Source organism: Triturus cristatus, chromosome 7 (assembly GCF_964204655.1).
Source record: "Triturus cristatus chromosome 7, aTriCri1.1, whole genome shotgun sequence".
Taxonomy (NCBI): domain Eukaryota; kingdom Metazoa; phylum Chordata; class Amphibia; order Caudata; family Salamandridae; genus Triturus; species Triturus cristatus.
This window is the reverse complement of record NC_140590.1, coordinates 1,486,588,658-1,487,165,373: the sequence shown is the minus strand read 5'-3', so window position 1 is coordinate 1,487,165,373 and position 576,716 is coordinate 1,486,588,658. Positions and strand designations below refer to the sequence as shown.

General features: G+C 44.2%; 1 protein-coding gene across 1 annotated transcript; it reads right to left on the bottom strand.

The window, feature by feature from the left end:
* Positions 1–186,883: 186,883 nt before the first annotated feature.
* LOC146812236 (uncharacterized) lies at positions 186,884–501,166 on the bottom strand. The gene is made up of 8 exons (XM_085619257.1): positions 501,102–501,166; positions 492,590–492,698; positions 394,197–394,284; positions 387,134–387,238; positions 290,260–290,397; positions 251,915–251,975; positions 219,131–219,179; positions 186,884–187,195 (listed from the first exon to the last, which is right to left on the bottom strand). Exons 2-8 carry the CDS (start codon positions 492,681–492,683, stop codon positions 187,173–187,175), a joined length of 558 nt encoding a protein of 185 aa, XP_085475383.1. The 5' UTR covers positions 492,684–492,698; positions 501,102–501,166; the 3' UTR covers positions 186,884–187,172.
* Between the last annotated feature and the right edge of the window lie 75,550 nt (positions 501,167–576,716).

The following is a 576,716-nucleotide window of genomic DNA, read 5'->3' as shown; positions in this document are numbered from 1 at the left end:
CTTCGACCTAACAGCGGGCTACTGGCAGATCGGCCTCACACCCAGGGCTCAGGAACGGTCAGCCTTCTCTACCCCCGATGGCCACTATCAATTCAAGGTCATGCCCTTTGGCATGAAGAATGCCCCCGCCACGTTTCAACGCCTTGTGAACCAGGTCTTGGCGGGGCTCGAAGAGTTCAGCGCTGCCTACCTGGACGATATCGCTGTATACAGCCGCCACTGGTCCGACCACCTCCGTCACCTCCAAGAGGTCCTACAAGCCCTCCAGCGGGCCGGCCTCACCATTAAGGCCGGCAAGTGCCAAATTGGCCAAGGGTCTGTGACCTACCTTGGGCACCAAGTGGGGAGCGGGCTGGTGGCCCCCCTACAACTTAAGATTGCGGCCATCCAGTCCTGGCAGCCCCCCGTCACCCAGACCGAGGTCCGCGCCTTCTTGGGGCTCACCGGCTACTACCGGCGGTTCGTGAAGGACTACGGCAGCATCGTGGGGCCCCTCACGGGTCTCACATCCAAGGACCAACCGAAGCGGATTAACTGGACTCCTGATTGTCAAGCGGCCTTCGAGAAGCTGAAGGCCGCCCTGTGCACCGCCCCTGTGCTCCAGGCCCCCGATTACAGTCGGGAATTTGTGGTGCAGACCGACGCCTCCGACCACGGCATCGGGGCCGTCCTCTCTCAGTTGAACCCCGAAGGTCATGACCAGCCGGTGGCCTTCATCAGTCGACGTCTCCTGGCCCGAGAACAGCGTTGGAGCACCATCGAGAGGGAGGCATTTGCAGTAGTGTGGGCCCTCAAAAAGCTCCGACCCTATCTCTTCGGTACCCACTTCCGGGTACAAACCGACCATCGACCCCTGCAATGGCTGATGCAGATGCGGGGGGAGAACCCAAAACTCTTGCGCTGGTCCATTTCCCTGCAGGGAATGAACTTCACCGTGGAGCACCGACCAGGCCAAGACCACGCCAACGCGGATGGCCTGTCCCGCTTTTTCCGCCTCGACGACGAGAGTCCCCAAGGAGATGGGTGACTCTCCCCGCCTTCAGCTGGGGGGGACGCATGTTGGACAGGCCACACAGAGGGCTTGCTCCCTCCCCGCACGACAGGGCCTGAGCTCCGGCCCACCAGGCATACCCCCGCGACAAGCACCTGTACCCCGTCTCCCGACGGATCTTCTGCCCTCAGACCACTACTCATCACGGGGTCCAGCCCCACCGGCTTCCCCGGCCGGGTCAAGCCTCCATCTTGGGCCCTGCACCACGCGGCCGCGTGGCCTCACCCCGACCCCAACCCCGGGCCTGGCCGGCCCCGACATCCCGGCACCACCATCCACCCAGGAGGTGAGCGGACCACTTGGCAGGTCAATGGGAGAACGAGGTGTCAAAGGCTCTCCCCCGCCAGGTGCCGATCGCCCCCAGCTCCCCCAGGCACTGGCTCCACCCCCTGCTGGGTGTCTGGACACCTTCATCCCGGACCCTCCGACCTCCAAGTGCGAGGGTCCGGACATCAAAGGGCACCAGCCCTATAACTGGGGCAGCTCCGGAGCAGGAAGGCAGTTGTATCCTGGAGTCGAGAGACACCGAGTGAACTCAGCCTTGACGGTCTACTGGCGCTGCCGTAGCCCGCTCTTGTGACCCATCGTTCTGCCTGCTGGCGCTGCCGCGGCCTTCTGCAATCTCCATCCTCACCGGGACCTGCTGGCGCTGCCGCGGACCGTACATCGACCATCTTCCTGGGACCTGCTGGCGCTGCCGCGGCCCGTTGTAACAACCATCTTCACCGGGACCTGCTGGCGCTGCCGCGGACCGTACATCGACCATCTTCCTGGGACCTGCTGGCGCTGCCGCGGCCTGTTGTAACAACCATCTTCACCGGGACCTGCTGGCGCTGCCGCGGACCGTACCTCGACCATCTTCCTGGGACCTGCTGGCGCTGCCGCGGCCCATTGTAACGACCATCATCACCGGGACCTGCTGGCGCTGCCGCGGCCCGTACCACCTAACCACCAAGCTCGAGGATTGTGAGCTCATCATCTCATCCGAACTACCTGACTGGTAAACAGACTGTCCCGCTACCCCCTTTCCTACCTTGCGAGACTCGAATCGAGGGGACCCCTGAGTCCAGACCTCCTTGTACCATTCAACCGTACCTTAAGAAGTGCTTATAAAGAACACTGAACCTTATCCGTGTGTGGTATCTGTCTGTGGGGGGGAAGTTACTTGTCTGTACGATCGCTGGAGACGGTTCTCCCCGGAGACCTCTCCTCCTGACCCCGGCCGACCCTCCCGGTCCGTCTACCTTTTCTAACACTGCCTGAACACCACTACCCTAAAACCTGAAACACCACCCCCAGCAAAACCCCCAACACTGTTCGAACTCCACTACACTGCCCTAAACCCTGAAAAACTACCCCCTGTATGACCCCCTACATTGCCCGGATACCACTGCACTGCCCTAAACCCTGAAACACCAGCCCCAGCACACCCCCTACACTGCCCGAACACCACTGCACTGCCCTGAACCCTGAAACACCAGCCCCAGCATGACCCCCTACACTGCCCGAACACCACTGCACTGCCCTGAACCCTAAAACACCACCCCCAGCATGACCCACTACACTGCCCAAACACTACTGCACTGCCTTAAACCCTGAAACACCACCCCAAGCCAGACCCCCTACAATGCCCGAACACCACTGAAGTGCCCTAAACGCTGAAACACCAGATCCAGCATGACCCCCCATACTGCTGGAACACCACTGCACTGCCCTAAACTATGAAACAACAGACCCAACACGACCCCACTCTGCCCGAACACCACTGCACTGCCCTAAACCCTGAAACACCACCCCCAGCAAGACACCCAACACTGTCCAATCACCATTTCACTAAACCCTGAAACAACACCCCCAGCAAGACCCCCTACACTGCCCGAACACCACAGCATTGCCATAAACCCTGAAACACCAGATCCAGCACGACCCCCCATACTGCTGGAACACCACTGCACTGACCTAAACTATGAAACACCAGACCCAACAGGACCCCCACACTGCCCGAACACCACTGCACTGCCCTAAACCCTGAAACACCACCCCCAGCAAGACACCCAACACGGCCCAATCACCACTTCACTAAACCCTGAAACAACACCCCCAGCAAGACCCCAACACTGCCTGAACACCACTGCGCTAAACACTAAAACACCACCTCCAGAAAGACCCCAACACTGCCCGAACACCACTGCACTGCCCTAAATCCTGAAACACCACCCCCCTGCACAACCCCCAACACTGCCCGAACACCACTGCACTGCCCATAACCCTGAAACACCACCCCAGCTTGACCCCCTACTCTGTCTGAACACCACTGCTCTGCACTAAACCCTGAAACACCAGACCCAGCACAACCCCCCACACTGTCTGAACACCACTGCACTGCCCTAACCCCTGAAACACCACCCCCAGAAAGACACCCTACACTGCCAAACCACCACTACACTAAACCCTGAAACACCACCCCCAGCAAGACCTCCTACACTGCCCGAACACCACTGCACCTCCCTAAACCCTGAAACATCACCCCCAGCAAGCCCCCTACACTGCCTGTACACCACTGCCCTAAAGCTTGTGACACCACCCCCAGCAAGACCCCCAACACTGCCCGAACACCACTACACTACCCTAAATCCTGAAACACTACCCCCTGTACGACCCCCTACACTGCCCGAACACCACTGCACTGCCTTAAACTCTGAAACATCACCCCCAGCAAGACCCCCAACACTGCCCAAACACTCTACACTACCCTAAGCCCTGAAACACTACCTCCTGTACGACCCCCTACACTGCCTGAACACCACTGCACTTCCCTAAACCCTGAAACACCAGCCCCAGCACGCCCCTACACTGCCCGAACACCACTGCACTGCCATAAACCCCTAAACACTAGCCCCAGCACGACCCCCTACACAGCCCGAACACCACTGCATTGCCCTAAACCCTAAAACACCACCCCAGCAGGAACCCCTACACTGCCCAAACACCACTGCTCTGCCCTAAACCCTGGAACACCAACACAGACACTTACCCCTACAGTGCCCGAACAACACTGCACAGCCCTAAACCCTGAAACACCAGCCCCAACATGACCCCTACACTGACCGAACACCACTGCACTGCCCTGAACCCTGAAACATCAGCCCCAGCACGACCCCCTACAGTGCCCGAACACCACTGCACTGCCCTGAACCCTGAAACACCACCCCCAGCACGACCCCCTACCCTGCCCGAACACCACTGCAGTGCCTTAAGGCCTGAAACACCAGCCCTTGCACGACTCCCTACACTGCCCAAACACCACTGCAGTTCCCTAAACCCTGAAACACCAGCCCCAGCACGACCCCCTACACTGCCCGAACACCACTACACTGCCCTGAACCCTGAAGCACCAGCCCCAGCACAACCTCCTACACTGCCCGAACACCACTGCAGTGCCTTAAACCCTGAAACACCACCCCCAGCATGACCCCCTACACTGCCCAAGCACCACTGCACTGCCCTGAACCCTGAAACACCAGCCCCAGCACGACCCCCTACACTGCCCGAACACCACTGCAGTGCCCTCAACCCTGAAACAGCAGCCCCAGCACGACCCCCCACACTGCCCGAACACCACTCCACTGCCCTAAACCCTGAAACACCTGACCCAGCACAACGCAACACACTGCCCGAACACCACTGCACTGCCCTAAACCCTGAAACACCACCCCCAGCAAGACCCGCTACACTGCCCAAACACCACTGCATTAAACCCTGAAACCCCACCCCCAGCTAGACCTCCTACTCTGCCCGAACACCACTGCACTGCCCAAAACCTTGAAACATCACCCCCAGCAAGACCCCCTACACTGCCTGATCAACACTGCCCTAAAACCTGAAACACCACCCCCAGCAACACCCCCAAAACTGCCCGAACTCCACTACACTGCCCTAAAGCCTGAAAAACTACCCCCTGTATGACCCCTACACTGCCCGAATACCACTGCACTGCCCTAAACCCTGAAACATCACCCCCAGCAAGACCCCCTACATGCCCGAACACCACTGCACTGCCCAAAACCCTAAAACATCACCCCCAGCAAGACCCCCTACACTGCCTGAACACCACTGCCCTAAAACCTGAAACACCACCCCCAGCAAAACCCCCAACACTGTTCGAACTCCACTACACTGCCCTAAACCCTGAAAAACTACCCCCTGTATGACCCCCTACATTGCCCGGATACCACTGCACTGCCCTAAACCCTGAAACACCAGCCCCAGCACACCCCCTACACTGCCCGAACACCACTGCACTGCCCTGAACCCTGAAACACCAGCCCCAGCATGACCCCCTACACTGCCCGAACACCACTGCACTGCCCTGAACCCTAAAACACCACCCCCAGCATGACCCACTACACTGCCCAAACACTACTGCACTGCCTTAAACCCTGAAACACCACCCCAAGCCAGACCCCCTACAATGCCCGAACACCACTGAAGTGCCCTAAACGCTGAAACACCAGATCCAGCATGACCCCCCATACTGCTGGAACACCACTGCACTGCCCTAAACTATGAAACAACAGACCCAACACGACCCCACACTGCCCGAACACCACTGCACTGCCCTAAACCCTGAAACACCACCCCCAGCAAGACACCCAACACTGTCCAATCACCATTTCACTAAACCCTGAAACAACACCCCCAGCAAGACCCCCTACACTGCCCGAACACCACAGCATTGCCATAAACCCTGAAACACCAGATCCAGCACGACCCCCCATACTGCTGGAACACCACTGCACTGACCTAAACTATGAAACACCAGACCCAACAGGATCCCCACACTGCCCGAACACCACTGCACTGCCCTAAACCCTGAAACACCACCCCCAGCAAGACACCCAACACGGCCCAATCACCACTTCACTAAACCCTGAAACAACACCCCCAGCAAGACCCCAACACTGCCTGAACACCACTGCGCTAAACACTAAAACACCACCTCCAGAAAGACCCCAACACTGCCCGAACACCACTGCACTGCCCTAAATCCTGAAACACCACCCCCCTGCACAACCCCCAACACTGCCCGAACACCACTGCACTGCCCATAACCCTGAAACACCACCCCAGCTTGACCCCCTACTCTGTCTGAACACCACTGCTCTGCACTAAACCCTGAAACACCAGACCCAGCACAACCCCCCACACTGTCTGAACACCACTGCACTGCCCTAACCCCTGAAACACCATCCCCAGAAAGACCCCCTACACTGCCAAAACACCACTACACTAAACCCTGAAACACCACCCCCAGCAAGACCTCCTACACTGCCCGAACACCACTGCACCTCCGTAAACCCTGAAACATCACCCCCAGCAAGCCCCCTACACTGCCTGAACACCACTGCCCTAAAACTTGTAACACCACCCCCAGCAAGACCCCCAACACTGCCCGAACACCACTACACTACCCTAAATCCTGAAACACTACCCCCTGTACGACCCCCTACACTGCCCGAACACCACTGCACTGCCTTAAACTCTGAAACATCACCCCCAGCAAGACCCCCAACACTGCCCAAACACTCTACACTACCCTAAGCCCTGAAACTCTACCCCCTGTACGACCCCCTACACTGCCTGAACACCACTGCACTTCCCTAAACCCTGAAACACCAGCCCCAGCACGCCCCTACACTGCCCGAACACCACTGCACTGCCATAAACCCCTAAACACTAGCCCCAGCACGACCCCCTACACAGCCCGAACACCACTGCATTGCCCTAAACCCTAAAACACCACCCCAGCAGGAACCCCTACACTGCCCAAACACCACTGCTCTGCCCTAAACCCTGGAACACCAACACAGACACTTACCCCTACAGTGCCCGAACAACACTGCACAGCCCTAAACCCTGAAACACTAGCCCCAACATGACCCCTACACTGACCGAACACCACTGCACTGCCCTGAACCCTGAAACATCAGCCCCAGCACGACCCCCTACAGTGCCCGAACACCACTGCACAGCCCTGAACCCTGAAACACAACCCCCAGCATGACCCCCTACACTGCCAGAACACCACTGCACTGCCTTAAACCCTGAAACACCACCCCAAGCCAGACCCCCTACACTGCCCGAACACCACTGCACTGCCCTGAACCCTGAAACACCACCCCTAGCACGACCCCCTACACTGCCCGGACACCATTGCAGTACCCTAAACCCTGAAACACCAGCCCCAGCACGACTCCCTACATTGCACGAACACCACTGCAGTGCCCTAAACCCTGAAACACCAGTCCCAGCACAACCCCCTATACCGCCTGAACACCAAAGCATTTCCCTAAACCCTGAAACACCAGACCCAGCATGACCCCACACACTGCTGGAACACCACTGCGCTAAACCCTAAAACACCAAATCCAGCACGACCCCCAAAACTGCCCGAACACCACTGCACTGCCCTAAACCCTGAAACACCACCCCCTGAACAACCTCCTACACTGCCCAAACACAACTGCACTGCCCTACACCCTGAAATACCACCCCCTGCACGACAGCCTACACTGCCCGAACACCACTGCACTGCCCTAAGCCCTGAAACACCAGCCCCAGCCCAACCCCCTACGCTGCCCGAACACCACTGCACTGCCCTGAACCCTGAAACACCACCCCCAGCATGACACCCTACACTGCCCGAACACCACTGCACTGCCTTAAACCCTTAAACACCACCCCAAGCCAGACCCCCTACACTGCCCGAACACCACTACAGTGCCCTAAACCCTGAAACACCAGCACCAGCCCGACCCCCTACACTGCCCAAACACCACTGCGGTGCCCTAAACCCTGAAACACCAGACCCAGCATCACCCCCTACACTGCCCGAACACCACTGCATTGCCCTAAACCCTGAAACACCAGACCCAGCACGACCCCCCACACTGCTGGAACACCACTGCTCTGCCCAAAACCCTGAAACAGCATCCCCAGCATGACCCCCTACACTGCCCGAACACAAACACCAGAGCACTGCACTAAACCCTGAAAAACCCGCTACCGAACGACCCCCTACACTGCCCGAACACCACTGCCCTGCCCTAAACCCTGAAAAACCAGCCCCAGTATGACCCCCTACACTGTCGGATCACCACTGCGCTGCCCTAAACCCTGAAACACCAGCCCCAGCATGATCCCCTACACTGCTCGAACATCACTGCACTGCCCTAAACCCTGAAACACAACCCCCAGCATGACCCCCTACACTGCCCGAAACCCACTGCACTGCCTGAAACCCTGAAACAACAGCCCCAGCATGATCCCCTACACAATTCAATTCAATTCAAAGGACCTTTATTCGAATTTCATAAAATCCATAAAAGTACAACAAAGAAAAACAACACATTTATACAATAATACAGTCCATAAAAACACCACAATCACAGTAATTCATTTGCAAATATACAACTAGCATAAATAGTCTTCAGGGATTTTCCATCGTTTTGCGTGCGTGTACTATTAATCTCAGAAAAGTGCTGGTGCGAAAAATTAATTCATCTGTATCCAGGGAAAATAATAATGAACATGATTCCCCCAGTGAAAGGGGTCTTAATTTTCTAAAATAGGGAGTTAAAAACCAGTTAATATATTTTAAATAAAATTTACAGAAGAATAGGAAGTGAATGTCATTCTGTTTGCTAATTCCATCACATGGGCAGGGATTGTATTCTACTGTGTGATGATACCCCAAAGGGAAAGCCAACAGGGTTTTTACAGAACCTGCCCTTAAACGAAAGAGCAGCGATCGTTCCCAATTAGACATGGGGAGAGTTAGGTAAGATGGTAGTGGGTGTCTACACAAATCGTACCCCATGTATGTAGCAACAGAAGATTTAGATAGCTCCTTCCCCATTCTTTCTGAATTAAAAAGTGCATAAAGTGCTTGTTTGACTACAACCTTATCATTCTTCTCAATTCCTGTGGGTTCTAAGAAAAGATTGCCTTTATCCACTGCACATAATGTTTTGGAGACCTCGGCTAACCAGGGTATTGACATATGGTGGTCACACTTTAGGCAATCCAATATAATGTTTTTGGTTAGGGTCGCAAAGTTATTTGTCCAAATCCTAATCCAAAATAGGGCTGGTCTGGCTCTGATAAAATCACATACATAGGGGAGATTTAGTTCTTTGTGACAGATGAATTCAGAGGCTGAAAAGGGAGCACCCAATATTTTTCTACAAAAACGATTTTCCTCCCGTTGAATCCCTGAGTTTCTCCCTGAGCCCCAGACCTCAGCCCCATACGTTGCCACAGGAATGCACTGTAATTTAAAAATTTTTAAAATGGCCCTAGTGGCACCTATTTTCTTCGGGCATGATCCCCTACACTGCCGAACACCACTGCACTGCCCTTAACCCTGAAACACAACCCCCAGCACGACCCCCTACACTGCCTGAACACAACTGCCCTAACCCCTGAAACACCACCCCCAGCAAGACCCCCTACACTGCCCAAACACCACTGTCCTAAACCCTAAAACACCACCCCCTGCAAGACCCCCTACACAGCCCAAACACCACTGCCTTAAACCCTGAAACACCACCCCCTTTAGGACCCCTACTCTGACCGAACACCACTGCAATGCCCTAAACCCTGAAACACCACCCCCTGCACAAACCTCTACACTGCCCGAACAACACTGCGCTGCCCTAAACCCTGAAACACCACCCCCAGTACGACGCCCTACACTGCCTGAACACCACCGCACTTCCCTAAACCCTGAAACACTACCCCCAGCAAGACCCCCTACACTGCCCAAACACTACTGCACTGCCCTAACCCCTGAAACAACACCTCCAGCAAGACCTCCTACACTTCCCAAACACCATTGCCCTAAACCCTGAAACATCACACCAGCAATACCCCTACACTGCCCGAACACCACTGTACTGCCCTATACCCTGAAACGCCACCACCAGCACGACCCCCTACACAGCCCGAACACCACTGCTCTGCCCAAAACCCTGAAACACCAGACCCAGCATGACCCCCTACACTGCCCAAACACCAACACCACTGCACTGCACTAAACCCTGAAGCACCAGCCCCAGCATGACCCCTGCACTGCCCGAACACCACTGCACTGCCCTAAACCATGAAACACCACCCCAGCATGTCCCCTTACACTGCCTGAACAGCACTGCACTGCCGAAATCCCTGAAACACAACTCCCAGCACGACCCCCTACACTGCCTGAACACCACTGCACTACCCTAACTTCTTATACACCACCCCAGCACAACCCCATACATTGTCCGAACACCACTGCCCTAACCCCTGAAACACCACCACCAGCAAGTCCCCCTACACTGCCCGAACACCACTGCCCTAAACCCTGAACACCTCCCCCTGCAAGACCCCCTACACTGCCCAAAAACCACTGCACTTCCCTAAACTCTGAAAAACTACCCCTAGCACTACCCCCTACTCTGCCTGAACACCACTGCACTGCCCTAAACCCTGAACCACCACCCCCAGCATGACCCCCTACACTGGCTAAACACAACTGCCCTAACCCCTGAAACACCACCCCCTTTAAGTCCCCCTACACTGCCCGAATACCACTGCACTGCCCTAATTCCTGAAACACTAACCCCTGCATGACCCCTACACTGCCCGAACACCACTGCACTGCCCTAAACCCTGAAACACCGCCCCAGTACAACCTTATACACAGCCTGAACTCCACTGCTCTGCCCTAAACCCTGAAACACCAGTTCCAGCACGTCCCCCTACACTGCCCAAACACCACTGCACTGCCCTAAACCCTGAAACACCACCCCCTGCACGACCCCCTACACTGCCCGAACACCACTGCTCTGCCCTAAACCCTGAAACACCACCCCAGCACATCCCCATACACTGCCCGAACACCACTGCTCTGCCCAGAACCCTGAAACACCACCCCCAGCATGACCACCTACATTGCCCTAACACCACTGCACTGCCCTAAGCTCTGAAACACCAGCCTCAGCATGACCCCCTACACTGCCCGAACACCACTGCACTGCCCTGAACCCTGAAGCACCAGCCCCAGCATGACCCCTTACATTGCCCGAACACCACTGCACTGCCCTAAACCCTGAAACACCCGCCCCAGCACAACCACAAACACTGCCCAAACACCACTGAACTGCCCTGAACCCTGAAACACCACCCCCTGCACAACCCCCTACACTGCCCAAACACAACTGCACTGTCCTAAACCCTGAAATACCACCCCCTGCACGACAGCCTACACTGCCCGAACACCACTGCACTGCCCTAAACCCCATGAAACACCAGCCCCAGCACGACCCCCTACACTGCCCGAACACCACTGCACTGCCCTGAACCCTGAAATACCACTGTTAGAAGGCCGACCTCTGGGGAGTCGGACGGACCACCCAGTGGGCCTCCTTACCGCAAGGAAGTAGCCGAGCGCCGCTGAGAAGTCTCCTAGGAGAGGTCCTTCCCCTATAATCGTACCAGCCCAGTAACCCCACCACACAGGACTCGACACTGGTATCAATTCTTATATACTTTTATCGGTAATAATAGCAGGTTTCCTTGGCAATATTTACAGGTGGATCGAGTGATCCCAAACGAGTCTCAAAGTCTTTGTAGGGACGGGGTAGCGGGACAGTCTCAGTACCAGCTTGGTACGGGGGGTACCCTGCGCCCAGGTCTTAAGCCTCAAGCTGGGAGGAGCTCCGGGTGCCGGGACGCCGTCCGCTGGACACAAGGGCGGCTCGGAGGGGATGAGCCGCGACAAAGTCAGCAGGGCTCTGATGGTCAGTTCAGCTAGGTCGAGCCGCGACGAGGTCAGCAGGGCTCCGATGGTAGTTCAGCGAGGTTGGGCCGCGACGGCGTCAGCAGGGCTCCGATGGTAGTTCAGCTAGGCCGAGCTGCGACGAGGTCAGCAGGGCTCCGATTGTAGTTCAGCGAGGTTGGGCCACGATGGCGTCAGCAGGGCCCCGATGTTCCGTGAGGGTCTTCTTCTCAGCAAGGTGGAGCCGCGACGCAGTCAGCAGGGCTCGAGTTATAGTTCCAGGCAATAAGTCTTTCTCCGTAGGGTCAGCCGCGATCCGATCAGCAGGGCTCTTGACTCCAGGATACAACTGCTGTCCTGGTGCGGGGTTGCCCCAGATATAGGTCTGGAGCCCTTTGATGTCCGGACCCTTGCGCCTGGGGGGGCGGAGGAGCCGGGCTGGGAGAGCCCAGACACCCAGCGGGAGAGGCGCCAGCGTCCAGGGAGGCCGGAGGGTGATCAAACCCAGGCGTTAGGGGACGGTTGGGGGTCCCATCGAAACTCCCCGCCTCCGGGATTGGTGGAGTGGCCACACGGTGCCCTCTGGCCGGATCTTGGTGCCTCGATGTCGGGGCTTCGCTGGGGCTGAGGCCGGGGGGGGCCGGGTTGCGTAGGCTGGTGCGGGTAGACGAGTACAATCCAGGGGGACCCCGAAGGGTGGAGGGGTCCTCGCTCGGCCTGGTAGAGGGGGTCAGGACCACGCCACGAGGCCGGGTCCAACAACCACCCCCAGCATGACATCCTACACTGCCCGAACACCACTGCACTGCCTTAAACCCTGAAACACCAGACACAGCACGACCCCCTACACTGCCCGAACACCACTGCATTGCCCTAAACCCTGAAACACCAGACCCAGCATGACCCCCCACACTGCTGGAACACCACTGCTCTGCCCAAAACCCTGAAACACCATCCCCAGCATGACCCCCCTTTACTGCCCGAACACCACTGCAGTGCCCTGAACCCTGAAACACCAGCCCCAGCACGACCCCCTACACTTCCCGAACACCACTGCAGTGCCCTAAACCCTGAAACAGCAGCCCCAGCACCACCCCCTACACTGCCCGAACACCACTGCACTGCCCTAAACCCTGAAACACCAGACCCAGCACAACACAACACACTGCCCGAACACCACTGCACTGCCCTAAACCCTGAAACACCACTCCCAGCAAGACCCCCTACACTGCCCACACACCACTGCCCAAAACCCTGAAACATCACCCCCAGCAAGACCCCCTACACTGCCTGAACACCACTGCCCTTAAACCTGAAACACCACCCCCAGCAAAACCCCCAACACTGTTCGAACTCCACTACACTGCCCTAAACCCTGAAAAACTACCCCCTGTATGACCCCCTACATTGCCCGGATACCACTGCACTGCCCTAAACCCTGAAACACCAGCCCCAGCACACCCCCTACACTGCCCGAACACCACTGCACTGCCCTGAACCCTGAAACACCAGCCCCAGCATGACCCCCTACACTGCCCGAACACCACTGCACTGCCCTGAACCCTAAAACACCACCCCCAGCTTGACCCACTACACTGCCCAAACACTACTGCACTGCCTTAAACCCTGAAACACCACCCCAAGCCAGACCCCCTACACTGCCCGATCACCACTGCAGTGCCCTAAACCCTGAAACACCAGCCCCAGCACGAGTCCCTACACTGCCCGAACACCACTGAAGTACCCTAAACGCTGAAACACCAGATCCAGCACGACCCCCCATACTGCTGGAACACCACTGCACTGCCCTAAACTATGAAACAACAGACCCAACACAACCCCACACTGCCCGAACACCACTGCACTGCCCTAAACCCTGAAACACCACCTCCAGCAAGACACCCAACACTGCCCAATCACCATTTCACAAAACCCTGAAACAACACCCACAGCAAGACCCCCTACACTGCCCAAACACCACAGCATTGCCATTAACCCCGAAACACCAGATCCAGCACGACCCCCCCATACTGCTGGAACACCACTGCACTGCCCTAAGCTATGAAACACCAGACCCAACAGGACCCCCACACTGCCCGAACACCACTGCACTGCCCTAAACCCTCAAGCACCACCCCTAGCAAGACACCCAACACTGCCCAATCACCACTTCACTAAACCCTGAAACAACACCCCCAGCAAGACCTCCTACACTGCCTGAACACCACTGCCCTGCCCTAAACCCTGAAAAATCACCCCCAGCAAGACCCCTACACTGCCTGAACACCACTGCGCTAAACACTAAAACACCACCTCCATCAAGACCCCAACACTGCCCGAACACCACTTCACTAAACCCTGAAACAACACCCCCAGCAAGACCTCCTACACTGCCTGAACACCACTGCCCTGCCCTAAACCCTGAAACATCACCCCCAGCAAGACCCCAACACTGCCTGAACACCACTGCGCTAAACACTAAACTACCACCTCCAGCAAGACCCCAACACTGCCCGAACACCACTGCACTGCCCTAAACCCTGAAACACCACCCCCCTGCACAACCCCTACACTGCCCAAACACAATTGCACTGCCCTAAACCCTGAAACACCACCCCCTGCATGACCCCCTACACTGCCTGAACACCACTGCAGTGCCCTAAACCCTGAAACAAAAGACCCAACACGACCCCCTACACTGCCCGAACTCCACTGCATTGCCCTAAACCCTGAAACACCAGACCCAGCATGACCCCCCACACTGCTGAAACACCAGTGCACTGCCCTTAACTATGAAACACCAGACCCAGCATGACCCCCACACTGCCCGATCGCCACTGCAATACCCTATACCCTGAAACACCACCCCCAGCATGACACCCAACACTGCCTGAAAACCACTGCACTAAACCCTAAAACACGACCCCCAACAAGACCTCCTACAATGCCCGAACACCACTGCCCTGCCCTAAACCCTGAAACATCACCCCCAGCAAGACCCCTACACTGCCTTAACACCACTGTGCTAAACCCTGACACACCATCTCCAGCAAGACCCCCAGCACTGCCCGAGCACCTCTGCACTGCCCTAAACCCTAAAATACCACCCCCTACACAACCCCTTACACTGCCCAAACACAACTGCACTGCCCTAAACCCTGAAAAACCACCCCCTGCACGACCCCCTACACTGCCCGAACACCACAGCACTGCCCAAAACCCTGAAACACCAGCACCAGCACGACCCCCTACACTGCCCGAACACAACTGCACTGCCACCAACCCTAAAACACCAGCCCCAGCACGACCCCCTACACTGCCCGAACACCACTGCACTGCCCCAAACCCTGAAACACCACCCCCTGCAGGACCCCCTACACTTCCCGAACACCACTGCTCTGCCCTAAACCCTGAAACACCACCCCAGCATGATTCCCTACACTGCCCGAACACCACTGCACTGCCCTTAACCCTGAAACACCACCCCCAGCAAGATCCCCTACACTGCCCGAACACCACTGCTCTGCCCTAAACCCTGAAACATCACCCCAGCACGTCCCCACACACTGTCCGAACACCACTGCTCTGCCCAGAACCCTGAAACACCCCCCCAGCACAATCCCTTACATTGCCCGGACACCACTGCACTGCCCTAAACCCTGAAACACCAGCCCCAGCACAACCACCAACACTGCCGAAAGACCACTGCACTGCCCTGAACCCTGAAACACCACCCCAGCACAACTTCCTACAATGCCAGAACACCACTGAAGTGCCTTAAACCCTGAAACACCACCCCTAGCACGACCCCCTACACTGCCCGAACACCACTGCACTGCCCTGAACCCTGAAACACCAGCCCCAGCACGACCCCCTACACCGCACAAACACCACTGCAGTGCCCTAAACCCTGAAACAGCAGCCCTAGAACGACCCCCTATACTGCCCGAAGACCACTGCACTGCCTTAAATCCTGAAACACCAGTCCCAGCACAACCCAACACACTGCCTGAACACCACTTCACTGCCCTAAACCCTGAAACACCAACCCCAGCAAGACTCCCTACACTGCCAAAACACCACTGCACTAAACCCTGACACACCACCTCCAGCAAGACCTCCTACACTGCCCGAACACCACTGCCCTGCCCTAAACTATGAAACACCAGACCCAGCAAGACGCCTACACTGCCCGAACTCCACTGCACTGCCCCAAACCCTGAAACACCACCCCCTGCTGGACCCCCTACACTGTCCGAACACCACTGCACTGCCCTAAACCCTGAAACACCACCCCAGCAAGACCCCCAACACTGCCCGAGCACCACTGCACTGCCCTCAACCCTAAACACCACCCCCTGCACAACCCCCTACACTGCCCACACACAACTGCACTGCCCTAAACCCTGAAACACCACCCCCTGCATGACCCCCTACACTGCCCGAACACCACTGCACTGCCCTAAACCCTGAAACACCACCCCAGCATGACCCCCTACACTGCCCGAACACAACTGCACTGCCCCAAACCCTAAAACACCAGCCCCAGCACGACCCCCTACACTGCCCGAACACCACTGCACTGCCCCAAACCCTGAAACACCACCTCCTGCTGGACCCCCTACACTGTCCGAACACCACTGCACTGCCCTAAACCCTGAAACACCACCCCAGCACGACCCCCTACACTGCCCGAACACCACTGCACTGCCCTAAACCCTGAAACACCACCCCCAGCAAGACCCCCTACACTGCCCGAACAGCACTGCTGTGCCCTAAACCCTGAAACACCACCCAGCACGTCCCCATACACTGCCCGAATACCACTGCTCTGTCCAGAGCCCTGAAACACCCCCCAGCACGACCCCTTACATTGCCCGAACACCACTGCACTGCCCTAAACCCTGAAACACCAGCCCCAGCGCAACCACCAACACTGCCGAAACACCACTGCACTGCCATGATCCCTGAAACACCACCCCAGCACAACTTCCTACACTGCCCGAACACCACTGCAGTGCCCTAAACCCTGAAACAGCAGCCCCAGCACGACCCCCTATACTGCCCGAACACCACTGCACTGTCTTAAACCCTGAAACACCAGACCCAGCACAACACAACACACTGCCTGAACACCACTGCACTGCCATAATCCCTGAAACACCACCCCCAGCAAAACCCCCTGCACTGCCCAAACACCACTGCACTAAACCCTGAAACACCACCTCCAGCAAGAACTCCTACACTGCCCGAACACCAGTGCACTGCCCTAAACCCAGAAACATCACCCCCAAGCAAAACCCCCTACAATGCCTGAAAACCACTTCCCTAAAACCTGAAACACCACCCCAGCAAGACCCCCAGCACTGCCCAAACACCACTACACTATCCTAAACCATGAAACACTACCCCCTGTATGATCCCGTACACTGTCCGAACACCACTGCACTGCCCTAAACCCTGAAACACCAGCCCCAGCACGCCCCCTACTCTGCCCAAAGACCACTGCACTGAGCTGAACCCTGGAACACCAGCCCCTGTACGACCCCCTACACTGCCCGAACACCACTGCACTGCCCTGAACCTTGAAACACCAACCCCAGCACGACCCCCTACACATCCCGAACACCAAAGCATTGCCCTTAACCCTGAAACACCAGACCCAGCACGATCCCCACACTGCTGGAACACCACTGCACTGCCCTAAACTATGAAACACCAGACCCAGCACAACCCCCTCACTGCCCGAACACCACTGCAATGTCCTAAACCCTGAAACACCACTCCCAGCAAGACACCCAACACTGCCCAAACACCACTTCACTAAACCCTGAAACACCACCCCCAGCAAGAACCCTACACTGACTGAACACCACTGCGCTAAACCCTAAAACACCACCTCCAGCAAGACCCCAACACTGCCCGAACACCACTGCACTGCCCTAAACCCTGAAACATCACCCCCAGCAAGACCCCTACACTGCCTGAACACCACTGCGCTAAACCCTAAAACACCACCTCCAGCAAGACCCCCCAACACTGCCCGAACACCACTGCACGGCCCTAAACCCTGAATCACCACCCCCTGCACAACCCCCTACACTGTCCAAACACAACTGCACTGCCCTAAACCTGAAACACCAGACCCAGCACGACCCCCTACATTGCCCGAACACCACTGCACTGCCCTGAACCCTGAAACACCAGCCCCAGCACAACCCCTTACACTGCCCGAACACCACTGCACTGCCTTAAACCCTGAAACACCACCCCAAGCCAGACCCCCTACACAGCCCGAACACCACTGCACTGCCCTGAACCCTGAAACACCACCCCCAGCACGACCCCCTAGACTGCCCGAACACCACTGCATTGCCCTAAACCCTGAAACACAAGACCCAGCACGACCCCCCACACTGCTGGAACACCACTGCCCTAAACTATGAAACACCAGACCCAGCATGACCCCCACACTGCCCGAACACCACTGCACTGCCCTAAACCCTGAAACACCACCCCCAGCAAGACACCCAACACTGCCCGAATACCACTGCACTAAACCCTGAAACTCCACTCCCAACAAGACCTCCTACACTGCCCGAACACCCCTGCCCTGCCCTAAACCCTGAAACATCACCCCCAGCAAGACCCCTACACTGCCTGAACACCACTGTGCTAAACCCTGAAACACCACATCCAGCAAGACCCCCAACACTGCCTGAACACCACTGCACTGTCCTAAACCCTAACATACCACCCCCTGCACAACCCCCTACACTCCCCAAACACAACTGCACTGCCCTAAACCCTGAAACACCACCCCCTGCACGAACCCCTACACTGCCCGAAATCTACTGCACTGCCCTAAACCCTGAAACACCAGCCCCAGCATGACCCCTACACTGCCCGAACACCACTGCACTGCCCTAAACCCTGAAACACCAGCCCCAGCACGACCCTCTACAGTGCCCGAACACCACTGCACTGCCCTAAACCCTGAAACACCACCCCCTGCACGACCCCCTACACTGCCCAAACAACACTGCACTGCCCTAAACCCTGAAACACCACCCTGTGCACAACCCCCTACACTGCCAGAACACCATTGCACTGCCTTAAGCCCTGAAACACCACCCTCAGCCTGACCCTCCACACTGCCCTAACACCACTGCACTGCCCTAAACCCTGTAACACCACTCCCATCATGACCCCCCACACTGCTCGAACACCTCTACACTGCCCTAAACCCCGAAACACCAGCCCCAGGACGACCCCTTGCACTGCCCGAACACTACTGCACTGCCCTAAACCCTGAAACACCACACCCTGCATGACCCCCTACACTGCCTGAACACCACTGCACTACCCAAAACCCTGAAACACCATCCCCAGCATCACCCCCTACACTGCCCGAACACCACTGCACTGCCCTAAACCCTGAAACACCACCCCCTACACTGCCCAAACACCACTGCACTGCCCTAAACTCTGAAACACCACCCCCAGAACCACCCCCTACACTTCTCAAACTCCACTGCACTGCCCTAAACCCTGAAACACCACCCCCAGCATGACCCCTACACTGCCCGAACACCACTGCTCTGCCCTAAACCCTGAAACACCACCCCCAGCATGACCCCCTATACTGCCTGAACACCACTGCCCTAATCCCTAAAACACCACTTCCAGCACGACCCCCTACACTGCCCAAACACCACTGCAATGCCCTAAAACCTAAAACACCAACCCCAGCATGACCCCTACACTACCCAAACACCACTGCACTCCCTTAAACCCTAAATCTACCCCCAGCTCGACCCCCTATGCTACCCAAACACTTCTGTACTACCCTAATCCATAATTCTACCCTCAGCACGACAACTACACTACCCAAACACCATTGCACTACCCTAAACCCTAAAACACTACCCGAGAATGACCCCCTAAACTAAACAAACACCACTGCACTGCCCTAAATCCTAAAACACTACCGCCAGCACGACACCCTACACTACACACACACCACTGCACAATCCAAAACCCTAAAACACTACCACCAGCATGACCCCCTACACTACACAAACACCACTGCACTACCCTAACCCCTAAAACACTTCCCCCAGCATGACCCCCTACACTACACAAATACCACTGTACTACCCGAAACCCTAAAACACTACCCTCAGCAGGACCCCCTACACTACTCAAACACCACTGCACTACCCTAAACCCTAGAAAAGTAACCACCACCCAATGCCTATTCCCCCTTACCTCTCATTCCTTGTGGTTCCTCTCTCCTCATAGTTTGTGCTTCATGTCTTCTCTGAGGGGCAGTGCATGTCATTGTGAGGAAATGGAACAGCCTCTGTTTCCTTACAATGATGATGTGGATCGTCTACATTTTTTTAGAACTCATGGTCATTTACCACACATAACTTTACAACAAAATTAGTTGTAAAGGCATGCGTGGTAAATGACCATGCGTTCTAAAAAAATGCGTAGTAATGACTTCGCGATGTTCAACGCATGCGTGGTAATGCATGCATTGTAATGGTATCGCGAAAAAAAAATGTGTTGTAACGGCTATTTACCGATCGAAGCTGGCCCCTGTTCTTCAGTTAGTCGTTTTCTTGATAAATTAGGAAGAAGGAATGTGTTTTTTTTAACTGAAAAGTGCATTCCTGGCTGTTGTATTGCGAAAGTGTCCGCATGGCCTGGTTTCACTTCCGGTGAGAGAGTGGAAGAGTCTGTTTGGATCTAAAGGGGTTTTGCTGTTGGACAGGGCGGCACGACACGTCATCAGAAAACACAGCTAATGGAAAGCATTGTCCCCGAAGTGTGGAGCAGTGCCATGAGAGGTCAACGAGTGTGCGTCCCACCGCAGTATGACTGTACCGCGTGACCCATGTGCCACCAACAGTGTATGGAATTCAGAAGCGGTATCCATCGCAGGTCTTCTTGAAGACCGTTGCAGCACTAATTCTACATTTTGGAACTAGGCCATTTTAACCTTGTTGTTCCTGCCAGATACAAAGAGAAGATTCTGTGTTATTCAGTGCCCTCGTTACCTTTTCTGTGGTTAGTGGTGCTTGTCACTTCACTGCCCCGCCGGTGTACACGACTGGGCTCCCCACCTTGTGTGCCATCTGCAGGGCCTCTGCCCTCGTATCACTGGTTTCGGTTTCTGGAGTGGTAACATAAACAGTTGCTCCCAAAGGCCTAGCCTGAACACTTAGGTGAATATCCCCTGTGCCAGCATTCCACGGAAATTCTTTCCTAGCTTTCCTACATCGACGACGATGTCATAATAGCATGGCTCTGCTTGCGACACCGTATGACGTCATAGGAGCCATAACAGGACCTCGTCGGCATGCTGATGTCAGTTCCACCCATTTTTTCTATGCTACCAAGGTAAACAGGTGGACCGGCACATTTTCACATTTATGCATAGTATACTATATATATATATATATATATATATATATATATATATATATATATATATATTACCTACTGGCGGTCGCCAGTAGGTAGTTATAGTTAGGACCCTGTTTCCATAGGAAAACTGCAACATTCTATTTGGAATAACTTTGGCGCCGGTTGACTAATCCTCGCGAAATTTTCAAAACTAATGGGGCGCTACGCTCCGTTCCTACCCTGAAAGTCTCGGGGGGATTCGTCAAGCGGGGGCTGAGATAAAAGGGGGGTCCCAAAACGCGTTTTTCCCATGCATTTTTCCATAGGACCTTTAGACACAGCTACAGCCCGAACGGCTGAACAGAGTTCCTTGAAATTTGGCAGAGAGGTAGTCTACAGGTCAAGGAAGTGCCTTTTGTAGGTTTGGTGTAAATCTGTTCAGTAGATTCTGAGAAAATAGCCTTTAAATCAATATATATATCTGAGCCAGCTTACGGTGCGCTTACGGTGCGCTTACCGTACGCGTACGGTGACGTGCGAGAGCGCGATTCTGATTGGCTGTTAGATCTTAGTAAACATTCGAATCGGTCGAAACCAGGAAGCGGCGGCCGCCATTTTGTGTGTTTCACTCAGAAAAAAAAGGGTGATAAATAGAAAAGGGGGCAAGGAAGAGAGTTACAGACCCCCTAACATTTGAAAGGGGGTCAAAGAAGGACAGAAAAGTACAAAAAAAACATTTTTTATTTTTAAAAAAAATCGCGGGGTACGCGTACGGTAAGCTCACCGTACGCGTACGGTAAAAATAAAATAAAAAAAGAAATGAAATGCAGATTTAAGTGTTTAGATATTAGGGGGCTCTAAAAAGAGCCATTGTGTTTATTAAGTGATTTTTTAGTGGTACCTACAAGTAAGTACCGATGCAGAGTCTAAGGTTCAAGAGGAAGACTCTGTTCCCTTCATCAGTGAAGTGTACACCATCTCCTCTATAAATGTCTTGCATGTCGTAACGCAAGTTGTTGTGGTAAATGGAACCCATACCATAGTCACGGAGGAAAGCAGAAACAGATTTGTTGACGTGCTTTCTTGCTTTGTCAATCTGTTGACAAAAATGATTGGACCAGTTCCATTTTTGCCTTTGGCATATGTTAGAAAACACAAAGGCAGTTTTAGTGAAAAGTGAAAACAGTTGTGCAAAGGTCTCCTTCATAAGCATTTCCAGACCTACCCCAGTCAAAGTGCCTAGGTCATTGCCACCACAGTGCACTATTATGAGGTCAGGGTGTTGGATTTGCATGAAGGATTTCACCAATGGCATCAATTGGTGCCACTTTAACCCTCTCTGACCAATCCATTTAATGTCTACATTTGGCAAAGCAAGGTCTCTCACCATACCTGTTTTCTCTGCATACTTTTCACTCCAGAAGACATAGCTGTGCCCTACAATCCACACTGTGAACATCTTCCAAGGAGATCTGGATGCACTCAGGAGGTGTAATTCAGTAGAATGGTAAAAAGAAATGAAATACAGTTTGGAAATGGAGGCATACATATTTTTTTTAATAAAAAGAACTCATTGGCTGTTTCATACCATTCTACACTAAGAACTAGGCTGTATGTGTAAATTTATAGAAGCATGTTTTGTATTGGTACAGAAAAATGTGTTACCAAAGAACAGTAGTATGGATTTGCTGTTAGGTTTGAAAAGTCAAGCACTCCTGCTCTTTGGAAATGAAACATTGTGTGGTGAACTTCTGACCTAACTCTACACAGCAGTGTTTCAAGAGCAGTTGCTATGGTAGCAGGCAGAAGTCAAGTTGGGGGAAGGGTACTAGGCTGAAGTCAAGTTGGGGGAAGGGTACTTTTGGAAAAGGGTTGGTTTTCAACCAATAGAAATGTGTGATTACATTTGAAAAAAAGGGGGAAGCACTGAGATTTGAAATTAACATGTATAAGTGTGGAAAAAGAGAGGGAAACATTGCCATTATCTGGTTCTGCTGAGAGGAGAGAGGTGTACAGAACAGAGATCCTGGCTCTGATAATCTGCTGTTTGAGTGCCACATTTCTTTCACAACTAACTAATTTTAAAGGTGAGTTAAGAGTTTGAGAGGGGATGTATATGGTAAATTAAGAAATGAATAATAGAATTGGAATTCCTTTTGTTGAAGTTGTGTTTATCATTTTGTGTTTTGGGAGAAATTTAAATGTGAGGAACATGTAAAATAATATGGACTATGTTTTCACGATAAATTAAGGTGTACTGGTATAAATTAGGAATACTTTTAGGGTTTGAGGTTCCAGTCAGTAATGCAAATACATTCAGCATCACTAAGGCTGGTTGCTCTTGCTGGAGTGTAGTCAGTCACCCAGGTTACACATGTTGCTGGTCTCAGAAAGCTTTTTGGTATTGCTCTGGTGATTTTACATTTGCATTAGATGGAAAGGGGGAGCTATTTTTTTATGCAGAAGCAGACTCTTAGCACACAGCCAGCTGCTTATCCTGTGGAATCATGCCAGTATTCACAACCGAGTGGGGTTTGAGGTTGCAGTCAGTAATGCAAATACATTTAGCATCACTAAGGCTGGTTGCCCTTGCTGGAGTGTAGTCAGTCACCCAGGTTACACATGCTGCTGGTCTCAGAAAGCTGTTTGGACATGTGCTTTTTTAAGAATCAGAAAAGTGGATTCAAAATGTGTCAGATTGTAAAAGTACTTATCACTTGCCAAAAAAAAGAGTAGTAAGTGTGCTTTCAAATTGGCAAAGAAATTTCGTTTTCTGACTAATATGAAAACATGACTCTGTGTGGAAAGAGGAATTACAGGCTGATATTTATTGCGTATTGCTCTGGTGATTTTACATTTGCATTAGATGGAAAGGGGGAGGTATTTTTTTATGCAGAAGCAGACTCTTAGCAGACAGCCAGCTGCTTATCCTGTGTAATTATGCACAGTATTCACAACCGAGTGGGGTTTGAGGTTGCAGTCAGTAATGCAAATACATTTAGCATCACTAAGGCTGGTTGCCCTTGCTGGAGTGTAGTCAGTCACCCAGGTTACACATGCTGCTGGTCTCAGAAAGCTGTTTGGACATGTGCTTTTTTAAGAATCAGAAAAGTGGATTCAAAATGTGTCAGATTGTAAAAGTACTTATCACTTGCCAAAAAAAAGAGTAGTAAGTGTGCTTTCAAATTGGCAAAGAAATTTCGTTTTCTGACTAATATGAAAACATGACTCTATGTGGAAAGAGGAATTACAGGCTGATATTTATTGCGTATTGCTCTGGTGATTTTACATTTGCATTAGATGGAAAGGGGGAGGTATTTTTTTATGCAGAAGCAGACTCTTAGCACACAGCCAGCTGCTTATCCTGTGTAATTATGCACAGTATTCACAACCGAGTGGGGTTTGAGGTTGCAGTCAGTAATGCAAATACATTTAGCATCACTAAGGCTGGTTGCCCTTGCTGGAGTGTAGTCAGTCACCCAGGTTACACATGTTGCTGGTCTCAGAAAGCTGTTTGGACATGTGCTTTTTTAAGAATCGGAAAAGTGGATTCAAAATGTGTCAGATTGTAAAAGTACTTATCACTTGCCAAAAAAAAGAGTAGTAAGTGTGCTTTCCAATTGACAAAGAAATTTAGTGTTCTGACTAATATGAAAACATGACTCTGTGTGGAAAGAGGAATTACAGGCTGAGATTTATTGCGTATTGCTCTGGTGATTTTACATTTGCATTAGATGGAAAGGGGGAGGTATTTTTTTATGCAGAAGCAGACTGTTAGCACACAGCCAGCTGCTTATCCTGTGGAATCATGCACAGTATTCACAACCGAGTGGGGTTTGAGGTTGCAGTCAGTAATGCAAATACATTCAGCATCACTAAGGCTGGTTGCCCTTGCTGGAGTGTAGTCAGTCACCCAGGTTACACATGTTGCTGGTCTCAAAAAGCTGTTTGGACATGTGCTTTTTTGAGAATCTGAAAAGTGGATTAGAAATGTGTCAGATTGTAAAAGTACTTATCACTTGCCAAAAAAAAGAGTAGTAAGTGTGCTTTCAAATTGGCAAAGAAATTTCGTTTTATGACTAATATGAAAACATGACTCTGTGGAAAGAGGAATTACAGGCTGATATTTATTGCGTATTGCTCTGGTGATTTTACATTTGCATTAGATGGAAAGGGGGAGCTATTTTTTTATGCAGAAGCAGACTGTTAGCACACAGCCAGCTGCTTATCCTGTGGAATCATGCACAGTATTCACAACCGAGTGGGGTTTGAGGTTGCAGTCAGTAATGCAAATACATTCAGCATCACTAAGGCTGGTTGCCCTTGCTGGAGTGTAGTCAGTCACCCAGGTTACACATGTTGCTGGTCTCAAAAAGCTGTTTGGACATGTGCTTTTTGAGAATCTGAAAAGTGGATTAGAAATGTGTCAGATTGTAAAAGTACTTATCACTTGCCAAAAAAAAGAGTAGTAAGTGTGCTTTCAAATTGGCAAAGAAATTTCGTTTTATGACTAATATGAAAACATGACTTTGTGTGGAAAGAGGAATTACAGGCTGATATTTATTGCGTATTGCTCTGGTGATTTTACATTTGCATTAGATGGAAAGGGGGAGCTATTTTTTTATGCAGAAGCAGACTGTTAGCACACAGCCAGCTCCTTATCCTGTGGAATTATGCACAGTATTCACAACCGAGTGGGGTTTGAGGTTGCAGTCAGTAATGCAAATACATTTAGCATCACTAAGGCTGGTTGCCTTTGCTGGAGTGTAGTCAGTCACCCAGGTTACACATGTTGCTGGTCTCAGAAAGCTGTTTGGACATGTGCTTTTTTAAGAATCAGAAAATTGGATTCAAAATGTGTCAGATTGTAATAGTACTTATCACTTGCCAAAAAAAAGAGTAGTAAGTGTGCTTTCCAATTGGCAAAGAAATGTAGTGTTCTGACTAATATGAAAACATGACTCTGTGTGGAAAGAGGAATTACAGGCAGAGATTTATTGCGTATTGCTCTGGTGATTTTACATTAGCATTAGATGGAAAGGGGGAGGTATTTTTTTATGCAGAAGCAGACTCTTAGCACACAGCCAGCTGCTTATCCTGTGGAATCATGCACAGTATTCACAACCGAGTGGGGTTTGAGGTTGCAGTCAGTAATGCAAATACATTCAGCATCACTAAGGCTGGTTGCCCTTGCTGGAGTGTAGTCAGTCACCCAGGTTACACATGTTGCTGGTCTCAAAAAGCTGTTTGGACATGTGCTTTTTTGAGAATCTGAAAAGTGGATTCAAAATGTGTCAGATTGTAAAAGTACTTATCACTTGCCAAAAAAAAGAGTAGTAAGTGTGCTTTCAAATTGGCAAAGAAATTTCGTTTTATGACTAATATGAAAACATGACTCTGTGTGCAAAGAGGAATTACAGACAGAGATTTATTGCGTATTGCTCTGGTAATTTTACAGTTGCATTAGTAGGAAAGGGGGAACTATTTTTTTTATGCAGAAGCAGACTCTTAGCACACAGCCAGCTGCTTATCCTGTGGAATCATGCACAGTATTCACAACCGAGTGGGGTTTGAGGTTGCAGTCAGTAATGCAAATACATTCAGCATCACTAAGGCTGGTTGCCCTTGCTGGAGTGTAGTCAGTCATCCAGGTTATAGATGTTTCTGGTCTGAAGAAGCTGTTTGGACATGTGCTTTTTTGAGAATCTGAAAAGTGGATTAGAAATGTGTCAGATTGTAAAAGTACTTATCACTTGCCAAAAAAGCAGTAAGAAGTGTGCTTTCCAATTGGCAAAGAAATTTCGTTTTTTGCCTAATTTCAAACCATGACTCTGTGTGCACACAGGAATTGTTTTTAGATATTTAATTTGTGAAGGTGTTATTGTGATTTTCACTTGTAGCAAAGGGGTACTTAGTATTTTAAGATTTGAAAAGATCATAAAAAATGTAGTAATATATTTAAATAAAAAATGGATTTTTTTTATTTAGTTTTTTTCAGGTATTGCTGAAGAGCAGTGAACAAAATTTAAGATGCCTACAAAATCCAGACTAAGGAAAAACCACAAAAAAAACCTATATTTGAAGACAACTGGAGGACCTAAGTTAGCTGGAGATGCTCATGTTGGGAAAAAGAGAAAGTCTTCTGGTAAGCAGACAAAAGATTTTTTAAAGAACATCTTCAAAAAAAGGAAAAATGTACAAAATGTCTGTACTGGAAAGAATGTTTTAAATAGAAAAGAAAAGGAAAAAATTGAGCATTTAGTTAATGAAAATATACCTTCAGAAACAATAAAGTTTAACTTAAACAGAAAAACAGCGTTTAAAGAGATACGTAGAAAAATGTTTCAGAGAAGAGTTATGTCAAATTTGATAAAGGATGTGAAGAAATATAAGCAAAAGGCTAAATTTTATAAGAGAAAAAAAGAAATTGAAGCCATTGCAGCTAAGGCATTAGAATTAAAAAGGAAACTATTCATTTTAATTTTGAATAGGATGCGTACATTAGATAAAATGGTTAATGTACTGAAATCACAAACCAAAAGGAAAAGAGAAGTGAAAAGAACAAACTTTTGTAAAGTGTTTTTAGGAGAATGGATGCATAGTTCAAGTAGTGAACCTTTTTTGAATGAAGAGAGTTATTTTCAAAGTAATAGTTTGCTGCATGCAGTTGACACCAGAGGTCGTGCTTACGAAGTGAAAAATGGTTCTATAATGGAGAAGGAGAAAATGGTTCCAAGAGATGAGGTACAAGTGATGGCGGATGAGGCTATGGGGAGACGTCCTAAAGCCCCAGTGTACACTTGGAATTGCAGTAGTATTTGCACTGTGCGTCAGGAATCTATTGATAAATTTTGTGAGTTTCTAAGAGAATATAGTTAAAAAAGTGTAAAACAGAAGATTAAGGTGCTTCAAAGTCTAGATCCATGCAGAGTGAGAGAGAATACTGGTTTGCAGGGTCATTCTCTGGCTTGTCTATCTAGAAAAGTGTGTAAAAGTGTTTTTCATCATTTTAGGATGCTGGCTGTTCATCATACTGAAATGAGAAAGTTTGTGAGACGGTTGTATTTTGCTAAAAGTCCAGCAATAAAGTTAGATGAATTGAATAGGGCTCTGTTCCGTGGATCGGTATCAGATGTAGAGAAGGTTATTGATGAAATTCAGTTTTGTTACTTTGGTCCTGAACAAGACAGTGCAGAAAAGGACACAGTAAATGAGGAAGAAGTGGAAGAGAATGTAGAACCCTCTGTAAGTAAGACATTTAATGATCACATAACAAAATTTGCAATAATCTCTAATGAAAGACCAAATATTACTTGTATTTGTTGCCGCAGAACTCATTATAGAAAACCAACCAGGTATGTTGATCTCTACAGAAAAAGTGAAAATGAAGATAATTATAAGTGGAAGGATTTTGCCACATATATATTTCTTGAAAATTGTTTTGAATTGGGTGAAGATCAGCGTATTTGTAAATACTGTTACAACAAATTAGAAGAAAATAGAATGCCGACCAGAGCTGTACATAATAATTTAGAATTGGATGCTATTCCTGCCGAACTTTCTGAATTAAATACATATGAGTCTATACTCATTCAATGTGTTCATCCGTTCCAGACCATAGTACGTATGGAGCCCAAAACTGGTAAATTACCTCCTTCAGATTTACTGAGAGGTTTAAAAGGTAGAGTGGTGTATTTGCCCTTGGATTTGAAAAAAAATATGGAAACTATTGATGCAGATACTTTGGAAACTGAACCATTAGTTATTCTGGTTAATGGTGTACCTACAAAGAATAAGAAGATTTGGCAGGAGCTGGTAGATGTACGGAAAGTACAAAGAGCAAATTTGTATTTGAAAAGGAATAACAAATGGTATGAATCAATTTATATAGAAGAAGAAGAAGAAGATTTACAAGAAGACACAGAAACACCAACTGGACAAATTGAAAAAGTGGACAAGTCAAAGGAAGAATAAATTTATGAACATTTTAGCATACATCCTCTTCATTCAAAAGAAGTTATGGGAGACACTATTGATCTGTTTCAGATGAAGAAAGCAAAAGGAACTCCCGTGAGTGTATGGGAGGAGAGCTTGGAAGCTCGATGTTTTCCCCAGCTGTTTCCTACAGGAAAAGGAGGACGATACGATGAACGTCCAGAACAGATTCCAGCTTCTGAGTATCGGACTACAAGACTATATGCAGAAGATCCAAGATTTCAACAAAGTATTCCTTATTTGTTCCATCTTTTATTTGAAAGCGACTTGTCTGCATTATCTTATGCAGTAAATCACATTTTAAAAAGTGGAGTACATTTACAAAATGTGTCTGCTAAGGATTTTATGGAGAAAGTGCAGCACCGAGATGATCATTTGGAAACACAACTGATCAATCTGATGGCTTGTCAGCGTGGGACAAATGAATATTGGTACCGACGCCATGGTGAATTAAAATGCATGTTACGAAATTTAGGAACACCAACATGGTTCCTTACTCTAAGCTGTGCTGAGTACGCTTGGGATGATTTACTGGATTTTCTACGAGAGGCAAATTCAAACATTAAAAACATCGAATACAAGACAGCTGGAGAACTGTGCTCATTGGATCCGGTTAATGTTTGCAGATATTTCAATCATAGATTTGAGGCTATGATGTCCTTCATCTGCAATAAAAAAAATCCACCTCTTGGAGAAGTAGAGGATTTCTTTTGGAGAAAAGAGTACCAGGCAAGAGGTGCTCCACATATTCATATGCTGTTGTGGATCAAGGATGCCCCAAAGTTTGGAACAGATACTGATGAAGCAGTGTTATCTTTCATTGAAGAATATGCAACATGTGCTATACCAAAAAGCACAGAAGAGATAAAGTTAAAGGAGCAAGTTTTACGTTTCCAAAGTCATCGGTGTGGAAAATACTGTCGATGGAAATACAAGAGCAAAGATAAATACTACACTAAATGTCGATTTGGATTTCCTAGACCTGTTCTTTCAAAAGGAAGAGTAAACAGTTTTATGTCAGCTGTGCGACATACTATTACAAGAAAATCACCTAAGAATACCTACGACCTAAGAAGAAAAGAAGAGTCAAAAAATATAAATGACTACAACCCAGTCATTTTATCTATGTGGAATGCTAACATGGATATACAGTATGTAGCTGACAATTCCATTGCTGTTGCTCGATATGTAACGTCTTACATTACTAAATCAGAAAAAACTGAATTGAAGGAAATGTGGGAAGAGATTTCTCACGAGAAGACTGTCAGTAAGAAGCTGTACAGTTTCAGTTTAAAGATGTTATCGCATCGAGAAATTGGATCCTACGAATGTTCAGATAGGTTATCTTCTGCAAGTCTCTACTCGAAATCAAGAAGAATAATTTGGGCAAGTTTAGGCCTTGCAGCAATGAGAAATCGGGTACTGAAATCTGTTGGAGAAATTGAATATTTGGCCGAGAATGACCCAGAAAGTGCAGATATTTTGAAATCAAACATGTTGGACACATATTATCCCAAGAGAAGTCATCATCTGGAGAACATGTGTCTCTATGAAGTGCTGCAGAACTACATTTATTCACGGAAAGCCGCAGAAGACATCAACAATGGAAAATATAAAGTCATTGGTGAGGAAGGGTGTTTGGTGAAGCAAACAAAAGGAAGTTTGATAAATCACAGGAAGCTGAGTTGCGACACTACTGACAAAAAGGAATTTTACTACTTGGCTCTGTTACAGCTGTTTAAACCATGGCGTACAGAGGACAAACTACTGGGAGAATTTCAAAGCTATGAAGATTCATTTAATGCTTGCAAAGACAGCATACAATGCAGTACATTCACAACTTATGTGCAAATGTTAAATGAAGAAATTGAACAGGAAACTACAATTGCAGCTGAAGTAGCTAGAGACAGTTCTCAAGACAGCCAAAGTTCAGGAACACTCAGTCAAGATCCCCTAGGACAACCAATAGTTGAAAATGAAGCTGCAATAGCCATGAATGAAGTGGAAACGGCTATGAATCAAGCTCAAGAAGAATTTATAGACTTACCAAATTTGGAAAGACAACTGAATGAAGAGCAGCAACAAATTTATGAAGAAATCAGAAACAAAATTGATCACGGATTACTACATGAAAAGAAAGAGTGCTCATGCACATCATTTCATCCAATCAGGATGTATGTAAGCGGACAAGCTGGAACTGGTAAAAGTTTCCTAATAAAAGTCATCAGAAGTTACCTACAGCAAAAAACGGATTCTACTTTGTCTTGTGTGGTTACTGCTCCAACTGGGTTAGCAGCATATAACATAAAAGGAATCACCTTACATCGTTTGCTAATGTTACCAGTGGAGCATGAGAACAAAATACAGTACCACAAGCTAACTGGAGAAGCATGCTTGGAAGTTTCAAGAGTATTGAAGAAGATGCAAGTTCTCATTATTGATGAGGTGAGCATGGTGTCAAACTTAATGCTTGCCTTTGTGCATTTAAGAATGCAGCAAACTCTAAGGACAGACTATGACGTGTTATTTGGTGGAAAACATGTCATAGTTTTTGGGGATCTTCTACAGCTTACTCCAGTTAAAGGACAACCAGTGTTTAATACTGTGACACATGAAGACACAAAGAAGTCATTGGGAAGCATCGGTAATGCAAATATTTGGTCCTTCTTTGAGTACAAGGAACTTACTACTAATATGAGACAAGCAAACGATGAAGAATATGGAAGTATTCTGAAAGATATCAGAATTGGACTACTCACTGAAGCTGGCACAAAAGCATTACAGAGTCGGTTGCTACATAATTTATTTCCAAAGGAAGAAATAGTTGCAGAGAAGATATACAAGAACATTGCAGAAAAGAAAAGTGTCATCTGCTTAATGCCAACTCTACGTGAATGCTCAATATTCAATGAGGAGCTTTTGAAATTGGAAAAGGAAGATATCAGGAAATTGGAAGCAGTGGACAAAATTCAGGATGGAAGAATTACTATCACATTAACAGGCAAACTGAAAAATAAATTGGATTCACTAGAGAAGAACATTTCCAAAACTGCTGGATTAGAAAAAAATCTATATGTTTGCATGAACTGTAGAGTATTTTTAAGGAGAAATTTGGATGTTGAAAAAGGTTTAGTTAATGGAGCTATGGGAAGAGTTGTGGGTTTTATTAATTACCAGAAAAAAGATGGAATTGAAAGTTTAAAAATAAAATTTGATCAGATAGAAGAAGTTATAGACATTTGTCGTTGTACAGTTCGTTTCATGCTTGTGAAAGACTTATATGTACAAAGGAAACAGTTTCCGTTTTCTCTAGCATATGCTGTAACTATTCACAAGTCTCAAGGATTGACTGTAGATTGTGCATTTGTAAACATTGGTTCAACTGTGTTCAAAGAAGGTATGGCTTATGTAGCTTTGTCACGAGTGAAAACATTATCTGGTTTATTCATGATAGACTTTGATGATTCAAAAGTTAGTGCTGATGTAAATTGTGTAAAGGAGTACAATAGATTAAGAAGAACCTATGCTCCTCATTTAGGTCAGTATCGTGTAGTTTCTCGTAAAAGGAGAAATGAGAATATCTGTAATGAGGATGTAGAGAGGAGGAAAAAAAAGAGGAGTGATGTAATTGCAAGCAAAAAGAAAAAGGAAAATGAAGAAGAGGTTGTAGGATGTCATTTTGAAAATAGCTCTGGTGTCAACTGCTACGCTAATGTAGTGCTGAATGTTGCATTTTATCTGGAAAGTTTGCAAGAGCAGATAATAGTAAATCAGAGAAAAAGATTCTGTTCTCAGTTGAGTCTCCTTTTTCAAAAGCTGAGTAATGATAAAACTCAAATAGAAAGTGCTACTGAAATTAGAAAACTTTTAGATGTATGTTCAGGATGTACACAGTTTTCTCAAAATGTACAGCAAGACGCACAGGAATTCTTGATGTATTTTCTTCAGGTACTGGAAGAAGAAGGTGTACACATTGAAAATTTGTTTGGTCTCTCTTATAAATGGGAACATAGTTGTGAAAACTGTTTCAATACATGTGGCTCTAATGTTGATTCTGAAAGGTTTATTTATTTAACATTGCCAGAGAGTAAAACAGTCACTTTTGCTAAATTAGTTAAAGATGCTAATCATAGCATGGAATGCGGTGAGTGTAAATCTGACATGTTTTCAACATTAATTTTAAAGGAATACGGACAGTATGTAATTTTAATGATGCAACGATGTAGAGCTGATGGTTCAAAATTGGATACTTTAATAAAGAAGTTTACAGGACAGCAATTATCAATTTCAAGAAAAACTTTTGTAACAGGTGCAATAATTTTCCATGAAGGACCTACTGTATCTTCAGGACATTACACAGTTTATCTTAAATGTGAAAAAGGCTGGATACTGTGTAATGATTCCCAATTGGTTTTTAAGCAACGTTTGCCGTTTGATTTAGCAAATTCCTATCTAATCTTCCTGAAACCTAAATTTTAGAGAGAATTGGCAACATCTGTACAAAACAATTTTACCATTTTATTGGATTACCATTGGAATTTTCAAATTTAAAGATTTTTAAAATTATCATTTGGCCTAAAGGAAAGGTAACCAATTGTATTGTGGACTTATATAATTCTTAATTAATGTTTCGGAAAACAACATTTTAGAGAGAATCGGTAACATCTGTACAATTTAAATTTTTGTATTTTATTGGATTACCGTTGGAAATTTAATCAAAAATGATTTTTAAAATTACCATTTGGCCTAAAGGAAAGGTATCCAATTGTATTGTGGACTTAATTAAATCCTAATTAATCTTTCGGAAACCAAAATTTTAGAGAGAATCGGTAACATCTGTACAATTTAAATTTTGGAATTTTATTGGATTATCGTTGGAAATTTAATCAAAAAATAATTTCAAAAATTAACATTTGGCCTAAAAGAAAGGAAACTAGATGTATTGTGGATTTATTTGAGATATATTATTTTTGAGATTATGCTTCTGTAAGATGATTGTCAGACGGTATTTTTTAGAAATAGTTTTTGTTATTAGATGATATTTTTAATGAATAATATTTTGCATTTCGATAATGTTATGTTTAACTGAGAAGAGATTCTGGGCTTTTTTTAAACAATCTTTGAGATTGTTATTTTTTTTTTGCCCGCTGTTAAGTGATGAATGCAATTGCTTTCACGATTTATAGTGAAATGCAATATATTCTGAAAACAGCAAAAAAAAGGCAAAAAATTGTTTTTGGAAAATATGTAAATATGTGTACTGTATTATAAAATGTTTTATTAAATATTAATACTTTTTTTTTTTTCAGATTGAGAAAGAACATTTTTGTAAACTTGAACCATTTTTATAGCAATTAAAATTATATTTTAATTAATAAATAATTTTTTGAGTGGGTATGGTAAGTCAGAAATTTTATGGTCCCTTTTTTCCACTTCTCCACAATCACATTTTCAGTTTTTCATTGTAATCTCTCAAGGACCTTGTAATGTGATAATTGATTTTTAGTGTTTTTTTAAAAAAAAAAAAAAAAATTACGCGTACCATACGCGTACGGTAAAAAAAAAATCAAAAAAAAGTTTTAAAAAATATATAAAAAAAAGTTGAAAGGTAAGGTTGGCTCTTAAAAGAGCCGTTGTGTTCGTACAGGGACAAAGGAAAGAAAGAATGGGAATATTAGTCGGTAGGACAAATGTGCTGGTCTACTTAATTGTTAACTAGGGCAACACTGGTCTCCCTATGAACAATTAGACCATAACAAGTGGCGCACCGCATTGTAACCCTCACAAACCGATGGTTAATTTCCAGAGGACCAGAAAAAGGAGATGCACCCCCCACAGATGAAGGGCTCAGCTGACCTGCCGAAGATGGACTCGGCCCTGCAGATGATGGACCAGGCTGAGCTGCTGTGGATGTGCTTGGTTGACTTACTGAAGGGTTTCCTCCAGTATGTCGAGCATATGTCCTACCGTGTACATCATGAAGGTGTCTCAACATAGTGTGATTCCCGAAGGAATACTTCTTGTTAGGATTCCCTCTTGAAAGTACACGGTCACAAAGCTTACAAGTCACTAAAGGTGCATTTACCTTTTTCTTGCCCTCTGGAAAAGAAAAATACTCCCATATGAAAGAGCTCTTTTGTTTCCTCCTTCTCTGCCTCATGGTAATGCTGCTAGCCTCACTCTCAGAAGAGGTCTGCTGTTCTGCCATCGTATCACAAAGACAACTCAGCTCCTTCTCTTAAGGGATCACAAGCAGAAAAGAGGGGAATGGGTGTGGTGTAGGAGAGTTCTAGAACTGAAAGTAGTATAAACCAATCAAAAGTGTTGTTTCTTGATCACATGACCCAACGTGCGCGTACGTTACGCTTACGGTGCGCGTACGGAGCGCTTACGGTAAAAGTACGCATGCGCGTAAAAAAGACACGCGCACGCGCGCATGCGCAAAACAGGCACGCCCCTTCACTTCCGCGTAACATGCGCGTGCAGCGTATGCATTACGCGCCGCATGCGCGTGACGCACGTCTACGCAAATTGCGTAACTGAACGCAAACAGCGTAGAAATCTAACGTACTAAAAGCAAGACGTGCGCTTACCGTACGCGCACGTTAAAAAAATACTAAAAAGAAAAGGGAAAAACAGATTCACTATGTTATACTACTATATCTTACCGGTTTAGTTTAAAAAAAAGGTAAAAAAAAAAATATATTGTAGAATTTTTAAAATTTAACCATAGTCTTTAAAGAGGATATAAATTTAAAATAAAAATATGTAAAAAACATTGCAAAAAAAAAAAAAAAAAAAAAAAAGGTAAATATAATAATTAGCATTTAAAAAACCTTGCAAATTCACTGAAAAAACCATGGGTTTCACAAACGTTATAGTTAGGAATTAGCATTTAAAAAACCTTAGAAATTCAATGAAAAAACCAAAGGTTTCACACATGTTATAGTTAGCTGGACATTTCACTCGTAAAAAACCAATGAAATTCCCCCGTTATAGTTAGTTCAGCTAACTATAACTCGCGCCCCCGCAATGCACTGCTGATGACGTCACATATTACATCACTCATGACATGGTCAGTGACATCACTCATGACATCACTGATGACATCTCAAATGACATCACTGATGACATCACTGATGACATCATCCAGTGAATGTGTGTATTTCTGATAATTAAATATGTTTTATATATGTATATCTCAAGGTCGATGGAAGAATAAATGGGTATATAAGTGTCTAAATGGATGATTTGTTATTTAAAAATTGATTGTATAACTGACTGATTAAGTGTATCTTAGTGAATACATGGCTTACTGAGTAATGTTTAAATGTGTAAATATCTGTATCAGTCTTTCACTTTGTGTATAAGTGGCTACATGGGTTGGTGAGTAGCTACATGAGTGTCTATATAGGTTATTAGTTGGTATTCTGAGTATCAGTATGAGTGTCTGAGTGTCTGTATGGTTCGGTGGGGGGTATTACATAGTGCATAGGTGCATGAATGAGTGACTCACTGTTTGTATGTGTTAAAAACAGCATGTGTGCAGGACTGTATAGGTGGATGAGTGTGTGCATGGGTGTATTAGTGAGTGAATGACTGTCTGAATAGTGTCTCTATGAGTAACTACATATGTTTTAAACTAGTATATGTGACGATTGGTGTATATAAGTGAGTATATGTGAGAGTGAGAGATTGAAAGAGTTCCTGTATGAATAAGTATGTGTTTCTATAAGTGAAAGTTAAAAAGATTAAGTATGTGTAAGTTTCCGTAGAAGTAAGTGTGGTGGTGTGTGTATAATTTTATATGCAAGTAAATGTTTGTTTGATTCTTTATTAGTATGAGTGACTATGTGTGTGAGTACCTCTATGGATGTGTGGCATTGTGTAATAGGATTTATAGGTGTATGAGTACATATGATGAGTGAGTACATGTAAGAGTGACTGTATAGGACTGTTGGAAAATGAGTGGATGTGTATGTGGATCTTAGAATTACTGAGTAGGTTGTTGTAACTGGTATTGGTATGTCCATTGTTTTTTAAATTTTAGTCTCTATTTTTGAATGTGTGTATCAAAGGTTATATTAGGGTGAGAGGAGGTCTGACACTCTATCACAAGGATGATGTTATCAGTGATTTCATCAGTGATGTCATTTGAGATGTCATCAGTGATGTCATGAGTGATGTCACTGACCATGTCATGAGTGATGTAATATGTGACGTCATCAGCAGTGCATTGCGGGGGCGCGAGTTATAGTTAGCTGAACTAACTATAACGGGGGAATTTCATTGGTTTTTTACGAGTGAAATGTTCAGCTAACTATAACATGTGTGAAACCTTTGGTTTTTTCATTGAATTTCTAAGGTTTTTTAAATGCTAATTCCTAACTATAACGTGTGTGAAACCCATGGTTTTTTCAGTGAATATATATATATATATAAACAAATGCATAACCAATAAAGGCATAAAGAAATAGCAACAGATCATGCATTTCTCACTGTTAAAACATAAGCATGATTAAGACATATTAAAAACATTCATGCCAAACAGTAAAAGCATCTTTTTGGCAGAAACAGGTGGACAACGGGAAGTCGGGTGGGACAGTGAGGAATCCACAAGCAGATACTGTATCCACTAGAAAAAGCGTTACCGAAGGCAAGTAACTTGTTGATTCCTCGTCTTTTGAATAGAATCCTCAAGCCGTACCTCACCTGGAGGAGGGTGTCCACCTCCGAATCCAATAATAATCAAATAATTTTTAGTCGAAATTATATTGAAACTAATACTTTAAAAATACTTTTATTAATAAATTTAGAAAACTTTTATTTATAATTAATTTAAAGGTATTTCATACTTTACAAATTACGCCGAAGTCGCGACCCCAGCGCGACTTTTCAAAATGGCTACCGGAATGCACGCAGCCATTGTGTAGGGTGCGCGAAGGGTACGCGACTTCTGTATAATATTTTTTTGAAAAAGAATTACTATAGTTTTCCTTACTAAAAATTATTCACAAGTTTTTTTAAATGAATAAACAAATATGTGTATATATATATATATTCACTGAAAAAACAATAGGGTTCAGGCACTTTATAGTTAGGAATTAGCATTTAAAAAACCATAGAAATTCACTGAAAAAACCATAGGTTTCAGGGGCGTTATAGTTAGCTGGACTTTTCACTCGTACAAAACTATTGAAATTCCCCCGTTATAGTTAGTTCAGCTAACTATAACTTGCGCGCCCGCAATGCACTGCTGATGATGTCACATATTACATCACTGATGACATGGTCAGTGACATCACACATGACATCACTGATGACATCTCAAATGACATCACTGATGACATCATCCAGTGAATGTGTGTTTTTCTGAAAATTACATATGTTTTATATATGTATATCTCAAGGTCGATGGAAGAATAAATGGGAATATAAGTGTCTAAATGGATGATTTGTTTTTGAAAAATTGATTGTATAACTGACTGATTAAGTGTATCTTAGTGAATACATGGCTTAGTGAGTAATGTTTAAATATGTAAATATCTGTATCAGTCTCTCACTTTGGTAAAAGTGGCTGCATGGGTTGGTGAGTAGCTACATGAGTGTCTATATAGGTTATTAGTTGGTTTTTTGAGTATCAGTATGAGTGTCTGAGTGTCTGTATGGTTCGGTGGGGGGTATTACGTAGTGCATAGGTGCATGAATGAGTGACTCACTGTTTGTATGTGTTGAAGACAGCATGTGTGCAGGACTGTATGGGTGGATGAGTGTGTGCATGGGTGTGTTAGTGAGTGAATGGCTGTCTCAATAGTGTCTTTATGAGTAACTACATATGTTTTAAACTAGTATATGTGACTATTGGTATATATAAGTGAGAATATGTGAGAGTGAGAGATTGAAAGAGTTCCTGTATGAATAAGTAGGTGTTTCTATAAGTGATTGTTTAAAAGACTAAGTATATGTGAGTTTCTGTAGAAGTAAGTGTGGTGGTGTGTGTATAACTGTATATGCAAGTAAATGGATGTTTGAATCTTTATTAGCATGAGTGACTATGTGTGTGAGTAACTCTAAGGATGAGTGGCGTTGTGTAACAGGATGTATAGGTGTTTGAGTACATATGATGAGTGAGCACATGTATGAGTGACTGTATAGGACTGTTGGTGAATGAGTGGATGTGTATGTGGATCTCAGAATTACTGAATAGGTTGTTGTAACTGATATTGGTATGTCCATTGTTTTGAAAATGTTAGTTTCTATTTTTGAATGTGTGTACCAAAGGTTATATTAGGGGGAGAGGAGGTCTGCCACTCTATCACAAGCATGATGTCATCAGTGATGTCATTTGAGATGTTATCAGTGATGTCATGAGTGATGTCACTGACCATGTCATGAGTGATGTAATATGTGACATCATCAGCGCGCGAGTTATAGTTAGCTGAACTAACGGGGGAATATCAATGGTTTTGTACGAGTGAAAAGTCCAGCTAACTATAACACCCCTGAAACCTATGGTTTTTTCAGTGAATTTCTAAGGTTTTTTAAATGCTAATTCCTAACTATAACATGCCTGAAACCTATGGTTTTTTGAGTGAATTTCAAAGGTTTTTTAAATGCTAATTTCTAACTATGCCTACAGAGATAGGACATGTGAAGAAAGAAGAAAAAACGCACAGAAAGAAAAAAAAAGAAATGCAGAAAGAAGCAACAGAAGTCCTCAAAGACGAAGAAAAGTGCAGGAAGAAGGATAACGATCAAAAAGAACAAACAGAAGAGCAGAAAGAAGCCTTGTTGCAAAATCATCCTGTACCCTCAACTTTTTCAGACGGATACTGGTGGTAACTGAGTCTGACTAACCAGTCCTAGAGCCAGTGCTATGTTAAAAGACACTCAGAATCCAGTGAAAACACCTACAAACACTAGGGAACACTATGCGTTGGGGTCCGCCTGTGATCAGCATGACCTCCTCTGTAAGCCCCTAGTATATAATAGGGCAGGGGATTAAAACTACCTCTCAAAACGCGCCACAGGGCTTGTTTGCACAAGTTAACTCAGGCCCTGTCCCCTCCCTTCACCACTGTGTAAACACGCCCTGTGGCCGTTTTTAGTTGAGAGATTAAGTTCATTTGAATCCTGAGGGTCCCTAGGGTTCAACTAGCCCACTAGGTACCTCCAGTAAGCGCCACAGAGCTGCGTTGCAGAGAGGTGTAAAAAGTGGCACGGCCTGGACCACCTCTCTGCAACGCAGCTCAGTGGCGCTTAATGGAAGCACCTGGTGGGCTAGTTAGCCGCCAGGGGCCCTCAGGATTGAAGGGGAATTATTTCCCCAACTTAAAACGTGCCATATGGCGTGTTTGCACACGTCACCTCAGGCCCCGTCCCCTCCCTTCCCCACTGTGTAAACACGCCCTGTGGCAGTTTTTTAAGTTGGGAGATTAAGTCCCCTTGAACCCTGAGGATCCCTAGGGGCAAAATAGCCCACTAGGTACGTCCAGTAAGCGCCATTGCAGAGAGGTGTAAAAAGGGGCACGGCCTGCACCACCTCTCTGCAACGCAGAGCAGTGGCGCTTACTGGAAGCATCTGGTGGGCTAATTGGCCCCCAGGGTCCCTCAGGATTGAAAGGGAATTATTTCCCCAACGTAAAACGCGCCACAGGGCGTGTTTGCACACGTCACCTCAGGCCCGTCCCCTCCCTTCACCACTGTGTAAACGCGCCCTGTGGCCGTTCTATGTTGAGAGATTAAGTCCCCTTGAATCCTAAGGGTCCCTAGGGTCAAACTAGCCCACTAGGTACCTCCAGTAAGTGCCACAGAGCTGCGTTGCATAGAGGTGTAAAAAGGGGCATGGCCTTACAACACCTGTCTGCAACGCTGCTCCCTGGCGCATACTGGAGATACCTGTTGGGCTAGTTGGCCCTCAGGGACCCTCAGTATTGAAGGGGAATTAATTCCTCAACTTACAACTGGCCAGGGGGCGCGTTTGCAGAGTGTTGCAAGGAGGGGGCGTGGCCTCCGGCGCGATGCCGGTCTTTTATTTATTTTATATTTTTAAGAAGGAGGGCTGTATGGCCCCCCTTCTTTTTCTAATTTACTGGCCCTGGGGACCCCATCCCTCAGGGCCTGCACCCTAATTATTTTTTTTTTTAAATAAATTTGGCGCTCCCAAGGCCTTAATCGGCCCCGGGGACCCCAACCCCCGGGTCATGGCTTTTTTTTTTTTATTCTTCAGGAGGGGGCTGCTTTGCCCACCTCCTCAGGCCACTTATGGCCCCGGGGACCCCATCCCCCGGGGCCGCCTTTGTTTTTTATTATTTTTTTAAAAATATATATTTATAGAAACACCTAGGACATGCTGGACAAACTGTATGTACCTATCACCATGACGATTTGCGTGATATTGATTAAAAGGCGACTCTGCATAGAATGAATCCACATGGAATGTATTTACACCGCTAGTGAAGCTCAGTCGTGTCTGACGCCCTACCGTGCCTAATCCCGGCGCCCCCGCCGGTGGGTACTCTCCAAGTAGACACCCTTGTCGTTTATTTATACAAACATGGGTAGCTATTGATGGGCACATTTAATACACAAGCACACCAAGCCATTCAAAGGGGATTCTACAAAAATTCGACCAAACTATACAAGAAACCCCCCTCACGGTTAATAAAACACACATCCACCGCCGGATGTGTAATACTTTTTATTTTACTCTCTGGAAAGGAGACAAACCTCACTTGAGAGTCACAGCTTGCTCCTGGCTGAGCCCAATGCTGTGTTACACCCACCAGTGTCCGCCGAGTGCCTCACACCTCTGTGTTGTATTCCACCAGCTAGTGCGTATGCTTTGACACTCTCTAGCCTATGCGCACTGTAACACCACCCCGTGAATATGTCATGCCACACTTGCCTTCACATGCGTTATATTGCCCCATCTAACGTGCCTTCCTCGATGCCTATGTTATAATGCACAGCGCTATGCCATACATATTACAATCTGGGATCCATATCTTTGTCACAGTGCATATGCAACGTTACACTCCCCAGCACATATTTTATATTACAACTTTAGAGACTTGTTAGGTTACACAACACTGCCCGGTGCATATTACACTCCAAGGCGCATATCGCATAGCACGCGCTAGTGCCTGTGCTATCTCGCGATCTCCAATGAATCTGTCATTGCGCACAATGTATTGCATATTATATTTCACGCCCCGGTTCATCTTATATCACACTTTTTGGTGCATAGTTTATACCATATACTATATCTAGTTTTCCTTTTAAATCGTGCTCTCAGGACTATGTTCTATATAACACTGTGTCCACCTACCCTTTTCACGGGCATTACATTTTGCGATGGGGTGGAGGGTCAGGGGGAGTTTCTGCCAAGTGAGCCCGGAGTCACAGTCACAATCGTCCTCTTCTTCCTGAATAAAAGTGAGATTATGCTGCATACTTGTTCATATTTTAAGTAGTTCGCACAGACACACATTTTAAAAACAATAAAGTTCCTAATACCCACCTTCTCTGAACAGTTAGCTTGCTGCCCCATCCACCTACTCCCTATCCTCTGTTGTCTGAATCCATGGACTAGCCTCCTCCCTCCTGCCGTGCATGGTCTGATGTGCTGCCACTGCCCTAAATTTAGCATGATGTACCAGTCCACTCATCCTGCCCTCCATTGCCCAATTCTAGGGCCCATCATTGACCTCCTGCTTAGCCTCAGTGCTTAGCTTGCTGCCCCTATTCACCTTCCCCCTGCCCTCAGATGTATTTGTGCATGCCCCTGCTCCATCCTTTTTGCCCACCATGTTCCATGGACCTGCCACTCCTATCTACTCCGAGTGTCCTGTTGAGCTGCCACTCCCCTCCCACCTGCCTAGCATTGTCAGATGACTGTAACCTGTCCCTGCCACCTACACCCTGCCTGTCCACATGCCATGCCCCTATCCCCTTCCTGCTGTCCTCCATGGTCCATTTTACTGCCACACCCTTCTGCCCTCCCTGGTCTGTTGTGCTGCAACTGCTCCTCCTGCCTGCCCCGTGCGGTCTGTTGTGAGGCCCCTTCCCCTGAACTCTCTTGTCTGTGCCCAGGTCCTGACCCTCCCTTCTATCCTCCATGGTCCTTTGTGCATGCCCCTGCACCCACCTTCTTTCCCATCATAGCCATTGTGCTACCACTAACCCTCCCGCTTGCCATGCATGATCTTCTGTGCTGCCACGGCCCCTCCCACCTTCCCTGTGTGGTCAGCTAGCTGCCCCTGACCCCCTCCCACCTTCCCTCCATGGTCTGTGTGTATGCCATCAGAGTCTCATTCTTGCTCTCCATGGTGTGTCTTGTTTCTAGTGCCTATCCTGCCTGACCTCCATGGTCATCTTGCTGCTCCTGCCCTGCCCCATTCCCCCCAGCCGTCTGTTTCCATGTGCAGACCCCTATTCCCTCCCTCCTGGCTTGTCTGTTCCATTGTAATGCCCCTGATCCGTTCCTCCTGCCCTTTCTGGTCTGTTATGCTGCAGATTTCTCTCCTGTCTGTCCATTATGGTCAGCTAGCTACCATTGCCTCTTTCCCCTCTATTCTCTGTTGTCCATGTGCATGGTCCTGTCCCCTCCCTATTGTTTTCTATGGCTTGTTGTGCTGCACTCCTATCCCGCATGCGCTGTGTGGTGTATTGTGTTGCTGCAAACCCTGATGCCTGCCCTATAGGGTCAGTTTGGTGCACCTCTCCATGTCCCTCCTGTCCTCTGTTATCCGAGTCCATGTCCCTACCCCAATTCCTCCTGCCTACCATGATCCAATGTACCATACTTGGGAACATTTTGAACTTGGTAAGAGGGAGATTTTGAAAAAAAACTGGGGTATTGATTTTCCCCTTTGAGTTACATTGAAAAAGAGGAGATTGTAGACAGGAGACAGATGAAATAAAGCCCATTTGAGCTTAAAAACATTGGACGTTTCCTGGCTGAAACTGGTCTGTTGGCATGTATGGTTGTACTATCACTGCCTCTTCCTTCTGCCCACAATGGTCTATTATATTGCCACAGCCTCTCTTGCCAGTCCTGTATTGTTGGTTTGTTGCCCCTGCCCCCCTTTCCACTGCCCTCCATAGTTTGTTGTGCTGCCACTGCCCTTCCTGCCTGCACAGTGTGGTCAAATTGTTGCATCTGCACTCTCCTACCTGCCTTCAATTTTTAGAGTCCGTTCCCCTGGCCTCTGCCTATCAACAGTATCCCAATGAACAACTAGATTGCTAACATTCTATATTTATTACAAAAGTGTGGAACGCCTGATGTCATCTTGATGTAATCAAAAATGTAATACCTAGAGTATTTCCTTTAGAAATTACATATATGAGAGGGTCTTATTTGCATCAAAATTATGGTTAGTGCTCTAAAAAACTAAAATGAGGACATATTTTGTGTGTTTTCAAATAGCGACAAATAACTTTTACATTTTTTGTAATCGTTATGTTTTTTTATCCAGATGACCACTTGATTAAATGTTGCACCTAGGGGAGAGTATGTGGTGTTACTTCCAGAGCTGCAGACTTTGCAACTGGGGAACCAGGTTGGAGTTTCTACTTCAGCTCAACATTCTATAATTCTGGTCAAATCACATAATCTCCCCATGTCTACAACCAAAATGAATTTGATCTTGTGTGATGTAACAAATGCTCATGTAAAGCACTCCAGTACCTGACAAATCTGAACTATTTAAAACTGCAAATACCCAAAAAATAAGTGTTTTGCACACTTCTGTCATTGGGCTACATGTGGGCTACATCTGGGTGATATTTGTGCTGCATTTGGGCTCTTTTGTCTCTGGTGGCCATCTTGGGAGATTTACTTGTTATGAAGTTTCGTAATTTCCTCATTTACTGCATTCTCCTCAGTAGGAAATGCTTTCAGTTTTTTACTTTGATTCCATCAAGAAGGTATTCGGATATGTCACACATTTGCCATAAATTCTGAATGTTAGCACTCTAGTTGCTCATTAGATCACTGTATTAAAGCTACTGCTCAGCACGGAAGTCTTCTGCTGGTATTAAAAGTGCATGTTTCAGTCTGCATATCAGAATTTTTTAATGAAATAGAAGAGGATTTGAGAAGTCACTCATAATGTGTCCTAATTTTTCTTTCTTCAGCACTAATCATAATTTCTATGGCAAAATGAACCCCCTCATTGTGTTCCTTTTTAAAATAAATGTTTTAAGTGTTACCAGTTTATTCCAATCAAGATGGCTTCAGGTGTGCCATACTTTTGTCATAAGTAAGACAGTAAGCGCTCTAGTTGTTCGTTAGAACACTCTGGGACATTCTGTCATTGGGCTATACTTGGGCTACATCTGGGTGAAATTTGGGCTACATTTGGTCTCTTTTGTCTCTGGTGGCCATCTTGGGAGATTTATTTGTTATGAAGTTTCCTAATTTCCTCATTTACTGCAGTCTCCTCAGTAGGAAATACTTTCAGTTTGTTACTATGGTTCCATCAAGAAGGCATTCAGATATGTCACACATTTGCCATAAATTCTGAATGTTAGCACTCTAGTTGCTCATTAGATCACTGTAGTAAAGCTACTGCTCACCAGGGAAGTCTGCTGCTGGTATTCAAAGTTCATGTTTCAGTCTGCATGTCAGAATTTTTTTATGAAATAGAAGAGGATTTGAGAAGTCAAAATGTGCCCTAATTTTTCTTTCTGCAGCACAAATCATACTTTCTATGGCAAAATGAACCCCCTCATTTTGTTCCTTTTTTATTAAATGTTTTAAGAGTTACCACTTTATTCCAACTAAGATGACTTCAGGTGTACCATATGTTTGTCATAAGTAGGACTGTTAGCGCTCTAGTTGTTCTTTAGAACACTCCGGGAAGCTGCAGTAGAACACAAAGGAATCAACTGACAGTCTCTGCCCTTGTTGGATGTACATGTTTTACTGAGTGTCAGACTTCATTCTCACATGACTGAGAAAGATAATGTGAATTTACAGACAATATGCTCTCAGTTTAGCTTATATATCACCTTCCAAACCTCTGTGGGAACAGCATGAGAAAATAGTTTTCTCTCAAACATGATTCATGATATCACAGCAGAAGGCTTTTTCACACTGTAAAATCACCTTAGAACACACCACAATTCCTAAAATGAGTATGGTACTATCAACAAATGATTTATAATGTAACTAAAGTCTTAAAACCTTCTATTAACTGCAATGCTTTTTAATGAGGTGCTATCATGTATATTGATCCCAAGATGGCTGCCAACACTTCTTGGATGAAGTGCTGACAGCCAATCAGATCTCACGATGAGATGTGTGGTTAGGCTCCGCCTAGATATATATGTGATTTTACTTTTGATTTTCTCAGGAACAACTGAACGAATTTACACCATTTAAACAAAAGGCACGATTCTGAACTGAGGACTACCTCTTTGCCAAATTTGGTGTAATTCCGTTCAGCACTTCGGGCTGTAGCTGCGTCAACAGGTCCTATGGGAAAATGCATGGGTAAAACGCGTTTTGGGACCCCCCTTTTTTCTCTGCCCCCGCTTGATGAATCACCGTGAAATTTTCAGGATAGGAGCGGACCGGAGCTGGCCAAAAGTTTGGAAAATTTTGCGAAGATTCATCATTTGACGCCAACGTTATTCCAAATAGAATGTTGCGGATTTCCTATGTAAAATAGGTCCTAACTATAACCAGTGCGGTATCCTGACGGTCGAACCAGACCGTTACAATATATCTACAACTCCCACAAGGGGAGAATCAGGGTCGCACTCCGTAGATCCAGTATAATATTTTTATTTCATTTCAAGTTCGCCCTCAGCATAGAATTCCACAGTTAAGTCAACGCGTTTCGGTCTTGCCACAAGACCTTGATCACAACACTGTTTTTCACAATGGAACTTGCATAAGTACTGGCATTCAAGGAACATAAATTTATTGGCATGAAATACAAGAAATGCCCTAATGCGGACAATTTTGTCTATTAACTCATTTAAAGAATAATATTGCCAGAAATTTGACATCATCCTAGTGCCATTAAGTTCCTGCTCCAGGATGGTTCTTATTGGAATAAGAAATTAAACCATTTGCGTTCAACAGTATACATGCATCATCACGAAATTAATGTGATTATTAAGACCCCTCCAGTGGGGTGTAAGCAATAAGCATTAGGACCCAGCTTCAAATTCAATTGATTGCTCTTGCTATGGTTACTCAATATATCCTATGAGAAGGAATTTATAGAATACGAAGCAATACCTGATTTTTGAAATTAAGAAGAGGAATAAGAAAAAGAAATGATATAAGAATACGAGTCAGGGCAAGAATAAGCGTAACTGACAGAACACCAATCCTATTGATACGCTAAGTATATCAGATAAGTATATCACAGAGAAGTGCCCCCACAGAATTTTTTGTTTTGTAGTTCTTTTACCAGTCTTTCTTCTATGTCATTTGCTGTTGTAGGCTTACATGCTCCAATGACTACGTCTGCAAGTGTATGCTATATAAACCAATGCAAATTCACACACTGTGTCATGTGATCAAGGCCCGTGGAAAGGGCTGAAACGCGTCATGGCGACCTCTTACACCGAATAAATTCTATTGCACCGATTTGTGGTCCGTATCCGTTTGTTTGCCTGAAGGAGTACGCAGTACGAACAGAGCATCTAAATATTTAAAGCCGGCGAAGTCTCTTTCCGGCGTTCTACGGACCCCCTCTCGTCTTGGGCCACAGCACTTGGAGAGACGTGCCTTCTACTTGGAAGCTACAAGTGTGTTCCGGAAGGAGCTGCGCTGTGGAACCCCCGGAGACCGCGAAAAAACAACGAGCCCAGAGTGGACTGGGGACTGACCGTCTCGGAGGAAGCGGCCGTCCTTATCGTCAGTTCAGGTACGTGTTAGTAGCGGTTAAGGGGTGAGAGGAGTGCTACTACGGAGCTGGGACTGAATTGTCAGTTTACAACCCCCGTAGTTTGAATTCAATATACACGGTGCAATGTCGGCTGACACAGTGAAGGAAAGGGAAGCGGCAGCATTATCCATGTTCAAAGACAACAGAGCCGCAACTGACAAGGAAAGTAATACGAACACACAAGCAAAGGAGACAAGTACGACACTGAGGGACAAATTCAAAATCTTAGAAAAGAAAAGTCGATCGGAACAGAGCAAGTGGTGGGAGTCGCGCTCCCTACAGATGTATTTAGACGTGGACAGAGTACCACGAGGTCTGAGAATACTGTTGGCACCGAGTTACGAAGCACCAAACCCACTCATGATGAGAGAGTGGGCCGAGTGTAACCTGGACTCTTCCAAACGCTTGATGCAAATTCTAATAAAATATGCAGACATTGACCGCACTGCCCTACTAGAAGAAATAGCTAAAATTAACGAGGAAATCGATGCAATGGACCAACCGGAGGAAAAAACCAAACTGCGGCAAGAAATGTCAATAAGACTCAAGAAAGAAGAAGACAAAATAAAGGAAAGGAAAACGTACAAGTTTTTCCGTGACAAAACGGATTATGAGGTCGGACAAATCTTCACCTTTTCCAAAAAATATGAAATGCTCAGGTCCAACAGTGACAACAGAAAAGCTGGAAATGCCAAAGCCAAAATGACTAGAACAGACGCAGCATCCTCAAGCACATCGAACTCCGAGTTAAGCTCAGCACCAGAAAGCGATTCCGAACGCGAATCTGTATCCAACCAAGGCAGACAAAAACGCACATTAGACGAGGAACTGTCTTTTTTATGCGAGGACAGACGACAAACTCTTCGTCCCAGAACTCAGAAAAACTACGGCCAAGCAAAAACTGGAAGCGACGACAACGTCGCAAGGCAAAACGCAACAAGTACGTTTCGGAAAAAAAGAGGAGGGTGGAGGAAATAAAAGAGAGTATACCATCATGCACGAATAAAACAATTGTGAACCTTTCTGAAGTAACACTGACTGACAATGAAATAAAAACATTAAGCTTGGGTTTAACGTATTGTCCTGCCAACAATTTCAACTACGTAAAAACACGATTAGACATTTTCAAGAGTACTCGGAAATTAAAACTCAAGAAATTTCATTTACTTAATCCAAAGCTTAACATGAACAACTCCAATGTAGCCACTATGACCACGACCTCAACAGATGCTACTCAATCAGATGACACTTTTCTTCATGAAATGCAGGAACTATGGGATCCTCAACAGAATGAAAACTCGCAAATCCCCTTGCAGGCTGACTTGAACACTCTCTCTACCGAACTGAACATGATGATACTACCAAACAAATGTCCTCTAACGCAATTCAAGCCAAAATCAACATTCAATCCCATCATGGTAAAGGATTCAATAGATTTGTTCCACGAACAAATAACGGACCAATTGAAGGAGTTAAAAACGAGGACATTTGCTGGAAAACCCAAATTCAACAAAAACAGGTCTGATTACACGACTTTGATGTCCAAACTGAAGAAGAACAATCAAATAGTAATACGAGCCTCGGACAAAGGTGGCAATATTGTATTGATGACCAAAGAAAATTACATGAAGGAAGCTTACAATCAGCTCAATGACAGAACTTGCTACATTAGATGCAATGGAACTGATCTAAAAACAATGTATACGACTTTCAATAAGAAATTGGCAACATGGAAATCGACGAACTTGATTACCGGACAAGAATTCAAATTCCTAAAAAACGACTTTCCTGTGGTACCTACCATCTACTTTATACCCAAAATCCACAAAGACCCCATCAACCCGCCGGGCAGACCCATCATCTCAGCGAGAAATGGTTGTCTGGAACACACATCACAATATGTGGATTTCTTTTTACAAAGTATAGTGAAGGCTTTGCCTTCATATGTGCGGGACACAAGTGACTTCCTACGCAAAATTGATAACGTAGTTTGGAAACCCAGCTTTGTACTAATTGCCCTTGATGTAAGCTCACTATACACTAGTATCCAGCATGCAGATGGCCTAAGGGCAATGGAATACTTTTTGGATAAATCAATGGGTAATCTGGTTGGTCACAAATTGATGTTGATAGAAATGGTTAAGTTCTGTTTGTTCAACAACATCTTCATGTTTAACAATCTTCTGTACAGGCAGTTAAGAGGAGTTGCGATGGGGGCCAGCTTCTCCCCAAGCTACGCATGTTTACACATGGGCTGGTGGGAGGAGCTGGTCCTCATGACAGAACACATTGAGGCTATGGAAAATAATGTTAAGCTATGGCTACGCTACATAGACGACCTTTTTATCATATGGGATGGTAGTCTTAGCAGCGCACAGGATTTCCTACAGGCCATTAACATAAACAATCTAAACCTACAATTCACTGCCAACATTAGTGCCACCTCAGTGAATTTCCTGGATACGGAAGTGTACGTCAGCAATCATAAGATCAAAACCAAACTCCACCGTAAGGAAACTGCTGGAAACTCAACACTACATGCTAGTAGCTCGCATGTTAAACATTTAATAAATAGCATTCCCTACGGTGAGATGCTCAGACTCAGAAGAATTCACAGTGAGGACAGTGGCCTACAAATAGCCCAAATAGACTGCAAACAAAGATTCTTAGAAAGAGGCTATTCTGACAAAATTGTAACCAATGCCATCACAAAATCTATGTGCATGAACAGAGCGGAACTTCTCAATAAGACAGAAACAACAACCACGACCAACACCTCAGAGACTAGTACAGGAACCAACACTAGGATAAATGTAAAGGAATTCAGAATTATCATCCAATATAGTCTACAACACAAAAAGGTTGAGTCTATCATAACCCGCAATTGGCCTCTAATTTTAAGTGACCCAGTGATAGGCCCAACTTTGCCGAAAAGGCCCTCAATCACATACAGCCAGGGTCGCTCAATGAGAGACGAACTGGTTAAAACCAGTCCGGAAACTATAGAATCCACAAATTGGCTACAAACGCATACTGGCTTTTTCCACTGTAAAACATGCAAGGCTTGTCAGCAGGGTGAGAATAAAACCACATACATCACCCCACTTGACCAAAAAAAGCACAAAATAGATAAACTTCTTACATGTAAAACTGAATATGCGGTTTATGTTTTGTCATGCCCGTGCAATCTACAATATGTAGGAAGCACAAAACTCCAAGTACACAAGAGGGTTTTACAACATCTAAGGGCGATAAACAATCAAGACAACACATACCCAGTGGCCCGGCATTTTAAAGCCAAACATGATTCTAGGAGTAAAGAACTTAAATACTTTGTCATTGACTCTGTTCCGGCTAGTAGGAGGGGTGGTAACAGGGAACAAAAACTACGCTCCATGGAAACGAGGTACATCCTTGAGCTTAACACCAAACAACCTTTCGGCCTTAATATCACTGAGGACCTGTACACATGCCTCTAAATATGACTCCTATACCTTATGTCCTAAAGACAACAAATTTTCATACACCTTTTAGCCCTTTTATGTGGGATTTTAGAAATGGGAGATTTTATCGTATTTATTAAATTGTTATAATAATATAGATGGTAATAACACAATATGCCTTTTATACATATTTATAAGACGCATAATTTATTTTTATAAGCATATATACATATTTTATCTATTTTAGATTGAATTCTTAGCTTATTTAATATTTAATATTTATATGCTGTCATTTCATCTATTTGTATAAGCTTCTGACTTGCTTATAAATATAAGTATGATATTGTCACTCCCTTCTATTTTTGCATTCCCCACATGTGGCTATCTTGAAAATATCCCTCCGGGAATGACTAGTGAAACCATATTTTCAAATCACCGATGATGTGAATTATTAGCCTAGTCACCATTTGACATCTTACAATCTATGTGTGTTGACAAACATAGAGAAAGGGAATTGCAGGGGCTCCTAGCAACTAATTAAATAACCCCCGGCTCAAATTGTTTTGAGTACATATCTCTAATACTATTGCAGTATAAGTTATAATATTTGTTATGTCCACACACTCTGTTTCATGGTATTTTAACTTGAATTGATTATGCCCCCATAATATATTTGGCATCAAAAATGTGTCGAATACTTGTCATAAAATATAAAAAATGAAAAAATAAGAAAAAAAGATAAGCAACTAGCTCTCTTGAATTTTATCATTCACTTTTGCACTAATTTTGCACTTTATCTTGTGTGGTTTTTAAACATGAAAACTTGCAGTATACATGTCACTCTTGAAGGACTTGAACTTGTTAAGAACTCGGTTATTTGACATATAATGTGCAGTTATTTTACACTACGTGCCTAGACTAGTCATAGATTTATCTTGTTATATTTAGGCATTCCATGTATGTTTTACAGCAATTTTGTTATGTAATTATCTTTTAACCGACGATTTTGTAGTTCTTTTACCAGTCTTTCTTCTATGTCATTTGCTGTTGTAGGCTTACATGCTCCAATGACTACGTCTGCAAGTGTATGCTATATAAACCAATGCAAATTCACACACTGTGTCATGTGATCAAGGCCCGTGGAAAGGGCTGAAACGCGTCATGGCGACCTCTTACACCGAATAAATTCTATTGCACCGATTTGTGGTCCGTATCCGTTTGTTTGCCTGAAGGAGTACGCAGTACGAACAGAGCATCTAAATATATATATATATATATATATATATTACCTACTGGCGATAGCCAGTAGGTAGTTATAGTTAGGACCACGTTTCCATAGGAAAACCTCAACATTCTATTTTGAATAACTTTGGCGCCGGTCGACGAATCCTCGCAAATTTTTCAAAATAGGTGGGGCGCTACGCTCCGCTCCTACCCTGAAAGTCTCGGGGGGATCCGTCAAGCGGGGGCTGAGATAAAAGGGGGGTCCCAAAACGCGTTTTTCCCATGCATTTTTCCATAGGACCTTTAGAACGAGCTACAGCCCGAACGGCTGAACAGAATTACTCAAAATTTGGCAGAGAGGTAGTCCCTAGGTCAAGGAAGTGCCTTTTGTAGGTTTGGTGTAAATCTGTTCAGTAGATTCTGAGAAAATAGCCTTTAAATCAATATATATATCTGAGCCAGCTTACGGTACGCTTACCGTACGCTTACGGTAAGCGTACGGTGGCGTGCGCGAGCGCGATTCTGATTGGCTCTTAGATCTTAGTAAACATTCGAATCGGCCGAAACCAGGAAGCGGCGGCCGCCATTTTGTCTCTCGCACTGAGAGTGATTTTTAAAATATCAAGCCCAAAAACATGTAAAGGGGCTGTTTTGACAACTCCCTCCCACATAGTCATGTTGAGGGAGTCCCCAAACATCCCCCAAGTGCAAAAACGGTTTTATTTATTTTTTGGCAATTTCGCGGGGTACGCTTACCGTACGCTTACCGTAAGCGTACGGTAAAAAAATAAAAATAAAAAAAACACTATCCACACTTACCCCACCCCCTGTGCTTTTGGTGGGCGAAGGCCACCAAAAGCACAGGGCTTATGTTAAGGGCAAAAAACACTATCCACACTTACCCCACCCCCTGTGCTTTTGGTGGCCGAAGGCCACCAAATGTACAGGGCTTATTATAAGGGAAAAAAACTTAGCATTTAAAAAACCGTACTAATTCACTGAAAAAACCATAGGTTTCACACACGTTATAGTTAGGAATTAGCATTTAAAAAACCTTGCAAATTCACTGAAAAAACCATAGGTTTCACACATGTTATAGTTAGCGGAAATTTTACTGATAAAAAACCAGTGAAATTCCCCCGTTATAGTTAGCGCAGGCAACTATAACTCACGCGACTGCAATCTTCTGCTGATGACATATGTGTCTTTATGAAAAAAAAATATTTGTAATATATGTATAGCTAAAAATGTATGGAAGAAGACATGGGCAAATAAGTGTCTAAATACAGTATTAGCATCAGCAGAGGATTGCGGTCGCGTGAGTTATAGTTGCCTGCGCTAACTATAACGGGGGAATTTCACTGGTTTTTTATCAGTAAAATTTCCGCTAACTATAACATGTGTGAAACCTATGGTTTTTTCAGTGAATATATATATACATATATATATAAAATTTAAAAAATCATAGGGTTGATGTACATTGGTATAATAAATTTTCATTTAAAAACCTTTTGAAATTCACAGGAACAACCATAGGTTTCAGGCACGTTATAGTTAGAAATTAGCGTTTAAAAACATAGAAATTCACTGAAAAAAACATAGGTTACAGGCACGTTATAGTTAGAAATTAGCATTTTAAAAAACCATAGAAATTAACTGAAAAAACCATAGGTTTCAGGAACATTATACTTAGTTGGACATTTCACTCGTACAAAACCGTAAAAATTCCGATGTTATGGTTAGTTCAGCTAACTATAACTCGCGCACCCGCAATGCACTGCTGATGATGTCACATATTACATTATTCATGACATGGTCAGTGACATCACTGATGACATCTTAAATGACATCACTGATGACATCATCCAGTGACTGTGTGTATATATATTCACTGAAAAAAAACAGGTGTTAGGAAAAGTTATAGTTAGTATGGCATTGCACTCGTACAAAACCTGTGAAATTCCCCCGTTATAGTTAGTTGAGCTAACTATAACTCATGCCCCCGCAATGCACTGCTGATGATGTCACATATTACATCACTCATGACATGGTCAGTGTCATCACTGATGACAGCACTGATGACATCTCAAATGACATCACTGATGACATCATCCATGTAATAATTTCATGCATCTTCTCACACCCTAATGTAACTTTAGATACACCCACTCTAAATTACAGACTGCCATTCTCAAAACCATAGACACTCCAACAGCAATAACTACATACCCACTCACTGATTCTTAGGTCTACACACACGTCCACTCACTCACCCGTACAGTAACTCATACTTATGGTCACTCAGTACATGACTATCATATGCACTCATACACCTATATAGACACTCACACACTGACACTCATCCATAGAGGTACTGACACACCTAGTCAGTTAAGCAAATAATTATTCACACTCCCATTTACTTACCTATACCGTTATACACACACCAGCTCTCTTCCTCATACAAATACTAGCACATTCTTACGTTCGTATACCATCACTGATACAAGCAAACACTCATCCATGCAGCCACTCTCACAATCACACACTCTCACTTAAAACCATATATATACTCTAACACACATATATACTGCCTTTCATATAAGTAGTTACTCACACATTTACCACTGAGATATACATTCACTCAGTAACACACCCATACACACACTCACCCACCCATACAGTCCATCACAGATACACACTTCAAACTATGCACCCAGTGAATCATCTGCTCACACATCTATGCACAAAGTCACACACACCTCACCCACACAAACACTCAGGCACCCATACAGATACTCAGACAACCAATCAATAACTCATATAGACACTTACGTAGTTATTCACAAACCCATGCAGTCGCTTACCCACCAACAGACAGACGGATATAGAGATTTACACAGTTTAGTCACTAACCCATGCATTCAGTAAGATAAGTTAATTCACTCACTTATAGAGTCAGTCACGCACCCACTAAAACATCCATTCAGACACTTATACACCCACTCATTCTTCAATATGCCTTTCCCCACATATATTAAACATATTTAAACTTTATAGGATCACACAGTCACTGGATGATGTCATCAGTGATGTCATCAATAATATCATTTGAGATGTCATCAGTGATGTCATCAGTGATTTCACTGACCATGTCATGAATGATGTAATATGTGACGTCATCAGCAGTGCTTTGCGGGGGTGCGAGTTATAGTTAGCTGAACTAACCATAACAGGGCAATTTCACTGGTTTTGTACGAGTGCAATGTCCAACTAACTATAACTTTCCCTAAAACCTATGTTTTTTTCAGTGAATTTCTAAGGTTTTTTAAATGCTAATTTCTAACTATGCCTACAGAGATAGGACATGTGATGAAAGAAGAAACAACACAAAAAAAAAAAAAGAAATGCAGAAAGAAGCAACAGAAGTCCACAAAGACAAAGAAAAGAAAAGGAAGAAGCAAGACATGTGCAGAAAGAACCAACAGAGGAGCAGAAATACGCCTTGTTACAAAATCATCCTTTGCCCACAACTTTTTCAGATGGGTACTGGTGGTAACTGTCTCTGACTAACCAGGCCTAGAGCCAGTGGTATGCTAAAAGACACTTATAATACACTAGGGAAAACTATGCGTTGGGGTACCCCTGTGATTGGCATGACCTCCTCTGTAAGCCCCTAGTACATAATAGGGCAGGGGGATGAAAACTACCTCTTAAAAAGCACCACGGGCGCGTTTGCACACTGGTGAAGGGAGGGGTGGGCCTGAGGTGACATGTGTGCAAAAACCCCCTGTGGCGCGTTTTAAATTGGGGGATTAAGTTCCCTTGAATCCTGAGGCTTCCTGGGGTCCAACTAGCCCACCAGGTACCTCCAGTAAGCGCCACAGAGCTGCATTGCAGAGAGGTGTACAAAGGGGCTTTGCCTGGACCACCTCTCTGCAACGCAGGTCTGTGGCCCTTACTGGAGGGCCCTCAGGATTGAAGGGGAAGTAATCCCGCTACTGAAAACGCGCCACAGGGCATGTTTGCATACGTCACCTCAGGCCCCGCCCATCCCTTCACCACCGTGCAAAAGTGCCCCATGGCACATTTTAAGTTGGGGGATTAAGCCCACTTCAATCCTAAGGGTCCCTGGGGTCCAACTAGCCCACCAGGTACCTCCAGTAAGCGCCACAGAGACGCATTGCAGAGAGGTAAAAAAAATGGGGCATGGACCCAGTCTCTGCAACGCAGCCCTGTGGCACTTACTGGAGGTACCTGGTGAGCTAGTTGGCCCCCAGGGACACTCAGGATTGAAGAGGAATAAATTCCCCAACTTAAAACGCACCACAGGGTGTGTTTGCACACATGTCACCTCAGTCCCCGCCCCCTCCCTTCACCACTGTGCAAGCATATCCCATGGCGCGTTTTAAGTTAGGGGATTAAATTCCCTTCAATCCTGAGGATCACTGGGGTCCAACTAGCCCACCAGGTACCTCCAGTTAGCACCACAGGGTTGCGCTGCAGAGAGGTGGTCTGAGGCCACGCCCCTTTTTCAATTCTCTGCAACACAGCCCTGTGGCGCTTACTGACGGTACCTGGTGGCTAGTTGGCCCCCAGGGACCCTCAGGATTGAAGGGGAATTAAATCCCCACCTTAAAACGAGCCACAGGGCCTGTTTGCACACATGTCACATCAGGCCCCGCCCCCTCCCTTCACCACTGTGCAAACGCGCCCTGTGGTGAGTTTAAAGTTGGGGGATTAAGTCCCCTTGAATCCTGAGGGTCCCTGGGGTGCAACTAGCCCACCAGGTACCTCCAGTAAGCACCACAGAGCTGTGTTGAAGAGAGGTGTAAAAAGGGGCGTGGCCTGGACCACCACTCTGCAACGCAGCCCTGTGGCGCTTACTGGAGTTTCCTGGCAGGCTAGTTGACCCCAGGGACCCCCAGTATTGAAGGGGAATTAAGAGTGCAGAAAGTGGCTTTAGAATTGCTGAAAGAAGCAAGAGAAGTGCAGAAAGAGGCATGTGAGGTGCAGAAAGAAGCAAGAGCAGTGTAGAAAGAACCAACAGAGGTGCTTAAAGAGGCAACAGAGGTGCAGAAGGAAGCACAAGAGGTGCAGAAAAAAGGAAGAGGAATGCAGAAAGAAGCAACAGAGGTGCTGAAAGAGTCATGTGGGGTACAGAAAGAAAGAAGAGAATTGCAGAAAGAAGCAACAGAGGTGCTGAAAGAGGCACGAAGGACGCAGAAAGAGGCAAGAGATTTGTAGAAAAAAGCAACAGAGGTACCGAAAGAGGCAAGTAAGGTGCAGAAATAGGCAAGAGATCTGCAGAAAAAATCAACAGAGGTGCTGAAAGAGGCATGAAGGGTGCAGAAAGAGGCAAGAGGGGTGTAAAAACAGGTAAGAGAGTTGCACAGATCAGGAAGAGGGGTGCAGAGAGAGGCAGGAGGGCTGCAGAAATAATAAACAGAGGTGCCGAAAGAGGCAAGAGAGGTGCAGAAAGAAGCAAGTGAAGTGCAGAAAGAGGCAAGAGAGGTGCAGAAAGAAGCAAGATCAGTGCAGAACGAACCAACAGAGGTGCAAAAAGAGACAAGAGGGATGCAGAAAGAGGTAGGAGAGGTGCACAAAGAGGCAAGAGAGGTACAGAAAGAGGCAGATCGGCTGCAAAAAGAAGGAAGAGAAGTGCAGAAAGAGGCAAGAGAATTGCTGAAAGAAGCAACAGAGGTTTAGAAAGAAGCAAGAGAAGTACAGAAAGAGGCAAGTGAGGTGCATAAAGAAGCAAGAGCAGTGCTGAAAGGACCAACAGAGGAGCAAAAATAGGAAAGAGGGGTGCACAAAGAGGTAGGAGAGGTGAACAAAGAGGCAAGAGAGGTGCAGAAAGAGGCAGGAGGGGAGCAAAAAGAAAGAAGTGAGTGCAGAAAGTGGCTTTAGAATTGCTGAAAGAAGCAAGAGAAGTGCAGAAAGAGGCATGTGAGGTGCAGAAAGAAGCAAGAGCGGTGTAGAATGAACCAACAGAGGTACTGAAGGAGGCAATATAGGTGCAGAAGGAAGCACAAGAGGTGCAGAAAAAAGGAAACGGAGTGCAGAAAGGAGCAACAGAGGTGCTGAAAGAGTCATGAGGGGTGCAGAAAGAGACAAGAGATCTGCAGAAAGAAGCAACAGAGGTGTTGAAAGAGGCACGAAGGATGCAGAAAGAGGCAAGAGAAGTGCAGAAAGAAGCAACAGAGGTACAGAACGAGGCAAGAGTGGTGCAGAAAGAGGGAAGAGAGGTGTGGAAAGAAGAGGCAAGAGAATTGCACAAATCGGGAAGAGGGGTGCAGAAAGAGGCAGGAGGGGTGCAGAAGGAATCAACAGAGGTATCAAAAAAGGCAGGACGGGTGCAGAAAGACGCAAGTGAAGTGCAGAAAGAGGCAACAGAGGTGCAGAAAGAAGCAAGAGCAGTGCAGAAAGAACCAATAGAGGTTCAACCAGAGGCAAGAGGGGTGCAGAAAGATGTAGGAGAGGTGCAAAAAGAAGGAAGAGAAGTGCAGAGAGAGGCAAAAGAATTGCTGAAAGAAGCAACAGAAATGTAGAAAGAAGCTAGAGAAGTCCCAGAAATAACCAACAGAGGTGCAAGAGGGGTGCAGAAAAGGGTAGGAGGGGTTCACAAAGAGGCAAGAGAGGTACAGAAAGAGGCAGAAGGGGTGCAGAAATAAGGAAGGAAAGTGCAGAAAGAGGCTAGAGAATTGTTGAAAGAAGCAACAGATGCGTAGAAAGAAGCAAGAGAAGTGCAGAAAGAGGCATGTGAGGTGCAGAAAGAAGCAAGAGAAGTGCAGAAAGAGGCAACAGAGGTGCAGAAAGAAGCAAGAGCAGTGCAGAAAAAACCAATAGAGGTGCAAGAAGAGGCAAGAGGGGTGCAGAAAGAGGTAGGAGAGGTGCAAAAAGAAGGAAGAGAAGTGTAGAAAGAGGCAAAAGAATTGCTGAAATAAGTACTAGAAATATAGAAAGGAGCTAGAGAAGTCCCAGAAAGAACCAACAGAGGTGAAAAAGAGGCGAGGGGTGCTGAAAAGGGGAGGAGGGGTGCATAAAGAGGCAAGAGAGGTACAGAAAGAGGCAGGAGGGGTGCAAAAATAAGGAAGAAAAGTGCAGAAAGAGGCTAGAGGATTGTTGAAAGAAGCAACAGGTGTGTAGAAAGAAGCAAGAGAAGTGCAGGATGAGGCATGTGCGGTGCAGAAAGAAGCAAGAGAAGTGCAGAAAGAACCAACAGAGGTGCTGAAAGAGGCAAGTGAGGTGCAGAAAGAGACAAGAGATCTGCAGAAAAAAGCAACAGAGGTGTTGAAAGAGGCAAATGCAGTGCAGAAAGAAGCAAGACAGGTGCAAAAAGAAGGGAGAAAAGTGCAGAAAGAGGCAAGAGAATTGCTCAAAGACGCAACAGAGGTTTAGAAGAAGCAAGAGAAGGGCAGAAAGAAGCAAGTGAGGCGCAGAAAGAAGCAAGAGCAGTGCAGAAAGAACCAACTGAGGTGCAAAAAGAGGAAAGAGGGGTGCAGAAAGAGGTAGGAGAGGTGCACAAAGAGGCAAGATAGGTACAGAAAGAGGCAGGAGGGATGCAAAAAGAAGGAAGAGAAGTGCAGAAAGTGGCAAGAGAATTTCTGAAAGAAGCAATAGAAGTGTAGAAAGAAGCAAGAGAAGTGCGGAAAGAGGCAAGTGAGGTGCAGAAAGAAGCAAGAGCAGTGAAGAAAGAAAGAACAGAGGTTCAAAAAGAGGCAAGAGGGGTGCAGAAAATGTAGGAGGGGTGCACAAAGAGGCAAGATAGGTGCAGAAAGAGGCAGGAGGGGTGCAGGAAGAAGGAAGAAAAGTGAAGAAGGAGGCAAGAGAATTGCTGAAAGAAGCAACAGAGTTGTAGATAGAAGCAAGAGAAGTGCAGAAAGAGGCAAGTGAGGTGCAGGAAGAAGCAAGAGCAGTGCAGAAAGAACCAACAGAGGTGCTGAAAGAGGCAAGTGAGGAGCATAAAGAGGCAAGAGATTTGCAGAAAAAAGCAACAGAGGTGCTGAAAGAGGTAAGTGAGGTGCAGAAAGAAGGAAGAGAAGTACAGACAGAAGTAACTGAGGTGCAGAAAGAGGCAAAAAGGGTGCAGAAAGACATAAGAGGGATACAGAAAAAGGCAAGAGAGGTGCAGAAAGAGGGAAGAAGAGTGCAGAGAGAGGCAAGAGGGGAAAGAAGGAAGCAAATGAGGTGCATAAAGAGGAAACAGACATGCCAAAAGAGGGAAGAGAGGTGCAGAAATCGAAGAGATTTACAGAAAAAGAAAGAAATGTGCAGAAAGAAGCAACAAAAATGCAGAAAGAGGCAAGAGAGGTGCAGAAGAAAGCTAGAGTGGCTTGCTCACCATTAGCATCAATTTAACACCCACATTTAGCAATAAGTAACAGGTGACCTTTCTAGGTTGGCAAAGGGCCTTCCACCACGCTGTAACACTTGTCGCTGCATTTTTGGCAACGCCTGAGCCGTTTGAGCTAGGAACAAGGCATTTTTTGTTCAAATCTGCAGATTAGGCAGCAGATGATGAATTATGTGGCTAATGCCGAAAATGTATAATTGTGCGAAAGTTGGTGCAGCCAAACAGTTGCATAATTCCAGTGGTTCTGCTCATATCTCTGACGGATCTTATTGAGTTCATAGTTTTGCTTCTACGGAAATAAGGAAGACTAAATCTGAGGTTATCACTCCACAACACAGACTGCCACACCACACAATTACTCTCCATAACACATAATCCCACTCTACATAACTCTATATAATTCCTATAAAATAAATCCTCCTCCTATAAAATAAATACCACATACTTTCTATCCACATAATTTCACTGCACATCTTACCACATAATTCCACTACACACAACGTACATCCACTCCATTCCGAAAAACATTATTAAAACATTATTAAAAAACTTTTACATTTACATCACCAATAACTCTAACTCTCACAAATGTGAAACCTATTACATTGCAAACACTCCTTTAACTACTAGTCAGGTTTCAGAGTGGTGGAGAAAGGGTGCTGGGCCTCTGACCAGCACTCAGGTTTTCCGCATCATAGGATTTACAGACGGTACCAGGAAAGCTTCTTGGCCCCCAAAGTCCCTCAGGAGGAATACGGACTTCATCCCCCATCCCGTACTCTGTCAGGAGGTGCGTTTGCAGTGTGGTGGAGAAAGGAGGGCATGGCCTCCTAAGACATCTTAGCAATCCCACTGTGTGGGACTTACTGGAGGTAAGAAGAGGGGTAGTTGGCCCCCAAGAACATCCTTAGGAGCCAACTACTCCTCCTATTACCTCCAGTAAGTCAAACACAGCAGGATTGCTAAATTGTCATAGCAGGCCATGCCCCCTTTCCCCACTACTCTGCAAACGCACTTCCTGGTGCGCTTTTGGATGAGGATTAAAGTCCCCTTCACTGCTGGGGGTTCTTAGGGGCCATATAGCCTACTTGATGCCTCCAGTATGTCTCAGATAGTGGGATTGCTGAAAGCTGGACATAGGCCATGCCCCCTTCCTCCACCACTCCGCAAACGCCCCTCCTGGCGTGTTCTAAGTTGGGAGATTAAGTCCCCTTGAATACTGAGAGACCCTGGGTGCCAAATAGCACACCAGGTACCTCCAGTAAGACCCACACAGCTGGATTGCTGAGAGTGGTCCGAGGCCATGCCCCCTTTTTACAACACTCTTCAAACAGGCCTCCTGGCGCACTGCTTTTTGGGGGATGAAGTGCACTTTAATCCTGAGGTCCTCAGGACACAAGAGGATGTCATCTCCACACCAGCAGTGCGCTAAGAGGTGCGCTTGCAGAGTATTCAAGGGGACTTAATTCCCCAACGTAAAACGTGCTAGGGGGCACGTTTGCAGAGTGGGGCCGGGAGGGGGCGGGGCCTCCAGCGAGATGCTGGCTTTTTAAAAAAATAAATCTTTGAAGGGGTCTGTGTGACCCCCCTTCTTTCAACATGTTTTTGGCCCTGGGGACCCCATCCCCCAGGGCCTGCACATTAAAAAAAAAACAGGAAGGGGGCCGTGCTCAAGGCCAATTTCGCCCTGGGGTACCCCATCCCCCGGGGCGTGGCCACAAACACAATTTTTATTTTAAAGGAGTGGGCCGTTTTTGGCCCCAGGGACCCTATTCCCTGAGGCATGGCCTCTCATTGGGGACCGCGGGGGGAGCCTCAATGGTACCAGCCGGCTTAACAGGGCGGGAGCTGTGCTTCCGCCCTGTCATAGCAAACAACAATGTCCCGTGGTGGGCACCCTGGGATATTGCAGGAGCTGGCACTGGGGGTGGCACTCCCCAGGGCCATCAAAGGCTCTAGGAGGGGGGCATGTGGCCCCCCTCCCAGCATTTCTAAAGCCCTGGGGAGGTGGTGGTCCCAAGGGTCTTTGGGGTCCGTAACAGACCCCCTATGTAAATAATCAGTGCCCCGGGGAGGTGGCGGCCCCTGGGCAGTGTGGGGGGCTCGAGCCCCCCCACACTTTAATTTTTAATATAGCCCCGGGGATGGGCCAGTCCCCGGGGCTGCGATGGGGCCATGTAGTGCCCCGCATTTCAATCAGGTAGCCCCGGGGAGGTGGTGGTCCCCCGGGGCCTGGGGTGGCCTACGAGGCCCCCCAAATAATTAAATGGCCCAGAGAGGTGGCGGCCCCCATGGCTCGGGGGGCCCATGAGGCCCCCCACATTATTAGGAACGCCCTGAGGAGGTGGCAGTCCTCAGGGCATTTTTTTATGAAAAAGCCCGGGCAGGTGGTGGTCTCCAGAGCTGAGGGGGGCTGCGTGCCCCCGCATATGATAAACAAAGGAACAGTGAGGTGGTGGTCCCCAGGGCTGTGGGGGCCCCCCACAGGCCCCACACCATAATTAAAAAATGCCCTGGGACCTGTTCCACCAGGAGGCTTGGAATAAACAAAGCTCAGGAGACTGCGCTTTGTTTTTTTAATAATTTCTTCCGGATTTACGCACCCAGTGTGAATTCGGCTAAAATTATAAAAATACATTTCTTAATTTTTCGCCTTTATTTGACTGTTGTCTTGTGACTCGGTTCTACCGAGTCACAAGTTGGCTGCCAACACTTCCTGGTTTGTAGTGTTGGCAGCCAATTAGAGTGAAGCTCATGCTCGGGAGGAGTCTCAACTCCTCCTTGGTGCTCAGATATCGATATTTTAGTTTTTTTTATTTCTCAGGAACTACTGAACGGATTTACACCATTTAAAAAAGGTCGCTTTCTGGACCAAGGCCTGCTTTTTTGAAAATTTGGGTGTAATTCGGGCTGTACTGTGTTCCAATTTTTCCAATGGCAATTAACATGGGGAAAACGCATTTTGGGACCCCCCTTTTTTCTCTGCCCCGGCTTGACGAATCACCCAGAAACTTTCATGACAGGAGCTGACCGGAGCGGGCCATTAGTTTTGAAAATTTCGGGAAGATGCGTCAAACAGTCCCAAAGATGTTGGCAAATCAAAAAAGCTTTTCCTATGGAAAATAGGTCCTAACTATAACTACCTACTCCACGTTGCCTCACAAGGAGCCCCAGACCTAGGCAGAGCAGCCAGTGTTTCAGGAAAAAACTTCTTGAAAATAAAACCAACAAATCCTCCTTTCTCTTCAAAAGAAGTGCACCAACTCCGGCTGTGTTAGTTTACAATCCTTCAATTCATGCAGATATGCAGCAGCAGCAGCAAGAGGCTCACTATCACAAAGTTTCTGCTCTAACAACCCTTTATCACAGGAAAGTCTCTCTGAGTTTGAAATTGCCCACGTGACTGTATGTTAGCAGCTCCCCTTGCCCAAAAGCAATGCCGTTTTCCGCAGGAGGCAGGTAGCCGGCAGGAGCATGGGGCATTGGGCCTCCCCCTTGGTCCCCAAAGAAGAGGTCAGGCCCCAGGGGATGGGGTCCCCGGGGCCAGAAGTGGACAAGGGAAGGAGGACCACGCGGCCTCCCTTCCTAATGATTAATAAAGACATGGGGTTGGGGTCCTCGGGGGCGGATATAAATTAATGGAAGTGGACTGTTTTTTTTAAAGAAAGGTTTGGAGTGGAGAACCTAACACGGCGCTCAGAATGAACCCCTAGTGTGAATGCTCTGGGTGCACGGCTCTCAGCTCGACCCCCTAGTGTGAACGCGCTGGGTGTGCGGCTCTCAGCGTGGCCCCCTAGAGTGAACGCGCTGGGTGTGCGGCTCTCAGCGCGGCACCCGGGTAATTCACAGGTCTTTAAAAGACCATTTACCTGTAAATGAGGCTTTGTTGTGTTTTCACCTCTTCTTGGAGCCCCTGCATCTCCACTCTGCCTATGACTAGAAGAATTAGCCCCCTCCAGAAATTTTTATCAGCCTCCCCCAAAATTTGGTTCTAGTTGTGCCCCTGACTGGCTTATGCCGGCTCTGCCCACTCCGCTTACGCTTACAGAATTCCATAGATTCTATCCGCCGTATGTCAATGATCCAGCTGTGGGGCTGGGAATATCTTGCAGACAGGATTCTGGGCCTTTTATTACCAGTGCTCCACGAACCAATCAGCTCGCTTTAGGGGATCTAGTGGAAGGGACTCCAGGGATCCAACGGTCTGAATTACTTGAACTAGAGATTAACGGCCGGGGAGGGTATCCACTGAATAAGAATGCAGTATACCACAATGAGAATTCCAAGCTCCTGAACTCGGTTTTCCAGGCATCGGTGCCGTATTCCAGCTAGCCAGTATCCCAGATTTTAGTGGGTGGGAACCCAGAGTACTAGAGCAAAGGCTGTGGGGTTTCCGTAGCAAAGAAGGCGGGTGCCTCAGGAACCGGCGCGGTGTCTACTCACGCTCCTTGTGCAGCGTCGGCTCTACCGCGGCTTGGTTTGCAATCCTGACTCTCCGCCGGGGTTGCCATTGGTTGGCAGCCAATTAGAGCCAAGCTTGTGCTCAGGGTTATGCTCCATCAACATATGTACTTATCCAATCACTCCACCAATCCCCAAGCACTTATAAATTCACTATACAATCTCCTTGCAGTACTCTAAAAATCCAGTCTCTACCCATTTACTCATAGAATGACCCAGACAAAGTTACATAACTGAGGTCTTCCCCACTGCCAGAGGTAACATGGTTGCGGGCGCAGTCAACAGCACAATGTAATGTGGTTAGGACCAGGGCCATCATGCATATATAATGAACACAGGGACACAGTTAGATAGATAGATAGTGGAACTGGCTGCGGGCATGTGCGCTCGGCCCCTTTTTATTACTAGGGTCACATGTCCAGTGATGTCTGTGCTGGATGCGTGTGGGGTGAGCGTAAGCCAGCCCTCAACCAATAGTTGGTGCTGGCAACAACTACAACAGTGATCATCGGATCACACACAGAGATTCAATCATAAAGGGACCATGACTTGTGGTGCACTAAGGTAGGGGCACCAGATCTTAAATCACACACAAAATATTGTATCGTAAAGGGTTCATGACTTGTGGTGCATTGAGGAAGGGACACCAGAGATGAGCGTGCTGATGTGAAGAGATTGCTAATGTCGCTTCAAGATATTCCTGCTGCCTGAGGTGACATTGTTGCATCCGGTGTCTACGGCACGAAAGTCAATCATAAAGGATCCATGAGTTGTGATGCACAGAGTTACTGGCACCCGAAGAGCTCAGCATGTGCGCAGCCAGCAATGATGGCATGTTCTTGCAGGACAGGATTGGATATGTGTGAGACCTGCTGACCGCAGTGTAGGCCAGAGGCAGTGGTCAGCAAGGGCCTACAACCATGTAGTGTTGACTTGTGGTGCACTGAGTTAGTGCAACAGTGGTGCTCAGCGTGTGCGCTGCCAGCGATGATATGTGGTTCAGGCGGGCCGCACTGGGAGCAATGTCTTTTGCCTAATGAATTCTGCGTCAATAAGGCCACGTGGCGGTGACTTGTGGTGCACTGAGTTAGTGGCATCAGAAGTATTTAGCATGTGCTCAGCCAGCGATGATATGCGGTGCGGGCGGGCCGCACTGGGAGCAATGTCTGTTGCCTACTGGACTGCTTCATCTGCAATCGCAACTTTATCTGAATTGTGAGCCCTGCTGTCCGCAGTGAAGACGGAAGGCAGTAGTCAGCACAGACATCAAGGAATGCTTTTTGTCACTTCCTCTTGACAAAATTCGAGGACGTAGAGTATAATTCTCTCTGCAATTAATAAATCAAGACTCAATTCAAATTGTGAGCCCTGCTGACCGCAGTGTAGGTGTATGGAACAAAAGATGAAGTATGTATGGAATACATTGTCGAAATGTGTAGGTTTCAAGGAACATTTTAGTTAGTTGCCTACTGGAGTCCGAAATTAATTAATCAAGACTGAATTTGAATTGTGAGCCCTGCTGACCGCAGTGTAGGCCGAGGCAGCAGTCAGCAAGGGTCCACAGGCACGTTGCATTGAGTTGAGCTGCACAGAGTTAGTGGTACCTTAAGCACTCAGCATGTGCGCAGCCAGAGATGATGCGTGGGCCGGCCGGGCAGCACTGGGAGCAATGTCTGTTGTCTACTGGACACTGCAATTAATGAATCAAGACTCAATTTTAATTGTGAGCTCTGCTGACCTCAGTGTGGGCCGGAGGCAGCGGTCATCAAGGGCCCACAGCCATGAGACATTGACTTGAGCTGCACAGAGTTAGTGGTAGCTTAAACACTCAGCGTGTGAGCAGCCAGAGATGATGCGTGGTCTGAGCGGGCTGCACTGGTAGCAATGTCTATTGCCTACTGGACTGTGTCATCTGCAATCGCGACTATATCTGAATTGACAGCCCTGCTAACCGCAGTGTAGGCCGGAGGCTGCGGTCAGCAAGGGCCAACAGCCACATGGCATTCACTTGAGCTGCACAGAGTTAGTTGCACCTGAAGCACTCAGCGTGTACACAGCCAGCAATGATGCCTGGTCTGGGAGGGCTGCACTGGGAGCAATGTCTGTTGCCTACTGGCCTGCGTCATCTGCAATCGTGACTTGATCTGAATTATGAGCCCTGCTGTCCGCAGTGTACATCGAAGGCAGTTGTTATGTTTGTGTAGAAGGCCGGTGGTCACGGCAGCGGCCTCGTGGCAGGGTGAGGGCTGCCTCTCCGGCAGACGTGTTAGCCTTCCCAGAAGTTAACCACGCCCGGAGCCCCAGCCTATTTATTCACACTCCTACGCTGGTGTGGCGTCCATTGGACCAGTCCACTCTGCTTCCGCTTACAGGAGGGAACGACACAGCTACTTGACCGAGATCTTCCCCACTGCCTGAGGTAAGATGGTTGCATCCACTGTCCACAACAGTACAAGCACCAGCAGTATATGTGCACATGGAGAGGTCTGTGCTCTGCATAGGGAGGTCTGTCCAGCACATCTCCGCTACACTTGGCATTGTGTGCATTGTTATTGATGGGTGACTTGCCTCCTTCACACATTCTTGGTTCCCACGTCTCCCAACATTCAACTATTGTGTGGGTGAGGAGCCATGCTATTTTGGGAAGGTCCGCTGTTCTGTTCTGCACTGCCTTGGTGGTAGTAGGGGGGGTTGTCTGGGGGAGGTCCTGGGGGTGGTGGCAGTGGGTGTTGTGGCCTTCTTGGGTGTTGGAGCTGCATGATCAGTAGCTCTATGACATCTGTAGTTCTTCAGATGTGGCTCTGGGCTGGGCTTCCTTTCATACTTTAGGTAGTCGTCCTGCTTTACACCAGTAAAAGGCAGATGTTAAATTCTTACTGCTAACGCGGCTTATCGCCTGTTTTTGGATTACATCGCAGATTTGGCTGGTCGTTGAAAATATCGGGAAGTGTTTTTTTTCACGGGAACGTCTATTCTGCCTATCATTAGGGTTAGTTGATGCTCTCATTGGTAGCGATGTTTTTTGCGGAAGCTATCGCTGGAAAACTGGCGATATTGGCAGTTTTCACCAGGTTGAGAATGGGATGATTATTATTTTGCTGCGCTAAAGTGCAGATAACTCACCGATAAGTCCTTGAGAATATGCCCTATGATTTTTGGGGATTTTTTCGTCCGGATATGTGCACCCAGCCACTTTTTAAAAAAAATATTGTAATCATTTTTTGGCCCTGGGGCTTTTTGTGGGAACCACTGAGCAGGCCTGGGGGTCAGGGTGTTTGTACCCTGCCCACTTTTTCTTGTTTTTTCATCTTTTTTTTGTGATTCGCAAGTAGCTACAACAAAGTCCTAATAAACACAAGGTCTCGTTTTAGATTCACCCTATGACACAACAGTTGGGACTTATTGCTGAGTTATCGGCACTTTAGTGCAGCAAAAGTGGAGATAGAATTATCGCCCCATTCTCAAGTTAGTGCACCCTGCCACATTGCCCACAGGCTCACGGTACCAACACAGCGGACAATCATCATCCTTACACAGACAAAGCTGCTGGCTGTGCTGCACCTGTTGGCCTCTGGTACCTTCCAACTAACAACTGCCAGAGTCTGAGGAGCCTCACAGCCAGCCCTATTAAACTTCCTCACACGTCTTGGATCCATGTCTACAAAAGCAACGTAGGGCCCCTGTATCCGCACCACCCGCAAGTCCTAATTCTTAGTATTCCTGCACAACCAACCCTAGCCCCAGCCGTTGCTTGACGCCTCTGTGCTCCAGATCCAAGATTGTAGTCACTGAAATGGGGGTGTGCCAGATCATGAAGTCTAGTAGTCAACAGTAGTGGAAAAACAGTACTTTATTAGAAAAACATTAAATTAACAACACAAAAACATCAAACAACTTGTGACATTGCCAACGGGGAACATCAACTTGTGGATCGAAATAACTGTAGATCGGCCTGGAAATCCCCAAAATCCGTATTCAGAAACCTGTTGGATAAATGAAGACAATGGTCAGGTGTTAGTATGGTCACAAATGTAATATGGTACAATGTATTGCACTTGGACAAACTGGAATGATTACAGGTATGATCACTCCTGCACAAAGTGACCGTAACAGAAGTTTGTGTGGTCGTAACCTTCGTAGGAAAGAAAAGGAATGTTACAACCACACGAACTTCTGTTACGGTCACATTATTCAGGATTTATCACACCTGTAAGCATCGCAGTTCATTTCAGCTTGATACACCTGCATGTTCACTTCACCCAGACTGTGGAGGAACAGCTGGAGACCAAGCAAGGGAACCACGCCATAGCAGGCTTCCTGCACGTGTTGGGGGTAACTGACTGCACACATGTACTAATTGTGCCCCCTGCCAAAACTGCACACAATCACCGCAACAGAACCCACACACATTTCAACAATGTGCAAGAAAAACTGGACCACCGATGCCTGTACACTAATGTTGTCACAAACTTCTCAGGCAGTGTGCATTATTCCTACATCTTTCGCAAGCATCCCAGCCCTGGTCCCCAGACTAGTCCGCCTCCCAGCAATGATAGCCCGATCCTAAGCACCCAGACCTCAATGCTCCCCTGCTGCCACTGGCATGTCTCCAAGAGGGCCCACCACATGCCAGAGCAAACTCCTCAGCCATCGCTGGATTCCGTGGCACAGACCCCAGTGCATCCTGCTGCACTGCACCCAGGAGTCATGTCTGGCATACACACGGTCCAGCTGAGCTCACAATTTAAATAGGGTCTTGATTGCTAGGATGATGTATGAGGCATACGCATCATCGCAGGCTGCACACAGGCTCAGCTCTGGTGGCACGAACTCAGTGCAGCTCAAGTCATCGCCACATGGTGGAAGGCCCGTGTCAGCCAAAATGCCTTGGCTGCCACCAACTCTGTGCACCTCAAGTCATTGCCATGTGGCAGAAGGCCAGTGACCGGCAAAGTGCTTCGGCTGCCACCAACTCTTTGCACCTCAAGTCATTGCCACGTTGCGGGAGGCCTGTGTCGGCCAAAGTGCCTCGGCTGCCTCCAACATAATAAGCACACGGGTAGACCCAGATAGAGAGTGGAAATGGCATCAAGCACGTGCACCCGGCACTTTTTATTGGCAGGGTCACATGTCCTGTGATGCCTGTGCTGCATGGGTGTGGTGTGGGTGTAAACCAGCCATAAGGGAGTGGCTGTGGCACGCTTACAACTAGACCTGTGATCAGCAGATCACTACAGGGAAGACCTGGGATATGTAGCATTGCAGTTCCCTCCCTGTAAGCATAAGCGGAGTGGGCTGGCTGAAACGTACATCCTTTATGACTTTACCAATATGGCGGTATGAATCCTCACACCCACCGAGATAGGTACACGATGGGTGCGCGACTCCACTTTTTTCTCCCAAAAAACCAAAATATATATATTAATATTTAACGAAACAGAAGACATTATATTATTTTAATAACTAAAAAAAATTACAAAAACAATTTTTAGGATATTAAAGTTACAAAATATCACCCCAAAAAAAACAAAATGACAGTAAAAAACATAGGTTTAATGAACATTATAATTCAAAATTAGCATGTAAAACATCTTTGAAATTCACTGAAAAAACCATAGGTTTCAGGTACATTATAGTTAGAAATTAGCACTTAAAAAAACCTTAGAAATTCACTGACAAAATCATAGGTTTCAGGGACGTTATAGTTAGTTCGACATTTCTCTTGTACAAAACCATAGCAATTCCCCCGTTATAATTAGTTTACCTAACTATAACTCGCGCTTCCACAATGCATTGCTGATGACGTCACCTATTACATCATTCATGACATGGTCAGTGACATCACAGATGTCATGACTGATGGCATCTCAAATGACATATATATATATATATATATATATAGGTGATTACGATCCTATCCTCAAAGTATAAATCCAGAGGAAAAAGGGACAGCACACCAGGAAACAGCACAAAATAACTTTATTTGTGCACTAGCTTAATTCAGGACGACGCGTTTCGGCGTTAGCCTTTGTCAAGTAACTTCCTGTTTACCCACAGGCCGTAGAAATACACGGACATGGTTGATAGACATAAAAGAAATACTGCTATTGATTCAAGCATAGCGTAAGAATTGCATAAATTAATTCCGTAATTCAATTCACATCCATCAGTGACAGTCGCAATCTATTTACAAATTCATAGACTGAAATTATTCCATTGATACCAAAATATTGTCGTAATTCAATGCGATCATGTACTGTAAAAATAGACAAAGTATAGAGTCCCTCATGATCATGACCTGACCTAATATAAAATTACATTAGTGACTCATGCAAGTGTATTCCACGGGAAATGGCAATACAATTGTAAGCTGTGCCCCATCTGGTGACCGTTTTTGACAATTTCTGTAAAATAAAGTTATACAAATTCAATCAAACTCGATTTCAACATGAATACATATGCTGCTTTTGTCTTGCTTCTGTCATTTTTAAGGATTATTATGCATTCATTTACTTTTATGACATAAGGTATCATAATAAGTGATATCTGCGTGGCAAAGTACATCACCAGTAAAAATAAAATAGAGCAGAAATCTCGATAACGGGGTAAAGGCGCAATTGCGCCATTATCTTAACCCCGTTCTTGTATGATAGTTTATGTAGGTGAGTGCCCTGCAATAGTCTCTACCGCGGGGAAAGCAGGAAGAAGCCTTTATTAAGTGCTAGATAGGGGAAGTGATGAGGAAGTGTGGGAGTGAAGTGCATAATTACACGTGACACAAGAAAGGGTGACAGGACATACTATGGACAACATCTGCCACAATTGCGGTTAGTAATGCATGTTACCCCTATTGGGGTTGATAACATAGTCCATCGGTATCCTAATACCCTAACTAAATAAAATGTGTGAAGTAAGAAATAGAATACCATTACCATTAAAATCCCAGCCCACACAGGTTGGGAGAAAACACATTACTGATTACGAGATTGCAGAATACGGCGAAAGTGGCAGGCTATAGCCCTATGTGGGTCGCAAGTTCTTCCCCACTATTGAGTCCCTTGGGTACCTTGCAGTCCAGATCGATAATGAGTTTGGACTCAAGTACTCTTAGATTTTTTTCTCGGTCACCTCCCCGTGTATGTTTCAAAATTCGCTCAACTCCATAGAATCTTAAACTGCTGTTGTCCCTGTTGTGGAGTTCTGAATAGTGACGTGCCACAGGATAATTGTGATCACAATTCGTAATGGCACGTAAATGCTGTAGAATTCTTAGTTTTAAGGGCAGCTTTGTACTGCCCACATACTGGAGGCCACAGGGGCATTCCAGGACGTAGACAGTAAAATCGCTGGTGCAGTTAATGATTAGGCCTGGGCGAAGCACTACGCTACGCTCGCGTAGTTTGCGAAGTTCGCGCTACTTCGCGCTACGCGAACTGCACGTAGCACAGTGCGAACACGCGTAGCGTAGTGTTGCGTAGTGCTGCGGTCATTTTTTGCTTGCTCGCGGTCCTCAACGTCAAGTTGGCGACCGCGAGCAAGCAAAATGACATCCTGGCGAGACTTTTTCCTTGTTCGCGATCGCGAGCATGGAAAATAAACCTCCCGGCGAGATTCCCAACGCGAGAAGGTCAGGTTTCTCATTGCGAGGGGTCGCGTATGCTCGCGACCGCTCGCGATGAGAAACTACCAGTTCGCGTTGAGAAAGCTGCAGCTCGAGTAAAAATCTACTCGAGCAGCAGAAAACTACAGCTCGCACTGTGCAAGATGCCATTTTCAATGATTGCACAGTGCCGGTTGCTTGTCCGCACTGTGCAATCATTGAAAACAACATCTTGCACAGTGCGAACATGTTACTTCGCAGTTCGCGAAGTGCTACGCGTAGCTCGCGTAGTGCGAACTTCACTTTGCGTAGCTTCGCGAAGTGCTACTTCGCGAACTACGCCCACCCTTATTAATGATGTGTTTGATTGGACGTATTTGTCCAGAGCCCGTAATGTATTCTTTGCAATTCTTGCCATTTCGATCAGCTTTACACATACCACACGTGGTGAAGCCATTAGGCATTTTCAACCACTGTGATCTCATATCCTCATTCGGAAAGCTGTGGACTAGTCTGTCTCTCAGTGATCTTGCCTTTTTGTAGGTTATCTGTGGTCTTGTTCCTATACGATCACCAATAATTGGATCTGCAGTTAATAGATTCCAATGCCTGCTCATGATCCTCTCTAATGTCCATGCACCCCTACTGTACTGTGTTATCATTCTAGGTGCATTAGACTTGGTCTCCTCATCCTCTTTTTTCCTAGTACTGGTTCTCGATGGTTTAAATAGTAGGTCGTGTTGTTTCAGATCCTTGACCTTATTTTTAGCTATTGTTAGGGTTTGTTCCTTGTATCCCCTTGATTTAAAGCGGGTCAACATGGTCTGTTGTTCCTGCAGAAAATCATCATCAGTGCTGCATGCACGGCGGGCTCTCAGCAGCTCCCCATATGGTATGCTGCTTTTCAATGGTACTGGGTGGTGGCTCACAGCGTGTAATAGTGTGTTTCCAGCGGTTTGTTTACGAAAAAGGCGGGTGGTAATCCGTTCCTCCTTTATCTCTACCGCAATGTCCAGGAATTCACAGTAAGTTGTACTTATGGTGTGTGTGAATTGTAGGTTTAGATCATTGATTCCTAATTGCTCGATGAATTCCTTGGCTAGATTCTTTGAACCGTTCCATATAAGGAACAGGTCATCTATGTATCTGATCCATACTAGTATGTGATCAGTGTATTTTTGTAGATGCTGTGTCCATACCACTTGCTCCTCCCACCACCCCAAAAACAGATTAGCTAGACTAGGGGCAAAGCAAGTACCCATCGCGGTACCAGACCGCTGTCGGTACAGTGATTTCTCAAAAAGGAAGATATTATTTTGGAGGCAGAAAAGCATCATTGTTTCTAGCATTCTGTTGTGCTCCCAATAATCAATGTTTCTACTCTTCAAAAAATACATGCATGCCGCTACCCCTTTGTGTTGGTCAATACATGTATACAAAGAGCAGACATCCAGACTGATCATCATATATCCTTCTTCCCATTGCACATCGTATAGTCTGCGCAAAAAATCTGAACTGTCTTTACAATACGACATTAAATTTAATACATATTTCGACAGGTATGAATCAAGGAAAATAGATGTGTTCTCTAAAAGTCCCCCATTTGAAGAGACAATTGGACGCCCTGGTGGTGAAGTGGCATTTTTGTGTATCTTTGGCAGAAAGTACACACATGGTACACGTGGTTTTTCAGTTCTTAAGAAATTGAATTCATCACTGTCAATTAGACCTAGAAAGTACCAATTACTTAGTAGTCTATGATAATCCAGGATGGTCTGTTTATATCGGCTCCAGTCGATGAGTTCGTAACAAGTTTCATCCGTAAGTTGCCTCATAGCCTCTAATCTGTAGTCTTCAACATTCATTACCACGACATTGCCCCCTTTGTCAGAAGGCTTGATGACGATCGTGGGATCTAATTCCAAGGTCTTAAGTGCATTTCTTTGTTCACTTGATAGATTATCCCATTTCGAATTTTGAAATGTATTTCTCATTCTTTTCAATTCAGTGATGACAGCATAGCTGTATGCTTCAATGTTGTCGTAGGGTACATTGGGATTAAATTTGGATTTCCTTTTCAATCCACTATGCTCATTCAGAGCTCCACGTGTTTGTAGTAAGGCATGCTCACTCTCATCCTTGTTTCCACCCATTTCCAAATCATGCATAACTTTCAGTAGTTCCATATCTTGGACTTGTAAATTATACAATTCACGATTGTCTGATGTAGATGATAATTGTTTCACCTTGGTTTTCACATGTGTTTCATACATTTTCAGTAATTTAAGTTTGCGGATATATAAGAATAAGTCTATTCTGGTATTTGTATAGTTTAAATTACTATTAGGGCAGAATGACAGGCCTAGCTGTAGTACTGAGACTTCCGCTTCGTTGAGATTTCTGGCAGATAGATTTACAACTGACTTGTTTATTGCTTGGTCATCATTATGAGAAATTGACATATGCGGGATTCCGTGTTTGTTCCTTTTTAGTCTTTTTCTTTTGTTGTCCCTCATCCTCTTCCTCTTCTTTGCCCACTTCCTCTTGTTTGTCCTCTCGTTTGGGGCTTGTTCACCTGGTTTTGTTCTTTTTTCTGTTTCAGTATTTGAAATTCGTGAAGAAAAGTGAGAGGACGCGAGACTAAAGGGGCCGCTGTGCACGGTGATGTCATTTGAGATGTCATCAGTGATGTCATGAGTGATGTCACTGACCATGTCATGAGTGATGTAATATGTGACATCATCAGCAGTGCATTGCGGGCGCGCAAGTTATAGTTAGCTGAACTAACTATAACGGGGGAATTTCAATGGTTTTGTACAAGTGAAAAGTGAAAAGTCCAGCTAACTATAACACCCCTGAAACCTATGGTTTTTTCAGTGAATTTCTGAGGTTTTTTAAATGCTAATTCCTAACTATAACGTGCCTGAAACCTATGTTTTTTTCTGTGAATATATATATATATAGCACCTTCCTTCATAAAAATAAATATTAATGGCATATTCTCTAATCGACCATGCAGTTGCCTTGTAAAAAAGCCCCCAAGTTGTTTAGAAGTTTGATCAATTCCCGAAAGGCACACACATACAAGTTTAACAATGAGTCAGTGCTGGTGAAGTGACACACTGACAAATTGTGACATAAAGTGCAGCGTGTGTATATACGTTTGACAAATAAATGTGTTATAACTCCTTTTCAGTGGGAAAAGTTGAGGCAATTGCCACGCTTCAAAGATTTTTCCCTTGGGCAGTTTTCACACCTAGTTGTAACTTGCTATTTATGATGAGGCATCAAGTTTCTTACACTCTTGCAGCAATTTTTAAGCAAGAGTTGTCGATTGTGATAAGTTTAAATACTTATACTGTTAACGAGTTAGCTGTTAAAAATTAGGTTGTGAACAGCTAAGTAAAATCAACTGTCATTTTCCAGCTCTGCATTTTAGCTAAAGTTAGAACATTTGCGAATGCTCCTAATTTTCTGTATTACACTCTTTTTTGTCGCCGCTTATGTCAATTGAGTTTGAACTCAGGCAAAGCGAAGATGTAATAAAAGAAAACAAACATCCTCCTTTGTGGCTGAAACAATTTTTTGCATGAGTGCAATAAAACAAATTGTACACTTAGCTCGGCTTTGAGAAGTAATGCAGAATTAAGTTCCCACAGAGATTGGAGCAAGTCAAATATTTATATGTAACAGAGTCATCAATCAAAGGAGAACCATGGACACTTTCCAAAATATAAGTACACCTCATAGCACCCAATCACAAAAGCTAAATTCTGCTTTGGAAGCAGGTCTGCTTTCACATAAGTAAGGATAATTATTGAGAGTTTTTTACTCAAAAGTCACCCTTGCACAAAAGAAATAGTGTTCCTTTAGAGGGGGTTTTAGCATATGTTTTCTTTAACAATTTTGGAAATCAATCAATATTGGCCTGAAAAAGGAAAATTATTTATAAATATAAACATTACTACTTATTCGCTGGTGGCGCCCGGTGTGATAATGCTTGTTGGCACCCCCAGTGGACACCTCCTGCACAGATTTCCTTGCCCTCACCCTTTAACAGTGCCCATGTCTCCATAACCACTCTTTCTCAGATGCATTTAAGTAGTTATATAGTGCCACTCATACCAGTGTAGGGTATCAGAATACTCTGCATCACAAACACACATTACACACAGATAATCTATCATGAGTTTGTAAATCTGTCCATAGGAAATGTTACATAAGACAGAGGTGTACAAGGTGTAGGAGTGACAAGTCATCCACACTGGTAGGCAGTATATTTTGAGTGCTTTGTCTACGGAAGCACAAACTTACAATTTAAAAAGGAACAACATATTTTGGGTTCTCTTTAATAATAAGAATCAATTTCTACCCAAATGAACCCTTTTTGCAACATCAATCTATGTTCTAATCTATACTTCGCAAATCTCGGATGCAGTTCTTTGATGAAAGTTAATAGCTCACTGTGCTACATTAGGATTTTAACTTAAAAATTGCAAGTAGCAAGAGGATATCTCCTTTAAAAGCAGTGCCCCACTGGCCTATTTACATTATAATGACTTTGTGATCTGCATGGTACAATTTCTTTGCAGCAGGCATATAAATCGTCTGTGCCACTTTATAGTAAGTCAAAACCTCCACTGGACAAAACTCCGATCTCTCTCCAGGAAGAACATTAATCACAGGAGTTATCTTGACTTTTATTTGATTCTTGGAAATTGCAGGAGGAAAGGAACGCGGCAGTTGGTACTTAAAACCCATAATAAACTTGCAAACACTGCGCCTCCCTGCAGTCAGTACTGGGTGCAGTGGCACCTGTCGCACTACCCAGAGCCGGCCCTGCTTTTGGCTGCCATTACAATAGCAGGACTGCCTGGCCAGGGACATCTTAAGGATTCTGGGGGCCCTGGGCCAAACGAATGTTGGGGGCCCTTTTTCAGACCAGCTTTAAATGTATGATCCAGTTTCAGCTCTTTCATGCCCTCTTTGGCCAGGTCACTTACAGTGCACAGGCACCCTGGTACAAACTCTAAATGTGTTTACATCTAATATTCAGGGATAGTGACGTGTGTTTTCAGTATTGTAACACAGCAGCAGCTCACAAATATTACTGCAAATAATCTCTGTGACATCCCTCCCATTTCTCATATGAAAGGTCCTGTTTTGATCATAAAGAAACTTTTTTAATGGATGTTGGAAAAATGTCTGTAATAGGCTCTGACACATTATCCACATTAAAAATAAATGAAAGGAAAATGCTATTTACAACTATCTGTTTAAGAATTATTCAAGGTCATCATGCATGGCAAAACTCTCTCAGGGGGCCCCTGCCAGGTCGGGGCTCTGGGCCAGAGTCCACTTTGCCCATGCCTTAAAACGTCTCTGTGCCTGGCGTGTGATCTCATACAAGCTCTCTTGGTTTTAGATCTAGTGGACATAATAAGATCACTCACAAACATGAAGAATAACTGCTCGGAGGTGCGTTTTTAATGTGGGACAGCTCTAATACGCAACCATGGAGTTTCATTTAGTACACTCAAAAAATATTTCCTTAGGTGGCAATATCGACTCCATTGCAAATTTGTACAAACAAATATACTTTATTAAATAAAGTGTACTTGAAGGATACAATACTGAAAATAATGGCCCAGATTTACTAATACAAAATCGAGATGGGATTTTCTGTCAGTTTAAATGGCTCTACAATTCTCAACCTGAAATAAAAGTCTCAAGATCTATATATTAAAAAACTGTTAATTTAACATATCTTTTTTCCATTAACTAGAATTCCATTAACATACTACAAAATTCATATCATAGTTAGATGTGTGGCATATGATTCCACTATAACATGATACAAGCTTTAAGGTTCATTGCAAACACCATGGGTTTTCCTGTGTGTCTCCACTTCTTCAGAGCAGTGGGTCTAAAGAAAGCTCCTTAATTACATTTTTCAAAACTACAGTGAAGCTCCATTTCCCATTAACCATAACGAAAGCACTGGTTTAATATTATTTAATTGATGGAAAGAAGCGCAACAGCCAACGCTGCTATACTGCCTTGCATCAATTGGAGAGATATGGATCATCTTTTTCCCTTCTCTAGAGCCAGCATAGTTTTTTGGTGCCATGCTCCAACTCATACGCCCTTGTGCCATAATGCAAAGGTTTTTGTGTTCTATAATGCATTAGTTTTGTAATGGGTGGAGATTCTTTCAGTACAGAAACTATCTTTTAAGTATTTTTCCACTTTCTGTGTGTACTGAGCAATGCAACACACATGCAAAGTTGGAAAAATAAGGAGAAATGAAAACAATTCTCCTCGCTACACCTGCCTCGAGGAGTTTGAAGTTATTAAGAAAATTCCAATCTATATATGTCAGTAAATAGGGCAACAGTCACCTTGACTCAAAGTAGCACGTAGCAAAAATTTGCTTTACTTTGGGGAACTTTCAAATGAAAATCCAGGTTTGTGCTGGATAGTAAATCTGACCCCAACACATTCCACCAGGTTTGTGTCACTTTTGTGATGCAAACCTGTCCCAAAGTATTAGTAAACATGGACAAAAGATCTTCCCCTTGAGTTCAGTTCTATTTGCTCATATTTTCTCATAAAAGTAAACTATTACTCCTAAAGTTCGAAAAGAATAAACACATGGAGTGATCTTAAACATTTTGCAGATAGAGTTCTTTCAATTCAGAACTTCTGAATAACTGTATGCACACTTGATATCGATAAGCATTTTTTTCCAGTATAGAAACTTATCTCATGCATCCTAGATGTAGTATCCTTTTTTGCATTCCATCTAGATACTGATACAAAAATATAATGAGAACAAACTATCATGACGAAAATATCCTGGGTACAAAACTTTTGTGGGCAAAACTATTGATTATATACATTTTTGCTTTTTTACAATATTTTTTAAGCATTTAAAATATATTTTACTGTGCTGTCTGCTTTTATTTTGCTGTTTTATTATATGTGTTATAGTTTACTTCTTTGTTTACGTTTTTGGAAAGTGTATTTGTAAATAATTTTAAAAACATTGATAGCAATATATATTTTTTATGTGGGTTTCGGAGTTAATTGAGTGATTTGCTGATTAATGTTATTTCTAACTTACTTATTAATTATTTATATTTCTTGAATTCAATATTTTTTGTTAGTTTTCATGCTTAATTCATTTTCAAATTGTTCTATTTTTGATTTTGGATTGTAGAGTTAATATTGTTGGTTAGGTATTTTAATTGATTATTTTTATGTTTCCATTTTTTATAGTTTTTAGCTCATCCAACTACTGTTAATTTAGAGATGTGTGATTTATTGGGGCATTGTGTGGGCAGTATGTATGTAAAATATATATTATAAAAACAATTATTGATTAGTATATTGCTAAGACCATTGCTTATATCGAAAAATGTCATCAATATTTGTAATTGCTATGTTTTGCTAATAATAATTTTACGTTAGTGCAAAGTATTCTTTTATTTAATTTTCATGGATAATGTGTATTGGGAATTGGGTGGGTATTGTTATTTTTTAAGGGTATATTAATATGTATTACTTATTTATTGTATAATAAATATAATAAAATAGTCATTGTAATTCCGCCTTTTCATTATTTTATCATTTTCTTCTATTTATGTCAGATATTTTGAAAAATTAACAAGTTGAGTTTTATTTAAAAAAATAAACTACAGTTAAATAAAAATGTAAATTATTACTTGATCATAGCAGATTGTATTATTTTATGTTTCTGTGTTAACCTGGAAGGTTGGTTGAGGAATATTGTTCATGTAAAATAGTACTTATTCTTTCAAATAAAAATAATTACGTGCAGTTCTGATATATTCATTTTAGAGATGTGGCTGAATTATATCCATGTTTAATATCTTTAGGACTTTAAAATTGTATTTACATTTTTTAAATAGTTTCTATTGTTTATTAATTTTAGATGTTTGTTGTATTTACCTTCCCACCCCTTCAAATAGACAACATTCACTGTTAGAAAAGGAGGTCTCTAATTAGCAGAGGCATGCTCTTGTGTCCAACTAGGGAACCTTGCTTCTAGTCAGGGTAAGGGAGTTACACACTTTAGACATTCCTTGTTCATCCCCTTGGTAGCTTGGCATGAGCAGATAGGCTTATCCCAAAAGCATTGTGTAAAGTATTTGTACTCAAAACACATAGTAACACAGTGAAAACACCACACATGGACACCGCACCAGTTTGCTTTAAGCTGCACTGTGCTGTTGTGCGCAGTCGCCATGTCTCTCCCTACATTTGGGGGACACAGTTGGATCTCCCTGCTCTGGTCTACGGTGTGTGCCCTCCATCACTGACACATACCTGGGGGCACTGCTTCTTGATTGTTCGGACAGGGTGGAACCTCGACTGAGGCCCCAAATGTCCGGTGTTATTGCTGCATCACAATCTTTTCCTGAGGGGTTGTGATATAACTGTAATTCCCCTTAAAAGAGCGCCCACTCCTTTCAGAAATCATAATTTATGAAGCTTACAGGTAGGTCAGGCCCACCCAATCATGACCTATGGCCCACCCAGTCATGGCAGAAGAGGCCATAGAGAAGGCATCTGTTCAGTGTTTCCTCCATCTCAGGATCAGAACATTTTAATGTTGTTTTCAGTCTTTAAAATTGAAATTGGCCCTGTGTGTTGGGGATACAGGTGGATGAGCCAACAAATTAACAGGGATAGCCAAGATAAGGGTTTGGTTTGGCTCTCAGACCCCATGCACAAGCTGAGCCCTGAAAATGTTTGCTATGTAAAACATCCAGCAAACGTCATGTAAAATATGATAGTCACTTCAAAATTCAAAAAAAGTATATTTCTTTAACACATGAAAGTGTTGAAATTAATATGTCACAATATAGTGTTGCACTGAAAAGTACTTATTGAAAGCTTAGAGTCATTCTTGCCGCCATCCTCAAACTGGTGACATTGCCATTAGTGAACCAACAGACAAGACAGTTGTTACGTGGCCCCTGCATGTGGCCCATATTATTATGGAGCAACATTCCCTTATGCTTCCACATATTGATGATGCTGAGGAATATTTTAAAATGGCTGCCAGTCAAAACATGGAAAATTATCACCCACATTGTTGCCGACAGCCACCTAGACTGCAAGACCTCCCTCTAAGCCTAATAAAAAAGCATCTCATCAGGAAGCTGCAGAATATCCAGAACTCTGCAGCCAGAATCACTCCCAACGTCTCACGACATTTTCACATCTCACTTCACCTCAAGGAGCTACACTGGCTACCCATACCGAAATGACCCCATTTCAAACTCCTCAACCAAACATTCAAGGCACTTTGGCCCAGTATACCTCAACAATACCATCTGCTTTCACAAACCTGCATCATTTTCCTCTTGGCTTACAGCTTCCATCCATTCCCTTTGCTAGCACCAGTTCCCTGAATGATGTGATGAGCAAACAATTTACTGTCAAACAGGGTCCACATCCATTACATTTGTATTTTTGTTGTTGTTGTTCTTCTTTCCTATCCTTTCTGAGAGTGTACACAGTATACCATGAAAGCCCTTGTTGACAAAGTCTCACAAATGGCGACACAAAGTTATATCTTTTATTTCTTTGTTTGTACTAGTAGTAATTGAACCACAACAACAAATGCAACATTTAACTGATGTTCTTCTCATGGCTTCATTGCTTTTAGGTGCACAAAAAGACAGAGGAGAAGGTGACATCATCATCAACTGTTGTTCTGCCAACAGAAGTCCTGCTGCGCAGTGCACACCACGTCACGTCCACGTGTGACCACAGACATCTCTGCAACTTGTGCACCTGCGTCCTGCTCACATCTGAAGAAGATGACCCCAAAGAAAGGTAACAGGCCTGCCAGTACCAAGAAAGTTGTCAGTGAACAGAAGGAACAGAAAAAGGAAGTGGCACTTACCAAGACTGGTGTGCCGCCCAAGATGTTTTTTGGGAAGCAAAAAAGTACGCCTGCAGCAGCGTTGTCCGGAGACCAAGCTATGAGCAGCACCTCCGCATCAGCGGGCCAGCCCCACCAACCTAGGCCCAAGCCAATGAGTGTCACAGAGGTAGCCAGTCTACTAACGAGCAGCGATGTTGAAATGTCATTATCACAAAGTAGTACACAATCAACGCAAGCAGAAGCTCAGCAGATAAGTGGTCGGTCGCAGGCGCAGCAGCAGCTGCAAGCACAGCAGCAGCCGCAAGAACAGCAGCAGCTGCAAGAATAGCAGCAGCGGCAGCCCACAATAGTAGTTGCTCCTCCTGAAGTAGCGGCATTTCAGGAAATCGAGCTTCCTGCAGACAAAGAGGAGCAAGCCACTGTTTCAGAAGGTCCATTATCTTCCAGACACCTAGCAAAGAAAAGGAGGGTTAGTCCATCATCTTCTTCTTCAAGCCCTGCTTCTGATGATCTTGATGCCACTTGGAAGCCACCAGCTCAGTGTGAAAGTGATGCACGCCACAAGACAAGGCTAGTGAAAAGGAAGGTTCCATAAAGCCTTACAGTTATGGAGGTATATGTACAAGAGGGGGATAATGATGAGCCAGTCATCACGCACATCACTCCCAGGTCCCGAGTAGATGGAGACCCACATTATTACTTTGTCCAAAATCGCTGCGAGGAATGTAGCATGGATACCTCCAACACAGGTAACAACAACACGACCTCTAGCTTCTAGATTTTCAAAGGCTCGGCAGGGACCTACATCAACTCAACCACCACCTCAGTAGGTAGTCGTGTAACTTCACAGATTCAAATTGCAGGCACACCCTCCAGTTCATCTGGTATTGAAAGTGGCACATCCAGCAGCACCCGAAAGCTTTGTACACACTATGGTGCCGGAGGCCAAACAAGTCATCTCATAATACACCACAGTATCCAGTGGGAGGCTCACCTACTTCGCTTAGAAAAAAGTAAAACTGAGCCCATTGGGTTGTTGGGGATGAAGAATTAGTGGAAGATATGATGGCGGTGGAAGGTGAAGAAGAGGGAGACATTTCTAGCCCTGTCCCCAGCAGTGTGTTGGTACCGCCCACATCCTCAGCAACATCTCAGTGGCACAGCAGTAAGAGTCATACTCAGAGTCAGCCTGCGACACCAAGGCAACCGAGTAGTGCAATGCAAAAAAGTGCATCGTTGTGCCTAACTGGGTCAAAGAAAACAGCTGCACCACAAAAGAAAAAATTCCAGCCTACCATTCTCAGCATGATTAGGTCGAAGGGGCAGTACGAACGCAACCACCCAACAGCACTGTTGTACAATGCGAAGCTGGCTAAAATGTTTGCGCTGGAACTTATGGCTTTTTCATTTGTGGAAGGGGTGGGTTTCCTTGAATTTGTGTCAGCCATCTGCCCTAAATGGAAGGTTCCCAGCCGGTCCTATTTCGCCAGAGTTGCTGTTCCAGCACTACATCACGATGTGCTGGAATTGGTTGGACAAGCTTTGCAGCAGAGTGCTGTTCACAATATCCACCTGAAAACAGATATGTGGACCAGTTGCCAAGCCACTGATTACATGTGCATCACTGCACACTGGGTCTCTTTTGTGGGGGTTAGAGATAAGCTATCTTAAGTAGGTGCTGTTGACACAGCTGAGATTTTTAATGCTACTCGGAAACATGCAACTGTATCCATGTTTGCCATTGAGAAATCTCATACTGCTGTAAACATTTTGGAAGAGTTTCACAGCAAGGTCTTTGAATGGCTGCACCCAAGAGGTCTTAAGATTGGTTTTGTTTCCACAGATAATGGCAGTAATGTACTTAAGGCCATGGAGCTTGGTTCCTATTTCAGGGGCCCGTGTTTAGCCCACTGCATCAACATTATAGTTCAAGACTTTCTGAAAAATGAAGCCATAGTCAGCACTTACTGACCACCTGCCGAAGAATATGCACTCATTCCAGTCATTCTTTTAAAACTCGGAAACAGCTGAGGATCATTCAATGTGACTATAGAATGCCAGTCAAAGCACTCATCCAGGAGGTGGCAACACGTTGGAACTCAACATATTACATGCTTGACCGTCTGTTTGAACAGTACAGACCAATCAATGAATATGTCATGCAAAGAGGGGATGCTACTGTGAACGGTATGACTCTTCAGATGGAACAATGGTGCCTGGCTAAATGCCTGACTGAGATTCTTCTTCCTTTTGAGGTCTTCACACGTGAAGTCAGCAAGGAGGACTGTACTATGGGCCAAGCTATTCAATTGTTGCACATGCTAGAGCAACAGTTGAAGGAGGTGTCTGAAGTGTACAAAGGTGTAGAGGAAAAAAACAGAAGCACATGAGTTGGTGGAGAGCTTATCCCGTCGGTTAGCTGACAATACAAGGGTGCAAAATAAGATTTTGGCAGAAGGACATTCTATTTGTGCCACAATTCTGGATCCACTGTCAAAATAGGCACTGAAAAGTAAGACATTAATTCCATTTTCAGAAGTGGATGTTGCCCGGTACAAAACTTGGATAGCTGTGCCAGCCAGTAAGTTGGAAAATGAACGGCTGGGAATTAAAAGCGCTCTACATACACCCACAACCACAACAAGTACTGCAGCAGTGCATCCGGCATCAAGTTCAACTTCGGAGCCTGAGGGCAGTGCGTTTGGCTCAGAACACTCACCAACACTATCAACAACAGCAAGAACCGGATCATCAGCCCCGGTAAAATCGTTAAAGGATTGGTATTTACAGGAAGGATTTTCTAGGTCGAGTGCTGATGCAAAGGCAAAAGTGGCCGAACAAAGTGTAGCACCCCTGAACATAGAGCGCATGGTCCAGGCCTATCTGGATGACCCACAGAGGTGTCGATTGATCAAAACCCATTGCGGTATTGGGATTGTAAAAGGGGCCAATGGCCACTGCTCAGCAGGCTGGCGATAAACTATCTGGCTTGCACTGTCGCAAGTGTCTCTTCAGAACGTGTTTTCAGTGCTGCTGGTTCCATTGTAACAGTGAGAAGGACCAGTCTCTCACCCAAAAACGTAGAGAGGTTAACCATGATCAAAATTAATCAGCAGTTTATGCCACTGAATTACACAATACATGAATCAAGGGAAGAAGATGAGGACAGCGGCTCAGATGACGGAAGTAGTGTGTTAGATTATGATGATTACCTACTTCTGGTTGAACCCCCAGAGTTTGAGGACGAGCTATACTTCCCTGACAATTAGACTTGCACTTCTTACTTTCTTCCTCCCTTATTTTGTTGTATTTGTGTGTCTGTCTTTCTGGTTAGAAACTTCGAATCACAACAAATCCATCGCCACCGTCTTCTAGTCTTTTTATTGCCATATACAAGTTTCAGCTGTCTGAATTTCACAGTCCTCTCCTCCGAATCCTGCTCCTCCATCCTCCTGAATCTCCCTAAATCCATTGCCCTCAAGCCAGGTGATGATTGGATGATGCAAAATAGAAGAAAAAGAAAATCTTTCCTCGTTGAGTCACTCCAAAAGAAGTAGAACATGATGATGACTACTATAGCTATCCTCCTTTCTGAGCCGAGCGAGACTGCCCATTAACTGAAGATTAGAAGGAACAGGTAATAAATGATGCTATGCATTGGACACTGACTGAGGGCTTTGTGTTGTTGTTGTTTGTTGTGCATGAAGTGAAGTCACAGTGTACTAGTATTTAATCTACACACTAACAGTGACTCAAGTCAATATTTCAACTCTTGTTGTTTAATAACAAAATTGTACTTCTACTGCAGGCCGATACATTGCATTTTGAATATAGAAAGGGGACTCAATCTGCACACTGAGTTTGACAACACCATGATGGAGATGGCGAGAGAGACTGCCCCTTCACTTAAGATGAGAAGGAAGAGGTAATGAATGGCATGCATTTGACACCGACTCTGAGTGATTGGTGTTTGTGTTGTTGTTGTTTGTTGTGCATGAAGTGAAGTCAAAGTGTACTAGTATTTAATCTACACACTAACAGTGACTCAAGTCAATATTTCCACTCTTGTTTTTTAATAACAAAATTGTACTTCTACTGCAGGCCGATCCATTGCATTTTTGATTATGGAATCAATCTGGACTCACTCGGTACACTGCGTACTGAGTTGAACAACACCATCATGATGACCACAGTGACATAGTATCTTCGCAGTCACTCAATAGGATCGGAGATGACTGATGGAATAAGTCAGGGCGTTTCATGAGGGGCATAAAAGGTAAACAAGTCAACAACAACCACAGCAGACCTAATTGTCTGTGGAGCGGTTGAGTCAAGTGCATTGATTTAGTGAATTACAATGGAAAAATGCTATTTTGCTGGATATGTGCTTTGTCTAACTCTTTAAAAAAATTTACACTAAATGGAGGATGTGCAAAGGGTGCCATCACTGTGGGACTGCTCTGTCCTGTTGTTGTTATAGGTTAATGCTGGAAACAGACTAGAGTAGACATGATGCATCCATGCCGCGTCCGCAAGTGTTCTTGTTGCACTACACCATAACTTGTGTATTTTTTTAAAACTCGTTCTTTAAACATCCCGCTTGTTTTTCCATCTACAATTACAGGCCGGCACTTACCCTGTGCTACACTTGGGAAAACAATGCACACTTACCTTACCAATGAATCTACATCTGCCAGGCAGGCAGTGGCGTAACCCAAGATTGATGGATGGAGCATCCATGGAAGGGAGGACCAAGAGGAATGCCGAGATGCAACTCCCCATTTTGACCAGGATAACACAGTAACAGTATCAACTTTCGTCATCTTTTAAATATAATTTGATTCATTTTTTTGTCTACAATCATTACTGCAGTGTGTTGTTGTTATTATTATTATGTTTGCTGTCTGCTTATAATTCATCCCTACATATATTTTAACATTTTCTTTGCTATATTTAAAAGTAAGGCCGGTACAACAGAACACAAACTGTATGTAATCAGGGTCTCCTTATCATCATCATGCATGCATTTCCTTTTTCTCCCCTAACAAATTGATAGGGATATGGTAGTCTACCAAGATTGTGTTTTGTTGTTTGTCCATGCGTACTGTTTTTCTTTGTCAAACCTTTCCCCAAACCCCCCTTCCCAACCAAATCCAGTAGCATAGTGAGCACAGGACCCATATCTGGGCATACACTTCCCACTTTGAGTGACTATAGCAACACAAAAAGATGATGGACAGAACGCTGAACATTGTCAAACATTCACCCATTGGAGTCATGCTATCCTGGTTTGATGAGCGGAGAAACCCCAAAGCTGGTCCTAGGATGCTTGTTTCCAGTGCAAGAACGTGCCTAGCACCAACGCAAAAAACACACAATTGATGGATGGAATGCAGAACAAATCAAAACATTCATCCCCAGTCAAGAGATCTGGGTTAAATCCATCATTCTTATGCTCACCATGCCACCCCAGTTTAGACCTGGCTATATGCAAATCAGTCTTGACCCTGTACCTCATGGGAACAGTCCAGCCCGAACTGCCAAGCCAGGTCCTCCCTGGACCAGAAACAAGCATCCTAGGACCGGTTTCGGGGTTTCACCCCTCTTCAGCCAGGATAGCTTGAATCCAGTGGCACAGTGAGCCCAGGACTCATGTCTGAGCATGTCTGTCGCACTTAGGGCGAGAAAGCAAAAGACACACAATTGATGGATGGAATGCAGAACAAATCAAAACATTCACCCCCAGTCAAGAAATCTGGGTTAAATCCATCATTATTTTGCTCACCATGCCACCCCAGTTTAGACCTGGCTATATGCAAATCAGTCTTGACCCTGTGCCTCATTGGAAAAGTCCAGCCCGAACTGCCAAGCCAGGTCCTCCCTGGACCGGAAACAAGCATCCTAGGACCGGTTTCGGGGTTTCACCCCTCTTCAGCCAGGGTAGCTTGATTCCAGTGGCACAGTGAGCCCAAGACTCACGTCTGAGAATGTCTGGCGCACTTAGTCAGTCAGTCAGTCAAAAACTTTTATTTCGGTATGATACCATAAAAAGACATAAATACCTATTTACAATAAAAATGATAAAAATGAACATTTACAAATAGTATAGTCCATCAGAAATAAGAACCTGTTTTAAAAGTTGGGTGAACATTTGAAACACGGTTGAAAGCATTGTTAGAAGGGACGAAGTGATATTAATGACAATGTAGACACATAGAACAAGATCCAATCCATAAGCAATCTCATATCTAAACATGCTTTCGCTACAGCGCTAAGTTCAGCACTGTAGGAACAGTTTATAGCTTATCATTTTGTAATTTTTTGCACCTTGAATACCACATGGAAAGGAGGAATCTAGCAATCGCATACACTATCATAGAGGTAGTGTCGTATTTAAGGATTCTGAACACCTCCTGATAGTCCCTAAGGCCCCTGGACATACAGAGTTGGATAATCCATTTTGCTCTTGCCTTGGTGTAAAGAGGGCAAAAGAGCACAACATGCAACTCTGTCTCGCAGGTATCAACACATTCAGGACAAGAACTCATAGGACAGGGCACACTAGTCCACCTATGGGTTAGAACCCTCAGTGGTAAGGAGCCATGTCTGAACTGAATGTATAATATTTTGGCCAGTGGAGGCTGGATAACATCCAAGAAAATTTCAAAATGAGGACTAGGCTTAATGTCCAGAAAAGTGTTGGTAAGCCTACCCAAGGAGGAGTTTAATAGAATTTCCTTTCGGTACTGCTGAAGAGCCACAATCAATGATTTCTTAGTCAGTAAACGGCAAGACTCTTCAGGTGACAACCATAAGTCCCCCTTACCTAAAGCATAACAAAGGTTCTTAACATACATTAGCCAAGAGATTTTCCCCAAATTCCCTCTTGACAGAAGATCACCAAGGTCCTGCCTGTAGCTCGCAAGCTCGGGTGTTGACCAGAGACGTCTCCAATACAGGAGTGGGCGGTTCTGGGCGATCTCTTCAATAGGAACTAAACCTAAATCCCATCTCAGAGGGATTAAGGGGGTGCTCATAGGTAATTTCAAAAGCCGCCTAATAAAACTGTTCTCCGTTAAGATTAGAGGGGCAATACTACAGTGGCCCCAAAGTTCTGCGCCGTAAAGCACACCCCCTCTTGCTTGGGATTTATATCTTTCCATAGGGGGGCCAAAGACTTAGAAGAGGTGTTATTAAAGACCTTCAAAATACCCCCCACAGATTGTGTCAACTTCAGATTGGCCTTCACCAGATGGGACCCCCATTTCATTTTATCACTAAGCATTACCCCCAGGTAATCAAATGTAGATGCACGGTCCAGCTCTATGCCTTCCATCTGGGGATGAGGACAATTGGCTGAGCTAGGGCTGAAAACCATAAATTTAGTTTTAGATAAATTCAATTCCAGATCCCTTATTTTACAAAAGGAGCAAAATGCCTCTAGTGTACGCTGAATGCCCATAAATGATTTTGACAATAAAAGCGTGTCATCCGTGAACATTAGGGCAGGTATCTTACGCCCCGCTAACCTTGGGGAATCCAGATTAGTAGCACACAATAAATGCTCAATCCGCCCATTAATAAAAAGGGAAAATAGTATTGGAGCCAGAACACACCCCTGCCTCACACCCTTTTCGACCGGGAATGGACCCGAGATTTCCCCACATCTCCCATATCTCACCCTTGCATAAGTTCCATCATGCATTCGTTTAAATAGATGGCACAAATAAGGGGGGGCACCCATCTCCAATAGTAAAGCCCAAAGCTTCTCCCTTTGGACCATGTCAAACGCGGACCGAAGCTCCACGAAAATCAAAAACAAATTGCCAGCACCCATAGAAACCGTCTTCCAATAGACCAACTGTAGCATGAACAGTTGATCAATGGTGGAGACTTTTGCTCGAAATCCCGCTTGAAGAGAGGTTAGGATTTGATGTTCCTCCATCCAAGACTGTAATCTTGTTAAAAGCATACGGGCAAACAGTTTCTGTAGAACATCAATCAGGCTTATGGGGCGATAGTTGGCCGGGTCCAAGGGGGAAGATTTTTTGTGGATAGGTATGATTTCAGCTCCTAACCAGGTGTGGGGAATCTCAAGACCCTGCAAGATAGCATTAAAGTAAACCCAAATGTGTGGAGCCCAGATTTTTTGTTCGCTTTGATATAAGTCACCTGGGATCCCATCGAGGCCCGGGGCTTTCCCCAATGATAGGGTACTAAGGGCCAACTCGATTTCCGAAAGGGTGCAGGATCTACTCTCCGAATCCACATGTTCCGGGTAAGCCATAACGATATCATTAGACTGAGTTACTAAGCCTGATCCACTATCGAGATTGCTAAGCGAATAGAGGGGCTTGAAATGATCAAGCCAAACCTCCTTTCCAAGATTAGGAATAATTGCAGAGGGACTTTCTGCCGAACCAGCTCGGACAAGATTCCAAAATGCCCTGAAGTCACGAGCTTCTAAGGCTAGCTTCATGCTTAACCACCTTGAGTCCTCCCACTCGGATTTTGCCTCTTTTGTCAGATTTTTGTAATAATCCCTCGCAGCTCTAATGCTTGACTGGGTACCCACTTTTACTTCCCTAATCAAAGCACTCTTGGCCAACCTACAACTTTTATTATACCAGTGATCAATCTTGGTTGTCCTTGGCCTCTGTGTGGTAGTGCTGTAAAAGTAACCAGCCAGACAACCAAGGAGTTTGTTGTGAATATGCTGCAGGTCCAGGAGATAATTCTGGAAGATATCTCCATTAAGACTCAAAAGGTGGGAGACTTCTGCCAAAGAGCAGGCAACATGGCGGTATAATTCCGCCAACTTAGCCTCCTCGGTCGCAATCTTTGCCCACCTAATGCGTCTACCACCTGCAGCTAAAACCAAATTCACACTTCTTGATGTTACTAGACCCCTAGGAACACTACGACCCCCGATATTATTTACCAGTTCTAGTGACAGTAGATTATGATCACTGTCGACCCTAGGAACGACAGAGAAGGCTCCCAAGTAGCCCCAGAATTCAATGTTCACCAAAATATAATCAATTGTTGAACAATTCCCAGGTCTATTAAAAGTATATGAACCCGGGACATCGGGAAGAAGTCTGCCATTGCAGGCCCTCAGAGAATGCAGAATAGCTATTTTATTAATCTCAAGGGCCAGAGGCAGTAGACATTTTTCCGGGTACATAATACATTCTGGGATTTTATAATTTTCATCCTCATCCGAGGTCACTGGGGGGATCCCAGGGAGGGGTTCAAAGTGGCAATTAAAATCTGCGCCTATAATTTTGTGGGCGAAAGGGGGAAGAGAGTGAAGGAGAGCATCTAAGGCACCCAAAATCGATAAGCCCAGCTGAAGGGGATAGGGACGCAAATAGACATTAAGTACTACCAGCGAATATCCAGCGGGGAAGGTGAGCACTAAACATAGAATGTCGGGGCACTGGGTGTCTATGGTCTTAACTGAACAACCAAGGTGAGAGGCGACCCAGACAGCTAACCCCCCCGATGGTCTTCCCCTGGCTCCTTGAACCGCAGGAGCATAAAAGGACGCATAGCCTACCCTCACTGGGATGGACCGTAGCCACGTTTCTTGGAATAAGCATATATCATAGCTATCCATAAGCTCACCCCACTCTGGATTGGGGAGTTTAGACCCCAGTCCAGCCACGTTCCAAGACCCTACTAGGGGTCTGCGTGTAACTACTTGAGTGGGGCAATCCTCTAGGAGATCACAGGCAGCTGAACAGGGAAATGCTATTGGGTCTGGAAAAACTGGCTCTATTGACCCTTGAACAAGGCTGTTACTTTTGGGAGATAAGGGGATAGCAATTGCTCCTGTGCCAGTTCCGTGTGCCAGATTAAGGAGGCCCGCCTCCTTACTACAGCCACCCTTTACCTGGCCCCCATTCGGAAACGTAGCCTTTCCTTCAGCATGCCTCAAAAGTGGTGGTCAATCCACAAAGCTGAGTGCATTAAATGAATTTGCGACCGGAATATTATAAAGAGATTCCTGGGTGGCTTGATGGAAATAAGGTAGTTCCATGGGCCTTGGAGCACAAGGATGCATATAGAAATACCCCAAGTGACAGGTGTCAATAGTGCCTATTTTGGTCGTCCCTCCGTTATCCAGTATATGGCCAACTACTCTCGGGTCCCTAAAATTAATTAAGACACAGACCCCACAGATGTCTTTAGGTCTGGTCCCCAACCAACAAACTCTACGCACAAAGAGAATCTCCCCCCGACCTACTCCATTCAGTGGTCTATGATTACTTAACCAGTGAATAACTTTATTTTTTAGTTCATGGTAGGATTCCCCCCTATTGCTCGACAATGGAGGTACACCTGTGAGCACCACCACATATGATGAAGCCTCGGGGGGCAGCTGCGGATAGGGAAGAGATTTTGCCAAACCCTTTATGCCAGTGTTCACGAGCTAGTTGGGTTGCGGCCTACCCGCCCCCAGGCTCCGTGTTTCAAGACCCTTTGGAATGGAAGGATGTTCACAGGGGGACGGACCAGTAGCAACTCGAGGCAAGTTAGAAGAACTAGATGGACCAGAAGCAATAAGGGGTTGCGCTGGCATTACCATAGGCAACTGAACTGTGTCATGTAATGTGGATTGTTGGGAGATAAGGGGAACCTGTGGGGTTGCTTTGCTAGTCATGATGGATGTTCCCACACCCCCAGGCTACCAGGATCTCTCAGGGCAGAATTTGAATGGTTTTTCCCAAAGTTACTAATCTGTCGATCTTTGTCGACAGAGATTTAAAATGAGCATTTAGGGTCTGGTCTATGTGTGTCTGTAGATCTATTAATAAGTGGGTAGCCCACACAGGCGGACTTGAGGTAGGTGGATGGGGAACAGTGTTCAGCTGTCCAGGAATGGATAGGAATGGCACTGAAATTTTGACCATTTTTTAGCTGGCTTCTTTTTTTTGGCTTTGCTCGCTTTTTATGTGCCACCGGAGATACCAAAAAAGATGTAAACAGAGCAGCTTCCACTGGCACGTTCTCAACGAGTGGGGTCTGGGCACATGGTAAGTATGTAAAAGAGGGCAACATAAACGACAATGCTTCCGCATCGTCCTGATTTAGTACATCTGCAGAACAATCATCCAAGGAAGATGCAGGAGGAATAGCAGGGGTAATTGACAGCCGCCTTTCGGTATTTTCAATTGCTGTGGCTACCACCCCAATGGTTTTCTGGAGCATTTTATCGATAGCTGTGAGGCTCGGGAGCGGCAGGTTCAAATTTGCTAGTTGCCTAGTCATTGGTCGAGTGGTAACAGGCTTACAGTGTTTCCCCATGGTTAGATCACAAGGGACTTGGGCATAAACTCTTCCTTGTGAGTATCAGCTAACTAGCTATCACACACGAATAATTAAGATAAAAAGACTATATTAACAGATTTTGACTGTTTAGCTTAAAATTAAAAGAAAACACATAAAATTACCACACATGGAAGTGGTACGATGTCCAACTAACCCCCTGGCACAGGTTAGGGATATGGCACAGCCCGGCCTCCTTCGGCCTTTGACGGGCAAGGAAGGGCCCGTCCTTGGCCCGTGCGTGTCCCGCGCAGCGGGGCTTCTGGTGCGCTTAAATCCCTCTGATGAGAAAACAGCAAAGCGCCCGGGGGTAGGGATGCTGGGATTCATAGTTTGTTGATTGCCGTTCCCCTCACAGCAACTGGGAAAAGCGCTGGTCTTTCGTAAGGATATTTCCCCCGATGAAGGCCGTTCCCGTCACGGCAGGTACAAGGCTTGACTGTGTCACCAGGTAAGAATGTGCAAAGGTCCCGCGCAGCGGGGCTTCTGGTGCGCTTAAATCCCTCCCCGGCGCTGCCTGATGACGAAACAGCAAAGCGCCCGGGGGTAGGGATGCTGGGATTTGTAGTTTTTTGATGGCTGTTCCCCTCACGGCAACTGGGAAAAGCGCTGGTCTTTCGTAAGGGTATTTCCCCTGATGGAGGCCGTTCCCGTCACGGCAGGTATAAGGCTTGACTGTGTCACCAGGTAAGAATGTGCAAAGGTCCCGCGCAGCGGGGCTTCTGGTGCGCTGAAATCCCTCCCCAGCGCTGCCTGATGACGAAACAGCAAAGCGCCGGGGGGTAGGGATGCTGGGATTTGTAGTTTTTTGATGGCCGTTACCCTCACGGCGACTGGGAAAAGCGCTGCTCTTTCGTAAGGATATTTCCCCCGATGAAGGCCGTTCCCGTCACGGCAGGTACAAGGATTGACTGTGTCACCAGTTAAGAATGTGCAAAGGTGCACTTAGGGCGAGAAAGCAAAAGACACACAATTGATGGATGGAATGCAGAACAAATCAAAACATTCAACCCCAGTCAAGAGATCTGGGTTAAATCCATCATTCTTATTGTATGACATTGTTCTGCATTCTGTCCATCAACTGTTGTTTTTGCATTTGTCACCCCGAGTGGGACGAGTATGCTCAGACGTGAGTCCCGTGCTCTCCATGCCACTGGAATCAAGCTATCCTGGCTGAAGAGGAGTGAAACCCCGAAACCGGTCCTAGGATGCTTGTTTCCAGTCCAGGGAGGACCTGGCTTGGTAGTTCGTGCTGGACTGTTCCCATGAGGCACAGGGTCAAGACTGATTTGCATATGGCTGGGTCCAAGCTGGAAGGGCATGGTGAGCAAAAAAACGATGGATTTAGGCCCAGATCTCTGTACTGGGTTGAATGTATGACATTGTTCTGCATTCTGTCCATCAACTGGTGTTTTTGCTTCCTGTAAGGCGGCCACCCTAAGAGAGGAGACACGACTCGACGCGGGACCGGAGGCGCAGGTAAGATTAAATGTATTTTTTTTATTACCCTCCATCACCACCCGCGAGTAATGCAGGTCGCACCTGAGTGAATGACTGTCATTAGTCAAGTCAAAAAAACTTTATTTCGTCTGTACAGCCATAAAAGCACAATTAAATATAACAATCGTTCATAAGTTACAAAAATGATAAAACACAGCAATTTATGGAATTAATAGTAATACAGAATATCATTCAAAACCGGCAAGAAATTATTTACTACAATTTCATGAAGTGTTTACCGGCGCCACTACTACTCGTCACCCTATAAATTACAGTCTTAGGTATCAATTGTGATCAAGAGATCTATTAACACAATTTAGAAGATTAAAAACATTAAAAACAACTAGTATAAATAGGATTAAAAAGAAAATAAAAATAGTAAAGTAGCTGAAGGGGGAAATTTCAAGACAGTTTTGATGGCAGGGAGATGTGAAAATTTAAATTAGCAAGATAATTAACAAATGGGCACAGTTGGGTAATTTCCAAGCTCTTTTTTCTTTATAATACCTCTACGTATATTCCACATCGCAAATAAAAATCTGGAGATAGCAAAGACAAATAAAGGGTGTATCTCGTATTTTAGAAACCTAAAGGCCTCAGTGTGGTCTCTGATCCCCACATTTCTGCAGAGCTGGAGCACCCACTTCTGTAGGCAGGAGAGAAGAGAAGAACATGGAGTTCTGTTTCTTCGGTCTTAGTACACCCAGGACAGTCTAATTTTGTATCTCCTTTCCATTTGTTAGTAAGTGCACGGAGTGGAAGCACCCCGTTTCAAAATTGTAAAAATAATTTATTTGCGAGAAAGGCTTGAATGTTATCCAGAGCCAACTCTAATTTGTATTGCTGTTTGACTTCCAGAAACCTGGAAGTCAGACTTGATGAGTTGATGCTCTGCGATAATTGGGCAAATTTATGTTCTTTGTAGGCGAGGAACAAGGACTTTTTAGGAATAGAGGGGCAAGTCTCTACGGGTGTTAACCATATGTTTGCCCTCCCCAATGCTTGTCAAGTATTCCTAATATGGGACAGCCATGGTATATTCCCTGCTCCCAAAATGGTCATAACATCCTTCAGTTCCTCCCTATAAATTGCTAGCTCAGGCGTGCTCCATTAATGGCGCCAGAACAAAAGTGGTCGGCAGGCAATTATATCAGCATTTAGGCCAACGCCAAGGTCTATCCTTAGTGGTGTTAGAGGTGAGCTTTTGGGAAGATCCAAGAGCTGCCTAAGGAAAGTGTTCTCTATAATAGATAAGGTGTTAGATGGGCAGTGCCCCCAAAGCTCTGCTCCATATAATGACGCTCACCTTACCTGAATTTTATATATTTCTACGGGTGGGCCTACCACTTTTTGAGTGCTATTTTTATATACTTTCAAAATGCCCCCTACAGACTGTGTCAATTTTAGATTAGCTTTTTTTACTTGGGTTCCCCAATCCATCTTATCATTAAGAGTGAGACCCAAGTAGTCAAAAAATGACACCCTTTCAAGGGGCCTGCCATCCATTTGAGGATGTGGGCAATTGCTAGTGTTAGTGTGGGAAACCATATACTTTGTTTTCTAGAGGTTTATCTCCAGTTTCCTATTCCTGCAAAATGTGCAGAACTCCTCCAGTACCCGCTGCATACCCATAGGAGTCTTAGACAGTAGCAGCATATCGTCCGCAAACATTAAAGCTGGTATTTTGCGGTTCGCGAACCTCAGTGAGTCTACATCTTTCACTGCCAATAAGGTTTCAATTAGACCATTTAAAAAGAGGGAGAACAGGGTCGGGGCTAAGACACATCCCTGTCTCACCTCTTTCTCTACAGGGAAAGGAGCTGTCAATTCCCCTTTCTTGCCATATCTTACTCTCGTGTACGTATCCTGGTGTAAGCACTTCAGCTGGTGGCATAAATAAGTTGGTACTCCCATGTCATGGAGTAGGCCCCATAGCTGATCACGCTGCACCGTATCGAAAGCAGATTTAAGGTCCACTAAGGTTAGATATAGGCTACCACCCTCCAAAATTACTGTTTTCCAATGGATCAGTTGCAATCTGAAAATCTGGTCAATTGTTGAAATTTTGGCCCTAAGATCAGCTTGTAAAGGTGTTAAGACTTTCTTTTCATCCATCCATGATTACAATCGGCCCAGGAGAACACGGGCAAATATCTTTTGAGTAACATCAATAAGACTTATTGGGCGGTAATTTGCCGGGTTGAGCAGGGAGCCTTTTTTATAAATGGGAATGATTTCTGCTCCTGCCCAAGTCGGAGGCAGCATCATACCTTGGAGGACAGCGTTAAAAAATAACCATAGATAAGGTGCCCACACTAATTGTTCATTCCTAAATAGGTCACCGGGAATTTTATCCAGACCCAGTGCCTTTGCTGGAAGCAATTTGCCCAATGCCGCAGTGAACTCTATCATCGTACAGGGGGGTGCACTAGTATTTAAGGGGGTTTTATTTATTGCAGATTCCCTAGCCACTACGTCTCCATCTAAGGACCTCAAATATAACATTTTAAAATGGGATCTCCAAACTTCTTCCCCTATGTTTGGCTCAATTGCTGAGTTGCCTTCAGTTTTTCCAGTTTTCAATAGATTCCAAAAGCCTCTCATGTCTCTATTGTCTAAAGCTTTTTTAATTGCTTCCCATTTATCTATCTCCCACGATGATTTAGCTTCAGCTAGCATTTTTTTATATTGAGCTCTGATTTCTTTAATACCTGGGGTGTCATTATTTTTTATCCCCAGTAATAGGGCGTGTTTAGGTTCCCTGCACGCTTTGTTGTACCAGGGATGTTTGGGTTTAGTGTCTACGCCATTATTATTATCAACATTATAGAAAAATTCTGCCAGTTTTGAAAACATGTCCTCGTGATTTTTGCCTAATACCAACAGAGATTCAGAACCTTGACTATTTACAGACACTCGAAATGCAGATTCTAAGAAGGGAGTAATTTGTTCGTACAAGAAGGCCACTTTTTCCTTTGACTGTATAAATGTTCCCCAGCGTACTCTTCTACCACCTTCAGTTGCTATTAAATTTGAGACAGGTTGGGTGGGTAAATTCTGGTGGTCGTTGGGCTGTGGGAAAACAATTTCTAGCACCAGCGGGTTATGGTCGCTTTCGCAGCGAGGTTGGACAGAAAAATCACTAATTCTATGCCATGACTCAACGTCTACCAAAACGTGATCTATTATAATTGCATAACCCTGCTTATTAAACGTAAAATTACCCGGACCATCAGAAGAGAACTGACCATTACATGCCCTAAGTAAGTGGCTAAAAGTGAGTGAGCTCATCTGCAGAACTAATGGGGTCCATCCTCTTACTTGGTAAGCGTTACTTTCGGGAATTGACCAAACCGAATCTTCCTCACTAGTGATGGCGGTGGTTAGACCATTTAATGGTTCAAAATGACAATTAAAGTCCCCGCCAATAATTACATATGTGAGCTCGGGCAAAGTATGAAGAAAGGTAGACAGACAATCTACAGTCTGTGAAGTTTGCCCCTGCCTCACTGGACGTGAATAGATGTTAATAATAGCAATTTTCAAAGTATTATGGAAGGTGAGAAGGATACACAAAATATCAGGAGAAGGGGTATCTAATATTTTGATGATACAACCCAGATGTATACCGACCCGGGTACAAAGACCCCCTGATGGTCTCCCCCTTGGCCCCTGAACAGCTGGAATACAATATGCCACATAACCCACTCTGTGCATATCTAGCTGTGACCAGGTTTCCTGGAAGAGGCATAGCTCATGGGTATCTATATACTCTCCCCAATCTGGGAGATCCATTTTTGAGCTAAGGCCTGCTATATTCCAGGATAGGATCTTAGTGTTCTGTATAGAACATCCGTCCTGTTGTAACCTTGGTACAGAATTTTAGCCTGATCATGAGTCCCAGACTCATCCCGAGGGGTGCAGTCTGTGTCCCCTAGTATCTTAACATATACACTAGGAGTACTTGGTGCTGGAATAACCTCATAGATATTCTCAGAGAGTTGAACACCCTTCTCAGTTCTTCAACAATTTTGGGGCGCGGGTTGCTGATTGTTAGTGGGGATCAAATATTTACAAGTAGGATTTAGTCAATCGACCAGGTCGAGGGAACAAAATCTATTGCTGACAGGGATGTTAAATGTCATGATGTTTTCACAACCCTGGCCCATATTTGACAAATTGCTACTCTGTTCTCTCGATTTCCATTTTTTATACACGCTTCCTACTCTATCTAGCAAGGGACTAGAGGGATAGAAATAACCCAGGGGAAGTGTCTGGATACCTCCTAACTCCCTGGGGGATTCCCATTCGAGGATGTGTTTAACCACCCTTCTATCCCTAAAGTTGATCAAGACACAATCCCCCAAAATGTCTTTTTGCCTCTGCCCCAACCAACTAACCCTACGGGTGAATAGAATCTCACTGAAGATTGAGTGGGAGAGTGTGGCCACTACAGGGAACAGCAAAGGGAGACCGCGGTGATGGTGCCAAGTTCTCCAGAAGATGCGGAGTACCCCCGGTCTCTCAGGCGTCCCTACCAACAGCAAACCGACGTGGCAAGCAAGAACAAACAACCCCCCTGGGGGTATCAGTTCTGATCACTGCTAGGTGTAGTGACCAATTGCTGGGCTTGTAATGGCACACTTCAGCGACTATCACCCTGCGTGCACTACAGGCTTCAGGCCAAATCCGTGCACCTTAGTCTGCTCAATTCTTCCCAGCAGGGACACCCAAGGTCGCACTTCGCCAGTAGACGAGGCCAGTAAGCAATACAAAGTCTTATGCAGGGCAACTGTGTGTCCCACGTGCTCCGGGGGGCTCTATCCCGTGATGCTCCAGAGAAGCCCTGCTGCGCCGCAGGTATTAACAGTGGGGGATGGTGAAAGACGCTTTCGTTGGGTAGATACAAAGGCGCTCGCTGCTCGACGTGACTGTAGGCTGGCAATCAGGTCGCCGAATGAACGGAGTGACGCAGGGTGTTCCCCGGTAGCTGCGTCTCTCGCTACCGCTCCAGCCTAGGCCTTGGTTCCTCAGCCACCATCCTCATCAACACCCTCAATCAGGCGCACTAGGCAGACCGTCAATCTCGGAGGGGATCCGCCGGGACGTCTAGCCCGCCCGCACAGCCCGCTCACCAGGGCAGAGCTTCTGCACTAGCTTTGAAGCTCTGCTCGGCAGGACACCAGCCGACGTCTGCAGGCAGGTCCCAGGCGCTGGTCAGCAAGCAGCACCTGGGTCCCGGAAAACCTGGTGTGGATTCAGCCAGCCCAGCTCTTCCTGGTTCTTCGGAGCGCGGTTCTTGACCCCCGCGGCTCTGCTGCCGCTGGTTCAGCTCCCACTGGGGCTCACTGGGGCACACCTCGATTCGCCGGAGCTTCTTGCAGACTGTCATTAGATTAAATACCTTTGGCTCAGTGGTGCGCATATTGATGAGAGAGGCTGCCAAGCATTAAGGACTCCTTTTCCGCGATCCTGCTGCTGTGCATGTCCTGCCCTTAACACTGCAGCAGTCCGAGGCTCGGTACGCCCTACTCTGCCGAATAGGCCACGAGTTCCCTGGGAGGTTGCAGCCTCGCAAGCACAAGAGAGAGCCAGCCCTGCAAGGTTCAGCCTCACAGATTCAACTTCCAATTTCAAAGAAAGCTTTCAGCGAAAGTAAACAGGGCTCGCTGCCCCACAGGCACAGAAGACAATTCTTTTGGCTGGGCTGGAGTGACAGCCAAAATAATTTGTCTTCTCTGCCTGTCGGGTAGCAAGCCGTGTTTACTTTCTCTGTTGTAGTTTAGAGTCAGACTCTGATCAAGAACTGGGCACAGAGGAGTTTGTTAATGAGAAATGTGCTGGCAAAGGATATGGGTCAGAATTCACCCATCGATCACTGCTTTGCATATTACCACAAAAGATGCCTAAAAGACATACCTGCCAAGGGTTCAGATTGCTTATGTTTGACTTTTCGTGGATTCAGAGTACTGTTTACTCAAGTTCGGTGCCCGGTTGCAGCACTAATTCTAACTGGCTATAGACTCTACCTAAAGGGTCCAGTCGGTATGGCAGCAGACAGGATGTTTTCATTTTAAATTCCTGCCAGCCCAGGCCCCAAGGAATTACTGCTGCCTCCTGGCCGGTGCATGCAAGCCAGAAGTAAATACATTAAGGACAAGTCCTGTCTTCCTCACCTCCTCGAATTCCGGGGGGTTGTCCATTCACGTTGAGAACAGGCGCTGAGTATGAGTCAGTGGCGGTTTGGTGTTAATGGGCAAAATGGGCGTCGCCCCCCTGCCCCTACCACTCTGAGGGGAGAGGCAAAAAGAGAATTTAGAAATTGCCTCAGCCACTACTACTTGCTGCTCTCTTATTACTTGTTATGGGCAGCTGTGATAAACTTTGCAGATGTCCTGCTGCATCTGTGCCTGCTGGGCGAGGTATTCTTCGACCTGCAGGCACAAGCTACAGCTGTGACATCAGGGCAGAGGGTGTGCCGATTTTCAATGCCGTAAATAGGTTTGGATTTCGGGCGCTTACACAATGGCCCTGGGGGGAGTTCACAGAACTCCATTCATTTTAATGGCAGGGGGCGGGGCAGGCTGAGGAGGAGAACGAGGTAATGGGTGTTAACAATTTAAAGTCATCACGAGAAGGGGCGGGTTTTCGGAGGGGTGCAGCTGGATTCTCTCATTCCTCGTATGCTTTCACTTTTGGAAACGCTTTCGTTGCAACACAGGCCCAAAAGAATACAGGTTGGCAGCTATGCATGTTTACAAGGAATCACACGTACTGCCATTTTTTCTCTCCACCCGTTCGTCTCCCTTTGGGTCACCTCCCATTTAATGCTGCCTCTGTCCCTGCGCCTTGCTCCCCGACTCTGTCTTAGTCCCCGGGCTAAACTACAGCTCAACTTCTTCCGAAAATCGCATCGTTTCCCCCTGAATTGAAACGATAAATGAGAGGTCAGTGGTTTGGGAGGGAAGGATGCCGAATGTGGGAGAGAATTAAGAACGCCTTTCAGCCCTACATTGAAACGAAATACTCGTGATCTGTTGTGGGGGTGGGGAATTTTTATATCGGGGATGTTGAGTTCAGTACTGGGCAAAAATAATAATTTTCACAAAAGCGTAAATATGGTTACAGCTAATACAGACACAACTGAAGTGAAGCAATCTGTTTCTGTGAAAATTGTGTAGTTTTGCCTTCATTTTATTTTTCACAAATTGGTTTGGTTTCAAGAATGATTCGTTTTTCCACAGATCAATTCGTGTGTGACATAATTTGAATAAATGCGTGTAAGTTTGTTTTCTTATTTGATGCATTTTCAGGGAAACTTTTATGTGCAAATTACTAATAAGCATTTTGCCTTATGGTACGGAGACATATCCGCCTTGATTTATAACATTGGTAATTATTTTATAAAATGTAAACAATGCACCGATTCATCTATCTCACATCATTTGAGCCTTTGGCTAGTAGGCGACTGGCGAACTCTGCACCTCGTGCATGTACCCACTCAGTTATCCTATAGGGCATTTCTTGTGGTATCGAGGTTAACGGCTGTCATCAGCAGTAGGTGCAATCACCCAGAGGGTTATCTTAATTGGGCTGAGATCTCCGCCCTGGGAGTTTTGTGTATTTCTATGCAGTAAGTACAGCACAGATGTCTTTATGGGGTGCAGGCCGGACTGAGTGGGGGCCCGTTTTGTAGCAGTTACATTAATTTGGAAAGCATGAACTACAGAGTTCCCTCTACATCCAGTAGTTTCAAGATAACTCTAATGATTAATGTTCTTCCTGGAGACAGATCACAGTTTTGTATCCTGGCAGTTTTGACTCATTTAAGGTAGCAGAGGGTTCATATGCCTGCTGGAAAGAACATGGATGTACTAAGCAGATTACAGAACAGCATTTTATGTGTATAGCTTAGTGGGTTACTGCTTTTGTCACAGAGGCCCTTCTGTTACTGTGCAGTTTATAAATTACAATTGTATATCACAGTGTGAACTGCCATCAAAGAGCTGCATGCACGCTTCATGGTACTGGTTAGAAAGTTATGTTTTTTTCTAAGTCTTTCATTATCCTAATGTTGCTAAAAAAGGGTTTGTTTGGATAGAAATAAAGTCTTATTAGCTCAGCTAACACTAACCACTGTGTTATGTCTGAATCCTGAGTTTGTGTTTCTTCATATCACCAAGCACTCTTAAAAATGCAACAGTATGGATGACTTGAATCCTACACCTAGTAGTCCCCTTTGTCTCATGTAATATTTTCTGTACACTGATTTACACATATAGGATTCATTGTTATCTCAAAGTCTGTTAGACAGTTCTGTGGTTATACTGAATAAGCAGCTACCTACGTTATTATCATATGAAATCTCTTTATTGATGTCATAACTGCATTTTTACAATTGCTTTTTTAACCTTCTCACTTTCTCAAATTGGTTTGAAAATGCTCCATTTGCCCACTCTTGTTTAAAAATGTTCTTGTGGGTAGAAGGCCCCCGAACCACCCTTAAGGCGGTCAGGCTTGCTCGCTATGCTCACTTACCACAGGGAACTCAGAACTTTTACGCCCTACTGCTTTCAAATGTCACCAGCCGCCACTGGTATGAGTGACTTTAAAAGGTACACGGGCGCCACAGCTCTGAAGTCAGAGTGCCACATCATGAGCTCTCACTCTGACTGGTACTACTGAAGAGAAGAGCGTCATCTACCACTATGCATGCCAACCCGAACTCTGTACAACAGTGCAGCTGTCTGCAATGAGTGTGATGCCACAGACTGCAGTTAAAGCAACAGCGCCAGCCTGAGGCAACAAGCCAGTCAAAGACCCCATAGAGAGAGATTGGAGTTTTCTCTGGTGCCTGTTTTGAATAAACTCACTATTGATTGGGTGGGTCATATGCCTGCTACCTGCTGCAAAGAATGAGTACCACAATGTCCAGGGCTTTAAGTGGGATGAAAAAACTGGGGGGTCTCTAAAAGGGGCGTGGCCAATGTGATTAAGGGCGTGGCTTAAAAACCTGTGCTTAGCATAGTGTGCCGCCCGACTTGTATTTTGCTGATCCTGTTATTGCCTCCAGATATATGTATCAACAAATAACAACACACCTACAACAAGTCAGGACTATTGGCTTTTTCAATAGTTGTTAGTTGCATAAGATAAATAAGCAGCAACTACAGCTTGTATATAATATTGAAAACGCTTCCACTTACAGCCCTGGTGACACCAGGACAATTTTGCGGCTCCTGAGTTTCAAAAAGAGATGGGAAATCCAGAGAGAAAATGACTCTTTAAAGGATTTCTCTTTCCCTACAAAGCTCACCTGACATGACGTCATGCCGTAACTGCTCCTCTAGTGAGAAGTGAGCAGTGTGAGCAGCGCACATCGATGTGCCTGCTGCCACTGCAGTCCGGAGAAAATGGACCGCCTGTGCCAGGGCGGAAAGCAGAGCCCGATAGGGACCCGTTCCAAGGCCCCCTTTAAAAAACTGCCGGTGCTCAGACCCGGTGAGACCTGGCCCACCTAAAGCCCTGGCAATGTCACAGAAATGTATTTAATGTGATAGCTCCGTGCGTTACTGATTTTGTCACAGAGAACCTTTTCTTGCTTGTGGTTTGGCCGCACTTGGCACTGAGGTGGGTGGAGTGGGGTGGGGTGGTGCTTAGAAATAACATGTGGGTTTAAAAGCAGCTGTTGCAGAGTTACATGGGCGTCCCGCAGTTTTTAGGCAAACAAAAAAAGTCAATACTGACTGATGATTAATGTTCTTGCTGAATAGATATTGTAGTTTCGTTTAGTGGCAGTTTTGAGTCACCATAAAGTAGCACAGATGGTTAATATGCCTGCAGCAAAGATCAGCTGCTTTGAAGCAGTTTAACTATTCTTAGAGTTTGTCATTGCTCAAGTGGGTGTATTTCTGATAATTATCTGTTTCATGGACTTAATTTCTTGACTTTGATAGGAAGAGAGTGTCACCTGAAGTGTCACACAGTTGGTCATTGCATGTCATTAAACCGAGATGCCCATCTGTATCAGAATCGTGCCTGTCACAGAGAGGTCCCCACCCACCCGGATTTCGAACACCTCTGAAGCAGCCAGTGCGCTGCACACCAGCCCGCAAGGAGCGCGGCAGCCTATTCAAATAATTAACGTTGAATGGGTCAAATGAACTAACTCTTGGCACAGAGTTTTCTTTAAACTTGTGTTTTAAAATGCTATATTTGGTATTTGGATCCCCTTTATTCAACAATTTGCAGTAAAACTGTGGTGTGAAATTCATCATTTGAATCCATTATTTTCAAGATTATCTTGTGGGGGGAGAACCCTCTCCCGCACGCTTCTATTGCACTTCGAGGTCGCTCGCTTCCTTGTGCACTCATTATACTCAGGTATAAAATTTCCACTCTACCACTTTAAAAATCCACCAACTTCCACTGAAACTGACTAAAGTGTAAGTATACCTTTGTGAATGAGGCCCAAAATGTAGTAACACCAGCCCTGCCCGTTTCTTCAAGCTGATGCCCAGTATTACTCATTTTTCAGTCAATGCAGGGCAGCTACCAAACCTGTTGCACTATATTAGACAAGTGGGAAAACACAGCACAACACCATATCTAGAAAGAATGGACTTCTGCTGCTATCATCCCTTGTGCTGGCTTCCTAACATGGCTGCCTTGCATGACACATAGCCTCAACCTATGGGGCAGGTGTGAGTTTGCACTGACTAACACAAGATTTGTATGGGAAGCACACCTTTCCAGTCCAAGTTGCTTTATCTAGACAAACTCAGACGAATCCCATGCATTGGATGTGCACTGTGCATAGCAGCACACATGCAGTGTATAGTTTTTTTGAGAAATAAAGACAATATTTGCCCTTGTTAATGCTTGTTTCACGGAGGGTTTCATTACCCACAAAAAGCCATGTCTGGATAACTTGGATGGTAGAGCAGTTCTAAGCTAGTAATGCCCGCTTGATGTAAAGCAACAGAAAGCAATGTAAAGTAGAACAATGTTTTTTGGGTTTTTTTGCACTGCGAAACGGGCACCTCCCCAGTGTCAAAAACCTTTTGTGCTGATAGTAATTCCCTTGCACCACTTTTCAGGAAAAAGCCTTTGTAAATCTGGGTCATAGAGTCAGAACAGTTCCCCCTTGGGCCAGTCCATTTCACTGCCATCCATGGAATCTGTGTTTTAGCATGGCACCATCTCTGCTGATCATTGGATGTGTCATTGCTTTTCTCAGACTCTTAAGAGGCATACAGCGAATAAACATTACAAGACTGCTGTGTTATTTGTGTCTACACCCAGATGTTAAGCTTGCTGGTATTTTGCAAAACAGAATCTCACAACATCCAACGGGGGGCAACTGTTGCCAATGTTCTTGTATAAACAATCATTGGCAAAGCCCAGTACAGCAGACTTCTCTATTTTTACATATGTTGCACTCTGCTAAACATAATAATTCTAAACAGCATACCTGTGACTTAAAGAACAAAGGGGCTTATTAACAGGCGCCAGTGTGCTGCCGCAACGTCACTTCTTTTGACGTTCTGATGGTGCACAGATGGCTATGGTGTGAGACAATGCAGCACAAGTCGCTGCGTTGCTTCACACTGCACTGGGGAGGCATGCCATTGGCGTTATGGTGGGTGTTCTCATGTAACAACCATGGCATTTGACACATTCCCAGATTTACAACGTTCTGTAAACCTGGGAATGCGTCAAATGCCTACACCTCCCCCAGCTAAGGCATAGGGAAAGGCAACAAGGAGAAATAATTTTGTTTCTCTTCGTTTCCTTCTCTTTCTATGTGTGCTGCATTCAGCAGCACACACAGAAAGTGGAAATCACATCCATTGATTGTTTTTGTGTAGTAAGGTGTTCCTTTCTGCACAAAACTATCATTCTCACAATGCAGACACAGTTCCACCATTTTGCAAGGGTGACTGCATTGGCGCATGGCACTCAATTGTGCACCAGCGCTGGGGAAGAGGACAGAAATGTGCTGTATCTCATAGACAGGGCACTTTCCCGCCCTTTTCTTTTGACGTCGGGCAGTGCAGCAAGAAGGCTTGAAGTATGACCCTTTGCCAAAAGTGTTAATGATGCCCAGATTCTGAAAACGCCTCGCCCGCACACTACCAGGTTCTAAAAGACACATGCGTGCCTCAGATTAGTTCTTGCCCAGATGCGCAGAGAACGACTGTGCCACTTACATAATCACGCCTGTTAAACTGGCAAACTGCACTTTCTAGTCATTGTCTCTTTTCACTCCTTATTAGCATGTGTTCCTACGCAGTGCCATAAACGATAGGCTAGTCTTGCTGAAATGCTTCCGGGAGATGCCTTGCAACTGCGTTTTAAAAGACAAACTCCAATAGTCAAACTCTTGCACTGCTTCCCATTGAAAGCAACAATTCCCATAACACTGCTCATGCCTATAAGGCTCTAGTCGGGGGGATCAGCAGCTTAATCAAAATTGCTATAGCATTTAAGTATGAATGAAAGTTGGTGTTCCAGACTGTGCCTGTTGTTCCTCGGGTAACTGGAAAAATACGCTCAGATATATGTAGTTGTGAAATTCAACAACTACTTGCAAGTAAGTTGGTTACAGTCTGACTTCCAACAAATGAGGGGGCATATTTGCAAGCCCCTATTGTCACCACAACGTCACTTTTGAAGATGTTGTGGCGAAACAGGCTTCACCTTATTTACAAGGCAGTTAAAGCTGTAAATAAGGCACACTTTCACGTTATACTTAGCGTGAAAGAGGAGGGTAATGGGTGTTACTGAGGGCTTTCCACTGCAACACTCATTGATTTTGATGCTGCCTCATATTTACAGGGGTGGCATAAATATGGGGCAGCGCCTTTAAGACCAGAGAAAACCTGGTCTTACCCTGGTGAAACTAGGAGAAATGTTTAATTTCTCCTCGTTTGCTGTTTCTATGTGTGCTGCATTGTGCATTGAGATGGATTATGTGCAGAAAGGGACACTTTCCTACACATAAACAATAAATCCCCACAATGCAGGTGCAAGGGTGCCTGGATTGGCACTAGGCAGCTAAATTTAGCACCAGCACAGGGGGAAATACAGAGCTGCACCATACTCTTGTAAATATGGTGCAACCCTGCATTTCTAAAGTGACGGAGACTGTCATTAGCCTACTTAGCTTAACAACACACTTTGCCACGTTCTTTGTAAATATGCCCCTGTGATTTATCATATTGCAGACAGAACAGGCTTGATCATAGTTCTTGTAGTGGTGGACTGGGCACAAGTCTTCGAGGCAGCTTCCTGCCAATCCTGATTTTCCCAATCGAAGTATGTGCCCACGAGTCCTAGTATGTTTGTGCGTGAATTAAGCCAAGTCTGTATGAAAATTGCCCTATTTACAAGTTTCTGGCCTAAAGCTTTTCAACTGAAGAGGGTGTAAGCCTCTTCCCCATGTTTTGATTTGAAGGTAAATGGTCGCTTTTACATTTGCCGAAATGTAGTCTACTTTGGCCAGAGTAAGATCCATATCAATGTTGAACTCTGCAGATAACAAGAACAATAGATGAAAGGAGTGTCTCATTTGTACAGTGAATGAATAACCGGTAGATTCTTAAAATTAATTTAAATTACTCTGCGCTCCTAAAATAAGGCCTCTGTCCTCAGGGACCACATTTTTCAACTCTGAAAACACACGCAGAACACTCTAGTTCATGTCATATTTGTTATAAGTGTGTTTAAGTTGGAAAGGCATGATGATTGGAAACATTAATCCTGAAAAAGGAGATGCACCATGTTTACGATTCTTCTTAAAGGCGAATGGTGCCCACTGTTGTGTTCCAGCGCTCTTCTGCTCTGTAGGAAATAATGCAGCAGAAACACGCTTCAGAAGAAAGTCGACACATTTATTTATTTTATTTATTTAGAAGCTTATAAAGCGCAGGAATCCCCCCCACGGGGGTATCTCCACGCTGCGATCAAGCAGTGTTTGGGCTACAGACAACTAAGCTACAAAGAGTTCACATGGAAAGTGGACACATTTATTTATTTTATTTATTTAGAACCTTATAAAGCGCAGGAATCCCCCCCCACGGGGGTATCTCCGCGCTGCGATCAAGCAGTGCTTGGGCTACAGACAATTAAGCTACAAAGAGTTCACATGGAAAGTGGACACATTTAAAAATATATTCCTACATGCTCTACTGGTTACCAGGTCTGGTGGCTCAGTGGATAAAACATTCCAAGAACCTGTATTTCATCTTAAGGACACAGATTCGAATGTTGGTGGTTCACTCATTGCTTCCACCTTCTGAGGACTATAAGCGAGTACCATTGAGTTGGGTAACAATGAACAGCAGGGCCCAGATTTATCATCATTTGACGCTCTCCAACACAGCAAGACAACTTGCTGTTCTACGCTGCATCAAATGGAGAGGGCTGGAAGGCACCATATTTACCAAAAAATGGCCTATTCCTTCTCTCTCACTGCACTGGAGCACGAAGTGCTGCCTAGTGCAAACACAGTCACCCTGGCATCATAGTGCAAGGGGGCCTGCATTGTTGGCAGGATCGTTTTTGTGTAGGAAGGGGCACCTTCCAGCACAAAAAATAATCCTTAGAGGTGTTTTCCTCTTTCTAGTGTGCTAAAAAATTCAGCACACTTAGAAAGAGAACGGATGAGGCGAAATAAAGACGGCTATCGGGAAGGTGCAGGATTGTGAGGCATTCTCAGGTTTACCTGTCTGGGTAAATCTGTGGATGCGTCAAAATATATGGATGGAAGTGTGAAAGCACTCATTCTATGTAACGCCTTCTGGGGCAGTGCATAGTAAGGCAGTGACATGCGCTGCCTTGCATGACTCCAGATTTACCAAGCCATGCAGGGCCACGCAAGGTACCCTTGCATGGCTTGGTAAATCTGACTTAAGGAATTCAGTACTGTATCTAAGTGTTCACTGAATTAAAACAAATCAAAGGTGGTGTTGTGAACAATGCAGCTTAGTTCTCTCAAAGTTAGATAATCAGTCAAGGATTTGTGGGCAGGTTGTCATTAAGCTTTCCTAGTTTCATAGATGAAAAAAGGGACATCTTTGTAATCCTCCTCTATTAGAAATAAATATAAACCTTTTCATTTTTTGGGGACATTATCTTTTTTGGTCAGGCTTGTCAGCTCAGCTGTCACAAGGCATTATGTGAGAAGCCCTAGGAGGAGAGGGGCTTTGGCTCCACTCATATATTGGGAGCTACTGGATTCGATTGGGCAGAAAGTATGTGCTTCTCGCGTTCTCATTGGTTCACAAGAGGTTTCTCATCACCCAAGATGGCCGCCGTGTCAAATCTAATGACAAGGCAGTTACTTTGAAGGTAAGACTTCATGATTTTATTTTTTAACTGAAAGCAAGGATGAGCATGGCTGGACAGAGACTTGTTTTAGAAACCTATTTGTTGTCTGCTTTCCATTTACATTAGGTTAAATATCTGCCTGCAGCTATACTGGCTTCCACACCCTGCACGGTCCCCAGCTGCCCGCCAACTATCCTCTGGTACTCTGGCTGTGAAAGGTCAACATCCCCAGCATTCTGACCATCACAATTGAATAAACTCATTAACATAGCAATTGGCTAATCATTGATCATCTCTTGGTCAGATCTCAGGTAATCAACCCTGGGGCCTCTTGGCACAGATGTTATGCTGGGAAAGACAACATTTTGAAATAAAATTTAGTTAAAAGGTAAGGTAGAAAAAATGTATTTCTATATGTGTTGTTTGGCTGGCCCCTGCCAAGCTGAACAGGCAGGGGCCGCCTCAGTGATCCGTTCATACAACGGAAAGTGTGAATGTGATAGAGCTATTTTCCTGAAAAATAAATTAATTGCACTAATGAAATTCATACTCTGGCTGACATAGACATTTTAGGCTTTATACTCCATCTTGGTTGTGACGTTTGCTGCCAAATTTGGGTATCATGTATAGAAACTCATATTTCCATGTCTCAGTAGAATAATGTTTGAATGTTTTTACCCAAGCAATGAACTTTGCAAAAGCATTAACATGTTATTTCAGCAAATGTGTACATGTCAATGGTTACACTTAGTTGTTTTAGCAGAATCAGACACTTGTAGCAATATTTGTTATATTGCAGGTGGCATCTGAGAGAAACCATATGTTGTAGATTTACGAAATAATTTTGATTGGTCTAATTTGTGGAAAACCTGTACACTGTGGAGAATTTATGAAATCCATTGTTCAGAACCCTATAAGTGTGCTCTTTTTAGACCTGAGCCTTGCAGAGTTCACTGATTCTATAATGTAACCAAGCTTTGCACTCTGATTTACAGATTAAATGATTTGGGCTATATCAATCAATTACTGTATCCCTTCTAATCTGAAGGAAACCTTAAGGATTTAAGCCTTCTCTGTTTGCCATTCTTCTAAGTCAAAATTAGTTTTAAAGGTCTAAGCTTAAATTGCTTTTTAGAGTGCTTTTAATAGACACAGATCCAGCGAGAAGCACCAAAATGTGTTAAGGGATTAACATCATTCCTGTTCAGCATTCGAGGAACAAAGTGAAGTGGAGTGCAATGCCAGATGATGTCTGTGCGATCAAAGATGATATATGCCCGTTTGGCCCAAATTGGGACTACATATAGTTTTCCTAACAGCATCTTTCTTTTCCATTTTTCAGAACCTGAACTGGAAATGGAAAAGAAATACCCCAAAATCCAATGAAATGAACGTCTAGGGGGCGCAGCAGAAAGGGGGGTGGAGTCACAAGGGGCAGAGTCAGGAAAAGCAGAGTCTGACTGGCAGATTATGCATTTTATTTTTTAACTTGGCCGCAAAGATATTGCAATGAGGATATCTGTGATAGTAAATCTGTTCTGGCTTGCTTAATTGATCACATACAGGCTGCATTTTAACACATCTTACCGGTTAAGGCACCTGCTGCAGAGATCTTTGTGTACCTCGCATTTTTAATGGATAATAATAGTAAGATAACTGTGGTTGTTGATGTATTTGCTGTTGAGATCCGTGTTATCCCTAATTTTGATTTACCATAAATTAGCATATAGGGTTAATATGCCCCCCATAAATCACAACGTATATCAGATTACAGATTTGTAATTTTGGAGATAGCTCAGTGAGTTACAGCTGTTGTCACAGTGATTCTTTTATTAATTGAAATTCATGAGTTAGAATGTATCTTCTATAACATAGTGAGCTATGAACTGACATCAAGAAGCTGCATACGAACACCAAGTCACAGGTCTATACCCTCAGAGGATGTGGCGTAGAGGCCTGACCTGCTGACTTCCGAGCTGGGGGAACCAGGTTTGAATATCGACACCGGATCAACATCCTGTGATACTGGGCAAATCACTTAATCTCCCTGTGCCTACAATTCAGTGCCTTGAGACCCTCGTGGGTGATTTGCCGTGCTTTACAAATCCTCGATTATTTATAACCTTTATATTTGTTTCCCAATCTTTCATTAATTGAAGGTTGTTTAAAAAGGGTTCCTTTGGGTAGTAATGAAGTCTTATTAATGACAAACCCAGCTACTGCATTATGTATTAAATCCTGACTGTGTGGGCCTTATGTACCACTTCCTCAGGTAGCACTGTGAAGCAGCTGGAAATTCTGTGCTGCACTGCATGAGAAGTAGAGAGCAGGACATCGCCATATTTACAGAAATATGGCACTCTTCTCCCCTTTCCCTGTAACCAGCTGCCGCACACCTCTGAGACACTTTTGCAACACAGTGCAAGGGTGTCTCCATGAGTCTAGCATAGCTTTTGTACTGGAAGGTACACTCCCAGTACAAAATACTATGCATCGACTGACTTTACCCGTTTTCCCTCATTGTATGTGTGCTGTAAAGTGCAACACGTGTACAAAGTCAGAAAAGGAAGGACAAATAAAAGCATTTCTCCTTCCTTGCACCTACTTCAAAAGGGCATAGTTTTCTAACTCTAAACCCACTCTACTTTTTTAGTAAATAGGGTTTAGCATGAGAAACCTTGGGTGGTTGCATGAGAACACCTATGCTCCACCCATGGTACACCCCTTGGTGCAGTGAGCTGCTTTGAGTTACTTTCACACTATTTCCAGCACTGAACAAGTTCAGCGCTGAAAAGTAAATTGGAAAAACAGATTTCGTCCCAATTTGCACCACTTTTGTGCTGCAAACACGGCATAAAATCTTATTAAATCTCCCATTGTTTTTCTCCAGAGCAAACACTCATAACATATAATATCTACCAGTATGCCAGCCAATCCGGCTCAATAATAGCTTCTGAATCGGGGATCCAGCGCAATCTAGCACATTTTCTGCCCTGGTTCCATTTAGTTTCTATGGACTAGGTGTAATCTGAGCTTGTCTCGGTATCGCTTCATGGAAGCCATCAATACTGAAGGGACAGGGAGGAGAACAAGCATTTGCAATGCAATAGGTCTCGCAGTTGTGCGAGTTTGAGCAATTGGCATTGTAAATGACAATGCCTTTTATTTACGTATTGGCTTTTAAAATACAAATAAAAGGCATTGTCATTATGACGCCAATAGCTTAAACTCTCACAAATGCTAGACGTGACCCAGATATGCAAAGAGAAATACACGACACGTGAGCTTCCCAGCCCCGGCCTGAATCATCATGAGATCTCTGTGCTAGTCTGAGGATTCCTTTCTGTTTATAAGCACCATTAAGGTGCATGGTTACACCACATCTGTAACAGCTTTAGTAATGTACTCAATTTTGGGGGCAGCAAATGAGAGGAAGCAAAATATGCAGGAGTAAAAGAGGTAAAGTAAACAGGAAAAGGAAGAAGAAAACAAAGTTGTGGGGAAATAGGCAGAGGGAAAGACCAGAATGAGCTAGAGAGGCAAGACCAGTGCGTGGAGCTGAGAGGGAAAGTAGAAAACATGGGATTGAGAAGTAAATATGATGCAGATGATGTCACCTTGGTGGAACGAAATTGAGGGATGATTTCAGAAGCAATAGCTGCTAGTACACTATTTGCTCATTTCGGTTTTTAGTTGATTAGGTTAAAAAACAGAAATTCTGTGGCGATAATATTTCTAATCTTTTTCCTAGTCTGCTTTTGCATAGCTCGTTTCCCTCGGATCTGGACTATTCCTCCAATGACATCTGGGACTGGTTTGACAACGTTTGCGGCCGCAAAACAATTAATTTACAGCCAAAAAAGCAACATTTGCGGTATTTCTGCGTGCCTGTTGCAAAAATACTGTGACCCAACCAGCAAACCAGCACCGCCCATCGAGCCCGAGCTGAGAGAAGGATGTCTGATGCCAGAGACAGCAGATTTCAATTAAAACGTGCACTCTGCACCAGCTTAAAGAGGGTGCTACTGAGGCAGATTACACTGTTTTATTGCCTTTCTTAACATTTATCCTGGAATTGCCTCGGTTCCAATTGAAATCAATGGGGTAAAAAGACATTCTCACGAATATTATTTCTTTTTTAAACATTCCACTTTACTCTTCTAAAATGTTTGCTTGCATGCATGCCTTGGGCCCTCACCGATAACGACGACACTACATGAATAGGACTCCCAGAATTCCCTTTTAAAACAAAGCAAGACACAGCAAGGTTGTGGCCTGGAAATCCCCGCTCACACCCAGGAACATCCCGAGGACATACAGTGCGGACGCCATGGGGTTGCTGTTACAGCTTTTTCTTTCGTGCTTCCTCCTGATTTCTTCCCGTATTGCATGTTAGTGGGTGAGGGAGCAGGGCCAATGGGAGGGCTGTGTAAGTGGAAACGAGCGGAGAGAAAAATAAATTCCATGTAGCAATTCGCTCTTCAGCTTTCCTGCTGGGTTTTGTAAACGGACGCTTTAATTGTGGAGCATGAGCACCGGTTTGCGTGATCAAGATGAAAAAAACACAATCCTAATTCCTGGCCCCCGGTGCCTATAACAACGGACATCCGTCTCCTAGGAAACTAATCTTGTGGTATTCGAACAATGCACCGGGGACCTTTATGCGGAAAACTGGAAATCTGTATTTGAGGTGGCTTCTCCTTCTCCCTCACCATCAGGAACCCGAACCAACCTAAAAAACCCGGGGAGGCCCGCGCTCGGTTTATTTTTTTAACTTTAACACTGAGCAGGGTGTCCTTGAAGCGGGCGCTGCACTTAGTATTAAAGTTAGAAAATATATAAAGAAACCAAGCACGGTGTCCTTAAAGCGGTGCCGCACTACACGGGAGGGGGTGAAGGGGCTTAGCCATCGCAGCCGTGAAGGCGAGAGACAGAGTGGAACCGACAGCCGCTGCGCTGAGGGGCAGCCTGAGAGGGAAGAAATGGCCTCTCCAGGCAGAAAATAGGTGTTTGTGAGGAGACAAAGGAGGCAACGAATGACTGCAGGGGTGGCAGCACGCGGATCCATCAAACTTGTTTAACCCTGCATCGGGAGAGAGAGTGCCCGGGGTGAGGGTGGGTAGAGCTGAGGAGCGAGTGCAGGGGGTGCATTTTTAGAGTGGCTGGAGCAGGGAGGGCGGGGATGCTAGAGACACAGCGCACACGACGAGCAACAAACGTCGGGTGGGTGGGGTCTAAGGGAGACAGGACATTCACCTACCCCACTTCCAAAGAAGACAGACAGAAAACCAACGACTATAGATCTCGCAAGCGAGCAGCTGCGCTGCAACGCAGGCGAGACCTAAAAAGGAGTTAGGGTAGCAACAAGATGCCAGCAAGGGGTAACAGCGAGTGGTCCACCAAGAGGTAACAGCAACATGTAGCAAGAGTTCAGAGAGGGGCAGCAGGAGTTATGCAAGGGATAAGATCAAGGGGCAACTAGGAGAAGCAAACAGTGTCAGTGCCAGCCAATTGTGAAGTGTCCCACCAGGAGCAACAGGCAATCAACAAGGGATTCAATCAAGAATTATATGCAAGGGGTAGCAGTGAGGAGATCTGCGAGGGGACAAAGGGTTTAGCAGGGGGTAAGATAAGCTGTAACTGTAAGCACTACTAGTGAGTGGTAACAACAAGTGTTTAAGTGTGGAGGTCATAACAATAAGTCAGTAAAAAGTATCAGTGATAGGTAATAGTGAAGGGTTCAGCGAGCTGTAATTGATTACCAGGGTAAGGTAAAGGGTACGATCAAGGGGTAACGATGAGCATCAAAGCGAATGTAGAGGAAACAAAGAGGGGTTCCCCGGAGAGAAAACAAGTTAAGCAAGGGATAAGATTGAAGGATAACTGTCAGTGGGCAACAGCGAGAGGCAACTGAGAGGACTTTCACACACTGGCGTAACAAAAATTGAGGGGGCCTCCCGGAACTGTACGAAGAGGGGCCCCCTCCAGGCTCAATCTGGAGCTCTCTGGCCAGAGTGCAGTGCCGAGGGGGCCCCCTGGAGCTTGGGTCCCCCCGCACCGCGGGATCTGCGGGGGCCTGTGTTACGCCCTTGCTTTCACACAGGGCAACAGCTTCAGAAAAGGATAAGATCGAAGGGTAATTAAGAGGGTTAACAGCGAGGAGCAACAGCATAGGGATCAGTAAATAATAACAAAAGAGCAGATTGGGGTAGAGTGGGGTACAGTGGGAATGGAGTGGGGTAGATTGGGATAGATTGGTGTGGAGAGGGGTAGATTGGAAGTGGATTGGCGTAGATTTAGGTAGATTGCGTAGAGTGGAGTGAGGTAGATTGAAATGGGATAGATTGTGGAAGATTAGAGTGGAGGTGGGATAGATTGGAGTGGAAAGGGTAGATTGGGGTAGAGTGGGGTAGATTGGAGTGGAGTGGGTTGAGTGGAGTGGGGTGGATTGGAGTGGCATTAATTGGGGTATATTGGAGTGGAGTGGGGTAGACCAGGGTAGAGTGGAGTAGGGTAGATCAGGGTAGCGTGGAGTGGGTAGATTGGAGTGGAGTAGATTAGAGTGGATTGGAGTGGAATAGAGTGGAGTGGGGTTGATTGAAGACGGGTGGTTTGGGGTGGGTGAAGTATGGTGGGGCAGTTTAAAGAAAAGTGAAGTGGAGTTGGGTAAATTGGGATGGATTGGATTAGACTGCAGTGGAGTAGGGTAGAATGGAATGGTGTGGGGTAGATTGGAGTTGATTTCAGTAGTTTGTAATGGAGTGGAGTGAGGTAGATTGGAGTACAGTGGGGTAGATTGGATTAGAATAGGGTAGATTGGAGAGAGTGGAGTGGAGAGCAGTAGATTGTAATTTGGTGATGTGGGGGTTTATTAGGTTGGAATGGAGTGGGGTTCATTGGAGATTGGAGAAGAGTGGAGTAGATTAGAATGGAGTGTAGGGAAATTGGGCATATTGGAGTGGTGTGGAATGGGGTAGATGGAGTGTAGTGGAGATTGGAGTGAAGTGGATTGGGGTAGATTGGAGTAGGGTAGATTGGAGTGGAGTGGTGCAGATTGGGGTAGAGTGGAGTGGGGTAGATTGGGTAGACTGGAGTGGAGTTGATTGGGCTGGAGTAAAGTGGGATGTATTGGAGTGGAGTGTAATGGGGTAGATGTGTAGTGGAGATTGGAGTGGAGTGAGGTACATTGGAATGGCGTAGAATGGGGTGGAGCGTGCTAGATTGAATTGGAATGGGAAAGATTGGAGTGGCGTGGGGTTTATTGAAGTACGGTAGGTTGGAGGTGAAAGGGCCAGGCCCATTAGTTCTAGATCTATCCGATGGCTCTTTTTCGCAGCATGATAGTGTAAAGGGGAGAAAAGTCATGAAGTCAGTTTGTCAATAATCCTCTATGACACATAGTAACCACAGACCACTAGGTAAGGTTAGTTTGTTTATTACAAACCCAAAAATAAATGAATATAAAGGCACCTCAATACATCAGAATTAGCTTGAAGCTAAATCTATGTATCCAGTTTAGATGATGCAACATAAATAATACAATTAGTTCAAGAAGTAGGATGCAAAAGATCAGAGAGTATGAGTCCAATTTTCCTCGCATCGAGGGTTGGTGAGTGAAAATCATTAAATCTATCCCTACACTAACACTAAAATGACATTCTTCTTAAGCATTTTCAGGAAGGAGGATAAAAGGGGTCAGCATGTGGAGTCTTCCTAAGACCTCACTCGACAGTCAATGGGCCATGTAGCAAAAGCTGCATAGACAGAGCTTGTTCTAAGATGCTCTCTCTCCGAATGCAAAAGAGAAGTGAGCTCTCTTCCTACTTCCAACAATACATTATTAGTAGGTTACATTCCCAGAATCTATTGCAAGTCACAGCATCTGCTCTAGGTATGATCCTGAAGGTGTTTTTCCACGGGACAATGGAGTTCTTTCCTTGATACATTTTGTCCTTGGTTCCCAGGCCTTCTCCTGTGTGAAGCACAATGACCTTCCTATATCGGCTCATGCCACACGATTGTAGCTTCTTCTCTCCTTGCCTAACTAATAAAACAAAGACATTATTCTAGCTAACAAGAGCACTTCTTTCACCTGCAATACGAAACGTGAGAAAGAACAAATTCCAAGGCACACGTGAAATTGACACTGTTAATTCTAAAGCCAGAGTTTCCAGGGAAGTGAATTTCAGGCCTACAAATCCAGCTAACATAAGAAAATATCGTATAAGCTTTACGAATTTGCATAGAAAAGACAATTAATGCCATTTACCTGCATGTAAAATGACACAATAACCAAATTTAGTACATGAATAATTGTCGATTTCACACCACATGTTTTTCACGTTAATGTCTTCTGCTAGTTACATTCACCTTCTACGTCGATTCTCCATGTTACTTTTCAATTCATTATTAACACGTTTCATGATTCTAGACTCTATAATAAAACAACAAAAGATTACATGTGAGTGCAATCTACATGTGATTATATGGCACCCCTACAAATAATGCTATTTCTGCTACATCAGAGGGGAGTGGGTTATAGCAGAGTGGAGAGACATAGTTTGTAGTGGGGTAGATTGGGGTGGAGCAGGATAGATTGGAGTGGAAAAGGATAGATTGGGTAATATTGGATTGGAGTTGAGCAGGGTAGATTGGAATTGAGTGGTGTAGATTGCGGCAGAGTGGGGTGGGTTGGGGTAGATTAGACTGGAGTGCAGGGGGTAGAGTTGAGTGTGGTAGGTTGGGATAGATTAGAGTGGAGAGAAGTGGGTACACCTGGCATGGATTTGAGAGGAGTGGTGTAGATTAGGGTAGATTGGAGTGGAGTGGGGTAGACTGGAGTGGGGTAGATTGGAGTGAAGTAGGGTAGATTGGGGTATTACAGTGGAGTAAGGTAGATGGGGTCAAGTGGAGTGAGGTAATTTGGAGTAGATTGGAATGGGGTTGATTGGTGCGGAGTGGAGTAAATTGAAGTAGACTGTAGTGGACTGGGGTAGATTGTGGTATATTGGATGAGCATAGATTGGAGTGGAGTGGAGCAGATTTGGATAGATTTGAGTGGAGTGGGGCAGATTAAAGTTAAGTGTGGAAGATTGGAGTGGAGTTGGGAGACTGGGGCAGATTGGAGAGGAGTGGAGTGTGGTAGACCGCAGTGGAGTGGGGTAGATTGGGGAGGATGGAGTGGAGGGTAGTAGATAGAAGTGAAGTGGAGTAGACTGGGATAGATTGAAGTGGAGTGGTGTAGATTGGGGTAGATTGGCGTGAGGTACATTGGGCTAAATTGGAGTAGAGTGGGGTAGTTTAGGGTGAAGTCCAATGGGGTAGATTGGAGTGGACTGCCGTGCGGAAGATTAGAGTGGATTGGAATGGGATGGATTGGAGTGGAGTGGGGTAGACTGGAGTGGAGTAGATTGGGGTAGGATGGAGTGGAGTGTAGTAGATTGAAGTGGAGTGGAGTAGACTGGGATAGATTGGAGTGGAGTGGCGTAGATCAGTTTAGATTGGAGAGAGGTACATTGGGCTAAATTGGAGTAGAGTCTGGTATATTAGGGTGGAGTCCAATGGAGTAGATTGGAGTGGACTGCTGTGAGGAATATAGAAGTGAATTGGAGTTAGATGGATTGGAGAGGAGAATGGAATGGAATGGAGTGGGACAGATTGGCGTGAAATGTGGAATTGGGTACATTTGCAGTGGAGTGGGGTAGTATGTAGTGGGGTGGCTTGGAGTGTAGTAAAGTGGGGACTTCTGTGAGTGGGGTAGACTGAGGAAGATTGGGATGAAGTGGGATGGGTTGGAGTGTAGTGGGGTGGGTTGGGGTATATTAGAGTGGAGTGGGGTGGGTGTACATTGGGGTGGATTAGGGTGGATCGGGATAGATTGGAGTGGGGTAGATTGGGATAGCTTGGGGCTAAATTAAGTGTGGTAGATTGGGGTGGATTAGAGTGGGGTAGATCGGGGTAGAATGGAGTGGATTGAGGTAGACTGCAGGGGAGTGGAGGTAATTTAGAGTAAAGTGTCATAGATTGGAGTGGGGTGGGGTGGGGTGTGGTAGATTGGAGTGGAGTAGGGTAGCTTCAAGTAAATTTGGGGAGACTGTGGTAGATTAAAGTGAAGTGGAGTGGCAGAGTGAGGTAGATTGAAGTTGTAACGAGTACATTTTAATGGTGCAAAATGGAGTAGGGTGGAGTGGAGTGGGATAGACTGGAGTGGAGTTGTGGCCATTAGGCTACGTCTCTTGCTCCAAAGTGTATATGACTATAGGACACATGAAAGCGCCTTTGGTGGAATACATATGAGAATGAGGAAAGGTTTAGTCTTTTTTTAGTTTTAAAAGAGGAATTTTATTTATCAGTTGATTTAATATAATAGATATAATATATTGACCCACGATTATTTCATGTATTGTAATTAGAAGAGTAACTAAATAGAAAGTGGATAAAAATGAGTACAAGAAAGACAAAGAAGAAAATGCAAAAGGGAAAAGAGATAAAAATATATCTGAATCATTAAAAAAATTATATAAATGCAATATTATTGCTAATAAATGTACATTGATAATAACATAGTAGGAAAAAAGCAAAAAATATAGAAATTATGCATAACATTATTAGAAAGTCAAGGAGGCTTGGGTAATTATTTAATCCGTGGATTATGCAAGTTGGCAAATTTTGAATTTGGAATCCAGAAAGTTGTCACAAGTAACCAAAGAATGTCTCTTTTAATGTAAAGAGATAGTGGGTTGGCATACGCTCTATCAAGTGTTTAATTATAGCAAACACCACATCAATAGGATTGAAAAGATATATTAGAAGAGTACTTCCAAGTTCTAGTGATTTGTTGCAAGGCAACTGCAAGAAGTGAAACTAGTATATCAACCTTATCTGAGTGAGAGAACCAATCATCTGAGATGCTACAGAGAAATACATTTTTAAAATTAAAAGAGATTTGTGTGTAAAAAAAAGCATTTATCTATTTCCAAGCTTTTAACCAAAATTGATTTGTAGAAGCACAATCAAAGAGCATATGTGTTAGGTAGGAATATTGCATGACCAACCAGAAGAAGAGGGAGTGTTAAAGTTCCTGTGTAGTTGGCGTAAAATAGCAGGGGTTATTAAAAGTCTAATATATATAAAAATTAAAGTTTAAGTATTAGCTGCCCTCGAAGATTTCTGTGATTTTAGTAAAATCGTGTTCCACTTACAAATGGGAATAGAGATGTTCCAGTCACCTTCCTATTGAAATTCCAAATCTGTCTTTTCTCTGTCTTCTGGAGAAGAGGTTATATTATTATAGTTTTGGGATGTCAATGGAAAGAATAACAATGATGTAGCCAATTGATGAATAGGGATAGTAGGGATGGGATTGTGTGACAGTTGTTCATATGTTGTGTAAATCGCAAAGATTAATTACATATATTTAGTATAAAATGAAGGAGGAAGGGGAAAATGTTGCTGTGCTTGTGCACAAGGAAGGCAAGAATCCTTATCAAATAGTTGATGTACCCATTTTAACGCTTTTACTGCCAAAACTTAGAAAAAGCTGTTTTTATATTTATTTTAATATATTTAATATGCCATATTGAGGAATGAAGAAATTGGTCTCTAACAGTATAATAGGGCACAACAATAGGACATAGAAGCTTACATGAATTTTTTAGAACAGGAAAGGACATAGATAGAGGTTTCTGGTTGAAGGATAAAAGTTCTCGAAAAGAAAAAGGATGGTTTAAAATGTGCTCAATATCAACCCAAAGGGGAGGTGAAATAGAATCCTCTTCAGATAGTGAAAAAGAGGTTTGTTTGAGAAAAAATGCCGTATGATATGAACAAAAATCAGGAATAATGACAACTCCTATGAGTACTTAGGGCATTTGAGTTTTTCAAGGGAAATGCAGGGGTTTTATGTTAATCCATAAAAAGATGGAAAGAGTAGAGTGAACATTTTTTAAGTAAAAACAAGGGATATATATAGGAATATTAGAAGGATAAAAGAGTATTATAGGAACCACCATCATCTTAAGTGTATCTAATAATCCACACCAAAATAGAAACAAAGGATTTGAGATGTAGGAGAAGACAGAGTTGTGAGAACCACCTTTGTATTAATAGAGAGCATCTCTTTTATAGAAGCAGTGAAACAAAAGCCTAAGAATTTGATTTTATCTGGATTCCAATGGAACTGCGAAGAAACAAAATCTACATGAAAACAGAAGTTATTTAGTGGGAGTATTCACATTTATCTTCATTTAGTTTGCATCCTGAAAGAAAATATATGTTTATGACTTCCATTAAGAAGGCTGTTAGAAAGGTTTGTGGTTTTGACATGAAGAGAAGAATATCTTCTGCATATACCAGGAATTACAGTTGTTTGTCACTGTATTGGAATCCCTGAATCCCCAAATCCATAAAAACTTTAGACTGGAAGGGTTCTAGAGCAAGAAAAAATGATAGAGTAGAGAGAACACAGACTTCTCAAACCTCTTGGTGAGGTGACAATGGTGTGAAAATAAGACCATTGACAATGATTGAGGCCTTGGGAGAAGAATATAGCAGAGAAACTAGATTAATGTATTTAGGACTGCAACCGAACCAAGAAAAAGTGGAGAAATTAAATGGCCACTTAGCACGGTCAAATGCCAGGGCTCTTCACTATCACTGTACCTTATCAGTTTTTAGGTTGAGCCACGATCGACAAGTTGTATCCTGTACTATGGGCTCTGACAAACCCACCAATTGTCATTTTTTTTTTCTTGTGACAATCGAAAACGCTGGCCTCTATTGGTCCATTCCTCTCAACTGTCCCTCCTCTGGGTGCTTGTTTCAGGTGAGGCGATTTCACTAAGTAATTGTTTTTGTTGACCATCTACGCTTCCTTTTCGTACAGCCTGCTTTGACCCCTCCTCCCCTTTGGGGATCGAACTACTGCAGAGCCACACCTACCAACCAATCACACTGGCTTGTTACAATTAGCAGGCAGAGCAAGCTGGGGCTCTATCATCTGGCAGACTCAAGACTGCACCTTGGCTGTATGATTTATCTCACCCGGTCTGCATTCTGTAGCCCCTTGTCAGCAGTCTGAAACGCCTGTGCGAGTACTGCATGAGGAGCGGAACAGGAGGAACGGAGAAGGTGGGAGGGAGGTGCTGGGAATGCAATTATAGCCCAAAGCGAAATATTTCTGGAAAAAGCCATGTATATTCTCAATACTTCTGTGTAAACACAATGTTCAATATAAACCCTTAACAAAGCCATTAGGGTGTCGTTTGTAATCTGCACAGGCAAAAACCAGAAGACTTTTGGCATTGCCTTGAAAAGCTTGCTTCCTATCTCTCAATTCATTAAGCCCGGACGGTGAAGTTAGCCAGCTCCATGTCAAATCAGAAACCTATTTGAATAATAAGAATTGCAGTAAAAAGTAATTAGGAGGGTGTAGTGTTGTCTCTGCCTGGGCTGGACCATGTAAGATGAAGGTCCCCAGGTGGTGTTCATGCCAAAACCCCCCTGAACGTGTGTACAGTGGAAACGCCCGACATCCCCTCGGACGACGTGCTAACCGCAGCAATAAATAGTCCAGAGCACTGGGCGTGGCAGGGATTATACTGGCCACTACATCAGTAACACGTGTGGTGTGACCTTATTGCTAGGCCCTAGGTCGCATCACTACAGAGGGGAATGATTGTTGAGTTCAAGGCATCTGGCCTGTGAAGTCTTGAGGTTTCTTCCCGCTAACTCCTTCAATAGGATACCCCTTGGGGGCAGACAGATGTTCCTGGGGATTCACTTTGGGTCAAGAAATCAGTACGCAGCGGGCACGTACGTCTCTACAGTTCAAAGCAAACAGACAAAAAAACAAAGCACAGTCTGCCTTCCTCAGACTCCACCGGGCGCCACATGCATTCTACAGCGACTAAGGCCAGCTTTTGTCTATAACTCTCTCACTAAACCAGCGACCAGGGTCTCTCTGGTTCTGTCTCTGCTTGTGATTTACGGTTGGTTTAATTTTTTGCGTGGAACAAGGACTCATTTTAACATATTCTATTCGCTTTACATGACCTATTTTTTTCATTCGATCCCAGCTTCATTGTGTACTTTGGAACTGGAGTGTAATTGTTAGCTTAGTGAAATTAAACTTTGTTCGGGAATCTCGTTTTTATTTTTCCATAATGATAACATGGTTCTATATCTTTAGCTGAATTTAAAAATGCATTACTTTTATTAATTAACAAATTTGTTTTTCCTTCATATGTAGCTTATAAGTATTAAACGCTGTATATTTTGCTAACTTTGTAACTGGGGAAACATGTTCAAGTGTGGGCATCGGCTCCACATCTTGTGATTTTGGGCAAAAAAAAAAAAATCTTACCTTTGCTGATCTAAAAATTATTGTGTCCTTGTTAAATGTTTCTGGTGCTCATGTAAAGCACTCTCATACTTAGTGTTGAGTTCACTTTATATTATGACAATTTGGGAGCTCTGTAGAGATCCCTTCAAGTGGGTCATTGAGAGCCCCATGTCCAGCCATGCCAAGGTGCTCTGTGCGGCGGTACCTGATCTACCGGGAGCTAATATTAAACCAAATGTACTCCAATATTTTTTCCTTAATGCTTAATGCTTAAATTTGTTTAGCACTGTTAAAAAATTTATTAATTTTATCATGCAGCTTAGTATTTCCTCTATAATAGCATGCTTTAATATGTTTAATTAAAAAATGAACACTAATACTGCGCGCTGGCAGCTAGTCGTCTTTGGAAGGGGTTTAGCACAAACACCCACCCTAAATTCAGCAAGCAAGACCAACTTCTTCCTGGTGAGGGGCGGGCTTCAGTATAGTTCCCTGCTCATGAATATTCGTAACAAGTATGGGCTTAGTAGTACTTCGTAACAAATAATGTTCACATACATTTGTTAAAAAGCCAAAGGTTCTAAAAGGGCTCATAAAATCTTTCAGTATTTGATGGTGGAAAAGCAAGCCTAACCTGATAATGGCAGTCCACAAGATACAATTTCATCATGGATGCGCAGGAAATATCTGATCTTGAACACTTAAGGAAATAGTGTGGTAAAAGCATTTTCCTCACTGTAACTAGCCTGTTACATCTTTTAAATTGAATCTTTGCCAACTGTAACTGCATGCCCACTGTGCATGCCCTGTTTGTTGGCACATTTAGTTATCCTGGTCCAGATGCATAGTGTTTCCCAAAATTCGAGTATATCGAAAAAAACTAACCTATGGGGGAAATAGGATTCAATGAAAGTTTGTTGTAATCACCTTCCTAGAAAAAAAGACTCTTTTTCTGGTGTCCCCTCACCCGCCAGGGTTTCCCCTAGGTGGCATGCGTCATCATTGGGGTTCCTCTCAATCCTCTACGGATTGAGGCATGCTGCAACTTGCGAACTACGTAGGAGCACATTGTTATGGACTATGTGAGGTGCAGTGATGTGGAGTGGAAGGAAGATAAGTCTTAAAAGTACCTAACTAGTGAGCTACTATTTTATTCCTGCTCCTAGTTGGTATGGTTAAAATCAGGGGTTAATACCAGGGTGAAACCTGACCTTAATGAGTTTGCTTCCCTTAGTATTGCATCTGTGTCTAATGTTTCAAGCAGTCCCCTACAAGCTCTTTATCAGGACTACACAGTACCACTCCTAATAAATCCTATAATCAGGATACAGTGAAGTGCACACCTAATGTGTATACACAAAATACATACGGTTACTTAATGATTTATTTATTTATTTAAAAAGTTTTATATAGCGCTGGCTGGACCCAAGAGTATCAGAGCGCTTTACAGGACTGGGTAATACAGAATTGCGGAATAACTTTTGTACACATAAGTAAAAAAACAAGGCATACAATGATTAATTTAAATGAGGTAAAAATTAACAGAGATATCATAAATCTAGCAACATATCGAAGATAATAGGCGTGGAGGAAAGCAAAGGTTAGTTATTGGATGGGGGAGGGAGAGAAAGAGTAGGGTTACTACGGAGGGTGAGGGGTACGGGGGATGAAGGCAGAAGGAAGTTATCTATGCTAAGAAAAGAGGGGAGAGGTGGTCATAAATGAAAGAGTTAGGGCATGGGTAAGAATATGTATCCAGTGACAATGTAATTAGGGACCCCAGTATTTGTTGAGAATGAGCAGTTTGAGGTCTTTTTTTAAGCTGGGGTAGGAGGGATTGCAACGTAGTTCCTTAGGGAGAGCATTCCATACAGCAGGCGTGTTTCCAGAGAAAGAGCGAGATTGTGTAGATTTCTTTTTTAATAAGGGTGGGATTAGGATGAGAACGTTAGTGCTCCTCATAGATCTGGTACAGCCCGATTCGTGGAGTTTATCAGAGAGGTAAAATGGGGTGTTTTGATGGAGGGCTTTGTGCGTGATGCAGGCAGTCTTGTAAGTGGATCTGCCTTCAATAGGAAGCCATTTAAGGTCTTTGAGGACGGGGAGATTTGATCAAACCGCTTACGGTCAGTAATAAGCCTGGCAGCAAGGTTGAGAACGGATTTGATAGGGGCAAGGTGGACTTTGGGAGTTCCAGAGAGAGTGGCATTACCGTAGTCGAGTTTAGATAGGACCAATGATTGTACCACTGATTTAAAGTCATCGGCAGGAATGAAGGGTTTCATTTTTTTAAGATGGTGGAGTGTGAAGAGAGCGCCTTTGGCCGAATTTTTAATATGGGGAGTTAGACTGAGGTTCTTGTCGATGCTAATGCCGAGGGATTTGACTGAGCTAGAGATGGAGAGATGGAGAGAGAGCAGTTAAGAGCTTTGATGTCAGAGATCCAATAGAGAGAGTTGTTTTTAGGAGAGAACAGAATGATTTCAGTTTTTTTAGGGTTAAGTTTTAGGTGGTTGTGATGGAACCAGGATTGGATCTTAGACAAGGCAACTTTAAGGTGTAAAACATCGGCATGGGATTTGATCTTATAGTAAAGTTGGGTGTCATCAGCTAAGTTTTGCTTGCTTAAGAATGAGTGTGAGGGGTTCCATGAAGAGGTTGAATAGAATGCGGGAGAGAATAGAGCCCTGGGGGACCCCCAAGGAGACCGGTAGAGGTTTGGAAAGACAGTCGCTGACTTTAATTTGTTGGGTTCTATGTTGGAAAAAGGAGGTGAACTATTTGAGAACAGCGCCATTAAGGCCAAAACGGTCTTTGAGAATGTTGAGTAAGGCGGCATGGTTGACAGTATCAAAAGCTGCAGAGAGGTCAAGAAGGATGATAAGGGAAGATTCACCCTTGTCTAGAGAGTGGTGGATGTCATCGACTATGTTAAGCATAGCTGTTTCATTGCTTCAGCCCTTTCGAGAGCCTGATTGTAAAGTGTCCAGTAGGTTGAATGATTCAATGTGTTTGTCTAACTGGAGCAGAGCACATTTTTCCAGGGCCTTAGATAGGAAAGGAAGGTTAGAAGTAGGGCGTAGATCATTTAAGTCATTGGGGTCAGCTGTAGCGTTTTTAATGGTGGGGGTAATTTGTACTAGTTGGAGGGAGGCAGGGACACTACCGGTGGCTAGGGAGGAGTTGATGATAGTGGTCCAATAAGGAGCAATGATGTGCTTTAGGTCCTGAGCAAGGTAGGCTGGGAGGGGATCTTTGGTATGAGAGGAAGGTTTAAGTTTGGAGATGATGTTGAAGACATCCCGTTCCGAAACTGGACAAAACTTATTACAGAATGCATTGTTTTTTAGTTGGGGGTTGATGTAGTCAGGCTCATAAGTGGTGTCAAAGGGGGGGAGTTGGGAAGAGTCCGGGGGAAGGGAAAGGGACGGAGGAGGATTTGGGGGGATTTTAAGGAAGGGTGTCAGGCCATAAGGGAGGGGCATTAGAATGAAGGATTAATCAATCTTATTGATTTTATCCTAGAAGAAGGTCTCAATTTCTTCACATCTCTCGACCGTAGCCATAAGTTTGGGGGGGGCTGAGGCATTTTGGCTTTTGACATTGCTAAATAATTCCCTAGGTCGGTTTCTTGCCCGATCAAGTTGTGAACAGAAGAAGGAAGTCTTTTCCTTAAAGATGTGTTTTTTGTAGTTGGCTCTTGCGGCTCTGAGGAGGATAAGATTTGAGGGGGAAGGCTGTTGCCTCCAAGAGCGTTCAGTCTGCCTAAGAGCGCGTCTTTCACTGTTGAGGTCACTATTGAACCAGGATTTTGTGGGGTTACGTTTCAGCTGTTTTGATTTGGCAGGAGCAATTTGGTCAAGGACTTCAACGATAGAGTTGTTGTAATGTTCTGTAAGGTCACTAGCACTTAGGGAGGGAGGAGTAAGGCTTAGGTGAGCTTTAATTTTTTTCTCCAGTTCACCTGCTACTAGTCAGTTTCTTTTGGTTGGAGGTATTTGTGTATGGTGGGGGAACAGAGCCGTTGATCGTAAAGAGGATGAGGTGGTGGTCAGACCAGTCAATGGGGATGATGTGGGAGAGAGAAGCCAGTTCCTTGCTTGTGATGACAGCATCAAGAGTGGCACCTTTGGTGTGTGTTGGGGAATGGCAGAGCTGTTTCAAGTCATTGATATCAAGTAAGTCATTGATGAGATTAACCGAGGGATCGTCATTTTTATTCCAGTGGAAGTTAAAATCTCCGAGAAAGAGGTTTCTAGATTTAGAAGTCGATGATTGTATGAGAAAATCAGACAATTCTTCCACAAAGGAAAGTGGGTCACCAGGGGGGTGGTAGATGGTATGTAGGCGAATAGGGGGTGATCCTTGAACTATAAGATCAGCACCAAGGTATTCAAAAGTAGTAAGGTCAGAGTGCTGGACAGGTAGGAGTTGAAGTTCTTCTTTATAGATTATGGTGAGTCCCCCTCCGATTTTATTAAGCCTGTCTTTTTTGAGGATGGAGTAACCGGGGGGAGAGATAGATGTTGAGTGGGCATTGAACCAGGTTTCTGTAAGAAAGGCTATGTCAATGCCTTCACTAAGGACACTTTCAGCGATTTCTGTTGCATGACAGGCTGCCGATCGGCAGTTAACCAGCATGCAGTTAAATGGTTTAGGGTCGGGTTTTTTTGGGGGAGGAGGAATGGATGACGGAGAGTTGTTGCAGGGGTCTAGGTGAGACTGGGGAGGACGGGATTCTACTTGTCCCCAAAGGGTGTTTGTCATCGAGGTAATAGGAAAGTGTTCTTTATTAGGATCACAGAGGTCGGGAGCGGGGAGATGGCTCGGAGAGACGGGTGAACTGAGTAAACCATTTCTGCAGGCCGGTATAGAAGGAGGATTATCATAAGGGGAGGTATTCCCTTGGTGAAGGAGTGTGGGCTCAGATTGTACAGAATCCAAGGGATAGGTATGATTGGTAGGGATTCTTGAAGAGAGGGAGTTATTTTCATTTCTGAGTGAAGAAAGCTCTAGTACCAAGGTTGAGAGGTGGAGTTCTATATTGAGGAGTGATTGGGTGAGAAGTGAGATAGGGAGGGGGGCACGAAGGTCATGGGGGAGGGGGGTGTGTTCCTTGTTGGTCATGGATTGTGGTTTAGGGTGCGGGTGGGGTGGGAAGCCAGGAGGAGGAGAGTGGGGGGTATGTAGGTCGCGGTAGAGGGGGGTCTGTTCCTTGTTGGTCGTGGATGGCAGTTAGGGTGCGGGTGGGGTGGGAAGCCAGGAGGAGGGGAGTGGAGTTTGTTAGGGTTGCAGGATAGAAGTAGAATTAAAGGATGCAAGCGGGCACTCTCAGGGGTTAGCTGGGTGTCATGGGACGAAAAGGGGGCATGGGAGGGGTTAAGAAGGCTGTTAACTAGATAATGGGGGAGTTGGTTACTAGGGGAGGCGGTGATAGGGGTTTTTAGTGGAGCCATCGGGGTATCATGAAGAGGAGGGAGGGTTAGGGTGGTTGAGGGAGTTGTTGGAGGGTTAAATGATACTCCGTATTTCTATTTAGGCAATACTATTGCCTCACGGTCAACAACAGGGGTAGAGTGGCTTATAGTCACACCTTCATAAAAGCACGCCTCTTGGTTCGTTACCTACTTCTGACCCTGGAGACCGCATGGATAGTGAACATGTAAGAGTGCCCAAAGGGTAGGGTTAACCCTGGGCGTAGTTTGCGTAGTAGCGCTACGCGTAGCTACGTGAAGTGCACTTCGCACTACGCGAGATACGCGTAGCCCTACGCAAACTGGGTAGTGCGCTGTTCGCGATGATTGCACAGTGCCGGACGCTTGTCCGCACTGTGCAATCATTGACAACGGCATCTTGCACAGTGCGAGCTGTCATTTTCTGCCGCTCGAGTAGATTTTTCCTCGAGTGGCAACTTTCTCAACGCGGACTGGTAGTTTCTCATCGCGAGCGGTCGCGATCATACGCGACCACTCGCAATGAGAAACCTGACCTCCCCGCGTTGAGAATCCCACCGGGAGGTTTATTTTCCATGCTCGCGATCGGCAACTTGATATTGCTGATTGTGAATGAGGAAAAAGTCTCGCCGGGATGTCATTTTGCTCGCTCGCGGTCGCCAACTTGACGTTAAGGGCTGCGGGCGAGCAAAAAATGCCAACTACGCTACGCTACGCGATTTTGCACTGTGCTACGTGCAATTCGCGTAGCGCGAAGTAGCACAAACTACGCAAACTTTGCGAGCGTAGCATAGTTGTCTGCCCAGGGTTAGTAGGGATAATCATTTTATCAACAGTGGATGGCATTGAGTATCCACTCTCCCCAACACTGTCAACCCTTTGGAACCCTCACAACCTTCACCCATTGGCTGAGCGTGGTAAATAGCCTGAGTGATTGAAGTGTGGATGGAGTGCCCTTAAGTAAACGGTGAAAAAAGTTTCTGTTTCGGCCCCATCCTCACATTTGCCTTATTTCTGATGTCTACTGTCACTCCAAGTCTTCTGTACTGTTTCCTGCCTTTTTCCACCCTCCTGACTCAGGTCTTGTGGACAAACAAGCTAGCCTGGAGCTCTCTGAACACTAGATATCGTATTGTATTGCATTGTAATTGCATTTATATAGCGCTTACTACCCCTGATGAGGAGTCGAATCGCTTTTCCGGCGAGTAGCATGCTACTCCGGGACCCATAGAGGATTAGTGTTGAATTAGTATCGTGAAACATGCAAGAAAATTTTAAGTGGTGGATAGGTTAGTCAGTTATTTGGATTCGGAAGGATAGCAGAAGGATAGAAGAGGGAAAAAAGGTTTGTATTTATATAGGGCTTGTTACCCCTGATGGGGTGTTGAAGCACGCTACTCTGGAAACCCATTAAGGATTTGTGCTGAATTAGTATGGTGAAATATTAAAGTAATTTGAGTGGTGGAAATTAGTTAGTTATTTGGAGTGAGAAGGGTAGCGGAGGGATGAAAGGGAAGAAAGGTTTGCATTCATGTAGCACCTGTTACCCCTGATGGGTGTTGAAGCGCTATTCTGGCGAGTAGGACTCTACTCCGGAACCCAGAAAGGATAAGTGTTGAAAATTAGTATAGTAAAGTATGAAGAAATTTGAGTGGTGGATATGTTATTCAGTTATCTGGATAGAGAAGGGTAGGTTGCAGGATAGAAGAGGGAAAGAGGTTTGTATTTATATAGTGCTTGCTACCCCTTGATGGGGTTTTTAAGCGCTTTATTGGCGAGTAGCACGCTACTCTGGAACTGATAAGGATTACTGTTGAATTAGTATGGCGAAATATGAAAGTAATTTGAGGGGTGGATATGTTAGTCAGTTATTTGGATTGAGAAGGGTTGGGGAGGGGTAGAAAAATGAAAAGGTTTGTGTTTATATAGCTCTGGTAACCCTGAAGGGGTGTTGAAACGCTTCATTGGCGAGTAGCACGCTACTCTGGAACCCATAAAGGATTAGTTTTGAATTAGTATAGTGGAATATGGAAATTGAGAAGTGAACATGTTAGTCTGTTATTTTCATTGAAAAGGATAGTGGAGGGACAGAAGAGTGAGATTTCTTTTCTTTTTTTTAATGTCATAGCAGTAGGAGGAGGCTTTTGGATGAGTAAAAAGGGGATTTTGAGGGGAAGAGTCAGAGGGGAGAGTTCATAAAGGTTTGTTTTGGGGGATCGGTATAGTAAAAAGAGGTGTCAGATGATGCAAGGAGGGGTAGAGTAGGAGAGAGTCTAGGAAGGGTTATTATGGGATCATAGTAGTGGTATGGGTTTTGGGATAAATTAGAGAGTGGATGTAGAGCATATATTGATAGATTTATAGGGTGAGAGATAGGGTAGTGTATTGGAAAGTGTAGTAGAAAGAAGTTTGAGATGAGTCAGAATGTTGGGCCAGAGGATATATTGAGAGAATTATATGCTTAGAAATAGGGTAGTGCATTTGAAATGCTAAATTAGAAGAAAGTGATAAATATATAGATCCATAAGTACATTGAAAGTATTTAGATGCATAAAGGAGGTAAGTATATATAGATTAAAGATATTGATAGAGGTACAGATGAGAAATAGGGTAGTGCATTCGATATGCTTTTCAAGAGAAAGGTAACAGACACACAGATCCAAGTACATGGAAAGTACATAGATGCACAATGGAAGTAAGTACATGTAGACCAAAGATGATTTTTTAATTTAATTATTTATTTACAACAACATAATTATTCTACATGTTTATACAAAGCAATACACAAAGATAGGTACATATCTATAGTGAAAATAAATGCTTGTATACAGAGGAATGTGCTGAAAATTTCTGTTTCCGTATGGTGCTTATGTGGTGAAGAGCCAACTCTTGAGTAGTTTTCGGAAGATAACATAACATAACATGTGTATTTGTAAAGCGCACGTTCACCCCTGAAAAGGTGGTTGTCGGTGGATCTTATTTTGGGGGGTAAAGAGTTCCATAGTTTGGCTGCTTGAACAGAGAAGGATGTGCCACCCATGGTTTTTTTCTTGTATCTTGGGATTTTGAGGTGAGATGCCCTTTTAGAGCGTAGGTTCCTTTGTTGAACGTGCTTGGTGATTTTATTCCTGATGAAGAGCAGTCCCCATCCCATGTATTGCTTTGTGGGTGATACAAAGTAGCTCGAACGTGGATCTTCTGGCAACCGGTAACCAATGCACGGCTTTCAAGGCAGGTGAGATGTGATCTCGCGGTTTGATGTGCAAGAGTAGTCTGGTAGCCGAGTTCTGAATCCGTTGCAGTCTTTTCATGGTCGTTAAAGGTGATCCATGGTAGAGGCTATTGGCGTAATCGAGTTTGGACAGAACAAGGGAGATGGTAGCTTGGACCTTGTGTGGAAATCTCAAATGAGGGAAAATTTGTTGCAGAGTTTTTATAGTGACAAAGCTTGATTTTGCTAGTTTTTCCACTTGGGCATTCATCGACAGCTTAGAGTCCATGGTTATTCCGAGGTTTCTTACTTCCTTCGATAATTTAGGTGGTGATCCCAGTTCATCAATCGCCACACATGAGTATTTCCGTTTTTGAAGCATTCAATTTGAGATGGCTCCAAGTCATCCACTGATCCACGGAGCTGAGACAACTGAAAATTGGGCATTTTTCAATGTCTTTGGGGCATTCTAGTTAAAGGAGTATTTGCGTGTCATCTGCATAGTTATATCATGTGAGATGTACCGGTAATGACTTCACGTAGATTTTGAAAAGCATGGGCGAGATGATAGAACCTTGAGATACCCCTGCTTTTGTGGAGTATGGTTTGGACGAGAAAGGTGGGGTATGGATGACATTATTTCTGTTTCGAAGGTAGGACACGATCCAGTCTAGAGAAGTTCCCTCTATGCCGGCTTCATAGAGTGTTTCAGAGTGTCATGGTCAACTGTGTCAAAGGCAGCCGAGAGGTCCAAGAGGAGTAGCGCAGCTACTCCGCTGCGGTCAACTGTATTCTTCTGGTCATCCCAGATGGCAAGGAGGGCAGATTTAGTGCCTCTTCCCAGACAGAATCCTGTTTGGAAGTTTGAGAGTATGTAATTCTCTTCAATGAATTGTGACATCTGGGCGAACGCTGCTCTTTCTATCAGTTTGCCCAGGAAAGGTCCATTTGTAATGGGTCTTTAGTTGTCAGGGTTCAGCGGGTCCAAGTTTGTTTTCTTCAGTAAAGGGCGTATGTATGATTTTTTGAGTTCTTCTTGAAATATTCCGCTATTTAAGGAATCGATGATTCTTGTTACTGGAGTGGCAGCAGAGGTTGTTAAAATAATTGTCTTGAAAGTTTGTGGTGGACAGGGGTCAGAAAGGCTGCCGGCCGGCCTGCTTGCTCTCACCAGGTCCATAAATTCATCATGTGAGATGTGTTGGAAGGAACGGAGAAGCTGGGTTAGAGTATTCTCGGATTGTTGTTTTGTATAGGGGTTAGTGCTGGTGCTTTGTTTCGGTTTTAAGTACGAGTCTAATGTGTCTGCTTTGTATGTGTAATGATTTGCTAGTTTGTCTGTGAAATCTTGAGTAACAGGATGAGTTCCTTCTAGGCAATTTGGTTTGCGAAATTCATTGAATATTTTATAGAATTCTTTATTTGCACATTTAGCATTTTGAATTCTGTCTGAATAGTACATTTTCTTGGCTTTTTTATAGCTGACTTGTATAATGTGTTAATTTTTTGTAGGTATAGTTTGTCTTGTTTGGAGTTTGTTTTGAGCCAGGTACGTTGCAGCTTTCTAATTTGTTGCTTTATGCCTTGTATTTCTAAGTTTCTCCAAGGCGCTTTTTTTCTTTTGTGCGGTTGTGTGGTTTTGAGTGGTATCAGGATGTCAAAAGCTTCCTGTAGCCACTCATATAGATTTTGAATCGAAGTAATTGTTTCCAGATTTGTACTTGATGTTAGTTGTGTTTCCTAAGTGTTTCAAATTGAGTTTGTTCCATGGCCGATAGGTGGATGGATGTAAGCTAGTTTTAGGTGAGTCCCTTAGTGTTGTTTTATGTTGGAAAGCAAGCAAGTGTTGGTCTGACCATATGACTGGAGTTATAGTTTGAAAGGTAACTAGTTCAGTATTAGCAAAAATGACATCTAGGATATGTCCAGCGATGTGTGTGGGTTTGTGGACAATCTGATGCAGGTTCAGTGCCTCTAGGCCAGTGAATATTGTTTTTGGATGGGTCATATTGGGTTTGTCAAACCTAATGTTGAGGTCACCCAGAACGCATAAGTTGGAGTGTATTGTTATCAGGTTTGAAACTGTGTCTAGAAGTGCGTCTGGGAATGTCTCCTTGCTAGGTGGAGGTCTGTAAAGGAGCAGGAAGTTACAAGATGAAGACGGTGTAGTATTGCATCTTGTTAGAAGAGTCTCACAATTCTTTATGGAGATGTCATCAACTTTAGTGATATGTAATGTTTGCCTGAACACAACAGCTAGACCACCTCCTTTTTTGCCTCTACGATTTTGGGTGATCGTTTGATAGCCTTGAGGAATGGCTTCATGCAGGACTGGAGCCATATCATCTCCCAACCATGATTCAGTTATGAATAGTATGTCTGGTTTTGCATCTGTGAGAAGCTCGTAGATGTGATGTTTGTTTTTAGAGAGGGATCAAGCATTTATTAGTAGACAATTAGAGAATGGCCTTTGCTGATAATGAGACTTTGTTTTGTAGTAGAGTGAACAGTATTGTGTGTGTTTGTAGTAGATGTGTTTTTAGTGCTGGCATTAGCTGTATTAGGATAGCAATCATGTAGTTGTTCTGTATCATGTTCTCATCCAGCATGCTAAGAAGGCATTTTGATGGGTCTACGTGTGTATGCGGTGGAGATGGTGTTTGAGAGTGAGTTGGTGTGCAATGTTGTTTTCGTGGTGTAACATTGTTGTGCAGTAGACATGGGGAAGCATAGTTGTGAGGTGTGGCACGTCGCTTATGTTGTTTGCGAGTGTTTATGGTGGAAGGTGTATGAGTCAGGGGTGGTGGTGCAACATGTGGGTCATGTAGTAAGGTTCTAAATTGTCCGATGGATGAGAGGCAGTTAGAAGAGAGTTGCTGTGTTGCTGTATCTGTGTTAGGTGTGGTGGAAGAGAGAAAGCTTGGCATTGGAGTTTGTTCCTTTGTGTGGTTTGAAAGGTGGGTGTATGTTTGTATTTTGTGATGGTATGTATTTTGACGTGTTGCGCTTTGAAGATCTTGTTGTGCATGTGTGTGTGATATGTTTTGTTTTTGAGGAGTAGTGAAAAGGGGTGCTGGTGTATTTGTTTCATGCAATGGATTTGTTTGTATAGTATTGTTTGTGAGAGGAGGTTGTAAGGTAGAGGGTGTGGTGATGTGTTTATGAGTAAAGTGTATGTTGTGTGTAGGAGGGAATGAAGTAGAGGTGAGAGTGTCTTAGACTGGTTTGTTGCATGAGTTAAAAAGTGTGGTGATGTGCAGTGTGTGTGCTGTGCATTAGTATTATGGTAGAAGGGAGAGGAGGGTGTTTGTTGGACAAATGATGGAAGGATGAATATATGTTTGTTAGTGATGAAAGGTGGTCTGTTAGGTGTAATTAGAGCAGGGAGCGTGTGTCTGGATGGGTTGTAGTTATGTATGGTGTTGGATGGGGTTGTGTTCGTGATGAGTGGATTAGTTAGTGGTATAGGATAGAGTTCTGTACTGTTTGTAGGTGATGGTTGGTATGTGTGGTAGTTGGGATAGAAGGGTGCATAGAGGTGGTTTGGTTGGGTTTGTAGTGCCTGCTGGTACATTGATCTGTGCATAGGGTTGTGTGTGGAGTACATTTGGTGTGAATGTGTTACTATGTTTGTGGATGGTGTTGGGTGGCTATTACTGAATGCGAACATGGGCAGCATTTCTGGCCCTGGTCCCGACCAATTTCGAACAGGCTTAAACAGGTAATTTCTCTTGTCCTCTCTGCCCTTAGCCTCGACGCCCGGGCTGAGACGCCCTAAGCCTTGGCCTTTTTATGGCCCTAGTAATCAGGTGACCCCTTCAGCCAATGGGAACCCTAGCCCTAACCCTATCCAATCATAACACTAGCCCTAAAATCTAGAAACAATAGGAGACGAGGACCTTACAGCCAATCTCAGCCCTTGTCCAAGCACCCAATAACTTTCAAAAACCCTGATCTCTATGTCCAAAAGAGAGACCCTAGCCCTACCAATAGTCCCAAACCAAGTCCAAGCAACCAATTGCACAGGAAGTCCCACTGCCTACTTCCAACAGAAATCCTAACCCTAGCCCTAGTCCCAATCCTACATTGATTGAGTCACAGACCCAGAAACCAATCTGAACCCTCAAATACCCAACCAATGAGGACACTAACCCTAATCCAATAGAAACATCAGATACAACTACCAATCAGTGTATACATGTATCTACCACTAGCAGACTATATAACGTCCCAGCGACCTCAGACAAGGTTTGCTGGCCAAGGAGTTTGGAGCTGCTTCTTTTGTTCAAAATATCCTAGGAGACAGACAGGCTCAATCCACACTTTGGACTTCTGCAGGTAAGGGCCTAACTTGCTCTCTGAAAATAGTGTTTGTATAAAACTTTACTCCCTCTCCTGGACAAAAAACGAAGTGCACACTCCCCATTAAACACAGTTTGAACAGCACACAGAAGATCACTGCTGCCTCAGAGCACACCCTGATGTAGAATATCCCCGTTGTTGGGGGGGGGGGGGAGGATGTTAAATGGTAGCGGCAGTTTCAGTCGATAACCTTTCAAGTATTTGCCCGGCGGTAATCGCCTCTTATACCACTCGATAATTTACCAATGAAAGAGGCAGGCGCCGGAGACTGGAAGGCAGGAAACAAAGTTTTATTCCGTCGGAGCGGAACACATCAGATCAGACAGCAAGGTATCGTCACAAGGTGCTGTAACCGCATCTCTGAGACCTGGTCTCTTATACACCGGTTTATTGCTTTATTACATATAGTACATTCTTGAGATTCCCTTGATGTCCGGGGGGAATATCCCCTGAAGCCCCGGTTCAGATCCGATCCCACACATAGATACAGTAGAAGTTCCCACCCCATCCACAGTAGGAGATGGCTATTGCGCAGCAGGGTATTCCGCCAATTCCTGGGGGATGTGTAACCGGGCGGGTCTCAGGGAGTAGGGGCTTTGATCTACTGTAATCCCTTTGATGTGGGGTGTTTCCCTTACAGTAGGGGCAATAAACTGCATCCGCAGGGCTAGGTGATGGCCTGGGACCAGTTCAGACAATGGGGCGCAGAGGAAGGGGGGTTATCAAAGGAGAGGCATGACCATGTATGGGTTGTCGGTCGGAAGTGGTTCCGTAGCAGGGCCGCGCAGAAAGAGAGGGTTTATGGCCTGTATGAGAGAGCGGGGGTGGCCGGCACGCGGGGGATGCTTGCAGCGTCAGGGGAACGCGCTGGCGATTGACAATGAGTGGGGAGAGAGTGGGGTGCCTAAAATGGCGGCCGTGCATTCGCTGTGCGTGGCGCTGGGGAGGGGCAAGATGGCGCAGATAATGTTCAGTTTGCAAGCTAAATTTCCACAGTCCTCCCTTTTAACATATCTCGCCAGCTTGTCCGGCCAATATTCACCTTTGTTAGCCTTTCAGTTACAGTATCGTCAATGTTCGTCATACATTTAAAGATACAGAGTCTTTAGGGTAGGCAGGAGTAATCTGACACATTTGTACATTGTCTCATACAGTTTGATAAAGTAGGCGAGGAGGAAGTACATTCAAAGTTGCAGTATAGTCGTGTACATGGCTGGTGTTGTATGAATGTTACTATACAAAGTTACATTTTCTTAACTTCTCAGTGTACAGTCGGAAGTGATTGATGCAACATCATGAAGAAGATAGTTAATATAATAAGGTGGTTGGGAGAGGATTTTCAACTTTGACATGGGTTCTTCTTTCCAGTGTCCTTGTTTTATAAAGAGCTATCACTGGTAAGCTCTCATTGTTGTTCTTCTTTCGTTGGCACTGTTGAGCACCGGCGGTGGAGCTAAGGTCCAGCTCAAATCCGATTTCTCACGTGGCAGGGTGTGACCACTCACTGTTCTTTGATCACAGTCCTGTTCCTTAACACAGTTCACCACAGGTACTTTGAGACAGGGTGCCGGCCTTTTGTTCCTCGGTAGTAGGTCAAAGTCATAGTCCAAATGAAAGAGGAAGAGAGAATGGGGTGGCGTGGGATCGGATCAAAAATGCGGACCAAGGAGAGCACAATCTTTCAGCACTGGGCCCATCAATCGGGCCCGACGGGTTGAGACTTCAGGCACGCTGGTCAGTGAGCAGGGGCCTCGATGTAGCCCTTCGCGCTTATCGTTCTGATAATGGTGTCTCGTCTCACACCCTTTTTGCTTCGTCGCTTCCCCCTTGGTCGATGTCATAGATGCTTTATGATCCGCAGCCAGACTGTGCGTCACGTCCGACCCCTCTCTTCCGATGGCTGCAGGTTATCCTTGAATAGGTTATAAGAAACGAAAGTCTTAGAGATTTTGGCAGGGAAGACATTTACATACTTCATTCTCTCTCCCAACCACTGAGTAGTTGCGGAAATGCTCTTATCTGTTACTATATGATTGGTGTCTATTAACTCTGATGTTAATGTGCGTGTTACTAATCTATTAATTACTGCTGTGGTGCAGGGTTCTGTGGGTGTCCCTGTCCATCGTCTGGCCTTCTAGGTGTCAGTTTCTGCGCCCTATAATACAAGGTTTGGTAATACCCGTAAGTGCGAGGTGCTACGGTCATGCGTTCACGAGTATCCTTTTCATACAGTAGGTGACCCTTTATCAGTTTAAAACAGGGCCATCAGCTGTTTCGTTCGGGATACTCTGAGACGGCTAGTATAGGGCTGGAGTTATCTTTGGGAGAACAGGGTGCTTTAGACATTCTATTTCGGGCTAATTGGTCAGGGGTAATTCTGGGCGGTGGAGATGGTGTCCTTTAAGGACAAAAACCACTGACATATAGTCCCCGTGTTGAGGGTCAGATTGGGAGACATCAGTCGTCTTACCTGTCCTTTCCTTCTCAGCCGATTAGGCTTAACGTTTGTAAAAAGGAGAGGTAGTAACGTGGTAAAGTATGGTCGTTTTTGTTTCTGTCAATTTGTTCGAACACCACTGTGTTCAGGCCAATTATACACTTACCAAAGAGGTGTATGTCGTTAATTTATTCAAGAAGAAAGAGGGCAAGAAAGAGCCTTTTGCGAGGGAGGGGGAGAGAGAGTGAGAGAGAGAGAGAGAGAGAGAGAGAGAGAGAGAGAGAGAGAGAGAGACGTGTGCATCAAGTAGGCTATTTTGGCATATATACGACACAAAACGAGAGAGAGAGAGATGGGTAAGATAATAGGCCACTTGGTGCACACACAACATGGAGTAGCATGGGTCTGTTCCATGTAAGAAAACACAAACGGGGAAAAGACATAAATTCGGTGATCACGTACACACAAATGCCGGATAGGGTGTGACAGTACATGCATCAAGACGGAGACTCAGGGCTGCGTCGAGCACGGGGACCACTTCTTTCCTGTCCCCTATTCCTATGCATGCTGCGTACCTTTAGTATTTTGTAGTTTATCTTATGGGTTGTCTGACCCTTTATTCTCCTCCCTTTGATCGGTGGACGAGCACTTCAATCATACAATGACGCTCTCTTCAAGTGACCCAAACATGAAATGCATACACATTCATATCGTATAATCGTAGTACACACGCACAATCATATCATACAGTTTTTCATGTTCCCAATGGTGGTCTGTAATTTTACGCACTATCTCACAACGTTTGTCTATGTTTTCCCTGATATTGAACTTGGTGCGGTCCATGTCCACTCCACTCTTCAGTCGGAACTTCGTCGTGACCTATAGAGGGGAAAATAAGAGGGGAGGGGAGGTGCAGTATTCAAAATACCCCAGCGCGCGAAGACACGAAAGGTTCTACCTACCATGTACCAGGCTAGCCGCAGGGGTGGGTAATACCACGGACCTATTATTCTTTAGTTCGAGGCAAAGATGCTCTAGTTCATTCATCTCCTAAATTCGGGTTCCCTGGTCGTACATGTATTTCTCAACTGGTCGTGTATTATGGTGCAAGATACCATACCTTGCGTGCGACATATACCTTAAGTTATAGTTCATTATTGATTTGACAATTCTTGGAAAAAGGGCAGGCGTGATGGGTACAAATTCCGTTAAACAAAAAGATTTTTAGGCAAATTGTGTCTGTATTATCTGTATGCTTTCGCTTAGGAGTAACAATCATTTATTCAAAAGAAAAACCTTCAACAACCTAGATGATTAGTCATGACACTGATTTCGTAATTCCTTTTTAAGAAGCCCTTTATTTAAAACAATGTCAGTATGGAAATACGGGCCTACAGCCGCCATAGACCGGCCACGGTGTGAGAGGCGTCGAGCAACATGAGCAACACTAGATTAACATAAAAATCGGTTCCCCCCTTTCCCCCACCATCATGTGTGAAAGCATCGCATACACATATATATATATCTCTTTTTAACACAAATGTCACGTGGCTGGAACGCCACAAGGAGTTGTAGGCCACTCCTACATCAGCGCCATCTTGGGGCGGGGTCGGGCCAGTGCACAGTCTAAGTCTTTCCATGAATTAGCTGTTGAACCAGAATTCCTTTCGGTAGTTCGAGAACTTTCGTTAGCGTCAACTTTGCGTCAGCATGGCGTCACTGCAACCTTGTAGCAATGCCATGGTTTGTTCTTAGGGCGGGGCAGCAGGCGGGTTCTTCCGCCGACGCTTTACTGTCTCACTGCACCAAGCGGAGGCAAGGTGGCTGCCGCCCGGGGGCAAAAAGAGCAATGGCGGTGGTTTTGTCCTTACCGGAAGTCCGCAGGAGTCGAATGTCAAATGACTCCAACCAATTCTGCAAGGCTGAGGGGAGCGTTCTGTCAAGGGTGGGGCCCATGCCCTAGCAAACAAGCTTTCGAGTCCAGAATTGTCTCACGGTGGGCCAGGCCTGGAACCGGAGGGGTCAACCGCCGGAGTTCAAGGGCAGCAGTAGCAGCAGCTCTTCGGTACAGTCACCGGAGAGGAGCCAGCAGCAGTAACAGCGGCAGTTCGGATGGCACTGCCACCGGGGTGATTCCAGTAGCAGTGACGACAGCAGTTTGGATGGTATCACCACCGGGGTGGGTCCCCGATTACCTTGCTGCGGGGGCCCACTCCTCACGTCGGGTGCTAGCGGGAGTCCTGGTGAACCCGGTGCTTGGGTGGTTGCCTGGCAGCCGCGTGCAGGGGTGCCGGCTCAGCCGAACGGCGAATGAAGTGGCAGGGCGCAACTCAGCTGGCTGACGTGTGAAAGATGCGGTTGGGGTGCCCTCATCTGCTGGCGAGCCTCCACCTGGGGAGGTGGGGGAGGCCCGTCCGCGTCGCCTTCCCCCGCCAGGGCACCCTCCGTTATTGAAGGAAGAAGTGACTGGGAAGATCCGCACAGCGTGCCAGGGTGAAATTCAGCAGGCCGATGAAAAAGATGGCTGGGTGCAGCTTAGCTGGCCGGCGAATTAAAGACGGTTGGGTGCAGCTTAGCTGGCCGGTGAGTCAAAGACGGTTGGGGTGCCCGGCGAGCCTCCACCTGGGGAGGTGGGGGAGGTCCGTCCGCGTCGCCTCCCCCCGCCAGGGCATCAGCCCTTATTGAAGAAAGAAGAAAGAAGACGGGTAGGCCCGCACAGCATGGCGGGCTCCGCCTTGGTGTTGCCAGAACTTCGGCGCTTCGTATAGCCTCCGGCCTATTCGCACAATCGCCCGCCACTGATGTCAAGGGATTTTTGCATGGCTTTTATAGCCCAAAGTCAACTAAGAGGGACCGCCCAAAACAGGCCAATGTTGCAATTTCGAGGAAGGAGAGGCGAGGACGGTGTCACGTGGACGTTAAGGCTTTGGGATGGAGGTTGCAGCAGACTGTCATGTAAATAGTTGTTTTAAAACGTGTTTTAACCTGTTTACCCTTTTGGTGTGTTTGTTATATCCTATAAGTTATTAAAATGTTATAACTATATTACTTCGTTGGAGTGTTTGTACATATTTGCAGTCTGATGACGAGCACAAGGAGGTTACTGTGCAATCGTAAAAATAACATAGCCCAATTGTGCGCGATCTAGCCCTAGTTTGGTGACGTCGATGGTGGGTGTCAGCAGGCTTCCGTTTGTGCGGGATTTTGTCATGCTTATTGGGCGGGGTGGGCAGTAGGGCAGACATGTTTAGGTAGCGAGAGTAATGGAGTCGGGCTACCTCGCGGTCGTCTCGACCGTGAGCTTGACTCCTTCCCTTGGTTTCATATGTCCCACAAAGGGCTAACTCCTAGCGTTATTTTAGTTTTTGTAAGGTCAAAAAGGATCCTACCAGTGCCTTTACTATCTTGTCGATTCCTGTTCGTTCATCCTTCGCTAGCCGATTCATTCTGGTGGACTCTTTCTTTCTCATCTCTGGGTCGTCTAACGTTATAGCCGACGTTGTGTCCAGCACAGGAGGCTCGGCCGGCGCGGAGGCCGTGAGGACCGAGGCCTCTGTACTGCTTTCGCTCGTGTTCGGGGGTTGTAGATGTTGCGCTACTGACTGGGAGGGTGCATATGGAGGGGCATGTAAATGATCGGGGGACCTAACAGTAATTCATCATTCGTTCGCTGCTTGGAGGACAACTCAGGGTAGAGCAAAGAAGGGGTCCTAACAGCGTACTGGCCTGAGGTTTCGGGCTCCTGTCTTAGTTTAGTTTCCCTTCTCTCCTTTATGTCTTCTTCTAACTTTCTAGCGGCAAGGTGAGCTGCCTTTCGTAATTCCTTTTCTGCTTTTACTTCTTCCCTCTTTTTCCGTTGCGTCGCTTCTTTGCGCCACATGCCGATACTGTCAAGCATAGTAGGCGTCGTCTTATTGCTACGCAGAGCTATTTCTAGCGCTTCTATCTTATGGTCGTCGAAGGATCCCATCAGTGGCCACTGACTTTCGGGGTCCTTCTTGGTATATTTATGCCACAGCTTGCTATAAGCTACGGCGACTAGTCCATATTTAGTGAACATGTCCTTATTAGGGGTGCCTTCCAGTGGAGCCGGGTGGTTCACCTCTAATAAGCGGTCCGGGCAGAACCAACTACCAATCAGTGGGGAGAAGATAGGCATGACGGGTTTCAACGGGGACAAAAGTCAGCACTACCTATCTTTTCACTGCTTGCAAAGACTAGACAGAATATCTCTATTCTTCGTTATTTGTAAGCAGAGAATACCTCCAAAGAACAAATATCGAACAACTAGTGTTCGGACAATCAATCAATCAATCAATGGGGAGATAAAGATAGGCACAACGGGTTTCAACGGGGACAAAAGTCTGCGTTACCTACCCTTCACTATTTGCAAAGACTAGACAGAATATTCCTATTCTACGTTATTTGCAAACAGAGAATATCTCAAAAAGCACTATTCTTCAAAACAATCAATGTTCGGACAATCAATCAATGGGGAGATAAAGATAGGCACGACGGGTTTCAACGGGGACAAAAGTCTGCGTTACCTACCCTTCACTATCTGCAAAGGGAGAGAGAGAGAGAGTATTTCTACTTCTCCCCGTTTGTAGACAGCGAATATCTCAAAAAGAACAATCAATGAGCAATACTAGTATTTCCAAAGCATCAAACAATCAATCAATTATTTCTCAATTTGTCGTGTATCACGACCTTACCCGGACCGCGTGGACAGTTTCTCGTCTTCCGCCTCCAGCGCCCGATCGTCCTCTACTCTCCGTATTTGCCGCGGCACTCCTGATGGTTCCCAGTCAGGACCGTAGATCACTCGAGAGAGGTCTGCTCGGAACCAGTGAAGTTCGGATGATCGGCTGCCAGACGAGGGTCTATTGGGCAGGAGCTCTCCCGATCGTTGCAGTCGTTCACTCTGTCGTCGGGACCTCTCCCACTGGATCCACGTGTCGCTGATGGGCCCCACGTTTGGGACGCCAATTGTTAAATGGTAGCGGCAGTTTCAGTCGATAACCTTTCAAGTATTTGCCCGGCGGTAATCGCCTCTTATACCACTCGATAATTTACCAATGAAAGAGGCAGGCGCCGGAGACTGGAAGGCAGGAAACAAAGTTTTATTCCGTCGGAGCAGAACACATCAGATCAGACAGCAAGGTATCGTCACGAGGTGCTCTAACCGCATCTCTGAGACCTGGTCTCTTATACACCGGTTTATTGCTTTATTACATATAATACATTCTTGAGATTCCCTTGATGTCCGGGGGGAATATCCCCTGAAGCCCCGGTTCAGATCCGATCCCACACATAGATACAGTAGAAGTTCCCACCCCATCCACAGTAGGAGATGGCTATTGCGCAGCAGGGTATTCCGCCAATTCCTGGGGGGTGTGTAACCGGGCGGGTCTCAGGGAGTAGGGGCTTTGATCTACTGTAATCCCTTTGATGTGGGGTGTTTCCCTTACAGTAGGGGCAATAAACTGCATCCGCAGGGCTAGGTGATGGCCTGGGACCAGTTCAGACAATGGGGCGCAGAGGAAGGGGGGTTATCAAAGGAGAGGCATGACCATGTATGGGTTGTCGGTCGGAAGTGGTTCCGTAGCAGGGCCGCGCAGAAAGAGAGGGTTTATGGCCTGTATGAGAGAGCGGGGGTGGCCGGCGCGCGGGGGATGCTTGCAGCGTCAGGGGAACGCGCTGGCGATTGACAATGAGTGGGGAGAGAGTGGGGTGCCTAAAATGGCGGCCGTGCATTCGCTGTGCGTGGCGCTGGGGAGGGGCAAGATGGCGCAGATAATGTTCAGTTTGCAAGCTAAATTTCCACAAGGAGGGGCTGGTTTCACTGACTTGTTAACACAAAATGGTGGCTGGGGGTGCACTGTTTAACATACAGGTCTTAGCACAGAGACAAGGGGAAATTTGGAGGGAAACCTGATAGTCACCAGAAATGAGAGGGAAAAATTACAGAGATTTAGGACTGAAAATCCCACAATTCAACTCGTTAAATGGAAGCAATCAAGGGCAGGAAAAAACACAAGTTTGAACACAAAACAGGTAGTTAAATATGCAATCACGGGTAGGTTAAAACTACAAATTTAAACTGTAACAACCACAGGCAAAGACAGTAATCACAGATGGGGAAAATCATTTTTTAACTCTTTTAAGAAAGAGACAGCACTAGTCTGCCTCCTTACCACTTCCTGAACTCTGCTCACTGCGATCTGGGGCACAGGTACGCTACAACTCACAAGATGGAGGAGAATGATTTGGGGTGCACCCAGCAAAGCCTTAAGGGGCCTAGGCAGGTGTGAGGGGAGGGCTCAGAGTTGTCTGGAAGCTGAATAGCAAATCCCCAGTCCTAGGTCTGCTGGCCTGGGGGTAGGGGTTGGGACTGGGGAGTTCATCTGTACAGTGCCGCATCCTAAGCCCTTTCCCATCAAAAGCAGGCATTGGAGCTGAATAAGAGCATCACAATAACGGCAAAGTGTGAGACGTGTCTGTTTGTGCATGTGTGTGTGTTTGCATGTTTGCGTGGGTTAAAGTGTAAATGTTAATATTTCATTATATTTGTGCCTTAGTGCATGTGTTTAATGGTTGTAAGAATCTCGCTGTTGGCGATGTCTGCATATGATGGTTATTTCTCCCATCTGAAGGCACTCTCTGGTATGTCCCTTTCTGATGCATGGTGACCATCTATGGGATAGTGTAACCCTACGTGGCATCTGTTGGGTATACCTGGTATATGGTTATCATCCCCGACATGTGGTAAACTTTCCTGGTGTGGTGACAAATATTAACACATGCTGCCCCTTCATGAAGTGAAATATATTGACTCCTTAGCTGCTGTGGCTGCTCTCTTCAACCCTCCATGTGCACACATTCTCCTGTCAAGTCCCTTTCCCAGTGCTGAGCCCTTTTATGATATCTGGAACACTTCACGTTAAGGCCTTCATAATCTTTTTTCCACAAAAGGCATCTAGGACAAATTTGGGTCCCTTTTCTCGAGATTTGAGGATTTTAGAGGAACCCAGAGTTGCTGGACGCAAACACTGACCACCCAGAAAAAGGCAGCACAGCATGCACAAATACATATTCAATTAACACTTGCATCACAATAAAAATGCAGATCGCCAGTGCACATATCGCAGCAATAAAATCACATATAGCGGAGGCATCACACTATATATGCAAGACCTTCTGGCAGTGCCAATGCTTAAGCCACCCACCAGACTCATCCATTTCCTGACCTCTTGTCAAACATGTGTGCTAATAATAGACTGATCATTCTTTGGCTGGATAGGCAGAATGTTCAGTTGATTCCAGCTCAGTAGTGCTTGAAGTCAGTTGCAGACGCCCATACGCTCACTAAGAATCAACCCAGATAAGATTAAGGAAATTAAAGTAGGAGTTCATCAGAGCTTGTGGACATAAATATGATGTCCAGCCAGAATGGGCTCCTGTCTGGTTCCGTAGCTATTAAAGAAAATGGGCATTAAATGTGTGTCCGGCACCAGTATGCTGGCCCAGAAGAATGCTATTACCGAGCCATGCATTTTCACATTGAGAAACTCAATGCCTACTGTATCCCACATCACAGGGCAAGAGAGTTATTATTTCAGACTATATGGGCTCATGGATGCTCAACATGGAAGCGCTAGAATAACCAGGTGCACTTTCAAAGACTGCTGTACTACTATTTTGTTTGGGCTTTGCATTTGATTTCGCTTGAAGCTAGAATCTTGCTCTCAAAACATTACATCTCGCTCACTGTAGTGCATTTGGGACAGCTTAATTTCTCTGGACACACACACACGTTATGATGCCGGCACCTTAGTAATTCATTTCCATCATTAAAGAAGATGTCTTTTCATTTTCAGTAATGGCACCTACCTTCTTCAAAGCACTTTCTTTCATCTTTCACAAAAACAAGGACTTTCTACCCTTTGGTAAATGTATCAAGATGTCTCTCTTCTTCAATTTTCTTCCTTGACAGGGAAAAGTGGGCATGCAATAATTCATTTCTCTGTGCCAAAAACCCCCAGGGGGCTATTAGAAATAATCTCTGTCACTAGTAATCACCCTCGGCCACACTCCAATTCATCGTTTTTAGCCCATCTCTCCCCTTACAGACATACAGGACAGAATATATCCCCAAAAGTGGCAGAGAATACATTTAAAGAAGTTGCCATTCAGTGACTGTAAATACCAGGATGGAGGTTCTCCAGTGGTTAATTTGAGCTGGTGGTTTCCTGTGGCCCCACCAACACTCATTTTTTTGGATCAGCACTTATTTTAATGCATCAGCCATTTACCGAGAGCAAGAGAGGGAAAAAAGCACAAAGTGAAGAGACGGAAGAAGAGAAAGACAGAAAAACCGCCACAAAGGGAGAAAGAAGGAACCTGCGAAAGTGGGAGATGCAACCACTGGGAGTGTCTGGTAGTGGGTTAAACAGGCATGAGGTAGATTCAAGACTTTACAGCCTTGGTATCTGGCATGTTGATATTTAAGAGCACTGTCAGTGGGCTTCTGAGCATAGCTTTTGGCACCAGCACTAATTATTTTACAATTTAAGCGCTGAGGTCCTCTATCTCTGCATTTGAAACCTGTTCTGTGTGACCCGCTATTCATATTAAAGGTGCAGGGTTCAGTGAATCCTACCAAATGGACATTTTCTGCATCAGTGTTGGACTTGGCCCTTTTTGCAGGGTCATCCCTGAACTTTTTGCCTTTCTCCTGGTATGTTTTCTGACCTGATGTTGGTGGTTTTAGGACTCTGGGCACTTTATCACTGCTGTTCAGTGGTAAAGTGCATGTGCTCTCTATGGTAAACGTGGTAAGATTGATCTACAAATGAGGGCAAGCATTGCCTGAATGAGGTAAAGCAAGTCCATTCTAAATCCTCCCTCCCGCTTTGGCTCTTCTATGCAGATTCATCACGCCGACAGTATCTTGACTTGGTGAGTTTTTTACCATTTGAACTCTACACACAGGAGGTCTAGTACAGTTGGGCAATCATAGGCAGGTTAGAGCGGGTGTATCTTAAATTATCCATTCCGCCTTTTTCTTTTAGAATTCCCATGACTGGGCTACGATCGCACATGATCGAACCATTATGTGCTACTGATGACTGACTAACCAGGATTATCTTTGGTTTTCTGTAGGTGAGTGTTGTCACTCCTCCCCCTCGCTAATTAAAGGACCATTTTTGGCTGGGCAATGGAACACACCTAATTCACACTTTTTTCATTTCGTAGTCTGTCATCCCGTATTCCCCCACACCTGTCCTGATGAATACCCGCATTGACTACTCAATAGAGCATAGATTGGGTCAAAACGTCGACGATCTTTCACGGTCCAGACCAAGGCTCTGCATGCAAAAGATGAATTTGTATAAAGCAACAGAGTCATTGTGTTCTCCGTAATATTCTGGCTTTCCCTTGTACATATTTTAATCACCTTGTATATAATACGCACCAAACTTTATCATTGAGCACAAATGTCACTTGATCACATATCACCTTAAACTTCACCTTGTGTTGACAGCCCTATTTTACAAATGTGTGGGTATATATAAATGATGCAATTTATATAAAACAACATAATTCCCATCAATTTGCATTGCTTTTGTTTTTGTTTTGTGTTCCATATGTCAAAACAGCTCAAATATGAATATTTGAAGATTGTAGCGAATAACATATAATATTAATTGTTTGTATAAGAAATAGTGTGCACACCTGACAGAACCATTGTCTTTGTTTATATATCCATACCCAGGTTCTGAGGGACACAGGGTCACCCCATTGTTGTTTGAATCAGACGAAGAGGGAGCCTCGCAGGCTCGCCGGAAACTCGCGGGCTCCCTGCTGCTACGTCCCTCATACTTCCCAGTAATGAGGAGGAGAGAGAGGCCCCGGTGAGTGGGGCCCGTACAGCACAATGTTGGTGCTTGAATATTCTTACAGCTGAGCCGCCAGATCGCAGGCAGCTGCAACGTGGGGGCCCTACTGTTGGGGGGGCCAAAGGTAAGTTGCACCCCCACCCCATTTTTGTAATTATACTCTTGTTCCTGCTGCATCGGCAGCCAGGTGGGGCCAGTTTGGAGACCCCGTGTGAGAGGAAACACGAGTAGGGAGAACCCTGACTTTGTGGGACCAAGGGCATTGCGGGGAAGCCCAAGACGGGCTCCTGAGGAGCAGGCCAGTCGGCCTGGTATTTGCCTTGTGTTCTGACTGGGCATACGGCCCTTGGGTGATGTGTGCACCTTGTTATTGATTACGGTGCACTGGCGCTGATTTGGGAGGTATGCCTAAGAGGTGCATGGATTGTTTTGTACAATATGCTTCTCTGATGAGTAATGCCATTGTGTATGCCTAATGTGTTCACGCTAAATGCCATGTGACTGTTTGTTTTCACTAACAGATAAGGCTAATGGTTATGACAGTGGCCAGAATGGCCCTGTTATGTATGTAATCCCTGTAAAGTAATACCTAGTGGCAGGTGGCACAGTGTAAATATATGATTGCGTTCTAATGTGTCATATAGGTAATACAAAGGCTATTTCTTGATATAACCTTGTGTGGAGTTTCCTTTGTGGTGTGCCTAGTGTGTCGCTGTTGTGTGAGTGTGTTGCGCAAACGCCTTACAAATTGCCTCTTGGGTTAGCCAGACATCTCCTTCCAAGCTACCAAGGAGATGAGCAGGGGTTATCTTCAACGTGTAACTCCCTTGCCCTGACTAGAGTGGTGGTTTCTGCCTGACTTAGGCACATGCCCTAGCCAACCAGAAATTCCATTTCCAACAATCGGTCACAGTGCAAAATGAAGTCTCGGTCGCAAAGCATTTTGTATTAAAAAAACACTGAATTATGGCTCAAATGTTGTACATAAGGCTCTTAAAATCTGCTCCTACACTACATTCCCAGAGTAAGACTTTGATTGTTGTCCCTGTTACCCCCCCCCCCCCCCCGAGAGTCCTAGCCTAAAGAAGATGTATTTGCCAATTCAGCTTTTATGCAGCGTTACCTGGATTGGTTCTTGGTATTCCAGGGACAATAGGCAGTACTTATTTCAAGGGTGGCACATTTGCCCATGGATTCCTGAAACCTCAGAAAGCTGGCTGGATTTAAACCTGCAGTCAAGGACAATTTCCCAGTCTCAAATTAGAGTGATATAATTAATATCAACGTTTGACTATGGTTATATTCATAAATGCGTGTGCCTTCAGAATTCCGTGGAACCCATCTCCCGCTCTTTAAAAAGAGAATGCTTTCAAATCTTACAGTCATGAACATTTCAAAGATCAAGCCACAGGAACAATATGCTTGCAACTTCCACTGGGATCCCTAATCTGAAAGAAAAATACAATTTTTGTATCTGTAGTGCAATATTTTTTTCTGACATCTGCTTGGCGGAAGTGCATCTGGGAGCTGCAAACATGACCACCTTAGGGATGTGTACCTGATCTAACCAATTTATGATTTGACATGATCACTTCCGGTGCCAGTGCATTTGTATGTCTGCTTTATCCCATGTCTTCTATTTCTGCATGGCTTCTGCCTTACAGACAGAGACTGCAGTCTATTTTTTTTATATTTAGAGCTTGTGTGTACCTAAGGATTTAATAAGTAAACACGTTCATTCTCTCTTCATGGTTCGCTACACCTGTAGATGGAATTGTCCATATGCATACATCTAGAAAAGGGTGTTCCTTGGTTTTTTTAAGCTATTGTACACAGAAATCTTTCCCAAATGGGTGTGAGGGGTATGCAACCAGAATAAAGTAAATTGAACTGTACACTAGGTGAAATTTGAAGTGACTTTTGTTTTACAAAATACCACAGATGACGGACTGTTACGTCTCTCTGTGCTAACAATAACTGTCAGAAGACATCAGGTGCTAGTCTAGATTATTCTAAAGCAAGTCTTTTTCATTACCGTGGAAGAAGGCGTTGAACCTTCAAAGCAATCCATCTACACTAATAAGCTGAATAATAACTTGCATTTCAGTTCCGCGGTTTCTAATCTAAGCACTGTGAATTGTACCCAGGGCATAGGTACCTCAGAGGCCTCACATGACCTGAAGCATTTTTTATGCCACCCATGACAGGCCATGCAAAATGGAATTACAGGCCTGCCATTGCAGCTTGTGTAAGATGGTGCATGCACAACTTACTTTAGATATATGTTTACTATATCTATTACTATATCTATAGGTCACTACACCTAAAACCTATAAGTCACACCTATGGCAGGCCTTGTCAATCCTGAAGGCAGGGTGCTGGGCTTTATATGAGAGGGTCCCCCTGCATGAGCAGAGCACCCCTGTAGCCTTCGGAGACCATTCTCCCGGGTAGTCCGTGACGCAGCCAGACATATATGTAGAGGTGCATTATATGCTCGCATAAAATGCTATCTCGAAAACGGCTGCAACAAACCATGCCGTGTTTGGTATCAAACACCTTGGAATCATACTTCCACACCAGTAACCGGTGTGGGAGGTATGATTCCACCCTTCAGAAGCAAGCTTTGTGTGGTCCCTGGTCTACCCGGTACCAGCCTTCTCAACCCGGACAGCACAAAATTGTTGCTGCTGACCAGAGACACATTTGTGCCCTCCGAATCAATATTTGAGAATCGTAAAACACTATGTACGTAAAAATAATCGCAAAAAAATAGCGATTCGGTAAAAATGGCAATCACAGTTACCGATTTCTTAAATTGCATTTCCTTAATAGCGAAATCGCAATTCAGAAATCGTAATTTTGTGAATCAGCTATTCAGGAGCAGAATGATGACATCATCCTCAGGAAGTGTGACTTCCCATGCTGTTTCTGATTTCCTGAGGCTGTGTTAAAGGCTGGGAGCAGGAGCACCCCACTCAGAAGTCCATCTGTAGTGCAAAGACACCATCAAATCCACTATGGATACACAGGAGAAGGCAAAGGAGGCTGATGGAAGCAATAGGAAACAAAAGGTCAGTGGAAAAGAAGTTGAGGTCCTCATTGAGGAGATGGTGAGGACCCATGAACAGCTGTTTGGCAAGAAATCTCTGCACATCCCAGAGTCAGAGAGGCGAAAAATCTAGCGGGACATACATGCTAAGGTAAATGCCATTGGTGTCACACAGCGCTCCATCAAGGACCTACGCAAGCATTGGTACGACCAGTGCTCAAGGGCAAAAGATAAGGTTGCCAACAGGTTTGCAGAGGCAAATAAAACTGGTGGAGGTCCCTCTAATGAGCCTGCATCCACCCCCCTTGAGGATTTGGAGCATAGGAGTGGTTGCAGATATTGACAGCTCAGCCACGCCCAACACCAGACAAGGTAGGATGCATGCTAAATCAGCCCTAACCCATTACCCACTAAACACCACACTCAGGAATGCCTCAATATCTAAGTATCATTGCCAATCCAGTTCACAATTTTGTGGTCACCCAGCAATGCATCATGGGAGATGTAGTCACATACATTACACAGTTAGGCATTGACAGACAGCAATATATCTGCAGTTGAGAACAACAGTAAAAAAAATGAATCACAGCAGTTAGTTACACCAACTGTATTGAATTTAATTGTGTAAAATAACAGAAAGCAGGACACTTAATAAGTAGTTCTCTTGTAGTCACAGGTGAACCTGTGACACAGGGTGATGACACAGAACTTGATGAGGCACCACAGCTACAGGAACAGGCTTGGGGAGAGGAGACAGAGCACACAAAACTGCCAACGCCTGAGCAAACACAACGCTGTTACACTGTGGCTCCACTCCAGGAGTTGGAGGGAGAACCGGAAGGCATACAGGATGAGCAACATCCATGGCAGGAAGAGCAGGCTCTGCATCAACATGACCAGTCTCCTATACACCACAGGGACAGCAGTCGCATGAGATGCAGGCCAAGGACACAAAACACCGCAGACGTATGAGATGAATCTTCTGTCTTTTCTGGGCTGGAGGGCAGAATGGTCAAGGTTCAGCGTCTGCAAGCAAAAAGCATGCGGTCAATGAACAGACAGCTGGAGTCTGTCAATCACAATCTGACAGACATAAAGGATGCATCAGGGAGCTAAACCACACTGTTGAGGAGGGAAAAAAGGCATGTGCAGACAGCATTAAGGAAATGACCATAGCCATCAAAGAGCTCTGTGCCACAATGCAGAGGGACCATGCATCCAGACGCAGGGAAATGCAACATCTATTCACCCGTCTGGATCATTACAGTAAGGCAGTCAACCGTTTGTGCAATGCCACATCTGTACTATCAAGAAGCACTGTGTCGATGCAGATTGAAATGGCACACTGCAGCCAGAATGTTCCCACGGTTTTGGTGCAGGTCACCAATGCAGTTGACCAGCTACAGACAGCACACATAGGTGGCACAGGTATTCTGGGGGCAGGGGACAGTGAGGAGGTCTCCTGTAGCATTACCCCACCCATGACTGAATCCAGGCGGCGTAGTGTGAGGCAGGGAACAGCATCAGATGCCTCATCAAGGGAGTGCAGTCTAAACATTGAGTGTGCATATGCTGTCCATGGACGGAAAAAATGTACAGGGTTGCCACAGATTAATGCTAATGGGTGATGTAACCTATGGCATACATACATATGTTGTTCAATTTTTAATTTCCTGTGTACATGACATGTTAAACAACAGAAACCACACATGAATTGTGATTTGTAGGCTGTGTGAATACATTTTACCTGATGTCAAGGTATATTAAAACACAATTATTCAACAGTCATGAGTTGCTTTGTGTAATCATCACCCACCTAGAAATAGTTGTGTTTTATTTAATCACGTCTCTCTTTGCCATCTGCTGCACCTACACCACCTGCTGGTGTGAGACGTGGACCTGGTTCCTCATCTTCATCTGATTCGAAATCTGTGAGTTCCACTGGTCTGCCTTTTGTTGTTGCGACATTGTGCAGCATGGCACAAGTAGCCATGATCGGGCAACAGGTCTCTCGCCTATACTGCAGTGCTCCTCCACTTTTGTGCAGACAGCGGAACCTGCTTTTTAGTATTCCAAATGTCTGCTCGATGACATTGTGGGTTGACTTGTGTGTGTCATTGTATTTTATCTCACTCTGATTAGCCAGATTGAGGTATGATGTGAGGATGAATGAGCGCACAGCATATGCACTGTCACCTACAGCATGAAAAGCATATGGTTAATAACTGTCCAATTCTTGCAGAAGTAATGAGTCCTACAGAGTGTGCAAAATTGCAATTACCAAGCAGGTATCCTTCACCAAATTCACCCCCAGTGAGACGTGTGTGTATTCCACTGTGGCTAAATATGAAGGAATCGTGTGTACTGCCAGGATATTTGGCCACTATAGCAGTTATTATGTGTTTTGTTGTACATATGACCTGTATGTTGAGTGAATGGAATGATTTCCTGTTACTGAATACATGCTCATTATCTGAGGGGGGACAGAGTGCTACATGTGTCCCATCAATGCGCCCGATTACATAGGGAAACTGTGCTATCTGGTAGAAATTCAATTTGGTCTGCTGCAATGCCTGTTGTGTGGTGAGGTATCTGATGTAATGGTGTATCCACTGTACCATTGCATCCAAGAACGCATGAAAGAAGCGTGACAGGCAACTTTGGGACACCACTCCTGCTGTAGCTATGACCCCTTGGAAGCTCCCTGATGCTAGTAGGTGCAGTGAACAGAGGACCTGCACATGTGTTGGAATGGCTTGGGTCCTGCGGGTTGGATGCTCAAGTATAAATTGTAGGTCAGCTATCAGGTCTAGTATAGTTGCTGAGTCTAGTCTATACTTCTCAAGTATTTCTTCCTCTGTCTGCTGGAACAGGGTTATGCGCACTCTGTAAACGCGTTCCTGTCTCCTCCTGCTTCTCTGTGCTGCTGCTTGAATCCGCATCCTCCTTGCTATGACATACAGCGCTGCCATTGTGAAAGACACTGAGCCATTTTGGGCCTCTTTAAATAGGTTGCACCTGGTTACCACTTCCCCTGAGTTGGTGATAATTTGAAGGTGCAAATTTGAGATTTTTACTTATTCGCAAATTTTTCTTACATTCTATTACGAATCCACAAACTGCGACATACATTTTTGTGAATTCCCAATTTGGGATTCTCAAATTGCGAATTCGCAAATGGTTTTTCGCAGATTTGTTGCCTCGCAAATTTGGAAATCGCAATTTTTCAGATTATCCATTTTGCGGTATGGAACACTCATACATTGGGACGTGCTATTATGCGTTTGCAAAAGCACTATTTGTCCGATTTGCAGTGTTTGCAAACGCAAAATAGCTTGATACATATGGCCCTTAGTGTATTGGAGCTGGGTGGGTGCACTTCCAAAGTGCCTGAAAGTCTGCAGGAGGGGCACATATGGTGTCTCTGTGCATAGTTCAGTTCAAACCAGTCCTGGGAGCCTTTGGCTCCTTCCTTAGGCATAAAACTGGACAAAGAACATAGGACTAACCTCCCCACTGTCCTGACCCTTCCCTGGGAGGGTCCTCTGAATCTGTCCAACCCTCTCCTGTGGGTACCAAAGGGCTTACCTGGCTTTAGGACCCTAGATTCAACGTGGAGAAGATTCTGATCAAGAAACCACTGACCTTCGACCGTCTGGACACTCTGGACTTCGACTGGGCCTGACTTTGTCTCCCTCTCTGTACAAAGCATCGTAGTGCCTGTGCACCATACAGGCTCCATGCAGTACTTGTGGGGGATCAAGGACAACTGAAGTATCTCCCTTGGGGTGAAGAAGTCACTCCCCTGAATTCACAGGCACCATAACGCAACTGACCGGTCTGCTGATACTGAGCTCCTGCAAACTCTGAAGGCTTCAGCAACAGAGGATGTGGGTTCCTACATTCCTTGAGGTTGAGCTGCTCTCTGTCCGAGTTTGAGGCCAGTATCCCTTGTGGGACCGCATAACCTGAACCCCTGTGCACCGCATACTTTTGCAAGTGCCTTTGCTTGTTGGCGTTCCTCAACTAAGTTCATTGGGCTATCAATAGCCCCCATCTTTGTGCACAATTCATACAAAGGACTTTGGCCTCCTCGCACTCTGTGCCCGTAAGCCGTGACTTTGTGAAACTGCTAGAGGTCCCCTTGCGACTCCTGTGCCTTCGACCTGTGAGTCCAATTGAGGGACAAAACTGCTTTTCTTGGGCTCCCCTAGTTGTTGCAGGCCTGCCCTGACTCCGCTTGCTGTGGTGAGTCCCCTGGTCCTTGCAGGGCCAGACCGTGACCTTCTTTGACCTCCTTTGTGGGTTACCGCTGCCAAGGCTTGTTGGTGCTCCCACCGGACACAAACCCCTCAGCACTCGACATCCTTCATGGGACAGCTCGTATCTGGATCTTGGTTGTTCTTGACATCACCTGTTCCCTGCAGCTGTAGAGTCAAGGTCTCCATCTTCACACCTGAAGCACCCGTCATCGGTGGGCATTCGTCTACCGAGCCCCTGGTCATTCCTGAGGGACCCAGACTCTGTCCTCTCTGCTTTCAGGTTCCCTCCATCAAGAATCCACCTGTGGGCTCCACAGGACACATTTCTTCTTTCCAGCAGTGGCATTTCATTGAAGACTCCCATTGAGAATGACAGTGGTTTCCGACACCACTTCAGCCCTATGCACCCGGCTTACCTGGGATAGGTAATTCTGGTACTCCAGTATCCATGGGTGGGGTGGCTCCCCAACATTCTATGTTCCAAAGGGTTTCCTCGTAATCCACTGGGAAGGGTCCTTAAACTGTAAAACTGCAACCACGACTCTCCCATAGAATTGTACGTAGCACGCGGTCGTGTTCTCACACTACACCCATCCTTCGTGGGGTCCCTACCTACTCACCTTGGGTGGTTCCTTGGGGTCCCAGCAATTCTACATCCTCTAGACACTGTCTAGACACAAGTTGTGGTTCTCATCACTATTTTAGTATATGGTTTGGTCTCCCCCGGTAGCCCACTGTGAATTAGTGCTACTTACAATTGTTTCTGTGCTACAGTATTGTGTGCTTGTGTTTATCTGCATGTAGCAGATACTGTGAGGTATTTAAGGTGTGTTTTAACAATATATACATATTTTTCTAACTACTGCCTGGTTCTCCTTTCATTTAACCAATACAATAAGATTGCATTGTGATAAAAGAAAGTTCCTAACATTTCTTCAAGACTAAGCCTGAAGACTGCTCTCCACAGCTACCACTTGGATAGCTTTCTAAGGTTATCTTTTACCACTTAAATCACCATAAGGGTTGTTTGGACTGGTGCAAGATGCCCACTTTAATTAGTGGACATCATATACCAGGCCGATTTCTCACAGTAGCCCTAGCCAGCAATCGCAGCCCCAAAAAAACCCAAAGATGCACGGTAAAGAAGACTGAGCCACGTAGCGTGAAACAGAATGACATATACGAGCAGAAAGGAAATCAACAAGCAGATCTTAGCAAATAATTCTAACACCAGAATACAAATCACATGGCCGACATGACACCTTAAATAGGGGTAACATTTTAAAATGAATAGAAGAGATCCCAGCTCTAAAACAAATAGAAACCATAAACCTGTCTGTAGAATTTCTTTTATCCAGGAAAACAAAAAATAAATGAACAAACACTCACTACATGGCAATCTGAAGAAATAGTGCACCTCATTTTGAACTTTGCATAACAATTCAAAGTATGGGGCATAAAACTATCCTAACCAATCATACCACGCTACCCCGACCCCTTACCTCAAAACCATCTTACAAATTTAAGCCAGGGTCAACACAAACACTAAAGAAGACACAGGTGTACTCGGGGATGCAGAAGGAAGAACCCTAACTACATCAATGAGGAGCGACAGGCATAAAGGGCAGAACATAAACACAGGAGCGGTCCAAAGTCAATGGAGTTGGGTTCCAGCCACCCTCAATGACCTGTGGGAAGACAAACACGCAAACCCAAGAATTGTGATATACATATGCTCTCATGGAACATAGCAGAATCAAAAAAAGGGCTTAAAGATGACACACCACCTCGTGTTTGGAAAACATGTGACATAATAGAGATATCGGCACTGGGTCATCTACCCCTAGAGGGCTTCTTCCACTGTACCGTAGTTGCAGGAACAACTGAGAGCTATGGGCGTCCAAAAGGGGCCCTGGCAGTTTATGTGTCCACAGCATTAAATATACAATCTGAACAGCTAGTCTCTCCTGATCCCAGTGTGCAACTAATCAAATTTACTCACTGGACCTTCGATAAACCAATACCTGTGCTGTTGATCAATACATATGCTCACCCAAAGGCAAGTAAAAAAAATCTTATAACTCCATACTAACTGCTACAATCTCGGATATAAGATGCACCTTTCAGTCCTGGGGCATAGTGCTGGCAGGAGATTTTAACTCCATCTTAACCCCAGATGAAGATGACAAACTAGGAACTGACAATATATTCTGGAATCTTCATCTGCAGTATCAACTAAAGACAACCTACCCAGATCGCACAGGTCAATTGCTAGTAAAGGCATTAGAGTTTCTGGGATTTAGAGTAATAAACGGCAGATGGATGGAAGACACTCCTCCTAAATTTACATATCACAGAGTAAAGGCGTGATCCATACTTGATTTTACAGCAGTATCCCTACCATTATTGGCATTCTTTTCACAATTTTCAATTGAATTCACCATTCTGAGTGATCACTCCTATGAACACATCCATTTCATCTTAAATCCACAAAAGCACCGTGCCATCACAGACATGGCGGGAAAAGTACATTTGATCGACTTAAAGCATCTTAAATGGACTAACAAAAGTCAGTGGCAATGAGGGATGCAACACAATACATGCCTGGTCAGAATTTACATCAAAACTGACATCACTAATGCCGGGAACACAAGTCTATGCACCAAGAAACAAAAATCACAAGCTAACTTCAAACCGGGAAACAGAAACTAAGGAAAGCCATCAGAAAGTTAAGGACAATGGACCTTGACCTAACTGCATGGGATTCTGTTCATCACCTGAGGAAAGAAGATAAAAAAAGATATGGGAAGAGAAAAGAAATAGCAATGAGAGATTCTGGTCAAAACCACTGTTCAGTGCAAGGCAAACCAATTCCAGCATCTTCTGGGAAGCAATAAATAACCTGAACTGGCCAGTGAACAGCATACCCTCAAACGTACAGGAACATGACTGGGCTGAATTCCTAACAAGAAGTTTTATGGGGAAAACAACTTCTGAACCACTGCCTTATAAGTTCGTGGATGGCGCTAATCAAGAAGATAAAGTGACTTCAACTAAAAAGACTGCAAATTCCAACTGCAGAAACAAAGGTATCAGCACTCCTAAGGAAAATAAAATCGACACGTCGTTTAAATCAGTAGAGGAAATAACTAACATAAAATGTAAAGGCAGAGGGGATAAAGTACCAGGGCCTAATAGACGTCTTCAGGCAATCTTCAAACACACTACTGCCTTTCGGAGGAAACATCTGCCCACACTTTTTAGAAGAAGTAGAATCACTAAATCGGATACCACACAGATGGCGGGGCTACAATTATTACACCAATATACAAAGGTGGAGACAGAACTAATCCGTCAAATTACAGGCTTATTACGCTATTGAATCTAGTAGCAAAGTACCATGCCTCTTTGATCTTGGCAGACCTTATTGACTGATCGGACAAGCTCAATTTGAAACCTATCAACCAGACAGGCTTCAGAAAAGACATCGGAACAACCACAAACATCCTAACTCTCTTTCTGATAGCAGAAAATGCAAGCGGAGATAACAAAAATTGCATCTCTGCTACATAGATCTAAAAGCACCCTTTGGCAGCGTAGATTGTCACTACTTGTGGGTAAAACTTAGAGCCTGGAACATTCTGTTGCCAGATAGTCAAAAATATTGTTCCAGAACTTCTGGATCAAGGGGCACTGTAATATTATGAGTCCAGTTAGTTACAGTATGAATATGGCATCGGAAACATTGCCCAGATTGATTGGGATAAACCTTGGCTACAAAGCTAGGGGTTCTATACAATAGCCAATTGGTAAAATATAACATCCTTCTCCAGTTAGCCCCTCTGACTGTACTAAAAATGTAATTATTAATTGTAGACCACATACTTGCTGTAATTTCCAAGTCCTCGTATTTACCCCATTTTGTTATGGCCTTGGCCTCCAAATCAACCCATTTAATTGCGGCTAAGCATTTTTCCACTCCCCCAGTTTTTTTACTACCCTATCTTCCAGCAAGTCATAGACTAACTGTTTCTGGCCCATAATCTGAAGCAAATCAAGTTTGCTAAAGAATTTACTGAGAATATTATATGACCCAAGGAGGAGGAAATCGCCGGGGATTAATTGAGACATTTCGCTAACATTCATCCATCTATCATTCCAGAGAAAATCGGAGAGTTTATGAAAACCAGCCTTGGTCCAATTTTATATAATTAAAAACAAATCTCTAATACCTGCTGAAACAAAAAGATCAGCTATTGGTGTTGTGACATCAATAACTGGAATGGAATACCGTCTAAAAAATATCTGAAGTTTATGAAAAAACAATGTAAACACTTATATCTTACTAAGTTAGGAGATCTAAATATTGATAATGGACAGTGGATCTGATTTTCTTTGCATATTAAATTCATAAAGAAGTTAATAAAAAAGACCCAACTGATAACCATGCTTAAATCTAGACATGTATTGAGCAAAATATGAAAAATAATATTCCCTCACATTGGGGAGGGCTAAGCCACCATCTTCCAATATCTCATATAAAGTGCTAAGTGCAATTCGGGGAGCTTTCTTGTTCCACAGGAACGATGTAAACATTGACTCTAATTTCATATAAAAGGAGCTAACTAAAACACAGGGAATTGCTGAAAAGAGGAAATTGAACAGTAGAAGCACCAACATTTTGATCAAAGCAACCCTACCGAGAATGGTTAAAGGAAGACAATTCCATTGTGTAAATAAGTCCTGTACTTTTCGTAGCAATGGGACGAAATTCCAATCATATAGTTCTGAAATGAACGGCAAAAAATAAACCCCTAGGTACCTCTTGGGGTTAAAATTTAAGCACAGGAGAATATCGGGTTGTAAAACCCTAGATGCACACCCACACAAAATCATTTCTGTTTTTCTTTCATTAATTTTGTAGCCACCGAACGACTCATAAAGATCAAACATCTGGAAGGCTTTTGCCTGCACTTGCTCCCCCGGCTTTATAATAAGCATAATGTCGTCGGCGTATAATTTAACTTTAACCATGGTTGGAAGCGGGGGGCAAATATCCCCATTATTCCTGATTGCTATCGCGAGAGGCTCAATAAAAAAGACGAATAGCACCAGGGATAACGGGCATCCTTGTCTGGTTCCCCTTTAAACTTTTACTTGGCTGACCTGAATGGTATTAATGATAATATTAGCCTCTGCATTCATATATAATTTCTCAACCAGCCCTGTAATTTTAGAGGGTATGCCAAATTTCGTTAAAATACAAAATAAAGTCTCCCAAATAACCAAATCAAAAGCCTTCTTAGCGTCTAAAAAAAGTACTAATGCTGGAATCTTCCGGGTCTTAAAATAGTCCAGTGCCTCCACTAAAAAATGCGTATTGGTTCCAAGTTGCCTCCCAGCTATAAAACCGTTCTGATCAGGATGAATTAAATGCGAGGTGATCCCATTAAAACGATTGGCTAAGAGTTTAGTAATTAATTTGTAGTCAGAATTTAAAAGCGTTATCGGGCGATATGAGTTGGGATCTTCACTGTTTTTACCTTTTTTTTTAAAACTGACCACCTTCTCTTTTCTAAAAGACAGAGGTATGGGTCCTGCTTCAAGAATTGAATTTACCAGTAAAAGAAGATAGTCCACAATTACGCTAGCGAATGTTTTAAAAAACTCGGCAGGGAGCGATCTGGCCCGTAAGCTTTACCATTCGGGAGATTTTTAATAACCTCCCCTAGCTCTTCTTTTGTGAATGGTCTCACCATGATCCTTTTTTCTAGGTCTGTTAAGACAGACAATTCATTTTCCTGGAGAAAATCTTCCGAAGATGACATATCGATGGATTGTTGTTGGCCATATATCCTCTCATAATGTTGTACCATGATGTTTACTACTGCTCCCAAGTTCTCCAGACGAGAACCTGAAGTGTGGCATTTCAGTGCGACTATTTGATTACTTGCAGCCCGTTTCCTTGCCTGCCATGCCAGAAATCTGCCTGTATAATTGCTTTCCTCATAAATCTTTTGCCTATCCTGCTGAAATAGGGATTCACTTTTAGCATAATATTTATCGGCCAGGTTCCGTTTAGCCTGATCCAGCTGTCGATGGTTCGCCACCGAAGGGCTAGAAAGACATTTATCAAAAGACCTTTGCACTTTTTGCTCAAGTATTTGCTTCCCCTCCTTCCTAATCCTTGACTTCTCCGCATCTTTAGCAATAGCAAGCCGTCGGAAAAAGGCTTTAAACAAATCCCAGACCACATGTAGTGGAGCTGAGCCATTATTTCGCTCAAAGAACTCTCCGATTTCTGATTTATTAAAAGAGACCCAGTTTTCCTCAAGTAAGTATTGTCGATTTAGCTGCCATCTTTTGGAGGTTTTGCTGCATTCACCCAGTTCCAGCTCTAAAATAATCAGTGCATGATCCGAGAGCTCACTCTGAAGAATTTTCTGTGAATTGAAAACCAAACGCTTGGAGATAAGATAAAAATCAATACGCGAGAAACTATGGAATCTCCCTGAAGACCAGGTATAAGCAATTTCAGTGGGAAATGCTGCCCGCCAAGGGTCAGCTATATCAAGCATTGAGCTATAGCTTTGAACCATTTAAAAAGATTTTCGCTTTAACTGTTTTTTTACGTTAGATGAGTGTTTCCATCCACTGCATCAGGGGGGCATTCAATGGGCTTTGCGGTGGGTTATCCCACGCAACACTCATGGGTTGTGACACATTCCCAGATTTGAAAGGATCTGTAGACCTGGGAATGCGTCAAAACTGGGGAGGCATAACGAGGAGAAATATCGTTATTTCTCCTGGTTCTTTCCTCTTTCTATATGTACTGCATTCTGTGAACACTCCATGAATTGTTTTTGTGCAGGAAGGTATGCCTTCCTGCACAAAAACAATTCTTCCAACAACACAGACACCCTTGCACCGTGGTACATGAGTGCCAACATTGGCGCTAGGCACCAAATTGTGCACTGGTGCAGGCAGAAAGGACAGGAATGACCATATCTTATAAATATGGTGCATTCCTGTCCTTTCAAATAGGCATAGGGCGAGTTACATAGGTAAACCTTATGCTGCCTGTGGCAGTCGGGGTGTTTGCTGCCCGCAATGGACACAGGTGAGAATGGGGCAGTGGCGACAGGCGGCGACTGTCCCTGCATCTGCCACCTGTGATGACCGCAGGTAAGGGGGGGTGCACCGTCACCCCCAAAACTCGACCAACCTGGCACGGTCTGCTCTCACACACACCCACTTGGATTGCCACTGCGTAGGGCAGTGCAGCAGAAAGACTTGCAGCTCTGCCCTACACCAATCATTGTAAATGAGGCCCCTAGAGTCTTACACAGAACATACTCTCCTACACATGCACAAGGACACACAGAAAGGAAAAAGCTCATTCACATATATGTACACACTCACACACCGTTTCGCACATGTGCACAGACACACACAACCACTGATAAATGCAAAAGCACATACTTTCACACTTTCTCACATACAACTAACACATAGATACACATATTCTTACGTACTTTCAAACACTCTCACATTTTGACACTGACACATAACACATTCTTAGACAAACACACATACACTTACAGACACTCTGACATACAAACATACACACAATACAAGATAGACACATACTCTCTTACACTCTCTCATATACATGAACAAACACACATGCATACACAATCACACACACACAGGCACTCAGAGATATGTGGACTCTCCCACACAAACACCCTCTCACACATCTAAACACAGAAGCACACACTTACACATTTACTCAAATACAACTAACACAAAGACACACAGATTTTTACGCAGTCTCACACATGCACACACCTACACATTTTGACACTCAAACATACACACATTCTTATACACAGCCAAATGCTCATACACAGACATATACTGACATACAAACATCCACACAATAACAGACACATACTCTATCTTACACACAAGAATAAACACACAGATTCACGCATATGTAGACTCTGACACACAAACACATTCTCACACATGTAAACACAGAAGCACACACTCATATAGAAATAACATTTATATATACACACTCTCTCACATGCACATACACATTTTGTAACTGACAAATACACACATTCTTAGACACGGCCAAACACTCATACACATACAGGCACTCTGGCATGCCAACACACGTACAATAACAGATTGACACATACTCTCTCACACTCACTCATATACATGCAAAAACACATACGAATACACAAAAACATACTCTAAGACACTCACAGATATGTAGACTCTCACACACAAACACACTGTCACACATATAAATGCAGAAGCACACTTCCAAACTTACTCACATACAATAGATATACACACATATCCTCACACACACACACTCACATGCACATACACCTTTTGAAACTCAGCCATACACACGTTCTTAGATGCACCCAAGCAATCATAAACATATAGGCACTCTGACATTCAATCACAGGTACAATAACAGATAGACACATACTCTCTCACACTTTCTCACCTATATGCACAAACACACATGCATACACAAACACACACAGACACTTACATATATGTAGACTCATGCACAAACACACTCTCCCACATATAAACACAGAAGCATACACTTCCACACTTACTTACATACAATACATAGGCACACATATTTTTACACACTCACACATACACACACATACATACACATAAACACATTCTCATATACACTGAAATGCTCTTACACAGAAATACACTCTGATATACAAACACACAATGATAAACAGACACATACTCTCACACACAAGAACACACATGCACAGACAAACACACAGATTCACACATATGTAGACTCACACATACAAACACACATAAACACAGAAGCACACATTTTCACAGTTACTCATATACAATTAAAATATAGACATACATATCCTTACACACTCTCTCATGTGCACATACACATTTTGACACTCAGACATACATACATCCTTATACACAGCCAAATACTCATAAACCTACTCTGATATAGACACTGTTGCACTCTCTCACACAAGCAACCCCCCACACACACACTCCCACACATACTTACAAATACACACACACAGGCACATACATAGTGAGTCAGACACACCAGTAGGCATGGACATACCGACAAACACACATGCACAAACACATACATACATATAGGTACATCACTAGCTCTCCAAACCAATAGAAAACATATTTAAAAATTTTTTACTTTAGAGCTGAGATGTTTATTCAGGAATTTTTCGCTTCTGATGCAAGACATGAGAGTGAGGCTTCACACATCCTATATATGCACACCTTGGTAGCACTGGTTTACCACTGAGCAGGAATATGCCTGCTGCTATTATAGTCAGCCTACAGCAAGAATTCTTAATTCCACAGAGTGCATTCTTTTAGACTTCTCAGATTACATACATGTAAGCAAGGTAACTTTGTCATGCTACAGGTAATAGTCTATTATTTAAATGCATTTCTCAAGTTTTTAATGTCTGAATGCAGAAAATAATAGATGCACAAGTAACCTTTGTACATTATCTGGAGCTGCACTGCATCCCTTGAGCTACAGTTTTTTAAAAATGTATATCAATTTGAACCACTTATATTTTCTTGTGATATCTATGGATTTCAATACAGGTGATGGTCAATATGGCAAATGTGCCAAGTTAATATTTATGTGCAAAGTGCCACAATTATGAATTTGCTCAGGCCTCTACTATGCTGGTAAGGCGGTTCAGTTATGCCTTGCTATTGTGATATGTATTTTCCTCATGTAAACAATCCAAATCCTGCCATGCTGAACTAATCCTTTCCTCCGTCCACAATGCATAGTTTCAGAACCATGAAATTATCCAATATGAGCAGCCAATATTTACCTCTTTTCTGCATTGCTGCTGGTTTGTGCAAAGCTGGAGCTCAAGTTAGACATGTTGGTGTTTACTGAAACCTCTCATGTGATTCAGAAATCCAGGTCATATTTGCTCAGTTTATTTGGCAACACTAAATTACCTAGAATTCCGTTTCCAAATCTGTGAATTGTGAGTCATGTTAGAGAAGACAAGTTGCATATTTCAAAAATCACTGAAGCCTCTGAAGATTTGGTGAGGGTTCCATCACATTTCTAAAATAGGCCTGGGCGGTAAACTCCACTCTGCCAGCGCAGTTCGCAGAGTTTTGCCAGAGGAGCACAGAATTGCTCAAAACCTCCACACTCTTCCATGAGGCAGAGTTTACCAGCGCCCATCCCAGACATTTGCTCAATTCAAAGATGGGACCTGCACACAGACATAGGGGCATATTAACAAGGAACAGGGAAAATTAATGCTAAGGGTGCTTAGCGTTAATTTTTTTAACGCCCGCTATCGCTGGATAATATCGCCTGGTTATCACGCTATTAACAACGCTAACGGCCTAGGCGATAAAAAATCCAGCGATAGCGGCATTTTGGGACGTTATCACTGGTAATGCAGCGATAAAACTACAAGGATAGGGATATCCTTGTTGATAGCCCATGGTGGACTTAGCCATGTAATCCACCTCCCATAGGATTACATGGCTACGTCTGAAAATTAGCAGGCGTAAAAAAGCAGTGTTAACCGTGGTTAGCGCTGCTTTTTTTGTCTCTAACAGGGTTAGCGTGAAGCTTGATAATAGGAGAAATGTCGCTTGCATCTCATTAGAGATGCAAAGAGAAGCATGGTGAAAAAGGGTGCTAACATGCGATTTTGCACGTTAGCACCCTGTTGTTGATAGGGTGATATTTTTATCTCTGCCTCTTTGGCTTTTAAAGCCAAAAAAGCAGAGATAAAGCCCATGTTAATATTCCCCATAGACCCACCCACATGCGCACATGAATCACCTGTCACACACTCACTGAGGAGAAAGTGAAACAACGCATGGCCTCATTTAGGGAGAGCTACTTGACAGCACGCTCCGACTGTCCCTAACTGTCTGGCCGCCCATAGATCCTGGATGGCATGGCTCCAGAGTGGAGCAGAGCAGCGCTGGAGTGAGTCTAATCAGTGCTCTTCCTGCACTCAGATTGCATTACCAGGCCTACAGCCACTTCTTGTTCTCCTCGAAGCTGCCATGTAGTTGACAGGATGAGGCGCAGTGAGCCATGGTCAATGGAAGGGCAGCACTTGGGCCATCTCTTATTGCCAAGCAGAACTATTCATCCTGTTGAGTGAGGTCCTTGAGATTACCTGTCATTGTCTGGTCAACATCCGAGAACCCATTGTGATGATTATGCATAATTGGTTTACATCTATTTGAAAGGGAGTTAAATGGTCAAACAGCCTGGGGTTGCGGGGCTTGTCCATATTATGCAGCAGCTAGCTGAGTGGAAGGTGGAAGCTCTTCAGGCATCTGATAAACAGATACAGAGGGTGGGAAACACAAACAACAGAAGCATGAACACTTTCTCCTGCACCTGTATTTGATCTATAATCATCATTTGCTCACCTATACTTAAGTCGAGACTGTCTACGTTTCCATCCCTTGTTTGAGTTGCTTCTTGTATACGCTGTGTGAATGAAATAATTGCAGTAGTTGTACAGACATTTTTTAATCCCAGATGCAGCACGCATCAGCCGAGCTGCCAACTTTGGAACTGGGGAACCTTGAGTTCCGGCATCCTCTCAACATCCCGTGATTCTGGGCAAATCCCCTAATCTCCATGGGTTTACAAAAATAAGAATGTGTAAACTTACTGGTGCTCATTTATAGTGGTCCACAGTGAAGCAAAACATTATGTTAGCAAGACTAAGGTGGTCCATGGGGCACTGCTGACCTTTCCTCCTAGGGCTTGTTCATGCCCACACTAAAGTGTCCTTTCTGTCACTAAAATCGTATACTTGTTGTAGGGTCCCACAAGGCTCCCCCTGTCTCCGCTCCCTTATTTATCACTACCAAGGGTCGTACATGTGATTATCAAGTGACACATGGGGGCATATTTACAAGCCCCTTGCGCCACTTTTGCGTCACTTTTCCCATGTTAAAAGTGACGCAAAAGTGGCACAAGGGGCTTGTAAATCTGCCCCATGGTTCCGAGTACACAGCCAGACAAGACTGAAAACCTCTCCCATCCTGCATCACGGGAACCAAAGCATGAGTGCATGGTGACCGCTGGCAGCTCAATGACACAACAACAGAGGTTTCTAGACTAAAAAAATTGCCTTGAGAAATGTAACACTTCATGTTAGAACTAAACGAGCACATTTTAAGGAAGCTTATGTACAATCCCTTTGAGTTGCGAGCTTGACGTAATTATTATCTTAACAACAATACTAACTTTTCCTTTGTGCTGAAAGGACGCCCACATCTTCAAATAATGGTTGTTAGAAATAGTTTTTCTGGTTGGCTGGTGTATGCACCTAAGCCAGGAAGAATCCAACACTCTATTTAGGATAAGGGGATTAAGTGTCTAAAATAACCCCGGCTCACCCCCTTGGTAGCTTGGCATGAGCAGTCAGTTTTATCTCAGAGGCAATGTGTAAAGCAAACAAACAGTAATACAGTGAAAACACTAAAAAAGGACACCACAACAGTTATATAAAAAAATCCAATATTTATCTGTATAAAACAAGACGAAATGGGAAAAATCCAACATGCAGCTATAAAAATACAAATAATGCAAAAATAGACTTTAAATACAGTTCCTTGAAGTTGATAACTCCACCGGGGCTATTAAAGCGTTGTGAACAAACAAATACAATAGTTCCGGCCGGTCGCGGAGTCGTGGGCCAGCCACGGTGTCAGGGAGACCCGTAAAACAGTACCTTTGGAGATGCAGAGCGTTCGACCTAGTGGTGAGCTCCAGAGGAGCCGCGTCGGCAAGGGTCGGTTCCGGAAATTGGTGCAGGAGTCGACAGGCCCTTGAAGTCACAGACGTTGCAGGTCGTACTCCATGTGTTTGAAGTCAGGAGCACCAGCAGGCATCGGGCCGTTGTGTAAAGCAGAGCTGTGTGATGTGCAATTGCCTCAGATCGCAGTGCAGGCAGCGGCTTGGTGATGGTTGTCCAGCAGTGTCAGTGAAACCAGGGCTGTGGTACGAAGCGGGGCGGTGCATGTTGTGGTGCTAACAGGTCCCAGTGCAGGCAGCGGTGTTGTCGTTGCTGAACCACTGTCATAGGTAAACCCATGGCTGCTGTGCGGGATGGGGCAATGTGATGTGCAGGGCCCACAGGTCACGGTGCAGGCAGCACTGTCAGTTGATGACTGGAGTTGATGGTGCTGACGTCGGTGGTCCAAGGCTGTGGTGTGGAACAGGAGAAAAGAGTGTGTCCAGAAGGACTAGTTTGCACACTTTAAAGAGAATACCCTAGACCATCAATTCTAGGGTTCTTATTGCATTATTTAGCTTATTTTAAATGATTTAGATTAGCGAAGGGGCTCCATGTTCTCCATGCGGGGTGACCACAGGTTGCGGTGCAGGCAGCGGTATCGGCATGGCATCGGCAAGTCGGTGGTGTGAAGCGAGGCGGCTTCGGAGTGTGGTGCCCACAGGTCACGGTGCAAGAAGAGGCGTTGGACGTCATCGTCGGTGAGACAAGGTGTGAAGTGTGTCGGTGCCCTCTGTGCTGCGATGCCTTCAGGTCATGGAGCCGACAGCGGAATTGTTGACGGCGTCGGGTTACCTTCCCCTCTGAGGCATCTGAAACGTCCAGTTCCAGAAGCCGGTACCCAAAAGATGCTGGAAGTTTTGATTTCCCTGAGACTTCCAATAGGAGGCAAGCTCTACATCAAGCCCTTGGTGATACTTAGTATGCAGAAAGAACAGTCCAGTCCTTTCCCTGCCCAAGACAGAGGCAGCAACTGCAGGCCAACTCAACAAAGCAACAACAGCAAAGGGGCAGTACTCCTCCTGGCAGCTCTTCCAACTGTTCTTCCTGGCAGGTTCCCTAGTCCAGCAGTGATCTAAAGTCTACATTTATACCACATTTTCCTTTGAAGTTGGTACAAACAAAGTTCCTCTGGCACACATCAACCAGTTCTGCCTGGCTCAGGCCAGGTTCACTACAGGAGGTGGAGACAGCTTTGTGGAAGACAGCCACAGTCCATTCAGGTGCCAGCGACAACTACTCCCACTACTCTAAATACAGCCAGGTTCATTCAGCCTGGCAATGAGTCCCCCAGGAAAGGCAAGACACACATCACCCACCCCCCTTGTATCTTTCTAGTGTGAATGCACATCCCCAGCTCCTGTCACTCCAAACTCAGACAGTGAATACACAAATGACACAGGCACACAGGATGGTTAAGCAAGAAAATGCTCACTTTCTAAAAGTTACATTTTCAAACACACAAATCATGTTTTTAAATTCTGAGTTCAGGAAGCATGAACTCCATTTCAACATCTTGTCCCAATGGAAAGCTACACTTGTAAGATGTTACAAGGAGCTTCAATTATAGCCTATGGGACAGACAGCCTTCCAATAGTTAAAAACGAAATACACAGTATTTCACTATAAGGACATGTGAAACATACCAGTACATGTCCTACCTTTAACCCCTTCGCCGTGGGGGTAATTCCCCCATGGCGCAGGGGGGGCCGCGGCGCTGCAGTGCTTGTGACTAACCCAACTTGTCATGAGTCACAGTGGAGGTGTGCTCATGACGAGTTGGGCTCGTCCCTACCCCGCCCACTAATTCATTCTCCCGCACAGGCAGGGAATCAATCGCGCGTGGGCGGGCGGGCAGCTCCACTGTGACTCATGGAAGGGGTTAACATACACTGCACCCTGCCCATGGTGGTACCATGTGCCTACCTGACAGGTGCTTTACATGTACGAAAAGGGATGGTTTGGGCCTGGCAAGTGGGTGCACTTGCCAGGTCGATATGGCAGTAAGAAATGTGCGCAGAAACTGCCGTGGCAGGTCTGAGACACCTTTGAAAGGCCACTTGTGCGTGTGGCACAACCAGTGCTGCAAGCCCACAAGTAGCATTTGATTTACAGGCCCTGGGCACATACAGTACACTGTACTAGGGACATACTAGTAAATTAAATATCCCAATTATGGAAAACCAATCAAACCACAATTTACATGGGGAGCATATGCACTTTAGTGATGGAGGGAACACTTGAATAAATCTCAGCCGTTGGTATTTACTTAGGGCTGCATCTCAATCCACCCTCATCTTATTTTGCACACCATGTCACCTATGGTTGGACCCAGCTATTTGCAAATCAGTCTTGACCCTGCTCCAATCCGAACAGTCCAACCTGACTGCCAAACCAGGCCCTCCCCGAACCGGAGCACAAGCGACCCACGACTGGGTTCGCCCAAGTTATGGGTTAATCAGCCAGGATCAGCTTGGCTTCACTGGCACATTGTGCAAGGGGCCCATGACTGGGCATACCAGTCCCACTTAGGGCGTTGCATTAAAGCATTAAAGAAAGTGATGTCTGGAATGCTTGAATAAATCTCAGCCACTGGTAATCACTCAGGGCTGCCTCCCAATCCATAGTTATTTTGCACACCATGTCACCTCACTTTGGACCCTGCTATATACAAATCAGTCTGGGCCTTCTCCAATCGGAACAGTCAAGCCCAAACCCCAAAGCCAGGTCCTCCCTGAACCAGAACACACGCAACCCATGACCGGTTCTGCCCTAGTTATGGTCTTATCAGCCAGCTACAGTTTGGTTCCAGTGACACAGTGTGTACGGGACCCACATCTGGGCATATCCATCACACTAAAGCATTCATAAAAGTGATGGATGTAATGCTTGTATAAATCTCAAACACTGGTAATTACTTGGACCGCATCGCAAACCATCATTATTTTGCACACCATGTCACCTCAGTTGGGCAGAAAATGATGGCTTGAAATGAGGTCTTGTGCGATTCCTAACGGCTGAGATTTATTCAAGCATTCCATCCATCAGCTTGTTTTTTTTTTGCATTTGCCCCTCTAAGTGCACAGGGTATGCCAAATGTGAGTTCCGGACTCACTGCGCCACTAGAACCAAACTATAGCTGACTGAAGAGCCGTAACTAGAGTGAAACTTGAACTATGCATGGAGGCATTTGGCATATGATTGACATTTGATAGGACATAATTTGTTTCTAAACTACCAACAACTTTTAGTTTTTGTTGTTTTAAAAGAACCAGAGGAGGAAGACTTTTGCTGTCCCTTTTTATTTTGTTATTGTATAAATATCTCAAATATAAAAAATGTGTCTGCTGTTTACTTGAAAATATATTGGGCCTCATTACGATGGTGGTTGGACGAGCATCCGACTGCCGTCGTAGCAGGATTAGGACAAGTAGTCAGCAGTCCCACCCAGCAGATTATGCAGCTTGCTCTGCCACCCAGAAAACGGCAGCAGCAAAAGTAGAAAAAGGGATTTTTTTAAACATCCATGCCCTGTGTGCCAGGCACCATGTGCTGCCTGGCACACGGTGCATGGATGTTTGGTGTGGCACCACATGTGACCCCTTGGCAATATTGCAGAGCCCCATTGGAGACAGGGGCCCTGCTGGAGGCTCCCAAAGTCCCTTTCTGACAGCCTTTCCATGGTGGTGGGATCGCCATGAAAAGGCTGTGGGAATTTGACATCGTAATACCTACAGCAGTGCCTGGGAAGGTACCACCCCCATAGTAGGATTATTGTCCAACCGCCGACCTGACAGGCTCCTTGAGCCTGTGGGAGGAGGTGGTCTTTCCCCCCACCCCCCACCCTCTGCGGTATGACCGCCGGAAACGTAATCCGGTAGTTGGACTGATGCCCTAGATGTCTGGTGGACCTCCACCGACGGCTTGTCACTGGTGGTCCACCCAACATCATAAAGAAGGCCATTATGTTTTATAAATGTACAAAAATGTGCAGCAAGTGACTGGATATTTCAGGTCAATTTACTACGTGTTGCATTGTGAGGGATGTAATTCAGTCCCTTTACCACACGTGTCAAAGAAAGTGGTGATGTTTTTTGCGAGGACCTTGTGTAAGTGACATTCATAGTGGTGTGTGAATACATTAAAAAAATATATATTTTCACATATAAATGTAGGAACGGGATTAAACATGGTGTTTCAAACATAGTTCAAGCGATAGACTATGTATTGCTCCTTCTAGGTTAAGATTCTGATTGCTGTGTCTGTCTTATGAATGTCCGCACAGTCCTTGCTATAATGTGGTTGATTTTTATACAGGCTACGTTTGTTCCTACATAGTAGGAATCAGTACTTGGGATGTATGGTTGATTGATATGATTTTTAGTGATTGGTAATTGGGCAAAATGTGATGAAGGCTAGACTCTGAATAGTTGTGTGTTTTCTGATAAACATGTTGTAATTGCAATAGTATTAGCATAGTTTTTTGGTGGGGGCTGCTTACTTACAGAGAGTTGAAATGTAACTTTGAGCATGTACATTTGTAAAAAGTGAGCATTCATATATTGACTTGAATTTAGGGATTTATGAAAACTGTACTTGGTGAGTAGTTTATAATTGGTGTGTAGTGTCAGACATGTGGCCTGATATGGAAACTGGTTAAAGTGCTGTGTGGGATTTTCTAGAGTTTTATTATCAGTTTTTATATTGGATTCAATAATAGGGATGCATGCCGATTTTACGGTAAGTTTAAAAGAGGGAATTTAGGAGAGTAGGATCTGCACTTATGTTGCCCCCAATTTTTTTCTGATGTATACACTGGTTTCTGGCTATAGTCTGGCTGGGTCCCTGCTAATCAGGGCCCCAGTCTGTCTGTTCTCTCTAAACAACTTGGTGTGCATATTAGATGCACTAGTGATTGGATACTGTGGTACCTTATGAGCCCCTAGTATATGGTACCTTAGGTGCCTAGGGCATTGGTACTTCACAGGCCTACCAGGGGCTGCAGCATGTATTATGCCACCCCTGGGAAGCATTCTCAATCTGACACCACAGGCCTGCTACTGCAGCCTGTGTGAGGTAGTGTTAGCACTCCTCACTCAGGTATAGGTTCCTATATCTCACCATACACACACATATAAACCTATCAGCCACCCCTATAGCAGACCCTATCAATCCTGAGGGCAGGGTGCTTGGTTTACTATGTTAGGGGGTGTTTCTGCATGAGCAGGACCCCTCTGCAGCTGGCAGAGTCTATTCTCTGTGGCTGTTTGTGGATGCGGTTAAACCATATACTCTTAAGTGCATTATAACCTCGCGGTAAATGCTAACTTTGGAATGACTGCATCAAAACATGTCGTGTTTGGTGTCAAACATCTTGGAATCATACCCCCACACCAGTAACTGGTGTGGGAGTATGATCCCACCCTTCTAGAGGGGATGACATGTACCCACTGTACTTAAATGACAGAAATCTGAAAGACCCTTGGCATCACAAAATGGATGCCACCAGCACAGACACTGGGCTGTCCTGCTGCTGCTGACTGAAACTCACAGTGGAGGAAGCCTAACAAAAAGCATCCTGTCACAGGGAGGTGTCACCACCTTCCAGACAGGATTTAATGTATTAGAGCTGGGTGGGTGCACTCTTAGAGTGCTTTGAAGTCCTGCACTGGGGGAGCAGTAGGCTCCTCTGTGCATATGCCATCTCAAACCGGTTCAGGGGCTACCTGTCCCTGCTCTGGCGCGAAACTGGACAAAGGGAAGTGGGTGTAACCACCCCTACCCTGACCCTCCTAGAGGAGTGGTCATTGAGCTAGTCCCTCCCCTATCTTCACTATAACGGCCCCCACAACTTCACAACGGCCCCCACAACGCTAAGGATGCCTGGCCTCCACCTTGGGGGTGCCCAGGAGTGGACGCCTCACAGGGAAAGCCAGGATGGGTTCCACAGCGGTATTCGTACAAGCGCCTTGAGACCCTTGCGGGTGAGTAGTGCGCTATACAAGTATCAATTTACATTTACATTTATAAGATAGCAAGCATTGCCATTGCAAAGCAGATAACCCTGGACAACGCTCTACAAAGAAGAATCCTGGCCTTTCGACGTTCCACTACCTTTGGAAGACAGAAGAATCTCCCTTGGAGTCAAGGAGTGACTCCCCTGCTTGGCAGGCACCAAAAACCTTAATCAACCGTTGCAAACTTTCCCGCTCCCGCCGGAGTTCGAATTCCCTGCTGCTCCAGAAGTGGATTTCCTGACTTCTTGACGGTGATTGTGATTCCCCAGCAAAGCTGTCATGAGTGGACCCCACGAGTGACGAGGAACAGCAATACCCAGGGAACATGCTCTATTGTCAAGTACAAACCCTAAACAACGTTCTACGAACTTGTACATTGGACCATCTTTGGCCCAAGCCTCCAGCAGGTCTTGCACCAAAAATCAGCGGCCTACCCCGTCCCGAGTCACCGTGGGCTCCTGTGAAGCATTTCCTGAGGAGGCGTCTTTGTGATCACTTGCCCGTTGGCTAGTGGGTCCTCCGAAGACTTTCTCATCAACTCAAAGGGCTTCTCTGGTTGCTCCAGGCCTGCCCTCACTTACCCTTGCTGGGTGAGTCATCAGACCTTGCTGGTCTGCACCATCGACTTTCTTCAGTCTACACAAGACTTGCAGTTGCCAAGACTTGTTGGCTCCAATCTGGTTGCTGACACCGCCATCAGCTGCAGACGTTATGGGACACTCCGAACTCAGCTGATGGCCATCCTTGATCCTTCCTGGATCCTGTGAGCAAAGAGTCAAAACACCATCAATGACCTGAAATCATGCGACATCTGTGGTCATCCATCTTGCTGGCCACTGGTCACTTGCAAGTGACCTTGAACACTGTCCCTTCAATTTTCAGGTCTTCTGCATCGTGAATCCACCCTTAGATTCCACCGGACACTTCTTCAGTCGAGGTAAGCAGCAAGTCTTCTTTGGTCTCCATAGAAAACAGTGACGCGACACGACACCTATGCACCCGGCTACCCTGGATGAGGTAACTCGTGCACTCCGGTGCCCTAGTGTGTGTTTGCCCTCGAAGTACTTACCTTGTAAGTGGCTTGCTTGTAGACTTCCTCGAAGTACCCTAGAACTTTAATCGCGACTTGCACCGTTATAATCAATTGGGAACCCGCGGCTGTGTTTACACACTGCACACGTCTCCCGTGGGCTGGTTACTTACCTGCTAACACTGCAGTAGTGAAGTCCCAGCGATTCCCCAGGCCCTAGGACTTGTCATTTTGCAAGTCGACATTGTTATACCATTTTTTTAGTATATGGTCTGGTACGCCCCTAGGGCTCCAGCCATATTTGTGCTTAATTTATTGTGAAACGTTGACATTTGAATGTGTACCTGGCTTCTAATCTCATAAAGAGATTAGTAGAGTGTGTCTAGTAATAAATACATATAAATTTGATATATCTACCTGTGTGGTGTCCTTTCATTTGGTAATTCAAGAGATTATAAGGTAAAACAAGCTGCTTTACATTCCTCTGAACTTAGCCTGAAGGCTGCTCTCCACAGCTACCACTAGGATAGCTTTCTTTAAAAGGTTGTCTTAAACCTATCTACCATAAGAGTCGAATTGGACTGGTGCAAGGTGGCCACTATAACTAGTGACCTTCATATGCCAGGCCAACTTCTCACATTGGTGGGCAGCGTGTGGGATTCCAGCTTGCCATTGTTTTACCAGAACATCTCTATTTGAATTACTAACTGAAAACCACTAAAGGTACTCAAGGTACATATAAAGTCAAGCTTAGTATCAATAAGTTCTACTGACCTTAGAGCTGTTTGTGAAGGGCTAAGCACACCCTTGCTACTGCTCAAGCTAGGTTCAGTAGGCCACAAACTAGTGTAGGTAGTACAACACTGCACAACACTAGAATGTCCTTAAAAGGTGGAGCCAGTGGGTTCACCAAGCCTCAGTACAAGGACATGGCCTACACTGACTTGAAGGCCATGTGTGTTCAATGACACCTGAAGCTAGGACGGAGTCCCTCAGCCCAACACCTGATAGATCTGTTAGTAGCAGATGATCTTAGACTAGCTATAGGAGCTAGTGGATCTGGATCAGGGGGTGGGTCAACCATAGTCTCTGGGTCTGATGATGGAAATCAAGATGACCTGGAGTCTGTGATTGAATGGCCAGACCCAGACAGGTCTGAACAGGACAGAGGAATCCTCCTTAAGAGGACTGATGGAGTGGAAGAGAGGCCTAGGTCCCCTTCAAGGGAATCTGACCACTCATACCACTCTAACAGAGAATCTGTCCATCAGAGGAACTCATACTTCCATATAGAGACCTCCTCTGAAAGAAGGTACAAGATGCTCCAGTATGAGGAAGCTAGGCTTACCATCAGAACCAGGCCATTGGCCTTAGATAGAGAAGCCTTTGAGTTCCAGAGAGCTTCTAGAAAAGAGGGGTTAGATACCCCTGGTGGCAGCAACAGTGTCCCTAGAGGAAGAGAATATATTCCAGACCATAGGAACCTGTCCAAGGTTGTTCCTCCCTACCAGAGTGGGGATGATATCCACAAGTGGATAACTGCTATGGAGAGGGCCTGTAAAGTTCAGCAGGTCCCCCAGAATCAGTGGGCAGCAATCATGTGGCTCTCCTTTTCTGATAAAGGTAGAGACAAGCTCCTCGCTGTTAGAGAGGAGGATGCTAATGATTATGAAGCCCTGAAGAGTGCATTAATAGATGGGTTTGGCTTAACCACTGAATAGTACAGGTTGAAGTTCAGAGATACCTAGAAAGCACAGACTCAGGATTGGACTGACTTTGTTGATTGTGAAACCAAGGCTCTGGAAGGTTGGCTGGGTGGTAGTAGAGCAACTGATTTTAAGGGATTGTATAATCTTATAATGAGAGAACAGATCCTTAATAATTGCCAAAACCAGTTGTTGCATCAGTACCTGGTGGACTCTGATCTGACCTTTCCCCAAGAATTGGGAAAGAAGGCAGACAAGTGGGTCAGAACCAGGGTGAGGCAGAAAACCCAGAACCAAGGGGGTGACACCAAGAAGCAAGATCCTAAAGGCTCAGATAAAGGTGGGGATAAGTCAAAAGACCAGAAGTCTTCACAAGGGCCCCAAAAATCTGCAACTGGAAAAGGCCAAAAGAAGCCCTGGTGAAAATTCTGTAAACAGAAAGGGCACTGGACTTCTGATTCTGATTGTACCAATTCCAAAGACCAAACCACCACCACTCCAGCCCCTAAGGCAGCTGTTCCCCCTAGTGCAGTCATTGGTGGAGGTGGTAACCAGAATAAGGGTGTAGTAGGGTTGACCCTGGGTTCTGATGTGGACTCTGGCCTAGTCAGAGTACCAACACAGGCATTGCTAGTTTGTGAGGGAGACCTTGATATGTCCTTCCTAGTGAGACCCAGTAATCTGGGCAAGTACAAACAGCAGCCTATCATAAATGGCAAACAGGCTTTGGCATTCAGGGACACAGGTGCTAGTGTCACCATGGTGGCAAAGGATCTAGTGGGCCCTGCACAGATCATCCTGGGTGAAATGTACCAGGTGACCAATGCAAGCAATGTCAGGACCAACCATAGTCTGGCAGTTGTGAATTTCTCCTGGGGAGGGGTAACTGGCCCAAAAAGGTAGTAGTCAGTGCAGACCTCCCTGTCGAATGTTTGTTGGGCAATGATCTGGAGACTTCAGCCTGGTCTGAAGTAGAATTATGGACTCATGCTGAGATGTTGGGCATACCTGCAGAGGTATTTGCTGTGACCAGGTCACAAGCCAAAATGCATAAAGCTGAACCAGCTCTGGATCCTGAAACTATGGACCAGATGCTACCCAAGATGAGGAGCAGTAGGGTTAAGGCTGTGCCTTCCTCTCTGTCTCAGATCTCAGATTCCCCTCCTGAGGGAGGAGAAGCAGATCCCGAAGAAGGAACTGCCCCAGAGGGACTTGAGCCTGATCAGGTTGAGTTATTGGGGGCAGGGGGGCCTTCCAGGGAAGATCTGAGTAAAAAGCAACAGTGCTGCCCCTCTCTTGAACCCCTCAGACAGCAAGCTGCTGCTGAGGCTGCTGGGAGTGCTAGTGGGTCCCATAAAGTTCATTGGGATGAGATCCTACCCCTGGAGCCACCAGGAGGTTGGTAATACCTTAGAAGTTTAGGGGGTTCCTCTTGACCCTAGCACATGACATCCCATTGGCAGGACACATGGGCCCAAACAAGACCTGGGACAGGCTTGTTTCACAGTTTCATTGGCCACACATGTCTGAGGACACCAAGGAGTTTTGTCGCTCCTGTGTCACTTGCCAAGCCAGTGGCAAGTCAGGTGGCACAACAAAGACCCCCCTGATACCACTACCTGTGGTGGGGGTTCCCTTTGAAAGGGTAGGGATTGACATTGTTGGTCCCCTTGACCCTCCAACTGCATCTGGACACAGATTTATACTGGTGGTAGTGGATCATGCCACCAGGTATCCAGAAGCTATACCCCCAAGGACTACCACAGCTCCTGTGGTAGCAAGAGCCCTCATTGGAGTCTTCTCCGGGGTGGGTTTCCCTAAGGAGGTCATCTCTGACAGAGGAACAAACTTTATGTCAGGATATCTAAAAGCAATGTGGAAGGAGTGTAGTGTCAACTACAAATTCACTACTCCCTATCACCTACAATACAATGGGTTAGTTGAGAGATTCAACAAAACGCTAAAGGGAATGATTAAAGGCCTCCCAGAAAAGCTTAGGCAAAAATGGGACCTTTTACTTCCCTGCCTTCTGTTTGCATACAGGGAGGTTCCACAGAAGGGGGTTGGCTACAGCCCTTTTGAACTTCTGTTTGGGCACCCTGTTAGAGGACCCTTATGTCTGGTGAAGGAGGGATGGGAGTTACCTCTCAAACCTCCCAAACATGCTGTGATGGACTATGTACTTGGTCTCCGCTCCCGGATGGCAGAGTACATGAAGAAGGCAACTAAAAACCTTGAGGCTAGCCAAGAATTACAAAAAGCTTTGCATGACCAAAAGGCTGTCCTGACTGTTTATCAGCCAGGCCAGAAAGTGTGGGTGTTGGAGCCTGTGGCCCCAGCAGCTCTTCAAGACAAATGGAGTGGCCCCCATACAATTGTTGAGAAAAAGGGAGAAGTCACCTACTTGGTGGATCTTGGAACTCCCAGGAGCCCCCTTAGGGTGCTCCATGTCAACAGACTTAAGCCATATGTGGACAGGGCTGACATGGGCTTGCTCATGGCAACTGACGAGGACCATGAGGAGAGTGATCCTCTCCCTGGCCTGCTCTCACAGAACCCTGATGATGGGTCAGTAGATGGTGTTGCTTTGGGAAGCAGCCTCACTGAGCATCAGCAAACTGAATGTAGAAAAGTGCTACAACAGTTTAGACATATGTTTAGCCTGATCTCAAGTCAGACTTCCTGGTGCACCCATGAGGTGGACACTGGAGACAGTCTGCCTGTAAAGAGTAAAATCTACAGGCAACCTGACCATGTCAGGGATTGTATCAGGACTAAAGTCCAGAAAATGTTGGAACTAGGTGTTATTGAGCCTTCAGATAGCCCTTGGGCTAGCCCAGTAGTCCTTGTGCCAAAACCTCATACCCAGGGTGGTAAGAAAGAGATGAGATTTTGTGTTGACTACAGAGGCCTCAATTCAGTCACCAGGACTGATGCCTATCCAATTCCCAGGGCAGATGAATTTAAAGACACTTTGGCCTCAGCCAAGTATCTTAGTACATTTGACCTAACAGCTGGCTACTGGCAAATCAAGTTAGCTGATGATGCCAAGGCCAAAACAGCATTTTCAACCCCTGGTGGGCACTATCACTTTGTGGTAATGCCCTTCGGTTTGAAAAATACACCTGCCACTTTTCAGAGGTTGGTGAATAAAGTTCTGACCGGTATGGAGACTTATTGCTCAGCTTATCTTGATGATATTGCTGTCTTTAGTTTCACCTGGCAGCATCACCTGGTCCACCTCAGAAATGTACTGGAGTCCCTGCAAAAAGCAGGCCTCACTATCAAGGCCACTAAGTGCCAGATAGGGCAGAGTCAGGTTGTGTACCTGGACCACCTTGTAGGTGGAGGCCAGGTTCAACCATTGCAGAGCAAAATCCAAACCATAATGGAATGGGTAGCTCCAACAACCCAGACACAGGTCAGAGCCTTTTTAGGCTTGACTGGGCACTACAGGAGGTTTGTTAAGGGATATGGATCTATAGTGACCCCCTTAAATTGTCTGACCTCCAAGAAAAAGCCAAAAAAGGTTCAGTGGACAGCTAGCTGTCAAAAGGCATTTGATGACCTCAAGCAGGCAATGTGCACTGCCTCCATCTTACAGAGTCCAGATTACAAAAATAAGTTCATCGTTCAAACAGATGCTTCAGAGCTGGGTGTGGGAGCTGTACTGTCTCAACTTAATGATGAAGGTCAAGACCAGCCAGTAGCTGTTATAAGCAGAACCCTGACCCCTAGAGAGAAACGTTGGTCAGCTATAGAGAGGGAGGCCTTTGCTGTGGTGTGGGCCCTGAAGAAGCTGAGGCCATACTTGTTTGGCCCTCACTTCATAGTTCAGACTGACCACAAGCCCCTCCTATGGCTCAAACAGATGAAAGGTGAAAATCCTAAATTGCTCAGGTGGTCCATTTCCATACAGAGGATGGACTATACAGTGGAACATAGACCTGGGACCCAACATGCCAATGCAGATGGACTCTCAAGGTATTTCCACTTAGAACATGAAGACTCAACTGTTAAAGGTTAGTTTAATGTCCCTGCATTTGGGGGGGGGGGGGTTGTGTAGGAGAGTAGGATCTGCACTTATGTTGCCCCCACTTTTTTCTGATGTATACACTGGTTTCTGGCTATAGTCTGGCTGGGTCCATGCTAATCAGGGCCCCAGTCTCTCTGTTCTCTCTAAACAACTTGGTGTGCATATTAGATGCACTAGTGATTGGATACTGTGGTACCTTATGAGCCCCTAGTATATGGTACCTTAGGTGCCTAGGGCATTGGTACTTCACAGGCCTACCAGGGGCTGCAGCATGTATTATGCCACCCCTGGGAAGCAGTCTTAATCTGACACCACAGGCCTGCTACTGCAGCCTGTGTGAAGTAGTGTTAGCACTCCTCACTGAGGTATAGGTTCCTATATCTCACCATACACACACATATAAACCTATCAGCCACCCCTATAGCAGGCCCTATCAATCCTGAGGGCAGGGTGCTTGGTTTACTATCTGAGGGCATGCTTCTGCATGAGCAGGACCCCTCTGCAGCTGGCAGAGTCTATTCTCTGTGGCTGTTTGTTGATGCGGTTAAACCATATACTCTTAAGTGCATTATAACCTCGCGGTAAATGCTAACTTTGGAATGACTGCATCAAAACATGTCGTGTTTGGTGTCAAACAACTTGGAATCATACCCCCACACCAGTAACTGGTGTGGGAGTATGATCCCACCCTTCTAGAGGGGATGACATGTACCCACTGTACTTAAATGACAGAAATCTGAAAGAGCCCTGGCATCACAAAATTGATGCCACCAGCACAGACACTGGGCTGCCCTCCTGCTGCTGACTGAAACTCGCAGTGGAGGAAGCCCAACAATAGGCATCCTGTCACAGGGAGGTGCCACCACCTTCCAGACAGGATTTAGTGTATTAGAGCTGGGTGGGTGCACTCTTAGAGTGCTTTGAAGTCCTGCACTGGGGGAGCAGTAGGCTCCTCTTTGCAAATGCCAGCTCAAACCGGTTCAGGGGCTACCTGTCCCTGCTCTGGCGTGAAACTGGACAAAGGGAAGTGAGTGTAACCACCCCTACCCAGACCCTCCTAGAGGGGTGGTCATAGAGCTAGTCCCTCCCCTATCTTCACTATAAGATAGCAAGCATTGCCATTGCCAAGCAGATTACCCTGGACAACACTCTACAAAGAAGAATCCTGGCCCTTCAACGTTCCACTACCTTTGGAAGACAGCAGAATCTCCCTTGGAGTCAAGGAGTGACTCCCCTGCTTGGCAGGCACAAAAATCTTAATCAACAGTTGCAAATTTTCCCGCTCCCGCCGGAGTTCGAAGTCCCTGCTGCCCCGGAAGTAAATTTCCTGACTTCTCGACGGCCATTGTGAGTCCCCTGCAAAGCTGTGGCGAGTGGACCCCACAAGTGACGAGCAACAGCAATACCCAGGGACAGTGCACTATTGTTGAGTGCAAACCCTAAACAACAATCTATGAACTTGTGTATTGGACCATCTGTGGCCCAAGCCTCCAGCAGATCTTGCACCAAAAATCAGCAGCCTACCCCATCCCAAGTGACCGTGGGCTCCTGTGAAGCATTTCCTGAGGAGGCATCTTTGCAATCACTTGCCCATTGGCTAGTGGGTCCCCCGAAGACTTTCCCATCAACTCAAAGGACTTCCCTGGTTGCTCCAGGCCTGCCCTCACTTACCTTTGCTGGGTGAGTCCATCAGACCTTGCTGGTCTGCACCATCGACTTTCTTTGGTCTACACAAGACTTGCAGTTGCCAAGGCTTGTTGGCTCCAATCCGGGTTGCCGTCACTGCCATCAGCTGCAGACATTGTGGGACACTCTGAATCCAGCTGCTGGTCATCGTCGATCCTTCTTGAACCCCGTGAGCAAAGAGTCAATACACCATCGATGACCTGAAATCACGCGACATCTGTGGTCATCCATCTTGCTGGTAGCCGGTCACTGGAAAGTGACCTTGAACACTGTCCCTTCAATTTTCAGGTCTTCTGCATCGTGAATCCACCCTTGGATTCCACTGGACACTTCTTCAGTCGACGCAAGCAGCAAGTCTTCTTTGGTCTCCATAGAAAACAGCGGTGCGACCCGACACCAAAAGACACCTATGCACCCGGCTTCCCTGGGTGAGGTAACTCATGCAATACGGTGCCCTAGTGTGTGTTGGCCCTCGAAGTACTTACCTTGTAAGTGGCTGGCTTGTAGACTTCCTCGAAGTACCCTAGAACTTTAAAAATCAAACCGCGACTTGCACCATTATAATCAGTAGGAAACCCGCCGCTGTGTTCACACACTGCACGCATCTCCCGTGGGCCTGTTACTTACCTGCTAACACTGCAGTAGTGAAGCCCCAGCGATTCCCCAGGCCCTAGGCCTTGTCATTCTGCAAGTCGACATTGTTATACCATTTTTTAGTATATGGTCTGGTACGCCCCTAGGGCTCCAGCCATATTTGTGCTTAATTTATTGTGAAACGTTGATATTTTGAATGGGCTTCTAATCTCATGAAGAGATTAGTAGAGTGCGGCTAGTAATAAATACATATATATTTGATATATATACCTGTGTGGTGTCCTTACATTTGGTAATTCAAGAGATTAAAAGGTAAAACAAGCTGCTTTACATTCCTCTGAGACTTAGCCTGAAGGCTGCTCTCCACAGCTACCACTAGGATAGCTTTCTTTAAAAGGTTGTCTTAAACCTATCTGCCATAAGAGTCGAATTGGACTGGTGCAAGGTGGCCCCTATAACTAGTGACCAGCATATGCCAGGCCAACTTCTCACAGGGAAGGAATGTTAGATTCATTTTTCAATACAATAAAACAGCACACGCACAAGAAAATGCATGCAAATATATTGATTTAATAAGAAGACTGAACCACTTAGCAATCAGAAACAGTCAATTTAATAAGTGATCAGCATAGCAGGCCACATGAAATGCATTGCCCATTCTCAGATCAGAAATTAGCTTCTCTCCTCCTCGCCTTTTAAGGTATTACAAACAATGTTAAGCTTTGGTTCCCTCTAAATAATTGCAGGCTTTCAATGGCCTTCTGTTGACAAAGTTTAGTAGAGTATAGATTTTAAAAGAGACATCCTTTTGGTGTTCGGTTGGGCTCACGCCACCTCGATTAGTATTCAATATATGTGCACCCTAAATGAAAAAAGAAAGGAAAGGTTAGCTTTTTAAACTTGACATTGAGTGCCATTTACAATTTTTTGCCAAATTCCTCTTGGACATAGAATAAATTAACATTTTTATCGGAATGAAAACAGCTGTTTAAGTAAAGCAAACATTAAAACATAAATATATTTTCTTCAACTAGGACGATGCCCACTGCCAAGTACCTCTAAAGGCTTACCCCTGTAATGACCACTTGTACAAAAGAGAGGACCCATTGATACACCTGATACAGTATAGTAAGACCGAAATATTTGTGCTTAGAGTTTCACCACAATGGGCCCAATTCACACAGATTTTGGTGTCACAAAAACTTTCTTATTCTTCTAGTTGTCTTGGCTTCTTACTGAATTCCAGAAGTAAGTCAGGAGTACTGAATAAGAATGTCACAGCAAAATATTTGCCAATCCGTCCCAATGTGTGCAAATGTCCTTACAAGTGTCATGTGTCAACATTCAATGTGGGGTACTAGTTTGTGTCCAGACTTTCTTGGTCTTCGACCGCAGCCAGGCCAGACTGTCATGTACGTAGCTATCTCAATTCAAGGTTAGTTGGATATGTCTCACCAGAAAGCCTTCCCTTTAAATTCATGTTTTTATTATCTTAGGCCTTGACTGAAAATGCCCAGGTTTGGGGACTGATGTATATCTCACTCAGTAAAATCTGATACCCTGTGGTTTGGAATTTACACTGGGTGTAATAAATACTATGTTTAATGGGTTCCACCCTCCAAAACTAAGAATAACATGATGATTTTGGTGCTTTCCCCACCAAAGTTCAACCATCCCTTTAAATACGGGGCATTTTCCCTGTTAAATTTAATAAAGTTGATCAGCCAAAGTTGAACTGGGTAAAATTGCGAGGATGTAATTTTTAACACAAAATGAAATTTATGATGCACCATGACTCGGAATTGAGGTAACAGGATATAACACACATATCCGAATTCTACACCCATTACCAGCCCAATGGAGTTATGAACATGATGATCAGTTATTTTATCCAGTTCCACATTGATGTTGAGAAATCAGCTCTCTTTCGATTATCAAAGAAGAATGGGCCTGATGCACAAAGTGTTTTCTCGGATGTATGACGATTCAACGCAAACAAACACAACGCACACCACTACATCGCATTCATTACATCGCACACACCGTTACATCGCATGCATTCACCACGCAAACTACAACATCACACGATTCCTCCACACGGATGCAAAACACATTTACAACGCACACAAAGACCACGCATTCCAGCACTCCGCAAAATTCTCCCTAACGGCCCCACCAAAGTCAGTACAATGCCCGACACTCACGGCAAAACAGTACCATACACTAACATAAACCCTAAGCCCTAACCCTAAAGCCTAAAACACTAGCATATACGCCTCCTAACCCTAAGCCCTAACCCTAAAGCCTAAAACACTAGCATATACGCCCCCTAACCCTAAGCCCTAACCCTAAAGCCTAAAACACTAGCATATACGCCTCCTAAGCCCTAACCCTAAAGCCTAAAACACTAGCATATACGCCTCCTAACCCTAAGCCCTAACCCAAAAGCCTAAAACACTAACATAAACGCCTCCTAACCCTAAGTCCTAACCCTAAAGCCTAAAACACTCCCATATACAACAATTAACCCTAAGCCCTAAAACCTAAACCCCCCCTCCACTGCACTACCCATAAACTACCCTAAACCCTAAAACAGCGTCGACCTTACCTGGTTCCAACGTTGTCTCCCCTGCCGCCCGTGTACCCGCGCCTGCGTTCTAACAGCGCCCGCGATGCAATGGCACCCGCGATGGAACGTCGTGCGTAGTGAACGCACGCGACGTAACGTCGCGTGCGTTGTGACGGCATGCGATGTAAACGCATGCGATGCGACGCATGCGTTGCGATGGGTGTTCCCCGTTTTATCAGTAGCAAAGCTTCAGATTCTGAAATCTGTGGGTTTGCAACCACTAGCACACTTTTTGTAGTGTACTAAACCCGATTAAAGATTCAGAAAATATTTTCAGAATCATTATATGGATTCAGTAAACATTAAGGAATTCTTATTTGGAAGGGGCATGTTTAAGGTCCTCTCTTCCAAACATCGATTTCTTTAGGTATATATTAATGTTTCACAACAGCTCAACCTATGACAAAACTTTAATATTTGACCACCAAATCAAAATTGAAGGGAAGCCATTTGCAAATGATAGAAGTCCACAGGAAAGCCCACCTCTTTTTAGAATGCCTAAAAAAAACATTTTAAGAGTAGGCAGTGTTCTCATGGACCACTGCCTACTCTTAAAAAATGTTACTTAACCTTTTCATTTTTGCTCAAACGCATCCCATTTTCATTTAAGAAAAACGGATTGTATTTTTTTTAAAAATAAAAATGCTTTATTTAAAAGCAATGACAGACATGGTGGTCTGCTGTCCTCAGTGGGCCCCCATCCAAGTGATAGCTGCAATTCATAGTGGCTTGCAGTTTGCAACCCACCACAATAATATTCATGAGGTAGATTAAAATGCAAACAACCATAAATCGGGCTTTTGTAAACCAACCTATAAGTACATAGGTCGTTGCGCAAAAACACAATAGATTCAGTAAAGGTCAGTGGGCAATTTGTGACCATTTTTACCAAATCCATTCTTAGTACATCTTACCAAATATCTCTAGGTAACGCTATATTTAAAATGCTACTGTGAGAGCATTTTTCTGTTTGGAAACAATCATGTTTGGCCCATTTGAAACAACTACATTTGCTGTCAGTCTATAAACAGATCATGTTTAAATCTACATGTGCTATGTAAGGTTACCTCCATCTACAAAGGCCCTCATTTCTGAAATACATTGACAAGCTATATCCCAGGCAATGTAGGACTTGGCCGTGATGAAGATGGCCACCTTCTGTATTGCTCTTAATGGGCCACCCCCATAAATACATTATAAATGGAACCTTTAGTCCTCAATCTGAAGTAGGACTACAGCAATGATGTTATTCCTCCTTTGGGAACAGAGTGTGTAGGGCATTTGAAGCACACCTATTGTTCCCGGACTCAGTCCGGCGCCTGCTGCTTCCCATGCTTGCCTACCGCTGGCTGCCAAGCGATGGTGGAGTCAAGATAAAGACTCTTTCAATGCCCATCTAGTGGAGGTCTGTGGGGGCTAATGGGTGGACCCGAGAGGTGCTGATGATCCTGCTTCCAGGGGTAAGCCGCCTTTCTTGAATTGATATGGTGCTGATTACTGACCTGATTCCTGCAAGCACAGATATACTTTCAGATGGCTGTGAGCCAGAGAACACACAAGTTGGGAATGTGGAAATTCTTTGACTTACTGTTGAGGCACTGGGGATTCGGATGTACCTGAGGCCCCTCCTCTTGCACAGTCTACTGTCCCTTCTTTTGAGGCAATAGTCTATTGAAGAAACTGGGTCACCTTATGCAAGCAGCAATCCCACTCCTTGTCAGGGTGAAGCACAAGCAAACCCCTATTAACCTGTGCTCCACCCTCTGATAGCTTAGCACAGAACAGCCATGCTTACATTTGAGTCAATGTGTAAAGTATTTATGCATTTTTTACATAACATGTGGTTCCTTTCTGGCAATTATTTGTGTACTTGAGTAAACAAAGCTCAATGGCAAAGGACAACAAGCATTTGCAATGCAATAGGTCTCATAATTACGCGAGTTTAAGCTATTGGCATTGTGAATGACAATGTGTTTTATTTATGTTTCAAAAACCAAGACAGAAATAAAAGGCATTGTTATTTACAATGCCAATAGCTCAAACTTGCGTAAATGCGAGACCTGTTGCATTGCAAATGCTTGTTTTTAAAGTGGCCTCTAAACAATGTCAAATCCACTAGAACATGTTTGTTATACATGTTTGGGGTTTGACCAACATGTTCTGCATGCACAATTCATCACTCTATTTTCTTCTATTGGCTCTAAGGATAGCTTTGCTCCCTTTTTGGAGGTGTTAGCCCTGCCTCCATAGGTTGACCTATTGACCTGTTAACCTTCCAACCCAAAGTTCGGGTTTGGTTGTTACCCTGTACTGATCTGAGAGTTCAACGCACCAATGCAAGTTGTCAGCTTTGGCCACGGCACCAGGTGCCATATGGAGCTATGTCGGTCATTGTGCTGAGGAATATTGACCTTCTTGTCATTTTGGCTATCTTGCCTCTCGGCTTGTAAGTGAGGCACTCTGTCGCATTAATGATGTCCAGGCACAGTGAAGCATGTGTTAAAATGTTCTAATGCACACACTTCCCGAAGGAACTCCTGCTTGTCTTTTCACCTAATATCACAGTATCTGTAACAGTTGTTATAACACCATTCCAACCTCAGGTCTATTAATTTCAAAATCCTATGGTGGGGAGAAATCCAAGACGCCACCATTAATGTCTGTCAGGTGTGTGCCTTATCCACACCAGTCCTCTACTTTGATTCCCACTGCATCTAGAGCTTTATAGTTTCATTGACAATTAGTTACATGACACATACAGGTTTCAGTAGCTCAAATTCTCAAGCCCTGACCTAAAGCATCATGGTCATTGTAGCAATTCACTGAATAAAGCATCTTCACTTCCTTCAAGTGCACTTTACAGTACATATTTCGCTCTGGACAGTCTCATTAGAAGAGTGGATATAACTGGATCGTAAATGTTAGGCCTGAGTACTGCAACTGTTCACACTTTCTTTTACCCGAGAGGCAAACAACCTCTGGTAGGTCAGTAGAACTCTGACAGGGGTAATCATTCATGCCAGACTTCAGTCATGATTTGGGCTCTCCTCTGAAGAGCTGGGGCAGAAAAAGTCACTTTAGGTTTGTGCTCAATTATAAAAGGCTGACAGTTCAAAGTCAGAAGAACAGGGTACACTGACAGGGTAGCAGCTACCAGGCGCATGGTGCCGAGGCCCACGGATGTAAGGGCCCACTAAACTTTATAGACCCCGGGTGTAAGTGTACTACTATGAAATCAAAAACCCTATTTTCCTCTCTTGTGTAAGGGCCAGAGCACCTTTGGTACACCCCAGCCAGGCCCTTTAGGCATTTAGCGGTTCCAGCCTGTCACAAATGTACTAATTTCCCCTTAAGCCTATACAGATCCATAGATGCCACAAACCTGCATGTTTTCCTAAGGTGGGACCTGTGGTGTGGGGCCAGGAGGAGGCGCGGAGGCGGTGGTCGCCATCAGGACCACCGCAGTCAGCAAACCCACGAGCGAGGAGGCCTTCATCTCAATGAGCACTGTCTTCAGTGGAGGGGGCATGCGCAGCCCAACTGGACAAGGGGGTGAACAATAATTGGACCAGTGGGTCCATAGATCAGATCCCAGCTCCAACCACCTCACCGGACGTGAACAGCACAGGAATCCCTGCAAGGGGCATTGTGTAACCACAGAGGCGGGTTTGTTGTCCAAAGCGCTCTGCCGCATGCTCCCAGGTTTGGGTCGATAATAATTTTAACTCTTGCGTGCCACACAAAACAAGCATTTCCAATGCAATAGGACTCGCATTTATGGAAGATCTATTGCATTGCAAGCGGGTGAGCGGGGGGGAGGGGAGGAGAAGGCACAAACAACAGGAGTGCGGGGGAGTGGGGGGCAAGAAGGTATGAACTGCGGGAGGGGGGAGAAGACACGGTCAACCTTATTAAACAAAATAGTGCTCACAATCTATATAAAATACACCATGCAACACTCAAAATAAAGGGGCCAGTAGCCATGGAAGGATACACTGACGACATGGCCATAATATGGATGGACCAACAAGCCTCATAATCAGTCAGAAGGTAGTATTTACGAAAGACAATGACAGGAGCCAATTAAAAACATTGGCGGAGACTGGGCGGAGCTTCAACTCCAAAATCCATTACTGCACACCTCGCAGAGCGAGCAGCGCATGCACGATGCTGCTATAGGCTCGACCTAAAAAATAGTAGGATGCAGTCGGGAAGACTTAACACTGGGATCTTGCTCAAGTAATGATTCAAAACAGAGAAACAGCTGTGATGTTATTTGGATTTGTAAACTTAAAAGTACATGTCCAACATTTTCAATACACTTCACCCTGTCCTCTAGGCTGTCCAGGGTCTACCCTAGGGGTGACTAATGAGTATTAAAAAGAGAGATTTGGTGTTGGCAAAAGGCAATCACAGACCTGAGACATGTTTAAAGGGCTACTTAAGTGTGTGGAACAATCCGTGCTGCAGGCCCACTAATACCATTTAATTTACAGGTCCTGGGCACAGGTAGTGCCAATTTACTAGAGGCTTACAGGTAAATTAAATACACCAATTGGGTATAAGCCAATTGTATCAGGTTTTAAGGGTAGAGCACTTTAACACTGGTTAGCAGTGGTAAAGTTTGCGGAGTCCTGAAGGTCAAGAAACAGGAAGCTGAAGGTAAAAGGTTTGGGGATGACACTGCAGAGAACACCAGGTCTAACAGTAATCTGCTGGTAGTTGCAAGGAAGCACACATTTTCCTTGAGGGGGCAATCATAATTGTGGACTCCCCAATTTCTAGCACTCACTTTTTATACTGCACCTTTGGATATTTCCCTACACTTTATGCTGGGGCAATTGAGAAACTGCCTCTAAATAAGTCCTCCTGGTGACTTCTATTTTCAGAAGTCATCAAAAACTGGCACAATACTCAGCAAAGTATGGCAACAATTAGCTTAGGCACACTCATGAAAAAATTGCAGGACCTTAAAACTTCTTATAATGCAGTGGAACATTTGACCGTGGAAACGTCTAACCTTATGAAATTTCTGCATGCTGAGATGTCTGCATTTGGGTCTCAACTTGGCAGATCAAGGAAACAACGGGATACTGTAGACGTGACAGTGCTAAATGCTCCAGACTGGGAGTCAACAACTGTGGAACCTAGAAAATAAGGTCACAGACCAGGAAGATAGTGACTGAGAATGAAGAGGAGAAAGCTATGATTGGTTTCTTGTTCTCTTTGTTTCCACATCTTCTTAATATCGAATTTGGACCGTCTCTGGAATTTCAGAGTGTGCGTCGACTTTGCCCAAAATAGAATGAAAAAAAAGACTCTCCGAAGCCAATCATAATGTGTCGTCTTCACCACCAGCATGCACGTCTGATTAAATGGGACTTCCAAAAGACACAACACATTCTCTTACTAAATTCACAAATCTTACTCGCTGAGGAGTTTCCTTATGAAACCAGCCTACCAAGGAGATTTCTACCTGTCTGTCCTTTGCTCTGGCAGTGGAAGCTCTCCTATGGCTTGCTGGACCCAGCCGTGATGCTAATAATAATAGACACAGAAAATGTTAAGACCCATAGGAGCATCAAAGTTTCATTGATAACCTGGCCCAGACAACATTGGACATGTCTTCTTCTGTCAGTCACAATCTTACTCCACCAGTCAGCTATACTTCTTCTGATTTCTAACACAGACAATGGAACATCCGGTGTAGTAACCATGATTTACAAGATCTTCCATCTAAGACTGCAACTCAGAGGAACCTCCTATGAGGAATAAAGATAAATATAGTTTACTCCACAAAATGCAATTGTTATTTGGAATGTCACGCACAGTCTGGAAATGGCTAGCATTGTTTACTTGGACTTAGTATTAGTTTGGGTCACGTATTCAACAGTTTGCTGGAAAACTACCCTTAAAAACTTTTAGTGATCCGACAGTTTCTAATTTTGTTAGTTGTGCCTACGCTTTTACATTACATAGAACCTATACATCTAACTTTTTGCCTCCTCATCTGCTCCTGCAACATATTTCGGTCAGCCATTCTGTGGAATATTCTATATCTACCCAAGCATTTATCCCAAGCAATGTCTAGAAATAAAGATTTTCAATATGGCCCATGATTGCCAATGGCTAGACTAATTATATCTCACAGAAAAAGGGTTTGAGTTTTCTGGCCTCTAAGGAAATGGTCAATGCTCTCTTACAGAAGACACACATATCACAACAGGAGTTTGAAAAGATTAAACAAGAGTGAGTGGAAAAGGTGATCTCTGCTTCTTGTTCCAAATCTGAGAAAGAAATTCCCACCATTGGATATCAGTCTTACAGGAAAAACGAGGTGGCCCTCCGCCTTTGGAAGAGAGTCACAGCCAAGGTACAAGGGACATGTTTGGATTCAATAGCGATATATATTTATCAAGCTTATGCTAAAAGGTCATTCACCTATAGCACAATATTAAATCAATCTTTTCTCAAGACTCAACCGAATCTTTGTGGAATTTGGACAATAGCAGGTAGTTATTTGCAGAGATTGTAACCTGGTGCCTGACCTGATATTAGACGACTCTGGGCCTTCTGATTCAGCAAGCAAAGACCTTCTGGCAGATCATCCTCTCTTTGAACCTAGGAGACTCTTACATCCGGCAAATAGGCGCTATAGCTTTTTATGCTGCTCACATACTACAGAAAGAATAGATTATTTTCTTGCACATACCAGCACCAGACTACTCCAGACTCCATGCAGCTACAAAATTGGAGTTAGCAGCATTTACTATCATGCCCTGATCTTATTATATTTGAACCTGAAAATCAAGACACTGAAAACAAGAATCTGAAATATGGATATCCAGTAATATAGGTTGCCTGATTAAAAAAAAGGTATTAACCTAATTTAAGGACTATCTGGATTGAGCACTCTGTATCCTCTCCATATTTACTTTCAGCATCTAGAAAATCGAATTGCACTGCTATTATGCTCAAGCAACTGACAGAAAGGAAACCTGTTCTCGAAAAATATATAAAGCAACTTCTAGGTTCTTATCACAGCACGCCTGATGCTGGTGTGCTAGGACAGCTTGTTTCCAGAAAATGCAAACTGAACACCATCTTTACATCGCAGCCTGAAAAACCTTACTCTGTATTAAAGGCAAACAAAACTAGGATGGTGAGAAAACAGGGAGTCTTCACGTACTACAGCTGAAGCAGAGGGAGGCCAATGGGCTTTTACAGCAGTCAATAGATACCAAAATTATCTACTAATGTGCCCATTGGAAATAAGAAGAGAATTTGCCACTTTCTACTCTTTGCCTGCTGAGGCCACCTCAAATGAGTCTTCTGAAAAAAGATTTGTGAACCAACTCCCTATTTATGCCTCATAGCAGAACCTTGTGATGAACAGAAAGTGCTATCACAGAAAAGGAGATAAGGGAGACAATTGAATCAGTTGGGACTGGTAAGACTTCAAGAGAAGTCAGCTACCCTCTGAACTTTTTCAAAATCACAACAGCAGTTTGATCCCGCTTCTCAGGAATTTTTTAAGGGAGGATACAGACAACGGTGGTTTGAACTATTACAATAAAGCATTATTCTTCCTAATTCCCTAATCCAGGGAAAGGTAAATTAATTTGTGGAAATTACAGGCCAATATCAATTATCAATTGATCAACACCAACATAAATATCCTAGCCAGGCTCCTTGCTAATATGTTGAAAAAGATCAAAACTGCCTTAATACATAAGGGGGCATGGAGGAATGCCTATGTCGTAAGTCACGGATTTCAGAGATTTCAGCCGGAGATCCCCATCTGACTGAATCCTGTGTTAATACTGACTTCAGGGGGGCCGCCATCCATAGAAGGGACCCCTTGAGTTCAGGAGCATGCTCTGACCACCCTGTGGGAAGCAGTCACTGTCATAAACTGCCCCTATCAAAAAGTCTGCATTGCTAGCGCAGCAGCGCTCACAAGATGGTGGCCGCGATAGACTGGTGACAGCGCAGAGCCCTAGCACTGGGTGCTGGCACGGACCTGAAGGAGGCTTCCAGTTCAGTCACTGAGGGTCGTGAACAAACAAGGTGGACCCAGACCTCCCCGTATGCGAGGCACTGAGAGGAGCTCCTGTCTCTGACACATGTCTAGGAGCTGGGCGGCATGGCCTAGCCTGGACTGGGTAGATGCTGGACAAACTGAGGAAGCTGCCATGCAGCTGGGCCTGCTCTGAGAGACAGGCCAACTACTACTGGAGCGGCCTGACAAGGAGCACTACACAGGAGCTGTGGCGACAGAGCAGTGGTCGACGGAGGAGTGGCGGTGAACTGGGGCAGAATGGAGCCTCTGTGACTACACCCCTGAGAGTCTACCCGGCAAGTGAGTGGCCGCACCTGGGCTTGCCTGGGGGCTCAAACAGACCTACCGGGACCTATATTGTTGTGGAACGCGAAGACCTTTGTTGATTCAGGGGGGAATTTTTTCCCCCTATACTATGACCAGGGGTTGAATGGCTAACAGCGACTGGCCTGGGATTGAGGTATTGGGCCCCGGTTCGTAGCTGGAGGGATGTGAACGACCTGTTGATTCTGCGGCACGGAGTGGACCGCTTTGAGAGCATCCAAGGGCCAGCTTGTAGTGAAGCCCAGAAAGATGCTTGCATATTGCATGGACGTGGGAGCAGCAGCAGGCCACGAACAAAAAGAATGCTGGGAGGGGGCCGAGGTGGCAGTGCTGTGGGTCAGGACTGGCTGATTGCCTGGACACCCCAAAGTGACAGAAGGGGGCAGCTGGCATGCCCTATTGAGCTCAAAGAATGTTTGAGTCCCAGAGAGAGTGGTACCACATGGAAGTGGCAACCTCCTTTAATTACCAGTGGCGCTGGATCCGCACCCCAGTAGCTGGGTGTTGCCACCTGAGATTCTGTGTGGGATCAACACTCTTGAAACCCTGGGGGATGAGGCAGCCCCCTCTGTGTGGCCATCATTAGAATGGTGCCTGTCGCACTTTAGGGGCCTAACCGAGCCACATTGCCCTGGTCAGAAATACCCCTCTAAGGAAGAACAAACGCTTGCATGTTGGCTGGGGGGTGGGATTGTTTCCCTATCCCCAGAGATGTATACTGGTGCCCCCCATGAATCCACGCCATTCTAAGTTGTGAGAAGGGGCTCTCTTCTAACATCACCATGGTCCAGAGCAGCACTACTGAATTACCAGTTGGGGCACCCCTCCTAGGTGCTTTCTTTCTCTGCCTGCGCACATGGGACGTTAACTTCCTGGAGGCCCACGCTGGTTAGGCCCAAGCTGAGGATCTGTGGGATACAAACTGATTGGTCAATTTTGCTTGCCAAGTTAAGGTCCTCACTGTGGACAATCAGGTCCTCCTTTTTCGTGGTTTACCCCTGTTGTGAGTGTTGGATGGCAAAGGTTTGGCAACTGGCCGCCAGTGGCAAAGTGGCGCAGCTGCGGGACCCAGAGGCTGGAGGACCAACAGTAATTACAGGTTCCGTGGAAGAGACGTCCGATTGCTCGCATTGTTGTAGGAGTGACTCAGGAGGGGTTAACACTTCAAGATGTTATGCAGGATATCACTGCTTCTAGAGAGGCACTGGAAACAAAGAGTCGTACTCTGGGGGCGGACATGGGCATCCTGAAAGACAATCATCAGCACCATACGGAACACATTACAATTGCCAAGAGAACTCTGGCTGATGTCCCTCTGGATATTTCTGTGTTGCGGGACAGACTGCCTGCCATGGAGGATAAAATCCAAACGCTGATGATCAGGGCTGCAGAAAGTGAAAATAGATGAAGGAGAAACAGCATACGAATCATAGGCCTTCCAGAGTGAACTGAGGGGAAAAATAAGGTGGACGATTTGGAATGCTGGTTACGCAGTGGAGTAGCTCCAGAGGGCCTCTCCCCATTCTTCTCCCTAGAGAGGGCACATAGATTTCCAGCTTGACTGCCCCAGCCAGGGTCGCTGTTACTCTCAGTGGTGGCCAAGCTCCTCTACTACAGAGACCGCAACCATATTGTAGGGCAGTCTTTCAAAAAAAATATGGTTCACTGGTAAATAAATTATTCAGCAAAGTCTTCTAACATATGAAGAGACAACCATGAGAAAAAGTCTTTTTTACCAAAGCACGTGAAAAGACAGGCAAAATGTGCGAAAAATTTTTTTTGCAATTTAATTTTAATATTGCATTATGCAAAACATTTATTTCTTAGCGAAACAAGATCTGGCGATCATGCTGTGATTAAGAAAAGAGGTGAAGTGCAACAGAACTATGTGCATCACTACTAAAAAGACATATGACTCCTATCCTATGTTCCCTGTGAGGTGCGCGTGTGCAAGTGCTTGCACCCTAGTGTTTGCAGGCATGCTGGGCCTGTGCTGGAGCGCGCATCATGAGAAAAACTTCCTGTTACTTTTTAAATCATTAACGATAAAGGAAGCTTTCTCTTGGTGGGTGCTGTTACAGGAGCAGTGCACAAGTTTGTTCTATCTGATGGGGGCCCCGGCCTCTAAAAGGGGAAAATATCACTTCGGGAGCAGGTGGCTGTTACCAATGCCAATGCACTTAAGACCTTAACAAGCCCTTTCAAACTCGATTACTTGTCAGCAAGCTTCCATGTGGCTTATGCGACGTTATGGCCATTGAAGCTGACTTTGGAGCTGATGAAACAAGTTAGATTCTCGGCATCGCTCAACATCCTGTGATTCTGGGAGATCACCTAATCTCCCCATGTTTACAAAAGCAATTTAACTGGTGCTCATGTGAAAGGCTCCAATGCCTTGCACTATGGATAAACACAGAAAAAAGGCACAACGCAGTAAAATCAAAGCATTTGTATAAAAGAGTTAAGTCTAAGATGCACATTTAGTGGCTGATTAAGCTTATCTGCTTAACTTGTGCAATCTTCGGCAAATATTGTATTTGACTAAAACTAATTTTTTGTATTATTGCATATGAAAGCACTTTCAAATATGTGATTTCAGAATACCAGTTGTACAAAAACCTATTGTGTGTGATTTAATAGACTATAATGTTGCTCTTTTACGATCTGGGCCACCCAGAGGAGGGTTTACATCACAATTGTCTTGCCTATTAGTTCATTAGTGGTTCATGTTTAAATGATATGGGCCTCATTTACAATATTTTGACGCACAACAGCGCAGCAAGCCTTCCAAGTGCGCTGCCATGCGTCAAAAGAAAAGGGCAGGAATGTGCTGTATCTACAAGATATGGTGCAATCTGGTCCTTTTCCCCTGCGTTGCCCCCCATTGGGCTTATGTGGGCCAACGCAGGCACCCTTGCACCTTGGTGCAAGGGTGTCTGTGTTGTAGAATTGATTGTGTTTGTGCGGGAAGAAACAACTTCCTGTACAAAAATAATCACAAGAGGTGTTCTCCTCTTTCTATGTGTGCTGAAGAATGGAGCACTGATAGAAAAAGGAAAAACGAGGAGAAATAAAGGTATTTCTCTAAATGCGCCTCCCTTACTTATCCCCTGGGGAGGCGTAGGAATGGGATGCTTTTCGTGGTTTATGAAACCTTGTAAATCTGGGAATGCAAAAGGTTCCATGGATGTTTTTTTCATGGCCTTATTTACAAGGCCATGAAAAGCCTGACAATACTTACCTTATGCACAAGTTAAAAGAGTATGTTCCAAAGAGCTCAATTGTGTGTGTCAGTTGTGTGTAACTTGCCCAGTGATGTTTTGCAGGCTACTGATCGGCAGTAACTTAAGAAAGTTCTTCACAGGAGGGTTGGTATCGCAGAAAGTCTTTGTCTCTCTATTCAAACGACACCAGTACCACACCAGTGTAGGCCCATGTACATGATTTCACTCTTAGTAGTTTAAAAGAAATCTGCCCACTAAATTACATGCCTTGTCCTCTCCATGCATTGATTGTGTCTCTACATGAGCCTTGTGCTAGATTGGGAGTTCTAAGATTCTACTCTAGCTGCCCTTGAAAAACACCCTTTGTCCAAAGCAGTGTTTCTCACAGCAGGAAGCACTGGAGCTGTCTCTAAGCTGGAGCACCTACAACATGGGCACTAGGTGGTATGAGAGCTCAACAACTGGCTGTCATCAACCTTCCCGAAGCAGTAGTCAGAGGAACACAAACGATATAACTGACCTAGAAACCTTCTAATCTTGACAAACAACCTACGGCCAAATCTCTTCTTGCCATTTACTAAATGGCAGTGCTCAAGTAGACTAATCTACATCTCCATGTTAAATGAACTGTCCATGATTTTTAAAGGTAGCTCACCCTCTACCTGTTTACTTCAGTATCTTTGTTTCCTCCTTTCAGCTACAGGAATGCATGTAATGTGCTTCCACTGTCTAGTAAGGTGTTCTCAACTCCATCCTAGTCCATGCCAAAAAATGGGCATCCAAATTCTTTCCTTTCATATTTAGGCAAAGCATTTGTGAGGCAAAGTTTAAGAGTAGACATCAAAAGACATTACTCCCTCATTTGTAGATCCTACTTTCTAGGTTTGCATCATTTACCCTGTATATTCTCTCATGTTGCTTTGATCATGAGGGTATTGCATCATTCTAGCATAACCTAAAGTGCTCAACAGTTCCCTATACATGCTTCCAGCCAATACGTCATGCTTCCAATCCCTCAGCTGATCAACTGTCCATGTTGAAGCAGTTGTCTAGCAATAGCCTTGAAGTGGACTTACTGTTCAGCTGATTCTAGGGCCTATACAAGGTGCTCAATTTAGAACCATATCACATGCAAACAATGATGTTTCCTTTTAATGTTTGGTATCTTCCGAGTTCATGTTATGCCAAACATCCACTCTATGTGCATAAAATCCTCCCTGAAAATGTTGACCTTGATTTACAACTAAAAACGTCCAATTGTCACCTCTTGTTTTTTTCTTTGAATGACCCTGTCCTTGCTGTCCTTTCTCCGCATGCCTTCCCTCTGAGTCATGTGCCTCACGCTATTATTATTTTTGTGCAAATCGGCCACACCTCATCTCAAAGCTTGAAACCAGTACTTCTTGGTAAATCAGACTGTGTAACCTGACAATACCTAATCTGCTCTATCTTATCTACTAATTGCACTGACCTTCTGCATGAACTCATATACCCACCCTCACTAATGATCATACCTAAATGATACTATTTTGTATCCACCTCAAAGACACTAGAGTGGACATGGAGACATGGAAAGGTCTCCTCGAGAGACTTAGACTAAAGCCTTTGCAAAAATAATTACTGGATTAACCACTTACCTTGGTTCCCGAGCAAAGGACTGATTGGCATATAGAACTTCAACACCTTGTTAGGACTAATAACACTATATAAGTGTAATTGTAAAACAATACTCAATAAATGATCTGTTAACTTTCTGTAGGGTCCACTTCTGGTCCTTCAATACCCTACCAACTTACAAAAGGATGTCACCTGGAGGACTAAGAGTCAGACAAGGAATCAGACCCGAGCTGTCTTCTTGGGTAAAAGGGTGAGTTATCTCACTTATGGCAAATACCACTGATTCTGGTAGTACACTTGCTTGGTTAGTGAGATGTCAAATGTCTTTGATGCACACAGCCTTGACTGCAGTGCACAGAAACAATTCACTGCTGCACACAGGGGAAAAAATAGAGTGTACATTGTTCCTATCTTTACAAATATTCCACTGTCAAAGAAGTCTATATAAGTCTGGTGTCAACGGTGTTTCGACCTCTATGACTATGAGGTCATCATCAGGACAGGAGCTAAAGCACCTAATATCTGAAAATAAAAAATAAAAAGGTTCTGGATAAGGCAATGTTTACCATCAGTAGACCTGTATTAACTGGTTAAAAAAACATGCTTGGCTAATCAGGAAAAAACCAAATCAAGACTGGGGGTTCATCAATGTATTGGCACCACTTTCAAGGCTGACAGTATTGCCCTAAGCATACAGACAAATAATGATGAAACAAGAAAAAGCAGTGAATGCATTTAGATGATAACAAGGATGATGGAATAATCATCGTTGGTAACCAATGGATTGCACAGTAGTATTCACTTATTTGAACACAACACAAATTATGTTTAGTACTGTATGGCCAGCCAGTCAGCAGAATAGGACTGTAGCAGCTGGTAGCAAGTCCTCAATTGGGTAATGGACCAGATCCCTGGTAAGGGGCTGTTTACAATCTGGAAGTGAAATTAACACACGTTGAATCCTGCATCTTAGACAATGAATAGTATAGTGTCAATGATGCAGGATTTCAGGCCTCCCCACGAGTAACCAAAGAACTCATTGATTGGAATTTGGAAGGGAAATTAACACTCTCTGAATAGTGCAGCCAAAAAATAAATAGTGATCAACACTCAAGTAACAATGATGTCACATTAGAGGACTACCCACAGATTAATTGAATACCCAATATATGGGCGGGTGAGGCTCTGGAACTCAAGGATCTCAAGGGGGCGAGAGGTGATCAATTGGCTCACCTTGTTGTGCGTTTCAGTGATTTGGGCCACATCGGCAGGGTCAAGAGGAGGGCCGGAAGCCGGCAAACATCCTGGCTTCCACAGTGGAGAATATGCCCAACTTGGGGAAGTCAAGGTCTGGTGGGGAGAAGTCACAACATGTCCCTGGAGGAGAAAAGTAACATACTTAACCCTATGTGTGCCCCGATGGTTTGTGAGTCAACGTCTGGAGGGCAACCACTCGCCTCAACATGGGCGAGCCTTGGCAGCAATCAAGAAGGCAGCGGCAACGAGGCAGAATTCCTCAAATCTTGCAAACGGAAGTCAACATGAGTACTAACAGCCATGGGGGCAAGTGAGGCCAGGGAATATATCCCACGAGCAATTGCACAAGGGCAGAACTACTAATCCTCAGAAGAAATTAGACGACTGAGGACAGAAGCGTGTCTAGCGCATTGCAGCTGATTTGGTGTACGGTGTGTCGTGCACAGCTTATAATGCGAAGGCAAAGTAGACCACTGAAAACTAAACCTTGTTTAGAGCATCATGTGCAAAGGTGGAATTGTGGCTGACTGTGAGGAATAAATAGAAGATATAGATGACAGAATCTAGACAGATAAAGGGCTGGAATAATACCAATAGACAAATCGCAATATAGAACAATTACTCATAAGGAATATTACACAGTTAGAGCTAAGTGCTAACAAAACTCAATCATTTATTAACAAGACATACCGAGAGCTTGTGGGGATGCTTTAACAAGCGGTACTATAACAAATAGGGACAATTAGGTTATAGAATACTGTTTCATTCTTCCTGCGTGTTGAGACCTGTTGTTTTGAGTCACACTTTAAAATGGATTTGCCTTCAAGTCTGTTTAGCATCATTGGGAAGTTTTCTGCCAGTGATTTGCCATGTGAAATTATTCTCAATGTGGCCACTTTGGACGAAGTGTTCAACCTGGGGCACTGCTGTTGCCTTGCAGCTCAATCAACAGATTGCTGGTACAACAAATGCAATAAATGAAATTACTACTTTTGCAATTTGAGAAAAAATTTAAATTCTGATGAACATTGAAATACTGAAAAGTTTTTACATTCATGGTTTCATTACAGCCTGGCAATTGCCACATTTGTAGTGTACTTTTGTCGATTTGTAAACCCTGACTAAGTGATCTTTTACATTGCCCCTTTTTGAAAGCCAAATTGTCTAATGCCAAATTAGCCGTAGATAAGACATTCCAATCTTTTTTGATGCTTTTTGATATTTTGTTTGTAATACGACAGAAAGTGGTCACACATGATTTTCTTGAGTGGGTTTCTGTCGTTAGGCTCTATAAGTACTTCTCTATGTGTGTACCAGGCTCGTTTGAGTGAATGTTTTACTAGTCTTACAGGCTCTCCTCTTTTTATGAGTTTGTCGGAAGAGAACTTCAGACTCTCTGAAAAGGTCTTCCTCGAATTTACAATTGAGACAGATGTCCAATAACTGGCCCTATGGAAGTCCACCTCTCAATGCCAGTGAATGTGAAGTAGACTATTGGAGCAAAGTGTTTCTCTCAGTGGGCTTTCGCAACAAAGTGTTGTACACCAAGGGGCATATTATCAAGCCAGGCGATAAAATTATCGCCGCTTTACCGGCAGAAAACTGCCGCTGAAATGGCGATAATGGGCTTGATAATATGCTCTATGGAATTCCAGTTGAAGGCCATGTTAGACGTCCTTCACATTTAACATGGCCTTCAATTGGAAATCCACAGAGCATATTATCAAGCCCATTATCGCCGTTTTAGCGGCAGTTTTCTGCCGCTAAAGTGGCGATAATTTTATCGCCTGGCTTGATAATATGCCCCCTGGTTCTCTAGTATCCTAACTGTCACCACCAGGTAATCAATGCTGATGTTGCTGTGACGTTGCATTAATTTCAAATCTGGATGGCATAGTTTGAGTCAATCACAGAAGGGGGATTAGATCTTGTTCATTTCCGGACCAGATCAAAAACACATCATTTATGTACCTTTTCTAAATATGAATCGTTTGGAGAAAAGGATTGCTGGCATCAAGCAAGTGTTTCTTTTCAATCATTCATGAAAAGTATGGCAAATTTGGGAGCGAAAACCGCTCCCACTAAAATCCCTTTTCATTGTCAATAGTATGTATCTTTGAAAAGCAAATCGTTTTTTGTGAGAGCAATTTCAAGTAAAGAGATGATAAAGCTGGTAGAAACTTGTGTAGAGGCCGGTCTTGAGTTTAAATGGTCAGCTATCACTTGGGTGCCCCCTCTCTCTGGCATATTAGTGTACAGAGATTCTATGTCACGTTTGACTAGAATTTGTGGTTCAGGATTGAAGGTCTCTGTCTCAATAAGGTAAATGAATTGGGTTGTGTCCTTGACATAGGTAGTCATAAGAGGTACTGTGCCTTTGATGAAAAAATCCCCGTATCTCCCAAAGGGATTCCAGAATGGGCCACAGCCTGATATTATAGGCTTTCCTGGAGGTGCCTCAATGATTTTGCGGCATTTGAGGATCAGGTCTTTAGAGACACTATTGGGACGACCGTTAGACAATACTTTGCTTACAATGCTGACTCCACCTCGACCCCACAGGTAGAGTGGGATGAGTTTAAGGAAGTGATTCGAGGTAGATGTATTTTGGAGTTGGTAAGAGTTCGGAGGACCATATTGACTGTGGTGGTTGCAGCAGAAGAGATGTTGAGGGAAATGGATTGGTGCAGACCCGGGCATCCAGAGGTGTAGGCTGAACTATTTGGAGTTTAAAGAAAAAGTCGGGGGACATGTTGAGCTGCTGCGGTGCTTTGATTCCAAAAACTACAAGATAAGAGTGCATTCTGAGTGAGACTGGACTGGCCCGCTAAAAGCGTGGCTTGTCAACCTGGCCAAACGGGGCACAGTGATTGTAGAGTTTGCTGCGGACAGTGGCCACTGCATATTCCATCAGGTAGACATCATTCTTGAATTTCATGACTACTATTCTACCTTTCACAGCAGTAAGGTTATTTGTTGAAAGGGTGACATTGACGCCTTTCTGGCACGGATAGTACTGCCGACTGTGACACTAGAGGAGGCAGATGAACTGAGGGCAGAGATTACACTCCCGAGGTTAAAGCAGCCATAAAGTCAATGACTAGGAACACTCCACTTATGTGGAGGATAGGCCCCCGGTTAGCGGAGTTCTATAATGCAGTGGGAGATGTAGGGCTACTTCCCACGACTATGAGTGAGGCCATGATTGTGCCCCTACTGAAGCCTGGAAAACCTGCTCATGATAAGAAAGCCTACAGACCGTTGTCAATACTAAATCTCAATTATAATATCCTGAGCAAGATCTTGGCAAGTCATCTTTTATATTGCATGCCAGTACTCATTCATTGGGATTAGGCAGGGTTTATCCAGACTGCACTACAGCTCTCAACGTTAGGAGACTTCTTAGATTATTGGAAGCAGATACTTACAACAAAGAGGAGGCTGTGAATTTTGCTGTCGGGCCCACATCTGCAGGGGAGTGCGGTGTTGTGGCCTAGGCCCAAAGATTGTGGCTTGGACCAGTTTATTGTATACAGATCCATCGGCCAAGGTGCAGATAGGCCGGATTATCTCAGATAGCTAACGGGTGGGACGTGGCACCAGAAAGGGCTGCCCCTTGTCACCCTTACTTTTTTGCCTTGGCCTCGCCTTGCTATGCCGAAGCTGGAGCAGCATATCAGGGTGTAGCGCTGAGGGAAGAGGTCCATCAAATTGCGCTCTGTGCTGACAATCTCTTCCTCTTCCTTTGAGATGCCGGGGAGGCCATGAGAGGGGATTGTGAGCTTTTGGGATGGTTCAGGCAGTCTCAGGAGTGCAGGTTATTTGGCTAAATTCTTGTCATTTTCCCATGTGGGAAAAAGGGACCTCACAGAGGGGTTGGGGGGGTGGAACTGGGAACCTAGGTGTCTGCCTCACCTGGGGGTGCTGATCTGTCATGATCCCACAGATCTCCTGGAGAGAAATGTGGGCAAGTCTGTTCACGTGGTCAGGTCCAGTGCTGATTTCTGGTTAATGCACCTCCCTTCCATGATGGGAAGGGTCACCCTAATAAAAATGGTGGCCCTACCCAGACTGTTGCACTATTTTGTTGTGCTGTGTGGGTTCCTCAGGGTTTCTTCCTGGACCTTACAAATCTTCTGTCAAGCTTCATCTGGGGGGCGAGCTGAAGGAAAGTAGCATTGGCCATGCTGGGCAGACTCACCCCTGAAAGAGAACTGGGTCCCTATGTTCCAGATCTCCAACGATCATCCTGGGTGCTGATGTGCCTGCACACTCCTGGCGCCAGCGACACCATGGAGTTTTGGATACTGCGCCGTTGATGGACCAGGAGCCCGAAGAAGACTAGAGTATGAGTACTCTACTCTCCGTACATCACTTTGCAGTTCCTAACAGAACTCCCCAATGGACCAATTGGCAGGAACTAGCAGATTGGGTAACAGTGGGCTTGATGACTGTCGGAGCCCTGTTTGAGGCTGAATTGCTGCTCCCAATTGAAGAATTTCAAAGTACTCTGACTGGGTCACTTCCTTCTGCATGGAGCACTCATGGCGGCAGACCGCAAACTTTGGAGGAGGGGTACGCTGTGACCACCTCGCACAGGGGTGTTCCAATATGTAGTCCCTTCCTCTGGAACTTAAAAAAGTTGTCACCTGTCTTTATAGAAGATTACGAGGGGATGCCATGGGACCCCTATATACTCACTGAGCATGCTGGCTGGAGGACCTGGTGATTCCCATCAAAGAGATAGATTGGAAGACACTGTTAACCTGCATGCCCAAGGCATCTAGAAACATCAGATTCAAGCTTATTAACTTGTATGAGCTACACAGGGCGTACATCACAGCAGTCAAGATCAATTGACCCTTTGCAGTGACAGATGAAAAATGACGCTGATGTATAGAGACTAGCACTGAGTTTCTCCACATGTTCAGGAGGTGCCCGGAGTTGGTGGATTGCTGGATGGCCATTACATGAGTTTTGGCTCCGGTTACTGAAAAAGAGGTTCAATGTACTTATGGTTAATGTCTATTACACTGGTTTCTGCACACTACTAAGACCACACGCAGGTTTCAAGACATGGCACTGCTCTTAGCAAAGAGAAAAGAAGCCTGGAATTAGAAGGATCCGGTGGGAGGGGGGCAAAGAAGCTATGTGGAGAAAAGAAATGATAAGATGGTCAGGATATGAGCGGGCAGTGAAGCTCCAAGAGGCCAGGAGAGGGCAGAGCTCATAGTATACAGGTAGGGCCTGGAAGACACTAGTAGAGGCACTGCAGCACACTGATCCCTCATCACCAGCAGAAAGATCAGGCAAACCCCGCTTGTGTTTTTTCTGTGAAGCTCTCTGATATCTTGGGGTCAAATTTGTGCTATATAAAACGTATTAAATAAATGAAAAAAATCCTGCTGTCTTGCACACTGCTGTATCCCTTTTAAGTCTCAGCCTGGAGACAACCATGAGCCAGCTGAAGAACATTTCTTTAATAGAGCAGGCTATTCTACATGACACTCAAGAGATTCCGGAGATCACTAATCATAAGAAACGCTGGCTAGTTGGAAATCCCAGTAACCTCCAGTAGGATAGTGCCCTTTTTGTATGGTCACTGCCCCACACTTTTTCCTCCAATGCTGATGCTTATGACTCTGAGGGGCATATTTTCAAAGGGTTATCGCCACCAGAACATCACTTTTTTGACGTTCTGGTGGCGATAACCCTTTCGCCTGTTTTACAAGGTGGCATTAAACCACTTAATGTGGCTGTTCGCCGCTTTGTAAATACTGCCCCTATTCACACAGCACTTATGAAAGGGGCAAGCAAAGGGTGTTCCATTGGGTGTTCCACTGCAACACCCAATGCTTTTTTACTCTGCCCCCTATTTACAAGGCTGGCATAAATATGCAACAGCACCAAAAATTAGACCAGGGAAATCCTGGTCTTAAACCTCTGCAACGATGAGAAATTATCAATTTCTCCTCTTTTTTTCTGTTCCAATGTGTGCTGCATTCAGCAGCACACATAGAAAGAGAAATTCACCATTAGTGATTGTTCATGTGCAGGGTGGGACACCTTCTTGCATGTGAACAATGGTGCAAGTTTGCAGCTAAATTTAGCGCCAGCGCTAGGGGAAATGCAGGGGTGCGCCGTATTATTGTAAATATTGCGCATTCCCAAGTTTTGAGAATGTCAGAGCGTGGTGTTGCCAACGGTTGCGTAACAACGTGCTCCACCATTCTCTTGTGAATATGCCCCTCAGAGTAAACTGGGTCCTCCTAACCAGGCACCAGTGCCAGTGCTCTATCCCTAAAATCTGATGCATGTGAATTGGTAACCCTCATTTGGCTTGGATGTTTATCTCCTTATGAGACCCTGGTAAATGGTACAATGGTACCCAGGGTCATCAATGCCTGAAGCACTGTTTGTGCCACCCTGAATGACCCAAGTAAACAGATGACAGCAGTCCTGTAAAGGCAGACTGCAGAATCAGTGCAAACTGCTCGACCTCAACTTTGCCCTCACCATATGTATCAAGGCCAAAGCACTATCTTAAGCGTGTGGACATATAAGTGCAAGCTTATATGTCCCTATAGTAGCCTTTTCAATTACGAGGTACTATAAGTGATTTGCGGTCCATAAAATAACATGGGTTGGAACCCGGGCATGCTCGAGGTTGCCAGCTCCATTTTGGTACTGCTGAAATATCTCATGTTTGGTATCAAACAATTTGCCTCATCACCCCTACCATTATTCTTGAGTCAGGTTTGATGAAAAAGGCACCCAGGTGGGTACCTTATAGGCTACCCACTGGTTGACCCAGCCCTTACTCTGCTTCTGCAGCCATGACAGGAATCTGGCCCACTGCCAGGAGGTGGGAACTCTCCCAGTAGTCAGAAACAATGGCCTGGACGGCAAGGAGGTGACACCTCCCTCCTTAACAGTATAGCTCATGAAATGGCACATCAAGGCGGCGAGCTTCAAAGCTGACACCGCCTCTGATATGCATCCAGACGGTAAAGAGTCAGAATAATGAGTTGAAAATGTTGGCTTGCATAATATCGAGTGCAGAATATCGAGAAACAGAAATATCGACTGCAAAAATATTGTGGTCAAGAATATCAAGTTTAAGGTAAGAAATATTGTTTTAAAAAATATCGAAGTCATTAATACAGTTTGCAAAAAATATAGTTGTTAAAAAAATCATTTTTTAGTTAGTGTTATGTATTTTAGTATGTATTTTAAATGTATGTGCTCTATTTTCTTGTCTACGTATGCATTTGTTTTTTAATATATGTGTTACATTTTTTGAAGTTATTAATTTTATTTTAATCAAATTTTGCGTTTTAGTTCCATAGGGGGTTGTGGGTTTATAGGGAAATAGGGTGGAAATTATTTTAATTTTAATACATTTTATATTAATTTGTATTTATTAGTATTTATTTAATTTTGATTTTATAGAGTTAATTGAGGAAATGAATTTATAAATAATTAATTCATAATTGGCTGTTAATTTTTATTGATTATTTAATTGGTAAATATGTTAATTGTGACATTTGTTTAGGAGCAGGTTGTGGGTTTATAGGGGAATAGAATGGGAAGTAATTTAATTATAATTAAAGTATTAATATTTTTTATTAAACACTATTTATCTATTTAGTTTTTCATATTGTTAATTGTGGGAATTAATTTATTATTAATTGGTTGTCAATTATTAATAATTAATTGGTAATTATGTTAATTGTGTTATTGTTTTAGGTGGAAACAGTTGCCCCCCATGCCCAACACACATTTGTACCAAGGCAGGCGGTAAAATTATATAGTCAGGAGGTGTACAGCACCAGAAGGAGAGCCACATCACTAGGGTGGGCTACCAGGTCTGTACAGCTAAGGAAGGTTGCTGCCATTTTTAAAAGTGGCAGAACAGAGGGTTTTGGGTAGAAAAGGTGATGCACACCCTTGGATATGGTCACCTCAGGGGCAGATTAGGCAGGGGACTAGTAGCCCATTGGCCACTAGCACCAAAACCCCTAACACCCCTAAATGTAAGGGGCACCCCTTGTTCAAGGACCTCAGTTCTGATTCAGATTGAGAAAGTGGACACAGAAGAGACCCGAGCTTGCAACAACAGGATCTGCACAAAGCAAAGGCACTCTGCACTTGTGGCAACCATCCTGATACTGCATGACTGTGCCTCATTCCAGAACAAAGACCGGTTCCCCCAGACAGAGGGAACCCTTTGAGAACCAAAGGCAACTCCAGAATCCCATGGGCTAGTGGCAGTAGTCCCCTGCAGTACACAGGTGAAAATGACATCCCAGAACCAAAAAATACCTGGCCATCAGGCCCTTCATAATAACTTAGGTTTTCTGTTTCCATTTCGTATATTGCCTTTCTTTTTGACCTGTTCTTTAACATTGCTTTATCTATTTGATAGTTTAAAGTTCTATGGTCAGATGCTCTATCATAGAACTCTGCCCCTCTCAGGATTAGGAAAGAATCTTTTCTCAGGAAGTTTCTTAAGTGTCTAAAAACCTGGCATTGTGAGCCTGTTAATGAAATGTTGGTCTCTCATACTGATGCAGTATTCAATAGTGTCCTAAAGCCTTACACTGGTTGTAACATACACTGAAGCAATACCTGTAAATAATAATATTAATCACATTAATACGTTTTGGCGACTTTTAGCTACATGCCGGGTACAATCATATGGAGTGCAGGTGAGTGCCCCTAGAACATTAGTTTGATTTCAGTTGCTCTGAACCCTACTGAAGATGGCTCACAACTGTGGCATTTTTATCAAAATAGAGTATATGATCAAGATAGTTTACCTGCCACAAACCAGGCTTTCACCTGAGTAACCTTGAAATACATGTGGCTAAGTCATGCTTGCTTCGAACTGAAATATATTGTGTTCCCAGGCCTACAGTTCACAGATTAGTGTGCTTGTTTGGTAGCAGAGCAGGAGAAATAGGAAGTCCAATGTAAGAAATAGCAGAGGCCAAATAAACATCTGGGCAAAACTTCTATTACACCCGTGAATCTAGCATAATTTCAGAAATGCTGTGCCTCACAAAATTAATGACATTTCTCAAAATTACGCTTTAAGCAACTTTGCATAATTTTTACATATTTGCGAGACATTTTCTGCTTCAGCCACCCTCCTGCCGATATCGAGCAAGACATTTTTATGTATAACGGGCGCTTGCATGAAACCAAGTCCCTCGCTATTCTGTCAAATTGCATTTTATTCTAAAAGCATAACTTTGTGAATTTTTAATGACATTCCTCAGAATGTTTCTTTTTTTTGTACAACATTAATTGCCCCATCATGAGCGCCCTGGATCTGATGGTGGTAATTCCACACCACCTGCATACGTGGCAAGATGGAAAATTCCAGTAGTTGGAAAAATGTAGAAGTAAGTCGTTTTTCCACCTTTGGAGGACTGAAAGAAGGTTCTGGGGCATCCCCAGGGCGGGTAAGAAAACCTGGTTCATCCTGCCAGAAGGCTTTTTGCTGTACTGAAAACAAATTCAGTTTGACTTACCAGTAAAAATATCTGGCATTGTTGATCCCTATGCAGCGGTAGCTTCCAGCCTTCCCTGCTGGTGGATTTTGAAAACCAACTAAGTGTGTCCAAATGATTGGAGCAAAGCAGCAAATTTTCCCTAATGACGAAGCACCCTGGGCAGCAATAGAATCCAGCTTCGTCCCAATCAGAGCTGTTGATGCTAAAACCAAACAGCCTCATTTACATGTTGCTTTGCATGTCCTCAATGATATAGAGTAAGGCAAGGCAAAGCAACGGGCTGCGTTGCCTTACTCTACCTCAAGGAGGCATTCCATGGGCATTGCTGTGGGTCTTCCCATGCAACACCGATGGATTTGACACATTCCCAGATTTACAAGGATCTGTAAACCTGGGAATGAGTCAACATTGTGCGCCTCCCCCTCTTTGCAGCACACATAGAAAGAAGCAAATGCCTCCATTGATTGTTTTTGTGTAGAAAGGTGTCCCAGAAAAACAATCATGTTACCATGGTGCAAGGATGCCTGCCTTGGTGCTGAATGCAAAAAGAACTATTGATGGGAGAATGTCTGCATTGTCAGCATTCCGTCCATCATTTGTTTGTTGTAACGCTTTTCGCCCTCAGTGGGATGGGTATTCCCAGACGTGGGACTCGTGCTCACTACGCCACTGGAGTCAAGCTATCCTGGCTGATGACGGCTGAAATGCCAGAAACCGGTCCTAGGATGCTTGTTTCCAGTCCAGGGAGGACCTGGCTTGGCAGTTCGGGCTGGACTGTTCCCATGAGGCACAGGGTCAAGACTGATTTGCATATGGCTGGGTTCAAACTGGAACGGCATGGTGAGCAAAAAAACGATGGATTTAGGCCCAGATCTCTGTACTGGGGTGAATGTATGGCATTGTTCTGCATTCTGTCCATCAATTGTTGTTTTTGCATTTGTCACCCCGGGTGGGAAGGGTATGCCCAGATGTGGGTCCCTTGCTCTCCATGCCACTGGAAATCAAGCAAGCCTGGCTGAAGACGGCTGAAATGCCAGAAACCGGTCCTAGGATGCTTGTTTCCAGTCCAGGGAGGACCTGGCTTGGCAGTTCGGGCAGAACTGTTCCCATGAGGCACAGGGTCAAGAGTGATTTGCATATGGCTGGGTTCAAACTGGAACGGCATGGTGAGCAAAAAAACGATGGATTTAGGCCCAGATCTGTGTACTGGGGTGAATGTATGGCATTGTTCTGCATTCTGTCCATCAATTGTTGTTTTTGCATTTGTCACCCCGAGTGGGAAGGGTATGCCCAGACGTGGGTCCCTTGCTCTCCATGCCACTGGAAATCAAGCAAGCCTGGCTGAAGACGGCTGAAATGCCAGAAACTGGTCCTAGGATGCTTCTTTCCAGTCCAGGGAGGACCTCGCTTGACAGTTCGGGCTGGACTGTTCCCATGAGGCACAGGGTCAAGACTGATTTGCATATGGCTGGGTTCAAACTGGAACGGCATGGTGAGCAAAAAAACGATGGATTTAGGCCCAGATCTCTGTACTGGGGTGAATGTATGGCATTGTTCTGCATTCTGTCCATCAATTGTTGTTTTTGCATTTGTCACCCCGAGTGGGAAGGGTAAGCCCAGACGTGGGTCCCTTGCTCTCCATGCCACTGGAAATCAAGCAAGCCTGGCTGAAGACGGCTGAAATGCCAGAAACCGGTCCTAGGATGCTTGTTTCCAGTCCAGGGAGGACCTGGCTTGGCAGTTCGGGCTGGACTGTTCCCATGAGGCACAAGGTCAAGACTGATTTGCATATGGCTGGGTTCAAACTGGAATGGCATGGTGAGCAAAAAAACGATGGATTTAGGCCCAGATCTCTGTACTGGGGTGAATGTATGGCTTTGTTCTGCATTCTGTCCATCAATTGTTGTTTTTGCATTTGTCACCCCGAGTGGGAAGGGTATGCCCAGACGTGGGTCCCTTGCTCCAAGCCACTGGAAATCAAGCAAGCCTGGCTGAAGACGGCTGAAATGCCAGAAACCGGTCCTAGGATGCTTGTTTCCAGTCCAGGGAGGACATGGCTTGGCAGTTCGGGCTGGACTGTTCCCATGAGGCACAGGGTCAAGACTGATTTGCATATGGCTGGGTTCAAACTGGAACGGCATGGTGAGCAAAAAAACGATGGATTTAGGCCCAGATCTCTGTACTGGGGTGAATGTATGGCATTGTTCTGCATTCTGTCCATCAATTGTTGTTTTTGCATTTGTCACCCCGAGTGGGAAGGGTATGCCCAGACGTGGGTCCCTTTCTCTTCATGCCACTGGAAATCAAGCAAGCCTGGCTGAAGACGGCTGAAATGCCAGAAAACGGTCCTAGGATGCTTGTTTCCAGTCCAGGGAGGACCTGGCTTGGCAGTTCGGGCTGGACTGTTCCCATGAGGCACAGGGTCAAGACTGATTTGCATATGGCTGGGTTCAAACTGGAACGGCATGGTGAGCAAAAAAACGATGGATTTAGGCCCAGATTTCTGTACTGGGGTGAATGTAAGGCATTGTTCTGCATTCTGTCCATCAATTGTTGTTTTTGCATTTGTCACCCCGAGTGGGAACGGTATGCCCAGACGTGGGTCCCTTGCTCTCCATGCCACTGGAAATCAAGCAAGCCTGGCTGAAGATGGCTGAAATACCAGAAACCGGTCCTAGGATGCTTGTTTCCAGTCCAGGGAGGACCTGGCTTGGCAGTTCGGGCTGGACTGTTCCCATGAGGCACAGGTTCAAGACTGATTTGCATATGGCTGGGTTCAAACTGGAACGGCATGGTGAGCAAAAAAACGATGGCTTTAGGCCCAGATCTCTGTACTGGGGTGAATGTATGGCATTGTTCTGCATTCTGTCCATCAATTGTTGTTTTTGCATTTGTCACCCCGAGTGGGAAGGGTATGCCCTGACGTGGGTCCCTTGCTCTCCATGCCACTGGAAATCAAGCAAGCCTGGCTGAAGACGGCTGAAATGCCAGAAACCGGTCCTAGGATGCTTGTTTCCAGTCCAGGGAGGACCTGGCTTGGCAGTTCGGGCTGGACTGTTCCCATGAGGCACAGGGTCAAGACTGATTTGCATATGGCTGGGTTCAAACTGGAACGGCATGGTGAGAAAAAAAACGATGGATTTAGGCCCAGATCTCTGTACTGGGGTGAATGTATGGCATTGTTCTGCATTCTGTCCATCAATTGTTGTTTTTGCATTTGTCACCCCGAGTGGGAAGGGTATGCCCAGACGTGGGTCCCTTTCTCTCCATGCCACTGGAAATCAAGCAAGCCTGGCTGAAGACGGCTAAAATGCCAGAAACCGGTCCTAGGATGCTTGTTTCCATTCCAGGGAGGACCTGGCTTGGCAGTTCGGGCTGGACTGTTCCCATGAGGCACAGGGTCAAGACTGATTTGCATATGGCTGGGTTCAAACTGGAACGGCATGGTGAGCAAAAAAACGATGGATTTAGGCCCAGATCTCTGTACTGGGGTGAATGTATGGCATTGTTCTGCATTCTGTCCATCAATTGTTGTTTTTGCATTTGTCACCCCGAGTGGGAAGGGTATGCCCAGACGTGGGTCCCTTGCTCTCCATGCCACTGGAAATCAAGCAAACCTGGCTGAAGACGGCTGAAATGCCAGAAACCGGTCCTAGGATGCTTGTTTCCAGTCCAGGGAGGACCTGACCTGGCTTGGCAGTTCGGGCTGGACTGTTCCCATGAGGCACAGGGTCATGACTGATTTGCATATGGCTGGGTTCAAACTGGAACGGCATGGTGAGCAAAAAAACGATGGATTTAGGCCCAGATCTCTGTACTGGGGTGAATGTATGGCATTGTTCTGCATTCTGTCCATCAATTGTTGTTTTTGCATTTGTCACCCAGAGTGGGAAGGGTATGCCCAGACGTGGGTCCCTTGCTCTCCATGCCACTGGAAATCAAGCAAGCCTGGCTGAAGACGGCTGAAATGCCAGAAACCGGTCCTAGGATGCTTGTTTCCAGTCCAGGGAGGACCTGGCTTGGCAGTTCGGGCTGGACTGTTCCCATGAGGCACAGGGTCAAGACTGATTTGCATATGGCTGGGTTCAAACTGGAACGGCATGGTGAGCAAAAAAACGATGGATTTAGGCCCAGATCTCTGTACTGGGGTGAATGTATGGCATTGTTCTGCATTCTGTCCATCAATTGTTGTTTTTGCATTTGTCACCCCGAGTGGGAAGGGTATGCCCAGACGTGGGTCCCTTGCTCTCCATGCCACTGGAAATCAAGCAAGCCTGGCTGAAGATGGCTGAAATGCCAGAAACCGGTCCTAGGATGCTTGTTTCCAGTCCAGGGAGGACCTGACCTGGCTTGGCAGTTCGGGCTGGACTGTTCCCATGAGGCACAGGGTCATGACTGATTTGCATATGGCTGGGTTCAAACTGGAACGGCATGGTGAGCAAAAAAACGATGGATTTAGGCCCAGATCTCTGTACTGGGGTGAATGTATGGCATTGTTCTGCATTCTGTCCATCAATTGTTGTTTTTGCATTTGTCACCCCGAGTGGGAAGGGTATGCCCAGACGTGGGTCCCTTGCTCTCCATGCCACTGGAAATCAAGCAAGCCTGGCTGAAGACGGCTGAAATGCCAGAAACCGGTCCTAGGATGCTTGTTTCCAGTCCAGTGAGGACCTGGCTTGGCAGTTCGGGCTGGACTGTTCCCATGAGGCACAGGGTCAAGACTGATTTGCATATGGCTGGGTTAAAACTGGAACGGCATGGTGAGAAAAAAAACGATGGATTTAGGCCCAGATCTCTGTACTGGGGTGAATGTATGGCATTGTTCTGCATTCTGTCCATCAACAGTACCTTGTGAACCACCAATACTTCTAAATTAAGATTTATGGGTCTGATGAAACATGTATACATGTATACTTATTAATAAGCACAGATGTAAATGTATGACTTTTGAGAACTCACAAACATTCCCAGAAATATGGAATGGTGAACAAGTTGCACCTTTCCAAGCATAAATATGGGACCTTTTTTGGTTGCAAAATATGTAGGTGTACATATAGCCTTACTGTGGGGGCAGATAGCCCAATGTGCAATTGTACAGTCTTTTTTGTTCTTTTTCCTCCACAGTAACTCATTTCCCTAAGCCCCAAGAAGTCCAGGGAGTTCCAGTCACCTTCTCAGCCCTTGAAGGAGAGTTATCACAACCTTTTCTGGAGTAAATTTCAGACAGTTTCCAGATTGGAAAGGGTTCAGAGAGGGGTTTGTGGATGTTAACAAACTCACAAGTTATTTGCTGGCTTTCACCAGCAGCCGCTGGCAGGGAATGAGATTGGAGGGGCGGGGTACCAAAAATAAAAACACTTAACTCCTAGCTGCGTCTCCAGTACTCAATCGTCTCTCCTCCGTCGTCCCTCTGTGGCCGGAACCAGGAAGCACACAGGCTCCCTCCCCTAAGCTAATCGCAATGCTGTAATGCAGCATTGGGATTGGTCTGAGCACCATGGCTCGGTGCTCAGATGTGGAATGGCAGGCTGGGCATGTTCCCCACCAGGCTCTGTAATACAGCCTAGTAGGGAGCATGCAACGTGCGCAAAACTGTTTGGCTGGCCCTAGAGGGCCGCCAACCAGTCATGTGCTCTGTGGAGTGCAGCAACCACACCTCCTCCCGGGTGTTAGGGGAGCACCGCCCCCTCAACCTGGCTAACACTAAAAATAAATTGATAATAACGGAAAAAACTCCTGTTATTATCATTTTATTTTTGCTTTTACAATGCTCCAAGAACAGTGGGGTGACATTCCGCATTAGCGGAGGAGATGCCAATGGTTTTCACAAAGATTTTACGCAAGAGACACCATAAACCAACAACAGTCCACTGTTTATGAGGGATTAACTATTGCGCACTTGTACACAGTTGTGGCTTACATGATTACGTAGTAATAAAACCATTTACACTTGTCAGGTATTCCAATGTGTACTTCTGGCAAAGGTATGTGAAGTCTTTTTTTGGCCATATATGTAGGTGTATGAACAGAAATAGCTTTATGAATTGGGCTCCATGCGCCTGTCTTTCAACAGTAATCCATCATACGCATGGACAATAGAGAATAGCCACACATTTTCAACACCATAATGTAATTTAATGCATCTTAAAGAAACACAACATACCTATGTTGCCCAGCTCCGGGTTCAAGTGAAGGGAAACTTCTTTTCCCACCTGTTTGAGAAAAAAATATACATTTTAAAGTTATTGCTTTCGCCCAAGGGATTTTGTTTGCAAAGTAAAATATTTTAATAACGAACAAATGGAGAAATTGGACTTTCACAGAGTATGGATACCGTTATCCTGCGGCCCTCTACTTTAGATATGGAAGGAAATTGGAATTCCCTTTCCAGTGGGTGAAGCTTCGCAATACCACTGTACTTTTGTATCCAGGAATAGGTGATCCATGTGGTATCGTTAATGCCAGTTGTGAAATTGCTACATCAGGAGTCTCCCAACTAAGGGGTCTGTTTGTGTTCAACTTGGATAGTCTGTTCATAAAATATTTAAATGATTATTTCTACAAATTAACAGAGATATTGAAAGTTTCAAGAGACAGAACTTAAATATTAGGGTCATCATGATATTTTAGCTCTTTGGAAACTCTCTCGCTGGCATTATAATAAGGCCCACCCAAAACGTTAATTAGGTGGGCATTTTTCCAATGGTTTTCTTCTACTCTCTTTATGCAATATTCTAAAAATGACAGTATTACACCATGTCACGTAATTATGCATCATTCCCAGAAAAAAGTTAGCATGACCACACAGGAAGAACGAGGATGGCCAAAACTTGAGTGACTGATATTTCCAATTTATTTTTGTATGTGATTTCTGCGCTTTTTTAGTGCAAGGGTGCATTTTGCATTATGATATAATACCAAATGCCCATTTTGTACTTCTTGTAAATTTGGTTAATTTTTCTGCAATTTTGCTTAATTATTCAGAAGATAATTACCAACATTTCACACACCCCTGATTATAATTGCTGACGCTTATTGGAATGTATTCACAGTAACAATATATTTTATTCTTGAACACAGCTTTGGTGCCAAAAATAAATACAATAGAAACGCTAGAATTATGCAAACTACAAAAGGGGTGATGGGAAGAGTTTGGTTGAGGTGTAAGGATAGATTGACCTAAAAAAACAGACACGTTATGCATTAAAATCAATCTCCAAATTTACTAACAGATTAAAAAAGGCACTGACAAAGCCTATAATTCTGGCGTGAACTCACAGCCTTTTAGCTTTGTTCATGCTGGGAAACATCCTTTACCACGCAGTCATTAACGTTATCTGCCTTTACAACAAAGTCACTACCTCGAATGCGATGTTACCACGCGTTCCTTTACCACGCTAGTCATTATAACTATTTGCTTTAGGGGGCGCATTGTTGGACTGATGTTGGTTTTTAAGTCTATCACCTTCCCTACTGTTGAATGGACGGGAATTGGAATAGTGAGTTATACTATTCAAAAGTCCAGCAGACCCCTAAAGCAAGACGTTGTAACAACTTGCATTGTAAAAGATTGTGTGGCAACGTCGTAGTCAGGGTAGAGACTGAGTTGTAAAGGCATGTGGTGTTCGGTCATGCATCTGTTAATGCTTGTTTTGTTATGGCTTTTGTGAAATTGTAACGTGAGGGAGTTGTTGGACCTTTGCCAATTTATAATAAAAATATTGGCTAAATATAAAAGCACCTATGTATTGTATTATAGTTGTAAAGTACATGGAATCATGTGAGTGATAGGATCTCTGTACCATTGGAATGTTCCACCTCACCACTAGTATGGTAAATTGCTCATTCCTAGTGGAGTCTGTTTTAGAATGTTAATTTCACTAACAGTTGTTTAAGGTGCTGAGGAGAATGGATGGCTGAATAAAAGAAGCTTTTCAAATTCTTACCTCGAGTATTGTGAAGTTCATTAATTACAATACTGGCAGCAATTTCCTGCATAGCGGGCAGTTTCAGTCAACTCCCCTTTCATTTTCTCTCCATTATGGGAAGACTCCATTGAGGTACTTCCATTTCGCAGCACCATTAATTAGACACTCTTGACCCCAGTGTGGGACTGGTTTCTTTCCTTGCCAAGCCTCAATGAGTGCTACTGCCTTTTCCAGCCTCAAGCCTTTCGGAGCCTCGAAACCCTAATGTGGGGCATCCTGCTTTCTTTGCCAAGCCTTGATGTTAAGCTGATGCCTTTTGGAGTTTAAAGCCGGATGCTTTCTTCTAATCGTCCCTTTGCACCTTCATGAGGTTGAGTGGGATCAAGAGGAAGGGGGGCGTCTATCCCGTGTTCCAGCAACTGCGGAGCCGATAATTCAGAGGTCAAGCTGAAAGCGAGAAGTTTCTACTGTGTACCAGCAACCTTGGAGCTGGTATGTTCCCATTCTAGCATCATTTATGCTGACAGTGCTATGGCACTGCAAATATTGTGTACGCACTTGACACCACCAGTGGAAAAAAATAAAAGAGCCATATTCACTGTTTTAGAGCATTCCTGTGAGGAATTTTGGCCCGGGAGGTATTTTGAGAAGGTTATATTTCCGTCACATATACCAACTTTCTTTCCTGTTGATGCTGTCAAGCTTTGGAACTCAGCCTGCGCCAGGAGATTCAGAGGTCTGCACCTCGAGGGCGTGAGTAACTTAGTACTGTGTGAGGTCTATTAAAAAAATGACTGAATGGAAGCAGCTCAAAATGATACACTCCTCATCCATGTTGTGGCTAATTTGTTTGCCCAGTTTATGGAGTATCACACTACTAGTGTTTTTGTGGTTGTTTTTTCGGTGATACACACACCCTTATCCTTTAGTGTGTTACCTAGGAAATTTTGGATGACTCACCTAAATTAGGCATTATAAATTATAATGCATAGATTAGGTGAGTCACTGGAAATGTATAATTCATAAATGTTACTTGTTTGGTTTATGCTATAGTACTAGTAGGAGTGTATGTTACTGCATAAGATCTGTTTTTATGTGATACCTGGTGTTGTAACTTCAGATTCTTCTTTTATATTCTAATTACTGTAAAAATATACTTACAGTACATAAAATCTAGTACAAATGTTTTTGTTTTTTCTTTTCCTTGTCCAGTAAATTGGTTAAAACGATGGCTGCAGTAAGCATAAATCAGACACACAAGGGTGAATGCACCAGTGAACTATCCTAGATGTAAAGTGTACTGTAATAGAAATTCAGTAGATATATGAATTGATTCATGTTCTCCTTTCACATTATTGAACCAGGAAGAGTTTAGCAAATTGTCAACGAATAATAAAGTGAACCTAGAAAAAGCGTACATGTCAGGATAAGGGTACACTAAAGAATCCATACCTTTGGTGGATATGTTAAAGATGCATGTGAGTTTCAGGGGTAGGTCCACAATTGGTAATATTCATATTGTTGGAAAATGTTCCAATTTATTAGGGTGGCAACACTAGACGGAGTTAAGGATAACTCTTGATCCGAACAATAAAGAGCAAATGCTCCTTATAAACAGACCAGTAGGTTCCATGGATATTTGTCATGAATTTCCTGATTTGTTTTTCGATAAACTGGGTCAATTGAAGGATTATCAACACAAAATCAAACTATAAAAGGAGCTAAACCTGCAGTTCACAAACCATGTCCTGTTCCCAACTTGCTGAAAGAACCATTAGAAAAGGAACTGAATAGATTGTGTGAAACAGGAGTTATCCAACATATAGAGTCCTCAGAATGGTTGGCCCCCATAGTTATAGCTTATAAAGCCAGTGAAAATGGTATACGTTTATGTGTGGAATTACACAGTTTGAATGAAAATCAATGGGTCGAAAGACACCCACTTCCCCACATAAACAAAATGTTTAGCACTATGGACGAGGCAAAATATTTTAGTGTTATTGATCTATCGATGGCATGCCACCAGGTAGATCTCCACTCAGATGCTAGACCATTAAAAGCATTTATAACTCCAGTTGGGGCCATATATGTTTTCTAGGATGCCTTTTGGGCTTGCATCAGCGGCCACCATTTTCCAAAACATTATGCACTAGACACTAGAAGGTTTAGGTAATACACTATGCTTTCAAGATGACATAATGACATATGGCTCATATAAAAGTGAACATGACAGTATTCTACATAAGGTATTCACAAAATTGAGAGATGCTGGTGTTACTGTAAAGGAAAGTAATAGCCAGTTAAGGGCGGGTCAGTAGACTACTTAGTTCATACCATCTCTGAAGTGGGTTTCAGACCAAAAACCAGTCTAATTTAGGGAGTAAAAGAAACACCTTACCCTAAAACAAAGGATGAATTATGATCCTTTATGGATCTCATTGAAGATGTGTCCAAGTATATAAAGAATTTCTCTGATAAGTGTGATAAGATGCGTGCCATTTTAAAGAAAAATAAGGAATTTGTTTGGGAGGATGAACACAAACAACTCATTGATGCAATGAAATAAGAGATTATCAACTCTCCTGCGTTAGGCACATTTGACTCTCAAAAGAAGACTATTTTAACCACAGATGCCAGTGACAGGGTTCTAGGGGCCACTCTATCCTAGAGAGGAAAAGGGGGAGAGAAAATAATTGCAGAATGTAATTATTCTGTGATCGAAAGAAAGGCCCTAGCATGCTATTGGGCGTTAAAACATTTCACCTTCTATCTGTGGGGTGTTAAGTTCACCATACGAACTAATCACAAGCCATTCACGTATAAGCTTTCTATTAAGGGAGTGGAACGTAGCACACCTCGCATAGCCAAATGGGTTCTTGGTCTTAAAAACTATTGTTTTAGTGTAGAATGTGTGCCAGGATGAGAGAATATAGTAGCAGACTATCTTTCAAAAGCATCTATAGAACAGGAAGTGCATGTAGAGATTTTGAATAGCTCCATTTTTGCTATAGCCCTACCTGCATTGTACGGAACTGAGTGGTTGGCCAACTAAGTGCAGTGAGCTCAAAGAAGAGCTAAGAGACTATTGGGAAGTAAAACACAAGTTGCATACCCAAGAATGGAAAAAATGTAGATTTAGGACAATCATTCCTCCTGAAGACCTGAAAGTAAATATCATTGATTTAGCCCATGAGGGTAACTTAGGCCATAGTATAAGAAAGAATAAGATAAGAAGTAAATTTTGTTTTCCCAGAATGGACTCAATGGTTGAACAAAAAGCAAAAGATTGTGTGTGTTCTACACACAGTGACAAGAGTAGAAGCACACCGAGAGCACCATTGTCTCCAGTGGAAGTACCTCCTACACCCTGGAATAAGTTGGCTATGGATAGAATTGGACCAGTGGAGGGTGTAGGAGCTTACAAAAATGTTATGTTAGTATTACTTGACTATACTTCGCAATGGATTTTCACGAAGTTAGTACATCACACTACTTCCTCCATTGTGATACAATTCTTGAAGAATGCATTGAGTATGGAAGGTATACCTTCTACAAAAATTACGGACAATGGTGTCCAGTTTATATTTCAAGAAATTAAGGACTTCTATTTTACTCTAAATATAAAGCATGAAAGAACAGCCCTGTATTGTCCCAAGGGAAATGGACTTGTGGAGAAAGCTAATGGCATAATAAAAGAGCATATACAGTTAGCCATAGCTAATTGTGTGGATGCAGACAAATCACGGAGTGACTGCTCGTGGTCATACCATACCTCACCTAACCTGGTTACAGGTATTGCTCCTTTAGTAGCGATTAGAGGTAGAGAACCCAGCACTAAAATGATTCCAAATTGGCTTGAAGGAGGGAGAAGGGTGGCAGTGGACTCAGATGTGGCCCAGGAAAATGTATACCAGCACCAACTAAAGTACAAGAAATGGTATGATGAGAAATATAGTGTAAAAGAGCAGAATTGGAAAATCGGTGATTGGGTACAGGTAAAAAGAAATACCAAAGATCAACATCACAGCAAGTACTAATCCCCCTATCAGATTATCAAAATATGTCATAATGTTGTGCAACTGGGCAATGGACACATTTGGAGTATAAATTAGCCAGACACAGTCCGCATGTAGAATACTCCTCTTCATGTCTTCCCTCTATTGTATTCCTTGTAAATCACCTGTATTGTTATTTTTTTATGATGTGTTAATTATTATTTGGTATAGGAGGGAGATGTGTTATAATATAAAAACACCTGTGTATTGTATTACAAGTATAAAGTAAAGGGAATCGTATGAGTTATAGGATCTCTGTACCACTGGAATGTTCCACCTCACCCCTAGTATGGTAAATGGTTCAATCCTAGTGAAGTCTGCTTAAGAATGTTCATTTCACTAACTGTTGCTTAAGGTACTGAGGAGAGTGGATGGCTGAATAAAAGAAGCTTCTTCAAATCCTTACCTCGAGAATTGTGAATTTAATTGATTCCAATAATATTTGTGGTCACAAAAAGCACACATTGCCATACTAGTCCCAGGCAGTGAAGGGAACTACTTTGGAAAAGAGCAGAATGCCATCAGTTAGAGTGAAGTTAGCTAATGGCTGAATAGGGCTGACCTATTGCCTCATGTAGTAGGTTGTCAAGGGCAGCAAAAAAACTTGAATAAAAATCCATATATGTGAGTATATTTTGTGTATAATTTTAGTAAGATCAAAATGTCTTGGGTAATGGTGGACCTAAAATCGAGCCATGTGTAGCAACTTGTATAATACTTTTTAATTTTTTTTTTATTGAGTGTGAATAAAAACATGATAAGCAAGGTTCAAGAAAAAGACAAACTTACATAAGATCCAATCTCATATTTAAATAAGCAATAAATAGCGCAAATTCATATTCTATCTTACATGATGCAAAAACCAACATCTTAAATAGCACCTCCACTTTTTACTGCAAACTAGCCTCATTCTGACAATTTAAGAAGCACACAGATTAATAAATAAAAACCCCTGTCTTTACATTATGCAAGAGATCACCTGAGTTACAATTTATCGTTTGCGTGTGTGGTCAAAGCATAGCCCTCCCATATCAGCCTAAATTTCCAAAGCGCCCCTATCCTTTTCGCGTAGGCCTCTTCAAGTTCTTGTATTATACTTTCTGCTAAATATTTCATGACAAAACAAAACTGATAGAAATAATGGCAAATAGACAGAGCTGAACTTGCTACTATATTCATAGGGAGCTCACTATTTTTTTTAACTAGATCAGGTACCACCCTAACCTCTCTAAATTGTTTAGTGGACAGTGGATAACACCTTTTGGTTTCGATTGCCCTAGAGAAACCACTTCCCTAAAATACCTCCATGTTTGAAACTGGGCAGTTGCCCTTCTCAATCTAGAAGTAAAGACACTTTAGAACTTTGCTGGAGTAAATCTCCAAACATTCATAGGGTAGGAGTAGGCTAGATTAACATCTGTGAATGGCACCCAACACAGAAGTTTTTAGACCTTCAAAAACTATCAAGATAAATGATGCATTCATTGTCCACCACCCACACAATGATTATAGGGCCATATTTATCAAAATGTAATGCAGCGTAGCAAGTCACCTTGCTGTGCTGTGTCACAGGGAAAGGACATACATGCTCTTTATTTATCTGTTTTCCCAGTGCTGTTGTATAATGTGCTGCCTAGCCCCAACACAGGCACTCTTTCACCATGGTGCAAGGGTGCCTGTGTTGTAAACAGGATTTTTTTGTGCAGAAAGGGGCACCTTCACGCACAAAAACAATCCCCGAGGCAATTTCCTCTTTCTAAGTGTGCTGCAGAATGCAGCACACATAGAAAGAGGAAATAACGAGGAGAAATAAACATATATCTTCTCCTTACTCCTCCCCTGTGATGGCATAGCATTTTGGGACATTTCCAGGTCTATCAGTAAAATTAAATCTGAGAATTCATGAAAATCCATGGGGGTTGCACAGGAACACCCCCGCACAACCCATGGAATACCTCCCTGGGGCAGGTAACGCAATGCGTTGCGTGGCTCTGGATTTACCAAGCCAATCAGTGCCACGCAAGGGGGCCTTGCATGGCTTGATAAATCACATCTTAGGGGTTGCATTGCTTTTGCAACATGTTGCCTGATGCAAAAACAACACAAATCTTTGATAAATATGACCTTTACTTTACTGGTGGAGATCTCTCCACATTCTTGCAGAATAATTCACAAATACATTTTGGAGTACATAAAGTATTGCTTTAGAACACTTTTATGCACTCTTAACTGCCTTTATGAATGAGCCCGAAAACATAATTGTAAACACATTGGCAGTATTCAAGGAATAATTTTATACAATTGGTGCACGTAGCAATGACTATGCCCTGTTTTCACCTTCAGCAATAACAATAGAGTATGATATTTTGGGGCCGATTCACAAATGTATGGAAGAGTCAACATTTATTTTGAGAATTAGCCCCTTGGTAAAGAAATGTACTACAGCAAAAACAATTTCGCTAGCCTTCTGCGAATATTTGGCAGGAGTACATGATACCATTGTTATCTGGTGCTTTATTTTTATGTCTCTAAATGGCGTTTTGAATAAAGGCCACAATGTTGTTACTAAAAACAAGGCCTATAATACACTAAAGCAGAACTTTTAACATAATTGACATGTGAACAGAACTTTCCATTGTTTATTGAATTATGCAAACCTTATTAATTTTTCAACTTAACTGTTAAAAATTCTCCAGAGTAGAAAGAATAATTTGCATGCTTTTGAAATATTAGCGCTCCCTAGGACTACTCACCAATGATTACAGTATTTTACTGATACATTTTCAATCCCACAACATGTGAGCTGTCAATGATTTTAGCTAAAGATTAGCACTATCCAAAGCTCTCCATTGCTGGGATGTGGATTCATTGTACAAAAATACAAGGGTTATTAAGTTGTCACACCTGTCCAGTATGCTTTTAAATGCTTTCACGCTTGTGCATCATAAAATTGAAATATTTGATCTTGTCTCCTTCTTCTAATTTTGACACCTTTTTACAATATAGACAAGGCTCAGATGTTTCAGGTGCTCCTATATTGTTAACTTCTCCTAGTGGTTACAAAATATTTAGGTAGGCCCACACCCATACAAAGGGTGATGGTCTAGCAATAATTCATTGGGACAATCTTTTTGTGACGAAGATAACTTATCAAAATGTTTTGTTTGATGAGATACAAATGTTTTTACACGTGGATGTGAGTAGTTATATCTTTGAACTGCTGGGCGGTTCATTAACGCCTGGACTTATGGTTTATTATAAAAAAACAGGTCCAGAACTCTGGTTCGGGGAGATAGTTACAGGTTTGCTTTTATTGCATATTCTTATTGGATGCAATGACAAAACGTTTTGCTAAATTAATTTCAAATTTATTCGGATCCAGATGGAGATTACAGTTATGGATCTTTCCTATTACTGTTAGGAGAATGATCCAGAAATAAATATTAGTAAAATCAAAGTGGTGGGCACATAATCAGCTATGCATGGTAGATGGGTTAAAAGAGACTGGAAGCTACTAAAGTTTTGGGTCATGCGCTAGCACATGATTAATTGGTTAAGTGATTTAAATCTTCAGGGTTTTATGACATTTAACCACTCAAATGGAGATTTTTCTACCCAGCTTTTGGTTAAAGAGATTAGATTTAGCATTGAGTTTTTGATTTTATAAGGCAGACACTTGGTAGTGCTGGATGGCAGATTAATTTTTTAATTATTGGAAGGAAAGCTCTGTAAAGAGGTTCTTAGACAACCTATGGCCAAAGATGATTCAGGCTATCAGATTTGCATTTCATTTTGTCAATCAATGGCAAGACTGTTAATTTTTTATACAGTCAGGATTGTTCTCTGAGGCTGAAATATGTTAGTTGCAGGCACTCTATAATAATATTTAGTGACTCAAGGACTCAAACATGATAACACCACATAAGAAGAAGTCAAGGTGTGAATTATTAACGTTTAATAGGGAAAATATCGCTTATGAGCAGTAATCTCCTATTTGGGATACTAGAAGTGCCCAACCGGGACAAAATCAAAAGTTTAGCTCGACCGCGGTGAAGCACGGGCCAGATACAGGAGTGCACGCTGAACAAAGTACCTTGATCCTGGTCACAACAGCGTAGATGCGGGGTGCAGCCGAGTGATGCATTGGTGTCGATCCTGCAATAAAGATGATGCGTTGATTTTCTCCATGCAATAATGCCAATGAGCCGGATCCCAAGACGATGTGCCAGTTTCGAGATGTGAGAATTCCGAAGATGATGTACCGGGTTTCTCAATGCAGTCAAGGGGATGCGTCAATCATCCATCTGCACTGGTGGCGATACTGTGTCACTGATGGCGATGCACTGATCCGAAGTGTGATGCATCGGTCCTGTTCCCGCAATAGCAGCAATTCGTTAATTTTGCTCTCGCAGCAGAGAATGCATTAATCTTACTGGTGCAAGCACCTCAGGCACACTTGTAATGGTACAGAAGCAGGGGTGGAAGTCTTTTATGTCCCTAAGACTTCGGATCAGGAGGCTAGCCAGCTAGACTTCGATTTCACTCTCAGTTCAAGTGATGTAGGTTCAGTCTTTACCCAGTCAGAGAGAGCAACAGGCAGGCAACAGGGCAACACAGCAAGGCAGCAATCTTCCAGAGCAGCAGTCTAGCACAGTGGAAGTCCTTTAGCACTGCAGTTATTCTTCCTGGCAGCGTGACATCAGGTCCAGAAGTGTACTGTCTTGTTGGGGTCAGAGACCCAGTACTTATACGCAGTGTGCCTTTGAAGTGGGGGTGGCTTCAAAGAAGGGACATTAACGTGCAAATTGGTCCTTTCTTTCTGCCCTGGTTCCAGACTCACTACATGGGGATATGCAGCCCTTTGTGTGTGGACGGAACACAGCCTATGTAGGCGCAAGTGTGAGGCTATACCTAGCTCCTCCCTTCCATCCTCCCAGGAAATTCCATTAACTCGCACATAAGTTCACTTTTTGTGTGGCTGTCAAGTGGGAATACACAAAGTCCAACTGTCACCCACCCCAGATAGGTCAGAGATAGGCAGCAGGTGCAAAAAGGCTAAAAGCAGGCAAATGCCAACTTTCTAAAAGTGGCATTTTCAAAGTTGTTATGATAAATTCGAATACACCATTAAAGAGGATTTATCATTACAATTCCATAGGTATAAAACATGACAGCTCCACTCCCTCTCAATCTGGAATTATAGCTTATTAAGCGTAATAAGAAATCCCCAATGTTATCCTATGAGAGGGGTAGGCTTCACAGTAGTGAAAAACTAGTTTGGATCTTGTTCACCACTAGTACATATCAAACTTAAACACACATGTACTCACTTTTGATTACACAGCACCGTGCCCTATGGGCTACCTAGGGCCTACATTGGGGTGTCATATATAATAAATGAGTTTTTCAAGCTTTGGCAAGGGGTTTTTAATGCCAAGTCAAGATGAAAGTGTAAACTGCACGCAGGCTGTGCCGTGGCAGGCCTGAGACATGTTTAAAGGACTACTTGAGTGGGTGGCCCAATCAGTGCTGCTGTTCCACCAGTAGCATTTAATTTACGGGTCCTGGGCACATGCAGTGCGCTAAACTAAGGACTTATAGGTAAATTACATATACCAATTGTGGGTGTATCAAATAAACCATGTATAGGGGAGAGAGCACATGGACCTTAGCACTGGTTAGCAGTTGTAAAATGCTCAAAGCGTATCAGCAAACTATCAGGCAAACAGGCAAAAAGGTTGGGGGAAGACCACCCTAAGGCTATCAGGTGTAACAGACCTCTATTCTACACAAAGTCATTTGGACAATCTCTCCTATATTTACTAATTGGTGTAATATATCCTTTACCTCAATGTTATTAGTGCTTTAAGAATGGAAGAGAACATCGATGAATCCCAACTTTAAAAAAACATAATGCAGTCCCAAAGGTACTTGGGGCCATATTATCAAGGACCAGCGATAACATTATCGCCGCTTTAGTGGCAGGAAACGGCCGCTAAAGCGGCGATAATGGGCTTGATAATATGCCCTTGTGAATTCCCATAGAAGCCCAGGTTCACACCAGAACCTGGGCTTCTATGTGAATTCACAAGGGCATATTATCAAGCCTATTATCGCCGCTTTAGTGGCAGTTTCCTGCCGCTAAAGCGGCGATAATGTTATTGCTGTTCCTTGATAATATGGCCCTTAGTAATTTCTGTCCAATCTTGCTACTTTCAATCATTACCAAAAAGGGTGAAAAAGAAGGTTAATTGTCAGGCCTTCTCCTTCATGGAGCCTAATGAATATCTAGTCCAAATGCAAACTGGATTTTGTCCATCTCATTGTATAAATCCCGTCTTAATTGTAATCACAACAGATATTCTATCAATTTTAGATCACAGTGTGTAGTGCTAGAGGCACTCCCATGTATTGAGACCACGTGATGACCTTTGACTACCATTATTTTAATTGACTTTTGGTGTTTTCATTTATCCTAGCTTCAACGTACAGCATCATTTTTCCTGCATGTGCATGTTTCCTTGAAGATTTCTTTTGTGTAACTGCAGTTTTAAAGTGGGTGAGCTTTCACAGAGTAGAACAGCCTTGCCAGGAAGAAAACGTGTGGGATGTGCATTTGAAAGCATGAGAGAGAGAGGTGTGGAATGTACTTCTTCATCTCGGAGTGCAGTGTGATATGCAGTGGTGCTCAAATATGCATTATGTTGTACATTGGGAAGTATTATGAAGTTCTTACTATTGGTTTTGACATGCCCTTATGCCATCTTGAATTCTGACTCTGTCTAGCTTGAGCTGTGCGCACAGACAGGTCCCCAGATTATTACGTTGTTTAGGCTATTCATGTTCAAGGTTGTTTTATTTTTTGGGAATTGTTTTCTGTACTTTCATAAGCTTCATTTAGATAAGAGGCTGGAACATGTGAGAGCGCTGAAGCAATGTGAGAACTCTTTTGCCTTTAGAACGCTTGCATGGAGAGTGGCCAACTCTACTAAGTTTCCTTGGCCCAGAGGAGGGCCTCTCGGATGCTTCTAGTGCTTTGCGATTCTAAAACTGGGGTTTGTCGACTTGGAAACTAGGATTTGTGGAATCTGAATGGGGACGGACCCATCTACTTCAGCAGAAGATCCCGGTTTGCTGAGGCTCCTAACCACGGCCGTGAATCCCCCAGTCTGGAGTGGGCTAAGATGCAGTGTTTGCAGCCAGTGAGATTTACACTAAATTACTAAAAGCACTCTTTCTGGAACAAGTTGTAGCTTTCTGCTAAACTTTGTGTAATTCCAGTCATCCATTCGAGCTGTAGTCGTTTCTAAAATCCCAATGGTAAATTAATTGGGGAAAATGCATATTGGGACCCACCCTTTCTTGGCGCTAGCTGGACTGATCACCCCAAAACTTTCCAGACAGCAGCTTAAGGTTTTCGTGCTAGCTCCTCCTGTGACAGTTCTCCTGTCCAGCTCTGCTGCCTTAGGTTTTAGCCTCCTCTGGTAATTTTCTTCATTGTCTTCTGCTCACCTTCTGCTTGTTTTTTGCCTTTTCTGCCCACTTCTGCTCTCTATTTTTGCCTGTTTCAGCTTGTTCTGCCTGTTGCCTCTTTCTGTTTATTTCTGACCTTTACTTTGCCTTTTTTGCTCGCTCCTCACCTTTATTTTGCCTCTTTCTGCTAGTTTCTGACCTTCCTCTTTCTGCTAGTTCCTGCCTGGTATTTTCCCTATTTATGCTCATTTTTGACCATTAGTTTTCCTGTTTCTGCTTTGTTCTGACCCTATTTCGTGTCTTTCTGCTTGTTTCTGCCCATTTGCTTTTCCGTCTTACTGCCTTTCATTTCTGCCCATTATTTTGCCTCTTTCTGTTGGTTTATGCCTCCTATTTGTACTCTTTCTGCTAGTTTCTGACCTTTATATTTCCTCTTTCTGCACATATCTGTCCATTACTGTGTGAAGTTGGCCTGATATATGCTGTCCACTAGTTATAGTGGGCACCGTGTATCAGTCCAAACAACCTCTTATGGTGATAGGTTAAAGACAACCTTTATTGAAAGCTATCCTAGTGGTAGCTATGGAGAGCAGCCTTCAGGCTAAGTCTTGAAAGAATGTAAAGCAGCTTGTTTTACCAGTCTCTCATCTCTTGAATGACCAAATGAAAGGACAACCACACCAGGGATATATTTAAAATATATGTATTTGAGATAAAACACACCCCTCAAGTCTCTTTATGAGGCTGGAGTTCGAAGTACTTAAGTTAAAAGTCAGTATTCAACAGTAAAAGCACAAATACACGTTTGGGCCCAAGGGGCGTACCAAACCATATACCATTAAAGTGGTTTAAGAACCACGACTGAACTAGACCCAAGGCCTAGAGCCTGTAGAAGTGCTTGGACCACAAGAACTACCCAAGGTAGTGACACAGGGGACCCACGGGGGAGAAGTGCAGTGTGAGAACACAGCCGTGAATCGCCGTTAACTTCTACGGGGAAAGTCGCGATTGGAAATTAAGAGTTTAAGGACACTTAGAGGAGACCACAAGCAAACCCTTTAGGACTTACAGGTGTCTAGGGCCAACACCCACGGGAGCACCGAAGTACTCGAGTTACCTCACCCAGGGAAACCCGGTGCGTAGGTGTTAAATGGTGTTGGGTTGCGGCGTCGTTTTCAATGGAAGCTGGCAAAGAAGTGCTGTTGCCGTGAAGAGGAGAAGTGTCCGGAGAGATCGAAGCCTGGATAGAGGATGGAAGGAACCTGAAAGCAGAGGGGACAGAGTCTGGGTCACTTGCCAGTGACCAGGGGCACCATAGTCCAATGCCCACAGATGTTGGGTGCTTCAGGTGAGTTGATGGGTGTCTTGACTCTTCAGCCACGAAGTCCAGGAGGTGTCGATGAAAACCAGGAGCTGGATTTCAGCTGTCCCACAAAGTCTGTCGAGTGCTGTGGTATCAGCGACCAGGATGGACCCAACAAGCCTTGGCAACGGCAAGTCATGGGGAAGAAGAAGAAAGACGTCGGTGCAGACCAGCAAGGTCTGGGGGACTGACCCAGTGAGGGTAAGTTGGGGCACATCTGAAGTAACCAGGAAAGCCCAATCAGAAGAGGAGATGCCTTCGTGGGGACCCACTAGCCAACGGGCTAGCAATCGCAAAGGAGCCTCAAGCAGTCACACTTGAAACTGACCCACGGGTCACTCGTGTAGTGGAGGCCAGAGATCTTCAGTGCTATGGATGCCCAAGGCTGGGGCTACTCGGAGCCCAAAGCACAACTTCGAGGAAGACCAGGAAGATGATGGACCGGCAAAAGTACAAGGTATCCAAGGGCCACGGTTCCACATCACCCATGATAGCCACGGGCCTCAGCTTTGCTGTGGACTCAGGGTAGCCTTGGCGAAGTGTGGAAATCCACCTCTGGTGATGCAAAGACTTCGGCGTCTGGCGGGAGCTTCAGAGTTGCAGACTGGACAGTTGCATCTTTGGTGCCTGCCAAGCAGGGGAGTCACTCCTTGCACCCAAGGGAGATTTCTTCAGTCTTCTAGCGAAAATAGAAAGTCGAAGGTCCAGGATATATGTGGCAGAGTTTGATCCAGGGTAATCGAAAGTCTCAAGGACTGGGTTCCCATACTTGTATTAAGTATGGGGGTTGGACATACTCTAGGGACCCACCTATGGGAGGGTTTGGAAAGAGGGGTGGTTACACCCATTTCCTTTGTCCAATTTCGCACCAGAGTAGGGGCAGGTAGCCCCTGCAACTGGTTTGAACTGGACTATGCACAGGGACACCAAGTGTGCCCCCAGTACAGTACTTCAAAGCAACAGAGAGTGCTCCCACCCAGCCCCAATACACATCTGCCTGTCCCGGGAGGTGGTTACACCTCCTTGGGACAGGAAACCTATTGTCCAGGCCTCCCCTGCCAGAGTTTTGGTCAGCAGCAGGAGGCCAGACCCGTGTCTGTGGCAGTGATGCCAGGGCTTTAGAAAGTCTTTACCGGGCAGACCAGTGTGAACATGTCTCTTCCTCTAGAATGGTGGAATGCTATCCCGCTGCCAGAACTGGCGGGGGTAGTATTCCAAAGTGTTTGACACCAAACACAACATGTTTCCGTGCAGCCAGTCCAAAGTTAGCATTTACCGCAAGGTTATAATTCACTTATGAGTATATGGTCAGGCTGCACCACAAACAGCATCAGAGAAGGTACTCCGAACGCTGCAGAGGGGCTCCACTCATGCAGGGGCAATTTCTTACATAAAAACCAAGCACTCTGCCTTCAGGATTGTTAAGGCCGGCCATAGGAGTGACTTATAGCTGTTATGTGTGTGTGCAATGATAGTGATATAGGTAGCTTATACCACAGTAAGGGGTGCAGGCACCACCTTATCCAGGCTGCAGTAGCAGACCTATGGTGTAATTTTGGAGTGCTTCCCAGGGGTGGCATAATACAAGCTTCAGCCCCTGGTAGTGCTCTAAGGTACCTATGTCCAAGGTACATAGTATACCATATACTAGGGGCTTATAAGGCACTCCAGAATCTAATTAGAGATGTACCTAATGTACATGAAAACCATTTTAGAGAGGAAGCAGCTAGGCTGGGGTCCTGATTAGCAGGGCCACAGCCAGACTAAGGTCGAAAAACAGTGAAACACCAGCAAAAAGTGGGGTACCCATGTGAAGCAGATCCTACTCTCCTACACAACCCCCCCAAACGCAGGGATATTAATCTAACCTTGACCAGTTGATTCTTCATGTTCTAAGGGGTAATACCTAGAGAGTCCATCTGCATTGGCATGGTTACTCCCAGGTCTAGGTTCCACTGTAAAGTCCATCCCCTGTAGGAAAATGGACCACCTAGGCAGTTTGGGGTTTTCACCCTTCATTTGTTTTAGCCATAAGAGGGGCTTATGGTATGTCTGAACAAGGAAGTGAGGACCAAACAGGTATGGCTTCAACTTCTTCAAAGCCCAAACCACAGCAAAGGCCTCCCTTTCAATGGCTGACCAACGTTTCTCTCTAGGGATCAGCCTTCTGCTTCTGAAAGCTACTGGCTGATCCTGACCTTCATCATTCAATTGTGACAGTACAGCCCCTACCCCCAATTCAGATGCATTTGTTTGGACAATGAACTTCTTGGAGTAATCAGGACTCTGTAGAACGGGAGCAGTGCACATGGCCTGCTTCAGGTCATCAAATGCCTTTTGACTGCTAGCTGCCCACTGAACCTTTTTGGGCATTTTCTTAGAAGTTAAGTCATTCAGTGGTGTCACTATTGATCCATACCCCTTGACAAATCTCCTAAAGTACCCAGTCAGGCCTAAGAAGGCTCTCACCTGAGTGTGGGTGGTTGGAGCAACCCAGTCCATGATGGTCTGGATTTTGCTCTGCAGTAGTTGAACTTGGCCCCCACCTACAAGGTGGCCCAGGTACACAACCTGACTCTGCCTTATCTGGCACTTGGTGGCCTTGATAGTTAGGCCTGCCTTTTGCAGGGCCTCCAAAACATTCCTTAGGTGGACCAGGTGACTTCCAGGTGGAGCTAAAGACAGCAATATCATCAGGATAAACTGCACTGTAGGCTTCCAGACCTGTGAGAACTGTATTCACCAACCTTTGGAAAGTGGCAGGTGCATTCTTCAAACCAAAGGGCATCACCACAAATTGGTAATGCCCACTTGGGGTCCAAAATGCTGTTATTGGCTTTGCATCATCAGCTAGTCTGATCTGCCAGTAGCCAGCTGTCAAATCAAATGTGCTAAGGTATTTGGCTGAGGCCAAAGTATCTATAAGCTCATCTGCCCTTGGAATTGGATGGGCATCAGTCCTAGTGACTGCATTGAGACCCCTGTAGTCCACACAAAACCGTATCTGCCTTTTCCCACCACTGGTGTGAGGTTTTGGCACAATGACCACTGGACTAGCCCAAGGGATATCTGAGGGTTCAATATCTCCCAAATCCTTCATTTTCTGGACTTCTGTCCTGATACAGTCCCTAACATGGTCAGGTTGCCTACAAATCGTATTTTTAATAGGCAGGCTGTCCCCAGTGTCCACTTCATGAGTGCACCAGGTAGTCTGACTTGGAGTCAGAGAAAACATGTTTCTGAACTGATTGAGTACCTGTCTGCAATCGGTCTGCTGTTGGGCAGTGAGGCTGCCTGCCAATGCCACACCATCAACTGATCCATCATCAGGGTCCTGTGAGAGGAGGTCAGGGAGTGGGTCACTCTCTTCCTCCTGTCCCTCATCAGTAGCCATGAGCAAGCCCATGTCAGCCCTGTCTACATATGGCTTTAGTCTGTTGACATGGAGAACCCTGTGGGGACTCCTGGGAGTTCCTAGGTCTACTAAGTAAGGAACCTCTCCCTTCTCTTCAACAATAGTGTGGGGTCCACTCCACTTGTCTTGGAGAGCTGCTGGGGCCACAGACTCCAACACCCACACTTTCTGTCCTGGCTGGTAAACAGTCAGTACAGGCTTTTGGTCATGCCAGGCTTTTTGCGGTTCCTGGCTATCTTCAAGGTTTTTAGTAGCCTTTTTCATGTACTCCGCCATCCTGGAGTGGAGGCGAAGTACATAGCCCACTATGTCTTGCTGTGGGGGCTTGAGAGGTAACTCTCATCCTTCCTTCACCAAACACAATTGACCCATGACAGGGTGACCAAACAAAAGTTCAAAGGGGCTGTAGCCAACCCCCTATTGTGGCACCTCCCTGTATGCAAACAAAAGGTAGATCAAGAGAGAATGTCCCATCTTTGCCTAAGCTTTTTGGGGAGCCCTTTAATCATGCCCTTTAAGGTTTTGTTGAACCTTTCAACCAAACCATTGAATTGTGGGTGATAGGGTGTGGTGAATTTGTAAGTCACTCCACACTCCTTACGCATTGCTCTTAAGTAACCAGACATGAAGTTGGTACCTCTGTCTGATACCACCTCCTTAGGAAAACCCACTCTTGAGAAAATTCCCAACAGGGCTCTTGCCACCACAGGTGCTGTAGTGATCCTAAGGGGAATAGCTTCTGGGTACCTGCTAGCATGATCCACTACCACCAGGATAAACCTGTGCCCAGATGCTGTTTGGGGATCCATGAGACCAACAATGTCAATCCCCACCCTTTCAAACGGTACCCCCACCACAGGTAGTGATATCAGGGGTGCCTTTGTAGTGCCACCTGCTTTGCCACTGGCTTGGCAGGTTACACAGGAGCAACAAAACTCATTTGTGTCTTCAGACATGTGGGGCCAGTGAAAGTGAGGGACCAGTCTGTCCCGAGTCTTGTTCTGGCCCAGATGACCTGCTAAAGGGATATCATGGGCTAGGGTCAATAGGAAGCCCCTGAACTTCAGAGGTATAACCAACCTCCTGGTGGCACCAGGCTTGGGGTCTCTACACTCTGAGTACAGGAGTCCATCATCCCAATACACCTTATGGGAACCACTAGCACTCCCAGCAGCCTCAGCAGCAGCTTTCTGTCTGAGGTGTTCAAGAGAGGGGCAGCTCTGCTGCTCCTGGCTCAGATCTGCCCTGGAAGGGCCCCCTGTCCCCAAGAGCTCAACCTGATCAGGCTTAAGCTCCTCTGGGACAGTTCCTTCTTCAGGACTGTGATCATCTTCCTCAAGAGACTGATCCTCCATCTGAGTCAGGGGGGAAGGCTCTGCCTTAACCCTTCTGTTCCTCCTCTTGGATGGCACTTGGTCTATTCTTCCAGAATCCAAGGCCTGTTCAGTTTCAGACATTTTGGCCTGTGACCTGGTCACAGCAAACACGTCTGCAGGGATTCCTGGCATTTCTGCATGAGTCCTGTGCTCTACTTCTGCCCAAGCTGAAGTCTCTAGATCATTGCCAAGCAAGCATTCGACTGGTAGGTCTGCAGTCACCACAACCTTCTTAAGGCCAGTTACCCTCCCCAGGAGAAGTTAACAACAGCCAGAGAATGGTCTATTCTGATATTGCTAGCATTGGTCACTTGGTACATTTCACCAAGTATAATCTGCCCAGGACCCACAAGATCTTTTGTCACCATAGTGACACTTGCTCCTGTGTTCCTGAATGCCAAAGCCTGTACTCCATTGATTAAAGGCTGTTTGCTGAACTTGCCCAAGTTACTGGAACTCATAGAGGGGGTCATAGCCATGCCCCCATCACAGACAAGAACAGCCTGAGTGGTTTCTCTGACTAGGCCAGAGCCCAACTCAGAACCCAGGGTCAACCCTACTAAATGCTTGGCCTGTGTATTCCCACCACCAATTGTAACTGCACTAGGGGGAGCAGGTGCCTTAGGGGCATTGGTGGGGGCTGGAGTATTCTCTTTAGACTTGGTGCAATCACTGGTCCAGTGTGTCTTTTGCTTACAGACTTTGCACCATGGTTTCTTTTGGCATTTCCCTTTGTTGGACTGTGAATCCCCACCTGAAGAATATTTTCGGGGCCATTGTGAAGTCTTCTGGTCTTTACCCTTGTCGCCACCCTTGTTAGAGTTCTTAGAATCTTGCTTCTTAGGGTCACCACCTTGATTCTGTACCTTCTGCCTCACCCTGGTTCTGACCCATTTGTCTGCCTTCTTTCCCAATTCTTGGGGAGAGGTCAGATCAGAGTCTACCAGGTGCTGGTGCAACGGCTGATTTTGACAGTCATTAAGAATCTGCTCCCTCATTATCAGATTGTACAATCCTATGAAGTCAAATACTTTACTGCCTAATAACCAACCTTCCAGAGCCTTAGCAGCACAGTCAACAAAGTCCACCCAGTCTTGATTTCATGCCTTTTGGGTATCCCTGAACGTTAACCTGTATTGTTCAGTGGTTAGGCCAAACCCATCTATCAGTGCATTTTTCAAGACCTGGTAATCATCAGCATCCTCTTCTCTTACAGTGAGGAGCTTATCTCTACCTTTGTCTGCAAAGGAGAGCCATACTATTGCTGCCCAATGCCCTTGGGGGACCCTCTGTACTTTACAGGCCCTCTCCAAGGCAGTTATCTATTTGTGGATGTCATTCCCACTCTGGTAGGGAGGGACAATCTTACTTAGGTTCCTATGGTCATAAGACCTCTCCCTATCTCTAGGGAAATTGCTGCCACCAAGGGACTCTAGTCCCTCCTTTTTTCTAGCTCTGTAGAGCTCTAGGGCTTCCTTATTTAGGGCCATCTGCTGCTTTCTGAGGTGAAGCTGGGCTTGCTCATACTTCAGCAGTCTCTCTCCTCTCCTGGGAGGTTTCCCTCCCTCTGTGAGAATAAATAGAGGTCCCTACAGATGAGGTAGACTAGACAGACTCCCTTGAGAGAGATCTAGCCCTTCTAACCCTACATTCAACTCTTCCTGGAGGGACAAAGAGGGGAGCATTGTGCTCATCCTCATCATCCGCATCCAGTGGAGCTGGGTTTTCCAGATCCTGATCATTGTCATCAGTCTGGTCAACAGCAGAGGTTGGGCCAGTGGGAGTTCCACACCTAGGTCCACCCTCAACTGCTGCCCCACCCACTCTGCCTACCCCTTCAGGCACCCTAGGCCCTGAGAGATCATCCAGCCTGAGTATCTGCAAGAGATGCTGGGTGATTGGGCTTTTGCCTGTCTTCAGATTCCTAATAGAACATAAGGCCCTAAGCTGGGCAAAGGTGAGATCCTCATACTTATAGGGAGAAGCCCACTGGCTTCTGGGAGGGACCCACTGGTTCCTGGCTGATTAGACATTACTAGTGTGGTGTATTGCACTACCTACACTAGTGTGTCCTACTAAACTCTCTTGAGTTGTAGAAAGGGTGTGCTAAGCCCTTGACACACAACTCTAAGTTCAGTAGAACTTACTGTATACTAAGCTAGATATTATATGTACCTAAGGTACCTTTAGTGGTTTTCATTGATCAATTCAATTGAGATTATCTAGTAAAACAATAGCAAGCTGGAATCCCACACGCTGCACACCAATGTGAGAAGTTGGCCTGATATATGCTGTCCACTAGTGATAGTGGGCACCGTGTATCAGTCCAAACAACCCCTTATTGATGATAGGTTAAAGACAACCTTTATTGAAAGCTATCCCAGTGGTAGCTATGGAGAGCAGCCTTGAGGCTAAGTCTTGAAGGAATGTAAAGCAGCTTGTTTTACCAGTCTATAATCTCTTGAATAACCTAATGAAAGGACAACCACACCAGGTATATATTTAAAATATATGTATTTAGGTTAAAACACACCCCTCTAGTCTCTTTATGAGGCTGGAGTTCGAAGTACTTAAGTTACAAGTCAGTATTCAACAGTAAAAGCACAAATACACGTTTCGGACCAAGGGGTGTACCAAACCATATACCAATAAAGTGGTATAAGAACCATGACTGAACTAGACACAAGGCCTAGAGCCTGTAGAAGTGCTTGGACCACAAGGAACTACCCAAGGTAGTGACACAGGGGACCCACGGAGGACGCGTGCAGTGTGAGAACACAGCCGCAAATCACCGTTAACTTCTATGGGGAAAGTCGCGATTGGAAATTAAGAGTTTAAGGACACTTAGAGGACGACTACAAGCAAACCATTTTGGACTTAGAGGTGTCTAGGGCCAACACCCACGGGAGCACCGGAGTACTCGAGTTACCTCACCCAGGGAAGCCGGGTGCGTAGGTGTTAAATGGTGTTGGGTTGCGGCGTCGTTTTCAATGGAAGCTGGCAAAGAAGTGCTGTTGCCGTGAAGAGGAGAAGTGTCCGGAGAGATCAAAGCCTGGATAGAGGATGGAAGGAACCTGAAAGCAGAGGGGACAGAGTCTGGGTCACTTGCCAGTGACCAGGGGCACGATAGTCCAATGCCCACAGATGTTGGGTGCTTCAGGTGAGTTGATGGGTGTCTTGACTCTTCAGCCACGAAGCCCAGGAGGTGTCGATGAAAACCAGGAGCTGGATTTAAGCTGTCCCACAAAGTCTGTCGAGTGCTGTGGTATCGGCGACCAGGATGGACCCAACAAGCTTTGGCAACGGCAAGTCAGGGTGAAGAAGAAGAAAGACGTCGGTGCAGACCAACAAGGTCTGGGGGACTTACCCAGTGTGGGTAAGTCGGGCACATCTGAAGCAAACAGGAAAGCCCAATCAGAAGAGGAGTTGCCTTCGTGGGGACCCACTAGCCAACGGGCTAGCGATCGCAAAGGAGCCTCAAGCAGTCGCACTTGAAACTGGCCCACGGGTCACTCGTGGAGTGGAGGCCAGAGTTCTTCGGTGCTACAGATGCCCAAGGCTGGGGCTACTCGGAGCCCAAAGCACAACTTCGAGGAGGACCAGGAAGATGATGGACCGGCAAAAGTACACGGTATCCAGGGGCCACGGTTCCACATCACCCACGATAGCCACGGGCCTCAGCTTTGCTGTGGACTCAGGGTAGCCTCGGCGAAGTCTGGAAATCCATCTCTGGCGATGCAAAGACTTCGGCGTCCGGCGGGAGTTTCAGAGTTGCAGACTGGACAGTTGCTTCTTTGGTGCCTGCCAAGCAGGGGAGTCACTCCTTGAACCCAAGGGAGATTTCTTCAGTCTTCTAGCGAAAATAGAAAGTCGAAGGTCCAGGATATATGTTGCAGAGTTTCGTCCAGGGTAATCTAAAGTCTCAAGGACTGGGTTCCCATACTTATACTAAGTATGGGGGTTGGACATACTCTAGGGAGCCACCTAAGGGAGGGTTTCGAAAGAGGGGTGGTTACACCCATTTCCTTTGTCCAGTTTCGTGCCAGAGCAGGGGCAGGAAGCCCCTGCAACTTGTTTGAACTGGACTATGCACAGGGACACCAAGTGTGCCCCCAGTGCAGAACTTCAAAGCACCAGAGAGTGCTCCCGCCCAGCCCCAATACACATCTGCCTGTCTGGGGAGGTGGTTACACCTCCCTGGGACAAGAAACGTATTGTCCAGGCCTCCCCTGCCGGAGTTTTGGTCAGCAGCAGGAGGCCTGACCCGTGTCTGTGGCAGTGGCATCCATTTTGTGATGCCATGGCTTTAGAAAGTCTTTACCGGGTAGACCAGTGTGAACATGTTTCTCCTTCTCGAAGGGTGGAATGCTACCCCCACTGCCAGAACTGGCGGGGGTAGTATTCCAAAGTGTTTGACACCAAACACAACATGTTTCTGTGCAGCCAGTCCAAAGTTAGCATTTACCACGAGGTTATAATGCACTTAAGAGTATATGGTCAGGCTGCACCACAAACAGCATCAGAGGAGGTGCTCCGAACACTGCAGAGGGGCTCTGCTCATGCAGGGGCACCCTCTCACATAAAAACCAAGCACTCTGCCTTCAGGATTGTTAAGGCCTGCCGTAGGAGTGACTTATAGGTGTTATATGTGTGTGCAATGGTAGTGATATAGGTAGCTGTTGTAATGTGCTTATTATCTATACACTCTCCCTACTCTGGTTCTCTGCCTGCCTGCTCAGCCTTTGATGAGGTATGATAGAATGTTGTGGGTGGTTGGATTCTAGTGGGATCAGTTGGTGAGAAGGGGCTGAGCAGGGAGGACGCTGCTCCTGGTGGGGCATTAAGAAGGAACAGAACATCTCCTGTTAACCTGTAACTAATGATTTGGATCTGAAGAATAAATCATCAATCATTAATACTAGACCATGCCTGCGCCTATTCATTCATTTTAACACTGGCGACGAGTTAAAGAACCTGCGTGTACCTTCAAAGGATTTTGGACTTGTGAAACTTAAGAGCCTACCTTGGATGAATTTGGGAACTGAAGAAGCGCATTAAAGGAAAAAAAAGAAGTAATCTTGCACTCCACAAGCCCCACCAGTGACCAAAGACCGGTCAGCCCTATCGTGGACGTGCCAGATGATGGATTTGGGTGAGTGATTCCCCAAAAGACTAGATTGACTGTGGTTTTGGACATTTCAGACTATCTAGGAACGGTCAGCCCCAGCCTGGGCCTGCCGATTTCTGTTGTTTTTACCGTGAAGCCAGCTCTTGCTACATTATCCCTGTTTTGGACTGACTAACAAACTACTGTTTTGAGAGTGGGATCGCAACTGAGAGTGGAAAACTGCTGCCATCAGACTTTTTGGCTTAACTTGTGTCGAGCGTTACTGTGAAGAGACTGCGACCACGAGATTTTATTTATCAGCTGTTTGATCTTGGGCACAATTTCATTCCACCGGCATCATCTAGTGGATAACAACGCTAAGTGTTGCGGTAAGCTTATGATAGTTGTGAAGCTGTTGTGGACGTCGTTTGGCCGAAATTTGAGCGTGTTGGACAATCGGCAGTTTAACTGGACTTCCGCGATTTTAAAAATATATATCTTCACAGCGCGTGACTCTTTGCCTGCGATCTTACCTGCTGTGCCTCGAGCCCGGTTGTGATGACCTCACTGGATTCCTTGTTCTGATGTGAATGTATTCAAGTACTCTGTGACTGCGTCAAGATATTTGCCTGCTTTGGCGTGCCGTGAGCCATTCTGCACGACGTCTTTTACGTGCTGCCATGTTATTCTCAGAAGGCATCCGGTACCTCAGAGGAGTTGAAATCTTGCTATGCCGTGAGGATTCATTTTTCTTGTGTCGATTCTTGGTGGACGATGATTGTGGCTGATGCAGAAGGTATCGAGAATGGAAATCTTCGAGAGGGTACTGTTAATTGGTTTCTTTTAACCTCCAGTCCCTGTTGTAGCAGTTCAAGAAGTTTTTTTTTCTTTTCGTGACTCTTTTGTATGGAATCGTTCGGTGGGGTGAGATCTATCACCATGAGGAACGATTTCCTGTTTTGGGTTATCATTTTGTGTCTACCTGATGTTCTTCCCGGCAATGCAGTTGTGGATCAATCAGAGCGTGTCATCTTTTCTGTTTTTGCGGTGACACGCACACTTATTACAGTTTAACTTTACATGTTATTACTGTGTTTTTTTTTATATTATGGTTGCAAATTGTATGCCTTAGTTGATGTTTTGTATGCTTAATGTGTGAGTTATAGGCATCTTACAGCGTTTCTTAAATTTTAAGTTCTGGTGTGTTTAGTCTTGTATGCCTAGAGTCAAGGATATCTGGGGGTTGGTTTGGGTTTTAGGTTATTTGGTATTTTATGGGTTTAAGCATACCTAACTGTATTGCGAGGGTGTTTTGGGTTTCTATGTTGCCCTGAATTGTATGGGGTTGTATAGGGTTAAAGGATACCCTAGATGGTCTAGAGTCACCCACGTGAGGGTTTTTGGGTGTGTTTTGGGTTATAGGGATACCCTAAATTTTGACATGGGTTATAAATTTCCCATAGTGTATATTGAGTGTGTGTTTAGGGTTAAGGGATACCCTAAATTTGTCATGAGTTATGGTTACTCATAGTTATCGCTAGAGTGTTTTAGGGTTAAGGGATACCCTGATTTGCCAGTTATAGTTACCCATAAAGTATTTTGGGTTTAATGGTACCCTATGTTTGGTTAGGGTTAAGGGATTTAGTCTTAGGTCTGTCTTAGTGGTAGATCTGTTTTGTCTTAGTTGTGCAGTTTAGGGTTGTAGATCCCTGTTCTGCCGCAGTCTTGTGTTTTTTTTATGAGGCACAATGGGTACGTTGTGGGGTGTAGTGTCTTGTACCCATAGTTGTAGAGTGAGTTTTCATGCTAGCTTTGCAATTTTGTTTTTGATCATTATCAGGGGAAGGATGGTGTTTAATGTTTTGGTTTTTCATCTTTCTTTTCTACTAAATGTGTGTTAAATTTTATCTTCATGCATTTTACTGTATATGATCATTATCGCTGGGGGGGTGATGTTTAATTAGTTGTTATTAATGCATCCTCCTATGCTCAGTGAGTGTTGTTTCATCATAACACATGTTGATTGTTTTCAAATATTATAAGGGGGGAGATGTGTTGTAATGTGCTTATTATCTATACACTCTCCCTACTCTGGTTCTCTGCCTGCCTGCTCAGCCTTCGATGAGGTATGATAGAATGTTGTGGGTGGTTGGATTCTAGTGGGATCAGTTGGTGAGAAGGGGCTGAGCAGGGAGGACGCTGCTCCTGGTGGGGCATTAAGAAGGAACAGAACATCTCCTGTTAACCTGTAACTAATGATTTGGATCTGAAGAATAAATCATCAATCATTAATACTAGACCATGCCTGCGCCTATTCATTCATTTTAACACTAGCCTATACCACAGTAAGGGGTGCAGGAACCACCTCTCCCAGGCTGTAGTAGCAGACATGTGGTGTCATTTTGGAGTGCTTCCCAGGGGTGGCATAATACATGCTTCAGCCCCTGGTAGGCCTCTGAGGTATGCCCTAGGTACATAGTATTCCTTATACTAGGGGCTTATAAGGCATTCCAGAATACAATTAGAGATGTACCTAATGTACATGGAAACCATTTTAGAGAGGAAGGAGATAGGCTGGGGTCCTGATTAGCAGGGCCACAGCCAGACTAAGGTCGAAAAACAGTGAAACACCAGCAAAAAGTGGGGGTACCCATGTGAAGCAGATCCTACTCTCCTACTATTACTTTTCCTCTTTCTGCTTGTCTCTGACCTTTATTTTACCTTTTTCTGCTAGTTTCTGGCCTGGCTCTTCGACTGAGACTTTGAATTCACAGCGCCCAGATACCCCTAGGGTTAACAGTGCTGCACTATAGAAATGCTGATTGATTGATTGACTTTTGTGACCTATTGAATTGGATTAATCTTTAGGTCTTGCTTCTTCACTTGCAATCTCGGCATAGTTATTGTTGGGTCTCTATCTTTCACTGAGCAAGTCACCAGGATAACTTGTTCTTTTTTAAAACATTTACTGATTCTGCATTAAATCCTGCCATTCATCCCAGTAAATAGATAGGAAATGGGAGTTCAATATGTTACACTACCAAAAATAGATTACTGTAACTCGCTGTATTTGGGTCTTTTGACCTATTTGATGAAGATGCTGCAAATAATTTTAAAAGTTTCAGCTCAACTTAACCTGGGTCTACCTTCCTGCGCGATGATTTCTCATCACCTATCTATTCATATTGGCTTTCAGTGCGTAAGAGATCCATATTTAAGACATTATTCTTCCTCTTTCTGCTTGTTTCTGACCTTTATGTTATCTTTTTCTGCTTGTTTCTGACCTGGATCTTCGATGGAGAGTTTGTATTCACAGCGCCCAGATACCCTTTGGGGTCACAGTGCTGCGCTATAGAAATGCTGATTGATTGATTGACTTTTGTGACCTATTGAGCTGGATTCATCTTCAGGTCTTGCTTCTTCACTTGCAATCTAACTAGCTGTATTTAGGTCTTCCTGCCTATCTGATGAAGATGCTGCAAATAATTTAAAAAGCCGCAGCTCGACTTATCCTGGGTCTACTATCCTGCACTATGATTTCTCATCACCTATCTATTCATATTGGCTTTCAGTGTGTAAGGGATCCATTTTTTAAGACACTCAGCCTTGGTCACAAGGCTATTCATAATTCAGATCCAGTAAGACTTCTAACATTTGTAAAAGCTTATACCCCTAATAAATAATTGTGTCCAGCCTCTGTTAAGTATCATCAGGGTCCTAAGATCAAGTCTTGAAACCCAAAATCTGCACCCGAGTCTGCCGGACCCCGGAGATATGTTAAAGTGCAGTTTGGTCACCCAAGATAGACACTAGCCTACACCAAACTGAACCACTGGATTTGCTTTGACCAGAGACCAATAGTTCAGTGGCAACTGGAACTTTGCTAGAACAAAAAGGACCTTAAGTAACATCGACCCCTGTGGCCAAAGTCACCCTACTTGGACTGTGGACTGAGGACTAGCTCCAGAAAGACTCTCATCGACTGCATAGCATCCTCAGCATCTTACAGTATGTTCAGCATCCTGTATCTCTTGCATTGTAACCGCTTTGTTGAAGTCTATGAGGCTTCCCCCATAGAGCATGGAACTGGATTTGCTTTGCTGCCAAGGTAACTGTGCCACTACTAGCCCCCTCACCATCCCCCTGTCCGAGTTGGTCGCCCAACGCGGATTAACGTAGTCAAACACAACTCTTTAAAAGTTTTACAAAGGTTCCAAACTTTGCGGTAACCAAATCTTGTTTGTGTTTGAGAGTAAAAAGCTGAGATTTACATTTAACAAAAAAATCTATGTCTCTGGAATGCTCCAGAAAAACCTTTTGTTTTGGTGTCTAAAAATGTATTAACTTTTACTCTAGTTTTATTAATTGGTGTAGGATTTCTTTCATAATGTGTGACTTTCTTATTCTGCTGTTTTGATACTTCCAAATGTTTTGCACTTGTTTCTTTGTTTAAGCCTGACTGTTCAAAGCCACAGCTACCCAGGGTTGAGCTCAGGTTAAGCAAACGAGCCTGACTGGACCCAAGTTGCTTTAGTGAGTGTATTTCATGGTGAGTGAGGTCATACAACCACAACAAATAATACACCACAATTTGTCACAAGCCTGTTTTATTCATAGCGGTTTGTGTAGAAGCTATGATATGCAAAATCGTTTGTTTACAATTACTATTACAAAAGGAAACAGCAATAATTTAATTGACCATGAAACCCCTAAAACTGAGATTAAATTGCCAAGATATGAATTTCTGACCAACAGGTTACATACAGACCTCACTAGCAAGCGCTTAAGCTAATTCTTTTTTATTAATATGTAAACATTTTTTCAATGCTTAAATCTAAAGTAAAAGTGGAAAACGAAAATGCAGTATGGAATTATATAAATATACAACGCTTTGGATGCCGAAAATCATTACTTTTTTAATGAATACATAGAACTCTTTATAATATTGACTGTTAACAAGAATAATTATAATATTGAGAAGAAAAATAACACTAATATTAAGAGTACATAATAAAACTGTGAAACATACTCGGATCATCCAGATAAATTAAAATAAAATTGGCAGCCATATATAAACAAGGTTCTATTGAGATTTTGACTCGATCTTAACCTTGTTCCGTATACTAATCTTATAAAGAGACAGAGCTATTACACAATTATTAGAATGTGCAGGTATATGAGGGCAGAACGAGAGACTGTAAAAGCATGCAGTATATACTGATAAAATTATATAGTGTAAATCAATACTAGGAAGGCCCTCATGTTCGATGCATAGTCAGAGGTCACATATAAACAAATGCTTTTCAGCCTTCAATCTCATGCAGTTTTAACATATGGGAAAATACTGATAGGAACTTGACAAGTCCAGTGATCAACATTATGTCTTATGGGCTCAGGGCTGCTATAACCGTCTGTATACAAGTCCACACATTTCGAAGGAAAAGCTGCTAGCGGAGCAGCTGCCTGCGATGCATGAGTAACATAGGGCACACATGGGTTTCCTGCTCTTTGCTACAAAGTCTGCATTGAGTCGCTGGGAGCTGAATTTGCCACTTCAGGAAATGGTCCAAAGTTGGAAGGGCTCCAAGACAAAATGCTAGAAGTCTATTTTTAATATATCTTTTATAATTTGCTAGAGGTACGGCTGCTCACCTAGATGGTTATATGAAGATAAGATCATCCAGGTATGGGATCGCCAAGACAAGATTTCATTTTCGACCGGTTGCCCAAGACTTGAACACTCACAATCACCACTTTCCTGAACCTGCTCTGGGTTGTTCCCAAGCTCCATACCTCGTGGAGACTTACGTCATCCAATCATGTATCCATATATTGAACAAGGGTGGCTTTACCTCTTCTTCCATATTATTCTGTTAAGTGTATCAGGTTCTGCCGACCTGATTTTGTGACACAACTTGATGAATGCATTTCTCCTGAACATCTGTTGTTGGGGGAGGCCAAAGTCTTAGCAAACCTGGGCCGGCGATCCTGATTCTGGGAGGCAAAGAACACCTTTATAGATTTTTATTATCAAAGTATGTAACAATTTCATGTCTTGCCCAGCATAATTTTGCTTCCATATGAAAGAACTGGCAGAACATTTGCCTTCATGTACTGAAGTATGGTAGACACCCACAGCTTTTCCCCTCAAGTTGACAAGGCGGCCTGGAGGGTGTGTGCTTTGTTTTGTATTGAAGACTTTTGCTTCAGATAGGATCCATTTGCATCTAGCCACACCCTGAGGTATTTATATTGCAACACCTTTTAGAGGTTATTCCCTCCCATTCGCCACATGCCTGGTTGTTTTGTCATTTTCCTAAGTTTATAATTTTAGTTTTTTCAGGTTCATCACCAGTTTATTTTGCTTTGTAGATTCAAACAGAGAGTTTATTAATTTCTGTAAACCCACTCGGATGTGGCTCAGCAGGACCAGATCATGTGCACAGAGCAAGGTGGATAAGGGATTGTTCTAGAAAATTGGGGGATGCGAGTTGACTCTATCCAGCTCTCCTGAGAGGTCGCAGATAAACAAATTTAAAAGCAGGGGTGCCAAAACGCACTCTTGTTTTAGGCATTATGTTGTGCCAATTTTCTTGACAGGATGCTCCCATCCCCCAGCCTCATTCACAGCCAGAACCAGTGTATAATAATTGTATTAGTCTGAGGTGCTCCATCTGCACCCCTGAAGCTTTTAACTTCTACCAAAGTAAATTCCTTGAGATTCGATCCCAAGCCACCTCAAAATAAATGAAACACGCATTCAGAAGACAGCGCATGTGGATCGCACTATTTATTAACATTGAAATAGCCATTAGATCCAAAAGACAGCATTGGGTTTGGCTAAATCCTGTCTGATTCAGAGGAATGATCCCACGATTATTGTCCCAGTCCTCAAGGAACTTCAATATCAGGGGGCAAAATACTTGGCTTCAATGTCAATCAGGGCGATCAGGCTATTGTTCAGTTTTATTGAATTTCCACCTTTGTGTACTGGATAAATTATTGAGCCCCTCCAGGAATCGGGAAGTTCTTCTACCTGCAAGAAGAATTTATAAAGGATGTCAAGCTGGGTGTCCATAGCCTGGGATCTTTTTTAAAGAGTGCTTGCTGTAGCCCATTTGGGCTACAGTAAACACTAAATCACAGCATGTTTTAGAAATTACTTTCTCAATTTCTTCACTGGAAAACCCAGTATGATGTACAACCTGTTGGAAAACAGCTATTGAACTGCCCCTGGTATTTTCATCCTTGCCTCCGTCCTGGTTACTTCTGTTTGGTTTGCGTGAGTCAGACTCCCCGGATGTTCCTCAGGCACCGAGGAGTATTACCCATGCTTGCTCAGTGATATTTGCATTATTGTCCTTCCATGGTCCATGCCTTTTTTTTTTATTAATCATGATAGTCAGAAGGTTGTAGTGTTTTTTATTGGCCGCAAAACAGATGCATTCGTATTAGAGCCAGGTATATGTTGGGACTATGGCATCACGTCCTATGACAGTTCTTCATGTTCCCTCGTTTCAGATTGCATATGCTATTTCCACTGCATCCATTTCTATTTTTTAGATCTTGTGTCCTGGGAAGATCCCTCGGGAACTTTCCCTCTTTCCTACCATGTATGGAGTCGTCAGGAACACAAGTTTACAAAGTGGCTCAGGATTGGATCAATACTCTCTAAAAACATATTGGCCAGAAAAAGTGGCTACACTCTGATATACCAGATACTTCAGAAAGGCATAATTGGGGTCTTCTTTGAAAATCGCACTGCTTTCTAAACCAGCTTAAAGAACATTTCTGCAGCAAAGATAAACCTTCAATTTTGGCATTTTCCATCGCAGATGGAAACCTCTCCTTGTGGTTTATTTCGTATTTTAAACGTAACATCTTAAATACTATAGAGACGTTAAAGATTGATAATAGATCATCAGTCACTGCTACCTAAGTGTTTGCTCGAACTGAAATCTTTTATCTAAGAAAAAGGTATAAAGCTAAATTAATTATTTTATTTAAAAACTAGAAAATGTGAATCGTTCCTTTCTTTTACATTGTAATCTTTGGCCAATATGTACGGAATCATTTTCCCATAGACACAGTATGGGAAAACACTTCGAGACATCAGGCCCTATAACCTTTAAAAACCAGAATAATTGTCACAGCTGTGCTTTTGATCTTTTTAACTTCCGTGCTCTCTGCGGCATCTTTTAAAAGCTGATTAGGTAATTGAAACACTTACCAGTGAAGCCATAACTGTATTGTAGATGTTCCCAAAACCCACATTTGTTTGTTCGTCGAGCCTGTACAGGAAACAAAAACATAGAGATCTCAAAATGTAAGTTAAGAAAAACAAGGTGGTGGTGTTTCACTATTGACAGCTCAAAAGTAAGGGAGAAACTATGAAATAAAAGGATATGGTTCCCTGTTTATTGTGGTACAGATATCTCGACAAATGACTTCTGGTCCACTATTGCATCTTTCATTGCACCTTACCTTAATTGAAACATTTCCTCACAATATCTGACTGGAGACTGCTACGTCTGCTTGGTAGAATATGGTTAGCAACAAAAAATGCTTATTGTTATATAGAAAGTAAATTATTCAGTTCAGCTTTTGTACCTGTTCTGCGAGTGAAGAAGCACACCTGTCCCGCAAGTGAGTTATGTGATGGAAAGCTTGCACTGCTGCTGCCCTTGTGAGCTGTGCTGATTGTTAGTGAAGCTCTACAAACACCTTTTCCCTATACAAAATACCAACGGGATTAGCACTTGTGGTTAGGGGGTGCTGCACAAGCAGAATTAGGGAGTAGCAGTTTAGGGTGCAAGAGGAGGCCTTTGCAGGTGCAGGGCCCAGCAGGATGTGGTACAAGAGGCAAGCAGCACAGACTACAAGGTGAACTAGTACTTGGTGCATGGGCAACAGTGAAGAGTACAATGGGGAGCAGTGCTTGGCGCAAGGTAGAGCAGCATTGGGTGCAAGTGCAGACACAGGGAAAATTACCAAGAGAACAGTGCATGTTTCAGTGGGGAGCAGCAGATTGTGTAAGTGGGAGCACCATAGGCTACAATGCAGGAAAGAGCAGAGTGCAATGTGGTGTGAGAGTAAGAGGCAAAGCCATTGAAGATAGTGGATGATTAGTGTGGATACAAGAGATGAAAACCAAGCAAAAGTAGATACGTGAGGTCATATTTACAAAAAAAACAAGCAGCGCAGCAAGTCACCTTGCTGTGCTGCACTGCATGACTGGTAAAGGTCAGGATACTGCCTTTCTCCCTGCAAAGGCACAGTTTTGACTGCCTAGTGCCAAATTTTACAAACCCTTCACCATGTGCAAGGGTGCCTGTGTTGCATACAGGATTGTTTTTAGGCAGGAATGGACACCTCCCTGCATGAAAACAATCTCATGAGGCACATTCCTCTTTCTACATGTGCTGCAGAATGCAACGCTCATAGAAAGAGGGAGGAACAAGGAGAAATAAAGATAATTTCCTCATTACTCCGCCCCTGAGAAGGTGTATCTTTTTGTCGGATTCCCAGGTCCACCACTATTGGTAAATCGGGGAATGCAGCAAAAACCATCAGAATTGCATGGGAAACCAGTCCAATGACCATGGAACACCTTCCCAGGGCAGAGTGACGCAATACAGCAATTTGCGCTGCGTTGCTTTACTCCCGATTTATGAAGCCACTCAGGGCTCTGCAAGGTGGCCTTGCATGGCTTCATAAATTGTATTTTAGTCTTGCGTCGCTCTTGCACCATGTTGCGTGGTGCAAGAGCGATGCAACTCCTCTCATAAATATGGCCCCTTGATTTGTTGACGTGGAAAGCATGGACTGAGCTGAGGTAACCTGCAAAACAAGATGAGAGAAAATGATAAGCATGAAAAGGAATGGCCAGCAGGAATTAATTATTGGTAGGGGTGTGCTAAATTACCTTAATTTGCATTTGCTTATTTCCATAACATTTCTGAGTAATTACACATTATTACAGGTAATTACAAACAATCTAAAACTGGCATTTGGTGCTATATTTTAGCACAAAATCCATCTGCGTGCTAAGAAATATTGTTTGAAATTCGCAAGAGTTGCCAAACAGCAACTGCTCATGTTCTGAAAATTGGGGCGTGGCCTCTGATGACCTCTCAGCAATCCTGCTGTTTGGGACTTACTGGAGCAAATAGGAGGGCTTGTTGGACCCCAAGGACCCTCAGCATTCAAGTGGACTTCATCCCCCCACTAGTAGTGCAGAAGAAGGCACGTTTGCAGAGTGGTGGATAAAAGGCGACTGATCTCTGAAGACCTCTCAGCAATCCCTCTCTGTGGGACTTACTGGAGGTAACAGGAGGTCTAATTGCCCCCCAAGGACCATCTGTGAACCAAGGGGACTTCTTTTCCCAACCAGCAGTGCACCACAAGGAGCATTTGAAGAGTGGTGGAGAAAGGGGGTATGGCTTCGAAGGAAAAATTGAATTACCCCTTGGTGGAGTCTCCTGTGGGACCACACACCACCATATCTGGAGGGTCATGGTATTACTGCCATGCCCCCTTTTCTTTATTTTTTAAATTTGTTTGTGGGACTGGCTTCAAGCCCAGTCCCAGGATGGCTGCCAACACTTGAAGTGTTGGGATCCAATCAAATTCAGCACGGGAACTGTGGATCCGTGAGCCCACTGCAAGGATCCACATACACAGGCATCAATATTTTTTAAACTTAAATATCTCTAAAACTACTGAACAGAATTACACCAAATTATAACAAGCACGCTTTCTGACCTTATCTAGCTTTCTGCCAAACTTGATGTAATTCCGTTCAACGGTTCAGGTTGTAGTCATGTTCAAAATCTCTATGGGGAAATGCAAGGGGAAAATACATTTTGGGAACTCCCTTTTTTCTCAGCCCTACTTGACACATCCCCCAAAACCTTCAACACAGCAGCTGAACCGACTGTAGCCAAAGATTTGAACATTTTGTGAAGATTCATCAATCAGCCCCAAAGTTATTGGCAAAACAAAAAATGCTTTTCCAATAGAAACTTGATCCTAACTATAACTACCTACTGGCAGCTGTTATAGTTAGGCTCAGGTTTCACTCATTCAAAACAGGTGAAATGTAGCAGTTATAATTAGTTGAGCTAACTATAACTCGCACCCCAAGCAACGCACTGCTTATGACTTCACATATTACATCATTCATGACATGGTCAGTGCCATCACTGATGAGATGACATATTAAATGACATCACTAATGACATCATCTGGTGACTGAGTGTTTTAAAAGAGTTTATGAGTGTTAAATATATACCAAGGTATATTGGAAAGTCAGTGGATGTACGAGAGCCTGTATAGATGACTCTGTGGGTGCACAACTGACCTTATATGTGAGTGATTGGGTTTCTCAGTAAATGTATGGGTGAGTGACTGGTTGTGTGAATGTCTGTATCAGTATGCCAGTTGGTGTCTAAGTGGCTCTATGGGTGCAAGCGTGGGTACATGAGTGGCTGTATTGGTAAGTGATTGGTTGTCTGAGTACCTGTATGGTTGTCTGAGTGAGTGGATGAGTGGGTGTGTGACTGCCTGTATGGACGACAGAGTGGATGAGTCACTAGCTGTATGGGATAGTGAGCGCATGTGTGAGGTGCTGTATGGGTGACTGAGTGCGTGTATGGCTGTGTGGGCGAGTAAGTGGATGTATCAGTGGTATATGGGTGAGTAACTGGGTATGTGAAAGGCAGTATATGTGAGTGATGGGGTATAGGAGTGACTGTATGGGTGAGTGAGTGACTGTGAGAGTGGCTGTGTGGGTGAGTGTGTCAGTGACTGTATAGGTGTGTGAGTATGTGTTAGCATCTGTATGAGTAAATGAATGAGCATGTGTGTATCTGTATGAGTGAGTAAGTAGCTGAGTGAATAGGTGTGTGAGTAGCTCTATGGGTGACTGACTCAGTGTGTGAGTGGCTGTATGGGTGTATGAGTGGATATGTCGGTGGCTGCATTAGTGATTGAGTGGTTGTATGAGTGGCTGTATCGGTGAGTGAGTAAATGTGTGTAGATCTATGAATCAGTGAGTCGGCGTGTAAGTACTGGTATGGGTCTGTGAATTGGTTTGTCAATGGTTCTACGGAAGTAGGAGTAGGTGTATGAAAGCTTCCATGGGGGTCCGAGTGCTTGTGCAGTGATTCTATGGATGATGTCATCAGTGATGTCATTTGAGATGTAATTAGTGATGTCATCAGTGATGTCACTGATCATGTCATGAGTGATGTAATATGTGAGGTTCTAAGCTGTGCATTGTGGGGGGGCATGAGTTATAGAACCTGAGCCTAACTATAACATCCCTGTAACCACTGTTCCCTCTAGAGTGCGTGCCTGGGCAGCAGCGCACATTGTCATTTACTACCGCGCAGGGGGCCCTCCAGAGCGCGCATTACAAAGGGTCTTTTTGCTTATTAGCAGGAGAGCTCTTTGACATCTGAAAATCAACAAAGACACAGGCACCAGCAATGAAACGAACGCCACAGGGCAGGGGTATCTCTGTCTCTTTAGTTAAAGCACAGCAGAATTTATTGTATTTACTGAGGGCTGCAACTTTCCTAGCATTTGATCTGTTATGGAATCGAAAAAACAGAGCCCTGTAAATTTAAAGTATACAGCAATACAGAGAGCCTTTTAAGCATAGACTATAATCTATTTTTACCTTTCTACATTTTACAGACAATCATTTAATTTTAGCTCTAGACCAATGTTTTCTTAGATTTATGGTAGTATGTCCAAGGTCTAACAAAAAATTCCTGTAAGTCCCTGTAAATTCTGTATTTATCTGGTAAGTTTGCTGCACTTCAAACACACGTCAAAAGTTAGGTTATGTATTCTGCTGTTTATGTGTTTTTTAACACAACTGGTGTTTATAAACTCTTCTCAGTTTGCAGTTGGAGAAAGAAAGATAAAGTTAATTATGGGCCAATCCTGCTGGTGTACATGAAGTTTGAAAAAAGGAAAGGCTGCAGGATGTCATGTTTTTCGTAGCACACAACAAAATGTAAATACCTGTAAATAAACTGCATATACTCTGCAGTTAGAAAAGAAAAAATAAAGCAATTTTTTGTATAATTCTGAAGTGTGACAGAAACAAAGATATTAATAGGTTCAGAACAAATCAAGACCCTTTACTCTGTGTTGCACAATCATAAATATTGACTGAAACCTGATTTCCACACACTATTTTGTGTGCAATGTAGTTTAAAACGGTATGTCTGTGTAAATTTGCACCATTAAAAAAAAAAAACGCCCGCCATCGTGTTCATTAAAGCTAGGTGGTACGCACCAAATTGGCCCTATTAAAAAGTGATTGTGGTTCTAAAACATTTGGGAAGCACTGCGCTAGGCACAACTGATGGCAGCAGAAATACACCAAAAAAGTATTTTCACTAAATATCTTGGTCCAGATGTATGAAGCTCTGGTCGCAAAATACTGGTCACACTTTGTGACCAATATTTTTGCAATCAGTGTGGTATTTTGCAAACCGACCTATGAAATAATAGTTCAGTTCGCAAACTACCAAGTCGTAGTGGGTCACAATTCAACCTACCTCAACAATACTAACAAGGTAAGTCACAAAATGTGGCCCACTATGATTCTCTGCCATTCTCCATGGATAGAATATGTAGCCTTACGGCTAGGGACGTTGATCTGAAATCTGGGGAACGGGGTTTAAGTCTCGGCAATGACGCTCAACATCGTGTGATTCTGTGCAGATCACTTAATCTCCCTGTGCCTAACAATATTGAATGTGCCCTTGTGTAAGCAACTGGTGCACATGTAAAGCGCTCCGATACTTTGGGTCAAGTCTGCGCTATATAACCCCCCCCAAACAAATCTGAGCGATAGCGGCCTGCTGGGGTCAGCAGATCACCTTATTTATTGTTGTGTTTAAATAAAGCAATAATTTTTTTTTAATATAGCCCATTTCATGAAAGGAAAAAGGGATCTGTTTCATAAAAAGAAGAGTTTAAGTAAGATTTTTTAAAGAGTAGGGATAGAACCACTGAATACTCTAAAAAAAGGTTTTTGTCAACAGTTACAAAGGGGGTAGGATTACAGTGACACTTGTGTTGTCGTTAAAATATCAATGTTTTGCAACCTAATTTCAGTCGCAAAACATTATGACATCCCTTTTCAAATTAGTATTTGGAAGAGAAGCCCTAAACACACCACTTACAAATACCGATTCAGAATTTAGTGGCAAACAGAAATTGCGATTCAGTAACTGTTACAGTAAAAAAATACATATAGAGGGTTCACTGCTTATTTTGTATTTTTTGTAACGTGTTATGTATTGCAATGTCGGTTTGTTATATATAAATTTAAGGACGCAAACAGCCTGATATTGGAAATCAGACCTTTTGTGAACACAAAATTCCTTTGCATATATGGCCCTTGTTCTTGTTAGGCCTTTCTGGCTGCAATGACCATCGTTTTCAATTCCTGTAGATCCCACTTATATGCTGAAAGATGGATCTTTATTTAACAGCCCTGTTCAGTCCAGGAGTTGTAGTCTCGGTTTACATGGATCGCTTGATCCATTTGAGCTAGAACACCTAGGAACAATTTCCTTTCAGCAATTTTATATAGCGCAAACCTGGCCCAAGGTCCTTGGCGCACTTTATATGAGCACCAGAACATTTGATCCTTTTTTTAGGTTTTCCCTAAGACAGCGAATGCAAGATCTTTTGTTTTATATACAGTGGGAATACCATTGGTTGGCTTCATTGTCACTCTCATTTGCTTGCATCTTATTGGTCAGCTGCAGTAGGTTTCGTTCCTCTTCATGTGTGTGTCTGTCCCCTGGAATATTGATGCATTACTTTTGTCCTTCCACTGCTTATTTTATGTGGGGCTACATTTTTCTTTAGGTTTAAGCACTCTACCAGAGAGTGTCTTTTTCATCTGGCTACCTCATGTACTTCTTGCCCCTCCTGCTGTCTGTGTTGTTGCTTGCCCCTCCTGTCATTCTTCCTTGTTGTAGCTTGCCCTCTCCCACCATCCTCTCAATGTCTGTGTTGTCGCTTGCTCTCTCCCACTCTTTGTGCTGTTACTTGCCACCTCCTGCCCTCTTCTAGATGTCTGTGTTGTAGCTTGCCCCCACCCACAGCCCATACTGTAGCTTGCTACTCCTGCTGTCCTTGTTGTTGCTTGCCTCCAACTACTGTCAGTGTTTGTTTGCCCCAACTGCTGTCTGTGTTCTTGCTTGCTCCCTCTTTCCTTTTGCTGTCCATGTTGCCCCCTCTGCCTGCCACAACAAATATAAAAGAGATAAAATGTTATCAACGCTGGCTGCGTCATAGCACTTATTTAAAAAAACTTTCAGCCATGCACCCTTCCTCCCATTTTGTCCAAAAATGAGAGAGGTGTTATCTTCACCGTTTTTAGAGGTAGCACGCTAAGCTCACTCACATAGTCCTGTTATGCCTCAGTTGCGCACACAGCACAGAAAAGTGTGCACAGAGACAATGCATTGCAGCACAGCAAAAAAAATATTAGAGAGAACATTGCCAGTAACCTTTGGCTTTTTCAATGAATTTCTTAGGTTTCTTTAATACCATATCCGAACTATAACTTCCATGTAACTTTTGTTTTTTGCAGTGAATTTCTAAGGTTTTTTAAATGCTAATTCCTAACTATGACATCCCTGTAACCTTTGTTTTTTTAAGCGAATTTCTATCTTTTTTTAAGTAGTAGTCATGTTTGCTAAGTGGTGGAGAAGGGTGGCTGGGCCTCTGACCAGTTCTCAGGAATCCAGCTGTGTCGGATTTACAGGAGATACCAGAAGGGCTTCTTGGCCCCCAATGTCCCTCAGGAGTGAAGTGGACTTCATTCACCAACCAGTATTGCGCCAGGAGGTGCGTTTGCAGAGTGGCAGTGGCTTCTGACAACCTCTCAGCAATCCCACTGTATGTAAATTAATGGAGGTAACAGGAGGGGTAGTTGGCCCCCAAGGACCCTCAGCAGCCAGGGGGACATCATCCCCCACGAGCAGTACACCTGGAGGTATGTTTGAGGAGTGGTGGAGAAAGGGGGCATGGCCTCCAAATACCTCTCAGCAATCCCGCTGTGTGGAACTTACTAGAGGTAACAGGAGGTCTTGTTGGACCCCAAGGGGCGCCTGGAATCAAGGGAACTTGATCCCCCAACTGGCAGTGTGACAGGAGGCGCGTTTGCAGAGTGGTGGGGATAGAGCATGGCCTCTGGAAACTTGCAGAGGTTTTTTTTCCATTTTTTTTTCTTTAAGGATGGAGGCTGCGTGACCCCCTCCAAAGGCCAATTTCGGCCCCGGGGACCCCATCTCCCAGGACCTGCACAACTGGTTGGGAGACTAAGTCCCCTCCTCTCCTGAGTGCCTCAGAACAAAAGTGGACTTCTCCAAAGTGGAAGGAAGCCAAAAGCTCAATAGAACAGAGTTTCCTGAGCCACCAATCATACATTCAACACATCGTTTGTAGTGTGGTTGATTTAAGATGTTGTTGGGCCTCTAAATTAAATAATCTAGATGCAAAACCAAATAATCCATAATGCCTGATCATTTTAGCTGAGACAATGTTTGAAATTTGTTCACCACGACTTGGAACAATCAGACATGTCAGAGTTACTGAGATTGCAAACAAAAAACACAATGTTCAAAATAAGGGAATGCCCATTCCTATCCTACAATTTGATGCGAAACTTAGTTCTAGACTTTTGGTGAATTTTGCTTGCATTTATAGAACTGTTCAGTGGTTCATTCAATTTAAGGAAGAAGAATCAATGAAGAAGACCTTATTAAAAAAGCAGGAAAATTACAGAAAAAGTGAAAAGAGGCAAAAGCCTATTAATTTTAATCACATTTATATGCAAAGTAACAACAAAGTAATTTTTCCTCATCACTGGAAATTCTGTTATATGGTTTCAATCTTTTTATTCACGTGTGCGTAGCAGATATATCAAGAAAAAGAGTGTTGCAGCGCTTTGCGTGTGAACGTGCTTTGAATATGAAAATCCCTCTCTCACCCCCCAGTACTCGCTAACAAAAGACAAAGGGGTGTATGTACATGGAGTTAACGCCGCTGTAGCGTTAATTTTTCGACGTTACGGCAGATTTTGTTTTATCGCCGTATTTACAAGTTGACGCTAACCGCAGTTAGCTGCAGTTTTCAGGCGTAAATGTGGATTTTCAAGACCGCCACTTCTGTTAGCGGGACTTAATGAAAATGAGATGCAAGGTAGGCTTTCCCGTGCAAAAACTGCTGCTAATCTCACATCACAATATTTACAAGGAATTCCTTGTATGATGCAAAACCAATAAACTGCCTCTAACTCCAGTTAGAAGCAGTTTTTTAAGACCAGAAAAGATATGGTATTAAAAATGCTGCAAACACATGGGGCCTCATTTCAGAAGGTTTTGTTGCTGGACAGCACTGTAAGGAATGTTGCTGCGCTGCCCTGTGACTACAGGGCAGGAATGCACACCATCAATAAGATAGGGCACATTCCCGGGTCTCATTCATGAAAAGTGTTGCATTGCACCGACAAAACAGCGTTGCAACACTTTTCACTACGCCCTTCTTGCAACACCATGGATGTGCTGAATTCACCATATGACGCTCCATGTCGCAATTAATGGCAGATACGTTTGGAATACTGAAGTATCTGTCAGCGCTATAGTCACGTATTGCTGCAGTTGTGTCGCAACCATGACACAACTCCAGCAGTGCATGGGGCCAGCCTATCCCGGTTTTACTGCGTCATCCTTATGTCTTACATGAGGCAGGCGTAAGTTACTGTTGCAGTGGCGTCCTACAATTTTTGCAGTGAATTCTGATGGATTTCCCTCCGCCACTCCTATGAGGCTTTGTTGTGTGGGAACGCCCACCCTGCATACATCATACCTGATGCAGATATAATGTGGCACAGGGCTTCACAAGGTCACACTAAGGCCTTGATGCGTCACTTTGCAAATACGGCACAACGTGGTGCAAGAATCACCCTGCAAGTACATCAGGAAAATGACACACCGGCGGAGTGAAACTGTCAGAAGGGGCTCATAAATAAACCCCCTGTCTTTTTCCCCCACGTTGGTGCACGATGTCTGCCATGCACCAACGCAGGAACCCTTGCACCATGGTGCAAGGGTAACTGTGTTGTGGATTTGATTGATATTGTGGCTACATCCCTTCTCAAAACGTCTGCAGGTGGGGCTGGACTAGTGGAGGGCGGGAGTGAACCACTGTAGTTCCTATATCCCTGATAGGCTCTGCGCATTGGAATAATGTACACTATAGTTTTGACATAGAACTGAGGTTAGTATGTCTATATTGAGTACATTAAACTTAATTACTTGTGTGTGCCAGCTAACTCAGAGGTCACTAGAAAACTTCTCGAATAAACAAGAAGTGATTTGTTTCTGGCAACTGCATAAACATGACAACTTTGTTTCCCTTAGAATCGGAACAATCTCAGAATCGTGGAAACAATAGATAACAGTTTCACTCAGTCAATCGTGCATGCTTCGTTTCTACAGAGTAACACAGAAAAACATAGACGGGCGTTTCAATAAAAAGGGTTTATTGAACAGTCTTATTTCTCATGCAAGAGATATGAACTGCTACAATCGTAAGACAGAATGCGAAGTATAATATGTGTAGCGTTAGCAGTAAGATAAAATAATACTGCAATAGCATGGTTTGTAGCTATGACAGATATTCATAAAAATACATACATAAATAACACAGGCTAAAATGTTAATACTCATCTGATGCTTCCAGCTAGTTCTACCCCAGTGTACCTAACCTAAGTGTAGTACAAGCTAAGAAGTAGGTGCTGTTTGTCTATAGTCTGGTTTAGCTATAGTTGCCAAGATTTGCCAAAAGTCCCTCTAGGTTCTAGTCCGCTCCATACCTTAGAATGAGTGAGGTTGGAATCTCTTTCCGAGTCTCGATCTCCATAGTAAGTGAAGGTATATTTATACCTTGAAGGTGTTTAGGAATGCCAGTATTGACGTAAAAGTCGGGCAAAAAACGTCATGAGTGAACCCCTAAGGAATAGAAGTTCATGCATAATAAATGAGTTCTAGGAGAAATCAATATCCAAGCAAGGTGAAGTCCTAAATGCTTAAGAGTCTGGTTTTCCAAGAATTCGTTGTGACGTAGATGAACGGATGTAGGTGGCCATGCCTGTATTTGGTTAGCATAGATAATGCCTAAATAAGGGTAGGATTTTAATGCCTAAATATGGGCAATGCGAATTGTGCCTATTTAAGGACATAAATCAGGAAGCCTATATACGGTACCTAAATAGACACACAACACCTACTCCACTTTCGTATGAACGACATCACTAAATCCTAAACATGCTAAACATATCTAAAATATCGCTACATATGGATGGCTAAGAACATGTCTAAAAATACATTGTATAATGCATAAAAACAGTTGGCATGCATACAAATGCACTGGTGTTGTACATTGTAAACCAATGTTTCATTCTAAGCATATATTTTCATTGAATGCTAAATGAATGAACATACATATATATACACATTATGAAATGGCTTGTAAATACAGAAGAAAAAAGGTCGAAACCATTTCATGCTAAGTTACATACATCAATTGGTATTGACAAGGTGACATATTGTCTCTGAAAGTGTATCAAAGAATTCTGTTCTCTGTGAATAGTTCTACTATAAGTAGATTACTGTGCCATAAAAAGAAAAATTCAAATTTGGAAAATCATAGAAAAAAGTTCCAAGTTTAGTCTTTGTTTTGCAAAAATTCAGTCTTCCCGGTACACTGTGTGCTGAATCAAAAGGCAGTGTATGGGGATGGAGAAAACATGAAATCTAACCCTGTAGATAAAAAGTTGTCTACCGTTGTAGGTGAAAGATGAATTACCTTTGTTTAGAAGACTAACTACACATAGATGAGAAGCATCGACGTCAGCAGTGGTTGCATCAGCAATGCTTGTATCGGATGTTACCTGCGTGCCTGTTGTTTCCTCTCATACCTCAGCAGAAGCAATTTGCGTCTGTGAGATCTCAACGAATGCCGTCATCAGGATTGGTAGCTGCTGGGGACAACACACAGCATGGCCCATTACCGGGTCCAGCAGAGTATCGATATCCGTAGGCATGACTGATGGGAGTGTTAGACAGATGTCTAGCACGCATTCTTCACCGCAAAGCAGGCAGCGTAGAACAGGTAAGATGCAATCTTGCCAGATCGGTCTGAATGACAGAAACTATGTGGTATTTAATTCTCGTAGATGGGGTAAACCTAAAATTTGGACGATGCGCTCATGACACTTCATCTCCAATAGAGCTCTCTGTATGGTGCTCAGAGTGACGCTGATGATTTGGCTTGCCATATCGGAGCAGTAGGAACAAAAATAGGATCCCTGCAATGAGTCCAAAAAGTAGTGGCAGTCCACCAAACACAGACTACACGAAGTTGGGAATTATTCCGAGGACAGCTTGAAAAGGTGCTAACAGTCTTGAACACACAGTCTTAAATACATGTACAATACCGCTTGTGTCAGACATGTTTAAGATACTGTCAAACATTTCTGAGAAATGTATAGGGCAGTTTGTATTCAAAAGGGCTTGTATCTCGGCAGAAGTACTTGTGACTTGTAGATCATAGGTTTCTTTGGCCGAGGTCAGTGGCACAGTTTGTTGTAAAAGAATGGCTTTCCTTCTGCTTAGAGTATCAATTCGTATAGAAGAGATGCTCAGTGAAGGCCATAGAGGCGACTCCCTGACTGTCTGTATTTGTGGAAACAAGACTTGCATACAGCAAGTGATCCTGGATGTAACTGTTACTAGATATGGGATACCTTACAACATGCTACAGCAGCTGTGATCAACATGAGGTAACTTCCATTTGAAAGTAGTCCAAAAATTGGAGTAATCACTGCAGCTGGTGAGCCTTTAAAGTGACAGGATAAGTTAGTAGTGGAACAATCTCAGGCCCCGTGTATATTAATACCCTGACAAAGGAGAGTACCGCTTAGCACGTTTTCACAGTTTGTACCGCTAAGAAATACTTCATGCCTCCCACTCCAACATCTATGTGTATAAGGTAAATCCCAAGATGTCTTGATGTATTCTTTACCCAACCTTTCATATTTGCCTGCTTTTATATGTTTTAGTCAATACTGAAAATGGAAAGTTTCAATAAGCAGAGTAATTTTACCATGTATGATACACTCAGTAGCTGGTTTTTCCGCCACCGTGAATGGTAATTTTTCCAGTTTTTGAATGCTCAGCACCGTATACTCTGCTCCCTTTTGTGCCAGTTTGATCTGTTTATCAGTGAGATTCAATTCTGAAAACAGTGATGTAGTGTTGACGCCAAGGCACATAGCCTGAACGTAAGTTTTGGAGTGTCCAGCCGAATAGCATTATATAACGTAATTGAGACTGACCATGTTGTAGCATGGCCAAGTCTTGTTCCATGATGTCTATGGCAGAAGACACAATGCTGTCCAACGAATATATCCTGGACGACAGAGTCGTTAACCCATTGTCTACTACAGAGAGAGATTTCTCTAAATGAATGTGATCAATTTCTCATATTCGTTCTGCAGTCTCTGCTTGGGTAATCTTCCATATTTCATTATAAGCAGCGTAGATACCGACATGTATGAAACATTTTTGACACGGTTTTCTCAGTCCTAGCAAGAATTCCCTAAGGTCTGTGCCTTCTTTAAGTAAAGATAAGTGTTGTTTTACACCCTGCAGTGTAGCTTTCTGTAGCCAATCAAGGCAGAGTTTCCCTAAACTGTATGTTGTTACTAATCCTGGATGCTGTCTTTGAACATAGCGTGGGTGTGGCCTATTGATAGTGAAACCCTGTGTTTTGTTCAGGAACCGATCTTGACAGTTGTTTGTGTCTGTGGGCCAGATCAACCATTTTTTCCATTCCGGATCTGATCTGTTGTGATGCAAAATATTATGTACATCGACCTCCCCCCGTGTAGTGCTATTATTTGCAGGTATCGGTATGGTCGGTGTGTTAATGTCTTTGATCTTGGCTAACCCAAGGCAAGATGTTGGTTGGACGGTGTCATTCAAACACATAATGTATTCAGGGATGATACAGGCTCTAAACAAAGCTTCTACCCCCTGCACTTGCCAATCTTTTGTACCCCAGACAGATTTTGGCTCAATGTTGTCTTTCCAAAACTCGAAACCCTGTCTAGAAAGTTGGGCAATAAAGGCTGCAGAATAAATCTGTTTCGTATTGGTTAACATATTTTTCGTTCCTGTCTTGTTCATGTTCTTAAAGTAAAATGATTCTGGATTTGATAAGTTGAACCCTGAAAAATATGGAAATTTCATTGCAAACGTTTTTGAGCTACCCTTTGGAGGTATAGGATAATGTTCCCATTGGTTATTCATAAACACATTTCTAGGTGATGCAGTTTTATGCAAGAAATGATGACCATAGTGGTTATAAAAGTACATTTGTTCATAGTCTGATGAACCCTCTAAATATTCATGATTTGTGAATACTGCAGACATTTCTAGATCAGACATCATGCTATTAACAGTCTTGAAGTCCCAATCATCAGAAAAGTTACTAGAGGTAATAAAGACACTCAATGAAATTTTAAGTGTGGAATCTTCAAATGTTCTGATGGGCCACAAATGTCATATTCAGTTCTGTCCCAAACTATACCATCTGGTATAGGAACGGCTGTGATGTTCACTGCTGACAAGTGTCTTGCTTCACGATGGGATGATTCGTGTGGCTGGAGAAGTAAGTTTACTCTTTTACTTGCTGTGTCCATTTGAATATATTTTCCATTTATCAGCATACCCAGAGTTATTACCAGAGCTAACTAAACTAGAAAGAAGAATATTCCCAAAACAATCCATAGTTCAATCCATGGTGAAACCAGGTAAGTCTTTTTCAGGAGATGAAAAAAGTCTGTTGCTTGTTCTTTGTGCTGGCGTCGTTTCAGGTTCACTGAGATCCTCAGAAAACCTATCAAAGTTAATGAAATAGCCAAAGGAAGTTCTGCCAATGGTTGGAATTGCATCAGGATTCGTTGAAATCGCTGGAACCAGTTGATCACTTGTTACTTCGTTTTAAACAGGTGTATCAGGATGAACTGTTATTTGGGTCTCAAGAGGGACGAGTTCCAAAGCTTTAGTGCTTAGTCCTTCATTTCTCACTGTAGAATCTTCAAACGTGATGAGTCTCTCAGTTTGAACCTCTTGAATTGTAGCTAGTGGAGTGCGCCTGCTACATTGTCGGAGTCCACTTGGCCTACTGCTTAGTATCGGCCACATTGTGTCCATCAGGTCGATGGACACAAATCTTTTCCCCTTTTTACCAGCAAGGGGCGGCAGTAGTACTGTTCTCAATCCGTGGATTGCTAGGACAGGTACTGGTTGTCTGTAAGAAGGCCCAAATTCCTTATTGTCTGCGATCTTTTCTCTGACTAGATCACCAAGCTTTGGGATCCAGACAGGCCTTGCTGGCACGGTTGGTTTTTCCCAAGTGGTGGTTGGCTTCAGGAACACGTTGCTTTGTTTAGATCTTAGTTCATTTAAGTCCTGTAAAACAGCCAAACGATCTTTGATATCAAACTTTTTATTTTCCATCACTGTGCCTTTCATGTCAAGGTACGGAATCAACATTCTAGTTCCAAATAGGACTTCATATGGAGTGACACCCCCTAGAGAACTTCTTGGCAAATTGTTTAATGAGTGTTGGACCCCATAAAGATGTTTGACCCACCCATCACCCGAACCTAATTCCCTAGCTGTTATAGACTGCTTTATGTCCCGTGTTTTTCTTTCCATAACAGAATTTTTCTCGGGATGGAATGGAGAAGAATACCGCAGTGCTACGCCCAAACTGGCCATGGCTTCTTTGTAAGCTCGAGAGCTAAACGCAGGACCCTGGTCAGATTGTAGTGTGCCAATTGCGTATGTGTTGATAAAGACTTGCAAATCTTTTATAACAGTTCGAGCATCAGCCGAGCGCTGAGGCCACATCCAAAGGAACCTTGAAAACGAATCCACTGCGACCATGATACATTTGTAGTTACCATCCCTTTGTAAGGGACCGCAGTGGTCCAGGTAAACACATGCTAATGGTTTATCTGAAATTAACAGGGGTGTCTGCGCAGGACGTTTCACAGTAGAGACTTTCATCTTCTGGCATATTTCGCAGTCCAAAACATAATTCCAGATCTGTTTCCTAATGCCTGGCCACCAGTATCTCTGTTTTAATAACTATACTGTGGCGGAAACACCTGCATGGGCAGAGGCGATCCCTTAATGTGCTGCTAGGATTAATCCTAATCTATGCTCCCCACTCCAGGGATTCGAGCAAACTGAACATTGTTTGCATCAATTATATAGGAGTATTTGAGTGGAAACCTTTTAGGTAACACTGCACCGCTGCCTTTGCTTGAAGCATTGACAGCCAGTATTATTTCACTGTCTATTTTCATTTTTGGATGAGTGATTACAGCTACGAAAGCCGTTTACACAGCCCCTTTTGTGGCTTCATCAGCCAATGAATTCCCTTCAATGTGAACACCATCACGTTGATGACTCAGCGTGTGTATCACGTGAGTGTTTTGTAGTCCGTTTCACAACTGTACTACTTGTTCCCAAAGCATTTTATGCTTGATTGTGCCACCTTTTGCATCTTTGAAACCATTTTGAAGCCAATTCTGTAAATATTCATTGTATGATTGAACATAATAAAAAGAATCGCACACTATGAGTGTGGGGAATTCGCGATCCGTATTTTCAAGTGCCATTTTAAATGCTTGTAGTTCAGCTCGCTGAGTTGTTCAGTCTCCTAGCGATTGCGTTTGTTTTTGTGACCATTGGTCTAAATTTACCATTGAGCATACAACCTTTAACGATCGCTCATACGGCACTATAAGGTTGCTTACTCCCCGTAGCGGGTTGTGCAGCTCCGTCAGTATAAATTATAAATTTGTACTTGTCAAGAGGGAGAATTTCAGTAGGCAGAGGAAATTTGTGTTCGTATTGCAGGAATGCTTGTGTTTTTAAATAAGGATCAAAAACATATTCAACATCAGTTGCAGCAATAGAATTAACCCACTGTATCCATCTTGGATGTAAAGCTTTTGCAATCGGAATACTCGCTTTTGTAACTGCCTCTAAGGCTTGTACAGGGGTTACGACCATAATGCGTTTCCCCTGTGCTAGGGCTCCTTTTTTTGCTACAGCGGTTTGAACTGCTGTCAGAATTTTTTTTGTCGATGTAAATTTCATTTCTACTTGCGTATACAAATGTGATTTGTATGCAATTGGTACTTTTTCACCTTTGTTAAAAGTTAAGTAGGTGAATCCGCATTGACTCGGAATGATTTGGATCACTAAGATGAGTATGTTTATGCGTGTTTGTAAGTGTTTTGTTGCTAACATGTCAGCTTGAAGTGAACGCAGGATATCTGTGTGTTCCTGTGTGAAATGTGTGATTTTATAATCAGGTTTGATTATTTGTATAGAGGTTTAACCCTTTCTGCGTAGTTTAGAATGTATGTTCTTCCACAATTTAGGAAGCCTAGAATCGACTAAGTTTTTCATTGTTTTTAGAGGTTGGAGCAGCGCACACTTTACTAAAAAGTTGGCTGCCAGGTTGATTTTTTAACTGGATCTTATGGTGAGGTGAGTCCTCATCCCTTCCTACAAGATTTTTGTATAATGCTGGGGCTTGGGCCACTGCCCATTTCCTGGCATAAGTATATTTTAAATGTACTGGAAGATGGTTAGAGAAGGCTGGCACAATGATGTCTTCGTCATGTGGCCACTCTATGACAAATTCTGATGGCCAGTCCAGTTCAGCTAGAAGTATATCATAACCCTTTGAAAGTTGCTCCCAAAAGAATGCTTTCACTTTTCTTGATATGCCTCCCTCAATCCGGAGTGTTATTTCATATAACCTTTGTGGAGAACTAACCCTTGTGTCTGCAGTTTCAACTCGAGTGTCTTCATTCAGGTCCACTGTCTCCAGAAGTCCCTTCAGGTTCTGGCGAGCTATTGATACTTCTGATGCGCTGTCCATCATTGTCTGAGCCAATTCTCCGTTCTTGAATTGTGTTCTTAGAATCCTCGGCATGTCTGATCTTCAGACCTGCTACTTTCTTCTTGGAGAATAGAAGTTTTGGTTTGTTTTTCTGAACATGTTGATCGTCTTTGGACTTCACGCTTTCCTCTTTTTGATCTGACCGTCCTCTTCTTACAGATGTCTGTGACGATATCTGAAAGGCACGAAAGGAACGTGTACCCGTATCTTGATACCTGTCAGGTTTTCTCAAATTATCCCTATTCCTGAGGTTATACCTCCTTTCAGAGGGCTCCTTTTGAGGAGACCTACCTCGGGTTTGAGAATCTTTCTTTTTTGAATGTTGTTTGTTATTTTCCCACTTCTCTTTAGAAGAGATAGGATTCTTTTTAGTAAAAGCCTTTTCAGGACTTTCAGACAGTTGTGGTTTAACTGGTTTCCCTCCCAAACTGTCTCGGCCTAATTCTTCATACGATTTTTCAATTATTCTGGCTAGTTCTTGTGGTTGTTCTTTTACATCAAATTCCCTTAATTTCTGGTGGATTGCCACTGATGCTACTTCTCCCTTAATATTAAATAATATTATTGTTGAGACCTGGTCGAAATTTTTCAGTAACTTCATACCTAAATTCAGAGCAGGCTCTGCCCCGTATTCGTTTTGAATTTGTTTCAGGGCATCAGGTATTACCGCCATAGACGGAACACCGTGTGTTTTAGTACAGATAGCAGCAAAGACTGTGCCCAAGTCGTGCAGTCTTCCAGATGTGGTGTGATCCCCATTGGTAAACAGATTGTTAGAATTGTATGTTTCTCTTAAGGGCTGGTATTAGGAAATACTGCTTCAAATTGAGTAGTCATTAGAGCTATCCAGAACGGAATTTGTTGATAGTGATGTGATAAAAGTACACTCTCCTGCATTCTTAGGTTTTTACAGGAAAACATAACTGCTGTAGTGGACATAATAAAAATACTAGAGTCTGAAAACACCCTTGTCTGTCAAGTGTTCAACATAATTGGTGTAGATGTGAAACATCTCATTGAGAGTGCGCTGGGCAACACCTTTGTTGACTTTGGCACTGCAGCAAGTTCTATGTTGTAGTGCCTGCCACTTGGTAAGGAAATAACTCTGAGGGCATAAGCACCCATGTCAGTGCAAATGTTGCAGAACCGGCCCTGAGAATCGCAATCTTTAAGTGAACCAGTATTGGCATGGATAGCTGTGTCATTGGCCAGTTACAAAATTGTGTACTGGCTGCTTTGGCGTTGTCCATCTCAAGTACCAATGTTGAGGGCCTTTTCACAGACATTTACATGCGAAAGAGCCAGCGCACATGACCAAAGATTCACTGAAGAAGTATTATATGGTGTACTACAATAAGTTTAATTAGCAAAAATCTATTTGAACCTCATATACACTATACTTACACTGTCCATATCATGCACTATCAGTGCAGAAAGCAAGCAATAATAAAAGCAAAACGTTCCATAAACACCGGAAAAACACTGTTTCTGTAGTCTTTAATGGTGTGAAAATGTGTAACCACTGATAACCACTGTTTTTTTAAGGTATTGAAATCACTTGAAAACACTGAAAAAACTCCACCAGAATTTACCAATAATAGAAACTGAAAACAGGAAACCCTAAATATATACTATACTTTTGACACAGGACTGAGGTCAGTATGTCTCTATCAAGTACATTAAACTTAATTACTTGTGTGTGCCAGCTAACTCGAAGGTCACTAGAAAACGTCTCGAATAAACAAGAAGGGATTAGTTTCTGACAACCACATAAACATGACAACTTCGTTTCCCTTAGAATCGGAACAATCTCAGAATCGTGAAAACAATCGATAACAGTTTCACTCAGTCAATCGTGCATGCTTCGTTTCTACAGAGTTACACAGAAATAGATAGACGGGCATTTCAATAAAAAGGGTTTATTGAACAGTCTTATTCCTCGTGCAAGAGATATGAACTGCTACAATCATAAGACAGAATGCGAAGTATAATATGTACAGCGTTAACAGTAAGATAAAATAATACTGCTATAGCATGGTTTGTTGCTATGACAGATATTCATAAAATACATACATAAGTAACACAGGCTAAAATGTTAATACTCATTTAATGCTTCTAGCTAGTTCTACCCCAGTGTACCTAACCTAAGTGTAGTACGAGGTAAGAAGTAGGTGCTGTTTGTCTATAGTATAGTTTAGCTATAGTTGCCAAGATTTGCCAAAAGTCCCTCTAGATTCTAGTCAGCACCATACCTTAGAATGAGTGAGGTTGGAATCTCTTTCCGAGTCTCGATCTTTAACACCCCGCAAGGGGAGTCAGAAACACTGGAGCTGGATTCTCTGCGAGGAGGATGACAGCGTCTGGTGAGTGCGTCAGGCGGGGACTTGACTTCCTTCCGAGCTTGCCGTGGTGAGCCGCATTGTGCAAGTAGGCAGCCGAACCGTGGTTTGCCATGGTAAGTGAAGGTATATTTATAACTTGAAGGTGTTTAGGAATGCCAGTACTGACGTAAAAGTCGGGCAGAAGAACGTCACGAATGAACCCCTAAGGAATAGAAGTTCATGCATAATAAATGAGTTGTTGGACAAATCAATATCCAAGCAAGGGGAAGTTCTAAAGGCTTAAGAATCTGGTTTTCCAAGAACTCGTTGTGACGTAGATGAACGGATGTAGGTGGCCATGCCTGTATTTGGTTAGCATGAATAATGCCTAAATAAGGGTAGGATTTCTATGCCTAAATATTGGCAATGCGAATTGTGACAATATAAGGACATAAATCAGGACACCTATATACAGTATCTAAATCGACACACAACACCACTTGGCCTTCTTGGAGTGTTGTTTGCCTGGTCTTTTCTTGAGGGGTGCCAGGGTGTCAGCACAGTTGGAGGTTCATCGGTGGAGGTTCCATGCTGCTGTGTTGATACCCGTAAGCCTTGGTGGAGTGGTGATGATGAGGGTGTTGATGGGAAGTTCTTCAGCTGCCTTGATCCAGCTGCGACGGGGGCAATGATTGCGATGGTGTACAGTGGGCATGGTGAAGGCGTGATCTAAACAATGATGGTCGGTACAGGAGAGTTCTGTGGTGTGGCTGTAGTTGAAGTACCCGCTGGTAGAGAAGACGGTTCAAGCGTATGTCAGGCTTTGTGGGTTAGCTGCTTGAGTCCGATGTTGGCGAGGTTCCCCAGGAGGGGGCTGGTGTTCAAGTGACTGGGATTGTCCAGGTGGAATTTGCGGTCTCTGAGTAGGATGTAGTCAGTGGATGGGAGAGCCTGGGGTGCAATGCGATCTACAATGGCATTGGTGAATGGGCGTTCATTGCTCGGGGGCCTGTAGATAAGGGTGCCGCGGAGAATGTTTTTAGGTTTGGTCCACATCTGGAAGTGGAGGTGTTCCATGGTCACCATTGGGACATTAGAGTGCGTGGTCAGTTGAAGTGTGCTTTTTCAGACAATGGCAATGCCTCCTACTGGGTGCTCGGGTGGTCTGTGTGGGTGAATTTGTAGCTGTCATGGATGGTGATAGCGATGTCCGGTCCGCAGAAGAGGTTGGTCCAGGTTTCCTTGAAGAAGGTGATGTCTGAAGAGGTGGCGTCTAGGAGGTCCCAGATTTCTGTTGTATGTTTGTGGAGAGACCACACGTTGCGGAGGATGCAGTTGAGCCAGTCGGCAGTGCTGTTAGTCAGCTGGGCGGCAGGAGGTGGTGATGTGGCAGAAGGTGTATTTGCAGTTTCGACAGGCGCAGGGTGTAAGAGAACTCCACAGTGTTGCTAGATGGCAGGTGGTGTGGTGTCCAGGGTTGATGGCAAGGAGGCTGTTGGCATTGTAGTGGTGGAGTTTCCAAGAGGAAAGGTCCTTGGTGCTAGATGCGGTCCAGGGGCAGACGGACACAGACGGGCATGCCTTTGACGCAACATTAGTACGCCCGCTGAGCATGGCTGCACAGTGGCTGCCATTAAGTAGTGCTGTTGGGGAGACTGGACAGCTAGGAGGCGGGAAACGCGGGAAAGGACACTGGAGGGGGTGTGGACTTGGGGGGTGAGGGGGATGTAGATATATATTTTTTAATTCTTACCTCGAGGCCTGGTCCTGAGTCTTCTGTGCTCCTGCTCTCCTGAGTCTGCTCCGAGGAACAGGAAGCAAGCAACCAGGCTCTCTCAGCCAATCACAATTCAGCATTCTGATTGTTCTTGAGCGCCGTGACAAGGCGTTCAGCCAGGGGCTGGAGGGGTGGGCTTATACTCCATGCAGGCTGTAATGCAGCCGGCATTGCCAACAGGGAAGTGCGCATGACTGCTTTGGGCAGCCTCAGAGGGGCGACCAAACAGTCATTGCGCACTTGAGTGGGCATACCACTCCACCCCTGCCCTGCTCCGTGAGTAGAGCATCCCCACCGACCCTCCCACTGGCAAAGGAAACATAGCTAGGGGTGGGCTGAATTTGCGTAGTCACGTTACGCAAAGTTCAGCGAAACAGTAAAAAATCTCTGTGAACACGCGGAGTTCCACGAACACGCGGAATTGCTTGTTCCGCCCATTCGCGATGCTTTTTTCCTGTTCGCAAACTCTGTTTAACACACAAGATGATGTACGGAATGTTGCACAATGGCAAAACATTCACCCCCAGTCACAGATCTGGGTTTAATCCTTTTTTTTTTTTTTTTTTTTTTTTTTTTTTTTATTGAGCTTGATCTGTTTCATTCAAACAAACAAAATATATATATTCTTAGTACAACAAGAGGTACATCAGTTAAGAAAAACAAAATCATTACAGCACAATACGAATGCACAATTAATATAAAATATAGAAAATGCAAAGTAAGTCTCTACATGTTTTACATCGTCAAATCATATCAGCCCTTCTCTCTACAGGGGGGTGATCATACATTTGAATACCAGTTGGAAATTGGGGCCCAAATCTGGGTACCCCGGAGTCTTGTTTTCCTGCCTCTTGTACTGTATATAGCTGTCTCCTGCTTATAGATGGCAAGAAATCGGCTAAGCCACATCTGAAAAGTAGGTACATTGGGATCTTTCCAACAAGCAGCCAAAATGATACGAAAAACGGCTGTGCCCAGGAAGACAATCCTCTGTTCCTCCAAGCTGTACCCCAAGGATTCGTCAAAACCTAAAAGAAATAGGGTTGCGGAGGATCTAAGAATCCGCCCGAATATTTGAGTCCAAAATCCTCCAATCAATGTTTGCAAATTATCCAATTTTGGGCATTCCGCAAACATGTGAATTAAGTTTGCCTGTCCCTGGCTACATCTAGGGCAGCAATCATCTAGTCGCATTCCCCAGGTAAAAAGTTTGGCCGGGGTAAAATAAAGGTTGTAAATAGTTTTGAAATATTGTGCTTTGAGATTGGGCGCTAAAAATAATGTTGTGTAGAGAGTTAGGGAGTAGTCAATATCTACATCTGGGTTTCCAAGTTTTTGTGCCCAGGATCTCTCCACACGATCTAAATCGTCTTTAGAGGATTGAGAGAAAATATCATATAAAGTGCCTATCCTAGTGGCTCGTTTCTCAATAATAGAAAAAAAGGGAAAACTATCTAAGGTGATATTAAGTTTTGATTTCCGTATATTAGTAAAGACTTGAAAATATTTTAAATAATCTGTAGATGGAATATCAAATCTCTGCTGTAGTCTCTCAAAAGATGGAATAAAATTTGGTCCTAGAAAATGACCAAGTGTATATATGCCTAAATTCTCCCATCTCCTAGAGACATTATCTATCATAGATGATGAGATGATCTTGCTATGCCACAGAGATGTATATCTTGTTATTTTAGGTATACCTAATTGTTTTGCGGCCAGTTTCCAGATTTTCCATGCGTCTCCAATCACCTTGAACTTGGTCTTTTTATAATAAGACGCTTCCAATTGTCTCAGAAATAGCCCTTGACATTTTTCACCCAATCCCAGTTCAAAAATGGAAGGAATATAGGAGTCTATGTTGGGTAGGTTGGCCGGTTTAACTTTAAAGAGAGGGCCCATTTGTTGGAGTAATGTCGCCCAGAGATAAAATGTCAGGTTCGGGATACCAAGGCCACCTCTATGTACGGAGAGAGTTAGTAATGGTAATGCTCTCCTTATTTTACCATAGTTCCATATAAATTTAGATATCGTGGAATCAAAAATTTTGATAATACTAACGTCGGCAATCAATGGAATAGCCCGGAACAGATAAAGTATTCTGGGAAATATACTCATTTTGATATAATTCGCCCTCCCGATTATTGAGAGATGTAGGTTATCTACCCTCTTCAGATCTGTTTTTACTACCTTAATCAAAGGATCATAGTTAAGCCGGTTAATCTCTTTTACCTCAGGAGAAATAATTACACCAAGATAAGTTGCATTTCTCACTTTGTAGGGACTTTCAAATATGGTATTATTTGTACATAACACCATAGTTTTATCTCTATTGAGTGAGTAGCCGGAATAAACACCAAAATCCTGGGTTAATTGTTCTATTTCTGCTACTGCTTCGTCTGGATTCGTTGTAAGCACAGCAATGTCATCGGCATATGCCAATATTTTTGTAGAGTATGAGCCCACCGTAACTGGTTGTATTTGGGAGGAGTTAAGGAGCTTTAAAATTAAAGGATTAATCACTAGGGCAAATAATATCGGGGAACAAGGACAGCCCTGCCTAGTGCCTCTTTTTACCTCAATAAACTCTGTCTCAAAGCCATCAATAAATAGTTTAGCTCTAGGGCTGACATACAGAGCTTTTAAAGCTTTGACAAAGCCTGGGCCGAAGTTATTATATTCCATTATTTCCCATAAGAACCGCCAAGACACTCGATCAAATGCCTTTTCGGCATCGAGTAAGATCATTGACATCTCTCCCCCCGTGACGCCCATGATGTCAAATAAGGCAATAACTCTACGGGTATGGTCAGTTGTTCCTCTCCCCGGGATAAAACCGTGCTGCCATGGGGATACAAGATGTTCAATGATCCCCCTCATTCGGTTTGCAAGTATCTTGGAATATAGCTTTGAGTCAGAGTTTATAAGTGAGATAGGTCGATATGAAGATGGAAGCTGGGGAGGTTTCCCCTTTTTTGGAAATATTACTATGTTAGTATGTTTCCAAGACTCTGGTGTAGCTGAGTGATGTTGTATTCCCAAAAAAAGGTCTAATAAATAGGGGAGTATCTGTTTGCCCAGCACCTTGTATAACTCTAAAGGAATCTTGTCAGGACCAGCCGCTTTCCCATTGGCTAGATCCGACAAAGCAATTTCTAACTCTACCATTGTGATTTCTTTCTCTAGTTCTTCTCTATCTCCTTGATCAAGTACTCTAGATAGCTCTGATTCCGACAACCACTCGCTAAGAAAGGTTTTCATGTCTCTTGTAGATAGATGCTCGTTATCATTTTGATATAGTTTTTGGTAGTATTTTCGAAAGACATCTACTATATCTTGAGGGGAGGTATACTGTTGACCCTCATATTCTATATTCTTTATTTTGTTGTATGTCTCTTTCTGTCTAGTTTTGAGAGCTAGTTGCCTCCCTACTTTTTCCCCTGCTTCATAGATTCTGTTTCTATTGGCTTGATATATTTCCGCTGCTTTTTGCGTTAACGAGCTATTAATTTCGGTTTTTAAGATCAGTAATTTTTGTAGTATGTCAGAAGTTGGTGTTCCTTGCTGGATTTGTTTGGCATGTACTATTTCCAAGTTAATAAGTGCCGCCTTATGTTGCTTGTTAATATTGTCCTGAGTTTTCTTACATTTAGCAACATACGCTATAGTCTCTCCTCTGATTACTGCCTTAAAACAGTCCCATACACTAAATCTGGATGTACTATATTGATTACAGTCGAAAAAAGATTGAGAAACTGATGTAATATAATTAATATAATCTGGGTTCAAAAAAAGCTTCCGGTCGAACGACCATTGGAAATTAGATCTATTAAAACTATCCAAATCAAAAATTAATGTAAGTGCATTGTGGTCAGAAATAGTTTTGGGATCTTTAATTATATCAATTAAGGCTGTCCTATGTATTGATGTCATAATATAATCTAATCGAGCATACTTATTATGGGGATAGGAGTAATAGGTAAAGCCATTATCATTCTGCCTCAAAGTGTCCCAAGTATCCCTTAAATCATGAGTATCCATCAGACAAGATATTGCCCTATAGACTTTAGGTTTCCGGCCACTGTAATTCCGTGGGAGTCTGTTGTTTACCAATTTTTCTATATTAATGTTAAAATCGCCACACAGGATAAGTGGGCCAGGCCAAGAAGCCAATTCTAGTTCAAGTTCAATAAAGAGTTGTGGGTCATCCAAATTAGAACCATAAAGTGAGCAAATGGTTATATCCAATTCCAGTTGAACCACAACCCACCTACCAAATTTGTCGACAAGTCGACGTCTAGGACTCCCCAAACCGGGTTTTGCCAAAATAGCAACCCCACGCGTTTTAGATGTTTGAGATGTTGCTGCCATCAGGTTATATCCAGGAAATTTTAATAAATTTTTGTCGCATCCAGCTATGTGAGTCTCCTGAATACACAGAATGTCCACTGGGTCCTGACGTAGCAGTTGAAACAGTTGGGCCCGCTTTCTCCCATCATTGAGACCCGCTACATTCCAACATCGTAGTTTTACTCTCCCCATTCAAAACTATTCCCCATTGGACCGATACCACCGATGCTAAATAATTTGCGCCACCACCAGCCAACTTTGCATTCGATATTTACTCCGTTCCAATCAATCAAAATAGTTGATGTAAAACTCCAGTCACTTACGTAGATTATAATAACAAAAAAACCTTTAAGAGTAGTTTACCTTTACTACAGATCAAGCTCTTTTCTGCATTTTTCCCCCCCCGTATCCCCTCCCGCCCCCCCTCCCAGCAGGCCCCTGCACCCAACCCTCCCCCCTCCCCCACCCATGATGTGAGGCAATTAGACTCTATAAGAGTCTTTAGTGATGGAGAGATGCTCCCAAGCCACCCAAAGAAAAACAAAAGAAGAAGGGAAGAAGAAAAAGGCCCAAAAGAAAACAATAAGGAAGATATAGAGAGGCTTATAGAAGCATATAAAGACTAGTATTTCTTATATATCTTTATATCATTCTATCAATCTATCTTTGTTAACTCCGAATGATGTCCAATCCATTCTCATTTCTCTCCCTTTACGTCAACTCTTATTTCCACAATTCTCGAATTCTCTATTGTATATATATCAGTGTTTCAATATAACAGGCTTCTTCCCATTCTCAATATCACTGATAGACCATTAAGTGATACTGTCTAAGAACTCTTTGGCTTTTACTTCCGAAGTAAAAAATTTGGTCTGGCCATTATATATAACTTTCAACTTAGCAGGGTTATTAAGATAAACTAAGGCTTTCTTCTCCATAAAGGGTTTAATAAGTTGTCGCAGACGCCATCTCCTCTCCACCGTCGTGTGGCAAAAGTCCGGTCTTACAAAATAGGAAATGGAGTCCCTAGTCCGTCGAGCTTCTGGCCTGGCTCTATCCGAGATGGCTTGTCGAAGAAGAAAGTTTCCGAAAAACACAAGAACTGCCCGTGGGTAATTGTCTTGCTTCCGCGTGGTTCGTATAGTGATTGGAGTTCTATGGGCCCGTTGAACCTCATTCTCCCAATTCCATGAAGAAAGCTCAGGAAGTGTATCTTTGAAAAGCTGAATGATGAAAGCTCGAATATCAGTACCTTCAATATTTTCAGGTATTCCAAGAACGCGTAGGTTGTTACGTCGTAAGCGATTCTCCATGTCCTCGAGCTTCCATCTTACATCACTCAATTCTGCTTCATGTAATCCCACTTGTTTCTGTGTAGCTGCAGCCTCTGCCTCATTAATAACTATACAGTCTTCCATTTCTGTCATTCGGGTGTTAAACGCAGTAACAGATTTTGACAGTTTACGCACAACGCCCTGGACCTTGTGCAAAGCAAGTTGTGCTTTGCGACCATCCCTTGATGTCTCTTCTCGATGAGAGGCGATAGCCAGAAGGACTGTATCCATCACCGAGGAGAGCGTAGCATCCTGTTGATTTGGAGAGCACCGCTGCGTCGGTTGAGAGCCGGTGGCTTGTTCTTGAGACCCCAGTGCGGTAGCAGGGGAATAATCCCAAGTTAGACCCTGGGCCCTCTTCTTCCGTATGGTAGCTCTTTTACTTTCCCGGGATTCTGCTATTCGCGCGTCTTGGTCGCTCTCCGTATCTGAGCCAGTATTAGTTTCGATATCCAGTTCAGAGTCATCTGACCATCTCACATCTTCCATTCCTTCCGATATTGAATAAAAGTCTGAAGGATCCCTGTCGGTGTCCGTTGGATCGGGAGTTATCTCATCCCCATCAGCTTTCTCCTTGCCGTCAGGAGCCTCCAGTAAATCTCCCAAATTTTTAGAAGTGGCGCCAAGATCTGCTATCTCATGACCATTCTCTGGCATATTGCAAATGGGTTGGTGTTGCAATACTTGCTCTTCCTGCTCAGCCAAAGCCAGAGTAATTGGGGTTATAGTGGCTGTTGGAGTGATTTCCAGTACAGTTACTGATGCTGACGTGAGTGAGCCTGCTGAGGTAGTCTGTATCGATAATGTTGGAGAGGCTAGAGCGACATTAGACAAGACAGGAGTATCACACAAGAGAAGATTCCCTGTATCCTGTATTCCAGCATTAAAGTCTTTCCCAGCCTTTAAATCTTGCGCTCCTACCATTGCACCTTTAGGCTCATTATAAAGCATAGGGCTGTCCACTCCAATACTTATAGCAGCCTTCACTTTGGTATTCGCTGTTTCCTTTTCCTTAATTATGCTGTTCTGAGTTTGTCCACAAGGTGCCGCTATAGGCCCAGAAATGCCTCTCAGGTCACCCGCGATTAGAGAAGCAGCTGGTTTCTCTAATGGGCACAGCTGAACCTGAACCGAAGAAGGCACTGGAGTGGGAGTCCTCCGGAGCAGCTCGATCACGGATGGCTCAGCGATGGCGACAGGCACACCCAGCTGCTGTCTTGGGGCCCCCGCTGACTTTCCAGCCCCCGCGCCGAGACCTGCAGCGCCGCCGCTGCCCTTCGGACGCATGCCGCCTCGCTTCATTGCAAGCTCTTTGTCACGAAGAGCCTGCTTCGCTGCTCTAGTCTTGGCTGCAGCTGCAGCTATCGTAGCGGCGTTTTTCGGCGCCATGCCAGAGGATACACGAGAGAGCCTCCGGAGAGACAGAGCTGACTGGCCTTCCTCCAGGGGTCCGTCCTGCTTCAGACGAGTGGATACTCCGCTGGCCTGGACACGGGCGATCAATCGGAGTACAAGCAATCCAATCAGGGAAGTGCAAAATGAAAAACGTAACTGTAGCGGAGTAGGGTCCGTAGCAGACTCCAGAGATTGACCTTCCACTCTGCTCACGGACATCATACCAGGATCACCACACGAGGCTTTAAAGAACAGCGAAGAATAAGGTAAATCCTTTTATATTCATTATTCGTTTTTCTTAATTTCTTAATTACAGCCGGACCTCTTCCTCTCAACCATATTTTGTTTTTGGCCTTTTTTTTAATTCTTACCTCGAGGCCTGGTCCTGAGTCTTCTGTGCTCCTGCTCTCCTGAGTCTGCTCCGAGGAACAGGAAGCAAGCAACCAGGCTCTCTCAGCCAATCACAATTCAGCATTCTGATTGTTCTTGAGCGCCGTGACAAGGCGTTCAGCCAGGGGCTGGAGGGGTGGGCTTATACTCCATGCAGGCTGTAATGCAGCCGGCATTGCCAACAGGGAAGTGCGCATGACTGCTTTGGGCAGCCTCAGAGGGGCGACCAAACAGTCATTGCGCACTTGAGTGGGCATACCACTCCACCCCTGCCCTGCTCCGTGAGTAGAGCATCCCCACCGACCCTCCCACTGGCAAAGGAAACATAGCTAGGGGTGGGCTGAATTTGCGTAGTCACGTTACGCAAAGTTCAGCGAAACAGTAAAAAATCTCTGTGAACACGCGGAGTTCCACGAACACGCGGAATTGCTTGTTCCGCCCATTCGCGATGCTTTTTTCCTGTTCGCAAACTCTGTTTAACACACAAGATGATGTACGGAATGTTGCACAATGGCAAAACATTCACCCCCAGTCACAGATCTGGGTTTAATCCATCGTTATTTTGCTCTCCACGCCACCCCAGTTCAGACATGGCCATCTGCAAATCAGATGGATTTAGGCCCAGATCGCTGTACTGGGGTGAATGTATGACATTGTTCTGCATTCTGTTCATCGATTGTTGTTTTTGCATTTGTCACGCCGAGTGGGACGGGTATGCTCAGACATGAGTCTTGTGCTCTCCATTCCACTGGAATCAAGCTATCTTTGCTGAAGAGGGGTGAAACCCCGAAACCGGTCCTAGGATGCTTGGTTCCAGTCCAGGGAGGACCTGGCTTGGCAGTTCGGGCTGGACTGTTCCCATGAGGCACAGGGTCAAGACTGATTTGCATATGGCTGGGTTCAAACTGGAATGGCATGGTGAGCAAAAAAACGATGGATTTAGGCCCAGATCTCTGCACTGGGGTGAATGTATGACATTGTTCTGCATTCTGTTCATCAACTGTTGTTTTTTGCGCAAACTCTGTTTGCCTGCTCGGGGGAAAATATCTTGCGAACACTCATTTTGAAAGCGCAAACAAGCAAAAAATTCCGCAAAGCCGCGGATCGCGGAATTTTTGGCAATTCCACATTCACCGCAGAACACGAAACTACCCAAATCTCGCAAATTCCGCGAGCGGAATGGAATTTACTGCCAAGGCCTAATCAGTACATCAGAAAGTTATCATCATGTTATGTTTCCTCTTCTTGCACTGCTTGAAAGCAATTGGGCAATGCTCTTCCGCCATAGCGAATGAGCTGCAACTGAGGGTGCGTCACTCACTTGTGCTAGGCCTGGGCCCGACTGGACCCCTGTTCTTCTCCCCTACGCATTTCCCCTTCTCCTCACCTGGACAATGACACCGTGGCGCGATCAACTGCGCTCTCTCGAAATCTGTGACTCAGCCAGCAGGAGCCTCAGCCAGGCGGGATTTCACAACCCTGGGTACAGCAATCGCTGCCAAGTCTGCTGGGGAACCTCCCAATTCAGGTGATGCAACAGGGACCTCCTTAGGCGTGAAATGGAAGTGCTCCCACCACACAAGTTCAGCGCAGCTCAGGGGCCTCACCCGCCACAGCATCCAGCCAGCGCAACATCCTCCAGCCTGTGATGCAGAGAGGTGTGTCCCACCATTGGTAATCTCCTCCGTGCATCCCGGTTTAGTGGTGGCACGTGGTATGCGATGCAGACCTCCCTACATTGGTGCGCAGAAGTGCCTCTACCTTTCACAGCTCCAAGGGGCAGCAGGTGATCTTCTCACACAGGTCAGTAATGTGTCTCCATGCAACCTGGTAGACTTCATCACCAGGTAAGGGAAATCGCCGATGCCTTAATGTCTACCACCATGGCCCAGCAACTCAACAGCACCTCTGCATCCCACTTCGAGTCCCAGACGCGGGCCCAGCGAGGCCTCCAGGTACGGGAGACTATCTGCGCTTTCAGGGTTTTGGATGCCTTGGCGTTGCAAGGAGTGTGCAATGATGAGTGATGCATCACTGGTTTTGCCCAGCGATGTGCCTCTTTTCACTATTGTAGCCCTGAATTTCCGCTTCCCCTGGGACTCCGGCTGGTCATCCTGGCTGTTGTGGGGTTTGGGGGGGATTGTAGATATGTGCTGCACTTGGCCATTGCTGCTCCATTCCATTGGTTTTGTTTCCTATGTTTCATTGGTGGTGGACCTATAGGCTATTTTTGCCTCTAGAGGCAAAAGAAAGTCACATTGGGCTAACTAATGTGAGTTTTTTTGCCTCTAATTGACCTTTCGTCAGTTTTCGCCTGCTAATGTCCGAATTTGTATTGCCTTCACGCCAGTAGTAGCGGCAGTTTTCACCACGACTACCTGAGCCTATCGCCATGTAGCGACATATTGTACATACATCGCTAACAGGGCGATAGTTTGCGGCGATAGGCCCTGTTAGGAAAAGTGCCACTAACAATTGTTAACGTTAGTTTGCGGCAGTTCTTGTACATATGCCCCAGAGTGTGTTAGCAGAAGAGGGAATTGAGCATTAGGTGTTTAAAGGTCTCTTATTGCCAGGTCAGGGGGAGGGTTTTTTTTAAATTTATCTGAGAATGCGCAGATATTTGGAGCAAGGCAGCTCCAGAAATTATGTGGATAGGAGTGTGGGAAATGGGTGCCATATCTCCCCAAATGAAACCCTAGAAGTGGCAAGGGATGAAGCAATCCTCTCCATCACTAAGATATACCATCATCTGTGAAGCCACTCCTGATAGGCAGGTATGTGTCTGAAACACCAATGGACAAGGATGTTCTGATGTGCCGCCCCCAGTGCTAGTCCCATTTGCCTCCCCTAAGGGATATGAGCAGGGATGTTAGGGGATTAGGCAGACCCAAAATTGTGTAGGAGGGGAATCTGGGTATTTGTGTGTCCAAATGTAGGTCTATGTCATCAAGGAGTTTAGTTTAATAGTCTGTTAATCGGGGACTGTCCCACAACAGTTGGAGCAAGGTACCCAGGGAGCTACAGCCTCTCTGGAAGTCTGGGATTCACTCCGGGTTGCCCCAGTGGAGGTGTATGGGGACAGCTACCAGTAAGTGGCTACCTTGGTGGTGGTCTCCATACTTGCCTTGTTACAGGCTGTGCTCCTTGCTCTGTAATAAATCTCTCCCCATTCCTTTGGGGTTAAAGTTCTCCCCAGTTCCTCTCCCACCTTCTCTGGCTGAGGATGCTCAGCGATTGGGTAGGCTGGCGTAGAAAGGCATATAACTCAGAAATTAGCCTTTTATTGGTACTTTTGGTCACCAACCATTTTTCATACGGTGTAAGCTGCCTGCCCACCACAGGGAGATTAGAAGAGTGTAAGAGCCAGTGTTTTAGTTGTAAATAATGCATTCTTTTGGTCTCTGGCAAGTTATATTGTTGTTGCAATTGGGGGAATGGGATTGTCCCTTCTATATCAAAGAAGTGGCCCGCAGAGCAGCATTGTGTCTGTTTCTAGACCTCAAATACCGCTCGCTGCATCCCCGGGGAAGAGTTACTGTTGTCGAACCAGGGTGTCTTGGGGGAAGGGAATGTGGTGAGGCACCGTTGAGTCTTTACCTTGTCCCAAACCTCCATGATCCTTTTAGCAAGGGGATGCTTGCAAAGTGTTTGCTCTATGAGCTTTCTTGAAGAAGGGTACCTTTCACAAGGAAAGTCCTGCTATCGCCCTATCTTAGAATAGTCAATGTTTCTCCAATTGTTCTCTGTTTCACTCCGGGAGGTAGTCTCAGCTGAGCCGCTTGAAAATAGTGCTGAAGATTGGGTACCCCAAAATCCCAGCATCTGGAGGTAGGTAACCCAAATCCAAGCCAAGAGAGGCTTTGGTCCCTGATCCGGTGAAGTAAAGAATTATAGTTTATAGTAGCGGTCTGGGGAATTGTGAGTTGGATCTCCAGATACGGGATTGATATGTGGGTCAGCTCCCCCTGCATGTCATGGGCCTCAATAGCAGCTCCCGGGGTGCCTCAGGACCTCACTGTGCCTAGGGCCCTCATCAAGGTCCCCTGTTGATGTCGCAAACTGCTCTTGCCAGTGGCCACCGCTGACTACTACTCACAGGCCAGTCCCGCACCGCTGGTGGGGCCGTTCATCCAGCGGCTGCCATCTTTTGTAGCCTGGGATCGAGCAGGTAGTCGAGAGCCAGGCCTCTCCAGGGACAAGAAGCACCCCTGCTGCAGTCACCCCCAGGGCCGGCACCGCTAACCACTTCTCTTGTGCACTGGATACCTTGAAGGTCACCTGGCCGCAGACGGCCCTTCAGAGCAGCCCGCACCATGAGCCAGTGTCCTAGGCTGCGGCCACCATCTTGCTTCACCAGCCACTTCCACTCTCTTCCCCGTGGATCTCAGATGTCGGTGTTGGGCAGAGGAAGACAGCCCCCTGCTCCATGCCCTGTTCTCAGCTTATCCATGCGAGCTATTCAGTGGTCCTGCTGGGCTGATTCAAGCAGTAGAGTAGGCCAGGGCAGGCGGCAGGGCTGAGGAGATGGGAGAAGCATGTCTTATTCACCTGCCATCTTGGCCACGCCCCTTGGAAATTCAGTGTTAGAACCCTATCTAGACTTTGATGGATGGAGGGCAATTGTTGGGATGGCATAAAATATTGCCCCCACCATCCCGATTGGTCGTCAACCAGCCAAATTTAGAGTTGTCTGGCAGACAACTCTTCATGTCACTGTTGTAAAAGTTTAACAGACTGCTCTGGGAAACTTGACAGCTGCTCGTCAAACTTCTACACTGTTTTTCATTTTTCAAACAGGAGTTTGTTTTTGATAAAAGAAAAATTAGCAGCGCACAAACCATGGAAGCTTTCTCCCATGGTGAAGAGGTCATTTTTTTTACGCTCCCTAACCTGACTGTGTTTGACAGCATAAAAAAAGCAATCTGATTGTCCACTCTAAATTGGGCGGGCAGTCAGATGGCTAACCTTGGATGCACAAATACTCTTTCTGACCATTGGAGGAATATGTTGGTTAAGTAGCTGGATTAGGCTCTATAGTTAGCATACCAAACATTGGAAATGCATCAATTGGATTCTACTTCTTAACCCTTGTTGTAAGACATTTTCAGTGAAATGAATCAGGATAGTTTTGATCTTGCTTTTTTCACAAAGTGTCCCACAATACTTGAATATTCCTTGAAAATTAAATGGATGGAGATATGAGAACAATGCAGCATAATCAACATGTAATCTTATCTTGGAGACACGTTATATATACCACAGGTATCACTTATATCCTCCTGAATGCGGAAACGAGCATGTAAGAGGCAACAAGAAGATTGTTAACAGGGAGGAAGTGCAAGGGGCAGTAATGGGCAAATCACTGCTCAAATTTATGACAATAACAAGAAGCACAGCTATTGTTTTTCTCTGTTTATGCTACTTATGCACAGAACTCCATCGGTTGAACTAGAAATTTAGGGCCTGAGTTAGAGGTCGGTTTGTGGGTACTCCACCAATAAAATGAAGGATATCCCATCCACCTTATAATGTGTGCAATACCCCATCCCCCTTATAACAAGTGCACTAGGAAAACATTTACTTGTAAAAAGGTGGTCAGAATAACCATACTTTTGTGATTATCTATCTGATGAACTCTAAAATAGACCCTTTACGTTTATGTTCTCTATAAGGGAGACCGCTGACATATATTTTGTGCTGAGGGAGGGGGCCAGGACTTCAAGCCCCAGTGAGCATCGTGGCTCTCAAGCACACTGCTAACGGCGGCACCTTTGCACCAAGAGGCGCTTAAGGCCAGCCCAGGTCTCCCACAGCATGTGACGCATGGTGGTGTGCCTGGGCCACTCCCAGACCAAGGGTGGACCCCTCTGCTCCCATCCGTGGCCGACTGTGGCTGGGCCGGGCTTACCCTCTTGGCTTCACGCTAGCGGATATTACGGCAGGAGTGGTTGGAATTCTCTGAACATCGGCAAGGTGCTTGGAGGACAAGTCAGTGTTCTGGGGCTGACTGCTGACCGGAGGTCATTGATTGCAGATACAGCTTGTGAGAGTACTTTTTCACATCCCTGCCTTTCCCTGAAACCGCCCTAATCATTTTGCCTTGTGCTGGGTAGGTGGGTTTATTTAATAAGTACATCATGTGGAAGAGGAAAGGTGCTCCCTCGTGTTCCCCACAGGAGTCAAATAAGGGAATCATTGATTCCTTTTTGGTAAAAGCAGTGGGGACAGTTACTAAAGAAATAGACAACGCAGAGCAGCAATTCTCCTTGGAAAAGACAGGGGCAGCACTATCGCTCCCGGGGGAGTGCGTGGGCCAGGAGGTTGAAAAGTTAGCATTCAAGTTCAAGATGGGGAAGAATCAGGGGTTTCCAACCATGGGACTAGTCTAATTAATACCGCAGTTGGTCAGACCACACGGAATAGAGGTATTATGACCACTACTCATGGTGCGGATTTAAGTAGCCCACCTGCTCAGAAGAAACAACGGAAAGTAGATAAGAAAACAATTCTGGCGGAGAAAGAAGATGACACCATAGGCGTAGACACTAAGGTCATCAAGGAATTATCCATATATTATGCATTCAGGGAACGTAGGAGCCAGCTAATAACGTTTTCCTAGAAGGTTCTAAAACCTTTTCTGCCCAGCATTAAGGTCAAATGCAGGCAGAGTAAGGGGGGGAGTGTTTAGAGATCTCAGGATTCAGGATTCACGGTGGGTGGAAGACCCTGTTGTGGAACTCGGATGCTGTATAAGGTCTCACATTCACGAGTAATACTTACTGATTACACTCACATGGATCGGCTAGCCTGCTGGAATTAAGTCGACGGCTGGAGCAAACTCAGGGGGAAGGCCTGTCACGGTCTCAACTAATTTTATCCTGAGACATTAATTGCCATCTGTGTCCCAATATAAGGGTGACTCATTGTGACTGGTCGACCTGCATACCACATATGGAACATAATAAGGAAGGGCGGTATTTGAGTGTCCTCCTAAACACCTATAGTCTAACTCATACCTTTGGCCTGATTGCAACTCAACCTGATTCAGTTGTGCCCCCGACTCATAAAGGTAGAGGCTGCTCATCATTTACTGATTTTATATTTGTGTCTCTTACATTGAGGTTGTTTATATCCTTTTTTAATATCATCCATAGTGTATTTAGTGACCATAACTCGAGGACCATGTCACTTGTTGCCTTTTATGGAAACGATGGACCTGTCCGCTATTTTAACTAAATCCTATATAATGGAAATTTGGAAGAAGTGCAGGAAGCATAACACATACACAGTAGACACACACAGTTTAGGGAAAGTACTAGCCTTCTTATATCTGGTTATTTTATTTGACGAGAAATTGAGACATTGAGTTTTAAACACCTAATAGAGGAGAAATGCTACCAGAGCAATTGCAAACTTTGCTCATAGATTAGGCAACTGGTCAACTGGGACAATTTTAAATTTAAACAACTCCGTCTGTAGTTCAAATGTTTTATATGGTAGCATGGTATGGGGATATAAGGTGGCTAACAAATTACAAACTGAAGAAAACAGATATTTTAGGCGCTTGCTGAAAGTCCCTCATAGTTTCCCTGCATACTCTGTACATGAAGAATTGGGGTCCAAATACAACTCTGATATGGTGGCAGTGAAACCCCTCATGTGTTGGGTGAAGATCTGGTCCAACAAGGAGGTAAGCTTTAATAGGATGGTAATCCAGGACTGTCTCTCCTTCGACTATGCGTTAAAAATCCTGTGGCTAAAATATGTAAAGGACACCCTCACCGCGTTAGAATGCGAAGATATGTTCACCAATCATGATAAGGTGGGATCACAGGAAAAGCACTTTTCCTTAAAGATCTGTCTTTTAAACATGTCACTGCTTAACGTAAGGATAGGGAGCTAAAAAAAATCCACGATCAGAGATCACATATTAGTAAAGTCAGTGCAGTGCATGGAACCCTGTTTATCCCTTATAACAAGCCCATGTGATAGAATTTTAATTACACGTCTCAGATTGAACTTATTCCATCACTTATTGGCTGTACCCTCTGGCTTCACGGCACACGCAGAAAACAGAGGACCCTGTGGCTGCGACAATAGGTCTCCACAGAATACCTTACATTTTGTCTTCCTCTGTCCTCACTACTCACACCCGAGAAGAGTGTTCCTTAACCCCTTGCGTGCGGTGCAAAGTCCGCCGCAGTGCTGCACATTCCAATCGCGGGCGTGGTCATGACGTCTCCCGGCCGTCGTCCGCACACGCCCACCGTAATGCACGACGGCCGGGAGACATCTTGCGCATACAAGGGGTTAAGAAGCTTTTAAGAAAGCCTAGATTCAGGCAGGCACATGTTGCCCTATTGTTTTACAACTTTCATCAGTTGTTTTTTCACTTTTTTGTGTTTCTAACTTTTTAAGATCTGATTTAAAGATAAGAACCACTAGAGGTGTTTGAAGTATACAAGAGTTTCTGCCTATTTTGCACTGTCTGAGGTTGCTATAAAAGTTGTGAATTGTGCGTCACTTTTTAGGATCAGGTCCAGTTTTTACATGTTAAACTGTGGTCAATTTAGGATTTTAATGATCATAATTTTTTATCTGAAGTAAAGGCTGCTAGAAGTATCATGAATTTTAAAGACCAAAGAAGACAATCATATTTTATGGATCTCATTGTGTCTTAATGTGTACTTGGTTGTTTTAGGAAATATGTTTACATTTCAAGTATGTGTAGCTCAAATTGTCTCTTCTATGGTCATATTTATGTATGCTGACTAAAGATTATCATTATTATTATAAGGAATACATTAATGGTGTTATATTTACAACAAAATCACAATTCTATGTTACTTTTCAAAAACTGTTACCGGGCATGAGTGCACTTTGCAATATATTCAGAAAAATTACTTACGTCTGCCCTAAACATTTGAGTTGATGTTGATCCACTCTTTGAGTTTGGACTGTAGGTGAATTAAGCTTGCATCGTCCATTTTCTTTAAATATTGTCAGAGTTACTGTAGCATTTGAATCACCACCAAAAGAACAAACACTGTCAGAAACAAATGAATTAACTATATCAATATCAGGGAAAATCAGCTTTTAATTTTGTGTCACTATTTAACTGTTCCAACATTTTTTTGAGGCATTTCTGATTATAAATATTAAGAAATTATTTTCTGCATTGGTTTCAGAGAGTGGTGGATGTCGGAATTTCTATAATTATACCTGTTCCACCTAATAACAGAGAGACAAACATGGAGAAATTTTTAGTTTCTATGTAAACAAGCATTGACATAACCAATAGGTCTCGCCTTTTGTACCTTATAAGTGTTTAGACATGCAGCACATTATCCTGGATGACGTGCTGCCAGGGATTGAAGAGCAATACAATTACTACGCACTAGGTCATACAGTCTGATTTATAAATACATGCTTGCCTCAGGAAACATTTATGGACAAATTCCAAGAATTTTTTAAAGCACAGACAGAAAGACAAGTGCCTCAATGCAAGTCAACATCACCAACATTCTGTGTGGACTGCAACACTAGAGTATTGAACAGCCTGAAGAATCAGTGCCAGGGGCACTTAGAAACATACTTGATGGTGAAGTAGTAAATCTCAAGAGATGAGAGAGGATGAGACCCTCATCTTCATCTGGAAAAATAGCACAGCTCAAAATAATTGATTTCCAATGAATATGTACACACATATAACTCTATAGAGACCTTCCGTTGAAGGGCACTGATTTTTCACTTATTTTTATCCAAAATAGCTATTTTCCTGAAATGACCAACCTAAATGTTCAGTCCAATACATTTCAGTAGAAAGAAAAATGTGATCAGCATACTGACGCCAAACACACTCATTGCTACTTTGACAGGTTGAGTTTTTTTTATCAAGAACATCTATCCGTCTCTTTACTCTGGCTTGAAACTGAAGCCAGAAACATTACACAAAATATTTGAATAAGCATTTGAGAAAAATTATCATTGGACCTGGCTTACAACATGATACCAGAGGATAGAAAACGACAGACATGCTGTGGCATCACACGGATTGTACAGAAACATATTTCCTGCCTTACAACATGCACAGGGCCATTTGAATTATGTGGAATGGGAGGGTCAAATTATGTGGCAAGAAAAAATGCACATCATTTGGTATAATGCACATTTTGTGATAGCATGATGCATTATTTTATTTGTATTGGTTACAAACTCACTGGGAAAAGGTTTTCACCCACATTAGACCCAGTTCAGCACCCAAATACAGCAATTAACAACTAAAAGGTGACCAGTCGGTCTTTGCCAAGGGCCTCCCACTGCATGACAACACATGTCATCATGCTTTAGTAAAGTTTGATCCTAGCTGGAGAAGCAAGCATTTTGTTGTGAAAATCTGCAAATTAGGAAGCAGATAATGGATTATGTGCCAAATCCATTATCTATCCAGAAAACACCAAAGCCACAAAATCTCATAATTCTGATTGATGACGATACTACAAGTTACGGTAAAGTTACACAGACTTAAAAGAGACTGATAGGAATAATAACAAGTATTATTATTATCATCAGCGTCAATTGCATTGTTGTTGATACTTCCAGTAAAGTATTCACACCATGCAATTGACAATGGGAGACGGTTTCATAATGCATAGTACAGGGAGAGTCCACAAAATGAGTTTGCGCTGCAGGAATCTGTGCAGTTTTACACATTATCCTGGCTGTTGTTTGCTAAAATAAAACATGCAATCAGTGTAGCATAAATAATCTGGACCTATGGAGTAATGAAGGACCAAATTATGTTGCAGTGTTTACTGATTAACTGCTTTGTAGTTTCTTTATATAGCACTCTGCTGCTCCTTGTGAAAGTGTTTTAATTATGCATCAAGGAAGAGCTAATTATGTGACACAAGATGCCATTAAAGACAAATTCACCAAATTCTCTGGCACAACAGTAGCCCCATGCATGATCTGTTATAATGTTTACTGTGCAAGCTTATTTCCTCATAAATCCCAATTCTTGACATACCCATGTCTTGTGTAATTGCTTGTTTTCCGCACAGTTATATTGACTGTCTCTCAGGAGAGATGGTTTGAGCAGAAAAGCCACACGTCAACAACAACCACAAGGGAAGGGTGTGTAAGATAACTTCTGATTTAGTGTTGGCTATTCATTTCTCGAGTGCAGTCTCTTGCACGCTAGAAGCTCTGTATTGCCCTTCTTGGAGTTTTTGTTATAACTTTATAGCCCCTGTTCGGTGTATTCTGATAGTTTGTTTTGTCAGTCCATTCAATTGCATGCAATGTAGCTACATTGTGTGATTTCTTCCTTTCACCACAAGGTGTTGGCGTGGTGTAGTATTTTGCAGACCGTGACCACAGGCTACTCATATTTCCATAATCAAGGGCCTCATTTACAGGCCCCATGCACTGCTGGCATGTCACTTTTTCCCATATTAAAAGTGATGCATCGGTGGTGCAAGGGGCTTGCAAATACGCGATTAAGGGCCTCATTTATGAAAAATGACGCGTCGCTGCGTGAAAATAGTGTTGCGTCACTTTTCATTGCACCTTCCTTGCAACACCAATGATGCATCATATTTTCAGTATTACGCATCATGTCGCAAGGAGTTACATATACGGCAGTATATCTGACGTATCTGTAGGCGCAAAAATGACACATTGCTGGAGTGTGTCACAAAAGTGACGCAACTCCAGCAATGTGTCATTACACATGGGCAAGACCCATTTTGATAGTGCCTGTGTCCCTCTTACGCCTGAGGCAGGCGTAAAATTATGACGTATTTGCGTCCAAGAAATGCCGCAGTGAAATTTTATAGATTTCACTGCGTCACATCTACGACCCTTTCTTGCATCAAACGCCCCCCCTGCATACATTATAACAGGCGCAGGTATAATGTGGCGCAGGGGTTTACAAAGTGCCGCATCTACCTAAATGCCTCACTTTGTAAATATGATGCAACAAGGCACATTTTTTGCACCACTCTTGTGTCACAAAAAGTGACGCACTGGAGACGCAAAAGTGAGGCAAGGGCTCATAAATAAGCCCCTAAGTGTCTGAAAACGAGCGTGAAAGAAAAAAACTATCGCACAAATATACAGTCTGACTGAGAGAGTCAGTGTGAGATAGAAATTAAATGGTTATAGGCAGTATAACAGTCGAGGTGGCTTAACATTGTGTGGGTCTGTGCAAATTACTTTAATGTTTCATGCAGAAAAAATGTATATGAATGTATGTAATGTAACTAGTGCTCAAGTAAAGAGCTCACTGAGCAGCAGGGAACCGCGTTGCAGCAGCTCTGATTAGAGCACAACAGCTGGTCTTTTCCGGTTATGGGTGACAAGAAAATTAAAGGGGGCAGAGTTAAAGGCGCGAGTTAGACAATCACCAGCAGGAAAAAAAGGCATGCAGCAAAGCTGGAGGGATTTGGGGGATGGGGAAATCCTCTCACTTTAAAGTATGAGAAAGTAAATTACCTTGTGTCTGGCATTTGAGCTCAGTCTTTGAATACACAGTTAATGTGAGGACATAACAAGAATTGCAGCCCTGCTTACATTAACAGCAGTTGGAGCACAGGCAAACATTAACACAAGTTCAAAACATCAATAGGGTCAAATGCTCTTGGAGAAAGGGAAAATTAGTCTCTGAACAGATGCTACAATGAGGCCAGTGGAAGGGTACAAGTACTGGGGTATTGCTCCGTGGATTTAAATGGAGGAGCAAATAGGCAAGACAGACAACTGGCAAGTAAGGATTTTTAAGGGACTCTGAATCAAACAAATGAAAAGCAGTAACCCCACAAAGAAGTATATACTAAAGTAAATGAAGTATATACTAAAGTATATACAAGAGGTCTTGAAAGCTCAACCTAAAAATAGTGTCACACACTAAAAATACAACTTTTTTCAAAAACAAATATTCATTTGCATTCCTACGTCAGTCCTCCAATATTCACTAAGCCACCTAGAGCACATTTCATGGGTTAGAAACTCTTTCAAAACTCAATATTTGAGTGAAATGTATTATCTATCACTGCTATTGGAGCAGTGTGTTAGAAGTAGAGTTTGTAACTCTTACTCCAAATCTTAATAAGGCCTGGAAATTAAAGTATCTTCATATGCAGTTCATATTGTGGTGCAATTTTTAAGTTCAAAATATGTTATTAAAATTGTACAATGAAGATCAGGACACAGATTATTTGAGATACAAAGAAATTCATTTCTGTATAATGGAAAACATTGTGATAATGACCAAGTAAAGAAATTATGAGGGAATTGGACACAATGAAGAGGAAAAACAGGTTAAACAGCAATACTAATTTGACCATCAATAGGTGATTGCGAAGATAAAGCATGACAAAATAAACAAATATATTTATTGATGCAATAAACATTTTCTAATTTGTATAGATAGATTTTAAAACAAATATATTTATTGATGCAATAAACATTTTCTAATTTGTATAGATGGATTTTAAATCTTTAGATTTATAAATGAGAGAACAATACTTTATCTGAAATTGGAATGATTTTAAAATTAGTTCAATTATTTTCATTCCAAAAAGGAGCAATACATTTATCATAGGCATTCTTAGGAGATAGTGTACTTCCAAAATTTAAGAGACTCTATTAGCTTCACTTTTATAATTTTATTGGTGATGCATACTAAACCATGAAACAAAAGGAGGTTGATTTGTGAGGTGCAGGCTGGAAATTAGTTGAAGTCTTCCTAAACCACAAATGACCATGACTTACCAAAAAAGCTGAACGTTTTAGTTGAAAAGGAGCCAGATTAATAACTACTTTCATTTTTTTGCATTAGAGTTTGATTATAGAAATATACGTTCTTGTTTTGGCAAACAAAATATTAAATTAGAGAATTAATTTTCCTGAAAAACTGAAGTGAAACAGGAAAAATATTAAGTAAATATGTAATTGTGGTCGAAACTTCAACTAAAGTCTTTAAACATCAAGGTTTACTTGGAGACAATCTAGACATATGATGCTCTTTGCATGTAAGAATAGGATTACATTTGAATGAGATAGATTCTGAATTGCCGATTTCACATCTATTGCCTGAATATTAATTAGATGAACTAAACCTGAAATTGCTTGTAGGAAGTAGCACTTAGGGAAAGTATTTCTCATAAGGTATTAAAAAATATACATTTGTTTTATTTATTATGTAGCAAAGAAAATGCATAATTTCCTAGAATTAAATTCAGTACACAAACAACTAATGTTAGCAGACTGGTGAGAAATAAAATATCATGTGTCTATGGCAATAATTTAATTTGGGCGATACCTATGTTAATACCTTGAAACTCATCAGTAAAACAGAAAATAAAGTACTAATTTCTACTCCACCAAATGTAAAAATAACAAAGTTAAAAGTGAGCAACCTTATCTCGTACAAAGATTTCATCTAAACGAGCATGGTTCTAAACTAGCATTGGCAAGAATCAAACCATTCTGTATGCATTTAGGCACAATGCTAAAACTTAAACCAACATTACATTTACTCATAAAATTAACAGATGTTCCATAAAGTACTGTATTTAAAAATTAATTCTTTAATATTTGAGGAGTAATTATCTATCAGAAAACCATACTGTTCTTTACATATTATTAAATGGAACACCTTTGCCAATCAACCTATTAACATTTAACATGCACTTCATTGTCAATAGTAATTAGGGATTTCTTTTCCCTAAAGTTTGTAATATTGTTTTCCTTTGCCAATTTGGGATTGAGACTGATCAGGGTTTCTTTGAAAGAACCACAAACTTCCTCTTACAATATGAATTGATTGTAATATATTTCAAAATGGGAGACTACAGTTAGAAAATAATCAGTGAGAATTGCAGTGTATTATAAATGAGATAGCTATTTGGTAAATGCAAATTTGAAAGACAATTATCAAACACATAAGTGATGGATTTTAGAATCAATACATATTGAGCAATAAAAGTTTTGAAACTTTTCAATAATTCTCCTGGGACAGGAGACCAAATGACTATTTATATTTCTGATAAATAGCATTATATATATCTGGTAAGCAAACAATCAGATCTGCTCGATCCACACACCATTTGCCTTATCATTGTGGTGGAACTTTATTTAAAATGTTATTTTTGCAATGAAAATAAAAAACTGCAATCACTAAAGAAATATGTAACCTTTCTATCCATTCAAGGTTGTTCTTCAACTATTGAATTCTAGTATTAAAAGTCTTGCCATGACTAGCCATCATCATTTACTGCTTATGAATTAGCTTTAATCACTCAGCACTTTATGGCCTGATATATGTACTTTCTGGAGGCATAATAGTAATTTTGTGTCCAGAAGGTTTTCCTATACACCGACCAACATTCAGTAGTTTGAAAATAAATGATTCACAATGAGTGGCAATTTCAGCATACCTTATTAATATTCATGAGGTAGATTGAACATTGTTACTCACTTCAATTAGAGGCCATCACAGGATGGTGACTGGGAGGCAAATTTACTAACATTTTGTGTTGTGGTTGCACCACTTTTGTGGCTCAGCCTCAATGCAAAATCTTGTAGATATTCACAAAGCCACACAGGTGGTGATTTGCTCTTCAATGTGGGAGGCATTCAATGGGTGGAGCATGGGTGTGTCCCTTGTATCCACCCATGGATTTCATGTAATCATAGATTTTCAAAGGTGTGTAAATCTGTAGTTGATTTAAATCACTAAGGCTCCCAGAGAATGGCATTTTGAGGAGAATGTTTTGTTTCTCCTTGTTATTTCTTCATTCTATGTGTGATGCATTGTGCTGCATTCTGCAGCACATATAGAAAGAGGAAATGCCTCCAGGGATTGTTTTTGTGAAGGAAGGCATTCCTTCCTAAACAAAAAATTCTTCTTGTAATGCAGGCAACCTTGCACCTTGGTGAAGGGTACCTGTTTTGACACTAGGTGTCCTGTAGTGCACCAGTGCTATGAGAGAGCAACAGTGTGCCACATATTAGTAGATATGACATATTTCTGCTCTCTCTCTTTTCTCTAATGCAATGCCTTGCTGCACTGCATTGTGTGAAAGGTTAGTAAATCTGACCCAAGTTGACTCCCATTCCTGCTTGTCAACAAAACAAAACTTTTCTTTAAATGCAGTCTTTTTTCCATAAAAAAAATGAATCACAAAAAGAAAGTTTGCATTTTTTAAAGGTGGTTTAAGAATTGTTAATGGTTCCTCGGACCACTGCCTATTCTCAAAGAATCTTTTTCCTAAGATTCACAAAGGGTAAGGGATCCCAAGTGTACCTCATACCTTTGGTGAATTCATTACCAACACAACATGGGAGTCAGTAATTTTTCAAAGTTTTGTGACAGGAGTCAGTAAAAATGTACTGGCTCCTAAAATGGGATAAGTGTATAGTAAAAACCTATTTGCAGTTGCAAACACACCCATTTTGCAAATCACAGCATTTATACAAAATAATTTAGAATCTCTCATAACAATCCCTTCAGAAACACTTCGAAAAAATACAAACATTAAGAATTTACCATTCCAGGATCAGTCCTCAGACATAAAAACTAATTAATGAATCAGCCATTCACAGTTCTGTGAAACTTAACAAACTAATAAGTCTTGACTCAACGTTATATCTAACTGATGCTACAAATTTAGTCAAGCTTGTAGCTCTCTGTTTAGATTTTCCTCGTCAATAGGCAACTGTTGAAATGGGGGCCTCTAGTTGGCTGAGGTAGGTACCTTTGTCCAAATAGGGACCATTGCTTCTAGTCAGGGTAAGGGCGATACACACTTTAGATAAACTCTGCTCACTCCCCTGGGTAGCTTTGCACAAACAGGCAGGCTAATCCCAAAGGCAATGTGTAAGGTATTTGCACTCAAAACACACAGCAATACAGTAATAACACCACAAATGGACACCACACCAGTTTAGGAAAAATAAAGCATCTTTATCTAAACTCAACCAGACCAAAATGCCAAAAATCCAACATACAGCTAATAAGATATGACTTCAGAACAGTTATTGCAAAAATAAAGCTTGTAGAAAAGAAATAGCTCCACCTGGGTCTATTGCAATGTTGTGACAGCAATAGTTCCAAAGTACGGCGCTGACCACGAGGAGGGCAGCGTTGGGCACGGAGTCACGGGGGAGGTGAGGCATTGTGTCTTCGATGAGGCGATGTGTCGAATCCAGGACGGTGGAAGACGGTTGCGTCAGCGATGAGGTGTCGGTTCCGGTGACTGTGCGAAGTCGGCGGGTTTGTGGGGTCCCCCTCAGTGGTTATCGGCGTCGCAATAACAGGATGCAGGCACTGTTGGTGACTGAGTCGGTGTGAATGCTGGCATCAGGAATACCGATAACTGCAGGCATTGATGGGTGACTGAGTTGCGGTGCGGGTCGGGCGGTGCGTCGTGCACTTCATGAGTGATGCCCCTGGCCTCGCTGCAGGTCGCGGCATCACAACGGCATTGCTGACGGTGTCAAAGACAGGCTTTCTTGCTTCTCTTAGGTTTCTTCCAGCTCCCAACAGCAGGAACAACCTTCAGAGGCTCAAAACTGGAAGAGATACCTCTTGACAGGTCGGAACTCTCAGCAATTGAGCTCCAGGGAGCTGGGAGTGAAGTCTTTGTGTCCCTGAGACTTCAGAACAGGAGGCCAGCACACTTCAGGCCTTCAGAGATTCTTCTTCAAGCAGGTTCACAGCAAAGTTCCAGTCTTTGTCCTTTCCTTGCCAGAAACAGCAATTGCAGGCCAACCTCACGCAGCACACAGCAAAAGGGGAAGTACTCCTCCTCACAGTTCTTCAGCTCATCTCCTTGGCAAAGGTTCCTCTTGAGTCCAGAAGTGATCTAAATTTCTGGGATTTAAGGTCTACTACTGATACACCATTGTGTCTTTGTTCTCTTTGTGCAAGGGTCTCTCTGCCAAGTCCAAACCAGTTTTTTCCTCACTGGTGCAATTTGACCACAGGGAGTGGAGACAGCATTGTGCAAGGGAGCCAGGCCCTAATCAGTTCAGCTCGAAATCACCCAGGAAGGGCCAAGCCCACCTCAACCCCTCAGTGGCTGTCTACAGTGAATGCACATCTCCAGCCACTGTCACTCCAAACCAGACAGTCAATCCACAAACAGGCAGAGTCGCACAGAATTGTTTAAAAAAAGAGAATACCTACTTTCTAAAAGTGGCACTTTAAAACACTTAATTTAAAAGCCATCTTTTCTAAAAGATGTGTTATTAAATTCTGAGTTCATAGATCCTAAACTTTATTTTTCCATCTTGTCCCAATGGGAAGTTATACTTGTAAGATGTTGCAAAGTATCTCCCATTCTATCCTATGGTACAGACAGCCTTTCAATAGTGAAAAACAAAATTGACAGTATTTCACGCTCACCATTCCATGTCTTACTGTTCACATACATTGCACACTGCTCGAGGGTGTACCTTGGGCCTACCATACATGATTACCCCTGAAAAAGGTATCTCAGACCTGGCACTGAAGTGTCTGTGCGCAGTTTTATACTACCATGACAATCTAGCAAGTGCACCCACTTGCCAGGCCCTAAGCTTCAATTTCCTTACATGTAAGGCACCCCTATTGAGTCGAGGATGATTCAAAGGTTCAGAGCCTTGTCTCGGATCCCTACAGCGTGGAGGAGTGTGCGTAGTGTGTGTGGCAGATGGTGTCGAATGCGGCAGAGAGGTCCAGGAGGATGAGGGCCGCGGTTTCACCATTGTCCAGCAGGGTCCTGATGTCGTCGGTGGCGGTGATGAGGGCAGTCTCGGTGCTGTGGTTGCTGCGGAACCCTGACATGGAAGGGTCCAGGAGTCCGTTTTCTTCAAGGTATCGGGTTAGCTGTCTGTTGACGATCTTCTCGATTACTTTTGCCGGGAACGGAAGAAGAGAGATGGGCCGGAAGTTCTTGAGGTCTCTAGTGTCCGCCTTCGGTTTTTTGAGTAGGGCGTTGATCTCGGCGTGTTTCCACCTCTCTGGGAAGGTCGTGGTCTCGAGGAAGAGGTTGATGACGTTGCGCAGGTGGGTTGCGATGGAGCTGCTGACTTTGTTGAAGATGTGGTGCAGGAGTGGGACTGACGGGGAGCCGGAGTGGATAGTGCTCATGGTCTTGATGGTGTCATCAAGGCTCACTTTGGCCCAGGCTAGCATGGGGTTGTGGTCGATGGTGTGCAGAGATTCTGTTGTGTTGATGTCTGTTGAGTCTGTCTGAGTGTTAAAGCTGTCGTGGATGTCTGCAATCTTGCGGTGGAAGAAAGTAGTGAGGGAGTCACACAGGGCTTGAGACGGAGGGATGGTGTTGGAGCTGGGGTTGGAAAAATTTCTTCATGATGTTGAAGAGCTCCTTGCTATTGTGTGCGTTATTGTTGAGGCGGTCTTTGAAGGAGGTCCTCTTGGCAGTCCTGATGAGGTGATGGCGGTTGCGGATGGCGTCCTTGTTGGCTGCGTGGCTGTCCGGAGTCTGCTCGCTGTGCCTTTTCTTCTTCAGTTTCCGGCAGGCTCGCTTGGAGGCTAAGAGTTCTGAGGTGAACCAGCTGGCCCTCTTGCTGGTGTCATTGTGGGAGGGTTTCTCTAGCGGGGCGAGGGTGTTGGCACAGTCGTCGATCCAGCGTCTGAGGCTTTGGGCAGCGTCGTCGGTGTTGGAGTGTTCGGTGGGTGGGCTGAGAGCGAGGTTTGTGTGTAGTTGGTCTTTGGTTATTTTACTTTAGCAACGGCGGGGGATCAGTTGGGTGTGGTGGGTTACTGGAAGGTGAAGTGGACGCAGCGGTGGTCAGTCCAGTGGAGTTCGGTGGTGTGGCTGAAGGAGACATGGGAGCTTAAGGAGAAGACGGGGTCAAGCGTGTGGCCGGCGGAGTGGGTCGGTGTTGTGACGAGTTGCTTCAGTCCGAGGTTGGCGAGGTTATCGATCAGGGTGGTGAAGTTGCTGTCGTTGTTGTTCTCAAGGTGAAAGTTTAGGTCTCCGAGGAGGAAGTAGTCGGTGGAGGTCAGGGCATGCATGCTGATGAATTCGGCGATGGTGTCGCTGAACTGTGGTCAGGGTCCGGGGAGTCTGTAGATGAGGGTACCTCTGAGGGTGGAGTTGGGGTCTCTGTTGATCTGGAAATGCATGTGTTTGGCAGTGCTGAGAGTATCGTCGGTGCTGCTCAAGACCCTGATGCTGTTCTTGTGGATGATGGCGATTCCTCCTCTGACTCCGTTGGTGCGGTCTCTGCAGGTGATCTTGTAGCCGTCTGGGATGCCAATGGCGATGTCAGGTGCGGAGGAGTTGTTCATCCAGGTCTCTGTCAGGAAGGCGACGTCTGGTGATAAAGTGTCGAGCAGGTCCCAGAGCTCGACAGCGTGTTTGCGTGCGGAGCGAGTGTTCAGTTTGATGCATCGGAGGAGATTGTGGCCTTTCTTGGCGGGTGGATTGGCAGCTATCAGGCTGGTGTAGCTGCAGTTCCGGCAGGTGAAGGGGCCCTGTGTGCGTTTCGGGGTGGCTTTGAAGCAGGTGTGGGTCCATCCGGGATTGAGAGCGTGGAGTGTGCTGGCATCGTAGTGGTGGCGGTAGTCGTGGCGGGTGCGGGGACCAGGGGTTCTGGCCCTGGGCGCAGTCCGGGCACGGACAGGTGCTGACCGGCTTGCCTTAGGTGCGCCAGCGGCGCGGCCACAGAGTGGCCGCCATATATGAGGAGGTGGGAGGGAGGAGCAGCTGGGAGGTGGGAGGCAGGAGGCAGGGGCAGTGAGGGGGCAGGGCTGCAGGGGATGCAGCGGCAGGAACAGGAGCGGCGAGGGCACCGAAGGCAACCGGCACATATCAGGGGGTAATGAGGGGGAACAGAAGGCAAGAAAAACGGGCACAGAAAAGAATGCAGATACAGGGGGGAGACAGGCAACAGCGGTCACAGACACCAGAAGACAGTTTGGGCAGTACAGTGAAAAGACAGACAGACAGGGACAGTGATACAAACCTAAGGCCTACCACTGGCCACCAGGGATGAGGTGCAGGTGGTAGCCTGCGGGTGGAGGAGTGTCTCAACGTCTACAGCAGCGGCATCTGGGGCAGGACACACAGGTGGATCTGTGTGGTGGGGAGAGACCTACCTAAAAAGGTTTACAAACTTTTTGTTGAGCAATAATTGTTTACAGTTGCATTTAAAAGTGATATAAATGTCCTAGATATGGACCTCCAGAACCCTCCATATGGACCTCCAGAACCCTCTGGTGGATTAATAAGGCCCCACAGCCATATCATATAGTGCACCCTAATTATCACTTTGGTGCCTTGCGGTGGGAACCAGGATTTGTGTTTAGGTGTATCATACAACTAATAGACTGCAAGATCGACCACAAGAAAAAGTAAACAAAACACTGAAATTCCAAAGTCACCTGTTGTGTAGAGGAAAAGTAAAAAAAAAAGTAGCAAAAATAAATTTCTGCAAGCAGGGGAATGGACTAGCCTGCCCTGCCCAGGCTCAAGATTAATACCCTGAGGTCCGTGTGCAGGGAGAGGAACAGTTTCTAAGGAAATACTGCATCTAAACAGAATCCTGCAAAAACTCTCAGAGCTTTGGAGGAATCCAGGAGGGCCCAGCTCCAGCACAAAGAGGAGATCACCCCTACTAACAGTGAAAAAAAGGAGGATGATGTTGATTTCAAGGGACTGGATTGGGACAATGAAAGTGGGGTGCCCACAATTCGTTCAAGAGTTAACTCTCTATCTAGGAGTGAAAGGAGCTCTTCCTCAGTGAGGAGACCCCAGAACCTCACAGCCAATCGCAACCTCCATTAGATCCTGGAGAGGAAGCTGGCCCTGGAGGACAAGAAATTGCCCTAGAAGAGAGGAAGGTCAACCTGGGTCTGAAACCCCAAGAAGATGGTGGCAGTACCAGAGAAGGAGAGGTAATCACAAGTGGTGCCTATGCTATGATCCCAGGTTGCCCAATAATATTTTTCCAAAACACACAGAAGGGGATGGCATAGCCAAGTGACTAGCATTCTATGAGAGAGCTCCAAGGATAAGGAGGGTAAGTGCACAACATTGGGAGTACTTAATTTTGGAATTGATACCAGCAGTAGGGTGAGATAGACTGCCTATATGAGGTGACAGAGCCTTTCACCCACATGAGAGTGCTACTCATTGAGCTATTTGGTCTTACCCCAGAGGAGTATAGACAAAGGTTTAGGAGCATACACCAAGGGACAACACAGACATAGGTACATGTTGGGAATGCCTCTGTGAAGTGACTGGAAGGCTGGATTAAGGGTAACATAGTGGATACTGATGAGGGACTTTCCAATGTAGTGGTTGAAGAGCACATTCTTACAAATTGTACCTCAGAGTAGTTACACTAGCATCTGGTAGATTCCAAGTTATCTAGCCCAAGAGAGCTGGGGAAGATAGCTGAATAGTGGGTACGTACTAGGGTACCTAAAAGTCCCACGGTGTTGAACACAACAATGTTGAACAGGTCCCCCTACAGTGGGAAGATGGGACTAAGTTTGAAAAGTCAGAGAAACCAAAAGATCACCAAGGTGGGAAGCACAGAGCCACATACCAATTCTAAGAAGGCATATCAGGGAAAGAACTTTGACCCAACAAAGACTGGGGTGTGCTATGAATGTAGACAGCCAGGGCACAAGAAAGGGGATCCTGCATGCACAAAGAAATCACCCACTGGTGATAGTTCCAAGGGACTTGCCAAGTCTAAGGATTCAGGCAGAATGTGTCCCTGGGGATTGCACTCGCAGTTTATCACCAATTTCAAGTAGGTGGCAAGCACTTGCAAATGGGATGGGGTCCCCAGGGGACCCCTTCCCCTTAGTGGATGGATGCGGAGGGGCAGGGGTCCCAGGAACCACTGCCTGCCCTTAAAAACTGAAACAGAAATGTTTAATTTTTCTTTTTTAAATGCATACTGTTTTCCTATATGGAAAACGGGCTGCATTTAAAAAAAAACTGTTTCATTTTAAAAAGGAGTCACAGACATGGTGGTCTGCTGACCCTAGCGGCCACCATCTCTGGGAGTGCTAGCCATTCCTAATGGGGTTGCAATTTGCATCTGCCTCATGAATATTAATTAGACATGCAATCTGCGACCCAATTAGGAATCGCAAACAGCGTCTGAGACACTGTTGTACATTCAAATTTGTGAGTCGCAAATTGGTAGGGTCCTACAAATGGCCCTTATTCCACTCTTAAGGTTCTGAGACAGTTGGCTGTCAGATAAGAGGAAGGGGATGTCAGTGGTACCTATAATGTATACTGAGAGGAAGGAATCCTTTCTAGTGAAGCAAGGAACTCCATGCCAGGGGCAACCTCATGAGTGGTGGTCCCTCAACAATACAGAGAATTTCTCCTTAACCTAGCCCATGACATCCCCTTAGTTAGACATCTTCGGTAGACCAAAACCTGGGATAGGTTGGTTAATCACTTCTATTGGCCTCAGATGTTAGAAAAGGTGAAACAGTTTTGTCGCTCCTGAGTTACCTGCCAAACCAGTGACAAAGCAGGAAGCAAACCAAAGACTCCCCTTACATCACTTCCTAAGGTGGGAATCCCTTTGAGAGGGTGGAATTGATATAGATGGTTTCTTATACCCACCTACTGTCTGTGGGCATAGGTTTATTCTGATGGCAGTGGGCCAAGCCACTAAATATCCAGAAGCCACGCCACTTACGACAGCCACTGCAGTAGCTAGAGCACTATTTGGAATTTTTACCAGAGTGGGTTTTCCTAAGGCAGTAATCTCAGATAGAGGTATAAACTTTATGTCTCCCTATCTGAAAGCAATGTGGGATGAGTGTGGCGTGACTAACAAATGTAATACACCATACCATCCTCAAGGTAATGACCTTTTTGAAAGGTTTACAAAAGACCATAAAATGCATAATTATGGGTTTACCAGAGACACTCAGGAGGAGATAGGATATTCCACTCCCATGCCTATTGTTTGCCTACAGGTAGGTTCCTAAAAAGGAAGTAGGGTTTAGTCCCTTTGAGCTACTGTTTGGATACTCCGTGAGGGATCCCTTAAGTTTGGTAAGAAACAGTTGGGAAAGACCTCTCAAGAAGCCCAAACAGGACATCCTAGATAATGTACTAGCCCTTCGCTCAAGGATGGCAGAATACATGAAGAAGGCAAACAGAAACTTGGAGGCCAGCCAGGAGCTTGTTATGTACTATTATGATAAAAAGGCTTCCCTGGTAGAGTATCAGGCTGGGGAATTGGTTTGGGTGTTAGAGCCTGTAGCACCCAGGGCCCTCTAAGACAAATGGACTGAGCCTTACCCTATCTTGGAAAAGAAAGGTGAAGTCACATACTTTGTGGACGTAGGTACCCCAAGGAATACTCCTAGGATGATACATGTGAATAGACTAAAGTTACATGATACATCATTACAGAGCAGACAAAAAATGCTCATGGTGACAGATGGTGGAGAAGAGGAAGAAAGTGAACCTCTCCCAGACCTGATGTCAACCAATGTCAAAGATGGTTCATTTGAGCAAGGAGTTTTCTCTATCATTCTGACCAGTCAGCAACAGAAATACTGTTGCAACTTGCTTGAACTGTTTGCTGAATTTTTCATTGACCTCGGATTTGACAATATGGTCCACCCATGATGTGGATATCAGTGACAGTCTAACTTTCACAAGTAAAATATACGGATTTTCAGAAATGGCTAGCATTAAAGAAAAAGTTGCAAAAATGCTAAAGTTGGGGGGTGATTGAGCCCTCTAGTCCTAGGGCCAACTCAGTAGTTCTGGCCCCAAAACCTATTCCAAAAGGAGGAAAACCAGAGTTAAGAGCCTGTGTGGACTACTGGGGCCTAAATACAGTCAAGATCAAGAGAACAGAGTTGGAATGCCACTGAGAAGGAAGCCTTTCCTGTGGGTAGGTCCCTGAAAAAGCTACGATCCTACTTTTGTAAAACTCACTTAACAGTTCAAACTGACCACAGGTCTCTCAGATAGTTAATATAGATAAAAGTAGAGAACCCCAAAGTGCTGAGGTTGTCCATTTCCTTACAAGGTAAAGACTTTGCAGTGGAACACAGAACAAGGGCTGACCATGCCAATGCAGATGGCCTTTCCAGGTTTTTCCAATTAGATCTAGATGTTCATCACCTTTCATGTGTAGGGGAGCCATGGAAGGAAACGCCTCTTTTTGCATGTTCACTCCCACATTTTTGGACTGACGCTGCTATTTTCTTTACTCTGAACGTGCACTAAGGCCTGCTAACCAGCCCTCACTGCCAGTGTTCTAACCCTATGCAATTAATATGTTGAAATGGATAAACCTGATTGGCAAATACTGACTTACCTACAAGTCCTAAGTATATGGAACCAAGGTTGCCCAGGGCATGTAAGGCAGAGTGTTTAACCAGGGCTGGAGCACTGTTTATGCCACCCTGAGTGGAACAAAGTACAAAATGGATCCCAGTCTGCCACTGCAGACTGAAAGGGTAGTGTTTACTATTCTAGTTTAACTTTGCCACTACAACTAAAGTCAAAGACCCACTTCCCTTAAAGATATATGTAAGCCTCCCCTAAGGAAGGACATGGAGCCCTTTGGAATATATTATTCAGTAGGACATACAATTTATGATGTGCCTTAACAGCAACATTTACAAAGTATCATTTTGCTGTGGAAAGGTTAGAAACCCTATTAAATAACACAGGATTACCAGCTAACACCTTAGCCTGACTAGCCTCTGAATGGGACTACCTAACTGGGCCAAGTAAGATATCAAATTATTTGTGGTATTAAACTCAACCTGATGCCCAGGTCAAATTTAATGTCACCATTAAAGATAAGCAACCTTCGGAAAGTTGGCACCCTGGACTTCAGATTGTCCAGTAGCCTATCATAGGCCCTGGCACACAGACAGCTTTCTCTCCACCTAGGGGAACTTATGACCAACTGTCAGGCCCAGGAACAAAGGCAGTTGCCTGAGAGCAAGGTGAGACGTCCACTCCCAGCATAGCCAGTCGGGGTGTTAATCCAAAAAGCGAATTTCAAAAGGGGAAGCGGCTCTAGAAAGGCCAACTGCACAACACCCCTGAGAAGGATGCCTATTGCTTCGGGAGACAGATAGGAGACAGACACAGACAGGGAAAACCAACCCAAAATCAGTTTTCCTATTGGTGTTTAGCCCACTGGTAGCCACACCTCTAGGATGAGCTACTGTGCTCCTGACAATCAAGGAAGGGGCATGTCATCTTGAAAGGGGCAAGAAGGGGGCACTCTGATGGCTAGATGCCACACATTGCAAGACACACTTCACTAGAAAGGAGGTGGTCCCTGTAGCCCATTGGCTAGTGACTGCATGGTCCCCTCGGGACAATTTCCTAGAAAAAATGTGGCACCCCTAGTACTCTGCTCCGCAGATCATGCTGGAATTGGAGAGGAATGAAGAAGGACTGCCCTGCTGTCCAAGAAACTGCACAAAGAGATGCTGCACCATTAGAAGGACGCACCTGCTGCACTATGGACTTGCAAAGTTTGGACTGCGCCTGCACCTCCTGGCTCAGGTCAAAGTTGACTCCCTGGCCCAGCCTAGTTTGCGGATCAAAGCCTCTAAAAATGTTTATGAAAATACATTCAATATTTATAAATTGTTGTTGTGTCTGCTTCTTGTTTTGTAATGATCTTATTTTGTTGTTTCATGCTTTTAAATGCTTTGCACTAAGTTCCTTGCCGCAGCCACAAGCCTTATTGGACCCAAGACAGAATATGTGAGTGTACTCCACGATAGGGCCCCACAGCCAAATGACGTTTGAACACAGGGAGCAGAAATGATTTCAACCTTACCTGACAAATTCAAACAGACAAAAAAGACAGGTCCTTTTCTGACCCTGTTCTGGTACAAGAAGAAGGATCTGTGCTGACTCTACACTTTTCAACCTCTATATTGAACCACGGGTAACTTTATTCAAGAGTCTGCCATATCACCCCAAAGATATACTAATGACAGTCAACTTTATTTGAAGCTATCTACTCGAAATTTAATATTCTCACTAGCTTTTATCATAGATCATATCTGAGATGACCACTTATCACTTTAAATGTAATCTAAATAGTGCTTTGTTTCTTCCCAAATCATCCTCCTCGTTGGTTCAACACTGGCTAAAATTAACAAATAATTTAGACTGCGCTACTACCACTATTGAAATCTGCAAATTAACTGGCTTCAATCTGGACAACCATCTTTATCTTCACAAATACATTAACAACAAAGCTAGAAATGATAATTACAGCCACTTATTGAGAGAATTACATTTTGTTTCCTATGCCAAAAGAGGACTTAATGGAAGTAGACCATGCTTTGGTCCTCTCCAGGTCAAACTATGGACATTGTATCCTTTCTGCCATTCCAAAAACCTATCTGTACCACCTCAAAGGCACTCCTCATGCTGCAGCCTACTACAGCCAACCTTAACTATGTGAGGAATGCTTTGACCACCTTACTCCTGAACTGCTCAGCTTGAGTTGGCTTCACCTCAAATCTAGATATACCTATAAAGTGACAAGTATATTTCAAAGAGTCTCACAGGGAGGGACGAAGGGCTTAGCAGGTCCAGCATACAGGTCCAATGAATACTGATAAAGAGAAGATTGTATGTTGTTCCTGGGGTGGGGGGCGGAATGGGATGGGAAGTGTGGCAAGTCATATCAAGAATGTCAGTTGTAGATAGGTGTTAGATAGGACACAATAGTTTGTCCGGGAATAGCTCCAATAAGGAGCAAGGGCCCTCACTCACCCCGAGGGGTGTAATGCTTCATCATAGGGCAGCTACTCATTGGGTCAGCGCTGCAATGCCCAGTGGGCCCCACAAGGGGGCTCTTTGCTGGAGGTCTTCTTGGTTTTCAGTCGTGAAGCTAAATTATATAATTTGAGGGTGCCGCAGTTTAGTGAGTAGAAAAGGGATTGTATGCGTGTGGTTTAAAAGATGGCTCCTGGATTCTCCAGATATAGTTTATTTCAAGGAGTACCTGCGCCATGAATTAAAACAGACTAAGGAGTCATGAACTGAGGTGGGAGGATTAAACTTGTCTCAGTTCTAAGGTATTTAGTGATTTGTGCATGGGGTCGACATGTTTCATGCCTTATTCAATCCAAAGGGATCTAGGAATTTCTTCTGGACCTATTTATCCTCAACTACTCTGAGGGGGCATACTTACCTTGGAGCAGGCCGTTATGAAGGATATTGGCAGTCACACACGCAAGATTCTTTTTTTCAACATGTCAAAAATGGTAACAATGGCCACACGTGCGCTAGGGACTGACATCTCAATTATCATAAACCCAGCGGATAAGGGGGCATCTATCGTAATACAGGCTACCGCTACCATGGACTACAATTGGGAATGTAGATGACAACTGTCTAACAGTGAACATTACACACTCATTCGAGACGACCCCATGGCACATCTAAAAACACACATGATATCAGTAGTGTTCACAGTGGAGGCGCAGGGTTGGATCAGAAAAAAGGAGGCGGCCTTCTTGATCAACGACCACCCCAAGACACCCTACCTTTACACCCTCCCTAAAATTCGCAAGGGAATAAGACCTCCCCCGGGTAGGGCCATCGTATCAGGGATAGGGTCCATAATGGAACCACTGTCCCAATTTTGCAACCACTTCCTTCAACCTCTGGTAGTGAAAACTCCATCCTTTTTGAAGGATACCACAGCAGTCCTCAACCTTCTAGAGAGCCTAGGTGAGGACTCCACTTTTAACTTACTGGTTACCCTAGATGTGGAGGCCCTCTAAATGAGCATACCCCAAGACACTACTCTGGAGGTGGTCGAATCCGTCCTCCGGAATGATGATTGGACTTCTCCCACACCCATCATTTTCATCATGCAGTGCTCCACACTAGCACTAAAAGAGAACTACTGCCAGTTTGAGGACCAACTCTACCATAAGACACAGAGCACGTCAATGAGTAGTACCTATGCTCCGAGTCTGGCATTTTTGTACATGGCAGACCTTGAGAGGAAGCACATAGAGGGCAATACCAACCCCTCCAAGGATAACATCTTGTTGTGGCGGAGGTATATCGATGATATACTTATCCTTTGGCAAGGTACTAATAAGACCTGCTCCGAATTCAACACATGGGTAAATACACTTGACGGGTTTCTCAAGTTCAGTAAGACCACCTCCACTACTGAAATACCATTTTTGGACTTATCTACAGTCCTTAATGAAGGAAAACTGATAACCAGGACATATAATAAAAACACGGACAGTAACAGTCTACTCAGGTATGACAGCCACCACCCCAAACACCTGTGAGACAACCTCCCATTTGGACAATTTTTCTGTCTACGCCGCAATTGTAGTGACATCAGGGACTACAAACAACAAGCACAATCCCTTAGTTCTGACTTTGTGGCCTGTAACTACCCTAGGAATTCTGTACAAAAAGCCAACAAAAGGGATAGGAATAACCACAGGGAAGCACCGTTGGAACCATGGGAACAAATAACTAATGATGTAATCACCTGCTTCACATCCTTCACTCCATAGTCAAACAAATCATAAAAAAACACTTGCCCCTCTTTCTCACTGGGGACATGTCACCAGCTACATCCCTCTTTGCCTTCAAGCTAACTGCCAACATCAAGGACATCATTGTGCACACCAGACCTCTCCCTGCACCCACCAGGCGGCAACAACAACTCTGGGGCCTCCCTCCCATCTTGGGACACTACCCGTATGGGTAATTTAGTGTGTGTGCTTTGCACGCCACTCCAAGCAGGTAGATTTGGGGACCACTGGCGTGTGGGTCCAGAGAACCCACACCAATTGTAACCCTTGTTATTACATATACATGATCACATGCCCCTGCCAGAAACGTTACATTGGAATGACTACACAGGCTGTCAAACTAAGGATTACTGAACACCGCAGCAATATAAGATGCTTAAAAAGCATGACAAGAATAATTACACACTACATTGAACAAAGCCACTCACCAGATGGCATAGAGTGGACAGTCCTAGAAATTAACGCCACCTCAACCCCGCATGCCCTTCTTATTAAGGAACAAAGATGTGTGTTCCGACTTAATACACACCAGATGGGCCTGAATGATGACATCCCTGGGGTGAGGTCACCCGTTGACAAACCTTTAAATCTAGTCAGTACGCCCATAAGTACATCCCTGATAACGCATGTGAATACAAGGTTACATACACCTTTGCCTTACTACCCATGTTTGTCATAACTACGCAGTCCACCCTTACGGATACACAAACTAGTGACCAGCCCCCTCTTTCCTCACCCTCCTGCTAGCTAGGATACCATTCCCCTGCAAGGAACTGACCACAGTAAACACACCTGCAAGCATACCAGTAGGCCTCCACGCTTTATAGCCCAACTCAATCAACCTGGTGCAGACCGCTGCTAGTTCAACTTATAGGCATGGTTCTATGCAGTCTCTCCAATAAAGCAACACCACAAGAGAGTCCTTCTGATTAATTTGTTTTCTTCATCGCCACTATGAACCATCCCCATTCGGTATTCCTGCCCCACTTCCCCACATACAAACCATCCTCCCTAGATCTCCCCTTGTGCCAACCTAGATCCTTTCTGAGAGTCCATTCCAAGATGGCCCCCAATATCATGTAGGAGAAAACATGGCCACCACTAAAAGCCCAGCAATACACACACTAGTGCTCTAGTCTCTTCTTTATTAGCTTCCCCAGTACTCCAGCTCAGACATACGGAGACAGTCGGCCCTGGGTAGGTCCCACACCAGGAACCTCGAGGACTCAAGTTAGTGCTCCGCACCATTGTACCTAAAGGTGCATGCAGCCTGCCGCTTCTCCCACCAGCGCTGATCACCTACTACATCTCATGGCAGTGCTATGGACCCCCGCGTCCACTCCAATATGATGCATCACGCAGCGCAATCACTGCTTGTGGTAGGTCTACTTTCCCTACTGCACACCACCGCCCGGACAGCAACCTCTCGGTTGCCATTCATATATCATCCATTTCTAATACACAGCTCCCGGGTACTCTAACACTCCGGCTCTTCACCTAAGAGTACTGTGAGTCCCGAGCATCATGGGGGTCAATACTGGCTACCACGCCACACCTGGAGCAACGCACAAACCATCTCTAGTGTTTGGACTCGGGTAGCGCTCCACCAACCCTGCATTACGGGCCATATAGTCTCCCTGTCACAACGTCTCTGGTACTCTAATGCCCCGGCACTTTATTAAAGAGCACCGTGAATCTCGAGCACCATGGGGGTCAACGCTGGCTCTACGCCCCACCTGGAGCAATGTACGCTCCACCTCCGGTGGTTGGCTTCGGGCAGAGCTCCGCCAACTCGGCAGAGGCATCAAGGGCTATGTAGTCTCCCTGCAATCACGTCTGTCGCACACTTTCTCAGCACTAGTTCCCCTTTACCAACACCTGCGCCAACAACCCTCCTTATCATTGGGCACAACAGGCCCCCAGCATTAATTTTCCAAATTTTTACAACTCCTTCAACCTTTATAACCTGGGTGCATTTTATAGCACTAATAACTACTTGCGGTTGGTTGAATTTGTGCACCACCACGTCTTAATGCACCCTTACGCTCCTGTTTCTACCATTGAGCAGCGCTAGGTTTTAGCATGACGCTGGGCATCAGGGTCCACCTTACATCTCAGGCACAACCTCTATCACGGCCTCATGGTCCATTCTCTATCAATGAGCAACACCAGGTTTCTGCACTATGCGTGGGAGCAGAGTCCACTATTATCCATGGGAGACTTTACCCAGCAACACGGACATATTGGCCCTTGTGTACCACACAGGGCAACACTTGTTATCTTTCATTGCTCCCTCGACCACATTGGAGCCACATAGCCCACCCCATCTACTTAGCACCCAGCAGGCCCAAGGTGCGGCAGTAATGCCTTCAACTATCCAGCGGACATAGTCTGCATCGACCACGGGATCTGAGGTTCATATTGTCCCCCAACCATAGCGGGCCGTTAGCAGCCACTCGCTAAACTAACCCCTTCTGTATCTGCCATTTGCAGATTGGTCCTTCTCGCATCGTCAGCGATGATCCTAGCCTGCCTCTGCTGGGGAGAAACTACCCCAATATCTAGATGAGTTCACTGGTGGCAGAGACTGCATAGGACACATGCTAAGGCACAAGGTTACAGGGATATAGTCTCCCTGTATCACACTGTCCCACCACAGTAGCATCACCACGTGGCTTCACCATACATTCATGCTGCTGATGCATGTGTGGGTGATGTGATTATGTATTCATATGTGGTTCTTCATTATCTTTAGAAAGAAGAATAACTTTCTTGATGACAGCATTTTTACCATGACCAATGTGTGTATTTTTATTCTATCCTCTCCAGGTCCTTGCCTGCCCAACTTTACTCTATCTCACTTAGGTGCTGTAGCGCCTACTTCCCTTTCCATGACTCCATGGTTTCTTTTCTTTTTTTTAAATTTTATTTTTGTGCAGCGACAAATAAATACATAGCAACAACATATATTATACAGAATACAAATAAAAGCTGTAATATGAGGTATATGTATACAAATATTTCATAGTTAGACCTTAACATATATAAAAAAAAGATAGCAGCTGAGGTAATAGCAGCAGTTTATCAAGTAAAGAAGGTGAATATGATTCCAGATTTCGTTATAAAACAATATAGTATTAAAAACATTTTCAAAAATATATTCCAACTTATGAGCCCCCTTTCACTCCGTTCATCCAATTTACAATGGGTTGCCAGATTTCTTTACCACGCAATCTATAATGTCTACCCCTAGTTATATATATATAGCTATTTCCTGATTAAATATAGCTAAAAATCTGGCAAGCCACATTTGAAAAGAAGGTGGAATTTGTTCCTTCCAACTAGCTGTTAATAAAATTCTAAATACCGCCGATCCAATAAACAAGCACGATTCTTCAGATTTATTCAGCCCCAATGAGCTATCGCAGCCTAAAATAAGCAGAGAAGATGAAATAGCTAAAGTGTGTCCAAACACCTCTTCCCAATATTTAGCTATTCCAGCTTTTAGCTCTGACAATTTATCGCAGGTATAGAGCATGTGGCTTAGATCCGCGGGTCCAAGTCCACATCTAGGACAATGATCATCGAGTCTCTTCCCCCATGTAAACAGCTTAGCAGGGGTAAAATATAAATTAAAAATGGTTTTATATGCTTGGGCTTTGAGGTTCGATGACATAAGTATTTTAGCTACTAGATATAAGCTCTTATCGATGTCCACATTGGGGTTAATGAGTCTTCGAGCCCAGGAGGATTCAGTGTGCTCTAGATCATCAGATGGGTTGTTTAAGAGCAGGTCATACATTTTCCCGATTTTAACTGACTTTATACAGAGAGTATTAAAGAGTGGTATTTTTTCTAATAGAATCTTAGGATTTTTTGATTTCAGGGCTATTTTAACCTGCATAAATTTAAAAATGTGTGTTTCAGGAATTCCAAATTTATTCTTAATCCTAGAGAAGTTGCAATCTAATTCTTTCCCACAGAAATCCCCAACTGTTCTTTCCAATTTTTTTGCCATGTCATCATTTACTAACATGGGTAATAGCGGGGAGCCCCATAAAGGGGTATATCTGTTGTATTTTGGGATTTTAAGAAACCTTAAGATCTTGCACCAGACACTCCTCGTATTCTTAATTATTTTAAAATTGATTTTTTTAAAATAGCTGGGCTCGAGTTGGATTAAGAGACAGTTTTTTTGTTGTTGTTTTTTTTAAACCTTTATTCACATAAATCAGGTACACAGCTATTCAGCCGACATCCCGGAGGTTCGGCAGCTAAACAGTCAACACGTGAAGTCCTCCATAGCTCTAATGCAGGAGAATGACAAAGGTCTCATTTTTGAAAACTACCTACAATAAACACAACAAGCAAGGCGGTATACACTACAAATTCGTGCCAGTTTCCAGCGGGGGCGCGGCCCCATTTCCAAACATCAAGTAAGAGACAGTCTTGATATTTTTTCCCCATCAGTAATTCATAAATGGAAGGAATTTCTGATGAAATGTTCTCTGTAGCTGGCGTTAAAGTACTAAATAAAGGAATCATTTGTTGGAGGAAGGCCGCCCAGTGATAGAATACCATATTAGGGAGTGCTAAGCCTCCTCGATGTTGAGGTAGCGTTAGATGTTTAAGTGACCTTCTAATTTTCCCATATTGCCACATATAAAAGGATAGCAGCGAGTCTATAGTTTTTAAAGTATTATCTTCATTTGCTAGAGGTATCGTATGAAATAGGTAAAGAAGCTTTGGTAGTATATTCATTTTTATGAAGTTTCCCTTCCCAATAATAGATAAATGTAAACTATTAACTCTCTTAAGATCTTTCTCAATGTTCTTAATTAGCGGGTCATAATTCAACCTAATAATCAATTCAACCTTTGATGTTAAACATATCCCAAGATATGTAGATTGCTCTACTCTCCGCGGATCGGCATATATTGTATCATCAGTGCATGTGATAATCGTTTTTCCTTTGTTAAGTGAATATCCAGATAATAGGCCAAGGTTTCTTTTCTAGGGTGAACCAGGGCACGTCCTGCTGACTATTAACTATTTCCCGACCCATTTTCTTTCAGGTGCACGAATTTCCAGAAGGTATAATTGTACATTTAGTTTTCTCCAAACATTAAGATTACTGTTGGAACCCGACTTGAGGGGACATGACTCTTTAGGCCCTTTGGCCAATCATCACTTACTGCCCCCTCTGAGTAGATAAGGATAAATAGGTTCTGAAGAAATGTCTAGATCCCTATGGACTGAATAAGGCATGAAGCATGTCGACCCCTTGCACAACTCACCAAAAACCTTAGAACTGAGACGGGTTTAATCCTCCCTCCTCAGTTCACGACTTCTTAGTCCGTTTTAATTTATGGCCCAGGTACCCCTTCAATAAACTGTATCTGGAGAATCCAGGAGCCGTCTTTTAAACCACACGCACACAATCCGTTTTTTACTCACTACACTGAGGCACCCTCAAATTACATCAATTAGCTTCATGACAGCAAACCGAGAAGACCTCCTGCAAAGAGCCCCCTTGCGGGGCCCGTTGGGCATTGAAGCAGCTCCGGCCTAATGAGGAGCTGCCCTATGATGAAGCTCGGGTGTGTGAGTGCCCTTGCTCCTTATTTGAGTTATCCCCTGACACATTATCCTGTCTTATCTAGCACATGTCTGCAACTGATATTCTTGAAGTGACTTGCCACAGTTCCCATCTTGTACAGCCCCCCACCCCAGGAACAGCATACCATCTTCTCTTTATCATGTGTATTTCAAAAACAACTATAATTTGATATCCTCGTTACCTGGCAATAAAGGTCTCAGGATGCTCCCTTCAACTTCTCAACTATTACACTCATAGGGCCTTACGAGTTTGGAGGATGTGATGTTCTGTCACAAACATTACGGATATCCCGTCCACCATATTACAAGTTCCATAGGATATAACTGAATTTTGGCAGTCGGATATCCATTACATTTGTGACAGCCTAACCCTGTCGGCCAAACCCGTAATCAAGCCCTTTGAAAGAATCTTTTTAGGTTTGTGCTCCGAAGGACAGAAACTCTATTCCATCTTCTCTCTGCGCTATGCTATCACTACCAACCATAAAAGACCTGAAACAACTTCCTCTCAAGCACCAGATTTTCTTTCTTCTCTTTTGATTCTTCAATCCTCTTAATATTTGCATGTCAATTACCATAGCTAGATTCTACTTCCGATGGGAGACCAGTTTTTTCCACTGTGTCTAGGATACCCTTATACTTTTATATTGCTTTTGTGCTCTACCTATCTTAATCTTCATTTTTGATCCAGGTTTAGTTGCTGAACTTTACTCCTCCTCCTACATACTTCAGAGTTGTACTGTAGGTACGTGTTTCTAGACGATGACCAGTATTTTATATGTAAAATTAGAATCTGCATTATTTAACTTGTGCAGGCAATCAATCACTCTGTATTTGCAGAATCACTTTACAGCACTTCTCTCCTATCGTTGCATGTGATACTTTGCGCTTTGTAAAGCAGTGTGATGCAGCTTCTAACACCAAACTATGTAAGAAAATCATAATAAATTTAGAAAGCACAGAAAATAGTTAAAATGTACTACTAAAGATAGGGGAGAAATTACACTCAAAGGTCATTTTCGGTTGTAGCATCTTGATAAAGACAGCCAATGAGATTTAAAGGTGGTAAATTATTTAGTAGTATTATTTAGTAATATTTTCATAGCAACTAGTTAATAATGGTCATATTTGTAGATTAAAGATCTGAGTCTTGAGTTAGTGGCAGGAAACTATCACTGAATGAGCATTTTTGATACACGCACTGAAAGAGAAGGCATTGTGTGTGCTTCTTTATGAATCTTACGCACATGTTCAAACATGAACATTTTGAAAGTATATTGCCTTAGTTTAGTAACATTCAGACTATGGTTTGAATGGATACAATAAGCTTTATGTAATTCAAACCATTTATTGCATTTTACGTGTAATATTCCATGAGTGACTTTCTCTCTGAAGTCTTTACATTCAGACAGATCAACATCTTCAATAAACCAAACACGCTAAGGTTATACTGGCTATTTCTGTTTTAAAATCTGACACTGACTTTTGTAATTGTACGATAACAGACATTGGCTTGATAGAAGAAATACAGTCAGTTTGCGTATTACTTTAAGTTACAGATCTGAAACTGTGATGCTAAATTCATCATATCCTTCCTGAACACAGATATTTCTTTATTGATTTTTTAAATGCTCTTCTAGATAGTTTAATCTTCAACAAGTATATTGCCTTATTTTAATAGTTGACAGGGTAGTGTTTGCTCATTAGCCGTTTCCATGAAGACTGTTGTAAAGGACTAGAATGTAAAATATTTATGTACAATTCCAAGTACACAGTGCTGTGACATACGGCTGATTACAGGATACTTGTTAGAGTTTTTTTGCTACACGCCCCTTGATATCTTAATGAACTCAACTTATTTAACAAGAATACTTTAAGCAACAGAGAAAGGTAGCAATTTGTATTTAGCAAGGATTGAAAACAATGTTATCAATGCTAAGATGTAGAACTCATTGTCACTAGCCTTCTGCTCGCAATCAAATCTGGTCATCTTTTGGACACAGATTACACTTTTCTTGTTTTCCTATAAAGGCTGACATTGTAACCTATAAAGAGCAAGGCCTTTGTTCATGAGTCTTCTTTGATATGTTTTTTCTACATTGATTATTCCCAAAGTTCCTATTACGTGAGGAATAGAGAATTGTTTGTGTTGTTTGCACCTGTTAGCTTCGTGACACTTTCTAGGCAGCAGCTATTGTATTTATTTTTTCATAAATGGCCAACTCAATTAAATCAGTTTTGTGTATGGTTGATAAAATAATCATGATAGGATACAAACGTTGCTAATGAGAGGAAAAGCAGTACAAGAGAACTGGGGATAAAATGTTGTCACAAACCACATTAAATGACTAAAATAAACAACAGTCAATGAATAACCGTAGTCTTTCAAACTAAATGTCAGTAAAACGATCAAATAATAAAGACCTTAGAACAATATAATGCATAATATCACTACATCTCACTAATTAATATGAGTGAACAGTTTAAATGAATTTAAAAAATGTACATTAAAATATATGTTAACATTTTTTGTACCCTTATTACAAAGCAATCTATTGTACATACCACATCTAAAAATCATTTTTCAACGAAATGATTTTGAGCTAATATAGAACTTATTTTTAAAAAGGCTTTTCTCGGAGTCTTTAAAATATACAGTCTCATAAAATATTTGCATTTGTGCATTTAGCTGGGTAGAACACCACCTGAATTAGGTGCATTATATTAGCAGCAACTGGGATGGAACAAAAAGGGTTAAGTCTTATTAAGAAATTAAGGATATCTTACCAGATATCATAATCCAGTTACTGTGATGTGTGTGGTAACTTCACATCTTTAACCCAACCATCAGCACACAATAAACATAGGGGGAGCAGATTTACAAGAACTGACGCATCTCTACATATTAGCAGAGATGCATCAGTTAATTTGTGTCTCGCAAAAAAAACCCTTGTGCCACCATGGATAGATTGCATTTACAATGCGGCGCTCCATGGTGCAAAGTTTGACAGATGCGTGACGCATCTGTTGGCGTAAAGGCAACGCATTGCTGGAGTCGTGTCGCAAGCACAACACAACTCCAGCAATGCTTCAGAATGGCTATTCCTATTGTGCTGCGTCACACCATATGCCTGCTTCAAGCAGACGTATGGTTTTGACGCAGTGGCGTCGTAGAAGTGACGTAGTGAAATCTTGTAGATTTTAAAGCCTCACTTTTACGAGGCTGTCTTACATCGGAACGCCCACCCTGCATACATTATACCTGACGCAGGTATAATGTAGCGCAGGGCTTTACAACTTGAAGCATCTTCCTTTTGTGCAGGGGAACGCCCACCCTGCATACATTATACCTGACACAGGTATAATGTAGCACAGTGGTGTATAAAGTGACACATCTGCTAAGATGCATCACTTTGTAAATATGTTGCAGTGTGACGCATATTTTACACTGCTGGTGTGTCACAAAAAATGACACACTGGCAGCGCAAGGGGCTCATAAATAGGCCCCTTAATTTTAATGTGATGGGCAGTACTTTGAGGCAGTTCGTAAATGCGTATCTCGCTTGCCAGTGTATGAGCCGATTTGCTAAATTCATCATGGCGCCATTTAAAATCTTATTATGAAAATAATTAATATTTCCAGGTGGAGTAGACATGAAGACAGTAAATGTGAAAATTTACAGCGTGAGATTAAACCGGGGCTGAAGAGGATTCACTTACATGCCTGTAAGAATCCAAGTACACAGTATTGAAGTAAAGAAGAAGGGTTTATTCCATTACAAGGATCCCATTCACAAGCAGCCAGTTACAAAGACATAACCAAGGCTCTAACTGATCTCTAAACCAGCTTACATCATAACATTCTCTAGCACCTGGCTACAGGTGTAGAATCTCAGGATGCCACACATCTCCTTTCATTACAATTAACAAAAATAAAATATTGAAGGCAAAATTACAATGGGTTAAAAATAAACACTATCAGTAAGCAAAGAAACATGTGAAATACGATGCATAACTTTACTTAACAAAATCCTTTAAGTAGCTTGGAGGAGATGATACTCTTGAAGACTTCCAGATGCCAAGTGGAACACTAGAGGTGTGATCCAACTCTTCAGAAGATTCCTTTGAGTCACAAACAAAATATTTTCTAACCACCACTACCCTGTTCAAATTCCAAATGCGGTGGTCATCAGTCTTGATGGCATTGTTGAAAATCTTAATGACTTGAATAGGTTTCAAAAATTCTTCAGATGACTTACTCTTGAAGGGGGTTTTTATCAAAACCCAATCCCCAACTTTCACAACTGTTTTCTTTACACATTTCTTCACATCATGAAGCTTTTTTCTAGAATCAATTCTCTTAGACACCGCTAACCTCCAATCACTCTTTTCATTCTCAAAATGTCAATCTGGTTGCATGTCATTCACCCAAGTAGGCGTAACAAGAGTGTTTGCACACCTGCTTCTAAATAACTCAAATGGAGTTCTTTTGGTGACAGCATGGGGAGACAATCTATAGACCTTTACTTATTTTAACCCCTTCAGTGCCCGCCCCTTTCCCCGCCCTGTGCCGGCCGTTGTATTAGCGGGCGGGGTCTATGACGAGCTGGACTCGTCATGGGCACAGCGCCACCGCGGCCCATGACGAGTCCAGCTCGTCATGGGCACTGAAGGGGTTAAAGATTTCTGTACGCCAATCCAAACTTGCAGATTTGGCCATTTCAATAGCTTCTTTGAGCACCCGATTAAACCGCTCAACCAATCCATTGGTCTCTGGGTGATATAATGAAGACCTCTTATGCTTAATACCATGTGCAGATAAAAACTCTTCCATCTCCCTGGAGACTAATTGTACGCCATTATCTGTAAGAATAGCGTTGGGTATGCCCTCTCTAGCAATGAGTTTCTCCCCCAAATCTTTTATATGCTTAGTTTCAATTCCTCGTGTTATAGCTATTTCTGACCACCTTGAAAAAAAATCAACTAGAACAAGTATATACCACTCTGTGCTAGAAGAACGGATGGGGCCAACAATAGCTAGGCCAACCTCCTTCCATGGCCCATCAGGTCGGTCTCTTATAACCATGGGTTGCACCTTGGGTTTTGCCACTCTCTCACTTAAAGCACACTGCATACAATCACTGATCTTCTGTTCCACCTGTAAATCCATTCCCAGCCACCAATAGGACAATCTTAACCTTTCCTTAGTCTTGGAAATTCCCAGATGACCATCGTGTGCTAAAGAAATAAGCTCTTCCCTAAGAGAAGTTGGAGGAATAAGCCTCACCCCCCTGACAAGTAAACCATTTTAGTCCGATAATTGGTCCCTCACATGCCAACATGTATCCACATTTTCATCACCTTTGGGTTTGACTTTCTGTTTTGATACACTCTAGAACCTTTAATAGATCACTGTCATCACCTAAGGCTTTTAACCATCTCTCTTTCTCAATTATGCTTCCCTCAATGGTGCATACCATTTCTCCATCCTCTTTGCACTCATCATGGGGACAAACATCGTCTTTAACAACTAGGCAAGATAAGGCATTTGCCACTTTATTCTCTAAATCAGGTAAATATTTTACCTCAAAATTATAATCTTGCAGTGGCACAACCAACTTTGTGATTCTACTGGAGACAGCATCAATGCCCCTTTTAAAAAAAACATCACATAAAGGTTTGTGGTCGGTTATAACCTCAAATACGCCTCCCCACAACAGATTTTTCAATTTCTTTACTGACCAATAAACGGCAAGAGCTTCTCTCTCTAACACTGAGTATCGCATCTCAGCTCCCCTCAAACTCATAGACAAAAATAGTATCACTTCCTCATGTCCATTGCTTCTTTGCAGGAGAACCGCTCCTAGACCTTTCATGCTAGCATCAGTTATTAAGATGGATTTCTTCTCTGTATCAAAGCTGCTCAATTTCGGTGCCAAGCTTAACTTTTCCTTAAGGATGCGAAATTCTTCTTCACGCTTTTCGTCCCAAACAAACTCACATCCTTTATTCAACAAAGTTCTTATGGAAACACATAATGGGGCAAAACCTTGAATAAATGTAATATAATATTCAGCCATTCCTAAAAAACTCATCAATTCTTCCTTGTTAGTAGGGGAAGGCATTCTCTGTATCGCAATCACTAAATTTTCCTTCGACAAAACACCACCCTCAGAGATTGTATGACCCAGATAATCAATTGATTCTCTTTTGAATTTGCACTTTTCAATTTTGACAGTTAGTCTAAATTCATCAAGCCTGCTTACCACACTCATTAGCCTCAACTCATGCTCCTCGTCATTCAACCCAAAGATCAAGATATCATCCTGATATACTCTTACACCAGGAAGTCCTTTCAAAACAATCTCCAACGCCCTCTGGAAAACCAAGGCCGCTGAGAACAACCCAAACGGTAGTCTTACAAAGCGATATGTACCAAAAGGAGTAACAAATGCTGTCACATCTTTTGACTCCTCATCTAATCTAATCCCGTGGTATGCAGATTTCAGATCTATTGTGCTAAACACCTTTGCTCCTTTTAAGCGCATTAACATATCAGCAATTTTGGTAGAGGGTACTTATCTACCACCACATTTTTGTTCAACTCTCTAAGGTCCACACAAAGCCAGAGAGAGCCATCAGCTTTTTTGATGGCTACAACTGGAGCAAGCCATTGAGTTGCCTCAACTTCTTCAATGATTCCATCCCTTTTTAAGCGTTCCAATTCTGTTTGTACCTGTTCTCTGACTGCTACTGGGACAGTAGCAGTAGCAGCGCTGGGATGCCTGGCTTCACCATGGGGGTGCCCAGGAGTGGACATTTCACAGGGAAAGGCCAGGAAGCGTTCCTCAGCGGTATGAGTAAAAGCGCCAGGAGACCCCCTGTTGTGGGTGGCAGTGCGCTATACAAGTACATACACATTTACATTTACATGTCTTACAAAAAAACAGTTTGGCACCATCAATCAAGCAAATGTGATGGATGTAGTCTTTAGACACTCTAAAGTTTCACAAAATATGTTTGGAAATTTTTCTTTTAACGATTGTGTAAAAGTCTTCTTTGCATCACTATCTATGACAGCGATGGACTTAGAATTAAAATTCTCTTTCAGTATAATGGGTGGTGAAGCATTCGGGTCTAGAATTACACCAAGATCTCTCTGGTGAAACCAAATCAATATACTATCACCTCTCTGAGATATATATATTTTTGCATTGGTCAATCTGTTTTTGTAATCAAGCAAACCTCAGAAATAACCAAAGAGCTTACTTGGTTCACCACCGTAAGCAAAAGATCTAATGTCAGGGGAATAAACCTTAGTTTTCTCTCTGATTTCTTTGAGATAGTATTCTTTGGATATTATGGTGATTTTCGCACCAGAATCAAAGAGAACATTTGTTGGTTTCCCAGCCACCAAGATTTCATCAGTAGGACAATTCTTGCTTTCCTCGTTTTGAACGACTTAAACTTGAATTTGACCACAATCCATCTCCTCACAAGATTCATATGTATCGTTCACATCATAATAAATTTAGCTAACTTTCCCTTTGTAATTTCTACCTTTAAATGCAACAGAAAAATGACCTTTTCTTTTACATTTACTTCAAGTGGCTTTCCAACCTGGACATTGTTTGTTATTCGCTAAATGACCTAACTTTCCACAGCGGAAGCATTTTGCTTGAGATAAATTAAATTTAACATTACCTTCAGAAAACTTACTTTTCTTTTTAAGGTCTTTCTTCCCATTAATTTCCTTTGGATTCTGTTTAACAAGTTGTACTGAATTTTTTTCTTTTCTTTCAGAGTCTTTCTTAATAACCTCAATACATTTTAAAGAATGTTCAATTCTTTTAGCAATAACTACTACTGCATCTAAAGTTGGTTCATCCTTCTGCCATAGCTCTTCCCTGACCCGATCAATGCTGCAACCTAACATAAATTGGTCTCTAATTCTTTCATCAAGAGTAGAATGAAATTTACATGAGGCCAATTTCCTGAGAGATGTCACATAACTTTCAACTGTTTCATCATCTAACTGAAATCTGCGACCGAAGTGGTACCTCTCAAGAATGGTACTGACATTTGGTAAGTAATGCTTATCCAATTTATCTATGCATATTTCATATTCATTAAGGTTATGATCATCAAACTCAGGAAGATGGTCAAAAACCTCCTGACCTTCCGATCCTAAGCAATGTAGCAACAAAGCCGTCTTTCTCTCAGCTCTTAAGGAGGATCCACATACCCTGGCATAACTTTCAAAGACTTTGCGCCATTTTTGCCATCTTATTGGTGGATCTCCCGGTGGCGACAAAAAGAACAGAGGTACAGTCACATTTTGCATTGTTTTGTTCCTTGTAACAAGTCTACAAGAATACCATTACCACAATTACATTACATCAATAAAAATATGGTGTCAAGTCAAAGAAAACTCCAATGTAAATATCCCTGTAGAATAAAATGCAAATTTAGTATAAGCTTACTTTAAATTAAGAATTATTAACAAAACAGTTAAATGAGCTACCAATGTTGTGCAGACTTATTGTTTCTTCCTTCTTGTATTAGTTTTAAATTTTCCTTCAAATGCAATTTTTGTGCGAATAACACTTAAAAAACAGTGTGCGTGTCACTGAAATGGCGTGCACGCAGATATTCAATATACACATGAGCGTGTCACAAGTAGCAGGTAAAATCTTTTTGTCAAGAGTGAGCGTGTCACTGAAAAGGCACACTATTTGGTGAACAAATGTGTTAAACTTTCAAAAGTGTGCGTGTCACTGATGTAGCACGCAAGGTGATATTCCTTCAGTGCACGCTGTTTGTTGAATTAAAGATAAGTGAGCGTGTCACTGATGCGGAGAACAAACACATTAAACTTTCAAAAGTGTGCGTCTCACTTATGCGGCACGCAAGGTGATATTCTTTCAGTGCACGCTACTTTTTTCATTGAATTGAAGATAAGTGAGCGTGTCACTGATGTGGAGAATAAATATGTTGCCCTTTCAAAAGTGTGCGTGTCACTGAAATTATACGCTGCGTATATTCGTGAGAGGGAGTGCGTTTCACAGATGTGGAACGCAAGCTATTTTCTCCTCCGCCGGTGTCTAAGCAACATTCAAAATTGAAGTCACGTTGTGCGCTAAGACGTGGAATGCATGGTTACATCGGCTGGTGTTGCAAAGCAATTATGTGGTGATGCGAGGAGGAAGCAAAGCTGAAGCGAGCGTTTCTTGCTTGGGAACCCTTGCACAAGAGCCGTGCTTGGTTACAAGGTAGGAGACTAACGAACTCCAATTTTAAATAATGCGCTAATACTAAAAGATGCGGAGGCTGTTAATGAAAGTCTGGAGATGCCTCGAGATGTAAATTAAAATGAATTTTAGCCGACATGAACCAATGTATCGCGCAATATTCTTCAAAGTTTAATCCAACACAGGTGTCTCCATATTTAAACCGAGACTTTAAAGTTTGCTCCAGCAATTTCTATAACGCTCGTGTAAATAAAGTCTCAAGTTGATGTTCAATTTCAAACCTCGCACTCTGCATCACATGTAAATTGACGGTGCTAATCCAGCAGGCAATCTTTACTTCTAAAAGTCATTAATGTATCTCTTCACTTTGTATATGATGATGGATATTTGGTGATAAGAATGTAGAATAAACTAGAAGAACTTCAATATATCTTTCTTCCCAGTCAAGATCATGCAGAGAGTTTAGTAAAAGGAAAGATAGTACCTTTGACAAGTAGGTAGTAGAAATCACTTTCCTCATCAATATGCCATAGAAGTGGTGTTGGAATCCTTCTTGATCTTTCCTAGAAGAGTAGAGCCATCCTCTGTCGCCAAATGTAAGAATCCAAGTACACAGTATTGAAGTAAAGTAGGGTTTATTCCAGGAAAAGGAACCCATCCACAAGCAGCCTGTTACAAAGACCTAATCAAGGCTCTAACTGATCTCTAAGCCAGCTTACATCATAACATTCTCTAGCACCGGGCAACAGGTGTAGAATCTCAGGATGCCACAATGCCCTTTTAAAATATTGTAATAAAGAGGAATGAAATACTAACAGGGTCAAAAATAGTTCTTTTTTTCTTATAATCAACATTTTATTAATTTGGAGAAATCAGCAAGAGAGAACAATACCAGCATTATACACCGTTATCAGTGCAGAGCAAACATGTACCAATAGAGCACCAACATACATGAGTTGATGATAAGCAAGGAAAAAACATCGCAGCATCCACCCCGGTCCTTGGTTGTTCTGCGAGAGTATCAGTCTTCTATCACCCGACCCATTTACCCCACATTCTGCGAAACATTTCGGGAATCCCCTAGCCTCGTACAGGGGTTGTTCTTGTGCTGCGCACCAGTCTATCCCCATGTGCCAGCACGCCATGGAGGATGCAGCCGAGTTCAGCCAGTTGGCCGCAATGTCCCTTTTAGCCACCATCAATGCCGTGTTCAGAAAATGTTTTTCAACCCTGGTAGCATCCAACCCCTCAGTGATACCCAGGAGCAAATTTGCTGGGTTAAGGGGAGCCTCCCATCCCAGAACCTTAGTAAGCTCTCGCGTCACTGACTCCCAGCAGCGTGCAATTACGGGGCAGAGCCATACCATGTGATAGAAATTGGCTTGTGAGTTGCTGCAGCAGGGACAGGATGCATCGGGTCGAAGTCTAAATTGGTGGAGGCGCAGCAGTGTGAGATAAGCAGCGTGGAGGTAATATACCTGAACCAGGCGAAGCCGCGCCGAGGCCATGACTGTTTTGGGAGCCATTAACGCGTCTCTCCGGTCGGCGTCATGCAAGGGCCCGAGCCACCCCTCCAATTTGTCCCTGAGTTGGAATTGTTTGTTGGGGGTGTTGTTAGTAAGGAAGCAATAGATAGGGGAGATCCCCCCTTCCCCAAATCGCTGGTCCTACTCTGTGCTTCAGGCAGGCTATATTCAGGCAGAGAGGTGCCTTCTGAGATATGAGAATTGAGGGCGTGGCGTAGCTGCAGGTACCAATAACACTGTGAGGTGTGAAGGGAGTATCGAGTCTGCAAGTCTTGGAAGGTGCATATGTGGTTCCCACTCCATACATCCCCCAGTAGAGAAATCCCAATGAGATCCCATGCCTGAAAACCAGAGAGATTGATGACCCCCCCGGAGCCGAGTGCCCCTCATCAATGGGGTATATTGGGTCAGTTTACCCGACCTGCGGGTATGGCGCAGAGAAGCCCGCCAGACCAAAAGCACACCACGTGTAACCTCAGGCATAATTTGGGAAATGGTGTTCCCATACAGCATCCCCTGAATGTTGTGTAGGCCCAGGGTGTGCAGTTCCAGGCGGTATGCTGGGTCGGACCATCCCCCATTAAGCCAATCATCCAAAGTGAGGAGCCGTGTAGCTTGGTAGTAGAGGTATAGAGTCGTCATCCCCAGACCTCCATCAAAGGGCGTAATCCGGCACTGGGCGAGAGCCAGCCGAGGCCTTCGACCTCCCCATAAGAACTTGATAGCCAAGCTGTCCATCTTGCGGAACCATGCGTGGGAGAAGGAGAGGTCTGAATTCTGGAGCATGTAAAGAAATCTGGGCAGAACCATCATTTTGAATAAAGCTATTCTGGCCATGGGGTTCAATGGCAAAGTCTGCCCCTTCAGGAGGTCAGCACAAACCTTTTTCACCAGCGGGGTGACATTGAGTGACCAGGTGAGGTCGGGGAGGAGGGCAACCCAGATACCCAGGTATTTAAAGCACTGACGCCGGAGAGGTATCGAAGACTGCCAGTCAAAGCACTCCCTCGAGAGGTGAAGGGGACCAGGACGGATTTAGTTGAATTCAAGCGAAGACCGGATGTTTGTTCAAAAAGGCTCAGGGCCCGCAGACAAGGGGGTCCCGACTGGGCTGGATCTGCTAAAAATAGCAGAACATCGTCTGCGTGAAGGGCGATCTTGTCCTCCTCTAAGCCTGGCCACCGCCATCCCATGATGAGTTCGTTAGCTCTATCGAGGCCAGCAAAGGGTTCCATTGCCAACGCGAAGAGGAGGGGCAAGAGGGGGCATCCCTGCCTTGTGCCTCTTCTGACGGGAAAGGGGTAGTACAGGGCTCCATTGACTAGTACCTGAGCCCATGGCTTACAGTATAATGTCTTGACCAGGTTGCGAAAGGGCGGACAGAACCCCATTTCGGTAAACACCGCTTCTAGAAATAGCCTGTCCACCGTATCAAATGCTTTCTCGAAATCCATGAGAAGAAGGGATAGGTATGGGGTCAGCTGTTGCCAGTTTGCTAAAGCCAGGTGGAGGCGTATAAGGCAGTGCCTGGTTCCCCAGAGGGGCATGAATCCGCACTGGTCGGGATGGACCAACTTGGCCAGGTACGTTCTCATGCGATTAGCCATGACAGCAGCAAATATTTTGAGCTCCGCATTTATGAGAGATGGGGCGGTAGTCAAGACAATTTTCCTTTATTTTTAATTTTTTTTTTCTGTACTGTTGTAAGATTTTAAATAATCAATACAATAAATTACTTTGAACTTTGAACTAGTCAAGACAATGCTTCGACGGAGGTTGAGACTTGGGGATCACCACAATGGTGGCCGTGTCCGTCTCGGGCAGAATGAGCCGCGATCAACCACCTCCTGATATACTTCTAGGAGGTGGGGAACCAGCATGACTTGGTAGGATGTGGAGAACTCCTGTGGGAGTCCGTCTGGCCCGGGCGTCTTACCGGCAGCCATGTGCAATAGGGCATCATCGATCTCCTTCAGAGTGACCGGGGCATCTAGAGCCTCACACCTGATTCGCTGAGTCGTGCAAGAGGGAACCATTCGTGCCGAAGGAGCTCCGGGAGTGAGAGACTGGGAGGCTGTGCAGAGTAAAGATTGGCGGGTGGCAAAACACTGGGCCACTGCCACTGGGGTTTGCTGGGTCACTCCGTTGGAATCAAGCACCCTGGGAATGATACGATTGACCATAGGATATGTGGCCAGATGATGGAGGAGTTTCCCATTCTTACCTTATTGAAATTAATAAAATAAAAAGAAATGATCATTGAAAGCAGCATCAAGAAACCAATAAAGAGAACATGATGATGTCTTGTGATTTGCCTGCAGATGTGCTCAGGAGAAACTCCTTAAACACTTCTTTTTAATTGATTGCTACAGGCAGCTTTAGCTGGAAGACCACTGTTATCAACATGGTTTAAAAGTGCATCTCAGAAGTAGTACAGATAGAGTGGGTTTAGGGTCAGCTCACTACATCTATTGGCTAACATGGTATCTCATTGTATTTCTTTGCTTGGATTTGCTTCCCATCAAGGTCATAGCATTTCATGGATGGTTACTGTTATTTTATTTTTTCCTTTTCTTTCAAGTTATTCTTGTTGGACACTTTGGGAATCTTTATATTAGCCTTTCTGATTGACCCCCCTTTTCCTTTCCTAGTGGTATATTCCTTCGGTTGGGCTAGAGGCTGCCTTGGAATGTTAACAAGAGCAGCCTGATTGAGAGGAGTGCAGAGTGCTCTGGGCCCCGTACACTGAGGGCTTGTTGGTGGTAGAGTGGAGGCTGAAATAAAGAAGTTACTGAACTTACCTTCGCTCCAGTCTTCATTGTAACAGTTACTTTGCCCTATTTGTGTTCCCACTGGGCTTTGGTAATTGGCTCAAGAAGTATGTTTGTTGTACTTCAGAAACATGACGTATAGCTTGTAAATCAGTGTCAGTATGTGTTCTTTGATGTACTTACTTTACTGACATGACATTTTAATTCCTGGCGTATTGAGGTTTTGTTTTAAAGTGCATGTTTGTCTTTGCATCAGTCTAAGGCTATTTACTAATCATCCTTGCTAGGTCATTGTTTTTCTTTACTGTCATGATAACTTGTTATTTCATTTGCAGCTTTTTTGTTCACAAATTAAACAAGCATTGGTAATGCATTGGTTTCGCCTATGTGATGAATAAAGTACTGTTTTTATCAATTATCGTCCGGGAGAAGGAAAGAGCTCCCTGACATATAACACAGGAGAGGATGTGGCGCAGGAACCAGAGCTGTTGACTCGAGATCTGGGGATCTCAGTTCGAGTCTAGGTGGTAGCAACATCCTGTGATTTTATTCAAATGACTTAATCTCTCTGGTGATAAATTGTTATATAAATATACTGCAAGAGTAAAAAGCGAAAAGAGGCAAAACTGTATGAAAAAATAGGTCCACCAAAGCAGATGTTAACAGTATTTTGGCGATGGGAAACTGATAAGAGAAGCAGACGAGGTACAAGCATTGGTAAATGCAGTAAAATATGCTACAGCTAATAGAAATAGAGGAAAAGTAAGTAGCGTGTGCAGGAGCCAATGAAAAGCCAGAGAGAGAGAGAGAAGGTGGGATCGAAGTCCCTTTTAAGTTTATATTAAAAATAATAGATTTCCCAAGTAGAAGGTAAGTGCTGTGCAAGCGAAACCTAAAAAGAACATGTAAATTGGCTCTCTTGAAAATGTTTTCAAATTACTGTCCATTGTCAGAAAAATATCTACTTTGCAATATATTTGTGGGTATGCCTTTTAAATTCACCACTCACTAGGCATACTCTATATTTTGACTTCTTTTCATAACACTCTTCTTTGAAGATATAGCTTAACTCTCCTCATGCAGTGTGTTCACCAAAGGGATCATACTTCTGCTTCCATATTGATGAACCTGAAAATGTTATTTCATTATGGCTTTTCCACTTTGGAGAGCTGGGAGCAACACATGCAGACTCACCCAACTATTACCAAACACAAACCCTTCCAAAATAACACAGCCATTGATATTTCTATTGCATGATTAAATAAAGCAAGATGTCTTCACTTGTTAATGTTCATTTTAAAATCATATTGTAAAGAACTTTAAGTTCTAAATAGCCTTTAAATTAGTGCTGACAGGATGGGAATCCCATGAAGACGATCAGTAAAGATGTGTAAGAAATTACGTTCATGGTTTACCGGGGTGTGAGCCCTGGTCAGGCAGCAACCACAATCCTTGTTAGAGTGAAGGCACAAATCGACCCCAAATTAATCTAGTCTCCACTGTCTGGTATCCTGGTATAGAGCAGTCAGGGTTCACTAAGAGGCAGTGTGTAAAACAGAGGAAAAGGTCTTTAACAAAAAAAGAGCAAAACAACAAAAATCCAATTGGTAGAACTGGAGATATTCAATTTTAAAGATTTTAGAAACAAATAGCACCAAAAAGCACAGTCTGGCTGCCCCAGACTGGGAAAAAGACACAAATTCAAACTGATGGAGCATGGACTACCCACAGGGACCCAGTTAGGTGTGCTGAACAAAATGACCTTAAATCCTGGTTGGCAGAGCATTGCAAGGATTTTTGTCGAAGATGTGTCACACAGCTGAAGCGATGTGTCGGTTCCGAGAAACTACGAGGCTATGATGCGAGGGCCTAAGCCATTGTCCAGGGTCCCATTGACAGGGCTTGCAATGCGAAATCTGGTGTTGGGGTGCAGTGAACAGTCAAGGCAGTGCGCCGGTTTGAAAGAGTTGCAGAGTCCAGCATTGTCATTGATGCTGGCGTCGATGAGGGATGTGAGGGTCCGCACCAAGGATGCTTAGCGCTGTAGCAGTTTCGAAGGCGTAGCTGGCTGAAGAGATGATGCGGGTCTTTGGAACAGGTCTAATCCATGCAGCCGTGGAAATGCTTCTGTTCTGCTCAGGGTTACGCCGACCAGCAGAGGAGATGCTCCAGTTCTGCTGGACCCACATGGGCTGGCAAGTACCTCAGCCGCTTGCTCACTCCACACTCCACGGAGGATTACAGCACCACAGGGGAGCCTGCCGAACTGCTGGGGGACTTCAACTCTCATCTACCCCCAGATCCTGATGTGCATATAAGCGTGATGCTGCCCCGTGTTCGGGGTGGCTGCTTGCTCGCTACACAGAGAATTTCCGCACCACAGGGGAGCCACTCAAACTGCTAGGGGACTTCAACTCACATCTACTCCCAGTTCCTGGGGCGCATATAAGCATAACGCTGCCCCACGGAGCCCGGAATGCGGTTATTTTGGCTGCCTAGGCGCAATGGAGTAGTGCCTGAAGATGAGGAAACAGATTATCAATCCTGCGACACACCGAAGTGAGCCCACTAACACCTTGGATTCTTTCCTCCTGAGGGCATCTGATGCTCTGGAAAAAAAGACTGAAGTCACTGAGTGTAGGCTCTCCGTTGGGAGCCTGACCCCCACTTTAGCCATTTAACACTGAGATTCAATCTGCGATCACTATTGATCCCCCAAATGTCAATCCAACAACCACCCTCTGCAAACGCTCAATTCTATTGAACCCCCCATCGGGCAGAGCCTCCCACTAAGAAGAAAAAAGGAGAGGGGAGATCGAGTAAATCTACACACACCGATTCGGGTCTACTCTGACTACTCCTTTAGTTCTTGAGGCATTGACCCTTAGAGTTGAACAGACTATTACCAATTTGCTGCAACCTTGTTTGGAAAGAATAATTAGAATTGGGGCTAATATAGCATCACTTACCTCGATGAGGGAAAGGATATTATTGAATGATTTCATTGACCTGGCCCCAACTGCAACTCCTCGTACTGACCCGACAGAGGCTCCCCATTGTCCCCCCCTCAAAAAAAAAACAATGAACACCAGGCAAGACAAGCTTCAAAGAAAGACGGAGATGAGGGAGTCCCCAAAGATCACCAAATGAGTCTTATTGCACACCTGCTGTCGTGGGACTCTATAAGGCTATTGCAGCATCCATCTAACATGAATAACCACTCGCCCCACCCATCTGACTCTGTTTCCACTCTATTTAACATCACACAGACCCAGAGAACATCTTGGAACGCGGAATTTGCTACAATACCGATGAGGCCGGAATGAGGGCACATAGTTGATCAGAATGGCAAGTAGATTCCTACACGAGATTAACCCTGCTGCCAGCATCCTGCCCATATGTTATTATTTTGGCTAATGGCCCGAGTTAAACAGCAATCAAAGGAAATCAACTGAACAATTAATTCATAAAGCATGTCATTTAATTAATAAACACACGGGGGACAGGCGGTATCTTTCTCTAGAACCAGAATGGTGAGAAGGGTGGGTTTGATGGGAAATTCAGATAAAACATTTAGGAGGATTGTGTGGTAGTAAATTTTAAGTCCTATCTTATGGCCCGGAAACTTTTAAGTTTATTACCCGATGGCCAATCACCAGATACACCGATATTTTCACTGCTGTTAGTTTTTTTTTTACAAACCAGTAAGGTATAACCCTTGGGATCAGGGCCCCATGGTTCAGTCTAGTCATCTTTACCCAGCAATCCAACATCCCTACTTGAGGCACACAACTAACCCCCTTCCAACTAATAACCGATTCACTGCATTGGCGGATCTTGGAGCCTGTGATTGACAGAGGATGATTGGGACGATTCCCATCCCTGCACCTAGCTGTGCTACAGAAGGGTCAGAGTATTCCCTGCATAGTACGGAAGTATATGACCAGATTACGTTAATTTATAGAATATGGCAGGGTTGGGCTCATGAATGGATTATGAATATAATCACTTTTAATCTGATATGTCTAGAAGAGACATGGGAAACAGGCCTTATCCATCTAGACAGTTACCGTTCTTTTTATACTCCCGCTCTTCCGTCAAAATCAGGTCGTGTTAGAGGAGGAATTTTGATATTGATGAAAAACACCCTTAGTTTTGAAGTTTTGAAGTTTTGTGCACCCATAATGATTCTCCTTATTACTATTTATTACATCGAAAAGGCAAAGGAGGCAATACCGTGCTTGTAATTAACTATTATAATAACAACTTTGTGGGCGAAACGACAAAGGTCGTTAATTTACTCGAGGGAAAAATCAATGCACTATTCAATGCTCCTAAGCAGATACCTTGCATATTATGGCTGGGAGATTTTAGTGCGCATAGTTGTTGTTTTTTAACCAAAGCAATATGTGGATTAACTGAGGAGTCAGGTGAGGTTTTCTATCACTTTACCCATAACCTTCATGGTGATGCACTGAATAGACTTCTCAATATTAAAGAGCTAGAAATAATGAATCTCGTTGCCATGAGCACAGGCATGTTAAAAAAACTGTTGGTAGCATCTGCCCGGTTTCAACTAGTGATTATATGATAGCTTCTGCATCTCTCAAAAATTCTATTTCTGATAAAAAATATTTGTTTTTAATGTGTTTGCGATCATGTAGCTATATCCTGTAAACTGGCATGGAAAGGCATTCATACCCAGCAAATAAGGCGCATAAAACCCTATATAACCAGAAAAAAATTGATTATTTTTAAATGTGGCAAGATTAACAAGGAGAAAAGTGTCCACATGGTTGTTGCATACATACGCAATGAAATTATGACCTGTCTTGACATGAATACTGATCCAACTAAGGTGGTGACTGCCTTTGAGACAATATTGGCCGAGATAAAGAACAATCTAACTAAAAGTGGCCCCATTATTAATTCTGTAGCCCCCAGGTGGATCGATCAAGCCTGTACTAGAACCGTATCAAATCTACATAATGCTCTTAGAACGAACCCAAGAGATGAGATCAAGTCAAGCTTTTGTGCCATCAGTATAAAGATGCTAGGAAGGTCAGATTCAAAACATGGAGGAGGCATGAGGACAACTCTATGAGGCTTCCAACACACATAACTCGTGGGATTTCTATATGGTAATCAATGCCCTTTTCCTTAAACCACCTACTCACCTAAACCGAGATACTCATGTAGATAAAGAATCCTAGGTGGCTTACTTCACCAAAATATTTGGCCCTCCAAGCAAGGGAAGACATTTTTCCCAGACAGATAATACACCATCCATAAAGCCTATCCTTATCTTTACCCATCTCGAGTTTAGGGAAGCGCTTATGCAGTGCTCTAGAAATTGGGCTCCTGGCACAGACGGTACTTCAATAGATTTTTTCTTTGTGAATCCGGATCTCGGGGTCCGGTACAAATGTATTTAATGTACTTCCCAGTGTGGGCCCTTTAGACTCTTGGTCGAGATCTATCCTAATCCCTATTTATAAAAAGGGAGATAAATCTGACGCAAAAAACTTAAAGGCCCATTTCACTTTTAAATAGTACCCCCAAATTTATGGGTTGAGTCCTACTGAACAGATTGGACGAATAGCCCACCCAAAATAATGTTTTGATTCCGGTCCAATACAGTTTAAAAAAATGAAAAACAACACAGGATCAGGGCCTTAATCTAAGCTTTAAAATTGCCAAGTATACACAAGCCAAACAAGGCAAGCTTTACTTGGCATTCATGGACCTATCCGCAGCATTTGACTGTGCTGCCCACCATCATTTGTGGAGATATTATGAAGGAGATGGTCATTGATGAGACAGTCATTCTCTTCATCAGGAAGCTATATTCCACGGCCTTGGCCTGCGTCCGTTATGGGAACCAGGGAGAGTGTACTAGGTGGTTCTTTGTGAATAGGAGGGGTATGACAGGATTGCAATGATTCTTTTGATACCTTAACAATTTTGATTTAGTAGTTCCATTAAGAAGCTACCACTGCTGAGTTGTTAGCATTTAACTTTGTTCTTGCTAATGAGAAAATTAGCCTTACCACTCTAAAAATGACAATGCAGGGTTTTTACTGCCTGGCCATGTAAAGTAACCAAAACATATATTCGTCTTTTTAAATATAATACACCCTGCCTTTAGGGCTCAGTAAGCCTGCCTTAGGAGTGACAATTTTAAAATCATGTTAGCAATGTAAAACTGTTTTGCCAGCCAGCAACGGTGGGCTGGGAGTCATGCTTTGCTTTGTCACACTCATGGTAGCACAATAGGTGTTTCAGTTCACAAGGGACCTTTATCTTACAGGCCCTGGGTAACTCTGATTCCATATACTAGGGACTTCTAAATAAGTAAACCTATGCCAATTATGGATGAGACAATTAGACATTTATGTATTTAAGGATTAGAGCAGCTCTCACTGAGGCCTGTTTGGCACGACTCAATGCACCTTTTCAGTTGAAAAACCAGCAGGATCATTCCAAAAACTAGAGGCTGATCATGCCATAAGTGGCATTTCTGTACACAGACCTTTAGATAAAAGCTAAAGGACCAAGTAGACATCCCAGTCGCAGGGATAACAGGAAGACAAGGTCACATAAGGTGGACGCCCTTCACGACCCTACACATCTGGAGATTTTACCGATGAAAGTGGCACTACAAAGGGGATGGGGTGATGTGAACGCAGGTTGGTGAATATTATTCCTATACAAAAGGTCGTGGAACACAGGCTGTGAGACAGACTTATCTTACCACCCAGTTGCTGAAGCCCAGGTCTCATTGATCATGTTTGTTTCATTAAAGAGCTGACCATCTTGCAGATCCCCAAGGATTGCCATGCCAAGAGATGTAGAAGTTTAGAAGAAGCTGATTGTGATGAGATCATTGACAAAGCGTCCGGAAGTGAGGTAAGCCGACTTAAAAGGGCAAGCCAGGCATTACAAGAATTTGAAGAAAGGCAAACCTTTTCCCCACAGAGGAATAATCTCAAAAGGAAGGTAAAAGAAGAGTTATGATTTCTAAGCTCTGATGAAATGGTTCTCGCTGCTGATCCAAAATAGATGGCTTGCAAAGGGCATCAAGTCACTTATGACTAAGCCTTTAAAGAAAATATGGCTTGGAGACAGTAATAAAGCAATTCTTCCACATATTGCTGCATTGTTTTCTTGCCTTTAAAATTGCAATGAAACACTAACATGACACAAGTAAGCAGCAGTCTAGTAGGCTCTGCCCATTCCCAATCCAAGGATCGCATTGGGAAACTATTTTTAGCACAGCACTGATGCAGAATCATTAAATCAGTTGTTTATTGAACAAGGTAAAGGACCATATCCTAATCCAATCTTTAGAATAGCATTTACGGCCCTATGTTTCCAAGTTTCTCCTTACTGCAAAGGCACAACTATGAATAAATACTGCACCTCAGACACCAACTCTTCAGTACACTTCTGGACCTGTGAATATTCTGCCAGGAAAAAGGACTGTTGTGTTGCTGAAAGGACTGCCACTCTATTGGACTGCTGCTCTGAAGGAACTGCTGTCCTGATGTGCTGACCTGATGCCTGCTGCCCTCTTGCATGGGTGAGGTGGACTTGACCTGCATCTTTTGAACCCAGTAACTCCAAGGGTTGGTTGACTACCTCCTGATCTGAAGCCTCAGGGACACTACAGGCTTCCAACAACCTTTCACCTGCACCTGGACTCTGCCATCTATGAGTCTACCCTGCCATGTGGTTCCACCCAATGCCTGGACCCTTGGAAGTGGGCCTAAGTTCAGTCAGTCAGTCAAATCTCTTTATTCGATCTTTGCTCATAAAAGTTCGGATATACACACAAAACATTTGTCATTATACAAAATATAATATTAAAATATCGTATTAAAAATATTCGTTAAAAGCAGATAAAGCTTGAAATTCATTATAAATCTCCTAGTCTTAAAGAAATACATAGAAAGGACACAACATAAGAACAAACAAGGTGATCAGACAACAGTTGTAAAAAGAACATCCCTGGATGACATTGCCTAAAATTGCATTTGCACATAATTGGCAATATGAATCTTTTACGATTCTCCGAGTAAAACTTACAGAAGAAAAAAATATGCAGGTTAGATTGTGTAGACACGCCACCACATGGGCTAGGCGGGACCTCTTGTAAACAAAAATTCCCCGCTGGATAAGCCAACACACAGGGGATGAGATTTATACGAAACCTAAGTAGTATAACGCTATGGTGTTGGTTTGTCACGGACAGTAAGTATGAGGCTGTCCCTTCATTAGTTATTGGTCCCTCTAAATAGGATTTTACCGTATATTTTAGGATGTTAATTTTATCTTTCTTTTGGCATTAGATTTAAAAATTGAGTTTTAGTCTCCTTTTTAGAAATAGTTCAACATTTACTTGGCATTTCAAAGATATGTGCTAAACCTAGGGAAACTAGACTGTTTTTAACATATGTGATCCAAGGGATCCTATGTACTTGTTCCAAAGAGAGAAAGTCTTCAATAAACTGGTGTGTAAGGTTAACAGATTCCCTTCTCCAGATGGAGTGTCATAAAAGAATTGGGGCCAGGCTAATCTGGTCAAAAATATATGGAACATTCAGTTCAGAGTGGCAATAACAATTTGAACAGCTTTTTGGGAGTCCTATCAGTTTTTTCAAAAAAGGTGTCTTCAATAACTTGTAGAGCTGTAGGGTTAGAATATCCACATACACCCACCCCATAGGTAGGAACTGAGATGGAGTTTGCCATATGCACATTTTTAGAGCATCCAAAGGTTTTGAACCTAACTTTTTATTAAGGAAGTATAAAGCAGTAATACTTTTTTCTAACATTAGACCCCGTTAGTCATCATATGGGCAAACACAAGTAGATGATGGACAGAGTGCTGATACTTTTCAGACACTCACCCCCAGCCACATATCTGGGTTGAATACATCATTATTCTTTAGCTCATTTCGCCACCCCAGTTTGGCCCTAGCCATATGCAAATCAGTCTTGACCCTGTGCCTTATGGGAACAGTCCAGCCTGAACTGCCAGGCCAGGTCTTCCCTGGACTGGAAACAAGCATCCTGGGACCGGTTCCTGTGTAACACCCCTCATCAGCCAGGCTAGCTTGAATCCAGTGGCAAAGTGAGCAAGGGACCCACGTCTGGGCATACCCTGTCAAATTAGGGCAAACAAAGCAAACACAAGGAGATGATGGACGGATGCTGAAACTTTTCAGACACTCACCCCCAGTCACAGATCTGGGCTGAATCCATCATCGTTCTTTAGATAACTTCGCCACCCCATTTCAGACCCAGCCATATGCAAATCAGTCTTGACCCTGTTACTCATGGGAACAGTCCAGACCGAACTGCCAAGCTAGGTCTTTCCTGGACCGGAAACAAGCATCCTGGTACCGGTATCGGGGTTACACCCCTCATCAGCCAGTGCCCTGTCCATCATCTCCTTTTGTTTGCTTAGTTATCATATGGGACCATGTTGACATTCTATCAAAGGTCAACCCTAAGTATGAGAATGTGTCCGCCTGTGCCACTTTTTGACCTATGTAAAAAGATGGTACCTTCTTCTCCTTAGGACCAGTGACTAGGATAAAAGACTTTGCCTCATTGTTTTTTAAATCTAGTTTATGCATCTAATCCTCGTTACCTCTAAAAGGTTCTAAAGCGTTAGACCGGTACGTGCAATGAGCAATGCGCCGTCAGCGTAGAGAAGTATGAGAATGCATAACTGATTCATCTTTGGAACGTCCGGCGTTGATTCTATCAGGGGAGCCTCTACTCCATTAGTATGGATTGAAAAGAGAAATGGGGTGAGAACAAGTCACATTTATTGTAACTTTTGCACAAATGGCAACTTTAGAAATGTGTCACTTTGTTGTTCAAATTTTCTAGTGACCATTTAGAGTTGCACACAATTTGCCTTCTGTCTTCTTGGGGAGAGATGTGAGCTACACTCAGGAAGAAACACAAGGCACTTATGTTGGAAGAGGTGTGTCCTACTCTTTTCAGGATTGGCAAACAGGGTGTGAGCCAAAAAGGGGAGCTTCACACATATGAGATGGGCTGTTCTTTTCTTTTAGCAGACAGGCTGACATTTCAGACAGAGAAGGAGAAGCCATTACCAGATCATTTTTTCTGTAGGCATAAAAGTGGCACGACTGGTACCCAGATCTCAGATCATGTCTGAACTAGAGAGAGGACCACAGAAGGAATGCCCTGCTTTTTCCTGGCCTAACAAAGTTAGGCTTCATCAAAGACTGAACTGCGCCTCCTGCTCCTTGGGCTTGCACAGAAAGGACAGTGCCTGTGGTGCCCGGCTCAAAGAATAGCCATCCCCCATACAGACAAGGTTGGATGACTGCCTGTTACTACCAGAGGACCAAAAAAACTGTAGAAGCCTGCCTTGGTGAGTTGTTAGCCAAAAACGCCTGACCACTGCTGACCACTGAAGTGCAGCCAGGGAGTCTGAGTCCCAATCCTCATTAGTTGCACACAAATCTACAGGACATGGGAGAGTCGTCGTAGTGCAGTTTTTCACCCAACACAGAAGATACTGCAAGTTAAAGATAACTGCTGGTTTTGCTCTAACCGGAGAGCAGTAGGCTAGTGGCAACTCGTTTTTGGCTGGACTTCACCCAGACTTTGAGGGACATCAACTTTCGAGGCCAAACCGAACCCACCAGGTTTGTGGAACAAGGGAGGACCCCACAACTGTCTCAGCATCCTTGAGCATCTTCAGCATCCTGTACCTTTAAATCATGACCTCTCCATTGATCCCTGGAACTAGACTGGAGACCGCTTTCATTTCTAGATAACTGTTCTGTTGGGCCGTCTTGGAACCTGCAGCTCATTCCCTGCCAGTGTGGGTTGCCACCAGAGTGCCTTATTAACGGTTTTTAAGTATCTTGTTGTGACTAACCCTGAACTGCAAGTCGCAATAGATCCCAATGATTTATTGCTAAAGTGAAAATCTTTGATTTAATATTTGTTTAAAAATTCACATCTTTGGAAACCTACGATGGTTTTTTGTCATCGAGGAGTCTATTTAAAGATAAAGATACAACCCATTTTTGTAAATTGGTATTGAATTTTTATTGTGTTGCATTTCCTTTTTATACAACTGTTTATTAGCTTCTTAATGGTTTACAATGGTTCCTTTAGTAAATCCTGACTGCTCTGAGCCTCAACTGCCTAAGACTGAGCTAAGGTTGAAAATGAACCTGGCTGGACTTGATACAGAATTGTGACTTTAATACATGGTGAGGCCACACTACCACACCATATAATAAGCCACTTTCCTCACAGCTGTCTAATTCAACCATGACTTTTAGGGCTCACTCTGTCCAATATCTCTAATCTGTTCCATTTCATGTTGAGGAGTATCTAACATCTCAGCACATTCTGACTCTGCCCTTTAATATTGGCTAGATAATGCATGGTTTCATTGCAGCCTGAAGCCAAACAGCTTCCCAGAATGTGCTTCTATATTTCAAGCATTAAATTACCTGTGCTTTGTGGATTGAATTAAAGCAAGCTTGTTTAAGCTTGCATATCCAAACTCATTGCAAGCAAAGCTCACAGGGTCAGAGAGATGATGGCTATGGCGATGACTATGCGGGAAATGAAGTATACTATTTTGTTGCCAGGGAACACCGTGCCATGAGTTCCAAAGTCTCTGCACTGACCCCAGATTAGAGGAAATACATACTCCATTAATAGCTGAAAAAGTTGTAGATGCATAAGCAAGGGGTGTGCGAAACTCACAGAGTTTCACTCTGCAGAATTCGATAAAGTTACATGAAATCTCCATGAGATTCCTTGGAGTTCCACTAGTGGGCAAAAATCAACATGTCACGCTGATCACGCTGATTTTCTAGAGCTTGTTCCGCTCTGCAAAATCAGCACGAAATGCATTACACAGTGTGCAGGAGGGCTCTGCTTCTTTTCTGCCACTTGAGTTGATTTTCGTGGGAAAATCTCACCAAGTGCCCTCCTAGCGCTAAAAAATGGCACTAGGTGATTCCAATTCTCACTCGCGCTTGCCAACCTACCGAAGGCGACCCACGCTGCGATTGGAGGAGTTTGGCCAAAAATGTGCATTACAAGTGCAATGCAGAGTGGCCAATACTCTGCAAACCCCAAAGGCGAAGTGGAATTTATCGCCCACCACAAGCATAAACATGAATAAAATGCTTCTTCTCTGTCTTGCTTTAAAATGGGAATTTTCAAAGCTTTAGATAAAAGAAAATGTTTGATTTTATTAAAAAGAGGGTGGGAGTGTTAGATAACCTCCCATCTACCCAGCATACTTTCTAAAGTTTAGGTCAAATCCCTCTCTCAGATTAATGTGTACTTTTAGCAGTCCATGAAAAAGCTACCTGAAGCCATTTGCTATGCATTTTGCTCATTGCCCATTTGTCCCTTTCCGGCCTCCTTGTCATACCTTCCTTTTTTGCAAGGTCTTCCCCATCTTCTTGTTCTCATGTTTGCTATCCCAGTCCAGCTGATTTTCATTCATTACCATATCTCAGCATTCTTTTCTTAAACTAGAATTTTATGTGGTAGCAGAGAATAAAGACGCATTCAAGCAGGCTGTGATATTTTCATGAAGCGATGTCACAATGTTCTATTTGTGTCTATGGTGCTTTGGAGAGATAATAATTAACTGGTTCTTTCATAAAAAACACTTGCCTCCTTGCCTCCTTGTTTTGACTTTGTTTTCTTAAGCTTCTTTTGTTACAGCTGTGTCTTCAGAAGGGGGTTGTTAGATTATTATGTGCTTAAGCGTGGTGCTATATTCTTGATGCATTTACTTTTTTGGGTGATTCTGAACGCTACTATTTCACAATTTATAGGTCTAGGCTTGACAGTGCATGCGCTTTCTGCAAAACCTATTGTAAGCACTATACCGAGGGGAAATTCAGACTGCTGCTTACCATTGGCTGATCCTTGTGTAGGTCTTCTTTGATTGCCCCTCATTGGTTGTCACTGCTGATTCATCACTTCCGTTTTGGACCCAGGAACACCAGTCAACTACAGTCTCCTTATGCCAGGGGTCTTCAAACTGTGGGGCGGCCCCCCTAGGGGGGGCGTCAAGTGATGCCAGGGGGGGGTGCCAGACTCTGGCCAAAAGAAGCAGTATGTGGATAACAGTGCTCAGCACTTTGTTTACCGAGGGGGGGAGAGCAGCAGTAAGCCACTCTGTAATGGGCCATCGCTAATGTATTTTGTCATTTATATTCTGGCTGGAAGAATTTGTCAAAACAAAGGAAGGGACTCCAAATACTCTTCAAACCCCCACACCCCCATTTCTAATCATCACACTGTGGATACTTTGACATGTTAGTAAGGCCTGCCGGACCAGAATAGTATGTTTAGTATAAATGTATTTGATTGCATTTTTAAAACGGTACAGAAGTTAACTCACATGTTTAAATAAGTCTAGACTTAAACATTGCCACTTTAATAGAATAATTGTGAAATATTTTGAGTGGGGCCCCAAAGATTTTTTTTTTCATGGGGGGAGGCACGGCATTGAAAAGTTGGAAGGCCACTGCCTTATGCTGTAGCTGCTTAATTGTTCCATTGTGGTCTCTACTTCGATAAAGCAGAAGCTTCCAAATATTGCGCCGCTGGAAGATGCAGACTGTCTGTGCTTCCGTTCTCTGTGCTGCCTGACAGAGCTCTGCTGGGGACACTGCCTTGTACAACCCCCACCCCTTTTCCAAGCTCCCCCCATAAAATTAGATTTTTTTATATTTACCAGCGTGCCATGCCTTGCTTTAACTCTTATAAAAGCGGCACACGCCTTGCTTTATAATCCGGCATGGAAAGTGTTCCGTCAATGCTGGTGCGCTGAACAATAGGGTTACCCTGCATGTCTAATTATGATTAATAGTTGCAGTATATCTATTTTTCCAAATCACCGAATATGTATTGTTTACGAAGTCCGCTGTGCCAGATCTTACGCCCCTGGAGCGTTCTAATAGGCTGCATGCTGGGTCACGAAGGGCGTCCCCGTGTTGCTGCCCACCCTGCTCATTGCCTCCTAGATGGGGAGGGGGTTGCGTTTTTATTGTGAGTGTTCCCTCTCTGTGCTGACAAACATCAGTCTTACACTTTTCTTTGCTACACCTTTCCGGTACTCCTTGCAAAAGGCTGGGCGATTACTGAACGCTGGACTCCTCTGCCTCGCTCCACTTTGGATGCTATTTCCATCTCTTGAGAGCATTTCTCTTGCCATCCCAACCCGCCGCTCCACTCCCGGCAGTCAAGGCTCCAGCATCGGCACAGCTGTTTACTGGTCTTACTTGAGGCAGGTCGTTCTGTAATATTTATGCCAACACATGCTGCGTGCCCCTCCGAGGTTGGAAAAACACTGCAGGTTGCGCTTTTTAAATCTTTTTTTGTCACATGCATGTTCATGGCGGGCACATATACATTTTAATGTGGGGCATTATGCATTTGGTGGTTTTCTCAAAATTAATTTCCTCCCATTATTTTTCCAAAATGGAGCATTTTAAAGCTGCGGGGTGATTTTCCTTTGTAAGTTATAGCCGCTTAATTGTTGTTGTTAAGATAAGGGTGGACATGCTCAGCGCCTAGAGGAGGGATGCCCTTAGTAGTGCCAGTGGACTGAGCATCCCCCGGGGCTGGGGAAAAGGGGGCTGGTGGAGGAGGGGGACTGGTGACGACACTAGACAGGAGTGTGCAGAAGTGAGAAACAAAACTTCATCCTAGTAGTAGGTTATTTAAAAGGTTGCACCTTTAGGGTCTTGTCCTCTTTGTCCTACGGGAACCTGATGAAGCTGCAGGAGCGTCGGCAACCAGAAGTTCCGGACGGCGGCTCGAGTAGGGTGGCACGGTGGGTTTCAGGGGAGCCCGTGTAGTGGCTAGTGGTATTATGAGGGGGTAGGATCGGGTGTTATTTCTAAATGATACACTTCTCTATTTCTAAATTGTTGCTAAATCAATCTCTGATGGGGGCGTGCAATGGTTTTATAATAACGCTATTGCCCGATTAAAGGTTATTAAGAGGCCCGGGGTCGCGGTGGTGATTTCAACAGATCCAGAGGCTGCCAGTAGATGCGGGGTCCTCCAGACCCCGGACTTCGGGCAGAGCGTGCCTGTTTGGATGGGCGCCTCCGGCGGTTGCTGGGCAAGGTTGGGTTGAGTTAAAATGGGGTTGCTTACCTGTATGTGTCTGCGGACTGTCTGGTTCTGTTGTGAGGCTGTGCATGAGTGTGGCCGGGCCCGTTTGGACGGAGGTGGCTCGCTGGTGGGCGGTCGACTTTGTAATGTTGGGCCTCAGGCCCACATGCTGATAAATGAGGGACACTAACACCTGGTATTCCAGTGCAGTAAACTGGCCACGAGCACGTGCACCCGGGCCTTTTTATTAGCGGGGCCACGGCACTCGTGACACCCGTGATGGATGGGTGTGGGGTGCAGTCAGTGGTCGAAGTGGGGGAAAAAAAGTAGGGGAACTGTGGGCGGAGAATCAGAGGGCGGGAATAACCCAAGGATTGGCTCAGTGGGCGGAGCCAGAGGTGTGGCCAGAATGCGCAAATATCCCAATTTTTTGTATTTGTTTGGCATTTCACTGCCCAGTTTAATCAACCAATGGATACACATGATTATATAAGGTTATAATGAGTTATTGACATTAAATCGCATTCACAAAGTGTGATATGCTAATCACAGAATGTCCCAAATACGATAAAATATGGAAGCACAAGCCATTTGTCTCCGAGCCATGGAGTTTCTGTCATCAGCACTTCTCCCTTTTTCCACAACAGCAGTTCAAACATGAATGGCAACATATCCTAGTTTGCAAATGTTTTCTATATAACTCTGGCTCTGCCATATTTGCCTCCCAATGCAAGATCTGCTGTATGATCTGACCATTTAAACTAATAAATTGTGTATAGCTCAAATGTATCAAAAGTTAGCAAAAAAATTGACTTGTTTTGCTACGGAGAGGATGGCTTATTGCAAAGTTTGACTGATCATCTTTCTCACTGTTGCATTTGTATGTTACAGTGGTGCTAATAAGGCAAAATCTTTCCAAAGACTGTTAGCATGTGTACACGTCAAAATAATAAGATATCAGAAAAGATACTGCATTACGCTGCAGCCTTTTTTTAAATGCATAATTTAGTCAACACTGTGGCATAATTTTGTCCTCATTTGCTGCATATTTAATTCCAGTGAACCCACAGCAAGCAGCACATGTTAAAAGTGCTTGTGAATGAAGCAGACAGACTGTGAAGTTTGTGAACTTAGTTTGGTGTGCGTGCCAAATTCCGCATTGCCAATCCCTGGTGAGTGGCAGCTACTACTTCTGAAACAAGGCCAATGGAGCTAACTATGGGTGAGGCAGACTGGCCTCAAGGGCAGGGCCGGTCTTAGCACTGGTGGTGCCCTGTTCATTAATGTTTGTTATTACCCTCTAATGGCCACCTCTGTCATGGATTCCCTCACTACCACTCTTTAACAGTGCCCCTCAAGTCTCCATAACCACACTCTCTCTCAGATGCATTTAATTTGATTTACAGCGCCACTCATACCAGTGTAGGGTGTCAGGGACACTTTACATCACACACATTACTCAGAGACAATCAATATGTGTGTAAATCACTGTATAGAAAATGTGACATAATACTAAGGACTACAAGGTGTAGGAGTCACATGACAACCATACTACTAGGCGGTATAGTTTAATAGTGATTGGTCTGGAGAAACAAACTCAGAATTTTAAAACGTAATACCATGGTTGGGGGTGCTCTTTAATAATCAGAATTGATTTCTGTCCAAAAGAACACTTTTTGCAACATTAGGATAATCAAAGACTGGGGGGAAAAACATAACGCTCTAATTTATACCTTGCAGGTTGTATGAAGCTCTTAGATGAAAGTTAATAGCTCAGTGTTGTATGTTAGGATTTGAACCTATAGACTGCAAGTAACAAAAGGATCTCTCTGACAAAAGCAGTAGCCCACTGACCTATTTACATTATGTGCACTTTGTGATCTGTGTAGGAAGGTGGAATCTGACTACATGGTTGCCCCCACTTTTTTCCTGGTGTTTTGCTGGTTTTCGACTTAGTCTGGCTGGGATCCTGCTATTCAGGACCCCAGCCTATCTGCTTTCTCCCTTAAATTGATTACAAGTACTATAGGTACACTCCAGATTGGATTCTGGGGTACCCTTATAAGTCCCTAGTATATGGTATACTATGTACCAAGGGCATAGGTACCCCAGAGGCCTACCAGGGGCTGCAGCATGTATTGTGTCACCCTTGGGAAGCCTTCCAAAATGACAACACAGGTCTGCTACTGCAGCCTGGGTAAGGTGGTGCATGCACCCCTTACTGAGATATAGGTTCACTATATCTCTCCATATCACTGCACATATAAACCTATCAGTCACCCCTATGGCAGGCCTTACCAATCCTGAAGGCAGGATGCTGGGTTTTATGTGAGAGGGTGCCCATGCATGAGCAGAGCCCCTCAGCAGCCTTCAGAACCTTTATTCTGGGGTTGTTTATGATGCTGCCAAACCATACACTCTTAAGTGCATAATAACCAAACGGCAAATGCTAACTTTGGAATGGCTGCACGGAAACATGTTGTATTTGTTGTCAAACACTTTGGAATCATACCCCCACACCAGTAACTGGTGTGGGAGTATGATCCCACCCTTCTAGAGGGAGAGAGATGACAGCACCGGTATACTTGGTACCAGCTAACAGATCCCTGGCATCACAAAATGGATGCTGCCAGCCACAGACACGAGTCTGCCCTCCTGTTGCTGGACGAAACTCCAGCAGGGGAGGCCTGGGCAATAGGTTTCCTGTCACAGGGAGGTGTCACCACCTCCCAGAAAGGCTTTAGTGTATTGGGGCTGGGTGGGTGCACTCCAAGAGTGCTTTGAAGTTCAGCACTGGGGGCACATTTGGTGTCCCTGTGCATAGTCCAGCTCAAACCGGTTGCAGGGGCTACCAGCCCCTGCTCTTGCGCAAAACTGGACAAAGGAAATGGGTGTAGCCACCCCTCTTTCCTGACCCTCCCATAGGTGGGTCCCTAGAGTTTGTCCCACCCCTTCCTTGGGTATAAGAAAGGAAACCCTGGCTACAGGTCTTTAGATTACACCTGGATGAAACTCTGACACTGAATCCTGGAACTTCGACGATCTACATTGAACTAGATAAGTAAAGAATCTCCCTTGGAGTAAAGGAGTTACTCCCCTGCAAGGTAGGAACCAAAGACAGATCTGACCTGTTTGCAGCTCCGAAGCTCCCGCCAGACTCCGAAGAATTTTGCAACACAGGAGGTGGTTTTCCGTGGTCTTAGAGGTCGAACAGTCCCCACAGCAAGTCTGAGGCCCGTATCCCTCGTGGCGACCATGCAAACCGAACCCCTGGACACCACGTCACTTTGCAGAAGCATCAGCTTTCCAACAACTCCTGCAGCTAAGCTTTGGATTACTTATAGCCCTGACCCCGAGCAGCATTTGCACTGAAGATTGCCCGCCTACACTCCACGAGTGTTCAGTGAGCTGGCCCTTTGTGTTTTCTCTCGAGGTCCTTTTGCGATCCCTAGTCCGTCGACTGGTGGGTCCCTCTATAGGCAACTTTACCTCTAATTAGGCTTACCTGATTGCTCCAGACGTGTCCTAACTCTCCATTGCTTGGGGAGTCCCCAGGACCTTGTTGGTCCGCACCAAAGCATCTTTTCTCTTCCTGCGTGGGTTGCTGTTGCCAAGGCTTGTTGTGTTCAATACGAGGACCGACACCCCAGCACTCGACATCCTTTGTGGGACAGCTCAAATCCAGCTTCTGGTTGTCGTCGACGCCTACTGGTCCTCGTGGCAGCAGAGTCAAGCTTCGCCTCTTCGCACTTGAATCACCCAACATCGGTGGGCTTTCGTCTACAGTGCCCCTGGTCACTGGCAAGCGACCCAGACTCTGTACCCTCTGCTTTCAGGTTCTTCTGATCTTTGATCCAGGCTTGGATCACACCGGACACTTTTCTCCTTCCCGGCAGCAACACTTTGCAGTAGATCGCCATTGAAATCAACGACGATCCCCGACACCATTTGACACCTATGCACCCGGCTTCCCTGGGTGTGGTAACTCAAGTACTCCGGTGCTCCCGTGGGTGCTGGCCCTAGAACCCCCTAAGTCTAAAGGGGTTTTCTCAAAGTCCTCTCCTAAGTGTCCTTATCTTCTAAAATTCCAACCGTGACTTTCCCATAAAATAGTACGGGGCTCGTGCTTGTGTTCTCACACTGCACGCGTCCCCTGTGGGTCTCCTGTGTCACTACCTTGGGTGGGTCCTTGGGGTCCCAGCGATTCTACGTGCTTTAGGCACTGTGTCTAGTCAAGTCGTGGTTCTTATACCAATTTCTTAATGTATGGTTTGGTCCGCCCCTAGGGCCCATTGGATATTGTGCTATTTACTGTCGTTTTAGAACTGTATTATTGTGTATCTTGGACTCTAATCTCATAAAGAGATTAGTAGTGAGTGTTTAGAAATAAATACATATATTTTATATATACCTTGTGTGGATCTCCTTTCATTTAGTAATTCAAGAGTTTATAATCTGGTAAACCAATCTGCTTTACACTCCTTCAAGACTTAGCCTGAAGGCTGCTCTCCATAGCTACCACTAGGATAACTTTCAATAAAGGTTGTCTAAACCTATCATCAATAAGGGTTGTTTGGACTGGTACAAGGTGCCCACTATAACTAGTGGACAGGATATACCAGGCCAACTTCTCACAATCTGTATGGTACATGTTCTTTGAAGCAGGCACATTAACCCTCTGAGCTACCTTTCCATGAATCAGAACTTCTACTAGACAAAATGTTCTCTCTTTAGGAAGAACATTAAACACCAGAGTCATCATGACATTTTTATTGTTGCCGAAAATTGCTGGAGGCCAGGAAGGAGGCAGCAAGCACTTTTAAAACCTTAATATACTTGCAAACATAATGCCTCCACCCAAAGTCAGCACCCGGTGCGGTCACACCGGTTGCACTGCCCTAGAGCTGGCCCTTCTCAAGTGTCCTGTGACCTCAGTGACAGAGTCACTGTCGCTCTAGGGTGTGCTGCTTCATAGGCCTGTCTGCAAGACTGGAGGTGAACTTCAATATGGATTGTGGTGGACAAACCTTGAAGGTTAACCCACACTTGCCACTGCTAGAGTCCACCTGCTGGTGCTAAGACACCAGTGCTTCTAAGGTCTTGAGCAGCCTTCTAAGGTCTAGCATGGGATTGTGATCTCTCAGGAGCTTGGTCTAGTGGACTGGTTATTAAGGCTGAACCTGGTTCCCCAGTTACAAATTCAGTAGCTCTGGCCATAGTGCCACATCCTCTCCCCCACTGAACACCATACTGCCCCACTGAGAAAAACTCACACTGCCTTAAACTACAACCCAATTGCTGCCGGCTATAAACACCTGGATGCGGCTCAATTTAAATGACGCAGAGCAATATGCAGCCTACAAAAAAAAGTGACAACATCGTGGAAAAAGCAAACACTCATAGGGAATGCAAAATTTAGCAAACCATGTGAATTGTAAGCAGGAACAACATGGTTACCTTAATGCGTTTACACTCACTATTCAGAAATCAGTGAGTGCTCTTGCCTGAAAAGTTAAGGACATGACTACAGGGCCCTGAAAGGACCCATTTCAATGCACATTGCTTATATCCTTACAAAACGTAAGCAGTATGGTAAAAAGACCACATCCCTGTACGCAGAGCCGCAGTACACATTTTGTTTTCCAATCCACACTTTACAGTACCTCCAGGATTGGTGCACTAGTTGCAAGCCCAGGGAAAACAAAGACAAGAAAACAAAAATAGTGCTTCACTGGCAAACTCTGTAAAAGTGGCGCTAATGTGCTTGTGTGTGAATAAAATCAATCTGGTCAGTTTGCTACCAGCAGGCACGCAACACCCATTGGACTCAAAGGGCTTGAGACAGCTTCCGGGGCACACACACAGCCGCACCCGAGCACTTCACAGGTCTTTTAAAGACCATTTGCATGTTAATGAGGCCTTGCTGTTGTTTCACCCCTCCGAAGAGCCCCTGCAGCTCCACTCTGCCTATTGCTTAAAGATTAAGCCCCCTCCCCGAAAAAATGTTTGCCTCCCCCGCCCCGAAATTTGGCTCTAGTAGCGCCTCTGGCTACCAGTCTATCTTCCTTTACGTAGTTATTTTTCCTATTTTTAACCTTTTATTCCAGATGCTGCACTTTGGAATTAAAATACGACATTTCTAGCAAAAATAATTTTCTTTTTAGGATCCATTTCACAGGGGAGGAAATAAAAGAAAGGAGAGGAAAGAGTGCAAAAACCCCGTCTTGAAATCTCCGTTACCTGTAAGAGACGAACTGCTAAACAGAAAGAGAGGGAAGAGGGAAAGAGTTGGGGGGAGGGGGGAAGGCAGCTGAAGCTACAGAGCAGAAGCGGACACTGTATTTTTCTTCTCTGGGTAAGAAGGAAAAGACAGAGTCCTGTTACTTCTCTGCCGCCCGTCCTCGAACGCCAGGAACGCCGAGCTTTATAGGCGATGGTGATTTCTTGCGTCCTGGGACGCATTTTCAAAATAAAAAAGTAGGGGAACGGAATCGCTGGAATTGAAGAAGTAGGGGCATGCCGTGCCCTGCCGTTCCCCCCCACTTCGACCTCTGGGTGCAGTGTGTCCAGCCCTCAGGGGAGTGGCTGGAAGTACAGCTTCCTGCGGGACACTAGAACGTGTCTCGCAGGACACTACATTCCTCCCCAACTTTATTGAAGGACAAGCAAAGTGTCAGTCCAACCTGTGGGGAAGAAACAAATGGTTAATTAAATACCACAGGGTCCATCAGTCTCTCGAGTCAGGTGGCAGGACGACATCAGACATGGGCTGGTGAACTTGGCTAGCCGCAGGACCTTCTCGGCGGACACCCGTAATTTAACCTGAGGGACTCAGGACACGACTGCTGGCTTGGAGACGTCCGCTGCATACCGTCAGTTCGCTGACAATGACATGTCTTGCATGGCTTCCTCTTGGCTGACATCGGTGATGGTTTGTGGTGGGGTCTAACAGATCTTTTTAGCGTGCTGCGTCGTGACCATGGATGGAGTCTCAAGTGAGATTTCACGGAGGTGTTGCTGGACCGACTGTCCCTGTGGAAATACTTGGCTGTGACCGGTAACCTATTGGTGGGGCAATGTCTCTCCTCGCTCTCCGGCCTGGGGAGGCCCGTCGTCGGGGTTGCTGCGGGACTGTAGGAAGGCTACGCTAGAGCCGCTGCTTGTGTGCCGTCTGGGGGCAGCTGCAGGACCGCCGAGAAGCCGTTGCTTGGTCGCACGCACAACCCTCCTGGGTGGATGAGTCTTGGCCAAGACTTGCACTCGCAGCCGCTGTTCTGGTGTAGGCCAGGTTCACATGTGGTTTCTGGTTCCCTTTAGTCGGCTTGTGTGGCAACGGTTTTGTACTCCAGTCCATCGGTACTCGGGGAGCGGTGTTTGACGCATGTGCTGATGGCTGGCGCGGTGATGGTTGCCAGCCATGGGGTGAGTCGGAATGACAGGTGGTGGTGACTTGCTGGGAGAGTTCAGATGTCAGGATGGACCTGGGCAGCCACGTGCCTCCGCCTCGCTGATGTTGAGTGTCTGTGGCGGCTTAACACGTAGAATGTGTTGATCCTCTCTTGCCTGGCTTGGGGCCACTGTCAACTCTGTCTTGAGGCGGTGTGAGGACGGACACTCAGTGCTGATCTTCACCCGTGGCATCTGCGGACAGGAGCAGGGATGCCACTTGACTTAGACTGCCAACGCTTGGGGATGGACGGTCGCCTGGGGAAGCGTAGGGATGATGAGACGCAGCTTGCGCTTGCTGCGGCTTATGTTCGGTCCACCCGTGGAGCTGCATCAAGGGACGTCGGTCCGCCTCGGTGGCTGTCTGGTGTGTCAGGGTGTGCTTTTTGGCTTGCTGTGAGTCCTCGGTCTTCTCCCTTTGCTGGTCTGTTCAGCCCACCTGTGTTTATCCGGTTTTCAGGGTGACAGGGCTGTCACTCTCCTTTCATCGAGGGCGTTGCGCTGAGACCTCGAGGTGGCGCTGTCATGGCGCCGGCTTCTGCCTTCGCTCCGGCGCGCTCCTTGCTTGCTGGGCAACGTGACATCCAGTCGCGTGTCGCTGGTGTTGGAGCGCCTGTTGCTGTGGCAGCCTGCCACGTGGTGTGTGAGACTCCTCTCTTGCCTGTCGTGGGTCACTGCCGACTCCATCTTGATGCAGTGTTGAGGAGGACACTGTGCTGCTTCTGGGCCGCTGCGGGTGCGACTCCTTTCTTGCCTGTCGTGGGTCACCGCCGACTCCATCTTGAGGCTGTGTTGAGGAGGACACTGTGTCACTTTCGGGCCGCTGCGGGTGCGACTCCTTTCTTGCCTGTCGTGGATCACCACCGACTCTATCTTGAGGCTGTGTTGAGGAGGACACTGTGTCGCGGACACTGTGTCGCTTTCGGGCCGCTGCGGGTGCAACTCCTTTTTTGCCTGTCGTGGGTCACCGCCGACTCCATCTTGAGGCTGTGTTGAGGAGGACACTGTGTCGCGGACACTGTGTCGCTTTCGGGCCGCTGCGGGTGCAACTCCTTTCTTGCCTGTCGTGGGTCACCGCCGACTCCATCTTGAGGCTGTGTTGAGGAGGACACTGTGTCGCGGACACTGTGTCGCTTTCGGGCCGCTGCGGGTGCGAAACCTTTCTTGCCTGTCGTGGGTCACCGCGACTCCATCTTGAGGCAGTGTTGAGGAGGACCTTGTTGCTTTCGGCCCACTGCGGGGCTTCGCTGGGGCAGTGGAGACGTGGATGCTCTCCTGCCTGCGTTTAGCAGTGCTTCCTTGTGGGGATGTCTACTGGGCGCTCGCCCGTGCGTCAGGTTCACTGGCGCTGCCTTCTGCGCGCACCTGACGTAGTGTGCTCAGTCTTCTTCTGGAATGCTTTCTTCTGGCACTTCCCGTGCCTGTAGTGTCACTTGCGATAATGTCTGTTTATCCGGAGGAGCGAGTGATGAAATCTCCTCTCCGGCGGTGGCGTTGGGCAGCCACGGATGGTGCTCGCTCTGCACTAGTCTCTATTGTGCTGTTGGTGTGGAGGGATACCGTGCGATGTTGCTGTCTGGCTGATCTTCCCTCCTTGCTGCTTGTGTTGGTACGGCACCAGGCTGGGCTGAAAAATCTTCGGGCTTCGTGGGGCCCTTGGGGACATGCAACTGTCTTTTTCCGTTGACAGCCTAGGCACTTCTCAGGGCCGGTGGTGCATATATCATCCGCCCTGGCTTTATCATTTCTGCTGCTAGCGTGTGTCGCAGCAATGCTGTGTTTACAGTCGTGCTCCTGCTGCAGTGGGTGTCACCGTCTAGCTCGAGCGGACAATCTGTGTTCTGGGGTTCTTTGGACTTCTTGGGGTCTTTAGCTGCTCTGTGAGTGTACCTGGATTCCTGGCAGGTCCGCAGTTGTGGCATCTGTGACTTTCCTGTGGCCATCAGAGGGGATTCTCATCTCTCTTGCGTCTTCGTGGGGAGAGTGCTCTTTTCCCTTGTCGCTTCTCATCGACAGCGGTATCTGGGAGATGGGTGGGAGGTCTGTGCGTCCCTGGACTGGCGTCTGCACAGCTCTCCTGTTCATGTAACTACCCCAGATGGTGGCAAGGTTTGCGCGGTGGTGGCCCTAAGGAAGTTATCGGTGCTGTGCTGTTTTGTAGAGCACTGTGGGCTTGTGGCTGGTGTGAGGCAACAGGGCTAGCCTTACGTCGTAGGAACATGCTTTGCATTGCAGACTGTAGGGTTTCCTTGAATGCGGTGCTGTAGGCTACCGCTAGGTGGCACTGTGGGCACTCTTCCCGGCCACGGCAGCAATCCTTATTATGCAGGCTGGCTTTGGGAGGTTGCGAGTCTGACAGTGTACACTTGTGGTGTGTTCCTTTGGTTTGGGTGCAGTGCGCCCGGTGGCCACTAGATGGCAGGGCTGCGCGTCAAACTCACAGGCCCCGGCAGTTTGTCTTGGAATTGTGAGTCTCAGCGAAAATGGAGATGTAGGCAGTGCGGTGTTTTGTTCATGCTGACGGTCTCATGTTGGAGTCTTCGTGCTGGCGGTGAACAGTGCAGTCACTAGGTGGTGTCTCAGCCGTGTCACCCTGCCCAAGGCTGCAGGCTTTTCCACGTAATTCGCGCTCTATCTGTCGGTGCGGCCTCGAGGTTTGGCAGCGGTGGCTGGACTCTCGTGAGGAGCGGGTGCGTGCCTCACAGTCAACGGGCCGGCATTTCTATTCCTCCAATCGCGCCTACCGGCTGGTCGGTGAGTCAACATGAAGGGGAGTCTGAGGCATAGCCGGCTTGGCTCCGCCGTGCGACAGGGCCAGGAGTGGGCAGCTTTGCCGAGGGTGCCTGCCTCAGGGTGCAGCCCACTCACAGGAGCTGGGGCTTCCAAATCTTCAGGCCGCAGCACAGAGCAACTTGTGAAGGCTGCATGGGCTGGTGGCAGGCTTATAGACGCAGGCGTCCCGTGGCTGGCAGCTGGGTGTTGTCTTGTGACCCCCGCAGGGATCAGCGGGGGGGGGGGTCACTCGAGAGTGTGGGCGCGTCACCTCTGCTTCTCTCCCCGGCTTCACAACTCATGCAGGCTGGCGAAACTCCTGGCGGGTGCGGGGCGCTGCGGGTATTACGGTCACATTAGTGTTGGCGCAACTTTCTCAGCTCACACGGCGATGCTGATGTGGGGTGGATCTCTTCAACAAAGGAGGAAACCCAAATAACCCTCCGGCATCTGGGTATATAAATGATATATAGAAAAAGATAATGCCTCGGGACTGATACTCTCACATAAGTTTAGGCGAAGAGATAGATAAATTATCTCTCCCCTAGAGTAATATTTATTTCTCCAACAAAACCTGTATTATTGAATTTTATGACCAAGTCAACGGCGATTCCAATGAAAACCAAAAGTATATAAATTAACTTTTTTATAAGTGTAAGGATATTTATTTTATACCACACTTTTTTGAAATTCTTTTGTAATTCTTTTGTTTTTAGACATATATATACAAACAAATACAATATTTACAATACTTACATATAGCAAAACCACTGAACATATACATATCAACAAACGCCCTTTTTAATATACCAGGATGCTTATGGGCTTTTTTTGAAACAGCATTCCTATATATCGAAGATCACTACTACAGACGCACTACGAGATTTTGTCGTTTACAATCTCCTAATTATTTTGAGTGCTCTTTCACAAATCATTCAAAACATAAATCATAATCCAGCGAGTGTCTTCAAAATAAATGTCGACGCGTTTCAGCCAAATAACTCTTTTGGCCTCATCAGGACTAGGGCATCCGAACAAATAATTTACAACCTGTAAGAACAAATTAATTGTCCCTAATAATATCCATCTTATCTCTATATAAATTATATACACAGGAGCACACGGAACAATATTAAAAAACACTATATTACAATTATATTACAACAGTTCAAAACTGAAGTGGCGGCTCATACAAAAAACCGAAGAACTTTAAATAAAACACCCAGGGTGTAAGACAACCTTATAACCCAATCTGATATATCACCGACAGTGAATGTAAAGCAATTAGGTGTATTAATGTGTGATATGCTAAATAAACCTAAAATGCCTTGTAATGAAAACTGCATATTACCTATTGTCCAATTAGGGTCTCATTGGGACAAATGATCGTCTTTTCCTTCTTTCTTTTTTCTATAAATTATTTATCTTGGCGGGCTAAAAGCAATCAAAGCCAAAAATTATCTCAATGGAAAATCCATCCACCTATACTAAATATATCTACTTTCAAGTCACAGTCTCACACATCCGTTTCCCTTTATCTCGAAGTCAGTATAATCTCAAAGTGCACCGATTGCATCGTTATTTAGAACGAGAAAACCCAAAGTAATTGACACCGTAAGTAACACCCATTAAGGGAAATAGGAAATAGAACCTGCATGTCATTGAAAGGATATGTAGTACATACCTTGTGCGTTATTATTCGACCCTTCCAAAACCACTTGTTATACGGTTCAAATATTCTGCATATGTTTGTGCATATACAATGTTTTAGCACTGCTTGAGGTCGCGTCGCTATCAACTCTGTCAATAAAACCAATGTCAAACCAAATCTAAGTATCAATTCTCTTTAGCCTTAGTGAAGCAATAGGTTTATTTACACTTATGCCGAGTCGCTCGTCTCCTTACCTCAAAGTTTATACACAGGACCCACTTCTAACGTTCCTTCTCCCTCCAGTCTACAAGGATCGCGTCCGAAGTCACGTGATGCGGAAGTCTATTTAAACCCGGCAGGAAATGCCGTAAACATAATAAAGGGACCACTCTCTCTACGTTGATGGTTGACTAAGACATTGCCAACCATAAACCTAGTAAAAGGACTACTGTTCGACTACAACGGAGAACAGCAAGTTTATACATACGGAAAAGAATAAATACCCAAAAGTATAATAAAGGGAATTACTACATTTTTTAGGATTAACCAAAATTCACCAGAATGCACACATATGTTATTACCGCCATAAAGGAGAGTCCTAATCAGGTCCTAATGAATTCAATTAAGAATGGGGATGATTTAAATGTAAAATCCCTAAAAGGCCAATGTTTAAATAATATCGAATGCACTAAACTAGTGCTATATGCACTTCTTTCTTGTACTCATTATATACCTACTTAAACAAGATTGAAAATAAAATAAAATGCAACAAAATAGGAAAGTCACCTTATATCCCAGTATGTTACCGCCACTCCTTACATTCTAGCTATCCATAATACATTAGTGTAGGTAAGTATGAACCGACTATTGCAAGCAACATCGTCTGAAGAACATGTAAACCCTTTATACCGCTCCATTATTGTAACAGAGCCCAGATCTCATCTTTATCATTAAGGCCTAGCGTTGTGGTATGATATTTCGCTATTAGTCTGGCCTCTAATCTGTTAAGTTTTGTTTGCAACTCAGTTTTTTCAAAGTTACCGACTAAACACATTACTGACCATTTTAAGTCATTTTCTGAATGCTGATGGTTCTGAAAATGTTGCACCAATGGGGCCCCCTGAACTTTACATTTAATTCTTGATTTGTGTTGCAATATACGTTTCTTTACATGCTGTGTTGTCTGGCCTATGTAATATTTATTACAAGGGCACTTTATGCAATAAATTGCATTTTTTGAATTGCAATTGGAAAATGTCTTTTGGTAGTGCGTAAGGCCATTAATCTCCAACTGTTTGGAGTCTTCTGTTAGATTACATGCCAAACAGTTTTGGCATCGGAAGTGACCAAATGCCGGTGGTAATTTCAGGAGGTTCCGCAGATCTTTTCTTGGTATTTCTGTCTGTCTTGTAGCCCTCACGAGTTGTTGTCGGATATTTTTACCTTTTTTAAAGGCAAACAAAGGTTTCGAAATTCCCAAAGGCTCAATTACTTTCCAGTTTTTTTGGACAATTTTCTTGACTTTATTAGCTTTTGGATCAAAAGTCAACACACATGTCAATGGAGTGGTTTTATCCTTTGCTTTTGGAACTAATAAGACTTCCCTCGGGGTGTACCACGCTCTTTTGAGTGCACCTTTCACTAATTTTTTTGGGTATCCTCGAGTTATTAATTTGTCTTTTAATGTCTCTGCATTAGTGAAAAAGTCTTTTTTGTTTGTACAATTTCTTCTTACACGGAGAAATTGTCCGTACGGCAAATTTTCCTTTAAAGTACGTGGGTGACTGCTTGTAAAGTGCAAAAGAGTGTTACGGTCTGTCGGTTTAGTGTATAGACAAACCCCCAATACTTCATTTTCCTGTTGGATAAAAACATCCAGAAAGTTTATTTTGTCATGGTCAGCACTTTTAGTGAAGTTAAATTCAGCTGTTCTTGAGTTTAGCCAGTTGTGAAAATCTTGTAGACATGTATCGTCTCCATCCCAAATCATAAAAATATCATCTATATAGCGACACCAAAACCCAATGTTGGTTAAAAATGGGTTGGTGTCACTATATATCCATCTTTTTTCGAATTCAGCCATAACTAGGTTAGCTATTTCAGGTGAAAAACTGCAGCCCATTGCGACTCCTGATACTTGCAGGTACAAATTTTCTTTGAAATTAAAAAAATTATTTTTTAGGCATAAAGTAGCTAGAGCTATTATGAATTCGGTAGGAACTTGATGGGGGCGATCTCTTTCATCCAGTTTATATTGCATGACAGCCAATGCCTCATCTTGTGGGATGTTGGTATACAAGGATTCGATATCGAAGGACACCAGAAGTTGTTTTTCTCTGTTATAAGGTAGTCCTTCTACCTTCGATATCAAATCCATTGTATCTCTCACATAGGATGGCTGATGTGGGGTGGAGTCACACCTCCTGCGGTGTCAGTCCCATCACCTGCGGTCACCCCCAGCCTGGTGCTAGGTCGTTCAGTGCGGTAGGCTCCTACCAGGTCGGCGTGCACTCGGATGCGGTGCAGACTGGAGGGCGCATGTCCCGGCGTGTTACACTTGGCAGCCGGTGCGGGGGGTGCTCGTAGTGCAGGCGTTCAAGCTATCCTTTTCTCCCTCCCTACAGGGACTGCAACTTAGCTGCCTCCTCACGCGTGGGATAAGACCCACTCGTCGCCAGTGTAATGTTGGGCCTCAGGCCCACATGCTGATAAATGAGGGACACTAACACCTGGTATTTCGGTGCAGTAAACTGGCCACGAGCACGTGCACCCGGGCCTTTTTATTAGCGGGGCCACGTCACTCGTGACACCCGTGATGGATGGGTGTGGGGTGCAGTGTGTCCAGCCCTCAGGGGAGTGGCTGGAAGTACAGCTTCCTGCGGGACACTAGAACGTGTCTCGCAGGACACTACAGACTTCAGATCGGGGCGCTGGGGTTCGCAGCTTGGTGGAGGCGCAATGGACTGGTTGTGGCGCCCGTGTGTGGGAAATGTGTTCCGTTGATGAGGATCTGTGCGGCAGCATTTTGTTGAGCGCGGTGCTCGAGGGGTGACTGCTGATGTGGTTCCACGTGGGAACAAGGCCACGCGTGAGTGTAGATGGGGCATGGCCCTGTGGGCAGGGCGCTCGTTTTGGTACTGAGCAACCTGGTTTGAGCCTCAGGGTGGGCGCCTGGTAGTCATTGCATTTATTTGCTAGCTTAATTTCTGAGAATACCGTACAAGCATTCCTAAATGTTTATCGTCGTGCTTGTCTTTAAGCCACACCCTTAATTACATCGGCCACACCCTTTAGAGAGCCATCTCAGTTTTTCATCCCACTTAATATCCTGGGCGACAGGGATCTGTTCCTTGAGATGCCTGCTGTAGTAAGTTTTTATTTTATCTGTAAGCCCGGAATGTGATTTAGCATTTCTTTAAGCAATTGCAAATAGCGTTTTATTTAACATTGTGGTGTGAACTGTGTTGGTACTTTGAGGGGCCCAGGGGTTCCACCTTCAGCGGAGGCCATAAGTTGAATCGTCTGCATCAATTGGGGTGGTTAAGGCATTATAGATGTTGAAGGCCACACGGGAGCGATGATGTGCCCAGTTGTGTCAGTGGGGTGTGGCTCAGTGGGTAGGGCGGTTGACTTGAATCCCGGAAACCAGGGTTCGAGCCTCATGGTTGGTGAAATTGCAATATGATGTGTGGCTCCAAGAACGCATGCGGCGTTATTTGAGTTAATTTGGCACAGCTTGTAATACCGGTGGGATGGGGGAAAAGGCCTTTTGTGTGGCCGTGGGGGAAGATATGGTTAATGTTTAAAATGATTTGCTTAGAGCTTATGTGACAATGCATGTTGAGTTGCAAATCAAAAATAAAATGCCCCATACAGAGACCTGCAGATGGCTTCCATAGGTTTCCTGTGAGCCTTACTTTTTAAAAGGCACAATTTTATTTCAGGCCGAGCTCTGGTTACAGCATTGAGTTATAAAAGAAGGCATTTAATGCAACAGCATAACAAAAATACAAAAAAAACTCACGAGAGTAGGTGTCATTACGGCCATAGCGGCCTCCCTTTGAGTTGGGGAATTAGGTTTGAGTGTCAGCGATAGCTTGCCATCCTGTAATCTTGGGCACATGACGTAATATCCCTGTGCCTACAATAACAACATGTTTAATGACTCTAATGCCCTGGCAAAACACCACTTCTGATCTGGTTGCAAATTAATGCATTAAATAACTGTGGGCATAGGTGCATTTCAAGGTGGGGCAGGGTGGACTACTGGGGTGATAACCATTCGGTGGGCAGGCGGTATGGGAGGCAGAGTTTGTAAGGTATGGGGAGTCTGGTGTTTAACATAATGTTTTTGTTTCTGGCTAGTAGGTGAGAGACATAGCGCCTAAGCGTGCATGCACCAATTCCGGAATGCCTGCAACCCAGGAGGATTTCCACGCCCTTAACGAGCTTTGGAAGGCGGCAAAACGGCATGGCATGGAGGCAGTGCTGCAGAAGTTGGCGGCGAGCCAGAGCAACAGCCAGACGGCACGGCACCAAAACGGCAGAGACAGGTCCTGGTTCGATATAGTGAGGGGCAACATGACAAGCCCCGCAAGCAGCCTGCATCAGTAGCCACTGTGGGATGTGTGTCAATATCTCAGGACATGGCCGCTCGGAGCTCGGACCAGGCGCCGCAGGGGCCTGTATTTAACACAAGTGTGGGCACGGTGGGGCAGAGCATTATGGCAGTCTTCACAATAACAGCATCTGTGAGGGCACCACAAGTAGGGGGGAGTGCCAGTAGTGACACAAGCGGCAGGTAGGGCTGCAGCACTCCAGCCACTGGGGAGTAGGGTTGGGGTGATGGTGCCACCACCACGCGGGCCAGGCGTGCAGTCAGGATCACAAGGGGGGTTGCAAGCGGCAGGGAGTGCTGCCGCTCACCAGGTCCCGTAGTGTTGGGGAGGGCGTCAGTTCCACCACCAACCGGACCAAGTACAGTGTCAGGAGCGCAAGGGGGGGAGCCGACACAAGTGTGGGCACAGACGGGTGGGACGCCGGAGATGGTGGGGCTGGGAGTAGAGCAGCCTCCTACCACACTGGCGACTGTGGGGACGAGCGTAGTCCAATCGTCTCCAGTGGTGACCCCATTGATATCTGGGTCTACATCTTTGGTGCTGGCCCCTCCTTCAGCCATTATATGGCACGTTCCATCGGAGACATGGGACAAGATTTACAGGGGGTAATTTGTGAACGTTTTTGATTTGATCAATGCGGGGGTGGTCCCAAGTAGACCCAGAACAGCAAGGGAGAGCGAGTTGAAGCCAAAAACGGTATGGTTTGAGTGGTCCATGAGGAACTGGGTAACAGGGTTTTCCATTTACACAGCGATTCTAACTGAGAAAACACCATCACTAGCCCCACAGTTATTTGGGTACATGTCCCTCATACACGGGGCGGCATCCAAGTTCCAAGGGTCTGCATAAATGCAGTATGACACTAAGTTTAGGCAGATGAAAGCGGTTAGGCCTGAGATAGCATGGGACCAGAGGGAGATAAATTTGGCATGCAGAGTTCAATATGTCTCGTGCACCTGGGATGGCGGCTCAGTCCTTTCGATTCAACAAAAGTTTGGGAGACAAAAAACTGGCCTGCTGGCAGTACAAACACATTTGCTCCTTCTGCGGGGGACAAGGACATCCAGAGTTTAAGTGTTCTAAAAAGCAGGGCAAACGAAGGGAGCCCACAAGCTTTAAGAGTCTATTGCCCAAGCAATAATGTGACGCGCCATTCCCCAATTTGCATGCACGTTCTCACACACTTGCTCAGTAAATACAATAACAGAAAAGATGCTCACATGCTGTACTTAGGCTTCAAGGACAGGTACCGCATTCCTTCCCGCGTACCCCCTTCATCAGTCCCACCAAAGAATCAACAGTCAGTCCTGCAACAATAGTAGTTGGTCCAAGACAAGATTATGTGAGTGAGGTGCATGCGGGGAGAGTGGCGGGTCCTTTTAGTTCTCCACCATGTGCATCCTTGGTGTGTTCGCCCCTAGGGTTGGTTCCAAAGAAAGAGCCAGACAAATTTAGTTTAATTCACAAACTTTCTCACCCCACTCGGTTCTCGGTAAATGATGGATTGGACCAGGCACGATGCACAATGTGGTGCTCCACCTTTGACGAAGCCATCGGAAAATTACGGAGATTCGGCAAGAGGGCTCTAATGGCCAAGTCAGACATAGAGTCCCCTTTCTGCCTTCTACTTGTCCACCCAAAGGATACTCGCTTGCTGGGTTTCACTTTTGAGGGTCAGTATTTCCTGGACTTGTGTATGCTCATGGGGTTTTTCATAGCGTGCTCAGTATTTGAGACATTCAGCAGATTCCTGGAGTGGGCAGTGAAGGACTTGGTGTCATCGGACACTGTGGTGCATTACCTGGACGACTTCCTGTTCATGGGTCCCACAGGTGACCGGGCATGCGGGAGGGCACTGCAAGGTTTTCAACAGCCTACTCAGGCATTGGGGGTTCCATTAGTTGAAGGGAAAACAAAAGGCCCTACGACCTGTTTGTGTTTCCTGGGCATTGAGATAGACTCGGTAGCAGGAGAGTGTAGGTTGCCGCAGGAGAAGGTGAGGGCATTCAGGGATGCGGTTAATGCCTACATAACTGCCAAGAAGGTTACGCTACATCAGCTGCAGGTCTTGGTGGGCCAATTGAACTTTGCCTTGAGAGTGATTCCCATGGGCAGAGTTTTTTCAAAGAACATAGCCAGAGCAATGTCCAGCTCATGGGCAAAGCACCACCACACAAGGTTGTCTACAGAGGTCAGAGAGGACTTGGAGACATGGAGGGGGTTCCTAGATCATTTCAATGGAACGCTATTGTGGCAGCAACCAGTCCAGAGGAACAGAGAGTTAGCCCTTTACACGGACGCAGCGGGCAGCATTGGTTTTGGAGCAGTGTTGGGCTCTAGGTGGTGCATGAAGCATTGGCTGGGGGAATGGGTTGCGTCTGGGCTCACACGCAATGTTACCTTTCTAGAATTGTTTCCCATCATTGTCGCCCTACACATTTGGGGGGCATCATTAGCGAACACCAGAATAATGTTTTGGTCAGACAGCATGTCTGCGGTCATGGCCATCAATAATCAGAGAGTGCTAAATGCCTTTTGGTGCTGCGGCTGCTGAAGATTCTTATTCGTCTCCTGCATAATGTGCATTTTTCTGCCAAACATGTACCCAGTGTGGATAATGCAGAGGCTGATGCTTTGTCGAAATCTAAGTTGGCAGAGTTCAGGGCACGGTGGCCGCAAGCAGACGAAGTGATGGCGGAGTTCCCAGAGGAGTTATGGAGGCTAGGTGCTCCATTGCCGGAGACCTAATTGCAGCAGCGTTGGCACACCAGTCAAAACGTATGTACGAGAGGGCTTGGGGGGTGTACAGCATGACGTTCAGATCAGGCGGGGAGCGGGACAGATTCACACCGGAAGGAGTACTAGGTTTTCTTGTGGGGCAGAGAAACCAGGGAAAATATCTGTTGCTAGTTTGCAAGCAATTGTCCACCATTGCCTTCTTTGCTGGGGTGCAAGGAGTCAGGGATCCCACCAAGGACCTTAGGGTATGGAAAGCTATCAGGGATTGGGAAAACTTGGTATCCGAAGTGCAGGACAATAGGCAATCTATAAATGTTGAGAGGCTGGATAAACTATTGGTGGCCTTACAGCAGGCGTGCCGGTCTCAATATGAGGTAGAGCTATTCTGCCTTGCATACGTGCTTGCCTGTTTTTTGGGGCTTTGTGCATCTACGAGTTTGTGGCCTCATCCAGGAAGGGTGAACGGGGGTTAGGCCTGGTGGATGTCCTTCTGGAAGTAGGGGCGATCCATCTTAGGATCCGGCGGTCAAAAACAGACTCACTCGGTAAGGGCACGTGGGTAAAATTACATACGGCGCACCACGCCACATATTGTCCAGTGGCAATGGTGAGGGAGTACATTAGGGGACGCCCCGTGGTGGCCTCAACTAGGCTTCTAGTGCACAAGGAGGGGATTCCAATTACGCAACACCAATTCACTCAGGTGTGTAGGAGGGCATTGGCCTACCTGGGCGAGGACTCAACCCAGTTTATCTCCCATTCCTTTTGCATAGGGGCAGCCACCACAGCAGCGGCAATGGGTCTATCAGCAGAAGCAATCAAAAGGGTGGGACGATGGCAATCAGCATGTTTTGAACGGCATGTCCGGCCAAGTCTCATGTAGGGGGAAGAATGAGGCCCAGAGAGCCCACCAGTCATGGTCTTAACAGCAATTCTTTCTCTCTTTCAGTTGATTCCCGCAACACAGTTCATGTATGTTGGTGTGGGCATTCCTTGATTCGCAGAGCAGAGCTGCACTTCCGCGGGTCCAGTCTGGAGAAAGCGCAAAGGGCCGCTGGGTTAGCGCACCATTGGATTGGGGTGCAGGGTCTAAAATTACATGATCTGTTTGGTCGGTTTGAACAAGTTATAGAATCTAAAACAATGCTTTGCCCAAGCATTTTAGTTATTCACGCGGGCAGGAATGATATGATGCCAAGGGGTAAGAAAGGCCTTGTTTTCAGTCATGTCTAGAACTACACAATACTTACCGACAACGTCAATATTGTGGTCGGAGGAGATACCACGGGTGGAATGGGCTGGCGTGGCTCCGGTCAAGGCAATGAATAAATCTTTACAGAAGCTGAACAATTCCATACAAAGAATCTTAAATGGTTCTACAATGGGTGCAATTCGGCACCAGTTGCTCCATCCCGGGAAACCAGAGTTGTTCCATCAGTATGGGTGCAGCTGTCAGGATAAGGGACAGAGATCTTTATCCACATTATACTGGGGGTTATTCTAGAGAACAGTCAGAGCCAGGGGGGGAGGGCGAGTGCACCAGAGAGCTTCTCCCCCTGTGGCAGAGCGCTGACAATTAACAATAAAGGGGCAGTCAAAACAATGGAGGTTCAGAGACTGAATGGACCCCAGGAGGGGTAGGATTGAAGTGTGCAGTGGGTAGGTGGGTAGGGGGGACTGACCTCCTGGTGGTCCTAGTCTCTTCTGCCCTAACCCGCAACTTTTGGACTGAGATGAATCTTGGGGAGGTTGCCTGTGTTCAGGTACCTCGGTGGGCCGGTGCGCTATGCGATGCCCTGGATTTCTAGTAGTGCAACCCGGTCTGAGAGAAACCCTGTGATCAAGCTGAAAACCGTGAGTACTTAATGTCCTTTTGGTAACAGTGTACTCACAGCAGAGTGTACAGTGCACTCACCCTTCTTCAAGGTGTGGATTGCATAGGGTTGCTCTCACCCCACTGCACAATCACAAAAAATTTAGTTAAAACAAAAGCAGCGCTGACAACTCACTCACCCCACATCAGGATTAACCGGTCACTTATTCCTTCCAACACAGCAAGGTGTACGCAGCAGACCTGACGATACAATTGTACAAAGCACTTCACTCACACAACAAGAATGCTGGTACACACACACCATAGCATGGGTGTACAGTGCACTCACCCTGCTGCATACCCGGCAGTGCAGTCCCTACTCGACAATCCTGCAGTTGCGACCACCCTCCTCAGCAGGGTGTATTGTGCACTCACCCCAAGGAAGGGCGAACAGCATATAATTAACTATATCGAGGCTAACAGTGAGTGCAGTCATCCCCTTAGCGCAGCACCATCCATGCACGGCTCAGGGGAGCCTACAGACCACTCACATCCACAGACCTGACATTGCAAGGTGAACAATGCACTCTCCGCACAGTTCAGCGGGAATCACAGGGCACTCATCCCCCCGCAGGCTGTACTGTGCACGCACCCTTCTGCAGCGTGCACACTAGTTCACAACTGACAACCGAACGGAAGATATAGTGAGCCCTACAACAGGCTAACAATGCAGTAGACACACAACGGGATGACAGTGCATCTCCCCACAAAAAGGTATGGAGCGTTAGCACAGTCCCTCCAGGTACAGCGCACTAAACCTGCACAGGGCGTCCCTCCGGGTATGCAGCGCGCTCGACCTTTAGCTTGAATTGACAGTTCCTCTCTCCATGCCTTGAGCCGCACTGCCTGAATCCTCCCCTGGGGTCATGTGTCGGGCCTGGGCGAGCTGCTAGCGCTCCAAGCATCGCTCTTCCTGGAGTCGGAGCCTCCGCTGCAGAAAGGTGCGGCTCGGTGTGGATCGGGGTGGAGGGGTGTGGGCGCTGTGCCAGCATGGGACATGTGAGTACATGGGCTCTCTGAGCAGCGGGGTCTGTTACATCTGTCATCGGGGTGGGCTTTCACAGCTCAATGTCTGTCCGACTTGAACTTTCGTTTGAAATGCATTGGGCTGGATGAACGTCGTCAAGAGCATAACAGGAAGCTCGGACGGGTCCTCTGAATTATTTTCACTTGAGAAATAGGTGCGGAAACTGCCACTGCATGATGTTTTTGACTTTTGAGCATCCGAGATCGGTTAGTACATGTGAGCCGGTGATGCGTGCAAGGAAATGAGAACTGTGAGTACCTGGGATGCATGAGTACCTGAGATGTTGTAAAAAGACATACCATATGTGACAGTTGTGAAAATAAGTGTGAGACTGCAGCCAGGCCTGTGTGCTTCATCCAGGGTGTGCCAGTGTTTGAACCCTCAGTGCTGTGCTGGTTCTAGTTCTGGCTTCTGTTATTGTGTGTGGCTTGCCAATAGTCCCGATATCGTGATACATTTAATTTGTATTGCAGGGTTGATCGGTGCACATTCTATAGACGTAAAACGTACATATAGAATGTCCCCCGATCACCTCTGCATTACAAATTTCAGCATGTCCTTCTTTCTAAAATTATTTCACTTTTACGTGCTGCACCCGCCCACCACTTTCAAAAGTCACCAGTCGCTACTGCATGTGGAAGCTAGATTTGAAGGTGACAGAAGTGCACTTGCAACATACAGCTCCTTCTAAGCTGCCGCCGATGTCTCTGCTTCAGGTTCTCTGGGGCATATCATCAACGGGCAGCGATAATTATCGCTGGCCGCTCTTAGCGTTAAAATGTTTAACGCCGGTTATCGCAGATAATTATCGCCATGCTAGCGCTGTATTAACAACGCTCAGCGCAATGGCGATTATTATCCTAGCAATAGCGATGTTTTCCATGGAACATCGCTGGTTTTCCAGCGATGTTCCATGGAAAACTGCAATACCCTTTTAATAGGGGCCTGTGGTCTTAGCCACACAATCCACCCCCCATGTTAAGTATGCCTTAGTCAGGAATTTAACAGACGTTAAATTCCTGCGTTAAGGCATACTTAGCGCGATTTAAATAATCGCTTCCCCACATTGTAAATATCACGAAGCTGCCTTCGTGATAGTTGCCCATGTTGTTTCCTCAGACACGCCTACTTTGCATCTCATTAGCGATGCAAAGTTAGGCGTGCTGGAAATGGGAGCAAAATCAGCTGATAAGGCGATACAATTATCGACGCTTTTCGGCCGAAAACGGCCGCAAAAGCGGCGATAATTTGTTATCGCCGCATTGTTAATATACCCCTCTGTTCCTGCCGTGCCAAAGTCCAGCCACTTCCCTGCCAACCGAAAGAGCACTCAGAAAAAACCCACAGTAGTCAAATGTAGCCCACTTATAGCATTAGAAAGTGGCCAAGGAGTATTACTGTGGAGAAACTGGCTAAAGCGACTCAGGCTAACTCCTGTACAAATTATTTCTGTGGACTTTGCTGCATTTTAGTAAGTGATTTAGCACGGCAGCAAAGCGCTCCGATGTCTTTGGTTCATGTCCGCACTATATAGCATAGCAAAAAGAAATTATGCATAATTAATAGAACCCTCAACAATACTGCAGCACCTCCATTTCCGCAATCTTTGGCTACAATCGAAAAACTGCTAACCTGGATAGGATGGGGAACTTCCTAAGGATGCACTATTTAGTACAACACTAGAGGGCTGGGAGTGCTTTCTTTTCCAACTTGCCTCTCGACGGTGGTCTCCTCTTCCCCTCCTTTAGTGACACCTTGAACAAAAAGAGTAACGGCCCTTACATCATTGCCTCAGCGCTTCTAGGGGCAGGCTCTGAAACCGGAGCCGACTCTCCTCTCACTTCCTGCGGCAGCACCAGAGAGAAATCAAAAATGTCCCAGACAACATGGGGCTAGCTGTGATCCAAGAGCCCCAGGGAGAAAGAGAACATGGTCTGTGCCTCCTCCTGTTGAAATTATTTCTGTGCACTTTGCTGCAGCAACTTGTTTCGCTTACATGCTGGCAAAGCCTTCCCCCATAATTCTGGGGTTCATATGGAAGTTGCTGCCAGGGCCGGCTTTAGGGCGGTGCGACCGGTGCCACCGCACCGGGTGCTGGCTTCCTGGGGGCGCCGTGCTTGAAAGTTTATTATGCTTTTGAAGCACCTGCTGCAGCGTTTCTTTCCCCCGGCAATTACCAGGCCTCACTTAAATGTCACAATAACTCCTGTGATTAATTATCCTCCTGGAGAGAGATCAGCATTTTGCATAGTTGAGGTTTTGACTTATGTGAAGTTAGTGCAGAGGGTTAATATGCCTGCTGCAAAGAATGTGTACCAAGTAGATTACAGAGTGGGTATGATGTAAACAGATCAGCAGGTTACTGCTTTCAAAAGAGAGATCCTTTTGTTACTTGCAATTTATAACTTAAAGTCCTAATATAGAATAGTGAGCTATTAACTTTCATCATAGAACTGCATACACACTGCAAAGTATACATTATTAGAACATTGATTAATATTTCAAAAAAGATTAATTTGGCTAGATATTGATTCTTATTATTAAAGAGAACTCCCAACTATGCTGTTTCTTTTTCGACTCTGAGTTTGTGCTTCTCCACACCAAGCAGTCTTAAACTATACTGCCTACCAGTATGGATGACATGTGACTCCTACACTTTTAGTCCTTTGGCTTATGTAACATTTCCTATACACTGATTTACTGTATGATTGATTGTCTGTGTAATGTGTGTGTGATGCAAAGTGCTCGGACACCCTAGGCTACACTGGTATGAGAGGCGCTTTATAACTAATTCAATGCATCTGAGAGAGTGTGGTTATGGTGACTTGGTCACTGTTAAAGGGTGCTAGTGAGAGAATCCGTGGTGGAGGTGGTCATTGGGGGGGGCGCCAACAAACATTGTCTCACAGGGCGCCACCAGCACTAAAGCCGGCCCTGGTAGCTGCTGTGTGCATAATCAGGAAGGAAAAGTATGTCTGGGTCTTTTTTAAAAATTTCCAAAAATCTGTTTATTGCTGATTCTGCGTGCCCCTCCATGGTAGGCAAAACGTTACAGGTTGCTGTTTTATTTTAATTCCATGTATTGCTAATTCTGTGCACCTACATTTCAGTGCATAGTCTGCTTTAAATAAAGGATAGTTTGTTCATTCTTTGTCACGTACATGTTTATAGGGCCACACATACATTTTATGTGGAGCATTATGCATTTAGCTTTTTTCTGTTTTATTGGTGTTCTGCTTTAGTGCCTATGGTTTTCTCAAATGTAATTTCGTCACATTCATTTCAATATTTTGCGATTTATGTGTCTCAAGCAGAACTGTTTAAGTACCACAATACAAAGTTTCTAACAACAAGTCTCAGCTAACTATTTACTTATGAGATATTTCAGCTTACATGTATAACAATTGTTTTCCGAGCTCTTTAATATACAAGGAGGAAATGAACAAATACAAACATTATTACAGCTGTATACCGGTCAGGTCAGCAGGTGCACAGTAGAGGATTGCACTGATATAGCTGAATGAGGACTGCAGCTGAACACGACTTATTGTGTATTTGCGTGTTTTTAAATAGCACCAACATTGAACATGTTGGCTACTCCCGGGCACTTGGATACCCTGCACTTAAACATAAATAATAACAGAGTGTAAAGAATTGACTGTTAATGTAACCCGCGTCAGGAAGGTGCCTTTCAGCCAGGTCTGGCTACACCACCAACAGCACTTAGCACTCTGGAAATTATAGGCCCTTGGGGGATCCCCTATGCTGTTGGTCAAGGGAGGGACACATACCTCAAACAAATCCGATTGTTTATTCTGCAAATTAAAAAAATACTTGAAAGTCAATGTTGGTTTGATTTGTTGGAATACATTGAACATTCACAGTTACAAAAATATATTCTATTTGAGAGGTAATGTAATGGTGTTTCCAGCTCAGTTCTGCAGCGCATGCTCTTAATGAACACTTAAAAAGAAATTGTGTTCTAGGTACAGTTTGATTCCTTCTTTACACAACACACTACATGCATGCAATCCATAGCAAAAAGTTCAACATCATCCCATAAAACTCAATTGCACACCACTCCACTCCATTCCACTTCACAAGACAAAATACCAAACCACAAATTTACACTCCATGGTACACAATCCTTCATAATTTCAGTGCAATAAATACCACATAACTTCTGTCCACATAATTCCACAACACACTTTGTCACATAATTCCACTGCACAAATCCACACCACACTAGTCTACAACACACAATTTCACAACTAACAATTTCATCCAGCTCACCTATTTCCACTGCACAACACATATATCTACCCTTTAAACGTAAGTAAAATACATTGTGATTTCCAACGCCAATGGCGCTAACCTTCACAAATGTGAGACCTATTGCATTGCAAACGCTTGTTTGCTTTGGAATCTACTGTAGCTTGCATATGTCTAATGCTCTACAGCACTACCTGTCCTATACTGAAAGCCAAAAACGAAATGTAATATTTAGAATTATGGATGAGTAACAGTGAATTAGGGGGACATTTTCACTGAGGAGTTATGAATGATATCAAATAGACAACCAGAGAACAGCTCAAAATGCCCATGATGTCACTCAGATGTCCAAGGTGAAAAACATCCGTCACTCACTTTTTACCAATCTACGCATTTTTAGTATGTATGGGCCCGAAAATGAGGAGAGGATTAGCATTTGGAGTAGTTTTCAACTGATATGCAAAGGCAGAGGCGTAATAGGCGAGCCATACATAACATGACCTTGCTTCCCTATTCCAAATTAAAAAAAAAAAAAATATATATATATATATATATATATATATATATATATATATATATATATATATATATATATATATATATATATATATTGACAAAGCCTGCTGCGCAGGTGAAACACGTCTCTGTTTTTTACTATGGGATTGAGGCTGATCTGATTCAATAAAACAGATGCCGTATCCTAACTGCCTGGAGTCCGTGTCTCCTTCCATGGTTCACTCTGTGGGAGTTGGTTGCTTGTTTTCATATATATATATATATATATATATATATATATATATTCACTTAAAAAACCATAGGTTTCACACATGTTATAGTTAGCTGGACATTTCCCTCGTAAAAAAACAATGAAATTTCCCCGTTATAGTTAGTGCAGGCAACTATAACTCACGCGACTGCAATCCTCTGCTGATGATGTCAGATATTACATCACTGTATTTAGACATCTATTTACCCATGTCTTCTTCCATTAATCTTTAGCTACACATATATTACAAATATTTATTTTTCAGAAAGACACATATGTAATCAGTGATGGGAAATGTCCAGCTAACTATAACATGTGTGAAACCTATGGTTTTTTAAGTGAATTTGCAAGGTTTTTTGAATGCTAATTCCTAACTATAACGTGTGTGAAACCTATGGTTTTTTAAGTGAATTTGTACGTTTTTTTAAATGCTTAGTTATGTATTTATTAATATTTTTTTTTCAGGTTTTTCACACTGGGCGTGCACCGTGCGCGCGCTGTTGAGCGGCCACGAGGGGTTGATCGTGCGGTGCGCGCACCCCGCGCTTTTTCGAAAAAAAAAAATATGTTTTTTTCACCCTTGGGGGTCCTTTAGTGACCCCCTGACAAAGGCTAGGGGGTCAGGAACTCCCTACCCTGCCCCCTTTTCACGTTCTCCACCTTTGTTTTTCACTGCCTCAGACTGCGAGAGACAAAATGGCGGCCGACACTTCCTGGTTTCGACCGATTCGAATGTTTACTGACATCTAACAATCAATCAGAATTGCGCTCGCGCACGGCAGGGTGCGCACACAGTGTGCGCACGGTGCGCGCGTATAGATATTGATATGGTTTTAAATGCTATTTTCTCAGGAAATACTGAACACATTTACACAAGACCTTCAAAAGGCACTTCCTTGACCTTATGGCTACCTCTCTGCCAAATTTCACGTAATTCTGTTCAGCCGTTCGGGCTGTAGCTGCGACTAAAGGTCCTATGGAAAAATGCATGGGGAAAACGCGTTTTGGGACCCCCCCTTTTTCTCGGCCCCCGCTTGACAAATCACCCCGAGACTTTCAGGGTAGGAGCTGAGTTGAGCGCCCCATTAGTTTTGAAAATTTCGCGAAGATTCGTCAACCGGCGCCAAAGTTATTCAAAATAGAATTTTGAGATTTCCTATGGAAACACGGTCTTAACTATAACTATCTACTGGCGACCGCCAGTAGATTTTATATATATATATATATATATATATATATATGACGAGAATCCGCCTGGAACACTCCTGCACACCAACTGTCCTGAAGGAGAGCGGGAACAAACGGCAACCGACCCTGATAGCGAGTGAGTAGATTTTCTTTATTTAAATTCACAGCACCGCCTGCATGACGCGTTTCAGCCTCCCCAGAGGCCTTGATCACATGACGCCATGGGAGTTGTGATCCCGCTTTTTAAAGTGCAAAATGCTAATTGATAGAATGACACAATTGGCTGATTCAAACACTGCATACATAGACATAGAAAAGTTGCTCAAGCATTGGACAACGTCATAACAGGGCAATAGAATCAAAAGCATCTGCGTCAAACAGTTAAAAATGCTAAAAAGCAGATTTCATATGATAAAATTATTATATGATAAAATCATTTCATCAAATCTGGCAAGTAATGAAATTTTTTTGGCGTGTGTGTGTTGTACTTTGATTGCGTGTTCGTATTATACAAAGCAATAAAGTTATTTATAACCAAATTGAATAATAATGCTTGCCTGCAAACGCAAAGCGGACATCCAAAGTGCAATATTAAATAGATAAAGTCGAACCCAAGTGGGTATAATCCAACAAATTTGAGTTAGACGCACCCTGACAATTTGAGCACTGAGTTATCGACCAGGACATCTTGCACAATTATTCATACCTGCCTAGAAGACGCAGTGCAAGCTACAATAACATGTAAGGTTGCTATAAAATGCATATAGAGGAGCCCTTGTTCTAGTCCATGTTTTAACCAAAATTCTGACAAGTGTCAAAGTATGTCTAGATGCAGAGACTACATATAAAATACAAAGTATATCTAAAGATGTGTCATCTAAGATTGTTAAAACCCACAGTGGGTGGAGGAGGTGTGACCAACACGCAATGCAGCTTAACACATAGGGAGTGAAGTTTAATACAGCCCAATTTAAAGGCAAGTGAAGAGGTCTTCACTGGAATTAAGGCCCTGCGGTGTCTTAGTGTCTAGCTCGAGGATATATCTCATTTCTAAGGCACGGAGAAGAGCTTCTCTATTGCCACCACGTCTCAAAGGGAGCACTGCATCTATGACAAAGAACTTTAATAGTTCACTTTTGTTGTTGTGTAGTTCTTTGAAGTGGCGTGCCACCGGATAAGATGCATCACTACCATTGATTGCCCGTATATGCTGGAGTATCCGTTTGTGGACCTGCAACTTGGTACTGCCCACGTATTGCAGGCCACACGGACACTCCAGCACATACACCGCGTACTCGGTCTTGCAAGTGAGTGGTTTTGTGATGGAACGAGGAATCTCGCAAAACGGGATCATTTACTGCGTCTTGTTGACTCCCTGTTTACATGCTTTGCAGTTGGGGCATCTTTTGAAGCCTTTGCAAAACTGCATCCAGGTTGTATTGGAACCTAACTCAAGACTAGATTTGACTAAAGCGTCGCCCATAGAGCGAGCTTTCCTGAAGGTGATATTTGGACTAGCTGCCATTAGATCCCCAATGACAGGGTCATTACAAACCAAGCTCCAATTTTTCTTCAGAATTTTTCTGAATGCCTGGTGTTGACGATTGTATGTCCAGATCAATCTAACTGGTTCCCTAGTGTGAACTGTTGTAGCAATTGATCCCTTGTTGATCAGAGTCTCCTCTCTAGACAAGCAGTTAGCCTTGCGAATGGCATTGTCAATCGTTGGAGCAGAGTAGCCCCTCGCTAGGAAACGTGATTTGCTCAAGTTTTGTGCCGCTAGGCAATCAGACTCTGTGCTACAAATGCGCCTAATACGCAGCATCTCCCCATAGGGGATGCTTCGAATGAGATGCACAGGATGGTGACTTGTGGCATGGAGGACCGTATTACCCGCGGTGGGTTTCCTAAAGAGGCGTGTATTGAGTTTACCAAAATCAATGAAGATTTCAACATCCAAGAAGAACACTCTATCTTGACTGATGTCTGAGGTGAAGCCAAGATTGAGGGTGTTGGAATTGATAGCATCGATGAAGTCAAGGATCTGCTGTTTTGTGCCTTGCCAAACCATGAAAATATCATCTATAAAACGATACCAATGGATTACATGTTCAGACAGAATATCACGATGTTGACCATAAAGGACCAGCTCCTCCCAGTAGCCCATGTGGAGACAGGCATAACTGGGAGAGAAGCTGGCCCCCATGGCAACACCTCTGACCTGTTGAAAGAATTGATTGCCAAACATAAAGAAATTGTTGTGCAGGCAAAAGGAAATCATAGCTAACAACATTTTGTTGTGGTTGACCATGTGCAGAGGTCGGGTCCCCAAATAGTGCTGAACTGCTCTTACACCATCAGAGTGATGGATGCCGGTGTAAAGGGAGGTTACATCCAGTATATATATATATATATATATACAAATTCACTTAAAAAACCATAGGTTTCACACGTTATAGTTAGCTGGACATTTCACTCGTAAAAAACCAATGAAATTCCCCCGTTATAGTTAGTAAAGGGAACTATAACTCACGCGACCGCAATCCAGTGCTAATAACGTCAGATATTACATCACTGTATTTAGACACTTATTTACCCATTTTTCCTTCCTTTAACCTTTAGCTATACATATTTAATAAATATTTATTTTACAGAAAGACACATATGTCATCAGTGATGTAATATCTGACGTCATCAGCACTGGATTGCGGTCGCGTGAGTTATAGTTCCCTTTACTAACTAGAACGGGGGAATTTCATTGTTTTTTTACGAGTGAAATGTCCAGCTAACTATAACATGTGTGAAACCTATGGTTTTTTAAGTGAATTTGCAAGGTTTTTTAAATGCTAATTCCTAACTATAACGTGTGTGAAACCGATGGTTTTTTCAGTGAATTTGTACGGTTTTTTAAATGCTAAGTTATGTATTTATTATTTATTTATTTTTTTAAGGTTTTTCACCGTGCGCGCGCAGTGTGCGCACGGTGCGCGCACTCCGCAATTTTTAAAAAAAATTTAAAACTTTTATTGGGCCCTTCGGGGTCCTCCTGTGACCCCCTGACCAAGGCTAGGGGGTCAGGAACTGTCCACCCTGCCCTCATTTCACGTTCGCCACCTTCCTTTTCCACTCTCGCACTGAAAACAAACAAAATGGCGGCCGACACTTCCTGATTTCGACCGATTCGAACGTTGACTGACATGTAACAACCAATCAGAATTACGCTCGCGCACGTTAGGGTGCGCGCACGGTACGCGCACCGTGCGCGGCTATAGATATGTATGTACTTTTAACTGCAATTTTCTCAGGAACTAATGAACAGAGTTAACTCCAGATATGCAAAAGGCACATCCCTGACCTGAGGACTACCTCTTTGCCAAATTTAAAGTAATTCTGTTCAGCCGTTTGGGCTGTACCTTGGACTAAAGGTCCCTATGGAAAATTGCATGGGAAAAACGCGTTTTGGGACCCCCCTTTTTTCTCAGCCCCCGCTTGACGAATCCCCCCGAGACTTTCAGGGTATGAGCGGAGCGGAGCTCCCCACCTATTTTGAAAATTTCGCGAGGATTCGTCAATCGGCGCCAAAGTTATTCCAAATAGAATGTTGGGGATTTCCTATGGAAACACGGTCCTAACTATAACTATCTACTGGTGACCGCCAGTAGATAATATGTATGTATATATATATATATATATATATATCAGGAAGCACCGCGTTAGCCAGCAATCTAAATGGACCTGTGTTTGGTGATGCACAACGCGGCGCCCCCCTGCGCAGATCGAAGCACCACAGTGTGAAGGTAATACTGCGTGGGGAGAGAGGAGCAGTATTGACTGCAGGGAGCATCGAGGGGTTTCCACTGAGGACTTTTAATTTAACAGAAAGCTGTGGTTGGGTGCAGTCCGGAGGCCACATTGATGGGACGCCACTTGGTGCTTCGGATTTCCCACTTACTTAAGGGGGATCCGCATATGGACTGCGAATACCAGCATGCAGCAGTCTGGTTTAACAGCGCGAATTGCAGCATCTCTTTAAAGACAAAGGAGGAGCCTCGAGTAAGACTCTGGGAGTGGCCAAGTGAACACCTAAATGGCCACCAGGTGCGAGGCTCCACTATCGTAACAGGCACTGAGGAAAGCTGAACTGCTGAAACGCGTCTGCCGTATGTTACCAAGTTTGCGCTGTAAACTTACCCTGGAATAAATCCTCCTGCATGCATCCTGGCTGTGTCGGACCCTTCTTTTACTGTGAGTGGGGGTTTGGACTCTATATATATATATATATATATATATATATATATATATATATATGTCCTCTTACTACCCGCCCCACCACAATCTGTGCCTTACCTTCTCTCTACTCCAAGAGCTCGCTCTCGCACGGTGCTCTGACAATCTCTCAAAGAGCCCAGCCAGAGCCACCTGGAATTCTTTTTTGATGTAGCAACAGTGGTAAACAACTGCTGCTATGTCATAGCAGTGAATTACCAGATTTATAATCCATTTTTTCATCCTAATGGCCCTCTTTGATGGCTTTGTCTAACAAGAAAATTATACGATAGAGTCCTTGAACCCATGGATAAGAACATATTGGCAATGCTAAACTTGGCTACCTGAGTTCTGGAGTTTTAATCCCCTCTGCACATTTTTTACACATTAGGGAGACATGCTGTGCAACTACGAGCAGAAAAACCCAAGCCTTCCAGTTGATTTACAGTAATGTTCTGCATCAGGTGCCATGTACAAGTTTTTAATGGAGAGCAGCTTCAGTGGATGAGGCTGCACCATCTCAGAACCCTAATGGACTCCAGTGATTTGGGAGGAATTGTCTACGGAGTGCAGAAGCACTGCCAGATGGAGAGATTCATGGGTATGATTTGTTTTTCTTTTTTTTAGAGTTTTATATGGTGCGAACTAGATCCTAGGCATGGAGTATTAGAGCGCTTTACATGAGCACCAGTTTAGTTACAGAGGGACGCATTCATTTTTGGTAGGCACGGGGAGATTAAGTGATTTGGCCAGAATCACAGGATGTTGAGCATCGTTGCCAAGACTCTAACCCGGTCCCCCAGCTTCGAGGTCGACCACGCTTGCCACAAGGCTACATCCTCCCACCCAATAGATGGCTTTGCAGCATGAGATTGATGTCTACCTAGATCAACATGAGGGTGCAGTGTTTTCATTTAGACTCTCTTGACTATTATACTTCCTCTGGATACAAGTATTTCCTAGAAAGCCTGACCCATCCGCTCTTAAGTTCCAGGTCAGATCATTATAAATTAGGGTGACAATCTGCCTTCCGGAACGATGTTTTGAAATCGTCGTTTGGCTGGCAATTAACTTGCTGTGCGGTAATTGAATTCCGCTTGGATATAATACGGGCACAATTTGAAGAGGATTTACTCGTTTGTGGCCCCATGAAATCGTTATTATTGTAATCTGCTTTAGATGCCTTCTGCTAAATTGAATTTACAGCAATACTTAATTCGTTTGATATATAAATTGACCATTTGGGATGCTCAGTAAATTTTATGTCCTGAAGATGACCGTGGATTAATGCCAATGGTCGAAACGCCGTTGACGCAATTGTGGCCGCAATTATTGGAGGACACATTTTCTGTTTGTTGGAGTTTTATGCAAAGTTTTGAAACTCCGCTTTTTATGTAATTATCTCCTTGTCTGCCACTTGTCTGGTTATGTATATGTTTTTTATATGTTATGTGTACCAGCTTACAACACTGAGCCCTGTTGATATGTTTCACTGAATAAATTTTGTACGATTTTTCTATTAGGGCCACTTTTCTTCTTTTTTCTCCTTTTTCTTTCTGTATCTCAATGTGTGCATTGTTATACATATAATTTATGTTTCATTAACTGCCGTTTATATTTATTGTGAATTGTACACTCTGAACCTTTGTTTGGAATAATTGTTTATGAGGAAGCCATGCAGCGCAGCAAGTCACTTTGCTGTGCTGCAGTGCGTGACAGTTAAAGGGCAGGAATGTGCAGTGTTGAAGGTAATAGGGTTCATTCCTGTCCTGTCCCTTGCACTGGTGCCCTTTTAGCAGTCTAGCGCCAATACAGGCACTCTTGCAGCTTGGTGCAACGGTGCCTGTGGTGCATTCGGGTTGTCTTTGTGCATGAAGGTGCTTTTTGAGCAGGAAGGGGCACCTTCCTGCACAAAATCAATACTGGGAGGCATATTCCTCTTTCTATGTTTGGTGCAGAAAGCAGCACACATCGCAAAAAAGAAGAAAAAAGGAGAAATAGAGATATTTCTACTTGTTACATCTCCCCTGGGGAAGTATACATTTTTGGCGCACTCCCAGGTTTACTATTTCTTGGAAATTGGGGGACGGGCCAAAAAGCATGGGAGTTGCGTGGGAACACTCACACAATGCCCATGGAGTGCTTACCTATGGTAGAGTAATGCAACACAGCAATTTGCACTTCGTTTCGTTACTCAATATTTTTTAAGCCACTCAGAGCCACACAGAAAGGATTTATGCATGGATTAAACAATCTGACTTAGAGGTTTGCGTCATGCATGTATCACGTTATGTAGTGCAAACATAACTCAACCCTCTCATAAATGAGGACCTAATTGATTTGTGATCCAATTGTTAAGAAACATTTTTTCACCATGAAAAGAAATGCCTTTTGAGAAGGAGGGGGAGAAAGACCATTGCTTACTGTTCAGGCAACAGAAGAAGAAAAAACATCCCTAGGTTATTCGATTAATTTCTCAAGCTTTAATGTGTGAGAGTACCTCCATGATGCCATCAACATTAAAGCTCTTTCTGTTTGGTGATTATGTATTATTCTTTAGTTAGAACTTTGTCAGGTACACAGTAGAACAGCTCTATATAATTAATGATTTTAAAGATCCGTTGAATCAATTAGGACCCAGATTTATGAAAATTCATGCAAAACAGCACATCAACTAAAGTTGTTGTGCTGCATTCGGTGAAAGGGAGAGAGCACAACAGCACCAGATCTTTTTGGATATGGAGGTGTTTTTCTCTGTCCCTGCGCTGGTATGCTTTAGGCTGACATGCACCAGTGTACACACTCTTGCACCATAGTGCAAGTGTGTGTGCAATCTGTAAGTGTAGGAAAGTGCCTCTTTTGTATGGTCATCCCCCACTTTTTGCTCTAAATGCTGCCCTTACCCCAGTACTCTCTCTCAAAAGGGTTATGTTTGGCTTGGTAATCACAAATTGGTAAAGACTTTACCCCTTAGAAGAGCCTGGTATATGGTACCGGGATACCCAGGGCAAGGTGGTAAAGGGTCCCTCAGGACTGCAGCACAATTGTGTTCCATCCTCGGTGACCCAAGCAAACTACTGACAGCCTGCCTGCCATCGAGGACTGCAGAAGCAGTGTAAACTGCTCGAATTTGACAGTGCCCTCACCATGTGTGGCACAGTCAAAGTACTACCTCTCATATATGCAAGGCACTCCTAAGGTAGGCCTCCCCAGCCCAGGAAGAAGGGTGCAGTATATTAAAGGTGAGGACATGTAAGTGCAAACATATGTATGTACTTATAGTGGTGATCTCCATTAGAAACTACTATGTGTTAGCGGTCCTTAGGATAATATGGGCTGCCAACCAAGCACTCTTGAGATTGGCAGCTCCATTATGGTGCCACTAAAATATGTCATGTTTGGTATCAAACAGCATGCCTTCCCAGCCTTGATATAATTCTCATGCTCTGTGTGACATGGCATGCACCCAGGTGCAATATTAAAGGTTGCCCATCTGGTTGCTCCAGCTTCACTGTGCTTTGGCTGACCAGCCCACACTTTACCATGCCTGCTGCAGCAAGACAGGTGTCTGACCTCCTGCCAGGTAGTGTTATCACTCCCAGTAGTCAGGAACAAAGGTCTGTGAGAAAGGAGGTTACACCTCTTTGCTCTCAAGCAGGCTAGTGAATTGCCACATCAAGGCAGCACGTTTCAAGGGCTACAGGGCCTCTGAAATGCATCTGAGCTGTCCCAGTAAGGAGTGCACAGCTCTGCCCTTGCCCCAGGCATGCTTGGACCTGGGCAAGCTGGGAAATTATATATGTAGGAGGTGTGCACCCCCAGGAATGCTGGCCACATCTCTAGAGTGGGCATCCTTATCTGTATACCTAAAACAGAATTCTACCATCAATGGGAGGGCAGAAATTGTGGGTTCTGGGTAAAAAAGATACCTACACCACTGGATGTGGTCACTTTAGGGACAGATTATCTTTAGGGACTAGCTGCCCATTGGCTACTAGCTCCCACACCTCTAAATCCCTTAAATCAAGGACTTAAGGGTCCCCCCAACAGCAGGTCCTCATAACTGAACAACTTACTTCAACAAAGGACCAAGAGGAGACCTGTTTCACTGACAACAGGACTTTGCCAACTGCATGAAGCAAAAGAGGGATACTCTGTACATCACTAATGAGGCAACAGACTTGGAACTGAGAGAACGACCCTCGTCCTTGGCTAAAACTCAAAACTGCAGATGAGAGGGACCCTTGTGGAAGCCAGAAGAGCCCTTAGTCTCCTCTGGACTAGTGGCACCAGTCCCCTGCAAAGTGCAGGTAAAACACTCGCCAGATCCAAAGATTCGCTGGCCATCGGGACCACTGAGTGATCGTCCAAATCTTGGTGGTCCAGTGCATTATAGGAATTGTAGTTTCACCTGCCCTGAACCGCCTTGCAACCATCATCCGATATCAGCAGCTGTTTATCTGTTGTGTTTTTGCATTCTGTTTCTTGCTGCAGTGTGTAAGTGGTAAAAACAGCACCTCCCACAGCTCCCCTTCAGCATCAAGGACAGCCAGAACAACTCGGCACCAGGACTCCACGGGCTAGGTAAATGAGATCTGATTGCTTTTGCCTGGTCCTGGGGCCCGCATTACCATACCCTATAAGGGTTTATCTCAACTCAACCTGCAAGTGGTCAACTGTCAGTAGTGGGTTTTGCTATTGACCGCAATGTTCCACGTAACTCAACCTGTAAATGATTGATTGACACTGAGGGTTTTTGCTATTGGCCGCAATGTTATTTTTTTCGATGTAAACCACTTGGCACCGTTTCATACAGGTATCTGCATGCAATTGGTTTTGCTGTGGACGTTCCACCACAGCACCCATTGCTTTTTGATAGTGCACCAGATTGACAAGGATCAGTAAATCTGAGGCAGGGCCAAAAACTAACCCCATGCAGAAGCAGATGTTTGATTGGCACAACGAGGAAAAATACTTTTATTTCTCTTTGGTTTTGCTTTTTCTATGTGTGCTGCATTCTTTAGCACACATAAAAAGAGGAAAATGCCATTAATGATTGTGTTGGTGCAGGAGGGTGTCCCTTCCTACACAAAAATAATCATTTGCTAATGACAATTTGCTACTTCTGTGTGCTGCAGAATGCAGCACACATGAAAGTAGCTAATTTTATTGATTGTTTATGTGCAGTAAGGGACCCTTTTTGGCACATAAACAATCATCCCTGCAACACAGGCAACCTTGCTCTATGGCGCAAGGGTGCCTGTGTTGGCGCCAGGCAACTATTTTTAGCATAAGTGCAAGTGAAAACACAGGGGTCCACCATATTCTTGTAGATACTGCACATCCCTGCGTTTTCAAATTGGCGCTGCAAAATTTGCTGCAGCTCCACGCTGCACCATTTCCTCATAAATATGCCCCCAAGATTCTCTTCAAGTGAAGGGAGATCATTTTGTTCCAATGATTTTAAGACCTCTCTTGTCATGGTAGATATTTAGATATGCAATGTCTCGTTTTCATTCTTCTTCACATTAAAAATGTTTTCTAATTTCTGGCCAAGAGCACTAGGCATAGTTAGTATTTCTCTCCTAGGTGTAAAGAATCTTGAACTGCTGGTTGTAGCCTGGGGGGGGGGGTCCTTGAGAAGAAGCTTAGCCGTTGATCTCTGTAAGACTACTAACATAATTACCTCCTCTTGCCTTGTTCCTGCTGTCTCCTGATGCACTTTACTTGTGGAAGCAAGTAAAGAATGAGCCTGCAAAATCAGGTGAATGTCTGGCCCAGACTCTATTTCCAGTGCAGAGGCTACAGTCATCTGAGTGCTGTCCTGCTTATGGCAAGTGCGCCATAGAAGCTCCACTGAGAGAATACTCTGGCTTCACAGCTGTACCCTGGTGTCAAGCGCGACTTGATAGGGGTGTTATTTTAACAGTGCTGTCACAGTGGACATCGAGGCTGTATGAGACCAGCTCATTGGTGCCTGGCTAACATGGCATATGCAGACACTTGTTTCCCTAGCTGTTACTGTCTCACTTGAGCTTTACCAGGGCATAGAGAATTGCTGCATAGGTGAGGTAGTCGTCATCACAAGGACATCACCTTCTCCTAGCAAATGAAGTAGGGATCCTTGTTCTTACATGATTTGGCTGCAAACATTGCCAACCTTCTGATGTGCGCCTGAATTATTAAAGCTGGGCAGTAAGCAGCAATTGTCAATGTCTCCCCATAACTTCCTTCAGTAAGGATACAGTGGAGTACACATCACACCAAAGTTCCTGGAACTTACTTTGCGGGATTGTTTTTTTTCTCATAATTTGGTTGAACTGTCACCATCTCTGAAAGGGGTTGACAGACCACTTGAGAGTTCGAGTGCAAGTCTTAGTCATGGCTGCACAGACAATGGTGATGAAACTGTTCTCTTCCTCTACAACTGCTGCAGTTACAAATCTAACAATGGTCTCTGCATGTTGTTTGCTGAAGACGCTGACTCTGGTGTGCATGCATGGTGTGGTCGAGATATAGCATTATTTGTTCATTGGAGTGAACTTGTTGTGTGTGCTTCTGTGCAGCACATCTTGTTGTTTAGTTGAAAAAGCTCTGTTTGGCTGAGTAATCCTACCCTGCCCGTTGTTGAATTGGCAGGCCATTGTTGATCTTACCTCCCACTCGGCTTGCAGGGATAGGGACCCGCACTTGTTTCACCATAGAAGAACACTGGGGGACCAATATTATATGGAGAAAGAGAATTGATGGAGGTGCACTACTCGTACATCGTGGGTACGGGTCGGTCGGGTTCATTCCGGGTTCGTGTCGGTCGGTGAAAATCACGTTGGTTTCCCGGCCGGATCACTATTTTCCCTATGGCTCGGTCGTACGGCTTGTATTCCGTATGTGTCGGTTGGAATTCACACGTGTTGCATCATACTGCACGGGTCGTACTGCGCTGGTCCGTGTTGTTCGGTATTCGGTCCGGGTCCGTGTCGATCGGTTCGTTTTGCGTCCGGAATCGGAATCGGCCCCTATATTTTTGCAAACAATATTAATGACTTCAATATTTTTGGAAATGATATTTCCTACCTTAAACTCGATATTCTTGACCACGATATTCTTGCAGTCGATATTTCTGTATCTCGATAATCTGCACTCAATATTAGTTCGAGTCGACACTTCCAACTCGATATGCTGACTCTTTACCTCCCCACCCAGCTGACCCTGTGGGTCATAAGGATCTCTCCAGCATTTTCGTAGGAGAATTACCTCTCCTTGCTAGCCAAAACATGCATTTATTTTTTAGTTTGCAATGCAAATCCCGCTGTCGGGGGTTGAGCTCTGGTACGCCCACTAGGACAATAACATATGGAGATGAGGCAGGGGGTAAATTGATGGAAGGTAGACCGCTATACCCTTCTCCGGCCCTTTTACGTTACGATCCACAATCCCCCTCCCCTCTGTGCCTTGGTCCACGCCGACTCATAATGTGGGTTTGTTTACCAAACTAGGATATGCTGGATTTTTACTCCTAGGCTCCCTGCTAGCCAGACCAGGAACAAGGGTAGGAGTGGGGTTTTGGACAGACGGGAATTCTGACCTTGGGTACTTGGTCAGGTGCTTGCACACCTATGTCGGCCTGGCGGTTAAAAGCTGTACCTTTCCCTGGAACTGGCATCAACCTACCCACCCACAGTTCCAAAGTTTCTGCCAGTTTGTCTACCCGAACTGAAAGAGAGCTTAGCTCTTCTTTCACAATAGATCTGACTTGGGTCTGTAGGTCCATCATTAAGTTCTGTATCCATGTTGGATAGTCTCAAAGTACTTGAGCAAGATCCAAAGCAGTATCTGGGTCAACCTGAAGTGTTCCAGTGTCAGGCGTTCCATTATTTCACTTCTTTCTTTTTATGCCTGTCCTGCTAGGTTGCTTGGGTTTCCCATTTTTGGTGGGTCCACAAACTATTTCTCCGTTTCACTGGCCAGTTGTTAGTGGTTCCTTCTCCCTAGCAGAGATATTGGCTTGAGAAGCCTGTGGCACTGGTTCTGGGTCAGAGGTAGAATGGAGGGAGGTCAAATCAGGTGCCCAAAAATAAAGATCATGGGTTAGGGATAGATGCCGCTCAGTGAGGTCAATCTCTGTTGCAAGGGCACCAATGACCCTTTGTAACATTTTATCAATTGTAGTGGGAGCCATTGTGGGAGCAGACTGCTCCAGCAAGGTTTGTTGCTTTGCAGGGCACGCCCGTTTCACCATATTTGCAAGTTTCCAGAGCTAGGACAAAGTCAAAAGATCCAAACAGATTCTTTGTTACAGGCGGGCAACCTTCAGTGATGGCACCCTGGGGATATAAGCCTTACGGAAACCTAGGGCCTCATTTATGAAAGGTGATGCATCGCTGCGAGAAAACAGCGATGTGTCACTTTTCATTGTGCTCTCCTTGCGACACCAATGATGCGTCATATTTACAGTATGACGCATCATGTCGCAAGAGTTACAGATACATCCGTATTTCTGACGTACCTGTAGGCGCAAAAATGATGCATTGCTGGAGTGTGCCACAAAAGTGACGCAACTCCAGCAATGAGTCATTTCACATGGGCAAGTCCCATGTGAAATATGTCTGCATCAGTATTACGCCTGCCATGAGGCAGGCATAAGATATTGACGCATTTGGTCCTAGAAGTGGCGCAGTGAAATCTTATAGATTTCACTGCGTCACTTCTAAGACCCTTTCTTGCGTCAGAACACTCCCCCTGCATACATTATACCTGGTGCAGGTATAATGTGGCGCAGGGGTTTACAAAGTGACGCATCTACTTAGATGCGTCACTTTGTAAATATGGTACAACAATGCTAATTTTTTAAGCTGCTGGTGCGTCACAAATAGTGTTGCACTGGCGGCGCAAAAGTGACGCAAGGGCTCATAAATAAGCCCCGTAATATCTATAAATCCCCTTTAGCTTGCAGTGATAAAATATCAGTCCAATAAGTGGGGGTTGTACCTTTGATCTTGCTCTGGATGTCAGATTCTGGGAGAAGGACCTCCTAGGCCAGATGTCAGGGGGGTGGCCCAGCCCAGCCTCCTCCGGGCAATGATGGGCATGGAAGGGCCCGTCCTTAATAATTCAGTTATTATATTCGCTCAAAGGGTCGAAGTTTGACCCTGCAGCCTTGAACAGACCATGCTTCGACTTTTATTTAAATAGCATTGTGAGGGCTTTTTTTTAAATGAGACAGTATCATTTTGAGTAGGTTAAATATTGTACTTACTTATTTAGTAATGACAAGTTGCCTTCTATTTGCAGTAACAGCGTGATGCTTTTGTCAGTTGTCTCAGTTCCAATAAGTCGTATTATCAGATCAGCTGCAACAACCCTAAAGGATTTTAAAACAGTGAGTGATAAAACATGGCTGTTCATATTGTAGTTTGTAACCTGCAAGTAATGATAAATTGAATTGGATCAAAAGGATAAACTTAGCTTACATTATTCATTGATTTTCTTTCTTAGAGTATCAAAAAGCACTCACATTTTGGAACACTTCTTCATTATTTTTATCGACAAAGCTCAAAAGTAATATTCCATTATAAATGTATTTTAAAAAATATAAATAAATATACCTTTTATGGTGTATAATACATTTTAACCGTGTGTCACTGTGTCATAGTGGCAACAATAAGATTATTTACAGAAAAATAGCATTTTATTAGGTTACTTTCTATTGAACCATCTGAAAAATCGATATTACTTTATCTTTGGGAAAACAAAATACTCTTTCTTCTAAAGATCAGAAATTCGCATATGAAGAAGTGACATATGACTTGAAAGGTAATGCACAATCTATGCCTACTTCCTTTCTTGGTCCAACAAATATAGGCACTTTTTATTAGATTAAAAAATAGAAAAGAGAAACGACTAGGCGGATGTAAAATTTTATCATTTGGGTCATTCACTACAGAACATGTTTGCATTGATTTAATTCTATTGAATCTTAGCCCTTATTTCATAATTAACGATGGTGATTACATAGGCTTACATCTCTATATATGTGATTTTCAATATTATTAAAGGTGCTTTCGGCCAACAATGTATAAGCATAACGACCTTTCACATAAGCCTAGATACAAAAATAATTTAAATTAAACACAATAGTTAAAACTAAAGAAAATGAGCCAAATATTACTGTTAAAACCTATGACAAATTACGTCAAGTCTCTTATTTGTGGGCTTGGCACTTGATGCAGTTCGCCTGGTTTTTACTTTGTCTTAAAGTGCTCTTCGGTGGGATAGGCTAAGTTTCTGCATTTATCCCCGCAGCATTGAATTGCAGTTCTACTGTTCATTGTCAGGATTTTAATTTTACTGGAGTTTAATCCGAATATTTTAGCTTTTTCTCAAGTACAATCCAGTTTGTTCTGTTTTGTGGCCTGAGAGACCCCTTAGGAAGAAGAACAATTGTTGATCTGGGTTTTGAGCTGTTCTATACACATAATCTTGAGTATTGTGTTAAACCTGACCATGTCATACAAATCGCAGTTTACTTTGAAGTTTTTCCTGTCCCCGATTGCTCTCCTCAGTAATTTGTCTGAAACAGCAGGGTTTCTTCTGTTCCTGATAATATTTATCAACACCCCCCCGGTCTCACCACCCCTGGTCAGTAGCAGCCGCTACTGGACAGAAGGGCAACAGAGCAGCAGCCCATGAGAGGCTCTAATGGGCTGCTACTCTATTGTCCCTCTGTCCAGTAGCGGCTGTTACTGACCAGGGGTGGTGTGACGGGGGTGTGCTGGGGGACAAAGGGAGGGAGGAAAGTAAAAAAAAAAAAAGGACTTACCTTTTTACTGCTGACTGCCACCTCTTCTTTCTCCGTCCTCCTCTCTGCATGGCAGATAGCACACTGCCTCCCACAATCCCCTGGGCAATCACCAGGCTGACTTAGAAGCATTGTGATTGGTCTGAGCGCCGTGGTTCGGCACTCAGACAGGGACTAGCAGGCTGTGCATGTTCTCCCCGCAGGCTGTAATACAGCCTGCATGGAGAACATGCAAAGTGCACATGATGCTTTGGCCGGCTTGAGACAGCCGGTCAAAGCGGCATGTGTACTTTAGGTGCTTCCACCACTCCTACCCCAGCCCTGACTGCCTTGCTTCAGCTGCAAACTGAATGCAAAAAACAAAATGATAATAACAAACATTATTATCATTTTATGTTTTTTGCATTCAGCTTGCAGCTGGAGCAGTGGGGCGACGCTCCTACGCCTCAGCGGAGGAGATTCCACTACCTCTGACGCTCCTGCACAGACTCCGTGTAATACTTCCTGGTGAGATAGCAGTGCCTCCAAAGGTTTTTTCCCCTCTGTTGGTCATTGGCAGACTCAATATAATTCTCCTTGATTATTAACAGTGGCTTAAATGGGTTGCTCCTCTTTACTCCTCAGTAGATTGCATATCATTTTCATGGTGATTTAAAAGTGCCTCTATAAGTCGCTTTGTTAATGCTCCTGGTTGGGCTCCGTCTAACAGTCCCTGTTCTCAAACCTTACACGCCTTACCAACCAGTCCTATATAGGCCAAACCGCAAACAAAAAACAAAAACCAAAAAAACAAAAAAATTAATGTGTGTCCTCATGTAACGTAACTGGTGCTATGTAAAGCGCTCTGATACCTGATTGGATTCGGGTCAAGTTCGCGCTATATACAAACTCTGCCAAACAACATCCTTTTCAGTCAGTACCTTGTCAACGATACCTCACATTGTTATCAAGCCCTAGAGAGAGGACACTTCCATTTAACAAAGCGCATTGTTTGTTGTTAAACATCATGAGGAACAGAAGAAACCCTGCTGTTTCAGACAAGTGACTACAATTGTTTTCGGTTTAGCCTTGGAGCAAAGCTGATTCACACATAATGCTCAATTAACACGGAGATGGACTATTAATAGGACACTACTATTAGAAAGCACTATAATTGAAAAGCTAAAAGCAGAGACTAAAGAGTTCTTTGACATAAATCTTAATTCTGCCCCAATACAAACAGTTTGGGATACATACAAGGCTTTCTTGAGGGGTTTATTAATAGCCATATCCTGCTCACATGCCAAGAAAACAAAAGAAGATATTAAGAAATTAGAGAATGAGATACATGTATGGCAAGAAAACCTTGAAAAGGAACAGGAAAATCCAAATATCTTAAAAAATTTAACGAATGCAAAACATAAGCTTGCTGATTACCTAGAGACCATAATTAAAAAAAAGTGGGATGCTAGTAAACTAGCTCACCACGAATATGGAGAGGGGTGTAGTAAACTTCTCGCTTGGAAGACAAAAACTGACCAAACGAGAAATTGGATAAAAGACCTCCGAAATGTAGATACTGGCAACATAATGACAAATGATACTGAAATTGAGGAGGCCTTTGCCCAATTTTTTGAAAATTTATATACGGAAGAAAAAATAATTGAGGAAAAGAGCATTAATGAATTTTTATCAGAATTGACTCTTCCCTCACTTCAACAAAATGAAAAAGAACAAATAAATTGCCTCATAGTTATGGAAGAAATAACTCAAGCCATTAGGCTTTTAAAGAAGGGTAAAGCGGCAGGCCCGGACTCCATCCCGAATGAGATATACAGTCTATTAAAAGAAGAATTGACACCTATTCTTCCTCAACTATTCAACTCCTGCTTTTTAAAGGGAAACCCCCCCCCCTGCGTCATGGGAAGAGGCGACCATCACAATCCTCTTAAAACCAAACAAAAAACCCTCGAATATGCGAGTCATATAGGCCTATTTCTCTCCTAAATTGCGATCATAAGATCTACACACAGATTATCACCAAACGCTTAGATAAAGTGATGGGTTCGATCATACACCCAGATCAAAAGGGTTTCATGAAAGGGAGACAGCTCAGTGAATTAGTACAGGACCTCATAGGAGCTATAGATATGGCCCAAACATACAAGACTTCTTTGGCAGTAATGACTTTTGATGCTGCCAAAGCATTTGATCGGGTCAATTGGACATTTGTGTTCAAAGTGATACAACGTTTTGATCTGGGTGAAACATGTATAACAGCAATCAAACCCATCTATAAAAAACCCTCAGCAAAAACTTTGGTGAATGGGAAATTAACTAGACCCATACGGATTGGAAGAGGGACTAGACAAGGCTGCCCTCTTTCCCCGTTACTTTTTAATATGTATATGGAACCACTGGCATATAAGCTGAGAACTAGCCAGAATATTATTCCATTCAGATGTAATGGATGGGAGAAAAAAATTGGTTTATATGCGGATGACCTTATCATCTTTTCAGGTGACCGAGAGTCATCATATACAGGAATTTGGTCTGAATTAGAAAATTTTGGTAGGGTTTCAGGATATTTACTTAACCAACAAAAGACAGAATTAATGAAATGGAACACAAATTTCAAAAGTATCTACACAAAAAAAGAAATAAGGTATCTGGGGATACAGATAGCTCAAAATATTGATAAAATTGCACAGATAAACTTCGAAAAAGTGACAAAAAAAGTAAGCTCCCAATTACAAACTTGGGGAGCACTGCCTATCTCCTTTCTGGGCAAATCTAATTTATTAAAAATGTCAATCCTTCCTCAATATACATTTCTATTTAACACCATCCCCTTAGAGTTCCCAAGAGCTTGGTTTAGGAAGGTTCAAGGGCTTTTTTCAAGCTTTATATGGGGAAATAAGAGCCCGAGAATAGCCCTGAGAAAACTGAGAAAAAAAAAGGAATATGGAGGTATTGCAACCCCTGATTTATACCTATATTTGTGTGCGTTCCAGTTAAAAAAATTCCGACAATTGATGATTGAAAGTTCTATGTTCTCGCCTCTCTATAAGGCACTTACTTTTGACCTTTCCCAACAAGCTGGATGTTTCCTTCTAAAGTTTGGTCATCCAAAATTTTTCAAAAAAGTTAAATTGAAGATTTTGCTATCCGCAGTAAAGCTTTGGTCCCAGGTGAGCCGCCTTCTAAAAATTCCTTATTATAATGATATTACACCAGTTTGGGACTCTCCGGGGACGCCCTTGTGTCTGGAGGATGTTCTCGCAACACCTTTGAGGAGATATGAAATTAATACCTGGGGTCAACTACTATTTGAGGCGGAACTTATATCCTGGTCCCACATATCTGTAATCTGTGAAGACCAGGTATCAAAATTTAAATACTATCAACTGCTAAGCTGGACAAAATCCTCTAGAAAAGATTTGGAAGGAAACTCGAACTTGGCTTTAAAGATATCCTCTCGACAAACACAAGTAAAAGAAGTGGCAGAATGGTACTGGCTACTTGCCCAAAATGGGGAAGAGGAGCAGGTCTCTTTCATGGAGACATGGAGGAAAGATCTACCGGATGAAGAGCTCGAAAATATAGGGCAAGTATCTATGTCTTCTTTATGGTCTTGTATAAATGCTGCCCCCTTAAAAAAGAATCATCTTTTCACAGTCCATAAGGCCTATTGGACTCCTCAGAGATTATCGAAAATGGGAAGCCGTGAAATCAAGAAATGCCCTAAGTGTGGAGAAGATAGGGCAAACGAGGTCCACATGTTCTGGAGCTGCCCAGTAATACACGTCTTTTGGAATAATGTGGGTAAGACCATATCAGATATTATGGGTTCAGATATAAAATTAACAACTACGTCAGTAATTTTTGGGCTAATTCCAAGGGAAGCAGTTGGTGGGGTATTAACAAAAAGTCACCAAGCTTTGTTCTTTACCTTGATTCTACTAGCCCGAAGGGAGCTCTGTATTAAATGGATTCTCCCCTGCCCTCCCACGAAGGAGGAATGGATTCATTCCATTCAGAGGGTATCCTACCTAGATCAAGCTGGTGAAAGCACAAAAAAAACAAAATACTGGGAAATCTGGGATAAATGGGTGGAGACAGGAGTTAGCTACATATAGAGTTCCTTTTTTTTTTTTTCTTTTTTTTTCTATTTTTCTCTCTCTCTTTTACTGTATTTTCATGATATCTGTTCTTGGTTTTGATCTTTGGGTCCAATGATTAAAAATATGCCCCACAAAAAAACCCTAGGGAGGGAAAAAGAAAAGGGAATTTTTTTTTTTTTTTTCTTTCTTCCTGAGGAGGGAATTGTGGCACTGCCAAACTCTCAAGATAAAGGTTGAGGCTCATATGAATATTTGAAGGTTCGGATCTGGAGCTAAAGGCATCCTTCTCTACCCTCGGGGCATGACCAGACCGGTAAAAACTTGCCTTTAAACGTTCTAAAATGGGTCAAAAAAACCTCTCTATGAGTTGGAGCATATTTTGGGTAAATGAGGACTTAAGAAAAAAAAAAAAAAAAAAAGCTGATTTACCACATTTCTGATTGGATGTGTTGTATACTTCCACTTCTGACAGCAGAGAAGTATTGTTTCATTTTTCGTTTCAACACTCTCGCCTATGATCATTCTCTTTGGTGAATCTCCATTTCCCCTTCGTTACCCCGCCCTTCCTATACTGCTTGCCACTTGTTTATTCATTTTTTAAAAATTCTTATTTAACGCTGGCCTGGCAAATGCAACATACTACTGGGCTGGTCATTTCTGTTTTGAGCACTTCAGCACAATTTAAAAAGGAAAAAAAACAATAATTTACCATTGTAAAAACCTGTCGGCCGTCTTGGAATAGTAGGTGAAAAATAGTAAAATGGATGCTGGTGTGTAACTCATGATGCACTTGCCCATTAACTGTTATAGATGAGTTATATATATATATATAAAACAAATATTTTTTAAATACAACATTTCCAGCTACATGTGCACACTTGTTCATGCATGGTAGCTATCATGAAAAATTAATTACAACGTGTCCACCGTGCAAACGCAAGCACCCACAGTGCAATATCGTACCAGCAGCCAGTTTTGCTTGTTTTCCTTTTGTGGCTAAAACCAGCAGCATTGACAAACGAGCACTGATAAAGTTAAAAGTTCGCCACTACCCTTTAAAGGTGCGACCTATTGGCTTTGTCAATACTTATTCTAAGGACACTTGCCGAAAGCTTGCAGGTTCAATAGACATTTCTAATAAGGATTTCTTGATGTAATTCAGCTTTTAAAGTTCTGAATATAGTGCCTAAGAGCATTCTTCCTTTACATTAAAAACATGTCTAACTTGCTATCTTTTGAAATTTAGCTCAGTAAGTGCTAGAATTTCCATATATCATTGGGACATTTCTGGTGAAGCTGGCAAAACTGGTGCACACATGAGAACCATGACTCAATTCTTCTTTTGCCGAGCATTGAATGAGTTAATAAAATGTAATACAAACCATCGTGGGTAGCCAACAAATACTTTCTCTACTCACTTGTATGTCAACAAAGAAATCTGAAGTGAGATGTTTTCTTCATTAAATGCGTCTTTCAAGTTTTTCCCAGTTAGAGAGGCAGCCCAATCTGTGTGAATAACAAGATTTTGAAACACCACATTATCCTCTTGTCTTTGTTTTGCTAAAAGTCTCAGCTAGATAACAATAAAATACAATTTAGCAGCAGTGAAAGTCTTGATTACTTACTGGTAACTTTGAGTTCAGGTCTTCCCTACAATGATACGGTGAAATCGCATCTTGAGACAAACCTACCTGACCCAGCCTTGTAGAATTTGTTCTATAAACAAAAACAAACACTCCCGCTTAACCCCTTCGCTGCGGCGGGAATTCCGCCGCAGCGCTGGGGGGTGCGGGGGGCAGCGCGGTGGCGCTGTGCTCATGACGGAGCCACTCCGTCATGAGCCACGGTTGAGCTGTGCTCATGACGGAGCGGTTCCGTCATGTCTCCGCCCAGTTGCGCTGTCCCCCAGCACAGGCGGGGAAACAGCGCCGCGTGGGAGGAGTGGCCGCCAACGGTCGTGGCATGACGGAACCGCTCCGTCATGAGCACAGCGCAACTGTGGCTCATGACGGAGCGGTTCCGTCATGAGCGGGGAAGGGGTTAATTACCCATTTGAAACCCTGTCTATACCTCACTATGTTAAGTTTGGACCAATTTTAGGCTTGAAAAAAGAAGAAAGCACACAAAAGTGATGGATGAAATGCTTGAATTAATCTCAACCACTGGCAGTTACTGGGGCCACATCCCAATCCATCCTTATTTTGCACACCATGTCATCTCAGTTTGAACCTAGCTATATGAAAATCAGCCTTGACCCTGCTCCAATCAGAACAGTCAAGCCTGAACTGCCAAGCAAGGGCCTCCCTGCAATGGTTTTGCAGAAGTGATGGGCTCATCAGCTGGGTTCCGCTTGCTTCCAGTGACAGTCTGCACAGGAATCATGACTGGACACACTAAAGTGTACAAAAAAGTGATGGATGGAATGCTTGAAATAATCTCAGCCACTAGTAATTACGCCGGCTGCATCCCAGTCCATTGTTATTTTGTACACCATGTCACCTCAGTTTGGATCCCGCTCTGTGCAAATCAGACTTGACCCTGCTTCAATCAGAGCAGTCTAGCCCAAAATGCCAAGCCAGGTCCTCCTGGAACAGGAACAAAAGCAACCCAAGACCAGTGTCACCCTTAGTTATGCATATGGCTGGTTCTAAACCGAGGTGGCATGGTGGGTGAAAAATGATGGACTCGGGGGCAGTCCCCAGCCGTTGGCAGTGGCTGAGATTAGTTAAAGCATTCCATACATCACCCTGTTGTTTTTGCATTAGATACCTTAGGTGGGCTGGGTATACCCAGATGTGTGTCTCGGGCTCTCTATGCCACTGGAGCCAAGCTATACAAGGCTGAAGACCCCATAACCTGGGCAAAACCAGCACTGGGTGGCTTGAGTTTCGATTGAGGGAGGACCTGGCCTGGCAGTTTGGGTTTGTCTGTTCACATGAGGAACAAGGTCAACACTGATTTGCAAATGGCTGGATCCAAACTGTGGTTGCATTGTGGGTGAAAAACTATGGACTGGGCTGTGGCCAGAGCAATTGTCAGTGGCTGCGATTAATTCAAGCATTACATCCCTCACCACGTTGTTTTTGAATTTGATGACCTAAGTGCGGCTGGTATGCCCAGACCTCGGTCTCAGGCTCACTGTGCAACTGGAGACAAACTATATATGCCTGAAGAGCCAATAACAAGGGCAAAACCTGTCCTGGGTTGCTTGTGTTAATATGGTTCTGGTAGAGCTTTTTGTTTTGCCCAGTAACAGTTTTGAGTCCAAGTTCCATACAGGGTTAATGAGCCTTCTGCAAAGCACATAGTTTAACATGCAGATCACAGATGTGTATTTTATTTGGATACGTAAGTGGGCCTCTGCCTTTGACACTGAGATCATTATGTTACTTCAAATTTTTAATTTACCATTTGTAAGCTGCAAGCCTTCTAATACATTGCAGTGATCTATTTACAAGCATCAAGGTGGTGTGCGCAAAGTCATTGATCTAGATCCTTATTGCAAAGAAGGGTTTGTTGCTAAGAAATAAAGTCTACTTAGTACAGACAACCACAGTCACTTTTTTACGTTTAATATGACTTTTTGTTTTTCCCAACCTTTCACTTTTAACATATAACATCCACAAATATGGCCGATATGTGACCCCTACACCTTAAAAAAGTGGAAAAGTGTGGCTCAATGGTTAGAGCGGCAGACCCTGATGCAGAGGTCTGGCCCGGGACCGGGGTTCAATTCCCACCTTGGCAAGTCTTGGCGGGTCTTGGGCTCATAATTCTTTGGAACTGATTTCTCGCCTCGGTGCCTATTCTAATCATGGGTCCCACGCTGCAACTCTGGGCAATAGCTTGCTTAATCTCCACAATGGCCCCAACAGCGCTTGGATGCCTGGCTTCACCCTGGGGATGCCCAGGAGTGGACATTTCACAGGGAAAAGCCAGGAAGGGTTCCCTAGTGGTATGAGTACAGCGCCGGGAAACCCTGAAACGGGGTAGCTGTGCGCTATATAAACACACACACACAAACCTCATTATCTTATGCAACATTTCCTGTACTCTTTATTTACACACTTATATGACTTATTGGGCCTCTGTAGATAATGAAAGGGCTCTCAGACCCTACATTGAGATGAGGGTCATAATAGAATAAAATAAAACTAAAATGCATTTAAATCAATATGTTTCATTATTCATATGGACAGATACATTTTGCATTCTTACAGTACAAGCATATCTCTTCGTAGGGAGTTGAAGCAAGTTAAAAACGTGACGCCAAATCATAGTTATCCTTAAGTACTTGTGAAGTGTTGAAAAGCTGGGTGCCTTTTTTTTCTTCCATTGGAGTCTAGGTGTGAGGCCGCAGATGGCATCCAACTAGGATGATACTTAAACAAAAGGCGGGCTGATTACCCTATAAATCAAGCCTTTGTTTTGTACTCAGCTGTATTTTAAAATGGGAAAGCCCCCTTGCTGCCTGTAGATTGCTGCACTGAACAAAAAGCAGACAACATGTGGGCACTGCTGAATTGTGTCCTGGTGCAAGACAAATTCAGCATCTTTCCCTGGGTTGGCCGGATTTCAAATCCGGCCTAGAGATAGCTGCTGGAACCAGGATCCAGGGGGCTCCCCTGCTTTCCAGCATTGATTAAAAGGGATGCAATTCAGTATGACAATCAGAATTTAATACAAACCCGGACGGGAAGAGGTATTTGTATAAGAGGGGCACATAACAATACATTTAGATGGTAAAATATCATAGTTAAGAAGAAAATAAATAATAAGTTGATGGGGTGGGTAAGCAGACTCCTGAGATTTATATTTAAAAATGTTATATTTGTAACTACTAATATGGTTATTGTTGTTTCCTGCAGCTTTTTTGACCGGAATACTCTTTTTTCTTTTCCATACCGATAACAAACATAAGCTTTGGATGTCTATCATGCATTGTAGAAAGCATGGCCCTTTGCACTTTGACTGAGAGCTTTGTATTTACATGTCTCCATATTCTCGGAAAGTCCTTGGATGACTCACAGGCTCACATGTCCATCTGTGTCTCGTCAGCACTGGTGGATATTTTATCAGCTAATCAGGTGTTTTGAACAGTGGCCGGGAAAGAGTGGCTTCGCTGACAGATTCCCCCGGTTGCCTTAAAGTGTGAAACCAGCTAAAAAGGTTAGCCTTCCAGTGAGTGTTAAGAGAGGGAAAGGGGTGCACTATAAAGTATACTACTGACTGCTTCCTAGACTTACCGTGCAATGGTGTGCTTCCTCCTTTGACAGGGAGCCCCCAGCCTCACTATAGTATTCATACCATACCATACCATACCATACAATGATGGTCATACCATACCATACTAGACAATACCATACCATACTATACAATGACTGGCCATACCATATGATACACTGATGGCCATACCATGCCATACCATACCACACGATACCGTCCTCGGCACGCATGGCAAAGGTGCCCCGAATCAATCGACTCAGAATGGGTGGGAGGTCCTCTTCCTATTTGGGATACCTGTCTTGGAACAGACTACCACTGGACCTGAGGCGGATAGACAGCCTTGACCTGTTTATAAAGAAGCTTAAAACCCACCTTTTAAACAACTAGTTACCCGATGCGACTCTTTTCCCCCTCTGCCAGCGCCAGGACACTCTTCTGAGAAGCCGCACGCTTTATAAATGTTTATAACATAACATAACATAACTGTACCGTACCGTACCATACCATACCATACCATACCATACCACACCATACCATATCATTGAGTGACATATCCTACCATACCATACCAGGTGTACCATACCATACTATACAATGACAGGTTATACCATACCATACCATAAAATGACAGGTCATACCATACCATACCATACTATACAATGACATGCCATACCATATCATATCAGAAAAAACCATACCATAAAGTATAATGACAGGCCATACCATACCATGCACCATACCATGCACCATACCATACTATACAATGACATACCATACCATACCATACCATACTATAAATGACAGGCCATACCAAACAATATTATACATTGACAGGCCATACCATATCATACAATTGCAGGACATGCCATACAATACAATAACAAGCCATACCATCCCATCCAATGCCATACCATACTATACTATACTATACCATACCATACCATACTATAACATAACATACCATACAATGATAGACCATGCCATTCCATTATATACAATGAGAGGCCATACCAGACCATACCATATGCAATGACAGGCCACACCATACCAAACTCTACAATGACAGGTCATACCATACTATAGAATCATATGCCATCCCATACCATATCAAACAATACAATGATAGACATACTGTTAGAGCTGTCAGCCTTAGGGTTTTCTCCCCCAAAACGTTTTAGCCTTCCTCCCCTTATTTTTGCTGATCTCATTTTTGTTGGCCTTAGTACTCTGTGAACTTTACCACTACTTACCAGAGCTAAAGTGCAGGTGCTCACTCCTTAAAACATGGTAACATTGGCTCATACCCAATTGGTATATTCAATTTGCAGGTAAGTCCCTAGTAAACTGGTACTACATAAACACAGGGCCTATAAATGAAATGATTCTTGTAGGCCTGCAGTACTGTTTGGCCAGCCACTTAAGTAGCCCTTTCCAAATGTCTCAGGTCTCCATTGCAGCCTGAGTGTGCAGTTTTAAACTGGCATATCGATCTGGCAGAAACCTTTTGCTTGGCCTAATCCTTCCTTTTTAATACATGTGAATCACCATGAGGGCAGGGTGCAGTGCATTTAAAAAGTTGTACTTTGAAATTTTACATGTCCTGATAGTGAAAAACTATTTCTTTAGTTTTTTTCACTATTGCAAGGCCTGTCTCTCCCATAGGATAACATTAAAGTTACCTTATTACATTTAACAAGCTGTAACTTACAAATGGGAACAATTAGCCAGTTCATGTTTGGTATCTTTAGAATTGTAATTAAAATCCTCCCTTCTGGTAAAGTCGGATTTTAAATTATAATTTTGAAAAAGCCACTCTTAGAAAGGTGGCATTTTCCTGTGTTAGCCATTTAGGGTCCGATTCCGACCGTAGAACGTACCGACCGACACGGACCAGGAACGGAGACCGACCGACACGGACCGGCGCCGTGCGACCCATGCAGTACGATGCAATGGGTGTGAATTACAACCAACACATACAGAATACAAGCCGTACGACCAAGCTGTTGGGAAACCAGTGTTTTCCCCGCTAATGGGACGCGATTCGCACCGACCGACACGCACCACGAATAAACCTGACTGACACGTACCCGCGATGTCCGATCTGTGCAGTACGATGCAATGCGTGTAAAACCAGACCGACTCGCACGGAGCCCACCCACATGACCGACACGAACAGAAAACAGGGACCTGAAGCAATAGAGATCTCCGCGACCGACGCGTATGAAACACAGAAGAAAGTCAGCGGGAAAGATCTGGAGAAGCCCACACGAGCCAACATCAGCGTCCGTCTCGGTCAGAAGAAAGTCTCCTTCATGCCTAGAAAACTCAAAGGAAAAAATACAAAAAAAGGACTATACAAGCAATGACAAAGTCAATAAATATAAAAAAAAACTTGCAACAAAGACACACCCACAACTCCACCTATATAAAGGACACTAATCACTACCATGATCTTTGCAAATTCAAGAGAACAGCCAGCAGAGAACACCATCAGACAGCAACCACAGACACACTCACAACTCACCCATCACACAACTTTCACACCATTCGCACCTCACCAAAAGCACTCACACATACACCTAGCAAAACTGACACTCACCCACCCTCACTTGCACCCTCACACACACATCACTCACCACCACCACCTATCACCATGCCCCCAAAGAAGAATCCAAAGTTCACAGATAGTGAGTTAGAAGTGCTGGTTGATGAAATCGTCAGAGTAGAGCCACATTTGTTTGGTACATTGGTTCAAAGGACCCCCATCTCACAGAAAACAAAGATGTGGGCGAGGATTGTGAACAAAGGTGAACGCACAAGCACCAATGTTGCGCACAAAGGTTGATATCCAGAACAGGTGGTATGACGTGCGCAGGAGGGTCAAGAAAGTCATCGAGAAGGATCATGCCATGAGTCAGTGCCCTCCTGCCAAACCAGTATACTTCAGGTCCTGGGAAGAGAAGGTGCGGGACATCCTACCACCAGCGAGCATCCATGGTCTATCAGACATACCAGAGCCTGGTGAGTACACAACCAATATGCTCAATATTGTGTGGCAAGGGGACAGTGAAACCATGCACCGTTAGCAAAGCCACAGTGACCAATAGATAATCATCCCAAGATGTGTATGCTAGTCAGACAAACTCAATACCTGCCATCTCATATTGACCTGTAACTGTGTTATGACATCTACAAACCTACCAACAAATAGAGCAAGGCAGTGGCACAAATCTAAATAAACACTGTCAGACAGTTTGCCACCACAAACACACTACCTCACAGTGCAGCTAACTAACAGGAAGGAATCGTAGGTATGCAGGTGAAGTGAGTGTATCCAAAAGCATGATGGGGTTTGTAGTCACAGATAATGCTCCCCCTCCCCATTGGCCCATCACAACCTCTCTGAACCATGCCCACATCACAGGAAGTGGAAAATGACTGACAAGATGGCTGACACTGGGTCCTGCTGTGGGGAGCACAAGGCCCTGGTAGGGGTTATGTGCAAATCAGAAGCAGGACACCACTGCCTGACATCCTGAAAGCCTACTTGCACCCCCCCAATGGAAGCACGTTTCATGGTGGGATGTCTGGCCGTGTGGGAAGGAGGGCTGACAGCTCTGACCATACTTACCAGCATGTGTAGACACACACACCCCTCAACACAAACTCCACACAACTCACCGGGTATAATGCATTGACTCACACTGTAGTGAAATATCACACAAAGATACACCGCACTGGGTTCTGCCGTGTGAAGCACAGGGGCTCTCTTTGGACTTGTAGACAAACACCAGGACAGCACAGTCAGCCATCTTGCCATTGCTGTCACACTCCCTCACAGGGAAGTAGAACCAAAAGGAAAGAAGTATGGGCATGCTGGGAAGGGGGGTATAGCCAAGAGCATGATGGGAGTTGCAGTCACAGACAATCCCCACCCACCTACATGGCCCAGCAAGCTCACACTGAACCATGCTCACCTCACAGGGAGTGGAAATGGACTTACAAGTTGTCTGACACTGGGCTCTGTTGTGGGGAGCACAAGGCCCTGCTGGGAACTGGGCACTGACAAACAACAGGACTGCACTGACTGACATCTTGCCATTGCTGTCACACTCCCTCACAGGGAAACAGTCAAAAGGAAGGAATTATGGGCATGTTGGGAAGGGGGTTGTAGCCAAAAGCATGATGGGAGTTGCAGTCACAGAAAATCCCCACCCACCCACATGGCCCAGCAAGCTCACACTGAACCATGCTTACCTCACAGGGAGTGGAAATGGACTGACAAGATGTCTGACACTGGGCTCTGTTGTGGGGAGCACTAGGCCCTGCTGGGAACAGGGCACCAACAAACACCAGCACTGCACTGATTGGCATCCTGAAAGTTAACCTGCACCCACTGCAATGGTGTCACGCTTCATCATGGGATAACTCGCCTGGGGAGAAGGAGGTCCTGAATTGAAAACAAATAACACAGATGCTAGCCATGCACACACCTTCTATGCTAAAACACATTGCACACGTGGTACCAGTCACTCACAAAGATAATGCCCGGTCAAGATGTCTGACACATGGGCCTGATAAATGATGTGGCTGGAAATCACACATATGCACTCGCCAACCCAAACATGGTCGCACACACAGCCGTATGTTCAAACTCACTGTCTGGGGATGCAGTGTCCAGGGGTGCCCCCTGGCCTGGCTGTGGAGGTGTGTCTTGCAGATGACAAGTGTGGAGACATATATATAGTACATTGCACAAAACACACAGGAACTCACATATACATCATTGACAGGGGACATCTGACAGTGAATGGAATGGACACACCAATATAGCCGACACCGTAGCATGGTCTCATTCACACTCGGTGCTGTTGTGAGCTGCATTCCACTCCTATATCGTTCTACAACATATGCATCCTTCACACAACACACCACTCACTGTCATAGACACTGTAGACACATGGTCTAACCTGGACTGCATTGGAGGAGACATGCTACTCACAGCAGCCAAACCGCAACACACACAACACCGGCTTTCATTGTCATGAGCATTGAAAAGCCAGAGAGCTGCCTTGCTCAATCCATGTCACCATGGAGAACATTGACAAGTAAAATCACATATGCACATATAAAACTCAGCACCAGACTCATTAATGATGGTGACATCATCACTTGTATGAAATGAGATGGGAACTAGGAACCAAGGAAAAAGACACTTTCTCCCAAGAGATCACAGGCATACCGGACTGTGACCATGTCGTACCAATACACCAATGTGACACACAAAGACTAGTAAAATCTGCTACCACATATGCCCCAATCTTGCAACATATCCTCAGTGGAATTGCACATATGTCCTTGTTAAAGGTCAAATGTGTACAGGGAGGACACACCTGTGTCAGCAACTTGATGGCCCTTGAATAGTAATGGCCATGTACAGTCAAATCTATACATGAGCTGGTCATTCACACACTTCGCCATGCACATTGAAATGCTTCATGTTGGCTGGACAATGTGCAACAACAATATCAATCTCTGTCCGTGACAACATTGGACAAAGCAGTGTACAGGCACGCATCCTGACGTACCGTAGCAAATGTCATGTATGTGAACTATTGATGCCTGTAGAAACATAACTTACATTGTGTGTCTCTTCCAAACACAGGTGGTGCTGGGAACACAGCAGCAAATTAAGAGGAGTCCCTGTTTCAGACTCTGGTGGACCCTCAGCTCTCTGCTGTGGATCAGTCTCTGTCCTCTTCAGATGACAAAGAACAACCTGGCACCTCCGGTGTGAGTCATCATGCAGCACCAGCAGTACAAACATCTGCACACCCTGCACCCACACCTCCAATATCTGGCAACAGACAGGGTGCCCCCGCCAACACGGACAGACCAAGGACACGGAATACTCACAGCACAGGGACATAGGCCCCCCAGGAAGCTATGGACAACACCACCATTAACATCACCCAAGGGGCCCAGTGCCACCTGCGCATGCCGCTGCAGGTCCTGCACGTGTGGCTAGGGGTGGTGGGAGGGGTGGTAGGCAGAGGTTGCGGCTTGCAGAGAGGTCTGAACTGCATGATGACCCCCAACTGTCACGCATCATAGATGCGTACCAGGATAACACCGGAGGATTCGGCCAGGTAGTGGGGATCCTCAAGGACATTCAACAGGAGCAGGCTGCCCATCATTCTTGCATGGAGTCCAAGTGGGATGCACTTACTGCAGTGCATAGGGACATACTCTCATGCCTCCACCAGATAAGCACCAACATGTCCACACCTCCCTGTGTGGCCACAACATCTGTTGCCGCAAGATCTGCCAGTGCCACAGGGAGGGAGGATGACTCTGGTGGTGTGTCCTCTGCACCACAGCCACCTGCACCTGAGTATCCCCCCTCGAAGAAGAAGAGGGGTCGTCCGAAGAAGGACAAGTGAGGCGCAGATGGCCATGCACATCCCCCAGGACTTCAAAACCTGTTCTGGAAAATGTTCTTTGTGTGCAAACCGTTCACCGTGTCGCATATAACCCAAGTCGCCTACATGACATGGAGGGCTCATGTTGGTCTAATGTAGCAGATGACTGTGGACCTTACTCTGGACATTTCAGCTACCAACACTTCCAACTCTTCTGTGAACTTTGGATTCAAAACCCAATGTACAGCACTTACCATCCTGTGCACTATCCTCACACATGTTTGAAAATAAACTCACCAGTACACTGTGCTTGCCTCTGTTGTGATTCCAACTTGTTATGTGTCATGGAGATGATGACCTGCTAAAGAACACAGTGTATGCCAAATACTACAGCAATGCGATCACCGTTATGTGAGTCATGGTGATGTGACACATGTGAGGGAGACACACCACTAAGGCACCACAACACATACTCACCATGGCCATGTAACTCATCCCATACAATGACGTTGACCTGAAATACAGTGGAATGCACAGACACCACACCTATCCACAGTCAGTGGTAACAAGCCCACAGGTAAGGTAAGCACCTGTCAGTCAGATGTGGGAAGACAGACAACACACATAACAAAGCGTAGCACAGGTTCATTACACATCAGCAACATGTTTATTCCACAACAGTTGCAAGGTAATTCTACGTGACAGAGGACACACGGTCACAAAGTGTTGGAGAATTGAAGTTCAGGGGTGTGTGGTACATCACTTGATGGAAATTGACAAGTTCCACCCTGGGGTTGGATTCTAGGTGTTGGGGGTCAGTGTTGACCAAACATGCAAAGTACCCTGGGAAGGACAGACATAATACACAGTCAAAAGCACAGTAGAACAGGATAGAAATGCAATACACATGTACAAAACATGTCACAAGAAACCTACACAGAAACAAGTTAGCATGTTGACACTATTGTGGGGTACAGACTTCCTGAAAGGACACATCACTGCACACACCCAGTCAAGTTGCACACAGACACACTCAAACAGCAACAGAGCAGCCCCAACACATTTCAGGCTAACTCAATACATTGACACAACAACCCTGTAAACTCACATTCAGGTGAAGAAGTTGTTGATGAGCTGTGTGCGGACGTCACCCTCATCATCATCATCACTGGCATCATAGCCCAGGCCTGGATCCTCCACAGGTGGTGGATGTAGGTCATCGTCATCCTGAATGAGAGGCAACTTCTTCCGCACTGCCATGTTGTATAGCATGCAGCATACAAGGATAATTTTACACACCTTTGCAGGGTCATATGGGATGGCCCCTCCGGTCTTGTCCAGGCAGCGGAAGCGGCTTTTTAGGAGACCAAATGTCCGCTCAATCACCCTCCTTGTCTGACCCTGTGCCTCATTGTAGCGCATCTTGGCTGGTGTCACAGGGTTCCTGAGGGGTGTCAGCAACCACGGCATGTTGGGGTATCCGGAGTCATCTACATACAAAAAATGGAACAATTAGCTGAGTTTTGAAAGAGGGTGGAATACAACATTGCCAAACACACACAATGGTAAACAGTCAGTACACACCGACAAGCCAGGCACGCTGGTTTGGCATCTGTGACATCAGCGTTGCAATGCAACTACTCCTCATGATGTAGGCATCGTGCGCAGAACTGGGGAAACCTGCACACACATGTGTGATACACATGTCAGCAAGACATACCACCAGAGCATTGATGGAGTGGGAATGTTTCCTGTTCCGGTATGTCTGCTCATGTGCCCGTGGTGGTACCAGTTTCACATGTGTACCATCAATAGATCCGATGACATTAGGCATCCTCCCCAGTGTATAAAAAGCATCCTTTATGTCAGTGAGTTGACCTGGGCTAGGAAACTTGATGTACAGGTCAAGGAAATGCAACATCCCCTCCAAGACATTGCGTAGCACACGACTGAACATAGTTTGTGACATACCACCAGCAGTAGCCACAGTGTACTGGAAGGTACCAGTAGCAAAGAAGTGCAGGGCTGCCATCACCTTTACCTCTGGGGTCATTGCTGTGGGGTTTGTCCAGCCAGGTTAAGTCTAATTGGTCGCACACATGTCCGGCCAGGTAGCAGATGTGGCACCAATTGCTCGGCCAACTCCTCAATCAGTGGCCTGGTGAAGCGGTACCGTGGGATGCAGTCACGTTCCTGCATGGTTTCAAGGTCTGGGAACGGTCTATGGACAGCTGGTGCCCTGCAGTACAGAGATGAACAAAGGAAGATTGTTGATTCATCCACCCATGTGGCTATGACCAAGCAAAATATCACATGAAACATCATGACAATACAAAATGTACTGATGTGTGTGCTGTTGGGTATGGACACATATGTCACCTACATACCCATCATCTCACATCTCAAGTCCACATGTCTACATAAGTTACATGTAGTGCAATGGCCAATCATTGGGCTGTGTCACAGTACCTATGTGCTGCTGTCACGTTCCAAACACACACCACAGTGACAAGTGAGGCCTGATGTCTCCCAGGCATCACAGCTCTTTGACAGGCAGATACCCAGGGTCCCTGTATTGCCACATGGACACTGGCATGACATGGCGTACCATGTACACGCCACATAACAACCATGATTCCCACAGGTAGTAGCATCTGTTGTCTCTGCAGGCCCTACATGGACGTCTCGTGGACACACACACAACATCAATGTTGATGCCCAAACCACATGGATGTGGAGACTGTCTCCCATTGGGCACATTTGAGCAGACACATCTGAGACACAACATGCACACAGACTGTGGGTGTACATCAGAATTGTGGCTATGGGTCTCACTGTGATGTACATACCATCCCACCCAGGACTCAGGGTGTATGTGACATGTCCTAAACATATCCAACCTGCAACTTTGTACATGATTCATGCCCATAACTGTACAGTTGCACTTCACAGTGGTAATGTGCACAACACACAAAGGATTCTGTCCCCATGAACACGTGCACAGCCTGGGAGTGGCTACAGCAAAGTGCCACACAACAAACCAAATATTGCCCCCACTACACACATAGGTAATGCAGCCTTACATGCCATGGGACACAGTGTGGCACATGCTGTAGTGTGGTAGGTGTGCACCTGAGTCCCTGGCAAGTAATTGAGTGTGGAAGCTGTCAAAAAGTCACACCAATGTCAACCGACACGGGTGACTTCTACAAAGACGCATTGCACAGTTCAGGACCGAGGCGTGCGCACGCCTTGGCCTTTGACTGCAATGTGAACCGATGCGGGTGACTAGCATGCATACGCGTAGTGCAGGCATGGACCGAGCCGTGAGCACTCCTTGGCCATTGACTGCAATGTGAACCGATGCGGGTGACTATCATGCATACGCATTGCACTGTTCAGGACCGAGCCGTGCGCACGCCTTGGCCATTGACTGCAATGTGAACCGATGCGGGTGACTATCATGCATACATGTTGTGCAGGCATGGACCAAGCCGTGCGCACGCCTTGGCCATTGACTGCAATGTGAACCGATGCGGGTGACTATTATGCATACACATTGCACAGTTCAGGACTGATCTGTGTGCACGTCTTGGCAATTGACTTCAATGTGAACCGATGCGGGTGACTATCATGCAAACGTGTCGTGCAGGCATAGACCGAGCCCTGCGCATGCATTTATCATTGACTGCAATGTGAACCGATGCGGGTGACTATCATGCATATGCATTGCACAGTTCAGGACCGAGCCGTGCGCACGCCTTGGCCATTAACTGAAATGTGAACCGATGCGAGTGACCATCATGCATACGCGTCATGCACCTTGGCCATTGAATCGTATGGAGACAGGTGTGTGTGGATTTTCAAACTATGTGTTGTACAGTCAGTTGACCGAGCCATGCGCACCCATTGGCTCTGGACTGTCATGGAGACGGACGCGGATTCAAAACATGTACGAGTCATGCGCTGAAAATTCCGTTGGATGCCTACAAGTTGCAATTTCTAGGGTTTCATGAAGGTGAAGATTTGAACAATGAGGAAGACATGTACGAGTCATACAATTCAATGGATTGGCCAGATTCATTAAATGCAACCGTGTTGGACCTATCACTTGGGACACATGGCACAGATTCTGCCTCTGCAGCACAGATATAAGGCTGGATGACCCCCAGGGAGCTCACTTGCCTGCACTATATGCTACTGGACCACATCTCTGCTACCACTGCTGCTGTCTCTGCATCCTCTGGCTACTGCTATGGCACGCACTCTGGAGAGGGCCCAGCCTTCACTGAGGAGGCAAACCAGGCCCTGCTGGACGGGCTCCTTCCACAGTACTGCAAGCTGTATGGGAAACCAGGGGAGCAGGTGAGTGTGCAGTCCACTGCCTTCCTAATTGTGCATGTTGTCTGACTAGCAGTATTAGCAGCGTGTACACCAGTGGCAAGCATACTCACAGAGTACTTTTAACCCCCAAAGTGTGTAGGTACATGTGAGGAACAGGTGTTCTGCAGCAAAAGTGCATTTGTAAATGTAATGTAAATGTGATGTATTTGTTTAGCGCGCAGCTACCCGGAGGCATCCCGGTGCTTGTACTCATACCGCTGTGGAACCCTTCCTGGTTTTTCCTATGAGATGTCCACTCCTGGGCACCCCAAGGTGAAAGCCAGGCCTCCTTTGCGCTGTGGGGGCAGTTGTGGAGATTAAGCAAGCTATTGCCCAGAGTTGCAGTGTGGGACCCATGATTAGAATAGGCACCGAGGCGAGAATTAACAGGTCCGGGGAATTTAAGTCCAAGAGCCGCCGAGGCGGGTATTGAACCCTGGTCCAGGCCAAACTTCTGCATCAGGGTCTGCCGCTCTAACCATTGAGCCACACTTCTCCACCATTTGTGCAAGCTTTAACTTCCCAGGCAATGTTAACATGTCAGACATGCAAGGCATTCGTCCTTTTCCATGGGTGCACTACCTGTGTACCTCATTTTCTTTTGTGATGACTACATGTATATCCAACTGTGTGCAGCACAAATATGTGGCATGTGTGGTAAAGGACTTTTAACTTTGTCATCCTCACAGGTTGATGCCCACCAGAAGCAGGATATCTGGTTGACCATCGCCGAGGCAGTTAGATCAGTGGGTGTCTATAAGCGCCGGATCCGCAACTGCCAGAAGAGGTGGCAGGACCTTCGGGGCTGGACCCGGAGGATTGCAAGGGTCCAGCTGAAGCTGTAGCCTCCTCGCAGGAGGGGCGGACACGGACCCTGACCCCCCACATACTCAGAATTCTGGCAGTGGTCTTCCCGGACCTGGATAGGCAGCTGAAGGCCAGACAGCAGCAAGGAGGTGGTAAGTCCATGCCTAATCTGTGTACTATGTCAGACATGCTATTTGCAGTCTTTTGGCCTGGTCAAACTTTCACATGACGTAGGTCTTGCAGTCCAGGACTCATGTCCCTCAATTGTGTGATGCACCCTCCTCATCTGATCCACAGTGTGGACCCTACAGTCTGTGGCTTGTGTCACTAGGGCACTGTGTCCCTGCAGTCAGTTATGCTTCAGGTTACGGACAGCATCTGTTACCATGACTCTGTTGTGTGTTTCATGGGTGGGTCAATTGTTTACACAATGCCTGAGATCTGACATGTGATCTGTGTGTTCCCTTGATATGTGTTCCAATTGCTGGTCTGACTCACCACATGTGCCTTGGGTATTTCAAACACACCCATGCAGCAGGGGACTCCAAATGTTGGGCCTCAGGAGTATGTATATCAAGTGTGTCACACTTGTTTAGCCACCTGACTACTGTCCAGGGCTATACACTGTTTCACATAGACCTGGGCAGTCATGCCTAGTCCAGGGCATTTAGAAACACTCTGTACTCCCACTCCTGTGTATCAACTTCCAGGTTGTGCTTAGTGACATGTGCCTTCAGGTGTTTGCCTCTGTGTCATTGTGGTATGGCTTCCTTTTCAGGACAACTGGGCTGTTCATGAGTTGAGGGTCAGCAGGTCATCAGAGATGTGACTATAGGAGACGAGACCTGTGTGACATAGAGGTGTGTGATCACTTGATAGTGCACAATGGTGTATGCAACTGTGAAGTTCAGGCAGCTGTGTTTCATGCACAGCAGACTGTGAGGTGCTCATGTTCTGGGAGTTGTGTTCGCAGTCACTCATATGTCTGATTTGTATCATGTGGGGTCATCTGAGTCCGGGATATGTTGTTTGCAGGGGATGGACAAGTGCACTTGTCCGCTGCAGAGTTTGCTTTACCCATGACCTATGATTGTGACACAGTGCATACTGTTGTTGTCTGGATGCCCTGCCCCTGTGACAGGAGACAGTGATGACTGCCTTTCCAGGCATGCCTGTGCCATGGCATTTAACTTGTTATGAGGGATCCTGCATAGGAGTCAAATATGCTCTTTGCACCTCATTGTGGCATTGACTATCAGGACATGAGAACATCATAGTGTGTGTTGCTGGTATGCATCACAAGCATGTGAAATGAGACTCTGGCCATCCCTTCTTCCTGACACCTGTACCGAGTCAGTGGCAAGAGATGTGATGTGTGTATAGTGACAAACTTCTACATGTTCACTTGCATGTCCAACAACTGTGTAGGTGGTGCATGTCTGCACATTGGGGTATTAGCATCCAACATGCAACAGACATATGGGTGCAAGTCCAGGAGGGATATGAGTGACATGGTTGATGGTCAGACTGACAATTGGCTTATTCAGCACAGTGTGAGCACTTTAAGCAGTGTTCAGATGATGATTCCAGGGCATGCTCTGTGATGTGCTGTACTCACTGTGGTGTGTGCGGTCAGTGCATGTGACTGATGTTGGTCTGTTTTTCCTAATTCTATCCATATACATCCATGGCCACAGGAGGGGACCGCGCCACGGACCAGGAAGATCCACAGAGCCAGACTGGGACAGAAAGCGAGGAGTTGAAGGGACCCAGTGGCACAGAGGGCGAGTGGAGCCACCCCGAGGAGTCCTCAGCACCATCCACCCCAGCTGAGGACCACAGCTGCTCAGAGGATTACTCCCTTGTGGAGGCGGGTGTCAGCAGCCAACAAACCCCAGCTAGTGAGGCTGTCCCCGCCACCACCACCACTATCACCACCCTCCCATCGGCTCCCATCCCAGAGGTCCGTGGAGGCTCCCGTGATCGGGAGCATGTCTCCTTTGTGCCAGGCACAGCACCCCCATTCGGTATCCATGTCATCCTTTGCAGCTAACTGGGTGAGTCATGATTAACAATTTGTGAACATCTCTGTGAACATTTCATTTGCATGGTCCCATCTGTGGCTTGCACACATGCACATATGATGTGTTTCCCATTGTCCAATTTGTCTATTTCTCTGACTGTGGGTGCATCTCCACTGGACCTGCAAGTGTGGGCATCATTGGTGTAGGAGCAACTGGGTCCTCTGTGCAACTTGCTGGACATATGTATTGAGTATGTTCAGATGACTTAAGGGACACTCCCGTACCCAGGCTGATGTGACCAGTGCCTTCATTGGGTGGTAACTGATGGCTGACTGACCAAGTGTTCTGTTGACATGACTGAGACCTGCTGGGACTATGTTTGACACAGCTGAGCTTCCACAGGAGTTGAGTCCCCTCAAGTAAGTGTGTTGTTCCGTGACATTGCCTGGGCCCATGGAGTGTGTTGTGTGAGCTTGTGTGTGAGTGTCCACATCCCTTTTTCTACACAGTCTGTGTTCCCTTGATATGTTCATGTTGTTGATGCTTGCTGAGTTGTACTGTGTTCATCCCACATCTCTGTCCTGGGCTACCAGGTATGTGGGTGCATGACACACTACTGTTAATTGGTGTTTCATCATTGGGGTTAGTCAGTTCTGAGTGGTGATGACGTGGTCAGACGCAGATGGGACACAGTCAGGGGTCCCCAAGGCACTTGTTTGTTCGCAATATCATTTAGTTGTCCCTAGGTGGTACCTTTAGGTGATTGAGACATGTGTATGTGTGTGTGACTGCTCACACTCGTCAGGTTCAGGGCTGCAATGTTGGCAGGTGTAAGCATCTGTGCCTTGTGGTTCTCCTTGGCTTCTGTATTGTCCTGGGACTGTGGCAGGGATTCCGAAGGTTACCTGAGCTTTGACGTCATGGCCATGTACCGCATACTGTGCAGTATGTCTGTCATTCACCAGGGTTATAGACTGTCCTTGTCCTCCCAACATTACTGTGTTTGTCATGGGTGAATATGCAATGTCACATGTCCAGGTGGGCTTCACAGATGCACATTGGTGCAGTTCAGGGTGTGTGGTGTTGAGGGGGGACAGATGTGAATGTTTGCATGGCTCGGCCCCTACCTCCCTTTTGTCCCAGAATGAAGGGCCATGCTGAATGATTTGTGTTTGTGTAGGTGTAATGTACGTTTGTGGCACAGGACATATGTCTGAGTTTCACAGTTTGCACGACATCTACCTTTGTAATCACAGTGGATGTATCATGCATGCTTGTGTCACCCAATGTATGGTCCCTGGGGTTAGTGCTGTTGTGTTTTAGTTGCTGTTCATTCCAGCTTGTGTCGCGTGTCTGTTGGGCTCCCTCTCATCTCACAATGCCTGATTGCCCACTAAGGGGGGCCCAATGATGGGTTACTTTTGTATGGCACTGTGTCCACATCTGTGTCACTGTGTTTCAGCCCCCCTCATGTGTTGTGCAGTTGCCTGTGGATGCTGAGACACACATGTTGTGTCAGATGTGCAGTGTGAGGTTGCCTGTTTGTGTTTGTGCATCTGCACCAGTGCATTGGTATTGCTGTTGTGGGTCATTGTCTGGATATTGTTTGGGAGATTTTCCCTGCTGTCCCTGTGAGTCATATCACATAGTTCTGCACATTCATCCTGGTTGTTAGGTCCCATTGCTGCCATGGAATAGGAGTTTGTGACCTGGCACCTACAGTCTACACAGGATGTATTGATTTGTGTATCTATTTTCGAGATGTGTGTATGCATTATGATGGTCACTTCTGTTTTTGCGTCATTGTACACTGTATGCAATGTCAGCCCCCATGGGTGGTGCTTGTCTGCACATGGCTGAGAGTATGTTTGATTTTCACAGTACTGTTAGCCTCACCCCATCTCCGTGGGTATGGGACACAACCACTACTTTGCCACAAAAGTGTTTCATGTGTTGGGACCAGGAATCATACATTCTGTTTGGTATTTGCAGCTTTTACCATGATGACACTTACCTTTTGGTCACTGTGATGAGGGGGGGTTTAGACCCCATCACCACAATGCTCAACATTTGCTGCAGTTTGGAACCCCACACTTAACTTGTTTTCTACACAGTGGGGGGGGGGGGGTTAGTGCACATTGACACAGTGCTATTGTGAGGCTTGACTTGTGTAGGCCACACTCAGTTTTTGGTCACACATGTGATGGTAGTTACATTGTATGTTCACAGTCATATTCACTGTTGTGGGCATTTGTCACAGACTACACACTGTTGTCATGATGTTAGGGTGATGTATTTTGCTGACATACCTAATGTTGGTCTATGATGGATGTGTGGCGCATCACCCAGCCTATGAGTGGGGGTATTGATATTGATAGTCACACAGCACCCTATGAGTTGGGGTGGCAGTAGTGATGGGCAACATAACCCTTATGGGTGGGGGTGGCAGTAGTGATGGGCAACATAGTCCCTATGGGTGGGGGTGGCAGAAGTGATGGGCAACATAGTCCCTATGGGTGGGGGTGGCAGTAGTGATGGGCAACATAACCCCTATGAGTGCGGGTGGCAGGAGTGATGGGCAACAGGTCCCCTATGGGTGGGGGTGGCAGTAGTGATGGGCAATATAACTCCTATGAGTGGGGATGGCAGGAGTGATGGGCAACAGGTCTCCTATGGGTGGGGGTGGCAGTAGTGATGGGCAACATAACCCCTATGAGTGGGGGTGGCAGGAGTGATGGGCAACAGATCCCCTATGTGTGGGGGTAGCAGTAGTGATGGGCAACATAACCCCTGTAAGTGGGGGTGGCAGGAGAGATGGGCAACAGGTTCCCCTATGGGTGGGGGTGGCAGTAGTGATGGGCAACATAACCCCTATGGGTGGAGGTGGCAGTAGTGATGGGCAACAGGTCCCCTATGAGTGGAGGTGGCAGTAGAGATGGGCAACAAGTCCCCTATGAGTGGGGCAGGTAGTGGTGATGGCCATGCGACCCCTATGGTGGCCTGTTGCTACTGGACAGGATATGGATCCCCTGGGTGTGTGTGACATTTGGCGGGTACACATCATTTGTTTGTGTGGTGAGTGTCTGACTTACCGTCTGCGCCGTTTGCGTCTGTTCCTGATCCGGTCATAGATGTACACTGGTATGACCTGCGCGATGGGATTCATGATATGTTCGTCTCGTACACACTGCTTGTTGCTCTGTCTCGTACTCGTTGCTAGCTGGTCCGTCTCGTAGCCGTGGATTGTGTTCTGGCGCGAATCGTACCTGATATGCTGCTTTCCCGGATGCTGTGACGTGCTATACATGGCGACCCGTCCAGTGCGTATGATTTTCGCATCGTACTTGTACGGCCGGAAACTGCTGTGGGAACTGCTTCCGGGCGACTTGGCTGCTTCCGGGCGACTCGGTTCGGCGATCGGAGGTACAGCTCATATGAAATATGCAGCTTGAATCGCAGCCTTCATGTCGGTCGGATTTGTGTCAGTTATGCGCATCATACTTCTTTGCATGGACGGACCGGCTCCCGAAATGTGTTGGTCGTAAGGTAAGGCTACGAACAGCTCGCGGATCGGAATTGACCCCAAAGTGCCTGTAGCATAGCCTCTGGGTCACATGAGTGAGTTTAGCTGAAAGTTAGGCTTTGTGCATTCCTCCTAGATAGCCAGCCACAATAGAGAGCTTAGGCGTGCCTAGATGGACCATTAATGGCAGGATTGGAGGGTGGAACTGTGCACAGCCCTACATACACTTAAAAAGGCTGTGTCCTGCATAGGCACAAATTACTTCATACCCCTAGAGATAGTCTGGAGCAAGGGCAGGAAAGGCAGCAAGCTTGTGCACTTCAATGAGAATTTCTAGAAGCTTCTCCCACCATCCCGATGAAGAGCACCAAGTATACATATTGCCATATTGTCAATGCTCTGCCAGAGTGAAGGACTGCTGTGCTGCTGAAACAACTGCCACTCTGCTGGACTGCTGCCCTGCTCGTCTACTACCTTACTGGAATGATGCCTTGCTGTGCTGACCTGATGACTGCTGCCCTCTTGCTTGGGTGAGCAGTCTTGGACCTGCATCTGTTGAACCCAGGACTCCAAAGTGACATCATGGGCTAGTTGGCTGGCCTTCTGACTAGAGCCTCTGGGACAGAAGCCTCCAACACCCTTGTACTCGGCACCTGGCCTCTGCCATCTGTGAGTCCTACCCTGCCAAGTGATGCCACCCCAGACCTGGATCTCCTCTGCGGCACAACTCCAAGCAAAACTGACGTATCACATCTGCCGCAATGATTCTCCCACTCAAGGGCTCCTCATCGACCTCGCAGCCTGCTTCTGAACTGCTGCCTCTGCAAAGCTTTCACAACACAGGCCCTTGCATTGCAAATACATCATCGATGGCAGCTTAGACGACAACACAGGTTCTCGCATCACCGTTTCACAGCTCCTCAGAACTGACGCATTGCCTTGACTGTGCAACGCATCCACGTCACCAGAATTCACATCACAAGCACTTGTCAATGGGATCCTTGATGACGCAGGACTTAGCATTGCTGCTTTGCAACTCCTTGGAGCCAACGTATAACCTCAGCTGCAAGACGCCTCCTCAGCACAGGACCTCCCAATGCTCTGCTGCCAGGACCTAAAGAACTCTCGTCCAGTGGGCCTAACTGGGTGCCTGTAGCCTGCCTGCGCTCCTTCGCGTTTGCCCTGAACTGGTGACTTTGTGCCAATCCGGCACGACCAGATATCCACAGTTAGTATATTGTGCTTTTCGGTGTTATTTTCACTGAAACTGCATGTCTTTGGTTCTCTTCATTGGATTTCTGTTGCTTTGGTCTTCTTCTATTTATCAAAATTTACGCACTTTTACTAATCTACTGTGGGATTGTTTTTGTGTGGCGTTTTCACTTTATTACTGTTTGAAGTGTTGCACAAATACATTACACATTGCCTTCAAGTTAAGCCTAACTGCTCTGTGCCATGCTACCAGAGGGTTGAGCACAGGTTAATTTAGGGTTGGCTTGTGCCTCATCCTGACAAGGAGTGTGGTTGCTTCTTGACCATACCATACATATGCTACCATACCATACAAAAGTTATTATATAATAATCCTTTTGTACAAATGTTTTACAATTTGGCAAAGAACATTGGTAAAGCCAACAGATCTCGCAAATGTGAGATCCATTGGCTTTGCAAATGCTTATTTTCTGTTGTATTCCAACCAGCGGCACATGTGTGCAATCCCTCCCATCAGTTCTGACACAGAGTTGTTGTACAGTGCATTCTTTTTGCTTCTTTAGCCTGACAAAACATGCTCAATTTCAGCTGGTGGATGCAGGTGGGGCCTATCAGTAGTCAGTTTAGGGGGCCAACCCTTATTTTTCCTCAACACACTTTGATCCAGAACAAGAGTGAAAGAGTAAAAAATAAAAAGGGAAGAACAAGGTAGCGAAATATGGAAAAACTATGACAAGGGGAGAATACATGGATGAAAAAGGACCTGCAAGAGTTAGATTGACTGGCAAAGAGTGCCTGATTGTGGATTCAAAATTGCCGAAGTGGAATTAAGGCTATGCTAACTTGGTGTTTGGCAAACCAACATTTGATAGCACAAGTCACAAGCTTCTGAGCAAATTCCTGGGTCCCTGCACTTATTATTTTTCAAAGAACAACTTCTGTGGTAGGCATGACTCCTGTTTCTGCCTGAAAATGCCTATAAAGAGGTGTCATTAGACATGTTTTACACATAAAAAAAAAAATATATATATATATATATATCTTTATTGAAATAATTTGCAAAAACCCAACAATTTATCATATTTACACAATAGCAGCAATCTTTTTAAAACACCCAGTTTTCAGAAATTTTACAAGCCATTTTTATCTATCATAATTTTCTACTAAAGCAACAATTCTGTGCAAAATCAGCATTTGTCACATTTCACATAGTAACTCGATTTCCAGCATGGTACTATAGAATTATATAAGTATTGTTGTCCACTTGTACACAATCGTCACAAACCAGTTAGCACCCCACATCAATTTATCCTGTATTCTAGTTGTGGTTTATACTACATTCACAAATGTACCTTTAACTTTGGCTTTTGAACATAATATTCTAGGCTTTTTATACATGGTTTAACCATGCAAAGCCTTCCCATATTCTCCAAAATGTACTATAAGAGCGTGATATTAGTCCCTCTAATCCCTTAATTCTTAAAAACTTGGATCACCATTGTTCAAACGAAGGTGTTAATTTTGTTATCTAATTTTCCATAATTATAGACCTAGCAATTAATGTGATCAGAAAACGTGTTTTCTTATGTTCTGTATTAAGATTAGCAGCCGACAGATACCCCAATAGCATCAAATGCGTGTCAATCGGGTAATCAATATTTATCATGTCCTTACAATAATTCTGTATGGAAGCCCAGTACACTCCCACCTTTGGGCATTTCCAGATGACTTGAGTCCAATTGCCCTTGGCTTCCGTCGAACACCTAAAACATTTTATTGGTATTTGGGGATTGATTTTGTTCAGAAATGCAGGCATCCTATATAGCAGTCATTTGGTATAGAATTGTAAAGGCAAAGTTTTGCGACCTTCCGTAAAAATTATATAGATTTATCGTATTCCAAGACTCTGCCTTAATAAGCAATTCCTCCCCACTGCCATTTTTGTTTAGCTCTACTGAAGACATCGACCTCCTTATATTTTGAGAGTGTAGCTTTCCAATACTTTACAGGTCTGCACATGCTTGTTTCTATCAGATCTACCACTAGATCTGATCTACTCCTTATACTTATAGGATCTATCCCTTTTAGGAAATGTGCGGTTTGAATAAAGATCAATTGAATGGGTACTTTCACATACCTAATGCTAGGTTCTAAATCAGCCCATTCTTTCTGTATTTCATAGTTCAGAAAATCGCTAAGAACAGTTTTTTAATCAAAAAGGGGTTGAAATCCTGTTGAAATGTGTAATAATCTGGTCACCTCATTGATTACTGATATGGCATAACATCTAAACAACTGTTCCTTTCTTTTCAACGACCACTACAAAACCTTATATCAGACCTTTTTGGGTGACTTGGCCAAGCGTAAAAAATAGTGTATTTTATATTTCTTCAGAATTTGATCTAAAAAGATATTATCGATTGGAGTCTGCACACCGAGTGATGAGAAACCGATAAAAAATGTGCAAAACCTGCAAAAACATATTCTCCCAAATTTGGTAAGATCAAGCTCCCATTCTTTGTCAAACTATAAAAAAATATTCTTCATGCCACTCTAGGAACATTCTTGGCCTAAATTAAAGTGGAAAAAAGACCTTCAATTTCTGTAAACAAATGTCATCTGCAGGACACATGGTGGAGCTGTCAAAAAAAAAAAAAATCGTGGTAGCACTGACACACGAGTAAACACGGTTCTGCCCATTGTGGATATAGGTATATGCTTCAATTTAAAAAATAAAGATGTTATTTTCCTAATTAGCGGTATATAGTTCAGCACAAAAAGATCTTCTATTTCGTACCTTGTGTATATACCCAGGTATCGCTTAGGTTTTTTATTCACAAGGGTCTGGAGTTCTAAAGATAAAGGGGCATATTATCTACAGTCCACGATAAATATCGCAATGCGCGCTTAGTGCGATTTTAATTATCGACGGCTATCGCTGGATTTCATCGCCGTGTCAGCAGCGTATTAGCAATGCTTAGCTGACAGGCGATGTGAAATCTTGCGATAGAGTGCGGCAATGAACATTAGCGTGTGAAATCCTGCGATGATTTCGCAGCGCTAATGTCAAGCTTGGTAATAGGGGAGTGTGGACTTAACCTTACAATTCACCTCCCATAGGCATTAATTGCAAGTCAGTTTTAAATCTGGCGATAGAATATTGCGATGATGGGGCCTTAGTGCGCCTTTTCTCATCGCTTCGCTGTTGAGGGGCAGCGTTGGTAATACCGCAATGTAGGTTTTGCGGCCATTGCACTGTTTGTCCTAGGAGGGAGCGCCTACTTTGCATCTTATTAGCGATGTATATCGCTAAGATGCGTGGCGTTTGTAATTCAGCTGCTACATGCGCTGATGCATTTTAGCGCCGCCTTGGTAATGGGGCGATGGGATTTTCGCCGCTTTAGCGGCTAAAAGTGGTGCTAAAGCGACGGAACTGCCCTTGATAATATGCCCCAAAGTGTCTGCAGAGCAATTGCATAAAAAAACTTTCCATTTTTAATCTGTTGATATATTAATCCCCAACGACTGAAATATCTAAAAATTATTAAAAACCCTACTCTAAACTTCCAAACCAGGTTCTAAGAAAAGTGATACATCGTCCGCGTAAAGTTTAATTTTCAACATCCCGCTGAGAGTCTGCTCTATCTTCCTGTCTTCTCTTATAGTCAATCAACAAAATGGCAAAAAATATTGGGTAGAGAGGGCATCCCTGCCTTGTCCCTCAATTGGCCTTGTAGGTACCTATGTCTACAGAAGTCACTATTGATCGTGCTTGTGCTCACTGATACATCTTTGATGTGACCTGTGTAAAGTTTATAGGGAAACCAAATTACCCTACTATGGGAAAAAGAGTGTCAGAGTTGACCAGATCAATGGCATGTTCGGCCTCTAACAATAGAACCTGGGCTGGTCGTTAGACCAGTTTTTTCGATAAAAAATCCAATGCTTCTATTCCATAAATTATCTTAGTAAATAATTGACTGCCAGGAGCAAAACCACATTGATCTCAATTAATGAGTGTTCCCACTACCTTTTTCATTCGATTGGCGAATATTTTTAATATCGTTTTATAGTCAGTATTTAGGAGGCTGAGCTGTCTATACGAGTTGATGTTCTTGTGATTTTTATCTTTTAACAAAGCTTACTACTATGGCTGTATTAAATGATGGCGAGATATTACCCCCTTTCATAATATGATTAGTGAGCCTTGAAATATGTTCATTCAAGATGGATATGAACTTTAAAAAAATTCTACTGTAATGCCATGTTCCCCACAAGCCTTCCCATTTCCTGGTGATTGAATAGCTTAATTTACTTCTGTTAAGTTATATGGGCTAAGTTGAGCCTGATTTGTGTTAGTTTCAGTTTAACGTTGGTAACATTATTGAGCTTTATAAATGCTGCAGAAACATATCCTGTATCATCTTTGGGTCAGTGGTCTCAGTCTTTGTCTCTCCATTGTAGAGTGAGGTAATAGTATTCTGTGCCCTTCTTACCCTCAACTGCCAGGCTAAAAACCTTCCGGAATAGTCACTCTCAACAGAAATGTTTTCAAATAGGCACTGTTGGAAGTATAGGCCTGCTCATATTAGTAATCTTGCATCTGCTGTTTGGATCTTCTAAGTGCCTGTTTGCTAATAGGTGCTTCATAGCAGAAAATGTTTTCAGTGTCCTCTTTCAATTTGTGCTCTAAACCCATTCCTTTCACAGCAAAAGCCCTTTTTTCTTCTATTTTTCTCAACGTTATGAAAGCATGTATTTGCCGCTTTAAATGCATCTCAGGCCATTTCTGTGCTAGCCCCGTTATTGTTAAGGTCTTAGGGGCATACCAGCAACAACCGGCGATAATTATTGCTCAGCGCTCTTAGCGTGAAGATAATTATCGCCGGGTAACGTGGATTTTTATCGCTGAGATAGCGTGCTATTAGCAACGCTTATCTCCTCAGCGATAAAAATCCTAGCGCTAACTGCCTAACGTGAGATTATCGCTGGAAACCCAGCGATAATCTCACGTTAGCTTGTTGATAGAGACAGACAAACTTAGCCATGATATCCACCTTCCATAGGATATCATGGCTAAGTCAGTCCTGAAGCAGGCGTAAGGAAAGTAGCGATAACAGGGGTTATCGCTCTTTTCCTGCCGCTATGCTTCATAGCGTGGGGCTTGATGATAGGAGAAATGTCGCTTAGCGACATTTCTCCTGTCATGTTAGGTCAGGAACGCCCGCTTTGCATCTCATTAGAGATGCAAAGCTGGGCGTTAGGAATCCCCACGCAGAAGCAAGGTTTCACGCGTTAGCGTGGCCTTGCTAATTAGGCGATAAAATTATTGCCGCTTTTCGGCCGAAAACGGCCGCAAAAGCGGCGATAATTTTTTATCGCCAGCTTGTAAATATGCCCCTAAATAACTAGTTATATCCTTTTCGATCTCTTGAACTCAAGATTCATCTTCTAGTTTCACTTTGTTGAAAAACCATCAACGCCTAGGTCTATCAAGTTTAATCCTAGTAACAGACATCTTAATTAGTGAATAGTTGGAAAAGTCATTTGTTATGTGATTGTAAGTATAAAGGCCTAATAGTTCAGCCTTGTGGCTGACTTATATTTTTCTAAAATACAGGTATATTCCCACTGGGTTGGCTATTTATTCTTCCATAGATCAATAATTTTTAGAGCTTTAATATATTCGGCCAGCATTTTGGCTGTTTGTGGCTTATTTTGTGTGTGAGTGTTGGTTGATGAATCTAGTTCTGGACTCTGGAGGAAATTAAAGTCCCCTACTAGAATGTATTTGTCAGGAATGATGATTACTGATTGAAATAATTATATCAAGGGGACTGGGTCATCGGAGATAGGAGCATAGATGGTTATGATTGTTTTCTATATTGCCCCTGACCCATGCCAATCTGCCCTCTTTATCTGTTTGAACGGTGCTAATATCATACTCAAGATGTTTGTTTATATAAATTGCCACCACTCTGTGTGCTACATTTGCACTAGAATTGATCTTAAACCCAGCCCAGTTCTTAAAGATTGTGAAGTTTTGTTGTATAGCTTCATTGAAATGAGTCTCTTGAATTAAGACTATGTTATGTTGGGCCAGACAACAGATGTGTGTCAAAATCACAGGCAATTACCCAAAGGACAGAAGTGCCCCATGATACAAAGAGCTAAAGTGTTGTATGACACTCATTACATCACGTGCTGAGAGTTGGTATATACCGGGACACACACGTATGCATTGCTCATTTCAGTCTTTATTGTTTAGTGATAAGCAGCTGAAGTATCATACACCAAAGCTATTTCCAATGTGATATCATTCATTATCTTTATTTCGACTGTTTAAAATAATAAAAGAGATTACAGTACAAATGGCATCAAGCCTTTACACGTTGATCAAAACATTCTAAAAGCTAAGAAAAAAAAACATACATCATCTAGATAGGTATTACTCAACAATACGGACTTCATGTATGCCAAACAAAATCTCATTTTGTCACAAAAGTTCTTCTAATATTCCACACAGCAGTTAAATACTTGCTGACAGCAAATACAGTCAGAGGGGATAAATCAGATTTCATTAGTCGGTAGGCATCCATATACTGCCTAAACCCCCAATTTCTGCAAATGGGAATAATCCATTTTTTCCTAGATTTAACATAGGATGGGCAAAAGAACAAAACATGAATGTCATTTTCCAACTCTTCAGTACACGCTGGACAATTTTTGGGAGTAGGTGGGTGCCATCTACTAGTTAGGGCTCTAAGTGGCAAGGCGTTGTATCTCCATTGGAGAAATAATTTCCTGAGACCAATAGGGTGAATGTCATCCAGGACTGTCTCCAGCTTATAATAATCCTTTACTGTTAAAAATGTACTGGACATTGTCCCCAATTTACTATTTGCTATGGAAGCAATCAAATTAGAATCATAATAGATTGTGATCAAATCTTTACGCGATATAATGCTACAGGACTCGTGCAGATTTGTCCACAGGGCCGATAACCCCAGCCTGGCTAATTCATCCTTTATGTATTTTAGCCATGGAATTTGCCGTACAATTTGGTGTTGGAATACATCCGTAAATTCACGCCGGTAACTCGAGAGCTCGGGGGTTACCCAGAGTCGCCTCCAGAAAGTTAAGGGCTTCACACCTAGTTCCTCCTTTACTGATCTTAAACCTAGGTCAAGCCTAAGAGGGAGGAGTGGTGTGCTCGGTGGTAGGGCAGCCAAGATCCGTAGAAACCTATTTTTGGTTACAACAATTTCAGGGGCACCACAATGGCCCCAGAGTTCACCACCATAGGTTATCGCCCCACGCGCCTGCATTTTATAAATTTCAAGTGGCGGCCCAATGGGTTGTGTCATGGATTTTTTCCATAAATTAATAATGGCCCCGACCTTTTGGGTTAGCTTTACATTTGATTTTGTCTGGTGATGGAACCAAGTCAGTTTTTCATTTAGAGTCAAACCCAAATACTCGAAAGTGTGAACTCTCTCGAGACTAACACCATGAATGACCGGATTAGGGCGGGATGACTTGGGGGGATTAAAAATCATGAATTTTGTTTTGTCCGTGTTTATCTCTAACCCCCGGACAGAACAAAAGGAGACAAAGCCATCCAAGACTCTTTGGACGCCCATAGGTGACTTGGCGAGAAGCAGGGTATCATCAGCAAACATGATTGCTGAGATCCCTGTACCAGCAAGTCTTGAAGCGTCTCTATTAGGGACCGCGTTCAGGTGGGAGATAAGTCCGTTTACATAGAGGCAAAACAGGGTCGGTGCCAGAACACATCCCTGCCTTACCCCCCTGCCAACGGAAAAGCTAGATGATAAGTCTCCTTCTCTCCCGCATCTGACCCTCGCAAAGTTGTTGGTGTGGAGACAAATTATAATTCGCAAGAGTGGTGCAGGAACACCTAATTTCTGCAACACGGTCCAGAGTTTCCCGCGTGGGACCAAATCAAAGGCCGCACGCAAGTCAATGAAAACAGTATAAAGAGAACCCCCTCCACCTTAACTGTCTTCCAGAAGAGCATACTCAATCTAAAAATCTGATCAGTTGTTGAGACGCTCTTTCTGAAGCCCGCCTGGTAGTGAGTGAGAATCTGAAATTCCTCCATCCAGTCCAATAGACGGTCAAGGATTAGCCTTGCAAAGAGTTTTTGAGCAACATCTATCAGACTAATAGGCCTGTAATTGCCAGGGAGCAGAGGCGACCCCTTTTTAAAAATGGGGACTACCTCTGCGCCCAGCCAAGTGGCAGGTACTGGCATACCCCCTGCAATTGCATTGTATAATGTTAAAAGGTAAGGCGCCCAGACTCTGGGGTCGTGTTTATAAAGATCACCAGGAACCCCATCCAGCCCAGGTGCTTTGCCCGCGGGAAGCATAGATATAGCATGTTGGACCTCGCCTAGAGTAAAACTAACCTGGTCAAGGCCAGGAACATCAAACAACAAGGTTTCAGACATGAGAATGTCCGAGCAGGAGTAGTCCCCCTTGTAGAGGGTGCTAAAATGTTCTTCCCATATTTCTGGGGCAATATTCGGTTTTATTGCTAAGACGGGTTCTACTGTACCGGAAGACACGATCTGCCAGAATCTCCGTGAATCTCTAACCAGAAGGGCAGATGTTAAGCTAGCCCAGTTTTCATAGCCCACTCGAGCTTGGCATGATGTACTAAATTCCGATAGGTTTGTCTCTTATGTTGGATAGCATCCCTATTTGCTTTATTTTTTATTGCATCCAACAAATCACTCTTTGCCAATCTACATGTCCTGTTATACCATTGATATCGTCTATATGTCCTTTTCGTACGGGGGACACTAGGATTTAATATATCTGCTAGGCTAGTAAATAGTGCTTTGTTAACCTCAGCCAATTTTCCATAAAATTCAGGGGAAGAATGGTGGTTAATAAGAGTAAGTAAATCATCAAGTGCTGGGGTAACCCTAGCATACACTTGAGATAGTTCCCGTGGATTACTAGCCAATTTAGCCCATCTAACTCTGCGTTTGTTGTTCGTTAAGATGACTCTATTTGATGCCGCAGATTTAGGTAAAGATAAAGAATCACCAATACACAAACCTAATAATGAAAAATCCAATATCAGGGGATTATGGTCACTCTCTCCCCTAGACATCCCTTTAAAGTCGGTGACTCTATTCCACTCCTTACACTGAACAAAAATGTAATCAAGTCTAGCCTCTCTCCCTGGCTTATTATATGTAGGCCGTGGTGGGTTATCAGATGTTGTTCAGCCATTGCAGGCCCTGATCGAATGAATCATCGTTAGGGAGGTAATTTGAACGGCCAGGGGGGCCCAAGACCTCACCAATGGACCTGCCAAATGTGGAATTTGCCATAGTTCATCCTCCTCTAAGTTTAGTGGGTCCAGCAGCCCCTGGAGTGGTTCAAAATGGGAGTTAAGATCTCCTCCTATAACAAAAATAGTACCCTCGGGGATCTTAGTTAAAAAAATTGATAAAACATCAATAACCACAGATTCCGCACATGGGCTCACGGGTCCTGAGTACACATTAATCACCGCTAACTTAAGACCCACCCGCCAGTCCAATAACAAACAAAGAACATCATTGGACCCTGTTTCCAAGATCCTAGCATTACAGCCCAAGTGTGTCGCAACCCAAATAGTTAAACCGCCTGAGGGACGGCCCCTGCCATCCCACCTGGCCGGAATGGAAAAAGAAGCAAACCCCAAACGAAATTGTTCTTGCCTTGCCCATGTTTCTTGAAAGCAGCATATATGGTGGAGGTCTATAAAAGAGCCCCATACAGGGCAAGTAAGTTTGTTAACAAGACTAGCTATGTTCCAAGAAAGAATTTTATATGGCAAAGGAACATTCGGAGTAACCATCAAAGATGTTATGTGGTCACCAGCAGGGGGAGCGGATAAAGACCGTAACTTGAGAGGAGACACCACCTCAACAGGAAAATTAGAAATGCCATCCTCTCGACTCAGTCAGTCAACCTCTTCTAGACAGCTGTACCTATTTATACACGAGTAATCACCTCGTGAGGGCACATCAGTATAGATGTGTCTAGGTCTTCTACCATTTAGACTGGGTCCGACCCTAATCCAGTTTTCAGCGTCCTCGAACTGGGTATTAATATTTGTTGGGGGATAGAAAAAAGACAGCGGGAAGGGTTTAATAAGTGTACCTCCCGTGTTGCCCAACCAATTGCAAATGTATGACACCGTCTGTGGATTGCTAAAATTGATCAAAATACAGTCGCCCTTAGTTTTCTTTAAAGTATTTCCTAGCCAAGGAACCCTCCTGACCATTAAGACCTCCGATCTCATATTTATAGGAAGAGGCCTATGCATATTTAACCAACTAATCACTTTGTTTTTGAGAGAGACATAGCTTTCTGAAGCAGGGATAGCAAGCTCTGGAACACCAGTTAAAATTATAACATAAGGCGATGCTTCAGGGGGGAGGTTTATTACGTTTTTCCGTCCTACACTAACCTCTTCTTGATGGGTACAATCACCGGAATCCTTAAGAGTTTTCCCTACTTCTGTTGGATTTAATTTAGATACTCGATTGGGGCTCCTTGTCATAGTGGATAAATGACTTTGTGCCAGAGAAGGAACTCGATTGGTAGGAGGTAAAGAATTCGGTATAGTTGGTGATATTCTAGATGTAGCAGACTCATTTCCGACAGAAGAGTTTATCGTAGCTGCAGGATTAGGAGAAGAGGGCAACAAAGAATCACCCGTGTACTTCTGAGCCACACTGTGGATTTTTCCCTTACTCCCCGAAGGATTAACTTTGCCCCCTATGTGCCTTTCTATTTCTTTTAACCTTGCATCAATGGTATCCAGCCTATCCATCAGGGGGGTCAGAAATCCCTTCAGGACGTTAGTTAATATATTAGTGATACAGTCCTTTCCCCCTTCCGACCCTTCTCCCAGATTTGGCGAAGGCGACGAAGGCTGGGATTGGGGAGGAGTTTGTACATGGGTAGAATTTGGTATTACCGTGGGACCTACAGGTGGCCGAGCAGCCATTACAGGCGATGTGCTTAATAAATTAGTAGGAGAGGAATCCAATCTCGCTTTTTTCCCCCGTTTAGGCTTCCTATCTCCTTTTCCTTTAGGAACTGCACCCTGGCGTATCGCAAGTGGACAGGACGTCCTTGGATTACTTCTTAAATTCGGTGGCATTTCAGGAATAGATGGAGGTAGAGGTACACACTCAGATATGGGCTGGAGTGTATCTCGGCGTGTGGAAATGCTAGGCCTAAGGTCTTGCAGAACAGCCTCAATTGTTTGATCAATGCTATCAATGAGAGTCGAATGTGACTCATTCAATTTAGCAGGGGACCTTGCAGATGCGAGTAAACCCAATGAAGACCTTCTAGCACTAGTTATCCTATCAGACAGGCGCCTTTCTATCATAATCAGTTCATTATCTACAACAGAATTAGCCCTAATAATGAAACTGTCCAGTGTACCTGCAACCATAGGTGGTGCTATCATAGGTTTACTTCGAGTGTCCATATTGTAGAACTCCTCAGATCACAGCAAGCGCGCTGAGCCGGAACCAAGGGAGGGGGCCCGGCCCGGTCTTATCCGTGCTTGAACGGGCTTAAACGGGCCCGCCCTTTGCCCGGGCTTCGCCCCGGACTGCGCCCCGCTCGCGTCCCGCTCGCGCAGATGTAAGCGTACCTTAAGTAATCAGAGGAGGAGGAGTCAGGAAGAGGTCCCCAGGTGCTGCCGATGATCTTGGAGCTAAGCGCCCTGGTCCTCGCAGTCCTGCAAATATGATTCCCAAAGTACGTTGCACAGGTTTGTGTGTTTGTCAGCCCACGGCTCCGCAGCTTGCCTCAAAAGAATCAGGGAATCAGCAAGAGAGAACTAAGCCTACGAGCGGCTCCCGCGATGCGGGGGCCGCGAGGCGTGAAGAGTCTTTGGGAGGAGGAGTCAGGAAGAGGTCCCCAGGTGCTGCCGATGATCTTGGCGCTAAGCGCCCTGGTCCTCGCAGTCCTGCAAATATGATTCCCAAAGTACGTTGCACAGGTTTGTGTGTTTGTCAGCCCACGGCTCCACAGCTTGCCTCAAAAGAATCAGGGAATCAGCAAGAGAGAACTAAGCCTGTGATATCATTATCCACTAAAGTGCTGAGCTCTAAAGTGCATTGTGCAGATTTCACATAGGTGTTTCGGTTACAAAAATGCAATCCTTCCCCGTCATAGGCCAATAAGGGCAACCTTTATTTATGATGCATATTTCTTCAGATTTGTCAGCGTTTCTTAAAAAGCATGAGGAGCCTGTGCCCACTGTAACTTGTAACTAAAGTGCATTCTACTTATATTGATGACCTAAAGTGCAGAGTGCTGAAGCCTCCTGTGCAATTTCAGATTTGTAACCCATTGTAGTTAAAACTCGGATTTTTAAAAATGTGCAATGTATCTCTGATATACATCTAAACTATTGCATTGATGACTAGATTTATCTGTATCTCACACTGCAAATTCTTCCATTTTATATTTGCTCTCCCGCTCCCATCACCCTTTGCCTCCCTCCACCCCATCCTTAGGGGCCCCACCTACTGTTGTTCCAGAGTCACCAGTCTGATGCGGCTATTGGCACCATGGTTTTGTGCCACATTTCCCTCACTCGCCCCCGTGCCTCCTCTTCCCTGCGAGCCTTTTATGGAAGTAATATTTCTTTGACATTTCTGGGCTTTGTGACTTTTTTACAGGAAACCCTGTGTTTCCTCCATTGTAAATACATGAAATCGGTATTTATACAGTACTTTAAGCTTTGCTGGCTGTGTAATGGTTGCCTGAACTCTAATCGGATGGAGAGATGAAAGCAAAGTCTTGAAATCCTTGAGCCAGTGAGCAGAGTCAACTGCCATTTCAGAAAAACAAATCTTAGAAAATTCCATGTTGATTTCTAATGTTTTCTTATGGATTGCTATACTTAAAAATGTTTGTTTGACACAGAGGTCTGCAAAGTTGACCACAACTGTGCACGGACATTTTACATTTGCAGGAGTGTGAAAAGGTACTCGATGTGCATAGACAATAGTTAAGTCCTGTGCATGTTCCTGAAGTACACATTTTTATCAGAACATTCACATAGACGATGGGCACCACAGCATCTTCTTTATGCTCGGGTACTCGGGTTATTCCTAAATTGGACATTCTGTAGTGGTTATCTAGCACCTCCTGTTTATTTCGTAGGGAGTAGAATTCCTTTTTGAGATTATGCCCATTAATCTGAGAAAGTTAATCTTCGCAGTTTGATATTTGTTGCTCCATTTTCTCCATTTCCTCCTTGCTGTCAAGCCCCAGGGTCATCTTCTCCACTAGGCTAAATAGACTAGGGGTGGACGGAATTTGCGAAAGTCACTTTCGCAAATTATCACGAAAATGTTAAAAATCTCCGCAAACACGCGGAAATATCGCGAAGATGCGGAAGTTTTTTCCCGCCCGTTCGCGAGATTTTCTGCATGTTTGCGGCTCGCCAACTTACCGATGTGGTTGCTCGCGGGCGCGGCCATCTTGTTTTCAGTTGTCTCGCGGTGCATGATCGCGAGAAGAAAGACATGATCGCGCGACGCATGACGTCACTGCGGGCGCGAACTGTCGCGAGACAGCGCAAATGGCTTAAAACAATACAACATCTCATGGAGAACGCGACCGGATCGGGAAAACTTGTCGGCGAACGCGGGGATTCAGGTAAGGCGATCGCGCGCGCGCGAGAATGTATTATTTTACAGCGCGAGCAAGAAACAAATTATCGCTAAGCTGCGGAATGCGAAAATTTTGACATTTTCGCGCTTTCCGCGGAACGCGAAAATGTCAAATTATCGCAATTTCCGCGACCGGAACAAAATTTTAGCCCAGGCCTAAAATAGACACTCTGCCATCTGTTTCACAATTCCTTGCTGTGTGCTTTTAGTTTAATCTGCTTCATTTCTCCCAGAATCTCAAGCAGGATCCCTTTCAAAATGGCTGGGATTTCATTTCCTACTGCTTCATTCCTTGTGGTTGCCTTTTGATTATTTTCCATATTTTGAATTTTAACTATTTATTTAGCCACTTCAGGGCCTTTCTCAATTCTCAAGATTTTGTTTGGCTCGGCTGTGTTTCCTTGCACTGCATTTAGCCTTACTTTAACGAGGGGAGCTGATTCAAACCTGGAAAATTCATGCTGCTGTTGGTCTTTGGTTTGTTTACAAAGAGGGGGAACATTTGGTGGTTTTATTGTTAATCAATTAACTCAGTGACTCTTGTGACTTACCTTTCATTGCAACAGGCCTATTAGCCCTACAATGCTGAGGGAAGACCCCTTGCACTTCCCCACTTTCCAGATTCTTCCCTTCAGTGTTTTTAGCAGCTACTCCAGGGCTTTCTACGCTCTCTTCAGTCTAAGTTACTTCCAGGTTATGTGTGCTATTTGAACTATTCCTTTTTCCATTCTATAACAGCATTTTGGATTCCATGGTTTCTTCCACTAGGTACAGTCAAGTCAAGTCAACAATAGCTTTATTCGGTTAAAAATTTTAAAACCATCAAAGCATACGACGAAATTTCAAGTAGCAAATAGTTACAATTACAATAATCTGAAAAATCCATTCGGGCAAAACCAAATAAACACAATTAACAATGTTTCATAAATAGTGAATCAAACAATATATTTGGCAAACAATCACAATAAAAAGTATGTCATCCCAGTGATTCTACAATTTTTACATCTTCATAAAACCAAAATTAATAGATTAATCCACGTTCTCCAACTATCAGACAAAATTAAGAAAGTGGGACGATCCCAAAGAACTACACCCGCTTTCTACACCTAATAGCCCCTGTGATGTAGCTGGCTACCCCGAAACTTACCAATGGTGAACCTAGCATTTGCAGATAAACCAATGCGGGCCTCACTTGCTCAAAATGACGGTTCTTAAAAATAGGGCAGATAAATTTCTTGCGCTGCAAAATGTAAAATTTACAAAAGAAAACCATATGCAGCATATTTTGTTCTTAGGTGTTATCACAGGGACAGGGCCCCAAGGTACCCTCTTTGAAGAAACCCTTCGGGTGAGCTAAAAGCCAGGGAAGCATGCCATGCTTGAACCTTATTAACAAAAACAGATGGAATGGTTTGCTTATGTAGGTCAGGTATGGCTGAATCTCTCTGACAGTACTTAACATGACAAATCTCCTGACTGTCGGCTTACCCATTTCCCCTCCTTCCCTCAGCAACATTGCTCTACTCACGAACTGGGACTTGAAGGCTTTTATTTCTAATTTACTCATCATGCTTGGTTTATCGAATAGATCGAGGTAGCCAAGTGACTCCAAATTAGATTTGATATATCGCAGCCAAGAAATACACATGGCTTTATCAAGAGACAAACAGTCTTGAATAATAATTTGATTTAAGTTCGGAGGATGCTGTGCCCAAACTCTCAACCAGCCTAATAATGGAGCCACAGAAATTTGATCAGTAAGGTAACCTACCCCCAAGTCTTCATGAATGTTAAAAATAGGAGCAGATGTGGGAAGTGACAACAATTTCCGGAAAAAGGCATTTTCTACTGATTGGATCTCTGTCGAAGCCTTGTAACCCCATACCTCGCTACCATATAGGGTCATAGGCACACACTTGGCGCTATATATCTTCATAATCGCGGGCAGGGGTTTATAACCCAAACGTTTTGCAAAGCCCAACAGTGCTCCTGTAGCCCTGGCAAGAATATTCTTTTTCTGGGCACGTGTCATGACCCAAGTTCTCCTATCATCAAAGATGATCCCCAAATATGGGAAGGTCTGCACTTTTGTAAGCTCCTGCCCATTACAGTAGAATTTAGCTTTTTTGCCCCCCCCCACAGCCAATTGACATTGAGTGTGATTTTTTAAAATGTATTAATAAGTCTAAAGAAACCATAAAACCGTTAAATCCATTTAAAAGGCCTTTAGGCCTCTCGCGGTTCTTGCCAGCAGAACCGTGTCGTCCGCATACAATAATGCAGGGATCAATTTTGTGCCGGCTCTGGGGATATCCTTGCTAGACGAAATTAAAGCATCACCCAAATTATTAATGTAAAGCGAGAAGAGCAGGGGAGCAAGAATGCACCCTTGTCTTACCCCTCGCTTCACCTGCCAAGCTTCTGACAGACTCCCGTCATCACTGTAGCGGACGACAGCAGTAGTGTCCTCGTGAATGAGTGCCAAGAAGGCAATCAACACCGGGTCAAGCCCCAATACCACTAGGGAGGCCCATAATTTTTGGCGATTTACAAGGTCGAAAGCAGTGGACAAATTCATAAACGCTAGATGTAAAACCCCCTGCTTAGCGACCGTGTACTTCCCAATTATAAGATGTAAATTGAGGCATTGACCCACAGTGCCCTTTCCTTGTCTAAACCCATATTGTAGATCCGAAATAATGGATTTGTCCTCCAGCCAAGTTGTTAATCTAGCGAGAACCACTTTACCCATTATCTTCATGGCGGAATCCAAGAGAGAGATTGGCCGATAACATGCCGGATCCTCTCTTGAGCCTTTTTTGAATAATGGCACTATCACTGCTTTGCCCCAAGAACTGGGAGCACCCGCCTTAGATACAGCGTTAAAAACAGAAGTTAAAAGCTTTGCCCAATACCTTGAATCTGCCCTATAAAGGTCCGCGGGGACACCATCCAGACCTGGTGCTTTGCCTATTGCCATTGACTCAATAGCATCCTGGACTTCGGCATCATTAAAATGAATTTTCGAAGCCTGGTTTATATCCCCATAGTTTACTGGGTTAAATTGAAGAATTTCAGAATAGAGACCACTAAAGTGAGCCACCCATTTATCTGGAGGAATAAGACAGTCTTTGTTTGTGTTCTCCAATTCATTAAAAAGTGGGCTATTAATCACTTTCCAAAATCGGGTACTATTTTTTAAAACACTTGCTTCTGACAATTCCTCCCAAGCCATATTCTTTAACTGAGTTTTCCTTGCCTTTATTGCTTTTTTATAGGTCCTTCTTGCCTCCACAATCTTACTTGCGTCTTTCCCACTTTCTTTTAATGCCGATAAGAGTGCAAAATGCGCACTAGAGCATGCTTGATCAAACCAGTTTTTAAATTTCTTAGGCCTTGGTCTCCCGTGGTGGGTTAGGTTATCCACTACCTGTTTTGTTATTCTCTCGAAAGCACCAAGGATTTCCACTGGTTGAGACTCTATTGCCAAGCATATACTTAAATCCACCATATTACTATAATACAAATTCTCAAGGAAATCAGTCGGGGTAATGACGTCCCATCTCAAACGTCTTCCCTGATTAATAGGGACTAGGTTTAAATTAGCAATCGCAGACAGAGGGTTTGACCTAGTCACAGCATTTATATTAATTTCCATAGTCAGAGGATTATGATCACTTAAGGCATTTTGAGTGACACAAAAAGAACCTATAAGATCCTTCAAAAGACAAGAGATACAAAATATATTCAATAGTACTATAATGGCCCTGTCCAGTGAATGTAGAGACAGGAGATAAAGAATCTTGTGCAGGAGCAAATAAATGAAGGGCAGATACAATACACTCTAGGTACATCCCACCCTTAGAGTGTTCAAAGTGAGTTACCTCTTGAGGGCAATAGTCATGATTAAAATTTTCAAAACAATTGAGTTGACATACATGAATATTAAAATCGCCAAAAAGTAGCAAAAAATAAGGTGTAACATTACTTGCATCAAACTCGTCCAAGAAAGTAAACAGTGCTTTTAGGTGCTCCAATTCATCCAACCTAGTGAATGAGTTATAAAAATTCACCACTAATAATGACGGGAGATTGGCACCTACAAGTTTAACCGCCAGTATGTTTGGAGAACTCGTCACTACTAGTTCTGTACTATACAATAACTTGAGGCTAAATAGTAACAGGAGACCCCCCCGAGGTCTCCCCAACGAGGAGGACACAGCATTTTTATTAAAAGACTGATACCCATCTAAGTAGTAGAGATCTTTAGCCTCCCACATCTCTTGAAGAGCAATTATATGGAAAGTAGAAAAGAAAGACTTCCAGCTTGTATCGCCTCTTTTCGATCTCAGGCCGGCAATATTCCATGACAAAGTCATGATCTTATTTGTTGATGAGGTTGCCCCCCCCAGCCCCCTCTCTTGTGGCACAAAGTTCACTGGATTTAATGAGTGGAGATGAAAATCACAAACCTCACTAATTACGGGAACCGTGACAATCACGTTACTAGATATACCAGGAGGAACTATTTCACTCTCGTCTACTTGGACCACATCAGTGGTTATCTGATTAGTTCCATCACCATAAGCTGCCTTTGGGGGTAGAGTACTATCACCAGAGCCATAAAGGTCGATATTATGTTCCGCAGTCGTCACCATCCCAGGTTCTTCAGAGAAAATCAGTCTAGGATCATTATGAGGGGCCTGAGTATTAACTACACTGAGTCAATCATTGACACCTAAAGTGCTAAGGACCTCATATCTGTTACTAAGGGCCAATGTCCTACTCGCAGGGACGAAATGAGGGATATGTCCACTGTTTCCAGCGGTCCCCAGAGTGTGAGGTGGATAAAAAAAAAACAACGGGAGAACATTGACATAGTCCTGATGTAATCTAAACGACCCTGCCTGTCTAAAGATGTTGGCTACCAAATTGAGAGAACTGAAGCTCACTACAACGCAGTCACCCTTCAACGTCTTATTGGACTTCCCAACCCATGGAACCCTTCTAACCATCTTAAAACTTTCAAAAAGGTGACTCCCCAGAACTGTCTTTCCTGCCAAAAAGTGGAGGGCTTTATTTTTTAGTGAAGACCGATGCTCTTCCCTCCCGTTGCTAGGTTTCGGAACATTTGCCAAAATAACAGTATACGGGCAGGCCTCCGGCGGCAAATGCAAAGGACGATCCCTTGATGGCTGCACAGGAAGCGGGCTGAATCTCCCATCATGTCCCTAAGCCTCGAATTAACACCACCATTGGATCCCGCGAGGGCTGGAAGTGGATTAATGGGACCTACAACAGTGGTCGTCATAGACTCAGCTAAATCGGAAACTCTGGTTACTACTCCACTTAGGGGGAGCCTCTCAAGTGAGTTACGCCTTGGCAGTAATTCTTCCTGGCCCGCTATGTGACGTTCGATGAGAGCGAGTCTATCATCAATTTTATTAAGTCTGTCCATAACTAGCAGTAAAGTTGCTCTCAGTCGATCATCCATAAGCTGTAATAAATCGGCCATCTTAACTCCAGTAGTAATTGTGTCCCCCTGATCGATATTCTCATTCAGCCCATGACTCTTGTCAACTGAGGCCTGGACGGCCGCAGTACATTCCTGGGAAACCAACCCGTAAGCGGACTCTAAGTTCCTGGGTTGTTTTGCTTGTTGACGACTTCCTTTAGGGCCTTTATTCGCTTTTCTTTTACCCTTAACTATTTTAGTAGTAGCAACAGGGAGGGCACGTGACTGCCTAGTACGTGTGGCTGGCGGTGACAGAAGAGGACTAGAAATATTCACAGAAACTGGAGGGATAGCAGAACTAGACTCTGACACAGACTCCACGGAAAAGAGACAACCAGCCTGTCTAACACCTGAACCTAAAATAGGATCACCAGATCGATTCACAAAATTAGGCTGGGATAATGGCTCCAGAGATAGCCTCCTTTCCACCATTTCAATTTCTCTAGAAACAACAGTTTCGGCTTTTTTCAAAAAAGCGTCTAATGTCCCCATACCCACCATTACAGAACACTTAATATTACTTTTAGCCATGACAACAACAAATAACACACAGCCAAAATAAGCTTAGCGTTCAAAAACTAGGACAAGGGCAACCTCTTTAGCCACATCCAGAAACTGGCGTAGTAATAAGCACCTCCCAGGCGCCTAACGTGCTGCACCAACAAGACCTGACTCAGGACGTCCTGGGCAACACAGTCCTCACTGGTCCGCAGAAAGTCAATAGCACCAGACTGAATGTCAAACCTCGGGCAGTAAGGGGGGTGGCCCAGCCCAGCCTCTGCCTGCCCCTGACGGCCACAGACGGTCCCGCCCTTGTCCCGGGCTTAACCCGGTGCCACACGCGCGCGATCCTGCGACGCGGGGCTCTCCTCAAATTTGAGCGCCTCCTGGCGCGAAATGTGCGGTGGTGGTGGCGGCTTCCTGCCACGAAGGCTCGTGGGACTTGTGGTCCCTCCCTCACTGCGGCCGCGCTGAGGTGGAAGGCTGCGGCGGCGGGGAGAGACCAACGGCTACGCCTGGACCAACGGTAAGGATGTCTGACCAAAAATGACCCCAAATGTCAGATCAGCACTGCGCCCCAAGAATCTTGGAAATTATCTAACTTTACTCTGACAAATTTCACATTTTGTGACCCTTGTGCCTCAAAAATCTGTTGTGGAAACACCTAGCAGTAGTCTTAATATTACTTTAACACTACCTTAGATATTGACTGAACCAAATTAATTATTACCTCAAAATTCATACTGGCTGTCTTGTTTGAATCAACTTACATTAATTCTTAATTATAAATATATACTTATTACTGGCTACTGTCAAGTGTATTGCTTCTTTACTCCAGGGATGTGATAAACAACCTTTACAACGCAGCCTTAAGCATGGGCGCCATTTACCTGCAAGTGGAATAACGCTTGCCTTCACCACCCATATGCCTTAACCACGCATATGCATGGTTAAGGCAGTCGGTGTTGTGGCTGTCTGAGCGAATGGGCGGGGAGAGGAACAGGAAGGATCGCGGCAGGAAGAAGGAGCAAGACGTGGCTAGTAAGTTGTACTGGGGCCGGGGTAAGGTGGGGGTAGGTTTTAGTGGTGGGGTGGTTTTAGGGCTTGGGAAGGTGGGCTGGGGTTGGGGTAGTTTTTATGGCAGGGGGTAAGTGGCAGTTTTCTGGGCTGGGGCCACTTTTTAGGGCTCAGGGTGGGGGTGTTGGGATCGGGGTAGTTTTTTTTGGGCTAGGGGGCAGGCTTTAGGGCTCAGGGTAGGATGTCAGGGTAGTGAATAGGACTGGGGCAGGTAGATTATGATGCAGGAGGGACACATCTTATGGCTCAGGGCAGAGGGGGCTGTGGTGTGATCTTTACCACCTATATACCTTTACCAATCATGCCTTTACAATGACATTTGTTCTAAAGGCATGTGTGCTAATTGCATGTGTGGTAAAGACGCAATGCGGTCGTTGTAAGACTGCGTGGTTAAGGCATGTGTGGTTTAGGCATGCATGGTTGCATCATACAATCCAAGAATATGCTTGATGCCCCAGGAGGAAGGAGCTGCAGCTGTCATGGGAAGCCAGCTGCTGACCCCATTGCTGATGCCAGTGCTTGTTGGAGTTTGGGGCCTGGGGAGCGTTTAACAGTTTGGTGAAAAAGCTGTGGAAAACAGAGGAGCCTGTATCAGCTTGAAGGTGCCTGTGGAAGTTGCTTGGCAATCATGCCTCCCAGTTTAATGCTCCTTTTTCCCATTCAGGTAGTGCGTACCTGAAGTCTGAGAACATTTCTCCCTTTCTCTCCATACTCCTACATCGTGTTTTGTTCTTGTAGGTCTTCTGACAAAATGCTGCCATTGTATCACCATGGATACGATGGACTAGTTGAATGGGGTTCGCTTACCTAGCCTTTGCCTGACAAGGTTCTGCAGTAATTGATATTCCTGGGGGGGTGTTGGCCCAGTGCATCCTGTGGCCCCAGTTGCCCAATCTTCTACTTATTGTCCTTTTGATGGAGGAACCACAGCAGAGAACTGGTGGCACCAAATGCAATCTAACTACATAACTATGATTTATCCAGCTCTAATTAATTCTAGCCCATCTATGCCCATCAGCACCTCTTATTTTATGCAAAGGACAAAGAGCACATTCAAATGAAAGTGTCAGGTTCCTGACGGCTGAGAATCATATTTAAAGTTGCCTGAAGGGACAGAGTCAGCATCCTTGTATGAATTAGCCTAAATAGACTAGACTAAGTAATTTGGCTTCAGGTTTCCTGACCCCAAAGGAGAGCTGTAATCAACCAAGATTCTCATTTATGACAAATGTAGTAGACCTCAGACATGTTCTTTTTTTCCGTTGGTCTACCCAAGTGTCTTGGTAGTGGAGCTAAGCCAGTGATTTTTGGCACTTTGCCAACTCAACTCAAGTAGCTGTAATGAGGAAGTGTTGAGTAAGTCGAAGGAATGGTTTGTGGTGGGTGGCAATTGTTTGTTGGGTTCCTTTGGGTTGCATTCCCCCAATCAATAATGTCAGTTAAACCTACAAAAACTTTACACTACAACCATGGGCAGAGAACAGACATGTGTCTCTATTTAAACAGAACAAGAACCAAAAACAAAGGCATTAGGTGTTACAGGGGGCAGATTGGGTGATCAAGGGGATGATATTCACTGTCTTGTCTTCCATGATATGTTGCATCAAATTGTAATTTGTCACTACTGTAGGAGAGTAGGATCTGCTTCTTATGGTTACCCCCACTTTTTGCTGATGTAACCCTGTTTTTAGACTTTAGTCTGGTTGGGGACCTGCTATTCAGGACCCCAGCCTAGCTGCTTCCCATCGAAATTGATTCCTAGTACCTTAGGTACACCACAGATTGGATTCTGGGGTGCCCTTATAAGTCCCTAGTATATGGTATACTATGTACCCAGGGCATAGGCACCCCAGAGACCTACCAGGGGCTGCAGCATATATTATGCCACCCCTGGGAAGCCCTCCAAAATGACACAACAGGTCTGCTACTGCAGCCTGGGTAAGGTGGTGCATGCACCCCTTAATGAGATATAGGTTCACTATATCTCACCCTATCACTGTACATATACACCTAACAGTCACCCCTATGGCAGGCCTTATCAATCCTGAAGGGTGCTTGGTTTTGTGTGAGAGGGTGCCCATGCATGATCAGAGTCCCTCTGCAGCCTTCAGAATCTCTTTTCCGGGGTTGTCTGTGATTCAGCCTGACCATATACTCTTAAGTGTATAATAACTAAACGGCAAATGCTAACTTTGGACTGGCTGCACGGAAACATGTCTTGTTTGGTGTCAAACACCTTGGAATCATACCCCCACACCAGTAACTGGTGTGGGAGTATGATCCCACCCTTCTAGAGGGAGAGACAATGAAGCACCGGTATACCCGGTACCAGCTAACAGAGCCCTGGCATCACAAAATGGATGCTGCTGACGGAAACTCCGGCAGGGGAGGCCTGGACAATATGATTCCTGTCACAGGGAGGTGTTATCACCTCCCAGACAGGCCTTAGTGGATTAGGGCTGGGTGGGTGCACTCCAGGAGTGATTTGAAGTCTGCACTGGGGGCACATTTGGTGTCCCTCTGCATAGTCCAGCTCAAACCGGTTGCCGGGGCTGCCAGCCCCTGCTCTGGCATGAAACTGGACAAAGGAAATGGGTGTAGCCACCCCTCTTTCCTGACCCTCCTATAGGTGGGTCCCCAGAGTATGTCCAACCCCTTCCTTGGGTATAAGAAAGGAACCCCTGGCTACAGGTCTTTAGATTAGTCCTGGACAAAACTCTGATACAGAAATCCTGGAACTTCGACGATCTACACGACCAGATGAATGAAGAATCTCCCTTGGAGTAAAGGAGTTACTCCCCTGCTTGGCAGGCACCAAAGATGCATCTGTGTGGTCTGCATCTCTGAAGCTCCCGCCGGATGCCGAAGAATTTGCAACACCGGAGGTGGGTTTCCAGACTTCCCAGAGGTTGACCCGAGTCCCCAGCAAAGCTGAGACCCATACCCCTCGTGAGTACCGTGGACACCTTACACATTTGCAAGTCCATCAGCTTCTCGACGTCCTTTAAGGCTGTGCATTGGGTTACTTGTAGCCCAGACCCCGAGCACATTTTACACTGAAGATTGCTAGTGTGGAAATGTGGATTTTCCTGATCAGTTATGTCCCCTATCTTGGACCCCAACGATTCTATGTGCATGTCACAAGTACATGTATGTTCCCTCCAGTTCCAGTTTCCAAGACGCAAACATATGTGTGTCTACCGTCGACATGTTCTCTGTCAGATCCGCCATCAATGGGCTGGATATTCAATTCCTAAGTATGAAAAGCCACCGACTTTATATGGCTAAGGTACTCCATTTTTACAGTTCAGGCAAGTAGGCCCGATTCTTTCCTCAAAGCCTTTCCCTGCTCTCTGTCTCTGACAGTTTCAGCTTGAGCTCGCATCTGTATCCATGAACTTTGTCCTACTCCCTGTGCAGCTAACGGTGCCTGCCTCGGCCAGTTTTCGCCTGCCTGCCAAGAAGCTGTATTTCACCTTCGAATTATCTATTTTGCTCTTCAGCCGATGCATTCCTGTCTAGTGATTTAGGTAAACATTTCCTTTAGCTCACAAGCAAAGGACTCAGCCTTTCCGTCCTCCTGCAAGTGATTCATAGCCCTGTTGCCATGGAAAGTTTTCTGCCCCTCGCTTCTCATATAGACACTTAGACGCTTGTACACGCACATACAGGTAGTATAGAATAGATTCTGTCCGAGAGTCCTTCCTTGTGGATAACATAGTTCTCTAAACATAGGATGTTAGATATGATTTGGGATTAGGTTGACATGACCTCCTAGACTTCTCGTCTCCACATGTAGAGCTAAATGTCAAGTCCCCTTCACCCCCTAGTTGCACGTCAATCACACGTCAGGCTGCTGCGCACGCATCCATGTTAAGTATTATCGTATAGATCCACCTATGTAAGATAATGAGAGCCAATCATGTTTCTTTTTGCTCCTTATTACGCCTAGTTTCAATTACGTATCACTATGTTAATTTATCTTATCAATTGTTACGCCTTTTTGCACTTGTTTCATTGTAAATGTATGACCTATAAAAGTTACTTCTTGTCAATAAAGTATTGTACTTCACTTCCTGAACCCTCGTGGTGACGGAACCTGAAGGCCGCGACTCGAGTCGGCCATTTTGGATGGAATAAAGCCCATTTAGAAACCTCTTATACCACGGATTTCTGCCTCTTGTTATTCTGAGCTATTTTACTTTATTTTAAGGATTCCGTATGAAATTCAGTTTCGGTAAAAAGAATATTTACCACATAATGGCGCCCGAACAGGGACACTTTCTCATCTCACGCGCCGGCGGTGCGTTGCAGGCCCGGTCTCCTGCCACAGCTGGACGGACCATAAACGCGTACCAGCAGGATTTCCTGTAAGCTCCCTCCGGTCAAGCGGGGGCGACTGAGGCTGCGATCAACCCAGACGAGGCGGTGAGAAGTGCGAAGTATCCCGACCAGAGCCTAGCTGAGAGAGCAAGATCCGAGGTATACAGAAGCCCACCAGGTTTTTCGAAATCCCGATGTCCAGAGGGTCCGCTATCCGCAGTTATCGAGTCCTGTCCATTCTCTGAGGCCTTCCGTTTCAAGGAGCTACTCGGTGAGTACCATCGCCGAGGAGGCGTGTTGACGCGCACATAGGTTGTGCCGGTCAAGACGGATTTGGGTACACAAATCCGGTCGGCACTGTTTAGCAGTGTATATGTACTGTTTAGCAGTATATCAAGTATTCCGAAGTATTCAGTTATTGTCAAGAATTCAGCGTGGTGATTAGTTAGGCAGACTGTCATCATTGTCGGTTATTGTTAAAATGTTTAATGTTTAATGTTTAAAAGTGTTCAAATGTCTTGCATATTGTGGTATGAATGATTGTTCTTTGTTCGCTGTTCATTATTGTGTTTTTCGTATTAAGTGAATTCAAGAGTAAGTATCAGATCAGTTGTCAATATGCCGCTCTTCTCGAAGTTAAGACAGATTACTACCAGAAAAGGGGTGCTTGAAGAAGCAGTTCCTATTCCTCCTAGGGACACTCCAGGGCATTTTATGTACCACAAGCATGGCTTAGATGCCATATTGTTTCTTGATCTATGGGTAGATTATACCAAGGGATTGCCGGAAAGTCAAAGGCGGCCCGCAGCGGGAACCTGGGATGCAGAGTGCATCATGAAAGTGGAGGAAGAGTTATGGAAAAGAAAGGTCAGACAGTCACAGAAAGACGCTGTTGAGTTATGGCGTAAAGAATCTCATAGACGTACAGAAAAAGCACGTAGACAAGAAGAGAGGAGTAAAGAAAGTTCAAATAAAGTTCAAGAAGATCTATTAATTGAGGAAGGTATCCGAGTGAAGTCAGAACAAGTAAATAGACAAAGAAATGCTCTTATGAATGGTATGTATCCCCTTCTAACCGAAGGACTACCAAAGGCTGTTCCAGGGATGCCAAAAGACTTGCCACCCCCGTTATTTCCAATTAAGGTACATCAAAAAGGGCATCCCAGAACCGCAGAAGATGTTTTTCTTTCCTCATATCTAGACGACACAGCTCCCGAGTATACTAACGCCACACTACATAGACCGTCTGGCGGAGGGGTTCAACGTCAGGATCAGGTATCCGACCCCGTGCAACAGCAAGTCCCGATACAAGCTTCGGCAAGCACATCTGTCCCCGCAGTCGATTCTACAGTGGTATCGACACCCATAGTTGCTGTGTCACGTTCAACGAACCCATTCACACCCGATGCCCCAGATGGGGCCACGGGAGGTGCTAGCAATACCTTTACACCACCCAGAATAAATAAACTTGTCTTTCAAGAATCAGCGCATTCACGTACACCTAAATTCGTAAGTGAACGTACGTTTAAGGAACTCCTTGTAAATTGTAGATATGACCCGGTGGTTGGTAAAGAGGACGAAATGGTCCTGGCATCATTACGCATCAGGCGAGCCGCAGAGTATTTAGTAGGGGTGGGCGGAATTTGCGGAATTAACCTCCGCAAATTATCGCGAGATTGCAGAAAATCTCCGCAAACACGCCGGAAATATCGCGAAGATGCGGAAGTTTTTTGCCGCCTGTTCGCGGTATTTTTTGCGTGTTCGCGGGTCGCCAACTTACCCATGCGGTCGCTCATGGGCGCGGCCATCTTGTTTTCACTTGTCCCGCCCTCTGGCGTTGTTTACTTCCTGTTCCGGGTCGCGCAATGCATGTTCGCGGTCGATATTTCCTGTTCGCGATCGCTTTTACTTGATCGCGTTGCTTTTTGCTTGCTCAGGGAGAAAATATCGCGCGAACTTGCCCACGTGGTCGCAACGGGCGCGGCCATCTTGTTTTCCACTCTATTGCATGGTTCTGGGGCCTGATTTTCAATCCTCCCTAAATCTTTTCAATCCTTTGTTTATAGCCACTTTTTTCGGATCTTTATTACTTATTATTTCTCTAACTATTTTCCTGCCTCTATATTTTTGGTTTTTGTGTACCTTTTTTTTTGTTTTTTAGCTACTTTTTCTCTTTGTATTGCCTGCTATTTATTTCCTTTACTCCTTTATTTATTTTACCTTTTCTTTCCCGCCCCGTCCCCAGAACCATGTCCAAGGGCAGGGCTGTTCGCCGGCGCAGCCAGAGCCGCGACCGCCTTCCTTGCGGAAGGCGGCGCCCACAAGGGGTGCATGCACGGGCCTTATTTGGGGAGGCGGAGTTGGCTGCACTAATTTTCTTTGTGCAGCGCCACCTCCCCTCAACCCTGGCAGCAGGTGGCAGGCCTGGGTCCGGGTACGGCCTCCGGGAGCGTCGGCAGCGGTGGGGGAAGGTGCGCCGGGCAGTGTCTCGCATCTCTGGGGTCCGGCGCACCCAGGCACAGCTGACGCACCGGTGGTCCGACATCCTGGACCGTGAGCAGGACCTGCTGGACCTGCTAGGAGTGGAGGTCCCGGGGCTTGGTGAGTACCTATTTAATTATTACAACTTTGTGTCTGTTCTTCTGCTCTATGTTATATATTGCGAATATCTTTTTTTCCTTCCAACCAGATAGAATGTTGCTGCTTGCAATACATTCCAGGTTAATAATGTTTAAAAGTCTTCTGTGATTATGACACAGGTGCTCTTCTGCGCTACTACTAATCTTACTTGTTTGCAGCTTTGCGTTTGCGCTTGCTTAGCGTGATTCTTTACGAGTTTATTTTAGAGAAATTAAGTTACGTAATGCTACAGTGACTCATGTCCACTCCTTACTTTGTCCTGTCACTAATAGATAGGGGCGGATTGATACATAGGTTTAGGTACTTTGTATGAGCTTCTAATTGGTTAGTGGTATGCGTGATGCCCCCTCACTCAGTTACGTGACGTGCTGCTAGTACGCCAGTCTTTAGAACCTTTCTAGTTTGTTCAATGAGTGGAGGTAGGCTTTGCAGTTACTTAGCAGTAGCAGATGAGCATCAATCAAACCAAAATTGTGTATATACAAAAAATGTAGTCATGTTAATGTGTCCTCCATGATTGGATCATACACATTGTTGAGGAATACAGTCGAAATGCATACTTAATGTACAATTGGCATGCCTGGAATAGGTGGGCTAGGTTGGGTGGTAGGTTGTACTAATACTTAGGCTTACTTGTAACTTAGTTTTCTGGAATCAGAATGGAAGAATGGATTACTGTTGATAAATAGTAACTTAAGTAGTCGAACTGCGAATCCCCCGATATTACATGTTGACCAGATGAGATCGGTCAATGTAGTTATTGCAATTGTTTAGATAAGTGTTTTTTGACCGTTGTTGAAAAAAATTGTATTTGCTTAAGTTGACACCATCCATCAATGTTTGTCTTTCTTATATCTTTCCTGTTCATCAGCACCCAGGGGCAGACGGGCAGGGACTGGGCAGTCGGCGGGACAGGAACACCACGAGGAGGACACCGCTGAGGGCTCCTCTGCTGGCCCCAGTAAGTCTTCTTGTTTTTAATAATATTTCTTATTCCATAACTTTTACTGCCCCATTTCTCCCGAACTATAGTGTGTTTCCAAATGCTATTTTTTTACCACCAATTATCCTTCGATCTGTACGGTTTCAAAAAGCTTATCCCTGCCTCCGCTACGATGACTGAGTACTACTACATACTATCAGTCTGTCTGTCTGTACTGTAGTAGCTAGTCTTGCCCAGTGGCACTCTTTGTGAAAGGTTGTAATATAAAACTCATATTCACCAGTAGCTCGTACAATCCGTTGGGTCGTTGTCTTGTACTACTTTTTACTCTTGTTGATGTTTAGGCTTTGAAAATTCACAGCAACAGCCCTACCAGATTTCTTAATATTTTGATATGATACCCTATAGGACATACAACTGTTGTAGGGATCTTGCACATACATTTGCACCAGAAAATAGGATGTTGGTGATGGTAGGTTGGACCTTCCTTGCACACCTCAATCAGAAATTCCGCACCCACCACAATTCCACTGCTTGACTATAGTACTGTCTTGTCATACCTATTAGGTCTCGGAACCCTCCCCCCAAGACAACCAACAAGTAGACAACCCAGAACATTAACACACCCAACCTCTGTCGTGGAAGCAATTCACATGCACACCCTTACTTTAATTTGCTCAATCGTGTAAGTTAGTCCACTCCACACCAAATACCACGAAGTCTATGTAAGTTTAAAATTTTTATTTCAATTTGAGAAGGTCTGTACACTGTTATCTTAGCAGCACCAACCGGCAAATCAATAACATTAAAACAAAATACATTGTTACACTAATACAGTTGGGAATTAAATCATGATAACTGAAGTGGTGGAAGGCAGCACCACCATCCCATAGCAATTTAGTTTATATACATTTATAAATGAAGATGTGAGTGAAGGGACCCCTCACCTCAGAAGAACCTAGTACTGGTAGTTGGTGCATCGTTCAGAAGCTCTGGTTCGTAGAAGCGAATCTTGCGTCTGTAATGCGAAAAAAGAAATGGTGTGCGTTAGTATATTGCAACTTGCAAGCATTTCTCAGCCGTGCCAAAAAGTGTAGCATCTATGGATAAGCAATATGGACTAACAGTAACAGTAGTACACCAGTTCTTCCTAAAAAAGTGGCTGGTTAATGTTTGTTGACCGCCTGTACGCAGCGCGTAGACTAGACAGTAGCAGTGTGAGGCAGGTCATGTGGGCTCAAAGGTGTCTTAAGAAGCTGCAAGGTAAAGGTAACGTCACATGTGCATGGCTAGGGCTAATCAAGCAAATGCTACAATGATCATATAACTTAGTGTCTACTCTACTACTACCTGATTTGTACTAGTGATTTATGTTAGTATTAACTCATTTTTCAACCTTGCTACTGATCAATAGGGGGGAGGTGTATATGTTGCCTAATAAATGTGTAATGTTTTCTAGGCGCACTACCGACCACCATTGCTGGGGCCAGCGAAGGCGACGCCGAGGGCGAGGATGCGGCAGTTGCAGATAGCAACGGAGGGGGAGTGGCAGCACCAGTGGCAGGCGGTGGTAAGTTAGATTCATAATCTTTAACTATTGTTGAACTTGACAGCACACTCACTGCAAAGGTGTACTGTATGTCTATGTATACTGTAAAGTTGTGAATTAGGGCCCCATTAGGATGGTGGGCGTATTGCCCCCGCCGGGCTGGCTGGAATTCACTGCCGTCACAGCAGGGGCAAACCTCCCGCCATCCCTGTAGAAAATATTCAGACATGTCTAGGCGGAAAAGGGTTCAATATGGCGGTGGTGTCTCTCTCACCACACCGGCAGCCATATAATCTGCATTTTGGAATGCCTTTGCGTGGCGGCATTACCGTCCGCCACGGAAAGGCATGCACACATTGCAGAGTATGCTTGGGGGCCCCCATGGAGGGTACCTACCGATGCTATGGTACCCCCCGACTTTCAAAGCAAAACGTGACAGGCTCCGTGCGAGGCCCGTCATGTTGTGCTTGGAAAAGCAGCACAACATTTTAGCATTGCTTTCAGCAAAGCCAACCAGAATTTAAAATTAAAATAACAGGGTGCGCCCGCCACTGTGCCGGGCGCATCATCCTAATTAATTGTCCCCACGGGACCCCCACCCTTTTTAGCAGTCGGATGGCGGGCGGACAAAGTCCGCCCGCTATCCGATGTCGTAAGTAAGTATGAGTTCTTGGGGACGTTTGAAGAGTGAACTAGAAGACTAGAATTCCCTTTAATTGGTATAGGACTAGGAGCCAGAGTATTGAGTAACCAATGGCCTCATCTATCTGATTTCAACTCCGCTTTGAAAGTTTTATGGAGAAGAGCACCTGGTGCACTGTTCAACTAAAAAGTGTAAGACAGGTGGAAGGAAGAAGGACGGGCGACATTTAAAATGTTATGTACTACTGTGCTTTATTTTATAGTGCTACTCTACCATGCCACTATGTGTATAAATAATTACCTTGTCCTACTGTTTTATTAAGACTATATTTTACAATTGTCGTGTTTTTTTCTTTTTGATACACAGCTACTCCGAAAATCAACCGCAAGGAGTTGGCCGCCAAGGCACGGCGCCGGAAGCTGGAGGCAATCCAGCAGGAATACCGGCGGCTGGTGGTCCTAGCCGAGGAGGAGGAGGAGAGTGCAGCAGCAATTGAAGCCTCCTCCAGTGCCCCGGGCCCCAGCCACCGCCCTCCAGCGGTACGGCGCCACCGTCTGGCGGCTGCCCGCCGCCACCGTGCCATCTCCGGTGCCCCCCCCCACTGTGGTTGCAACTGCCGCGGCCTTAGACGCCGCGTCGCCCATTTAGAGGACCAGATTCGTGTCCTCCTCCAGTCCCGCCCCACCAGTTAGTCCCTGTCACTGCCCCTTTTTTAATTCCTGTTTGTTTCCTCACTCGTTTGGGCGTTCTCTATTTCTATGGACAGTCGTTGGGGTTAGGGAGGGGGGTGGGTCAGCTTTTGTGGGTTTAGTTTATTTGTTAGGGTCAATTAAATATATTTTTCTATGTTACATGCAATGTTGTTAATGTTTTGTAGGTGGGGTAACTGTTTTACATCACACTGTTTCTTTGCTGGTGCATGGCCGCCCATAGCGTGTGTTTGATTTCAATAATTTGCTGACTGTATAAGACACAAACAGATAGATGCGACACACCTCACTCATTGACTGGTCCTACTATGCATTCTTTGGAGTGGTGTTTGAAACTGACATCATTGACATGTCCATTATTGATTCTGCCTCCCCCAAACTTCTCTCTTACCGGTGCTTGATGTTTATGTCCAACTGTGGCACAGCACTGGCTGCATGGTGAAGATGGTTTCCTTTTTCATACATGCCATGATTGGGGTGGTGGTGGTAGTATAGTAGTAGTATACACTGGCAGGGTAGCAGCATTTCCAAAAAAAGAAAAGGAGATAGTCAATCGCCTTTGAGAGACTGTTAGAGGAGTAGTTGAATGAAGTACATCACAGAATTTACCGAGCAACAATTATATGTTCAAATATTTGACAAAAAAAATGAATGCTGGATATTATGAGGATAGCCTACTAGACAGAGTTACAAACTATAGTTTTGTCGACTTGGCTATGCCTACAGTCTAACAGTTAGTGCTGTATATGAGGAATGACAACAAACAAATCAAATCAATGCCGGCAATTCATGCTGAGGTATATGTTCCTTTGTTAAATAAAATAACCTGTGAAATATCCTACTCATGGGTGGGCAAGCAGAAGAAGATCATCGCTCTGCATTGAAATTGAAGTAGTGTTGCTTTCACCACATCCGCCCCAGCAAGTGTGTGATTAAGTATTGGTGTACTTTTAATTTAGTTACACCTCGACAATAAGTCACACAGCCCGGGGGAAGAGGGTTAGGGTCCGTTGATTGGATGGGAAGGGGGATTTTGGGAAAGGTTTGACATAGAAAAACAGTATGCATACATAGACAAACAAACGACAATCATTGAAGACTACCATACCATATCCATTCCATATGTTAAGGTATAAAAAAGGAAATGCATGCATGATGAGACCCGGATTACATACACTTCTATTTCTTGTTCTGTTCCGGCCTTAAAACTTTAACAGATAGCAAATAGAAATTTTAAATATTGGTAGTGAAGAATCGTAAACACAGAGAAAACGTAATGATGATTGATAATAACAACTCCAAGAACACACTGTTGTAAAGAATGTATACAAGATATTAATCAAATTTTTTAAAAGAAGTGAAAAGTGGATACTGTTACTGTCTTATCCTGGTCAAAAATGTGGACTGGTTTTTTGCATCTCGGCATTCCTCTTGCTCCTCTCGTCCATCAATCTAGGGTGTGTCGCCTCACCACTCGCCACTGCCCGGCTGGAATAAAAAGGTGATTGATTGGTAAGGTAATTAATATGCATTGTAATGTTTTACAAAGTTTTGGACAAGGCCCGGCCTGTAATTTTAGATTGAAAACCAAAGGGGATATTCAGAAAGAAAGTGAAAACAAATGCACAAGTGATGGTGTAGTGCAACAAGAACACTTTCCGAGGTGGCATGTATGCATATGCATCATCTCTACTGTAGTCTGTTTCCAGCATAGACCTTCAACAGTAACAGGAGAGATCAGGCCCACAGTGCTTACCATTAGCACATCCTACGTTACCACTTTAGAGTCCTTTTTTTTTTCTCTCAAAGAGTTGGACAAACGCAAAGCACATTATCCATTCCAGACATAGCATTTTACAGTTAAAGTTAGTAAAATCAATGCACTGCAGTCATCCCACCGCTACACTCTATTCAACTTCTACACAGACATTTGGGTGTGCTGTGGTTGTGGTTCACGTGTTTACCTTTAGGCTTTTCCGTTTTATGCCACTCATGAAACATCCTCCTGACTTCATCATCAGCTCTGATACTTCTACTGACTGAAGATCGGCCTGCAGTACAAGTGTAATTTTTAGAACACAACAAGAGTAGAAATATAAATATTACTGACTTGAGTCATTCTTTATTGTGTACAGAAAGATAGATTAACACTAGTACACTTTGACATCATTCACTTTGTGCACAACAAACAACGCCAACACAAAGATCAATAGCTCAGAGTCAGGTGTCCAATGCATGCCATTAATTATCATCATTTATTACCTGTTACTTCTCATCTTAAGTTAACGGGCCGTCTCTTTCGCCATCATCATGACGGACGGTGCTGTTTAAGTCACAGTCATTTGCATTGCGCAGCAGATTGAGTGAGTGCCCTTCCTGTATTGAATTAAAAGCAATGTATCACCAAGATGCAGGAGAGAAGTACACATTTCTTGTTTGCCAGAAGAGGAAAATTAGTAATTACTAGTGTGTTCTGTAGAAAGTTGATTAGTGGCAGTGCACAATTACATCAATTCATGCGAAACACACCACAAAATCTACATCATTCAGTCTGCTATTCTGCGGCCAATGCATGGCATCAATCATTACCTGTTGCATCTCATCTCGTTAACGCTGCAGGCCGTCTCTTTCGCCATCATCATGATGGACGGTGCTGTTAAGTCACAGTCATTTGCATTGCGCAGCAGATTGAGTGAGTGCCCTTCCTGTATTGAATTAAAAGCAATGTATCACCAAGATGCAGGAGAGAAGTACACATTTCTTGTTTGCCAGAAGAGGAAAATTAGTAATTACTAGTGTGTTCTGTAGAAAGTTGATTAGTGGCAGTGCACAATTACATCAATTCATTCATGCGCAACACACACAACAAAATCTACATCACTCAGTCTGCTTTTCTGCGGACAATGCATGGCATCAATCATTACCTGTTGCATCTTATTTTCAGTTAATGGCCAGTCTCTCTCGGCTCTGAAGGAGGATAGCTATAGAAGTCATCAGATTCATGGTCCACTTGTTTTGGAAGGACGAGGAAAGTTTGAATTTGTTGTTACCATCATCCAATCATCATTCATGAGGGAAATGGAATTGACCAGGAGATGCAGTATGATCGAGCGGAGGAGCTGGATTCTGAGGACTGTAGTGTCAAATGGCAGACACCTGAAACTTGTATCTTAAATTAGAAGATTAGAAGACGGTGATAATGCATTGGTTGCGATTCACAAGTTTATAACCGGAACAACAGACACAAACAAAGGGGGAAAAAAGGGAGGAAGACAGTAAGTGCGAGCCTAATTGTCAGGGAAGTATAGCTCGTCCTCAAACTCTGGGGGATCTTCCAGTAGTAGGTAATCATCTGACACAATACTACCGTCACCTGAGCCGCTGTCCTCATCTTCCTCTGTTGATTCATGCATTGTGTAATTCGGTGGTATGAAGTGCTGATTCATTTTGATCATTGTTAACCTCTCCACGTTTTTGGGAGATAGACTGGTCCTTCTCAAGGTTACAATGGAACCAGCAGCACTGAAAACACGTTCGGAAGAGACACTTGCGACAGGGCAAGCCAGATAGCTTATCGCCAGCCTGCTGAGCTGTGGCCATTCAGACCTTTTCCTATACCAATACTGCACTGGGTTTTGATCAACGTACACCTCTGTTGGATCGTCCAGATAGGCCTGGACCATCCGCTCAATGTTCAGGGTTGCTGCTGGTAAGCTTTTGTGCTGTTTTTTCTGTGCATCAGCACTGTGCTTACGGCCCATCTTTACATACCAATCTGATAATGATTGTACTCGGCCGAATGATCCAGTTATTGTTTTTGTAGTCGATGGTGATGGTGAGTGTTGCGATTGTGAGCCAACCGCACTGCCCTCAGCCGACGAAGTTGCACTTGATTCTGCATGGCCTGCTTCAGTATCAGTACTTGTTGTGGGTTGATGTGGCGGGCTTTTAATTAGCAGCCCTTCGTTTTCAAACTTGATGGCTGCTTCAGCTATACAACTTTTGTAGCGGGCAACATCAGTGTCGGAAAAAGAACGGAATAGTCCTAATTTTGCACGTGGATCCAGAATTGTGGCACAAATGTAATGGTCTTGTGACAAAATTTTATTTTGTATCCTTACATTTTCTGATAAGCGCCTGGATAAGCTCTCCACCAAGTCATGGGCTTGCCTTCTGTCCTCTACACCTTTGTAGGATTCAGACACATTATTCAGCTCATGCTCTAGCATTTGCAACAATGGGATCGCTTGGCCCATTGTACAGTCCTCCTTGCTGACTTCACGTGTGAAGACCTCAAAAGGAGACAGCATCTCAGTCAGGCATTGAATTAGGGTCCATTGCTCCCTCTGAAGGGTCATGCCTTTAACACTAGCATCACTGCCTTTGTACCAGACATAATCATTGAGTGACCTGTGCTGTTCGTACAGACGATCAAGCATGTAATACGTTGAGTTCCAACGTGTTGCCACCTCCTGGATGAGTGCCTTGACTGGCACCCTACGCTCACGTTGGAAGATCCTCAGCTGCTTCCGAGCTTTAAAAGAATGGCTGAAATGAGTGCATATTCTTCGGCAGATGGACAGTAAATTGCTTACTATGGGTTCTTTTTTCAGAAAGTCTTGCACTATAATGTTTATGCAGTGTGCCAAACACGGAACCCTGAAATAGGAACCAAGTTCCATGGCCTTAAGTACATTACTGCCATTGTCTGTGGCAACAAAACCAATACCAAGCCCTCTGGGCTGCAGCCATTCCAAAACCTTGGTGCGAAACTCTTCTAAAATGTTTTCAGCCGTATGAGATTTCTCCATGGCGAACATGGCTACAGTTGCATGTTTCCGAGTACCTTCAAAAATCGCAGCTGTGTCAACAACACCTCGTGCAGATAGTAGATCTTTAACCCCCACAAAAGAGATCCAGTGTGCAGTGATACACATGTAATCTGTGGCTTGGCAACTGGTCCACATGTCTGTTGTCAGGTGGATATTGTGCACAGCACTCTTCTGCAAAGCTTGTCCAACCAATTCCAGCACATCATGATGTAGTGCCGGAACAGCAATTCTTGCGAAATAGGACCGGCTTGGAACTTTCCATTTCGGGCAGATGGCAGACACAAATTCAAGGAAACCCACCCCTTCCACAAATGAAAAAGGAAGAAGGTCCAGCGCTAACATTTTAGCCAGCTTCGCATTGTACAATCGTGCCGTTGGGTGGTTGCGTTGGAACTGCCCCTCCAACCTAAACATGCTGTCAATGGTAGGCTGGCTTACTTTCCTTAGTGGTGCCATTAACCCACTAAGGCTCAACGACACAGATTGTCTCATTGAGGTACTCGCCGCCGGTCGCCTTGGTGTCTCACCCACACTCTGAGTATGGCTCTTACTGCGGTGCCACTCTGATGTTACTGAGGAGGATGTGGGCGTTACCACTGCAGTGACTGCACTACTGGAGACAGGGCTAGAAATGCCTCCCTGTTCTTCACCTGCCACCACAATAATATCGCTCCCTGATTCCTGACCAACTTCAAAGGGTTTAGTTTTCCTACTTTCTTTTAACTTAAGTAGGTGATCCTCCCACACAATAGTGTGGTGTGTTCTGAGATGACTTGCTTGTCCTCCGGTACCATAGTTTGTACCAAGCTTACCACGCCGAACACCTTGCCGACAAATTGCGCATATAGCAACGTTCTCCTCCTTGGCGCTAACAGAAAAGAAGTCCCAAACTGGGGAGGAGAACTTTCTGGCACTGCTGGATGTGCCACTTTCAACACCAGATGAACTTGAGGGGGTCCTTGAAAATATGTGACCCTGTCCACCTACACTGTGACTTTTACTACCACTTCCTACTGAGGTGGTTGAGCTGGATGTAGGTCCCTGCCGGGCCTTGGAAAATATGGCAGCTGGAGGTAGTGGTGGTGTAACCTGTGTTGGTGAGATCCGTGCTGCATCCCGCTCAGTAGCAGCCTTTCTGGATAGGGTTAGAATGTCGGTCTCCAATCCCTTTGGGGCGGGAGTAATGTGCGTGATGACTGGCTCGTCTTCATCAACATCATCACCCCCCTCTTCTACATCTACCTCCATAACTCTAAGTTTTTCTGGGACCTTCCTTTTCAGAAGCAATGTCTTGTGGCGTACTTCACTCTCAGACCGAGCTGGTGGGACCCAAGTGTCATCACGATCATCAGAAGCGGGGCTTGAAGAAGAAGATGATGGACTAAGCCTCCTTTTCCTTGCTGGTGGTCTGGAAGACAATAGATGTTCTGGAACAGTGGTTTGACTTCGCTCCGCTTTGTCTGCAGGAAGCTCGATTTCCTGAAATGCCCCTACGTCAGGAGCAACAACTACTATGGTGGGCTGTTGTGGCGGCTGCTGCTGTTCTGGTTGCGGCGGCTGCTGCTGCTGGTCTGGTTGCGGCGGCTGCTGCTGCTGGTCTGGTTGCGGCGGCTGCTGCTGCTGTTCTGGTTGCGGCGGCTGCTGCTGCTGTTCTGGTTGCGCCGGCTGCTGCTGCTGTTCTGGTTGCGCCGGCTGCTGCTGCTGTTCTGGTTGCGCCGGCTGCTGCTGCTGTTCTGGTTGCGCCGGCTGCTGCTGCTGTTCTGGTTGCGCCGGCTGCTGCTGCTGTTCTGGTTGCGCCGGCTGCACACTGATCTGCTGAGTTTGCGCCTGCGTTGAACTTGATTGTGTACTACTTTGCGGTAATGACATTTCTTCAACACCGCTGCCCGTTAGTAGACTGGCTACCTCTGCGACAGTAAAGCCCTTGGGCCTAGGTTGGTGGGGTTGCTGGACCGCTGTGCTGCTCCCAGCTTGGTTCCCGGACAACGCTTTGGTGCCAAAAAAAACCTTGGCCGGCACACCACCAGTCGTGGTTAATGGCACTTCCTTTTTCTGTTCCTTCTTCTCACCAGCAACTTTCTTGGTACTGGACCTGGTACCTTTCTTTGGGGCCATCTTATTCCGACGTCAGGCAGGAGGCAGATGCACAACAAGTTCTGGTCACACGTGGGCGTGATGCGCAGCAGGACTTCTGTCTGGCTGGCAGTACAACGGGTAGCCAGGTGATGCCGATGACACCTCCTACTCTGTCTTTTGTGCACCTAAAAGCAAAGAAGACAGGAGAAGAACATCAGTGAAATGTTGCATTTGTTTTTGTGGTTCAGTTACTTAGTACTGTACTAGTGCAAACAAAAGATAGTCTAGCCATTTATGAATTTTTTTTAACTAGAGCTATGTTATACTACTAGTACTGTGTACAGCCACACTACACTCTCAGGAAGGTGATGTCTAAAAATTCAACAGATCACATAGAAAACACTTGATCAATAAAGCTGTGGCTACCTGCTCTGGTAGCAGTGGATGAAAGCAGGCCTGCTGGCAGACAAGGCCAGGCAAGCTTGCAGGCCTAGGCCTCAAAATGGCCACCAGCCACATGTCCAGGCCCAACAACATCAGCAAGGCCACCCCAAAAAACACACTTCCCCAACTCAATCCAATGCCATCCATGCCCAAAATGATGTCTAAAATCAACAGAACACACAGAAAACAGTAGATTACTAAAGCTGTGGCTACCTGCTCTGGTAGCAGTGGATGAAAGCAGGCCTGTTGGCAGACAAGGCCAGGCAAGCTTGCAGGCCTAGGCCTCAAAATGGCCACCAGCCACATGGCGAGCCCCAACAGCATCAGCAAGGCCACCCCAAAAAACACACTTCCCCAACTCAATCCAATGCCATCCATGCCCAAAATGATGTCTAAAATCAACAGAACACACAGAAAACAGTAGATTACTAAAGCTGTGGCTACCTGCTCTGGTAGCAGTGGATGAAAGCAGGCCTGTTGGCAGACAAGGCCAGGCAAGCTTGCAGGCCTAGGCCTCAAAATGGCCACCAGCCACATGGAGAGCCCCAACAGCATCAGCAAGGCCACCCCAAAATACACACTTCCCCAACTCAATCCAATGCCATCCATGCCCAAAATGATGTCTAAAATCAACAGAACACACAGAAAACAGTAGATTACTAAAGCTGTGGCTACCTGCTCTGGTAGTAGTGGATGAAAGCAGGCCTGCTGGCAGACAAGGCCAGGCAAGCTTGCAGGCCTAGGCCTCAAAATGGCCACCAGCCACATGGCGAGCCCCAACAGCATCAGCAAGGCCACCCCAAAATACACACTTCCCCAACTCAATCCAATGGCATCCATGCCCAAAATGATGTCTAAAATCAACAGAACACACAGAAAACAGTAGATTACTAAAGCTGTGGCTACCTGCTCTGGTAGCAGTGGATGAAAGCAGGCCTGCTGGCAGACAAGGGCAGGCAAGCTTGCAGGCCTAGGCCTCAAAATGGCCACCAGCCACATGGAGAGCCCCAACAACATCAGCAAGGCCACCCCAAAATACACACTTCCCCAACTCAATCCAATGGCATCCATGCCCAAAATGATGTCTAAAATCAACAGAACACACAGAAAACAGTAGATTACTAAAGCTGTGGCTACCTGCTCTGGTAGCAGTGGATGAAAGCAGGCCTGCTGGCAGACAAGGCCAGGCAAGCTTGCAGGCCTAGGCCTCAAAATGGCCACCAGCCACATGGCGAGCCCCAACAACATCAGCAAGGCCACCCCAAAATACACACTTCCCCAACTCAATCCAATGCCATCCATGCCCAAAATGATGTCTAAAATCAACAGAACACACAGAAAACAGTAGATTACTAAAGCTGTGGCTACCTGCTCTGGTAGCAGTGGATGAAAGCAGGCCTGCTGGCAGACAAGGCCAGGCAAGCTTGCAGGCCTAGGCCTCAAAATGGCCACCAGCCACATGGCGAGCCCCAACAACATCAGCAAGGCCACCCCAAAATACACACTTCCCCAACTCAATCCAATGCCATCCATGCCCAAAATGATGTCTAAAATCAACAGAACACACAGAAAACAGTAGATTACTAAAGCTGTGGCTACCTGCTCTGGTAGCAGTGGATGAAAGCAGGCCTGCTGGCAGACAAGGGCAGGCAAGCTTGCAGGCCTAGGCCTCAAAATGGCCACCAGCCACATGGCGAGCCCCAACAACATCAGCAAGGCCACCCCAAAATACACACTTCCCCAACTCAATCCAATGGCATCCATGCCCAAAATGATGTCTAAAATCAACAGAACACACAGAAAACAGTAGATTACTAAAGCTGTGGCTACCTGCTCTGGTAGCAGTGGATGAAAGCAGGCCTGCTGGCAGACAAGGCCAGGCAAGCTTGCAGGCCTAGGCCTCAAAATGGCCACCAGCCACATGGCGAGCCCCAACAACATCAGCAAGGCCACCCCAAAATACACACTTCCCCAACTCAATCCAATGGCATCCATGCCCAAAATGATGTCTAAAATCAACAGAACACACAGAAAACAGTAGATTACTAAAGCTGTGGCTACCTGCTCTGGTAGCAGTGGATGAAAGCAGGCCTGCTGGCAGACAAGGCCAGGCAAGCTTGCAGGCCTAGGCCTCAAAATGGCCACCAGCCACATGGCGAGCCCCAACAACATCAGCAAGGCCACCCCAAAATACACACTTCCCCAACTCAATCCAATGGCATCCATGCCCAAAATGATGTCTAAAATCAACAGAACACACAGAAAACAGTAGATTACTAAAGCTGTGGCTACCTGCTCTGGTAGCAGTGGATGAAAGCAGGCCTGCTGGCAGACAAGGCCAGGCAAGCTTGCAGGCCTAGGCCTCAAAATGGCCACCAGCCACATGGCGAGCCCCAACAACATCAGCAAGGCCACCCCAAAATACACACTTCCCCAACTCAATCCAATGCCATCCATGCCCAAAATGATGTCTAAAATCAACAGAACACACAGAAAACAGTAGATTACTAAAGCTGTGGCTACCTGCTCTGGTAGCAGTGGATGAAAGCAGGCCTGCTGGCAGACAAGGCCAGGCAAGCTTGCAGGCCTAGGCCTCAAAATGGCCACCAGCCACATGGAGAGCCCCAACAACATCAGCAAGGCCACCCCAAAATACACACTTCCCCAACTCAATCCAATGCCATCCATGCCCTAAATGTGATTGAAAATGAAATATATTCAAAAAACAAAAGGAACAGTTGCTTCATCATGCACACACACACCCATGAGGCCATGCCCATGGCTAGCTCGGGCCTACTACTACAACCCACAAAATTAAAATAAATTAAAAAAAAAAAAAAGGAATGATGATAATTAATTATCAAAAATAAATTGTAGTTACACAACAACTGCAATGCCCACAATCAAACACAACAACCACTTACTTGTAAAATATCCTATTCCAAAAATCCTGAAATCCAATTGCAATGATGCAGCAGACAAAAAGAGAGATCTTTCCAGCTCCAAATCCAAAGGCAGAATGAGCAGGAGATGGACAAAGCACTGGGAGGAGCCTGCTGGACAGGAACAGGAAGTTGGAGAATCTGTGTCACTTCCTCCCTCTCTCCACTTTGTAAAAAAAAAATGAATCCTGGAGTCCTTGCACAAAAAAGGAAAGCCAAATGTGAATGTAAGGAGTTCTTTTCATCCAAAATCAGTATTTGCAGATGGTTTCATGCTGCTAGAGCCGATATTCCTCTCCAAATTGTAAATTTTACATTGTTGAGTTCTCCAGCTTCACATTACTTCCGCCGGCGTGTCGAAAACGATATGATCGCGTTCTCTTCTTTGTCCCTGTCGCGTTGGATATGACGTGTTCGCGGTCTCTTTCTCCTGTTCGCGTTCGATTTCATGTGCCCGCGTCCTCATTCTCTGGCTCGCGATGTAGAATGACATGTTCGAGATCTCAATCTTCTCATACTCGCGCGGTGCATGATCGCGAGAAGAAATACCTGATCGCGCGACAAATGACGTGATCGCGTGAAAAATGACTTGAATGCGGCCGCGAACTCTCGCGAGACAGCGCAAAATGGCTACCAAAATCCAACATCTCGTGGAGAACGCGACCGGGTCAAGAAAACTTGTCGGAGAACGCAGGGATTCAGGTAAGGCGATCGCGCGCGCGCGAGAATGTATTGTTTTACAGCGCGAGCAAGAAAAAAATTATCGCTAAGCTGCGGAACGCGGAAATTTTGACATTTTCGCGCTTTCCGCGGAACGCGAGAATGCCAAAATATCGCAACTTCCGCGAACGGAACGGAATTTTGGCCCAGGCCTAGTATTTAGCAAGGTTACCAGGAATGACTACGCATCTAGATAACATATACCATTTTGTTCAAACAGGACGAGATCCAGGATGTATTAACAGAGCTATGGAATTCCAGAAAGTAGAGATACAGGGGGAACTGTTACGTTTCCTCATAAACTGTGTGATCAGAAATCAAGACCGTCCGGGGGTAGACCCGAATGCAATGCTTATTCTTACAAGATGGAGCCAGAATATATCAGAAGGGAGACACGATAAGCAAAATTGTATAATAGCCATGTGCCGAAAAATCCGTAGAGAAATAGAGCGTATTCATGAAGAAAGATTGGGAACAGACGAGTTCGAGCAAGATGAAGTGTCCGAATCAGGGAATTCCGCAAGACAGTCAGAGACCATAGCCTATGTAGGCAGAGGAAGATCCTGTAATAATGCTAGATGTTTTTCTGATCCCATACACTCTGTATGCCCAAATAATAGCAGAACGTATCCGACGCCTGTAATAAATCTGAAGTCTCCTGAACATTTGTTTCAAGCCGCAGATAAAATACTACGAGAACGAAGGGGTTACCACCTCCTCGATTCCATGGATGAGCAAGAATTAGCCAGATCAGCTGTTCACTGGATTGACAGTCCTGAAATATACGGTGATGAGACCGTAGCACACACGTTTTTTAATCTCAGTGCAGATGAACAACGTTTAGCTGGAATCTATATGATTCAGCAACTCCTTATATTATATAAGAGCCAACATGCTGACCCTGGTCCTTTACCTGATATATTAACGGAACTACTCACGAACAGATGGAGAGGTTCTAGTAACAAGCTAATTAAAGAGATATTAGTGTCACGTAAACAGTATGTCCTTTTTGTAAATCCGGATTCTCTCTCGCTGCCCCACAGAGAAAGAACGCCGTACTATATGGATAGACAAAATCCTTTACGAGAAGTGCACCCAATAAAAGGCGAAGACAATGAGTTTCACCGTGTATTTGTTTACACACCCATATCAAAAATGGAATTATTAGAAATGAAGAAAGTAGTACCTAGTCATGACAAAGACCCAGCGGGTTTCCACCGAGAAATTAAAGACATGTTACTAATGGGAGAGTACACCTTTCCTGATATTATGACGATATTAAAGGTGCTTTTGCCTGCTGGCATCTATGAAAAACTGAAAGAAAAAGAGTGGGAAGTGGGAGACCAAAAGATAGACTGGACAGCATTAGCAGAGGAAGAAAGGGCCCGAACTGCAGGTTCAGGGCTCGGGGATAAAGTTAAACTGTTACCAGGTTTACTAGTACAGGTACTGCCACGTCTATTAACTACAAAAAAGGAAGATTGGGGTGCAATCACAGCCTGCAAACAAAAGCAAGATGAAGACACAAGCGATTATTATGCTCGATTTGAAAAATGTTTTGGTATAAACAGTGGTATAAAAGCAAGTAGTGACTCATATCCACATTTATTTGTGACAAAATTAGTGGAAAATGCATTGCCTCCAGTGAAGAATAGAATATTGAAATTCGAGAGTACCTGGCAAAGTAACACTCCGTCACAAATGCTACAAATGTTACAGTATCATCACAATAGAATTAGGGATGAACAAGAACACGAGCATAGACGCATGAAGGATACAAAAATGAAAATGCTAGTTTCTCAGACAGTACCAGCAGAGGGTCACAAAAAGGGTGTGACACATTCTGGTGATTCTGCAGCTCCCGTAAAAGGAACCTGCAATTACTGTAAGCAACTAGGCCATTATGTACATGATTGTCCAGTCCTGAAACGTAATATAGCTACAGGTATTGCAAAAGAGAGACCACGATTAGTTAGACAAGATCAGAATGAACAAGGAGCTATGCAGCATGGACAGTCCATGCCAGTTCAGCAACAGTCCATGCCAGTTCAGCAACAGTCCATGCCAGCCTCACAGCAGCCCATACAGTTTGTGCCAGCTGCACCACCGTTGCCTGCTACTGCCACACAAACCACAACACGACAAATGTATCAGACTGCACAATATGAATATCCTGAGTATCAGCGTTACGCATGAACAAGCCTAGAGAGGGAAGTTGACTTACCGCTCATCGAGATTCCTGTAGATCAAGAAGGACCGTATGTACATAGTGAATTGTTAGGTCAAGATAGAAAATTCTTACTCGATACAGGGGCAAGTCGAACAACTATAAAACGTAGTGAAGTTCCAGGGGCACCCCTCTCAGGCTCTCAAAATGTTTCCCTTGGTTTTTCAGGAAAACCTATTGTTAATGAAGTATCACAGCCTCTCCCACTTACGATAGGACCTTTGACACGAACTACAGATTTATTGCTTACTAAATCATGCCCAGAAAATCTGTTAGGAATTAAAACTCTGAAAGCACTAGGAGCCATAATATGTTGTTCTCCGGAAGGAGTAAGGTTGTTTCTACGTGATTTTAAAGGTCACTATGTGTCTAGGGACATGGATCCCCGACTACAGACTTTACCAGTACATCTATGGGCACAAGGCCCTACGGATGTTGGCTGCATGAACATTACACCATACCGAGTCACATTGAAAGCAGGAGTGGTACTACCACGAATGCGACAATACAAGTTGCCACATGATGCTGTAGTGGCTTTGCTGAAAATTATTGATGAGCTAATTGCCCAGGGAGTAGTTGTAGAAACAGACTCCAATGTATGTAATTCACCGATAATTCCGATTCTTAAACGAACTGATCCTACTGCCCCACCAGTATACCGATTGGTTATTGATTTGCGTGAACTAAACAAGTGCATTGTACCACAATTTCCTGTGGTCCCTGATATATCATCATTATTGACAGCAATTGATTCCGAAGCAACATTCTTTACTGTAATTGATCTCAAGAATGCCTTTTTCAGCGTCCCAATAGATCCGGAAAGCCAATATTTGTTCGGATTCAGTTTAAATGGGCGCAGCTTTAAATTCTCACGCGCTCCCCAAGGATTCACAGAAAGCCCCAGCATCTACAGCCAAGCACTGAAACGAGAACTTGACAGTATCCACATGCCAGTCAATACTGCACTGCTTCAATATGTCGATGATCTGCTGATCACCGCGAGAAGCGAACGTGAATGTGAAAAGGCTTCTCTGACAGTTTTACATTTTCTAGCCGACAAGGGGCACAAGGTGTCTCCTTCTAAGCTGCAATTCTGTGTCCAGCGAGTTATTTATCTTGGTCACTCGCTGTCCAAGGAGGGAAGGCAGCTTACACCAGATCGCATCCAGTTAATTGCTAACATGTCAATACCCCAGACACAAAAGGAAGTGCGGGCTTTTATAGGCCTCACTTCATATTGTAGGCAGTGGATCCCTCAGTACGCATTTCTAGCAAAACCACTCATTCAGCTAACCACACAGGAGGCAGCCACATCGACTGTTCTCCCTTGGACTCAGGAACATACACAAGCTTTTGAAAGCCTAAAGGAAGCTTTATGTCAAGCACCTGTTTTAGCAACACCATGTTATAGCAAACATTTTACACTTTTTGTTACAGAACGTGAAGGTACTGCCTTGTCAGTACTCACTCAGGATCAAGCAGGATCACGCAAGCCATGTGCTTATTTTTCCAGTACATTAGATCCCGTAGCTCAGGCTTTGCCTGCATGCCTGAAATCAGTGGCGGCGACAGCTTTAGCAATCAGACAAAGCGATGCCATAGTATTAGGACATCCATTGACAGTACAAGTACCACATGCAGTAGAGGTTCTTGTGAACCGAACACAAACACAACACTTGACCATAGCAAGACTTACCGGTTATGAACTGACATTGTTTCAACCACACATAGAGATCCGACGGTGTAATACATTGAATCCTGCTACACTATTACCTGTAATTGGAACAGACCCACTAGCTCATGATTGTGTTGAAATCATTGAAATAAAGACGAAACCTAGACAAGACTTGACAGACGTTCCATTGTTAGATCCAGACCTGACGTTGTATGTAGACGGATCGTGCATGAGAACAAGTACAGGAGATTTAGTGGCCGCGTATGCAGTCACAACAGACACTGAAGTTATTGAGACAAATTGTATAGATACTTTGTCAGCCCAAGCAGCAGAACTTATTGCTCTAACACAAGCCTGTATTCAAGCCACAAATAAGAAAGTTAATGTATACACTGACTCACGTTATGCATTCGGAGTTGTACACGACTTCGGCGTACTGTGGCGAGAGAGAGGTTATTTAACCTCCCATGGTGCCCACATTCAGCACGGACCCCTCATTCATGCCTTGTTAGACGCAATACATCTACCCACTGCTATATCGATTATGAAATGTAAAGCACACACGAAGGTTACTGATATCATTTCTCAAGGCAATGATTTAGCTGACAGAACAGCTAAACAGACTGCTCAGAATCGCACATTAGACATGACAAAGCCAATAGTTCAGACACCAACACAGTGTATGACAATTAAGGATCCCGCACTTGACGTAATTGACATACAGACACATGCTACTGCAGAAGAATTAAAGAAATGGACTGAACTAGGAGGGATCCGGACAGATCAGGGATGGATGACGAAGGAGAAATCTGTATGGTTTCTTCCTGACTCTATGGTCCAAGCCATTATAGCTACAATTCACAGCCCGGCGCATTTAGGAGAAAAAGCTATGCTAGATAGCATTCAACACATTTGGTTCAATAAACATTTACGAGCAGCAGCTAAACAAAAGGTCCGTACCTGTATGATATGTTGTCAGTTCAACCCGGGAAAAAGTGTTCCCGTAGAACAGGGTGGATTCCAGACTCCTGATCATCCTTTTGAAGTGCTCCAAATGGATTATATCCAGATGGAACGATGTCGAGGATTCAAATATGTTCTTGTAGTTGTCTGCGCTCTCTCCCGATGGACTGAGGCGTACCCAGTATCAGATTACACGGCCCCGACTACTGCCAAACAGTTAGTTCGAGAATTCTTCCCACGGTACGGGCTACCACGTGTTGTATATTCAGATAACGGCCAGCCTTTCTCATCCGAATTAATGAAACATGTCTCACTTTTGTTGGGATATCAGTGGAAGTTCCACTGTGTCCGACACCCCGAGGCAGCAGGTCTCGTGGAACGACATAATCAAATTTTGAAAATCAGATTGTCTAAAATATGTAAGGAGAAAGGTGTTGACTGGATAGTAGCCTTACCAGTTGCACTATTTTACATAAGAATGGTAGCACACTCTCGAACAGGGCTATCCCCGTATGAGGTGATCTTCGGAAGGCCACCAAATATGTGGGGGACGCCTGTACCACGTAAAATAACTGATGTTAATTGTAATATGCTGACAGATTACCTGGCTTCCTTGATGTCTGCACTACGATCTTGTCGTTCACAGGTAGCTGCAGCTTTTCCTGACAACACTGAGGTGAAACCCCATGACGTTGCTCCGGGGGATCTGGTGTTTGTGAGGAATTTCGATCGGAAAACCCAATTGGAGCCCAGGTGGAAAACACCGAAGCTAGTCCTGCTGACCACAAGAACAGCCGTGAAAGTGGAGGGCCGCAAAGGATGGATACATTCCAGTCACGTTAAGAAATTTCATGGACTATCCTCGGATATAGACACTGTGCCCTGCACTCCCTCACAGACTGATTCAAAACTTCCCTTTGTTGAAAGGAATGACTCTCAGAACTATAAATTAAAACTTAGGCCCAAACAGTCGAGCAATTTGATTGTTTAAGTCCTCTCCAAGGTGAAGCGGTTGAATTGTCTCTGACATGTATCCCTTGGACCTGAGTAGAGAAAATACCAGAGAAATGTTGAAACGACAGGCGTATTGTAAATCACTGCGTAGCTACTGTGTGAGGACATTATTAATTCTGTTTTTATTGAGTGTTTTAATAATCATTACGAGTGTGATTTTGCACATATATCATCCTATTTCTAGACATGTTTATAATATTACTGCTGAACATTCTTTTAGTGACCTACCGCCACATGAACTATCTTATAGACTTGCGCTGCGCAATAACACCTTCATTAGTATGTTACATCATTCCCATCAGACTAGTAATGCCACCAATTGTTGGGTGTGTGGCCGACTCCCTCCCTATCAGAATAACAAAGGAGTTCTGCCTTTCTTTCCACATCCGTTCACACACAATGGCTCCTGTGGAGCATGGTTTAGTTTACTAAATTCCATAGACCCAGACACAGCAGTTTATCAACAACATTGGATATGGGGAAATCTGAATCTAGTTTTATTCAAAGTCTGTCACCCTAATAAGGAAGGTCACCCCAGTAGAACAGGAACTGATTTAGAAAATGAAGTGTATAAATTAGGTAATTTTACGCCTAACCTCATGATTTTGAACATCAAATCCGAAGTTGAATTAATTCTGCCCACTATGTCAGTATTTCCAGTTAAGGGTGAATTATGTGTGAGAAAAGTTGGTTCCATACACATGGGCCATAGCAAATGCGTTACTACAGTAGAATATAGTGATCAAGGGAAATCTTCATTTAGAGCTTCTCGCCATTCTTACTTTATATGTGGTCAGACGGCATATATGCGTCTGCCTCTAGATTGGGATGGTACCTGTTACATAGCATTCCTTTTGCCACCTGTTTTCCTAGCTCCCCCTGATTATTATCGAAATGTTCATTTAGTACACAAAAGAGAGCGTAGAGATCTCCCAGTTGTCGATTATACTGAGACGGCATGGGACAAGTATGTAGATTTCAATAAAGGTATCTTTCCCTATATAGGTACTATATCAAATAGTAAGCTGATACGCAGACTCACCAAGACTCTTGAAGCTGTAGTAAACGAGACTATAACCGCCCTAGGCAATCTGACAGAGGAACAATCAGTGATGAGAATTGTTGTTCTCCAGAATCGTCTTGTCCTTGACGTCATCCTGGCCGATAGGGGCGGAGCTTGCAGGGTCATCGGATCCAGCTGCTGCATATTCATACCAGAAAATTCGCCATCTGTATATAAAGCTATAACACGCCTTCATAAGATTGTAAGCCAGATACACGAGAATCCAGGCACTTGGACGTGGTCCGGGTGGTTTTGGAGTGTGATATCAGCCTGGGGATGGAGAGTTCTATCCTTCCTAGGTATTGGCCTTCTTATGCTCTTTAGTTGTTGTTTATGCCTGCAATGTGGACCAGCGATTTGTGGTCTGTGTGCCACATCATGCATTCCATATCAAAGTTCTCGTTCAAAATGCCGGAAAAAGAAGGAAGAAGAAATGATGCTCCATGAGCAAATCGATGGAATAATGAAGATTGATATCTCTTGAAGGGCAAGTAGGGGACAAGGAGGGAATGTGGAAATGTGGATTTTCCTGATCAGTTATGTCCCCTATCTTGGACCCCAACGATTCTATGTGCATGTCACAAGTACATGTATGTTCCCTCCAGTTCCAGTTTCCAAGACGCAAACATATGTGTGTCTACCGTCGACATGTTCTCTGTCAGATCCGCCATCAATGGGCTGGATATTCAATTCCTAAGTATGAAAAGCCACCGACTTTATATGGCTAAGGTACTCCATTTTTACAGTTCAGGCAAGTAGGCCCGATTCTTTCCTCAAAGCCTTTCCCTGCTCTCTGTCTCTGACAGTTTCAGCTTGAGCTCGCATCTGTATCCATGAACTTTGTCCTACTCCCTGTGCAGCTAACGGTGCCTGCCTCGGCCAGTTTTCGCCTGCCTGCCAAGAAGCTGTATTTCACCTTCGAATTATCTATTTTGCTCTTCAGCCGATGCATTCCTGTCTAGTGATTTAGGTAAACATTTCCTTTAGCTCACAAGCAAAGGACTCAGCCTTTCCGTCCTCCTGCAAGTGATTCATAGCCCTGTTGCCATGGAAAGTTTTCTGCCCCTCGCTTCTCATATAGACACTTAGACGCTTGTACACGCACATACAGTTAGTATAGAATAGATTCTGTCCGAGAGTCCTTCCTTGTGGATAACATAGTTCTCTAAACATAGGATGTTAGATATGATTTGGGATTAGGTTGACATGACCTCCTAGACTTCTCGTCTCCACATGTAGAGCTAAATGTCAAGTCCCCTTCACCCCCTAGTTGCACGTCAATCACACGTCAGGCTGCTGCGCACGCATCCATGTTAAGTATTATCGTATAGATCCACCTATGTAAGATAATGAGAGCCAATCATGTTTCTTTTTGCTCCTTATTACGCCTAGTTTCAATTACGTATCACTATGTTAATTTATCTTATCAATTGTTACGCCTTTTTGCACTTGTTTCATTGTAAATGTATGACCTATAAAAGTTACTTCTTGTCAATAAAGTATTGTACTTCACTTCCTGAACCCTCGTGGTGACGGAACCTGAAGGCCGCGACTCGAGTCGGCCATTTTGGATGGAATAAAGCCCATTTAGAAACCTCTTATACCACGGATTTCTGCCTCTTGTTATTCTGAGCTATTTTACTTTATTTTAAGGATTCCGTATGAAATTCAGTTTCGGTAAAAAGAATATTTACCACACTAGCCTACACTCCACGAGTGTTCTGTGAGCTTGCCCTTTGTGTTTTTGCTCGAGGCTTCTTCGCGATTCCTGCTCCGTTGACTGGTAGGTCCCTGTGAAGGCAACTCTTACTTTAATTGGGCTTTCCTGGTTGCTCCAGGTGTGCTCTGACTCTTCATCACTTGGAGAGTCCCCAGGACCTTGCAGGTCCTCACCGAAGCATCTTTACTCTTCCCGCGTGGGTTGCAGTTGCCAAGGCTTGTTGTGTCCAATCCGGGCACCGATGCTGCAGCATTCGACATCCTTCACGAGACAGCTCGAGTCCAGCTCCTGGTTGTCCTCGATACTTCCTGGTCCTCGTGGCTGAAGAGTCAAGCTTCCTCTCTTTGCACCTGAAGCACCTGACATCAGGGGGCATTCGTCTATCTTGCCCCTGGTCACTGGCAAGTGACCCAGACTCTATCCCCTCTGCTTTCAGGTTCTTCACATCTTTGATCCAGGCTTGGATCTCTTCGGACACTTCTCCTCTTCCTGGCATCAGCACTTTTCAGTCTCCTGCCATTGAAAACGACAACGCCACCCTACACCATTTGACACGTATGCACCCGGCTTCCCTGGGTGAGGTAACGTGAGTACTCCAGTTCTCCCGTGGGTGTTGGCCCTAGAACCATCTAAGTCCAAAAGGGTTTGTTCCTAGTCCATTCCTAAGTGTCCTTAAAGTTTAAAATTCTAACCGTGACTTTCCCCATTGAAGCAAACGGGAGCTCGCGGCTGTGTTCTCACACTGCACACGTCCCCCGTGGGTCCCCGTGGGTCTACCTTCGGTGGTTCCTTGGGGTTCCAGTGATTCTACAGGCTCTAGGCCTTGTGTCTAGTCAAGTCGTGGTTCTTATTCCACTTTCTTAATATATGATTTGGTTCGCCGCTAGGCCCTGTCGTATATTGTGCTAATTTACTGTGATATTTGAAGTGTAACATATGTGCTTTTACCTCTAGCCTCATAAAGAGAATATTAGGGTGTGTTTAGAAATAAATACATATATTTTACATATATACCTGGTGTGGTTCTCCTTTCATTTGGACATTCAAGAGGTTATAGACTGGTAAAACAAGCTGCTTTACATTCCTTCAAGACTTAGCCTGAAGGCTGCCCCCCAACCTACCACTAGGATAGCTTTCAAATAAGGTTGCCTTTAACCTATCATCGATAAGGGGTTGTTTGGACTGGTGCAAGGTGCCCACTGTAACTAGCGGACAGCATATACCAGGTCAACAATTTTTGAAACCGAGCAATAGGGTTCTAAAGTGAAGTCCAAGTAATGGTGATAGTGCACAACAAAAAGAATATTTTCCAAATTGATTTCAGTTGTTCAAGTCTTGTCTTTTATTCTTTGACAGAGCTTCTTCGGTGTGAGCCCCCTGTCAGCCAACACGTGTTTCGTCCTGACTATGTCACGTCATGGACTTCATCAGGGCTGCAGGCAAACAAAAGTATATAATAACCAAAATACATAAGCATGTATCGCTGATCAAAATTTATACATCTGAATAAACATAGTGAGCTGTAGTCTTGAGAATACAGTTTATGGTGCTGATTAGCCTAATAGGTATAAATGGTGATCGGAGCCAAAATTATGATATAGTGTGTTCACCGAAGAGTAGAAAGTATTCCGTGATTATAGGAAAGGAAGTGAAACGCCTGAAGGGGAATAGTTTGTTAGAAAAGAACCTGAAAACAAACCAATCGTAGTAAAGAAAGAAATAAACAAGGCTATAAAAGCCAAAGAGACGAAACCACTATCTTAACTACTAATCTCCTTAGTAGCGGCAAAAAAGCCCATGAATTTATAATAAACACCAAGTGTATTCTTACTGTTTATGACAGTACCACTGTGTTGAATCGTAAACAAAATATAAACTCACCTATATAAGGTTTAATCAAGGGCTTTAACTATTAGGTCCAAAACCTAATGTTGCATTCATGAGCTAAAATTGGTAAACAAAAAATATTGTCTTGAGTTATTCTGTTCCAATTGGATATCCTTGTTAGGCGCTAGCTTAAATATACAATAAAAGCGTACCGGTAGTTTCCAGCAAGTGAACTTAGCTCGAATTCTTCACGTTTTACCGATGTGTAGTATTCCGCACTATTAATAGGTCATTGTACCCTAAGGTAAAGAAAAATACCAGACGATAGCATATTTGTCTGATAATAGTATGAACATAAATATGAAATGACTATCGTCAAATAATAAGTAAATATATAGTAATCTCGACAACAAACAGCCAAGAGAGAGCCTAATATCAATATGGTGTTTAGTATCCTGTCACATAAACACGAAGCAAATTGGTTAGCCCTATTGAGCTACTAAGCCTTGTCCAATTAGACTTTATACTTCAGGCGGTCAATGAACCATATGTAATAGATTCTAGTGTAAACAGCGCTTACCTATAAGTGTTCAGACCGGTCCTGTATCTTCCCATTTATCGATATGTAGTATTCCGCACTAGTAATTAGATATGTTCCCTGAAGTAAAGAAATACCAAACTGTAACATCCTTATCTAATAAACCACGAACTCTAAAATGAAATAACTATCGTCAATTGTCAGTGAAAATAAGTTTATCTAGTCAGCAGGCTGCCAAGAGAGAACCTGATGTCAATATGATGTCTTACCCATGTAGGGTATCCTATCACATGATCGCAAAGCAAATAGTGAGCCCCGTTCAGCTCATATGTCATGTCCAACTGCATTTATCATTTCTAGCATTAAATATACCATATATTATCAAAGCTAATGTTAACAGCGCTTACCTAAAAATATTCAAACCGGTCTTGTATCGCGACCGCGTATCATTATGTCGGCGTCTGCAACCGGCGCCATCTTAGAGTGGAAATAAATAGTCCGATTAGATAACGGACTAACACGTACTGCTCTAATGTCCCCGCTGAGCGCCATTTTAGAATGGTTAATTTACAACCTAAATCTCAATAGACTGTCGTTAACTCGGCGTCAACAACGAGCGCCTTCTTGTATTGGGATAAGTAGTCCAATTAAATGACGGGCCAAAGTACTATTATTATGTCTCCATTGAGTGCCATATCAAAAACGAATAATCTAGATAATATATAAAGAAAGTAAAGACCTGCTATATAAAACACTCTACTATATAATTAAACTTTTTCTTTCCTACTCTTAGCAGTTGCTGGCTACCTGTACTTCGGATTATTATTAAGTTCGAGTCATCGGGTCAACACGAAAGTTTCTACATGGCGCGCCCTATTTCATGTGGTGTCAATGTCTTTTAACAATAAATTGTTGAGTACTCTCTAATAGGTTAACTTTCACCTAATGACAGGCTGGACAAACCATCTAAAGTTATTATCTTAATTTGGATCGCTATAAGTAGTAACCAATCAGTAGCAATACAGAAGATCAATTATTAAGTGATTTGTTAACTCTAATAGCAGGAAAAGAGGAAGAAAAGAAAAGTACCAATTGCCACAAGTCAACACCAAAGTAAAGCCCCACCGAGATTACGGCATTAGTGGTTGTCGCATTGTTAACCTAGTAGCAAGGGTTCTCTTTTACACTTAGAACGAATATAACATTTCTCTGCGCAATTTGTCCCTACCACTGTGGCTTGTCTTTTCAGCATATACCAGGTCAACTTCTCACAACTACTATCTACATGGCTGAGGTACTTTGTTGCCAAATATTTTCATTTTCCAGACTCACTGAAGATTGGACCACCCGAAAAGGAAGTCTTGTAACAGGGGGTGGCCCAAATAGAGCAAGGCGCTAGTGACCGCTCTGGACCTATTTAATCTTCTTTTGTTACTTTTGCTGAAGTGGAGAATTCAGCAAGTCTATGCCTTTGAGTTGTGCCTAATTTGATTTCCTTCAGGTCATCAGGCCATGGTCAGACTCTAGTTTCAGTGGAAGACGTTCAACCCCTTAACTCCGGTTCATTACTGGAAGGTACTAGAAACAATACTGCCATGACAGATCCACATTTATCCTCATGCCCTTACTTTAGTATAAAGGATTGCCTTCCTTTGATGAAAAATGCTAGCGTTCCATTTTCACTAGCTCAAACATCACCAGTCCCAGATAATGTTAAGGAATTTGTACTTCAAAATTGTTTGCAGCCTTTACCTTGCCTTTTAGCTTGATTGAGGATGGTGGAACTTCTGTGCTATCAATGATTAGCATGCTCTCCCTTCTGCAAATACATTTCAGGGGATGTTGAAGGCTGTAATGTTGTCAAATATTCTTCACGCAAATTAAATATCCCTTCTTGGAAACATAGGATACGGTCTCGATTTGAGAATAGAAGAGCCCAAAAAGGGACCCATAGAGTTAATACTCAGCAAAATAGAAGCAGATAAGGTGGCTAACCTACCTGTCACGGAAACCAAAATTGATAGTGTTTTCATTTCATGCTTCCCTGCACTGGTTTACAAATCAGCGGAAAGATACATGGGAAGAAGATTGTTGGCAGAGTAAAACCTTTTTTATAGGCTGAAAGAAAAGGGCCAGCAAAAGTTAACAACACTGACAGAAAAGACTACTAAGTGATCAGGTGAAGGTCCTGGCTTCCTTCAACTGGTGAAAGGTGTACTTATCGAAAGTTGTATGACAAATCTGTACTTGAGTAAAAGCAAAATCAAAGTCTTGGCCTAGTCCTGGTGAAAGGGTGTTCTCCTTTCCTTATTCCTTCCCCGATTAAAATTCCTATGCTCATTGAGAAAAAAAATGTTTGAGAGGAAAGCATAATCATTCAAGGCCATGTCCTATGGAAAAGAACCAAAACAGACCCTAGGCCCGTACTGTGAGATGTGAAGAGTACTGCTGTCCTTTTATTTAAACCACCCTCAAGATGTAGAATAGAAAATCTGAAATTCACCCAATAAACTATTCAAAACTCTTAGCTACCTTCCACATTATTCCATCGTTGAAAGAGATAACTGTAGGCCACCCTTTCTCCAAGCACTGGTTTTACCCTTGCATAATATTAAATTATAGAGTGTGAAATGATAGCAGTTATAATAAGACTTATGATCGTAAATGACATCATTTCTCCAAACAGACTGCATGGGAGAATGGTGAGTTATATGTAGTTTGGCGACAGATGCAAGAAGAATGCATATGGAGGTGTGTGACGTATAGTAAATTGAAGGTCGTGCAAAAATTATCACTGTAACTTCTAACTACTGGTGTATAAATTTGAAATGTAAGTTATAAATATAACTTTATAATTTCTCCTGGTTGTATAGTTTAAGTTGGGTTTATATATGTTATGTTATATACATTTATTACGAGCACAGTTACTCTGGAGTATCCCGGCGCGAACTAAAGAATAAATAAAGTTTTCCTAACTATAGCTCAGCTTTAACATTTAGTTTTTTCATTACATTTAAATGTTTTTTATTTTTAACTAAAAATGTGTTTCAAATCATAGTGTTAAGTGTCATTTAATTGAATGATGTTAAGTGTAGTGTTGTGGAGTATAGTAAAGGACAGTGCATTACAGTGTATTGTCATAGAATGTATTGATGTGGAGTGGAATACAGTGGAGTGGAGTGGTATGGAATACAGTGGAGTAAAGTGTTATATAGTGGAATGACTAGTGAAGTGAGGTGATGTGTCATATAGTGGAGCTGGGCATTTTGTACAGTGGACTGACGTCATACAGTACAGATGAGTGTTGTACAGTGGAGTATCGTCAACTGTAGTGTTGTGGAGTCGAGTGTCATAGTGTGTTCTGGAGTGGAGTGCCATCAAGTGACAGAGAGTTGAGTAAAATATCCTAGAATGGTATAGAGTGGAGTACAGTGTTGCACAGTGTAGTGTAGGGTCAAACAGTGTAGCACGGTGTCATACAGTGGCATAATGTGAAGGTGAGTGTTGTAGAGTGCAGTATTATAGAGTACAGTAGAGTGCTGTAGAGTGAAGAGGTGTACATTGGAGGGTCGTACTAAGGCATACACTGGGCTAAACTGTCGTACAGTGTAGTAGAGTGGAGTGGCATGGCGTGGCATAGAGTGGGCTAACGTGTCATATAGTGGAGGGGCATCTTGTATAGTACAGTGCCATGTAGTGTAATAAATTGTAGTGGTGTAGCATACAGAGGAGCAAAGTGTTATAAAGTGGAGTGGTGAGTCGTACAGTGGAGTGGTATTCCGTGTTGTACAGTGTGTGAAACTGTAACAGAGTGGAGTACAGTGCAGTAGACTAGACTGGAGTACAATATTGTACAGATGAGTGAGTTAGAGTAGACTAGAATATGGTAGTGTGCTGCAGTGGAGTTCATATAGTGTTGTGGAGTGTAGTGTTATAGAGTGCTGACAGTGAAGTGACGTACAGTAGAGTGGCATATAGCAAAATAGTATATAGCAGAGTGTTGCTGAGTGGAGTTCTATCCAATTAAATAGTGTATAGTGATATGGCATACACCGGTGTGGCATAGAGTGGAGTAGTATACAGTGAAGTTGCATATAGTGGAATGTGGTGACTAGATTGGCATACAGTGGGGTGGAGTAGAGTAGAATAGTATACAGTGGAGGTGGGTACAGGCGACTAGCATACAGTGGAGTGCAATTAAGTGGAATAGCGTATTGTGGCGTGGTGCACAGTAGAGTGGTATAAAGTGGAATAGCACAGATTGGAGTGGCGTACAGTGCACTGTCCTAGAGTGGAATAGTGTACATTGGAGCAGTGTGCAGTTGTGCTGTGTGCACTGTAGTGGCTTCACTGGAGTGGAGCACAGTAAGATTGGGGAGAGTGTAAAAGCATAAAGTGGAGCAGCGTAGAGTGGATTAGCATTCACTGAAATTACATAGAATACATTAGCATAGAGTGAAGCAGTGTACAGTGGAGTGTAATAGACTAGAGTGCCATACAGTAGATTAGCATACAGTAGAGTGGTGTAGAGTGTAGTGGAGTACAGTGGAGTAGCATGAAGTGGAGTGGTGTACAGGAAAGTGGTGTGGAGTGGCATAGACTGAAGTGCCAGAGAGTGGAAGGGGTCAGAGTGAAGCAACGTACAGTGGAATAGCATACAGTGGAGTGGCATACAGTGGAGTGGCATGTAGTGGAATGGCATACAGTAGAGTAGCATGCACTGAAATAGTGTACAGTGGAGTAGTGTACAGAGGAGTGGTGTACACTGATGTAGCATTGATTGGAATGGAGTACATCGGAGTGGCTTAGAGCGCAGTGGTGTACAATGGAGTGGCATACAGTGGAGTAGGGAACAGTGGAGTAGTGTACAGTGGAATACCATACAACAGAGCGGTGTATAGTGGAATGGGGTACAATGGAGTGGCATAAAGTGAAGTGGGGTGGACTGGAGTTGCTTAGAATTGAATAGCATGGAGTTAAACAGCGTAGTGTATAGTTGCAAACAGTGGAATACTGTATAGTGAAGTGTTGTAAAGTGGAGTAGGGCACAGTGGAGTGGTGCAGAGTGGCTCAGTATACAGTGTTGACAGAGTAGAGGGGAATAGCGCACAATTGAGAGTTGTTGAGTTAGTGGCCTATAGTGTAGTGGCAAACTGTAGAATATCGTACAGTTGGAGTGGCAAAGAGTGTGATAGAGTACAATGGAGTAGCATAGAGTGCAGTGGTGTAGAGTGAAGTGGCTTTCAGTGGAGTGGTGTAGAGAGTAGTGGCATGCAATAGAATAGCTTAGTGTGTGGCATAGAGTGGAATAGTGTATAGCAAAGTGGCGTTAAGTGGAGTGGTGTGGACTGGAGTGGCATAGAGTGGAATAGCATCCAGTAGAGTAGCATTCAGTGAAATAGAAAACAGGTGAGCAGTGTAGAGTGGGCTGGCATACAGTGTATTGGTGTAGAGTGCAGTGGTGTACAGTACAGTGCTGTACAGTGAAGTGGGGTACACTGGAAGAGAATACAGTGGGGTTGAGTACAGGGGAGTGGGGTGGAGTGGAGTGGAGTGACATAGAGTCAAATAGCAAAGTGTTGAGTTGTTAAGAGTGTACTTGTGTACAGTGGAGTGGTGTAGAGTGGAATAACACACAGGGGAATTTTGTAGCGTGTAGTAGCATACAGCACAATAGTGTACAATGGAGTGAGAAAGAATGGAATGGCGTAGAATGGAGTGCGGTAGAGCGAATAGCATAGAGTGGAGTTAGGTTGAGTGCAGTGGCATACAGTGGAGCGGCGTACAGTAGAGTGAGGTACATTAAAGGGGCATGCAGTAGAATAGCATAGAGTGGAGTGTCATAGAGTGGAGTGGCATAGAATGGAATATAGTATAGTGAAATGGCATACAGTGGTTTGACGTAGAGATGAATACCATAAAGTGGAGTGGCGTGTTGTAGAGTGGAGTGGCATACAGTGGAGTAGCATACAGTGGAGTGGTGTAGAGCGGAATAACTTTGAGTTTACAGGTGTACAGTACAGTGATGTAGAATGGAGTGGCATACAGTGGAGTAGCATTGAGTAGAGTGGCATAAATGGGAGTGTAGTACAGTGGAATAGCGTATACTTTAGTAGCATAGGAGGTTATGATGAAGAATGAAATGGCATGGAGGGGTGCAGAAGAGGGTAGTGCATTGAGGAATAGCATAGACTGGATTGTCATAGAGTGGAGTAGCATACAATGGAGTGGAAAATAATGGAGTGGCCTACAGTGGAATAGTGTATAGTGCAGTGGTGCACCATGAAATAGCATACAGTGGAGTGACGCAGAGTACTATAGCCTAGACTTTAGTGTTGTAGAGTGTAGTTGCGTGCAGTGAAATAGTGTACAGTGCAGTAGCGTAGAGTGGGGGGCATACACTGTAGTGTCATAGAATAGATTGGCATAGAGTGTAGGAGAAAACACTGGAGTGGTGTAGATTGGAGTGGCATAGAGTGCAGTGAAGTGGGATGAAGTGGCATACAGTGGATTAGCACACAGTGGAGAGACATATAGTTGAGTGACATACACTCGAATGGCGTAGAGTGTAATAGCGTGGAATGTAGTGGCGCAGAGTGGAGTGGCATAGAATACAGTATGGTAATTGAAAAGGATGTATCTTGAAAGTGTCTGAATGGATGTAGATATAATGTGTCAGTAATATACATTATGAGGTGTAAATGGTAAATGTTGGTAGTATGTTTGAACAGTGTAAGCAGTGTTAAAAGTTATGTGTTTTAAAATGTTTGGTAAGATATTGGACTGCAGTATACCACGGTAAGTTAGCAGTATACCATGGTACATGTGGAAGAGATCTCAGTATGTGTTTTACTAATGGCTGTTTACCAAAGGTAAAAGTTATCCATATTTTCTAGTACAGTTTTACTGCAATCTACGTTGTGGGTCGCAGTCTTTGATATAGATAAGTAGTAGGTTTTATTGTTGTTCACTACCTATTATCACTTTATTAAAGTGGTAATAGGTAGAGAAATGTATTTATACATTTTATATATTTTACAGCAGTTTGATGGGAACCTAATTTTTTTAAACATTATTTTAAGTAAAGCATAGTAATTTGTAAGCATTACCGCAGTAGTCCGTAGACTTTGCTTTACATATTTAAGTGTTTCAGGAATAGAAACCACATTTTAGTACAGTATATTTGTAAAATATAGTATATTACAGTGTATATTTACATTTGTAACATATTTATTTAATTACGTTCTGCATTACTCCTGAGGAAGCATCTGGTACTTTGTAATTCTTTTAATACTATATAGAAACTTATACATATTTTCCCTACCTATTACCACTTTAATAAATTGGTACTAGGTAGGGGGAAAATATCACACCTAATACTTACCTATATCTAATGGTGAAACTCAGAACACAGCCAAAGTGAGCCTAAAACAACATGGCTGCTTTTAACTTTTGTAAAGGCAGTCATTAGCCTATCACATAAGGACCTGTCATTGCTATGTTCCTCGGTAATCCCCTAAAATTTTGTGAGGCTACCATGAATACAGATATGGGATGGTTTGACCAAGAGTGTACGAAGGCACACTCTAAACTTAAATTGGCATTAAATGGGCAAGTAAGGGATAAAATTCAGATCAGGGAGCTTCGTAAGTCTTATAAATTGGCAATTAAGAATAGGAGGGCCAGTTTAAAGAAGGAAGCGTGGGAGGAATTACTAAGTGCTTCGGAACGGAGAGATATGACTGCCTTTTGGAGGGCAGTAAATGCACCATATTTTAAGGATGACACTAAGGCGAGGATTGAGATTGCCATCGGTGAGGATGAATGGGTGAGTTACTTTGAGTCCCTTTATAGCCCTGCTGACCCTTTGAGTGAACCGATAAAGCAAGATTCACCTAATATACCCACTAAATTTAAGAGCTTGAACCTCACATTCACACTGAGTGAGGTGTTGAAGGGTATTAGCTTGAGCCAGGGGGGTAAGGCACCAGGCCCTGATGGGGTACCGGTAGATGTTTTTAAAGATAATCTTACACTATGGGCACCCCTATTAACTAGATTTTTGAACGCTGCTTGCAAGCTTGGTCTTCCTAATACCTGGTATGAATCAATAATAGTACCTATCTTTAAAAAGGGCGATAGGGAAAGCTGTAAATGCTATCGCCCTATATCCCTACTCGATTCTACTATTAAAATTGTGGGCAGGGTTATCCTTGATAGGTTGCAGGTGTGGGCAGACGAGCATAAGATTATCAGCGACTTGCAATATGGGTTTAGGGAAGGGGTAGGGACTGTTGATCAAGGACTCAACTTATTCATTCTATTGGAAAAATATACCAAGGCTAAGGGTGGGAAAATGTTTTTAACTTTCGTGGATTTAACTTCCGCCTTTGACTGTGTTACACACAGTAAACTATGGTTAACTTTAATACGATTGGGAGTTGAGGATAATATTATTTGTTTCCTAAGGGAGTTGTATAATGGGGCCAGGGCTACAGTTAGATATGGCCTAAAGGGAGAATGTACCAGAATGTTTAATATTGCGAGGGGAGTAAGACAAGGATGCGTCCTTGCTCCGTTTTTATTTACAATCTATATCAATGGGCTTGAGGATACCTTGCTGAGGGACTGCATAGATATGCCTTCGGCATCAAAACGCCATATTCCGGCTCTAATTTACGCCGATGATGCCGTTCTGATGGCAAGGACCCCTGTTGCAATGCAAACAATGATTACTTCCTTTTCCACTTTTATGACTAGTTTGGACCTGAGGGTGAACTGTACTAAAACTTATTCCATGATTTGTGGCACTAAAACTAAACAGAGGAAAAAAGTCATGTTCATAGATTCTAAGCCACTAGAACATATTTCTAATTTCCCCTATTTAGGAATTTTGTTTGAATGCTCAGGTCAGTGGAATGCTGCAGTTAAGGGGAGAAACATGCAATTCACTAAGTCCATAATGGCCCTTAAACTTTTTAGTAAAAAGATGGGTAAGAAACCATTGAATGAGTTATTGCGTATTTATAAATCCAGTTGTGTGGCCGTGGCAACTTATGGCGCAGGAATTTGGGGCTATTCAAACGTAACTAGTATACAGCTAACAGAGAATAGCTTTTTGAAATTTCTTTTAACTACGCCAGAAAGCACATCCACTTATAACATCCACGCTGAGCTTGGAATGTTATATATTGAGGACCTTATTAGAATTCAGCCTGTCCTCCTGTGGTATAGGGTTTGGACTACAAATGAGTGCCACTTGAATCGCCTTATATTGAGGGATGCCCTAAATTTGGAGAATGTGCAACGAATGAAATGGCTGAAGTACATTAAAAGCTTCTGCGGCCATATTAACCATCTGGAATTTTATGATGATCCTGAGTCTATGGTGACGATCCCTAGGAAGGAACTGAAAAGGTTATGTATTATGTACCTAGAGGAGTTAAGAGAACGAACGGAACTGACAAAAAAACAGTGATGTCCCATCAATTGATTTTAATATCGCAGGATATTCAACCATACTTAACCCTGCGGTTGACGGAACATGAAAAGTTCCTGTTGATACGTTTTAGACTTGGGTTTCTTTTTAGGTCTGTGAGTTTTCCTGGAAAAAATAATTGGTCAGCTGGAATTATTAAATGCCCCTGTGACAACATATCCCCCCAATCGGATATTCATATTTTATTCTTTTGTAAATATTACGTTGTTCCTAGGGAAAGGTGGATTAAGGCAATTATAAAATATATGAATCTTAGACAATGCCGACCTGCCTTTTTGATTATACGAAAACTTGAGGATATATTTACGGTAGCCTCGGTCTCTGTATTTCTCAGAAATGTTTTTCATTTAAGAAAATCGATACTGTTTTAAATGTTTTTTAGAGCCCATGTGCCTTTTAACACTTATTTCATTTTATCACTATTAACTTGAAATTATCTGAAATGTGAAACCTGAAATTTGAAATGTGGATTATGGATTGTGTTATAATATGTTTTTATGTACTTTTATGGTTATCATTGTTTTATAACCGAATCAAGTCTTAAATGAATGAATACAGATATCACTAAGATAAAATGCCTTATTACTTAAAAAAATACTTACCCTACTTACCTGTAGTACTCAAAAGAATCATCTGCCCCTCATATTGCATAATCGTGCCAAATGTCATTCAAATCTATCCAGCCATTTTCACACTATGCCTGAGTACAAAGTCTTTGAGAACTGCATTGGTGCCCAAACGTGTTTGGCACCCCCCCTTTTTAATTTCACCCCTTGATGAATCTCAACAAACCTTTGCTTTGTCTGCCAATGCAGAAATGTGACTAGGTCTGGAAGGTTTTGCGGAGATTATTTAAGCAGATGCAAAGTAATTAATGGTGAAAAATCAGAGGAATTCCTATCTCTTATAACCTTAACTATAACTACCTATAACTATAATTAACAGTGGCTACTGGCACTCTGTAATAAAAGGCTATCTGTGTTTGTTTGAACTTATTCAAAGAGTTTAAAATAATTTAATTAATTTAAATACAAATGAGTCCTTGGGAACCATTGCATCATAAGAGGTAGATGCAGGAGCAAAGTGGTCTTGCGTGACAATGCTGCCTCATATGGAACAGACAAATGACATGTAGTTAGCTGGTGATGATTCACCAGTTGCTTGGATTAATACTATGATACTGAAACCACAAACATTGGCATCTACACTCAGTAGCTTCTTCTCATAAGAAGGAAAGAAGCATCCAAGTTGGTGAAAAAGCTGCAATAGTAGCGAGATAAAATTAAAAAAGGGAGCTGTGCCAAGCAAGGCAGAACAAAGGGACACCCCAAAGTACTAGTACAAGGGGGCAAGAAGTGTGGTGGGGCTAGGTCAGGGAGCAGTAAGGCAGCCCACTCATCAGGTCACCAGTACACGATGACAAAAGGCTCTGAGGCAATAAAGAAAAAGTCAGTATATAGGTTTTGTGCCACTTGGCCCCTAAGGCAGTAGCAAATGCCGGTAAGAGGAGCAATGGGATGGCAGCAGCTGCACAAAGGCAGAGGTGTAATACTATGGCATGAGAGAATAGAGCACACAGATCTGCTCCCCCCGATGTTGAGGATATTTTCTCATCTCAAAGTCAGTTAGGTCCAATCATGGGAAGGACTCGCTAATGTGGCAATTATTTGGTAGGAGGAGTGAGACAGGCAAAGAGCCTTAATCAAATGCCATGCTAGAAAAGCTCAGAGTGGTAAAACAATCTTCTGCTAACCAGGCCCAAGAAGAAGACCAGCTTTTGGCAAAGGCAAAGAAAAATCCAAACCAGTCAACAGCTGGGAAATAGGGGCAGCAAACCAAAACGACTATGAGACAAAGGACCTGGTGTCTGAGGCCAACACAGTGACAACGACAACAGAATCCCAGAAACCAGCCCTAAGGGACCCACAAACCGGGACAAGCTCACACAGTCTAGTTATCAACTTATCATCCCACATTTTAACACCAGCCGAAGAAAACGTACTGAACAAAGGTTTGGGTTTTGTACCTACAGCTCTCCTAGACAAATTTAAGTTGCATTGTGAACTGGGGAAGATTTAGAAAATAAGGGTGATACAAGCTTAAGACCCAAGTATACATTCAGTCCACCGCTAAGCACAATACCGTTTGAGCTCATAACCTTTGAACAAGCAGTATTTAATGAAGTGGAAAGGATAGAAGAGATTGAAAAATGTAATAACATGAGTAAAGATGAATTCACAGCAGTTGACACTCTTCGCAATAACAGTGAGATTGCCATCAAACAAGCTGACAAGGGGGGAGTAGTTCTCTAAAATAAAGAAGACTACCAAAAAAGAATGCAGACACCTATTGGGTGATCAAAAAAACTATAGACTGCTACAAAATGATCCAACAGAAACCCGCAAAGGACAAATGAAAGTCCTGGCAGAGTGAGCAGAAACAAGGGGAGAGATTGTCAAATGAGAGGTTGACTTTTTACAAACAGGAGAGACAAAAGTCCCATACGTCTATACTCTGCCTAAAATACATAAAAATGGGAACCCTTCCCCAGGTCGCCCAATAGTTTCTGGAATCAGCTCCCTTCTGGAACCTCTGTCACACTTTTGTGACCTCTTCCTAAAACCCACTGTAAAAAACAAACTCTATTTATTTAAAAAATATGAAGGATCGATTGAGACAATTGAATACAATCAGTTTTAATGCTGACACTTCCCTGTTGGTCAGTCCAGACATCGAGGGCCCGATTCACAGAACTAACTTAAGACAAAATCCTAAACTTACTTCTTTTGGTATTCATAGAAGTTAGGATTTTGTCTTAAGTTTGTCTTAAGACAAGCTTAAGACAGACTTAAGACAGACTTGTGTCTGATTTGCCACATGTCCATTCTGCTAAAAATCAGTAAAGCTTTTGTATACACGCTGTTTATAGACAAATTTAGATCCTGGGGATCACTGTACCTCAATTACCTGACACGATGGCTCTCCTACACTAAATACAGCTAGCCATATTGGTCTTTACCACACTCAGGCATATCTGACTCGAGTCCCCTGTAATTTACACGTACTATGACATGCTTTCAAATTTTGCACCATACTTTGGAATATATATTATTTCTATTTTTGCACTATACCACGGAAAGTACTTTTCCTACAATACAATTATGTGTCTTCACATTGGCCTAACGTTTTCCATTCTCTCCGTGTCCAATAACATTTTTCTTTTAAAATAGACTGAATTAGGGGCTATAATTAAGGGCTAACCCGATACTTCTTCCCTAATGTCCCCTTTCGATAAAATCATATGGCACAGTCTTTTTCTGCTCTTGACTCTGTCTTGGTAGAAGCACAATGCCATCAATGCGACGCTTATGAGCACATGCCACGCCCATCGCATACGAGCCAGGGTCTGCTGCTTTTTGCATTTAACCAGCGAAACTCAACTTGCAAATATCTTCGGGATCCCGCACCGCAGGCCAACATTAGGTACCAAGGAGGGCGGTCAACCTTGACGAAGTAAGTGGGGTTTCTCGGTAAAAAAACAGGGGAGGATTTGCATTTAGGTAGTCTGACTTTTTTTACAGACATGGTCCAGCCTTCTTTCTTTCATTTCCTAACGTGTAACTACAGGTCCCGCCCCCGTCGAGATCCATGCTGCTAATAAGCAGTTGCACTGAAGGAAGTCTCTTTTGAAACTTTAATCTTTTTAAAAAAATAAGTGAATGCCATAATTTTGTTCTATCTCACTTTACTCAGAGGTTTACGAAGGGTAGGGACCCTTAATGATGATGTTCTGTACCCATTTAAGGCAGGTTTGACCGCTGTCTACCCTGACCCAGTGGGCAAAATTGATGCTTTTCATGCCCATGTTTGCAATCATGGTTTTATTAAGATCACATAGCAACCACAATGCACTATAGGTTTCTCTGGTTAACCTAGCGATCGCATGCCTTTTAGATAAAAGTCTTCTGGATGTATAACTGGGAATCCACTTGTATAGTTCTCCGAACACATCTTGCACCAATGTATGCCAGACATCACGGTGATGCTGAAATGGGTTGCTATTTGCTGACTGTCTGTAATATAGATGGGACATGAGAATCACTTAGCACCTACCTAAGTTCCATTAACATTGCACAGTGATGTTTTTGCTTTGTCTTACGGATATAGCGCATTGGTGAAAAAAACGTAAGTACGGGATCACCCCTGCACTCACAGTGCACCTTAGCATGTGCACTGATATTTCACGAGGCCTTTGTTTTGTCTTCATACCACTTACTGGTCCTGAAGAAAGCCTAGTAAATCTTAGAACACAAGCTGAAACATGTAGACCATCTCTAGGATATTCCAGACTAATTCAAGCCTATTAATATCTGATCTCTTTCTTCTTTTTAACCTTGTCCCAGATTCTCATCATTAAAACACTTTATTTATCAAGGAGGATCCTTGAGGCAAGTTTAAAAACCTTCACATTGAACTCACTCCCAAAACACAAAAAAAACACCTGCCCCGCTGTAACTCATGCGTCAAAGCACACCCGGAATGCACTCAGCACCCCAGGTGGGAACCTGATGACGAAGCATGCCACCGACTAGATTGGTGGGTAAGGTTGTTTTAAAAAACTTAATGTTTTTTTCTTATTTTCTGGTCCTTTGATGCAGTGAATTCGGATTCCCTCGCAGGGTCTGTCCCTATTGTTGCTTTGTACATTTATTTGGGGAAAAGGACGTACCCCCTCTTGCTCCTCGCTCTCTTATTGTTTATACTAGCAATAAAGAATAAGTCAGCCTATAGGTTTTGTGTCCAGCAACTTGGCCCCTAAGGCAGTAGCAAATGCCGGTAAGAGGAGCAAGGGGATGGTAGCGGCTGCACAAAGACAGAGGAGTAATACTATGGCATGAGAGAATGGAGAACAGAGATCTGCTTCCCCGATGTGGAGGATATTCTCTTATCTTAAAGTCAATTAGGTCTAAGCATGGGAAGAACTCGCCAATGTGGGAATTATTTGGTGGAAGGATTGAGAAAGTCAAAGAGCCTTAGTCAAAGGCCATGCCAGAAAAGCTTAGAGTGGTGGAGCAATCTTCTCCTAACCAGGCTCAAGAAGAGGACCAGCTATTGGCACAGGCAAAGCAAAATCCACACCAGTCAAGAGCTGGGAAACAGGGGCAGCAAACCAAAATGATTATGAGACAAAGGACCTGATGTCTGAGGCCAACACAGTGACAACAGAAACCAGCCCCAATGCATCTACACGAAATGGTGAGCGAATTAGTGCAATTGTTTTACAATGTTTAAAGTCTTTGAGCAACACATGGCCAGTCGAGCATGAAGGGACCTTAGGTGGGTGTGGTTTCAACCTAGGTCGGAAAAGCAACATGGGGGAACAAGGATACAGAGAGGAACAACCCCATAGCACCAACACACTCATGGCAAATGACAACAGGACCGACAAATTAATGCAAGTGGTGGACGCAACTTTAGCATGAAAAGGGCAGAGAGGAACACAGGAGCAACAACCACACCAGCATCTACTTACATAAGGGCTTCACCTGGGGCACTCTATTGTTGTCAAGTCAAACAGATTAGCAAGCTTCACTCCTTTGTCGTGAAAGAAAGGATTTGAAGGAAAGAATTTAATTAAATCTTCCACTACAAGAAACACTGTAAGAATAATCATGGTTTTAGATTGAAGATGCAAACATGACCCATGCTAGAATGGGACCATGAAAATGTGTTAAGCTACGTGCACAAAATCGTTGCAGCCAGACAGTGACCACCAACCCTAAGCAGCCATTTTGGGCATGCAAAATTGAAAGTGACAGTTTCAACCCATTTAATAAGCAAAAGCCTTACAGGGGCAGGTAGGGTTATCACAATATCTACTGGTGTTTTGACAAGGGCGATTGCTATGTACCAGCCTGTAAATTCATGCACATGTGTAGGAAGTTCAAGAGCAGGCAAACGCCCAAGTGATTGTGGAATAAAAAGAGAATGAACCGGAAGGAATACAGCTCACAATAGTTCACCGGAACACCATGCATGATCAAGACCACCTGGCTATGACCCTCGAGAAAAAGAATGTTCATCCTGCAGTTAAATTTGGAAGGGCACAACCTTCATTCACAAGGTAAAATTAAGACAATTGCCTAATGAGTTGTAGAGGTTGTATGAAGTAGACATTTTACTTAAATTCTTCGAGATAGCGTTCCACATCCCTTACAAATGCCCAACAGGCAGTGTGCGATAGCAGAAATATCAAATCGGTGGCCAGCCAATCTGAAGTGGTCAGGTAGAGTATATTAAAGGAGCTCATGCTAGGAAGGATGCAAGTGCTCTTCACAGGTTTTATAAAATACAATTACTGTTCTGTATTCTACCTCTAACTTGACAATGAAGTTGATGTGGTGAGAGTTGCTAGTGCGGAAGCCCTGATGACAAAGGCAGATATATATATAACAGCCTGTGCTACCTGTGTAACCCAATAACTTCCATCCGGTGGGGTTAAAATTTCAGAGGAAATATGTTTTCGATAAATAGATGCCAATGTGTCTTGTGCATACTTCAAAATGTTTACCAGTTTCTTGGAGTGGTATGAAAATATTATCCATAAGGTGGGAAGCTACGCTATCTTGCTGACGTTCTTCTATTTGATGACAAGGCTAGATCACAGCAGTGCATATTAGCTTAGTTCACACAATTGGCTTATGCCTTAGGTTGTCCAACTAAGCAGGGCAAAAAGCAGAAGCTCAAGCAACCAGGCAGGTTTTTTGGGAATAAAAATAGATTCAGAGGCAGGCGTATGCAGGCCTCCTCAGGAAAAGTTTAAAGCCCTGGGCAATGCCATAGAATCCATGAGTTGGAAGGAAAATGTTACATTGAGGGAGAAACAGAAACTACTCGATGAACGCAATTTCGCTGCCAAGGTCAATCCCAGCCGGCATGATGCTTTCTAGAAGGGTAGCACAAATTGCAAAAGGGGCCAGCAAAGGGCATCACCACATAATGTTGAGCAAGGGTGTATGCAAGGATCTAATAGGGTGGCAGTCATTCCTGCTCTCTTTTAATGGGTCTCTGATATGGATATAGCCATGGAAATTATTCTAGCAACTGGATTTGCACACTGATGGAACAGAAAACAAACATTTTTAAGGTTATGGAAATAGACATTTTGTGCTTGAAGTGAAACATAAAGGCATACAAATATTGTTGAAGAAGAGAAGCATTTTCATAGTAAGGAACAGGTTTTGATGTTATGTACAAAGTTAATGACAGCATTGTTTTAGTTACCAACTAACTCAGAGCACAATATATCGACCATCTCTGAGGAGAAAGAGAAACTGCCATGTACAAAAATACCTGCATGGCAATTCACCAAATATTTAAATGTTCCTGCTATTGAGCCTTGCTGCTTTCAGTTGCAGTTTGTAGATGACAGTGTTGCCACATAAAAACAGTAGTGCAGGATAGCTCAGTTACAACCATTTTGATGTATAGGAAGAGAAGAGTGGGTTAATATCTATTTTGTAAGATGTTGGATGTGTGTGTGAAAAGTGGGTTATTATAGGGTGTGGTTGTGCGACCTCACCGTGTCACAGTTCTGTATCAGGTCTAGTCAGGCTCATTTGTAAAACGTTTGCTCATTCCTGGGAAGCTGTGGCTCAGAGAAGTCAGACTATATCACAGGATCAGGTGAAAAGCAATAATAAGTATCAAAACAGTTAAATAAAGAGAAAACACAACACAATAAAAATCCAACCCCAATCTCTAAAACTAAATTGTATTTTTATCTTTCAATAGACACCTCAAAGACAAAAATCCACCAGAGGGTTCCAGAGATATGAATTTTCAAAGAAACAATATATCAATTATTTTCACTGATGCAATAAATATTTGTCCTCTACAGCAACTCACGGTACAGGGCTAGTCACAACAAGTCACTTGAAAACGTCTTTAAGGGCACTCTTGTGAGGGCGGACTCCAGTCTTAGGAACCAGTCAGGCTCATTTGAATAGTTACCTCTTGGTTGAAGTAGTTTCCAGCAACGTTACAGGTTGCATGGGTAAACCTCATTAGAAGTCAATAGAGTGGTTTCTAGGAACCTTGCTCCCCGAAACCATTCCCATACACTCCATCCCAGACCCCAGTGGCCTAAGAGCAGCACTAGGCTAGGTGGATAAAAACTGCATCCTCCTCATTACATTGCGTTCATCTGGAGTTTCTCCATAACCCGATTTGAAACAGTTAAACAGGGGTGTGGTACAGTATGTGCAGGAACCTAATGTCAATCAGGTATATTCTATAATTAGGTGAGAACAGTTTAGTTGTTTTGCAGCAGCAGCACCACTGCTTGCCTGTGATTGCCACTGTCATTGAATCTTTCCACTAGGACATCAATCAATCAATCAATCAATCGATCAATCAATCCATCATTTGTAAAGCGCACTACATACCCGCGAGGGTCTCAAGGCGCTGGGGGGTGGCGCTACTAATGGATCAGCCAGGTCTTGAGTATCCTCCTGAAGGTGAGTAGGTCTTGGGTCTGTCGTAGGCTCAGTGGGAGGGTGTTCCATGTCCATCAGGGGAAGACCGTGTCTACAATATAGTCCAGCGACTGCAAGCTCTTGGGTTCCTGCAGGAATGTGCAATGTAGTTTCTTGCTAGTGCTAAGTAACCTGTAATACAGAAGCAGGTTCTACAGGCACAATCTCCACAGCAGCTTGTTTATACTGCAAGCCAATTAAGCCTGCTGCAGGGTATAAATCTCTCATTGATAGCAGTTTCAGGTGGTTCAGGTGCAGCTGGACCCTTTCCTCCACAGTGAGAGGCAACACATATTTCCATGTGATGCTCACTTAAGTCAAATGCAAGCACTGTCTCCTAGATCTGTGACGCATCCCACTCCAGCCAACACTGTAAACTTTATAGGACGTGTTCAGCATTGTCAGACTACTCTGTGATGTGTGTCTGGTACGGCATTGGATGGAACCATGAGTGAATATGCCACCCATGCCAGCCTCAGCTGTCTGCCCTTACATGTCTACCAACCAAAAGTGAGCAAAGGTAGCCAAAGAATGTTCTTGTCAGGGGAATGGTGATATTCATAAAGAGATTGGAGGAGATTAAACAGGACTACCATTTTGGTGAACACATTTCTCCCCACCATAGACAGGGACAAAGCAATTCAAACCTTGACTCTCTCTTCCAGCCATGCTATGGCCCTGCCGTAATTCTCCCTCCAAATCATCTCCATAATTTTACTTATCCAGATCCCTGCCCTGAAAATTTGAGCACAGCTCCGCCCATTTTAGAGAAACCTCTGTATCAAAGTGAGACGTCACAGCAGTGCGCGGGAAGATCACTCACTTGTATCAGTTAACAGAGATGTCAAAATCAATTAAATATTTGCAGAGAGGGCATGAGGTGGTTCTCAGGTTTTTTTTTAAACTAAATTTGTAACATGATCTACATACATTGATACCACTATTCATCAACCCACATACTTGAGGCCATGCTCAATATGGTGTTGGCGCAGTCTGGATGCAAGGGGTTCAATGGCAATGGTAGACAGATTAGAGGACAGCAGTCATTCCTGTTTCAAAAACAAGGCTGTACTGTTTTTTGACCATATCCGTACAGAGGGCTGTACATTCAGACTCAGCTGAAATGTTTGAGGGTCAGAACTTGGTCTTCCAAGTCGTACCTCAGGCTCTCAAGGGTGCAGGATTCTCAGTTTCCATGATCCTGTGTAAATAGCAGGGTGTCAGCCAACTGACTCTTGGAGGAGCCTTCTCTGTCTGGAACGTATGGACAACTTTTCCACTAGTGGGGCACCACAGGCACATTTCTTTCATTGCTATTCCAGAGTGCAGCAGATGCAGTTTAGTATTTGGTTCAGCTACTCTTTGCTGGGTCCAGGGAACTGCAGTGCAGTCCTCCTGTAGTCCTCCTCCAGTACGGAAGTGATCAGAGGTCTTAGTGACAGGGTTGCCACTTTTATGCCCAGTACAAGCCTATGGAGATGAGGAGACTAATTAGCCAAAGGGCAATGAGATCCAGTAGCCCAGAATGACCCATCCTACACTTCTCTCAGTGTGTGAGCTCCCTATGACAACCCAGAGGTGTGGTTACCTGTGGGCTACACTCCCCTTGAAAAACCTGTTAGACAGTGGCTTCTCTCTCTCTGCCGGCGAGGCCAACCTGTCTGCTAAAACAAAAGAGCAGCCCCTTCGATGAGTAATTACCATTTTCCCTTCAAAGGCAGATTCCCCTTGGAAGCTCTCCTTTTGGGCTCACATCCACACTGGCTATTCTGCAAGGAGGAGATCACACCCAGTGGTGGCTCCTCCGTTATGGCGGAGGAGCGTCACCCCCCAAAAATGGCAGCAAAGGAAACATAAAACAACACTCAATTTATTTCTCCTTTCCTGCTGAGTCTTGGGGTCAGCACCTAGGGGATGACAGCACTGAGCGGAGTGGAAGTGCACTCCCTTCACTGTGTATGATGGTTTGGCTGACCGTCTGAGCCTGACCAAACCATCATGGGCAGTAAAGCTCTCCAACCAAAGCTACATTGCCGGGGTTGGAGAGAGAAGGCACAGACTCCTAGTCTGTCCTGGAGCCCTAATCAAGGGTGCTCATGCCAATCCTGAAGCTGCTCCCATGTGAGAGCAGCTTCAGGATTGGCCGCAAGGCATTCTGGAAGCCTGTGCCAAAGAAGAGGAGCAGAGGAGCGACCCCTATGCCTCTTCTCTGATTCGAGTAATATATTGGTTGTATTCCACAGAAGTCAAAAAGTTAAGAACCACTACCCTAAGGTACATTTAAGTCTGTCCATATTTTAGTCCTCATATTATACTTAAAAAATATGACCATTTAGTGGCATATTTATCATAGTGTTGCATTGCCCTTGTGCCATGCAAGGGGGTGCAAGTGCAACATAACACTATAGTCAGATTTATTAAGCCACGCAAGACCACCTTGCGTGGTTCTGCATGGCTTTATGAATTTGGCCTAGCCAAAGTAAGTGCAAATCACTGATTTGTGTTACTCTGGCCCAGGGAGGTGTTTCATGGATAGTGCATGGGTGTGCCCACACTTTCACCTATGGATTTTGGTGCATTCAAAGGTAGGCATAACGAGGAGAAATATCTTTATTCCTCCTTGTTTTTTCCTCTTTCTATGTGTGATGCTTTCTGCAGCACACATAGAAAGAAGAAAATGCCTCTCAGGATTGTTTTTCCTCAGGAAAGTGTCCCTTCCTCAACAAAAACAATCCTGCTTGCCAAAACTGTGCCAGCGTAAGGAAAGTACAGGAATGTGGCATATGATGTTAAATACAGCACATTCTTGCCCTTTGCTTTTCATGCAGCGCAACACAGCAAGGTGGCTTGCTGCCTTGCACTGCATGAAAGTATGATAAATATGCCCCATACACCTTATCATTTCTGCGGGTGTGAAATCTTACTTTTTGTCAGAATTTCAAACAGTGCACTGAAAAATAATTTTTTGTTGAGCTGGTGGAGCAGGAGCTCAATGTACTGAGCTGAAGGTTAACATCCATATTGGTGCATGGTAAAAGAAAGAGTAAAAATGTATTTGTACTGGTTATGTTGTGGTATGGAGTGAAAGGCACAGGGTAAACATTTCTGAGCAATGATTACATTTTCTAACAGTACACATGAGATAACATTTCTCTAGCAATTACTTACTTTAATGTATAGAATCTGCAAGCATTCCCTTTTAAGTATTAATAATAAACTGGCAGCACAAGGTGTTTTGTCTTAGGGCCTGATTACGTGGTGGCACTGCGGTGGTGGTCCAGCCACCGCCGCACTGGCGGTCCGACTGCCTCATTATGAGTTGGGTGGTCGCATTACCCTGGGACCACCATCAGTGCCAGGGAACAGCTGTTCCCTGGTAGTGGCGAGGTGGGTTAGTGGCAGTAATATGCTTGGCAGAAATGCTGCAGTCCAAGCATATTAAGAGTTTCCTCTCTGCCACAGGTCTCATGGTGGTTCCTCCTCCATGAAAACCACAGTGAAGAGGAAACAATGGGGACTCTACAGGGCCCCCTTGTGCCTCATGCCTTGTGGATGCATGTAGAGGGGCAACATGTGCCCCTTTGTTTGCATGCACCCCAGTTCCAACACGGCATAGATTTTACAGTCCGTTACGTGCAGCATGGCAAAAAAAGCCCGCCAGTCAGAAGGAAACTCCTAATCTGGCAGACAGCCCGACCACAGGTTTGGTGGTGCAGGACTGGGTCACCAGTATGGCGGTGCGCTCTGCACCGCCAAATTTGTAATCAGGCCCTTGGTGTTTAGAATGCTGGGAATCTCATCTCATTCTGTTATTGCCAAAACACATATTTTGTGAGACCCTAAGTACAAAGCATTGTTCGCTTTCCTTGGTTCTCTAACTTTCACATTCCTTCCTCTCATTCCGATCTCCTATTGCATTAGAGGCATTGTAGTTTGAGTTGTGTTCATTTGCATACACTGTTTTGCTTGATAGACCTAACTTGTCAAGACAACTTGTATGACTTCTTTATAGTTATTCATGTGGTACTTCATTTCCTATACTTTAAACTTCAATGTATCTCTTTACTGTCTTTACAATTATTTTGGACATTTTGTCATCAGACTATCTGCCTTGGAAATATACTATTCCCATTTTTAGATTTCCATATGTAGGAATATACTATGCTACTTCATCAAAGATGTCCAATATGTGTCAAGCAGTGAGAAGTGTTGCTTTGAATTTTGGAGTGCAGGGAAATGAGGCTAGTGCTTCCTGCACTGTGTCAGGTGAATGCCCTTTTGTTTATCTCAATAATTAGAAATGTTGCTTCTTGTGGATGCCCCTTGTGAGTGGAAGCCTCCAGATATGATACAGTAGTCAGGGATGGCTGCCTCCTTCATGACCTTGAGACAGGACAGAGTGCCTTTCTCGGGTTTCATAGAGCAGGACTTTGTTTTCAGGATACACAAAAAGGAGCTCCACATACTGTAACATTTCAAATTGCATATGCATATTACTCACAGCTTTCTACTTGTTCCGGGTCACAGACACAGTTAGCGGCAGATGTCTGCACATGCATGGTCAGGAGGACACTCAACAGAACGTACTTCAACATCTTGGTTTCTGAGATCTACTAAGAACAAAACTGTGTTAGTGCAGAGAATTGAGAGACATTGTGGATTGAAGCCTAAGGCTATGCAATTTAGGTACAGATAATCATCTTAGAATATTTCTGAGACAGATAAAGATGCCAGAAACAGGGTTTAAGACACATGACCAAAACCACAAAAAAGGGCAAAAGTATACGTGCAGATTTAAATCTCCATTTAAATGTACTTTGAAACTTTGGGCCCGATTTTGATGTTGGGCGGAGAGCCATTCGACAGACTGTTGGAGGCTTTTCACTCGACATCAAGGGTTTCCTTTCGAACACCGTATTATGATGATGGTGGTCGGAGGGAAACCCACAGGGGGATTCCACTCCTCTTACAATGGGAAGAAGATTGGAAATGTAATTCCATGAATGATGGTGGAGCCAGCTTTGGCTCCGCCGTCGGGATAACAATGTCAGTTTCTGACAGCCTTTCCATGCCAGCCTTTCTAACATGTAAAGGCTGTCGGAAAGTGACTTTGGGGGCCTTCTCCCTGACCCTCCATTATGGGGCCTTGGGACACGGTGCAGAGATGTTTACAAATATCCATTTTCCAAGGGCAGCTTTTCCTGCCGTGCATTTCTGCCCGCCACACAAGGTGCCATTGGAAAATGGATGTTGCATCCAAATTGTGCAGTCTGAACCAATTCGCAAAGGTGTCAGGTGGACTTAATTATGCTCTTTTTTGAAAGTGACAAATGTTTGCAAGAGTATATATGAAAAGTTGTGCAGGTTGCAGCTTTCCAGACATAATTTCTAAATAACAAGTAGGTTTTAAAGGCATTTTCCCAATACTGAATTGTATGCACATACTAATTTCACATATGGAAAAGCCATCATAATTCTGTAAAAAAAGCAGGTGCTATTGTTCTCCCTTCGGAAAACATTTTCTCCCACAGAAAAACCATTTCCTCCATCACAAATTAAGTTTCTAGGTTTTCTGTTCCGCTTCCATCCTCAAAAGGAATTTATTCCAGTTTTTTAAAGAAGAAAACCTCTGGCCATTTTCATGGTGTGGAAAGGTCCGAGAGTGGTTTGTGAATACTCACAAGCTTCCATGTTTATTGGCACTGCTATCTTTAGCATTGGTGATACCTGGTGAACCAATCTTTGTTGACTCCCTCTTCGTCACCTCCTTTCCCCTGGATTCCCTTACTACCACCCTCCAACAGTGCCCCTCATCCCTCCACAGCAATTCTGACATTTATTTAATTTTGTTTTATAGCACCACTCATTTCAGTGCCTGGTGTCAGATTGCTTTAAATCTTGCATGATTATTAGTAATAATTATTACACAGAGGCAATTAGTCATTCAAGTGTGTTAATTAAAGTATAGGTAATGTTGCATTTGACTTGGAGGGCTGCGTGCTATAGGAGTCACATGTCATACATACTGGTAGGCATTATATTTTAAGAGTGCTTGGTCTGGAGAAACACACGAAGGAAACATTTCTATCAACCTTAGAATAAAACACAGCTGAGAACAAAACAAGCTTCTACATTTCTGCCTTACTGTTTGCATACAGCTCTTTGATGCTGGTTCATTGCTCACTGTGCTACACTAGAGAGATTGTAACTTATGAACAACCAAAGCAACCAAAGCACCTCAGTCAGAAAACCAGGACCCTATGAGCTTTCAATACGAAATACAAATCTGTGATCTGCATGTTACATCTGGTGCTTTGAAGCAGGCGCATTAACCCTCTGTGCTACTTTAAGATGAGTCAAAATGGTTACTAGACAAAACACAGATCTCTCCAAAAATTACATTAACCACTAGAATCATCTTGACATTATTATCCATTTAACATTGTTGAGCAAACAAGGAATGTTGCGGATGGCTTTTGCTCGCCTATCAAGCCTGGCCTGTCAACTCAGTCCCCCCCCCGTCACCTCCAGTACAAAAGGCAATTACCCCTCTCTCCTTCCACCTCCAGGTTTGTCACATGTTTTAGAAGCACCTCCTTAAAGCCAACACTGTTTATGGGTGTTTTTGAACTCAAAAGGCTAACTACACCTGTTGTATCCCACTTCCTCCCTGTGGGAGTTACACAGCCATAATCATACAGACCTGAGATATGAAATCACGCAGATGTAAATTGGTTTTTCCCTGCTGAGTATCATTTTCTGAGTTCCAAGCAGGTGTAAACTTACCCATTTTTGTCTATAAACATCAGTGGCTTGACTAGGTTGCCATGGGCCCTGGTGCAAGCAAAGTAGCTAGGACCCTCACTATGGCCACATCTCTTTCAGCTGCCCCCAAAACTCCTCAACCTCCTTCAACATAGTCTTTATCTGCCATATCAAAACTCTGTATCATTCACATACACACTATTCCATTTCCTCTCCATGCAATGCATTAATACAAGTCAAAGTCAAACCCTAAAAACAGTACCAAAGCCAATAGGTTAGGCCTCACATAGGCACACCCTTACCGTTGCACTCACACATGCATATGCCTCACTCTGCACTCAAACAGGCACAAATTTCAACCTGTAGACCACTTAACCTGAATCACAAAAGATAATGTTAATACTGCTTTCACACAGGCCCACCCATCACTCTGCGCTCACACAACGTGGTGGCTATTCTGCACTCATACAAGCACACTGCTCAAACAGAATATACCGCTCACAGGAAGGAGCAGAGTTGGGACAAGTGGTGTGATAGGAGGCATAGGTATCTGTTGTATCAGTCCACTAGTGCACTCCAAAGCTCTTGAAGTAAGCTACACTGAAGACTGAATTTCCAATGAGGCTATCCTTCAGCCACTCTTAAACCAGCACTCCATGTAAGTCTGATTTATGTGGACATTTGCTGTCTTGACATGAAAAAACATCCCTCTTGCCTTCTAAAAATAACGTAGTGGTTTTATTTGTAGAGCAAACACATACTAAAATAAATAAGTAAATAAAGAAAAAAAACTAAAGAAAAAACGTCAACCAAAAGTGGAGGGTATGTGCTTCAATACAAAAAATTTAAAAGTAAAGCTTGACACTGGCGTGTCATCTTGGAACAGTAAAAAATGTTGAGTATGCAAAATACTTTTTCAAAATGCTGGTATAGTTTTGAAGCTTGCAGAAGTATACACATACCTACTCCCTGCTGACGAGAGGCAACTACCTCGAAACACGTGTCCAGGGATGGCTAATGCGACACTTACTTACACTTTAAACTTTGGCACAGGTGTACTCGCCGTCGCTACTTCATGGACCACAATTCTTTGGGGTAACACGCCGGTAGGACCAGTAGGGTGCGGCCAATCGGATTTTGTGTATTACGGCTCCCTTGAGCCAATTGGGCTGACGAGCCCTGGACCAGCACCTGCGCGCCATGAGTGGTACTTTACCTGAGAATACTTTTTTGGCAGTCTACGCGGCAACCCCATACACATACCTACTCCCTGCTGACGAGAGGCCACTACCTCGAAACACGTGTCCAGGGATGGCTAATGCGACACTTACTTACACTTTAAACTTTGGCACAGGCGTACTCGCCGTCGCTACTTCATGGACCACAATTCTTTGGGGTAACACGCCGGTAGGACGAGCAGGGTGCGGCCAATCGGATTTTGTGTATTACGGCTCCCTTGAGCCAATTGGGCTGACGAGCCCTGGACCAGCACCTGCGTGCCATGAGTGGTACTTTACCTGAGAATACTTTTTTGGCAGTCTACGTGGCAACCCCATACACATACCTACTCCCTGCTGACGAGAGGCAACTACCTCGAAACACGTGTCCAGGGATGGCTAATGCGACACTTACTTACCCTTTAAACTTTGGCACAGGCGTACTCGCCGTCGCTACTTCATGGACCACAATTCTTTGGGGTAACACGCCGGTAGGACCAGCAGGGTGCGGCCAATCGGATTTTGTGTATTACGGCTCCCTTGAGCCAATTGGGCTGACGAGCCCTGGACCAGCACCTGCGCGCCATGAGTGGTACTTTACCTGAGAATACTTTTTTGGCAGTCTACACGGCAACCCCATACACATACCTACTCCCTGCTGACGAGAGGCAACTACCTCGAAACACGTGTCCAGGGATGGCTAATGCGACACTTACTTACACTTTAAACTTTGGCACAGGCGTACTCGCCGTCGCTACTTCATGGACCACAATTCTTTGGGGTAACACGCCGGTAGGACCAGCAGGGTGCGGCCAATCGGATTTTGTATATTACGGCTCCCTTGAGCCAATTGGGCTGACGAGCCCTGGACCAGCACCTGCGTGCCATGAGTGGTACTTTACCTGAGAATACTTTTTTGGCAGTCTACGCAGCAACCCCATACACATACCTACTCCCTGCTGACGAGAGGCAACTACCTCGAAACACGTGTCCAGGGATGGCTAATGCGACACTTACTTACACTTTAAACTTTGGCACAGGCGTACTCGCCGTCGCTACTTCATGGACCACAATTCTTTGGGGTAACACGCCGGTAGGACCAGCAGGGTGCGGCCAATCGGATTTTGTGTATTACAGCTCCCTTGAGCCAATTGGGCTGACGAGCCCTGGACCAGCACCTGCGCGCCATGAGTGGTACTTTACCTGAGAATACTTTTTTGGCAGTCTACGCGGCAACCCCATACACATACCTACTCCCTGCTGACGAGAGGCAACTACCTCGAAACACGTGTCCAGGGATGGCTAATGCGACACTTACTTATACTTTAAACTTTGGCACAGGCGTACTCGCCGTCGCTACTTCATGGACCACAATTCTTTGGGGTAACACGCCGGTAGGACCAGCAGGGTGCGGCCAATCGGATTTAGAAGATGCCTGCCGGCCTGCATCAGAAAGTTGTGATCAGGCGGCAGTGGCATCAGAGCGCCCAGTACTTTCAGTACTCAATTAGCACTAGTCTGCAGCCGTAGGTGCTCTGTAAGGGATTGAACTAAAGGAAATATCTCCTGAGGTCGTATTCTTCTGGATGCAGAGTAACACAAAGTAATAGGCAGAATAATGTTACTTAGACTACCTGAAATCCTAAAGACCAGTGATTGTCTACTAGGCCGAGCAAATCATTGTCAGCAAAGCCATTGGCTGAAGAGGGCTAATCTATTTCCCAAATAAATGTGTGCTGTTTTATGCTGTACTGAAAGACTTAAAAATATGTGCTAAGCAAGCTTCTGTATTATTTTTGAGGAAACATGAGACTGACGAGACAGCTAAGACAGTCTTTAGGTCAGACCTAAAACAAACTCAAATAGATAGAGTACAGTGAGCAGGAGTGCAGTGGGTCCTTGGCTCAAAAACATAAGACAAACAACACTGGCCTAGAGCATCACATGGAACAAGTGTGGTATTGCAGGACCAGTGCAAGGTTCATTCAAAGACATGAAACAAGTATGACAATGCAGGGCCAGTGCAACCTTCCTCTAAAGATATGAAACAATTGTGGCACTGGGCAGCAATGTTTAACAGTTTTCTTTGATAAAATGAATAAGCAGTATTTCAAATCTGGTACAAGTGTAATGGATAGCACTAGGGTGTATGCGTGCAGTCTTGACTCACATAGCAAGACTTCCACACACAAAACAGATACATCATCAGTCGAGTAAACGCTTCCCTCAAATGCTTCCCTCACAACCACACCTATAGAACACATCCCAATCTGGCCAGAAACAATGCAAGCTTCCCTTGCATGCAAAGGACATGGACAACATCTGAAGCTGCAGTAAAAACCTATGAGCAAGCGCACACACAATGTGCACCATTTCGCAGTAGTGTAAGTTCCCCTCATGCACAGCACCAGCACAAGATGATCAGCAGTGCAAGCTAAGATATCCTAACATACAAAACAGGCATCACACTGGCCGCATTATATAAGCTTATTTCAGCCAGAGAATGCCCAGAGTAAAGTACAGAGGCATGTGAGCCACTGAAGGCTCTAGCAAGATGACAGGAACTGGTAAGCTTAAGCTCCTCTTGAGCCCTCATGCTCAAAATGAGCTGAGCTGTCATGTGGCATCTGTCCGCTGCCCATGCTCTTACCTCATCTCATGCATGAAGATTGAAAGGCAAAGCATTAAACTTTGATGCCAAACAGGAGCAATAAAAGTATACCAATCTAGTGGCTAAATTGAACAATGTGAAAACTTCAGATTAATCCCAGCTTGGCCATTTGACTAAACTGTGTGATCCAAGGACACTATTTTATTTTATCGTGCCGACTATTTTTTTCATTATTGCATATGAGAAACCATTGAAGTAAACATGGATGAGTACTGTAAAATAATCTCTTTGATTTAATGGACTACTATATTGCTCGGTGTAAAATAAGAATATATAGCCCACATAAAGGGTGGACATGACAACTGACTTGCTTCTTACTTTAGAAATGGTATAGTCGTCAGGGTGAGGGGTCAGGGCATAAATGGTTAAATGTTTCAGTTTAACAGCTATCACCTTGAGTCAATGCCGCTCAATGCAGTGATATAATCGGATACACTAAGGTGAAATGTTTTTTTAAAGAAATAGACTTTTTTAATTTTAAAGTTAATTTATTATATTTTTTAGATAAAGTTTGTTGCACAATTTCCATTCCAAATGTTCCAGTGGCTCAGCTCATGAATGGGATCTTAGAGCCAAAGCATGCTCTTGGAGCCAAGACAGACCCTTGGCATGGCTCTCCCTGCTAACTTGTTGCATATAGCAGCACATATTGAAGTTACAAATCGCCATTATTGATTATTTATGTGCAGGAAGGAATACCTTCCTGCACATGAACAATCATTCTCCGCAATGCAGGAACCTTTGCACTATGGTTCATAGGTGCCCGCATTGGCACTAGGCAGCTAAATTTAGCGCCTTAAAAAAGAAAAAAAAAAGAAAAATATTTTAAATGCACTCTACTACACTATGTTTCCTCTTAAAAACAGAATGCAGGATTGTCTAAAATATATTACGCACTTTAAATTTTGGAAGGGGGAAACATTGCTCACAACACATTTAGTCTGCATTCTAGGATTTAAGGGGAAATATAGTGTAGTACAGTCTTCCCGTCCACCGTGGTACCCCGCCAATATAATCAGGCGGGGGGTAAATTTCATGCAGGTGGTGGATAATGGCAGGTGGATCGCCACCGCCATATGGGCGGTGGCGATGCGCCCGCCATTATAATAGACCCCTTAGTCTGCATTCTGGGGTTTTAGGGAAAATATAATGTAGTACAGTGTACTTAAGAAACAGATAAACAAATTAAGTATGTAAAAATAAATAAAACACGTACACTATATTTACCATTAAAATCAAGAACGTAGACTAAACATGGTCTAAACAGCATGATAGTAATGCAACACTCTGCAATTTAAACTAAGACTACATTAACTATAACTTGGCACTCTACTATGCACAATATTCTCACAAATGATTTCATTTCAGATGTCATAAGAGTTGTCATGAATGCTATGATTTCACATAGTATAAATGGTTTAATATGAACAGGTGTAAGCAGTGTATCGTAATGTTAATGTAGTCTGGCTCGCAAGTTGACAACACTGTGTACAAAGGTGCGTGAGTAATAGTAATTTGAAGGTGATGTGTAAATTATAATTGAAAGTATAACTATTACTTTAGAACTTCTAATGTTTGTGTAGTTTAAATTTGGCTTGTATAGAAAAAATAAATAAAATTTGAAACATAATTTTTATATACATATTGCTCCTACCTGTGTTGCTCCTCACATCCCCTAAGGGACCAGGCACAGACCGCTAGCGATCTCTAAATCTAAGTTTATTTATTCATTATTTGTCTGCAATACAAATAGACAGAGAGTCTAGAAAGTAAACCTGTTCCTAGCTATATTCTTTAACCTTGCTGATTTTTTGGCCGCCAATATTCTAGAATATTCCAATATTTACTACACAACAGTCCAATACGAGATTCCATGGTTTGATTTGTAAAAGTGCCCAAACCTAAGCTCAGAGTCCCAGGGCCAGTGCAATTAAATCTTTGCACATCAAATGCATATTGTCGACCCACCTTGTGCCTCTTTAACCCCTTCCGTGCTCCTGTCGGCCAACAGCCGTCGTGAGCACTACCTGGCTAGTGCTACGCACGTCTGTTGGCCGACGCACCCTGCCCACTCTTTCAAACCGCCGCACCACGGCGGAATTCGCGCCACAGTTGAGCAGTTAATCCACTACCACACACAGCCTGCCCCTTTCTATCACTCTTGTATGTTGCTGTTTTCTCCCTTTGTGACAGTTTTCCGTCATTCTCTTCCCCCTGCTTTCTTCTTTGTGTGTTTTCCCTCTCTCTCAGTCAGTGTCTGATGAAGAAAATGAAGCGTTGGTCCCCACAAATGAGTGCCAGCCGACCCCACCAGCAACCACAGGCTCCAGTTAAGCACTGCCAGACACTCTTTCACTCACCTCTGCAAAGCGGTTGTCAGCAAGAGTTTCTCGTCTAGAAGAGCCTGCTTTCCTGGTTTCGCTCTGAAAGGAGACTAAACCTGCAGGCTATATATACCCTGCAGGAGAGGATGGCACAACTGCTTTTCAAACAAATGAAAATGCTTTTTATGCCAAAAGAATTTACGTAAGGATGACAGTATCTTTTCTTCTCTTACGGAATGTATTGAAGGGAAAGAAACAGTTCTAATTTCTAAAATACATTCATGTTTCGAATATGTGGTGCAAACGTTGACAAATGCCACTTGTTTTCTTAATATAAATGTATTCAAACGTCAGATAGCATCTCCAGAGAAGGCTCTTAAAGTGCGCCATGCAGATCTCTTCATTGGTTCATTAATTCGACTACTAATTATTTTCCTCCGTGTGCTGTGTGCTTGTGGTCTTTTCTTAACTGGGCCTGGAATCGAAGGCTGTGATGGGTCACTAAGTGAGCGATAGCTGTGGGAGACCTACCACACAGTGGCAGTAAGTACTGATGGGTCAGAGGGAAAAGGCCAACAGGCCAAGCCAAAGTGATTCGAAAACAAAATAAGTGGGGCATGGCTACGGCGCCACGCAAGATGGCTGCCTAGGGTCTCCGCTCTCCCGCACCGGGACCTTCTTCCGACGAGACCCGCATGATTTTCCTTCGGAACAGCCCGTGGCCGCCCGCATCACTTCAGGGAACACTTCGTGCCTCAGGTGAGGTTGTTTGTGGATGTCGGCGGATCCACGTTACACCGTTTGTTTATTGTGTGGATTCCCTCGGGCGGCCGCCACCTTAAATATGCGCGTTTCGTGATAGAGAGTTGCTGCCTCTGCTGAGGTGATTTTCGCGCACTCTCACATACGTCATGCTGCCTACACGGAGGGGATTTTCTCAAGCTGCCACCCTCTATGGCCCTAAAGACTTGGTATTTCTACTCTTACTGTCACTAACACCAGGAATGCTTCTTTTTTACACATTATGCTTTGCAGGCTCCTCTGTATGAAAACGACTTCTGTTTTTATCTCAGCTGCAATGTTTATTTTTTCTTGGCACTGAGAACCTATAACTTTGTAGACTTTGTTACTGTCACGCTTCACAGGAGCTGCATTGTTGCCTGGAGGAGGGGGTATTGTGAGGAGTGCTCCTTTTTCCCTCGCCTTGTTCTGCGTCCATGCTCCCCTGTGTCGACTGCAACACCATCTACTGGACGCCCTGAGGACTGAGGACTATTACTTCTTTATGGGAAAACTGCGCAGTCCAAAGTTTGTTTTTATCCCCTCTAAGCGTCCTTCTGTGGCAACGAATTCACCCTCCTCCACTATGGACTCTTCTCCTAACGCAGACCCAATGGCGGGAGTTTCTTCCAATCGCCCTTCGTCGGCGCAAACATCGGCTGGTAAGGCTTCTTCGCCCACTACTTCCTCTAAGTGCCTGAAGCAAGATCCTCCCTCTCCAGATAAGACGACACCCCCTGTCTCTCTGGAACTTCCCCTGGACGAGATACGCGCTTTACGGCCGTCTGTTGAAGAAACTAATCACAAGATGCAATTTCTTGAGGAGAAATGGTCCGCTATGGAGAGCAGAGTATTGTTGATGGAGCAGCAAGTAACAGATATTCCAGCCAATTCACTGCGAATTTCCTCTTTGGAAAAGTCGGTCCTCGCTCTTCAGCAACACACAGAGGATTTAGAAAATCGCAACAGGAGGAATAACCATTGCGTATATGGTCTGCCGGAATCTCTGGAAGGAGACGACCCTGTCTCGTTTTTCACCTCCTTTCTCCCGAAACTTCTGGATATGCCATCTACCACTTCTCTCAGTATCCAAAGAGCACACAGACTTGGTCCTCGTACATCTTCCTCAACCAAGCCTCGTGGAGTCATCATCCTCTTTTTTGAAATTTACAAATCTTCTCTCAGTCCTTTCGGCTGCTAGATCCAAACGTCAGATCTCGAGGATGGGTCAAAAAGGGTTTCTCTCACAGGACGTCTCCAATGCTACTGTGACCAGAAGGAAGGAGTTCTTGAATCTTCTGGCTCCTCTTCGCTCTTTGGGCGCTAGATATGGTTTATTCCATCCATGTCTTTTCAAAGTCACATACCAGAATCAAACATGGACTTTTCAAAATCCTGAATAACTTAAAAACTTTATTCATATTCACGCTCCCAATGGCATGGACACCTCCACCTCTTTTAATGGTTGATCATATAACCTTCTTTCCTTACAGGTTTCGTGTTCCTGAATTTACATTTCTTGCCTCCGGTTTCATTGCGGTCTTATTGTTTTGATGCTATACTAGTTGTTTTAGTGTAATGTCCCTCTCAAGCTTTACCTCCTTTCTTGTTTTTACCTTTTAGACATCAGTGTTCTTAGGACTCATTATCTTCTATATTCAATGATTGCTGACTATTTTTCTCCTTTTTAATTTTTTCTGTGTTAATGGCTTTTCTTTGTTTTATTCTAACAGGTTCGTTGGGTCTTTTTCAATTTGTGTGCCTCCTCTTCTGTATTTTCCCTTTCCTGGTGTGGTTCGGACTCCCGCATATGGGGGGCTCGTATTGTTGAGTGTCGCCATTGCCCCATCGCTCTCTGTTCTCCTCTCCCCCTCAGGTGTCTTCAGTCATCCTTTTTGGATATGTACTGTCTCTTCTTGTTTTTCCCTCTCCCTTTTTCTCCCCTGTTATCCCTTCTGCCCCTTTTATTTATTGGTTGTACCTTTCCCTCCTCTTTTGTTCCTTCTCATTATTTCTTTCCCTATACATGTGTTTTCCATTTTTTCTTTTTTGTGCTCCTATGTTTCCCTCTTTAAATTTTCTCTTTTCTCTCATTTTCTCTTCTCTTTTATGTATTGGCATTCTTCTCTCTCCTCTTGTCCTTATGGCTTTTTTTTCTATTACATTTTTACTGTTTTTACTTTCAAAGTTATTTCTTGGAATGTAAAAGGTTTCATGAATCCTATTAAGCGACAGAGAATACTTTCCCACCTGGCTTCTTATAATCCTGATTTAGTTCTTTTACAAGAAACTCATCTTACTGAAGCCGAATCGCTTAAGTTGAAAAGAGGATGGGTGGGTAAGGTCCTATTCTCCCCATCTTCCAATAAAAAAAATGGTGTTGCTATTCTATGCCACAAGAAACTAAAATGTAAGGTTGTATCCCAGGATAATGACACTGAAGGTCGATGGGTACTAGATAAGTTAATAATTAATTCTGTACCTTTAACTGTTTTAAATGTTTATGGTCCTACTCAACCTGATTGTAAATTTTGGCCTTTAATTACAACAAAATGTTTCCAACACAGACATACCGGGCCCGATTCACAGAACTAACTTAAGACAAAATCCTAAACTTACTACCATTTTGGTATTCACAGAAGGCACTTACTCATTTTGGTATTCACAGAAGGCACTTACTCATTTCGGTATTCACAGAAGTTAGGAGTCCTAACTTTAGGACTCCTTAATGCCTTCTGTGAATACCGAAAGTCTTAAAATTAGGATTTTTCTCAGTTTAGTAGTAGTATAGTTAGGACTCCTAACTTTAGGACTCCTAAATGCCTTCTGTGAATACTGAAAGTCTTAAAATTAGGATTTTTCTCAATTTAGTAGTAGTAAAGTTAGGACTCCTAACTTTAGGACTTCTAAATACCTTCTGTGAATACCGAAAGTCTTAAAATTAGGATTTTTCTCAATTTAGTAGTAGTAAAGTTAGGACTCCTAACTGTAGGACTCCTAAATGCCTTCTGTGAATACCGAAAGCCTTAAAATTAGGATTTTCTCAGTTTAGTAGTAGTAAAGTTAGGAGTCCTAACTTTAAGACTCCTAAACTGAGAAAAATCCTAATTTTAAGACTTTCGGTATTCACAGAAGGCATTTAGGAGTCCTAAAGTTAAGACTCCTAACTTCTGTGAATACCGAAATGAGTAAGTGTCTTCTGTGAATACCAAAATGAGTAAGTGCCTTCTGTGAATACGAAAATGGTAGTAAGTTTAGGATTTTGTCTTAAGTTAGTTCTGTGAATCGGGCCCACCATGTTTATTTTAGGTGGTGATTGTAACCAGATTGTTGATTCGTTTCTTGATCGCAAGTCATCTGTCGGCTTTATACCTTACAAATCCCATAAACAATTCCTTGACACTATTTCACAATCGCATCTCATTGACTCATGGAGACTCTCACATCCTGATACTCTAGACTACTCCTCTTTCTCTCCCCCTCATGCTTCTCTTTCTCGTCTTGATTACATTTTTCTCTCAACCCCTTTCCCAAAATCTCTTATCCTCTTCTATCGAACCCATAGTTATTTCTGATCATGCTCCTATTGTAACAGACTTTGATCTCCTCCCTTCACACCCTAAATCTTCTCGCTGGCGGTTCAATAACTCTCTTCTTACGGTCCCTCTTTCTCTTCTTCTTTTCTTTCCTTTGCCAATGAATTCTTTTCACTCAATTCTGACCCTTCTCTGTCCCCTTATCTTGTCAGGGATTCTTTTAAAGCGACGGCACGAGGGTTCATTATTGATTTTGTTTCTAAGAAAAAGAAACTCTTTCTTATCAAACAGATAATTTTGTTGGCTCATATTAAGTCTTTAGAACATAGATTTTAAACCTCTTCTACTAATTCTGTCTTACCAGATCTCATACGTGCTAAACTTGATTTTAACAAATCTACTACTGATAATGCCTCCTCAGTTCTTCTTCGGAGTAGTGCCCGTTACTATGGTGATCGCAACAAATCGGGTAAACTCTTAGAACGTACTTCTATAGATTCTATCTATTCTTCAGCTAATCTACTTGTACACAAAGAGCAAGATATACTTACCCAATTCCAGCTTTTTTATCAATCCCTTTAAACACCCGAATCTCCTCCCTCCGCCTCTCTTATTCTATCCTATTTTGAGAAGCTTCCTACCCCTTCTACCTCTCATCTCAATTTTCTTGGCCTTGAACACGAACTTTCTCTTACTGAACTTGATAGCGCCTTAAAGACTCTTACTAAAGGTAAGTCGCCGGGACCTGATGGTTTTTCTGTCGAATTCTACATGCATTTTTCTGATCTTTTACTCCCTAAACTTTTAACACTCTTTCAATCATTCTTCCTTTCCGGTAAAGCGGCAGGAACTTTCCATGAGGCCACGATCTGCCTTATTCCCAAGGAGGGTCGTGATCCTCAATTTTGTAAAAATTCCAGACCGATATCTTTAGTAAATGTGGACTATAAATTATTTGCTAAACTGCTCGCTCTTCGCTTGGATCCTCTTATGCCCCATCTCATTGGTAAAGAACAATGTGGCTTTGTTAAAGATAGACTTACCTCGGACAATTCTCGTCTTTTCCTCAACGTTTTAAATAAAGTCTCATCTCTTTCCATCCCTCTAGCTGCTATTTCTGTTGATGCTGGAAGGCATTTGACAGAGTGGATTGGTCCTTTCTGTTTGCTGCTTTACGCTGGCACGGTTCTGGTCCTAAATTCATCTCCCTCATTTCCCTACTTTATTCTGCTCCCAAAGCTTCAGTTCTAGTTAATGGTCATTTATCCTCTTATTTTCCTCTCCAGCGCGGTGTCCTTCAAGGCTGTCCTTTATCTCTGCTTCTCTGTGTTCTAGCCCTTGAACCCTTTTTGACTTCTATTCGGAATAACGTATCCATTTCTGGTTTTCCATATGGTAATAATCAATTGAAACTCTCTGCATATGCAGACGATATCCTTTTATTTATCTCTGCCCCCGAAACATCTATTCCTGCCTTATTATCTGAATTTAATTCCTTTTCACAAGTCTCTGGTTACAAGATTAATTCTGATAAAACGGAGATTCTCCCTCTTACAAAGTTCTGCCTTCCTCATCATTTTTCCTCTACTGGTTTTGCCTGGAATTCCTCAAAAATTAAATACCTGGGTATATGGTTCTCTAATTCCATCTCCTCATCCATTCAATTGAATATGTCTACAGTCCTCTCCCGTATTGGTAAATCACTTTCCTCTTGGAATCCTCTTTATCTCTCGTGGTGGGGTTGGCTGGACTCGATTAAGATGATGATATCCCCTATCCTTATATATACCTTTTCCCTGCTCCCTGTACACATCCCCGATATTCACTTTAAACGTTTTGACTCCTGCCTTTCAAGATTCCAATGGAAAAATAAAAAGTCTAGGATTGCTTTAGCTTCTCTTCGTAAACCGAAATTGAATGTTGGAGTCAATTTCCTAGACTTTCGCCTCTATCATAAATCCTTTTCTCTACGTCAAGCCTCCAGATGGCTTGCATCAGAACCTTCTCCTTTTACTCCTCTCTGTCTTTCAATAGAACGTACACTACTTTCACCCTTTTCTCTCAATGAAGTTATACATTTTTCTGCCAAGAATCCATATACTTCCCTTCCCTTATTTAGATATACCTCTTCCCTTCTGAGACCCTTGGTCCAATCTGCCCCAATTACTCGCAAATCCTTTTTGGAGGCCCCCATTTGGCATAATTCGCTTATTCTCCTAAACAACAGACCTATTTGTTGGACTTCTTAGAGATCAAAAGGTCTCATATGGGTTAAGCAACTCTTCGATGGACTTCTTCCTTGCTCATTTCCTCGATTTCTACTTCTATTTCAGTGTCCTCAATCCTTTTTACGCAAGTTCACCGTTCTCATGGCTCTTATTCTCGACGTTTACTATTACCTTCCTTCCTCATCTTTTTCTATTTCTCAATCTTCTCTTCTTCACATTTTATTTACCTTCCCTAAAGCTTCTCTTATTTATTAATTTTTCTCATCTCCCAATCCAAACCGTGTCAAATCTAAACAGGAACTTGCTTGGGAGTTAGATCTGGAATGTGATTGGTCTGTTGCTCTTTGGGATAAAATTTGGTCCAGATCTCTAAAAATTTCTCGCTCTGCTTCTTTGACCCAATCTTTGTTTTTTCTATATCACAGACTATATCTCTCCCCAGTTTCTCTTTCTCGCTTTTCTATCTCTAAAGATTCTAACTGTTGGACCTGTGGCTTCCCTGAAGCTGACCTTCTCCATCTCTTCTTTCTATGCCCTCCTGTTGCTACATTGTGGGATGAAGTTTGGTCCTACATATCTCGCCTATTTGCAATATCTATTCCCTATTCTATACCTCTTCTCTTTATAGGCAGCCTTTCTGATTCCTTAGATCTCCCCCCACATTGCTCTTGTCTATTAGACCTTATGCTTGCTCTGGCATTCCAACACATATCTTTTAATTGGAAAACTCTCAACAAGCTTTCTATACAATGTTGGTTGAATTCTCTTTGTCACCTTCATAGACTTGATGTGGCATTTGCCTCCTCCTGCACCCCCACTCTCAACAGAGATCTCTTCTGGTTACCCCTTACAACATACCTTGATCGCATGGCCTTGAAAAACAATTCACATTTTTCTTCTGAAAATTTTAAACCTCCTTGAATGATATTTGCACTGTCCTCCTTTTCTTAATTTTTCATGTCCCTCCTATTACTCCTACATTCACTGATTAATATGTTTTTGATTTTCTTATTTGCCTATTCATTATGCCCTATTTTCTTCATATTTCTTTTGTAGTGCTTTCACTCCCTATTTTCCTTTTACTTCTCCCCTTTTGTTTCCCTTTTCTATTTTCTTCCTTTCTTATTTATAAAATTTTATAAAATGCTTTTGTCTTTTTGCTATGCGGTATTAACCTATTGTAATCTTAGTTACGTATTGGATAATATTGTTTGTAATGGTTGGTATCTCTGTTTTAACAATTTTTCTCGATAAAGCATTTCAAACTCAAAAAAAGAAAACAAAATAAGTATATTCTCTGCTGCTTCTAACAGGGATTCCATTTGTAAAATATGTATCCATACTTTTTACAAAATTACTTGTTGCACTATGCCTAGATGCATGATTTGCAGATTTGCTAAAGTTCTATACATAAAATGGGTTTTGGTTTTCAGTAGAGTTTATCTCACTACTGCTTAGTTAAGTAAACATAGCTATTAAATGTTAAAAAAAACTATTAACAGCTATAAGCAGACTCACCTAATTTAAAAATCTCCTGGAGAGTGCTCCTCAATGAATTCCTACAAAGTAGCAGAGTGGTGTGTAGGAAGCTGGCTCTGTATATACTATGCCAAAAGTAAGGTATATTTTGCACAGAGTCCAGTGAATTCCCAAAGGTAGGCAGAGGTTAAAGTACCTTACTTTCTATTTGTGGTAGTGTAGGCGAGCAGTAAGGCCTTATCAGAGGGTAGTGCTAAGCACTTGTACAACTCAGGCAAGAAATGATTTCACACACTCAAGGACTGAACTCTGGCCAGTTGGTAGGTATAAAAATATTGTTTAGTTTTATTAATGTTCTAGAACCAAGCCAGGCCTGATACAGGTTAGTATAAAAATACTTTGCAAGCATATGCAGTTTAAATATAATTTGTATACATTGAATTAGTTACAATATAATTACTTTGTATTCGCATACAGAATTACTTTGCGATTTCTTACGCAGCCAGGTATCTCTAGATGCTAGGCAGGTGCATTTTCTGAGGGAAAGAAAACAGAGACAATGCATTTTGCAAATGTAATACAGGTTTATAGTACTATTAACGAGCCACATTTAGTCCAGAGAAGGCAGAACTGAGTTTACAGGTCCGTGGTAAAGTTTTGCTCTAATGGACACTCGAGTCACACCGCCTGCGGCACAGAGGTAGCTGGGTGCAGAGTGCTGGGACCACACGTTAGCCACAGGGCTAAACATGGTCATGGGCTTGGGGACTGCGGTGAGCAGGCCACCAAATTGTGGAACAAAACCTCCGGGTGTCGAAGTCATCACTAAAGGCCCAATGGCCAACACAAGAACTACACCACCAGTGGCACAGGGGCGGCTGGGCGTAGGATGCAGTTTTGCTGATGCTGTAGATTCGGTTGTGGTTCTGTCGGAGTTGGTCAGATGCTGTTGAGGTGAATGGGGTCTTTGGGAGTTGCCATCCTGTGACCGCAAGCATTCAGTGATAAAGTCGGTTGAACGGTCGCTGTTGCTCTTTCAGGACTACTTCAGTTACAGAGTCGGTCAGGGTGGCACCTTTGGTCTCGGTTGAGGGGACCTTCCAGTTGTTGGTTGCAGGTTCGATTTAGGAACTTATGGAGGTTCATCGGTCACTCGGGCTCGGGGCACCAGGAGTGGAGTGTTGGAGACTCACAGAATCGGCTGGTGTCAGAGTCGGTTACCTTTAAGCAAGTCCAGCGCTCACTGGAGACAAAGTCCTATTTAGTCACCAGGGCAGGTTCTCCAGGTTTTCGAGGACTGCTGTCTGCTGGACAGACCAAGGTTCTGTTAGAGGAGTCTGTGGTCAGGACAGGCCAGTAGGACTAGGGCCAAGTCAGTTGTTGTCCTCTTCTTCTTCTCTCTGGTGGCTGTTTGGTCCTTCTTCTTCTTGTTTCTTCTTTGGCTCTGGTCTGAGGAAGCAAGGTTCAGGGTTGCCCCTAAATAATAAATTTAGGGGCATTTACAGGTAGGTACCGGTCAGGACCAATAGGTCCCTTTCTTGGGGTGGATACATCCCCTATTATTTCACCCTCCAGTGGGAGGGGGGCATAAGCCTCACTCTGGTTGTTTGGGTCCCTCCATCTTCAAAATGGCAGCGACTCAGAGTTGTGCTTCACCTCACTTCCCTCACCTGAGGAGTGGGGTTGGCAAAGGTGGGCACAACTTTCCTCCTAACTTGGTTTGCCTGCCAAATCTCCTGCCCAATGTGGGGGCAGAACCAGCAGCAGCAAATGTCTGGGGTAGCTCAGAAAGACTGCAGGCCTTTGAAATTTCCCCTTGGCACCTCGTCCCAAGATGTGCTTTGTTTCAGGACCCCGAGAGTGGCAGGCTCTCGGGCCAGGGGTCCAGAAACATGTCTGATGGTGGCAGTTAGCGAGCAGCCACTCAGTCAGGACACTAGCATTAGGTCGTTTTTCAGTGCATTTTTTATTAAATCCCACACTGGCATCATTGTGGGTTTAATGTGCTGAGCAGTTTGATATCAAACTTCCCAGTTTTCAGTAAAGCCATTATGGTGCTGTGGTGTTCTAAATCACAAAATCCAAGACCATATACTCTTTATGGCAATCCTGCACTTACAATGTCCAAGAATTGACTTAGACACTGTAGGGTTATAGGGCTCATGCACCTGTACCCTCACCACTGGTATGGTGCACCCAGCTAGAGGGGTGGCTTACCTATGCCAGGGCAGTGTATTGTGGGCATTGTACACAGGGATGTGTGCCATGTGGACTCTTCACTTTGTTCTGCACCAAGACATGCAGCCTGAAAAGGCAGTGTGTTTGTGTGTAGGTATTGGGCTCTAAGGTTGACACAATAAGTGCTGCAGCCCTTAGAGTTCTTTCCTTGTCACAGTGCCCTTGGAACCAGTGGTGCCTTTTGCAAGGGTCTCACATGTGGCCAGAGAGTTGCCAATTAGGTTTTGCAACAGTACACTTTTGGGGAAAGGACAAAGGCCCTGGGGACCTGGCTGGCAGGAACCCAGGGCACACTCAGTCAAAGTACATCAACATTAGGCAAAAAGTGGGGGCAATTATGCAAAAAGAGGCACTTTCCTACATGGTGAAACAGGAAGGCTTCATTGTTCATAATTGAGAAGAATCCCAGTGTCCATTGTCTTGAATCACAAAGTACCTTTCAATGAGAAACGTACAGAACTCAGTATGTTCTGTGGTGTTTTCTTAATGGCAATATGTGCTTTCACAGACTGCTCTTGAAACCGAGGGCCAGTTTTAGAACATAACTGTAATGCACACAATAAATCATTCACAGCGTTTCATAATAGGAAGTCTGAAAACAAGGTTCATTTTCTACAGAATGTAAAAGTAAATATGATTTATGTAATCTATTTCACTCTTGAAGCTAGAAAGGACAGTGTAATAAGTAGAATTCAAGTGTTTCCATGAAGGGCACATTCTCAGAATGTTAGTAAATAAAACATTAACAGTATCTGGCTGAATGCGAATATTTATTGTTAAGAAGCTAGTCTATTTGTAAAGGCACTGGTATTAAGTATGTATAATTAGATTTGAAAATGCTAATACTTCTCTCAAAATAATTCCACAGAATATGCTGCCTAACCTGCCATAACTGCATGATTTGGAAAATAATTTGCCTTTCTGTGATGGGAAATTTGTCTTTTCTTGATACATAATGTTGTCAATTGTGTCACATAATTTGTTCCTGCACTGCTGCATGATCCCATTGGCCCTGTTTGTAGCGCAGCAGGATCAGGATTGCAGCAGCCTAATTTTAGAGACATCCCCATTATTATTGATTAGGCCATATCCATTTTAATCCAGGGCCTTATGCACTCATGTGTTGTAGTGTGTCTAATGAAGTGAAGTGCACTTAAAGCCATATAGAAATTGTATTGTACCATGTAACTTTGACATTTAATTACATGTGTACTTTAATGCTTCTTTTACAGTACCAACAATGTATATTTACATTTGTGTGTTTTAATAAGGCTTCATGCATTGCTGTACTCTTGCTTTAAATAACTTCTACAGAAGTTCTTATATGCTGACACCTTTCTGCATTAATAGATCGACTCTGTGTTTTATTTCGCACTCTTTAGTGTAGGTTAGTTGGAGGAACTTAGAATCTCTCTTGCAGTATATGCAGGAGGGCTGAAACTTCCAATCCAACCACCATACTGTTTTTCTTATATTTTGCACAATTGCTACTGAAGTCCTCATCTGTTACTTGCTATTTAGGATTAACTTTGTTCACCAATTTTGCTTTCCATTGATAATCTTGTACTGCTATACTATGTTTCTGAGACTGATTTATATTACCTTGACTTTGAGTTTGTAATACATCCATATTTAATCCTACCTAATGACTCTAAGCTTCACTGTGTGACTAAATGAGTGGCACTGTAATTGTGTATCGAAATTAAACCTAACTCTTTTATTCCTCACGCAACCGAAAGAGATCCATCGCAGGGGGGAAAATGAAAAAGGGGCCCAACCCCTCTGCATTAGCAAATGGCAGCAGAGGGTGGTTCAGTTCTTGAGATAGCAAGTTAGAGATCTTTTTAATGAACAGTTAATGTCCCATTTTTGTATAGTCACAGTTCTGCAGTCTACGGTTCGATCTGGAGGATCGGCCAACTTCCAGTGCCCTGTGGTGGAGTAATAGCGGTGGAAGAGTGAGTCTCAATAGGGTTGTGTGTATGGCTTATGCATAGCTTGTTGTGCTGTAATAAATGTGTGACATCTTCCAGAGGTGTTGTGAATGTCGTGTGAGTGTGGGTTTATTGTGGCGAAATTGTTAATATGTCCGATGTGGCTAAGATCCCAGGATGGTATCAACGGTTGTAATTGTATACTTGAATTTTGTAGACTTTGTCATGAGACACCATCAGTAACCCACTTGGCAAGGGACTTTATCTTTACATGTGATTGAGAAGAAGGATTAGTACGGTGGACTTTGTGCGCAGCAGGACACTGCACTGATCAGGATAATTCCCGCATGTCAAGGTTTCGCTTGAATGCATGTTATAGTGCTTCTTGGGTGATTGTATTCTGTCAATTTCTTTAGTAAAGCAGACAACTATTATTTGTTATTGTATTCGGATTTGTGCTTGTTGTTGGAGAGTGCATTTGTGAAAATTATAAAGGAGGGTAAATCGCTGCAAGGAATGAGATGAACGTCACAGTGTGACACGCTGCGATTTGTTGATTGGTGTAAAGTCGGGCTGTTATTTGTAGGTTACGGAATAGGGTGCTGTGCTGGTATTGACAGTTTATTCCAAAAATAATGTGTGTGAAAATTGTTATACCTTTGCTTGAATTGGATACTTTTATCTGTGATTGTTGACATATTGAACCAAAGATATAATGTATTAAAGTAATACAGGACTTGGTTGGGGAGATGTGTCTAAACCTGTTAGAAAGGAACCACCCAAAGTTACTGCAGGCCATTATATGGTGATAACCAAATTAACAAAGGAGGGAGTGAAGAGGTATTTTTCAAGGAGCATAAGAGGTGGATACATCCTCCTCAAGTCAAAGTCAAAAAAATCAAAATCAGTGCTTCAGCGTAGTCATAGGTGCAGCACGCCCCGTCCCGCAGCGGGGCGGGAAGATCCCAATGATAAAGCAGGCGGCCCCCAGGGGCCCTTTTGGTGGGTGAGGGGTATTTAAACAAAGTTGTGTGCTTCCCACCATTTTGAAGACACACGTAGTCTGGAGGAACACTTCTGTACTTTTTCATAAGGGCCTCACACTTGTATTTGGCTCAAACAATGGCATAAGATCACTGAACTGAAGGTGCACTGACATTGCCTCGCTATGGTACATTAAATACACAGATTATTGAACATTTTGAAAGTATTTTGTAGGAAATGGCACCATATCTTAACCCTACATAGTTTGAAGAGCTCAATGCTTTTGAGCATACTGCCAATGAAAAGGATAAAGAGAGATATCAGAGCAGAGCTAGAAGGCCAGTACCTACGTATGCAAATCCAAGATGGGATGTAGATTAGAAGAGGCGGAGGATGGATATGATAGAGGGAACTAAATTGTATCCGACATTGACGGGTGAGGAGTTTGTGAAAGATAGACAAGAGAAGAAAAAGAATGTGAGACTGAATGGGCCAAAGGAATCGGCTGATGGAAGTGAACTGATGAAAGTGACACTTGAGGCAGGCTTTTAGATGTGTTGATCCCAACGCTCCAGCCTCAAGCAAGGAAAGGTGGAAGTTTAAGGATTGGTGGAAGTTCAGAGATTGCTACTGCACCAATGATTATGAGTTATAATGCAGTAGGGGTTACCCCTATTAATATGAGTCAGAATATGATACAAGGATGTTCGGGGATCTATGTACCTAGTCACCCCATAGCCCCAAATGTTTCTACAGCCTCAAGCATTCCAAATTCTCTTACAGTCCCTGTTTCTATTAGTACTGTAGGACAAATATATAATCCCAGCTCCATTAGAAGTGTTACATGTAATTTGCCTGTCCCTAATGAGACAAGAGCTCCAGAGAAAGCTCCGACCAAATCTAATGTGAAGTTTGTTCCCTTGGTCCCAATGAATGTGAGTTCCAATTGTGGTGCGAATGCAGATCCATCAATGAGTGAGGGAGGATTTGGACCTTTAAAGTCATTTGTGGGATTACCAGAATTAGATTCTCTTGTATGGGAACCACGTTTGAATGTTCAAAGTAGCACACTCAAGGCTAAGGTGATACCTAATGCTCCTTAAATGACAAACATATTGACTGATCAAAATATAGATGAGTGGTTAAAAGCTCACACTGAACCTTCGAATGAGACCAAGTGTACAGAAATAAACCAAAGGACGATTCAGTGAACATTAAGAGGAAAATCTGGTCAATGTTGTTAATGAAAACTTAAATTGGATGACATGACAAGTGGAAGTCTTGAGTTGGCTCAAATAGACCCTTATGAACCACATGAGCTTTTGTTTATGCGTAAGGATGTTGGTAGAAAAGTGAGATAAGCCCCTGAGAAAGTATCTGAACTATCTAGAAATATGAGGTACATCTAGAATACAGAAAAATCATCAGTTTATTCTTTGAACCAAGATCTCAAAAACATGAGGATACCATGGTTGAAAATGCAAATTCAGGAACCAATTCAAAGCATTCAGATTTGGGGGTGCTGGACAAATGGAAAGTCAAACGGTCAAAAAAGAAAGGTCCTAAACGATTAATGGGGCAACCACATCCTCCAGGAGATGGTGGGCCAGGTACCACAATTTTACCTTCACGAAAAGTGCTTTTTGAAGGTTGCGTTCATGTGCCGTAGAGCAGAAGTGATATTGCATGATTTTCTAATGATTTGTCCCAGGTTGGGAGAGAAACCTGTTGAATGGGGCTAACAAGTTGAGAGGTTTGTGAAAATGTTGAAGGTGTTGTGGACTGATTTGAATACTCTTTTTGATATTGTGGTCCCAAGTGATTTGTGGACAGCATGTAAAATAGCTACAGGGTAGCCTGAAAGGGTACCACTGAAGGATCCGTTCACTAATGGCCCGTCACTAATAGTAATGAGGAAGTATTACCCAGTAAGGATGTGGTTGAAATCGAAGGTGTCATCCCAAGATATTTATTGGGTGAACATTGATCGTACAACTCAGGAACCTAAACAGATGATTTATACATATCATGAGTGATTGTTACAAGCGTTCAAACAGTAAGGTGGGATGGAAACGTTGGTACCCAGGGATACAGAACATTTTGTGTCTAGGTTTGTAAGAGGACCTGAGATTAGCCTGATAATTGAACAACATTTAATTTGCTGTCAAAAGAAGTTGGTTGATGAGATCTTGAGATACGCAGAGAATTGCATCAATGAGATTGACACGAGGCAGAAAAAATGGGAAGGAAAGCTCATGGTGGTGCAAACAAAAGCTGCTCAGAGGGGTAAGGAAGGCCCTCCATTTGTAGCAAATGCACCTTTTATGCAGGGAGTGTATCAGTAGTAGAGGAGTTCTTATTGATCTGAGTACTGGAATTGATGTAGGTACTTCGAAAAAGTCTAATCCATGGCACTACTGTAACTGTTTGGAGCATTGGAAGTGGGAATGTTGCCTTAATCCAGCAAATGAAGGACAGAATGCAGGGTTTGTACCGCAAAAGGGAAATAATCCTATGTAGCAACAGATTGTGCCTATGTTAAGGATCCAAAATTTCAATGTACCCCAAGCCCCAGTGATGCAACTCCCACAACCCCCAAACCTGCTAAAAGCTGCTGGTCCCAGATTTGTTTCAATTCAGATTCTGAATGTTAATCAGAATTCATTTCAGGGTAATATTCCTTACCAGCAATATACCATGTTTGAGATAGTTGAGAATTTTGGTGTCAATCAGTCAGCCTGACGTTGCCTGAGGGGGAGGAGGATTGAGTATGTGGCGCAGTCCTGGAGGTAGACCAGAATGGCTCATACGTCAGAGTTGAAGTAACTACTGGTGCTACCCGTTGTACTGGTCAAACAGTGGAAGTTCCAGATCTAGCCTTCTCGGGAAGAACTTTGGGGCATATTAGCAAGGGTTGGCGATATAATTATCGCCGCTTTAGCGTCCGTTTTCGGGCGATAAGCGGTGATAATTATCTCGCAATATCATCAAGGACACGCTAGCGCGAGTTTCTTTGACGTAGAGCCCGTTTTTTCACAGCCTCGCATCGCTAATGAGATACAAAGAAGGCGTGGCTGTGAAAACAACACATGAAAATATTGTGAAGGCAGCTTCGCGATATTAACAAGGAGGTGCAGCGATAAAAAAAATTGCGCTACCTCAGCCTTAACGCTTGAATTTAACGTCTGTTAGATTCCAGATGAAGGCATACTAAAAATGGTAGGTGGATTATGCTGATAAGACCACAGGGTCGTATCAGCAATGTTATCGCTATTTTCCATGGAACATCTCTGGAAAACCAGCGATGTTCCATGGTAAACACCGCTATCGCTGAAATATTATCGCCATAGTGCTATGTATTGTTAATATAGCGTTATCATGGCGATAATTTTCAGCGATAGCCGGCGATAATATTTCTACCGCTATGTGGGGCCAGCGATAATTATCACTGGCCCTTGTTAATATGCCCCTTTGAAAGTTGTTGGTGTTGCTAATCAACAAATGAGAAATCCTATCACTGAAGAAGTCCCTGTTGGAATAGGGCATTATTAGGAGCTTTGAGTTTGTTGGAGCATGATTTGTTATGCAAGGTGAATTACACTATTTACTGTACACCGAGAGGTGTAGAATTTCAGACTCACGATGAGGACGTGGCCTTCAAAAAGGTTAATCACACCCCAATTGTTATAATGTACCCTATGATGACAAATGAAGACCTGCCTTTAGACCTTAGAGATACAGTGAAAGTTGAGGTGTGGAATTTTTGGGGAAAGGACTTCGGACTCATTAAAGGAGTTGAGCATGCTCGTATACAGATAAAGCCAAATACAGAAGTTCCCATAACCCCGCAGTATAATTCGTTCCCCAAAACGATCACTAGAATAACTTCAGCAATTGAGTTAAAGATCCACCAATTTATCCTGAAGGAGGTTATGGGGAGTCCATGTAACTCACCCATTATGGGCATGAAGAAGCCTAGCAGTAAGTACTGCATAGTGCAGGATCTGTGAAAAATGAATAATATTGTGGTCTCTCGTTGTCCTGTGGTACTGAATCCTGTTGTAATAGTGTTTCAGTTTCCATTTTAGGCTGAGTATTTTTCTGTTACTGATTTTTACCAGGCATTTTTCTCCATACCCCTGCATGAGAACAGTCAGTTCCTTTTTGTTTTTCAGCTCGGCAATCGTGTTTTGGCATGGTGCCAGAATGGTATATGGAGAATCAGTCCATTTTTAACCAGATCCTTAAAAAGAATTTGAAGTCTCTAGTCATGCTTTGTAACTTTGTCTTGGTTCAGTATATTTACTATTTGCTGGTTGCATCAAATACTTGTGAAGCATGCAGGATTGATACTATTGTATTGTGAAACCACTTGGCTGAGAATGGACAATAGAAAGTGCCCCACGGTAAGTTACTATACTATATAAAATAAGTCTTATATCTTGGTCATCACATTGAGAAGGGAGTCAGAAAAGTGCCGCCAATGAGAATTTTGGCAATTTTACAGATGGACCCGGCAACAACTCATAAATAGGTCAGGATGTTCTTGGGAATGGTGGGCTACTGTCACCAGTGGACATCTTTTCCTTAGTGGCCAAGCCTTAGCAGGGGCTGACCCACAAGGATGCTTTGGATTTGGTTTCTTGGGACAATGACTGTTGGTTTTCATCCTAGAGTTGAGAGAAAGTCTCTGCCATGCCCTGGTGCTAGGAATGACTGATTATAATAAATTGTTTTTGGTTTTCTGCAGTGAGAGGGAGGGCTGTGCTCTCTCAGTGCTTACACAGACTCATGGGAATGGCCGTATATAGGTTGCCTACCTCTCAGCTACTTTAGATCCAGTAGCGGCAATTCGGCTTGAATGCCCAGAAAACAGTGGCAGCTGTACATGTCAGCATTGAGAGGTGTGAAGGCATTGTCATGGGTCACCCTTTAACCCTATGTTCCTCACTCTGTGGAAATATTGCTGACGTGTACTTGCACACAGCATTTGACAAACAGTTGCTTGACTCTGTGCGAACACATCATACTAGCAGCTGAAATTTCATTTCACTTTGAAGAGGTGTTCTGTTCTAAATCCTGCCAGCTTGTTGCCTATTCTTGACATTGATAGTAGAGAAAATGAGGTGGAGCATGACTGTCTCGATGTCTCTGAACTGCGCACCAATCCAAGACCAGATATTCAAGATGAGTCGGTGCCTGAATCTCATTTTGTATTGTTTGTGGATGGCTCATGTGTACGAGACCATAAAGGAATCTGCAAGTTGCTTATGCAGTTTTCACAGTTTCAGGAGTAGTAGAAGATTCATGGTTGCCAGGTGTGTATCCAGTACAAATGGCTGAATTGGTTGTTCTACCTAAAGCATGCTGTTTCTCAGATCAGCAGAAAGTGACAATTTGCACAGATAGTCAATACCACTTTGATGTTGTTCATGACTTCGGACAGTTATGGTTCCAGTGAGGATTTATGACGTCATCAAGGTAGCCTATTTCGTTCTATGACAAAAAAGTGAAATATCCATACCTAAAGAGGACTATTATAAACAAACTACTCAGGGAAGGTTCTCTAACAGAAGTAGAGGGTACTTCGGGGGATCTAGGAGATTCACCACTTTCTCGGATTCCTTTGCCCGCAGCAGCATTGAAGCACCGGGCCCATGTAACGGTCCACGCCTTCTTTGTTAACACGGAAGCATTGGCAGTTCGTTTTAACATCTTTGAGCATCAACTTTACCTGTTACCTGTGTGGTCTGAAGAGGGAGCTTTGGACTGCGAGCACGCTGGAGCTGCTCTTCCTTTAATCAACTCCTCGCGGAACCCGCTCCGCGGGTCCCGCTTTGCCTCTGGTTCTCTGCTTAGCGCTGCTGGAAGTGCGCTGTGACTGCGAGGTATTACTTCAGATAGAGCCTCTGTGGCGGTGGTGTGGGCAGGGCTGCGAGCGTGGTCAGGCGAGGACTTCAAGTCCCAGGAGCGCCTGACCCTCGGCATCACCAGCAGCTGACCCGCTCTCCCTGCTGGCTCCTCCCCCGCCTCAGCGCGGCTAAAACCAGCGCGTCAGTTTCACTGTTGGTTCTTTCACCTGTTACCTGTGTGGTCTGAAGAGGGAGCTTTGGACTGCGAGCACGCTGGAGCTGCTCTTCCTTTAATCAACTCCTCGTGGAACCCGCTCCGCGGGTCCCGCTTCGCCTCTGGTTCTCTGCTTAGCGCTGCTGGAAGTGCGCTGTGACTGCGAGGTATTACTTCAGATAGAGCCTCTGTGGCGGTGGTGTGGGCAGGGCTGCGAGCGTGGTCAGGCGAGGACTTCAAGTCCCAGGAGCGCCTGACCCTCGGCATCACCAGCAGCTGACCCGCTCTCCCTGCTGGCTCCTCCCCCGCCTCAGCGCGGCTATAACCCTCCCTTGTGACACCGCAACGCGGGAGCGCGCCGGGAGAAGCCCGGGACAAGGGCGGGACCGTCTGAGGCCGTCAGAGGCTGAAGAAGGCTGGGCTGGGCCCCCTCCCTTGGTTCTCCGGTATTAAATCTGTGTGACACTGCTTTTATAGATTTTATTGTATTTTAGGATTCTTAGGTTTCGTATTCTACAATTGTTATTAATTGATTCTTACTCCCCTTCTAATACAGTCTCATGACGGCTAAAAAACTACGCTCTGGGCGAGTGATTGTAGGGAGATCTGGGTCTAAAACCAAATCTAACCCCCTTCGGAACAAAATTGCAACTTCCATGCAATTGAAAGGTCAATGTCAGCTTTTCAATTTTTGGGACAAAGGGAAAGATAAACCCACTGATCTGCAGCCCCCGAACGAAATCCCAGGGTTTAACGATTCGGTGCCTGTTAATGGGGTCATTGATGTTTCCTCTAGTTTAAGCTTGGTTGCTAGTCAATCTTTGCCTATTTCAGTTAGTCCCGAAGTACTAAGGGGCTCGCCTTCGGCGTCAAACAATGTACATCTGAAACAGATTGCTCCCCTTGAATCTTTGGGTAATATGTCCTCAAAATCTGATAAAATTGTCCCCTCGCAAGTTGCACTAATGGATGTTCCTAAAGTTTCAGTGAATACTGATCTTTTGTCAGCCGCGTTAGTTAAATCCCCTGTAGTAGGGAATGATTTTACACTGCCTGACATTGATTTAACAGCTCATAGGGCGCGGGTGGGATCGTTACATGGGAACCCTAAAGGTGTGCCTTTAGAGGAAGCAATAACTATTTCAAGTACCGGTCCTCTGAGAAGCACACCTTCTAATAAACTAGATTTTTCCCTTTCACAATTAAACCTTTCATCTTGTTCAGGTCCAGTATTGAACAATTTAGCTGAGGGCTCTCCAAATATTAATGGGAGGCTAATTTCTAATTCTTTGTCCTCTTTGGAATCAATTCTTTCTTCGATTTTGAGTTTACTTGAAAAGTTTGTGGGAGGTTCGGAATGTATTTTTGACACTGTAACGCAAATTTTGCAAGTTCTCTTGCTAAGTAAAAATGAGTTAGTGTCAGATCTTCCCATACCATCGGCTTCTCTGTTGGTGCCCCAAAAAATAAGCGCTCCTCCCGCTTCGGCAGTTTTGGATTCAGCTCAATCTTCTCCTTTGACAGAAGGTCAAAAGGAAAAGAAGCCTGTAGTTCTTCCTGCTGTCCCCAATCCTTCCAAAGTGGTTTCGGCTGGCGCTAATTGTATAGCCCCAATCAGTGACAAGATAGAGGTAATAGTAACATCTCCTCTCATTCCCAAATCCGAAATTCCATCTCTCTTTCCGATATTCTCCTTGCCATCAAGCAAAGAAGAGGAGATTCCCAAAGTAAATACGGGATTGATGGGAAAAGTGAGTCCCCTGAAACACAAAAAGATTAGAATGAAGAAGAGGAAACCCATCCGAAGATTTGCTAAAAAAAGACAGAGGAAACTTCTTTTTGATAAGAATGCTGAATTAAGTCTAGAAGATTCTCCGCAGGTGGAGCAGTCTCCCACCTCTCATGTAGAAGCTAGGGTTGTCTCGCCTAAAGAAGACGCCCCTTCCTCTGGTCTAGGTCCTATAAGCTTTACCAATCCTTTCCTCCCCAAGGTTTCCCACCCTACCGCCAATCCTTTTTCAGCCTATTGTAATGTTAAAGCAGGATCTTGCCAAGTTATTTCTAAGGTTACCACTTCTTCTGTCATCCCGTCCCCTACTTCCCTAAATCCTTCAGCAAGACCCTTTCAGGTTCCATCCTCAATGTCAGTTATTCTCCCAAAAGAAAAAATAAGTGTGGATACTTTATATCTTGATATCTCTCCCTTATTTGAACCAGATTTAATTTTAAATAGATCAGCCCTACTGATCTGTTTTAAAGAGATCGAAAGTTTGAAATTAATTCAAACGTCCGATTTAGATATTGTATTTCTCCTTAACTCCTTTGTGGGGAAACCAATAAGATCAACAAGGGTGAAATTCCATTCGAAAGTTGTGTTAAATCTTGTTCTACAGTGGGCAGAGGAATTACAAGTTAGAGGGATAGATGTCATGCCACACTTTGGGGAAAAATGTACTCAAAGTATTCTCGCCAATTCTTCACTGTCACTTCCCTCTAATACGGGCGTGCTGTTGTCGGATTGGTCTAATCTCAGATCAGAGGACCTAAAAATTTGTGTGGCTAGGAATGAAAGGCTAGTTTCATACAAAAACCCTCCCCTTAAGCAGACAGTGAAGGATGACCAATCTAAATGGAGTTGGTTACCTGGAGTTCTAGCGAGTAAATCTGCTCCCTGTTCTAAACAACATTCCAATTTTTAACAGAGAGCTGAAGTTTATCTCATGGAACACTGCCGGATTCAAGGATTATAAGGAGAAATTGGGTTTCTTGCATTCTCAAAAGGCAGATATAATCTGTTTGCAAGAAACCTGGGTTGAAGGAAGAATAGCTTTGGAAAAAGACTATTTTGTTTTGGAATACAGCGCAACCAGCACTAGAAGAGGCCATGCTAAGGGAGGGTTAGCATGTTTGTTATCTAACAGACTGCAATGGAACTATTCACACTATCTAGATCCAGGGAAACTGTTTCAAGCAATAACCCTAAAAGATGTATTTGAGGATTGCCCTAATAGATTGTTGATTGTGGTTAATATTTATATTCCCCCCAATTGTAGTTTTAATGCTGGTTTAATAACTTTGTTCACTTTTTTAACTAAAGCGTTGGATGTCTCCCCAACTCCGCATGTGTTAATGTTTGGGGACTTAAATTGTAATATATCTAACTGTGGGTTGGAGTTGTTTAGAAATATTCAATTGGAAGAGTCTTTGAATATACCTCCTGCCCAGTTTCCCTCCAAAATTAAAACTAACAAAAGAGGTAAACTTATCTTAGATGGTTTACTTAAAGTTGAATGCTTAATAGTAAATGGGAGGCTTCCGTCTGACATCCCGGCAGCTTATACTCGTAAATCTAATAAGGGAAAATCTATTATTGATTTTATCATGGTAGATTATGCCGGTTTTCACCTACTAAAGGATATGAAGGTCATTGAGTCTATTCTTAGTGACCATAATGCACTGATGCTTTCTGTCTCCGTTAATCTTCAGAAAGTGGATCCGTGGAGTCTGGATACAGATTTTGTGAATTTTGATTCCAGATCAGGGAAATGTTTTTGGAACCCTTGTACTGTTGAAAATGTGGTGCCTCTTTTGTATTTTACTGTTGAGAATTTACCCTTCTGGGAAGGGAGAGAGCTGTTGAGTTTTATTAATTTTTTAGATGCTGTAACTGCTAGTGCAAAAAAGAAACCAGGTGTGAAACAATCCCTCGTAGTCCCTCATCCTTTACGGGCTATAAATAAAGAAATAAACAAAGTGGTAAGGGGACAATTTTTATTCTTTACCCAAGAAGCTAAGTCTAAGTTGTTTATTTTAAAAAGAAGGAGAGTTAGACTTAAGGTTCGTTTAAAACGTTCTAAGGAAGATGCCCTCTGGATTCAACTGAGGGAAGCTTCTTATAATGGCCAAGCCAAGACATTCTGGTCCTTAATTGGCAAAGGTTGTGGTACCAGAGCCAGTCCTACGCCTATTGCCATTGAGGAACAGGTGTGGGTTCATTATATCGAGAAGTTGTACAGTAACAATAATTCTCAAGTTTTTAATGTTGAATCTGATAATGTCTCACGTATATTTGACTGTCCAACGGAAAAGGAAATTGAATGTGCCATTAAGAATATGCGTTCCTCTGGTGCGATGGGTCCTGATAAAATCCCAATTTCGGTATTAAAACACCAGAGTGAACTTTGGAGTAAAATACTCTTTCCAGTGTTTAAATTTTGTTTTTCTAGTGGAACAGTCCCCCCCTCCTGGAAAGGAAGTATTATTGTCCCTTTATATAAAAAAGGGGCAAGAGATCTACCGCAAAATTACCGTCAAATCGCTTTGCTTGATGCCATTGGTAAGGTTTTCGCAAAATGTGTGCTTACTTTAATGAATCAATGGGTATCTGAACATAAAATCCTTCCCATGGAGCAAACAGGTTTCAGACAAAATCATGGAACTTTAGACAACCTGACTGCATTGCAAGTTATCAATGAAAAATATGTGAAAATCCGTGGTGGTCAGGTATATGGCGCCTTTATTGACTTCTCCACCGCCTTTGATAAAGTAGATAGAATTTTGCTGTGGAGAAAGTTATTTAACTTAGGTATGCCCCCATTCCTGATCAAGTTAATTCGCGCCCTTTACTCTGACACCTGGTGCAGAGTTCTACTTGGAGGTGAATGTGGTGTATCTAAATTAATTCCCACTTCCAATGGGTTGAAGCAAGGTTGCCTTTTGGCTCCATTGCTATTTTCCTTATATACTGTTGATTTACCCGTCACACTTTCTGCTTGCGCCGGTATTGCCCCGTCCTTGGGTGGAGTTCCAATTGCATGCCTTATGTATGCAGACGACATCCTGATTTTGGATCTCACCCCAAAGGGCCTGAACAATCGGTTGCAAGCACTCTCTGAATTTGCGGAAAGTCATTTCTTATCAATAAATACGGCAAAAAGCAAAGTGATTTGCTTTTCTGGTAGAAAGAAGCCTAAATGCCTTAATTATCCATGGGTTGTGGGGGGGAAAAACTGGAATGTGTGAAATCTTATACCTTCCTAGGTAAAATTGTCACTTATAATTTAAGTGACAAATTACACATTGACAATAACTCTCGGAAGGCTATTTCTCAGGGAAAGAGTTTAGTTTCCCTGTATAAAGCCACAGGTAGAAGGCATTTTTCTATTCTTTTAGATGTTTTCAGAGCGAAAGTTCCGGCCTCCCTGTTGTACGGAATTGAGTTAATTGATGTAAAAAAGTGGAGTTTTTTAAACTCTGCGGAAGGGAAAATTTTACGCAGTTTAATGTCTGTAGGTACAGCAAATTCGACTGCTTCCTTGAGACAGGAATTGGGTTTACGTAGCAGTTGGGTTCAAGGTCTGGCAAGTATCATACGTTGGGTAGTAGCTTTATCTAAAGGTGAACCTAATACCTTAAGAGATCTTATAAAAAATGAATTATTAGGATCTTTTAATGATTTCTCCCTGATTGTAAAAAACTTCAGATTTGCCGTGCTGCAATTGAAATTGGATGAGGAGACTTTATTTTTATTATCCTCTCATCAATTAAAAACTGTTCTGAAGTCAGCCTCCTGGGAATTGGGGTTTTGTCAGGATAGAGACTTCTGTTTAGCGAAAAAAGGTGGTACGCCTGTTATCGAATCTTATACCCTGCGGAAAGCTCAATCGTATATGTATTGGAACATCTCCCATGGCGTTAGACGCCTTGTGTTCTTATTAAGACATAATTTGCTTCCCCTGAAAGTTCTACATGCCAGCTGGTATGGTCATTCGGCATGCTGTGATCTTTGTCAATTGTATGATCAGGACTTAGATCATGTCATGTTTGTTTGTCCTGCACTGATGTCTTGCAGGCGCAGATGGTTAAGACCAATTTGCTTACATCTCAACATATTATCTGATTCTTCATTTAAGGCAGCCTTGATTAACCCACCCAATGAAATGTTTGCTTTTAAACTGTACAACTTTTTTAAATGTTTTTTGGACCTGTATTAAGATGTTTCGTGGAATTGTGATGGAATAATATTTTATGTATTTTTTTTTTGTTTTGTATGTATATGTTGTTTTATGTGGACCTCATAAAGAGTTCCTTATCATAATAAAATAAACTTGTAAACTTGTAAATGTAACGGTCCACACAATCAGGACTATAGATATCAATCTGCAGGGTCTTTTTTAGGGGAATGTCAATGGTGATCTGCCAGGGGGAGAGGCAATTGGAATCAGGTACAACAACTATGACAATATTGGATTTCAGGCAGGTATCAGGAACCTCTGCGGGGTCAAGATTGGGGCAGGAACAGGGGCCGCAAACAAGTCTGCTTTCGGCAAGAGAGTCATGGGAACAGACAGACCAGGAGACAACACTACCAGTGGTAGACATTAAATCACACAATCCCATCATCAATCTGTCTAACCACATATTATTACCTGATGAACAAAGGGTACTGGGCAAGGGTTTATCCTTTGTTCCCACTGCACGACCCAACAGTTTCAATAGCAAAATAGAACTGCATACATGTTTCAGAAATATCAGGTTTCAGCACTATTTTTCGCAGAATACCTACGAGCCCTTCTATGTCTGCCACCAGGTTAAGCTGTCCTTCCACCTTCATGCTCCCCACAAATACCATTTCACACAAAATCTTGGCATATGAACAGGTTGTGTTAAGGGACGTGATGAATCTATGATGAGAGACAATATGTAAGCTCCAATTTCTCCAGAACGGCAGGTGATCCGTACACTTCAAAACAATGATTCCATAGTTATAAAACCCACTGACAAAGGGGGTGCATTGGTAATACAGAATACTTCAGATTACATAACGGAAATTGAGACATAGCTGACCACTGAAGCTAGCTACATCAAGCTTAGTACAGACACCACTAAGGAAATCAATAAGTTGATTAAGGGCATCACAGACTTGGGCCGTTGCCAAGGATGCTTGTCAGACCTTGAATATGACTTCCTCAATAGGAAACATGTACGGACCCCCACCATTTATGCGCTCCCATCCCACTTAGGGCGAAAAGCTTTTCGCCCTAAGTGGGATGGGTATTCCCAGACGTGGGACCCGTGCTCACTACGCCACTGGAGTCAAGCTATCCTGGCTGATGACGGCTGATAGCCAGAAACCGGTCCTAGGATGCTTGATTCCGGTCCAGGGAAGACATGGCTTGGCAGTTCGGGCTGGACTGTTCCCATGAGGCACAGGGTCAAGACTGATTTGCATATGGCCATGTCTAAACTGGGGTGGTGTAGTGGGCAAAAGAACGATGGATTTAACCCAGATCTCTTGACTGGGGGAGAATGTCTGCATTGTCAGCATTCCGTCCATCATTTGTTTGTTGTAACGCTTTTCGCCCTAAGTGGGATGGGTATTCCCAGACGTGGGACCCGTGCTCACTACGCCACTGGAGTCAAGCTATCCTGGCTGATGACGGCTGATAGCCAGAAACCGGTCCTAGGATGCTTGATTCCGGTCCAGGGAAGACATGGCTTGGCAGTTCGGGCTGGACTGTTCCCATGAGGCACAGGGTCAAGACTGATTTGCATATGGCCATGTCTAAACTGGGGTGGTGTAGTGGGCAAAAGAACGATGGATTTAACCCAGATCTCTTGACTGGGGGAGAATGTCTGCATTGTCAGCATTCCGTCCATCATTTGTTTGTTGTAACGCAGGCCCACTAGTAGCATTTGAATCACCAGCCCTGGCACACTCAGTGCACTTTACTAGGGACCTACTTGTAAAACAAATATGCCAATCGTGGATAACCAATCACAATTAACAAATTACAGAGAGAGCATATGCACTTTAGAACTGATCAGCAGTGGTAAAGTGACCAGAGTCCTATAGCCAACAACCACCGGTCAGGAAAAACAAAGGAGGAAGATGCAAAAAGTTTTGGGATAACCCTGCAAAAAGGGCCAGTTCCAACAAATTATGTTTACACTCTTGCAGTAGGTCACAAATTCCGCTTTTCCTTTTCACTGTGCCGGTACTTAGGAGAGAAATATAAGCACACAGAACATAATGTACTGCCTCTTTGCTCGGCTTTCATTCCTATTCTCACTTGTCATAGCTTTACGTGATAATGTTACGGCACTATAAAATCGCACTGTTTTAGTGGATTATTCGAAAATTGATTTCAAATTATCCGTTTAATCTGGTATTTACGTTATAGATTTTTTCTAAATGTTCACACCCACACCTTTCAAATCATTTCCCGATCTCTCAAAAGAATTGGCAGGCAATTCATCCACCTTTCAATCAATATCCTTCAGTGATGAGCTTAAATAGGTTAATGAGCAGTTCACCCTTAAAGGACGATAATTCCTCTCTTTTGTGTTCCCTTTCGGTACGCTCCCACCCTATACATGTGCGGCTGGAAGACAGGCTTTGGCGAGGCCTGAGGGTCCACCTTAGAGGGAACACAGGCCAAACACAGCAAGGGCACCAAAAAATGTTTGCTATAATTAATAGTGAGTAGACATGGAAATTGAGTTGTGTTTGAATGACAGAAGGAGTTTGGTTTCTTCTGTTGTGCACACAACAACCTTGTTCACTCAACTATCACATCCACAACTAGTTTCAAAATGCAGGTAAGCTCATTAAAGCCCTCCTCTGTAGAGGCATCTCTTCCATTATTGATTCACAAAAAAAGCCCCTGATGTGCGGGAAAAAACAAAAACATAATTCTGTTTGGAGGAGAAAGAAGGAAAATAAATCTGTGTACAATGAAAAATAACAAAAAATGGTCTGAAAGAGTAGAAAGGGAGTGACTTTGGAAGAGGGTTTTGAGCTCAAAAGCTCAGTGCTCACCGAGTTAGCTGCCCCAGTCTTCAACATTTGACTTTCTCCCTGGAGTTGCCCCTCTTTGTAAGGTTTCAATCAGGAGGCAAGCTGTTGTGTGCCATTGGACATAATTAGAATTACCTTCATGAAGTGCCCAAAGGGGGTACTCTTTTGATCTCAAATGGGTAATTTCCTTTGTGAACTGAGTTGAGCGCCTAGTTGACTGTAAACTAGATAATGGTGACTATAGCCTTTTCTGGAAACCTTGGGTTGATATGCACCTCTTTACATAGATTCATTTTTCCACCTTTGGATGTGAATGCTTGCAGCACTCCTCGGTTGCAGGGGTCCTCATATGGGGTGTCTGTCACTGGTGAATGTGAGACACTGCACATTTCGAAGGAGGAACTATATTGTGTATGTGCCCATGCACAGTCCCCTCACACATTCTGCCTTAAGTAGGAACTATTATTACATTTTATATTTCAGTTGTCTGACTTTTTAAACAGAATGTTCATGTATTCCAACTACATCAGTTCCGGTGGCAGTTATGGTAAAATGCCTTGGCTTGTTGCCCAGAATTTTAAAGGAAACAAAACACATGATCAGAGTTGGGCATCTGTCTAGATTCCCCCAAAACTAAAGAATTATTGGATACTTTGATCCAGAACTTTAATGAGCAACACCAACGATAGCTTAGTTTTCACTATGCTCTTTTTGACCATTTCTTGAGTTCCAGGTCATCCTTTGAATGGATTTCTGGTAGAGAATTTGCATGAAAGAAAAGTGACGAGAAAGAAAATGCCTTGGACTGAGCAATGCTGTTTGCAGAACACCTGACATAGGGGCATATTTACAAACCCCTCGTGACTCCACATTGTCACTTTTTTGATGTCGTGGTGGCAATAGGGGCTTTGCCTTATTCACAATGCCTTGTGAATAAGGAACCCTTTAATGCAATACTTAGCATGAAAGGGGCGGGCAATGGGTGTTGTGGTGGGTGTTCCACCGCAACACCGGTTGATTTTGACATTGCCCAATACAAGGGTGGCATAAATATCGGGCATTTCCAAAATTGAGACCAAGGAAAACCTGGTCTTACCCTGGTGCAATGCGGAGAAATGTTAAATTTCTCCTCGGTTTTGCTGTTTCCATGTGTGCTGCGTTGTGCAGCACACATGGAGACAGCAATATTCAATTGATTGTTTATGTGCAGGAAGGTGTCCCTTTTTGCACATAAACAATCATTAAAAATATGTTTTGCAACTTCTATGTGAGCTGCATTAAGCAGAACACATAGAAGTTTCAAAACACCATTTCACATTGTTTATGTGCAGGGAGGGACACCTTCCTGCACATAATCAATCATTCCCCTCAACACAAGCAGTTGTTCACTATGGTGCAAGGGTGCCTGCATTGGCACTAGGCAGCTAATTTAGAAGCCAGTGCAGGGGGAAACGCAAGGCTGCACCGTAGTCTCGTAAATGCAGTGCAGCCCTGCGTTTCAGAAGTGGCGGAGTGCGGTGTTAAGCCAAGGAGTTTTCACCAATTTCTTTATTGTTTGTACTTGCAACTCCATGCTCAGGGCTTGTTCGTCCTTAGGAGATTACCCATTAGGCTGCAATGTCAAGTTTAAAGAAGCATAGGCAAAGCTACTAAGGCTCAGCTATTGGCTTTGCCATTGATTTTTTGCGTTGGCTTTGGCTCGTGCTAAACAAATCAAAACAGGGAGTGGGACCAGGGATCAACAGATGAGGACAGAGAGTACAAAACAGGCAGCACTGCAAGGCGCTCGGGGAGGAATGGGTGGGGTGATACATAATATAGAGCAATGGGGGCAGGTTTAAAGCACAATGGTGAATCAACGGGTTGAGGGAGAAAACAGCAGGAAGAACAACTGGGCAGGGATGTTAGGAGGATAGGAGCAAGGAAGGCAGGAAGGGAAAGTGAGAAGAAAGGGAAGGAGCATGAAAACGTCAGAGAGCAGAAGGGAACGCAGGGAGGTAGGAAATGAAGAAGATGGAAATAGAGTGAAAGTGGTTAATGGAGAGGGAGTGAGAACAAGTAGTATTGAAATATACAACTCATCCAATCAGATCACTATGAGACCAAAATTATTATTGGCAGGACAAACATAAGAACATGGAGGAAAGACACTGAATCAGGAGCAGAGACCTGAGTTAGACAACAAAGCAATCCATGCATGAGCAATGGGCTCCAGAATCTTATGTACATTTTACACTTATCCACCCAAAGGGGAGTTGTGGGGCATGTCCAGATGTACGTCCATTACACAGCTGAAGGAGAGGAGGTAAATAAAGTGAAAAGCAAACAAATTACAAAAGTGCATGTTAAATAGTTATCCCCTCCTTAACTCAATCAAAAGAGAACATTCTTGATGACCTTATTGATTTACCTGTCTACTATTTCAAGCCTCTAATTCGCCAGCTTTTCATTATGCCAATGCACATGTTGGTCACTTCACTTCATGTTATGCCATCCCTCACTCCTGTCAACTGCTGAAAGTAATTAACTTCAGTAAATCCTAATTTATAATCAGATTATTTTCCAAACTAATGATTTGAGATCAGGAATATTTCGGAATTAGAGAAGACTTCACAAGGCAATTTAGATTACCTATTTATTTTTGATTGCTTAAAAATATGCAAAGTGCTGTTATTATTTGTGGTTTTTAAATAGTGAGTGCAGAGCCCAAAGGCTGACAGAGCATGATTAGCAAATGGGATGGGATATGTTAACACATGTTATACAACGACCATAGCTAAAAGCGAGTAGATTACATGTTTGCTTAATTTATGTGGTGCTTAGAGTGCTCATTCAGAACCGGAAGTGAAGTTGACACATTATAGGTGTAGTTGTTTTTTTAATGGTATAAAAGTAAGGTTGTCCTAATGGATACTCCCAGGCAATGATTGTTTCAGAGTTTTTGTTTATTGAAGTCGAGTATTTCAAGAAGTATGCAGACTCAACTGCTAAGGAAATATTGTCCTCCTGAGGTGGTCAATTTCTGGGCAAGATAGTTTGGATTTTCTCTGAATAAGACTTTGTGCATGATGGAGGCAAATTTGAAAATACTTCTCAAATCAATTGGCAGCCATTTAAGAGTGACAAGGAAAGGTGAAATATAGTCAAATGTATTGAAGCCTTTAGACAGCCTGACAGCTGCATGAAGGGTCGTCTTGAGAGAAGTCAGGTGTAGGTTCTGAAATGCTACTAGAAAGTGCCCTGAGATGACAAGAAATTTGATTATTAATTTTAGAGCTGTGTCAGGGATGAACAGTTTTATTCCATGGTGGAAAATGAGTATGAGTTGGAGTTTTGCCCCTTTAACTATTGTACTTATGTGGTTTTAGAGGCTGCAGTCGGTGGGCAAATCATGGCATCTTCTTGCCCTTACAATGTCATCTTGTATTAAGGAGTGACACCCCCTCACTTGACAAATCCAGTGTTTTTCTTTATTTTTCAATGATTCTTTCCCCTCAAATCACTGCTGGGCTTCTAGTTATTTAAAAAGGGTAATAAGGATAGCCCACTTTGCTATCAGCCTATTTCCCTAATTGATGTGTCAGCGAAGGTGTTGGGAAGGGCTATCCTCAGTCGGCTAATGGATTGGGCTGAGGATCAAAACATTATCACTGACACTCAATACGGATTTAGGCCAGGAAAGTCAACAACAGATCAATGTCTTAATCTATACTTATTGGTAGCCAAGTACACTATTGCCAGCCACGAAACTGTGTACTTGGCATTCATGGAATTGACAGTGGCTTTCGATCGAGTTAATCATAGGAAATTATGGGCGATCATGGGCGGTCTGGGCGTGGACCCTGGACTCTATAACATTCTAAGAGTCCTGCATCAGAATACTACTGCCTCAGTTAGATATAATCAGGAGGGAAGCACCACTGATTCGTTCCCTTGTCTAAGTGGGGTGAGACAAGGCTGTATCCTGGCTCCATTTTTATTTACTCTTTATATAAATAGTCTAGACCAGGCACTTGTGGCCCTGAAGGTTGACACACCGCGGATTGGATCAAGAGGGATCCCCGTCCTGCTTTATGCAGACGATGCGGTTCTTCTTGCACGCACACCCAAAGGGCTACAGGGCCTGATAGACGGCTTTGTCTCCTTTATGGAGAATTTAGACCTGACCCCAATCTATCCAAATCCTATATCATGGAAGTGGGGAAAAAAAACAAACAAAAAATATGATTATTTGATTGGTTCTCATCGTCTGGAAAAGGTGCACTCGTTCTCATATTTGGGGATATTATTTGACACACGCCTTAACTTTAAAGCCCTATTAGAACAGAAATGTCGCACACTAGCGAGCTGCTCCGGGTCAATTATGAATTTTGCATGAAGGCTGGGACGTTCGTCCCCGGAGCAAATATTGAGACTATACAGCTCTATGTGTTGTGCCAAAATTCTCTATGGAAGCGAGGTATGGGGTTTCATTGATACGCAGCACTTACAAACCGAAGAAAACAAGTATCTTCGGCGTCTACTCAAAGTGCCCCAGAGTACACCGTCACAACTCATTCATGAAGAATTGGGTGTTAGTTATCTTGGAGACAGGTTGGAAGTCAAATGCCTAACCTGCTGGGCCAAAATTTGGACAAACCCAGAGGCCTCATTTAGCAAGCAGATCATAATAGACTGTCTTGCCCGTGATCGGAGACAGCACATCCCCTGGCTTAAGTACTAAAAGGATTCTCTAGTAGGCATTGGATGTGCAGACCTTTTTAATAACCCCACAAAAATGCTAGTCCAGGATAAGGCCTTGATGAAAGATCGGTACCAGAAATATGTTACATCACTTAGGGAAGATAGGGATCTGGTCAAGACAACAGTCAAAGCACACCTCCTGACTAAATCATGTCCGGGTATTGAGCCTTATTTATCTCATTTATATAATGCCCATGACAGATTTTTAATGACACGTTTCAGGTTTAATCTTCTACATCATATATTAGCTGATCCGGCAGGATATACCCTATCTATAGAGTTAAAGGGTCCGTGAGGCTGCGACCACCGGTCTCTCACTCTTGACTTTGTTTTATTATGTCCTTTTTATTCATATCCTAGGAGCTTGTTTTTAAAAAAGTACTTTAAAAAATGCTAGATTTAATCACGCTAAGGTGGCCCTGTTGTTTTTAAAATTGTCCCCAGATGTATTAACTCTGTTCTGCACTGTAAACTTTTTGAGGGCAGCTGTCAGACTTAGAAACACAAAAGATACTAGGTGAATAAATGTGGTACCTAGCGCGATTCTGTTAAGGGCCTTTAAATGAATTTGATGAGGGGAATGGTTCGCTTAATCCAGGAGGGATTGAACATGCACTTATTTTAAGCTGTTGAATTGTTTTGCATTTCTCCTATTATGTGATGCATCCCTTTTGAATTTTTGTGATTGGTGAGGCTAGTCCTGTATTGGCCCTAAATATGAATTTTATATTTTAAGGGGTTTTTACTTATGGATGGACTAATGTGGCCTGATTTTATTATGATCTATTTTATTTGCACTTTTATGGTGTTTTTATATACCGAATAAAGTATTTTGAATTGAAAATTGAATTGAAATAGTGAGTACAGAGCCCAAAGGCTGACAGAGCATGATTAGCAAATGGGATGGGATATGTTAACACATGTTATCCAACAACCATAGCTAAAAGCGAGTAGATTACATGTTTGCTTATTTTATGTGGTGCTTAGAGTGCTCATTCAGAACCGAAAGTGATGTTGGCACATTATAGGCGTAGTTGTTTTTTAATGGTATAAAAGTAAGGTTGTCCTAATGGATACTGCCAGGCAATGATTGTTTCAGAGTTTTTGATTATTTAAGTCAAGTATTTCAAGAAGTATGCAGACGCAACTGCTAAGGAAATATTGTCCTCCAGAGATGGTTAGTTTCTGGGCAAGATAGTTTGGATTTTCTCTGAATAATACTTTGTGCATGATGGAGGCAAATTTGAAAATGCTTCTCAAATCAATTGGCAGCCATTTAAGAGTGACAAGAAAAGGTGAAATATAGTCAAATTTATTGAAGCCTTTAGACAGCCTGACAGCTGCATGAAGGGTCGTCTTTTAATAGCCGTCAGGTGTAGGTTCTGAAATGCTACTAGAAAGATCCCTGAGAGGACAAGAAATTTGACTATTAGTTTTAGAGCTGTGTCAGGGATGAACAGTTTTATTCCATGGTGGAAAATGAGTATGAGTTGGAGTTTTTCCCCTTTAACTATTGTACTGATGTGGTTTTAGAGGTTGCAGTCGGTGGGCAAATCATGGCATCTTCTTGCCCTTACGATGTCATCTTGTATTAAGGAGTGACACCCCCTCACTTGACAAATCCAGTGTTTTGCTTTATTTTTCAATGATGCTTTCCCCTCAAATCACTGCTGGGCTCCTAGTTTGGGAACATTTACCATATACATTTTCCAGGGAAATAGTGGCATGGGTAGCTCTTAAAATGGTGCCGGCCTACTTTTGCCGAAATGTTGCCCCATTGCATATTGGGGCTAATCTCGGAGGGCAGACCCCCACTAAACCTAGACTTCGCAAAATAATTTTCTTTGGGGAGGATATCAACGCGTGCCCACTGGTCGTGGTCCTGGGTTGTTAATGAAGAGTTGGTTCTGATTTGGGCAGGGGGAACTCTTCTGCTCTTATAGGGTAACAAAATAATCGGTGGCTCATGTATAGGTTGACTAGTCGTACTTAATAAAGCTTCACTGTGAGAGCAGGGTCTATGGCTGCTCTCCAATAGATGTTCCATTAGCCCTGTGATGTCGCCTATTACGGACCTCAAGGACCCCACTTCAGTGCTGAGGTCGCTGATAAGCTGATAGCACTCTGGTTGTGATGATGGCTGTCTGATGCTGATACACTTGGCTCCTCTGATATTGGTGGCTCGATGGCATCCTGAGAGGCATTGCTCAAATCAAGAAGGGGAGTAAATATGTTGCTACAAGAGATCACTGGGTCAGACTGACTCTGTGGGCATCGATCAAATCAGTTTGGCTTTTGACTTCATGAGCGCATGGAATGAAATTCTAACCCTAGGCTCTGTTATGTTCCATATAGGTATTGAGGCTCACAAATCATGTGGAACAGAGGTATTCTACTCATGGGTTAAATTCCCACGAGCACATGCACAAATACATTTCATTCTTACACTGAAGATGAAATACCAAATGAATACTGTCCATATGAGGACATTGAAATTCCGCTCACCTACCAGGAGCACATAAACTGGTTTAAAGGCGCCCTTCCCAATACAAAAGACAAAGCAATGTTAGGTCCACTCAGAAGAGATGGAGCCACTTGGCCAGTCTTTGCAGCTTACACACCGCATCCAGAGATTGACACAATGTCAGTAGCATACCTATGTCTACTTCATAAAGAAATAATAAAACTTTACAAAAACCTGACACAGTTTGTGATGGGAACACTCAGACTTCAGCCAACAAGAGCTACACAAGCAGTACAAATTCAGGGTTCTACAACTAAAATTACATCACAAACTCTATACCCAGTTATGGGTAAAATGCCCTTTAAACTTGAGCAAATGCCATTCTGGATAGCTAAATTAATAACACAGCTAGAGGCATTATTTACACTTATAAGCCCTCAAGAAAAACACAGAATGCTCACATTCTGCTTGCCAATTGGAATGGCTCCCCAGATAGAGGATTGTACCACTCGGGGTACAATTTTCACTGCCAAATATACCAGAACTCATGGTATCCCGTCATTAGCAGTAATACCAGACGTATTAAGACAAATACAGAGCAGAACCTTCTCTGAACTCAGGGATGAAATTATTAGGCAATTTTATCCTGGTATCAGCTATATTATTAGCAAATATAAAAGGGGATGCAGCACCAGTGGCAATACGCCAATGCCTGAGGGATTTCACTCCTTTACAACAGGAACATGAATTACCTAAAGTTATCACAGACACCTATGTTAAATTAGGTATAGATAGTTTGGGAGCTAAAGTAACAAAACCTCAAATCATGGGTGGTCTTGAAAAGGATAACACCAAGCAAGCACCTTATTCTTCTAATAAGAAATGGGATAATAACAACAAAAAACAAAACATTTGGGAAAGTGGATCTCTATCTAGGAGTGGGTCTCCTCAACAGGAGCCCTCCGAAAGGAGATATAACCTTAGGAATAGGGATAACATTAAAAAACCTGACAGGTATCAGGATACTGATACACGTTCCTCTCGTTCCTTTCAGGATTCAGCACAAAACTCTGAGAAAGAAGGATGGTCAGAACACTGACAAGAAGAACGCACAAAGTCCAGACACACGCCACCCACTTCAAGCTATCTTTCTAAAAAAGAAGAAAAGCCACAATCTAAGCCTCAATTTAAAAAGAAGTAAGTAGCAGGTCTCAAAGTTAGACATGCCCAGAATTCTGAGGACTCAATTACTGAATGGGGAATGGGCTCTGACAATGCTAGACAGCGCAGCAGAAGTAACAATAGCTTGCCAGAACCTGATGGAATTTCTGGTGACAGCGGAGTTGAATGAGCACATCATTGTGGAAACACTTGATATGAGGGTAAGTGTCCCAAATAGGTTACATGAACTACCACTCCAAATGGAGGGGGACAAACCCAGAAAAGTTATAGGTCACTTTTAAGAGAACTTGACTTATGGCTATGACATCCTTTTAGCTGAAAAAGATTGACCTTCTGAAATTGTTATGGATTGCCCAAAGGGAGAAACAGTAATTTTACTAGCTTTTCCCGACCATGTTCCAATTTACTGAAAACATACATACACATGGGAGTGGGTGGTAGCCCTTGCTCTAGCACTTTATCGCAACCATGTTGGGTGGGATGTTGAGTCACCACACCATGTAATCCCAGTAAAATTGACTCCAACTCCACAGAGCCAATACCCAATAAAACAAGAAGCAAAAAAAAAGGTCAGGGAGATCTTAGATCAACTTGAATACCAGGGTGTAATAGAAACTAGCACCTCTTTAATGAATAATCCTTTGGTTTCCGTAATGAAACACGATAATTCATATCGTCTAGTTTTAGATTACAGACATCTGAACACATGCACTAAAACATTCACAGTACAAAATTCACATAGTGCTACATTAATTAATAAATTGTGCAGAAAAATACATAACACTGGACATTTCAAATGGATTCCTCTTGCCAAAATATAGCACCTGAAAGCAGGTATTTAGCAGCATTCTCAACGCTAGGTTCCCCGCGTCAATTTTGTCGACTCCTCAAAGGTTTAAGAATAGCCCCGGGTTGTTTTACGCTAAGGTAACAGAATTACTTGAGAATTTAGATGAAGATACATTGTCTTATGGAGATGATATTTATCTGACAGATGATGATTTATAGGATCACTTGACCAGAGTGAGTTCCATAATTTTGGGATTCTAAACTTTACAAATTCAACTTTAAAAAAATCGAAAATACCCCACCTCAATGTCCTCTTTTTGGGATACGATCAACTGAATGAAAAAGCATGGCAGCTAACTTTTAAGAAAAGTGTGCGCTGCTCCAACCTCCTAAATCTTTAAAAAACCTACAAACCATATCAGGATTTTCAAATTTTGGCAGAACATACATTTTGGATTATGCAGAAATAGTAAAGCCTGGTACCATTGGCGTGAGTCTCCCTCTGTTTTTGATATGTTTTGCTGGTTTAGATGCTTTGGGCACTGTGCCACTGCCATTCAGTGCCACAGTGCAAGTGCTCCATAGGGTAAATTGATGTATTGATTAGTGACTCCATGATTGGGTTATTTGATTTACTTGTCAGACCCTAGTACAGTGCACCATGTGTGCCCAGGGCTTGTAAATCAAATGCTGCTGGTGAGCTTGCAGCACTGGATGTGCCACCCACAGAAGCAGCTTGTAAAGTGTGTCTCAGGTCTGCCATTACCGAGCCTATATGCAGTCTGGTACTGCCATGCTGACTGGCCAAGTGCACCCACTTGCCAGTCCCTAAACTTTCCATTTTCTTCATGTCAGACACCACTAGGGTAGGCCCAAGGGCAGGGTGCATTGTAAGTATAAGGTCGGACATGCCCTGCTGTGTGTGGCATGTCCTAATAGTGAATTACAGCCATTTTCGTTTATCACTATTGCAAGGCTACCTGTTCCCCATAGGCTAGAATGGGCAGTTTGATTATTACATCTTACAATCCTAACTGACTCAGGGAACATGGTAGAAATTCAAATTTAGTATGCCTGAACTCAGAATGATAAAATACATCTTTTAGTAAAGTTGGTTTTAACATTCTGTGTTTGAAAAAAACACTTTTAGAAAGTAGGTATTATCTTGCTTAACAGTCCAAGCCTGCCTCTGCTAGGTTGTGTATCGTGTATCTGGTTCTGTGAGTGACAGCGGCTGGGGATTCCAGGGGAGAGGTTGAGTCAGCACAGGGCTGAATAGAGAGATCTGCATGTAGATGGGTGGGAGGAGTTGCACCGGAGACCCGAATAGGGCTGTGCCGTCCCTCCACAATGCTGGCTCCACCTCCTGTGGTGTGTCTGATCTCTCTGCCCTGCACTCTGAAAGGGAAGAAGGAGTCAGGTAAACAAAGTGCTCCAGGACTGACCAGAACTAGTTTGGACTAGGCAAAGGCCTCTCTGGCTTCAGAGAACAAAGAGAAAAGTAGTATAAATAAGGGGACCCAAACCCCGAGACTTTAGATCACTTCTGGAACAACAAGAAGAGACCTCTGCCAAGGAGAAGAACCAAATGAAGCTGTAGGAGTTGGACTGCTCCCCTGCCAGTGTACTGTGTTGTTGGGTTGGCCTGCAGTGGTGTCTTCATTGCAAAGGAGAGGAGAAGGAACTTTTACAGAACTTTCACCATCTTGCAGAATATTTCTCCAAGGGCTTGAACTTGTGCTTGCCTCCTGCTGAAGTCTCAGGGACAACAGACTTCACCACCAGCTCCCCTCTGAATTTCCTTGCTGGGAAGTCTATCTGCAGCAGCCTGCGTGTCGCTGGGAGTTGGAAGCGCGACGCACTGAGAAGAAGCGTGTTGCCGCCGCAGCTGTAGTCATCGTATCGCCAGAGAAGCGTGCCGCCGCCACATCTTCCAGAAGCGTGCCTTTGTCGCAGCTGTCTGCTGTCGCATCACTGGAGAAGCACGTCCCAAACGTGAGGGTCGCCATTGCATCTTTGGAGAAGAGTGTCGCAGGGCCTGTCGCAGCTCCAAAGTACAGAGTCACTGCAAGGCTGCCAGTGCGTGTCGCATCCTCTCAACGTCGTCGCATCAAGGGCGCCATCTTATTGCATCGCACCGGATTGTCGCATCACATCGAGGCGCCATCTTGCCACATTGCAACCGGGCTGCAGCACGAAAATCTACGCATCACCTCCTCTCCGGTAAGGATCAAGACGCATTCCCTACTCTGCGCAAACATTGAGGCGCGACGCATCGTCTCCCCCGAAGCAAGGAACCGACGCATCTCTAACGCTGCAAGCCTTTGTTTATTTTGCGCCACGCATCCATGTACTTTTGTGAGAACTGTGTCGCATTTTCCATCTACTTGAACTAAGTTAACTCTACCATCTTTAAGTCAATTTTGACTACAGTATTGTGGATTTTTGTCATTTCTGGTGTTGTGTTAAGTCTATATAAAGAATACTTTTTAGGTCTCGCTGGTGTTGCAGCGCGAAGCGCTGCCACCAACAAGACTATTGTTGTCGTGTTTTCTCCCAAGGGAGACAGACCTGGGTACGAGCCGATTCTGTTCTTAGCACGAGCCGATTTTGGTCTGTGAACGCGCTTCACAGTGGAACAGTTTGTGCGTGTTAATTCTATCGGGGCACGCGCAGCGATTGGGGTCGAGGTCTGTGGACGCGCTTGTGAGACCCCCTTCGCCGAGATGCCTCTCAAGGGAGACAGACCGGGGCACGCGCAATGATTGGGGTCGAGGTCTGTGGACGCGCTTGTGAGACGCTTTCCTTGCACCGGCTCCGCCACTTGGGGGCGCCTCCTCACAGCCGGCCCTGGCGTCGCAGTCAGTAAATTGAGGAAGCGCTGGGCCGCGGGGATGTTGCTTCACACCGGTAGCCGAGGCCACAGCTCGTAATTGTGGCCGACCCTGAAGGAAGAGGCGGACGCCGGCCTGTCAGCACCGTGATGAGCTCATGGTCCACAGCGGGGACCGAGCGGCCCTAGAGACGGCTCCTTCTGATGACCCGTGTGCGCCGCTGCGGCTGTGAGCGCGGAGCAGGCCGTCGATCCCCGGTGTAGCGCAGACAGCCTCCCCGCGCTCCAAGCATGCCTGGTCTGGTGGCATTCGCAGGCGCTGGGCTATAGCCAGCGACGACCTGGTGTTCCCCGGAGCCTTCGAACTCTTATTCCGGATCATATGGTGAGGCCTGAGTTTTACTACGCGGTGGGAGGTGACTTTGCTTTCTCATGACAGGCATGGTGTAAGGCACACACGGAGGTAAACACAGAGCTACTCGCAGTTCTACTCGCCCGGGCAAGCCTCTGGCTGGTCCTCCGTGCTTAAGAGACCGAGGATGAATGCCCAGCATTTGGTAGCTGTCTCGCTGCTAAAAAGTCAAAAGTCAAAAGCTAAAAAGTCAAAAGTCAAAAGTCAAAAGATTAAGCAATATTTTACTTAAAACAACCCAAAAATTGACGATTTGCGAAAATTGTAATTATACAGGATGTACGAAAGCGCTGCGATGATAGGGGCGCGGCTCCCTGCCACGGGCATTTAATACAATTTTCCGGGTCTCTTAATTTCTCAAATCAGGATGGATTCGCATAAAAGTCAATCATGGTAAAGCCGAGTGTGCCTATTTTATTTTTGAGTGCTCTCACGTTTAACTATACTCTGCACACGATATTATGGGGTGTTTCTACAGTACGTGCGTTTCTCACTATGGTGTTATATTTTAAAGTGCCATTTTTCGTATTGTGTTTCACTACGGGGGAAGTATTTGTAACAGCACTTTTCCCTAAGGCTGGGGTACTTTTTTATGTGCTGTTCCACCCTATTAACAGGACCGCTATACTCCAAATAGGGGTCTCCAGCTTTGCCTATGATGAGAGCTGCTTCTGATCATTGAAAATGCATTTTATTTGTGTGTTTTGAAAACCCGCGAGGGCGCACTTTGTACTTCTAGTCTTTGCTTACGAGATGCAAGGCTGGCAATAACTGGGCCTCTTTTACTGCCAGCCTTGCTTCTCGTAAGCGAGGACTAGAAGTACAAAGTTTGTGTTTACGCGCCGCTTGCAGCTTTTCAAAACACATAAATAAAAGGCATTGTCATTTACAATGACAATAGCTCAAACTCTCGCAAATGCGAGACCTATTGCATTGCAAATGCTTGTTTTATAAAACCTGTGTGGTGTCCATCTGTAGTGTTTTCACTGTATTACTGTATGTGTTCACAAATGCTTAACACACTGCCTCTGAGATAAGCTTGTCTGCTTGTGCCAAGCTACAAAGGGGGTGAGCAGGGATTCTCCAGTAGTGTAATCCCCTTTCCCCGGCTTAGAAGCAAGGGTCCCTATTTGGTCATAGGTACCTACCTCTGCCAACTAGAGACCCCCAGTTCTAACAAACTTAATACGACCTGATTTCTCAGTTAGGCATTGGACACCGGAACACACAGATATAATTTGTTCCCTACAAGCTGACATGATTGTGTGCAATTCTTTTTACTGTGTCCAGTCATATAATGAATATCTTCACTACTGGGGTCAAAATGGGTTTAAAGACTCAAAAGGTAGCAGAATTAAGTATAAAATGCTTTGGGAACAGGTAGCTGAGTTGAAAAACAAACTACCAAGAGCTCATGTGACACACACGCTGAGTCATCAACATGATGGCATTCACGTTGAAGGGAATTTGTTGGCTGATGAAGCTGCAAAGGGGGCAGTACAAACTACTGATGTAGCTGCAATCACTCAAAAACGAGAATAGACGGACGGATAATGATAGTTGCCATTGCTACACACAAAAACAGCACTGCCTTACCTCAAGATTTTCCACTCAAATACTCCTACAAGATAGATGCAATTAACATTCTGTATGCTTGTATTCCTGGAGTTGGGGACCGAGTGATACCAAATATGGATCGTAGATTGGGTTTAATACTAGCTGCATGCAAGGGTCTAGATTTTGCACACGCAGGGATTACTGCAACAGTTTCTTTATTAAAACAACGCTATTGGTTGCCTGGTTTAAAAAAACAGACAAAGAATTTTGTCTTGAAAAGCGACATCTGACAGCAGATGAAGGGTTCCACCGTAGCACGTTCGGGGCAGACACCTTTACTGAACCACTGCAGACCCTACATTCGGATGGGGCTTACAAGTATATATTGATGGCGGTGGATTCATGTTCAAGATTCCTATGGGTATGCCCTCAGCGCTCTGCTGATGATCAAACTGTTATAAAAGATTTGCGAGTCTTCATAGGGACATTTGCAGTTGGCACATTAAATTCTGACCGTGGCCCTGCTCTAGGGCTTACAAGGAAGCCATGGAAGGTTTGGGTGTAACATTGCGGCTCTCCTCTCTGTACCATCCCGAGGAAAATTCAGTAGCAGAGAGGAAAGACCTGGACTTAAACCAGTCTTTAAGAACAAGAGCATTAGGTTCTGGTCGTAGTTGGGTCAATCACCTATATGGGGTACAGCGTGCCCTCAACATGCCAAGAAGTCACTCCTTATGAGGTCCTATTTCGGACAAGAATGTGGGTACCTGATCTTGATTGTGAAGGCAATAAACATTTGGCTGTTTTTCAGGATCTGCATGAATCAAGAGCACTACTAAGCAACGTGCAAGTAAAACGGACTGTCACTAGGGAAGTCAAATCAGTCACGGCAAGACCTGTCTGGGTCCCAAAAGTCAGGGATCTGGTCAGAGAAAAGATCAAGGACAAGAAAGAATTTGGGCCATCCTACAGAAAGCCTGTACCTGCCCTGGCTGTCGAAGAAACAAGAACAGTACTTCTTCCGCCTCTTGGCGGCAAAAAAGAGAAGAGATTTATCTCCACTGTTCTGATCAAACCACACTATGTGGCCGATAGTGAATAGTAGGCCTTGTGGGCTCCTGGGTAGGCGATGCACTCCTCTCCCTACCATACAGGATGTTCAGACAGAAAGACTCATAACATTCGACGAGTCACCAATTCGAAGTGACGGAATTTCCAACAATGAAATTGGAACTCATTCCTCTGGAAACAGACCTTCAAACTACAAATGAAAGACAAATATCAATTCGGCATCCCACCTATGTCTACATCAATATGTCTCAACAAGAGACATCTGCCAGTTCAACACTACCTGCCAAGTTACCAAAGCTAGATCAAACTGCATCTGGCTACTTCATCGATTTTGATACTTTCTCCCTTGATCCTAGTAAACCTGAGACAACAGCAGCTCCAGTTTCCCGAAAGCAACACATTTGTTACTTCTACAATTTCCTGAAAAAGACTTACTTAGTATCACCCTGGCTCCAGCTCTGGATCATAACTGGAATATTGTTTTTTCTGCTCTGGATTGGCCTAGTAACTGTGTTTTGCTTACTCATAAATGGAAAATATCTCCCAGAACGCTCTGCAGTATCCAATGTGAACTTGGTCTTGAAACCTCATACATCATCTCATTGTGAACAAAGAGACTTGTTCTCCGTGTACATTACAGCTGTTCCAATTCCTTATGGTATAGTTTGGGACAATGCTGATTATGATGTTTTTAGCTCTAAATGATATCATTACCTCCAGTACATTTTCTGATGATTGGGACTTTGAAACTGTAAACAATATATTGTCTGATTTGGAAAAATACACTGCATATTCAAACAATGAAATGTTAGATGACACATTGATAGCATGTACTGTTACCATCATATGGTCATCACTTTTTACATAACTCGAGTATCCCTCGTAATGTTTTCACATACCACCAATGGGAACATTGCCCGATACCGCCGAAAGTTAGTTCGAAAACGTTTGCACAAAAATTCTCATATTTCTCAGAGTTTAACACTTCTGACCCAACCTCATTTTACTATAAGGTTGCACCGACACCTGCACAGAGAAATATGCTGACTAACACCAAACAGATTTATTCTGCATCTTTTATTGCCCAACTGTCTGAACATGGTTTCCACTTATGGAAGGACACAATAGACACAAAGTCAGTCTGGGGTTTTAAGGAATGTCAAGTTCAGGGAACAGAAGCACTATTTAGAGCATGCCTCATTCTGCAACAAATAATATTTCTGAATGAAACTTTGCGATAGACTTCCTGTCTTGAACTAGCCAAGAACAAGGATTTGAACACACCATGGGTTCCCACACCTTCGCACATCAATTTTACATCATGTGGAGGGGATTAAATAGATGACATCATGCAATACAATACATCAGCCACCAATTGGAAGAGATGGTTAGTTTGGCCCACAGACACAAACAGATGTCAATCAAGATTCAGGGGTACAACCAAAGGGTTTAGTATCCATAGGCCAGACCCACAATATGTACAAAGAGAACATCCGGGGTAGTGACATCCTACAGTGTTGGGAAGTTATGCCTTGATTGGCTAAAAACCTCGACACTGTCCCAGGTGAAACAGCACTTATCCTTACTCTCAGATGAGGTGGATTTAATGGATTTTTTATCAGGTACCCGAAAGCCACGTCAGAAACGTTTCTATTACTCTGTCTATAATGAACTCTGGAAAATCTCTCAACAAGAAACTGTGGAGAGACTCAGTGAAATATATAAAATTAACCTAGAAAAAGCGTTAGCTGTAGTTGACAATGGTATGGCTACTTTAACATCCAGGATTTATTCACTGGGCAATATTGTATCCTCTGCTATTGATATACACAGACAACCTCGCCTACGTTTTATTATGTTATTAAGCAGTATGCTGCAGTCATTGTGCGCTGGTTATGTGCCTTGGCGATTAATCAACAGTATGTGTCTATTTTCAGCATACAATGTAACTGAAAAACATGTTACTATGGCCGAAAGGGGAGCAAAAGTTACCTTTTACTGTGGCAGAGTCACTATCCACAGAATGGTTAATTCTAAGCCTGGGCAAAGCACTACGCTACGCTCGCGTAGTTTGCGAAGTTTGCGCTACTTCGCACTATGCGAATTGCACGTAGCATAGTGCAAACACGCGTAGTGTAGTGCAGCAGTAATTTTTTGCTTGCTCGTGGTCCTCAACGTCAAGTTGGCGACCGCGAGCAAGCAAAATGACATCCCAGCGAGATTCTCAACACGGGGAGGTCAGGTTTCTCATTGCGAGTGGTCGCGTATGCTAATGACCGCTCGCTATGAGAAACTACCAGTCCGCTTAGAGAAAGCTACCGCTCGAGTAAAAATCTACTTGAGCTGCAGAAGAATACAGCTTGCACTGTGCAAGATGCCGTTTTCAATGATGGCACAGTGCGGAAAAGCATCCGGCACTATGCAATCATTGAAAACGGCATCTTGCACAGTGCGAACAGGGTACTACGCAGTCCGCGAAGTGCACTTTGCATAGCTACGCATAGCGCTACTTCTCGAACTATGCCCAGGGTTAGTTAATTCGTGGCCATATAACACTGCCAGTCATAACTTTCCAGTTTCAGTATTGTCTAGATCAACAACTGGCAGGCAGATATGAAGCAATGAGTATGGAATTTATCAAGGAAACTTGGGAATTGCTGTACCGATTTCGATGTAGGAATGGGGACAAGGAAGTGTTCCTTAGCGGTACCAACTGCGAGAATTCCTTAAGTGGATCTCTCATATGCCAGGATATCATGCTTCACGGGGCCTCTAATGGTTCAGTTGCTAACGTATCCTGCCACTTGAAAGTTTCCCCAGCTGCCGTGATTAATCCGGTAGTCAAATTACTTTCAAATGGGAGTTACTTGATGCTGAATGATTAAGGTTGTTGTGGGATGCTCTCGGGCATCGCATATCTTGTCACTGTAAGATCTCGGGTTACTTGCTGTGCAAGTATTGTTTCCACTGACCCACACAATCAGGGAGGCGCAGTTATGGCCTTCGTTGAATGTTTCCTTTATATGGTTTGATACTCTGAGCCGAATGAAAGCCATGCTTCTACAGCAAAGCGTGCCCTTAACCTCTGCCCCAGAAACTTATGATCACCAGGTTTCAAGGTCCTCGGCTGAGATACCGGCACTGATACAAACTAACTTGCCTTTCCATATTACAGAAATGGTCAACGTATCTTTAATATGTCTTGTACGACTGGTATTTTCCACCTATTTAAGACCATAGGTTCTGGACTGTTAAGCAGCTTTCAGACAATCCTCGGAGTTGTTCGCAACTTTATGCACTTCGCATTCTGAAGCATATTTGGAGAGTTTCCGCTGATCCTATTTATAATAGCAGGTATCCAGATTGTACTGTTTCTGCAACTCAATGGATGTCCCAGTCACCAAGGAGATGGAACGCACGCTCTTGGAGCGCCAATACCGTGATCACATGTTAATCCATCTGGGCACACCTCGTCTTTGAGAACTGAGCGAGTCTTGGTTCTTGTCATTTAGAGCAGTCTGGATCGACTGTATTCTGCCTGTCATCCGATGCCTGTTCTGCGGACAAGAATGTGTGTTGAATCTCTGTCTAAAATTTCCAACAATTGCGCCACCGGACGTTGATGCTTTGCTGGACCCGATAACGGCCTATGTTCTGCAGTGTCTTCAACATATTCCAATGTTGATGACTGCATTCTTGGAGCCACCATGCTTCAGCTCCTGTCGGGAAGGATACCGGCTCCTCAACAAAAATTCAGGCCTCAGATGACACTACTACCTCCCCAGCAACGGCTGTGGTGAATACGGAGGAACATCTGTGCTCAATTGACCTGATCTGCGAGGCAACAGTAATGTTGCGTTTCCCAGCCAGGACACATAAATATTTGGCTTATCTTGTGCTGGGAAAAATTCTGCCTTTTTCAAAAAAAATTGGAATTTTAAACAAGACACTTTTTCTAAACTGCATGTCTTTCAGTCTCTCATTCAATAGCGGTCCGTGGAGGGAGTGACGGTGGGGCAGTGAGGCGGGGCGGGGGAGGGGCAGGGTGGGGAAATGTAAACACCGGAATATGGATGAAAGGAGGTAAGTACACATTTAAATAAATAAAACGAATTCCTTTGCGCGCGCTACATCGCAAAATGCAATGCAGCGCACGCAACGAAATTCGTTTTACTTATTTAAATGTGTACTTACCTCCGTTCATCCATATTCCGGAGTTTACATTTCCCCACCCTGCCCCTCCCCCGCCCCGCCTTACTGCTCTCATTGTTCTGACTATATATACAAACTTATTTAGTACAGACTTCTGTCGCATGCACTATTTTTACGTAGAATTTTTAGTATGTCGCCCAGTCAGATGAGGAGTGGGTGTTAAGTTACATAGAGGTACCCCAATATAGTCTCAGGTAGTCACCTAACATTTCACCTATATTCTCCATACCATTACCCTACATAATGGTTCTTAGTACTGACCTTTTACCTAGTTAAGGTAATGTCCAGAGATGACATGGGATTTTCTACGAAAAGCTTAAGCCTCATTCATTATGCATGAAGATTCTTGGAATGTTATGTTATGTTATGTTATTAATTTTTGTATAGCGCACAGATGCCGCAGCGAAGTGGCGTCCTGGCGCTGAGAAGATGGTAAAACATAACGGCGAGAGAATACTAGTCATAGATGAGCTGAAGGACCTAAATCGTGGCAAACAGGAAGGTTTTCAAACATTTCCTGAAAGGAAAAAGGTTAGTAATGGAACGGAGCGAAAGGGGGAGGGTGTTCCAAAGTGAGGCGGCTAGCACCGAAAAAGAGCGTCCACCCATTCTAGCTCTTTTGAAGCGGGGAACAATTGCCAGATTTGATCCCGCAGAGCGAAGCGCTCTGTTCGGGAGATAAGGGGATATAGTCTGGGCAAGGATAGGAGGAGTGGACAGCTTTAGAATTTTAAAAGTAAGGCAAAGTGCCTTAAATTTAATCCTCTGTTCCACCGGGAGCCAGTGCAAATTTTGGGTGGTTTGGCGGGCAGAACAAAAACGTGGCAGGCCAACCAGCATCCTGGCCGCCGCGTTTTGGATGCGCTGAAGGCGGAGAAGCTCCGCTTTATTAAGTCCCAGTAGAAGCGAACTAGCATAGTCCAATCTACTTAGGACCATAGCCTGAACTATGATTTGCCTGGTGGTAGGGTCAAAAAATTTAAAGATTGGTCTGAGGCACTGTAGAGTGCAAAAACAGATCCCGGCCAGTCTTTTAGTGTAGGGAATGTAGGACAACTTATTGTCGAACCACACCCCAAGATTCCTGACCTCGTCAGCAGGCACCGGAGCAGGACCAAGCTCCGGGGGCCACCACTGGTTGCCCCAGAGGTCGGTGTTTTTTCCGATGATTAAAACCTCGGTTTTTGAGGCATTCAGCTGCAACTTGTTGTCCGACATCCATCCCATAACTCCTCGTAGAGCGACCTGAAAGGCAGCGGCGTCCATTGCGGACTCACCATTAAGTGCCACCGCCAGCTGAGTGTCATCGGCGTAGGACACCATGGTGAGACCGTACCTCTGGGCTACCTCGGCCAGGGGTTGGACGTATAGATTAAACAAGGTTGGGCTGAGAGCCGACCCCTGAGGAACACCTTGCAAAATAGAACGGGGGGCGGAGACAAAAGGCGGTGTGGACACCTGAAAGGATCGGTCTGTAAGAAAAGACCGAAACCAATCGAGAGCGATCTGGCCGACCCCAGCTTCCGAAAGTCGTTGGAGAAGGACGGAGTGGGAGACGGTATCAAAGGCAGCGCTGAGGTCTAATAGGATCAGCGCTACCGTTTGATCTCTGTCAAGCAGCTTTCTGATTTGTTCCACTACCGCAAGGAGAGCGGTCTCAGTGCTGTGGTGCGCTCGAAACCCATTTTGAGAGGGGTCGAGGATGTTAGCTTCCAACAAATGGGAAGACAGAACGCAATTGGCATGAGATTCCGCTAGTTTGGAATCACAGCAGGACAGCAGGTCTACCATCTCCTGCATAATAACTATGTATAATGGTAATTCCTTACATAATCCTAAATACGACATGACACAGCAAGGTATATCCCCAGGGGGTACCACTTTCGGTATATATACATCATCTCTTGCTGAGATAGTCAGAGGAAAAATGGACTTCCATGCCGACACTCTGACACAAGACGCTGAGGCTCCTGCACGCAGACACTACAGCTTGCAGTGGTCTGACATCCCTTGCGGGGTGTCCATCATGAAACCAAGGCGGGGTTCCACAGTCTCTCACTTCAGGTAAAGGGGTTGACATAATCCTAGAGTGATTCTTGGCTCTACACCCACATATCTGTTAGGTACACTTAGGTACATCTAGTTAGGGTTGCATCGTAGGAGTACTCATCTTTACTGTCATGTATTGTGTATACTTGCATGTATTCATTGTTTTAGCACGACAGTAGAAATCTACCATCCTTTTACTCTGTTAGTGCTTATAATCGTTTATATCTGTTACTGTCTAACGGTTGTTTCAGCACACCTATTTTACACAAGAATTACACTGGTTCAATAAATGCTTATTGAAAAACGTAGGTTTGTAGGAACTACACAACAGGTCTTTTAAACATTTTTGGAATGACTGGCAGGTTACTGGGATTTGCGCTGTTAGTTGATGTCGGGCTACCTAAGGCACATGGGGGGGGTCGCAACTTGTGTGTCTAAAATGCCTTCAAATTTGACTAACAAACTGTCGAAGTGGTCAAGTACAGAGTCGCTTCTAGCATGTTTTTCCGTTTTCCTGGCTATTTTCCCTTTCCCTGCTGCCCCACCTCCCACACCATCTGACACCTTTCTTTTCTCAATCCCATGGTAGGTGACAAATATTTATGGGAGCTCTGGTAGAAACACTAAGACAGTGTAACTGGCGAGACTGTCCCGGTCTACTGAGTCTCAAAGTTATCAGTTCTACAGTAAAGTTGAACAGTACCTTAATATCCCAGATAGAAGATCTTAGGGAGGTGGCCCAGCCCAGCCTCTTCCAGGCTCCTACGGGCACAGGCATGCCCACCCTTGGACCGGGCTTTGCCTGGACACACCCGCGTGTGTCCCGCGTTGCGGGAATGTTCAGTTGCCTTATTGCGTTTTGGGAGGGTAGCCCCACCCCTTAATCTCTGCGACATCCTGGGTGTGCTGGAAGACCGTGTCCCACCCCAGCCAGGCAACAGCAGGTAGGTGAAGAGGCAAATGGAGACCTCCAGCGACCAGGAAGAATGTCCTGTGCTGCGGAATGTGCAGGTGCCTTACAGCGTTTTGGGAGGGCTGCCCCGTCAGCTTCTCTCCATGGCATAATGGGCATGTGGGGGACCGTGTCCCACCCCAGCCAGACAACAGCAGGTAGATAAAGCGGCAAATAGAGTCCTCCAGTGACCAGGAAGAGTGTCCCGCAGTGTGGGAATGTGCAGACCCCTTATGGCATTTCGGGAGGGCAGCCCCTCCTCCTTCTCTCCAGGGAGTACTGGCTGTGCTGGGTGGACTGTGTCCCATCCCAGCCAGTCAACAGCAGGTAGGTGAAGCAGCAAATGGAGGCCTCCAGCAGCCAGGAAGAGTGTCCCGTGCTGTTGGAATGAGCAGGCGCCTTACAGCGTTTGGGAGGGCAGGCCTGCCCTCTTCTCTCCGCAGCATAATGGGCATTTTCGGGTTCCATGTGCCACCCCAGCCAGGCAACAGTAGGTAGGTGAAGCAGGATAATGGAGGCCTCCAGCAGCAAGGAAGAGTGTTCCGCCAGAGGTTGATGTTTCTGCCTAAGTAGAAGTCCGGTGATTCTACGGATTTCCTTATTAATGGTTTGAAGTTGAGTACCAAGATGTGGTTCAGACAAGCTTGAGTCAGGAATGTCCAAGTTGGAGGTTAGGTAAGGAGGAATTTAGTTACTTGAATTTCAATTTTAGATGGTTGTGAAATATTAATGTCTGAAAGTTTTCAAGTATACTTGCCTTGTTGGCAATTTGGAGTACAATCATGGGGCTATAGATGAGGTGAAATATTTTCATGCATTGGCTTTTATTTCTCAGGTATGAGGAGAAACATTTGAGGGCTTATCTTTTCAGTCCCATTTCTTAAAGATCCATGATAGTTCAAGGAGGACAGGTAAGCATAACTGGCCTTAGTCTAGGATGCAGAGAGTGCCAGCTACTATTTTTAGAATTAGCGTCTCTGTATTGCGGCCATGAGTGAAGCTTCTCTGTTAGAATTCAATGCAGCTATTGAGTAATTTGGTCAAAAAGGGATATTGGATACCAGTTGGTAATTCTTAAAATCAAACAAATCCACTCCTTCTGATAAAGGGAAACACTTGACCTACTTTTCAGCAGTTGGGGACCTTTCATTCTGATAGGGAGGAGTTGGTCAGGCATGGCATAGTTCCTGATCTCCTTTAGGAATATCATATCAATGAACTTAGAGAAATGAGAGGAGTGTTTGGTTTTGGTGATTACTGAACTAAATTTTACAGGAAACATCTCTTTGAAGTTGGTCCAGAGTGTTTTCCCTTTTATGGTCGTAATATTTTGATGTGTTGAAGGGTTTGTGAGAGTTCAATCTTCTTCACTTTTTTTATCAATAGAGAAGTTAGAGAACTCGTTACATCTGTCAATGGAGGTAAAGGAAAATGTATCTGAGTTAGACAGTGTTGCTTTTTATGCCTTTTTCTACATCAAACTCTGTTTTTTGGGGGGGTTTTTTATTTGAAGAATCAAAACATTAAATCATAACAGAAGCAGTACATCAAATAGTTAGCAACACTGTAGAATGTGAACATGTCAAAATAAAGAGAAATAAAAAAAAGTCAAAATGAATAAGTCACTGGAAATGCAATATACAGAGTGATTTTACAATAGAAAAGAAAAAAACTAGAAGGAGAAAAAAGAGAAGGACAAAGAAGAGCGTGGAAAGCAGAAAGCAAAAAGGATATCAAGTACATGTTAAGACAAAATTTATAGTAAGAGATAAAATAATATACTATTAAAATCCTAATGAAATATAACATGAACATAAACTCATAGCATCGATGAAATTCTTCAAAAAAGGTGGTGAGCCTTGTGAATACATCGTAGCATTAGCAGTAGCAATATGAGGTAAATAAATTGTAATTGGTACCCACATTTATTCACGTATAACTGCAAACTGTAAAGAGTTTAGATTAAATCTGTCCAATGTGTGGTTCTGATGACCAACAATCAATAGTAATATTTTCTTTTGATTTCCAGTTCGAAGTAATGACCTGTAAATCAATTGCTCAGATCAAACAGAGTGCACCTCTATCAAAAGCAATTTATTCAATGAAAATGGTGAGGAAACATTGGTTATAACTACAACGTTTTGTCAAACATGAGTTCAAAACTCAGAAAAAACTAGATATAAAAGAATCCTATGCAAGCAGGAACCAGCATGTACATCACAACGCCAACAAGTATCTTGTTGAATGCGTTGAATTTTAAAAAGAAAAGCTGAAGTTTAAAATAATCGATTATAAAACAAAACAGAGTTTGAGTTAAGGTTGCAAATCGAGTAGTAAAAAGCCCAGATTTTATCTCAGCTGGAAACAAGTGCAATGCAACTCCAATTCCCACAAATCTTCGGTAGTATACTTAGGACTGCCTATATTTGTTGTTCAGAGCACTATACATGACAGAAGCTTTTTAGAGCAACTTCTTAGAAATAGGCTAATCCTGCACTAGAGGAGCCGCAAGTCTCGAGGAAGTGAGTGACCCTAGTGCAATGTGAGTGAGACCCTTAGGCTCACAATATTGCGTAAATATATTATTTGAGAGATTATATGTGCTGTACAGTTCCAAAAAAGAAAAAATAGTGATAGCCTTCACTAATTGTGAAATGGACAAAATGCCCTTTTTCATCCATTATATGGTTTTCCCATATTTACTAATCAAGTTATTATACCAGTTGTGACTGGTAACAAACTACCATAAATGGTTTCAAAATAGAACAAGAGTGTGATACTGTAGACAGCAACCAAAACTTAGGAGGATTTAACTTTAACCCCTTCGCTGCCAGGCGTTTTCCCCTCCTGTGCCACGCCCTTTTTTGGCTATTTGGGGTAGTGCGCGCTGAGGCCCCTGTAACTTTTTGACCACATAAGGTATCCACGCCAAATTTGCGTCCTTCTCTTCCAACATCATGGGGATTCTAAAGATACTCAGGGTTTGTGGATTCTCCTAGAGAGGTCACAGAAATGAGCCAAAATACAGCAAAATTTAGTTTTTTTTCGTAAAAATTGGAAAAACAGGCTGCAAATGAAAGCATCTGGGTTTTTCCCTGCAAATGTTATCAAAAAAGGGTTTGTGGGGTTGAAATTACCATTTTCCCAGCTTTTCGGGGATACCAGACTTTTGTCTGAAACCCAACATTTTTTACACAGTTTGGGCATTTTTCTGGGACATAGCCTAATTTTGCTATTTTTTGTGCTTTTGACCTCCTTCCAGTTAATGGCTGAAATGGGTACAAAAGCAATAATGGATCCTGGAAAGCTATACATTTTCAGGAAGAAGATAACATTCTGAATTCAGCAAGGGGTCATTTGTGTAGATCCATCAAGGTTTTTTTATAGAAACTAACAGTAAATATTGGATAAATTGAAAATTAGTTGAAAAAAACAGCCTTTTGTGTCAACGTTTTCACCTGTAACTTCTTCTAATTATGACAGCTCTTTGAAAGCAATATACCATTACATCCGCTGGACATTACTGGTTGTGGGGATATATAGGACTTGTAGGTTCACCAAGAACCCGACGAACCCAGAGCCAAAAACTGAGCAGCAACTTGCAATGGTTTTTTATTATGTACCGGGTATATAGTAATTATTCTGTAAAAATGTGTACATGGAAAAATCGGTATGAAAGACACCTATGTATTTATGAAATGGGAACAAAATATAGAGTTTAGAAACAGTAGATATTTGCACATTTCTGAAATTAGGATTACTCATACTAGCATGAGAATTATTAGTCATTTTTTAGAATGACTTCTTTTTTACACAATATCTTTCATTTGGAAGGCAGAAATGCATCGAAAGTCAATAGATAATAACAGTTCCTTTACAAATCTGAATTACCCTAAGTCTCCCGATAAAAATGGTACCTCACTTGTGTGGGTAGGCATAGTGCCCGTGACAGGAAACGGCGCAAAACACAACGTGGTCACAACTCAATATCGCAGTGAAAATTTACCCTTTTTTGGCAAAGTGCCTAGCTCTAGTTTTTGAACCCTAGCTCTGCGGGCACCTTGGGAAACCTAGCAAACCTATACATTTCTGAAAATTAGACACCCAGGGGAATCCAGGATGGGGTGACTTGACTGCCTCCCACCAGGGTCTGTTACCCAGAATCCCTTGCAAACCTAAACAATTGACAAAAAAACCACATTTTCCCCACATTTCTGTGGTGGAAAGTTCCGAAATCTGCGTGGATCCACAAATTTCCACCCACCTGGCGTTCCCCAAGGTCTTACGAGAAAAACGGTACCTCACTTGTGTGGGTCGGCCTAGTGCCTGCGACAGGAAACGGCGCAAAACGCAACGTGGTCACACCTCAATTTCGCAGTGAAAAATGACCCTTTTTTGGCAAAATGTCTAGCTGTAGTTTTTGAACCCTAGCTATGCCTCACTTGTGTGGGAGGCCCAAGTACCCGCGACAGGCAAGGGCCCAAAACGTATTGAGGCAACATGAAAATTGCCTACCTCAAAACGACCTGGTTTTGCAAGGGGGGTCACCTGGTTTTTGGCCCGGTGCTCGGCGGCCACCTAGGGGAACCTACCAAACCCACACATTTCTGAAAACTAGACAACCGGGGGATTCCAGGGAGATATGGCTTGCGTGGATCCCCCAACGTTTCCTTACCCAGAATGCCCTGCAAACCTCAAATTTAGCTGAAAAAATCACCTTTTTCACACATTTTTGTGTGAGGGGATGGACTTTACTAACAATTTCATCTGTATTGAATTTAAGAGTATCCCCAGTAGAATTACAATACCATATGCCCAAGCATTTGATCTGAGTCATATTCCAGTATAAACCCGCTGCAAAAAAAGCTCATTCATGCAATGTTTATTAAGAGACCTAGCCACTGATTTATCTACACTAGGCTCATAATTTGAAACCTCAGAATAGAGTTTCAGTTCCATAAAGTAAGTTAGAATAGAGAATTCCAGTTTTTACACAAGCAAAATTATATCATCTGCATAAGCAGTAAGTTTAATTCATTAATCTTTAGTTTTAAGGCCAGAAAACTCTAAGATTGTTTTACTTGAAAGAGAAATGGTTCTAATGCCAGAATAAAGAATAAAGGAGACAAAGGGCATCCCTGTCTATTATCCTATTATGGGGAAAATAAGAGGATTGGATGCTATTTACTATTACTGACAACTTGGGCGGAGAATACTATAGTGAAATAAGCTCTAATACTTGGGACCAAAACCTTGCCACTCCAGTGCTTCCATAAGAAACTGCCAGTTTACGATGTCAAAAGCTTTCTCTGCATCGAGAGCAAGTGCAGCAACAGGGTTGGCTATTTTAGAAGCTTTGTTGATATTTTTAAAAATGCAAGAACTAGCTGCCATGTTTGCATTTTTAACAAAATTAGGCTGTTTCAGGACAGTTAGTTCTGCTATGAAGTTATCTAGTCTAAGGGCAAGAGCTTTGGCAAATATTTTAAAATAAGTCTTAATGTGAGAAATAGGTCTGTAGTCCTTGCACAAAGAGACATTTCAATCTTTTTTTAGGTACTACAAATCATAGTCTCAGTAAAAGAACCCACGGAGTCATTCAGTGAAGAAAAGTGATCAGCTCAAAAAGCATAGGAAAAGTAATTTTTGAAAATTGCAAATATAATTCTACTGTAAATCTATTGGGACTTGGTGCTTTTCCTGTTGGAACTTTAACAGGATATTATAACTCTTCAATTTTTAATGGGAATTTATAGAGGATATAAATCCATATTGTCTGTATTCCTTTTCTTGAGCCTAGAGAAGTAGAAATTAATGAATATCTCAGAAGGACTAGTTTTAGGAGAGTATACATTTTGGTAATAGTGCGCAAAGCAAGTAGCAGTATCAGAATCCCTGAGCATTTTCTCGCCAAGCCATTTACAATTGATTTCACAGCTGACTTCTCTTTGTTGCACTTCAGATACTTAGCCAATAAAGAACCAGCTTGATTCGTACCACCATATTACTTGCCGCTCATTTAAAGAAGAACTCCGCAAGCTTTTTCAGTAGTGTATGTTTTAAACTGTATTTTAGCTGCCATCAACACATCGAGATCAGCTTTAATATTTTTTACAGTATAGTATTAATATTCCAAGGGCCTGGTTACGATGTCGGACGGATCGTTGTAGGAACTGGGACTGACCAACCTCCTTTTGGCGGTCCCAACCCAGCAATAAGGATGCGACCGAACACTGTCGATCGCATACCTATTCTTTACAATGGGAGCATGCATTCTGGCTGGAATGCATGCTCTCTTTGTAAAGAGCTGAGGTGCAGTCCTTCCCTGCACCATGTGAAAGAAACCTCAAGGTGCCTGCTACCGGGTGCAGGGATCAACAGGGACTATGGTGCCCTGTAGGCCATCCGGAGGCCTTGCACCCATCGGGGGCCCTGCTGGGGGGCCCCAAAGTTGGATTCCAACAGCCTTTCTGTGTCATAAAGGACGGCACAGAAAGGCTGTGGGAATCTGCCATCGTAATCCCTCCGGTGGAAAGAGATACCTTTGGGATTAGTAGCCTCTTTCCGAATGGCAGACGTGCTCTCTGAGCCCGTCGTGAACCATTCGGAAATCCAGTTTGGGATAATTTATGACTGATTTCATCCAAATGGGTCGGTCGGAAATTAATCCAAACAGGAGATTACGATGCCGTAGGAACGGCTCTGACCGAGGGTCAGAGACGTTTCCTACAGCATCGTAATCGAGTGCTAAATCTTCAAGTTGTTAAGAATAGATGCAGATTGTTTTACTGCATTTTTCTTTTTGAAGGAAACATAACCAATTCTAAAACCTCTTGAGGCTGTTTAAATGCATCCCAGACAAAGTTGAAAGAAGTGTACCCTGTAATTTTATTATCAAACTATTCTTTGACATAGTTTTTGTAGATGGTAATGAACGTCTTATTCAAAATCAGGGAATTTATTACATCTCCATTAAGATTTCCTATTATTGCTCTGCAGAACTTCTAGGTCTGTCCAAACCTGGGCATTGTCAGAAATCAGAATAGAGACAATTTCTCAATTAATCAAATGTTGAATCATACTTTTATAAAATAAATTGTCAATTCTAGTTTGAGAGTTATAAGTGGTCGAGTAAAATGAGAGCTCTCTAAAACCTGGGTTAAACAAGTCGACGCTGGAGTAAGACAGGGATGCATTCTTTCTCCGTTTTTATTCTTGTTATGAATAAATGGAATCTCCAAATGTCTGCAGGAGGTTGGGAAGGGCATTCCTTGTATTGGAGGGAAAACAATCACTATTTTACTCTACGCTGACAACGCAATGTTAATTGTGGCCATGGGCAACTTGGATCTTAGGGTGAATCAGTCTAAATTATATATTATTAATTGCGGGCCACCCCTCACTAACACCAAACACTACTTCATGAGGACTTCCACCCTGGAGAAAGTAAATACCTTTAATGAACTGGGGATTTTATTCAGTTCCTCCTTTTAATAGGTATCGCTTTTAACTGCCAGGGCACAGAGCCTTAAAAGCAACATAGAGGCAATTTCTAGATTTGCAAAAAAGTTGGGAAAGCAACCCATTAACAAATTGATTTATCTGTACAAAACAAAAATATATTTTGACATATGCATTTGGAGCGGGCCTGTGGGGTTATTCCCAATGTTGAAATTCTCCAGAAAGTTGAGAATCATTTTTTGCCTAGCCTATTCATGGTCCCCCAGGGCTCGGCAACTTTAATCTGCCATCAATGAGTAGGTATCCATTATTTAGAATATAGTTTGGAGCTAGCTCTACTGTTATTGTGGATCAAGTCATGGCTACATCCAGAGGCAGATTTGGTATTTGAACTGTCTGGCACTGGATGGAGTGACACAAATTCCTTGGGTGACCTATAGACAAAAAGAGACTTTTGCCTTAATAGGTAAAGAGGACCTTTTTGAAAGTCCTTCCAAGATCACCCAAAAAAGTAAAGAGGAAGTAAAATTGTGTTACCTAAATTATTGTTCAAATATCAGGCATCAGAAATGCAATTCAAAGATATGTACCGATCTCTACAACAGATAACCTGGAAGCATACCTTGTATGGATATCAAACCCCAGTCATCATTGCTATTTGTTGATCCCTTTTTAGATTTTTTTAAGATACTTTTTAAGGTTGCTTTTCTCATACATGGTGTATGGTCACATGACTTACTGCCCATGTGACCAAACTACCAGACAAAGCACTAGTCACGTTGCTCTCTTTTGTCCTCTATCCAAGGACCCCCCCCCAAAAAAAAATGTAATACCTGTATTATGGAAGTCTAAATTGAGACTACATCAGGAGGGCTTAACATACTTACAAAGCCTTGTGGTTAGGGACACTTGCCTTACTGTTCTGAATTTTATAAGGAAAGGAATTGGTATTAGAAGGAGATATAAGATGATTTCTTGATTTCTCAGTGATAAAATGTGGGCGGGAATGTACTGTCATATGCTGGGGTGGGTGGTAAGATATTTTTATATGCTGTCTAAATATTGAATGTTTTAAGGTTTTATGTAAAGGAAGGTTTTTATTCCTCCTGTTTTTATTTGGATAAATGCTATAATTGTTGTAGTCTTGTCTTTTATGTCCTATGGCCGAATAAAGAAGTATGACTGACTAGGTTAAACAATCTCCAGGAGTCAGAAATGGAGCTCTGGGAAATGGTATTTTTAAATGCCTTATGAGCACTGTTAAGAATAAATCTAGCTGAGGAATATCTATCAAGAAAGGGGTTCATTTATTAATTACAATCCCCGCCTAGTAGGAAATTATCACCAGATATTATAGTATTTTCTGTGAAATTAGGTTCCTAAAAAAAGGGGTGGCGGATGAGTAGGGTCATGCAGAGACAGCTGGTAATAATTGAAAGAGGTGTCCCTCTGGGAAATTTTTGAAAAAGATAGGGCAAATGCTGCATTTTTAAGCAAATTAGAGAAAGCATGAATGAAAATAAAGCAATTGTGAGAGTGTAGTTATGGCATCAATAACGAGATTTCGCCACACATACACAAAAAGTTGTCACCAAGAGGGAGATGACCTGGTAGCCCATTGGCAACTGACCGCATCTTCCCCCAGGGCACTTTCTGGGAATAAATATGGCATTGCTGGCCGCCTCCACCCCATATCACGTCATAACTGGAACAAGGACCTAAGAAGGACTGCCCTGATGCCCCCTGGACTACACAAAGAGAGGCTACATTGTCTGCTGGACTGCACCTGCTGCACTTTGGACTAGAAAAGAGAGGACTGTGCCTGTGGCTCCTGGCTCAGGAGACCAAAGGAACAATTCAATAATAATTATGGACTGACCCCCTGGAACCTGCAGTGGGGTAACCACAGCTTAAGGAGCCCACACTGGCAAGTTGCTAGCCACCGCAAGATACCGATCCTCAATTGCCAAAAGTTGCACCCGAGGCAGCCGGACCCAGGAGTGCTGTCTTAGGCCAGATTTGTCACCCAAGAGGAACACCATGCCCCACTAAAGGATTTTACTAGGACCGTTGTAACCAGAGAACAGTAGCCTAGCAGCAGCTGGTCTTCTATGCTCTCAAAGAGGACTTCGAGGGAACCCAACCTATGCGGTAAAAGTCACCTCCACCGACCCGTGGACTGAGGTATAACCGCAAAGGCACTCCATAAACCGCATCCCTGAGCATCTTTATCTCCTGGATCCTCAGTATCATGGTATACAATATGAATGAAAATTATTTCTCCTGTTTCTATTTTCCAAGTACTCTATGGTTTTTTTTTTGTTGTTCAATTTCCTTGACCATATGGGTAATAGAAACAGAAATAAAATTAATATTCATTAAAATTATTACATCTAGTTGCACACAAATTATAAAAAGAGAATTACAAATAGTCACATCCAACACATCGGGGTATGAGAGATAGAGCATTTCTGTATTCATATTCCATAGAAATTTAAATTTCTTTGCAATTCCAAACTAACTCTCTCAGGGTGTCCTGATCCCCACTTCCTAATATCCTTTTCCCAAAACCTGCATCTCAAATATATTACAAACAGTGTCGAATTTTAAAAGAAATTTTTTTGATAGTCTCGTCATTTTTATAACAACCACCCCACACACTGTTGGCCATTCACAGTGGATAATCTTGACCCATTGTCCACATGCCACTTAATAGTTACTGATGTTAAAACAATCATGCAGCCCCATGTTTCAAAGAGCATCATAGGCAATTGTTCCAGTGAATCAAAACCAGTGACCATCAACCTCGTCCATTGTCAGCCCTTCAAAAGTGACCCTTGACCTTGCCAGGTAGGTCGCTCCCCCCCGCTGCAGCTCCACCTGCGCTCTCTGAGTGTCCTGTGCCCTTTTGCTCCTCTGTGCCCCGCTGCCCATCATGCTTCTGTTTCCCCGCTCTTGTGTGTCCCTTTTGCTTCCCCACTCTTGTGTGCCCCGCTGCCCATCCTGCTTTTATCTCCCCATTCTCGTGTGCCCCGCTGCCCATTTTTCTTTTTGTTTCCCCGCTATTGTGTGCCTTTGTTCCCCTGTGCCCCGCTGCCCATATTTGCCTTCTGTGCGTTCCCGCCGCTGCATCCCCTGCGGACCCGCCTCCTGTGCCCATTCGCTGCCCACTGCCACCCACCTCCCTCAACCCAGCTGCTCCTCCCTCCCACCTCCCCTTAAAATGGTGGCCTCTGTGCGGCCACACAGCTGGCACGCCAAAGGCGCACCTAAGGCAAGCCCGTCTGCGCCCATCCGCGCCTGGACCGTGCCCAGCGCCAGAAACCCTGGCCCCCGCACCAGCCATAAAGACCACCTCCGATATGACGCCAGCATCCTCAATGCTCTCAACCCAGGACGGACCGCCACCTGCTGCAGGGCCACCCCGAAGCGCACCCACGGTCCCTTCGCCTGCCAGAACTGCAGCTTCTCCTCCATCAAAGACGCAGAGACACCCGCCACGACAGAACACAACCAGCTCTGATGCATCCTGATCCACACCCGCTTCGCACGCAAACACGCCGTCGAGCTCTGGGACCTACTCGACACCGCAGCACCAGGCGTCGCCTTCCTGACCGAAACCTGTATGAACGAAGCCTCCTCTCCAGACATCACCATATCCATCCCCGACGGATACAAGATCATCCGCAGAGACCGCACCATCGGAGTCGGAGGAGGAATCGCCATCGTCCACAAGAAGACCATCAGGGTATCAACAAACACCGACGACACTCTCAACACCGCCGAGCGCATGCACTTCCAGATTCACACGGACCCCAAGACCACCCTAAAAGGCACCCTCGTATACAGACCACCCGGACCCCGACCAGAATTCTGCGACGCCATCGCCGACTTCATCAGCAAGCACGCACTGACCTCCACCGACTACATCCTCCTCGGAGACCTGAACTTCCATCTGGAGAACAACAACGACAGCAACTCCTCCACCCTGATAGAAAACCTCGCCAACCTCTTGACTGGAACAGCTTGTCACGACGCCGACCCACATCGCCGGACACACGATCGACGCCATCTTCTCCTCAAGCCCCCACGTCTACTTCAGCCACGTCTCCGAACCCACCTGGACCGATCATCACTACATCCACTTCACCTTTCGGAAACCCTTCGCACATCACTGCACCTTACAGATCCCCCGTCGCTGCTGGGGCAAAATCACTGAAATGCAACTACAGACAAACCTCGCACTCAACCCACCGACCAACCCCTCCAACCCCGACGATGGTGCGCGCACCCTCAGATGATGGATGGACGACTGCGCCAACACCTGAGCCCCGCTGAAAAAACAAACCCTCAAAGACACCAGCAAGAGAGCCAACTGGTTCACCCCGGAACTCCTAGTGTCAAAGCACACCTGCAGGAAGTTGGAGAACATATGGCACAGCGAGAAGTCGCCGGGCAGCCGAGCAGCCCACAAAGATGCCATGCACAACCACCACCACCTCATCAAGACCACCAAGAGGACCTCCTTCAAAGACCGCCTCGACAACAACACACACAACAGCAAGGAGCTCTTCAACATCGTGAAGGAACTCTCCAACCCCAGCTCCAACGCCAATGACATCCCGCCGTCGCAAACCCTCTTCGACTCCCTCGCCACCTTCTTCCACCGCAAGATCGCCAACATCCAAGATAGCTTCGACCCCCCGAATGACCCTAACAAGCCCCAACATGCTGGAACCACCACACCCCACCGACCACGACCCCCTGATAACCTGGGCCAACGTGAGCATCGAAGACACAATCAAGACCATTGGCACAATCTATTCCGGCTCACCGTTTGACCCTTTTCCACACCGCATCTTCAACAAAGCCGGCAGCTCCATCGCACCCCACCTGTGCAACATCATCAACCTCTCCTTTGAGACCGTGACCTTCCCTGAAAGCTGGAAACACACCGAGATCAACGCCCTACTGAAGAAACCCAAGGCGGACCCGAGCAAACTCAAAAACATCCGGCCCATCTCCCTGCTTCCGTTCCCAGCTAAGGTCTTTGAGAAGATGGTCAACATCCAGCTCACCCGCTACCTCGAAGATAACAGCATCCTGGACCTCTCCCATTCAGGATTCCGCAGCAACCACAGTACTGAGACCACCCTCATCACCGCCACAGACGACATCACGATCCTACTGGACAACGGCGAGATGGCGGCCCTCATCCTTCTGGACCTCTCCGCCACCTTCGACACCGTCTGCCACCGCACACTACGCACACGACTCCACGACGCAGGGATCCAAGACAAGGCCCTGGACTGGACCTCCACCTTCCTATCAGGAAGAACCCAGAGAGTCCACTTCCCCCCGTTCCGATCCGAAACCTCCGAGGTCATCTGAGGCGTCCCGCAGGGATCCTCCCTCAGCCCGAAGCTGTTCAATGTCTACATGGCACCTCTCGCACGCATCCACGACACCACGACCTCAACATAATCTCCTACACCGATGACATGCACCTGATCCTCTCCCTCACCAAGGACCCCCTCACCGCCAAATCCAACCTCCACCAGGGAATGAAGGCCGTCGCCGACTGGATGGAGGATAGCCGCCTTAAGCTGAACACAGACAAGATGGAGATCCTCATCCTCAGGCCCAACCCCATCAGCATGGGACGACTCCTGGTGGCCCGCATCGCTGGGGACACCCCCCGCATCCACCAACCACACACGCAACCTGGGAGTCATCCTCGGCTCGAAACTCACCATGACCAAACAAGTCACCGCTGTCTCCTCCTCCTGCTTCAACACCCTCCATATGCTCCGCACTATCTACAGATGGATCCCGACAGACACAAGGAAAACAGTCACCCAGGCCTTAGTCAGCAGCAGACTCACCTATGGAAACGCCCTCTACGCCGGAGCCCCGACCAAGCTCATCAACAGACTGCAAAGAATCCAGAATGCCTCCACACGCCTGATCCTCGATGTCCCGCGCCGCGACCACATCACCCCCCACCTGAGGAACCTGCACTGGCTCCCTGTCGACAAAAGAATCTCCTTCAAGCTCCTGATCCATGCACACAAGGCACTCCACAAGACCAGCCCAGCTTATCTCAACCGTCGACTCTCCTTCTACGTACCCAACAGGAAACTCCGCTCCGCAGACCCCTCCCTGGCTACCGTCCCACGCATCCGTAGAACCACAGCCGGAGGCAAATCCTTCTCCCACCGCGCCGCCAAGACCTGGAACACCCTCCCCCTCATCCTACGACAAACTGAACACCTTCTAGCCTTCAGGAGACAACTCGAGACCTGGCTGTTCGACCAGTAGCAACTGCACCCCCCCTCTCCCCACCCTCAGCGCCTTGAAACCCTTGCAGGTATGTAGTGCGCTTTACAAATTATTGATTGATTAATTGATCAAAAGTGAACTATCATCCTTCATTATCCAAATGCAATCATCATGCATTCCCAAGCATCAAAATGCCCCATGCAAAGTAAATGCAATGTGCTCCATTGTTTCAGTGAGTCAAGCCATTATCCATCATGCGTCACAAGTCAAACCGAAGTCCATCAGCCTAGTCCACAGTCAGCCCTTCAAAGTAGGCCGTCGTGGCCCTTTATCTTCACGGCAACTAATTTGTATCCATATTCAACCATCAAGCATCCCTGAGGATCAAAGTGCTTCCTGCATAGAAAATGCTGCGTACTCCATTTTCTAGGGGACCAAGCCTGTGTTCCCAAGGCTCAAAGTGCTACTAGCAAAAAATGCATTGTGTTCTATCTGATTTAGTGTACCAAACCTGTTTTGTCACCACATCCCTTTTTGCATCTTATCACAATACCTACTTCTAAGACCTTCATGGCTGACCCCCATAGGCCAAAAGGTGGTCCATGCTGATAAGAAAAGAGCCTCATGGTCTGTTGAAAATGCAAGTTTTCTCCTATTCCTTTTAAAATCATAGTAATACTTTATTGATTGTGGATTCCTTCTTTTATAAGCTTTAAGAACCGCCCACGTAACTGACTTCATTCACTTTTCAGCAATTTAAAATGGCTGGTAGAAAAGTCCTCACATTTAGAGTCTGAAATAATGGTCGAAGCCATAGACACATAAGGGGTTTTAAGGATTCACACATGCAAATCGTGTGTATTAAAGACTCCTCTGCTTGGTGACACCATCTGCATTGCATATTGTTTTCATCCACCTTTGGGCTGTACCAGTAGCACCTCAAAGGAATAAGGCCGAAACACACCCTAATAAGTGAGTAGTTTGAATAGTTGGAAAAAGGAGGGCTCACATACTTTGTGAGCTCACCCAGGGTGTATAGATCCACTGCTCCTCTACTGTGTAATATGGCTGTTAACTCCCTAAGGTCCTGGTCAGATTAAATTGTCTTTGCGGATTTCATTAATAATTTTGATATAATTTTGTCTGGTAGGTTTTTGCATGTTAAGGCCTCCTCACACAGAGCCTCAATTGAGGTTGCCAAACACAAACCCCATACAGAGCCGGATTCCTGGAATTTCTCCCTGAGGAGTTGTGTCATTGTACAGCTTGGAGCCTTTTTCAATATTTGGCAGTAGGAAAAACATTTTGCCCTCTAGGCCAAATCCTTCTTTGGTAATTTGAATTCCAGTCAGATTTGAGCTTGGCTGGTGCAATCTGGGAGTGCAAATAAGTGGCGTGATCAGATGCATTGTTGTTTGTCTTACTAATGGTGAAGCTAGCCGTTAAACATCATTGCACCATATGGAATTGTAGGCATCAGATTTCTTGGGACAACCGTCAGTAGGGCCCTAGTATTTTGACAGGCAAGGTTCCCCGAAAGCTGTCCCAACCTGCATATCAAATGCTTTGCTACCATTTTAAGGGAGCCTAACTGAGCTTTCCTGCTACCACTTTCATCATGCCCAGATATTTAAAGCGTAATACTTTTTCTATATGTGAGCCTCCAAAAATGCAAGCGCCCTTTTTTTTTAAACTTCTACAAAACATCATTGTTTTTGTCTTTTTCAGATTAATGATGATGTCATTTTCCGTGCAGTATTGTACAAGTGTATCAAGTGACCTCTGAAGACCAATTTGGTAATGATCTAGAACCACCATGTCACCTGCGTATTGTAATATTTGTATTTTCTTCTTCATTAGGCGAGCCAGGCATATCCAAGTAATGGCTAACTGGCTTTTATTTATCTGCCATGTATAGATAAAAAAGTCAAGGAGCAAGAATACAGCCTTGTTTTGGGCCAGTTTAGGTCCTCAACTGATGTTTATCAGCCCTTGCTGTTTCCTGTATGATTGCCTCAGAGTTTGAATTTTTTCTTTCATACTCTTTGCATCCATATTTGTGTTCCTGAGTCACCGGAGGGCTTAATTTAGTTATTTTCTCAGCCCTTATGCTATCTGTCCAGCAGAGCACTCTGATCTATTGTAATCTAAGTCTGATGTTCTTTTGGGGCCCTTCTCATGTAGAGATGCTACCAACATAATCCAACTTGTAGTTAGTTCATTGTCCGTTTTATGTTCTGTGCCCCATTTTATTAAACCCAGTCCATGTTTATTTTGTTTATTTTAGTCTGTTCCATCCTCTGATTTATTCTCTTTAACAGGGCACAATAGCCTTGGTGGCCAACGAGCTATATTTTGTCATAACTTTTCGCAAACACAATAACTTTACATGAGCTAGCTGTATGGTCACTGGAGATTTTTGGTATTATCTAAAAATCATTTATTTTATGAAAGTGCTATATTGATGACCATAGATAGTTCAGGGTAGCTAACCTGGTAGGGGTAATATGTGTATGCTGCTAGTCTGTAGGATTTTACTCTGTCTTTCAGGCATTGCATCCCTAGAAACTCTAGAGAGTTAGCTAGTTATTGACTTAATTTGTCCTGTCTCTGCTCCTGGGAGGTCACTTGTGGAATGATTGAGTATGCATTCTACCTATCTTTCCACTGCTCCTGGTTGCTATTACGCAATAAATTTGAATTGAAATCACCTTCAAACAGCATGTATGCTTTAGGCCTTTTAAAAGTACACCAGAATCCCAGCGGGCTCACATTTCCATGTGCTTGACGAGTGCATATATATATTCCCAATAATTAACGTTTGGGTTATTCTATTGTATTGACTTTTAAGTGTTTCAATTTCTATAATGATTGTACCTCCATTTCTGGCCCAGATTGTGGAGGCATTAACTGCCGGATCACTTTTGACTTGTACTGAAACCCCACATCTTGGGCGTCCACCGCACCAGGATGGAAGGGTGGGTGCTGTGACATCCATATAGCCTGGAAGAGGCTCAGACTTTATACACCATGTTTACTGCAGACACATAATGCCATTCACAGACATGTCTACAAACTTCTTTGATTTGTCCTCATGATCTAAAATTCCCCTCACGTTCCGAAAACAGATTTTAATCTCCTGGGATTTTTGCCTTGCTTCGTGTATATTACTGTGATTAGAAATGTTGATTTAAATACCGGGGAACCATTCCCAATTTGAAGGGCATGGCATGACCTCCTCCACTTGCTGTGAGAACAGCCAGGTCTGCAAAGCTTTCCTAAATGTCAGCAGGTATGAGTGCTCTCTCAGATTGTGTGGAAACTTTTACGGAAAAGGCTTGTCGACCTAGACAAACATTCAGAACCTGTGCACCTGCATGAAATTTACAGTGGCAGAATGTAAAGACCTCCTTAGAACTTATCTCTTCAGTCTACATTGCAACAAACAGGGACTCTGTTCTGAAGCGTCCTGAACACAATGCATATAGACTGAAGAGGATCCTCTGTTCCGCGGAATCCAATGGAGATCTCTAAGGGTGGTAGATGCAGAGAATCTACAATATCTATTTAACGTTAGCTTGGAGTCAGCTGTCTGAACACTTTGCAATCTATTAACCAAATAATCAGGGGGTCCAAGGAATAGAGCATTGCAATAGTCAAGATGACTAAGTATAACGCTCTATGCAATTAAAGATCTAGCATGCACAGGTAACACTGGGAACAGCTTTCTGAGGCCGCAAAGCACTGCAAAACAAACACAAGTCACCTTATTAACTTGATTCTCAAGGGAGAGATGTTCGTCAAAGGTGACCCCAAGATTATGAACAACCGAACAACCTCAGAAGGATGCATCTCTATCTCTGTGGTAAGTGGCCAGAAAATAGGGGGTAGAGGCATTGGAGCCTTGTCTGCTTAGCAGCAAAGGAATTCTGTTTAATCCCTATCTAGTTTCAGGGAATTTTCATTCATTCACTTTATGATATCTACTAGACAGGTATGAAAGGTGTTTTTCATATCATGCTGGGTATTATCAAGAGACAGGACCAACTGTGCGCCATCCACATAATCAATTAAAGTGATATTATGCATTTTTATTAAGTAAATTAGTGGCTTCACCTGAATGTAAAATAATATCGGACTGAGTGCCGAGCCTTTTGGCACTCCATGTTGGATACCTCTGAAGTCCGATCAATAAGGTGGTAGTGCCACCGCCTGACAGTGGACTTGCAAATAGGATTTTATCCACTCTAACACGGTACCACCAACACCCAAAGACGTTAGTCTTGCCATTAGGGTGTGGTGGTTAACCGTGTCAATAGCTGCGGACAGATCAAGCAGAATTAATTTTGTGGACTGACCTCTGTCTACCATCAAGCACATCTCATTCATGGCACTCAGTAAGACAGTCTCTGTGCCATGGTGAGGCCAAATTGTTCTTCCTCCAACAGGGAATGTGTTTCTAGGCATAGATAGAGTATCCTCCTAACATGGCTTTCCAGTATTTTCAGTGGAAAAGGAAGAAGGGAGATAGGTCTATAGTTACTCAAAACTGCCAGATCTGCTGATGCTTTTTTCAATAAAGGCCTAACTATGGCCTTCTTCCAAACTACGAGGTCCCAATCCAAATTCCAAGGATTGGTTACAGAGTAGTCTCATTGGCAGCATCTGCTTCATTTTCCACTGTCTGGAAATAAGAGTGTCTAAGGGAGATTCAGAAATAGTGGTCATAGCAATACTGGGGAAAGGCACCTTAGAAATAGGATCAATGCATTCGGTCTGAAAATTAATGCTCACAGAGAAATCCTGCCTTACACCATTCTTGATACTGGGAGTCTCTGTGACATAATTATAAAGTTGAGGCACAACAGCCAGACTGGTCCTTTCCAGAGAGAGTAACTTATCCATATCCAAGCAACCATCAATATCTTCTTAGATCTTGCTAATCCTCTTTTCAAAGAAGACCACTAGATCATCACACGGTTCCTGAGAATTATTTCTTGTTTTAGACAGTGAGGTTAGATGAGTCACGAAAGATATCAAAAATCTTTCTTGAACTAATGGAGGCGGCTAACATAGAATTTGTATAGAAATATGCTTTTGCCTTTCGAACCATCTTTTTATAGTTATTCAAAGCAGCCGTGAAGTAGAGTGTATCCGCATCAGTATATGGCAGACTCAATTTCCTTTCCCATTGCCTACATAGATGATTAGATTTGCTGCTTTCAGTCACTCACTATAACAAGGAGTGGATTGTCAGTGATGGGTTTTATGATTAGTGAGGGGGATCATTTTATCTAACCTTACAGTCATTTCTTCATCAAAGATAATACAATTGGTTTCTATGGGATTCCTGGGCTCAAAGGAATTAGAAAGATCAAAAACAGATCCATAAGTAGGCCTGATATGTTTATGCCACGCTCTGACCTTACTTCCAGATGTCGTACTCTTCTTCAGGGGGTTCACTTCCTGGATATGTAAATGAAACAAAAACAACATATTGTCAGTCCAGCATAGAATGATAGTCTCATTTACTGATATTATATGGCCTTCTTGGCCCAAGTACCAATTGTTAGAGTCCACAGTACTTTACACAGGGAGTACAAATCACGTTCTGCCCATAGATTAAAATCTCCAAGTATAAAAAATGAAAGTGGGTGAGAGCCAAATTAGAAGGAGTTCTGTGAAGGTGTGCAAGTGCGAGATCAGAGAATCTGGGGATCTGTAGCATAATGCCCCTGAAAGGACATTGCCACTACCAGTCTTCAAAGAAAAGCCTAGCATTTCATGCGTTTTGATTAATCAATTGCCAGGGTGGAAAAGTAATGATATAGAATGCCCACTTCATCCCCCTTTTGTTTAACCAGGGGGACTGATGTGTGGTTGCTGTGAGGCGGTTCAGTATCATAGGGTATCTATTAGAGAGTTTATGGGACAGATTAATTCCCCACAAGGACAATCGCTTCTTACCATCTATAAAGCTTAATGCGGTACTCTCCTCCTTGAAACCAATCTTGGTGCATTTGTTTATTTCTCCATACCCCGAAGATTTGAAGGCCACATACTCAATGTCCTTTGATGTAAATTTTTCCAAGCCAGGGAGTTTGGAGGCCAATCCTAAGATGTTCTGTCTATTCAATATGTCCCATCAACTTTGGAAGACATACTCCGGCTACAGCCTTATAGGTTTTGGGTCCTTGATTGCTTCAGAGTTGTTACTCACCAACTGAACTTTATTGGTCTCATTTGTCTGAGCTTCTTTTTTAGTTGGACTTTCTGCGCATGCATCCAAACTAGGCTCTAATATAGTACTTGCTAATTTCTAGGCCTGGGCAGAGTACCCCAAAAACAAGTGGCAAAGTTTGTTTGGTCATGCTGTTCATGTTGATTTTCAGCTCCGGCTGTTTGTTCCGTGCTGAAAAATCCCAGCAAATAGCACCATGCACAGCGCAAGAGGGTACTGCTTCTGTTCTTGCCACTCAAGTAGATTTTCTTTCTAAGCGGCAGCTCTCTCAACGCAAATGGAAGGTTTCGCAACTCAATCTGTCGCAGCCATCAGGGACTGCTCGCATTAAGAAATCTGACCGCCCGCCTTGAGAATTCTCGCCAGGAGGTGGATTTCCCTCTCTCACCAACTTGATGTTGGCGAGCGTGGAAAAAACTCTGCTCCGCAACGCAGATCAGAGTTTTTGGGAACTCCACGGAGCAGGGAGTGTGGAAAACTCTGCAAACTCCATGAACGGAGGGGAGTTCCCCATCCAGGCCTATTTATTTCACTTTCCCATGTTGATTCATGGGGCTTCTATAGTGATTGCGCATTGTTGATTTCTCCACTCCTCTCGCCCATTCTGGATTTAAATTTTTATTGGAGGCCCTCTTACAATAGATGACATTTTTTGTTCTAGTGTCCCTTCCTTAATATAAGTCTCTGTGGTCGAGGTGATGTTTCTGAATTCCTAAATACCTTGATCTTGTCCATCAGGTATTACCGGTGGCTATTGGCCACCGGTGTTCCCCTGACATTATTCATTTGTTATGCAAATGGCTATTTTACTCTTAGCAGGCCAATATCTTTCACTTTACTTTAGTTTTTGTTTCCACTTCTGTTTTAGCTTCATGTTTGACCAGAGATTTAGTGATCTTATGATTACTCAGGACACTTTGGCCCTATCACTAGTACTGTGGTCTATAGTTCCGCCATACCCCTGGTGGCGGTCTGACTACCGCTGCCCTGCAGGACCGCTCAGTAGGATAACAACTGCGACATTGCCGGTGGTCTTTACGTGGCAAGAATATGCAGGGTGCCGCAGCCGGCACCGCTAAGTGTATTCTGAGTAGCCTATTCACCGCCCTTTTCAAGGCTGTGAACCCACCATGAAAACGGTGGCAGAAGGGCAACAAAGGGGGCCCATACAGGCCCCCAGCTGGATTTGGGCCTGGGTATGCATGCGGTTGGTGCATGGATCTTCATCCCCCTTTCTGCATGGTGTGGCCAGTATGCCACACAGTGTGGTAAGGTGCAGTCGGCGCTTGGGGTTGTGAGCCTGAACGACCCCCACTCTCAGACTGCTGCAGGACCGCCCGCCACACCAGGAAATAAATCCTGATCTGGCAGGCAGTTATACCACGGGTTTAGCCGTCCCACAGCGGACTGTGTGTTGCACTGTCTGCTGCAGGACCGCCAAACTCGTAATTAGGCCCCTTGTGTGAAGATTGGAAAAGATTTAGATTCCTTCTTTTTTGAGGCTAAGCAAGAGGTTCCATTCTTCTTACTGCTCTTATTTAATTTCTTTAGGCGATTTTTATTTTTCCTAGAGAGTGTGCATCATTCATTATCTGAGTTTCCATTCTCCTTCTCATTCTCATTTATCTTTAGAGTGTGTTCTGAATGGTCATCTTTTTCCTCCTCTACTCCTTGATTTGCACAATTAGGCTCCAGGTCACCTGATGTTGCATGTGTGTATATGCGGTGGATGATTGCTTGTTATTGTTACGCCCTGCTTGTCCAATGTTGTTATAGGCCCCACGCAATTCACAAGCTCGATCCTCTGTTCTTCAACAGTGTTATTGTTTCTCCCACTGCCCCTTGTTTTGTTTATGGCAATACCCACCTTCATATCCTGTATGAGGAGTGACATGACATCTGGTAGGGTGTCTAACTTATCGACTATTCAATTGCATTGACAGTATATTGATTTTTTTGTAGCGAAATCTTGTGCCCGCCTTATTAGTTGATGTAAGTGCTCCAATTTAGTATCGATTGCCATTGTGAAAGTAGCTAGTGCCTGTAGCACATTAATTTGTGTGTCCAATTTATCTTCATGTAATCTGCTGGCATTAGTGATAGCTGATAGTGTTTTTATTAAGGCATCACCCCTATAGTTCCTATGTTCTCTGGGGTATTTGGTGTTGAAGTCCTGGGAGTTTCAGGTTGATGATCAGTCATCTCACCCTCTTTCATCCACCTCCGTTGGACAGTACTGTTGATCACTTTCTTCTGCAGCCGTTGCAAACATGAGATAAAGCTCCTCTTCTGCCTCGACTGCCTCTGCTCCCTGGGGAATATTGCCTTCTAATTTGATATCTACTTTGTCATTGCCTGGTCCTGGGGTACTCAGTACTCTGATGTGAGGGGGTGTATACCTGATCTTAGGGAAAAGACATGGTCATGGGCTACAAGGCTCCATATTTCGTTCCACTCAAGGTAAGCCCTATCCCTTTCCTCACATTGATCCCTCTGATCACTTTATTTGTTCCTCTTGCCCCACTTTTGGATCCTCCCCCAGTATTATTGCTGTTTGTTTTGTTGAGTGGGGCTCCAGGTATGCTTGACTAATCACACCCTCATGAATAGCATTTTAGCATCTTTCACTCATCGATCTACTTCTGCCTCACTATGTCCATTTGATATGTTGATCGGTGTCTGGCGACACTGACATTGTCATTTTATGGTCAGTTATGACACAGACGCAGAAGTCCCTTATTGAACGATAATCATTCCTGTAATTGTTTTCCTTTGACCTTGGTACAAACACCTTATCCAGGTGAGAGTCTTGGAGTGTGGTAGACAACCTTTTCCGCTTCCAAGGGTGAGACCCCTGATTAGCCATCACACTATTTGTAATGAGTAATTTTGAAGCAAGCCACACCAACACCTACTCCAGCTTCCTCCCTATCGACCGGGCTCAAACACACTGGCAGCAACCTAAAACTGCCACCACTATCTGTCACTCCCACAGCACTTTAGCACCACCCCAGTGGCTTGGTAGGCTTGATAGGCTTGTTAGGCAACCAACATCAAGTTGCAGGATATGCTGGATGCGCTGGAAGTGATAGTGTGGAACCGCAGAGAAACCGCGAAGAAAGCGATCAGGCCAGTACTGTCATGAGGTTACTTAGGCCCCAGGCACAAACACTTTGATTTTACATGCTCATGTTATAGTTCACATCTTTTTAAATGATGTCTTTTGACACACTTTTACTTGAGCATCCTCATGATATAATCTACTCGGAAATGGTTTCTTACAGTTACACTTCTTCGTAGGCACATTATCAGGCCTTAGTGCACTCTGTACAAGGACTTGGTACACGGCGCAAAATGTCGTTGTTTGTTGTTGTCCATTCGGAGACTGTTCTTGGTAGATAGAAGAAACAATGACAGTCGGACCAGAACTCAGGCATAAAACAAATGGGTAGAGTTTATCATGTAAACTTCACCGAGGCTTTGTTCAGAAAGAGGAGTGTTTTGATGGGTTGTCAACATCACCCTGTCCCTTGAACTATAGCCCAGCTGAATCCCATCATTTTTCTGAGAAGGATGGTGGCCTGTTCTACAACAGAGGCTGGCTGTCAGAGGATACACGTACGCAAGTAAATGGGGAGCTAGACCACTCTACGGTATTCTGGCAGATCCGCACACTCTATGCTTACTAGGATAGGAAGTGCTAGGCAGGAGTATTATTATATGTATTCATACAATCAATGTAATAGTGCAATGGTTGAATTATCTTCTTCATCATTGTAATGCTGGTTACACTATTCTATTTCCAACTATTAATCATTGCAGCACACTTATTTTATACAAGAGTCCAATTGTTTCAATAAATATTTGAGACGCCAATTTGTGTACTTCTTCTTTCTCCATATGGGCATGCCTCAGTTTCAAACAAAAGGTTAAGATCTGTTTCCATGATTTCCTTGGTGGCAATTACGGTTGTCATGTTTTGAGTTTGAAGACTCCATCCAGTGCCCTGTCAATATAGCGGTCAAGATGGTGCACTGTGAACTAGCCAGGAATTAAGTTAACATATTTTGATGGTATGAGTGGACTCAGTCTCACATAGTTTTGAAGCTTATGTTGGCTAAAAACATAGGGCCCGATTCACAGAACTAACTTAAGACAAAATCCCAAACTAACTACTCATGGTATTCACAGAATGCACTTACGAGTGTCCTAAGTTTATGTCCACACTCAGGCCGGAATTTCCACACCCGAAGTGTAAGCTCCGCACCCGGAGTGTAAGCTCCACAACCGGAGCGGAATTTCCACCATCGGGCCGGAATCTCCACTTTCAGGCCGGAATACCCACAATGCATCAGATATAGTCAATTAACACCAGATTGTGGGTATTCCGGCCCGAAGCTGAGATTCCGGCCCCATGGTGGAAATTCCGCTCCGGGTGTGGAGCTTCCACTCCGGGTGTGGAGCTTCCACTTCGGGTGTGGAGCTTCCACTCCGGGTGCGGAGCTTACACTCTGGGTGTGAAAATTCCAGCCCGAGTGCGGACGTAAACTAAGTACAATCGTAAGTGCATTCTGTAAATACCATGAGTAGTAAGTTTAGGATTGTGTCTTAAGTTAGTTCTGTGAATCAGGCCCACAGCTGCCGATTTCGATGTCAGGCTGAATTCCTTCCGCCCAACACCGACTCGGTCCTCGGACCAATCGACACCAGGTCAGCGGTCTCAACCGCCTCGTTAGGTTGCCTATATTTTCGTATGGCAGCATGCATTACAGCCGTAAACTAGCTGTAATGCATGCTCCCATATGGGAATGGAAGGTGTGGTTCATCCCTGCACCCCATGGGTGCGGGGATGAACGGGGGCACCGTAGGTGCCCCCTCGGCCCCCAACTGGAGGGCACACACCCAAGGGGGTCCTGCTGGGGGCCCCCAAACAGGCGTTCTGGCATGGTTTTCATGTCGGACAGGTCGGCATGGAAACCATGCATGGTAATCTCAAGGGTGGAAATGCCTGCCCTTGAGATTACCGTCCATCTTCCGACAGACCGGTTGGTTTACTTTCCAACCGCCTCCATCATAATGAGGTGGTCGGAAAGTAAACTGAGTGGCCCATTACGATGCGACCCTAAAGGCTCCGTCCGTCGTCAGAGCCTTTACGGGCCACATCATAATCTGCCACTTAGTCTAACTGGGGTGCATGCACACAGGGGGTACAACATGTGCCCCTCGGAATGTACCCCATGGCCCTGAGGCAACATGGAGCCCTGTAGGACCCCATTTGTTTCCTTTCTGCCACAGTTTTTACGGCAGGCTCACTGGCATACAAACTGTGGTGCAGAGGAAACTCGTAATTTGCTTGGC

Bases quoted from the DNA above. Each gene is read 5' to 3' on its own strand.
- LOC146812236 (XM_085619257.1), bottom strand. From the start codon at position 492,683: ATGTTGAAGTACGTTCTGTTGAGTGTCCTCCTGACCATGCATGTGCAG. The intron at 387,239-394,196 runs GTGAGTAGAGAA...AAAATCCTTTAG, and splicing joins ATTTCTTTGTTGACATACAA to GGTTGTTGCAGCTGATCTGA. The intron at 187,196-219,130 runs GTATGTTGTGTT...TTTTTCATTTAG, and splicing joins CCCGGAGCTGGGCAACATAG to GGTGCACATATATTGAATAC.